We start from the raw sequence: 576,716 nt of genomic DNA on the forward strand, positions 1-576,716 counted from the left end.
CCTGCTCCCTAATTCTGAAACTTCAAGCAGATTTTCTTTATTTTGTTCATATTTTCTGGTTATTCTCGGTGTAAAGACTGATGTGAATTTTAAAGTCCACCATTACTTTGTCTTGCTTTTTGTGTGCTATATTTTCCTACTTTCTTACTTTAAAAAAAAAATTGATTGAGGCTTTTTTTCCTTTAGATTTGTCATTCAGTTTTTACTGTACTGGTTTATAATTTTACATATCTTTAAATTTTCTTTAACTCATGATCCCTGAAATTTTATTATATACATCTAGCTTAACAAAGTCTAAAATTATCTAAAATATCATAATCCGGGCACCTGGGTGGCTCAGTTGGTTAAGCGACTGCTTTCGGCTCAGGTCATGATCGTGGAGTCCCGGGATCGAGTCCCACATTGGGCTCCCCACTCAGCAGGGAGTCTGCTCTCCTCTGACCCTCTTCCCTCTCGTACTCTCTATCTCTCATTCTCTCTCTCAAATAAATAAATAAAATCTTTAAAATAAAATAAAATAAAATAAAATATCATAATCCTCTCCTGGAAACACAAGGAATAAAACAATTTTAATTTGATCATCCCTTCCCAGTACTCATGCTATTTTTTGTCTCATGGTTTAATTCTCTTCTTTTTAAAAGTCCTATAAATATTATTTCTCTAAACATAAGTACTTGGTTTATATATTTCCTGTTTTATCTGCTTATCGTTTCTTGGTGCATTTTGGAATGTATTTCTGTCATCATTTTCCTTCTCTTGAAGTAGATCCTCTATACCTTCTTTGTTTTAAGTTCTGTTGTAAATTCTGTTTTTTCCCCATAAATAGTTTTATATCCACCCTCATTCTTGAAGATAATTTTCTTGGCAACCAAGTCTGGGTTCTAGTTAGCTTCCATAGCTACTGTTGAGAAGTGTGCTGGCTGTAAATCCTACTGCTGCTCCCTTGTATTCAGTGAACTTTCTTTCTGGCTTTTGTCTGTTTTTGTTGTTGCTGTTTTTGTTTCACCCTGGTATGTATAGACATTCTTTTCTTTAATTTATCCATTAGTGGGAACTATTTGTGTTTGCTGGATTCTGGGTTTTTTATCATTTCTAAAAAATATCATAGCTATTCACTCTTCAAACAATGACTATCCCTAATTTTCTAAACTTTTCCTTTGGGTACCCAATAAGATGTATGCTAGTTTTTTCTTATTCTGTCATTTGTATTCCTGAACATCTGTTGCATATTTTCCTTCTCTCTGTTTCTCTGTGTTGCGACCTATGCAGTTTCTTTGGAAATATTTTTCACTTTACACTTTCCTTTTCCAGTTATTGCTTATCTTTTATGTAACCCAACTTTCATCTATTTCAGGGTGCCTGGGTGGCTTAGTCAGTTAAGCACCTCACTCTTGGTTTCAGCTCAGGTCATGACCTCAGGGTCCTGAGATCGAGCCCTGTGTCAGGCTCCATGCTCAGTGGAGAGTCTGCTTGAGATTCTCTCTCTCTCCGTCTCCCTCTGCCCACTCTCTCTCTCCAAAATAAATAAATAAATATTTAAAAAATGAATTATTTATCTCAACTTTTTTTTTCATTTCTAAAAATTTCTTTTTCGGGGGCTCCTGGCTGGCTCAGTTAGTGGGACATATGACTCGACCTTGGGGTCATGAGTTCAAGCCTCATGTTGGGCACAGAGCTTACTTAAAAAAACCTTTTAAAAAATTATTTTTGTAATTTTAAAATTCCTTTCTTTTCTTCAATCTTCAAGTTCATTTCTATTTGTGATTTATAATTGTGCACTGTTTAAAAACATATGGCACTCTTCCCAGTGGTCTCTTGTTGCATCCTTTTCCCTTTTGTAATAGTGTGTTTAATTTTTTTTTTAACACTTGAGGTATTTATTTGGCAGTTCCAATATTTGTAACACTTGGGGATCTAAATCTGTTGTTTCTGCTGAATGTCATGCATTGTACTTGAGTGCTACTTTGAGCAACTGTATTCAAGCCACCACAGTCTTCCAGATATTCAATGCTTTGGTCCCAGCTTTCTAGCATTTGGAAACCAATTTAGTCTTTATTTTACGGTTCCCTTACCTCTATGACATAACCAATACCTCACAAAATTGTTTCTATTTATGTTATTGTCCTTTGTGAAATGTGTGTACTGTATGTATCTGTGTGTGTGTGTGTGTGTGAGTGAGTGAGGGGGGGGAATGTCCCTCAGTGCATCTAATCAAGTTAATCATAATGTCAAAAGTTGAATTTTCTGTTATACCATTAATTATTACTCTTATTATATCTGATCTATTTTATCCTTCCAGAATTTTTATTATTTGCATATTAGTTATGTTGTATCTGTCCTGTAAGCTTAGCTTCTCAGTTGTGTGTTTTTTGTTGCATGGGGCGGGGGGTTGGTTTTGTTTTATTTTTGTATTTTGGTGCTCTTTGCAAGATTTTTTTTTCAATTTGATCTTCCAAGCCATTAATACAGCTTCTCAGGAGTAACTACTCATTTGTTGTATCGCATTTTAAATTAAATTGTTTTTAGACACAGACGTTATATTTTGTACTCTCTTCATCTTGAAAATTCTCACTACAATGCTATTTTACTGCATAGCCTTGGACCATCATGCCTTTAACAATGGATAGGGCGGTAAGTTTTCTCCTTGATTGAAAATGCCCACTATTGAGTTATCACAAAGGCTTCCCTAGCCACAGTCCTTGATGAGGGAAGCTGCAGTAACTTGAGCAAACTTTGAACCATATACTTCAACATTTTGACCTCACCTCAAGATTTAGCTGATAAAAACAGGGTGTAAATAGACCTCCGGGAAGACAGTCCAAAGGGTGACCACCACCTTGTGATCTATACCATCTTATTACCAAAAAAAAAAAAAAAGAAAGAAAAGAAAAGCTGGATAGTAGACTATCCCAAGAAATTGAACAAAATTCATTAAAAGACTTTGCCAATTGTCAAAAGAGCTTGAAGTAAGGAGGTTATGAGATACAGCTAAGACTGTAGGGAGAGTAATAAACTAAATAAAGCAATGAGCAAAATAAAGTCTGAGTCAGCAGAGAAGCTACTTCTTATGATTCCAGGTAGATCCTAATAATAATCCCCTTTTCATCCATCCTGTAGGGTCTTTCTTGAGTTCAAACACACCTCCCAAATTCATTTTTCCTGCTACTGAGTGGCGGCAAAAGATCATTACCATAAAATTCAGTGTCTTAGCTCGGTATAGATCTCTGATATCCGCAGTTTGGATAATGGATAAGGTTACTAGATAAACACTAGCTGTGGTCTTGGAATATAAAAACTGGGAAAAGGGGAAATTCTCTGATTGTTTCCAGTCACCATTTACCCTTCCCTTCAACTCATGCCAACTCCTTGCTGCTCTGAAAAAATATCTAAATGCTGCTTGTGATGGGCAAACTGTAGGGTAGCCATCTGACCCCTGCCCCTCGGTGTCCATGCCCTAGTATAATCCTCTCCCCTTGAGTGCAGGCAAAACTTGTGACTTGCCTCTAACAAATGCAACAAGGACCATGGGATGTCACTCTCAGGACTGGGTTGTATTATATGGCAAAACTGATAGGATGTCATGGCCATGATCTCACTACTTTATACAAAACTCCATCTTCGCAGATTGAAACTAAAGCCTCTCCTTGAAGACTTAATGAAGTAAATGGCCGCGTTGGAGAAGCATTAGCAAGAAATTGTGGCTGGGCTCTAGGAACTACATGCTTCTAAAACCAAAGAGCAGCCTCCAGCCAACGGCCACCAACAAAGCTGCGGCTCTGTCGTAGAGCCACAGGAAATGAAATGTGCCAGCCCCAGGAACGAGCCTAGTTGAGAACACAGTCAGAGCAACACCTGGATTACAACCTTGTGACCCTGAACAAAGTATCCAGCTAGATTGCCCTGATTCCTGCCCCACAGAAACCATGTAATAAGTGTATGTTGTTTTAAGCTGCTGAGCTTGCGGTCATTTGATTATACAACAAAAGAAAACAAATGCACTGGTAAAGGAGATTGATAAGAAAGTGCAAAACCGAGAAATTAACTCTGCCCCCACCATCTCCCCTTCAGCGTGATACACACAAGTGGAATAATGCCATGTACTGTTCTTCCACTTGGGTTAATACATTATGGTATGACCTGTCCCTCCTCAAGCATTTGTAAGATTCAAGTGTCTCATTAGGAAATTTTACCAGGGCTAAAATGAAAGTGTTTATTCACCAAGGTAAACGGGCTGTGGAATTTGTTGAATTATACTTGAGTAGAACTTCTACTAGTTTGAATGTGTGTTTACACACATTATCTCTGCTGAGACTCATAATCCTGGGAGATGTGTAAGCAAGCATTCTTCTCCTGAAAATGAGAGATTAAATGGCTTGTCCAAGTAGCTTAGTCCATTCAGGCTGCTATAACAAAACACCATAGACGAGTGCCTTATAAACAACAGAAGTTTCTCACAGTTGTAGAGGCTGGAAGTCTGAGATCTGGGTGCCTGTGTGCTCGGGTGAGGACCTGCTTCCGGGTTGCAGACTTCTCATGTGATCCTCGCATGGCGGAAGGGACTAGGGGGCTCTCCTGAGCCTCTTTTATAAGAACATTAATCTCATTCGTGAGGGCTCCACCCTCATGACATAATCACCCCCCAAAGACCCCACCTCCTAATACCATCACATTAGGCGATGGCATTAGGATTTCAACACATGAATTTGCTGGGTGGGGATGGGTGGAGAGAAGGAGCCAGTAATACCAAGTTTACCAGCAAGTAGTAAGTGGAAGAGTCAGAAGTGAATGTAAGTCTTCTAAAACCAAGACCAGTTTTTTCCCTCTACGTGAAACCACCTCTTGTAGAGAAGACATTACCTGAATCCCAATAATAATATTTATTCATGACAATATATTCCCACGTTTTTTGTGTTTTTTTTTTTTTTTAAAAAGTGTAATAAAATTAGAAGCTGGAGATCAGCACTCCCTCTGAAATCATGGAGGTCGTCTGGTTTAGTTAGGCTTATGAAAGGAATTAGATGTGCTGTATATGATGGAAACTCTGTCATCATCAAAGAACATTAACAGGGACACTCATGCATGTATCCTTGTGTCAAATGTTGGATTCATAGTGACTAAGGTACTCAAAGACCACTTAAAATACAGAAGTTACTTGTATTCAGAGGCTGGAAGTCAAGCTGCCTAGCTCAAAAATCCTCTGTAGGCTCAGCACAGAGTGATGAAATTTTGCTTCTCTGCAGGAAGAAAATGCTTCTTTTGACATTCCGAAGGCAAGTTCTGTGTAACCTAAAGCCTCAGAAGCTTGATATAAAAATGTATATGGACAAGAAAAATGTTTTGTTACTTGAAAAGTGATTGTCAGATGAGAAAAAAAAATGGTAAAAAAAAAGGCAAGTAAGGAAATCACTCTATTTCCAACCAAAGATTTTCAATGAGGATGAAGTTTTTCCTTTCAGAGTAAATTCTACCTTATGTGATAACATAAACGTGATTTCGAACCCAGAATACATCTCACATTATGTTTTTATAATTGCATTTTGTGACTACTGATGCACTCTGTGTTTGGCCAGAAATGCAATGGTCTTGACTCATTTTCTAGGTGCAGGGTATGTGGTGATAATAAAACATATACACAAAACATATGGATACACAATGATTTCTTAGTGTTGACATCTCCTTTTTTTTTACTTTAAATTTTTTATTGTTATGTTAATCACCATACATCACATCAGTAGTTTTTGATGTAGTGTTCCATGATTCATTGTTTGTGCATAACACCCAGTGCTCCACGCAGAATGTGCCCTCTTTAATACCCATCACCAGGCTAACCCATCCCCCCCCAGAACCCTCAGTTTGTTTTTCAGAGTCCATCGTCTCTCATGATTCGTCTCCCCCTCCGATTTACTCCCCTTCATCCTTCCCCTCCTGTTATCTTCTTCTTTTTCTTTTTTCTTAACATATGTTGCATTATTTGTTTCAGAGGTATTCAACAGTCTTGCACAATTCACAGTGCTCACCATAGCACATACCCTCCCCAATGTCTATCACCCAGCCACCCCATCCCTCCCACCCCCCACCACTCCAGCAACACTCAGTTTGTTTCCTGAGATTAAGAATTCCTCATATCAGTGATCATATGATACATGTCTTTCTCTGATTGACTTATTTCACTCAGCATAACACCCTCCAGTTCCATCCACATCATTGCAAATGGCAAGATCTCATTCCTTTTGATGGCTGCATAATATTCCATTGTGTATATATACCACATCTTCTTTATCCATTCATCTTGACATCTCCTTCTTATTATTAGAACCTCCCAACTGGTAGATATGTCTCCTGTCTCTTCCGTCTTCAACAACCCTCAGTACTTCCATTAATTACCTTTCTAAAATGATAAATTGAATCATATTAGCATCTCCTACTCGAAAATTTCTGACATCTGTTCAGTCCATCCAGGAGAAAGTAGACATGCAAGCCCATGCACAACTGACTTTCCATTCTCCTTTCTGTACTTCTTCTGCCACTACTTCATACCTCACGTCCTGTGTTTAAAGTTCACAATTTCCCATGGATACATATACACCCAGGAAAATATGAAGATTTGTCATTAGGAGATTTTCTATCAAGACTACTTCACCAAGAGCACACCCTCATTCTGTGGGAAATGGAATGGGTCGAATACAAAATCAAATTAACAAACTTGTTAGGGCAAAATTTGGTATACAAGAAAAATAGAAGAGGAAGTTAGGTGTTAAGAATATTGAACCAGATTGTTGAAAACAAAATAAATACTTTGGATTATATGTCTCTCAAGCTGAGTTTTCAATGCAAAATTACTTTCTCGACAACAAAAGTTGTGGTAGAGGTCAATGAGGGATGGGCGCATTTCTTTCTGGGCAAAGGTGTCTAAACAATTAAAATCATGATTAAGGGGGAGCAAATCCTGCTGCATTTTAAAGTTGCCATAGTATGATGGAAGAGGTTGAAAGATGTACGTTGAAAGAAAAGCCCATGGCTAATGGGTACAGAGTTTTCTTTTGGGTGTTGAAAATGTTCTGGAATTACATAGTGGTGGTAGTTGCACCACTATATGGACATACTAAAAACCACTTATTGGACACTTTAAAATGGTGAATTTCATCATACATGAAGTATATCTCAATAATAATAATAAAGGTAGGAAAGTCTTCATAGACATTATTGAAGTCCTAAGATAAAGAAATTATCAAATAATGGTGAAGAACTGCCCCAGAGATGGTAAAGTTTACCAAGAGAAGAGAGGGTGGAGGCAGTCTCAGTAAATATAAAAATAAAAAATTTTAAAAAATAAAGAAGGCACCAGTGGAGAGTTAACAGAGAACAGAATGAGTCTTTTAAAATAAATTATTGAAGGACCCACACTTGATTTAAAGACAATATAAAATTATGGACTCATATGAGGGTACGAATAAATGGCTAGAAGAAAAAAAGATTAAAATGTGGGACTCATGGCAAATCCTCCTCACCAGCCCCCTCTGTGTTAGGCAGATGAAGTAGTTGAGATTTACAATACTGTACAGGGGGTGACCCCCTGAACCCCACCTCCCCCACTTATTCCTATGTGACTTTGAGATAGTCATTCAATCTCCCTGATTTTCAATTTCCTCTTGTGTAAAATGAGAAAATCATTGTACCTACCTCATAGGGTCATTGTAGGGATTAAATGAGAGACAGAGAGGGAGAGAGAGATGAGGGGGGATTAAGAGACCATCTCTAGCCATCTGGAAATCAATTTGAGCACAGTGCCCAATATATTAAGAACATTTAATCAGTTGCAGTAGTGATTAGGAAGAATGATGATGATGATGATGATGTGTAGTGGTGGTGGTGGTGGTGGTGGTGGCAGTCATGGGTGCTGATGCTGTTCCATTTTATAAATTTCACTGTTCACCCAGGTTATGGGTCTGTTCCAGCCAAATCAGTCTACTTGCCAATTCAGCATCTCTCATCCGTCTTGTTTACTTTTTATTGCTTCATTCTTAAAGCCTTGGTTCAAGTTATTTCTTCTTCCTGAAATGGTACCTTCTCTCTAGCCTTTGAAATTCTACTTCTTTTCCAAGGCTCATCTCCATTGTTGACTTTGCCCCCATCACCCCATTCTTACTGACCACACCTTTCCCTGAACTCTTGCTCTTATACTTTCCGTCCCCAACCATATCAGTTTTGCCTCTTGTGTACATGGATGTTTGTTCGCATCTGCTGAGGATAATACAAGAGAAAGGAAAAAGGGTCAGTGAAGAGAGAGGGGAGCTGAAGCAGATGGCAAAACTGTGTTGTACTTGTACAAGTACATGGGGGGGGAGTAGATAGATATAGAAAAATAAATAGGATCTCTGAAACCACACATATAGCCATACAACTGTACATGTCTGTTACATATGTCAGTATCAGTAATTTCAGAATCAAATCATTTGAACATTTGCTCATTTATTCATAAGGCTGCAAATGGTTTGTCATGTCCTAAAACCATTCAGTATAAAAGTATCTGAACAAGTCTAAGGCTGTATAGCCTGGATGTGGAGCTGGAGGCTCTCTGTGGCAGAAGAAGGAACTTTTTGAAAGATACTTACTCAGCTCTGGCATGGTGAGGTACTTATATAAAGATTACCTAAAATTTTTGCTGTGGTACAAAAAGGGATTCAGAAGGAGGGGGAGGTCATTACTGAATCATAAAACCACAAAAAGATTGGGGCACTGGCTGGCTCAGTCAGTAGAGCATGCGACTCTTGATCTTGGGGTAGTGAGTTCAAGTGCCATGTTGGGTATAGAGATTATTTAAAAATAAAATCTTTTTAAACATCCGCAAAGATACTGAACACTTAGATAGAGGTTTAGAAATAAACAGTAAAATGCCTCTTAATATTTCTGTTAACTTGAAACAAAGGAGAAAAATAACTCGTAAGTTCTTATTAAAATTGTGTGGGTGGAAGTTTTTTTAAAGTCTGAAGCAAAGGATGAGTTAAGTTCAGTTTACAAATCTCATTGTTAATTTAAAATCTGTGAAATGCCATTTATTCTCTCTTTTTTAAATTTTATTTATTTGAGAGAGAGAGCACAAGCAGGGTGAGGGTCAGAGGGAGAAGCAAACTCCCCGCTGAGCAGGGAGCCCAATATGGGACTTAATCTTGGGACTCTAGGATCATGACCTGGGCCAAAGGTGGATGCTTAATGACTGAGCCACTCAGGCACCCTGATTCTCTTATTTTAAATATTTGCTGTATTTGTTTATCATTATAAAAATACCTGTATGGGTTTTCAGAGAACCGCTTCAGTCCTAAATTCCCCTAAATCTTTTTTTTCCACAAGAAAACTGTAAATTCTGTTACAACAAAGTTTTAAGTCATTACTATAAGCAAAATGAAGAAAAATTCATTAGCATTTTAAAATGCAGAAATACAGACCAAGTGAGAATAAATGAATTATCCTACATCAGGCATTGGATTTGTGATAGAGCCTATTAGAAACTATCGTGGGTTTGTTTTTTTTTTCATTTTCCAGTGTCCCCACACTGGAAAACTTGTTTCCACACTGTTCACTAGTCCAGCTACCCTGCCTTTGTGCACAAGGACTTGAACTGAACTTTGAGCAGAATGACTAGATAGAACCTTCACATGCAGCTTAATTCATAACCCTAGAGCTTTTTTAAAATATGGTTTTCACTTTTATATTTATTTACTTTTCATTACATTTTTCTAATGAATTAATTGTGAAGTTTAGGAAACCCATTGATTTTTGTATGTTGATCTTGCATCTTGCAAACTTGCTGGAGCCTTTTATTCTGAAATTATGACTTTTGGGGGAAGTGATCTGCAATTAAAACTGCTCACGCCTTTCATCCCAGTATTTATTGTCCCTATTTCTTTTTCTTTTCATATTGCATTGGCTGAATAATGCTGAATAACAGCAACAAATGTAAGCTTTAGATTTTAATACTGCTTTAATTTTGCACCATAAAGAATATGTCAGCTATTGATTTTGAGAAGATACTCATAATCTAATTAAGAAAATTTTATTTTGTTTTTATTTTTTGAATAGTTTTTATAAAATCATGAATTAGTGTGAATTTTATCAAATTCTTTTTAGTAGTTTTTGAGATAATAAAATTATTTTTCTCCTTTTATCTGTTAATACTCTGTATAGATTTCTTTGTAGGAAAATTTGATCTTGCATCCCTGGAATAAACATTACTTTGTTGTGCAACATTATTTTTTCAATATTCTGTTGGAATTGATTTGCTATCATTTCTTTAGGAGTTTTACGACTAGGTTCATAAGAGAATTCAGCCTATGTTTTTCTTATAGTCTCTGTGTCTAATTTTGGTCTCAGGGTTATATTAGCTTTGGAAAATAAAACCTTATGTCATTTATTTTGTTCATGAATTGTTTCTATAACATTGGAATTATCTATTCCTTGAAGGTTTATAAAACATACCAATAAGATTACCTAAGCCTGATACCTATTTAAAAGATAGATTTTCTTTTTTACTATCTTTATACATATAATTATTTTCTGCCTGTGATTTTGACCTTTTTCAGTTTGTGTTTTGTTTTTGTTTTGTTTTGTTTTGTTTTTACTCTTTCTTGAGACAATTTTGATAAGGTATTTTGAAAATTGTCAGTTTCTTCTAAGTTTTCAAAACATGTTGGTAAAAATTGCAAATGGTATCCTGTTATAATTTTCATGTGTCTTTTGTCTAAATAGAGTGGTGGTAAGAGAAATTAGAAGAAGTAAACAGAAAAGTTTTGGGAATGTAGCTGATGCCTCTGGGGTCCCAGGTCATTTTCCCTTGATCCTCACCTGCTTGTAGCCATGTTTGCAATGGTTATTTCTGTGCAAGGTCAGACTCATCTCATGCTTCTTGGTGAACAAAGAACTTAACAAAGAACTCTAAGGAGGTGTAAGAAGGAAGTAGAACATCAAAGGGGTGAGAATGGTGACTATAGGTCCTCCTGAAGTGGAGGTCCTGGTGAGGTGGGAAAATGTGGAGGTCAGTGTACCAGGTGCTCTGAATAGAGAGGTCAGACTGGGATGCAAGAAGTGACAGTAGGGAGGGCTTGTAATTATGGGTGACCCCCAAGTCTGGATTGTGGGCAGCTGTGGTACATGAGCTCATACTGATCATTACCTTTCTAAATGCTTTATTATCTTTTCCTTTCCTCTCTGTTCTCATTGTCATTGTTTCCGTCCTTTCCTTTGAGTTAGTAATTGGATATTCAAATACTTCAGTTTGAACTATTTCTACTGTTTATGAATTTTGTATTTGTGCAATTTGAGCACTTAATTTATCCCCTGGAATTTTTTTTCTCTTTTATTCTCTCTTTCTCTCTCTCTCTTTTTTTTTACTGTATCATCTTTGACATATCATTGAATTTATATTCTTTTTACATTGTTGTAGCATTCTTGTAATTTGTGTAGATTTTTTTCTGATGAGGTAAAATTCATGTACAGTAAAATGCATTTAATTTCAATCAGTTTTGACAAATGTATACACCTGAGTGACCCTGTTTCCTATCAAGATATAATTATTTTATGCAGAAAATCCCTTGTGCCCCTTTCCAGTCATTCATCCCCAGAAGCAACCACTCATCTGGCTTTTCACTCAGTACAATGTCTTTAAGATTCACACAGATAGCCACATATATCAGTAGGGATATTCCATCATATTATGCATTCATTCTCAGACTGATGAGAATGAGATGTTTTCAGTCTGGGGCTATTATAAATAAAGTTGCTCTGAATGGCCTTGCACAAGGCTTTTTGTGGACATGTGTTTTCATTTCTTTTGGTAAATACAGATTTTTCTATCTCAACTTGATAGAAGTCAAAACATCGGTAAGTCAAACCATCCTAAGTCAAGAACCTCTGTACCTACAAGTGGGATTTCTGGATCACAAGATAGAGGTATATTTTTTAAAAACCTCCAAACAATATTCTTTTTTTTTAAGATTTATTTTATTTTAGAGAGGGGAGAAGGCAGATGAAGAGGGAGAGTCTCAAGCAGACTCTGTGCTGAGGACAGAGCCCAACATGGGGCTTGATCCCACGACCCTAAGATCACCACCTGAGCTGAAACCAAAAGTGGGGCACTTAACCAACTGTGCCATCCAGGTGCCCCCAAAACTTCCAAACAGTTTTCAAAGGGATTTTCAAGCTTACTCACCCACAAGCAAAGTATGGGAATTCTAGTCACCCCACGTCCTCTGGTGTTTGGTGTGGCCAGTCATTATCATTTTAGCTGTTCCGGGGTGTGGGTATAGTACAATCTTGTTGTGGTTTCACTTGGCATTCTCCAAATCCCTGACAGTAACAAGAGAGCTTTTTCATGTACTTTCGTCCATTCTTATGCCTTTTATTCAGTATCTGCTCAAATCTTTTGCTCGTTTTTATTAGGGTATTCGTGTTTTATTATTGAGTTGTAAAAGTTTTTATATATTGTGGATACAGGCCCTTAATGAAATATGTGTTGGGAATACGTTCTTCCAATCCGTGGCTTCTCCATTAATTTTGTTAATGGTTTCTTTGATGAGTTGAAGTTTTAAATTTTTGATGAAGTCCAATTTATCATTTTTTAATGGTTAGTGCATTCTGTGTTCTCTCTAAGAAATCTTTCTATCTCTAGGTTGAAAAGATTTTTTTCCCTTAGGTTTTCGTCTAGAAGCTTTATGGTTACAGTTTTTACCTTCAGATCTGTGATCCATCTCAAATTAATTTGTGATACGTTGTGAGATAGGCATTGAAGCTCTTTTTAACCATATAAAATTCAAGTTGTTCCAACATTATTTGTTGATGCAACTTTCCTTTTCTCCTTGATTTGGTGTTTTTGTAAAAAGTTATTTAACTGTACATAAGCGGGTCTGCTCTGTTCCAATGATCTGTTTGTCTATCCTTTTGCCATTGACATAGTCTTGATTCTAGTCACTTGAGAGTGAATCCTGAAGTCAGGTAGAGTAAGTGCTCCAACTCTGTTTTATTTTTCTTGTTCATAGTTGTTTTGGGTTACTTGGCATATCCATATACATTTTATAAATATCTTCTCAATTTGTACCAAAAGAAAAAAAAAAAAGCCTGCTTGGATCTACAGATTAGGTACGGGAGAACTGCCATGTGACAGGATTGAGCCTTCCATGAACACAGTATATCCTTGTGATTATTTGGATGATCCTCAACATCTCTTAGCAAGATTTTATAGTTTGCCAGGTAGAGATCTAACACATCTTTTGTTAAGTTTATCCCGAGCTATTTCACATTTTGAAATATTTTCGTAAATGGTGTTGTAATACATGTTTTATTTTGGATAGCTTTCGATTTATAGAAAAATTGCAAGATGGTACAGAGAGCTCCTGTATACCTTCCACCCGGTTTTCCTTACTGTTAACATCTTTTATTGCCGTGGTACATTTGTCATAACCAAGAAGCCAACACTGGTACATTCATGTGAATTACACTCCAGACTTTCTTCAGATTTCACTAGTTTTTCCACAAATGTCCTTTCGCTGCTCCAAGATACCACATTACATGTAGTCATGGTGTCCCCTCAATCTCCTCTTGTCTCTGACAATTTCTTAGTTTTCCTTTATTTTTTATGACCTAGATAGTTTTAAGGAGTACTGATCAGATATTTTGGAGAATTTTCCTCAACTTGAGTTTGTCTGTTTTTTGTTTTGTTTTGTTTTTTCCTCACAGTTGGACTGGGGTTTCAGGCTTTGAGGAAGGATGCCATAGAGGTGACGTGCTCTTCGTATGTTATCATTATCAGAGGTATATGCTATCATGACTTAACACTGGTCATATTAACTTTGATCATCTGGCCAAGGTAGTGTTTGGCAGGTTTCTACACTGGGAAGTTACATTGCTCACCCCTTTGCTTCTGCTTCTGCTACTCTTTGGAAGCATGTCACCTCCTGAAGAGGTAATTCTTCTTCAAGGAGGATATGTCTCCTTCTTTCTTTCTTTTCCGCTCTTCCTTCCTCCCCTCCCCATCCTCCCTTTCCCTTCCTTATTTAGATCAGCATGAACTCATGGATATTTATTTTATTTGAGGATTATAATCAAGTGTTAGATTATTTCTTTTGTTGTTCTAATTGTTCCAGCTTCACTCTCTGGGGGCTCTTTCAGGTTGACTCCTATGTTCCTATGACATGTCCCCATCCTTTTGCTTTTTTGAGCATTTCCTTATTTTCTGGCTCTATAAGATGCTCCAGAATCAATTCTACAAGGTGCCCTAAGATCAACTGTTTCCCCGAGGAACGCTGGTTCCTGGATGGGAAAATAATAACAGATCTGGGCACTTGGTATGGTCATTGCTGGTAGGAGATTACTGCTTCTAGGCTCTCTCAGTGCACAGACCTAATAGGTACACCAACTCATGCATAGACATGTCTATGATCACTTCTGTGTGTATCATCTGCATCTATATTAAGCAACACTTGAGTTCTTAGCAGAGTCTCCAACTCTAACCCAGTACAACTTGCTTCATTCTAGCTTCCCCTTCTCCTTGCTTTCTGACTATCTCTCTCTCCAACAGTGGGGAAAACTGGCCCCACCATCCACCATCCATTTACTTATTAGTCCAGTCCAGGATACCCATGACAGTTTCAGAATCATTAACCACTTCCCCCGTGAGAAACAATATTATCAGCTGGAGTGCAGGTTGGTGTATAGTGGCTTTGGTCTTTACCCTTCAGGTTTTCAGTCAAAATACTGTTTTCCATGGTGACTTATGACAACTCCTCTCCTGCCCCCCCATCCAGGCCAGTGAGGTGATTTCATGCATTTGTACCCCAGTTACATTCTTCTGTCACAATCCACATTCCATCCTGGGTCCTCTGACTCTTTGTTGCTGGTTTTTATATTTTATTTTAATTTATGACTTTATTTTATTTGACTTTGCATACATTAAAATTTACTTTTTGTCCTGTACAGTGTTATGGGTTTTGACAAATGCATAGTGCCTTTTAATCCCCCCTCCAGTACCATACATAATGGTTCCACCACCTTAAAGATTCCCCCGTGCACCCCCTTTGTGATCAGCTACTCCCCCTTCCCCAAGGCCCTGGCAACCACTGATACAAGATTCTCCATCCCAGCGGTGTTGGCTTTTCCAGAAGGTCATGTGAGTGGAATCATGTTAGAGGCACTTTTTCAGTCTGGCCCATGTCTATTAGTATGCACTAGAAAGGCAGGCATATTTTTAGATAAGCCACATTTTTATGGATGAGTGATCATATAAAGAAACTTTTGTGGCGGGGCGCCTGGGTGGCTCAGTCATTAAGCATCTGCCTTCGGCTCAGGTCATGATCCCAGGGTCCTGGGATCGAGCACCGCATCAGGCTCCCTCCTCGGCGGGGAGCCTGCTTCTCCCTCTCCCACTCCCCCTGCTCATGTTCCTGCTCTCGCTAACCTCTCTCTGTCAAATAAATAACTAAAATCTTAAAAAAAAAAAAAAGAAACTTTTGTAGCAGGTAAAGAAAAGACTCTAAAACCTATCCTATATTTGTAAAATGGTTGTAATTTTCAAAGTATACTAGTTATATACTTGTTATATATATATAATATATTATATTATGTTTTATATATATATATAGTATACTAGTTCTTATTCGATCCCCACACCATCCTGTGGGTTGGGGAACCATTCCTCCAACAAAGAATCTAAGGTTCAAAGAGTTTTGGTGGCTTTTCCAAAAACACACAGTCAGTGAGTGCCTCATGGTACTTGAACTTGGTTTTTTAACGTTCAGGCCATCATCCTTTTGCTCGTAGTGCTTTTCCAGTGTGTCTTCCACCCCATGTTGGCTGTGAATCCTTCTTGGTGGGCCACCATGTCTTGATCAGTGAGTAAAATTCATTTTGAGGATGGTGGGGAGGTACTTGATCTGCAGGAGTCCCACCAGGTGAACCCCAGTGGAGAGGATCAACGGAGTGGTGCCACAAGGGAAGAGGAGAGAGATTACGTGAATATGCAAGAGAGTTAGCTGCCACAGCACCCAGAAAATGCCCACCGAGCAGCAGTGTGGGCACGTCTTGAGAATGATTCCAGAGTTTAAAAATGCCAGTGTGTGGTCCAACCTGTCCCATGATTGCAGGTCAACCATGTCATCAAGGACCCAACAAAAGTAACTGAGGTTGTTGTCACTCTGGAAGAAGCTGGCATTGCTAGTCTTAAGTTAAGAGGGTGTATCACTATTTTACAGGAGGTTGAAGACATTTTCCAAGGCAATTTCGTCTCTCTGGGACCTTTCCTTACATGCTGGCTTTATACCTTATACCCCACTTAAAATGCACCTCCAGCATTTGCCGGGTAGAGAGGAGAGGAACACTCCACCGTAGAGAACACAGCATTTGCAAAGCAAAGGAGAATCAGGGTGGCATCTGGACACTGCCCCGGGGACTTCGCAAGAGAGTCCCTTTGGTTAAAGACACTTACAAATACAGCACCAGCGCTGTTTTCTCGTGTGAAAATGTTGTCAAAGTCAAGGTTAAAACCAAGAAACTGCTTGGTTCTTCTAGCAAGGCTGCAAGAGCAACATGCAACTCCCGGCCTTGCAGCTAACGGGGAGGTGACCTTGTCATTCCCTGAAGTTGAGATAATTAAAAATGGTCTGGTTCCCCCCCCCTCGCCCCCCACCCTGGGGCACAGGATGATTAAACAAATCCATATACTTGGGGACAAAGATAGCATATATTAAGTATATATACGAAATACAGTTTCTGGCTTCAGTCCTCTGATTCGTGTGAGGCAGAATCACAGCAGAGAAGGACATCGGGACACTTGGGGGGATAATATGCAAATCGTAGGCAAAGCCCTACCCCTGGCTGTGCGATCTTTGCTATTTCTCTGCCACTTACTGTCCTCGTGTTAAAGAATCCATTAGACTCAGGCAAGGATTGCCCACCGTTCTCCCTCAAGAGAGTCTCCACCCAGCCCCTGGCGGTGCCCCTGTGGTCTCTCCACTCCCTGTCCTCCCCACCCCTGCAACCGGCTCTCCTCCCGAGCTGACATCTGGCTGAGTTCTGCCGACAGGTGGTGCTGGAGAGAGAATGGACCCAGGAGGAGGGGAAGGGAGCTTCTGGCAGAGCACTTCCAGAACCTTCCTTTGCCTCTCTTTATCAGCAGCGGCTGTGCCCCTTTCTCAGAGGTCTGAGCACCTTTTCCTCAGCAACTTGCATCTCCTTTCTTCTGTCACATGGGCTCCCGAGGGGCAGCTGTCTCCCCAAGGTTCCTTTGGTCCTGTCAGTTTCCCAGCCCCTGAGTAATCAACCTCCCTGCTAGATCCCGTCTGTTTGAAGTTGCCAGCGTGGTTTCTGTTTTCCTGACTGGATCGTGACACATAAAACCAGTTAGAAGTCCCCTCTTCCTCCCAGATCTTACTTCTTTGGCAGACGCCTCCTCCTCGTTCAGAGCGCCCTGAGACTCTATGCGAGGGAAAACCTCCTGTGGATTTCATCCTGTTTACTGAAAGACTTAATGCCTACAATTCAGACTCCACACTTTACCCTAGGGTGGACGCGTGTACTGCTCTGCGGGGGAGCAGGAGAGGGCAGGGTACAAATGGAAGGTGGCTCTTCTCCTCTGAAATAAAGTTTCGGTTTCATTTAATAACTGAACCCCAGTCATTCCCACAAATAAAACCCTATACTATCAAGCGCTGTGTTATAAATTGCCACTCATTTTCCCCTAAAACATGGCAGAGCATAGGAAAATGCATAGACATAGATTAATGCATGCATACGTGTTCACCAGCATCATTTATAACTTCTTGGCACTATCCTTTCTTTTGTCCCATTACTTTTATGTATATATCACATATAAGCACACACACAAAGCCAATAAAGAAACAAAAGCAAATGTACAACTACATTAGCAGAAAGAAAAAAAAAGTGGAGGTATATTCCCAGCCACTCCTTGTTCTGCTGTGCTTGGGGAATAGGGCTCACAGTCATCCCCATTTTAAAACATGAGGCTTGCAAAGCAAGCTCAAAGGGACCCGTGGCCTTGCCTAGTTTACCTGGCTAGCAAACGGCAGGTCAGCCTGCTTGACTCTCAGCCACCAGACACACCATTTCCTTGCAGTGCCCCATTACCCCCACGTCACCAGTCCCTGAGGTTTGGCAGCCCTGACAGCCGGGAACAGAGAGTTCAGCCTCTGCCTTTAGTAACTTTAGTAGGACTCCGACTATGAGTGTGGCTTGCTCCTCTTCGCCTTTCCCCTCCCCTGAAGAGGAAAGTTATTTTCAACCCTCCATCTGTTTTGTGTTTAACGTGCAGAAAGGTTGCACATTTGCAGGGACCTTGTTCATAAGCGGTAGATTGTACAACAGTTTATTACACAAGTGGAGGTTTTTATTGCTGGCCTTTGTTGAGATGCCAAATGGGAGAGAGAACATAACGTGCCTCTCGGTCCCTATCAGGAAAAATGAGAAAGCATTAAATACCAGTCAAATCGTCAAGCATCAAAACGTGGGTAATCAAATCCAGAAATCCCTGGAACATGGCTGGTGAGGAGGATTTTTCTCATTAATAGTGTTTTTACATCCATAATTGTTTCTCAAGTCACTTATGTCACAGGCAGTATCCCAAAGCCTTGTGGGAGATGTGTATCCATAGTGGAGCGTGTCTTTGACCGAGAAAGCCTCGTTGGTTTCAAGATCTGACCATGGCCGACACATGGTATCAGCCTGAACCTTGGGAAGAGCTTTATATGTGTTTATTTTAAATCACATCACAATGTTGGGGACATCAGCTATGCAGCTAAGTACAAAGACTTACTAAAGCCCCTTTTCCTGATGCTGAGCCATCCACACTGTCCTCCTAGGAAGGAATGAATGAGTGAAAATCATGTATTTTACTTCTGGTTTGTCCCCAGCCATGTGACAAGGGTAGAAAACTTCCACAAAGCATCCTAGGAAACATTGTATCAGAACAATTCCAATGCTAGCAGGCCAATGCCAACGGGAATGGGTTTCTTCTGCTCCTTCTGTTCCATGTTCCCCAAAGCTGAGAGCATCATGGAGTCTGCTGGATCAAAGTCGCTGGAGACTCAGAAATGGACCAGTCACATAGTGCTCAGCCCAGGATGTACATCAGAAGTACTTGGGACCCCCCCACCTAAGACTAAGGAAATAGAATCTCGGGGTGGGCTAAGAGATGGGTAAGCTTTTAAAGTTCTCCAGGTGATTCTAATGTATAGCCTGGGCTGAGACCCACAGATGGAATCCAGCAAGAACTTTTCTCACTATAACGCTACTTCATGTCCCAAATTTGGTAACCCCTTTATTTATAAAAACAACAGAGTCAAATGTATACTGCTCCTCTCCTTCCCTGCATACAAACAGAGGTGCTATAACTTGTTCAAGCAACAGCAACTCAAGTTTCCCCCCAAGACTCTGAAGGAGATGCTGGGACCTCAGCATTAGGTTGGTACCACCCAGACCACGGGAAAAAGCGCAAGGACCCACTCCTTTCTCTAGACAGTGCATGGAGAAGGAGGTTGGGAAGCTGCCTTTAAACATGAAGGAGGGGCAAACTTTTCCTCCAGTATTTGTCCATGATGAGAATCCATGTCCATGTGAGCAAAACAGCCCCGGTTTATACCCGAGTCCAGCATAAATATGAACGATCCCCGCATCCCTTCCAAAAACATTCCCAATCGAACATTAAATGTTCTGATCACCTCTCTCTGGATTAGTCCCACCAAAAGTCCTGTCCACGCTTTCTTGGAAAGATCCATTTTCAGGCTGAGAATCCCAAGCCTCTCCCACAAACCAGAGGCTGCCTTCGTACTGCACCCTTGTGCAAGTCTGATAAACAGTGGACTCAATCTGATAGCTCATACCCCGGGGGGAACGTTGGTCGGTAGCCTTGGACTTCTCAGCTTAATTGCCCTAGCTTTAATGCCACTTAAATCAGAATGTAAGCACTGAAAGAATTTCAGGAATCCGATGATATAAATTGTATTTTTAGAGCCGAGAATGACTTGAGCGAGTGACACAGTGCAGTGACTAAAGATAGATCTCTTTAGTTTTCCCATGATTTGTCACAGGCGAGTTCACAGCAGGTTAAAATAATTGAATGCGCTGATAGCATACGTATTGGCATGGTTTTATGAGCAGTCATTCATAACGTATTTGTCACGAAGCATAACTTCCATGATAGAATTCTGGTCCACATGCAATATTTTTGCGGCCACCCCTCAGTTGAATTAACTCCTTTGTAGAGGCTGGCTACATTCTCACAGCATCCGGCCCCAAGCTAGGGCTTCAGGGAAAAGGATCAAGGGAAGGACTAGTCCGCCGAATAAAATGTAAGTATATCCTGAGAAAATGCTTGCTTTTCCTGGAGGAGGAAGCAAAATGTTCTTTACGGGGATGGTTGTAACTCAGTGCCTGTGCTTACAGACCCGACCTACACTTGCGACTTTTCTTTGTCCTTCATTTGTTTCATTTCTACTTTTCTGCCTCTACTTACTGGCTGTGGCCCCTTGGCAAATACTTTTTCTGCTCTGTATTCAAATGCTATAAGGCAGGGATAACGAAAAATGACTCTGTAGGGTCACTGTGGTAGGTTATAGAAAATGTGTGCGCGGTGGGTACACACAGACCCACATTCAGCTGTGTATGAAATGCCATTTTCCTTATTCTTCTATAAATCTACTTAATTTCTATTTTGAGCCCCAATCTGGCAGAATAAACTTGGTCAGTTCGGGATGTCCTCATTCAAATGCAAGGGAGGACATAGGACATAGGACCGTCTGCGCTTCCATCCTCGGCCCTATCTGGCTGCTCTGTGGTTGCCCCACTTAGGGGATGCTGGGCTTCAGGACAGGTGGGAAGTGCTCAGGGCACCCTCTCAGGGACCCCCACCATCGTATCAGCTTTCTTGGCTTCTGTGGCTCTCCAGCTCCCCAAATTTGAATAGTCCCCAAATTTGAATCTGCTCTGGAGAAAAAGTTTCCCAGGTTTTCATCCCATCTCCCAAGTCTTTGGTTTATGCCTGGAGGCTGGGATTTGGGATTCAAAAGCTAAAAATATGACTCCTCTGTTACCTGCATTTTGCTGGTTTTCCATTCCCGAAGCACTAAGGATGGATGGCCATGTTGCCTAAGGGGGGGAGAACATAGGGATTAGGAGGGAAAACATGAGCAAATATCTCCCAGCAATTTCCCACAGCATATATAAAGCACCAAGAGGGACAGGCATACAGCAGGCAGTCAATGAAGGAGACTGCTATCTTTATGCAAGGTAGTGTAGAAAAGCAATTAAGAATACAGGCTTGGGGTGCCTGGGGGGGGCGCAGTCAGTGAAGCACCCAACTCTTGGTTTTCGGCTCAGCTTGTGATCCCAGGGTCGTGAGATCGAGCCCCACCTCAGGCTCCACGCTCAGCAAAGAGTCTGCTTAAGACTCTCTCTCCTCCACCCCTTCCCCCCACCTCAAATAAATAAATGAATCGAAAGAAAGGAAGGGAAGGAGGGAGGGAGGGAGGGAGGGAGGAAGGAAGGAAGGAAGAAAGAAAGAGACAAGACAGGCTTGATAGCCAGGCTGCAAATGTCCAAAATCTGGCTGCATGGTTTCCTGACTGTCTGTCCTTGGACAAGTCACATAACCATTCTGTACCTCTGTTCCCCTATATACAACACGGAGATTGTAATAGTACCTCCCTACAAGGTCCTATGTATATAAAGTGCTCAGTGATTTAATTATGCCATTATTATTACCACTACTACAAAGTTCTGTCTCTCAAAGCCATTGGTGACCATGATTGTGTCCATGCCGCTGATACACACAGTCCCTCATGCACAGAGAAGGTGAGGCACATCTGGCATTTCACAGAGAAAGGAGCTATACTCCCAGGTGGGAAGCTGGGCCGAGTTTCCTGGAAATTCAGCCCTCTGGGTAAGATCTGGATCGACATGGTCCTCAGGGCTGGGTGAAAAAGGAATCAGCTGACCTCAGCTGAGGGAGTTCTGAGGTGCTTGGTGTGGAGAGGCAGATTCTTGAGGAGCTCAAGAGTCAGCACAGGAGGATAAGGCCCATGCTTCCGACCCAGAGGATGAGAAAGAGAGCAAAGGGAAGGATAGGGAACGAAGGTGGAGAAAAGTTGGCTAAGTCGGTGTGAGGACCATGTCTGGTTTGCCACTGCTGGAGAACAGAACAGGCACCAGGCCTCTCCTGAGATTCAAGTCCTATGTGGGCTTGTGCCAAGGGAGGTGCCTGCTTCTGTGAGCAGAGACAAGGGGGGGGGGACGAGGGAGAGACTGGCCACCCATGCCCAGGCTACAGAAATCTCCTTCCCCAGGCCATCAAACTGATAAGCTCGAGAACGAGAATGTGGGCACTCCAGCCTTTACACTTGCTCCCCTCTCTACCCCAGTGCTCTCTGGTCTCCATCCCTCTCAGCCCACACGAGGCCAAGATGAACACCTGCTCCCCTTTCTACCCCAGAGCACTTCTGGTCAGCTGGTCAATGTCCTTCTCAGCCCACACAAAGCCAGGATGAACGAGCCTGCAGGGACAGTGGGAAGAGTGTCCCGTCAGGAGTTGGGAGGCCTGGACTCAAGACCCAGTCATATGACCAACTGGTCTGTGGCTTTGGACATGCCCTTTACCTCCCTGGACCAAGGACCCTCCATGAGAAGGTGGAAGCACATAAAAGCAGCTTCGTTCAGGAAAAGCAACATAGCATAGTTAAGAATGTGGGTTTCGGGGCGCCTGGGTGGCTCAGTTGGTTAAGCGACTGCCTTCAGCTCAGGTCATGATCCTGGAGTCCCGGGATCGAGTCCCACATCGGGCTCCCTGCTCAGCAGGGAGTCTGCTTCTCCCTCTGACCCAACCCCCTCTCATGCTCGCTCTCTCTCTCTCTCTCTCTCTCTCTCATTCTCTCTCTCAAATAAATAAAATCTTTAAAAAAAAAAAAAGAATGTGGGTTTCGGAGCCAGAGGGACATCAATATGAATTGTCTTTGCCGTTAACTAGATGTAAATATAGGGCAATTAACTTATTTAATCCCTCTAAGCTCCACTTCCCTCATGTATAAAAAGGAAGATAATAATAGCACACTTGTCATGATTATTTTGAAGATTAAATTCAAGAGTGTATGTGGAGTATTCAGTCCAGTACTGCTGAAACACTGTCAGTATTTGATAGGTGGTTGCCAATAACACTATGGTGAGTTTTTGCTGGAACCCAGCATCTTTGCTTCCCTGTTTTATCTCTTTTTAAAAAAATAAAAATAAATGTTCCACACTAAAAAATTAACAATAATATTATAAATCACGGACAAGACCAAGAGTTGGCATATTTTTTTCCATAAGGGGCCAGGTAGTAAGTATCTCGGGCTTCGTGGGCCACATGGGGTCTCTGTTGCATGTTCTTTTAAATTTCAGTTAGGTCAGGCTTAGAGCATAGGAGGATTTGTTAGGTTGGGATAACAGAAAGGGAGCAAAGGGGAGGATGGGGAACGAAATGGTACAGAGCTCTCACCTATGGATAAGGAACGTCTCAGTGGCTGCACATAATTAAGACTTCTTTCTCATATCACAGAAAAATGTGAATTGAGCACTGGGGAGTCTACACAAGTCTTTGGGGACCAAGAATCTTTCCATCTAGTGGCTTTTCCTTCCATCTGGAGACTTCCACTGGATGGAAGGGAAAGAGAAATGGGTCCACCGTCAAGAGGTCTTTAAAAATGTAAAAACCGATGGGCGCCTGGGTGGCTCAGTTGGTTAAGCGACTGCCTTCAGCTCAGGTCATGATCCTGGAGTCCCGGGATCGAGTCCCGCGTCGGGCTCCCTGCTCGGCGGGGAGTCTGCTTCTCCCTCTGACCCTCTTCCCTCTCGTGCTCTCTATCTCTCATTCTCTCTCAAATAAATAAATAAAATCTTAAAAAAAAAATGTAAAAACCGGGGCATCTGGGTGGCTCCATCAGTTGAGTGTCTGACCCTTGATTTTGGCTCAGGTCACAATCTCAGGGTCATGAGACTGAACCCCGAGTCAGGCTCTGTGCTGAGTGTGGAGTCTGCTTGGGATTCTGTCTCTCCCCCTCCCTCTGCCCCATCCCCTGCTTATACTTTCTCTCTCTCTCAAAAAAATAATAAATAAAAAATAAATGTAAAAACCGTTCTTCATTTGGGGGCTGTACAGTGATAGACCGTGGGCTGATTTGGGCCTATAGGCCATAGTTTGTCCACTCCTGGATCAGACCTTGTCTTATGTTCCTTCTGCAGATGAACCAAACTTCCCTCTGGTCAACTTTGTTTTTCTCCATCAAAGTAGACTAGCTACCCACTCTATAAGATCTCACACTATCTGTCATGTGATCGTTTTTTTCATATTTACAACAGTTGCCAGATTAAGGGGTCTTGTAATATGACACATAATTCTTTTGTGGACGATCTTCATAGAGATGGTGTCTCCTGGGGCTGCCTTAATAAAGTACCATGAACTGGGTAGCTTAAGACAATAGAAACGTATTCTCTCCTGGTTTTGGAGGCCAGAAGTCCAAACTCAGAGAGTTGGCAACCTTGATCCCTTCTGGGGGCTCTGAGGGAGAGTCTGACCCATGCTTTTCTCCTAGCTTCTGGTGATGGTCAGCAATCCTGGGCATTCCTTGACTTGTAGATACATAACACCCATTTCTGTTTTCACGTGATGTTCATTCTCCCTGTGACTCTGTGTCTTCACATGGCCATCTTCTCATGGGATTAAGTCTCACCCTGACAACCTCATCTTAACTTGATCAAATCTGCAAAGACCCCATCTCCAAATAAGGTCACGTTCACAAGATACTGGGAGTTCGGAGTTCAACTTATCTTTTTGCAGGGGACACAGGTCAGCCCATATCAGGTGGTGAAGGGTACCTGGTTGTCAGCTCTTACCTAAGAACTGTGAAATGTTAGAAGTGATAAGGACTATCAAGCTTGCCCCATGTTGGAGCAGAGATGAATAAGACAGACGAGGTGAGCAAGAGCTTAATTTTTACCTTTGTTGTAAATTGCAGTACTGTGAGAGCTGCTACCTTGAAGAATGCAGAATTTTGCTTTTTAAAGTGGTTTTCTTTTTCCTTTTTTTTTTTAATGGACACGGGACAATGAGCTAGAAAATTTTGCACATTCTGTACCCTCCTTCTATTTTCAACTTATAAATGCTGTATTCAAAATACCAGAACAGTGTGGCTTGCAGTTACTAACAAAATTAAAAATAAAAGCGAAAAGCTCCATAGCATTCATGTCACCCTGTGAGGGAAGAGCAGCCTAGTGCCCTGGACAAGAAAGGGACTTTCTGGTGAATTTTTCACCCCTTTCTGCAGAGGTCAGGATTTAAAAATCACTACCAGCTGGTTGGAATTTTGTCCTATTTCGAAACCAATGATTTAGGCCACGAAGCCATCACTGGGGTGAAGATTTATTTTCCCCCACTTGGTCTCTGTTACAGAGATCCAATTTGAAAAGTAGAGGAAAGGGGCAAAATATTTTCTTGGTGACTTCACGCCACCTCTACCACTGGAAAGCTACCAATATCCCACAACTGGCCCACGCGAATTGGCCAATGCCACGCCATCTCTAATACTCCAAGCAGGACTTACACGTTCCTCTTCCAAAGTTTCATGGTGCTTTTTGTCTTGCTCCTCTTCAAGTGCCACTTGTTACTTGCAAGTCTGCCATATTTGCAAGTCATGCCTCCCCTCCTGAAGTGCAAGCTCTTTGAAATCTTGCTCTTGTGACTCAAGGTGGAGAGAAAGATGTCCATAGAAAGAGGGAACCTTGAGATGCTAAAAAGGAAGGAAAAACTTGGAGCGAGTCCCTGAGGAGCCAGGAAGGGTAGGGCAAAGGGCCAAGCTGGAATGGTCTCTGCCCTTCATAGAAACACCAAGTTGTGGGGAATTTCATTGAAGCTTCCCTGGAAGCCAGCTAACCTCTTCTATTTGGAGTACCTCAGACCTAGGATTCAAGTAACTGCCTAAAGACAACCCTGTTCTAGCAGCCTAAGCAATTCACTTACTTCTCTCTGCCTTAGGCTTCTCATCTGTTTGATGGGCTATGTAGTAGACTTTGAGTTATGACGTTGGTACTGGGATCAAATATGCTAATAGATGAACAGTACTCAGCACATAGTTAGCCTAGCACAGTGGTCCCCCAACTTCCCACATTTACCACCTGAGAGTTTTGATAGAGTACACTTGGGTTAGAGCCTAAGGGTCTGTATATTTATCATGTGCAGGGATTCTTTTTTTTTTTTTAATATCTGGAACCTGGCCTAGAGCAGAGTAGATTTTTTTTAAGATTTATTTATTTTTAGAGAGAGAGTGCGAGCAGGGGGAAGGGCAGAGGCAGAGGGAGAAAGAGAGAAAATCTCAAGCAGACTCCCCGCTGAGCATGAAGCCCAACACAGGCTCAATCCCAGGACCCTGAGATCATGCCCTGAGCCAAAATTAAGAGTCAGACACTTAATGGACTGAGCCACCCAGGCACCCCATGCACAGGAATCCTTATTTCCAAGGAAATTTGGGGAACACTGCTGTGGCAATACTAATAGCTCAATAAAGAGTAGCTATATTTGTTATACTACTGTCATCATCATTAACATCATCACCATCAACATCATGAGAAATTCTTTTTTTTATTTTAACAAATTTATCTTTAGTAAACCTATATAAAAGCAGTAATAAACTTAATCCTTATGAATGGTTTTGGATTTAGGAAGCCTGAGTGGCACATTTGGTTAAGCGTCCAACTCTTGATTTCGGCTCAGGTCGTGATATCAGGGTTATGGGATTTAGCTCCATGTTGGGCTCTGCACTCAGCAGGGACTTTGCTTGAGGTGCTCTCTTCCTCTCCCTCTGCCCCTCTCCCTACTTGTGCTCCCTCACTCTATCTAAAATAAATAAATAAATCTTTGAAAAGGAAAAAGAAAGAATGGTTTTGGATTCAAGAGTACATAAATCCTGGATTCTTATTCTAGCTGTACCTGAAAGAGCAGTCCGACTTTCAAAATATTTACTATCTATGCCTCAGTTTCTTCATCCATAAAATAGGTTGTTACCAGTAAGGGCCGTGGTAATGATTATCTAAGATAATGGGTGTAAAGTAGCTGACACATAGTATGTCCTTAATCTATGACAGGTTTTCTTTCTTTTAAGCAACGGCTCAAATACTTTTAAAAACAATCATCTAAACTCTGTTCCCCCAGCTAGGTGTTACATAGAGGCCATTATATAAGCAGATAAAAACAGAACTGGTTTAGTTTGTGGTTGGATGGGGATCTTCCTCTCTCCCGACCGAACTCCCCCTTTGGTCCTTGAGTTACTTCCACAGAGCTCTGTGTAATGTTTAAAACCAAAACAAAACAAAAAATTCTGTCTTTAAATAAAAGAAAAGTTAACTGACCTTTAACATTATGATTTTTCGAATGTATAAAGTATCTTTTGGAGAATATAAAGATGTCTTACCTAGTTTAAAACAACATGGCTATCAAAAATGGAATCACGTGATGGGGAATTCTGCCTGAAGATAATGTCAGGGGAAGCATTCAGCAATATTGGTGGGTTGTGTAGCAGAATTAAATCTAGTTGCCTCCATCCTGGTCTGATTTGGAGATGGTTTCAACTATTTGCAGAACTGGTAGGTTTGTCACCAAATCCAAACCATTCCCAGCTTGAAGCCCAAGGCTATTATTTCAATTTTACACTGATTTAGGTGGGGAAGGACCTTAACTTAGAACAAGCACTTGGATCTCGCTCAATACATTCAATGGCTATAAATCTAACCCATGATTCATTTCCATCATTCCCCTCGGATGAGAAACAAGAAAGAGTCTATGAGGTACTAATCACCACATTCTGGCTGGGGAACCTCAACGAAGGAAAGCATCATAGGGTCACAGCATTAAAAGGACAGTGGGGGGAAAATCTCATTGTCCAATACTCTCACATACAGACTTGCACCCCTTTTAACTGTTCAAACTGCTATTTGTCCATTGTTGGTAGACACCCAGAGATGTTCTTAGACATCTCTGTGTTTGATTGCTTTAATGGTTCTCAGACTCCTTACAATCAGCAACATGTGGTTTAATTATTTTGTTTTCTGTTATATAATTTTCTCGGCCTCCTAATTCCTGCAACTAACACTTAGGGAGAAGAAACCAAATCACACAATTCATTGTACTTACTGCAGTAACTAGCATAGGAATTTCTTACTAATGCATCAATGAGAAGATTCATGAACCAACCAATTCATTACAAGGTGTCTTAACTCAAAGTCCTTTAGTTTGAGCATACCGATCTAATCATTTGACCCTTGTCTACTTCTCTACATGCTCATTGTTAGATTAATAATAACAGTGATAGATTATTCATAGATTAAAGAGAATAATAGATTAATAATGGGTAGATAATAGTAATAGATCATAATAATAACAGATTGCTGTGAGGGTATACGAAGATGGCACCTTGTCTATGGAGCCTTGAAATAGCTAAGTGGCACAGGTGCATCTCTTAAGGGGAATGTATGTGTAGGTATCAGTGTCAAGGAAAAATGAGTATTTTTAGCTGGGTCTGTGGACCCACATATTAATGTATAGTTCTCAGAAGTTGGGCTGGACAATGTAGAAGGCTTTACCGACCCCCAACAACCATCCTTTTATCCTCAAAGCACAGTCCTGGGTCTCAGAACTTAGACTATTGTTAAGCGAAAATTTACATTCTGTAGCACCAAATCGAAAGCATCCAGAAAGACAGAGAGTAAGAGTGTCAGTTAGGATAGAGTAACTCTATAATAAACACCTCTAACCATCCTAGTGGCCTGAACACAATTCAGATTATTTCTCAATAAAGAAGTAAGTTTTGGGGGAGGGGAGCTCTACTCCTCACAGTCTCTTGGGTACCTAGAATTCTTCCATTTTCTAAGGCCTTTGAAGCCTCCTCATGATGGAAGGAGAAGAGATACATGGAATATTTTTTGGTTTGAGAATAGTACAGGTCACTTGGATGCACATTCAAGAACCCAACCACAGGGCAATCCTTAATTATAAGAGAGTCCCCTAGCCACGTGCTTGGGAAAGCAAGAGAATGGTGAACACTTAGCCAGTCTCTATTAGAGAGAGCGAGTACTTGTCCCCAAAATCTAGTGGCTTAGTGGGCCTAAACCACTTACAGCAGAGAAGTCATGGCAAGTGGGAGTCCCCATGGAAAAATAAGACAATGTGTGGAAGAGGGCAGAGAAAACACGTTCGTGAAAATCCTGAACTTTTAGTTCCCAGTAGAGGTGTCCCATCGGTATCCTGGGATCTGAATTATTTGCCTAGTATCCCATTCTAGAAGAGTAACAGAATTGGGAGGTTGTAAATATGAGGCAGAGAAAACTCTATCTTCAACTAGTAGCCAGTGCCCGATGCCCCTCAAAACCTGTATTCTTGGGGCCCCTGGGTGGTTCAGGCAGTTAAGTGTCTGCCTTGGGCTCAGGTCATGATCCTGGGGTCCTGGGATCGAGCCCTGCATCCGGCTCCATGCTCAGCGGGAGTCTGCTGCTCTCTCTCCCTCTCCCCTTACCCCTCGCTCATGCTCTCTCTCTCTCAAATAAATACATAAAATGTTCAAAAAAAAAAAACCAAACCTGTATTCTCCTTCTGATTTCTCCCTATTTCTATCTCCTATTGAGTACTCAGGTATAGTTCCTAGAAGCCAGAAATCTCACCCGTGGTATATTTACTGTCACTAAAAGTATGAGTTTTCAAGACATAATTTTGGATTTTGTTATCATTCTTCCCCAGGGACTGTCTTCAGTTCAGATCATTTCTCACCAGGCAGTAAATATGTTGATAATGATAGCGACCGCAGATCCTTCCTCTGCATCAAACACTATTCTAAGCACCTTACAAGTGTTACTTCTTGAGTTCCTGTAACAGCCTGTGAAGTAGGTCTTAATATTATTTCCTGCACTTCACAACCTCGGAAATTGAAACACAAAGAGGTAACTTGTCCAAGGTCACACAGTTGTAACTGGTACCACAATTCCCACCAAAAATAAAAAAAGAACAAGGTCTTAATCACCACATTCAACAGCTTTGGTGCCAAAGGCTGAACATCCCCGAAGAGTATTTAAGTGAGAAACAGATAAACATGATTTTGCGCTCAATTATTGTTTTTTTCTGTCAAAAATAGAACATTTAAGTTTATTTAAACAGCAAAGCATAACACTACTGTTACCATGGCGTTGCATTTTTAAAGATTTAGAGCAAAATATACAAATTCCTAGATACGAGTCAGCAGATTTTCCCCTAATCTTAACAATAGAAAATCTTAACCCTTTCCTTCTGTACTTTATACTCATTTAAAACACTTTCTCACCAATGCTACTTTTTAATCCTTTTGCTCTTTTGACTTTGTTATATTGCACGAAACTCAGAGTGTTAATTTCTGAAGGTGTCAGAAAATGATTTACCTCCTTTATTCCCATCTTCTGTTGATATCCTCTTAAATATGGAATAATATCTGTAAAATTTTCCTTCCATAAGAAAAAAAATAATCAGAGCACATTTTAATGCCATGAATATATATATGTATATATATTCTCATTGCTTTATATATATATAAATTTATAATGTATACAAATATATATAATATGTAATATAAATATAAATATGTAATATATAAATATATAATTGTAATATATACACATATGCATATAATATTATATAATTATAATAATATAATAATCTATATATATTTTTTTCTCATTGCTTTTCCATTCCATTCAGAAGACTTTCCTCTAACTGGCCAGTTATCTTTACTACTTGTCTCTATGTCATGCAAGATGTAAAGTTTTCATGTTTCTTATTTCCTCTTATCTATTGCACTGGGTAGGACATACAGTGTGTTGTTAGCAGTGCCAAGCACAGCAGTTGCTTTGCTCTAGATCTTCTGGGGGAAAATAGTCAATGTTTCGCCATTCATTATGTTACCGTAGGGGCTTTACTTAGATCCTCTCTATCAGACCGAGGAAGATCCCTTCGACTCACGGTTTGCAGAAAGTTTATGTCATGAACCGCTGTTGGGTTTTGTCCCGTGGTTTTCCTACATCAGTTGAAGCAATCGCGAGATACTTGTTCTCTTTAAAGACTGCTCTTTTGGCGGAAGGTATTGATTGATTTTTGAATACTGAACGAGGCTTACGTTCCCAAGATGAACTCCACAAACGCCTCAGAACACAAGGAAAAATTAAAATAATGGAATAAGGTCATGGTTGCTTTTATTTGCCATCAATCATTCCTAATGCCTTTAATTGCCTTGAAAAAGGCACAGAAGGTTTTGTGTGAGGTAGGAGGGCCTCAGTTTCCACGAGATGGATGGGCCTGGGGGTCAGAGCAGGGGGCACTTTCCTCTGCCTTGTGCCCAGGGGAAGAGACAAGAATGGAAGTCGGGGGAGCTGACGTTCAAGAGGAGATGGGACCCAGAGCCGGAGGCCTTGCTGGACTTTTCCATTATCTGGCTGAGCTGTTGCCTGCACGTTCTGAGAACTCCAGATAGTTTCCTTAATTGCTCTTGCCATCCTGCCTTGCTCCGTCCCTCTCCCTACCCTCAGAGGTATCATCCGAATGAGTAAATCAAATCATATTGCTAAACCCCTCTTCCCACCCTATTCCCCGTTAGGCAGCGGTTCCTACATCATTCATGGGTGCTGACCTGGGTTCTGTGTTCATTTCCCAGGTTGTAGGTTTTTATCTTTTCACTGTCTGCATGGGTCTTATAAATTTGGGCTTTGCACGTGTAATAATCTGACAGGCAAGGCAATCAACCTGTAGGAGGATTTGGTTTTTATCCATCCAAGGCATCACACTGAAAGCAAACCTTCCCTCCACCCCCGTGGGTCAGCGAGCACAACCTTTCCCAATAGGGCACCCCGAGAGCCTCAGCACTTTATTCGGGGTCCCATTCCTTCCTCCCCTGCCTCCTTAGTGCAAAGAGGGGTACCTCCTTCTCCCACCTGGGTGTTAGACTCTGTGGCCCCTAAAATGTGCATCTGGACCTGGGTTTGGGGGGGACTCTGAACCACTTCAGCTTCAAAGATTTTTCCTTGTTTGTTGGCACCTGGAGATTTCCTCTTTCTCTCTCTCTCTCTCTCTCTTTTTTTAAATCAGTTCTGTGTATTAAATGTTAAAAAAGCATGTAGGCAGCATTTCTGTTGTTTCTATTAAAGGAAACGGCCTTCGTATCTGTTCGGACCATGAAGTCACTAGAAGTAACTTCGGGGTTGCCCTTTGATCCTTTACTCCTTTCTGTGTGAGTCTGGCCCCCCTCATAAGCTTCCCTGAGACTGACACCATGCCTTATTGAACTTTGTAACCCTGGCACCTCTCCCAGCACCCGCAAGTTGCTCCTGAGATCACTGAATGAAGGACAGCGTGAGAGACAGCGCGAGTGAGTATGTACTCACCTCTAAAAGGGAAACCTTTTTTTGTTTCTGTTTTTTGAGCCACAGGAATGAAAAGCATTACTGTTTATTTAACAGGAGAGCGGGTCCGATCAGTGAACTCATACTGCTCACCCCACTGCTAATCAGTGGACCATATTACTAATTAAATGCACCAGCTTCATGAGCGACAAAAAGCCAAACAATAAGCCCTCGAAGGACCCCATCATTTAAAATCTATGTTTGCAACCAAAGTCAGCCACACCTCCTTGGGCTGATCCTAAAATAACTCTTTTCTCAAAAAGTCACAGTATCCTGGCACTGAACAATAACACAATAGAGCCCCAGCCCAGAGCAGCTGTTTGTTTTTATAGGAGCGAAAGCAACTCTTGTTTAATGAACACAAAGCTCCCCATAGGTTCAGGGGTTTTATTCAGCAGTTTTTCCTGAATCTCTCAAAGCTCATCTTATGAAATTTCAGCGAGACCCCATCCACCCCCCACCTCAGCCTGGACGCCCACCTCAGCAGGCCGCTGCCCAGCTCTGACGTCAGACAGACACATAGACAGAGGGAACTCCTCTCGGGCTGTGTGTCTCAGCCCCAGAGCTATTCTGGGCCGGCGCCCGCGCCCCTGTGCTGAAAACAGCACGGGACTCTCAAAGGCACCATCCCTGCCTGATGGGACTTGGGTCCTGAGGTGGTCGCAGCAGCTGAGGCCCACAGGGCCTGCACACCCTCCATCTGACGTGTGGCAAGTGTGTAACCACACCCTCCCCTGCAAGCCTGAATGGGCAGGAAAGGGAAGCTGGAGGAGCAGGGGGTTGAAGGCCCGGGAGGACCTCCAGGGTGAGCAGGCCCTGAATAGACATACCAGGTCACCCACAACTGTAACCTCCGCTCTCCAGCCCTCCCCTGCCGGTGACCCCGAAATGCCACTGTCCCAGGAGTGCAGCCGGCCAAAGGTTGTCACTCTCGAGGACCTGGTTTCCACCTGGATCGGAGGCCTCCTCCTACCTGAGCACCTGGGCCCATCCCCTCCACTAAACCAAAGCTTATAGACAAGCAGTTCCTCTCTGGCAGATTTCAATGCAAAAGATAGATGACACATGTTCAAGGAGTAAGGAAATCCCTCCTGCCACCTCACTGCCCTGTGTGTCGAATGTTCTAGGCACAATGTCGAAACAGTTTCAGTTACGTGGCTTTTCCTCCCCAATCTCTAGACCTCTCTGAGTCCCGGGTTCATCAGACACACGAGGAACTTCACGCTTACTGAGCATCTGGGAGGGAGGGGGTAATTTCTGCCGATAGGCAAGCTACCATGGGACCTCTTAAATCTAACGGGTCATGATTCCGTGAGGGGCTGTGTCTTAAGTTTGTATGCCCAGCGTCAGGTAGTGTGTGCTAAACAGATGCCAGAAACACTGTGCTGCAAAGTTGAGTGTGCAACCCCAGTGGGCTCCCCGGGGCTCGTGGAGGCCCATAGCTTCCACATGGGCCCCTCCGCTCTGAAGAGGCTCATCCCTGCGCGTGGGGAGAAGGGTCTCCTCCTCTCTGCCCAGGCAAGACCACCAGCAATGCTGGAGGGTGAAGCCCACTGCAGGAACCAGCACCCGCCCCCCCCCCCCCCCCCCCCCCCCCCTGCCCCCGGCTCCGGGGGAAGTATTCATTCATTCAGCACCGGTGAGTGCTACAGGTGCGCTGGGCTCTGGAGCAGGTAGCGTGGGTGGGGAGGGGCTGCTCCGGCCTCCCTGAGCATCTCATCCCTCCCGGACCCTTAGCAGTTAGACTTGAAAGGCTGACTCGCACGTAAGTCACGGCTCTCCATGTGGGGCTCACAGCAAAGCCGGGTGGGTGAAGAACCCGCCCAACAGAAGCAGGAGGGGCCGCAGTCAACACAGAGCCCCCTCTGACCTGCATCCCCACTGTTGAGTGCTCCGAGGTCCCCTGGGGTCGCTTATCAGTTTCCCCAAGGACCATTACCCAGAGGTGACACCTGACACCACTCTAAAAGCAAAACAAACACTGAAGTGCACAGGGCTTGAGAAAATATTCAGACGCCCACAAATGCAGAAGCAAACGAGCCCCAAACAAGGCAGGTTCTGAATGCAGCTAGACGAACAGCAGGAGATTCGGTCCCTGTTCAGGCCCCGCCAATCCCTTATGAGAACAGAGCAAGTCCCCAAACCACACAAGAGTCTCATTTTCCTGCTCTGTGAAATGGGGGTGAGGGGAGAGCAGGGGATAATAGTTCCTGTCCCCGGTTGCCAAATAAAATGCAGGATGCCCAGTCCAACTTGCATTTCAAATACATTTGAATGATTTTATAAAAGCGTGCCCATGCAGTATCTGGTCCCTCCAAATTTTTACTTGCAAACTTTGGCAACCCCGGTGCTGCAGAAGTTGAGGTGATCAGTTACCAGGTAGATGATACGGGGCGATCTCGGTAATGGCATTTGGGGCAAGGCTCACCTTGCGGCTCCTGGAGGCAGGGGTTGGACCTCCACAGTCCCTCACGCCCGACGTAGGGGCAGATGGTCAGTGACCAGTATGTTGAATGGGGTAGAATGATGAAATGGTATTTAGGTGGCATTTCTAGAGCAGCTAACGAGATGGGTGGCTGAGAAGCTCGCGGAGAACCCACAGCGTGCGGGAGGGGCTCCGGGCTGTTCCCTGCCCGCCCCAGAAGTGGTGGGCCAGGACTATAAGGTTGAAGAGAAACCGGGAATAGCAGCAAAACGGAGTCCGCTGGCTCTCAGAGCAGAGGTCTGAAAGCGAATTGGAGATTCCGTGACAAGGTGACCATGTTCCTGATGTGACATTTGTCCCCAGATTATAAAAATAATGGACGTGCATTTGAAAAATTGAATACAGAAAAAAGGAAAGTAAACAATAGAGAAAAATGTTAAGAACCTTTTCATTCATAAGCTCACAACCCAGAGATAACCACAGTTAACGTCTAATTCTCGATTCATAATATTTCTGATAAGTATATATATAATATACATTATAATATATATAAAAGTATATATATACTTAATATATATATTATACTTATGTATACTTAATTATATAGTATATAGTATGCTTAGTATACTTAAGTACAATGTATGCTTAATTATATAATATATACTTAATTATAATATATTATACTTAATGTGTATATATTTATATATTGTATAAAATATAAAATATTATACTTAAGTATATAAATAAGTATATATATACTTAATGTATATATAATATATATTATCCTAATGTATATATATTTAGAAAACAAAGTCCATATTATACTCTGTATAATTTTTTGTCTAGCTTTTTCAGATTATTTTATTGTGAGCATTACTTCATGTCCTTAAATATTCTCTGAGTACATAATCCCAGTGTCTGCCTATTATCAACTTTTGGATGGGTCATAATTTATCACACTGATCTCCAACCACTGGAAATTTTTTTGTTCCTTGGCATTATGAGTGAATATATTTTCTATGTTGGAGGTATCAAACCTTTGCCTACCATAAATATTCTATTATTTCCAACATGGCATTGCCATGTACTTTTATAGTGGTTTTGATGTCTTTCATATATACCCAAACTAAATTTTTCATTGTTCCTTGCTTCAAATATTTTTACTTAAGAATTGCTTTGGTCTTACATACATGTATTTTCTTTTTGCTGTTACAATTTTATTTTTTCTTGTTCAAATATTTGATCTATTTGGAATTTATCTTGTTGGCGTTATTTTGCTCTTCATGACATAACTGATTTTTAAAATAGCCGAGTTTTCCAGTAATATTTACTAACAAATGCATCATTTCTCCAATTACTTGAAAGTGACATCTATCATATATATTGTGGTTGCTATCTGTTCTGTTCCATTGCTCTATCTTAGGAGACCACCACACTGCTTTGATTATTGGGATTTTATAAGCATTTTTTCTAAAAGTCTCCACATCACCCCTTTTAAATTGTCCATCCTTTTTCCTGTTATGTTTTCGGATAATCTCCAGAATCACTTTTCACATTACAAATTAGTAGCATTGTGAAATTTATTGGAGATACTTTAAACCTACCTATTATCTGAGGAGAAATTGCATTTATAAAATAATGTCTCCTTCCAGGAAGAAAGTTTTATTTCCCTTTTGTTCCTTTCTCTAATGTATTTTGATAAAATTTTGTAGTTTTAATTTTTTTTTGCAAAGACCCTGAACGTTTCTGTTTCATTGTATTCCTAGCTATTTTGTATATTTTTTCTTCACTTGAGTAAATTTCTTTTTTAAAAAGAATGTGCTGTTTGGCTTTTTGAAATGTCCAAAAGAGTCACTGAGGCCTTTATGGTAGTGGTAATTGGTGCTTATTTATTTTGTTTTAGCCAACTTTCTGTGTACCTTACGAGTTTGAATGGATTTTTAGTAGATTCTCTTGGCTTTCCAAGGAAAAAAATCATGTACCACCTGAAAGTGACAACTTTATCTTATTGCTATCAATTACCCCACTTTTTGCAGTTATTTGTTTTATTGCTTTGGATAGAACTTCAAAATATAATATAATTGTGGTGATGGCAGGCTTATACCTGAGTCCAGTGAAAACTCTCATTTCACCATTGCATAGAATCTTCACCGGGTTAAAATATATCCTTTTTTCTCACGTTAAGAATCACCTTTTTTCGGGGCACCTGGGTGGCTCAGTCAGTTAAGTGTCTGCTTTCAGGTCAGGTCATGATCTCAGGGTCCTGGGATGGAGCCCCGCGTTGGGATCCTTGCTGCTCAGCGGAGGGGCCTGCCTCTCCCTCTGTTTGTGCTCTCTCTCAAATAAATAAATAAATAAAATCTTTTAAAAAATCACCTTTTTTCAAATATTGATATTTTATTTTATCTAATACATTTTTTATGATGATGCTTCCATGATTTTTGTCCTCTGAGCTGTTCATGGAATATATTTTAATTTCCTAATATCAACACATTCTTTCATTCTCTAGAAAACAATGCAGCTTGGCCACAGAGCATGATGTGTTGACATCATATCAGATTCAAATTCCTAATATTTTCTTTCTGGTTGGACAATGGGAAAGTCGTTGGGGTTTTTCTTTGTTTTGTTTTGTTTTTTTTTTTTCTCTTGTGCTGTGGTTATAATAGCTTTATAAAACTAATTAGGAAGCTTTGGATCTTCTTCTCTCCTTTCAAACAGTTTATAGAGTAGGAGAATTATCTGTTCTTCAAAGTTGGAAAAAATTGTTCATGAAAACATTAGAGCCAGCTCCTTTTTTGGAGGTAAGCCTTTGACAACACTTTCAATTTCTTCCCTAGTTATGTTTTCTATTCAGGCTGTCTGCTTCATCCTGAGTCAATTTTGGTCATTTATATTTTCCAAGAAAATTACCCATTTCACTGAGATTTTCAAATTTATTAGCATAGAGCAACACATGATATTCTCTTTTAATGCTTTTAAACCCTCTCTCATCTACAGCATCATTCCCTTATAACTAATTTTGTACATTTATGTTTTCTGTCTTTTATTTTTAATTAGACTTGTGGAGTTTGTTTATATTTTTGATTCAGTTATGATACTAATAAGGTCCAAATATCAGACTTTTAAAAATAATTTTTAAAATTTTCTTCTCTTTCCTAAAGAATTTTTGCTTCTTTCTTCATTATTTTTTTCCTTTCTGCTTTCCTAAAGCGCATTTTGCTATTCTTTTCACATATCTTAGTTGAGTGCTTCATTATCTTATACTCATCCCTTCTTGATAACAATGCAAATATTTAAGACTATGCTGTTGCCCTGAGTCTTGTAAGTGGGGCAGAATTAGATTTTCCCCTCATAAATACAGAGGTTATTTATATAGCATTTTGTCTTAATTTTATGAGATCAGGTTTGTTTTATTTAAACTGGCATTAATAGGGGTGCCTGGCTGGCTCAGCCTCTGGAACATGTGACTCTTGATCGCAGGGTTGTGAGTTCAAGCCCAACGTTGGTGTAGACGTTACTTAATAAAAATTTTTTAATATAAATAAATAAACTGGTATTAGTAGTTTATAGTTTTTTGTTGTCATTACAGTATGTTTAAATCATGCTCTTATAAAATTTCTGCTTTGGGCAATATACATCCTAAGGTTGATTTTGTAAATAAATATATGGTCAATTTATATCAACATGTCATGCATTTTAAAATAAAGCAAATTCCATTTTTTAGGGCTCAACTTTGGTATATGTGTATTATCCTCATTAGCTTTCATGCATAAATTCATTATGATTTTAACTATTTGTGACTTCCTGCATCTATTAAAGAACCGAATGGCATACTAAAGTATTGTGTTTCTGTTCATTTCTCCTTGTCTTTTTAGTTGGTATCTTTTATGGAATTCGATATAATATTAGTTAGTCATTAGTATTAGTTATATTTTTATGGTGAAGTGCACCTTTTGAGATATAGTGTGACATAATATGTCCATCGTTTTTTCTATGTAAATTATTGTGTCTCTCATTTTACTTCAATAGAAATATTTTCACTCATCTTGTTTTGAGTGTCTGTTTATAGGTAAATCTTTTACTATCAATTTTACTTTTAACTTTTGTGAGTAATTTCAGTAAAGATGTATTATCTTTAAAGAAACAGACTAAGAATACCTACTTCTTACAGGTGTTTTAAGGATTAAATGGGATAGTACAATTTAAATGATTGACGTAGTACTTGACACATAGAAAATGCTCATTAACTACCAAATAATAGGGACTCCTGGGTGGCTCAGTCGTTAAGCGTCTGCCTTCAGCTCAGGTCATGATCCCAGGGCCCTGGGATGGAGTCCCACACTGGCTCCTTGCTCTGTGGGGAGCCTGCTTCTTCCTCTCCCTCTGCCTGCCATTTCCCCTGCTTGTGCTCTCTCTCTGTCTCTCTGACAAATAAATAAATAAAATCTTTAAAAAAAAAAACTACCAAAGAATAATAGTATTAAACAGCATGCTTTAAATTTTTTAAACAAAATTATAATTTAAGAATGTACTTAAGGGGCGCCTGGGTGGCTCTGTCGGTTAAGCATCCGGCTCTTGGTTTCAGCTCAGGTTGTGATCTCAGGGTCCTGAGATTGAACCCCATGTGGGGCTCTGCACTGAGCTTGGAGTCTGCTTGAGACTCTCTTTCCCTCTCCCTCTGCCCCTCCCGCTCATGCGTGTGTCCCCTCTCTCTCTCTCTCTCTCAAATAAATAAATCTTAAAAAAAAAAGAAAAGAATTGTACTTAAGACAGTAGCCTATTTGCTTTTATCGCCAAATGTGTTATTTAGGGCATTATTCTTGACATCTTGTTTCATCCTTTCTAGTTTTTGTATGCCTTTTGCTTTTTCCTTGTCTGTTCACTATTTTCTCACTGGTGAGTCAGGCACTGTGATAAGTGCTGGTACACTATCGTGAGCTCAGGTGCACCGGGTCTGGCCTCAGGGGTCTTACATTCTAAGCAGGCACACATGAATCAAAACAACCCTCAAATGATGTGTGTAATTACAACCACAGTAAGTGTTTGGAGGTGTGTTATAAAAGTAAAATTGCAACTACCACCTTGGATCCATGTAAACATTGGCAAAGCCCTTTCCATACCTGATGACAGATGAGGACAATTATGGCGGCCTAACAGGTGTCCCTCAATAGCATATGATTGAAGGGTAAATGGCTAATTCCTTCATAGTCAACATTTCTTGCATGAAATTTGCCAGACAGCTCACACTGGAATCTCTCAGACTGGGAAGGCAGATAAATGTTGTTCTCTGATGGGATTCAACATTTCCAGGGGGGAGTTCAACAGAACGCTCCATTCCTTAGGTAAAATATCCAAGGTCCTAGGCTGCAACTCTACCGCATTAGAGGGGAACAAACCCCCATGGAGTTATTAGGTATTTAATAACACGTATTGTGTATCTTCTATGTGCTGAGTACTGTGCTAAGCACTCTAGGTACAATGAAAATAAGGCATGGTTACCACCTCAAAGAACTGCCAGCTCTAGGAAAGTCACCATAAGGAGGAGCATGGACAGCAGAGGACTCAGGAATTGGACATCATGTTGGGGGCAGTCAGAGCTCTCTCCAAATATTGGAATGCAGGAAAATGACAATATCTTTGTTTCCAGTCAAAGCTGTCTAAAAGATGGAATGAATTTCCTCGAGAGGAACGATGTTGTTTTCCCACCAGTTCTGTGGACTCTTCCTTCAACTTCTTTATCTCACCTGGTCCATCAATTCAAGATGCCCAATAGGCATGACTTTTTAAATGTTTTTACTATAGGAATTTCCCAGGATTCAGAGAGGTACTGCAAAGGTAATGATTATCCATACCCAATACCCAGTTTGATTAAATGTCACCATTTTTGCAAATCTACCTGGGAACTCCTTAATTAAGAAGTAAAATTTTAAAGATCCAGTTGAAGCCACCTTTGTCCCCCTGCTGATCCCCTTCCCCTTCCTCCAAGCTCAGAGTTTGCAAAGCAGCCATCAACTGAAGTAAATGTGGTCTTTGCCATCCATGTTTGTATATATTTACTGAATCATACACCTGATTTTTTTCCCTAGAACTTTTACCCTAAGCCACTTTCTTGCTCACAACTCTTCAGTGACCCCCCACTGCCTGTTCCAGTGGGTCCTCAAATCCCATCCATCTTCTGAATCTCCTTGAGAAGTTCAAAATTATATAAAGAGATTCTAGGGTTTTCCTTGGGGACTTTACAAGTTTCCAAGGATTCTTGACCCTGGCAGCACAGTTTTTTTGCTGCGGGGGCTGTCCTGTGTGGTGTTGAATGTTACCAGCATCCCTGGCCTCTACCCACTAGATGCCAACACCACCCACTCTCTCCCCAATGGTAACAACCAAAAATGTCTCTGGGTATTGCTGTCATCACTTGTCTTAAAGTCTGTAGTTCTGATGCTCTGACCATCGGGGACCTCACCCATCCTGGAGGGACTGCTCCTCCCAGGGTTAGTCAGTTCCTAGAGATAATAAACAACTCGCCCACAAGTGTGCTTTTCAATTCCAAACCAAGCAAACCAGAGCCCACACCCCAACCACCTCCTCTATGGAGCTCCCACACTCCAGGCCACTCCCCACCTGCCCTAATCACTCCAGGGCCAGGTTCCAGACAATTAGGGATGACCCTCTGCCCCAGAGCCTGCTGAAATTATTCAACTAACCAATCCTAAACCTGCTGACCCATTTTTTCCCATGGAGACCACAATAGAGGCTCATGTCCCTGGTTCCCTCTGTCTCCTGACTGACCCTAGTGCTGCCCTGTGTGGCCCCCCATGCCTGGTGTGCCCCCTTCTCTTGGGAACTGTGAGTAATACAGTATCTTTTCTATGGCAGTTGTCTTCTGAGCAGTTGACCTCAAATTTTCTATTAATGAACTTTATTTGAAAGCAATTGCCAAGTGACTTCAGGTGCAAAACTGCCCCAGATTGAGAATGATTGGGTTAACCTGAAATATGGACGTCTGTATTTTTTTTTTAATTATCTGGGTGAATTGAGATCAGCAAGATCGGGGAACCCTAACCTTTAGACTTCATGCATGAAGACTTGAGCCTGGCATTCAAGGTCTCATATGATCTGATCCTACCCCCTGCCCCAACACGAATTCCTTCTCCCCTCCTGCAGGACACTTTGCTGCACTGGTCCTCTGGTTCTGCAACATGATCCTTGACCACACGCTGATCCCTCTCCCTTCCAAACCTTTGTTCCAAACGCAGACTCAGGCTTTTCGAAGGACCTCTCAGACTTCTAATCTCATACGTATTTTTAAAAATAATAAATGTTTGTTTATTGAAGGAATTAACTCACCACTTCTTAGACACATCTGAAACTGCTAAAACTCTCCTCTCATACCAAACGCTTGACAACCCCTCATGCAAATATGAGGCAGTAATTGCAAATTTACTCTCATAACAAACGTCAAAGGACTCCTCACTGTTTAATTCTGTTTCTGTTGGTATTTAATTCCTGTCTCTCTTTCTTTTGAATTAGACGGAAGTCTTCCCAAGGTCAAAGACAAAGTCTATTTTTGCTTATCATAATATCCACATTACTTCACACCGTATCTAACGGTAAACATTTGGTGAATAAATGAGTAATTGATTACTTCATTAACTAATTAATTATTTACTCTGGTATCTTGTCTTTTCAACTTGATGTCAGGCTCCTGCAGATTATTTGTTTCCATGTTTCCTTCCAGCCTTATGACTATAGTTATGTTTAAACGGCGCATATTGAAACAATAAATGATAACTATTATCTGAACTACATTAGTGTTATCACTTGTGCAGTCCAGAGACTGGGTGATGGATGCCAAGTACTCATTTGTTTTATTTTTAAAAACGGGCAGACTCCCTTTGAACCAAAAAAAAAAAATTGCATTTGAAAGTAAATATGATGTTATTTATGTCATTGCTTATCCAGGAAGGACAGATTTCATTAAAACCGAGCACTGGTTCCTAAGACCAAAAACCACCCTTGCAGCTGATAAATGTCACTGTTCTCAGGAGGCTTCCAAAAATTGGAAAGAATTAGAGAGCGCTCTCTGCCATTTTTATTTCTATCCTGTATACCGAGATGCCCTAAGGGGAAAGAAACAAACAGTATTTTCCAATGTCGATGTTTTCCCACCTCAGCATCCTAATTTCTCACTTACAGAGAAAAAAAACACATGCTCTCTAATGCTAGGTTTTTTTTTTTTTCTTTCGGAGTGGGAATTTGGTGCATGCTCGTGAAATCCCAACTTGACAGTTCGCTGTGAGAATGGCCAGCCCCTGCCGGGATCCTCCCAGACCCTGCACCACTCAGAGGGCCCTTCTGAGGGTCAAGGGCAGGTGTAGTCAACAGGTTTATTCCCCAAAACCTTCTCACTGTGCTTTCCACCATCACTATTCTTTTTTTTTTTTTAAGATTTTATTCATTTATTTGACAGAGAGAGACACAGCGAGAGAGGGAACACAAACGGGGAGTGGGAGAGGGAGAAGCAGGCTTCCCACGGAGCAGGGAGCCCGATGCGGGGCTCAATCCCAGGACCCCGGGACCATGACCCGAGCCAAAGGCAGACGCCTAATGACTGAGCGACCCAGGCGCCCCTCCACCGCCACTATTCTAATGCAGTTAAGATCTCATTGTGTCCCCAATTTGGGATTTAGTCTGCATCTGAAGGGCTTGAATACCTAAAATAAAATGCCGATTTGTGAAGGTAGACTACAGACGTGATAGACTGAGTCAGACCTCCTCTCTCAGAGAATAACTACAAGGCGCCCTGACAGCTCTTGAGTGTCAAGGGGATTTTTTTGACTGTAGTTTGTATAATAACTGCCAGGGCCGAGATCCCAAGAAAACTCTCTGTTCTTTTGGAGATGTACAAGCCTTCGAACTTCCTGGAGAAAATAAATCTGCACTTCAAAATTTATACTCCAAGGTTGGAAAACAAAAGCGCGCTCGCCGTTTCTCAAAGCAGAATGGACGTGTTTGAAATGGCTCCGGAGGCGATCGTTATTCTAAGAGCAGCATGCTCCAGAGAGCAAGACTCACCTAGGGTCCACGGGTTGCTCCTTGCTCTGTCCTTCTCTCCTGCTTCTTGCTCCATGGCCCCTCCATCCTCACCTCCACCCCCAGTGGCTCTTCCCTTCTCATCCCCTGATCCCATCCTATCTCCTTACCTCCTGTTCCTGTCTCTCTCCCTTTCTCCCCTTTGCCCTCTCTCTCTCTCCTCTTCTCTTAGCCCTGCCATGAATGCTTTTCCTCCTTCCCAACTTAGAGCTGCCTGCATCCCTGTTTCCAATGTGAATCTGCCATCGATCCCTATACAATTAAATGTACTGAGAACAGGGGCACAGAGGCACCTCAGAGCCAAAGTCAGAGGAATCCAAGACTCCTGTCTCTGTCATGATATTTGAGCCTTCTTCAGTGTTAACAATGGCTGCTTAGACACCTGGGAATGGATGTACCATATTTGGGGAAGTGTTCTGATAAGGGGACTCCCCAGGCTCTTGGAGTCCAAGATGCAACCACGCCACCAACCCGCTGGTCTCCAGTTAACTCATACACGCGCTGCAATGGGAATTGGTTTCTCCAGAGAATGCAGGAGGCAAACTGTGTGACTGCAAAGAGATTTTCTAGTTGGGGTATCTGGGTGGCTCATTTGGTTAAGCATCTGCCTTCAGCTTAGGTTATGATCCCAGGGTCCTAGGATCAAGCCCCGCATCAGCCTTCTTGCTCAGTGGGGAGTCTGCTTCTCCCACTTCCTCTCTCTCTACCCCTCCCCCCATTCGTGTTCCCTCTCTCTCTCTGTCTGTCTCAAATAAATAAAATCTTTAAAAAGAGAGAGAGAGAGACTAGTAGTGGAGCAGAAATGGCAGCCCAAGCACCTTGTTTGGTTTAAGAACCAATGAGTTAGGGGCATCTGGGTGGCTCCGTCAGTTAAGCGTCTGCCTTCAGCTCAGGTCATGATCCTGCAGTCCTGGGATCAAGTCCCGCATTGGGCTTCCTGCTCAGCGGGGAGCCTCCTTCTCCCTCTGGCCCTCCCCCTCTTGTGCTTTCTCTCTCTCACTTTCTCTCTCAAATGAATAAAATCTTAAAAAAAAAAAAAAAGAACCAGTGAGTTAAATGGAGAAAGAGTGAACAGAAAGAGCCAGAAGTAGGGGTTCAAGCCCAGGCTTTCCCAGCCAAGAGGAAGTGAGCCACAGCACCCAGATGCTCCACCAATGAATGAAGCCCTGTTCTCCCAAGGCATGGCCATAGTCCTGTCCTGAGCTCATCTCTTGATGACACAACTCAAGTCCTAGAAGCCCATAGATGTTTTGAAGAGGACAAGGGTCTCAGCACCTTCGCTAGCCTTTATCAGCATCCTTTCCTGCTGACCAACCACACGCTGAAGAGGCAGGACCTCTCTGTCTGGTTAAGGCGACTGATGCCTACAACACAGGAACAAGAGGGAATTCACTCATCCTGTATATTAAAAAAAAAAAAATCATGGCTCTAGGTCATACCAGACTCTATAAAGGATCATTTCCCTTCCTCTTTGCTTGCCCCTGTTCTCTTTTGTGTACTTCCATACCCAGATTTATGGGTCAAAGGCAGTCCTCTGTTTTTCTGGTTGAAAAATGCAACCGAAACCAGAGTCCCTTCAACAGAATCTGATCATTTTTTCTTATGGAAATAAGAAGAAAAAAAGATGCCTAGGGATTCTGGTTTGCACATAATTTGGAATCGTGAAGGTCACAGAATGCAGTGCTAGGTAGGATACATATGCCTGTTCTTAGGGACACATTTTGAGGCATTTTAAAAAGATAGCTCACATCCAAAGATCTGTTTATGAAAATCTCATAAATGAACATATGTATACATGTGTTGTGATGGCAGATCACTTGATAAAACAGCTTTGAGGTATAATTGAAATATAATAAACTGTCAATATTTCAAGTGTACAATAGAATAAGTTTTGACATGTGTATACAATGTAAAAACATCATAATGAAGATAATGAACATATCCATCACCTGTAAAGTTTTTGCTTTGTTTTTTTTTTTTAGAGACTTTATTTTTGAGAGCAACCAATATGGAGCAGAAGATACAGAGCTTTTTCTTATACCCTCTATCCACACACATGCACAGCCTCCCTCATGATCAATATTCCCCACCGGAGTAGTACATTTGTTACAATGATTAATCTACATTGACACATTATTATCTTCCAAAGACCATAGTTTGCCTTAGGGTTCACTCTTGGTGGTGTAGATTTAATGGATTTGGACAAATGTCTGGTGACATGTATCTACCGTTATGGTATCATACAGAGTAGTTTCACTGAACTAAAAATCCTCCAGCCTTTCTTCCAGTAATTTGCCAAAATGACCAACACAAAGGGAAAGAGGAGAGGTACCCGCTATATGTTCTTTAGACCTTTTAGAAAACATGGAGTTGTTCCTTTGGCCACATACATGCGAATCTATAAGAAAGGTGATATTGTGGACATCAAGGGAATGGGCACTGTTCAAAAAGGAATGCCCCACAAATGTTACCATGGCAAAAGTGGAAGAGTCTACAGTGTTACTCAGCATGCTGTTGGCATTGTTGTAAACAAACAAGTTAAGGGCAAGATTCTTGCCAAGAGAATTAATGTACGCATTGAGCATATTAAACACTCAAAGAGCCGAGACAGCTTCCTGAAGCGTGTGAAGGAAAATGATCAGAAAAAGAAGGAAGCCAAAGAGAAAGGTACTTGGGTTCAACTGAAGCGCCAGCCTGCCCCACCCAGAGAAGCACACTTTGTGAGAACTAATGCAAAGGAGCCTGAACTGCTGGAACCCATTCCCTATGAATTCATGGCATGATAAATGTAAAGAAAATAAAAGACCTCAAGACTAAAAATGTTTCTCTTAATTGAGTAGAAGTGTGGTGTCCTTTCCCCCAAAAAAATATTTAAAGCAAAAAAAAAAAAAAAATCATATGTGTGAATACATGGAGCACAGATCACTTAAAAAAAAATTGTTTCATTTTGATTTCACAAAGTGGGCACCAATATCATTGGGTAGAATGTAAACATCTAAAAGAGGAGATCTGAATCCAAACCTATTTCTTTCTGAGGTTCACTAGTGATTCATGAGCTCCTCCCTTGCTCTCTTGCTCTTAAAAAAGCTTTTACTTTCTAACATATAGTTAGAACATACAGTTTTAGTTCTGTTTTGTTTTACTAGCAGCACATTGCATAATGTGGGAGAAATACCATTATTTTCAAAATAATCTATTTTATATCTGTAGGCTCCAATCAACAGAATATTTGTTGGCAGTATGAATTCAAGCATTTTCCTCTTTTAGGTCAACGCAATTCCTTTTCCCTCAGTTTTAGATGCTTTTCTTCCCCACTCTTTGCCTAGATACACTTTTCTTATCTTTTAGATCTTAAATAAAATGTAATGTCCTCCTTGCAACCACACCTGACTTAACTACCTCTCTGTTATTCTATCTTATAGCATTGTATTCTTCCCCTCTAGGTTTGTGCTGCCCAATAAGTAGCCACTAGCTGCAGGTGGGTATTTACATTTAAATGAATTAAATTTAAATAAAATTTAAAATTCAGCCCCTCAACACATTCCCCACCTTTAAAGTGCTCAATGACCACATGTAGCTAGTGGCCACTCTATTAAACAGTGAGGGTAGAGAAGAGAACATTTCCATCATCACAGAAGTTTCCAATGAGAGTACTAAATCTAGATCACTCAGAATTTCTTTTTTTAAATTTTTTATTATTATGTTAATCACCATACATAACATCATTAGTTTTTGATGTAGTGTTCCATGATTCATTGTTTGTGTATATCACTCATAATTTCTAATTTTATGTTAATTGCCCAGAATTTTTTAATTGGTCATCTGATGTTTGTCTCCTTCTGGGCTGTATACTGTATGACTGCAAAAATTGCAAAATATTGGCCAGTGCTTTGGCCCCCAGTAGGAGCTCAATATTTTTTGAATGAAAGAACGCAGGAGTCAAAAAGACTATGCTGGAGTGTATAAGTGCAGGGCACAGGGTTTGGGCAAAGAAGAGCCTGAAGTCCCGTTTCATATGCTAGATTGTGGCAGGAAACCTGGGGCTGAGACATACTACACAGATGCATTATCTTTGTAGAAAGCCAGTGGCCCGGATGGTAAGGTGAGAGAGGTAGCAATCACCATTAAGAGAAATGAAATACACCTTAAATCTCTTCCCAAATTTATCACACACACACACACACACACACACACACACACGTGAAATAGGCGGTCATTCTTGGTGGGAGGGAGGAAAATGAGCTCATAGCAGAGACCCACTCTAGAGTTGGGGGGAAAGTGCTTCATGCCCTGTAAAATGTCCTGTACTCCTCATCCAATTTTTAGCAAATGCTTGATCCAGAAAAAAAACTGCCCCCATTTGGAGACACCTAATAATCAGAAATAAACAGAGAAGGATGAAACATACAGATGAAACATACTAAACCAAAACCAATAGAGAATGTACATCAGAAGATTTACTTTGCAAAGCAGAACAGTACAAACAAACATCTAGCCACAGAGGCAAAGAATTTTTTAATGGTGTTGGTGCAACTCAGAGCTCAAAGAAGAAATAGAGGGATGGAACAAGACATGATAACACAACGGAAAGAAATAATGGGAGCTGAACGAGCTCTGGGGAAATTGTGGAAGAGGAAAAAAATCATTTCAAAACCTAAAGCACACGGGAATGAACAAAAATTAAAATTAATATTGCCGAGAGAGAGACATGGAGGATAGGCTTAGGGAAAAAAATGAGCAAAATATGTGAAGAGGAGCAAAAGTTACAGAGAAAATGAGACACAGTGGATAAGCATGGGTGTGATTGGTGAACCCCCAAGAGGAAACTAAGCAAATGAAGTAGATACAAAGTATTCAAATATACAAGAGAAGAAACATTTCATAAAACAAAGGTGGGGTATGTCTTATGAAAGAACCCACTGTGTCCCACAGAAAATTGGCATAGAATGATCAAGTAAAACATGCTCGTTAAATTTGCTGGTCTCTAGTGATTGCAGATGGTATCCCTACAACACCCAGCTCTTGATAGCTCCCTGCTGCCCTCTCTCATAAAAAATATTAATAATAATAAAACCCAAATTTTAAGAATTTTGAAAAAATTTAAACTGAGTTCAAAATTCTCTTAAGCAACATATGTCTACATCCCCTCAGATAAGAAATGAGACCAAATGTTTTTATACCAAGACAGACATGTTCAAATATGCAAAAATAAAATAAACATAGGCTCTATAAACCCTTCTGGAAAAAAAACAAGTATTTGATAACCGACTGGAGATTTCCAAGAGATGAATGGGAAAGATGTGATAAAAAGACAAGAAAGTGCTCATTAAATCAACTTAAACAAAAACTTGGAAAATTACCACCACGGGGGAAAAAAACCCACAAATATTTAGTACTGTTGAAAAACTAGAAAGCCTAATAAAATGTTGTACTTGGAGGGTACTCTTTTGTAACATGAATTATCAGAATAAAAACATAATTATAGTTGCAATAGATGGTAGTAGGCACTCAATTCGGTACAAGTAAAATGTATTGGCTTGACATTGGAGTAACTGAGTCTTTAATTTACAAAACAATAAATGATGAAGGAAATCAGTAAAAACAATGCTAATAATGCACGGATCATCACTACTGTGAGCCGGCAGATCTTGGACCTAGGAAGAGGAGGACTTATGATACCCTGTATCCATTGTGCCAGGGAGAGCTTGGTTGCAGAGTGGTTCTCCTGCAGATGTGGGCGTGAGGAGATGCCTCACAGCAGGATTTCTTGTGTATCAGCAGTCCTGTAAGTGACATGGAAATATCTTGTGGCTTAGCTCTGTAACTGACAAAACCAGCTAGAGGCGAGCAGGAGAGAAGCTTAGGAACATGTCATTTCTTTGATTTCCTCACCATTCATAGAATCAATAGCTACTGCCTGCAGGTGATAAAGAAATACTTATGTATACAGTTAATTGACCGTGTAAACATTCATATCTGTCAAATGGGCAATGGCCACAACAAAATGAACACATACTGCAAAATAAGGGAGGGGAAGGAAGTAAGTATTTATAAGGTGACATCTTCTCAGCTAGGCTTTCCCTGAGAGCTCTCCCCAGAATAAATAGCACCCCTTCTACCCATCACCAGGCTCCTGATTCCTGTTACTCTATTGTTCGTCCAGCACTTATCACCGCTGATTACATATGCACCTGTTGCTGTTATTGTTACTATGGTTATTATCTGCCTCTCCTAACTAGAAGTTTGTTTCATGAGGGTAGGTTCATCTTGTTCACTGCTCTAATCCCAGCATCTAAAATTGCACTTGGTATATAGTAAATGTTCAACAAATATTTTAATGTACAAATGAAAATAGAAAATGTAATACAAAATGGAATCACAGGAATGAAACCAAACATGTCAATAAACGTGAACGAAATTAACTCATTTATTAAAAGGAAAAAAATCTCAGATTGGGTCAAAAACAGAAACCCGATAAAATATAGTGGTTAAAAAAATACAGGCTCTAAAGGAAAAATGTACATTTGATTTCCAAATCAAGGATCCATCAATTGTCTAGCTTAGGTAAATTGATCCATCTCTTTTCAACACGCATTTCCCCCTCTTCTGCGGAGGATTATTTTGAGGCTGTAAACAGAAAATCCATGCAAATGATGACTTTGAAGAGTGCCTGGTATATGGTGCCCAGACCAACTGCCAATCAGGGAATAGTACAGGCGGAGGTGGCCTTGTTTGTAACAGGGTAATATTAGTGATCACCCAAAACCAAATGACTCAGAAGGACAGCAACGGAAAGGATTGATGTCCTGAGAGCCTAAAAGACGGGGCTCATGTGGGCTGCAGAGTGGGAGAAATATTCTCTGAGAAGTGATATTTAAGCTGAGACCCAAAGGACACATAGGAACTAATCAGGTGAAGAGCAGGCGGTGAGCGGAAGATAGAAACCCAGTTGTGCATGGCGGGGGGGGGGAGGGGGGTGCGGGGAAGGACTGCATTCTAGGCAGCGGCAGCAGGTGTGAGCAGATCGTAAAACAGAAACACCAAGTAAACGCAACCTCGGAGAAAGCTGTTATGGCTTCGCTGTAGCAGACACTTGAATTAACAGACACTGTAAAAGGAATTTTTGCTATTCGTTCATTCAATTCACTTAACAAATACTTATCCAAGCTCTTATGAACCAAGTACTAAACTAAGTCAGGTGCAAGGGACAGTCTAGATAGGCAGAGCCCTTCGCCTCGTGGAGCTTAAGGCAGAGGGGCAAGTTTCGAAAAATGAATCATGAGTGCATGATTTTACTATAAAAAATGACGGAGCGCTACAGAAGCATATGACTCCTAATTTAATTGGGAGGGGGTCAAAAAAACTTTCCTAGAGAAAGTATATTTTGGAAGATAACTTGAGATAACTTGAAATAAAATTAATAGTTCTTTGGGTGTGCGAGGTGGGATGGTCAAGGCATCTGTGAAGGTTCTGAACTAAAAGAACGGGTTGCATTTGAGTATCCAAAAGAAGCTGAGAATGTCTGACACAGAGAAAACCAGAGACAGGGGTAGAGAGAGGAGAGGGGAGGGGAGGGGAAGGGAGGAGAGGAGAGGAGAGAAAAGCTGAAGAAGTAGAGAGGGCATAGTAACTCATGGTAAGGATTTTGTTATTTCCCAAGTCCCTAGGGAATCATCAAACGCGGGTTGACCAATGCAATGCATTTTATGCGTTTTAAAAGATTATTCTGGTGATTGTGTGGAAAATTGTTTGGAGCAGCCAAAAATGAAAGTTGAGGAGACCAAGCATATTTGTCAGTACAAGCGGAGTTGTCTTATACTAATGAACAACCGCCCATCTCAGTGGCTTAAAAAATAAATATGCTTCAGGCTGCACACCTTCTATGGACTCCCCCAGTATTCGGCTCAGCATTGCCCTGGCTCAGGAATGCAGACTGACAAACTTCCCACCGTGGAGGATTATTTGCCATTGCAGGGAGAAGGAAACAGGGCAAATCACTCACCAGTTCTTCCCACAAAAGAACATACCATGTCATTTCTGCTGACATTTAATTGGCCAGAGGGAATACGTACTTAACCCTAAGGGCTGAGAGGTACAATCCTACCATTTGCCTGGATGAAGTAGAATAAGATTGTTGTCAACATTTTACAGACGATCACGCCAATTAAAAAGATGCAACGGTATTCTAGGTAGCAAGTGACACATGAACAGTTAAGAGATTTTTTTAAATTTTTTTATTATTATGTTAATCACCATACATTACATTATTAGTTTTTGATGTAGTGTTCCATGATTCATTGTTTGTGCATAACACCCAGTGCTCCACGCAGAATGTGCCCTCTTTAAAACCAATCACCAGGCTAACCCATCCCCCCACGCCCCTCCCCTCTAGAACTCTCAGTTTGTTTTTCAGATTCCATCCTCTCTCATGGTTTGTCTCCCCCTCCGACTTACTCCCCTTCATTCTTCCCCTCCTGCTATCTTCTTCTTTTTCTTGTTTCTTACCATATGTTGCATGATTTGTTTCAGAAGTACAGATCTGTGATTCAACAGTCTTGCACAATTCACAGTGCTCACCACAGCACATACTCTCCCCAAAGTCTATCACCCAGCCACCCCCTCCCTCCCACCCCCCACCACTCCAGCAACACTCTGTTTCCTGAGATTAAGAATTCCTCATATCAGTGAGGTCATATGATACATGTCTTTCTCTGATTGACTTATTTCACTCAGCATAACACCCTCCAGTTCCATCCACATCATTGCAAATGGCAAGATCTCATTCCTTTTGATGGCTGCATAATATTCCATTGTGTATATATACCACTTCTTCTTTATCCATTCGTCTGTCGATGGACATCTTGGCTCTTTCCACAGTTTGGCTATTGTGGACATTGCTGCTATAAACATTGGGGTGCACGTACCCCTTCGGGTCCCTACATTTGTATCTTTGGGGTAAATACCCAGTAGTGCAATTGTTGGATCGTACGGTAGCTCTAATTTCAACTTTCTGAGGAACCTCCATACTGTTTTCCAGAGTGGTTGCACCAGCTTGCATTCCCACCAACAGTGTAGGAGGGTTCCCCTTTCTCCGCATCCCCGCCAACATCTGTCGTTTCCTGACTTGTTAATTTTAGCCATTCTGACTTGTGTGAGGCGGTATCTCATGGAGGTTTTGGTTTGGATTGCCCTGATGCCGAGCTATGTTGAGCACTTTTTCATGTGTCCGTTGGCCATTTGGATGTCTTCTTTGGAAAAATGTCTGTTCATGTCTTCTGCTCATTTCTTGATTGGATTATTTGTTCTTTGGGTTTGAGTTTGATAAGTTCTTTATAGATTTTGGATACTAGCCCTTTATCTGATATGTCATTTGCAAATATTTTCTCCCACTCTGTCAGTTGTCTTTTGGTTTTGTGGACTATTTCTTTTGCTGTGCAAAAACTTTTTATGTTGATGAAATCCCAATAGTTCATTTTTGCCCTTGCTTCCCTTGCCTTTGGCGATGTTTCTAGGAAGAAGTTGCTGCGGCTGAGGTCGAAGAGGTTGCTGCCTGTGTTCTCCTTTAGGATTTTGATGGACTCCTGTCTCACGTTTAGGTCTTTCAACCATTTGGAGTCTATTTTTGTGTGTGGTGTAAGGAAATGGTCCAGTTTCATTCTTCTGCATGTGGCTGTCCAATTTTCCCAACACCATTTGTTGAAGAGACTGTCTTTTTGCCATTGGACATTCTTTCCTGCTTTGTCAAAGATGAGTTGACCATTGAGTTGAGGGTCCATTTCTGGGCTCTCTATTCTGTTCCATTGACCGATGTGTCTGTTTTTGTGCCAGTACCATACTGTCTTGATGATGACAGCTTTGTAATAGAGCTGGAATGCCGGAATTGTGATGCTGCCAGCTTTGCTTTTCTTTTTCAAGATTCCTCTGGCTATTCGGGGTCTGTTCTGGTTCCATACAAATGTTAGGATTATTTGTTCCATTTCTTTGACAAAAGTGGATGGTATTTTGATGGGGATTGCATTGAATGTGTACATTGCTCTAGGTAGCATTGACATCTTCACAATGTTTGTTCTTCCAATCCATGAGCATGGAACGTTTTTCCATTTCTTTGTGTCTTCCTCAATTTCTTTCATGAGTATTTTGTAGTTTTCTGAGTACAGATCCTTTGCCTCCTTGGTTAAATTTATTCCTAGGTATCTTATGGTTTGGGATGCAATTGTAAGTGGGATCGAATCCTTGATTTGTCTCTCTTCTGTCTTGTTGTTGGTGTATAGGAATGCCACTGATTTCTGTGCATTGATTTTATATCCTGCTACTTGACTGAATTCCTGTCTGAGTTCTAGCAGTTTTGGGGTGGAGTCTTTTGGGTTTTCCACATACAGTATCATATCATCTGCAAAGTGTGAGAGTTTGACTTCCTCTTTGCCGATTTGGATGCCTTTGATTTCTTTTTGTTGTCTGATTGCCGTGGCTAGGACTTCTAATACTATATTGAATAGCAGTGGTGATAGTGGACATCCCTGCCGCGTTCCTGACCTTAGGGGAAAGGCTCTCAGGTTTTCCCCATTGAGAATGATATTCGCTGTAGGTTTTTCATAGATGGCTTTTATGATATTGAGGTAGGTACCCTCTATCCCTATACTCTGAAGAGTTTTGATCAAGAAAGGATGCTGTACTTTGTCAAATGCTTTTTCTGCATCTATTGAGAGGATCATATGATTCTTGTTCTTTCTTTTGTTAATGTATTGTATCACGTTGATTGATTTGCGGATGTTGAACCAGCCTTGCAGCCCAGGGATAAATCCCACTTGGTCATGGTGAATAATCCTTTTAATGTACTGTTGGATCCTATTGGCTAGTATATTGGTGAGAATTTTTGCATCCATGTTCATCAAGGATTTTGGTCTATAATTCTCCTTTTTGATGGGGTCTTTGTCTGGTTTGGGGATCAAGGAGTGGAGTGGGATCAACTCATAAAATGAGTTTGGAAGTTTTCCTTCCATTTCCACTTTTTGGAACAGTTTCAGGAGAATAGGTGTTAATTCTTCTTTAAATGTTTGATAGAATTCCCCTGGGAAGCCATCTGGCCCTGGGCTTTTGTTTGTTGGGAGATTTTGGATGACTGCTTCAATTTCCTTACTGGTTATAGGTCTGTTCAGGATTTCTATTTCTTCCTGGTTCAATTTTGGTAGTTGATACATCTCTAGGAATGCCCCCATTTCTTCCAGGTTATCTAATTTGCTGGCATAGAGTTGCTCATAATATGTTTTTATAATTGTTTGTATTTCTTTGGTGTTGGTTGTGATCTCTCCTCTTTCATTCCTGATTTTGTTGATTTGGGTCATTTCTCTTTTCTTTTTGATCAGTCTGGCCAGGGGTTGATCAATCTTGTTAATTCTTTCAAAGAACCAGCTCCTAGTTTCGTTGATCTGTTCTACTGTTCTTTTGGTTTCTAGTTCATTGATTTCTGCTCTGATCTTTAGTATTTCTCTTCTCCTGCTGGGTTTAGGCTTTATTTGCTGTTCTTTCTCCAGCTCCTTTAGGTGTAGGGTTAGGTTGTGTATTTGAGACCTTTCTTGTTTCTTGAGAAAGGCTTGTATCAGTTAAGAGATTTTAAAATGAGAATTACTGGGGCACCTGGGTGGCTTGGTTAGTTAAGCATCCCACTCTTGGTTTTGGCTCAGGTCATGATTTCGGGGTCCTGGGATCAATCCCCGAGATGGGTTCTGTGCTCAGTGAAGAGTCCGCTTGTCCCTCTCCCTCTCCCCACCTGCATTCTCTCCCTCTCGCTCTCTCTCTCAAATAAATAAATAAAATCTTAAAAATATAATTAGAATTACTAAATTTATCTATCATTTGGTTGTGGGGGTTGAGGGAGAAGGATCATTCCCCTGTGAGGGATAGGGCAGCTGGATAGATGGTGGTGATGTATCCCAAGTTAGTGATCATGGAAGGCATCTGTTGGAGTGGGAGGAAACATCCAGAGATGTCGTTAACATCTAGCTGATGCTTGAAGCCAATGGAACAGAGAAGATTTTCAGAGTAGGGTTAGCAACTTATCCTACTTTGGGATTTTCTCAATTTTAGCACTGTTCTATGTGATGGGAACACCTTCAGGCCTGGACAAACTGACATACTGTGAGAGAGTATGAATACAGGGAACACCTAAGACAGATTCTTGAGGAAGGCAACACGTTCTGGGTGGGAAGAAGGAGGAGAGCTGTCAAATGATACTAAGAAAAAAAGCCATGAGGATAGAAGGCAAGTAAGAGGAGCATGAATCCAGAAACAAAGGAAAGAGGTGTTTCCAGAAGGAGAGAATGAGTGGTCAACAGAGGCAAATGGTGCCGCCAAGTCAGGTAGGACACAGGTGGAAAATGCCCATCGTTGTGAGATTGGAAAAGAGCTGAAATCAGGGTCTTTGGTGTTTATGCCTCCAAGCCAAGAACCAACGAGGAGTGGAGAGCTCACCCAGACACAGGAGGCTTACACATCAGGAAATGGTCCGGACCTATCCCTGGTGTAGTGACCAGACGGAGGAGATAACATGGCAACTTCTCACACAGCAGAGAAGAGATGGGGCAGATCAGGTTTCTAGACCTACACTTCTCTCCACACCTCCTCCGGCTACTGGATTGCAGAATTCAGAAGGAGTCCATTGAACACACAAGAGCAATCAAAAGTGACCCTCCCTAATTGTACAAATGTAATATATAAATAACATTCTCTCATTCAAAGATAAATACAGAAAAAATAGCCAGTTTGGGGCCTATGAAGGATTTCTAAACACAAAGATGTACAATTAAAAAAAAAAAAAACAGAAAATTTTAGTAAACATCAGATTTTTTTCTCAATAGCATTAAAGAAAACCTGATTATGTAAATAGATGAAGAATAAAGAACCTAGAATTTCAAAGATTTATTTTATTTATTTTGAGAGAGAGAGCACATGTGCACATGTGTGCATGCATGTGTGGAGGGGTGGGGAGGGGTAGAAGGAGTGGGAATCTCAAGCAGACTCCCTACTGAGTGCAGAACCCAACTCGGGGCTTGATCTCACAACCCTGAGATCATGACCTGAGCTGAAACCAAGAGTCAGCTGACTGAGCCACCCAGGTGCCCCAAGAACCTAGAAATTCGATAGCAAGTTTAAAATTTTATTGTGAGCTCTATTGATTGGTAGAGGCTAGTTAGTGAAAAATGCAAGAAAAAAATCCTTCATATTTAAGTGACTGAATATAATGGAATTTTGTTGTTTGATCATGGAACAGAGTCATGCATGCACTTCCAAGCAGTGACTCAAGGACCCAGGCCTTTTCCATCTCGTGTTTATAAGGATAGGAGTTATCCTTTTTCCCTCCAAATAATCAGTAATTGGAATACAATACCAATGAAATCTGCCATAATTTTTGGAAATTGACAAAGTAATTCTAATGCTCATTTCAAAGAAATACGATCTTGAAAATATCTGAAAAAAAATGTCAATGGCTGGATACTTGACCTCTAGAAATTAAAATAACACTGTAATGATTTTTTCACCTTTATTTTTTTAAACTTTTTATTTTGAAATCATTATAAATTTACTAAAAGCTGAAAGTTGTACAGAGAGGTGCCATGAACATTTCACCCAGTTTTTCCCAATGCCAAAGCCAGGAATTTGACCTTGTACAATGTGTGTGTACGTAAATCTATGTCATTTTGCCACATGTGTAGGTTTGTGTAAGCACCACAGCAATCAAGACACAAACATTTCATCATCCCAAAGAACCGCCTTGTGTTCCTCCTTTACAACCAGCCTTACCTTCCCTCTCTCTCCCTCTTCTCTAATATCTGGCAACCACCAATCGTTTCCATCTCGATAATTTTGTCCTTACAAAAATGTTATAGAAATCGAATTATATATTATGTGACCTTTAGAGATTGGCATTTTTCACTCAGCACGGTGCTCTTGGAACCAATCCAAGTTGCTGCATGTTATAATAGTCGGTTACTTTTTCTTGCTGAGTAGTATTCCATAGTATGGATGTATAGAGTTTAACCACGCATGCACCAGACAAAATTTGGTCATTTTCAGGTGTCAGTAATTACAAATAAAGCAGCTCTGAACAATTATGTACAGGTTGTGTGTGTGTGTGTGTGTGTGTGTGTGTGTGTGTGTGTGTGTACATAGATTTTCATTTCTCTGGGATAAATGCCAAAGATGCAGTCATTGGGTAGTATGGTAGTTGCATGTTTACATTTTAAAGAAACTGCCAAACTACTTTCCAGAATGGCTGTACCATTTGAAATTCCCACCAGCGATGTATGAGAGATCTAGTTTCCTTGCATCCTCTCCAGCATTTGGTATTGTCACTATTTTTTATTTTAGCAGTTGTAATTGGCATATAGTGTTATCTCATCTTGGTCTTAATTTGCAATTCCCTAATGGCTAGTGATGTTGAAAATACTTTCATGGGCTTATTTTCCAACCGTATGTTCACTTTGACAAAATATATTTTCATGTCTTTGCTCATTTTCCAATCGGATTGTCCTTTGTTTTGTTCTTTTACTGTTGAGTTTCAAGAGTTCTTTATGTATTCTAGATGCTAATCCTTTGATGGATATGTGGTTTGCAAATGTTTTCTCCCAGTCCACAGCTTCTCCCAGTCCACAGCAGAGCAAAAGTTTTTAATTTTGATGATTTCCAATTTATCAATTTTTCTTTTTATGGATTGTGCTTTTTGTGTCATTCTAAGAACCCTTTACCAAGCCTTAAGTCTTCTTTTTATAGGTAAAATGCAAGCTTAATTCTTGTCTTGAGACTTTTCCTCTTTTCTAAAGTATGCATCCAAGTGCTCTAAGTTTCTCTCTTGGAACTGCTTTCTCTGCGTCCCACCAATTTTGATATGATGTACTTTCATTTTCATTTAGTTCAATGTAACTTTTTGTTTTCCCTGAGACTTCTTTGACCCATGGGTTACTTAGAAGAGTGTGTCCATTAGGCTCCAAGTTTGAAGATTTTCCTGTTATCTTTCTGTTATTGATCTCTGATTTGAGTCCACTATAGTTGGAGAACAGATTCTGGATAATTTCAGTTCTTTTAAATTTGCATTATTGCCCAGGGTCGAGTCTATCTTGGTGTATGTTCTATGGGCACTTGCAAAGAATGCATATTCCACTGTTGTTGGGTGGAATGTGCCATAAATCTCAGCTCGATCCTGCTGGCTGATGGTGTAGTTAAGCTCTTCTGTATCCTTGTTGATATTCTGTCTAATTGTTTTTTCAGTTTTGAGGGAGAAAGGCATTAAAGTCTCCTACTGTACTTGTGAATTTGTTTCTTTCTCCTTTCATTTCTCTGTGTTTGCTTCACATATTTTCCATTTCTGGTATTTGGTCCCTACATATTAGGATCCCGCTATCTTCTTGGTGGTTTGGCCTTCCCATCATTACATAATTTACTCTGTGCCTGGCAATTTTGTTGTTGTTGTTCTGAAGTCTACTTTATCTGGTATTATCAGAGCTCCTCCTGCTTTCTTTGGATTCATGTTGCATGGTAAATCTTTTCCCACCCTTTTACTTTCAACCTGAACACATCAGATTTGAAGTGAGTTTCTTATACACACAATAGAGTTGGGTCTTTTGTTGTTCTTGTTATTGTTTTGCTTGTTTATTTTTGTTTTAATCTACACTGTCTTTATGTATTTAGATCATTTACATTTAACATAATTTTAACTACTGATATGTTAAGGCTTGAGTCTGCTGTTTCATTTTTATGTTTTATGTTTATCCATGTTTCTTCATTTTTCTGTTTTCTTCTCTCTGCCTCCCTGTGAAATACTTGAACATTTTTTTAGAATTACATTTTGTCTATAGTAATTTTTAAAGATTTTATTTTATTTATTTGAGAGAGAGAGAGAGAAACACACGAGCCAAGGGAGGGGCAGAGAAGCAGACTCCCCGTTGAGCAGGGAGCCCGACGTAGAACTCAGTCCCAGGACCCTGGGATCATGACCTGAGCTGAAGGCAGACACTTAACCAACTGAGCCACCCAGGCACCCTGTCTATAGTATTTTTAAATGTATATTTTTATACAGCTTTTATAATGGTTTCTTTAGGTGTTACATTAGATATGCATAACTTACACAGCTTAATATATCACCCTTTACCAATTCTAGCGAAGTGTAGAAACTTGACCTCTTTTTACATCCCTTTACTCTCCTCTATTTATAATGTAATTGTCTTGAATATCTCCTGTACATACAAGGAAACCCACACTAGACAGTGTTATAGCTTTTAGCTTTAACTGTCGAATATAATTTAGAAAACTGAAGAGAAGGAAAATGTACTGTATTTACCTATATTTTTTTTCTCCTGTATTCTTTCTCTCTTTCTGATGTTCTCAGCATCCTTTCATTTTTTTCCTTTTTGTTTAGACGACTTCCTTGAGTCATTAATTTAGGATAAATCTGCTGGCGTCAAATTCTCTTAATTCTCCTTTTTTTTATTTTACTTTTTTTATATTTTATTATGTTATGTTAATCACCATACATTACATCATTAGTTTTTGATGTAGTGTTCCATGATTCATTGTTTGTGTATAACACCCAGTGCTCCATGCAGAATGTGCCCTCTTTAATACCCATCACCAGGCTAACCCCTCCCTCCACCCCCCTCCCCTCTAGAACCCTCAGTTTGTTTCTCAGAGTCCATCGTCTCTCATGGTTTGTCTCCCCTCTGATTCTCCCCCCTTCATCTTTCCCTTCCTGCTATCTTTTTTTTTTTAACATATAATGTATTATTTGTTTCAGAGGTACATATCTGTGATTCAACAGTCTTACACAATTCACAGTGCTCACCATAGCACATACCCTCCCCAATGTCTATCACCCAGCCACCCCTCCCTCCCACCCCCTACCCTCCAGCAACAAACAAACAAATCTTAATTCTCCTTTATCTGTAATGTCTCAATTTTTTTTTTATGCCTGAAGGATATTTTCTCTGAATATAGGCAGGTTTCTTCCTTTTTCTTTCAACACTTGAGAAATAGTGTGCCATGTCCTTTTAACCTCTCTGGTTTCTGATGTGAAATCGACCGTCATCCAAATTGCTTTTCCCCTATAGCTAATGTGTCATTTCTCTGGCTACATTTAAGAATTTTTCTTTGTCTTTAGTTTTTATAAGTTTGACTATAATATGTCTTGCAGTGGATTTCTTGCATCTACACATTTATTACTTTTTTTTTTTCCAGTTTGGGAAATTTTCAGCCATTATTACTTCAAATCCTTTTTCAGCCCCACCCCCTTTCTCCTTTTCTTCTGAGGTTTACATCTGTTGTTACAGTCCCACATGTCTCTAAGGCTGTATTCTTTTGATTTTTCTAAGTCTGTTTTCTCTCTATCGTTCAGACGGGCTAATATCTATTGTTCTATCTTCAAATTCTTTGACTCCTTCTCTCCAACCAGTTCTGCTGTTGAACCCATCTGTTCAGTTTTCCATTTTGGTTATTGTTTATTTTAGTCATAAAATTTCCATTTGGTTCTTTTTTATATCTTATATTTCTTTGCTGTAGTGTTCTGTTGCTTTGTTGAAATTTTCTATATTTTTGATATGAAGAGTAATTTTTTGTTGAAACCAGACATTTGGAATATCATGCTATAAAATTAAATCCTTTTCTGATATTACTCTGGTGAGTGAAGGGGAGGTACCACCTCATTTCTGCCAGATGGGTGAGCTTGGAAGATCTAGCTTCTCTACTAGGCTTCCATTTTCATGTGGGGGTTGGAGGGTTGGAGGGAGAGGTTCATTGTCACCGCTGGGTGGGAGTTGGAGTTGAGGTTTCCATTAGGTTTTTTTTTTTAAGTGAACATTTATTTAGGATGATAAACAAATCACAACAAATGCCACATTTTGTTTCAGTTTTTTAAGAGCGCACGCACATGAGCAGAGTCAGGGGGCAGAAGGAGAGGGAGAGAGACTCTCCTGCCCAGCATGGAGCCCAGTGCAGAGCTCAATCTCATGACCCTGAGATCATGACCTGAGCCGAAATCAAGAGTCAGAGGCTTAACTGACTGAGCCACCCAGGTATCCACCATTAGGTTTTCTTTAACTCTATCTCAGCAAAAGTGGGGTAGAACACCATTACTGCTTCCCATGTGGCCTCCAGTGACATCACGGTGGGGAGGGCGGTGTCTTGTTACCACTGAGTGGGGATGAATATTCAGACTCTCCCCTAAGTCTCTTCCGACACCATCTGGCAGTGTTAGTAAGGCATCTGGTTATAAGCTGGCAATGATGGAAGTCTGGCCTCCCCACTTGGTCTTTGCTGGAGGATGGCAGGGGTAACCACTGCTTTTTCTGTGGTGCTTGGGTTGGAGTGAGCCATTATGGTCTGAAAGTTTCCTATCTCACAGGATTGTACCTTTCCTCATCCTTGGTTAGAGAGAACAGGCTTTTGTTGGGGTCTTTTTTTGTCCGTGCCTATTGGTGCTTCTGGGTACAGGTCTTTTCAGTTCCTAGTCTGGGGTATTTGAGGAAAAAAGAAACCCCAGAGGACCGAGCACCATGTTGTTCCTTGGATCTTGAGGTCCCTAGCCAATTCATCTTCTCACCACCTTTCAGAGTCTTCTTACAGTTCTTTTATATAGAATAGCCAGGATTTTTAGCTGTACTTAGAAGGAGGAATAGAAAAATGTGTGTCTACTTGATCTTCCTGGAAGTGGATGTCCACGCTCTAATAATTTAAAAGTGTAAGATGTGAAAGTGTTCAGTGGAATGGGAATGGACAGAACAGTGAAATAGACAAAAGCCACTTAAAAAAATCGGTAAGAATTCTCAACAAATGTTGAGAAATTCCTGGCTAACTAGAGAAGGCAGAATTAGATCTCTGCACATATAATACTCCAAAATAAATTCCAGACAGATTAATTGTATAATTAATTAGTTTTAAAGGTGAAAATATAGGACAGAATATAAGTGCATTGTATAATCAGGATAGGAATAAATTTGCAACATTCTCTCCACAAATGATAGCTGTCTTTAATATATGAATAATTCTTATAAACTATTAAGAGAAATATGAGTACTGTAAGTAAACAATAATTAGAGAAAGGCCCAAAGAGATCGTTTGCATAAAAAATACAAGTAATGGTTAAAAGTGGTAAATAACTAAAGATCCTAACAATGAAGAATTGGTTAAATTCTTCGACCCTGAGATCAAGACCTAAGCCAAGATCAAGAGTTGGCATATCCAGAGAATAGAATACCATGGGGCTTTTATAAACCACATTGTACAGGAATATTTAATGCCATGGGAAAATGCTCATAATTCATACCAAAAAAAAGGCAGATTACAAAGCAGTTTAGACACCAATGCTATTTTAATAGGTTAAAATGTTCAGAGAAATAGCAAGCATATTTTTTTTAAAAAAAGTAGTAAGTATCAGTACATGAAAATTAGGTATTGGAACTATGATTGTTTTTTATTTTTCATCTTTGTATTTTCCCATTTTCAGAATATATTTTTAGAAAGCACACCTTTATATTGAAAATCAAACAATAATGGTATGTGAGGGGATCTCCGGGTCTTGGAGATGACTTTGACCACTTAGTGATGTCATCTGAGACACAGGCCCTTTGTAGGTTTTCATCCCACCAGCCTTAGCTAGTTGGTTTTCATCTTCGTGCTTGTTGCTTCCTTGTTACAAGACGGCTAGCACAGCTCCGGGCATCACACCAACACTCCAGGTGGATCGAAGGAGGAGGAGAGCCCACCTCTTGCATCATCACGTCCATCTCATCAGTACTGTTTTCCAGAAACCCCCTTCCACAGACTTGCTTACATCTCGCCTGACCAACCAAGGGGAAGCTGAGGCATAAGCAGGCAATTTTCTAGACTGTAGTACAGATGATGGCATGAAAGAAGTGGCTAAGTGGATGCCAAGCAAGCCCACTGCGATTCTTACAGAGTATTTTTATGTAGAAAATTAAAAGCATATTTTGTAGAGTGCAATCAATCGAATGTCGTGACAGCCAAAATATGCAAGAAGTATGTTTTGTAGGGCCTGTAAAAAGCGTTTGTGACATCTGACCATTAAAAGGAGTTAGGGGATGTACTTACAAACTATTCAGGCTCTGATCCCTGCGTTGCAGGGGTGAGACCTTATAAATTACATGTCTCTACACTGGGAAAAGCTGAGAAGGTTGATGGTGGGTGCACGTATCTCTATCATAAACTCTTTTATAGGCACTTCGTTGTATGCGGCAGGCAAGAGTGCTTTCAAGCTGTGTTTGCTTACATGAAATCTGAGTCAGCTATCCCGCGGCTGCAAAAAAAAAAAAAAATCATCAAAACGCAGGATTGGTCATACAACTGAAGGCAGCAAGCTGTCGGACGGAGAGTGAAGGCTGGGGGTCGGGAGAGCTGAAGGTTCCATCACAGTCTGCTGCTGAGCAGCTGTGTGCCCTTGGACGCCTAATTAACATCGCCCAACTTCGGTTTCCTAATCTGTAAGGTCGGGGTGTGTGTGGATAAGACCACTCTAGCACTCGGAGCACGAGATGACCGTATCCTATTATAATTGATACCTTCTGAAAATTAAGAACCGCAAAGGTAATGAATCACACTAACCCTCTCTCTGTGAGCCGACAGAAGGGAACACAGAGAAAACTGGAGGGAGACAGATGTGAGGAGGCTTTGGCTCCCTGTCCGCTGCCATCATTCATGGTAGACGGTACAATCCACAGGGGAAATGCAGCAGATACCAACCCTGAGAATCCAGTGAGACTCCATCGACATGATTTTTGTATGACTGGAGAAATGGCTTAGCCATGTGACTGAGCCCACACTCCAACTCACGGCTTGGAGTCCTTGCTGATGTCATTTCACAAACTGGAAAGAATACACTTTGAGGGTGAAATGAATCACGATGCTCAGGAAGTGGTCGCTGGTAGTTACTGAAAGCTTTCTGTCCAGGGATCAGAGGCCAAGCAAGGAACCCTACATTGGTACCATCAGATTGTATCAATAGCCTTCGGGTTCAGATGTAAGCAATGGCTGTCAACACAGGCTATGAGGTACCACTTACAGCTCTGTTACATTCAGCAAGTTACTTAACCTCTCTGTACCTCCATTTCAAGAAAAAGAAACTGACAGTGTAACTGGAGGTGGTCATGCAAACAACTTGAAGGTTTTCAACTATCGTCTCCTCCTTAGTTCTCTTGTGGGAAGCCTCTCCTGGACCCTTAACAGGTGGTCGGTCCACTTGCAGTATCTTAATATGGGGTGTTGTCAGAATAGACTTTCAAATCCATGGGGGAAAAGGCTGGGGTGTTCGTTAAATGGTGTTGAGACAGCTGGGTAACCATTTGGAGAAACAAAGCCAGAACCCTATCTCAAACCAAAATAAACCACAAACGGGTTAAATATTTTTAAAAAAACACAGAGACGTGTAAGCATCAGGAGAAAATACAGGTGAATGGCCACAGAACTAGATTATGGGAAAAGACTTTATGACCCTAATACTTAGAGCAGAAATTATAATAGGAAACATGACTGGTGATTGCATAAACAATTTTAAATGTCCTTTTATCCCCCACCCTTAATGTGATAATGGCCATACACCGGACACTGTAGAAAGAAGAAAGACATATGGCGAATAGAACATGAAGAAAATGCAGCCTCGCGTGTAAGCAGCTACTTGGGATCTGTCAAGTTGTCAAAGATGAAAAGAGTAGCCATACTCCACGTTAGAGGAAGCATTGGTGAGGTCACACAGGCAGTTGTAGATTGCAAATATACAAAAACTTTTTGGAGAGCTCGTGAGCCATGTGGGTAATTTTTTTTTTTTTTTTTTTTTTTTTTTTTTTTTTTAGTGAAAAGTCTTTGACAGCCTCCAATATTTATCCTTAGAAAATTATCACTGACATGCCTAGAGGTTTAGACCAAGGATGTCTGCTCAGCGGATTTGGGAATCTCAATGTAGAAGGTTAAGAAGACACCTGTCATCTGAGGCTGGTTAATAATTAAGATTGCGTTTCCACAGTGGGATACTCCGGAATTGTTTCTTCAAAAAGGAATGTGTTGATGCAGGATGACATTGCCATTAAAACAGTCATAAAGCGGGAGTAGAGTATAGGTCATGTTTATATCAGAATTCTACACCTTGTTGTGTTTAGCTTGTGAACACACATACATGGAAGAATATTAGCGAAAGGTGAAAAATGAAGACCCCCCCCGCCCCCCGCCCAGGCTAGTACTCCTCAGAATTGTCACAGTCCTGAGAAATTGGGAATGACTAGGGAGAATTCTGGGGAGATGTGAAAATTAAATGCAATCTACCCTGGATTGGATCCTGGAACAGAAAGAAGACATTAACAGAAAGCTGATAAAATCCAGATAAGGTCTGCAGTTTAGTTAAGAACAACATATCAGTATCGGTTTCTCGGTTTTGACAAATGGACCACAGTATTATAAGGTGTGAACAATGAGGGAAACTGGGTGAGGGGCATATGTGAATGCTCCGTATGGTCTTTGCAGCTTTTATGAAAATCCAAAATTATCCCAAAATAAAAAGTGTATTAAAAATATTGGGACATTTTAATCTTTTTTTTTTTTTTTAAGTAGGCTCCATGCCCAGCATGGAGCCCAACACAGGGCTTGAACTCACGACCCTGAGATCAAGACCTAAGCCAAGTTCAAGAGTTGGATGCCCAACCGACTGAGCCACCCAGGAGCCACAGAACATTTTTTAAAAGCTTGTAGACCTGTTGCATTGGATTGGAGAGAACTAAAGACCTAAAGACTCTCAGATCCTATGTGTATAACTTTTTTATGATGACATTGCCTGTTATACAATGAAGGATAAACTGATTTAAAAATAAAATATTATAGGAACATATTTGTGAGCATGGAATAATAGGAAAAAACAAATTATAATACAGCATGCTCCTATTTAAAAATTTTTTAAGTCGGTGATTTGTGTTTGCTTCCTTTTCTAATTTTAAAAGCAAACACACATTACGTATAAGATAAAAATAATTATAGTTTAAATCATCCCTGAAGGTGGGCATGAGCAGGTACAGTTCCCAAATCTCTAGTCTTGTGAGTTGAAATGGAGTTTCCTGGCCATGTGCTTGCTCTTTCACACTTTGAGGCCACAGAAATTTTGTCCCTTTCCTCTAGTGATAAATTTAAATAAATATTCCTTTACTCTAACTATGATCCAACATATCTTATCTCTGTTTAGTTCAGTCCATTCAAGACAGACAGATAAAAATGAGAGTCTCAATATAAATAAAAAGAGGTAGAGAGAGAACAATTTCACACCATGAAATATTTTCCACTGGGCTGGTTATTTAAAATACAATTTCAGAGAAAATGACAGCCAGCTGATGAGAGAAAATACAAAATCACTCAACTTCCACACTGCCATTGGAAAAGTGAAGACAAAATGTAAACAACCATTTTGCCTATTTTGCATTCATCCCATAATCACAGTGCTGCCATATTTGGAATAAAGAGCCTAACATTTGAATGCAGATACGACTGATACTTACTATAATATTTTGGACATGTGTCCACATAATGCAATCTTTTCATACGCTTGTCTTACCCAGAAATAAATTCGCTGGATGGTTTCCAAGCTGTAATTTGGGTTTCTAAGAATGTAAATACCACATTATAATCGAGTTCCCAGTAACTTCTAAACTCATGGAGATGAGACATTGGCAGCGAGTAAAAGTGGCTTCCGAAGCCCAGGAAACACATCTGCCCACGTCACCCCCCACCTCGGGCCTCCCACTCTCCTGCGTCATATTTCAGAATTCATTTCCATGAGCCTCAGAGATTTGATGGTTTTCCAGAACCTTCCTCATAAGTGCAGTGACTTATGCTGGCTGAGAGTTACCAACACGTGAATTGGTAATTATAAATTAGCTCATAAAGTGCTCTCACTGGGAGGAATGAGAGCTGCGAGCAGCCAGGGGGGAGGAACAACCCAATCATGAAGGGCCTTGAAAGCCATAGTAAGGAGGCTGGATTTTATCTCGGTGGTCTTAGGGGCTGAATTGTGGGCCTCCCCTCCCAGAATTCATAGGTTGAAGTCCTAATCCCCCGTACCTGAGAATGTGACTGTCTTTGGAGATAAGGTACTTAAAGCGGTAATTAAATTCAAACGAAGTTACTAGGATGGGCCCTGATCCAACAGGACTGGTGTCCTTGTAAGAGGAGATTAGGACACACAGCAAGAAGACCACGTGAAGACCCAGCCAGAAGAAGGCCATCTTCCGGCCTCTGAAGAAACCAACCCTGCGGAACCTTGATCTCAGATATCCAGCCCCCAGAAGTGTCAGAAAGTAAATGTCTGTTGTTTAAGCCACTCGGTCTGTGGTACTTTGTTCTGTGACACCCAAGCAGACTCATACTAAAGGCAATGGAGTGTTTTGAGTAGCAGGAGGAGGCTGGTTGGATTTATCTTCCTGGAGCATCACTCTGGCGGATAGACGGAAGGGATAGGGGATGGTCACAGCTGCTCAGCACAAACGTGAAGGCCGCCTTCTAAATAGATGATAATTCGAATAATGTGTCCACGGGTTGTTTAATACACGCTTTGCAATGGCCCACGCATAGGGGAGCACTATGACAGAACACAGGTCAAGGGATTGGAAAGAAGTGAATAGATTCGAGAGAGATTTAGAAAACATTCAATGGTCTTTGAAGATCGGTCGGCTGCTCCTAGGGAGAGAGGGAAGAAGAAGGCAAGGATAGGGTTGCCTGTGTTGGCTTCCAGTTTGAGGAACCCAACGGAGGTGTCCAAGTGGAGATTTTCAGTAGGGAATCGGAGATATGAAGACATGGATTTTTAGATGCATCATGACTTAAAGCCTCACTACTACAGGGGTTGACAAGAATGGAAGGAATAATGTACAAAATAGGACAACAGCGTAAGACAAATAGAAATAAGTGTTATGTTTATAATTCCAACCTCAAAGTCAGAGGTTCATTATGGGAAGGTAGCATCAAAAGAGGAAAAGTGGTGCCACCCATTTCCTTCTCCTCTTCTGCCCACCCGTTGTTCCAAGCACAGCAGGCTTCTCCTATCCAGATTCTGGAGTCTTGGGAGAGCCCTGAATACAGAGGTGGGGCATGCATGGATTTCCTTATTCATCCAGCAAGTATTAGTACCCACGCTATGTCATATACTGTGCTAAGCTTCTGTGGGCCAATAAAAACCATCGTGTTCTCCCCATTCTCAGAACAATCCAGATGCTTGGTATATTACAGGCCCCCTAGAACTGTAGTTCATCAGGCAGCATGGAAGAGCAAGGCCAAGTTCTTGCCAAATGCATCGTGAAGTTGCTTCGAGAATACATGTAGATTTGAAGAGTTATCCTCTTCAAAGCCACTGTCCCTTCCCCTCTATTGTCACACATAACATAGCTGAGGGTGGAACCTTGCATCTGGCATGACGTACACTGAAGTTCAGATAGGTCTAGTTATTACACATTCCCCAAATATTTTTTTAATTCATAAATATGCCTGAATGCTTTTGTTTAGTCAGAAGGGAAGATGGGTTTAGGAATTAGCTTTGCAAGAGGACAAGCTGAGACGGAAGAGGCTGCTCGGAAGCCACAGCTGACTGCCTACTTTGTGCACACCTAGGAGGAACCCCTTTGGGACCACGTGAGAGTAACTGATGAATAGGAGAGGGGGATTTACTCTTGCTTGAGCTCAAAGTATTATCATTCAGGCACAGATGTAAATGTAACCCTATTACCAGCCCCAGGCTGGTGAGGCCCAGCAACGTTTGGGCAACATGAGATAAGTAAACATATATTCAAATCCTTCTGGGAACCTGGGATAAGACTGTCTTGCTTTTTTAAAATGAATACTTATAACATGAAATAATCATTTATGTTGATATTTGACTTACACGGTGGTTTGTTCAGCTTAGTAACTCCATCAAGAGCAAAAAATTCATATGTAGGAGATTATAGGAAAGCAGAAAGCTTTGGTCTTTTGGCAGAAGGGAAGGGAAATAAATTGCTTTGGCCAAGAAGTCAACAGTCCTTAAGCGAGTTGTAAAATCCAATCTGGAAGCAATGCGGAAATCCATCGTCATCCAACCATGTCCTTGTCAAGGGATCATGACACCAAAGGAAGAACGGGACTCTAATGGGAGAAGACGTTTGAAGTGATGCCTCCCACCTCTGGTCACATCTGATTCTAAAGCATTCCAGGGGGCCACTCCATGTCCTTCTCTTGTTTCATTCTTGTTCAAATAGTTTTGGCCCAAATGAGAAATCAGCCGGGGCTAGCAAGTCTTTGGTTATAGAGATATCAGAGATGCAACAAAATTCTCTCCAGTCCGTAGGGAGAAGAAATTCACAAGTGGAAATCAAAATTCCAGGAAACATACCCTACCTCGATAGACATGTCCCCATCCATTGTTCACTTGCCCTTATTTTCTTGTCATGCTCCAGCAGAGCCAAGCTGCCCCCAAACAGCCAGAGGACTTCACTGAATGTACAGAGATTGTGCATCTGGTTCCTACAAACCCATTATGGGGAGGGCAAAGCTGACTGTCAAAGGCACATTAATAGTAGACCAGTTCTTCCTTGGCCACCCTTTGAGCAATGCTTCTCAGCTGCAGTGTGCATACAGATAGTCTAGAAGTTATCGTTAGAATAAAGATTCCAATTCAGAAGGTCTGAGGTGGGGTCTGCCGTTTTATACTTCCAGATAACACTGGTTGCTCTTGGCCCACATCACACTTTAGCAAGTTGACTTTTCCTGTAACATCCCCCAGATGGAGAAAAATGGCATTGCCTTTTCCACCTAGCACTGCAGGAGAAAACCAACTGTCAGCCACAGACGTGTTTGACATGGGTTCAATTCTAGGCTGCCTGCACCTGATGACTGAGCCTTACCGATAATTACCAACTTAAAGTAAAGAGAGATCTATGTGAGTAAATTCAGTATTTCATAACATGGTGCTTTATAATGGTGACATAACAAAGATGACAAGAGTTGTCATAGATCTCTCATGGATGGTTCACCAGCAGTTGTGGGACATTGCTGGTGAACTGTCCATGCTAAACATCTCATTTCAAAGCTGCTTAGCTGAAAAGCATGGACATTGTATTGCTTTACTTCATGGAGGAGAGAATCTGCCCTGGGATTCAGAAGACTTGACGTCCTAGCTCTGTCATTCATCCGCTGTGCGACTTTGAGTAATGCCCTCCACCCCTCTGAAGCTCAGGTGTGAAATGAAGAGGATTGACTAAATGCCTGGAGGGGTCCTTTCAGCTCTAAGGTTCCATCTGCTGCATAACATATTGAAATATCATTTAAGCTTTCGCCAATGATTAGGAAGGAGCCAGGTGTGTGTCTCATCATCAGTATAAATACCTTTGGTCTCACACTAGTGACAACAGGACTAAGGGTGTAGTGGTTGGGGTGCTGGCTTTGACGTCAGACAGAGCTGGGCTCCAATTCTCCCTCCCATGTTGCCAGACTCATGGTGTTACAGAGACAACTGAATTTCTCTGAGTTTTCAGTTAGGTCATCTATAAACCATCCAGTTGGGACAGCCTCATTGGAATATTCTAAGTGGAGTGACCAACCGTTAAGGTCTGACCAAGACTGAGGGGTTTTCCAGGAGGTGGAACTTTTAGTACTAAAACCAGGACAGTCCCAGGTCATTGGCCATTCTCAAATCCCAGGTGCCAACCGTGAGAAGCCTATAAAGTACATAGCAAATGGTGAATGAGTATTAGCCACCGTTACCAATAGTATAGAAATCTAGGGAGTTCAGGGTGAATTTGTGTTCAACCAGAACCACAATCCAGAATTGTCTTTTTGAGTCCTGACATCACCTACTTGAAGGCTATATGGCTCTCTTTCCTAAAAAAAGAAAGAGGAAGTAAAGTCCCTGCTCTGTCATTCACTTGCTGTGTGACTTTGAGTCACACCCTCTGCCCTCCCGAGGCTCAGATGTGAAGTAAATAGTCACTGCGTGACTGTGACATACAACACAAAATGGCTGCCATTCTGCCAACTCACGCTTTGAATCAAAGGGCGACATGGTTTCTCAGTGATGAGACACTCACAAGCCTGGTTTGGAGACTCTGACATGGCTGCAGGCAGACAATGGTGGTGCTCGACTGTGTCACCGGACACAGCACCAGTTAGGAATGTGAGCAGTTGTCTTTCTAGAACTGGTGTCATATGCCACAGCAATGCCAACGTCCTCTTCTTCCGCCAAAACACCCCAGAGCTCATCCTTGTCAGACAGACACAGATATGTCTCTTAGAATCAGCACATGGCCTGTCTCACCATTGTCTCAGGAATTTTGCACTCATCCTGCTGAAAAGTCTGGCACGTACTAATCTGCATAGACAAGTAGAGAGAACTCAGTAACCAAATTCTCTTCTTATAGCCACTTTTGCCCTCCAACCCATTCTTCAGAGTTTTTCTCCTTTTCCCTTCCTTCCCACTCTCTGCCCACCTGGACCACCCAATCCTATGGGCTTCGGATTCCAATCAACCAGCCTCCAGGATCATCATTCCAGTTGCAGTCTTCCATTAGTCTTGGTATTCCCACTTCTCCATAACCTTTCCTGTGCTTTCCATGTGAAAGCATATTGCTCTAGACAACAGAAGCCTCTTCAACTTCCTCCCAGATCTTGCATGCCCTATACACACACCCTGGTTTGTTCAGGGCAGTTTCAGCTTACATTTGCTGTCCCAGGTTAGTAATTCATTGAACCCCCTTTTACTCTTAAAAAAAAAAATAAAAGTCCTGGCTGGGAAGATATATTATGTAATCACACTCGCTAGAGTATGATTCAGCAGGATAAATGAATCACGCATGCCAGAGAGAATGAAACATTCATAAAACTAATCAACACTAGTTAGGGTTTGAGGAGGAAATTCACCCAAAGACATGCAGGTAGAAGCCTAACATCATGCTGAGAAATATGTGCTCCTGGGCCAGACGTCATCACTTAAGGTAAAAAGATGCTTCAAAGAGCAAACTTGTACTTTAAGTGAGACTGTGAGTTGTACTTCTTAAGAAAATAAATAAATGAATGAATGAATGAATAAATAAATAAATAAATAATACAAAGAGGCTTATCACCAAGCAAATAGATCATCAACATCAACATCTATACTTCTGCCTTATGGGAAGCCACTGGAGACAAGAATCCTGTAGTGGAAGGTGAGCAGCATGCATGGCATCAGGGAAGGATCTGGGGCAATGGGATAAATTAGATTGGAATTAGGATACTGACTTTTTTCCTAATGGTGAGACCTTGGGCAAATGGCTTACAGTATCCGACCCTTAGTTTCATCGCCTGTGAAAGCAGGGTGTTCAATTAGCCATTAGCTTTCCAGCGAGGCTCTGCAGAGACCAAGGATTTTAGCGGAATTGCCTCACGGAGCCTTAGGGGAAAAGGGGCAGCTCAAGATCTCCCACCACTGCTCAAGTAGAGTCCCACTTTCATCATTTTTGTATCAAGCAATGAGCTGTCTTAAGATTTTTTAAAATTTGTTGTTAAGATTTTGGTGCTACAATAAAATGTGGGCACTTACAGATGAGATGGTCTCAACGAACACTTCCCTACTCTGGTAAATGTAGTTCTGATGCCTTGGGAAACGTCAGTAGTTAGTGAGCCTACAGAGGGAAGTTGACAGAAGGTTCCTCTGATGCCCTCAAAGAGCCACAGTAACTTGCTATTTTTTTCCCTTTAAATTTTTTTATTGTTATGTTAATCAACATATATGACATCATTAGTTTTTAATGTAGTGTTCCATGATTCATTGTTTGTGCATAACTCCCAGTGCTCCACGCAGAACATGCCCTCTTTAATACCCATCACCAGGCTAACCCATCCCCCCAACCCCCTCCCCTCTAGAACCCTGTTTGTTTTTCAGAGTCCATCGTCTCTCATGGTTCATCTCCCCCTCCGATATCCCCACCTTCATTCTTCCCCTCCTGCTATCTTCTTCTTTTTCTTGTTTCTTACCATATATGTTGCATGATTTGTTTCAGAAGTACAGATCTGTGATTCAACAGTCTTGCACAATTCACAGCGCTCACCATAGCACATACCCTCCCCAATGTCTATCACCCAGCCACCCCATCCCTCCCACCCCCCACCACTCCAGCAACCCTCAGTTTGTTTCCTGAGATTAAGAATTCCTCATATCAGTGAGGTAATATGATACATGTCTTTCTCTGATTGACTTATTTCGCTCAGCATAACACCCTCCAGTTCCATCCACGTCATTGCAAATGGCAAGATCTCATTCCTTTTGATGGCTGCATAATATTCCATTGTGTATATATATATATATATATATATATATATATATATATATATATATATATACACACACCACATCTTCTTTATCCATTCATCTGTCAATGGACATCTTGGCTCTTTCCACAGTTTGGCTATTGTGGACATTGCTACTATAAACATTGGGGTGCACGTACCCCTTCGGATCCCTACATTTGTATCTTTGGGGTAAATACCCAGTAGTGCAATTTCTGGATTGTATGGTAGCTCTATTTTCAACTTTTTGAGGAACCTCCATACTGTTTTCCAGAGGGGTTGCACCAGCTTGCATTCCCACCAACAGTGTAGGAGGGTTCCCGTTTCTCCACATCCCCGCCAACATCTGTCATTTCCTGACTTGTTAATTTTAGCCATTCTGACTGGTGTGAGGTAGTATCTCATTGAGGTTTTGATTTGGATTTCCCTGATGCCGAGCAATGTTGAGCACTTTTTCATATGTCTGTTGTCCATTTGGATGTCCTCTTTGAAAAATGTCTGTTCATGTCTTCTGCCCATTTCATTTTTTTTTTTTTAGTGTTCCATGATTCACTGTTTGTACGTAACACCCAGTGCTCCATGCAGAATGTGCCCTCTTTAATACCCATCACCAGGCTAACCCATCCCCCCACCCCTCTCCCCTCTAGAACCCTCAGTTTGTTTTTCAGAGTCCATCGTCTCTCATGGTTCATCTCCCCCTCCGATTTACTCTCCTTCGTTCTTCCCCTCCTGCTATCTTCTTCTTCTTCTTCTTCTTCTTTTTTTTCTTAACATATATTGCATTATTTGTTTCAGAAGTACAGATCTGTGGTTCAACAGTCTTGCACAATTCACAGTGCTCACCATAGCACATACCTTCCCCAATGTCTATCACCCAGCCACCCCATCCCTCCCACCCCCCTGCAACTCCAACAACCCTCAGTTTGTTTCCTGAGATTAAAAATTCCTCATATCAGTGAGGTCATATGATACATGTCTTTCTCTGTTTGACTTATTTCACTCAGCATAACACCCTCCAGTTCCATCCACGTCATTGCAAATGACAAGATCTCATTCCTTTTGATGGCTTCCTGCCCATTTCTTGATTGGATTATTTGTTCTTTGGGTGTTGAGTTTGATAAGTTCTTTATAGATTTTGGATACTAGCCCTTTATCTGATATGTCATTTGCAAATATTTTCTCCCATTCTGTCGGTTGTCTTTTGGTTTTGTGGACTGTTTCTTTTGCTGTGCAAAAGCTTTTTATCTTGATGAAATCCCAATAGTTCATTTTTGCCCTGGCTTCCCTTGCCTTTGGCGATGTTTCTAGGAAGAAGTTGCTGCGGCTGAGGTCGAAGAGGTTGCTGCCTGTGTTCTCCTTTAGGATTTTGATGGACTCCTGTCTCACATCTAGGTCTTTCAACCATTTGGAGAGTCTATTTTTGTGTGTGGTGTAAGGAAATGGTCCAGTTTCATTCTTCTGCATGTGGCTGTCCAATTTTCCCAACACCATTTGTTGAAGAGACTGTCTTTTTGCCATTGGACATTCTTTCCTGCTTTGTCAAAGATGAGTTGACCATAAAATTGAGGGTCCATTTCTGGGCTCTCTATTCTGTTCCATTGATCTATGTGTCTGTTTTTGTGCCAGTACCATACTGTCTTGATGATGACAGCTTTGTAATAGAGCTGGAATTGTGATGCCGCCAGCTTTGCTTTTCTTTTTCAAGATTCCTCTGGCTATTCGGGGTCTGTTCTGGTTCCATACAAATGTTAGGATTATTTGTTCCATTTCTTTGACAAAAGTGGATGGTATTTTGATGGGGATTGCATTGAATGTGTAGATTGCTCTAGGTAGCATTGACATCTTCACAATGTTTGTTCTTCCAATCCATGAGCATGGAACGTTTTTCCATTTCTTTGTGTCTTCCTCAATTTCTTTCATGAGTATTTTACAGTTTTCTGAGTACAGATCCTTTACCTCTTTGGTTAGATTTATTCCTAGGTATCTTATGGTTTTGGGTGCAATTGTAAATGGGATCGACTCCTTAATTTCTCTCTCTTCTGTCTTGTTGGTGTATAGGAATGCCACTGATTTCTATGCATTGATTTTATATCCTGCTACTTGACTGAATTCCTGTATGAGTTCTAGCAGTTTTGGGGTGGAGTCTTTTGGATATCCCACATACAGTATCATATCATCTGCAAAGAATGAGAGTTTGACTTCCTCCTTGATGATTTGAATGCCTTTGATTTCTTTTTGTTGTCTGATTGCTGTGGCTAAGACTTCTAATATGTTGAATAGCAGTGGTGATAGTGGACATCCCTGCCGTGTTCCTGACCTTAGGGGAAAAGCTCTCAGCTTTTCCCCATTGAGAATGATATTCGCTGTAGGTTTTTCATAGATGGCTTTTATGATATTGAGGTAGGTACCCTCTATCCCTATACTCTGAAGAGTTTTGATCGAGAAAGGATGCTGTACTTTGTCCAATGCTTTCTCTGCATCTATTGAGAGGATCATATGATTCTTGTTCTTTCTTTTGTTAATGTATTGTATCACGTTGATTGATTTGCGGATGTTGAACCAACCTTGCAGCCCAGGAATAAATCCCACTTGGTCATGGTGAATAATCCTTTTAATGTACTGTTGGATCCTATTGGCTAGTATTTTGGTGAGAATTTTTGCATCCATGTTCATCAAGGATATTGGTCTGTAATTCTCCTTTTAGATGGGGTCTTTGTCTGGTTTTGGGATCAAGGTAATGGTGGCCTCATAAAATGAGTTTGGAAGTTTTCCTTCCATTTCTATTTTTTGGAACAATTTCAGGAGAATAGGTATTAATTCTTCTTTAAATGTTTGGTAGAATTCCCCTGGGAAGCCATCTGGCCCTGGGCTTTTGTTTGTTGGGAGATTTTGGATGACTGCTTCAATTTCCTTACTGGTTATAGGTCTGTTCAGGATTTCTATTTCTTCCTGGTTCAATTTTGGTAGTTGATACATCTCTAGGAATGCCCCCATTTCTTCCAGGTTATCTAATTTGCTGGCATAGAGTTGCTCATAATATGTTCTTATAATTGTTTGTATTTCTTTGGTGTTGGTTGTGATCTCTTCTCTTTCATTCATGGTTTTGTTGATTTGGGTCATTTCTCTTTTCTTTTTGATAAGTCTGGCCAGGGGTTTATCAATCTTGTTAATTCTTTCAAAGAACCAGCTCCTAGTTTCGTTGATCTGTTCTACTGTTCTTTTGGTTTCTAGTTCATTGATTTCTTCTCTGATCTTTAGTATTTCTCTTCTCCTGCTGGGTTTGGGCTTTATTGGCTGTTTTTTCTCTAGCTCCTTTAGGTGCAGGGTTAGGTTGTGTATTTGAGACCTTTCTTGTTTCTTGAGAAAGGCTTGTATTGCTTTATACTTTCCTCTCAGGACTGCCTTTGCTGCATCCCAAAGATTTTAACAGTTTGTGTTTTCATTTTTATTTGTCCATGAACTTTTTTAATTCTTCTTTAATTTCCTGGCTGACCCATTCATTCTTTAGTAGGATGCTCTTTAGCCTCCATGTATTTGAGTTCTTTCCGACTTTCCTCTTGTGATTGAGTTCTAGTTTCAAAGCATTGTGGTCTGAAAATATGCAGGGAATAATCCCAATCTTTTGGTAATATGTCCAAAATTCTTAATAATAGGAATAATAATAATAATAAAGTCTGTTGTGCTCTAGCACTTTAGGGATTGGGCAGCACCTTGAAATTTAAAGAGAAAAACATCCTTTTTCCTTCAATGAAAATCAGAAGTCTAAACCTTTAGATAAGACCCTTTAATGAGGACAAAGTGGGGCAAGGAAACATAGTCTCTTTACCACAGGCTGGATATTCCAGAAACCAAGAGAAAAAAGTAGGCAGTGGTGAGGGTGCAATAGAATTGCTTGCTTTCACTGACCTGGAAGAAAATTCAGGTCTTGAATCATAAGGAAAATATCAGCCCTGAGAAGGCTTCTGGCTGTGCTCTTTGTGAAGCCAGGTGTGCCCTGGGGAATCAAAATAGGAATCTGGAGACTTGTTTCGTCTTCTCTATAAAAGCCCCAGATAGGTTACACTTGAGATCGAACTTGAATCAAAATCATTTGTGCTCTCTTTTTTATCTTCATCCAAAAAATGAGATTTCTTCCATTTTATGTGTTATTGGTCTTTTATCGGAAACATTTTTCAGTTTGGGTTTTGATTTGGAATTCATCTGAATCTCATCTTTTCTATACTCTATCATTCCAGAATGACCCACTTGGTTTCTCTTCCTTATTTCATTGAACTCTTAATCATGCCACAATACTATTTAAGAACATCCGTGGAATTCAACTGTATAAGGGATAAAGGCCAAAGTCTTCATATGATGGATGTTCGTTATTGCACACCAGCCTTTAATTCAGGCTCCTGTCTTTATGATCCAGAAGCACCAGATTGCCCAGTAATTGCCAAGCACATTTTGTACCTTCCGTTCGTTTACCTTCTTCATGAAGCTTTCCCAAACAGTGGAGCCCCACATAGAAAGAATCACCTTCCTCTGCTCCCAGAATCCTCTGTGCCAGGATCCTTTGTGCCCATGGTTGGCTCAGCCTGGATCCCACTGTGACTCTTCGTGCTAAGAGAGAAGCATGAGGACAGGGGTATGCCTATTCCTTTTTATACTTCTGGCATCTAATATGGAGCCTGATACATGGTAGATGCTCAAGAAATCTCCATAGGAAAAAAAAAATTTTTAATGAATGAATTTTCAGTTGCTCTCAAAATCAGGGGACTGAGCAGTCCTCTAAATGGTGGGTGCTTCTCTTGTCTGTTTTAAATATGTAAGCCTATTTTACTGGTTATAAAACAAAGGGTACCGGAAATCTTTTAAAACTAAATCTTTTCAGTTTAGGCTGACTAGCAAAGCATATGTTTTCAATCCCCTTTTCTTTCCAAATGTCCATAGAATTATCATTCTCCCATAAAGAAAAATTAGCAAAAAGTCTGCATTGGCTGTGAGAAATTGGGAAGGGGAGTATCTGCATGAAGACAATTCTGAGAAGTTTCTGTTAAATATAGTGCAGCTAGGAGACATTAGATGGAACCCACCCAGAGTTCAACACATGCAATGCACCCCCCACCTGAGCAGTAAATGTAAAACACCCTTGAGATGAGCTCCTCTAAAGTTCCCTGGCTCAAGGCTCAAAGCTTCGGTGTCCAAACATTGCTGGAGCAAAGGGGAAAGTGGAGGCCAGTTGACGACATTGACAAAGTCTTTTTTTTTTTTTAAGATTTTATTTATTTATGTGAGAGAGAGGGAGAGTGCACGAGCAGTGGGGAGGGGCAGAGGGAGAGGGAGAAACAGACTCCCCGTTGAGTGTGGGGCCCAACTTGGGGCTCGATCCCAGGACCCTGAGATCATGACCTGAGCTGAAGTCAGACACGCCTAACTGACTGAGCCACCCAAGCGCCCCGGCATTGACAAAATCTTTAAAAGGGGATTCAGATAAATTCTACATGAAAAAAAAATCATGAGACAGGGAAATTTGCATATATATTAGATATGTAATGATGGCAAGTAATGACTGTTAGATATTTTTTTTTTTTTTAGATCTAATAATGGGACATGGACTTTGGTGATGCTTTTTAGAAAGAGTTTGTATTTTTCTATACATTTGACCTCATTATTACGGATTCTGGCTTTGGGAATTTGCCTACTAGCTAAAAGTTATTGGTATCCCCCAAATCAATACTCAAGGGGCTTTTGCAGACATTTAAGAACAGAAAAAGGGTGGTGAAGTTGGATTCACCCAATATGCACGATCCACCTGAGGTCAACAAGGCGACACTCTGTCTTCTTGTTTCAGCTCTCATAATATAAACCAGTATCCTTTTCATGGTCTGCGTAGTGCCATGTTTTTTGCATTTTTGTGCCTTTTGCTGGTGACTTTACTGTTTAAAATGGCCCCCATGCATAGTGCTGAAGGCCTGATCTGGTGTTCCTGAGCTGTGATGTGCCTTCCAGAAAAAATAAGCATTAGATTGAAGCTTCATCTGGACATGAGTTATGGTGCTATTGGCCATAAGTCCAATGTTAATGAATCGACAATATATCTTAAGCAAGGTGTCCTTAAACAGACACACACATAAAACAAGGATATGTATTAATTGGTTGACAAAAATCTTGTGACCGGAAGCTCACAGGAACGTAACCCTGTATTTGCTCAAGAGCAAAGATTCAGGATTCGTTATTTCAGTGTTCATGAGACTTTAAAGAACGTAACTACCACAAATAACAAGAATCAGCCGTAAACAGGGATGAACTGATATGTGTCCGAAATTTGCTCCAAGATAATCTGGAGGACTGGAAGTAGGAATAGAAATAAAATAGGTTGGCCACAAGTAAATTGTTGGAGATGTGTGACAGGTATATGAGCATTCATCATACCATTCTCTCAACTTTTGGATATATTTGAAATTTCCCATAACCAAAAGGTTTTATTTCTTAAAAAGAGAGAGAGAGAATAGCAGAGCAGAAACTCAAGTTTGGCTTTTCTTCAGGCATTAAAAATCATTTAGTGTATTATACAAAGAAATAGAATTATTTAGAAGTAGAATGAATTAAATTTCACATGAAGTATAAATGATCCAGTGCCATGGAAAGTTAGTATATACAAGTCGGCAAAGGCAAAAGATAGTGCACGGGTGTGGGCTTTACAAATTGTAAGGTAATACTGAAACTTACATGTCGTTTTTGGAAGTAAAAAGAGAAAAGCACGAGACATGTAAATAACAGACTACCTTCTGCCATTTAACTAGAATAAAGCTCAGTTTCTAACCTTCACTCTTGTTTATCCCACTAATAAATCTGCTTCAGGTCCCCCAGGAGGCTCTGGCCCCTCTGCCCCAGCTCAGTGTCCAAGAGTTGGTAACAGGTCAAGTTCAAGGGTGAATGCCCTACTTTACCGCTGCAGGTTTCCACAATGCTTCACCTTGCTCTCAGGCCCTCCGACATTAATTCAACAGTTAATTTTGCCAAGCTAAAGCCTCTGTATCCTTCTTTTTCTCCCTCACCTCCACAACAGCATTTTCCAAATATCTTCTGAGGGGTCTTAATGCTCTAGGGAGATGTCCTGGGAAAGCAGGGTAAGCTAGGGAGGGGGCTGTCCCAGCGGCACAAAGCAATGCAGCTTTTATCCTCTCCATAATTCGGGTTTTGCAAAAGATCTTGCAAGGGCAAAAAAGATAGTCTGCTTCTTAGGGGAAAAACTTGCACCAGCCACGCTTCTGAGATGCGTTTTGCGAGGAGGGCACGGGAGGACTTGATATATGCGCATGGTAGCTGTTCCTGATGAACCCGAGTAACTTTGGGTGAAAGATTCACACTTAACTCAGGGAAACCAGGCTCTCCTGCAGCTCAGATCAACACAGGTTCCTCTGAGATGCTCAGCACTCGGCAGGTTTTTTTTTTTTTTTTTTTTTTTTTTTTTTTGTGCAGAGCCGTGTGTCGTTTGGGTCTTCAGCTTGAGAAAGATTTGTAGAACCCCAAGATTCTTTTGAGTTCTCATCCTCATGCTCACTAATTTCTTGAGAGCCTATTGTATGCTATTTTGTGCCAGTTACTCTGCATTGATTATTTTATTTAACCCTCTCAATAATTGTGCAAAACAGGTGGTAGCTTCCTCATGTGTGAATCACACTGTTTTATGGGCAAGTGACAAACACCCAGCTCTTCACCTCAGAAACTCACAGAAGCAAGTGCAGGAAAAGCTAGGTGGAACCTGTTTCTGGAAAGACCAAAACTCAGGGCTCCAGTGCTGAAAGGACACTCGTCACCTTCTCTCCTCTTGCCTCCTGTGTTCACTTTAGCATCCCTCAGAATTGGTCCCTTTATTATGCTTTCCACGAAAGCAGGGACCATGCTTTTCCCCTGCAGTAGTCTCAGCTGATAGAACAATGTCTTGAACATGGAAGGCACTCAGTATATAGCTACTGAATGAATGGATGGGACATACCAAAGACACTGGGACATTTCCTGGTGTACAGTGGATCATGGTGAGCACTGAACAAGTGGATCGCCATACCCTAGCCTCTCTCCAGTCAGCCTTCAGAATGGCCTCCATTAATAGATTATTATACCTTCTTTTTCACATTTAGCTGTTATTTCTAATATATTTTTACATGGTCTGTGTGAACTGAGAGGTAAAACAAGACCAGAACACTCTCTTTCTATGAAATATATGGGCAGGTGTGTACCCATGGCTGCCCTTAACTTTGGGTTACTGTGAGCCGCTGCTATTTTTTTAGGGGCAGCCCCTCTTAGTTAACAGTCTACCAAATAATTTCATTATGCTTCTATAATTTTATTTCAGAAGGAAGCATCCCCCCATGGTTTGGGTCCTAAAAAAATGTCCTCGACCTCAGATCTCCAAATGGTTTAGACAAGAGATTCAAGGAATCTTCTGAGTCATTCTAAACGTTCTGTTGCTTATCACTCACCCACACTTAGGCTTAGCTACCGTCAGTCTTTGCTCACTACTTGGGACCAAATCAAGTGTATGCTGTTCATTTCTAGCAATCACATTCAAAAAGTAAAAAGAAAGTGGGAAATTAATTTTAATAATATATTTTATAAAACTGAATATATCCAAAATATGATCAACTTGTAATGAATATTAAACTGAGGTTTTTTTTCATTTTCAAATTATTTATTCAGGTCAGCCTGAAAATTCCAAATGGCCTTCAGAATACTTCTTAAAGTAATTTTTTCCCCATGTTTTACATTTACCGTTTTTTTAATTGAAACACAGTTGCCATACAATATTGTATTAGTATCCGGTGTAGAACATAGTGATTGGACATTTATATACATTACAAAATGATCACCACATTAGGTCTAGTTATCACCTGTCTCCGTACATAGTTATTAAAATATCATCGGCTAAGGGCACCTGGGTGGCTCAGTCGGTTAAGCCTCGACTCTTGATTTTGGCTCAGGTCATGATATCGGGGTTCTGAGATTGAGCCCCACATCAGGCTCTGTGCTCAGTGGGGAGTCTGCTTGGGATTCTCTCTCTCCCTCTGCCGCTCCCCCTCCCCCTCTCAAATAAATAAATCAATAAAACCTTTAGAATATTATTGGCTATATTCCCAATGCTGTACATCCTTGTGACTTATGGATTTTCTAACTGAAAATTTATACCTCCTCCTCCCCATCATCTATTTCATCCATCCCCTCACAGCCTCCCCTCTGGCCACCATCAGTTTGTTCTCTGGATTCATGAGTGTTTCTGTTTTGTTTTACTTGTTCATTTGGGTTTGTTTTGTTTTGTTTTTTTGTCTTTTTGTTTTTTTAGATTCCACACATTAAGTGAAATCACATGGCATTTGTCTTTATTATAAACTCAAATATTTGAGATCTTTTACATTACTCTTTTTTTCATACTAAACCTTCAAATGTCATTAAGAATTGTTTGAAATTGGACGCCTGGGTGTCTCAGTCAGTGAAGCGTCTGCCTTCAGCTCAGGTCATGATCCCAGGGTCCTGGGATTGAGCCCCACATCGGGCTCTCTGCTCAGTGGGGAGTCTGCTTCTCCCTCTGCATGCCTCTCACCCTGCTTGTGCACGCTCTGTCTCTGTGTCTCTGACAAATAAATAAATAAAACCTTAAAAAAAAGAATTGTTTGAAACTCAAATGTGTGTTACACTCAGAGCATACATCAGTTTGGATGCTAAATTTTGTAGGGGTTTTTTTTTGTTTGTTTCTGTTTTTTTTAAGATTTTATTTATTTATTTGACAGAGAGAGACACAGTGAGAGAGGGAACACAAGCAGGTGGAGTCGGAGAGGGAGAAGCAGACTCCCCGCTGAGCAGGGAGCCTGTCACAGGGCTCGATCCTAGGACCCTGGGATCCTGACCTGAGCGGAAGGCAGACGCTTAACCGACTGAGCCACTCAGGAACCCCTCACATGCTAAATTTTGAATGGCTAATGTCCAGTTTATAGTCCCATCAAACAGTACAGTTAGTTAACAGGAAAATCTTTTATACTCTTTTTCCATTTTGAAGTTTAAATTCAAGTTATAGGCAATGAAATTCAGCGGCCCGAGTCCCATGTGGCCATGGCTGCCATCTTGGGCAGCAGAGAACGAGGAGTTTCGGGGCTGGAGGAGGCTGTTTTAGATACAGAAATCAGGAGGATCTTGTATGAAGTGACAGTCCAGCAGAGACATGAACAGAATGAGAGAGGGAGGCTGCCAAGATGTGAGGGAACAGCGTTCCAGGAAAACAGAAACACAAACCTCAAGGTCCCAGAAATGGGATTGTAAATATCCAAATGCATGTATCACCTTCAAAGTCTCGACCTTGGGAGTCTCTACTTGTAAGGATGCCACATAGTGCAACATCTTTTCAGGGCTTAGGGCACAACATTCCTAAAATACACATTGCTTCCCATTTCTGTCGCTCATGAGAACAAAACATGAGATTTATTTCGATTATGAGAAAGAAGTCAAAGGGGTTTAAAGCTCCGAGTCTGGTCTCGGGACCGAGCTAGTCGTCTCCCCGCTGGCTCTGTGGTGAGCGCCACGAAAGAGAAATGACAAGAGGGAAATTTCTGGGTCGCACCTGGCAGGAGGCTCGGCTTGCCCTCACCCCACCTCTGTCCTTGAGAAAGGTTCATGGTGGCCATCTGTATGCTGCTAATCTCTGTCTTACTTTCTCTCGGCAGTTTTTTGGACAGCTGACACCTTTGACAATGATATCAGAAATAGGCTTCCAAACAGCCCTATCCAGAGCCCACTCAGAGAATCTGAGCAAATGGGTTAAAGCCTTCCTTATCTTTGCTTTTTCTTAGGCAAGTTCGACCGACGTGTGTAAGCAGCTGAATAATCTCAACTGGGGACAATAAGTCTAGGGGGACCAAACAACCAAAAAGCTGAGAGGCCTCTCAAGTGGGCCCTGAGCTCCCTGAGGAAGCTTAGGAAGAGAAATCAGGGAACAAATTCTTCTGACACTCACACTTCCATATCCCTATGCAAAAAAGCAAAATACCGAAATGTGGGTGCAATACCACTGAAGGGAATTGGAAAGATTGAAAGGCTTAAGATACCAACAGCTCAATTTTGTTAGGGTGATTAGCTGAAAGGCTTTTTCTTTAAGATTGTCCTGAATAATTAGCATTCATTAAAAGTTGTAACACAATGTAAAGGTGCCCAACGTCACTCACAGTCAGGAAATGGCAAACCGCAAGTGCAATGACATGTCGCCTCGTGCTTATTAGAATGGCCAGTAGTAAAACACAAGCCAGTAAAACATAAGAAATAACACGCGTGGGTGAGGTTGTAGAGAAAGGGGAACCCTCGTGAGCTGTTGGTGGGAATGCAATCAGGTGCAGCTGGTGTGGAAAGCAATACAGAGGGTCCTCAAAAAATGAAAAATATAAATACCACATGATCCAGCAATCCCTGCTCTGGGCATATATCCAAAGGGGATGAAGTCACTGTCTCAAAGAGATATCTGCACTCCCGTGTTCACTGCTGCATCATTCACAATAACCAAGCCATGGAAACATCCCACGTGTCCATTGATAGATGAATGGATTTTTTTAAATGGAGCTTATATGTACCATGGAATATTATTCAGGCATAAAAACGAAGGAAATCCTGCCATTTGTGACAACCTGGATGGAATTTGAGGTTACTATGCTAAGTGGAATAAGCCAGACTGAGAAAGACAAGTGCTATACGCTTTCACTTACATGTGGAATCTAAAAAAAAGCCAAACTCATAGAAACAGAGAGTAAAGTAGTGGTTGCTCGGAGCTAGGGGGTGGGAGAAATGTGATATTGGACAAAAGGTACAGACTTCCAGTTAGAAGGTGAATAAGTTCAGGGGTTCTCATGTACAGCATGGGGATTACAGTTAACAATTCTGGATTATATACTTAGCAGTTGCTAAGAGAGTAGATTCTTTTTTTTAGAGAAAGAGCGTGAGTGGGTGGGAAGGGGCAGAGGGAGAAGGAGAGAGAGAATATCAAGCAGGCTCCATGCTCAGTGCCGAGCTGGATGCGGGGCTTGATCTCACAAATCTGAGATCACGACCTGAGCCAATATCAAGTGTCAGACCCTTAACCAACTGAGTCACCCAGGTGCCCCAAGGGAGTAGATCTTAAATGTTCTCACCACAAAAAGCAGTGGTAGATATGTGACCCGATGGCGGCGTTGGCTCGTGCCACGGCAGAAATCATTCCACAATATATAAGTGTACCAAATCAATACGTAGTGTGCCTTACACTTACACATTGTTATATATGTCAATTATAGCTCAATAAAGTTGAGGGGAAAGTTGCAGAACAAAAAAAAAAAGCTTGCAACTTTTCATTTAAGGTGAGAACTGTCCAGTTTTTCCAGCTCTGTTGGCTTTGATGAGGATAAACCCACAGATGGCTTGCTCAGGCTTGACTCCAGCTCATCCCCTAAAATAAAGGCCCATGAGCATGAGTGCACCTGTCTTGTTCACTAGGTAGCCCCCAAAACTCACACAGAAGGACTGCTCCGAGAATATTCGTTGAACACTGAAGGGACAGTGTCATGTAGGGAGTCACTGTCCAGACTCTGGGACAGAAGAAATGCAGAAAACAGGAACTGTGTGCCTCAGAGTGGGGAACATGAGGTTTTAGAGAGTGCAACCCCGAAAGCATTTCTGGAGTCAGCTGAGCAAGGAGGTTCCACACAGCATAGAAAGTTGCTTTGAAGTCCATTGGATGGTTCTAGATTTTGATGTCCAGGAACACAAGGGACTAGAGGCATAATAGCACCTGCCTGTGCCCTCATTAAGCATCTAGTGCTAAAGGTGAGCACACGACACTCGTCACCCAGACCAGTCACTGTGGTGCTGGAGGAAACTCATAGCCTCGCCTCCTCTCTGCCCTCAGAGGAGAATCCAGGGAGAAGTGGGAGGCAAATGATTTCTGCTGACCCTCCAGTCCATCCTCTGAACTCCCGTAATTACATCGAAGTGTTGTCAGGAGTGGGAGCAGACTTCCGGGGCCCCTTCAGGAAGATGATTGCTGCTGAGTCTGAAGAAGAGCATCCAAACCCTCAGGAGCTCTGCATAGGATGGGCTGCCTCCCCAGACGTGGTCCCTGTCTGAGCCTGAGGGACCACATCGGTGGCATCATCGAGGGGAATCTCCGCCAGAGGGAGCTTGAACTTGATGACCCCCCCTTTCCAATAACAGCATACCTTTGTGAGCCTCACGAGCACCCACGCCCAATGTCAGCTGACCTGGAACAGGTGCACTCATGCCCCATTCCAACCTCTGAGCTGAGTGAAGACCACAAAGACCTTTTTTTTTAAATTTTTTATTGTTATGTTAATCACCATACATTACATCATTAGTTCTTGATGTAGTGTTCCATGATTCATTGTTTGTGCATAACACCCAGTGCTCCACGCAGAACGTGCCCTCTTTAATACCCATCACCAGGCTAACCCATTCCCCCACCCCCCTCCCCTCTAGAACCCTCAGTTTGTTTTTCAGAGTCCATCGTCTCTCATGGTTCATCTCCCCCTCCAACTCACTCCCCTTCATTCTTCCCCTCCTTCTATCTTCTTCTTTTTCTTTTTTCTTAACATATGTTGCATTATTTGTTTCAGAAGTACAGATCTGTGATTCAACAGTCTTGCACAATTCACAGCGCTCACCATAGCACATACCCTCCCCAATGTCTATCACCCAGCCACCCCATCCCTCCCAGCCCCCCCCACTCCAGCAACCCTCAGTTTGTTTCCTGAGATTAAGAATTCCTCATATCAGTGAGGTCATATGATACATGTCTTTCTCTGATTGACTTATTTCACTCAGCATAACACCCTCCAGTTCCATCCACATCGTTGCAAATGGCAAGATCTCATTCCTTTTGATGGCTGCATAATATTCCATTGTGTATACCACCTCTTCTTTATCCATTCATCTGTCGATGGACATCTTGGCTCTTTCCACAGTTTGGCTATTGTGGACATTGCTGCTATAAACATTGGGGTGCACGTACCCCTTCGGATCCCTACATTTGTATCTTGACCGCAAAGACCTTTTATCCCCTGGAAGTAGGGCACTCATAAAATTTATCAGACAAGCGAGGACACTCTTACAAATGAAAGGAGGCAGTAATGATGTGGCACAAGGAGGCAGAGTGGGAGCTGTGGTGCTCTAACTAGAATGTGCCATGAACAAAATTCCCAGACTTATGGTGGGATCCATAATTCTCAACCATAGTGTTTATTAATGGACTAAAATTCTGCCTGGTGCTATTAGAGACCGAGAGTCTTCAATGAATCTAGCAAGAAATATAGCAATGCACTGTCAATATAAAGACCCTTGGGCTGGGAACTCTGGCGATACAGAATACTTTAAAGAGGGGGGGATATGATTCAAGAGGACCCCTCGGGTTTGAAGAGCACAGGTAAAGTCCTGAGGAGATGAGAGTGGAAGGAGACATGTTTCAAATTGCATTTCCCTAGAGACTTTTAAACACCCTTAAAATAAAGACTACGAAAAGTCTCAACTGTTCATGTCAAATTATACGATTTTTTCTTCTTTTGTGTGCAGTGGCTTTGGGGTGTCTGGAATAGAATTTGGGGGAGCTGAATCTCCCTGCTGCACTGGGCCCCCACAGCACCGTCCCCAAGTCACACCTCTCTGGTACCACCAGGATTAACACACATCTGAACCTCAGGTCCTCACCCGCAAAACCAGCACAGAGGCCTTTGCCCCTAGGATCCCATCCAGCTTGGCCCTCAGAGACTTCGCTTGCCTGTTGACCTACAGCAAAACAGCGGACATCATGCCAAGCCCTGCAGACCCACCAGAGTGATTCATTTAATAATATTTGTAATCTCTGAAAGATGAGGTTGCACCATAAAAGTGTCAGCAAATATGCGTGGCTCAGTTATGTGTCAGCGTGCGTACCTAGGAGTCATTCCCGTCCAAACAATTTACTTTCTTGCACTGGCTTCCTATTTTTCTCCCCTCTTTAGGGCTCCTAAAGTCAGACTCACCCTGGAATAGCTTGCAAATCCCCGTCCTTTCTGATTGGGCCCATCTGAATGGGGCAGTCAGAGTGTCTTCTCAAATGGCATTTCCATTAACATTTCTATTTCTGTCCATTCGGGGCACCTAAAGATTTCCCACCAAGATTTACATTGACTATTTTAAGAAAGTGCTTTTAAAAAGCCAACGCATTGGCTAAGTTTAAATCTGACTTTCTCAAGGGATGCTTAAAAGAAATATACTAGGTTTTTTTTTTTTTTTTTTTTTTAAGAACCTTTGTAAGTTCAAAATAACATTCCAAAAGGAGTCACTAGAAAAACATTCAGGGTAAGAGGGAAAAAAAAAAAAGTTGTGGTTTTTTTTTTTTTTTTTTTTTTCTTTTGCAGACCTGGCTTCAGCCTCATGTTTGTTCTGTGTTTGTTTTTTGACACAGAAAAGTCAGATAGCCCTAAGAGTCAGATAATAATTGAAAGAAAAATGGATTTTGCTTCTCAAGCCCAGAGGATATTTATAAAAGGGGGAGGAGTCCAGCCTGTCGAGATCCATTATCCAGTAGGCCAGGTAGAAAGAGTAGATTTTTGACAAATGGTGGATCAAAGGCAGGGCTTTGGAGATTCTCTTAGATCATAGAGGGGCAGCGTCACAACCATACTTGAACTGTGCCAACTGGAACTTTCCATCAGGCTGCTGACCCACGACCTCCTGATGCCCCAGCCTGCTGGAATGCCCAAGATGCTTGGACAGCTGCCAGTCGGGAAGATAAACCATGGTTGACTACTTCAACAAAAACGTAGAGCCAAAGTGATTGTTTCCCTAGGCGTGGAGACATAGCAAGATGAACGGTGTATCAGTGAGAATTGGTTGTGCTACTAAAACTAAAAACAAAAACAAAACAAAAAACCTCTCATACTAGAGTCCAGGGGGAGGCCTACAGCTGGTGTGGCAACACCGAAATGTCATCGGGGACTCAGACCTTGACTGTTTCCTCTGCCACCTTGAGCCTGTGGCTTCCATTTTCCAGATTTACCTCATGGTCCTAGAGAGCTGCCAGGCTGCCAACCATCCTAACTGCATTCCAAGGAGGAGGACAGAGAAAGGGGGGAAAGTGTGGTCCCTCTCTTTTAGGCAGTGTCCCAGGAATCCTACTCTCTACTTCCATTACAGCTCGTTGGCCAGAGTACAGTAACGGGGCAATCGTTAGCCACGGCAGAGGTTGAGAGTTGCTACTCAGCAGTCTCGTTCACATATAGAGCCTGCAGCGACCTTTTTCTTGTCTTCCAGAGGCCCCAGCTGGCCTGAACTCAGCATTTTAGACTACAAAAGCCTTTATGAGTGTTTGCTCACTGTTGGGCATAGGAAATAATCTGGATGTTTGAAAAGAATGCAGTTAACTCATGACCTATCACAAATGGTAAGTGTTTTAGTCTTAAAAAGGCAGGTGAGACTTTCTCCTATGCTATGAAAAAGGAAAGAAAGTCCACAGTGTAGTCTCATAATGAGGTGGTGTCTTAAAGTGGACTTTTTAAAAAAAGATTTTATTTTGGGGCGCCTGGGTGGCTCAGTCGTTAAGCGTCTGCCTTCGTCTCAGGTCATGATCTCAGGGTCCTGGGATCGAGCCCCGCATCGGGCTCCTTACTCTGGAGGGAAGCCTGCTTCTCCCTCTACCACTCCCCCTGCTTATGTTCCTCTCTCACTCTGTCTCTCTCTGTTAAATAAATAAATAAAATCTTTAATAAGTAAATAAATAAAGATTTTTTTTTATCTTAAGTAATCTCTACACCCAACGTGGGGCTCAAACTCAACGACCCCAAGATCAAGAGTCGCATGCTCCATGGACTGAGCCAGCCAGGCACCCCCAAAGTGACTTCTAAAGGAATCTGAGAATACTAGAAGCTTCTAAACAACTGCTCTCCAGTGCTTGCAGCATCCAGACCCAGAGATCCCAAGATCTAACTCTATTCAGAATAGCTTACGGGTGCCAGTCTGGTTAGAAGGGCAGAAGTTAAGGGGGAAACGTAGGCAGTGAGCTCATCTCAAAGGTGCATTTCCATGGCAAGCATGATACCCAGGATATGCTCACAATCTGTCCGTTTCCAGTTTAATCATCCCCATTCCTGTGATGAGGCCATTTAGCCACATGAGGCAGTCCTGTGTTGGAAACTTTTTCAGTGTTTCTATACCAATTTACAGAGCAGATGTCAGCAACAGGATGGGGCTGTATTCAAACGCCATTCCATATGGGGCTGCTTCCCGGGTTACCTGAGATCTCTAGTGAAAATGCTAAGCGGGACTTTCGGCTTTAAGTTTTTCTTTATGGCTCTGGTGGGGTTTTTGTAAATGTTTTTTTTTCCAGCTTTCTCGAGGTATAATTGAGAAATAAAATTGTAAGATATTTAAAGTAGACAATGCGATAATGTGATATAGGCATAGAGGATGCACCCCATGGAGTTATGTAACAAACACATCCCCTCATTTATTTATTTATGATTTCTTGGTGAGAACACGTAAGTTCTCTCTTAGCCAATTTCTACAATGCAATACGATGTGATCAACATAGTCACCATGTTATACATTCAGTTCTCATCTCTTATCCCCCTTCCAACTGAAAGTCTGTTTCCATTTACCAATCTGGAGAGATTTCCCCCATCCCCAGCTCTGACCACTTTTTTACCATTTCTGAGTTCAATGCTTCGGGGTTCTGTTTGTTTTGAGATTCTGTGTCCTTCACCCCCCCGCCGCCCCCCCCAGAAGGCAGATTCTGGATGGAATGAACAGGAAAGTGTCTCCATCTTGGGTTTTTCCACCTTGTCCCCCTCACCCTTCTGGCCAGAGGCCCACAACCCGATGTACATAAATAGGTTCGGGAGCCTCTGGAAAACACATGTCAACCTGTATGTATTTGTGTATTTGAGGTGGGAGCAGGGCGCTCATCAGAGTCTCAGAAAGGTCTCTGGTCCTTAAAACTGCTCTTATCTTGTGCCTCCACGTCTGCCAGATGGGGACAAGGAGGGGAGGCATTATGGGTAGAGAAAAGCACTGCGCATCTAGCGAACTCCTGCTTCGCCCCGGTATTCCAGCACAAAACCTGTCTTGTCTGCAAAGCTGACTCCTCCGAGCGGGTGTAGGCTTTCTTTGCTCAGGTTATGCTGCCTGCACCTGGGTTTGTCATATTGTGTTGTAGCCATTTGCTTACCTCTCTGGTGATAGACATTTCACATCCTTACTGCCTAGTACCACAACTGGTACATTCCAGTGGGTTCCCCAGTGGGTGGGTGGCTGGAGGACGGACGGACGGATGGACAGACAGACAGAAGGGCAGATGGACCCTCTCTCCTCGTTGCCTATTTTGCGCGATCCACACATCCATGCCCGTTCCCTATCGGATTAGTCATTTCCCTAACTCGGGGCTATTGTTAATTGCAAGGCCTGAAACTGCTGAACGTTTCAGCTTAAAAATAAACGATCCTGATAAATAGAACTCTGACCCATCCATTGCTGTTCTCTCTGCACAGACGCTGGAGCTGCAGCTCTTATTCTTGAAACAGACTTCGCTCAGCTCCTAACAAGCAGGGTCTTCTTGCTGAGGGGGGACTCCTTCCTGCCTCTCTTCTTTTGCAGAAGGAAAAGAACTTCCAGGCTTGGTCTGATCTGGACTCTAGCACCATTTTTCTTTTTCTTTTTCTTTTTTTTTAAGATTTTATTTATTTATTTGAGAGAGAGAATGAGAGACAGAGAGCACGAGAGGGAAGAGGGTCGGAGGGAGAAGCAGACTCCCTGCTGAGCAGGGAGCCCGATGTGGGACTCGATCCCAGGACTCCAGGATCATGACCTGAGCCAAAGGCAGTCACTTAACCAACTGAGCCACCCAGGCGCCCTAGCACCATTTTTCGCAAGTTGTTTCTGCCTCAGCAACTTTACACCGTAAAGTAAATAAATCTGTATCAGTCGCTAGTCCCCACCCTCAACAGTCGCTGGATTTTTAAGACAGTCCATTCAGTTCCTTTCTGGGGTTTTACTAAGTTTTAACTTTGCAACGCTGAGTGGCAGGTTTTAGGTGGGCATAGCTCCAAGCTTAAGCCCAGGAGCTGGTGAACTTTCTCTCCCATGCTGAGCCGCCGTGAAAGACTGAAGACCCAGGGAGAGGCAAGAGTTACTGTCTCGCAAGCCCCGAGTCGGCCCGCCTGCAGCAGCGTTTTGGATGAAGCTCATTCTTTGTGGAAATGGTGTGTTCCACGGACAAAAATAACTTTTTAAAAAAAGAACCAATCTGTGCCCTCCTGAAGTCATCTCAAAATGGATGCAAGGTTTCTCATGAAAAGGAGAAAGAACCCTTTTTATTATGGCCCCGAAGGGTCCTCATGTACTTGGCCACACCGCATTCAGCCTAATCTAGGAGGCTTTAGGGTCCAGAAAAAGTTCTTAGAGGCTTAATGACGAGGTAATGAGAACAGAGGTCAAGGGTGAGAAACAGGTTTTCTATTTGGAGCCACACGGCCATGGGAAAATCTCATCTGAAGACTATAAACTACCAACAGAAACCATTGAAACAGAAAAATCTGGGAACTTTCCCTTACCTGATCTTATATTAAGCAGAAAGGACACCACGGTTTAAATGATAAATCAAGGGGCGCCTGGGTGGCTCAGTCAGTGAAGTGTCTGCCTTTGGCTCAGGTCATGATCCCAGGGTCCTGGGATCGAGCTCTGCATTGGGCTACCTGCTCGGCTGGGAGCCTGCTTCTCCCTCTGCCTCTGTTGCCCCCTCCCTGCTCATGCTCTCACCCTCAAATAAATAAATCTTTGATAAATAAAAAATAAAAACATAGAGGCCAGCTTCACATGAGAACCAGGAAAGACAAAGAAGGGGCAAAAAAGGAAGGGAAGGGAGTAAACTGAGGTGAGAACAAATGTCCGGAGAAATAACCAGCTCTTACTTTGTGCCCCGCAAGGCCCAGGTGGTCATCCTCTGCGAAGAAGCGAAGCACAGAGAGACGCCGTAACTTGCCCGACGTCAGCCCAGCTAGCTGGGAGAGGAGCTGGGATTTGAACCCAAGCAGCCAGGCTCCAGGGTCCACGGTGGTACGGGCGTGTGGACAGGTGTGACAGAGGGCTTGGGACGGCTGAGTGCAGACCCACTATTCGACTATTCATAAACTTTCAGAATTCATGGGTCGACACCTGACTCCTAAGGCCATGGTTTTAGGGGGCGGGACCTTTGGGGGTGACTCGGTCATGAGGGTGGAGCCTTCCCCAATGGGATCAGCAGGCCATCACCAGGCACTGAATCTTCCAGCACCTTGATCTTGGACTGCCCAACCTCCAGACTGTGAGAAATAAATCTCTGTTGTGTTTAAGCGCCCCCGACCACCCCCCCCAGCATCTATGGGGTTCTGTTACAGCAGCCCTACTGGGCTGAGAGCCCATGGAGCACTCATCCCAAATCCCAGTCAGAGTCTAGCTGCCCACCCTCTGCACACACCACAGGCTCTTGAGAAAGCATTTCTGAATGCCCAGCTCAACCCATCACCTCTCACCCAGGGATGACCCTGCCTAAATCTCCCGACCCAGGTGACCCTGTGTCCTGTCCTCAGGACAGGGTGGCCTGGTACCCCATCTCCAGTGGGCGCCTTGGGGAGCTCTCCATTCCCCTGGACACGCCTCTGCTGGCAGCACACCTGGCCTGTTGCTTGACCAGTTCATGTCTACGTTCTTTGTCCTAAGCTGATGGAGTCCCTGGCAGGATGGCGGGAGATGAACATATCTCAGCGTGTAGGGCTGAGAAACCCACTCTGAGAGAATCAAGTGAAATGAAGTTGGTTGTCAGTGGGGATGTGCATGGCGGTGTTGGAGGCTGATACTGAACAGATTCAGACACTTCTGATCTCATTGATGTTGACCGCTAGAAGTTTCCTTGAAGCCAGTATACTCTGAGGGGCATCCATTCTAGCCTCAGCGGTGGGGTCTCTGCAGATGGGAACAGCACACAGTGACTTCTCTCTTTTTTTTTTTCAAGATTTTATTTATTTATTTGAGAGAGAGAGAGAGAGAGATCACAAGCAGGGGATAAAGGTAGAGGGAGAAGCAGACTCCCCGCTGAGCAGGAAGCCCAATGCAGGACTCGATCCCAGGACCCTGAGATCATGACCTGAGCGGAAGGCAGACGCCTTCCGAGCCACCCTGGAGCCCAGCACACAATGACTTCTTGACTAGATGTGGGAAAGTTTCCAGCCCTGAACATCGGCCTTGACAAGACTATGCTATATTGGAAAACGCTGTTTAGTAGACAATACACTCTAAATAACTTTTGTTCCCTGAAAGTTTTTCTATAATCACAAGCTTTGCATCTAGTTTGGAAGACACAGTTGGGAAAGCCCTGGGTTTGAGTTAAGTTGTGTTGAGCGGCATAGCGAATATAGTCATGTATCCTCTGGAGCCCCCCATCTCCTAGGAGCCCTGGGGGCTGGTGGATCCCAGCTGAATGTCATTTGGGCGTTTGCTCTCGGCCGAACAGAGTTACCCATGATTTCATCCTCTCTGCAGGACACTGCAGAGAGGATGCACTGCCTGCTCCTCGAGGATGGGGGATGAAAAGGCCCTCTCATCCCCTCAAGGCAGGACAACTCGGAAGGACCATCCCGGTTCCAGAGCTGGCTGGGGTTCAGGACTGAGACGTGGGTGAGGGGAGGAGGCACTGGGCCATCTCAGATACAATTAATGGGGCACCAAAGATCTCAGTAATCGAGATGGATACATTTTTAATGTCCATTTTTCTTAAATAATACCGTGGTACATAGCAAAATCTCAAATACGGACTGACCTCAACAGGGCCAGGATTAGGGTAAGGAGATTAAAATAAGTCCTTGCAGGTAGAGGGTGAAATGTTGACTTCGTTTAAAATTGTGTCCATCATGGATTTTTTTTTTTCAATCAGCTTAAAATTATTCAGATGCTGCATTAAAGTATGATGTATCTTGGCAGCTGAGTTTTCTGGCACCCCTTACGTATTACCCCAAGGCAGGACTTGGTCACCCTGGTCCCAGCTGGGATCTGCTGGCGGCTTCTTCCACTGCAGTCCTAGGTCAGTGTAACCCCTCAGCACCATCATCCCCAATTTCATGTCAGAATTATTCCTAAACCATGCCCAGCAAGCCTCTAACACCCACACCCAAAGATGTCCCCGTCAGTTTCCTGGGGAAGCTTACAGAAGACAGGGAGACACCTCATTAACAGAGAAAGCAATATGGTGGGCAAACCTGAGTTCGAGGTTCAGCCCCACGATTTACAAAAAGTGTGATCCCGAGCAAGGCGCAAAGTCACTGTGACTGTTTTTCCTCTAATGCACAAGGAGAACAGTCGTGCCTCTCACCCATGTCATCCTGGGGCACACTGCGAGGAGTAAATGAGCTAATCCAGGTAAAGAATTCCGTTTCGTGCCTGGCAGATAACAGGTGTTCGGGGAAATAGGACTGCCCCTCCCAGGCCAAAGTGATAAGCACCGTGACCTGGCGTGACAAGACTGGAAACTTTGAGCAAAGAGATGACACTGTTTCACTGGTTTTGCCAAATCTGCCTGGGTGCATAGTCCTACAGCTAAATCAACACGCTTTATCCTTCTGGCCGCTGATAATCTACCCCAGTGCTTCCCAGTGGGATTCTAACGTGTGGGGTCTTGCTTCTTAGTTGCTTCTAAATATCTGTGATTAGGGACAATTAGGGATTGGCATGCCTGCCACTCTCCTTTCGGGCTGAGGGGGAAGTCCCAATGCGCCACTATCAGGAGCGAGACAGCATCTGTCAGCCGTGGTCTCAGGAATCCGCGGGCTCATTCAGACCCAGCACCCGCCTTGCTGACTTTATCTCTGTTCCCCAAAACGCCCCAGACTGTTTGCTTCGCATTGATAGGGGAATCTGGCGTCTCGTTTTTCTCAATGACCAGAGCAAGATTCCTAAATAGCAAGAAACGGAGATAGGTGTTACGGAATGTCAAGGAAATCAGGAAAACCAAACAGAGGATACGGTCCACTCTCTCAGGGAGCTTCCAACATTCCGACAGAGGAGCGAGAATAAACACAGACGTGAGACAAGCCTAACCCATGACCACAGACCTACAATGGGAGGTCCCAGTCTCCCTGTATGCTGCCTGTCAAACCCTTTAGGACTCCTGCGACACCTCCACCATTAAGCGTCCCGCTCTCTTGCACCAGCCCCTCCTCCCATCCCAGACAGAAGCCACTTCTCTCTATTGCCCCCCACCTGTTGCAATGCTATCACCATACCACATGAACATAGACAACAGCAGATGTGGAAAAGCATACTGACATGCCGTTCCCATTGCTAGAAGCTTTGCTTCAAATTTGCATGGCTGCATTTGCTCTCGTGTATTTTTTTTTTTTTTCATTTGTCTCTGCCGCGGTATTTGTGCATAATGGGTGCTCAGGAAATGCTTGCAAAGGGATGGCACGGCTAGAAAAGGTCCAAGTGAAGAAAGGAAGAATAGGTGGGGGGGGAGGGGATCTATTTTCTGACACAGTTTTTTTTCTTTTTCTGATAAACTTGAATTTACATAAATATACTTTGCTTTTATTTATTTATTTATTTTTATTTTTTAATAATTTTTTATTGTTACGTTAATCACCATACATTACATCATTAGTTTTTGATGGAGTGTTCCATGATTCATTGTTTGTGCATAACACCCAGTGCTCCATGCAGAACGTGCCCTCTTTAATACCCATCACCAGGCTGACCCATCCCCCCGCCCCCCTCCCCTCTAGAACCCTGTTTGTTTTTCAGAGTCCATCATCTCTAATGGTTCGTCTCCCCCTCCGACTTACTCCCCTTCATTCTTCCCCTCCTGCTATCTTCTTCTTCTTTTTTTTTCTTAATATATGTTGCATTGTTTGTTTCAGAGGTACAGATCCGTGATTCATCAGTCTTGCACACTTCACAGCGCTCACCGTAGCACGTACCCTCCCCAATGTCTATCACCCAGCCACCCCATCCCTCCCACCCCCCACCACTCCAGCAACCCTCAGTTTGTTTCCTGAGATTAAGAATTCCTCATATCAGTGAGGTCATATGATACACGTCTTTCTCTGATTGACTTATTTCACTCAGCATAACACCCTCCAGTTCCATCCACATCATTGCAAATGGTAAGATCTCATTCCTTTTGATGGCTGCATAATATTCCATTGGATATATATATATACCACATCTTCTTTATCCATTCATCTGTCGATGGACATCTTGGCTCTTTCCACAGTTTGGCTATTGTGGACATTGCTGCTATAAACACCGGGGTGCACGTACCCCTTCGGATCCCTACATTTGTATCTTTGTGGTAAATACCCAGTAGTGCAATTTCTGGATTGTATGGTAGCTCTATTTTCAACTGTTTGGGGAACCTCCATACTGTTTTCCAGAGTGGTTGCACCAGCTTGCATTCCCACCAACAATGTAGGAGGGTTCCCCTTTCTCCGCATCCCCGCCAACATCTGTCGTTTCCTGACTTGTTAATTTTAGCCATTCTGACGGGTGTGAGGTGGTATATTTTTTTTTTTTAAGAGCGGGAAGGGGGTAGAGGGAGAATCCTAAGCAAGCTCCTTGCCCAGCACAGAGCCAGACGCAAGGCTCGATCTGACAACCCTGACATCATGCCCTGAGCCAAAATCAAGAGTCAGATGCTTAACCAACTGAGCCACCCAGGTGCCCCTCTCACATAGCTTTTGAAGGAACACAGCTACATGTTCCTCTGGAGTCAGAGATACAAACTGGAGCCCCAAGGGCCACATTCAGCCTCCCTGCACATTTATGGGGCTGTTGTGAGGTTTGAACTTAGAACGCCTGTGGCTAGCAGACGCATCCCCCAGCAGAGCCGTATTTGCCCTCGGTTCCTGTTCTTGGAGGCTGGGAGAGATGCCTGGCTCCCAACGTCATCTGACTTCATCTCCTGCTCTGAAACAGCCCATCCATAGCTGCTTCCCTCTCTGGAGGTAGATCTGTCAGGCCAAAACACCCGGAGGATTAAGGCAAATTTTCCGTAATTTCTCAGGCATGTCCTTTAATGTAAGGTAAGCACTCCTCTTTCCAAGCCAAAAACCAATCTGGGAAGTCAAGGGAGATAGCTGTATTTTTTTGTCCAGACCATAAAACGGTGCTTTTTTCTGTTAATCCTGACAACCACCTTGAAATGAGGTGCTACTTTATCCCCATTTTACATATGAGCAAGCTGAGGCTCAGAGAGGCTAAATAACTTGCCCAGCTCTACAAAGCTGGGAGGTAGCCGAGCCAGATTTCAGACTCAGATCTGCAGGGAGCCCCCACCCCTGATCTTATCCCCAGTTGGAGCTGCCAGGGAGGGGCAGCAGGGCTGAGCCTCCATTTCCAAGGGCAGAATTTCGGAGGAGGGCAATTCCTGTTCTGAGCAGGGGGGTTTGCATGCAAGCAATTCCTGTTTATCTGCAGTAAGGCAGGCCGGTCATGTGCAGATAATCCAAAAATAGTTTCTAATTTTTCTTGGGATAAATATAAATTTTTTGGCAACAGACACCCCTCTCAAAGTGTGTTTTGATTAGAGTTACACGAAAAGGCGTTTTTATTCTCTGAGGGTTTGCCAACTCATGGGTGAAGGGGAACTGAGAAGTGTGCCACCTACCTCCTTCCTGCCCACCAGCAGGACTGTGGACAGTTGACACAGCTGTCAGAGAAAGGACACTGGGTGGAAGGAGGGCATCTGGCTCCGGCTACCTCTCTGCCACTCTTGAGCAGGAAACCCAACTCAACCTTTCTCCTTTCACAGACAACGTTGCTTAGGAAACTAAGATCTGGTCGTGACGTGTCTTAGCCAAGGTTGCAAGGCAAGTTCGTACAGAATTGGAACTTGGAATGCAGAGCCCTTGACTTCCCAATACTAACCCGCCTCCCTGAGCTGCATGTCGGACTGCCCCAGAGTCAGGAATGGCCAGGAATTGAGATAAAGAGATGTCTGCCTATGTGTCAAAGTATGGCCCAAAATAAGGGAGGGGGTGGGGGTGGGGTGGCTGAGGGCTAGATAATGGCAGGGCCCAGAAACCAGGCTTCCTTGAATAACCTACTTCTGAAAGGTAATGAGCAACTTGGAGACAATAGGGAGACAGTTTGGGTAGTGTGGACCCGGCCGAAACTTGGAGTCAGGCAGACCCGTGTGATTTGGGGCACATTACTTAACCTCTCCTGGCTTTCCCTCAACTGCGAATTTCAATTACTGAGAGAACTCCCAGGACACCTGGCATACCGGAAATACTCAATTAATGCAAACAAGTGGTCTTGCTGAGGGTGAAAGGATCCTCTTCGTCCAGGCCTTGTGGGTGCATCTAGCTTCTGTTGAGTGATATAGTCATTAAATTTAGTGACTTACTGGCGGGTCACTTCTCTTCCTTCCAAACATCTGCAACAAGATGAAAGAGAAATTAATAGATAGTCATGCAGAGGAAAATAAGATGTAGCCTTCCTGCCCCTCAGGCTCCAAACCCATGCTTTTCTGTCCCACAGTTAGATGCTGATGGCAGAAGTTACAACATAGCTGGACGGGGGATGTAGGGAGAGGAGGAAGCAGGAAGTGAAGCAGCCCTAGACTATCCTTTTGTGAGTTCACAGGGTCCAGTAGACCAAGGTTGACTGAAATCATCCGGCGCAAACAGGAAGACCCTTCTAACTGGAAGAACCAAGCCATGGGTGCCATGTTTCTGCCTCTAGGATAGGATCTGAGAAAGCCAGAAGTTTCCCACCAACATAGTCTTAACTCTCACTTACTGAATCTTAGCCGATCCTCAGGAATCACCCAGGGATAGTCAGACAGGATGCAGTAATTCCATTTTACAGATAAGCAAATTGAGACTCAAAGAAGCTAAATGATTTCTCTAGCAAACAGGGAATGTAATGACAGAGCTGCTATCAGAACCTGTTGTGGCCTGTAAGGGACGAGTCACACGCCTCATAACTGCTTGAGGACAGTCTGTATCCCCTTTATTTTTGTGTCCTCGGTGCTTAGCAGACAATAGGGCTTCTTTGGTAAGCATTTGTTGAAGGAATGAATTTCCTATATATTATGCTACCATGCGTGTGTTTGAAGAATCCACTATTCCAAATCCGCATGCCTTGTCACCCCAACAGTATGTGACTTCAGAAAGTTTCTCTGTCCGGAAACTGAGCCAAGTTTAAGTTAGCACAACACATCTTTATCTAGCCATATTCAAGAGGCTCAGTACAAGTGTCCTTACCTAATTATCATTCATCCATCATTTAAAAAGTTATCGTTTTCCCAACTTCTAAATATAATCAAGAGGTCTGCATTATCATTTCTTATGAGAAATGGAAGTAGCCTCACCCAGTGACATAAATCTGATGAGCTTAGGTGGCAAGAAGATGAGAAGTTGAAGTCAACTGGGCGAGTCTTTGTAATTAACGATGCCAACTTTGGAATTTCAGCTAGAACCTGTCATTTTCATAGTCCTCTAAGATAGTGTATTTTGGGAAAAGGAAGTTCCTTTCAACCAAAAAAAAAGGGGGGGGGAAGCCATTTGTTTCTAATTTCAAGATAACTGTCTGTCCTTCATCATCTTCGAACCCATGCCCCTGGTCTTTGGCTTACATTCTTGCCTACGCGTGATGCTTCCCACCACTCCATTCACTCCCTTGCCTGACTGTCTATGCAGACAAAAACTCTAAAGCCAAGTGTAGGGAGACAAGGGGAGGGGAGATGTCAGTACTTTTGCACTATAAAGGAACACTGACCTGACCCCTGAGCCTGAAATCTAACACCACCAATTCAACACATAAGCTGATAAGTAGGGAGCAGCTACATTCCATGATTCTATGCTATTCTGCTAGGACTTAGAGCTGACATTTTAGTGAGGAAAAGGGCAAGGTGGAATACGAGAGGGTACAGGATTATCAGAGGGAGTGTCTGAGTTTGCTGGGGCTGTCATAACAAAATTCCACAGGCCAGGGGCTTAAACAATAGACATTTATTTTCTCACAGTTCTGGACACTGGAAGTCTAAGATTAAGGTGGCCACAGGGTTGGTTTCTTCTGAGGCCTCTCTCCTTGGTTTGTAGGTGGCCGGCTGCTCCCTGTGTCTTCACTTGGTCTTCCCTTTAGGCATATATGCCCCTGATGTCTCTCTGCATGTCCTAATCTCCTCTTCTTATAAGGACACTGGCAGGTTGGATTGAGGCCCACTACGTCAGCCTCGTTTAACTTAACCACTTCTTTCAAGGCCCTCTCTCCAAAGGCAATCACATTCTCGAGTACTGAGAGTTCAGGCTTTGACATATGAATCTTAGGAGGATACAGTTCAGCCCATAACGGGGTGATGTGTGCATGCACCAAGGTCAAGCTTCATCTTCATCCCCAATTTTTTCAAGGCAGGTGTAAACATTGGACCCAGGAAAATGAAAAATTATATTTTCTAAGAGCATTGTCTGCTGGTAAATGTTTAACAACGTTGGTGAAGCAAAGGGGAAGCCATGATTTGTAGTGTTGGTCAATTTCTGTGGTGTAAATATTCCCACCGCCATATAATTCAAGTTAGCACTGTGATGTCACTGAACACAGGGCTGGGAAGAGATTCAAACACTGGAATCTCACCAGCCAGGATGAGTAGGCTCCAACACACCTGTAAATAATGAGAAGGTGAAGTGATGCTGTGTTGGCCTGGCCAGATTCCTTCTTGCCATAGTTGTCTCTGGTTTGAAGTCCCTCCTTACTCTCTACAAGCTACTGGTTCTCTAATCTGGCAAATTGAAGATCTATACATCAAAACATTTTCTGGTTCCCTTCATCTGGACCTGAAATATTTTGGTACTGATATACAAAATCCTTGCTAGACGCCATCTCAACTGTCAGTACTGAACAAACCATCTCTAAAAATGGTCGTGGGGGAAATGCAGTAGATATATGAAAGTATTCCATAATCTCCGAAAAGGGAACTGATCTGATAAAACAAAGAAATGCCCCTCCATTTCAGTAAGTAAATCATAGGCAACGGTCTATGGCCATAACACCCTGAATGCGCCCGATCTCGTCTGATCTTGGAAGCTAAGCAGGGTCGGGCCTGGTGAGTACTTGGATGGGAGTAATCATAGGCAACATAATCTCTAAGATGTATTTTATCTAAGATGTATTTTAAGAGTATTGAAAATACTCTTCAGGAGGATTTTACATTTATGAAGCTGGCCGTGAAAAGGAAGCAGTCTGGTGGTGCCTGGGTGGCTCAGTTGTTAAGCGTCTGCCTTTGGCTCAGGTCATGAGCCTGCTTCTCCCTCTCCCACTTCCCCTGCTTGTGTTCCCTCTCTTGCTGTCTCTCTCTCTGTCAAAAAATAAATAAAATCTTTAAATGGGGGGGGGGGGGAAGCAGTCTGACATTAGAAAATACTTATTAGCAATTTAAAAATGGCAGATACATTTTAAAATGCAATAAATGCAGCACACAGCAGATGGATTCTGTATAAAAATTTAATTCATGTAATTACAGTACAAGTTCAAAAAGTTTCCCCATAACTTGGAGTATAAGAGAGAAATATGATAAAGTGTTAAAAAGATGAAGAACACAGGAGGAATGATCCAGAAGCTCTAGTATTTCTGTGGAACAAGAATTCCAGAAAGAGAGATCAGAGTGTTCAAAAGATGAATACAAAAGAATTAAAAGAAAATTATTCCCAAACTACAAAGAAGACACGAGTCTTTTCACCAAGTCTCACATCTAATGAATGAATTGAAGCACACATCAAGACATACCTTCTTTGTATTTCTTTTTAAATTCAAGTATGGGCTGAGGAGGGGAGCCCATAAACATCTAGATACTTTTAAAAAACTATCCACAAATAAAAAAGTCAACTCTACATCAAACTTCTCTGTTACAACAGTAAAAACTAGAAGTCAAGTTTACAGATTTTAGATGAGAAAATATTGTGACAAAGAGAAAGTTGTTCAACATTCAGACTTTAAAACCACACCAGTCCACCCATCCTTGTAAAATAGACCAGAGAAAAGGATTTCACAAAAACAAATAAGTAAATAAAATCGAAAGAGATAATGCGAGATTGAAGAAGGCAATATACAAATAAGTAGTGATGAGTAATAACAGTAATATTTAGACTACAGTTTCATAGTTTTTGTTAGAATGATTTTGAAACTGAATACAAATATAAGAACAATTCTTGCCAAAAATATTGTATCATGGAAAGGTAAATTAAGTCTGATTATTCTGGATTTAATATTCTTGATAAGTTTAACAAAAACTAGAAGAGGAAGAGTAGCAGAGGTTAATTTATACTCTAATTTGAAAGAATCAGTGAGGGGTTCCCAGAAGAAATGCCATTTAACTAAGTTCATGCAGAATGTCTAGGTGATAAAGAGAAGATTATTCTTAACAGAGAGAAAACATAAATGGAAGCCTGGGGCATAAATAGAGAAAAAAAGTTTGACTATTTTTTAAATAGATAAGATAGTAATAAAAGACTAAGAATAAGATATAGAATTTGAAAATCAGGGGTGCCTGGGTGACTCAGTCGGTTAAGCATCTGACTTCGGCTCGGGTCATGATCTTGGGGACCTGGAATTGAGCCCGTATTGGGCTCCCTGCTTAGCAGGGAGTCTGCTTGTCCCTCTCCCTCTACCCCTCCCTCTGCTCATTCTCTCTCTCTCTTTCATAAATAAATAATCTTTAAAAGAAAGTAGAGAATTTGAAAATCACTATAGGAAAACAATATAAAGAGAAAATTAGCAACTATTATGGAATCATAGAGAAGCAGAAAACATAAAATAAGCTGAAAGAAGTCATGTTCACAAATAATGTATCACAATAAATATTAATAGGTTAAAACTCCCTCATTAACAAAGACTCTGAAGTTTAATCAGACTGAGAATCCATATTGTGTATTTTTATTAGGCAAGACCTAAAACAACATGGCATGAAAAGGTTAAAATAAAAAGATGTACAAAGGTGTAACTTGCAGAAGAAAACAAAGAATACAGAGATAGTCATACGGACATTAAAAAGAACTCAAGGCAAGAGGCATTTTAATGGCACAAGGTTGTATACCTTTCTGTTGCTGTTTCCTTGGTATAAAATGGAGAAAATAAGAGATAATAAAAAAGTAATGGAGAATATGAGGAGTCCTATATGAATACTAAGTGAGATGTTGCTTAAAAGTACTTAGCACGATGCTGCCTGGCACGTAGAGAGAGTTGAATAAATGATGACATAGAATGCAAAAGACATCATTCACCAGTTTCCTCAAAATTTCCCTCATATCTCACCTTTGCTCTCCAAGCTCATCTCTACGACCCTACCGTAGTCTCTCATTATATTTCTGCTGGATTACAAAAATAATCCCCAACTGCTCTCCCTGTCTCCGGTCCCACACACTTCAATCCGCCCTGCCCAGATTAATCCCCTTAGAACACTATTTTTAGCATGTCACTCTTCAGCTCAAAAGTTATATACAAGAGGAAATTCCAACTTTCCAGCCTGTTATTCAAAGCTCTCTACAATCTTCCAGGATCCTACCTTTTATTTACAGGCTTATGTTATATATTTTTGTGTGAACGCTCCTGGAACATCCACCTTTCCAATAGCCCTGAAACATATTTTCATCACTTCTGTCTCTGTGTCTTTCTTCCTTTGCACTTGAAAGCTCCTTCCACCCATTTCCATGTAGGCCTTTTCTGCCGTCAATCCTGGTCCCAGTCTCAATAAACAAGGAGTCTAGCCCGTTCCACAGAGAAACTTCCCCTTTCAATGACCAAGGAATTAGGACCTGTATTCTAACACCTAAATAAATCCTCCTTTCTATCATTCCTTACCATATATCATCAAATTTAAGGCTATTGATTGTAAGAGAAATCATTATTTTATGTACAAGAAAGTAAAAAAACCCTGTCAATTACAGCGTTGACATTCCATTGATTTTTAAGAGGCATTAATTCTTTGGTGATAGCGAAAAGTGGGAAAATGTGCATCTTAGGTTCAATAAAATATGATAGTTATTTCATTCATTCATTCAATAAGTATTTTTTATTGCCTACCAAATGCTCAGCATTATGCAGGTGTTACCAACAAAGAGCACCAATAAGGCACCCACATTCAAGTTTATACTCTGTTGCACAAGCCTTTTACTCCCACTCCCCAGAAAGGATGGTAAGGTCTTTAAAGGTAGAAATCAATGTCTTGTACTTTACCTCCCATAGTAGGTAGCACTTCTTCTATTTTGCACCTAGTAGGCACTCAGTATTTAGCAAGTGAGGTAATGAATGAAAAAAGGTGTACACAGTGCAATCAGCTCAGTTCTAAATTCAGACACGAGAGAATATGTGATCTGTTAAACACTGGTTAGATCATAGACCGGGGCGCCTGGGTGGCTCAGTCGGTTAAGTGTCTTTCTTCAGCTCAGGTCATGATCCCAGGGTCCTGGGATGGAGCCCCAGCTTGGGGTCCCTGCTTAGCAGAGAGTCTGCTTCTCCCTCTCCTCCCTGTTCTTGCTCTCTGTCACTATCTCTGTTTTTCTCACTCAAATAAATAAAAAATAAAAATCTTAAAAAAATAAAAGATTATAGACCACTCAATGTGAATGCCTTTACACTACTTCATAAAGGGGGCAGGGCGGGGGTGCAGTTTAGAAAGTGTGGGATGAAGTAATCCTATTATGTAGATGTGACTGGGGGCTGTCTCAAGTATTCTCCGGGCTAAGAAAATGAACACAGATTATTATTATGCATTATTTGCACTGCTTTATAAAATTATTGACTTCCCAATTATTTTGTCTATGTAGCTTTTTGTTGTTGTTGTTGTTGTTGTTAGAGAGAGTGTATGTGTGCATATGGGCACAACCGGGGGTGGGGAGAAGAGGCAGAGGGAGAGAGAGAATCTTAAGCAGGCTCCACACCCAGTGCAGAGCCCATTGCGGGGCTTGATCTCACTGCCCTGAGATCATGACCTGAGCCAAAACCAGGAGTTGGATGCTTAACCAACTGAGACCCCGCCCCAGGCACCCCCAATTATTTTGAATAACAAATCAGCTGATGCTTGTCATTTGTTGATTTAAGATTTGTGTTATACCTCTTATGAACCACCCTAGAATCCATGATGTCTATCAGTTTGCCTCTTTCCTGGGAACTGCATCACCCAGGAGATTGATCAGCAGAAAGCCACTAGGCCAGGAGCAAGGGCAGATCATCACCCAGAATTCCAGAGTCTCAGTGCAGCCTTGTCTTTCTCCTCTTCAACATTATTCAGAAATCTGAGGATTCTGGAGATTGCAGGATGTATCCCTTGAAAATGCCCATTGTGGGCTTTGATCAGCCAGGGGTTCCTCATTCTGGGAAGTTCCTACTCTTTGAGCACAACCCTTGGAGAACAGAGTGGGAAGAAGGCCACTTAGCTGCCAACAACGCTCGTTCGACCAATCCACACACATGTAAAGAGATTTACAATGTGCTGGGCTCAGTGTTAGACGGTGGAGCACATACAAAGACGGGTAAACTCTGGAATGAATGCAGTGCTCCCTCAAATGAGAACGGTACCTGAGAGGCGTTTTGATCCTCATCACCACCCAGTGGTATAGCCAGGGCCCATCTTACTAGTCCCGTTTTGCACCGTTGAAGGCGAGGCCCAGAGAGATTCGCACAAACACCCAAATTCAAGTGGTTTAAAAGGTTTCCCAAATTGCAGTTCCCAGATTACAGCCTCCTGACTGTAAATCGAATGCTCCTTGCCAGATGACACATGTAGAGAGGCAGGGATACCGGTGGGGTGGATGGATTTTCAGATGACTCCACCTAAGTCCCAGCGGTGTTCCAGAAACATCACCCCTCTTCCCTGCCACCAAATAAAAAAATCAAAGAATCGTGCCAAAGAATACCCACTGAATTGAACATCTGACGGCTCAAATATAAATGACGCACAGAAGCTCTATGCAAACCACATTAGCAATGGAAGGGGACAGGGAAATTTCAAACGTCCCCATGTTCCATTTAACCCTCTGCTCTTGTCTGTGGCTTGGTCCTGAGCAAAGAGCTCCAGATGGAACAGATAGTGTCTGGGGCCAGGCTTGAGGTTGTGTTATGACTGCAAGTTGGCGTCTCGCCAGGATGGGCCTTGACCACGTCCTCCCCCGTGATCCTGGCCCACATCGGCTGGCTGAATTATTTAAATATTGTACATTACTAGTTAATAGACACAACATATTGAAAGTTTTACAATCAAATATTTATGCTACTAGAAAACATTTTACATTATCTTTAAACAGCCATGTCATCTATTTATTTTCAATCTCTGATCTTTCTGTTTTGTATCAGAATTAGAGAATTTAGCCTATTTACCCAGAAGTAAATATTATGATGAAAACATTGGGCGGCTCAAAAGTAGACTTTAGTAAAGCACAGAAGTATTTTTTGTTAGGGTCAATTGCACAACACCCTTGCATGGCGATACATTGAGAAATTTCCTTGGGATGCTTGAAGCATGGAGATTAATATTTCATGGCTAGACATTGCTTCTACCTGGCTTTGGTTCCCTTCGATGGAGCATCCTGACCCCTCTTTCTGGCCATTCACCCCTTCTCTGAACTGGAGAGAAACCTTCTGGAGCCCAGAGTGGGCATTTGTAGGTGATTCCAGTCAAGAAAATACATCTCATACTTAACCTTGAGCTGCAAGTAAGCGTTGACACATGGCAGCGTTCTGAAGTCATCTGTTTGGCAATCAAAGGCCACACACCCTCAGCTTGGCTGCTTCCCTTTCTGCCAGATGCCCCTGCCTTCTGAATGCTTCTCCCTAACTCTGTCCCTTGTTGCTGCTTTATTAGGCTTCCAAAGCTAGTCACCATGTTTCAGGGACAACTTACCTCTGCCCTAGAGAGGGTCTGGCCAGTAAATTCCTCTCATCACTGAGTCAGAAAAAAAGACCCTCGTTGAATATCAAGTGTTTTTTTTTTCTTCCATTTTTTTCCTGTCATTTCCATTTCCCCCCCATGTCATTTCCAAAGAATACTCTTAAAGTTACAGGAAAGGTGCCAGAACATCAAAGGGCCAGAAAGCACCATCTTTATGATGAGCCTTGGGTCCCCATGTCTGACTTTTGGTGCTCAAGATCTAATTTTTGCCCCTGAATCCTAAATTGGCTCTTTTGGACTCTATTCTTTGAGCTTCACTTCTTCACCCATCTCTGATTTCTTAAACTCATGCTGAACTCCCAATCAGTGTTATTTGTCTCATTCCCTACTTTGGAGCCTGGGTAACCTGCAGCTCCCTCTCCTGACTTACCAGGAGCCTCCCCAGACTTGAGAGGGTGTAGGGAGAAGGAGGCCCATGTCAGAATCTTTGCCACTTTCCCAGAAGACTCCTTGAATGTCAGCTCCCTCGCCTAAAGAAAGAGGAAGGTGTATAGGTTTATAGGATTGCTATGAGGAATAGATAAGAATTTATGTATATATTAATGAATTACGTGTAACATACCTCATACTACGTTTGCTCCAGAGCACATACTCATCAATTAAGTAGTGGTAACTGTGATTATTACTATTTGTGCACAGATGCCCCAACTTCCTCAAAGATCTCTCAGGTCTTGATTCCCCAGCTGCTCTGCCCTGTGAATATGGTTTTCCCCACATCAGTTATCTAAACATCTGCTCTCAGTCAGTGCTTCCTAGCTACAAGAAGGCATGGAGATAGGATGTGTTGAAGAATATAGAGAGAGAATAGAGAAAGATTGGGGAAATGCACAGTAGAAAATCCATGCTTTAGAAGAAATTACTCATTATATTAAAAATAGACAAATCCAGTAAAAAGAAAAGAGAAGAGGCCCCTTTCTACAGAAAAGACAGGATACAAATAAGACAGTAATCCAAAAACTGAGAAGGGCAGCCCTAGGTCACAGGAACCCTGGTTCAAGTCCCCATGTGAGGACCCAAACAAGGTCCATTACCAGGGATCTAAGCTTCCTCATCCGTAGAATGAGACAGTCCAACCGGATTCAACAAACACTTAGCAACCATTTACTGAGCATCTACCATGTGCAAGGCACAGTTCTAGGCACTGGGGTTCCACTGGGGCACAGGAGAGACAAGATTCCTGCTCACATTCCCATAGCGGAGACCAAAAAAAGTAGACAACTAAACAAGATCGTTTCAGTAAATGCTAAGAGAGGAAGAAAACAGAATGGAGAAATTGGTAGAGCGTGTTTGGGAGGAGTGGGCTACTTAAGGTAGGAAGGTCAGAGAAGACCCTTCTGTGAAGAGGATACTCCCATGAATGGAGCCCAGGCGTGCAAATGTCTGGGGAGAGGATATTTCAGGCAGTGAGGACAGTGACTGAGTGTGGGGTGGGTGTGGAAAGGAGAACAGTCCAGTGTGACTGGAGGAGAGTCACCAAGTCGAGCCTAGGGTGAGGTTGGTGTGGTAGGCAGGTGCCAGACTTGAAGGACTCTAAGGTTAGCGATGAGCAGATGGCACATGGGTATGGGGCAAATGAAAGCGAGTTCAGTAAAAGGAATATTTACAAAGACATGGGTGGGGTAGAGAAACTACAAAGCACGGAAAATACTCCCAGGAAAAGGAATGGCAGGACACTTTGACCAGCCCTGGCGCTGGGGGGCAGGGGGAGTGGTCACCAGGACCCACGGGGGGCGAGGGGGACAGCTGAATGGAGAGAGATGTAGCCTTCATTCAGTGGATGCTGGGGGCCAGGGGACCCTGGGAAACAGCCCTGATCTCACTGTCCCACCTCCTTCCTACTCATGCTGGAGCTCCCCAACGGCTGAACACACCAGCAAGTCAAGAGCAAAGGAACCTTACCGGTGCACCTCCCCCGCACCCTTCAGAGTGAAGGGTGAGATGGAGGAAGAAGGAGTAGGATCCAGAGGAGGAAAGAGAAGCCATCAGAAGACATCCAGAATAGCCATGAGAAGGTATTTGGTTGTATTCTGAGGGCATTAGGAAGCTGCTGGAGAGTTTTGAGCAAGGGAGTGCTTTACGCAGATTGATATTAAAAAGATCATTCTGACTTCTGTGTAGAGAGTGGACTTCAGAGGTGGAAGAATGGGAGTTGGGGAGAATCTTTAGAAGGTTATGAACACTGTCTAAATAAGAAATGCATATTGGTATGGTCTGGCATGGTGGCTGAAGATAAAGAAAAATAAATGGATTTCTGATAGACACTGGAAAAAATTAAAAAAAAAAAAAAAAAAAAAACAATGTCCACCATTGGCAAGAGCTAAAGTTGACCCCTCTACAAACCTAATGGGAAATAAAAACACACATACATTGTCTCTGCTGTAAAACTCTGGAATCTCAGCACCAACACCAACTAAAGTTTTAAAGTGCAAAGTGCATTAAGATAAATTTACCCACCCTATGCTATTTTTATTTATAAGAAGGAGAGAGAAAATAAGGAATTTTCTGAGGCTGGCACGTAGAAAAATGATTTGTCTAGTCGACCCGATAAATAACAAATGGTAAAGTCTTCTAGTTTTATTGTCGGCACGATCATAAAGAATGTGCTGTGCTTATTATCTGGTTAAAGGGGTTTCATTCTGTGTGATGTTGAAGTGAGTTATAATATTTAATAAACAGATGTCAGAAATTTTTTAATTCCACTGTCATGAATGTTTACAGAAGAGTTGTATTTTTTTCTCTCTCTCGTTGGTGACACTTTTGTTAGACATCAGAACGGCCTTTGCTGTGTTCCCAGAGGTGGTATCATTCCCAACTAAAGATCTGAAGGCTGTTTCTAAAAATCCATCTATATCTCTTCAAGGATCAGGCCACACCAGTGATGAGCGGCTTAAAGGCTGGTGCCATAATACCAATCCCAAACCCTTAATTCACTCCTGGGAAGTTCCAGTGTCCCATAAATAAACCTGAGGACACTATTAAGTTCATATTCTTATGTAAGGTAGGCCTAGCATGGAAGGTGGTCAGAAACCAAAGAAAATTGTGGAAGGGTTGTTTGATCATTCTGTGCATCTTAATATTGCTGAAGGAATTGATCATTTTTGCAAAGTTTACATATATGAATCACAACTCCTAGTATCTTAAAAATAATAAATGAATATGTGAGTGCCTCTGACGTGCCCAAGGTCAAATAACAGTTCTGCCACTTACCCAGCTGTATGATTTTATTCAAACTTCTCTAAGCAAGGCAACCCCCCCAGGAGTTATGGGGGCTTTGGGGAATTTTTTTTTTCCTTTGGCAGGGTTCCTGCCCGTATAAATAGTTTGAGCCATTCAGAATCAGCATGTCAGCACAATTCTGGCAGCCTGATAACGCACCAGTCAGAGGATGTGATCAGGGCTGGTCACGGGGCCACACACCACTCATTAGGTTCCAGTGCTGGAGCTTATGTGGGCATCTGGTCAACCCCACCTTGGGCTAGAGGGTTTGAGCATACCCTGGAGAGAAAGAGAGACCAGAGACGGGGCCCAGCTGCTCTGATTTGGGCTCAGAGGCCTTAGACAAGGTAGCACGCTGACCACAAGACTTAGAAAACTTCAAGGGAGGCACTCCAAAGCAAAGGGGGTCTGTGAAATATGGCACGTGGGGTGGAGCCCCTTATCGAAGGATGGGACTCTCTCTGAATCTCAGTTTCCCTATCTGTAAAATGATAATAAAACTGGTACTACTTCCCAAGGCTAGTGTGTGTATTAAATGAGATAACAAAACCATTCACATCCCTAGAATTCACTTGATGCTGGACAATGCTGTTGTGTACTTGTACGTATATATAAATACATACATTTAAATAAGTATGTCGTAGCCCAGATTCAGCAAACTTTTTGATGATAGGTTATGTGTATCAGCATTTAACGTGCGGCTCTGTTTTCTGGCAGGTTCAATAGTGTGTCTGTCTTCAAAATTGTCATTCGGCAAACCCAAATACAGCGACAACAGCAAAAAAAAAAAAAAAAAAAAAGAGGGCACAACTTTTTAGAAACATTAGTTCTAAGTTTTTAAAGTTCTACCCAAGTAGGTATTAGTCTGCAGGGTTTTGGTTTTCTTTTTCAAGTAGGGCCAAAACAGGGGTGCCTGGGTGGCTCCATCAGTTAAGTATCCGACTCTTGGTTTTGGCTCAGGTCATGATCTCAGGGTCCTGGGATTGAGCCCTGCACTGGGTTCTGCACTCAGTGGGGAGTCTGCCTGGGATTCTCTCCCTCCGTCCCTCCCCACACACTCACACATTCTCTCTCTTTCTAATAAATAAACGAATCTTTAAAAAAAAAAAGTAGGGCAAAAACAAAACTTAAAACTGAGTATTGTTGTTAAGCAAGGATCATTCCACATTTATATTTCCAGTGGAATCTCTAGAAAAACCTCAGAGGACAGCCAATGCAACCTGCAAGTCAGGAGTCACTCCCCATCTGCAGTACCACATCCAGCCAAGAAGAGGCACTGATTTCTTGCAGGGACAGCCTGGTTTCCTGTTACTGGCGGCTGTTTCCAGAATGCTGACCTTGCCATGGCTTTGGAATTGCCCTGGCTCTTTCTACCACAGAAAACAATGATTTCCCAAAGGATCACCATTCGCAGATGCTAGCATGTAGCATTGGTAAAGCACTTCAAAGTATATGAAGAGCCTCTCTGCACTCTAGCTTCGCCTGTAAGTGGGCTGGTTGATGCATATATCACCCCCACCGTTATGGTCATCATCCTGGCTCTCCTTTCTGGGGGGAGCTTCCCAGGTGCCAGGCTTTGTCCTGAGAGCTTTATACATATTTATCTGTTGAATCCTCTCCATAACTTGATGATCTAGATATCCTCGTCTTGCAGACAAGGAAACAGACACATAGAACAGAGAGGTTAAGTAACTTGGCTGAGGTCACACAGGTAATGAACGGTAGAGCCCCAGAATTACACGTAGGCGTCTGACTCCAGAACCCACATCCTTTGCCATAAGTAGCCACATGTGCCCCTGTATGCAAAGGAAGAATTACACTGCCAGCAGCCCCATGTTTCAAAAACTCCTTTCTGAACTCAACCCATCAGCAGACACGTAAATTCTATTGAATCTTCTAGGCTCCTCCTTTGGTCACTTTTAACAAATTATCCATCAAGCAGGCTGAAAGATACCCCAGCCTCATGTCTGGAAAGCCTTAGACACACAGTTACCATTCTTTAGCTTTCCACCATAATGTAACAAAATCCTGGTGTGTGTGTGTGTGTGTGTGTGTGTGTGTGTGTGTGTGTGAGAGCAGGTGTGAGGCTTTTTGTTGTTTTTTTTGTTTTAATGGAATGGGTCAGCACCAAGGTCAGTGCGTAATAAAGAATTTTCCAGAAAATCAGGAATTGGCAACGTACTGTAAGAAGATACTACACGAGCCAGGAAGCAACATAGAGATGTTTAAATTATCCCTGACATGAATACTGACCACCCAGAGGAATTAAAAAAACAAAAAACCCAACAACCCACCTGTCAAAGGCAGGGTATGTATATACCCAGGGAGGGAAACAGGAGCAGGCTTTTGAGCCAACTGACAAAGAAGAGGCTGAAAATCTCCTAAAAAGCGCAGTCACACAGAAGATCTTCTATCTGGAGGAACAAGTTCAGTGACTCAGTGTTCTCTTCTAAGCCCACTTCACTACTCCAGCTGTGAAAAAGAAGGTTCATTCAATACCTCACAGGATCACAAAGGGAAATACACACAAAATGGCTTCAAGAAGGCAAAGGTACGTGGGAACTGAAGCATGAAAATAGTGCGATTGTGAAACAGGAAAATATTATGGGAGGGTGCAGAGCAAGGGGAGCACAGAGGATTTTTAGGGCAGCGAGAAAATAATTTATAGGATACTCTAACGGTGCATCCATGTCATTATACTTTCCTCCAAAGCCATGGAACATACAACACCAGAAGCCAACTATAATGTAAACTCTGGACTGTGGGTGTGTATCATGTATCAGTGTAGGTCCTTCAGTTGTAACAAACACACCGCTCTGCATGGGGGAGGGAGGTGAATGGGAAATCTCTGGGCCTTCCTTGTGGTTTTGCTGTGAATCCAGAACTGTGCTAAAAAATACTGTCCTGATTTAAAAAAAAAAAAAAAAAAGCTTGCAAAAAGAGTCATGTTTAGGGTTGCAACCCCTGTCTTAACACCATGTGGATTTAAATCAATGTATATGAAACTGACATATCCATTCAACTTATAGCCATAAAAAGGAATTTTGCTGCAGAAGCATTCAGTGCTTGGCCCTTGGCTGAAATGAATGATTTTTTAAAAAAGATTTTATTTATTTATTTGAGAGAGAGAGCGCACAAGCAGGGGGAGGGGGAGAGAGAGAGAGAGAAGCAGACTCTCCGCTGAGCAGGGAGCCCGATGCGGGGCTCGATCCCAGGACCCCAGGATCACGACCTGAGCTAAAGGCAGGCGCTTAACCCACTGAGCCACCCAGGTGCCCCATGAATGATTTTTTTTTTTATTTCTTTTTACTGGACACCGGGTTCCTGAGACGAGTGAGCGAAGGTATTATTGGTTAACAAGGCTCCCACCCTGAATTTTTTTTACAGTTCTAGGTGGTTTTAATAGCACTTGGAATTTTCCCTTTTCAGGCATTCTGACTTGGAATGTCCTAATTTTAATAGTCAGATGTCAGTTTTAATTAACCCATTCTAACTCCCTGAGTGGGCCATGGTGTTTTCAGAGGGATGGAAATACCCTTTCCCCCAGAACTCTCCTGCCTTATTCACAGCCCTGGAGACACGGGATGAGGTAAAGAAGAGGTTTGGAAAGCTCTGGAATGATTGCAGCTCACTGAATAGTACTGCTGCCCACCTCCCCCCCATACTCCCACCCCACACTGGGTAGTTCTTCACCATTCCTTAGCCATAATAGGCAGCCCAGGTTAAGGAGGCGAGGCACACAGGACTTGTCAGGTCATCTGAAGCAGGTCGGGGATTTATGGGCTTCCATTCTGTTTTCTCAGGGAGCGGGGGAGGCGGCAGGGGAGGGGAGCAAAGTGAGGAGTTAGGAAAACAGAATGTGACCAGTTGCCAAGGGGTGGGGGGGGAAAGGTTTGGAAGAAAAAGCAAGCTCCCAGATCAGACCAAATGAACCAGAAGTGGTTTCGTCATCTTTGGAAAGTGTGAATGGAGTGAATCAGAACAAAACAGTCCCCACACCCCAGGCATCATCCCACCCACCCCTGTTCCAACTCCTCTGAAAGCCACCGTATAAGACATCTTGGTAAATATAAAGAATAATAGGCATAGCCAAAGGCTTCAAGAAGTTTATAAACTCTTTGCAGAGGAGAAGATTAAAAAAGAAAAAGAAACACTAGTCTATATATAATAATTCAATCAGAAATTATGTCGAAGGGCAGTTTTTTACAAGATGAGTCATGCAGGGAACTAGCAACATAAAATTAAAAGGGAAAATAGATAGTAGGTTATGGGCATGAATGAAAACAATGTTTCTGTCCCCTAGGAGCCCATAAACTTGTGGAAGAATTTTCGTGTTAAAAAGTAATTGATAATCCTCCCTGACAAATGCAATAACAGAAGTACATAAAGATAGGAAAGTAGCAAAGCAAGGGGGGGCGTGATGCTCTCTGCCTGAGCTGTCAAGGAAGGTTTTCTGAATAAGGTCATCTGACTTGAGTTGTGAAGTTATAAGTAGGATGTCTCGAGACCGAGAAAAAAAGGCATTCTAGGTAAAAAGAAAGTGCTTAGGAAAAGAAAAATAGAGAAAAGCCTCCATGTTCTTGGAACTATTTGTCATTGCTAGTATGTACAGAATAAAATGGGAAAGGCAGGAAGTAAGGTACAAGTTGATGGGGCTGAATAACATGGAGCTCTCTGTGTCATTTTTAGGAGTGTGGCACTAGGGAGCCAAGGAAGGATTTAGGCAGGAAGCAAAGTGATCCTGCCTATGATTTAGAAACATCACTTTGATGACAACACAGAAGACGGGTTGGAGACGGGGAAGACTAGGAGCCCGGAGACCACTCAAGAGACACTTAAAACAAACCAGGAGAAAAGCAAGGAGGTCTGGAAGTAAGGAAGAGGCATTGGGAACAAATTAAAGGGGTAGATTCAGGAGGAATTCAGGAGAATGGATGTGGCTTGGTGACAGGTTGATGATGGACAGAATGCAGGGGTGGATTGCGGGCTATCTCCCAAGCCAGAGACGAGGTGAATACTTTGTCCATTTGTTCAGCAGTAATTGCAGGAAAAGGGAGTAGGTTTGTAGGGAAACTTGGTGAGAGGAAGCGGTAAGTTTAGGTTTTGTACCTGTTGGGTTCTTTTTTTTTAATCAATTAACATATAGTGTAATATTAGTATCAGAGGTAGAGGTCAGTGATTCATCAGTCTTCTATAACACCCAGTGCTTATTACATCACGTGCCCTCTTTAATGCCCGTCACCCAGTTACCCCATCCCTCCACCCACCTCCCCTCCAGCAACCCTCAGTTTGTTTCCTAGAGTTAAGTCTCTAAGGGTTGGTCTCCCTCTCTGGTTTCGTCTTATTTTATTTTTCCCTCCCTTCCCCTATGTTCATCTGTTTCGTTTCTTAAATTCCACATATGAGTGAGATCATATGATAATTGTCTTTCTCTGATTACTTTGCTTAGCATAATACCCTCCAGTTCTATCTACGTCATTACAAATGGTAAGATTTCATTTTTTGATGGCTGAGTAATATTCCAGAGTGTGTGTGCATGTGTACATATCACACCTTCTTTATCCATTCATCCGTCGATGGACATATGGGCTCTTTTGGGAAAGTCCAGCTGAGAAAGCATTTGGTTATATGGGTCTAGAGTGTAAGGAAACAATTTCAGGCAAACATATAGATTTGGAAGGAGTTTTGAGAGAAAGGAAAGGATCAACAATGCCTAACCCTCAAGAGAATCTAGAAGCGCAAAGACTGACAAGTGCCTATTGGACAAAGATTATTCATCATCTTGTGCCTCAAAGTACGGGGCGGGGGGAGGAATGGAAGGGACCCAAAGAACTGGCATGAAGCAAATTCCATCTATGCAATAGTGAAGGACAACCATGAGCCCCACTCCGTGTAACACGCATATTCTTTAGGGCAAGTCACAGCCATGCGACGAGCCTCTTGGATATACCCTGGACCCCAAGGACACAGTCATTGCATAAATTCAGTGCAAACTAGCTGAAGGAATATGAACACGTGTCGGAATGCACATTCTTTAATTCTGATCTATGCTTCTCCCTGCCCTCTCAACAGTAATAGCAACCAGAAAGAAGCCCAAGAAGAGGCAATACGTGAATGCATGATTTTTTAACGCAGTGACCCTGCCCTCTAGTGAATGTGGCCCAACCCAGTGGCTTTAAACCAGAATGATCGAACTGCCTTCCCTTTCCTTGCGCACGAGCTAGGATGGAGAAGTGCAAAGAGAGGGGGACAGGGTGAGAAGCATTACTGGCAGGCAGGGGGACCAGGAGCTGTGACAGATACTTTCAACTGAAACGGCTTTCTTTACATTTGTTTAACTTAAAGCCTTTGTTTAACTTAGACTAAAGTCCTTCTCCCTTTACTTTCGTGAAAGAAAACAGGTTATATTAACAGGGCGGCCCCAGTGAGTTCCATCTGAGATTTCATTCCGTTACTAGCGTAATAATGACATTGGATTTCTGGTGCACTGGGAGCTTGGGGATGCCCTGCCACTGTATCCTTAGCCCTTGGAGGTTCAGGATCACATCTGTGTTATCTTTATAACCCCTGCAGGGCTAGAACACAGTCCACACTTAATAAATATTGAAATGGAATTGAAATTGAATTGAATTTCAATTGAATTGAAATTGAAACAAAATTGATAGGCTGAAGCTGTATTCTTTAAATAGGTGATTTCTTAAATTGGTAACTTGGTAGCATGCATTTTACTCTCGTTCCTGGGGGTCACGGAGCCTCTTAGAGACCAGATTTTCTTGGCAGAGGTATACGAGCCTCATTCGGCTTGACGACATGTTTTATTGGCCCCCGAGATGGATTTACCATGAAGTTAATGAAACTTAAGCATCAGGGTCCTTCCTCCCACTGACACCGGCCCTGGGGGTGCTGGGAGTAGCTGGGAATTCTAGAGAGTTCCAGGTGGGAAGGGAAGCCAGGATGCAAGTAGGAAGCATTTCTGCATTACCATTTCTGGTCAGTTGACTGAGGATCCGAATCGTCCATGCTCCAGGTAGTTGTGATTCCATTTCTCAATTTTGGTCAAAAGTCACACTTTCACGAACCATCCCATTTCTGATTTTGCACTTATTTTTTTAAAGTTCCCCCCCCCCCCCCCCCCGCTAGATACATAAGGCTCAGTTCCCACATCCTGAATCTGTCCCTGGTTGACTCATACTGTGTTTTAAGAGTTTTTTTGTTTATTTCTGTTTTTTGAAATTACCAATAGCCACTCACATTTTTAGAAACCAATACATGGAACATTTCCCCCCGGGTTTTCAGTTTGTTTGAATATCCGGAGGGAATGCCAATAAGTTTCTGTCTGGCTATGGTCAACCCAGGCTATACGTCCTCGCTGCCCCATTTGGACCAGCCCTGTGTGTCAGGCCTGCCGCAGACACCCCCTGCCCCAGCACATTCTCTCCTATCACTGGTCAAATCATGTGAGTGTGCAAACCCGCATGTAAGCTCTACGTCTAACCAGGACATTCGCCAGAGTGGCTTGTACAGATCCCTACACACACTTTCAATGAATGGATGAAAGAGGGACAGATGCTCCCCTGAAGTTGCTCATCAGACACGTGAAAGAAAAAAAGAGAAAACAGACAGCAGATGATACCGGGGACAGGCACTGAGGACAAGGAGATGATGAGGTCCAAGAAGACAGTGATGACCTTGGGGTGCTAAGAGAACTGGAGGTCCTGAGGTCCACATAAGTGAGCTGTCCTTTGCTCACCACCCCGTGCCCTGCGACCCAGCCCCTGACCCCAGGTGGCCCCACGAGGAGGTCCACACGGGGTCAGGGTTCAAGCTGACCACCCTGAGCTGTGCAGTGGACTCACGCTTCCAGACACAACACTCCCACCTGGCGGCAGGCCCAGGACCACAGCTGTGAAGGGCAGAAGGCTCAGGGAGTTACACCCTCGTATAACCCTCTCTCCTTCACCATCGGGGGAGGGGGGGCTTGAATGTGACCGATGACACAGCCACGGTTAGGTTATGTGATTTGGCCAACGTCAAGGGGTTTTGCAGATACCATGAAGTTTCCTTAGTGGTAATGACCTTGAGTTTGTTAAAAGGGAGATTATATTGGGTGGGTCTGGCCTAATCAGGGGAGTCCTTTAAAAGGGCCTTTCGTGAAAGAGAGATTCTCCTGTTGGGACAGAGCAAGCTACGGTGAGTTCTAGGACTGCAAGAAGCTGGATTCTACTCAGCCAGTGAGCTTGGAAGAGAACGCTGGGCCTTCGACAAGGCTGAAACCCCCACCATGACCTTGACTGCAGCCCCGTGAATGCCTGAGCCAAGGGCCAGCTGAGCCACGCCCAGAATCCCAACCCATGGAAACTGCGAGATAGTAAGCCTGTGTGCTGTGTTAAGCTGCTACCCTGCTGGTAATTGGTTACCCAGTTGTAGATAACTCATGGTCAAGTAAAGGAAAGCCATAACACGGGGATTCAGGATTGCTTGGAATCATCAAAGAAGTATCAGAGGTCAGGGGCGGGTCAAGAGAGGGACCTAAAACACAAAACATGCCATGGGGGATTGTTCTGGGTGCTCCCAATGTCCTATCTCATCTAAACTTCTGCACCCTTCTAGAAGTAAATATTTCCAACGTCATGTTACCAGAAGATGCTGTCTTGGAAGACTTTGATAATTCACTCCAGGTCACAGAGGGAGCTCAGGGTCAGATGAAGTTCCCCCCAACACAGGCAGCTCATGTCTGTGTTCCACCTTACATCATGGGCTCAGGAGAGAAGTCCCAGGGTCGCATGGTATACGGGACAAGTGCCTCCAAGGTGGTCAAATTGTAGGACAGAGCTTGGTGGCAGGCCATTGCTGTTCTCATAGCTACTTGGAGATCTTTCCCCCTTGGGAACAGCCTCTCCAAATTGCTTTAAAAAAAAAAATGCTTGCATAGAGAGAAGGAAGGATGAGCTTCTATATGAGCATATTTATATCCAGAGATATTCCACACTGTAGGGGGCATAAATCTCAGCAGGCAGACGTCAGCAGCTCTGCGTTGTGATGGGAAAATTGACATTTTGGCGACCAGCATTTCCCAAACTCACTCAAAAAAGAAACCAAGCTCCCCCACACACACACACAGAGTCACGCCAGCAGAGGGAAAACAACATACTCCTGTCCAACTCCCCTAGGTCACGCAGACCCTTACTTTCAATGCTGGCTGCCCTGTTTTCCTCACAACTTTCGCTGAAAAAGAATTCTCTGCCAAGTTGCGTGGACCTCTTCTCGGCCCTACGGCCCTCAGGATAAAAATCTGTTTGGGTTTTTTGTTTTTGTTTTTAATGTTGCTCAGAGTAGTTTCTTTTTCGCTACTCGGATCATCTTGCAATGTTCCCTCTGTCACTGATCCCTTCCCCGCAGAGCACCTCTCTGCCTCAGGCAGCTCGAAGTCACTGGAATTCTTCCAGGCTCCTGCGGTCCTGGGTTCCCAAACCCCAGCCCCTTGACCTCTTTCCATCGAAGACCAGGAGCCTGGGGCTTGACTGAGGACCGGAACATGCTAGGAGGAGGAGGGGGTCACTCTGTGCCAGGCAGAATGTCTCCCCTTCCCACTGCTCACATCTCAATCCCAGGAATCTGTTTCACTCCATGGCAGAGGGGGAATGAAGGTACCAGAAGGAATTAAGGTTGGCAATCAGCTGACCTTGCAATAAGGTTTACCCAGGGGGGGCCAGTGTAGTCACAAGCATCCTTAAAGTGTGGAAGAGGGAGGCAGAAGTGGGGGGTGGGGGATCAGTCACCCGAGGGGGGTAAGAGCTTGTCCCCACCACTGCTGTCTCTGAAGATGGGAGGAAGGGACCAGGAGCAAAAGAGAATGATTGGCCTCTACAAGCTGGACCAGGGCAGGAAACCGTTCTGCTCTAGATTCTCTGAAGGGACAAGAGCCCTGACGGTACCTCGATCTCAGCCCAGGAGAACCCAGACTTCTGACCTTCACAACTGCAAGGTAATAAATTCGTGTCGTTTTAACTTCCCGAACTCACGGTAACTTGTTACTGCAGGACTAGGAAAGTAACACACTTGTGTATGGAAATGAGACATCGCCACCGAGATGCTCCTGTATTTTCCACCCGCCTGGAAACCCCCTCCGCGGCCAGGACACTGTGCCCAATGGGAACATGGCTGGGGTTGCTTTGTCTCCCTTCTGACCCAAGAAGGGTATGGCCTAACTCAGATGACCTTCTGTACGCAAAGGACTGCTGGGATCCAAAGAATGAAGGCAAAGATCAGAGAATTCCGGCACCAGAAGTCGTCCCAGGAGCTTGTCCTATCGGGTCTTCACCTGTCACCCCGACCTTGTAAGGGTTGCGTTCTCCTGAGACCTAAGCAGTTATGTATGTGATCCAGGAGACCAGGGGCCCACGCGCGTAGAAGGTTGCAAATCAGTTCAACCCAACATCATGTAGGTACGCAGCTTGGGTTTTATTTTCGGTGCCACCACCTACGGAGCAAGCTTCTTGAAAGCAGAGTTTTTGTTTTACTTCCCGATGAGCCTTCCTTGCTGCTGATTAGGAGCTAATTCGGATCAGGTAGAGCTTATAACCCCTGGCACATTCTAGATGTCCAATACTCCGTTTTGGGTTCAGAATGGATTGCCCCCCCCCCCCCCACGCGTAGGAAGAGCCTAGAGCCTTTGCAAGCTAAGCCTGACCCCAGCTCTGACACCCCAACTACCCCCACCCAGGCTCCTGAGACCCTCCCTGAGTCCCACCCTCCTGGGCCCCCTCCCCCCACAGTTCCACGGCTGTGCCTTCCCCCAGAGGGAGGGCCTTGTGTCCCCGGGCTGGATCTGCGCGTCCACCGAGTCAGGCTCGCCCCGAAAGCGCACATCCCGGGAAAATGAAAGGCTTTCCCTTTCCCCGCGGCCGCTCATCTCTGCCTGCGCCCCGAGGCCCGGGAACGCGGAGAGAAGGTGGGAGCGCGCGGCGCCCGGAGCCCCGCTGGGTTCCGCGCGCCCGCGCGCGCCTCTCCTGCCCCGCGGGGGGCTCGCAGCCACCCCCGCGCAGCCCCCGCGCGCCCCTGCGCCCCCGCGCGCCGGCCGGGACCCCCGCTCCCGCCGCTCCCAGGGCGGCCGCCGGCCCCGGCCCCGCTCGCCGCGCCTGATTGGCTGAGCTGTTGTCAGTAGTAAAAAAGTATCGGATGGCAAACTTGGGCCCTTCATAAAGGCGTGGTGGCGATACTCCGCGATCGCTGGCAGCCCATGACATCAGCCGGGCACGCCTGGGATGCCGCCGCTGCCGGCCAGACTCGGCGCAGGAGGAGGGTCCCGCCGGCTCGGAGTCAGTTAGCCCCGCGCAGCGAGGGGGGTGCCGCCAGCTTGCTGGGGACACCGGTTTCGGCCGCTGGCCGCCGCGGTCCTCCTACCCACGGGCGCTCCCGGAGAGTTGGATGCATTGTGGGTTGTTAGCTGCGCTCCGCTGGGCTCCCGGGAGCCCGTTCCTGGTGGAAAACAGGGGCGTCTGGCCAAGGGACCAGCGGCTCGTTGAGACTCAACATGACACTCCTGGGGTCTGAGCATTCTTTGCTGATTAGGAGCAAATTCAGATCAGGTAGGGCTAAGTCGCTTAGCATTCCTTGTTAACTTTCCTCTTCTGCAGCTCGCAACTCTACACGGCTTCCCAACCAGTGTTTCAGAGCCGGCCGTGGCTCCTTCCACCTTGTCCCCCCAAAGCACATTTTTGAAAGTGAAGACTTTTATTTGACTTTGGGGGCCGGGGGTGGGGGCGAGAAACTTTAATGTCTTCCGTTTTCAATGCTTTGAATTGTTGGATGTGATTTTTGTTTGTTTGTGAAAAGGCCAATTCTTTTCTATTTTTTCCTGTATCTGTGAACAGAAATTTTGGAGGGGTACATCGGAAAGGAAGGACTTTGAAAATGAACAAATAAGGGAGTTCAAGTTGGAGAGCTACATAATATCAGTTGTAACTGCTGAGAAGATGAACCTGATGTTGTGTATTAATAGATACAGGGTCACTTAAAATGTAGCTAATCCAAACAAATGTATTTCCCAAAAAAGTCACTTGGGGGAAGTAAAAATAGCAAATTTGGAGCACACCAAGTATTTAGGATGACATCACTGTAGAGAGAAAAAAAAAATCCAGTGCCACAAATATTTTTTCCCAAACCATCTGATATTTATAAATGGAGAATTTCCCCCAAAATTTCTGTGTTAGTGGCGCATACAGAAACTTCTCAGAGGACGCCGAGTGAAGGTGAGTGGAAGGGAGAGCCGGGAAGTCTAGCGGCTCGCCATGAAGGGTTGCTTTAGGCGTCCATGGAAGGTACCAACGTGTGGGCCTCCACGTTTAGACAGGGAGACACTCGCCCCCTTAAGTTCTTTCTCAACAGCACTGTGTGTGATATCGGTTTTATAAAAGCGGTGACAAACCACTCAACAAATGGCAGAATTCCTACTTAGAAGGTGGATTACTTTCTGAGAATTCCTATGTGAACATTCCCCGTAACAGGTGTTCCTAGGATGCTGGCATCGCTTACGGTGATTCTCCGCAGCTTTACTAAATGGGACCACTCAGTGTTTCCACTTGGGATTCATGTTTCAAAGCGGAGAAGTATGGATGTTGGAAAGTAAGGGTCGTGTGGGAGTTCCTTAGACGCTTCTGGCTTTTAGATGTCTGTGGGGTCCATGGGAGGTTTTCTAAGGCTCCGTACCATTGAAGGGAGATGACCATTCAAGAGCTTATGTGGCCGCGAGCCTCGGGGCCCTGAAGCTCCGGGGTGAGCCTGCCAGGCACTGGGTTCCACAGTGGATTATGTCCTTCCTCTCCTTTCCCTGATGAGGTGCGCTGGTTGGTCTGTTAATCCGCTAGAGACCTTGCCCCTGCTTTGTAATGTGGTCAAAACCGCAAGGCAACACTGCCACCTTTCTGAAGAAGAGAGGATGCAGATTTGTTTTTGCAAGAAACTAAGCTCATTTCAGATGCATCCTTGCCCTTTCGCGTAGGGGGTAGGGGAGGGGCTGGTTGTAAAAAAATAAAAATAAAATAAAGGATAGGAGAACTGCAAAACAGACTTAGGGAACTCATCAAGGAATCCTTCCTTCGGGGAAAGTGCAGAGAGGGAATTCCTAATTCCTGTTTTAGTGGGTTAGTGGAGTCCTGGTGTCTCCCAGGTAGACCCTGGAGCTTTGGAGAATTCAAATTGCCAACTTGCTCTTTTTCTTTCTTTTTCTTCCTTTCTTTCTCTTTTCTCTTTTCTCTCTCTCTCTCTCTCTCTCTCTCTCTCTCTCTCTCTTTAAAGCTTGGACAGGCTTTGTATCACAGGATAAGGGTAGCTTCAGGAAAACATGATATCAACGCAGATACCGGCATGCTTAATCCTCCACCTTTGATAAACAGCCAAACTGGGGTCTGGAAATGGACAAAGTGCTTTGGTCACTGGAGATACAAGGGGTTGATAATCTCCTGAAAGACACCGAAGAAAAAACAAGCAGCATGTGAAACTAAGTAAATGTACTGTTGCAGACCCCGATGATTATATCCTCCTGGATATAATTACATAAAGTCCAGCTGCACCAGCTCAGACCTTGGGTCGGCAGCTTGCTAGCAAAGAGCGCCTGCCTCTTCCTAAGAGAACATGGTTTATTTTGTGTTTAACAATGGATAGGAAAGCCTCTTCTCTGTTTTGATTTCTGCTCCATTTGCTTTTTTTCTTCTTACTTTCATGAGCTACTCCTAATATAAATTCATAAAACTCCCTCTCACTGCCGGTGTTTGCTTTGCTGGTAGACCCTGGCGTTGTGTCTAATTAAAATTATTTCAAAAACTAAATATAGGGGCACCTGAGTGGCTCAGTCAGTTAAGCGACTGCCTTCGGCTCAGGTCATGATCCCAGGGTCCTGGGATCGAGCCCCACGTTGGGCTCCCTGCTCAGTTGGAAGCCTGCTTCTCCCTCTCCCACTCCCCCTGCTTGTGTTGCCTCTCTCACTGTCTCTCTCTCTGTCAAATAAATAAAATCTTTAAAAATAAATAAATGCAACTAAATTGTTCTCTGATCACGGCAAGACATCCCATGTTTGTGGGGCTTGTTTATAAATGAGTAGATGCCAACCGGCTTTCTGTAAACTGTGTTTGCATGACCTTGTTATTAAGGACACAATCGTGCTAGAGGAGCAGTAAACGAGGACATTTTACATGTATTAACATATTTAATGATATGAACTCCTCTTACTTGAGAGGTTGTGGGGTTTCATGGTTGAGTGTGTGACTCTGGAGCCAAACTAGCTGGGTGTTTTGCAGGCGCTTCTACTTTCCAGCTGTATAACCTTGACCTTAGATAAGTGTCATAATTCTCTCCGCTGCAATTTGATTCATCTGAATAATGGTGATTATATGGTGGTTGCAAGGATTAAATGTGATAATACAAGCAGAGCATTTTAAAAATGCCTGGTACGTGAGCCCTCGAAAAATACTGTTATGACAGAGCATGATCCCGGGTTGGTCACTTCCTCTCTCTGAGTCTCGGTTACTTAACCTGTAAATGTCAAATTTGGACTAGGTGATTTCGCAGACCCTTTCGTAATGTTTTATGGTTTTATGAAGACACACAAATACGGGGAAGAAACAAAATTGTGATGGGGCTGTGTAGCTGTTGGACATAAATGGTAGACAGTTTATAGAAATGCAGTAAGTAATATTACTTTTAGACTGATCACTTACTTTCTAAAAAATTCTCACTTGTTTTGTCAATATCTGTAATCGGTATCACTGTCACCAGTTTCTGTCAATACCATAATCCTTGTGTCAACAAAACGCAGACTCCGATGTATGGGTGTAGACAAACATGCACATACACACCAGGCACAAAAGATCAAAAGGAGAGAGAGAGGTCCATTCATGGATTTCCCTTCAAGAGAACTGCTGTATTTCTTTTGCTTTTTGTCTCCTCTTCTGACTCAAACAGTCCACGCAAAGGCAAACTCTGGTATCCACCATGGCCTTGCCTCCTTCCGCCACAAATTGAGGGCTGTCAGATTTAATAAGTAAAAAGACAGGATGCCCAGTTGAATTTGAATTTCAGATAATGAACAACTTTTTTAGCATGTTGCCAAATTAGGGACATACTGTTATCTGAAAATCCAAATTGAACTAGCCACTCTATTTTCTCTGGCAACCCTACCTTCAGCCTAAGCAGCCTTTGACCAATACTCTCTGCTGGCCCCTCCCATATCCCCATCAAGCTCTCGAGAGTCTGGGTGCCCAAAGATGCCTCAAAATGCAAAACTCACATTTTAGGCATGAAAGAGGAGACTCGGAATGAGAAGGGGGTGCCAGGAACGTGAATGCTGGGTCACCTGGGGTAGAAGCCAGCAGAGGAAGAACATGGGAGCTTCTCTTTGGGCTTCCTGGGGGGAGGGGCAGCTCAGTAGACAGGCTGATTGGTGCTTAGGTGTAGGGACTCCCAGGCTTGGGGTCACCGCCAAAAGAAACCAAGACACATGCAGAGTAGGCACTAAAGAGGCAGGGGCTGACTCTGTTTGGTTGAATCTGCAATTGCTTCCAGCCCTAGGATTTGATATTTTTTTCCCATGTGAATGGCCTTGAGTATTTTTGTAACATTTGAAAACGAGAAGTTTCATAAAACCATTACTGTGACATTTTCGGACTGTTGTGTTCTCAGGGATCTGGACATAGAGTAGGTATTCAATACATATTTCTTGAATGGATAAATGAATCACACCTGTCTTCATAATTAACATGATATTCTAAGATAATTGTTCGTGTGAGCATGCATTGCTTCAGCATTTCATTGAAGACCACTTTTTCATGTGAGGCCTCCTTGAGCACAAATATCTTAACCGCTCCTCAATTCCACCTTGCTATTGAAATGACCAGGAGATCATTTTTAAAATTTGGGAAAACTTGCTCTATCAGGATCTTTCAGGAATTTCTCCTGGATGCAAGCAGAATAGAAGGAAGCGAAGGGCTAATTTTCACCCTGGGTGTCTGTACAAACTGTTCCTAGCTGAACTGATTCTTTCTTTGCCACTAATTCCTCTCTCAGCAACGGTGGTATCCGCCTCCTGTAGCAAATTACCACAGTTAGTGACTTGAAACAGCCCAAATTTATCATCTTGTAGTTACGGAGGTCAGAAGTCTGAGAAGGGTCTCACTGAGCTAAAATCCAGGTGTTAGCAGGGCTGTGTTCCTTTTGGAGACTTTAAAGAATCTGTTTTCTTGACTTTCAGATTCTATTTTTTCTTTACTTTAAATTTTTTATTGTTATGTTAATCACCATACATTACATCATTAGTTTTTGTTGTAGTGTTCCATGATTCATTGTGCATAACACCCAGTGCTCCATGCAGAACGTGCCCTCTTTAATACCCATCACCAGGCTAACCCATCCCCCCACCCCTTCCCCTCTAGAACCCTCTGTTTTTCAGATTCTAGAGGCACCTGTAGCTCTTGGTTCATGGTCTCTTCTGCCATTGACAAGGGCAACAATGTAGCAATTTCAAATCTCTCTCTCAGTTGGACATGTAAGACTCTTGCGATTCCATTGGGCTCATTCAGGATAATCTCTCTATTTTAAGGTCAGCTGATTAGCTACTTGAATTCCATCCACAGCCTTGGATGGAATAATAAGACACAGGGCACGGGGGATATCACGGCTGCGAATGGAAAGAGAAAGAAAGAGGAGAGAGTTAGGGGTGGGGAAGGGTGAGCTCTCTGGTTCTCTTGTTCACAGGGGCACTAATCCCTTCAAGGGGGTCCCACCCTCATGACCTCATCTCTAAACCTAATATTTCCCGAAGGAAATACCATCCCATTGGGGTTTAGGGCTTCGACATATGAATTTGGAGAGGGAGGGTCAAGACACAATTCAGTCCATAGGACCATGGGAAGTAACATATTCTTAGGTCCCAGGGATTAGAATGTGGACATCGGGGGGCGGGGGCACGTTAGTCTGCTTATGATCCCACCTTCTAATATGGCGTTCCCGCCTTCCTTACCTCCACCATCCCTCTATCCTGCAGACTTTGTTCTGCAGAACTTTTCCCTTAATGTGGATTACGTGGCCAGTGTTTTCTCCACAGTGGTCCAGAGAAGACTGAGTCCACAGGACCTTAACATTTTTAACAAGAGGGAGGCAGAGTATGCTAAAAAATTACACTGGATCTTTAACTGCGGGATTTCTGGGAGACCTTACTAGTTCTGACGTATATTGTGAACTTTTGTTTTTAAGATTCTTTTTTAAATTTATTTTTGAGAAAGAGAGCATAAGCAGGGGGAGGGGGACAGGCAGGGAGAGGGACAGGGGGAGGGGCAGAACGAGAAGCAGACTCCCACTGAGCAAGGAGCCCGATGAGGGACTCGATCCCAGGATGCTGGGATCATGACCTCAGCTGAAGGCAGACGCTTAACTGACTGAGCCACCCAGGAGCCCTATATTGTGAACTTTTAAAAAGTAGTGATTCCCAAACGTGTTTCACCTTTATTCACATAGCATCCCATGAGGCAAGTTTAGCTGGATAAACACACTGTGGAAAATTCTGCTCTGAAAAGAGAAGCTCACAGTTGGCAACAGTGAATTCTTTAATGGGGTGAGTTTCTATAGGTGGGTTACTGGCAGGCCCTCCCCACCCCCCCACCCAGGTAAGCACTCTGATGGTTTTCCTTCCTGGCTTCTTACTTAGATGCCGACTCACCCTTTCAAGCCTTGGATCTCTGTTATTAATTGGTATCAGGCATCCTTGCCCCTCCACCCCCACCCCAGGGGATAATCTTTGTAGGATTGTAACCCTGTCCTCAAGAAGCTTACAGGCAACCTGGAAAATGCTGTGTGGGAGTTACATATTATTCATTCATTCGACAGCTATGTCTTCCATGTTTCCCTTGCAGTGGATGTTACGAGAAGCTGGGGGCTGGGTATACAGTTGGGGAGCAGGAAAGAAACCTTCCCCACCCTCACATGGAATCTTAGAGCCGACCTTCCATTACTCTGTGCATGGTTCCAGCAAACTGTGCCTCTAGAAGTCCACAGGAGAACACAATTGACAGGACCTTAAAAGATGAATGCATTTTCATTCCTAAATGGGAACTTAATATCTTTTTTTAAAAGCCAGAGGAACATTTGGGGTCTGGCTCAGGCCACCTGCTTGAGACCATTGCTGTTCCCTCCCATCCCAGCTGTGTGAGATGGACTCCCCTACTGGGCGGCCATCCCTCACCATCTTCATTACTGGGGCAAGAGCCCTGACCACCCACCTGGTTTCTTTGTATCCACAGCCCTTCTAATTCATCAGGTATATTAAACATTTGACTTGGTTACTTGTTTGTTACTTGTCGGCCATAGAGACCAGGAGTTTTGTTAGTTTGTTTCACTGTTTGCTTCCCCAGCATGTAGAACTCTGATTGGCATAAAGAGGGCACCATTAAATATGTATTGAAGATGCATTTTACCCTTCCCCCAAAGACTACTCAAAAGCAATAGAAGTAAACAATCTGGGTGTTTTTTTTTTTTTTTAAGATTTTATTTGAGAGCGAGAGAGAGCACGAGCTGGGGGTGAGGGGCAGAGGGAGGGAGAGAAGCAGACTCCCTGCTGAGCAAGGAGCCAGACTTTGGGCTCGATCCCAGGACCCCGGGATCATGACCTGAGCTGAAGGCAGATGCTTAACTGCCTGAGCCACCCAGGTGCCCCAGCCATCTATGTTTTTATATAATTTTAGGCATAGGTGTTGTGTATTAAAACTAGAACAGCAAGGGGAGGAAAGAATATAAATACAAAATTCAGAAAAGTAGTTCTTCTGGAGGAGGGGGGTCTAGGTGAGGAGGTAGGATGTAGTCTAAACTAAGGAAACAGTTGCTGGTGGAGTTCTTAGGTTAGGCAGTGAGTGCCTGCATGTTTATTATTAAGCAAATTAATTAAACAGTGTTCATTCAGGGCTCAATGATCCTATGTGGTGATGTAACATGAATCAAGGATTATATTTATTTGTCCAATTTAGTGTGCCCGGGGTCCTTTAAAAAAATTAAGTTTTTCCAGACCAGAACGAATAGCATTCATCTTTTCTTTGCTATAGTATGTGGCCGGCACAGTCAGGAAGACTTGGTCAAGTTGGATTGAACCAGATTGGATGGATTCTAATCTAGTTGAATTAAATTGAAGAGAAATGGAAGCACATGGCCAAACTAGCAGTGCTCAGCCCCAGCGTTTGACTTTTATATACTTCAGGGAAGCCAAACGTGAAAAGAAGATGCTAGGGCATAAAGTGGTTTTTTCATTGCCTCTATTTCCCTGTTAATAGAGCAAGAACTCACTGGCCATCTAGCAGATGGTGATCAGCTAGCTTGCATCTCTGCCCAGATCCGGAAGGAGGAACCAGCAGGTGCATTTCACAGGTGTCTGCCTTCCTAGGCCCACTCATGCTCTCCCGTGGGCAGGGGCATGAGGGGGCGGGGGGGGTCCTATCACATCTCCTCTGATTCCATGACCTTGGGATAGGACTCAGCCCTGCTCCCTGGGCCTTTGTTTCCACACAGATAAAATTATTCATGCCATTTGTGAGGGAAAGACCTCTGCAGAATTACTGATGCTTTCTTGTACAGAAAGAAGTCCCCGTCCCCATAGGGTAAGGGATAACGTGACCTGGTGACATGTGAATTGCATAAGAGACAAACATGGGGGGAGTGAAAAGCTTCTGATGGATAAACAGGATTAAAAAAATCCCCCAAAACTCTTAGTCAAGTAATTGTTTTGCAGCCTTCCTGTTTTCAGTGCTTAGATGTTCAACTTTCTAAGCAGGTAGCATTTGTTTGTTTTTAATGAGTACTTTGCACTAACTTCTATTCTGATGTCCTCCGGAATAACTAGTAAGTCAAATGTCACTTAACCAGTTTCATATCTTATTCCCAGGTAAGATATGAGGGTCTCCAAATGCTGTGCAAATGTCATTTATTCCCAGAAATTTAGAACAAATAAGGCTGATTCCTGACTTTATTTATTTATTTACTTACTTACTTATTTATTTAGCCGGGCCCAGCAGAGTGCCCTTGGGAGCCACCGAAAGAAGAATAATTTCTTTCTTTTCTCCTGTTGGTTGACGGAAGATAAGTTTTTCCATTTCCGCATAGGCGCTATTGGAGTACGTACTCCTCTTATCATTTCAGTCACTCCAGTTGAGGTTTGCTGTATCCAGCCCCCTTAGATCAGCCTCCTTAGATTTAAAGAAACAGTAATGCTAGCAGCAGATACTGATTTACACTACTGTAACGTTGTAAAGTGTATATAATGGCTTCGCTCATGCATGGCAACTTAGCCATCACTCGGTCTGTGTAGCAATGAAGAGTGGATCCATAACCTCTCAGATACTTAGGATGTCTTGCCTACCACCCCTTGCTGACACCCCAATTTGATCTACCACCCAAGTAAGTCTTCTACCTTCAATTTACCTCTTGTTCTTTCTGCTCCTTGAGCCCCTTCTAAGCCCCTTCTCAGCCCCTTAGGTAAAAAGTCATCAATTCTTTCTTAGGAAACAAAGTCAGGTAGCCCCAGGGAATATCTTCCTTTCAAAGATGAGGAGAAATGACTGGGATGTCTCCCATAGCTTTCTGCCTTTCCTATTTCTGGAAACACTCTTCGTCCCAGAAGTCATTCAACTTTGTGCTCCTCAGGACTGATGGGGCCGGTTTCTCGGTCTGAGGTCAAGTTCCATGTGGAACATTTTTGGTACTCAAGCTCTAGACGGGGCGAGAAGGCTCCAAAACAGGCCAGATCCAGAAAATACTATTCAACATTAATTGAACAGTAATCTCCTCGATACTTTAAAAGTTTTTACTATTTTGTGTTTCCTTCCTATCCTTGTCCAGATGCATAAAGATTTTTACAAAATTACAGCCAGAGTGTGTAGAGAAGTTTGTACTCAGTGTTTTTATCAGGGAGCATAGTACCATAAGCTGTTTTTCGAGCCGCTGGTAGTAGCACATTCTTGTCTTGAAGACTTTATCAAAGTCCATCAAGTGAGTATATAGTAATTTGTTAAACCTTTTCCACTTGGGTTGGAAAATGATCCAGTTATAATTTTTATATTATAAATAACATCACTATGAAAATCTTTATGCACATGGCCTTTTTAATTCTCCAGGGTTGTTTTATAGGATACTCACCACATTTAGAGTAAATATCCAAGCGTGGGACTAATGGTTATGAATCTTTATGATCCACTTTGGTAGCTAGTGTTTCTCGAGTGCCTGCAATGTACCAAGCTTAACCCGAGTCCAATTTCCATGTGGCAGTGAATGCTTGGCCGTGTAATTGAACAAGCTTGGAGTCATCTTGGGTACTTATTCAGTGGTGACTGGTGTTCAGTAAGCTTTTCACACCTTTTCAGTCAAGAATAAAAAGGAAAAGGAGACACAATCACCTGACACCTTTGGAAACTTCTGTGTGATCTACTCTTTGGGGACCACCTCTTACCAGATAGGACTGACGCCTCATCAAAGCAGAAGAAGAAAGGACTAGGAGTTAATGAGAACCTGTTATCTGTGGGACTGTTATGATCTCATTTAATCCTTACAGAATGCTATGGGACACCTGTGATTATCCCCATTCTATAAACAAAGAAGCTGAGGCTCAAAGCAACCTGGTCAGAGTAACGTAACCAATAACTGATGGAGGCCACATCTGACCCCGTTGGTTCCACTGTGTCAGAATGACCATTGCTGTTACAACGTAAACGCTCCCTCCTCCTACCCCCAGCCCTACCCTCCACCCTTCCCCCGTCCCAACATACATGCCCACTTGGCCAAGTGGATTTAATATGCTTCATTCTGGATGACAACTCCAGGCATATACCCAATTACCATTCTTGTCCTTGATTTCCTAAATAGTGAGTTATGAAGAGACTTGTTTCTAGTACGAGTTAATCTAGAAATTATACATGCCATCCTCCCGCAATTTTAGGACTTTTAATGAAAGCTGACTATTTAAATCTCAGTTTGAGAACAAAAATTCGAGAAGTTTTTGAAAACCAACAACAAAAAGAGTAGGCTTGCCCCAAGACACTAAACATAGCTATAAAAGAAATATCTAGTACCAGAGAGTAGAATGGTGGTTGCCAGGGGCTGGAGGGTGGGAGAAATAGGGAGGCTGGTAACCTTCAGTCATAAGATGAATAAGGTCTATGGATTTAATGTATAACATGGTGACTGTAGTTGATAACACTGTGTGTATAACTGAAATTTGCTAAGAGCCCAGAACTTAAGTGTTGTCACCAAAGAAACAAACAAAGGGGTAAATATCTGAGATGAGAGCCCTGTTAATTAACTCAGTGGTGGGTAACCTTCCACAACGTGTATGCATAGCAAACCATCACATCATGCACTCTTATCTTACAGTTTTGTCCATGATACCCCAATAAAGCTGAAAAAAAAAAAGATATACCTATGTAGTAATTAGTATTAGGAGTAAAACATGCTATCAGTGGGTCAGAATTGTGTGTGTGTACATATGCTCATCCACATGTATATCTGTATGATTTTAATCTCTAATTATTAAACTCTAATAATAATGGCTATTCAAATTAGCAATAAAATATGTGATGAAAGTGTGTTGGGAAAATTGACTTCCTTTTGGAAGTAATGAATTCAACTATTTTATAATGAGTCTTTAAAAAATCCATATGGATTAAAGAGCTAAAGAAATCTATAAAATATTAGTAGAAAACAGAATCATTTTATAGTCTTGGAGTAAGACACGCCTTCCCAAGCATATTACCGAAGCCAGAAGAGAAATAAAAATTGATGTATTTGGCCACTTAAAATTGTTGAAAATGCTACATGGAAAAAAAAATCAGCAAAAAGAAATTTAAAAATCAAACAGTAGATTGAAAGAAAACACTTGAAATGTGTATTCAGACAAAGTTGTTAAAAGGACTTGTATAAACAATAAGATTAAAAGTCCACAACCACAACCTAGGGGCGCCTGAGTGGCTCAGTCATTAAGCGTCTGCCTTCCGCTCAGGTCCTGATCCCAGGGTCCTGGGATCGAGTCCCACATCGGGCTCCATGCTCTGCAGGAAGCCTGCTTCTCCCTCTCCCACTCCCCCTGCTTGTGTTCCCTCTCTCGCTGTGTCTCTCTCTGTCAAATAAATAAATAAAATCTTAAAAAAAAAAAAGTCCACAACCTAAAGAGCAGGGTAATTCAAAGGAGAAAAATCGTCAATAAGCACATAAAATATATTCAACTCACTAACATTCGAGAAAATGCAGATTGAAAGCATTTTTTTCAAACATCAGATTTGTAAAAAATGCCAAATATTGATAACATCAAGTATTTTCCAAGCGTGGAGAAAACAGACACCTAATCCCCTTAGTTAGCAAGTCTGAAAGCCTCAAGGGATAGAGTTTGACAGTTTGTATTGAATTTTAAATGAGCTTACTATCAACCAAGGTACATTAAGGCATCTACCTGAAAGAAACGCTTGTGTGTACAGGGATTTTCAGGACAGCCCAATTTATAATGCCAAAAAGGATGCATACAGCATAAACCTCCATCAGTGGGGTTATGGTTAATTATGCTACACTCATGAAATACGATAGAACGCAATGCAAAACAAAAAAGAGATAAAATTCTATATGAACTGACATGGAAAGATCTCCAAGACGTACACTTAATTAAAAAAAAATATGAAACAATCAGCATATTTGCATTTTTATTTTTAAAGATTGGTATAAGTACACAGAAAAAAGTCTTCAAGAACATAAGTCAAACTGTTCACAGTGATACCCAGGGGTGGGAGGAAGGCAGATCTGATCTTCTTTTATATATATATAAAATATATATCTGATCTTTTTTAATATATATATTATACACACACACCGTTCGAATCTTTTAAAACAAGAATGTATTGGTATCTATGAAATTAAGTTTTTATTTTTACGTTTTTTAAAGATTTTATGTATTTATTTGAAAGAGAACAGGAGAGAGAGGGAGTGGGGGTGGGGAGCAGAGAGGGAGAGGGAGAAGCAGGCTCCCCCCTGAGCAGGCAGCCCAACTTGGGGCTCGATCTCGGGACCCTGAGATCATGATGTTTAACCAACTGAGCCACCCAGGTGCCCCTGAGAAATTTTTAAATATCCCAAGGTTTAAAGAGAAATTGACAACATCATCATAGTAGTAGAAAAGAACACATTTCTATAAACCTAATCAAATAGACAAAAACTCAAGTTGGGATTTGTAGGGTATGAACACTAAAGTTAAACTGGCTATGTATTTTTAAACCTCTGACATGCCCTAGAATATTAGAAGACAATTTTAAATTTAGTGCCCATCCCCAACACAACACACACTGAAATGTCAATAATTTTAAAATATCAAACTCATTTCTTGACCATAGGCAGTTTTGAAAGAATATGCTTTGAAAAGTTGAAGTATTTTAAGCTCCCCAAGTTAGGAATCAAAACACACCACAAACATACCCAAAGCGTTGAAGCGTATGCATAGAAAAAAGCCTAGAAAGACCCATCCGCCAAGTGATTATCTGAGTGGTAAGATTCGGAGTAATGTTTAATTTTTCTTATATTCCCATATTCCTTATTTTGATTATTCAGTGTCTCCTAGATCTGCTATAATAATCAGGAATGACGGCAATAAATCAACTAACAGTGAGCATTGTTTGTTTATTTAAGTCCAGGAGTAGTGAGGTTTAGAGAGACCTTATCTGAGGAACTAGATCGGGAGGGTGCTGAGCACCTGGGAGGTTTAAGTTCTTAATAAAATCCCACCAATCCTAAAGCATGCTCACATTCAAACTATAATCTAGGGGCATCTGGATGGCTCAGTCGGTTAAACGTCTGCCTCCAGCTCAGGTCATGATCTCAGGGTCCTGCAATCGAGCCCCACGTCGGGCTCTCCCTGATCAGTGGGGAGTCTGTTTCTCTCCTCCCCCACCTCATGTTTGCTCTCTCTTTTTCTTTCTCAAATAAATAAAAATCTCAAAAAAAGAAAAAGAAAAAGAAAAACCTGTAAACTAAAAACCTTGCTCCTCTGTGATGACTGAAAACCCATGGCCCCTCATGTTATTTAACATTGGAAATTGTAAATGTTGGTCCTGTGGCATGGGCTCCACAGTCTGGCTGCTGTGGGTTCAAATCCTAGCTCTACACTTCCTGGTTGTAGGAAGTTGAGCGGTGCTTTTAAGTTCTCAAACCTCCACTTCTGTCTTGGTAGAGGTGGCAACAAAGATGCCTTCCCCATGGGGATTCTGTGAGGCTTTAGTGAAAAAGCATAGAAGTGTTTGACATAGTTCAGGGATGTGCTCATGTGTGTGATAAATTGTAGCAGTTTTATTCACAGATGAATATCAACTCTATATTAATTGTTAGATCAACATTTGTGTAACTATGATAGGGTGTGTTAGTTTATGATACTTTTAAATCATTTAACTGTTATTCTAAAACACATTGTTTCTACATTAGCACCTGCCATCTTCTTGTGGCTCTCTCTTCAGATGTGCTACTGTTCTCATTTCTTTGTTACCTCAGGCTGTGTTTAAGAGTAGTGAAGATCAGGGCGCCTGGGTGGCTCAGATGGTTAAGCGTCTGCCTTTGGCTCAGGGCATGATCCCAGGGTCCTGGGATCGAGTCCTGCATTGGGCTCCCTGCTCCTTGGGAGCCTGCTTCTCCCTCTGCTTCTCTCTCTCTCTTTCTCCTCCTCTGTCTCTCATGAATAAATAAATAAAATCTTTTTTAAAAAAAGTAGTGAAGATCGTTATTATCATTATAGAATTTACACTGCAGTCTATAAAGTGCTCTGTATATGTATTATCATTTATTCTCTGTCTTTCAAGAAAATTCTTATGGAAGTCTTTCTTGTCATTTTCAACTCCAGACAGGGGTGGTTGTTGTCCAGATTACGTCTTTACGGCTTTTTGAAGAGAGCCCTGGGACCCTGCAAGGTTACCACTGGCTGTAAGGATTAGCAACGGCTCATGGCTGTTTTTCAGGCACTACTGAGAATCCAGATCCTATGCTCTTATAATTGAAAATACCATAACATCTAAAAATAAAACCTAGAGGAAGAGCTCTCTCCAGAGGGAGCAAAAATTGAGGCTCATGGAGCTAGTGGAACAGTCTGATTTATATACCATAGACTGTATAAAAAGTGTATATTACATTATATATACTGTAATATATTTTATGGTGCATTAACTCTCCCCCCCCCAAAAAAAATCCTATCAATCCATATGCTTTTATTTTCAAACCAACTCTGGGAGATCACAAAGCTGGTTGTACAGATGAGGAGACATTTGTCCAAGGTCACCCCGTAGATTTAGAACCAGAACTTTCGTCTCTGGGCCCCCAGAAACAAGTTCATCACATGATCCCGCTGAGGAATGTGCTGGAAGGAGAAGCATGGTGTTAAGATAGGCAGGTGCCTGGCATTGAAACCAGTGGCTCTCTCAACAAAATGTTCCCCCTGCCTGCAGCTTTCTTCACACAGAACAGCCACCTGCACTGGATTCGGATTGGAAGGGTTTTAGATCAGGAGAGGGGAAGATTCGGCAAGTCGAGCACACAATTGGCTGGGAGTCAAAAACAGGAGGTTGAGGCCTAGGGTTTGCAGAGGAACCTCTGACTCAGTGGAATGCCAACCTCTGCAGAAGGTTCTGGTCTTAACACATAGATTAGAGCCTGACACCGTGGAATGTCCCAGACACAGAAAATGTTCTAAATGTTATGTCTGGTTGCGTCAAAATCTTGTGTGTAACAGCAGGGCTGAGATTACTTTCTAACATTAAAAAAAAAAATGTACTGTATCTACATTTATTATTTTTCCAAACTTGAGAGGTACTGGTACAAGTTTATTAATGAAAGGTATAAGGTATGTATATATATATATATATATATGGGTATATAACATGTATATACTTGCATATCTTCATATATATACTTATATATATCACTCTTAATATGTAGCAGTTTATATATATAATAGTGTGAGTGTATAAGGTATAGTCTTGGACTGTCTATTGTATACATATATAGAGACTATATATATCATATGAAAGGTCAAAGATTCAGTCTTTGCGGTGTTCTGTCTGCTGCAGAAAAATTGAAAGAGAAACCTGAAATGTTCAACCAAAGGAGAATGTTTGAATCCACTCACAATGGGATAGAGCATGCACATTAAGATGGTGCTTCCGGGGCGCCTGGGTGGCTCAGTCATTGAGCGTCTGCCTTCGGCTCAGGTCATGGTCCCGGGGTCCTGGGATCGAGCCCCGCATCGGGCTCCCTGCTCCATGGGAAGCCTGCTTCTCCCTCTCCCACTCCCCCTGCTTGTGTTCCCTCTCTCGCTGTGTCTCTCTCTCTGTCAAATAAATAAATAAAAATCTTAAAAAAATAAATAAATAAAAGATGGTGCTCCCGAAGGATCCCTAATGAGGTGGGAAGCTATCTAGAAGGCAAGAAAGAGGCTTCAATATTCGACTATCCTACAATCCCAATTCTTGGGAAATTGTAGAATAGATATTTTATATATGTGTGTGTGTGCATATATGTGAATCGGAAGAAGGGCAGATATTGGCAGGTGTATCACGATAAGCATTAAACATGTGCATTACCAAGGATTTTGCTTTCCATCCTGGAACTTTTGTACATTTCCCAAGGTTTTCTCTAATGCACATGCATTTCTTTTGTAATCAGAAGAGTCATGCACGCTCTAAGTGCTAGCCTAGTACGCCACCGGCATCACTCGGGATCTCGAAATAAAATAGACATTGAGAGACTCCAGCAACGTGGAATGAAAATGTTCCTCTTCATCTGGGGGAGAATTCCTTTTCCTTGCCCTCATAAAACATGCCTTTTGCTCCAAGCCTAACTTTCCCTTTGTTACCAGTTCTCCAGGGAGTCTCTGGATAACTGACCTTGTTAGTATCCCTGTAGTAATTACCACTGCTGAAGGAGTCTTGGTTGGACCGTTGCAATTCCCTGTACTTTGGGTATCATGATACCTTCCTTATGGGTACCTAAAGTGGGAATACTAATACCTTCCTTGTAAAGATGGAAAGCCAAGGTCCGGGAAGGGTTGATCGCCTGTTCCAATTCACGCACATAGAAAAATGGCAGGGTAGGACTTGAACCTGGATCCCCAGGCCTCGGATCTGGGGACCTCTCCCAGTGAGTGGGTGGACACCGGGAGGTGTAAATCAGAGGCCCTTTTCTCAAGGACCTCCCCCGGCAATAGCTTTCAAGGAAAGCAGGTCAAATGGCAAGTTGTTTCTCCCACAGGCCGCTCCTGCCGTCCCGGGAGTGTGCAAGCTGTCTGCTTAATTCACTCGTGGCTTCACGCCATGGAATACATAAACAAGTGGGGAAAGCCTCCGAGAGGAATCTGGATGCCCAAATGGAACCATTTGTCTTCTGAAATTATTGTTTGAAACTGTTTATGTCAGTTGCCAAGTTTCTGTTCTGTGCCTCGGGGACCTGTTTGTGATGGAGGGAAAAATTCCCTGCTGCTGAACAGAGACGACCCTCATGGGGCAGCTCTGGGGACGGTGTGGCCCTGCCGCTCCCTGGTCCTCCCAACACCGGGGGGGGGGTTGGGGGAGATCAGCTGCAGCCCCAATAGAGCACCCCCAGAATTATCTGGTGCTCACTGTTGGCTGGGCACCACTCTAAGCATGGAGCAGGTGCTAATTTAACCCTTGCAACAACCTTGTTGGGAGGTAGTTACCCCGTCCTTACCCCCAAACTCACAGAGGAAGAAATGCAAGCACCCTTCAGGAAATTTCTTAAGATTGCATGACTCATAAATGAAACAGGTGGGACTTGAACTCTTGCACCCCCGGCTTCAGAGTCCATATATGTTCAGCTGCTCCCCTGTTCTGCTTCTTGCTGGCACCAAACTGGCCAGAGCTGGCTTGAGCCACCCGACGTTCTCAAACATCCTCCAGGAGAGTGTGCAAACTGTGTTTCTGTCCCCTTCGTGACATGGTAAATCCCAAGGCATTCCCACTGGAGGTCTGGCTTCCTCGTCCCTGGGGTGTCTTGAGCCACTGTAACACACAAAGCCTTCAGCTCACAAACCTGGCAGCTTTGTGAGTGACAGAAAATTCCTTTTGAGGCATGAATTAGTCTTCTTCAAATGTTTTGACAAACAGAGTGTGGCTCTTAGGGAAAGAATAGCTTCGCAGTGTTTGCGTGAACAGACGTCTTTCTAAAACTCCTTTGGACCGAGCCATGAGGCTTCATCATTGAAATAACTGCGTGGCAATGCTGAGTTTGGCTCTTTGAGGGTTTGAATATTCTCCTGGTTTTTACCCTCCGAATGTCTGGGGCTCGAAGCTGGTCTGAATGCATGTCTCTCAGGCTCCTAAAGGGAACTGGAGTCAGAACATCTCTTAGGATTAAGAAGGAACAGAGTGAGCCTGGTCCCAGGCTCTTGCATGCATGCCTGTGCATCGTGAGGGCTACTGAGGCTGGTCCAGTACCCCCCACCCCAGGCTCACCTTCTCCCCACATCCCCAGACCACAAAGGGCTACATCAGTAACCCTGTCATCATTTTTACCCTCTCTTCTCTGGATGCTTCCATCAATAAATGGGTAACAGCATGCAGGGCCATGTTTGGCCAGGGAACAGTTATTATTGGTACCTGGAGTCAGAAGGCAAGGAGCAGAGTGTGCTCAGGCATCAGAACACACAAAAATATGTCCTGGCTCTCCGCCTTATTTGGGAAACATGGCCAAGATCGGGGCAGGAAAAGCATAGGCAACCTGGCACATCCGGCCACGTTCTCCCGGCTGGACACATCAGTAGCAGCCCTGTGTCCTCTTTCTTGGGCAGTCTGATGGCTGTGTACCCCCAAGGAAGGATGTGTCAGCCCCATAAGTGACTCAGGCTGCTCACGTGAAGGGTAGCTGTGGCCCCGAGTGGGATACTGCCACGTGGAAGAAAGGATTTTGTTGGGGGAGCCACCCATTGGGCAAGAAAAGGAGAGTGGTATCTATTATGCATCCCACAGCCCTGACTTCCTGCCCTAGTAGGGACCTGGAACCTCCAGGAGTAGTCTTGCTTGACCAACCACGGCCAACAGCTTGCCAATGTCCTTTGCCTGACAGTGTCTGTGAGGACAAAAATATCAGAGTCGCGTGTTGTACCGAAGGTCAATCTGGCTAAAGTCAAGGACTAAGTTCTGGACGTGTACTCCTGCCTTTTCTGAGGGAAGAACCTTCCAGCTGTTTTATTGTGTCCAGGGCTTGTGGTCTTTAGGTGACACAGTACAGAGGGGACCCACCGTAAACACAGCCACCCAGGATGCTTGCAGTGATGTGTGTCAGCCAGGTTCCGGGCCTGCCAAAGTCCTGCTCTGGGGTGGGCATATCATAGCCACCTTACGAGCTCCTAGTCCACACCCCTAGGGGTTTAAACACAATTTAAAAACAGATGTCAGAGTTTTCCTTGGTCGTACCAACAGCATCCACCATCCCTGGATGCTCTTCCTCAACACTCATCAATAGGAAGCCTCTTTGTTGGCAAAAAAAAAAAAAGATATAGGGCATCTCGTGGAACTCAGCCATAGGGACGAGGTTGAGACTTGGAGGAAAGTCAGCTGGAGCTGGGGACAGGAGCACCTGCAGGCCCCTGTCCCTGGCTCCTGTCCACACTGCATTCTTCTCTCTCCGTCAGTCAGCTCCACCCTTTTCCCAGTTCACACGGTTGACCATGGCCACCCCCCAAAACTCCTCAGTTTGCTCTCTCTCAGTCCAGTTTCCAAAATTCCCGGGAACAAGCCCAATGCGGCTGGGTCGATGGCCATCCTCGGAACAAAAGCTGTGATCAATGAGAGAGGCAGCCCAGTGGGAACATCTTAGCTGCATGAGAACCACTTCCATAGCAGATTTTGGAAAGGCATTTCTTGTGGAAATGTGTGTGTGTCTTCTCTTTCCCCACTAGATTATTCATGCTTTCCAGTGGAAAACCATTTGGAAGAAAATGAAAGGGGAAGGTATCATTGGCTTCTGGATTGTTCTTTTATTCCTCCCTCAGCCAGTTACTTTACTGTGCATATCTCCCTCTCTCATGAGACATGCCTAGTCTTCAGGAAATGAAAATTACCCCCCCCACACACACACACACAAAACAAATTCAGGGTTTAACAACTTCATTTATTGATTTGTTTGGGTTTCTCGGGAGAAAGAGCCAGAAAAGCCTCCTCTGATTCCCAAACAACATAGAGCTTCCCTCTCATGGCATGCCCACAGTTGTAATGATTTGCTTAAACTTTATCTCCTTCCCTTTCCCTAGACTGCAAAATTCATATAAGCAGAGGTCGTGACAGCTTTATTTGCGGCTGGATCTTGAGTGTCTAACACAGTGCCTGGACATAGTGTTAGGTGATCAATAAATATTGAATGAATGAAGTGCATGAATGAATGATGTTAGGGTGTCCACCTGACTGACAAGTTCACAGATGAAAGCTTTACCCCCAAAGACTCCTGGTAGTCCTACCTATCTGGCTACCAATAACCATAGTAACACTACTTTAATACTCTGATTCCTTCCTTTCTCTCTCTTCTCTCCACCTTTCCTTAATTACCAAGACAGAGTAATTCTTCTTTGTAATTCACTTGTTTCTCAAATCTTCCCTCTCTTCTCGATTCCCACTACATGCAAGTGGACTTTCTTGCCTTACCATGGATCATGAAGAGTCTTCAAACCAGTCCTGTCTCCCGTGTTAGCACAAAATTAGTCATCCTGAAATCTCAATGTTACCATATTGCTCTGTTGCCCAAAGCATGTCCATACCACCACCTTGCACAGGATGAAATCCAAACACTTCGTAATCACCTGTGGCCCCAAGGCTTTATTATCTAACTCAAGTGTGTATGTGTCTTCTCTTTCCCCACTAGATTATTCATTCTTAAAATTACTGTGTCTCATCTTCCGGGTCTACGGATGCTTCCGCAAATAGCAAGGAACTGTTAAATACTTTTGGAGCGAACGAATTGGTGGACAGTTGCATGCGTGCATCATCACCAGGCTGGCCTGGAGATCCTGAAGATTTGTCTAGCTATTCGATTTCACATTTCTGACCACAGGGTCACATGGGGACCCTGCATTTCTGACTTCTTAGAACCTGTCCTGCCTTGTGGTCTTGCCAGTCCTTCCCTGCACTTCAGACATAATGCTAAGAACTATTACCAGAAATATTGTGAGCTCCTGGGGGAAACTCTAGGGTCTAGGAAAAAACTCAGAGGTCTGAGCTTGGAGACATACAAAGACCCTGGTCAAAAATGAAGCCAAGGGTTATGAAATGTGAGCACCCCAAGGAGCCTCTGTGATCATCAGCTCATCTTTCTTGCTTTATGAGGGAAGAAACTAAAGCTTGGAGGTGAAGTGTCTTGACTGAGGTCACGTAGTTGTGTAGTGGGAGGAATAGGGCCTGGCCCCCTGAACTCTTGTGAGACTTGGAGGGGACATCACACTGATTTATTACAGCAGACAGAACGTTGGGTGACCTTCTAATCACTACCCCTAGGTATTTTGTATGCAAAGCAGAAGTTGAATACGGATGCAGGTTATTTTTAAAATACAGTTCGGGCACCTGGGTGGCTCAGTTGGTTGAGCGACTGCCTTCGGCTCAGGTCATGATCCTGGAGTCCCGGGATCGAGTCCCACATCGGGCTCCCTGCTCAGCAGGGAATCTGCTTCTCCCTCTGACCCTCTTCCCTCTCGTGCTCTCTGGCTCTCATTCTCTCTCTCTCAAATAAATAAATAAAATCTTAATAAAATAAAATACAGTTCATTTTGGTTTTCTGTGAATTTCTGGATTTCAGCATCTGTCCTCTGATATCCTTATTTAAAGAATTTACATTTAGACATAGGGCATGTCATATATGCAGAACATGGAAAAAGTATAGAGCTATGAGAGACAAGTGGCAATCGTGGGATCTGATGGAATGATTGCTCCTTAGTTACCAAGGGGTGCTGGTTGCTAGGCATGGTCCAGAAGATTCTAATAGTAACCAGGAGTCCATTGTAAGAAGGTGCCACAGAGCCATGAGGGCCCACCACCATCTTCTGATGTTAAAGGAGACTTCCCTCTGTTGCTAAGGGATCTGGGCTTGGTCCTCGGCTGGAATCAGGAACTTCCCTGTGCTCTCAAGCTTTTACCATCCTGCTGGGAATGTTCAAAGGACCAAGATGGTTTGGGGGCACAGGTTTCTCTTAGTGCAGAGGCACTGTAATCCACCCCTCACGCCCTCCTCCTGAATAGAATCACTCCCATCTATTCCTAAGCAATATCTCTTAAGAGGCTTGAGACTTTTTTAGGTGGAAATCATAAAAATAACATTTAATTTGGAAGGGATTTAGGGACGATCCAATCCAATGGTTTTTCAAACTCTGCTCCACGGAGCTCTGACATTTCATGAGAGGTTCTGTTTTTATCATTTGCCCTTGTGCTATTTTCTTTTTCCTTCCATGTAAGATTTCAGTTTAAAAAAGGTTTCTGGTGGGGTTTTTTTTTGTTTGTTTGTTTTTTTGTTTTAAGTTTGAGAGCACCTAATTCTCATTTAGTCCGTCCTTCCCTTCCTGGGTAAGGAGGCTGGGACCCAAAGAGGTGGATTCCTTTGTGTTAAATACTTTGAAGTAGTGTTGGAAGAAGTCCTTAAGTTCATTCAGCAACATTGGGAGGCTTCTTTTCACCTTCCTGCATAGTCAAGGTAGAGCCATTTCTAAACGGACTAGAAACCGTGGCCCATTGGAAGAAAGAGAGGACGATGATTCTGTGGACAGTGAATATATGGTTAGTACAGTGAGTACATGTCTTTTATTTAGCATGCACCATTTTGGGGGTAATTTTTGAATTATTTCGCCCCTCCTTAAGACAGTTGACTTGCTAACTATAGAATAAACAGAAGTTATTTTATGACTTTGATAAAGTTTAAGTACAAATTAATTTAGGATTCAGAAAAAGAATCTTGTTAGACGACGCCTTCTGTTGTTCCTTTACAAAATATGACGGCGCTTAGAGGCTTACAAAGAGGGTAGCAAGTGGACTGCATGGAGACCAAAGGCCAAGCGAGGCCAAGGGGAAATGGCTTAACAAAAAATGGAGGATAAGGTAGGAACAAACAAACAGTTGAGAGGAAGGCGTGTATTCAAATATGAATAACATGATGGTCTTAAGAAGGCAGCATATCCACAGCAGGATGGGAGAAGTAACAAGTAAGGATGATGTTCTTAGCAATGATGATTTCTTGAGATGGACCAAATCCAGTGATGATTGGACCAATGGTGATTTCTTGAGATGGACCAAATCCAATGATGATTGGACCAATGGTGATTTCTTGAGGTGGACCAAATCCAAGGTTTAACTCACAGGTCCCACCAACGCCTTTGTGGTTCTTTGGATGATAACAATTACTTGGGCTCATGGAGTATTCTAGATGGAAGATAATATAAATAAGAAGCAACAATTGCCAAAGAATTGAGAAACAACAAGGTACCTAGTGTTGTTATTTAGGGACAGTAATGTTACCAGAAGCACTGAAAAGTTTCTTCCACCCAATGGAGGAGAAAGCAGCTGTTTTCCACCTTGAGTGGAAGTGGGAGAGATTTCCAGATTTCAGCGGGACTTGCCAGTTTGGCCAACAACACAGCCTAAACTGAAGCCTGGGTGGGTAGTAACCCTGTTTATTAGAGGAAGAAACGTAGCTCGATCATTCTGGTCCCCAGTTTTCTGCTTCTAAATTGTCTAAACATTTCAGCAAATAGATTCATTCTGAAATTCTTACAACACAACTTTCGTATGAAAATCGGTTTCATTTCTTTGCTTTTTTTTTTTTTTTTTTACTTCCCTCTTTCTCCCTTCCTCCTCTCCCCGCCGCCTTCCTTAGAATCCCCTCCATATTGAGCCTTGGGAGACACATCGCCCGTGAAATGGCCAAAAGCATAGCTTTATAAATCCAGAGCTTCTGCCAAGATACTCGGCCTCTTATTTCCCTCTTGGGGCAGAACCTGGTTGTGGCATGATTTAACACCTCTCTCATTTTCTATTAAATACACATGAATTAATAGTCTTCACTGGAATAGATATTTATACAGACAGATACTCTCACAGTAAAAAAAAAAAGTAAATAAACCTGTTTTCCTACCATCATTTCTTTTTTCCTCCCCCTTTTTTCTTCCCTGCTTGTTTTCTCTTCTTTCCTCTGCTTCTCTTTGTCCAGAAAACCCTCGGTACATTCAGAATTGATTCGTACTCCGATTTCATTGGATTAAACTTGCCCTACCTGTTGTATGTTAAACGTTCATAGGAATACCTGGCACTCCTGTCTTAATGTGATATGTTGCCTCTGTTGCTGATGTGGGTAGAAGCTGCTTTCGACTTTTTGGTCTCTTAAAACCTTGCATTCTGAAGGCTTGGTTTCAGACATCTAGACTAGGGGATTCCAAGTATCCCAAATCAGACTCCTACACCCTATAAAGTGGATATTTAATAAGTCAGATAAACCCAGCCTGCCACCAAACAGACAAAAATATTGAGGTCCAGAATGCAAAGAATGAGTAAAAAGGAGTAGATTCAAGGTTATGCAAGTCTGTATTATATGACAAACACAGTATCGAAAATCCATTTGATATAGAAATTATGTTATAATAACTAGTTAACAATTTGAAAAAGTAATTAGAGTCTTTTCTAATACTATGTACTAAAACGTTGTTGCATTGCAAAGTCAATTGCAAAACCAAAACCAGAAAAATGTAAGAACATTTAAGTGAATATATAATCTGGATATGGAGATCTAAGTATGTACCAAAGATAGAATGCATAAGTTTTTTAAAAAGGATTGCTATAGAAATGTTAAATACCAAAATCATCACAAACAAGATTGAATGGCAAACTAAAACCAGGGGAAATTTACAACATAGAGGACTATATTTAATGTGCTTCAAATATAAATAGCTCTCCCAAATCTATAAGGAAAAAAAATGGAAACATTTGCAAAGAATGTTACCAGGCAATTCACATAACAAAAGAAATGAATAGTCAACAAATCTATGAAAACATGTTTGGCTAATTAAGAAATGTGATGGGATACCATTATTACTTATCAAATTAGCAAAGCTTTTTTTCTTCTTTAATAATGTCATCCATTGTTAATAAGGGTGTTGACCAAGAAGAAGAGGCTAAGTTGGGATCTTAGAGATTGCAAAGAACCAAACTCAAAAGTGTGCTCCAAATCGTGAGCAGGGAGTAGGCTTCTAAAGGCAAAAACCACAAGGTTACATAACTTGTTTTGAAGGAATTATGATTGGTGCTGACAGAGTTAAACTGACTACGGCATGATTGGCTATTCAGCGACCAGATGCTATATTATCTCTGTTCCTGTCCAAAGTAGAAGGATGTGTTCCAGGAGGTAGCGGAGGTGCAACTGACAAAAGTCAAAAGTCCACAGTGTTCCAAAAATTGAGACAGGAGATGTGCACAGGCCTCTTTCCTCAATGTCCTCCTGCCCTGTTCTGAAAGACTCTCTTAGCAATGCTCACAGCACTTTGGAGTTTTCTTTCACAGGGGTGTAGAGAAATGGGGGCCCTCTACTAGTCCTAGTAGGAATTCAAAATAATCTATCATTTCTGGAGAAAAGAACATTCAATGTACAATAAAAGGGGATTAAATAGATATTGAAACATGGTAAAATACTATGTAGCCATTAAAAATGAGAGTCTATACATACACACCCACACAAAAAGTAACCATATATTGCCAGTGAAAAAGCAAGGTACAAAATAGTATAAAAACATGGTCTCATGTTTTGCATGTTGTATTTGCTTATTTCTATTTCTCAAACCTACCTTTTCCTCAGAATTTCCTGGAAGGTTTGTTAAAATACGTTTCCAATATATCCCAGACCTGCTGAACTCTAATCTTCAGGAAAGGGACCAAAGAAGTGGTTGGGTTTTTTTTAGTCTGTAGGTGACCCTTAATATCGGGGAAATTGGGAAAATTGGGATCAATCTAATCTCTTCTTTTGATTTATATTGACACTGAGATCCAGAGAGATTCTGGGACCTGTATAAAGTAACAACTGTAGTAGCAGAATGGGGTCTAGAATTGAATGTTCTGGATTTCAGATGAATGATCCCTTTCTAGAACACCAAGCTTATTTAGACGCATGTTCTTAAATTCAACTCCCAGCAACCTATTCCTTCAGTCAGGCAGGTAAGAAAACTTCTCCTCCACTCCATTGTTTCTCATTCAGTAATGATCTTTCTTTGTTGATGGCAAATGGAAAGTTTTCTATTTCCACCGTTCCCTAGCAATATGACATTTTCAAACAGTAGCACAAAACTCTTTAAATAGAAAAGATCCATTTCCACTCTATCGTGACTCAGTAACAGCCACAGGATTCTTCTCAAACTTTCCTAAAAATGTCATCTTTGGGCTGGACTCAAGAGGAACATTTCAGCCAAGGAGACACATTTTCCACTCTGTCAGGAGGGAACAAGCATGGGGTTGGAACATGAAGTGTTTTGCAATCCTCAGAAAAGCAATACTTCTCACCAAAACCATGGCAACAACTCTGTGTGATGCCGTCAGAGCTTGGGATCATTCAGGAGTCTCATCCTAATCAGAGACCCAGCTGGGCCCATCACCTGCATTGGGTAGGATAGTCACCCAGCTGCCTGTTGGCTCCAGAGAGACAGTGGTGCCCTACATGACTGTCACTATGGAAATACTTCGGGCAGTGCTGTTGAGCTGAGGGTCCCTTATGTTGAGTTACCTAGGTGGCAGGTAACGAGAGGTGTATGCTTCATGTTACAGTGGCTCCTCCTTCTTCATTTGAAAGGAACCCCTCCAAAATGGGGGAAAGACATTAAAACATAAGGTAGAACATGGGTCCATTTGGAATTTGTACCCACGAGTCCAAAGTCATGGGTGTGAAATGTGCTTCCCTTACTTCATAACTTTATGGCTTTCAAGGAGTTATTGGTGTCCTCTGGGCCTTATAAGCTGCAACATGAGATGATAATTTATAGTCCTACAGGATTTTTTTTTAAGATTTTTTATTTATTTATTTGACAGAGAGAGACATAGCAAGAGAAGGAACACAAGCAGGGGGAGTGGGAGAGGGAGAAGCAGGCCTCCCGCCAAGCAGGGAGCCTGATGCGGGACTTGATCCCAGGACCCTGGGATCATGACCTGAGCCGAAGGCAGACGCTTAATGACTGAGCCACCTAGGCGCCCTATAGTCCTTTAGGATTAGCAGGAGGTTTCAATGAGATGATTTCTATAAAAGCTTCTGTTCCAGACCCTGGCCCTTTACAGTTCCTTCAATGCCAGAACTGATCTGTGAGGAGTTAATGACTCCGTTTCTTTTGTTCACTCTTCTTTCCATTCTTCTGTTCACTCCTGCCATTCCCACCTCGCTCAATGAATGGCAGCATCCCTGTATCCTCAGGGCACTCTGTATAAGATTCCTCCAGATTTTCTCCTTCCCGATTTGCACCACCTGGATCCCTGGCCTGGCCAGCATTTAGACAGCATGACTTTTTAAAGTTATACGTTATTGTTCCCACTGCAAACAGTTCCCCTTTCTCCTCCAGATTCTGTAACCAGAACCAAACAGGTGGGCTTTCACCTGAAGCTGCCATCATCAATTTAACACAGAAAGGCATTTTGTATAGTTTAGAAAGTGGTTAACTCATTACTGCCATCCCAACAACCCTGTGCGATTGGTTCTTACGATTTATTAGTGATAGGAATATTGCTATATACAGATGAGAAGGCTAAGACTCGTAGACACAGTGACTTGTCTAAGGTCACACGGCATGGTGGAGTCAAAATTAGGTCTCTGTTTTCTGTTCCCAGCTCCCTTGCTCCATCATGCTTCCTCTCCTGGGCGTAGGTGAGTGACATGTTCTGGTTGCAATCTGATGGTGTGTAAAGATATTGTAGCTCCCATTCTTGAATTGGGTGCCCAGTCCCAGCTGCACATAGGCAGCTATTCCTGGTCCTGTGCTATACTTGATCCAGAAGTTTCTATGTATTTTTTAATCATCTTCAGACAGGGGGCTGTTGCTCTAACTGGATGGTGTTCACACTTTACAAAATAGTAAAGGAACTTATTCTTCTTTTGGGAAGGTAGGTGCTTAGGGTGGTGGTAGAACTTGCTTCTCTGGTCCTGAAGTTTATTTGGTTGGGGGAGGAGACAGGTTAGGGTAGTCACAAAATATTTATTTAGAAAGGATAATAGAAGATTTCTTTGTATCAGACCTGAAAGCCTACCGTAAGTCTACAATAACTTAAATAGTGTAGTCTTGGGGACAAGAATAGCCAGACAAATGAGGAAATCAGAATTGAGAGCCCAGGACTTCTCAGGAAAGAAGCAACTTGAGTGCAAACATATGACTCCCAATTCTGACAAGGGCCAAAAGAATGCAAAAAAAAAAAAAAAAATTGGTTGTGAAAGCTACGAAAGATTGACACCCAAAAGCCTGAACCATAAGAGAACATACTGAGGTGACAAAGACACCAAGAACTTCCTTCCCTTCACCTGTCAAAGATAACCATATGGCCTCCAAGGAAGTGAAGAGGGGACTTGATGTCACTTATAGGTGGTTAGAAGTGGGAGTGGGGGGTGGGGGAGCCTTGGGCCAAAAAATCAACCCTTTGCTTAGAGTATTTTTAGCTACGGTGGATCAATGGAGGTTTGCCAAGAGCTCTGGGGACACAAAAGGCTCCAGCCAGCTTGAAAGCAGGGAGGGAGGGACTGCCCAGGGAAGCACACAGAGGCAGTCCAGGAAGGAGGCCAGTGCTGACCGAGGGCAGCTGTGCCCACAGGGAAAGCCTGCTTCACCAAGTGCAAGGTTTCTGTCCAAAGGGTCATTTAGTTACCACCTCCAGCATCAGAGCTCTGCCAAACTTGGAGAAGAAGCCACCCAGGGACGAGTTAGATCCACTGCCAGGATCCTCCTGGCGTTGGCCCTCTGGCCGTTTTCTGTAGGCCTGGAGCACTGACCTGGCAGCCAGGCCTCCAGCTTCGGTGGAGAGCAGGATTACAGCATGATAAGAGTAGCCAGTCAGCAGGCCATGGGCAACCTGCCACCCTTCACTAGTGAGAAGAAAATCAGAACAACCTTTCAGGAGAGCTATTTGTCTTACAGAGCACAAGCTTTCAGATTTGACACGCCCAGAACCCGAACTCTCTTTATCGTGCAAGACTGAAACTCCATCCCTATTACACAGGAATTTCCAGTGTCTTCCTCCCCCCGCCCGATCACCTGGAAATCACCATTCTGTTTTCTGCCTTTGTGGATTTGACAACTCTAGGTACTTCACACAGTATTTGTCTTTGGGTGACTGGCTTGTTTCACTCAGCGTAATGTCCTCAAGTTTCATCCATTCTGTAGCAGGTGCCAGAACGCCCTTCCTTTTGAAGGCTGACTAATAATCTAGTGTATGTGTATACAGCATGTTGTTTGTCCATTCATCTGTTGATGGACGCTTGGGTCACTTCCCTCCCTTGGTTATTGTGAATAATGCTGCTATGAACATGAGTGTACAGCATCTCTTCAGGTTTCTGCTTTTACTTTTTGGGGGTATGTACTCAGAAGCAGGATTGCTGGATCATATGGTATTCTATTTTGAATTTTTTGAGGAGCCACCATATTGTTTTCCATAGGGGTTGCACCATTTTATATTGCTACCAACAGCGCACAAGGGTTCCAGTTTCTCCACAGCCTTGCCAACTCTTGTACTTTTCTTTTTTTTTTTTTAATTGTAACCATCCTAATGGGTGTGAGGTGATGATTATTTTTTCCTGCCCCTTCCCCAGTTTGTTTTGTTTTGTTTTGTTTTGTTTTAAAGATTTTATTTATTCATTTGAGAAAGAGAGAAAGACAGAGAGAGCACAAGCAGGGGGAGAGGCAGAGGGAGAGGGAGAAGCAGACTCCCCACTGAGCTGGGAGCCCAACATGGGGCTCAACCCTAGGACCTGGAGATCATGACCTAAGCCGAAGGCAGATGCTTAACCGTCTGAGCCACCCAGGTGTCCCTTTTATGTTTAATTAATGAAAATTCTCTTGTCTATCTCTGGAAAAGGTCTCTTTTCATTTGTTCGTGATGTCACCTTAACTATGTGTTCTTTTGTTGTACATTTAGAGTCTTACTTTTGTGATGCTGACATTCTTCCCAGGTTAGGAGATTCTCAATCATACCTTCACCTTGTGCCCTTTTTGGGAAGTTGTTAGACTGTCTGATGCACGAGTGAGCACAGCCTGGGTGCAAAAAGATACATTGCTGACACATGTGCTTTGATCTGATTGGAGGGACTAGGGGAGAGGCACAGGATGACCAGTCGCTGGTTTCAGGGAACAAAGGGTTATTGACCCTCTTGGGTATTGCCAACAATCCAGAGTCCACTCCAGTATCTCCCTAGATGCCATATTTGCTGCTTCTACCTGGAGACTGAGAGTCCCATCCCATAACCAGTGCCTAGTCCATTGTGGGGAGGGGTACAGGACATGGTAGAGACTGACCTATTCCTTAGGCACCCCATCTAACAGCCCTGTGAGAGGGAGCTTTTTACCCCCTTGTGCTCCTGGGCAAGGAGGATGCTTAGCAAGGCTTTCTATCACTCACTTGCATATATCTTACAGTGTACTTTTCCAATCCAATCCCATATTCTGTTTTCTCCCAAAGATTACTTACAGTTTCAGTCCACTGAGGAATCCCCTTTGTCTTTTCCAGGACAGGTATAGATTTTTAAAGCTCTCATGTCTGTTGTTTCTAGGACTCAGGAACCATGTACTACTTTTGCTGCTAAAAAAAGAAAAAAGGTAGAAAGTATGTTAGTATAAATTAGAATTTAGCACCTAGAAACAGATCAGAGCTGATATCAGCACTTTAGTAAATGACAAAGGTGACATTACAAATCAGTGGACAAAGAAAAATTCTTTAATAAATTTCAGATATATATAGTTTGCCAACTCTTTGGAATAAATTAAAATTATAGCCTAGCCTCAAACCATACACGAGATTCTACCTGTGAGGATATCATAATCAAAGGCAAGGTGTGTAAACACATTTGGTAGGTGTTGGGCTCAGGTGGAAACAGACTAAACTGGAGGAGAGAGTTTGTGTGGGGAATAGTGCTTGTGGAGAACATCTCAAATGCCAGAATCAGGAGCCACTGGAGGATACCGCACCATGTAATCATAAGAAAATAGAGTTTCAGGGAAATTAGTTTGATAATATGTGTCAGGTGCATTGTAAGGAGAGAGCCTGCTAGAAAAGATGTGAGATGATCTAGTCTAGATCAGAATTGATGGTGCTTAACTTCTGGATGTCCCAGAGACTTCCTAAAATTTGAAAGAAGTCACAGGCCAATCCACAAAAATAGGCAGAGACACGCACATCACATATAGTTTCAGGGAATTAACAAACCTCAAAGACCAGCTTCTTCTTTAGGGAAAAAAATTATTCCAAAAGAATAATTTGGAACCAAATTGGAACCAAAAGGATGGTACTTTGAGAAGGCAAAATAAAGTAGGAAAAAAACAAAAAGGAGTAAAAACACTGTGTGTTCAGGAAAAATTGTGTTTATCTCACCAGCTAGGAAGTTACAGCTTTGAGAGTGATGACCACCTGTCCTAATCACCAGTTATGCCAATAACGAGCAATGTCTCTCACATAGTGTGCCATCAGATGCTTATTGAAAGGTTGAAGGAATGTGATGAACAATGCCTTTGATCTTTTTAACGGGAAAATCTGCAAATGATTAACTAAAAAGGGATGAGTAGAGAAATGAGCGATGTCACATGGCGCAATGATTTCTCCACATTCCATACCCAAAACTAATTATGCCCTAAACTAATTATGCCCTTTACCAGCTCCTTTTAATGTTATTCTTTCTTGATTGGTAATGTCATTTTTATTCCTATTTTCATTTTTTCTTTCCTTTCCTCAGATAACATACCCCTCTTTTTTAGGAATTCTGATACAAGTTTTCATGGCCACCTCTTTGGAGACAGTATCCAAATCAGCCCTGACCCCTGAGCCTTGCTCCAGCCCTCTTTTTCAAGTTGCATATCAGAAACATTGTTTATAATTTACTGGGACTCCTCAAATTCAGACTGTTTAAAATTAAACTAATCATTTTCCCCAGGCTTCTTTGTCAGCATCGTTTAACTTAACTCTAATGCATGCTCTCAAAACCCTGGATTTTCACATTTCTGGATTAGCAGGACTTAAATTTTGGAGGCCTTGGCCCCCTTTGGGAATCTGGCAAGTGCTATGGACCCACTCCCAAGAAAAAGTACTTAAGTACATGGTACAGGTACATAGTTACAGATAGCATCAGGGAGTTCTTAAATTTCCTACAGCATAGCTGAAGATCCCAACAAGCCCCTTTAATAGTAGTACATATTTCTCTCCTCCTTTTTATCACTAGATTCTTCCAGTTCTTTTTGTTCAAAATGTTTTTCATTTTTTCTCTCTCGTTTCCATTTCTACTGCCTTTATCCAGTTCAACCTCGGTCAAAATAGCTTAATGTCTAGAGCACTGAAACAGCCTTCAGAATGGCTGATTCTAACAGTAGGGTATCTCTTTAAACTTTTTCCATCTGTTGCACTAAGACCTATGGTATTGAAATACAAAATCATTGAGGATCCTTATTTACTGTTGAAGTAACATGTAGGAGATGGAGGTTATTTGATGGAGAACTTAGAAAACAACTCATTGCAATCACAATGTTTTGATTGAAATTACCAGTGAAGCCATCTGGGTCTGAAGTTGTTTTGTTTTGTTTTGTTTTTAAGGGGACAAGTTCTTAATGCCACTTATTTAGTCATATAACACTATTCAGGTTTATATTTCTCCTTGTATTAATTTTGAGAAGTTGTAGCTTTCAAGAAGTTTTTCCATTTTATCCAAAAGTTGTCAAATATATTGGCACAAAATTGTTGATGATATTCTCCTAACATCCTTTGTAATCCTTTAATATCCTTTATTTATCCTTTATTTATTTAATATCTGTAGTTATAACCCATCTTTTTCTTCTTGATATTGGTAAAATTTATTCTTTCTCTCTTTCTTTTATCAGTCTAGGTAGGGGGTTGTCAATTTTGTTGGTCTTTGCAAAGAACCACCTTTTGCCTCAGTGAATTTTCTCTGCTACTTGTCTGCTTTCTATTTTGATCTATTTTGAAGACTTCTGCCCTAATACTATTCTCTTCCTTCTATTTTCTTGGCCATACTTCTTTTTTAGCTTATTAGAATCTTAGGTCATTGATTTAAAATTTTTCCTCTTCGGGTGCCTGGGTGGTTCAGTCGGTTAAGCGTCCGCCTCTTGATTTCAGCTCAGGTCATGATCTCAGGGTCCTGGGATCGAGTCCCCACTGAGCAGGGAGCCTGCTTCTCCCCACGCCCCTCCCCCTTCTCTGTGCGTGCAAGTGTCACACCTGCACACACTCTCTCTCTCAAATAAATTAATGTAAAAAAATCTATCTTTTATCTAACATAAGCACTTAAAACTCTAAAGTTTCCCTCTAAGCACTGCGTTAACTGTATCCCATAATTGTAGTATTGTATATGCATTATCAGTCAATTAAAAATATTTTTAATTACCCTTGTGATTTCTTCTTTGACCTACAAATTATTTGGAAGTGTGTTGTCAAATATTTTCCTAAATAGGATATTTTTTTAAAGATTTTATTCATTTATTTGAGAGAGAGAGAGCACGAGAGGGGGGAGGGTCAGAAGAAGGAGAAGCAGACTCCCCGCCGAGCAGGGAGCCCGATGCGGGACTCGATCCCGGGACTCCAGGATCATGACCCGAGCCGAAGGCACTCGCTTAACCAACTGAGCCACCCAGGCACCGTTTTCCTAAATAGCATATTGCCTTTGATTTCTAATTAATTCCAATGTGAACAGAGAACATACTGTATATGAGTTTAATCTTTAAAATAAAAAAAGTGTATTGGAACTTGTTTTATGGCCTAGTGTATCTTGGTGAATGTAATAAGTGAACCTTAAAAGAATGGTAAATTTTAAGTTATTGAACACAGTGCTCTGTAAGTATCAGTTAAATCAAGATGACTGATAATTGTTCAAATCCCAATGTCATCAGTGATTTTTTAAAAAATCTAGTTCTATTAAATGTTGAGAAAGGAATCATAAAATCTACTATGATTTTGAAATTGTCTGTTTATCCCTCTCATTCTGTCAGTTTTGGCTTCATTTGTTTGAGGCTTTTATTAGATGCGTATCCATTTATAATTGCCAGGTCTTCCAATGAGTTGTCCCTTTTATAATTATGTAATGTCCCTTCTTTATCTCTGATAATACTCTTTGGCTTGAAGTCTCTTTTATCTGATATTGTATAGCCAATCTGGCTTTCTTGGGTTTATTGTTTGTATGCTATATTTTTCACCATCTACTTTCAACCAATCTGAGTGTTTATAAAGTGTCTGTATATAGACAGCATATAATTGCATATTGAATTTTTATTCCTTTTGATAACCTTTGCCTTTTAATCTGAGGGTTTAGACCATTAAAATTTAATGTATTTATTAATGTTTTTAGACTTCAGCCATTTTAATGTTTGTTTTCTGTTTGTCCCTCTACTTTCTGTCTCTATATTCCCTACTTTTTGCATTCTTTTGGATTGTTTGAATATTTTTTAGTATTCCATTTTAATTTATTGGTGTTTTTTTACCTGTTTCTCTTTGTATTTTTTTTTTAAGTCGGCTTCACGCCCAACACATGGCTTGAACTCATGACTATGAGATCAAGAGTTGGACGCTTAACTGACTGAGCCACCCAGACACCCCTCCTCTTTGTATTTGTATTAGTTGCTCTTCATTAATCTTTTGCAATCTACCTATAGTTAATATTATACCATTACATGTAAAGTATAGAAATCTTGCAGTCATAAAGGACCTTTTATGTTGCAGTTGTAATCTGTATTATATCTACATGCCTTAGGAGCGTCACAGGACAATATTATAATTTTTCTCTAAGTAGTTAGATACATTCTTTTAAAACTTAAGAACAAAAAGAAAAATCTTTAACATTTACAAAATAGTTACTATTTCTGATACTCTTTAGTCATTCCCGAATATCCAGGTTTCTTTCTGCTCTCATTTCCATTCAGCCTGAAGAATTCCTTAAGCATTTCTTGTAGTAAAATCTGCTGGCAACAAATTATCTTACTTTCTCCTTACCTGAACGCATCTTTATTTTGTCTTCATTTCTAGAGGACATTTCCTATTTGGTGTTGAATTTTGTTTTATGTTTTACATTTTGTTTTTGTTTTATCTTCTCGCTTCCATGCTTTCTGGATGAGAATCAGTGTTTCCCTTTAATATAATGTGCTGTTTTTCCCTGGATACTTTCAGGATTTACTCTTTATCTTTAGGTTAGTCATTAGATTATGATGTATGTAAGTGTGGTTTTCTGTGAATATGTCTGGTTTGGGTTTGTTGACCTTTTGGAATCTGTGAATTTATGTCTTTTACAAAATTTGGGAAGTTTGGGGCTATTATTATTTATTTCTCTCTTTCTGGGACTCTAATTAGCTGATGTTAGACTTTGTGATAATGTGGCACAGGTCCAGGAGGCTATCTCTGTGTCCATTTTTTCCATCATTTTCCTCTCTCCTCTTAATTTTGATCTTCAAGTTTACTGATTCATCGCCTCTAATATTTATTCTTTTTTTTTTTTTAAGCAGGCTCCATGCCCAGCATGGAGCCCGCATAAGATTCTCTCCCTCCCTCTCCCTCCCCCGCCTCTCTAAAAAGAAGAAGAAGAAGAAGAAGAGGAAGAGGAAGAGGAAGAGGAAGAGGAAGAAGAAGAAGAAGAAGAAGAAGAAGAAGAAGAAGAAGAAGAAGAAGAAGAAGAAGAAGAAGAAGAAGAAGAAGAAGGAGAAAAAGAAGAAGAAGAAGAAAAGAAAAGAAAGAAAGAAAGAAGAAGAAGAAGAAAGAAAATAACTACTTTAAAGTACTAGGGTGATAATTCCAACATTTGGGTCCTCTCAAGGCTGGCATCAGTTAATTGGCTTTTCTATTTAAAATGGATCACATTTTTCTGGTTCTTCCTGGTTCTTTATGTGTAGAGTAATTTTGGATTGTATCCTGGACATTCTGTCTTGTGTTACACAAACTCTGAATTCTTTTATAATCCTCTGGAGAATGCTGGTTTTGTTTTGTTTTGTTTTGTTTTGTTTCGTTTTAACACACAATCCAGGTAGATTCAAACATTAAGTCCTTTTTTGCCTATGTGCACAGAGGTTCAAATTTCCGTTTAATTTTAATCTTTGCTGTGCTGCTTTGAGTCTGCCCCATGGAAACATCATGAAGGGATAAACCTGAAACTTGTGAGGGTTCATACACATAGTTTGGGGATCCTTTCCTTCTCCAGCTCTCTCCCCTACATGACATCCTCCTCAATCTGTGGTGGCCAGCCATGGTTGTCCAGGTACCTTTCTCTGATTTCTCTGGCCAGAAAGATGAGCATGTTTTCTATTAGAGTTTTATTTGCCTGTGACCTGCCACTTCATGACTCCAGGTCAGCCTCAGTTTCCCCCAAAGAGGGAACTCACTCCCATGCAAGTAACTTCTCCAAATCCCAACTCCCCTCTATAATCTGCCTGATTTTGTTTCCTGTTCAGAATCTTCAGGTAATTATAGCTCATATTTTGTTCAGAGTTTACAGCTTTTATTAGTAGGAGGGTTGTTCTGAAGGAGGGCTTAAATAACAAACTCTCATATCATTTTCATTTATTTTGTCTTCTTTATTGTCCAGTCCTAACTTGGAGTAAAACGAGGCTATGGTGAAGTGCAATCTAGCAACCAAGAGTAGTTAAAAGCAATTCAACAACTTTGCTCTCTCTTGAAGATGATTGATGAGGGTCCAATTCAAAACCATGGCAGCACTTTAAAAAATTATCTTTCCCCATTAGTCTCTCAGTATGGTGACTGCATTTTTTCTGATGCTTTACACCAAATACTAAATCAGCTTGAATGTCAGCCCCCATAGCCTTCCTATTTTTGCCCCTCTTCCCTCCGTTCTAATTTTCTCTTCTTAAAAGCAGTTCTCTTGTTCTCTTCATTATAAGTTGATTAGACGAATCCCTCTTTCTGTAAATGTTTGTTCTTTCTATCCTTTTTCTGAGCAATGTAAATGACAGAGCCAAGATGGTAAACTTAGAATCTCCCTGAGAGGGGCGCCTGGGTGGCTCTGTTGGTTAAGCATCTGACCCTTGATTAGGTTATGGTCTCGGGGTTGTGAGGTTGAGCCCCACACTGGGCTTCAAGAAGCTCTGCGGGGACTCTGCTTGAGATTCTTTCCCTTTCCATCTGCCCCTCCCCCAGCTCACATATGTGTGCTCTCTCTCTCTCTTTCTCCTTCTCTCTAATAAATAAATCTTTAAGAAGAAGAAGAACCTCCCTGAGAAAATGGAATATCCATGAGGGAAAGGCTAAGTGTCCAAAGATAGAATTTTTAGGTGTAGAGTAGAGAGGGAGTAGGAGAAAATCACAAATGCTACACATAATTTTAAATATAGCTTTAAAAAACTATATGTATATATGTGTATGATATATATAATCTATTTGTGCTATGGATAGCAACAAAGTTTTATAATATAAAGTTCAAACACTTTACAGTGTTTTAACTTTTCTAAGCAAAACCTGACTCCAGTAGTCCATCTTTGAAATTCCAAACAGGTCCCAGATGCTCATAATACCCCTGTTTATTGATGAATTATTTTGTGCCAGACACTCTGCTAAGCGACTTGCGTACATTGTTTATCAAACTTCATAGCAGCCCCTCAAGGTAGGCATTGTTCCCATTTACTGAGGAGGGAACCAGGGGTCAGAGAGGTTAAGCAACTTGCCCAGGGTCACCCACCTTTTGAAGGGGCTAGAAATGAGATTTGAACCCATATGAGACTCCAAAACCCATTGCTTTCTTCATTCTCTCTCCCTTTTGAAAGTGCGAATTCCCAGCAGAATCGGCTGGTGTTTATCTCCAAAGTGGATAACAGGGAGACGGGGAGCATAGTGCTGTGGGAACAGCATTCGCACATCTGTAACAGAAATACAAATGTACCTCATGCAAAAGTTCAGGACTATTCTAAAAGTAAAATGAGGGGCCCTTGGATGGCTCAGTCCATTAAGCATCTGACTCTTTTTTGGCTCAGGTCATGATCTCATGGGTCTTGAGATCAAGCCCCACGTTGGGCTCCTCATTGAGTGTGGGGCCTGCTTGAGATTCTTTCTCCTCCCTCTGCCCCCTCCCCCCTTGCATGAGTGCTCACTCTCTCTAAATAAATAAACAAGTAAATAATCTTAAAAAATAAGAATAAAATGAGAAGAGCTGGGCAAAAATTCTGATGTAAATATAAACAACTACAATCACATGCAGCCCAACTTACAAACTAACATTTTCTTTTCTAAGTTTTGCAGTTACGACTTCAGCAGAGGAGGACCCAGGAACAGCTGGCTAACCAAGGCATAACGCCACGTGAGTAGCTGTGTCTCTTGCTCACCGATCTATTACCAGGGGACCATGCAATTTGGGAGCTGGAAAGCACCTCCAAGGTCATTGAGCCTAAGCCTATGGATGGATCTCCCCCCAAGATCCCCGTAGACTCCATGTCAGCAGAAACCCCAGACCTTGGATGCTTTGCCCTAGATCCTACTCACCTGCAAGGGCTTCCCTTTCATGACAGAGGTTGTAGCTAAAATGCCAACCAGTGGGTTTGTTTTTGGAGTAAACACGATTCACTGTGGGCACCCCTCACCCTTTACTTTTAGGATATCATCCCTGTTCTTTCCAGAAGCATCAATCACATGTCCAACCTCTTACCTCCTCGGTTTCCATTCTGTTCGGGGTACTTGAGTCCACAATTAATTGAATATTGTCAAGTGCTTCCTTTCTGGAACACTGAGAAACAATGGCTTTCTAGCATCAATGGTATATTGAATTACTGGCCATAATTTGGGTCAAAGAAGAATGATTATCATATCTTTTAGTAGATAAATTTAAAATTTCCTACCAAGTTAGTGATTAAATCTAACTCTTGATGATCCATAGTAACAGAAGGAAGGGTGCCCCGAATGAATGAAGTCGCAGTTCAGGCTCCCTTAGGGTCATACTTTTTAACTTTCTTCCCCAACGAAATTTAAAAATCAAAACCCATAATGACTCTAGCAGAAATCTAGATTCGTCATGACCATTACTTCAGAGTCCAGCATGCAACAAGCAGACAGTTTGGCCCAGATCAAATGTCCTGCGGTTAGTAATAATATTGGAGCCCCGTGACCCAAGGTCTAAAATTTTAAGTATAGTCCATGCCCCAGAGCCAGAACAGAACTGAGAATGTTTCAAGTCTTTTCCTTTATAATTCAAAATTAGCTCTTTGTTTATGGCTAAGCCCTCCAAAACAGTAAACAGTAGGGGACCGTAATAGTAGAACCACTCAGCCTGCAATTTTAAAGGCTGTGTACACAGTACGTACAATGGTGATGAGAATCCATAGGATCACGTCTGGCTGGCCTGTTTCATCTCAGCCCACTAGTGGAGGTGCTAAAAACACAGGAGAGAACAAAGGTCTGCTGACTTCCGGTCAGATAAGTACGTTGTCACTCAGAGCTGAGCAGACCAGTCTTTTTCGGAATCCTATTATACACATGTAGAACCTGACCTGATTAAGTGTCATCTAGAAGAATTGTTTACTAAGTAGAAGAGTGTAGCTCCACCAGGATCCTCTCAGTGGCCAGTCTGTGCCCACATCCTCAAATCTATGAGGAGCCCCTCTAGTTGGGTAATATTAAAATAATCTATTCCCCCACTGGGGTTTCTTTTCTTTGATTCTGGAAAGGCACACGGAGTAGAGAGACTCAGTCCCTCTCAGTCAGCCCAGGCTGCTCACAACTGACTTAAAGCTTGACTCCAGTGCCTGAGTACTCTGTCCCCTGGGTCTTGCTGCTGACATTTGAATGAGAATAAACTCTTTTTCCCTCCTTTCTTTCTTTTTTTTTTTTTTGAGGCTTACAGGGTTAAATTTCTGGGAATCTGTAAAAACACCTAAGGAAGATAGGAATGAACCCTATGATACTTTTAAAATAACACCTCTAAGTGTGTTTTGTAAATTCAACGTCCGTTTGTGGAAGAGGGTTCAATGGGGATAAGATATTTTGTTCTTGGGATTTCCAGAATCAAATAGGGTACCTATTAACGAAACCCTGCTTGACAGAAATTTTGCATCCTTAGTCTGTTGAACCATTAAGATAATTACTGGGGGGAAGAAAGTCCTATGAGAACGAAAGGATTTTTTTTTTCTTTTTAATTCAGCAAATTGGTAAAGGTTAATTAAGTGTCATCCATTTTCCCTAGTCTTCATCCAGCTCCTCTCAACTAGGCTTCCTGAGGGTGTAGTTTCTGCTGTGGAAAAATATCGAAGCTGCAGCAGGAACACAAGGCATACCCAGCCCAGACAGACTTCAGCTACTTAGCTCTTCTCAGGAAGTTAGACCCAAGACCAATCTTTCACCTGCTGAGAGGTTGGGGGTGGAGATGGTTAGCCTCGTCAATCTAATCAGAGACTGGCCATCCAAATGCAGAGCACCTCAGGGTCCATGTGTCAAGGCAAGTGACCAAGGAAAGGAAAGAGGAGCCAGCAGACTCAGGGTCCTGTCAATTCAATCAAATGCAACAAATTTTGTTATGAACCAGACTATATGGAGGGTAGAGTGCTGGGCCCATAGAGACAACAATGAGCAAGACAGTCCCTTGAATGGACTCAAGATTTTAGGGGAAGAGGTGATAGGAATCACACAGAAGTATAGTTCAAGGTAGAACTTTTTACATAATTATGAGTACATTTGAAATAACCACAATCCTCCCCCCCGCCCAGATCTTAAAACTTGTCATAAATCGCCTCAATTGAAAGCTGATGGTCAAGTGAACTATTCACTGTCCCTATGTTATTATTGCTTAGCATCACTGTTTTTTAACCAGTCCACAGAAACACCTGCTATCCTTTGGCAGAATTCCTCTTGAGTTTTACATTAGATTAAATCTCAAAGGCGCTGCCACTCCTTTTGTGGCAGAGCCTACAGCGGGGTTGGTCCCTGCGTAGAGCTCTTTTCTCAGATATTCCAAATGAATCACTTGGACTTTGAAAGCACTTCCTTAGGTTTCCCTCAAGCATTTTGTGGCCAAAAAATTCAGTTGGAATTTGGGGAAATTAAGAATATACATAGGTGGAAATGCCAAGGAGAACCCAGTGGTTTTAACAAAATGGCGTCAGGTTTTCCGTTCTCATCTACACCTCACCGGGACCAAGAGGGAAGGAAAAGTTCTGCTGCTTTAGCCTTGTAGCAGATCTTACTTCACTTGTACATCAAATTGATGATGAAAGTATAAGGTTTCTGTCCCTCCTGATTCTGATAAACTGAACCATGTGTAAATTTCAGTTAACTAGTGGAACTAGTTCACTCCTTCCTTCTTCTTGGGCATGTATCCTGCAGGTTTTGAAGTTACTGATGAGTAACAAACAGTCCACTGCAACCAGGGACAAATTCTCCTTCATAACCCCCCTTAATCACTTCTCTTCAGCATTTACTTATTTCTCACTTTTGTCCATTTATGGGTCTGGGGTTCTCCCCCTTCGGGTGCTTTGAATCAACGTAAAGTCATTGTTCCTTAAATTTAGTCGAGAAGGGCAGAGTTCCGAGGCCAGCACAGAGGCCCCAGAACAACCCTCAATAGTGGAAAGAGGTTTTTCAGACCGGGGAGCATGGGCCCCAGCCAGATTCTAAGATTGTTTTCACATTTATAATACCATTGTAGAATTCACATTGTCAAAATAGTCATGAAATCTCAGTGAAATACCCTCTCACAATTAGCTCAGAAATACTACTTTAAGAATTTATTGCTTGGACTTGTCTCCAGAATCCCACCTCTGAATCTCTAAATGGAGATTTCAAGTTGCCTCCTCTGCCACCACCAGCCAGGACTCAAAGGGAGCACTTCGCTGCCCTCCCTTGTGGAATCAAGGCTGCAAAAGACATCTACGTTCTCTCTTTTTTTCTCATGGCTTAAGGACAGAGCCAGCCTCTTTCCCTGTTGACCTGTGGGGCTTGGATCTGTTCACCATTTCTCATGCAGATTTTTCTCCACTACAATTCTTTTCCTTGGGCATCCCTCTCCTGGGGGGAATCTAAAATAACACCACTTTATTCCAACCCCTTGGGAAGCCTCGGTGCAGAAGGATGTGATCAGCCCTGTGGAGTAGGTGCAATGAATGATCACAGCAATTCAGTGGTGTTTTGACCATCTGCTGTGAGGAAGGCCCTGGGGAACACACAGGAGTCAGACGTGAGTTCTGTTTCAGATGCTTACCGTCTGGAAGGGGCCCCAGATCACCCCTGCTTGATTGTTCCGAGTAGTGATATTGGACAGCATTACACCACTGCATGGGTGTGGGGCTAATTTGTATGAACCCAGGGGAGAGAGAGGAGGAAACAGGTAGCTTATGGTCCTGCAGTATGAGAACAAGAGAACTGCACTAGACCGGGGCCCCAGAGAGGCTGCAGCATCTCTATGGAAACTTCCGGAAAGCTGCCGCCAGCCAGAATGAACCGTCCGGGCAGCTTGGGTCCATGATCTGATCAGTGTAAATGAATTGAAAGCTACAACGAGCTGTCTATGAACGGTGCCACCTTATTTGTTTTACAGACTAATCGCAGCCACAACAAAGCCTTGGTAAACCCCTGAATTCTCTGTGGTACCTCTCCTGAATAGCAGCAAGAATGACCGGGCACACTCCTCTACCCACACCACATGCAGCTTCATGATAGTCTTGAGAAGTCGACTATGCAAAGTCTTCCCTCCTCTCCTCTGTGCATCCATCTGACTTGGCTTCTTCCTCCAGCACCCCTAGCACACAACTGTTGGCTGTTTGAGCAGCACACAGCACGAGGGTTTTAATCTGTCTGCCTCCTCCCTCCCTGTCTAACCTCTCAAGTTCAGAGACAAGCCAAGGCACTCTGGATTTCCATGGCGAGCCCGGAAGGTGGGGGCAGGGGGGAGTCCAGAATCCTAAACGTTGTCTTTTCCCCTCCTCCTGTCTTCGGGTTCCTCGCTCCCTAGAAACTAGGAAGCCAGCCATGACATGCATACTTTGGACTCTTCTTAGAAATCCCAAAGTATTCACGTATGTTGCATGAACCCCTCCCAAGTGTGCAGCCAGGTCTGAAAGGTAACAAAGCTACGTTTTTTGAACTCCTGGGACCATCCTTTGGGTACTCAGTAAGCAGTTGATCGCCAGCCTAGGAGAGGATATCATTTCCAAATCATCATCAGTTACGCAGAGCATGTACCTCCTCTGCTCGGAAGAGCAGCATTCACGATCTAGTTTGTCTTTCAAAGTGAGGCAAACAGAAGACCAGCATTACTAAGCCCACTGGTACAGGTGGGAGACTCTCACACGTGTTTGAGGAGACGAAGCAAGGACAGGTAGTTCCCAAATTTTCAGGCACCCAAGATGACTTTCATTATGTCTTCTACCCCACCGCCAAAGAAGCCCACATTCATGAATTATGAATCCATATATCTGTTTTTGATTAATTAATGGCATTTACACTGAACAGCCCATGCTTTTTGGTGAGACAACCATCACGAGAGCATGCCGTTATGATCCTGGGCAGCAACAAGGAAAAGGGACCGTTCCATTAGTCTAATCGGCCTTTCTCTGGGCACACGGACCTTCTTCCTTCAGCTCTTTGAAATGCTGAAAATCAGTCCTAGAAATTCATTTCTCTCTTCTGGAACTCCTGGGTTCCGAAGGACCCCAGATCACGACCCACTGGCCTGGTGGGCTCCAGAACAGGGGTTCTCAAACTTGGGCATCAGGATTGGCAAGGAGGGCATGTTCCAACATAAATCCCCGGGACCCACCCCCCAAGGGTCCGGTTGTGGAGGTCTGGGTGGGGCCTGAGCACTGGCATTTCTGACAAGCTTCCAGGTGAGGCTGAAGATACCGGTCCAGGGGCCACACCTTGAGAACCACTGTTCCAGATGCTGCCCCAGGACACCAGCCCTTTGATTCTGCATTTCTGTCCTTACCTGCAATACTGAAGAAGCTGGGTTCTGTCCTGCAAGCCTGGGAGGGAGCGACCCCTTGAGAGCAGGCAGGCACGGCCATGGCCCTGCCTTTGTTGCCAGAGCTTCCACCAACAGCAGGCTCCCCCACCACCCTGTGCTAGAGGGTCGGCCCATCCCCTTCACCGATGCCTCAGTGGCCCCAGGGCCCATGTTCTCCTTTTCCCGGGCTCCTGTCGGAGGCATGAGGTTAGTGTCCAGAGCAGGGGACTGCAGGAGGCCTGTTCTTTCCTTGGGATCTTTTTCTGAGCTTTCGTAAGCAAATGTTTATATACACAGCTGACCCAAATTAGCTGGAGCTGCGGGACCGAAATAGGAATAGGCCGTAACTAAACTCTGAAGCGAGAACACGAATTCCCTTGTGAGAAGTGATTAATCTTCCTCCAGGGGGGGAATGAGTTAGATGTGTGGCTGACTGAATTTACAACCATATTTTAATTTGAAATCACATTGACTTATTTTTTTTAATTTAGAAATCCAAATTCCTTTTCCATCTCAAATGTCAACGTCCCCCAAAAAACAAAATTCTACCATTTGATACTCCCAGGGCTGGCAGCAAGAGGTCCTTTGTGTATTTTCCAAAAAGCCAACTTGAGGGGGGATGCATTATGGCTTTCACTGGCCCTCAGGGGAGCTGGCTAAAACCCACATTCTCTGGAGTCATGGAAAAAGCAAATGTCAATCACAGAGCCATGGCAAGATAGTTCTCTGTGGGGTGACCCCCAAACCAGCACCCCATATAACATCCCTTAAGCCCCGAGGAGACTAGCGTGTGGTAAAATGCAGTGTGTGGACCTCTTCGGCTCTCTTCCCGAGTCCTTGCCAAGTGGACATAGCATTTCCCACTGTGTCTCTGTGATAGAAGTTTCCAGAAGACCTTTGTGCTCCTGGCATCAGAGACCTGGACTGTGCAAATCATTTCACAAGTTATTAACACCAAGAAGTGATGAATTAGGGCTCTCCAAGGCTAAGATACAGGAAATGCCCTGCTTCGAACAATTAATAAGCTCTGCTAATGGGAACTGGAGAGCCTCAGGGGGCAAGAGAACCAGATAAATTCCTCCTAATTCCTAAGCCCAATTAAAACAAATTGGGTTTGGAATGTAAGTGATACTGCAGGATAGATTCATACTAAAAGGATGTGTGAATGCTTTTTAATCACTTAATACAGCCACACAAAGATCATTTCCTTTCTGGAGTATACAAGTGATAAGGCCAGCACCAATACGTAATCCCAAATTAGATGACCACCAGACGGTAGGACAGAGGTGAAGACCTATCCCTTCAAATTGTATAGATTCACCAGGGTCCCCTGGACCTCAAGCAAACTTGTAGGCTCTGGTTGCCCGGGGATACGGGAGTTGCTCTCAGAGCACCATCAATATAAATTGCAACTGTGATCAAATGCAGAAAAAGACAAGCCTCCTTACAAGGCATGGCGACCAGACCCAAATCAGAGAAAATGCACAAGCAGTGCATTAGAATGGCACATTTCTCCGGATGATTTCCCAGAGCTCCTGAGTGGGGACAAATGGAGGGTGTGGTGGGGTAGGGGGGCCATTGGAAATGGCAGATTTTGCAAAGAAGCCTGTTTTAAGAGTAAAAGCAGCAAAGGGAAACGTATTCACTCAATGGGAAATGTTGATAGTCAAGCAGCACGTTCCATTATTTTTCCTATAAAAAGGGAAGCCCCTTAATCTCTGCTCAAAGTGAGGAGGAGGGTATTCGTCCAGTATATTTGACACAAGGCAGCCAGGTGGGACTATTCGGCAAGCCCCTTTGGTCAACGCTCCTTTGTTCCCCTGAGGCAGGGACACTGAGAGGGAGCATGCCTTCCATAGAGAGGCTTCCCAAGCCATACCCTCCATAGAGAATAAGGTGCCAGGACTGCAATGCCATTTGCTTGATGTCCAGCAAGCACTCTTGAAATCTGTGCTCAAATTTAAAATTTACCTTAAAGACTGAACAAGACACACCCACTCACACTCACACACACATAGCCCCAAGCTCCAGTCTGGCTAGAGACCCAATTTTTTAAGCTCGCCAAGCCTTGGAAGAATATTTCATTGCCCGCCGCTTACAGGTGGACATCTGCTGGAGTGATATTAGAACCCCGGATCCTGTGGTTCATCAGCTTGTCCAGACTTGCAGTTCAGAAAAGTATTCAGTGCAGTTTCATGAGCTCGGACCAACCTCATCACTCAGAACGCAGAGTTGATTGCTTGTGGCTCTGGATTGATTGTTTCAGGGACTCAGGAAAGCTCATGAGAGATGCGGAATGTTGCCCAACGATGTTCTGCTTCTCTGGTAAGTCAGAAGAGGTTCCCCACCACGGTGGAGAGCAGGAGGAAGAGGGAAGGATGGAGGCAGCATCGGGTCTGGGCTGTTCAGAGTGCTGTGTGCTCTGGCTGACCCATACATGTATCTCCTCGGTGTTAATGTTTTGAACAGCAAGCCTTGGAAGAAGTGAAGTTGTCAGAGCACCTACGCTCTTAGCCCTAACTGTGTGACCCTAGGCAAGTCAGCTGATTTTTGTGGACTCAGTTTCCCTATTCTGTTCAGGGCAGGAGCTCATTTCACCATCTCCAGGGCCCCTTCTGGCCCTCAAAGTCTGATTCTGTGCTTCTCACCCAGCACCCTTAGTTGCATGTTCCTGTCCGACCCATCACGGACCTTGTCCCAAGTTCAAGTCCCTTCCTGCAGGCTGGGGCACCCCTCCCGTGGCCCTCAGCCTCCACCCAGACTTCTGCACTCAGGGGCAGGGCAAAGTGGAAGAGGGCGTTAGGCACCCCATCCGCCCTTCTCCCTCTCTCTGGATCTGTGTCCAGCCTCCCACAGGTCCCCGTGCCTCCCCAGGATCTCGGAATGCCCTGTCTCCACCACCTGTCTCCCTGTCGCACGTCCGCCTCTACCGCTCCTCCTGTTTTCAGCCTCAATTCCACCCTCCTCTCTGTATCTTCTGGCTTCAGGGAAGCTGATGTCCTCCGGGCCTCTCCTCTTCAATTGCTTGTGGCCTAATAAAGGTGCTCACATCCATCCTATGCACAGCTCACCAAGCGCACCGGCAAATCCTGTCTTTGCTGCTCAGTGCCCTGAGCCCCCCTCGGCTCACGTCCCTGTCTTTCCATTGCAGCACTGAAAAACCCAACCGAATTCCATGAGCAAAGAAAACATTTGGATAGTGACAAGGTAATTTTTTTTTTTTTTTCAAACTGCCCTCTTTCTGAACTTGGACTCCAGGGTATGGATCTCTGAGTGCTCAGCTTTGGCTAAAGCAGGTGGAATTTCTACCACAAACTTGATACACCCCCCCCAACACCCCGCCACACCATAGGGAATCTTATTCCTACGAACTGAAAACTGGAGAAATGCGATTGACCATGTTTCGCTTTGAAACTATTTCTTAGCTTAAGAAAATGTCCCCAGTCTTCCTGATGTTAGGAAGTTCATGGCAAGGATGCTGAAGAAGTCAAGGAGACTTCAAAAAGCCTTCCAGCCCTTTCTTACAATCAGATTTTTAAAAACTCCAATGTAATACTAAGCTAAGGCCTGTGAATACAGAGCTGATTGGCAGGTACCTAAAGGCAAAAGGCTTTCTGGTTTATTCCTCTTTCTGTTTTTGTTTGTTTAGCACTCCGGGGCGGGGGGGAGGGTGGCATATATTCTGTACCTTCATAGTAGATCTCTGCAAACTGAACTTATCAATAATAAATACTATTTAGCTGGCATCAGCCCTGTATGAGAAGGAGATGCAAAGGGGGTGCCTTTCTCCTGGGATTTCTTTGTCTACCAGTTCTAGCCCTGCAGCGAGGTTGTGGGTGGAGAGAACAACCTCTTCACAGTTGCTCCTGAGAGATTTTGGTCCCTGCTACCTGGATAACAAGCGTCTTCTATCAGAACGGGAGTGATCTCCTGACCCCTCTTAGGGGTCAAGTAGGAGATCCAGTATGATGGGATCAAAACTCAGAACTAGATAGAAATCAGGGCCTGAGAGATCCAGGTGTGGCCCTGCCAGAGCCCACATCCGTTCCCAGAGACAGCTCCACCATCAAGAAGAAGATGGGACTCAGTAAATCATCTCCGTGTGTCCTTCCCACTCACGGTGCTCCTGAATTTACATTTTCACAGGTCCTAAAAGAGATGGCCAGTGAATTCCTGGAAGAAGGCATAGGTTGTCATGTTCTACTAGATGGACTCAGGTTTCATTTCATCTCTAACCTTAGTTAGTTTCACGGCCGTTTTAAGAGTCCGAGGAATAGAATTGACTGGAGTACAAGCAAGTTAGTATTATCAGAGCTTTATTAATATTTTATTAGCACGTACCTGCCTGGCCTTTAAGTGTGCAGCCCTGATGGGGACCCAAGCTCCTTTGCTCTTTCCTGAATTTTTCCATCCTAAAATTACTAGAGAGGCTTTTGCAAGCATTCCTGCATCAAAATAGAGGAGACCAGAGCGATTTGCAGGTTCGGTTTGTCAAAAGAAGGATTGTTCTCCCCTTTGAGAGAAATCGAGGCTCTTTTAAAGTCAAAACGAGGCAGTTCAACCCTGTGAGCGGAACATGCTCTGTTTGTGCTTGCAGACTGAAGACTCCTTGAAGCACAAGGTCAGAAACAGGCCCGATCGCGCCGCTGACGTGGTTAATATGCACATACTCCAAGGTGAGACCGCACCCAAGCATGACCAAGGATGCCCGCCAATGGTGGGCATGTGCTGGAGTTCTTTTCTCTCTGTGTCCTCTTAATAAATGTCCCCTGCCATTCCAGAGTGGTCGTTTGAGTCCCTCTAGGGCCACCGAGTGTTTATAGTCTGATTCTGTGATTTAAAAACACGTAGCCCAGGGGCACCCACCTGGCCAGCTCAGTTGGTGGAGTGCACGACTCTGGATCTCGGGGTTGTGGGTTTGAGCCTCACGTTGGGTGCAGAGATTACTTAAAAATAAAATCTTGAAATATATAAATTAAAAAAAAGTAGCCCTAACAATAAATATAAATAGTTAAGAAAGACACCCGTCTATTAAAAACAGTTGACTCAAAGTGGGGAGTTTCTCGATGCTTTCATTGTCTTTCATATACTCCTTTAGCATTTCCCATACTTAGGCTGGACAAGTGTGTAATAATACTACAATCAAAAAAGCATGAGAGGGGCACCTGGGTGGCTCAGTCACTTAAGCATAGGACTCTGGATCTCAGCTCAGATCTTGATCTCAGGGGTTGTGAGTTCAAGCCCTGTGTGGGCTCCATGCTGTGCATGGCGCCTACTTGGAAAAAAAAAAAAAAGGCATGAGAAATGTTATTTGCTACATCATCACGGTCTTGAATTAAAATAGGCTGTGAACTGCCATGGCCCCCAATTCAATTGCATGACTCTGGTGGTTCCCATGGGATTCTCTCTTCTCCCCAACAGAAATTGGGAATTAGTGCCCTAGGGCACCAAGGATCTGCTGGATACAAAATGACCCCTCTTTGCAAAGGTTCTGGGTCTAGTTTTGGAAGCAGCTGCTTAAGACCAAGGGCCGTGGCTGTAAGTGCCAGAGGCAGTCACAGCAAAGGAGGCACGAAAGAACAGACTTTGGGCTGGGACCCGAAGAGTAGCCTGCTGGGCTGGTGGTGGGGAGATGGTAGGAAGCTCACCAGGGGAGGGAACCAAGCAAAGGTACAAAGGTGAACTCAGTAAGATGTGAGGGACAGAAGGGGGAGGACCAGGATCACTGGAGTGGTCCCTTGGGTATGGAGCATCTCCATTCCTGACATAACCAGAGTGATAGAGAAGCATCATGTAGGGGGTTTCAAGGGAGGAGTGCTTCTCAGGATTAATTGGTGCATAGGATAAATCAGAAAGATCCTTGAGGCAGGGGACCGAGCAAGAACCCCTTGCCCTGACCTGATGGGATGTTAGGGGAGGCTTGGGGAGGACCTAGTCTCAGTACATGTATTCTTAGGTTCGGAGTACTGATGTTTTGTCCACCCCGTGTCAGGTGCTTTACAGATACAACTTCTAGATGAGATCTGACCTGTTGGAACCATACCACGTCCCTAGAGCGCTCCCGTATGGAGATTTCTAGATCAGCCACCAGACACGAGGTCTGGGTTAGCGGGTGGATAATAATACAGTGATGGGGCTGGGAGACTGGTGTGTAAATATCTCCTCTTTTAAAACTGCCGACTTCAGAGTAAAGCTACAAACTTTGGAATCCTAACAGGTCTGCCTTACAGACCTAACAGGTCTCCACAATCCTAACAGGTTGACCAGACTCTCCTCCAAGTTCTTACACAGAAATAAGTCTGTGAGTAATCGGAAGAGGAATATACGGGTGATTCAGGGCTTGACAGAGACCTTTGTCACCATCCAAATGATGAGAAACTGCCCATCGGATGAATTCAATTTTTAAACCCCCCCTGTTTAATTAAGTAACTGTTTCAAAGGGATTTTTTTAATTTTACAATTCCCCTTGACATGGGCATCAGTTAGCATCACAACATCACCAAACCTTAAGGAGTCATACTACTGCAAGTAATTATAATAATAGATGGTATTTGCAGCAGGCTCAGCCCGTGCCAGGCAGTGTAGAAACAGGATGCACGTCCCTATGCTGCAGCTTAGGGTCAGCGAGCAATGTACACCCTGTGGACTGCCTGCCCACAGAATTGCCAAATTGCACATTTTTTTTTTCAAGAATCGGCACAAAGCACATTTCTCTAACCCTTCCGTGCCTCTCGATTTGCCTTTATTTGGAAGTGTCTGGTCTTCGCTGCTAATCCATGTGAAATGACCATGATCGCAGTGAAACATTATTAGGGTGGTAGAACACAACGAGACACAATGGTGCGCGTTGCAAAAGCCAAAAAGCAGAAGCAAAACCAAAGCTGACATCAGAACAGTAGGGCTGATTCTTCCGGTTTCAATCCCTCAGCCTCCACTGCAGAGAGGTCCATCCCAACTGCTCAGATGAAGCTGAAAAGAGCCCGACTCGCAGATGATCTCAATGAAAAGATCGCCCTCCGGCCAGGACCACTGGAGCTGGTGGAGAAGAATATACTCCCCGTGGATTCTGCTGTGAAGGAGGCCATAAAAGGTAGTTAGAACAGGCGTCCTGCCCTGGGTCACTGTCCCAGAGTCCCCTCCATACCCAGAGGTCACTGATTCAAGTGATCTTTCATTTCCCTTAGTAAGGTTCTGGATTTTTTTTTTTTTTCAAGTAAAGTCACGTTAATTATTGCTGGCATACAGGAAATGTATGAATTTTGCACATTAATTTTTTTAACTTTGAAGAGTTTAATAGTTCCGATAGTTTCTCGGTTTATCTTCGATTGCCTAGGTACACCATCATGTCTCCTACAAATAATGAAAATTTGTCTCCCGCTTCATTGTTTTTCTGCGTTGGTGCACAGGCTGATACTTGAAAAGTAACATCAGGGTTTCATTAATGTATTATATAATTAGCATCATTTTAAAAATTTATATATAGTATATTCATAACATATAAATTATGTATAATTTTCATGTTTTATTTACAAATTACGTATTTGTGAATTATATGAATTTTATATAAATTGCAAAGTATACAATCTACTATATTATACAAACTTAATATATACTTTATTACATATAAAATATCTATATTGTATATAGATGGGTATCATATATAAAATAGATATGAATTATATAAAGCACATAATTTATGTCATTTCATATTATATAATGAACAATGCAATTTAACAATTATTAATATATTACATGGTAGAAAATTTTCTTTATTTGTACATTGCCAGGGATTCGGTCAGTATTTTATTATCATATATATGTTATGCTTTTGCTATGTTGATAACATTTATTTTTCTGTTTGTTTCTATCACAAATGGGGATTTCTTCTCTCGTGTACCTCTATATATGACACTAGCTTTTGGTATGTAGATAGGTATTCTAAGGAATTATTTCTCTCTGCTATCCTGCTAAGAGTAGTGTATAAGATGGATGCTGAATTCTTAAATGCTCTCAACATGCCCAGAAAGATGATTGTGTTAGTTTTCTTCTTCGACCTAGGACTATGGCATTCTCTCTTTTCTAATTACCTTGCATTTCTGGAAAAAAATCCTACATAGAAAATTTTTCTAGAAATATCTGATATTTTATTTGAGATTTGCATCTATTTTTTTTCTCCATTAGGATAATTGTAGCTGCTAAAGCAGTCACAGAATTTCCGCAGCTTAGCAATAGAAGATCACGTCTTGTTCATCAACGGTCCAGGGAGGATAATGGTGGATCTTTCAGGCACAAACACCCTTTCAGTCTGGCTGCTTCCCTAGAGGAGGGCAGCAAACTTTCTTAAAGGACCAGACAGTAAATAGGCTAAGCGATTTAAACCGCCTGTCACAACTACTCAGCTCTGCTGCTGCGGTACCGAAAGAGCCATAAGCAATAAGTCAACAAGTGGGCATGGCCATGTTCCAATAAAACTTTATTAACAAATGCCGGCTCACAGGCCATAATTTGCCAACCTGTGCCCTAGAGCCCCCTCATCCTCTGCATCTAGCCAGTGAGGGGGAAGAAAGAATGGAAAGGGCCACCCACCTGTTTTAAAAGCCTCCACCTGGAAATGGACACGTCACTTCTGCCCATATTCCACTATGAAAATAGCGCGTATAGCTGGGGAAGGGTTTTGTCTGGCTGAACGGTGATTTTCCAGCAAAACGTGGGGCTCAGTCTGATGACCCCGAGACCATGACCTGAACCAAAATCAGGAGTCAGATGCTCAACCGACTGAGCCACCCAGGCACCCTTAAAATGTGCATTTTTCAAAAAAAAATTCTCATTATTCCACTGAATTACAAAGTTATTAGCCTAAAGTCGTATAAAGTCTTGGCTTTCAGCTGCTCTAAGCTGCTCTCAACGAGGGGTTCTGCTCTATTTTTCAATGCAATGTTGCTAATTTGTGTGTTTTCTCGCTTCCTCCCTCCCTTTTTCATCACACTTGCTAAAAGTCTTAGTTGGTCATTATTACAAAGAAGCAGTTCCTGAATTTGTTTTATGGTTGTTGGTTTCTGGTCTCTACTTAAATTCATTTAATTTTGCTTCTCATCAGGGTCATTGAGCAGGAGAATCTCCATAAGGAGAGCTGAGGGTCGAGAGTGTTCACCATTTTCGGGTACAGTAGGGACAGGTTGAGGCAGAGGGAAGGTTAAACAACATGCCCCCCATTCAGGTGAGGAGTCCAAGGGCATGAGCAGGAGCGTGGTCAACAGAAATGGGTAGAAAGCAGTAACCATGAGGGCTAGCAAAAAAAAAAAAAAAATGGGCGAGACATGAAGCTACCTAAAGGAACAGTTGCTATGGGATCCACCGCCCTCATTTTCAGAGCTGGACTTTGTGACTTTGGCCACACAGCCGTGCAGTGATTTAATCCCACATGACTCAATTGCTCTTCTCTGAAACCCCAACAACAATAATTGCTGTCTTATGGGGCCTTTTTTTCAAGGTGCATTCAGTTTTTTAATTATGTAAAGAATTTACTAGGCACTGGAGGTATGTTAGGGAGTTAGTCTAGTTTCTGATCTCCAGGACTTCACACTTGAGCAAGAAAAGAGGAAGAAGAAAGCCATCATTCCATGTGACAATTCCTCTGAGGGGACTGGATAAAAAGTCACAAAGATCATTCTGGCTGCAATGTGAAGTGGACTCAAGAGATGAGATATAGTGCCAGAGTACTCTCTTCTGTTAGGGGGTTGCTAGAGTTGTTTGAGGAAAGTTGATGGAAGCATGAACAAGAGTCATGGCTGGGGGCTGTGGAAAAGAGGGGCTCTGGGAGAGAATTGATTCTGCATGATTAGATGATCAGTAGAATACACCAGCTGAGACAAAGGGAAGGCAAAAGATAACACCTAGGTTTCTCTCTTGGGCAACTGGGTAAATGGCGGCCATTTATCAAGATGGGGACTGTGAGTTAGAAGAGCAGATACAGGGAGAGATGATGGATTCATGTTTCAGCTATGAGATTTGAGGGGCCCACAGAAAATCCAAGGACAAGGGACTAAGTGAGGAATGGGTTCTCTTGAACTAGAATGCAGGAGAATATTGGTGTAGAACTACAGATCTAGGAGACATGAGTGTATATAAACATTTAAACTAATGGACTAGATAAGATTGCATTTTTGTTCATATATCTATTCACTATTTATGGAGTATGTTCCGTGTCAGGCACTATTCTAAGTGCTTGGGATATGTCAGTGAACAGAACATTTCTGCTTCAACAGAACTTATGTTCTAGTTGGGAAATGTGGGCAGTAAACAAACATGTAATGAATAATTGTATATCATGATAAAAGGGTATAAATGATGTAAAAGTAGTACAGGGTTCAAGGAATCAAGAGTGCCTGCTAGAGGGCAGTTGGGAGGAATGGAGGATGCGTAAAAGGCAAAGAGGGCTAGGAGGCTCGCAGGCAGTTATCTTTAAGACAGAGGTAGGGAGACCGTGAGGATGAAGGGAATGAATGGCCACAGAAAGAGGTGGAGGGTATGGGTTGACCAGATCAAGGAAAATCCAGCACCAGTAATGGGGACTGACCCAGGCATCAGCCTCTTAGCAGTAATCTTTCCATGTGCATAAGACTTTTTATGGTCAAGTGATGGCATCATATGAAATATCATAAAGACAGAAGGAGTTGCTTGGAGACTAGCTTTGGAGCTAGGACTTTGAGTAGCCCGTCTAGTGGTGATGATGACCCAGTCCCCTCATCTGCCTGTCGCTTCTTGTGATGAAATCAACTCCCCGTGGTGAAGCGGTGACTCAGGGCAGTGGTTCACTCTGGGTTGTTCTCCTGTCATCTGTGTATTTCACCCTCTCTTCACGTGCTTTTCCAGATGTGCTTAGATTGTCCAGCTCTGTCTGCAGCTGGGTTTCTGTGTTCTGCCTGGCTCTGAGCAGAACACTTGGTCATGGTCTTCCTCCTGGTTTTAGTAAAGACCAAGTGTTCTCCAACCCGAGACCAATCTAGAACTTCTCCCAACACACAAAGGGATTGTTTTTTAATTTTTTATTTTTAAAAATTTTTTATTTTTTAATTTTAATTCTAGTAGAGTTAACACACAGTGTTATATTAGTTTCAATTGTACAATATAGCGATTCAACAATTCTACACATAACTCCGTGCTCATCATGATAAGTGTACCTTAATCCCCTTCATCTATTTCCCCACCCCCCCCACCCACCTCCCCTCTGGTGACCCATCAGTTTAGAGTTAAGAGTCTGTTTCTTGGTTGGTTTCTTTTTTTGCCCTTTGTTCATTTGTTTTGCTTCTTAAATTCCACATATGAGTGAAATCATATGGTATTTATCTTTCTCTGACTTATTTCACTTAGTATTATACCCTCTAGATCCATCCATATTGTTGCAAATGGCAAGATTCCTTCTATGGCTGAGTAATATTCCATTGTGTATATACACTATATTTTCTTTATGCATTCATCTATTGATGGACACTTGGATTGCTTCCATAATTTGCCTATTGTAAATACCACTGCTATGAACATTGGGGTGCATATACCTTTATGAATTAGTGTTTTCGTATTCTTTGGGTAAATACCCACTAGTGGAATTACTGGATCAGATGGTAATTTTATTTTTAAGTTTTTGAGGAACCTCCATACTGTTTTCCAGAGTGGCTGCACCAGTTTGCATTCCCACCAACAGGCATGAAGGTTCCCCTTTCTCTGCATCCTTCCCAACACCTGTTGTTTCTTGTGTTGTTGATTTTAACCTTTCTGACAGGTGTGAGGTGGTATCTCATTGTGATTTTGGTTACCCTTTCCCTGATGGTGAGTGATGTTGAGCATCTTTTCATGTGTCTGTTGGCCATCTGGATGTCTTCTTTGGAAAAATGTCTGTTCATGTCTTATAGGATTTTTAATCGGATTATTTGGTTGTTTGGTGTCGAGTTGTATAATTCCTTTATATATTTGGGATACTAACCTTTTATCAGATATGCCATTTGCAAATATCTTCTCCCATTCAGTAGGTTGTTTTTCAGTTGTGTTGGTTGTTTCCTTCGCTGTGCAGAAGCCTTTTATTTTGATGAAGTCCCAATAGTTTATTTTTGCTTTTGTTTCCCTTGCCCTCAGGAGACCTATCTAGAAAAATGTTGCCGTGGCCGATATCAGAGAAATTACTGCTTGAGCTCTCTTCTGGGATTTTTATGGTTTCAGGTCTCACTTTTAGGTCCTTAATCCATTTTGAGTTTATTTTTGTGTATGGTCTAAGAAAGTGGCCCAGTTTCATTGTTTTGCACGTAACTGTCCAGTTTTCCCAGCACCATTTGTTGAAGAGACCCTCTTTGTCTTTTTCCCATTGCATATTCTTGCCTCCTTTGTCAAAGATTAATTAACCATATAAATGTGGGTTTATTTCTGGGCTTTCTATTCAGTTCCATTGATCTATGTGTCTATTTTTATACCAGTGCCATACTGTTCTGATTACTACAGTTTTGTAGTATATCTCGAACTCTGGGATTGTGATACCTCCAGTTTTGTTCTTTTTCCAGATTGCTTTGGCTTTCTGATTTGACTTCCACAGGGGAAGGCTTGGGCCTCCTCGTGGCCACATCTCAGAGGGGTATGCACCTAATCCCCTGTTTCCTCTTCTTGGAAAGCCACTAAAGGGATCTAAGCAACCACTTCCAACATGGGGTGGGGGAGGGTGTCCCCCATCCCAACAAGCAATGTGTAGGACACCAGCTGGGCATCCTACAGTTCAACTCAATTCTGACACTACCTACCTAGAATAGTATCAGATCTCACGGGTGAAGGGCTCCATCCTGCAAAGATCACCCTCCTCTTCAGACACCAGTCACAAACACCTATCACCCATGCTTCTGATCAACTGGCTACAGATCAGACATTCCCATAATGCCCTCCTCGAGCTCAATTAGTTTGCTAGAGCAGCTCACAAAACTGAGGGGACCCATTTACGTACTGGATCACCAGTTTATTATAAAAAGCTCAGTAACAGTCAGTTGGAAGAGATGCAGAGAATGAGCCAAGTATGGGGAAAGGGTGAGGAGCTTCCATGCTCTCCAGGAACACCACTCTCCCCAAATCTCCACATGGTCATCAATCCAGAATCTCTCCAAACCCCATCCCTTTGGGTTTTTAATGGAGGCTCCATTACAGAGTCACAGTTGATTCGGCTATTGGTGAATGAACTCAGTCTCCAACCCCTCTCCCCTCCCTGGGGGTCAGAGGGTAGGACTGAAAGTTCCAAGATCACATGATTGGTTCTCCCAGCCCCAGCCCCATCCTAGGCGAGGTCCAAAAGCCACCTCATTAACATAACAAATGACCCTTTTGTGGCTCTCATCACTTAGAAGATTCCAATTGTTTTCAGAGCTCCGTGCCAGAAAGGGGGACGAAGTCCAAGTATATATTTCTTATTATAAATCACCATATCGCAACCCCTAACAGCCTGTCTCTCAGGACAGAATACTGAAACAAAACACCAAGTCTGATGTTACAGGGGAGTGAGGATTTAAGAGAACAGAAATTATATACTGGAGTTTAGCATGGCCCCCTTGAGCAGCTGAGTGGGGTCGTTATTACTTAAAGATCCTCTCAGTTAGAGACCCCCGGGAGCTGACTCGCAGCTTCTTAATTCTCTCACTGGCCATCTGAGTCTTTTCTTTACTTGACAGGAGGAGTGTCCCTGAGCTTCCATGGAAGCTATTTATTGTCCAGAGGTCTGGCTTCCGCTTGAGTGAAACAGAACCCCTTGTTGGCTTCCCTGGTTTTTTTTCAAACAGGGGGAGGATGCTGGTTCTCAGTTCTAACAGACAGACCCCTCCTCCTAAAGGGTCCTCACCTTTCCCTTGGTCTGGCCCAGGTGGCCTGCTGAATGCCCAAGTCAGCTACTTAGCTACTTTTTCTAAAAAAAAAAAAAAAAAAAAAAATTGACCCTGCGACTCAGAATATACAATCTAGTTGTCAAAGAAGTTAGTTCTTTGTGTCACTATAACCCTTTAACATAAAGAGCAGTATTTCTAGTCCACCGGGGCTGGTCTGGAAGACACCCATTTATAGCTGTCACATTTCTAAAAGATCCCACACTAGTCTTTGTTCACTCGCACCCCCGAGGTGCAGACTTCATAAAAAAACAAAACAAATCCTATTTACTAAGAATCCGGTTGTTCTTCAGAGACTCTGGAAGTCCTGACCTCTGATCATTTATGTGAAGGCAAATGGGCAATAATCATGACCCTAAGCCAGATGGTAGAGTCGTTTGCTTTGTCATAAAAAAGAAAAGGTTTGCTTTGGCATAACTTTCTCATGGACAGAATTTATCATTCTATTATGATAAATGGTTTCAAAAGTGCACGTGATCCTGGGGGAAAGAGGTCCAATGAGGCATACGTGCAAAATACTTTTCTGTGCTGGGGGCCTCTGCTGCCCATCGAAGCAGTCCTTGGCCTCACCGAGAAGCCTGTAGCTGGACCCAGGAGCTACACCCATGAGAGGGCGCTTGGACAGGGCGGGGTCCTGCAGAGGGGAAGCTAGAGACCTTGCTCAAGTATCTTCACACACCTGATGATCTTCTTCCTCCCTCGAGAATTAACCTCGAGCTCTGACACAGGGTTAAGTCCTTCCAGTTAACTTTTTTTCTCCACTCATGTGGTCCTAGCACCAGGGTTATGTCTTAGAGGCTTAAGGCACATTGCTAAAACTGCCAGGATTCTGAAGAAAAAGGAATCCTCCTTCCTGCAAACATCCACTGACATCCATTTCCATAATAAAGCCATCTGATCCCCTTCAAGAGCTGCAGGTTCTGTCTTTGTTGCAAAATACAATCCATCCTCTGGAGACTGTGGTATCTTCGTGTATTAAAATATCTTTAGGCAAGAGCCTTTAAACCATAGCTGCTTCCACGGGCATCACCTTGTCTCTTTGGAAATGGATTTTCCTTCAGTCTCTTCCAAGAAGGCATTAAGAGATGGTCTGCCGGTGAATTAAAATAGCTCTCCTACAGGGCACTGAGCAAGCTTGCAAGTAGATAAGCAAGCCAGGTCCCTTTCCACATCCCACTTCACCGTCTCCTGCCCTCAGTGCTGGTCCTAGCAGCAAGGTACCGAGGACTCCAGCTATCTCACTTAATCTCGGAATCTTAAATGTTTATGTAGAGAAAGTACAACTGACTCATTCATCTAATTGCTTCCAAGAGGGACAGGGAAAGCTCAGAGTCGCCAGGCCAACATTGTCCAGGGGCTGGTGCCCAGAACCGGCCCTGCAGGCATAGCCGGAGGATGATGTCAGGGCTTCCCAAAGCGGGTCCTTGTCACCGCACCACCTGATGTGTCTACAGGGACAATAGCCTGCGCACCGCACTCTGGCGGCTCCCAGGGGGCCTCGTGCCTGGGGAGAGATCTGAGCGGAGGCCCAGGGTCACAGCACAAAGCCAACAGACTGGGTTGTTCCCGAGGCAGCCCCATAAGGTGACCTTTGTGCCTCTCCACATGAGCCTGGCTTGAACCAGGAGGGAGAGGGAGTGACAAGCAGCCTTTCCTGGGGCTCTCTGGCCCCGGGGAGTGTCTGTCTTGGCTTTCCTAGGACGACCCTGTGAGGACAAGCCAGTTTTTCTAGCCCTAGAGTTGCACTGATCTTTGCCAAGCCGAGGGCCGGACAAACCGCCTCCTGGGTGGTCTTGTTTATTTTTGATAATGGCAAACTTGCGACAAGCGGCTACTCCTAACAAAAGCAATAACTGTCATCACCACGGCTAGAAAGGATGGAACTCTTGCCCATCCAGGGACTGGGCTCAGCATTTCGTACCCGTTCCGTTGTTTTAATCCTCAAAACCTTGAGAGGTAATAACTATGGCTGCTATTTTCATCTTAGAGATGGGGACCCTGAGGCTCTGGGAGGTTCAATAACTTGCCAACAGACTCTAGCACTGGGCGGGGGGGGGGGGGGGGTAGGACCAAGAAACAAACCAAGACCGCTGGAGTCCAGAACTGAAGTCGATCCATCTCTGAAGGAAGCCACTGTCCTTGGCTACCAGCGCCTCTCGGCTGTTCCGTTTCTCCCACCAACGGGGGCTGAGCCGGGTGTGCAGCTGTGTGGAGGGCACACTCCAAGCCACTTGGTCACAAATCCAAGGCACTTGCAGCCCTGAGACAGTGGTGATTGGCAGCCCTCCCCCTCCGCCCCGAGGCAAGGTCTTTGTGCCTGCACAGTAACTACATGGTCCTCAGTGACATATGCTGACCTGGCACGTGGGGCCTTTTAGGGGTCAGACAAAAAGGAGTCCCATGTGGGGCATTTGTCCTCACCCTGTTGGCTCATCCAGGTGTAAAGGACTCCCCCGTATGTGGTTGCATGAACGCATGGCTTCTCTGTTGACTTAGAAAAACCTCTTTAATTGATTACCTGTCACTTGATAAAGTAACTCCCGGAAGCTGTGTCTCTCAGGAATTGGCTCCCAAAATAATCCTGTCTCTTGGTGGGCAGGAAATCTCTTCCTCCCCTTCCCATTGCCGCTCTGCTGTTCGCCACTCCGTTAACGTCCCTTTCGCTCCCCCCACCCAGGAAGGTCAAGTGTCCCCTCCCTGTCTGTCGTCCTGCCCATGGCTGGTGGTCATTTCACACTCAACCCAATCCCGCCTCCTCCAGGAGTCTCCTGACCTTCTCCACGTTGAGATCTCCTCCGTCTGTCCAGGACGGCGCTCGCCAGGCGGTTCTCGTCCTCAACAAATGTCTCTGATGGTGTCCCATGGAGATCAGCTCTTCCCGACATCGTAGCTGATTTTTCTTCCGCTTCTCTCCTTCTCCTAAAGCGGGAAGGTTGGATGGGGATGAGATAACCAGGGAATGCTCTGTCCAGCACTAGGGAAAATGGGACAGATGCCCGACTCCTTTGTTCCAGATACTCCACTTGGAGACTTTTCCACATCATCCTAGTGCCTTGATCCAAGGTCACTGGATTGCCAGATGCCCAAGGGGGAAGGGCAGGCTGAGTAACCAGTGGCAACAATGGCACTTCCACAATCCTTCCAACCCTCTTCTGAGACAATTCCCCATGAAATCATCATGACCACCCTCACCAGAACGTACCCCCTTCTCCAGCCTCACGATCCTGGTGTCACCATCTGTCCCTTACATCTCAAAAACTCAAGTACAAGATGCTGTGGAATCTGGAGATATCCTTAGTGCATTGTGTGCAGAAAAAAAGAGAGAGGCATTTTCTCCGCTACCTCCACCTTCTGTTATCCAGTGGGTGTTCCCTAAATGCTGCCACCTGATGGCTTCCAGGAAGGGTAGTGGGTTTTGCCCCCCCTCTGGTGGTGGCTCTGAGCGTTCACACTGCCTCTTGTAACTTCTCCACTCACATGTTAGAATATTTGGACACCTCTGTGCTGTGATGAACTTCCTCTGATGTGTGCATATTTGGGATGTGATCCTCGGTGTGGGTGTGGGTGAGATGGTGGGGTCCACAGGGTGGGGGAGTCTCTGTCCCATGGAGGATGAGATCTCATGGAGAAGCTCTATACCCAGTTTGACCGAGGGCAGTCAGGAGGGAATACCATAAGGCTTTCAGATGGAGGCTCCTGTCCAGCAGAGACCGGCTGCCCAGGGGGCCAACACAATCACATGCAGGGCTCTCTGGGGGTGGACGTGATGTCAGCTCAGGGCATGTGCCGAGCAGATCCAACGGAATCCTGTGATTTCTGGGGTGGGGAAGGCTTCCACCCTCCTGTGTCTCCCTGGCCCTTAATAACACAGGTAAGCCTTTGAACAGGGACAAAGCCTTTAATTCCACCAGCAGAAGGTAGGACTTGAAATTTCAGTGACAAATAAAGGTTTATTTGTAGAGCCCATGGTTCCCTGTAAGAGAAGTAAGTAATCCAGTAATCTTACTGGATTCCCTGTAAGAATCCAGCGTAAGGCTGGATTCTTAAAATAGAAAGGCGAGTGTTTGAGAGTACTGAAGGGGGGAAGAATGACCCCCAATCTCAAATAAAAAAGGTGGCAATTATCAAATACCCAATGAAACCCCTCCCTTAGGAAACAAATGGGTTGCTGACATAAATGTCCAAAAAAGCTAGAATTTATTTATTTCAGGTAATAGGTAAATAAATCTTTTACATTATTCTCTGTACTTTTTTCTTATTTCGAATTTTTTATGGTTGAAAAAAAGGACACCTCTGAAAATAGAAGTTGAAAAATAAAAACTTTCCAACATCACAATGGAATACTGTGTAGCTGTTGCCAAAAAAATTTTTTTTATTTTTTTTAAACTTTTATTTATTTATTTATTCATGAGAGACAGAGAGAGAGAGAGAGAGAGAGAGGCAGAGGGAGAAGCAGGCTCCCAAGGAGCAGGGAGCCCGATGCGGGACTCGATCCCAGGACCCTGGGATCATGACTTGAACCGAAGGCAGACGCTTAACCATCTGAGCCACCCAGGCGCCCCCCCCATTTTTTTTTAATTGAGGACTATCTCTGTGTGCCCCCAAGGAAAGGACTCTAAGTAACATTGTAGCGAGAATAAGGCAAGCTTCAGAATATTTTACCAGTCCTGTCTAAGTGAAATACTTTGTGCCTGTGTGTATGTTTCGTTGTATGTATAGAACTAGATCTAGAAGAGGCACCAAATCATTAACAAGAAGTGGGGTGAATGCATACGTTAGGCATCTTCATATGGTATGAATGGTTCTTGTAAGTAACCATTACATTTAGCATCATAGAAAGGCACCTAGAAGTTTATAAACAGTCCTTGAAGTGGTGGAGCAACCGCGCTGGCCCCCAAGTCCTTCCAGGTTGGTGGGGTGGCCCGTGGCGGCGGGGGTGGGGGGTGGGGGGAGCAGCAACTGAAATCTCCACCTGTCCTGTCATTTCTGGCTCTTTCCCGCTTTGACACTTGGATGTCTGGAGGGTCCGTGACAGATGCCAGAAGTGGTGGTGATGACAAGCCCCAAAGCACACTTGTTCCATTTCTTGCTGCTCCTTGCTGCTTTTCCAATCTCCACCGTGAAAGCTCCCCTCTCTTATCTGCCCAAAGCAGGAGTCAAAAGTTCTTGTCCGTGTGATTGCAGAATGCCGGGCTGGGAAACTTCCGATAATACCTAAATTCCTTTAGAAGAGCCGAGCCTGGGATCGGGTCAGAAGCGTTTCTGGGGCCTGAGCACATTTTGTACCGTGTAGCTGGATAATAAACCAGATACAATTTGGCAATGTAACAGCAAACAAACAAACAAACAAACAAAAACCCATAAGGGACGTATAAGGATGTCATTGTAGTCCCACCTGATTGGATAGCCCTTTTCCCCAAGCTGATGAACCTGCTCCCCTCCAAAGGCCACGCAGGCTTCTGAGGAAGAATTTCTGCCTTTCCAGCTGTTGAGGGTTTCCAAAATAGACACAGAGCTAGGAAGCATACAAAGGAAATCCAAATAATAATAATTTAAAAAGATCACGCTGCAGTTTCCGGGACGTATTTATGGCTTTTATAATCAGCTGTGCGTTCGTTGAAAGGGACGTCGTGACACTGGGTGACATGAGCTAATTCTGACATTTAGGAATTTAGACTCAGTAGCAGGTCTGGCTTATCCCGAAGAGCGAAGTTTGCGAAACACTTTGTGCTGTGTACCCTGCTTTATATTTGAACGTGATGCTAATGGCACGTTGTCATTTCAGTTCTCTGTCTCGTCGTAGAACCTGAGGGAGACGGGCACCCTCCCAACTGCGATCTCCTTTGGCCTCGTTCTGTATTCAGTGGCCCCTTTCTTTCTTTCATCTTCCCTGACTGTGTTTCAGAAAGATAACGGGTCTCATGTCCAAAATGTGCAGGAATGGATAAACCTGAAGATAAACTTGACCAAGCGACGGGAGACCTTTAATACGCCCTGCATTCTTCCCTGCCAGATGTATCCCTTTTATAAACACAAGTTCCCATTTGGAGTAAATCAATGAGATGCCACATAAAGTTAAAACCTATTTTTCACTCTTACCTTGCACTAGATACAGATCGAAGGAGATAGATGTTTGCTCCTGGTAGGGATGCCACGGCGAAGCGTTTCCAGAAAGCCCTTTAGTGTGCCTCAGCCACTGACCCCATTCTTGGATTTTACCCCACCAGGTAACCAGGTGAGTTTTTCCAAATCGGCAGATGCATTTGCCTTCGAAGAGGACAGCAGCGGTGATGGGCTTTCTCCGGACCAGGCTCGAAGCGAGGACCCCCAGGGCTCAGCGGGATCCCCTGCGGACACTAAAGCTTCAGAGACCCCTTTGGCGGGTCCTCTGGGGCCAGTCCAGGTAAACAAATCCCACCTCAGCCTACCGTGTCTTCATGGGCTTAAAAGCACCATGATACATAATAGTCATTGTCACACCCTTCTGCGCACCACGAAGGGAGCAAAGCTCGGACTGCCAAGGAGAAGATGTGGAATGGGAGGTAGCCGAGCGCTAACAAGCAGATCCATACGTTTACCGTGCACGGGTTTATAATCGAAGCACCTTCCGTTTGCCTGGGTGCCACACCTGGCCTTTGCAGCTCAGCTTCTTTGATAGCATCAGACAGTATCTCAGATCACTTGTATCCGTTATTCTGATGGTGAATTCCTCAGCTTCTGATTGGAGAATGGTTTCAGGAGAAGACAAGTTCTTTTCCGCTTAACCCAGGAGAAGGGGTCAAAGGGAACGAGCACAAGGCGATGCCAGGCTCAGGGCAAAAATCATCTTTTCCTTGCACCAGCAGTCCCAGTTAGTGGATCAGGACACTGAGGCTCGAGAGGAAAGGGTTCTGCAGACCTTTGCAGGTGCCAGGGCTCAGGAAAGGGTGGGTAAGCTCCAGGGGGAGAGTATGAGCAGTCCGTGTCCCTTTTGGTCCCAGTACCCGATTGCAGGAGAGGGACAGAAGACAGTTACCCTTTTTCCCAGTCCTCCGTGGACAGAAACATGTCTCTCATAAAGGTTGTTCATGACACTACACCCACCCACCCCCACACACACACATATGCACAAAGCTATGCATCTACGCACACACACATATATAGACACATTCACACATGCAGACCCATGCACACACAAACATACGTATACCCACATATGTATGCAAACATGCATGTATACACCCAGAAACATACACACACTCATGCATTTCCCCTCCATCTGCTAACACCATTTTTATCGGGGTTTTTTTTTTTTTGGTCCTACTTTCCCCCCAAATTCCTACACCTACTCCTCCCTCTTTCTTTTTTTCATCAGTCTCCTTCATCAGTCTCCTTATCAGGTCTATCACAGGTGGAACCCTCACACAGGGTGACCAGCTGTCTGGGTTGGCCTAGAACAGGCCATTTCTATTCCTGTCTTCTGAAATAATGATAAATGATGACCCCTTTATCCCTCAAATTATATATGACTCCTTTCCCCGGGGAGGTCGTGTGATACGTACTTGGATATGAAGTAAAGATGAAAACAATAGAGCCGTGTAGGTGGCTGGGGACGGGGGGGGGGGGGTTCTCCTTTATCTCTGCCTCGTACAGTTTTTCCTCCTGCATCCGACTCATGCTGAAATTTGGATTTCAGGATCATTCTTCTGGCTCCGAAAATGACAGGAAAGACTCAGCCTCCCAGCCCAGCAACCAGTCAGACACGGGGATGCAGGGGCTCGGCCCTCTTGGTAACCCCATCGCTGTGCACGCTGCCGTGAAGGTAGGGACGGACCCGCCTCCCGGCACCTGCCTGAGCACTCACCCACAGGGCCCACTGGGAGCAGAGCTCTTGGAGTTAGGTGTGGTGGTGCGGTGGGAGTTAGGTGAGGAGAGTCACACGGACCCGTGTGTAGGCTCAGTCCGCCAGGAGCGTTGCAAGTCAGGAGAGGAGAAAGGGGCCATCCGTGTATGCGAACCAAGAGTCTGTTAGGTGTCGGCACAGTGTGGGTCTTCCCCGCAGAAGAAAAACCCATGTGCCTGCATGTCTTTGGAATCACAGCTCAGCCAGCACGTGTGCCTGACTTAAAAGACTTCATAAGGTCAGCCTAGAGACCGACACAGCTGATGGGAACGCACACAGGGTTTGTAAATGTCATCAAATAGGTGGGAGGCAGGGAGTTGGGTTTTATGCAGGGGAAGCAGATCTGCAGACTTTGCGTCATATAATACCTCAATCATGTAAGCCTGGCTCCCTTTGGAGATAAAGGGAGGGGTTGTCTGCACAGTAGACCATAAACATCATAGCAGATTGTTGGTTAACTTTTCTTCGCATTATACTTACTAGTTCACAGAGGACTCTCTCCTCTTACCAATTAACTGCCTGCTAATAATCATTTGCTCTTCTTCATAATATTTTATCCCAAATAACTTACTAGTTTAGTTTTGTTTTGTTTGGCGGGGCGGGGGGGGGGGGAGGAGCAGTGAAAGAGGGAGAGGAAGTGTCTTAAGCAACCTCCACACCCAGCACGGAGCCCAGCGTGGGGCTCAATCTCACCACCCCTGAGATCGTGACCTGAGCCGAAATCAAGAGTCACAAGCTTAACGACTTAGCCACCCAGGCGCCGCTATCCCAAATAACTTCTCATCAATTTGGGAGCAAGTTATCTCAGCTCTAGGGTCACCACTGAATAACAGCTGAGATGTCTTTTATGAAATATTTTTCAAAAGATCGTAAGTTAAGAATCAGTGTTAAAGTAACAGCCGCAGAGTCCCTTCCATTGCATGCATATACACAAAAGTGGCCAGCAGGACTTTCAGTTTCCTGTAAATGTCCCTAAACCTCGCTTCAAATACACTCCCTAAGTAGCTCAAACCTCACTTACAATTCACTCAGCCCAGCAGCTTTGAAATTACACGACGGTTGATGAACTTTGTTCACTGCCAGCGGAGGAAGGAGACGGTTCACGTTATTTCTACTGTCATGTATGAGGAGAAATTTTATTACTGTTTCTACCAATGTGTTTAAATTTTGCATAAGCCAAATTAGCACCTCCTTCAGCCTCAGTGCACTAAGGACACGTGATAGTTGCCCAGAGGGAAGACAGGTCAATTTCAACGGAGAGCAGGATTGACAGGTAACTGATCTAGCCGGACTGGTTGTTTATGTAAGAGCCAGTCTCCCTGCTGATTAGTCAATGTCTATGAATTCTCAGTTGTTCGATACTCATCATCTCTAAATGAAGAGGATACTACAGGGCTTCTCAAAGAAGGAAGCAGCCCAGCTCCAGGGAAACATCTCTCAGCTATTGACTTTCTAAGATACATATGAGACCACTGAGAGAATGCACAGGAATTCCCCCAAAACTGTAAAATCCTGTGTAAGGGAAAGGTGTTTTCAATGTAGGCTCCTAGAAGGTATATATCAAAGCTGCATAAAACACAATTCCTGGGGCGCCTGGGTGGCTCAGTCGGCTGAGCGTCTGCCTTCAGCTCAGGTCGTGATCTTGGGGTCTTGGGATCGAGCCCCGCATCGGGCTCCCTGCCCAGTGGAGAGCCTGCTTCTCCTTTTCCCTCTGCCCTCCCCCCCTCATTCGTGCTCTCTCTCTCAAAATAAATAAAATCTTAAAAAAAAAAAAAGATTCTTGCTTTCAAGGAGCCTATAGTCTAATTGAGTATCATAGCCACCACTAACCCAAACAGTGTTGGGAGCAAGTAAGAAAAACATGCCACAAAGGACCTGAACAGGCATTTCGCCAAAGATAAAGAAATTGCCAATAAGCACATGAAAAGGTGTTCAGTGTCATTAGTCATCAGGGAAATGAAACTCAAACTCACAACAAAATACCGCTTCACACCCACTAGAATGGCTATCCTGGAAAATGGCAGGTATTGGTGAGAATATGGAGATTGGAGCTCTCACACATGGTGCGTCCACTACGGAAAACAGCTTGGTGGTTCCTCAGAAAGTTAAACCTAGCATTACCATATGACCCAGAAATTCCTCTCCTTAGGTATATGCCCCACAGAATTGAAAACAGGTGTTCTAACGAGATCTTGGATGTGAATATTCATGGCTGCACTTTTCACAATAGTCAAGAGTTGGAACGAACCCAAATGTCCATCAGCTGAAGGATGGGTCCGTGTGTGGCATATCCACACAATGGGATGTTCTTCAGTTATAAAGAGGAATGAAGTCTGACACAGAAATGAGCCTTGAAAACACGATGCTGAGTGAAAGAAGCCAGACACAAAAGGCCACATGGTGTAGGATTCCATTTATATGAAATATCCTGAATAGGACAAGTCCATGGAGACGGAGAGCAGCTGAGTGTTGCCCGGGGACCACAAGAAGGAGAATGGGGAGGGGCTGCTTCATGGGAATGGGGTTTCCTTTTGGGGTAATGAAAATTTTCTGGAACTACTTAGTGATGATGCTTGCCCAACATTGTGAATTGTATACTTTAAAATAGTTACTGGGGTGATTTCTCTGTTACTTGTGTTTTACCGAGATACAGAATGAGAGACCCCTTTCTTGGGGGGGGGCACCACCTCCATCAGGACTCGTAGCATAAGAAGCAGAACAGGGGCTGGACTTCAGTCTCCCCCCACCCCCTGAGCAGGGTATGCAGTGGTGGACCATTATCAGACAGCCCCGAAATGCCATATGAGACCTGCAAATGAGAGACCTCACTGTGAATTGGGAAAGGCTTCCCCGGGGAGCTGGGGTGTGAGCCAGACGCAGAGGATGAGCCCTAGTTGGGTAGCAGGTGCAGGAGGGAATTGCAGACAGCAGGAAATTGCAAGGAAGAGAGACCAGAGGGGAAGCTGTTGGGTGGGAGGGGTCAGGCAGCTGGGTGAACGGTCTTCTTTGGCAGAGGGGGTTTGGGACTTTGTCTTGCGAGGCAGGACAGGCAAACTGATTGTAGGCTGCTGGGTGGTACATTGTGGGGCAGGCCCAGGATGCGAGCAAGACTTCTTGCAAAAAAGTCACGGACCTCTAGCCACAGACCACGCCATGCCCTCTTGCACTACACTGCCCTGCTTTACACATTCACGCGTGGGTCTTAAACCCCTGGATGATATATCTACCTCCCATAGGCCATGCAGTTCTAGGCAGAAAATAGAAACAAACAAACAAACAAACATACCACCTTGTATCCTCTGGTTTCAAAAAGAGTATAAAATTATACAGTCCATGGAATCAGGGTTCCATGGGCTCAAAAGACTTTGCCTTCCACTCTCCAGAGAAGGCGGTCCAATTTGAGTAACTTCTGGAATGCTCAGCATCCCTGTACTAAGGCAACATGGAGAAAAATCTCCCCGTCCCTGACTGGCCTGCAGCTCCCCCAGACGAGGAGGCAAGTCCTAGGGTGAGGTGGGAACAGAAGCTGAGCTGGAGCAAAGCAGGGCCGAGCTGATGGCAGGAGCCCTGCAGAGATTCTCCCGAGAGTGCAGGAGACTGATTGATTAGCTAGAATGCTAATCAATGAAGGAGCAGGGAGAAATCGAGCCACCAGGCACACGGGAATTCTTGTGCTCCTTATCTATTACTTCCGGAGAAGAAGCCTCCTTAAGAAAACGTTTACAAAAGAGGCTTGGGTGGTGGGATGCCTGGAGTCAGAGAAATGCAAGTTGTAGACTCCAGATGTGTGCTTTGTGGTTAAAATGGGGGGAGCCGCCCGGTGGGAACCTGCCAACCAGGTATTCTGGAGCTCCCTCTTCTGGACGCTGCTGGTATCACACCTCCCCTGCACCTTTCCCCCAAATCCTCAAGATGCTGGTCATGACATCCGTGTTCATTTCAGGCTTCTCTAATTAAAGTCAGGGCTGGAAAGTTAAGATTTTTCTTTCAACTGATGACAGTATGGACTACTGCCTCTTTCAGTGTGTCCAAGTCACGCTCTGGGATGGGAAGCTTCTAGAAGGGTCCCAGTGGGTGGCTAACCCTTCTCATAGTAAGTCAAGTATCATTAATCTCAGAGGGTGTCAGCTCCTGGGGTTACATCCGTATTTGGGGTGTTGGTGGGATGGGGGAGTCTATCTGACTTTTCCACCCAAATCTGCAAAAATCCCCATCAAAGACAAACTTAATTTCATCCAAGGTGCCGTCATTCATAAGTCAATTTACCGAGTGCTTCACTAAAGGCGATTTCATGTATACGTAGGAAGGAACTTCTTACGACTCCATCTCAAGATCAGATTGTGTCCTTTGCTAGGCCATCTGTTGGTTTTGGCCAAGGAAAGCATCCTAGCCGAAACGTAGGCTTCTGTCTTACTCTGCGCTGGGAAGGAAATGCTCCTGGAGCCACATCTGAGATTCATGCCCCCTCACCCCTTCTAGAGTGAGGCACCTGCAGTAGATCCGTTGAACAGATACCTCAATGCCCCAGGATCTCTTGGCACCTTGTGCCTTTGCTAGATTGTATCTCTGGGATTCGAGAAAGCCCATTTTAACAGAACCTCCTCGCGATCTAGCCATGGCATCCAGCTTTTCCCCCCTCCCCCACCCCCCACCTAAAGCACGTGCCATTTCTTCACCCCCTTTGCAGTCCAAGTCCTTGAGCGACAGTAAGAACCGCCACAAAAAGCCCAAGGACCCCAAGCCCAAAGTAAAGAAGCTCAAATATCACCAGTACATCCCCCCCGACCAGAAGGCAGAGAAGTCCCCTCCGCCCATGGACTCGGCCTACGCCCGGCTACTCCAGCAGCAGCAGCTCTTTCTGCAGCTCCAGATCCTGAGCCAGCAGCAGCAACAACAGCACCGGCTCGGCTACGCCGGGCTTCACCAAGCTCAGCTCAAGTAAGTTGGGAGGGCCCGGGGCGGGGGGCTCCTCTGTGTCTGAGGCACAGGGGGGGCCAGCGCCCAGGACCCAACCAGTCCCCGCTGGGACCCCGTCCTCATCTGGTAGGTTTAGAATGGGACTCTGCTTAGGAACCATGCCCACCTTTTCCGGAGCAGAAGGCCAGGAGGAAGCAACGAAATCGATGCCTTGGTAAGAGGTATGGTTGGGGAAAGAGAAAGCGTTAGCGCTCTCGAACTGAATCGTGGCGCAGAGAGGAGAAACCGTCTCAGAATGGTTCCATTTCTTGGATTCACTCGGCCCTTATGCTTTAGGAAGCAACAGACCTGAGTGACTGAGTGATGGCCGGCCCCGAAGTTTGACTCTGGGACCCCAGCCTGTGACCCCCACGGCAGGTCACCTTTTAAATGGGCCATTCCCTTCAACTCTGAAGTTGGGGTGTGGGTTCCCACACCTGTCTCTGCTCAGCCTCAGGTCGGGTTGGCAATGATGCGGAGTGCTGAATACAGCCATGCTTTATGAGGGGTGCTCCTGCCCCCCCCACCAGGACACTCTCCACTATGCCACAGTCTCTACCGCTCCCTCCTGTCTCCCCAGAGAGTGTCACTTGCCACTTGGCAACAAGCCTGCACTGTTGGTGTCCTTGCCCCGCCTCTCCCACTGATTGATTTATTGCCTGATCCTCACAGGCCATTAGCTTCTGACCTGATCTAAATGCAAACCTACCCACCAAGGCTTCTGGCCACCCCATCCCAGTGTGTGGGGGAGGCTTTCCCCACGTCACCAGCTGGGTGCCCTCTAGTTCCACACAATTCTGGCACCATCTACCTAGACAGAGAGCATCAGACCCCACAGGTGAAGGGCTCAGTCCTACAAGACTGCCCTCCCCTTCCCCAACTTCAGTTGCCAACCGCAAGTCTAGAAGTTGTGACCTGGGCTTCTGGTTGGCAGGGCTATAGATCAGAGGTTCCCACGATTTCCTCCTTGGGCTCCATTAATTCGCTAGAGCGGCTCACAGAACTCAGAGAAACACTTGACTTAACAAGATCACTGGTTTGTTATAAAAGGATGTAACTCAGGAACCGCCAGCTGGAAGAGATGCACGGGGCAAGGGATGGGGAAAGGGCAAGGAGCTTCCATGCCCCCACCCCAAGCATGCCACTCACCTTGTTCTCCATGTGTTCACCAACCTGGAAGCTCTCTGAATTCCATTCTTTTAGGTGTTAGGGAGACTGCATTAGAGGCATGATTGATTAAATCATTGGCCACTGGTGAATGAATCAACCTCCAGCCTGGCTCCTCTCCCCAGAGGGCAGGGGGTGGGACTGAAAGTTGCAACCTCAAGTCACAGGGTTGGTTCTCAGACAACCAGCCCCCATCCTTAGGTGACCTAGGGGCTTTCATAAAGTCGCCTCGCTAACATAACAGATGACAACCCTGTGGCTCTCATCACTTAGGAGATTCCAAGGATTTTAGGAGCTCTGTGCCAGAGAGAGGGACAGGGACCAAATGTGTGATTTCTTATTGTAAATCCCGGTACTACACCCCCATATATCTATTTGGCCATATTTTAAGTGCCTCTTTTTTGTTTGTTTTTCAGGGAGCCAAATGAACAGATGGTCAGAAATCCAAACTCTAGTTCAACACCACTGAGCAGTACCCCTTTGTCTCCTGTCAAAAACAGCTTTTCTGGACAAACTGGTGTCTCTTCTCTCAAACCAGGCCCACTGCCATCAAACCTAGATGATCTGAAGGTATAGGATTTGGTGTGTTTTCCTTCCTTCCTTCCTGTCCTTCCTTCCTCCGTGTCCTTCAACAAATACATCAGTAGATCTTTTTAATGTTTTCTTTTTAAGTAATCTCTACACCCAATATGGGGCTCGAACTCACAACCCCGAGATCAAGAGTCGTATGCTCCACTGACTGAGCCAGCCAGGTGCCCGGACAAATCCATCAGTAGCTTTTTAACAACATTTTCCCCAACTGAGTTCTTGAATAAAACAGTGGGAGGGAGAAGGTTAGGGGAGATTCAAGTAGATGATAAAATCTTAACTGCTGTGGTTGAGTAACCTGCCCCCCATAGAGCAGAAGACCCTGGGCTTCTAAATCAGCTCTTTCACTGGCTATGCAACCTTGGGTTCATTTCTTAATTTCTCTGCATCTTAGATTGCTCATTTGCATACATGAATTCTTGTGAGAACCTGATGGAATCGTATATACATGACAGAGTGTAGCGTTGAGTAGCTGTAAGATTGATGTGGGCTTCCTGAATGTTCTAAACCAGCAGTCAATTCCATGATGAATTTCAACCAGTCCCTGGTGAAATGAGAAAAACAAGAACCACATAAAGGGCTTTTCATAAATCTAAGTGTGTTCGGCATACCTTGACGGATCTTTATTCAAAGTATTTATTTCCTCCCGAAGTTTCGAATCTAAAGAAAGACCCTGTTTGGAAATGACGACAGTAGTGGGTGGAAGTGGAGTGTTTCTGGTAGACTTTTGTTTCTTTCTATTAAGCAGGGGTATTATTAAATAAGGATGTTAGTCTTGTGTAACAAGACGAAATGTTGGTAACCCAACCTCAACTGCATCAACTGCATAATTTGAAACAATGTACTATTCTGTGAAATCCCCAAGTCTGAGAATTTCTGCCCTGAAATGTGACAGCAACGTGTTAAATGCTGTGTGGGGGGAGCAGTGTCCTCTGGATCGCAGGCTTCAGGGATCTCAGTTCACCGAGATGACCCTGGGCTTTGAGCTAAACCTCGCGCATTCCAGAGCGGTGATCGCGATTGGCGTATTCATCCATCCAGTGATTACAAAAGACCTGGAGAAGGCAGTTTGTGGCCTTATTTGTCACCCTCCATTCCCATTCTCAGTCTTTGGTCATTATCTGTCTTGGGGGAAAGGTGGGAGTGGAATTTATTTCAAATGAAAGAAAATTAATTCTATGGCTGCCAGTGGCCAACACTAATCAATAAAATACATCTTGGGTTGTGATATCAAGAGTTCCTCTGTCCCTTCCACTTGGAATAAAAATGCTTAGGTTTCATTGAGCTCATTCCGATTTAGCATCCATGATCCATGAGGCTAGAGGAGGATGCCAAGCTTCTGGTAACGGGTCACCCACCCTTCACTCCCCAGGTCATAAATCCATGAAGGTATAAAATTAGGTCCTCTCACCCAGACAACAATATGCTAAATGAAGTAAGCCAGGCACAAAGGGACAACTATTCTGAGTCTACTTGTATGAGAGACCTAGAGAAGCTCAAAGACAGAAAGTAGAAGGGTGCTTGCCAGGGGCTTGGCCGAGGAGGAATGGGGTGTTAGTGTGTAGAGGGTACATAGGTTCTGCTCGCAATGAGGAAAATGTTCTGGAGACAGATGGTGGTGTTGTTTGCACAACAGTGTGAATGCACTAATTCCACTGAACTGCATATTTAAAAGTGATTGGATGGTACATTTCATGCCGTACATCTTTAACCAGAATAAAAAAGATTTTTCAGATGCTCCTGGCTGGCTCAGTGGGTGAAGCATCTGACCCGTGATCTCAGCTCAGGTCTTAATCTCAAGGTTATGAGTTCAAGCCCTGCATTGAAAAAAAAAAAAAAAGATTTTTTAAAAAGTAATCTACCTTAGAATGGGAGCCCGGGGTCAGGTAGTTGCCTAGACCCCAGACAGCGTAGTCTAGATGTGATGTGCCGTCTGGCAGAGCCTCCAAAGATGGTCTCCTCCATGTGCACATGTTCAGAATGATTGGCTGGTTCGGTATATAATAATAAATTAGCGGGGGTACTAGGAAATGATGGGGGTCGCAGCTGCCAGTTTCTGAGTGTCAACTACCAGTCGACCATCCTGTATAGATTTGCTTCCATTTTCACCCTGCAAGATAGGTTTTACATGTGAATATAAAAATCAGGACCTCAAAGATGCTAAATGAATAAGGCATATGACTCATTATCATGCTAGATATTTTTGATATTTATCTTTATCATGAATGCTATAAAATGGTTTGCTGTACAGAACAAAGATACTGGGTTTTTTTTTTAAGATTTTATTTGTTTATTTGAGAGAGAGCATGAGTGGGGGGAGGAGCAGAGGGAGAAGCAGACTCCCTGCTGAGTAGGGAGCCTGACGCGGGGCTCGATCCCAGGACCCTGAGATGACCTGAGCCGAAGTCAGACGCTTAACCAACCGAGCCACCCAGGTTCCCCTAGAAGAAAGATACTGTTGATAAACCTAACACCAACCCTGAGAGCTCAGGTGAGAAAAGTGGGAGAAATATGTTGGTTCTATCAGGACATAGGTTAACACGTAAAAGAGATCCTTTTATCTCTACATTTTCTCTCCCCCTTGGAGAAGCCATCCCAATTTCATCTGTTCATTTGACAACTTTGTGCTATGTTTCCAGAGCCCACAAGTCAATCCAGAATGCTGACATCTAAAAACAGACTTACATCTCCTTCTGTAGAAGCCTAAGAATCTTTACAGAATAAATAAGTTTGGTAAATTCATAGGATTTGGTTTTAGTCTCTCTGGTAACATTGATTGGTGTATTTTAAGAAGTTAAAGTAGGAAGTCTGGAGTTATATTTGGGAGACATATGACGTTTATCACATCAACCTCATATCCCTACGTGGGTTGCACATTGTCAAGTTTGAGTGTTGATCAGTTGTGAGTTTATGGTTTATATTATAGGCACACAGTGCACTAAGATCATATACTAAGTGAATAAATGTCTTGCTAAACCCCCACCCCCAGAAAAAGAGACCAAATGCTATGCAAGTTAACCAGCCTATAGATGACAAAACTGGGGTTTGGAATTAAGTGAGTGATATTTTTGTTTCGTTTTTTATTTTATTTTAAATTCCATTATAGTTAACATGCAGTGTTATATTAGTTTCAGGTGTGCAATATGGTGATTCGACAATTCTGTACAAAACTCAGAGTTCATCACAAGTGCACTCCTTGATCCCTATCACATATTTCTCCCATCGCCCCGCCACCTCCCCTCTGGTGACTATCAGTTTGTTCTTTATGATTAAAAGTCTGTCCTTGGTTTGTCTCTCTCTCTCTCTTTCTTTTTTTCCCTTTGCTTGTTTTGTTTGTTTCTTAAATTCCACATATGAATGAAATCACATGGTATTCGTCTTTCTCTGGCTGACTTATTTCGCTTAGCATAATAGCCTCTAGCTCCATCCATGCGGTTGCAAATGGCGAGGTTTAGTTCTTTTTTATGGCTGAGTAATATTCCATTGTATACACACCACATCTTCTTTTTCCATTCATCTATCAATGGGCACTTGGGCGGCTTCCATAATTTGGCTATTGTAAATAATGCTGCTATAAATATAGGGGTGCATGTATGCCTTTGAATTCTTGTTTTTGTATTTTTTTAGTAAATATCCGGTAGTGTAATTACTGGATTGGAGCGTAGTTCTTCTTTTAATTGAGTGATCTGAAGGGTTTTGCTACTGTCATTCGAAAGGAGGATGGAGAAGGAGAAACCTTAATTGGACTTGACCACGGGGTGTATGGGGAGAGGTGTCACCTGGGATTGTGACACCAGGGGCAGAAACTGGGAGGGTAGAATGGGGAGCTGATCTGAAGGGATGTCGGCAGGTACATTCAGTTTGGGGAAATTGAGCCACAGCTACCACCAGGACAACCAAGAGGAAAAAGCTAGCCAGTTTCCATGCAGTTAGAGACACGCCGACCTAGTTGTCAGGCCGGGCACAGAAATTTTGGAATCGTTTGCATAGCGGGGTGGGTTGAAGCCACAACACCGAAAGAGACGGAAGGAGGGCATTTGGAAAGAGTGGGAAGTGAAGGAGTTGAGAAGAGGAATAAAGGAAGCAGGTGATATAACCATACCTTGCAAAAGGAAGAAATGGGAGGAATTAATGAAAGTGACCCTTAAAACAGGTCATCAGAAAGATAAGGTATCGAAGGTAGATGTTCTCCCAAAACGCTCATGTTTTGCTGATTAGGAGTAAAAGGGGAAAAGCACTGGGAAAAAAGTTTGATTTCTTATTAAGAACTTACACATGGAGGGCACCTGGGGGACATAGTTGGTTAAGCATCCAACTCTTAGTTTGAGCTCAGGGTCATGATCTCGGGGTTGTGAGACTGAGCCCTGTGTCGGGCTCTGCACTCAGCAGGGAGCCTGCTGGAGATTCTCCCTCTCCCTCTGCCCCAGCCCCCCGCTCCTGCTCACTCTCTCTCTCTCAAATAAATAAATAAATCTTTTTTTTTAAAGTTATACATGGTAACATCACAGTATATGTTTTGTTTTGTTTTTTCTTTTTTTGCTAATCCAGTATATGGATTTTTTTTCTTGTTTCTAAGAAACTTGAGAGCCAGAGAGCATGACAGCATGAGAGAGAGAGAGACAGAGAAAATAATGGGAAATTTAAAAACTGGGAAAATATGATGGATATTAAGAAATAGTTGTTCAGGTGTTTTGGATGTGATAATGGTCTCTTATTGGTGTTTTTTATAAAATGCACTTAACTTTTAGAGAAAGATATCAGAATATTTACAAATCTCATTATATGAGTTGCTTCAGAATAATTTAGGAAATATAGTGGAAGTGGTTTAGGGTATAAATGAATCAGGATTGGGCATGGATGAATCATTGTTGACGCTGGTTGATGGGTACATGAGGTTCATTATAGTTTTTCATCAACTTTTGTGTATGATAGACATCTCCATAACACTGGTTGAAAGAGTGATCAGCAATTAAAACATCACTGAGTATAGGAAAGAGGTGTATACAAACCTTTGTCCCAAGCAAGCCCACACAGCATAATACTCCGAAATGTAAGGTACATGAACGCAACAAGTATTTGTGTTATTTCGGAATATGAGCTGCATTATTTAATGATGTAGTTTAAAATATTCAGTGCCAGAACAGATTCTAAAAATAAATGTAGAACTCATTAATTTTAAGTAATTCAAAGTTAAAACAATAATGAGTTGCTATTCTGTACTTTTTCAAACCAGCAAATCTGGAAAGAAAAAAAAAAGATAAAACAATGCCAGAAAGATGGGGGCGGGGTGGTACCACTTGCAATAGTGTGAGTTCTTGTAATCCTTTTAAAATACCCTTTAAATGATTATAAAAGTAATTATTTACTGTTGAGACAGGATAGTGCAGGTAGAAATAAAGAGTATTTTAAAAGATAATTGACCCACAGATAACATTGCAGATTTTATTTCCCTATAAATTTAAAATACAGGTGGACCTGTTTTCAAAATTATTGTTGAAAAAGTTTTTTTAATTATTGCTGTAACGTAATCCTGTGAGCATGAATTTCTGACATGCTTTTTTCATTAACATATCATAAGCATTTTCCATAACTTGCAATATTCAATACAATTTTTATTTTTTTAAAAGATTTTATTTATTTATTTGACAGAGAGAGACACAGTGAGAGAGGGAACACAAGCAGGGGGAGTGAGAGAGGGAGAAGCAGGCTCCCCGCTGAGCAGGGAGCCCGATGTGGAGCTCGATCCCAGGACCCTGGGATCATGACCTGAGCCGAAGGCAGATGTTTAACCGACTGAGCCACCCAGGTGTCCCAGAATTTTTATTTTTCATAGCGTATCATTCTGCCACCTAGTTAACAGTCCTGTGTCAGACACGTAACTTGCTTCCAAATTTTTGCTATTAAAAATATAATTTGTACATAAATTTATTAATGTATCCAATGACTGTCCTGGGAGTAGAATTCCTGAACCAAAACATATTAACATTTTTTAAAGTTCTTGCCTGGGGTGCCTGGGTGGCTCAGTCGGTAGAGCATCTGACTCTTGACCTCAGGTCTTGATCTCAGAGTTGTGAGTTCGAGCCCTGTGTTGAGCATGGAGCCTACTTAAAAAAAAAAAATACTAAAGTTCTTGCCAAAGAGTACATATTGTAAAAATTTCTGTCCTGAACGTTTGTGCCAATCTACTGCCAGAAGCATTGCGCTGTGGCAACATTTATCAAGCATGAATATACACACTGGATCACCTGGGGCTCTGGGTAAAATACAGGTTCTGATTCAGTAGGTGTGGGGAGGGGGCCTGAGTGTCTGCATTCCTAACATGCTCCTGGATGCCCTTGGAGCTGTTGGTCCAAGGACCACACTTGGAATAGCAAGGCATTAAGGAACTTTCTGTAAAAAAAAAACATTTTTATTTGCTTTTTTTTGCTGCTACTTCATTAACACAAAGTGTTATTAATTCCTTTGTCAATTTCACGAATGCAAAAATATGTCCGTATTTATTTTATTTGGATTACTAATGCTGGTACATGTCTCTTATTGCCATTTTTTAAAACAATGTGTCTTTTGTGGGCACTTGGGTGGCTCAGTCAGTGAAGCGTCTTCCTCCAGTTCAGGTCATGATCCCAGGATCCTGGGCTCGAGCCCCGCATGGGGCTCCCTGCTCAGTGGGGAGTCTGCTTCTCCCTCTCTCCCTCTGCTCCTCTCCCCTGCTCATGCTCTCTCTCTCTCTTGCTCTCTCTCAAATAAATAAATAAAAATGTATCTTTTGTTTGTGAAGAGTTGAACCATGCCCATTACCTATTTTGGGGTGTTGGTTTATTTTGGGGGTTTGTTAAAGCACACTTAGTACATGGAGCTTACTAATACTTTATTATTTGTCCTGCAATTATTTTTGTCTGAGACTGCTATCTGCATTTGCATTTTCTTTTTGGTGTTTTTGACTTAGAGGGTTTTTTTTATTTTTGTCATATTTTTAAAGTTGCTTTCTTTGCTTTTAGGCTCAAAAGATCTTTCCCTACAGAATATCAGAAGAATATTTGTTCTTCGAGCTATTTTATGGGATTATTGACACTTAGATATTTAATGTTTCTTGTTTTAATTACAAAAGTAATATCTTATGTGAAATATTTAGGATGTTAGAGATAAGGAGAACCATTGTTAACATTTTAGTCTATCTTTATCCACATATTTTCATCAGCAAGCATAGGTTTAAATATACACACACATACATACAAATTTATATAATTCTTAGAAAAATAGAATCAAACAATTCAAACTGTTTTTCATTTATTAATATGCCAAAAACAGGGGGGGCACCTGGGTTGTTCTGTTGGTTGAGTGTCTGACTTCCGCTCAGGTCATGATCTCAGGGTCCTGGGATCGAGTCCTGCATCCGGCTCCTTGCTCAGCAGGGAATCTGCTTGCCATTCTCCCTTTGTCCCTCCCTGCTCGTGCTCTCTCTCTCTCTCTCTTTCTCTCTCTCTCAAATTTTAAAAATCAAGAAAAAATAATATACCATAAATAATTATTCATTATTGTATATAACATCAGCTTTAATGGATTCAGGTATTCCATCATTCATAGTCATGATTGTTAATTTAGTTCCCATATTTTTAGATATCTGCAGCTTATCATTTATGAACATTGTAAAAAATGCAGGATGAAATTATCACACGTGAATCAACATAATAATGGCAAACTCTTACACCACACTAACCATTTGCTAGACACTATTCCAAGCACTTAACAAATGTTAAGCCATTTCAGTCCTCACAAAAACACATAAGGTCGCTATGACTGTCTCCATTTTACAGAAGGGGAACCAAGGCACAGAGTGATCTCTGAGCTAGTAAGAGGCAAGATCGGGATTTGAACTGATGGTCTTATCCCAGCACAGTCTCCCTCAGTATATGACTATCATCTAGCCAGTTATTAAAATTAGGACGTATGTGGGGCGCCTGGGCGGCTCAGTCTGTTGAGCCTCTGACTCTTGATTTCGGCTCAGGTCATGATCTTGGGGTGGTGGGATCAAGCCCCGTGTCGGGCTCCATGCTCAGCAGGGAATCTACTTAAGATTCTCTCTCCCTCTGCCCCTCCCCATGCTCAGGCTCACTCTCTCTCTAAAATAAATAAATCTTAAAAAAAAAAAAGGACATAAGTGTTAATGTAGAACCATGGTTCTCAAAACCTGGTCCGGGGACCAGTGCATCAGCATCCCCTGGGAATCCGTTAAAAATGCACCTGCTCAAGTTGGAGAACCAAGGACAGAGAGAGCCTGGCAGGGAGAGCGGTGACCTAGGAGCAGAAGACCTGGAGTCTCATTGTGCTTTGGGATGATTGCCGGCTGATGGCTAAACCTGGGCAGAGATCAGTCTTCTCATCTGTAGAATGGGGCGAGGACCAGGGTGGGGGCTGGAAGCTAGTAGAGTAGGTGGCCTCTATGGTTCATGTGGGCTATGCCTTTCTAGGATTCTGGGATCATGGGGAAAAAAAAAAAAAAAGCATGGTGCAAAAGCCTATTGATACCAAGGGAAGGGGAGGGGATTGTAAGCAAGTCATAGAAAAGCGGATGTTGTAAAATTCCACGTGTGGTGTTTTAAAGCGAACGTAATAATTTATTTATTTATTTATTCTTAGAGATTGTCCTTAACCGGCACACTAACCACGCCCTGGTTTCTGTAGGTCTCGGAATTGAGACAGCAGCTTCGAATCCGGGGTCTGCCGGTGTCAGGCACCAAGACGGCCCTCATGGACCGTCTGCGGCCCTTCCAGGACTGTTCGGGGACCCCCCTGGCTAACTTCGGGGACATCACGACGGTCACTTTCCCCGTGACGCCCAGCAGCGCGCTGCCCGGCTACCAGTCCTCCCCGTCCACCGGCGCCTTATCCAACGGCTTCTACCACTTCGGCAGCACCAGCTCCAGCCCCCCGATCTCGCCCGCCTCCTCCGACCTGTCGGCGGCGGGGTCCCTGCCCGACCCCTTCAACGACGCGTCCCCGTCCCTCTGCCTGCACCCGTCCCCGCTCCCCGCGTGCGCCGACGAGAGCCTCCTGAGCAGCCTGAACGGGGGCTCCCTTGGCCCCGAGCTGGACGGGCTGGACTCCGAGAAGGACAAGATGCTGGTGGAGAAGCAGAAGGTGATCAACGAGCTCACCTGGAAGCTCCAGCAGGAGCAGCGCCACGTGGAGGAGCTGAGGCTGCAGCTGCAGAAGCAGAAGAGGAGCACCTGCCCTGAGAAGCCGCCGCCCTTCTTGGCCGTCCCCGTCAAGCAGGAGGACGCCGCGTCCAGTTGTCCCTTCACGCCCCAGCAGAGACCTGGGAAGAGACAGGGCCTCAGCTCAGAGGGCCGAGCGCAGGCCTGCGAAGCGGCGGGGCGCCGGCCCCCAGGGTCCGCTCCGTGCGCCGAGCTGGCCTCGGGCCCCAGCGACGCGCTGCCGTCCACGTTTCTCAGCCCTCAGTGCTCCCCTCAGCACTCGCCGCTGGGCGCTGTCAAAAGCCCGCAGCACATCAGTTTGCCCCCATCCCCCAACAACCATTACTTCCTCCCCTCCTCTTCGGGCGCCCAAGGGGAAGGGCACAGGATCTCCTCACCTGCCAGCAACCAGGTATGCGCTGCGCAGGTAACAACTCCCCGCCTCAGGCTCCCCCGTAGCACCCCGCTTTCCAGAAGTGGGGTGTGGCTGGCACAGGCCCAAGAGCTGAAGTTTGAATGGGTAGGGTTTACCAGAAGCCCAGAAGCAACCTCTGGTCTTCACCGGAGACCGGAGACTCTCTTCTCCGAGATTGAGGTTAGCAAAATCTGCATGTGAAAGGCTGGATAATCAATGTTCTGTCCTTGTGGGTCGGATGGGCCTGTGTCACAGCTACTCAGTGGGGACCCTTGTATCCTGAACGCGGACGTCCACAACTTGTAAAGGAATTCACAAGGCTGGGCTCCAGTAGAACTTTAGTTACAAAAACAGGTAATGGGGGCGCCTGGGTGGCTCAGTCAGTTGGGCATCTGCCTTTGGTTCAGGTCATGATCTTGGGGTCCTGGGATTGAGACCCGTGTCGGGCTCCCTGCTCAGCGGGGAGCCTGCTACTCCCTCTCCCTCTGCTTGCTGCTCCCCTTGCTTGTGCTCTCTCTATCTCTCTAATAAATAAATGAAATCTTAAACAAACAAACAAACAAAAAGAGGTGGTGGGTCAGATTGCCAACCCCCTTTTCAGGACTCCTCGGCATAAAGCCTTACCACAGGCCAAACCAATTCATCAAGAGAGCCAAAGGGAAGTTACCAGACCTTACTATTCTCTCCGTGTAATGGTCTACATAGTGCAAATATTTTCCGAACACTACTATGTGTGTCAGACCCTGTTCTGGTCTCTGGGGATGAGGGATGAACTAACCAAACAAAAATCCCTATTCTCATGGGAAGACAGACAGTAAATAAAATAAACACGTAAAATATATCATGTATCAGAAGATGATAGATTTTTTTTAAGATTTTATTTATTTGAGAGAGAAAGAGACGTAGCTAGAGAGAGCGCAAGCAGTGGGGGAGAAGGAGGGCAGGGAGCCCCATGTGGGGCTCGATCCCAGGACCCGGGTATCACGAGCCCAAGTGAGCCGAAGGCAGATGCTTAACCGACTGAGCCACCCAAGCGCCCCTAAAGGATGATAGATGTTATGGAGAAAAAGCAGGGAGGCATGGTGATGGAGCATTTGCAAGTTTGCAACTTTTAAGTCAAAGGTCTGGGGCCATTTAAGCAAATCTTTGAAAGAGATAAGGGAGCAAGCCTCACGAATATTTGGGGTGAAGGCATTGCAGGCAAAGGAAGAATAGCAAGAGCAAGGGCCCTGAGGTGGGAGTTGTGTGTGTAATATTCAGGGATCAGAAGGAAGACCAGTGTGGTTGGAGCTGAATGAGAGGTGGTTGTAGAGAGCTTACGGCAGTAACTAGTTCAAAGACGCGACCAAGGTGATCATCAGAGACTTTCCTTGTCCACAAAGCTAAAAAATCATTAGGAAAATCTACCTAAGGCTGAGAAAGAAAATTACATCATCAGAAGTCCTGAAATCTACCTTATGAGAAAGGAAAATAGGAAGAAAACCCACATGATTGGATCCTGCCACGTGCCCAGTATTAAGAGGCATGCCTCTGAGTAATCTCGTTAATTGTCACAACCTTATGAGCTCCAATTCTTCATTCTTTACTTGACACAGAAGAAAATGAAGCCCAAGGAGGTTAACCCAGGAGCGCAGGGTCACAGGAACCCAGGGTCATCTGATGCTAAAATGCATGCCCTTTTCCCACTGAAATGTTCTCTACCCTGGGAGTATGGGGTATGGCCATAGGTAATGGGAATATGATTTTACACACCCCCAAACAGCACATTCAAGTGAATGATGCCCACTTCTGAGTGGACACTCTGGGAGGGGCTGGGACGTCACATGGATTGTCATCTCTGTTGACAACATTTACTAGTGCACGGTGTCCTAGGCAACAAAGGTAAAAATAGTTCTTGAAACACAGATCTGGACCCTAAGACCATTCTGACGACATGGATACTCTCAAGAAGAACTAACATTCATGCAGTGGTTCATAGTTTACAAAGCACTCTTTGAGGACATGATCAATTACATGATAAAAAAGATAAAGAGCAATATAGAATAACAGGCCTGATCAGTGCTTCTGGTATCAAGTGCTGTACAAAGTGTTGGGGAAGGTGGGGGGAAGCAGATTGGTCATGAAGGGCTAGGAAGGTCCAGGAAGGTCTTTTTTTGGGGGGGGTGGTGGAGGCCGGTCCAGGAAGGTTTTGCAAAGGGGTTAGACTCCATGAGAAACATAGCATTAAAAAATGAGAGTCAGTAAAAGAACATTCCATGTGGGAAAAGATAGGGAGGTACAATGTGCAGGGCATGCTGAGGGAAGTTAATAGAATACAAGCTTTTGAAGGAAATGGTAACTGGCCTGGAGCATCTTGAACACTGGTTACAGTGGAGACCTTATGCTGTGGATGCATGGGAGCCATGGAAGGTTTTTGAGCAATGGGTGATGTGTACAAAGCCAGATTTGAGACTTTGATAATGGGATTTAGGGAGAGTTGAAAAGATAAGACACCAGGGCAGGGACCAGGAGTCTCAGCCAAAGCTCTCAAGTGTGCTGCTGGAGGCCACCTCATTGGTCATTTCTTCCTTCCAGAACTCAGGGCATGAGAGCCATCCTGCAAGCTTCTCTCCCCAGTCCTCCGGCCTCCACCCCCCTTTCTCTGGAGCCCAGGCAGACAGCAGTCATGGTGCTGGGGGCACCCCTCGTCCCAAAAGCCCAGGGGTCCAGCAAAAGGTAGGCGCCTGGAAAAAGGTTTAAACTTGGCCTCTCTCCCTCTTCTGTGGCCCCATCCCCCAAATGAGGAGGTCTAAAGGCAGAAATCAGTGACATTTTAGATAAAAAAAAAAAAAAAATCCACTGGAAACAGACTGGCATGGATGTACAGATAGAAATCAGGGTGTACTGAGGAGCCATTGCCCGGGGTCATCCTGGGAATCATGAGGACTAACATGAGTGTGGTCTGTTTGTGAAACAACACGGCAAACACACCAGTTTCCGTGGAGTCCAAGATTGGAATAGAGGCACGTGGGGAAATAACACTCGAAAAAGAGTGTTAAGGTGGAAGGGTCTAGAAAGGTCTAGAAAGGTGCAGAGAGTTCGAGTCACGGTGCAGTCTCTCGGTGGAAAAAGGAAAAGTGGTACATCCCAGCAGGTGGAAATCAGGGATGGGAGGGAGCCAGGATATGGGGAGTTCCAAGGACTAACGAAGAGGTGATTAGAAGGAGACCAACAAGAGGGCCATGACACAGAAGCGCTACTTGCCACAAGGAGAGGCAGGGCGTCCTTTGGGGACAGAGACCCTGAAATGGCCCTGGCATTCCATAGAACGCTCACAATACATGAGGCTGGTTCCTAAAGAGATACCCAAGCGGTGGCTTCATCTCTCTGCAAAGGCACCCAATTAGGAAAGAAACGCCTCCCGGGGGTGGGGGTGGGGGCAGTGAGGGTAAAGTACCCTGGGAATTCCTGGGGTGATGGACTTTTTCATATTGGACTGGACTCTTACTTTATTTGCTTTTCTCCTAACCGAACAGGGTTCATCCTAGAGGGGAAAATGAATCGGCAAGGTTCCCATCCTAACATGCCTCCAGACACATACTACAATACGCCCGTGATTTGCCAACGATATGTACTATTGTCAATAGGATGCCCGTGATGTGTCCTACTGTCAATATACTGGCGTTGTTTCTAAACCCTAGCTCTTTTTCGTCCCCCCTCAAATCAGTTTTTTCCAAACTCAAGCCTGGAGTTTGTAACACAGAAGCCGTACCGTTTCTGATCCCACGAGCTGACTCTGACTTTCTCTGTGCTGTACCCCCACAGATGGCTGGTTTACACTCTTCTTCTGAGAAGACAGGGCCAAAGTTTTCCATTCCATCCCCAACTTTTTCCAAGTCAACTTCAGCAGTTCCAGAGATAACCCAGCCTCCGTCCTATGAAGATGCCGTAAAGCAGGTAACTTTGCAAGATGTGTTCTCTGTAGGGAAACAGGTTGCCTAAACAGATTTTTTTTTTTTCATCTTCCACCTTCATGCAGTCTGTAGATGCTGACATTGAGTGCATCGGGAGCCCCTCAATGAGAATGGGCCAAGTGTCTAGACGCTAATTGCAGAAAGGTGTTGGGTGTACATAGCTGGTGTGTGAGGCAGGCGGAGAAGAGGTTGGGCTGGGCACCCAGGTGCCTTTATTTAATGTCACCAGCCAGCCACAATTATCACTAAGGTTGGACAAGTGCTCAACGTCTCTTATGTGGAATAGGGTCCATATCTACTTTGTAAGGATTCTAGAGAGTGTAGCACTTACTACCTTGTCCAGGCAGGGGGTAGGTACTCAAATAGAGGAGAGCGGTTGTCAGGGTGATAATTTGTATAAGGTGATACTTTGTTTAAAGTGATACTTTGTATAAGGTTCTTGTTAGTTTCAGAATTTAGTGATCCAGCCAAAGTATTAATGACCATGATCATGGAGGTCCCTTGTATGCCTTGCTGTCATTTACGGTGGGAAATGTTCCAAATAAAAAGTAAACTCCAAAGAAAGGAAAGCAGTGAATGATCGTATATTTCAAATGGTCTGAGCTTGGATAAGATATCAGAAGGCCCTCTGCATGTGCCCAACCTCGCAAGGAAGAGCTACATCAACTTTTGCACACTGGCATCCCCCAGATCAAAATCAGCTTGCAGCTAGGTCTCACGTGGTTTAAAGAGTATTTCTAAATGTCAGGAGATTTTAGGCGAAAAGTGGGCTTTCTAATTCCTGAAAAATCAGAGGATCTCTCAATGGTGGAGCCACAATTCTGGGAGCGGACAGTTGCCTGAAACAGAGTATCCACAGCCTCCTAGAACCACAGTGTGGGGTCTACATTCTACCCCTCTCTCTTGCTCTCTATTCGGCTCTTTTACATTACCTGCCAGACCCTGTGGACATCTGATGCCTTCTGGACTGGTAGGTGGCTCATTCTCTGAGCAGTGCTCCCATCATATTGATTATTGATGCCTTTGTGTATTGGGAATGGGCTCTCAAGGGAGTGAGAGAGGTATGGGCCCCTGTCCTCCCCATTTTCTGCCCCTGGTATCTGTAAGCATCCACGGATCCTTTGTGGTTTCAAAAGAAAAGAAGAAGGTCAAGCCAAGTGGATATCCATGAACGAGACTCTACCGTAAAACTCAGATGAGCCAGAGGGAAGGGGTGTCTACCCTACGAGCATCAACAGGTGCCACAGGGCTCTTGCCGTGAGGAACCCGGAAAGCCTGAGCCACGTGCTGGGGCCACAACCACAGCCCCCACATGGGAGGCAGATCCAAGTGGCTTCAGAGTGAGTAAAATGGCTGTACTCTCTGTAATAAGAAGCCCTGTTCTTGGGATGGAAGCCACTCCACCAAGCTCACCCTGAAGGACTCTCTTGGGGAGCACTCTGCCTTCTCCCCGCCTTCTCTTGTTTCGTTCAGGAGTTTTCCCATCTGAGGTGAACACTGAGCTTTAGTCGTGCAGTCAGCCATTTATAGTCTTGCTCACAGCAGCATTATTCACAACAGTGGAAGCAACCCAAGTGGCTGTGCATGGATGAATGGTTAACCAAAATGTGGTGAATACATACAATTAACACTAGTCAGTCTTTTTTTTAAGATGATTTATTTATTCATTTGAGAGAGAGAGAGAGAGAGCACTCGCACAAGCCGGGGGGAGGGGCAGAGGGAGAGGGAGAAGCAGATTCCCCACTGAGCAGGGAGCCCAACATGGGGCTCAATCCCAGGACCCCAAGATCATGACCTGAGCTGAAGGCAGATGCTTAAGCGACTGAGGCACCCAGGTGCCCCAATACTAGTCAGTCTTAACAAGGAAAGAGATTCTGACACACGTCGCAACATGGATGAACCCGGAGGATATTATACTGAGTGAAGTAAACCAGTAATAAAAGGAAATATACTGTGTGAATCCACTTCTGTGAGGTCTCTAGAGTTGCCCGATTCATGGGAACAGAAAGCAGAATGGAAATCGTCGGGGGCTGGGGGGGAAGGATGGGGAGTTCACGTTTCATGGGGACAGCGTTGCAGTTGGGGTAGATGAAAAAGTTCTGGAGATGGATGGTGGGGACGGTCATGCAATAATGTGAACATAATGTACTTAATGTCACTGGACCATATGCTTAAAAATGATGAAGACGGTAAATTCTATGTAGTGTGTATTTTACTGCAATTAAGGAAAAAAACCCACCTAAACCAAACCTAGTTCAAAAAATCTGTAGTGCTGCTTCTAACGATCTCCCACGGAAGAGGTGGCCAACCTTCTCACCTCTCCGTTCTCCTCTGCTTAATTTGCAACAGCAAATGACTCGGAGTCAACAGATGGATGAGCTCCTAGATGTCCTCATTGAAAGTGGAGGTAAGACTGCCCTGGGGATACTCTGCAACTGCTTGTGCTCTGGGGACTGAACCCTTAGGATCAAGGTCAGGTGCTCACGGGAGGTCAGACCCAAAAGCCATGAGGGGGTCAAGTGTCACTTCTTGTGAGCTCGCTGTCCCCGCTGGAGCAGATGTAAGAAGGCCCAGTGGGTGATTCCTCCCTGACTCTGTCCCTCTGTCCCTAGCAGCTTTCTCACCAATCATTTTTTTTTCCACGCAGAACGTGCCCTCTTTAATACCCATCACCAGGCTAACCCATCCCCCTACCCTCCTCCCCTCTAGAACCCTCAGTGTGTTTTTCAGAGTCCATCATCTCTCATGGTTCGTCTCCCCCTCTGACTTACTCCCCTTCATTCTTCCTCTCCTGTTATCTTCTTCTTTTCCTTTTTTCTTAAAATATGTTGCGTTATTTGTTTCAGAAGTACAGATCTGTGATTCAACAGTCTTGCACAATTCACAGCGCTTACCATAGCACATACCCTCCCCAATGTCTATCACCCGGCCACCCCATCCCTCCCACCCCCAACCACTCCAGTAACACTCAGTTTGTTTCCTGAGATTAAGAACTCCTCATATCAGTGAGGTCATATGATACATGTCTTTCTCTGATTGACTTATTTCACTCAGCATAACACCCTCCAGTTCCATCCACGTCGTGGCAAATGGCAAGATCTCATTCCTTTTGATGGCTGCATAATATTCCATTGTGTATATATACCACCTCTTCTTTATCCATTCATCTGTCGATGGACATCTTGGCTCTTTCCACAGTTTGGCTATTGTGCACATTGCTGCTATAAACATTGGGGTGCACGTACCCCTTCGGGTCCCTACATTTGTATCTTTGTTCTCACCAATCATTTTATCAGTTTGTGTCCTCAACTCGGTCCCTGTTTCCCTAAGTGTTTTCCCTTCAAATCCGTTCCTCTTTGCCTTTCTAATCCCAATGTCCCTATCCTCTTAAATAATAATAAGAAGAGAGCAGACAAAGCAAGTTTTGTGCTACCTACTCAAAATGAAATTCAATTACTGATCTGCCACTGGATGGTCCATTCATGCTTAGATGTCATTCCAGCTTGCAACCAAAAAAAAAAAAAAAAAAAAAAGACCAACATGTTCTTTTCACCTCCTTTTTAGTCATTCGTTTATTTTTTTCAAAATTACATAGTATGTGCCCAGAATCTGAAACCACACAGATGAATAAGATCATGTAAAGAGAACATGTAGATAGAAAAAAACAAAAAACAAAAAAACCCAAAACCCTCAGGTCTGAGCCTTTCGATAACAACCTTGAAAGTTCAGAGAAGGAGTGGCCAGGCATTGTACTGGGCTCAGTGCTGCACCTGACAAAGTCCCGACCTTTGTGGAGCTTAGAGTCTGGTAAGGCAGAATGGACAACAGGCTTTAAAGATTTTGTTTATTTTGGGGAGAGAGAGAGAGAGTAGGGAGAGGTGCAGAGGGAGAGGGTGAGGGACAAGCAGACTCCCCGCCGAGGGCAGAGCCCGACCCGGGGCCCCATCTCACGACCCTGAGATCAGGGCCTGAGCTGAAACCAAGAGTCGGACTCCCAACCGACTGAGCCACCCAGGCGCCCCAACACACCCTGATATTTTTAACGAATTATATGGCCAGGTCAGCAAAGGTAAGGGTTCAGAAGGGGAGCACAGGAGATTTGAGGACAGAAGAATCATTTGAGGGCAGTTCTAAATCAATCACGAATGAATTTTCCGGAGAAACACAGTAGGAGGCTAGGCTGTATTAAGTGCCATCAGTAGGTCTGTTACCATAAATCTAAAGTGAAACCAGTCAGCTCCATTGTATCATTTTTTCTCTTGCAACCACGATTCACCCAGGTGTGGGTTTTTTGTTTTTTTTTTTAAGATTTTATTTATTTGAGAGAGAAGGAGCGGGAGGGAGCATGAGTGAGGAGAGAGGCGGATGGAGAGGGAGAAGCAGGCTCCTCACTGAGCAGGGAGCCTGACTCGGGGCTTGATCCCAGGACCCTGGGAACATGACCTGAGCTGAAGGCAGATGCTTAACCGACTGAGCCACCCGGGTACCCCTGGGTGTGGGGTTTTGCCAAGGGAGTGCGGTGCAAGGAGAACAGAGCAAGGGGATTGAGGATATTTATAAGACAGTAACTCTAACCGTGGAGCAGAGACTATCAGCCTGACAGAGAAAGTGAGAGCCCAGGGGGCTGATGGAGGGAGAAAGTAGTAGAGTCCATAGGTTGGAGTGACAATCGGAAAGTGACAATGGCGTGGCACCCCATGACTCCTCTTCCGGCTCCCACGTAAATGAGCCCCCACTGCGGGCGTGAGGAGGATGCAGTGTCCTTGGGGGACAGCCAGGTGTCAGTGAAGGAGCAGGTAAAGGAACCTGCTTTGCGAGGTTGCTGATCGGAGTGGAAGTTCCAGAAAGAAAGGGCTTGGGGAGAGACCAGGGAGAAGAATTGGACACAGACAGGGCACTTTAGGGACGAGACTGGGTAATAACCGGAGAGACGCATCCATCTTGTGTGTAAGCGTGACTCCTTCATCCCAAAGATCCCTATTGCAGAACCGGAAGTGGTTTGACAATCCCCACTCTGTTTTGCCAACAGAAATGCCAGCTAACGCGAGAGAGGATCATTCGTGTCTTCAAAAAGTCCCCAAGATACCCGGGTCTTCCCGAAGCCCCCCAGCTGCCCTGCCCAAACCCTCATCTTCGGGGGGCCAGCTCTCCTTTGATCACTACGGCACCGAGAGTGATGAGCACCTTGAAGTCTTATTAAATTCCCAGAGCCCCTTAGGGAAGGTGAGCGATGTCGCCCTGCTAAAAATTGGGAGCGAAGAGCCTCCTTTCGATGGGATAATGGATGGATTCTCCGGGAAGGCAGCAGAAGACCTGTTCAGCGCCCACGAGATCTTGGCAGGCCCCCTCTCCCCGATGCAGACTCATTTCTCCCCCTCCTCTGTGGACAGCAGTGGGCTGCCGCTAAGCTTCACCGAATCTCCTTGGGAAACCATGGAGTGGCTGGACCTCACCCCGCCAAGCTCCACGCCAAGCTTTAGCTCCCTCGGCACCGGTGGCCCCAGCATCTTTAACATTGATTTCCTGGATGTCACGGATCTCAATCTGAATTCCCCCATGGACCTTCACTTACAGCAGTGGTAGAATGCATGGGCAGAGGCACCAAGGGGGACCAGTGGAAATTCCATGGGGGAAAAGCAGACAACCAAAATCACTCCTATCGTCCAAAAAGAGGAGGAGGAGGAGAGAATTTCAAAGAAACAGTGGAGACTTCTGTGACCATCAGTGAGAGCAAAAAGGAGTCTTTATATATATATATACATATATATATATATGATGTAATATTTACCGACATTCAGTAACTGTCAATGATTTCAGCAATGCATTCAGAAATGTGCTTTCTCAGATCAGGAATGCCAAAAAAAAAAAAAAAAATTCTTTTACTGCCTTTTCAAACACCAATATTTTTGCAACCCCTGATTTTTCTCAGGCATTGTTCGGGCATGTTCTCACATCGTAAGCCTCTCTCGCAGATTTATTAGATGTGGTGCAGAAAGGAGATGGAGCTCTTTTGGAGTACAGGGAATGTAATAGCATAACCATCGACGTTTCTGGAAGACAGACCGTGGTGGAGGCTGCTTGCCATCCCTCCCCTCTCTGTCGTTCAAAATAGAGGTCAGGTCCCACTTCCGTTAGGTTCTTGAGGTAGGCTAGAGGGACAGAACCAATCCATTCCCAGGGAAAGGAAATCAGCTGGGCCACAAAGCTGCCCCCTTTTGGTGATTCCAGCCGGGACCCAGGACTCTGTGTGGTCACGGATAACAATGACCCTACATTTGATCCACAGAACCCCACTGAGAATTTCCCTCCTTGTCAACCAGTCGCCAGATCACTCCCACTGTCTCTATGAAGCAGGAAACAGCCAAGAACCTTAAAGCAAACTAAACCCAAAACCTCCTGCCATGGAAAGTTCTCCAACACAACCCCCTTTAGTTTCCAAGACTGGAGGTGACCCCATAAGCAGATGGCAAGCCATACCAGGGATCATTCAGACAGCGCTAGAAAACCTTGTTTCATGTGTCACGAGAATAAATACCATGGGTTCCTACAACGGGATGGCGATTTATGGAGGTCCAACTTTTTTTTGGCAGGGGAGGGATTTGGGGTCCACCTCTGTTTATCTTTCTCCAACTTTTCTTTCAAGAAACCAATCTTTTCTTGCTTGTCTTTTGAAACTCTTTCTTTTTTCTGCCCCAACATCAGGAGGACTCCTCAGATCTAACAAGCTGCCATACTCCTAATAAAGCCATATTTTAAAAAGCTAAAACTCCATGTTCTCCTGGAGAACTCATTCTCCATATGCATCATTTGCTGCAAAAAAAAAAAAAAAAGTCAAAAGAATGTCCTTGGGGAAAAAAAAGGAGTGACTTGGCCCATCAGTCCCAAAGTTCATTCTGCTGTCATTTGACTTATAGCAATCAGTGATTTGGGTGGTGTTGGGGAAATTGGAAATCATTACTTTGTAAAGATAGAGCTGAAATGATATTTGCAAGGGGAGAGGATTGCAGGTCTGGGTCGGTGAAAGGAAACACAGTTGCACATGGAAAACAAGGAAAGGAAGAAAAGACAGTGGTCTCGCGTGCATTCCTCAGTACCTCCTGCTTTTGCTGGGACTCCAAACACTCAAACGACATAGTGTTGCATGCTGTAGAAAGTAGCTGTTGCTGGTTGGCTGGTTGGTTTGTTGTTGTTGTTGTTGTTGTTGTTGTTTTTAATTTAAACCACTAAGGCACTGTGTTCTTCTTTTGTAAAAAAAAAAAATTCACTGTGCACTTATGCAGAAGGTAACCAAAAATGTTGTGATTTTAGAAGTTCTCTTTTTGATAAACCAAAGATTTAGAAGTCATTCCATTGTTAACTTGTAAACATGTGTGAACACAGAGTGTTTTGGGGGGACTGCTACTCAGAAAGTTGGCAGATCTAATGGGGTAGGTATGCATATGCGTGTAGATATATGCATGTATATATACATGCATGTAGATATATGTCTACACGTATGTGTATTTGTGTGTCTTTTGAAAAGCAGTGTTACAGAGCATTCTATACCAAAAGCCCTTAAGCCCCCAATTTGCTGTGAAATGATACTTGGCCTTTCTCACTATGAGTTCCTGATTCATCAACAGACTACACGTTGCCTCTCTGTGTATGACTAATGGCTCCAGCCCGATGACTCACACAGCCACTTGCTCACCATGAATGCACTCATCTTGACAAGGAATATGGATGTGAAAAGACAGAACAGCTTCACCCTTAGTTGCTGGAAATGGTAAATACCGTCTCTCGTAGAAAAGCATCAAAGGAACACGAAAACCATTTTTACATTCCTTGACCTGCATTGTGCTTTGAGAGATCCACATGGTACATTTTTTTCGTTTTGCTTTGATGTCCGTCATCAGAACCAGAAATCGAGGGAAGCATACCAGTCTCTTCTGGGAAGGTGAAGCTCCGGGGAAGAAAAATCTTATTAACACATTCCTCATGTTTGTTTGTCCCTCAGATGTTGACGTTTTATTTGGATCTTGACAAAGCTTGCTGGTCAGTACATTTTTCATGTGCCACATTGTGCGATCTGTATATTATTTTCTCCCCCCTTACTGCCTTTGGAAAACAAACTTGCAGGGTCTCTACTCGGGGTATTTGGAGCAGAAGGACTAGACTTGGTCAGGAAGCCACTGTACTTTGTTAGGACTATACGTTTGCCTAGAGGCCTTTGTAGGACATTACCAGCACTGATACACACACATCACAGAGCAGAGCCCTGGATTCTTAGCCTCAGCCCCCTCCCACAGGCTCCGTATTCACACACTCTGTCCATCGATCAGATGTGACATTTACGGTATAAAACTAGGGATACCTGGGAGAAACTCGGAGAAGTTGGCTGCACCCAGTGGATCAGACAGACCATGTTAATTCATCTGTCTCCTAGTGGGAGTTTTTATTTTAAGTACTTTTAAACTCTTAAGTATGTCCTCTTCTCTGGAGATCAATGGGACATGACTAGGAGATGTATAGAGACTTCTGAAGACAGCCACATTTGAGCTTCTTAATGCTCTTAGAGCCTGGAAGTAGCCACATGTGGTTTTCTCCAGATTCCTGGGACTCCCGTGGTGAAGCAGGCCGAACAGACACAGTTTGCCGCTAATCCCAGTGTTGCTGCAGCCGCGTGGGTTCAAACTTACTCAACAGAGTCAGAAAACGCATCTGTGCAAATGCTCTTGTTAAGATAGTGCTCATTAGTAGTACTCCTGCTTCTAACAATATTATCCAGACAGCACACATTCTGTTATAAGGAGGAGAGGGAGGGAGGGGGGGAGGAAGAAAAGAAGGAAGGAAGGAAGGAAGAAGGAAGGAAGAAGGAAGGAAGGAAGGAAGGAAAAGAGAGAAGGAAGGAAGGAAGGAAGAAGGAAGGAAGGAAGGAAAGAAGGAAAAGAAGGAAGGGAGGAAGGAAGAAAAGGAAGGAAAGGGAGGGAGGGAAGTCAAAAGAATTTCCACCTGAATAGTGAAGGGTCTGTGCCCTGGTGGCCTTTGCCATTCAAAGACATTTATATCTGATCTGGAAATAAAAAAAAAAAAAAAAACAAGAAACAAACAAACAAAAAAACCCTATCCCAAGTATTCAAGACAATCCTTTTCAAAATATATTTAAACTCCATCAGCTCTTCCAGAAACAAACGCGGACCTGGCCGAAAGCTCCTGCATCAAGTTGACTCCTGCAATGGACAGTTCCCTGACGTCTGATCTGTGCCAAGCGCACCAATCCCCAGACATCCACTACTAACCAGACAAAGTACCCATGGTTCAGATTCCGTGACTGGGGAGCTGCGGTTCCTACAAGCAAGAACACTGGGAATCTCCCAGTCCTCAAACCAGAAACACTTTAGCTCTGATTAAAAAAAAAGGGGGGGGAGGGGAGTGGTCTTCATTTTTCCAGAAGGGAGAGCAGAGGGCCCCTTTTCTGCCAAATGTTATCACCCACACTATCAGTTTTTTCTTGTCTCTGGGATCCAACAGCAGCAGTATGGTACTTGGGTAATCTCTCCGTATCCCCCATCACTTAAAACATCTGTGAGAGTTTGGGGTTTTTTTTTTATTACCGGATACAGAGCCCCTTGAAAATCAGGGAAGGGTGAAGGAAACTTTTATTATAATTATTATTATTTTCTCTAGTCCCTGTCTTTGACTCTTATAACAAGCTCTCTATGCAAAAGGGACACTTGGGGTGGGGGAGGGGTGCCCATGGTAAGCCACCGCCCCTTAGGAGAAAAGCACTCGGCCTTCCCCTCCAGGCCTTCATTCCTTACAGTGGGAAGCCCACTAGGGCGGGCATAGGGTTTGCTTTCAGGGATGAGCCAACTCAGAGTAAAAAGAGTCTGGGGTCTTCGTTTTCCTATAAATCCCAAAGTATAGCCAGCAGGGTGGTTCAGATGCTGAGACTGCTCATTCTTTCTCAGATGATATTACTAGACACGCGGAACCCACGTCCTGGAACGAGATGGTCCTATAGTTCCGGAGCTGCTCAGGTTGTGCTAAGGAGCTGGCTTTGGTTCTAGAATCGACATTTTCAGAGGACCGCTGGCTAGGTTGAGATTATTCCCAAGAAGACGATTTCAAGACAGGGAAAGATCTGGGAAGAATTTCTCTATCCTCTATCTACCAGGGAAATTGTAATAGGACTCACTAGGGTCAACAACATAGCAGTAATGATTCTGATTCTAGGATTTGGTGATTTTCCCAATGGATTAGGACCAACAAACTCCTGAACATCTCATGCTTCTTTAATCGCCAGCTCCCATCATGGACGCTGGTCACCTGAGTTGCCTCTCTAAATGGTTTAACAGCTCCTGAGTGTTTATGGAAAGGGGGAGTATCATGGTGGGGATCCTGGATGTTATTCTAGTGTTTTCCAAAGGAAGGGAACCCACCCTGCTCCCTAGAGCTCCCCTCCAGTGGGCCTGCAGTGAGGAAAGAGGGGGCTTGAAGCCCTCCCTTGGAGAAACCCAAAGAGGTGCTTTGCAAAGAAATAAAAAAAGCCAGCATGCATTTTTCTGTGGGGATCTGTGTGTTGTGTTCACATTGATCTCCCTTGCTCAACTATACATTACCAGAAAGAAATGTGGATTACCAGGAAAAGAAGCAATGGCTAAAGTACCAAAGTTGGCATGTGTTCTTTTAAAAATATATATATATAAATATATTTTTAAATAAAATGTTTATTTTGAAAAAGACGTGAGCTTTTTTTCTCGACTAGATGATACAACAACAGGCACTGGGCCACGCCCTTCACTGGGTGCCATTTCGTGTGTTCTCGCAATGGCGCAAAGCTACTGTTATTCCCATTTTACATACGAAGAAACTGAGGCTCAGAGAGGCTCAGTCAATTGTTTAAGATTCTACACCTGAAATATATAGAGCCAGCTGCCAGACGTTTTTATCTCCAAAGCCCCTGATCTCGAACAGTACACGTCTCACCCGTATTTACCACTGAATAACACTAACACGATGAAGACTTTTGTGGAAAGGAACAGACCCTCCCATCACGTACATGCTTTAAAAGTACATGCACACGCACACATCTTAGCCAACCCGTTGTTTTCATCAGGTTAGCAACTGAGCAAACTGAATAGTAATGCGGAATGCTTTGGGCATCAAAGATAACTCATAGACTCCCTAAGTAAGACTCAGTTTTTTATTTTTCTCTCCTAAATTTATTCCTGACTGTCATTTTTCCCATCAGTGAGCATGTAAGCCACGTGCAGGAACTGAGATATCTTGCGAGGAGCCCTTGAAAGGCGGTCCCAAGCCCTCATTTAGACTAGATTTGATCTTGCTTTATGCTATGGCTCTGCCTTCCCCTCTCCGCCCTTAAATTTCTGGTGGGCTCTCCCCATGTAGAAGCAAGAAGAGCACAGGTTGTCAGAAGCCCCAGGTGTCCATCCTTCAGATTAGCAATTCCAGCAAAAAGAGAGTTTTGCATTCCTAAGAGTCACAGCAGAAACCTCACCACTCTCTCTCTCAGTGGGCCCAACATGGAACCCACCTCTGTGGCCATGAGCATGAGGTATACATTCACTCACAAGGTCTGGATCCTCCATTCATCCCTGAGCTGTGGAGTAGGATCATTTGAATCTCATGGACTGACAGCAGAGAAAGTGAGATTTTTTTTTTCTACGGGAAAATTGAGTTGCTATTAGCAAAAGGGGGAACAGGTGTTGAAGAGGCACAAACTGTAGATTGCTCACACACAACCCCTGTTTTCAAGACTTTTATCATCTGGAGAAGAAGCCAGGTAAAGAAGGAAGGACAACATAGTCTGATAAATGTTTACGAGGGAGTAAGTGCATACGACTCCCATGTAGTAGGTGTTGTAGGAAGGGCATTTCATAAAATCTTAGGTAGGGAGCATGGTCAAGGACTCTTCAGAGGAGACCACTAATGACATAGCAGTTGGCCAGGCAAAAGGGTTACATGCATTCCAGCAGAGGGGACAGCCTATACAAAAGCTTGAACATAAATGAGAATTTACCATATTCACGGGATATGAGAAGCCGAAGTTGGCCCGAGAACCAGGAGCTCCGGTGGAGGATTGCAGGAGAAGATATATGGCCCCGCTCAAGAAGAGAGAGAGAATCTGCCCTTCCTTCCTCTACTTCTTGTTCTGTTTGGGCCCTCCACAAATTGGATGACGCCCAACCACATTGGTGAGTATGGCTCTTCTTTGCTCAGTCTTCTGATTCAAAGGCAATCTTTTCCAGAAATACCCTCACAGACACACCCAGAAATAAGGTCTCACCAGCTACGTGGGCATCCCTGCGTCCAGTTAAAATGACACATAAGATCAACCATCACAAATACTACTGCTGCCGAGAGGGAAGTCCAGGGACTTTCCATTTATTACCACTATCAGCCTAAGGGGCTCCTCAGAAAGTGTGATCTTACTTCCTTGGTATCATGCTCAGCCAAGGGACCTCCAGGCCAAAGTCAGCTTGGACTTCTCCGGGCTGGAGAACTGGTGTTCTTTGAGTAATGTGGCCCAATTCAGATTGGCATACTGAATCCTGTGTTCTTGCTATTCTTCCAAGCCCAGGGCAGGATCTGAGCCCTCTGTTTCTGTTGCACACCAAATAGATAAGGGTTCACACGGACACTTCCCAAGGGGAACAGGTCTGGGGAAGACAGGGTCCAGCAGGGGTGACCATGTAATTTATCATCTAGATCAGAACACTTTTGTTCAGGACAAATGCTCTATCCAATAGAAGGCCAAGACAACAGGCATATCGAAGACTGTCCCACGCAAACCAGGTCACCTTAAATATAAGCCACCCTGTGATCTAGGACCCCTGTCCACTTTCACTTATCTTCAGTTGTCCAGCTGACAGGATGCAGGGGCTAGGCCACCAGTCTCACCTCCTTCTAGCATATCTTTCTCCCCCCCACAGAGATACCAACTATCCTGACTTCTATTATCATCAATTTGTTTTTGTCTGTTTTTGAACTTTAATAAATGGAATCAAATAAAAAGTACACTTCTGAAGCTGCCTTTTCCTGCTCAGGTCTTTTTTCGTGAGGTTCATCTGTGTTTTTACCTGCTGTTGGGTGACATTTTCCTTGTCATATAGTATTCCACTATATGAATGGAATTTGCTTTCTCCTTTCATTTATCTGCTCTACTGGCTTGTTCTGTGTTGTTTTTTATTTAATTTTTTAAAGATTTTATTTACTTATTAGAGAGAGAGCACATGAGCAGTGGGGGAGGGACAGAGGGAGAAGCAGACACCCCACTGAGCAGGTAGCCCAAAGCAGTGCTTTGGGCTCATGACCTGAGCCAAAGGCAGATGCTTAATTGACTGAGCCACCCAGGCACCCCTTTTGTTTTGTTTTTTAAAGTTTATTTATTTGAGTAATTGCTGTACCCAATGTGGGGCTCAAACTCACCACCCTGAGATCAAGAGCTGTAGGCTCTATGGACTGAGCCAGCCGGGTGCCCCTATCTGCTCTACTGTTGATGGACATTTCAATTGTTCCCAATTTTTGACTATCAGAAATTTTGCTGATACAGACATTCGAGTGCATGATTTTGTTGCAAATATGTACACATTTCTGTAGAATGTTGAAATTATTGGGTTATGGGGTATGCCTACTGCTAAGCCTTAGCGGATAATGCAAAACAGTTTCTGAAGTGCTTGTACTGAGTTCCCTCTGCCCAAAATATATGAGTTCCAGTTGCTCTGCACCCTCAACCACACTCGGTTCTAACAGTCTTTTTCAATTTTAGCTATTCTGTGGGTATGTTGTGGTGTTTCACTGTAAAATCGACTGGCGTATACTAGATAACTAATGACGTTGAGCAACTTTTCATATATTCTTCAACCATTTGGGATTTGTCTTTGCAGTTAAGTGGCTATTCAAATCTCGTCCATTTTTCTTTTAGGTTTTCTGCCTTTTTCCTATTGGATTGTAGGATCCTTTATATATTCTGAAGTTGAGTCCTTTGACTGTTTTGTATATTGTAAACAACTTCTTGCACTCTGAGCATCGATCGTTTATTTCTTTCTCCTAATGGTATCACCTGATAAACCCAAGTCCTTCAATGTGAAGTAGTCCCATTTACCAATATTTCCTTTAAGGTGAGAGTTTTTAGTGTCATGTTCAAGAAATCATTGTCTCCCCCCAAGGTCATGCAGAAATCATTATGTCTTGCTCTTTATTTTGATTTTTTACTTCTTTTCGAGGGAATGTTTTTTTAGTAATATAGTTTAGAGAATGGGTGGCCAATAAACCTTTCCCGTCATTACATGTTTAAAAATAACTTCCTTTTGCCATCGTTTGTGAATGTTGGACCAGATAGAAACTTTTTTTTTTTAAAGATTTTATTCATTTATCTGAGAGAGAGAATGAGCACATGAGAGGGGGGAGGGTCAGAGGGAGAAGCAGAGTCCCTGCTGAGCAGGGAGCCCGATGTGGGACTCGATCCCGGGACTCCAGGATCATGACCTGAGCCGAAGGCAGTCGCTTAACCAACTGAGCCACCCAGGCGCCCCTAGATAGAAACTTTTTGAGTTGCACTTGAGCCACAACCTATTTCTGTTGGAACTCTGGAAATGTGGTTCCAAATTTTATTGGCATTGAGTGTTACAGGTACAAGAGAATCAGCTTTTTTCTTCACAAACTTCTCTCTGAGTAGTACCTATATATGCTTGTAACTTGTTTGTTGCTGTTTTTGGTTTTAAAAATTGACATGTAATTGACATGACATTATATTAGTTTCAGGTGTGCAATATAATGAGTTGCTGTAAGTATATATTGCAAAATGATCACTACAGGAAGTCTCATTATACTTATTCCATACATAGTTATAATTTTTTTTTCTTGTGATGAGAACTCTTAAGCTTTACCCTTAGCAACTTTCAAATATAGAGTACAGCATGTTATCTTTGAAATTCAGAAGTTTTACCAAGATATGTATGGGGTTCGCCCTTCCCTCCTCACAGTAATATTTTCTGGCACTTGGTGAATTATTTTAATTTTCTCTTGAGCCTTTCTTCAGCTCTGCAAAATGTTGGTTTTTTTTTTTTTTTTTTTTTACATTTTTATGCTTCTTTCTTCATCATCTGCTCTGGAAATTCTATTATCTATTTTTTGAATGTTTGAAAAAGATTCCATGTCTCTTTTCCTTTTACCCTTCATTTCATTGAATTACTTTTTCCTCTGAATCTTGGGAGCATTCTTCCAGCCCATCTTCTAAAGTACCCCTTCCATTTTGGGCAGTACCAATTCTGCCATTTCCTGCCTCTACTGCATTTCATTAATTTGGAAGTCATGTGTTCCTTGATCCAAGAACTGTTTCTTATTTAATGTGGCTCTCTTTCATGGTAGCCAGCCCCTGCCGTATCAAAGCAATGTTCTCTCAATTCTCACCAAGCATGCAAATTAGACTTCAAAACTATATTTCCCTTACTTCCCACTTAACTTTTTCCCTGGGGGACATTTCTCTGAATTCTCAGATTAGCCTCCCTGTTTCATAGGTAAAATAAAAGCACAGGCATTTGAACTAGACAAACCTGGGTTTGGATCCCAGTTGTACCCTTGAATGGTTATTCACCTAAACCCTCTGAGCTGTGACTTGTATGATGGGTATCCTAAAGCCCTCATCCCAGAGTTCTTTTAAGGATTAAATGAGATCATGGATGTTGAACAACATGGGTTTGAACTGTGCAGGAACACTTATACGTGACTCTTTTTCAGCAAATGTGTTGGAAAAGTTTTTGGAGATTCATGACAATTTGAGATTGTAGCCTAGAAATACCAAAAAGAAAAGAACAATTAGGTTATTGTGAGAATACGGTGTACAATACATATAACATACAAAATATATGCTAATTTACTATGTTATCAGTAAAGCTTCTGGTCAACAGTAGGCTACTGGAAGTTAAGTTCTGGGAGAGTCAAAAGTCACACCTGGATTTTTGACTTCGTGGGTGGTTGGTACCCTAACCCTTAAGCTGTTAAAGGGTTAAGTGTACTCAGAGTAGTACTTAAGGGTGTGGTTTATTACCATCATCATCATCATCATCTTTACTCCTATATTCAACTACTGAGTCTTTTTTTCTCTTCGTTCATTCTCACAGAGAGAGGTCAGTTTTGTCCAGATTTTGGTGGCTGAGATGGGGGATAGGTCATCTATCAGAGATGGCATAGATCTTCATTTAATTTCCCCCCAAAGAATAATAAATTCTGCCTGGACAGTGCTCCCCTCACCCAAAAATCACCCGTCTCTCTGCCAAGATTGTGAGTGGAATCTTTCTCTAATTTCTATGAGTGACATAGAATTGATTCTCTTTGATGAGTTATTTCAAAATGACATTAGAGGAAGAAATGAGTCAAAAGCTATAGGCTTACTCTGGAAAAGAGTATGGAGGTTCCTCAAAAAGTTGAAAATAGAGCTACCCTACGATCCAGCAATTGCACTACTGGGTATTTACCACAAAGATACAAACGTAGGGATCTGAAGGGGTACGTGCACCCTGATGTTTATAGCAGCAATGTCCACAATAGCCAAACTATGGAAAGAGCCAAGATGTCCATCGACAGATGAATGGATAAAGAAGATGTGGTATATATATATATAATGGAATATTATGCAGCCATCAAAAGGAATGAGATCTTGCCATTTGCAACGACGTGGATGGAACCGGAGGGTGTTATGCTGAGTGAAATAAGTCAATCAGAGAAAGACATGTATCATATGACCTCACTGATATGAGGAATTCTTAATCTCAGGAAACAAACTGAGGGTTGCTGGGGTGGTGGGGGGTGGGAGGGAGGGGGTGGCTGGGTGACAGACATCGGGGAGGGTATGTGCTATGGTGAGCGCTGTGAATTGTGCAAGACTGTTGAATCACAGATCTGTACTTCTGAAACAAATAATGCAACATATGTTAAGAAAAAAAAAAGAAGAAGATAGCAGGAGAGGAAGAATGAAGGGGAATAAATCGGAGGGGAAGATGAGCCATGAGAGACGATGGACTCCGAAAAACAAACAGGGTTCTAGAGGGGAGGGAGGTGGGGGAATGGGTGAGCCTGGTGATGGGTATTAAAGAGGGCACGTTCGGCATGGAGCACTGGGTGTTATGCACAAACAATGAATCATGGAACACTACATCAAAAACTAATGATGTAATGTATGGTGATTAACATAGCAATAAAAATTTAAAGAAAATAAAATCTATAGGCTTTAGTTAACATTTTGGTCCTGAATATCAATTTTAAAATTTAGTATAAATAAATAGAATTAACACATAAAAGGTTTTGGTGAAAATACAGTTGAATATTTGTATCATTTGGGGATAGGGCAGGCTTTCTAAGCATCAAACCAAAGGCATAATACATAAAGGAAGAGATTGATGGATTTGACCACAGTAAAAATATAAAATTCCTGGAAGACAAAAATCAACATTAGGGACCTTAAAAGGAAGAGGCCAAACTAGAGAATGCCCTTGCCATCAGACGCAACAGTATGAATATAATTAATATAACTAACGAGCTTTTAAAAATCACTGAGAATATATGGAAGACCATCACAGAAAAATGGGCTGAGGAGATGGAGAAATCAGCAATTCATTGAAAAAGAAAACCTGACTAGTCATGAAACATGAGGGCAAAATGTTTTAATGTGATTTAAAAAAAAAAAATGCAAATTAAAATAGCACTATAATGCTATTTCTCATCTAGTCATCTGGCAAGATTATCAAAAGTATGATAGTGTAGGTCAGGGTGTGGGGAAAATAGAAAATTTACGCACAAGAAGTGGGCCTGCAAAATGTTTTTATTTATCTAGAGGAATAATTTGGCAATACAAAAGAAGCTTAAAAAACATAGTGCAGAAATTCTAATTCTTTAATTTTGATCTTAAGGAAATAAGTATGTGTGCAGTTTTAGCCACCAGTGTGTTAATCATAGAGATAGTTAGAATAACAGAAGACAGGAAAGAACATATTGACCTAACAAGTGTGATTCCATTTTTGAAATATATTTATAAATTCATAATGTTATCTTGGTTAGTGAGAATATGCATGATTTTCATTTTTTAATTTATCTGAATTATTTATTCTTTAATAAATACCATTAAAATGTATATGCATTTATACATAAGCACATAAGCTGTTAGAATTTATTCATTAACATTTTATTAGTGAATTTGTTTTATTCACAATTTTTATTGTGTAAGTGATATTGGCAAGTTGTTTTTGTGTTTGTGCGATCCCCAATAGGTTTGGTAACAGGGTTAAGCCAATTTCATAAAATGAATTGAGGCTTGAGGGCGCTTGGGTGGCTCAGATGGTTAAGCGTCTGCCTTCGGCTCAGGTCATGATCCCAGAGTCTCGGGATCGAGTCCCGCATCGGGCTCCCTGCTCAGCGGGGAGCCTGCTTCTCCCTCTGCTTCTCTCTCTCTCTCTCTCTCTCATGAATAAATAAATAAAATCTTTAAAAAAATAAAAAAAATGAATTGGGTTGCTTTCATTCTATTTCTGTGTTCTAGAACACTTTAAATAGCAGAGGAATTAATCTGTTCCTTGAATCTTTTAAATAGCTCCCCATAAAACTATCTGGGCCTGATTACTTTGGAGAGTGTTATTCTGTGACAATGTTTCCAATTTCTTTAGGGTTCTTGGTCTACTCATTCTTGCCACCCACTTTTGAAACATCTGTAGCAATTTATATTTCCCCGAGTGAAAACAGAGCTTATTTTAAAATAAATAAACATAAAATTGCACATTCTCTCATAATTTTTTTGCACCTATGATTAAATCCTTTTTCTTGTTCGTAAGGTGATGTGTCTCCGTCTTGCTTCTTTTTCCCTTTCTTTAGATCTATTAGCTTTATTTATCTTTGAAAAATAACCTGTCCTAAAGTGAATTCATCAATTACTTCTTCCATTTCAGCAGTGGTCTGCTCCACAAGTGTTTGTTAAATAGCCCGGCGGTGAGAGACAATGGGCACCTAGGTGAAGTGCTTCTTAATGTTGGTGGAAAAGGTGAAGAGTACAAAGGGAAAATGTACAAAGCCTCATAATGCACAGGCTGGAGTTGACATATGTCACTTCCACCCATGTGCCATTGGCCAAATCAGTCACACAGTCAGGTCCAAAGTTACTAGGTAGGGAAATACGGTCTGCCCGTGATAAGGCTCTGGCAAAGGTACAGATCCAAGAAAGCTGAAACATTGGAACTAATACTGCCCAAAGGTGGCAATATCTATCACCTTGTTTAAAAGAATCTTTAGACACCAGATACGGCTCAATGGTGTAGATTTTATACCTGTAGGTATAAAGGTGATTGGAATCTAAAAAGGATAAGTAATACCCTTTATTTATAGCTATAGCACTGAATATTATTTGGGATGTATTAAAGGCTGGAAGGCTTAGGCATACTCAGGTCAAAAGCAGTTTATTGAGCAAATCGTTTGGTCAATTCATTGATCCCCCCAAATTTACGGCTTAGAGATTCTATACTACAACCTCCCATGTAGTAGGTGAGGAGAGTAGCCTGGAGAGATCAAAAAACAAAACAAAACAAAACAAAAAAAACAGGCCATAATTACACTGAGTTTTGTCACCTGCTGCTCAGTTTTCTCTGTTCTGCTGGATCCTGTATTTTGAATTCTGTTCTATAGACTAGCACTGTCCAAAAGAGTTTACCGTGACGATGGGGAAAGTTCTATTTGACACTGTCTGATATGGTAGCCACTAGCCACACAGGGTCTTTGGGTATTTGAGAAGTGGCTAGTGTGGTTAAGGAACTGAATCTCTAATTTTATTTAACTTTATTTAAAATTATGTTTAAATAACCACACGTCTCTGCTGATGCCCACGTTGGACCGAATGTTTGGACTCAGAATGAAGATGCTAAAACCACCCTAATTCAGAGCCTCCTAAGTGGCATATCGGGTTTCAAAGGGAACACATCTCAGATAAATAGTACTACCACATTGTTGAGGGAAGTAAGAAGCCCGTATTTGGTCGGGCAAAACAAGTCATGTGGCTGAACTTAAGGGCAATACGGAGTCGGACGTGAAATCCTTCCATAGATCAAAGTCGAGTATATAAGAAATAGAATCTTCCATCTTCCTCTTCCTCCCCTTCTCTTCCTTCAAATGCACTTAATTTGAAGCCTCTTCTTATTTAATTCCTGGTAATTCGGGGCTTCTGTATTCCACGTCTTGGCCATGGCTTGCTTTCTTGTCATCTTCGATCCCAGCAGCAGGAACACCCAGCTCGTTCTGGTACTTTTGTGCACCCTCATGGTATACAAACCCTTGCACATGGCTTGGTGCAGGGAACTCTGGAGCCCCCCAAGGACTGGGGTTTAGGCACTTTGGGCACCCCACAGGATATCCTTACTGCCCCTGTGCCTTCAAAGGGGCAGGGTCTCTGTGAGCTTTGCCACTGCTAGCCTTCCCACGGAAGAAGTGATGCAAAGATCCTGTACTAAAGCTTCATGATAGAGTTACCTCCAGCCTCCCTGAACCCAACTGAAGTTTTTTTGTTTGTTTGTTTGTTTGTTTTTGACCATGGGAAGGAGCCAGGAGCAAGTGATCTTCCTTAGAGGTATGCTCTGGAGTAGTCAGCTCAGACTTGATTATGCTGCTGTAACAAATAATCCCCAGACCTCTGACTTACAACCACAAAGGCATTCTTTTTCACCCCTGCTGGATGGTTGTGACTCTGATCCCCAGCAGCCCTTAACGGGGTCATTGCGGGTCGGAAGGCAGACTGGAAAAAGGAGGGGGTAGGATCACACAATGACTCCTACCAATCTGCTCAGGAGTGGCACCAATCACCCTGTGCATATTCTATGTCCAAAGAGAATCGCATGATCGATCTTGACCTCATCGGGAAGGTGAAGTATAATCCCTTTCCATAGGCACAGGCAGCGAAATTTTGAACCATAATCAAATCCGTACAGGTATCCTCTCCTCTTCTTCTCCCTCTCTCCCCTTCCACTCCCCTATCATCATCTTCAACACCTCACAGCCTGGGAATTCTTTATCTAGAAAAGGCAGGACGGTGTGTTCTTCAGACTCAACCATTTTTGGTAGAGACTATTAAAGTTCCAAAGCCTATATTCCTGAAACTCAAAGACGCTTTTCTTTAAAAAGCCTATTCTCACACGTGTTTCTGAAGCCTGCTTTGAAAGATCAGATGAGCAGACCTGACACCCCTTTCTCTTCTTTCTGCACTGTCATCCCGTGCCTGGGTAGGAAGGAAAAAAACATGAGCTGCTTCTCGAGTGGAGGAAAAGCTCATAAGAGAACAGGAAATATGTAAAGAAGCCATCCTTTAATTAAAAAAAAAAAAAAAACTCTAGCAGGGTAGGCTGTGTTTGTGGATAAATAGAAAGTTCTCTTTTAGAACTGAAATGTCCCCGGATTGAAGACAGAGACTGACACAATTTTAGAATTGTCTTACAGAGCTCCCTAGTACTCGTGTTGTCCAATAGAGCTTTCTTTTTTTTTTTTTTTTAAAGATTTTATTTATTTATTTGAGAGAGAGACAGAGAGAGCACAAGGGAACAGGAGCAGGGAGGAGCTGGAGAAGCCCCAGGCTCCCCACTGAGCAGGGAGCCCATTGCGGGACTTGATCCCAGGACCCTGGGATCATGATCTGAGCGAAAGGCAGATGCTTAACCGACTGAACCACTCAGGCTCCACCCCCCGCCCCCTGGTAAAACTTTCTGAGAGGATAGGAATATTCTATATTAGACTGTCCAATACAGCCCGTGTGGCTATTAGGCACTTATGATGTGGCTAGGATGACGGAGGAATTAAAATTTTAATTTCATTTAATTTTAATTAATTTAAATTTCAATAGCTGCATGCGATTGGTGGCTACTGTATGGGACAGTGCAGTTCTAGATGTTAGAGATAGTGTTGCTAAAAGTCATACAGTGACTTTTAATATCTCTTTTATTTATACATTTAAATACCATGCTGTGTCTTGGTTGTTAAAAATATCTCAAAGTGGACGTAATGTCAGTTTGTATAAAAATGATATTGACATTATAAGCATAGCACAGTTGGTTAAGAGCAAATCATGCCTTCACTTATTAATTGGCTGGAGCTGCCTGACCTAATAAGGAGAGGCTAAATTCACAATTAATTAAAGATCTCATGTTCATTCAGCCAAGACTTGCCTCAAACCATCTTTTGTTCAGCAGGCCAGCAAGATACTTTGAACCATATTTAGGACATCTTGCAACTATAATCAACATATGCAAAATATACCATTGCAAAATAGTTCTTTCATTTATCAGATTAGTAATTCTGTTGTAGGAATGGCATTCTGCTCTATTATGCTAACTATAATCATATTTGTAGTAAACGAATATGACATAATGTACTACATAGAAATGTATGTTAATTAGTGGTAATTTAGCAAATAGTTCTCTATCTTTGCTATCTACTGGGCAATATTATTTCTCTATTAGAGATGGGAAAACCAAGGCTTACAGAGATTATGTAATTTTTTCCAAAGGTTATATAATTAGTGTTTAGAAGTCCAATATACGAACTCTTACCTGATCCAAAGCCCCTACCACGTAACTACTTGACGGGGGGGATGATAAAACCTAATTGCAACCACCTATCTTTTTCCTAAGGTCAGGACCCCTTTTCAAGGAGCCAACTGATGCCAATGGGAAACTGCTGTGTAGACTGTTCCAGGCCTGCCACAGCTGATGCCCCTTGGTCCCCTGGAGGTGCAAGGGAAATGGGAACAGCTATGAGACTGGAATCTAAGTCATACAAGAAAGTTGTCCCAGTCAGTCTGGTTCCATAGGCACGGTAGTTAACGCTATTCTTACACCCTTCTATTTTGGCTCTGGTTACCTCTTGTGTTTGGTAAAAATTAAGGACGAAACTTATGGGATGCATGCTATGCTCGGTCAGGACCTGGGCCCGAAGCTTAACCGGGCACCTCAACAAGTATCAGGTGGGCTTATGCAATTTTATGAACCACGTACCCGCCTGCATAAATCTCCTTCCTGTGAATTCAAAACAGCAATGCCTCACATTCCCTTAAAATACAATGGAAGACAGAGGCTCACTTTCCTTCTTTGCTGTTTTTTAAACCATGGAAACCTTTCCCTTCCTGGAGTGCTACAGTGCAAAACATCCCTCCCCCCCGCCCTCCCGCCGCGCACCTCGGTCCTTGCAAACTTTGCACGCGGAAAGGTGGGCAGCGGGGCGCAGGACTACAAGTCCCAGAATGCACGGCGCCCGCCGCACAGGCGCAGCGGGGACCACCCGGCCAGCCGGCCAGCAGCCTGCGGAGACTCCCGGGTCCCCGCGCCGGAGAGGGGCTGGGGGCAGGCGGCCGGGCGGTCCTGGCCGGCGCCGAGGGCGGCCGCGGGCGTCACCATGCAGGCGCGGCGGCGCGCGTGAGGAGGATGCGGCAGCGGGCGCCGCGGCGGGCGGAGGAGTAGGCGGCGGTGCCCTGGGGAGGGAGCCGCGCGCGCGGGCCAGACGGCTCCCGGAGGCTCCGCAGTGCCGCCGCCGCCGCCCGGGAGGCTCCGCGCGGGAGCCATGTAACCTGCGGCGGGCTCCGGGCTGCTCCGTCCTTGCCCAGCTCCCGGGCCAGCGCGGCAGCGGGGCCACGATGAAGAAGCAGTTCAATCGCATGCGCCAGCTGGCCAACCAGACGGTGGGCAGGTAGGTCCCCCGGTGCGCGCCGGCGAGGCTGCAGCCGCCGGGGCGCGCAGGTGATGGAGCCCGCCCGGCCTCCCGGCCTCCCTTCCCTCCTCCTTCCCTCCCTCCCCGCCGTGCCTGCCCCTGCGCCGTCCCCTCCGAGACTGCTCGCGGGCGCGACCCCTCCTCTCGGAACTTCCCAGCCCCGGGAGCCCTTCCCTGGCTCTGCCCGCTGCGCCCGGGCTCCGGTTGCCAAGCGCAAAGTGTGACGCATCCTTTACCTGCGTCCCCGGCTGCCCCTTCACTCCGTACTCCCTGCCTTTCCCCGGGACTCCCCTCTTGCCTCCCCCCCCACCCCGCCCCCGGCCGCCTGGCTTCCTGGAAACAGGTGTTTGCTCTGATTGTGCTGGAGGCAGCCGACCCGCAGTCGCTCTCCGAAGATTCCCTCCCCTGCGCCGAGTTCAGGCTTCCCGGGGGGTCCGGGGGGAAGTGTTGGGCCTGGTCGGCTTGGCAGAGCTGAGCCTGCGCCTCCTGCCGTGTTTGTTTTCTGGGACTATGACTGTACGAGATTCTGGATCTCTTTATTGGCCGGGTTTCTTAAGGCCATAGGTGTTGGAGAGGGGATCTGAAGCGGGGAGGGGGAGAGGGGGCAGGGAAGGTGCTGGTGGAATGGCGCTGCTGTCCGCTTGGTTCTAAGACCGATTTCAGTAGAGGGAGGGAGGCTGCAGAAAGGGAGGTCCAACTCCTCTGGAAGATGAGATAAGCAGAGGATCACAGCCAGGTAGGGGAGGGGAACAGAGAGGCCCTACAGTCAGGAAGAGCCGGGCCCTAGGAAGCTGCAGGACCCAGCCTGCTGTCATTGCCTCGAAAATGGGCTACATCTGGGTTAGTGTCTCCAGGAGCCGCTCTGCAGGGTGCCAACATCTATTAACGTTACATAAGGATTCTGGTGGGTCTCTTCCAAAGCTAGACATGCTGTGAACACAGGGGTGTTGGGTAGAGGGGATTTTTCATGGAACTTCTGCTCCTGGAGAGGGATTTCCCTTGCTGCTGTGTGGCCAAGGAATTCAGGTGTTCAGTTTTCTAAAGCAAAGTGGAAAGCTGAGAACCCAGCCTTGGGTGCAGCTCAAGTGCAGGCTCCACACATGGAGGGCTCTCCACTAGGTTTACGCGGAAACCAAATACCTTTCTGGGGTGGGTAGTGGAGCCTGGCTGGCATCTGGCAGGGTGGGGGTGGGGACATCCCTGGGGAATAGGGCCCGAGAAACTCCCAGGTAAGCATACTGCCCTAATTCTGGTGGGCATCCGAGGGCAGGGGATGCGGTGGTTTCTTCTGCTTCCAGGGACTCCAGATGGTTTCCAAGTAACAATGTCTAAAATTGACTTGGATTCATTTCCCTTTCCCAAACACATGGGCTTTCACATGAGGGAGAATTTATGAATAGCAGAGTCAGATTAGCCCAGATTTCTGGCATGGTATGGCCACAGATAGAGCCTCACGTGGGCTGCTTTTTTGATATGTTGGACACTGAAATAGTGTTTTCCTGTCCTGGTCGTTTAGCAGATGACCGTCGAGCTGACCTGTCTTGAATATCTTGATTTCTGCATTACTCCGTGGGCTGGCAGCCAGCATCCCATCAGGCCAACTAAAGCGATCAGGAGCCCGCCCCCCCTTCCCCCCAAACTGGGATTGCCGATCCCGCTTGGTCTTGGAGTTTCAGTTCAGTGCTCGAATGGAAATGTGAGCAAGGTGTTCAGGCTTTCTCCCTGGCGCACCGGACACCAACCAGCTCCTTTCTCTTTCCAGGACGTGTTTCAAAGTGGTGGGATTTATGAGCCTTAGGCATAGAACCTTTTTTTTTTTTTTTTTAACCCTCCTCCACGGAGGGAATGACCCAGGAAGAGGGGACGCTGGGTTTCAGAATAAGTGAGCTTATTTGAAAGCACGTTCTTGGAAGTCCAAGAAACTGGTCACCAGGAGAGCGGTACTTTCCACTTGTTTGTCGGGACTCTGGTGGATGCTGGTGGATGAATGCTGTCTTTATCAGATAGTGTCTCTTGTGTTATGCGCCAGGGAAAGTGAGGGCCAGTCCACCACTGTGTCTCACTAATACGTATCCGTTTTGGTGACCTTTAGAGTGAACTTTTTAAAGCAAAAATCAGTTCATGTTTCTTTGCTGCTTGAGAGCTTCCAGTGGCATCTCCTTGCACTTAGCATCCCAGATCTTTCCGGAGGCCTATCAGACCTTACTGACTTGACGACTCCTTGTCTTTCCATATGCATTTTGTCCCACCTGCTCTTCATTCACTGTGCCCCAGCCACAGTGGCTTTCCTTGCCCCAAACACCCCAAGCTCATTTCCGTCTGGGGGCTTTGTTCTTGCCGTTTTCCCCCTTGCGCTGCCCATATGCCTGTTCCTCATCATTCAGGTCTTAGCTCAGAGGCCTTTGAGAGGTCACCCTCCACCATTCACTGTCTAACCCCTCATCCTGTTCAAGGTTGTCACCATGCCCCTCGCTCTGAAATGCTCCTAGCTTACATCTTTTGTCGTCTTGTCTGCCTCCAATAGAATGTATTGACCACCATTGTACGGCGTCTATAGCCCAATGCCTTGTAGACAGTTGATACTCAATTCATGCTTATTGAAAAGATTAAAACCGTTCACTGTAGCGTCCACAGTAAATAAAAGGGTAAATTAAAGGGACAGCCTTTACTTTGACTTCCCTGACTACAGTGAGGCAGGAGGTTAGCATTGCTTTTTAATTTCTTGAATCCGTAGAAGCCGTCGGATTGAATGTTTAGATTGCTTTATGGAGTTGCTTTGGTAAGCCACTGGATTCTTGTCCTTGGGTGTCTAGAAAGTGATGGCTTTCCTGTCTTCGAGGGAAGACAAGCAATAGGCGTGGGGGTCGCTCCTCCCCATAGCTCTTTACCGACTTGCCTTCCGAAAGTTGTAGGTTCTGGAGTTCTGAGTATAGAACTGCTCGGGACTAGCTCCAGTCACTTGAACGATGTAAGAGTATCTGTGCTTCAGTGTCCACTATGGAGTTACTAGTATTTTCTCCCGAAGTGCTCACATCTGAGTAGAGAGGGCATTCAGTGGCTGTGAAGAGAGTTTATAAAACCCATTGCCTTTAACTGGGAAGAGCTTCATCTCCTCCTCGGTGTGCTTCTCCATTCTCTGCACAGGTTCCTTCTGCTTTGAATTTTCCACTTTCAGTGTCTTCATTTCACTCCGTCCTTCGGGAAGCATTCCCTGGCTGGGCCTCCATGTGCCTCGTACTGTGTTCCGCACTAGGAAATGCTGAATCAGGACCAGCTGTAGGCATCTTTGGACAAATGCTATCATCCCTACTGGGTTACATGCACTATGGCGTGCATGCGCTCATACGTTCATCCATTTCTTCATTCAGTAAATATTTATCAAATGCTCTGTGCCAGGCACTGCTGGAGTTCAAGAAACATTACAGCGCGGAGTAGACAAAATCCCCATTCTCTTGGAATCTGTATTCTAAAGGCATGTTGTTTTTAAGTTGTATCGCAATTTTTATCTTGTTTATTTTGCCCTCTGGACTTCAGGTTCATTGTAGGCAGGGACAGCTAACTGCCCTAATGCCTGGCATACGGTAGGTTCTCTGAAATTCTTTGACAACCGAATGAATGAGGGAGCCAAAGGTCCAGGTGTTGTGGATTGGAAAGTCGTGCAAAGAGGTTCAGAGGCGGGAGAAACTCCTGGGATTAGTTCGTGCCTGATTTATATGCCATTTTGTACCTTCAAGGGCATCTGTCGGTTGCTGGGGTGAGAAGCACCCTGAAAGGCATTCCGTTTTTCTTGGAGGTGGCACTGGTTTGTGTTGGGTGGAATGAAGCCCTGAGCGGAAATTTAGAGACCCGCTCACTGTAAGAGACGAGAGAAGTTAAACTGGCACCTTGATCTGGTGAAGAGGCTGTTTCTCCCATCTCCCCCACCCGAGTCAGCACAATGGGGGTCCCAGTAGCCCCCACTTTAGAGGACCGTTATGAGGTCGAAGGGAGGCTGGCTCACATCAAGTGCTGAGCAAATGGTTGATGAAGTTCATTGTCATTTTTCTCTTGTTGCCCACTCAGTCCTCCTGGCCTCTTAAGCATAAAGGGCTTCTTAGATTGTGATGGCCATTGTCCCGTGGTTGTTCTGAATGGGCACTGTGCCCCTCTGTGACAATGGGTGATGTTCGTGGTGTCTGGGAGTAGGCAAGGAGCAATGGAAGTGCGGGAGGGGGGCATGGACGTGCAAGAGCAGGGTGGTCAGGTTGGATTATTTGATTTTGGAGGCTCCCAGTTGGGAGTGGAAGACCGAGTTCTGTCTAGAGCCCCACTTCCATTCCTAGACTGCTCAGCATGCAGCCCCGAGCGGGCTTGGTTTTTGGTGCACAGCTTGGCTGAGCGTCTTTGCCACTATGCAGCTCTTGGGATGGAGCTGCAGCAGGCCAGGCGGACCGAGCTGGACGCTGAGGATGCAGAGGCTCTAGGTTCAGCCAAGCCGAGGAGCATCTGTTCCTTGAAGGTTTCTCTGCGACACAGCCTTGCCCCATCAGCACGCCTCCTAAGAGCCATGACCCAGTCCATAGGACATCGGGGGCAAAGCCAAAACCAATTCTAAATTAGTCATCGGACGGCTTCGTTCCCCACCTATTATGGATGTCCCGTGAGCCGGACCTGTGTCAGATCAACGCAGGCCCTGTACGTCCTCCTGTTAGCCAGTCCCGCAGGGCTGGGCAGACCCACACTGGTCCCCGCAAGGAGCACCGTGCACGTTTATGAGGTCTCAGCGTGAAGTTTTTCATTCGAGTTTTGTGGAAGCTCATGTCTTGCCACCCGCTCTGGTGTGTATATGTGAAATAACAGAATGTACTCACCAATTGATGAGCAGGCTAGCAAATCTGGAGAGAATATTCTTTGCCTGCATCTTCTGAGCTCCTTACTGTGCAGACCTGCCGGCTCTCAGCCTTCTACTGGGCGGCTCTCAGCAATCCGTGTGAGGCTGGCTGGGCTTCCTGCAGAATGCTGTTACCCCAGACCTGCAAGTCATTGCAAGAGACCCGTTCTCTTCACCAGCAATTAATGACTTCCCCTCCCGCTTCACCTCCACCAAGGAAATGTATCAATATTCATTAGTATTTTTCAGGGTGGGTGATAAGGACCACTTTTTTTTTTTTTCTTTTGCCTCCAGAGAAAGTGAATCAGCAGCCCTGTGAGTAAAACAGTAATTTAGGGTTGGCCCTTTTCGAGGGGATTAGTAGGCATCCCTTTTATTAATAACAAACAGTGGATTTCAAATGCTATATTGGTAACGACAGCAAATAATAAAATCGTGCTTCAGCTCTGCGTCGAGTCGGGTAGGTCAGAGAGAAGGTTGTGGGGAGAGGAGAGCAAGGGGCTCTCCCACTGGGTGCTGGGCATCTCAGTATGCTGGAACCTGGGACCCCACCGCCCCCAGGAAGCGCGTGGCCATCTAGCAATTTAAAACTATCCTTTCTGTCCAGGAAGCAGATGTTTTTGCTTTCATTTTCCAACTTTAGAGTTTATTTTTAGAGTAAATGTTTATTTTCCCACAGAATTCAATTTACTTTTTTTAACTTTCTTTTTGGTTACATAAACAATATTTGTTTATGGTAGGAAAGTTAGAAACTTATAGATGGGCGAGAAGGAAAAACATGACTGGTAATCTCACTACCTGGGGACCACATTTATTATTTTGAATATCATTTTCTCAGTTTTTAATAGGCATGTATTCTTAAAAAAGAGATAGAGACCATATTCTGTCTATTTTTTTTGCCATCTGCTTTATCCCCCTGTGTTAAATCTTGAATATCACCTCGTTTCAACAACTATATGTCAAAGACTATATATCCATAGTATAATTTTTCAAGGGTGCGTAATATTCCACTATAGTCAACCAATTTCCTTTTGGCTAATCACGTAGCAAATACTTTTCGTTGGTTTGCTTTCCTAGCATGAAGTCTTAGAAGTGGAATTTCTGGGTCAAAGAGCGTGTGAGTTTTTAAGACCACCTGAATGTATATTTTATACATCCAAGCATACACACGTGTTATATTTACATCCTCAGCAGAATTGCCAATTTCTTCCCCTTAACCCTCTTAGGAAGTAATATCACAACTTTGTTAATGCACAGATGAAAAACCTCTTTGCTTCTCTTTCAATTTCCAGTGACATAGGGCATTTTTTAAGTTGACTGGACGTTTCTTCCCTTTTCTGAACTGCTTGCATATGTCTTGCCCATTTTTCTAAAGTCATGTCATAACTGTTTTCCTATTGATTTTTAGGTAATTTTTAATATATTAAGCATATTTGTGCTTTGTCATATGCCCACCCATCTCCCTGCAGTTTTTTACCTTTTATATTTTATGTCTTTTATAATACTTTGTGATCTGAAGTCTGTCAATTTATGGTTTGTGCTTAAATACTATGCTTAATGTTTTCCCCAGCCTGAGATTACATAAAAATTCATACGTTTTCATTACCATTTATGTAATTTAATTTTACCATCAGACTTTAAATTCATCAGTCATTAATTTTGGTGTATGACATGATTAGGGTGTCACATCTAGTTTTCCTTTAAAAAAAAAAAAAAGTAGGGAGTACCTGGGTGGCTCAGTCGATTGAGCGTCCAACTTGATTTCGGCTCAGGTCAGGATCTCAGGGTCATGGGATCGAGCCCTGCATAGGGCTCTGTGCTCAGTGGGGAGTCTGCTTGGGATTCTTTCTCCCTCTACCCTTCCCTCCTGTTCGTGTATGCACTCTCTCAAATGAATAAATAAAATCTTTTAGAAACCCCAAGTAGTTACCCTACTATCAAATTGAATAATGTGATTCAGTCCCACTGTATTGAAGTGTCATCATGTACTAAGAGGTTTCACCTACTTGGATCTGTTTCTAGGATTTCCAATTTGTTCTCTTGACCTGTCAGTTGGCAGGAATGTGAGGTAGGCCCACCTGCCCAGGTGAGCAGCAGTGGGTTGATGTCCCATGCTTTGGGTGGGAGGAGCTGTGGAGTTGTTCTGGTTCCCAAATCTCAGCTTCTCCAGGGCAACTCCTTGGCTTGGCAATTAGAACTCAGCAGCTTTGCTTGAGGATCTTGTTGGCCTTTACCACAGCTAATCTACACATTATTCCCTTATAAATTAGAATTGCTTATGTTTCCTTAGCTTTGCTTACCTGTTTATTTTTTTCCCTTGGCATTTTTATAAGTGAATGTATTAAGATGGAGGAGATTGACAATTTTATGCTAGTGAGTATGCTGAGAATTCTTCCCATGTGGGAATAGGGTATGCTTATTCAAGTCTGTTTATGATCCTATAAAATCGGGTTTGTCTGTTTAAGTCTTGCACAATTTTGCTTTTGTTTTTAGGTAATTTGTCATTGTCACTACTCTTGCCTTAATGATTGGAAACTTCTGTTATTTTTTTTTACTCTATTGGTGGAATATAAGAAAGCTATTGATTTTTGTGTGATTGTCTTAACAACCACTGTCATAAACAATCTCATTAGTTTTAAATGCTTTTTACAAAAATTGAGGCTATCAACTTTTCCAGGTAGACATTAATATTTTCTGCAAATAATCATTTTGCTTCTTCCTCACCAGTATTTATACTTATTTTCTTGTCTAATTGCATTGTCTAGGACTTATAGAACAGTGTTATTGGGGCAATAAGTAAGCCTCCATGTCTTTTTACTATCCTTCATGGAAATGCATGATAATTGGCTCAAGAGATTTTGTTTTTTAATCACGTTACCTATTACATAATTTTATTATTTTACTTTGGGTTTTTCTTTGGCACCAAAGTTAAATTTGATTAAATGTATTCTCATGGTCTTTAAAGATCATCATATCTTTTCCCTTCAACTAATATATTCACTCAGCAATTTACGCTATAAATTCGCTATTGAGCACTTACTATGTTCCAGACATTGTTTTCACTGGGGATACACCAGCAATAGAGTTCCTACCCATGAAGAACTTGTGTTTTATGAGTTTGACTCATAATGAGTCAGATTTTCTAATATTGAGCTCCCCTTGTCTCCCTGCAATCAATCTTATTTGACTGTGATTTAATTTTTAAAAATGCTGCTCGATTTAATTTGTTGTTTTATTTAGGATTTTGGCATTCAGTATTCATAAATAAGAACATCTGGATTTTTTTTTCTTTTGCTACACCTGCCAAATTTTTATAACCTTGTGAAATGAATTGCCCACTTCCTTCTGTTTCTGGGCAGTGAGTTAAGGAACTAACATGTTCGTTGAAGGTTGGAAACAACTCTCCAGGATATTTTTTGGAGGCAGACCTTTGACAGGTTTCCCAATTTCTTCATCGGACTATTTATGCTTTCTGTCTTTTCCTGAGTCGTTTTGAGTAACATAGTTTATAGGAAGGCATTCATTTCATTATGATTTTCAAATTTAATAGAATCTTCTCTGAGTGTAGAGTCATAGTTCCTCATTTGCCCTTCTCTCTCTTTCTTCCTGCTAACCAGCTTTGCCAGGGGCTTTACTTTCCTCCACATCCTGTAGAATCAGCTCTTAGGTTTAATCTTTTCTTTAAAAAAAAAAAAAAAAATTCTCATTAGCTCCTGATCCATGTTTTCTTCTTCTATGTGTCATAAATTTTGCTTTTTTTTAAAAATATTTTTCCCTCTTGATTTCCTTGGGCTGATTTTGTTCTTTAGTCTTTAGTCTTCTGTGTTGTATTTGGGGAGGTTAGGCTCTGCTGTGGTAATGTGTGAGCTCTGGAACCTCAGTGGCTGAACTTTGCAGAGGTTTATTTTAAGCTCACATGAAATGTGCTGTGAGTGTGGGGACTTCCCAGGACAGCTTTCCTCCATGTGTGATTTAGGGATCCAGTCTGCATCCATCCTCTCTCCCCCATACCTGCACCTCCCTCATCTCCGTACGTGGCTTTCAGTCACTGCTAAAGATGAAGAGAAAACGTAGAGATGCCATACTGGCTTAAATGCCTGGGTCTGGAATTTACAGATGTCACCTGTGCTCATGTTTCATTGGCTAGAACTAGTCACAAAGCCTCCCTGTGTATGACGGGAGATGGGGGCCTCTACCACGGCTGTATAACGAGGAGTATAATCGCTCTTCTCTCCCACTGCCCATCTTTGAACTCCTCCTTGTTCCCCTGCTCCCTCCACAGTTGTGCCTACCAGAAGGTCATTCTTTCTCAACCCTGGATGATTGGAGTTGTTGATTTTCATTGTCCTTTGTAGGAAACTGAGATCCTTCAGAGGAGCGTCTGAAACTGTGAGATCCTTCAGAGGACCATCTTTAGGATAACAAACTTACTGATGTCCACTATTTCTCATGTCAAGATTAATTTTTGATTTTTTTTTTTAAAGCCCTTCTTACCGTGAGGAGAAGAATAATGAGAACAGAAATTCTCTCTCATCTTGCCACACTGGAATGTCACCTACTTTATGGGATTATTGCCAGGGTTAAATAAGATAATAAATATAATATCCTTGGCATAACCCCTGAGAAATAATAAGCACTCAATAAATTGTAGGTTTTACCACCATCCCTTGCTGTACTGAAAGTCTCTTTGACATGAGGCATTCGTTTTGATTTTTATTTAGAGGCCTGAGTACCTGGGAATTACAGCTTGAAATTCATACCCATTTGTCTTATTTTCCCAAATCAAACCCAGTTGTTCTGTGTTTAGTCACAAACTTGAAATAATCTAGAGGTATCAATAATGCTCATGGCCTCATACATTTAATACCCACTATTAGTTGTTGTATTACCTGGGGTAGTCTAGGTTATGCCACTATGACAGAAACCCTCCACGTCACTGCACCTTACAACCCTGGCTGGTGGGGACTGGGAGTAGTCCCCCAAGGACCCAGGCTGCCATAGCTCTGTTCCACACCTGCCTGTATCATGACAGAGGCAGTAAATGAGGTTGTGGTCAATCACACCCTGGTTCCTGGTGTCATCTTCTGGAAGTGCCATGTCACTTCTATTCACATTTCATTGGCCAAACTAAATCACTTGGCCACACCTCACCTGACATGGGGCGGGCAAAGGCAATCCTTCATGGACCCAGAAAGAACAGAACCACAAAAGCCATAGCGATGTCACCTGTAGCCGAGACCTGGGCTGTGTGCTTCATAAGCATTATTTTTATGGACTTTTGCAACATCCGTATGAATTGGGTGCTGTTTATAGCCTTACTTTACAGGAGGCTAGAAGTGATGGACGAAGAAAGGGACAGAGCCAGATTCGGGCTGGATCCTAAGTAGGTCGGGCACAGGCAAATGCATCCTCTGGTCTTGCTCTCCCTGACAGTGGATCTCTGTAGCCTCGGGGTCCCTCCAGTTACTTCAGTTTAGGTGGTTTTGCAAATGCTAATTAACTGCTCTTGACTTGAATAAAAATAATGTCACATTCACCTCAGGTAATGGGTATCTTGTATGTCGCCTTAACCACAGAGAGTATATGATGAAATTTCTGCCAATAGAAAATTCTTCACTTTGTTTCCTTACTGCAGTTCCAGAGAAAGGTTAAGAGAAATGCCCTTTGAAAGTAATTTCTTTCTTTCTTTTTTTTTTTTTTTTATCTCTGTGCTTGCTGTGGAAAGAAAGCATTGTGGGTACCCACCAAAGCCCTTACAGACTCCCGCATAACATAGTAAGCAAAGAGACCTTAAAAAATAAGGAATATGCGAAGCAGACAGAGCATGTCACTGATTGCAGATGTACGTGTATACCCACTCGTGGTCATAACTACTCTTTACTCCCAGAGTAGGTTGTGAAGTTTCCCTGCTTTCTACAGAGCCTCAGAGCAGGTGCATTGTTGCTGCTGGCTACACTGTTGGGAGTTGAGATTTGCTCCCAGACCCCCTGGCTTGGAGGTGGATGTTGTTTATCATTGTACTCTACCAACTGCAGTAGGGGAGAAAGTAGAAAAATGTAAATGTCCAATATTAGTGGAGTGATTAATTGTGGCACATCTATACAATTGTAACAACCTCAGTGTTTTCATAACACTCCAAAAATTTGAGGGCTTGAGAGAAATGCTTGAGATAAGAAAACAGGATACAGAAGTGCATACAAAGTTGAGACTGCACAGTGTTTTAAAAAAAATCGCATAGAAAAGACTGGAAGGAAATCAGGAAAGACTGGAAGGCTTAGCATGCATTATTTATCTCTGGGCCGGCTTATGAGTGGTTTGATTTCTTGCTGCTTGTACTTTTTAAAAAAATTCCAAATTCTTTAAACATGCATTTTATATGTTTATAAAAAAAAAATCCTCCCAGGATTCAAAAGGGGCAAAGGTAAAATGTAGCTGGAATTTCTCATAATGATGTTTTAAGTTTGGGGCCCTGAAAGGTCTAGATAAATATGCTTGAAGTTCTCTTGAGCCTTGGTTTCAAACATGGGAAACTTCTTATCTTTATGCTCTGGAGAGGACATGATGTCAGATCTCATTTTATAGAATAAACCAGTCTGTCATTAGGAGTGATATGCTAATAGCCTTTTCAGGTTGCTAATTCTGAAGACACAGAACATTTTGAAACTTCGTCTGCATGACTCGAGGCTGAGGACAAGTGGTTCCCTGTGGCAGGTTAGGGTTCTCTGGTTGCAGGCCCAGAAATGGACTCGGGCTCATCTAAGTAGAAGAGGAGATTGGGAAGAATGGGGGTAGTCACGGAATTGGAATGACCAGGGAGTGTTCCTAGAGCAGAGGTCCTTCATTTGTGTTCTTGCCTTGAATCTCTCTCTCTGACTTCCTGCAACACCGGCCAGACTATATTTTTTTTAAGATTATTTATTTATTTATTTATTTGAGAGAGAGAATGAGATAGAGAGCATGAGAGGGCATAGGGTCAGAGGGAGAAGCAGACTCCCCGCCGAGCAGGGAGCCCGATGCGGGACTCGATCCCGGGACTCCAGGATCATGACCTGAGCCGAAGGCAGTCGCTTAACCAACTGAGCCACCCAGGCGCCCCAGACTATATTTTTCAATCCATGGACAGAAGAATGTCCTTTTCCTTTTTTAACAGGTTTTGTTCTGTGGAAGTGGGGTGCGACTGCCAGGACTGTGGGAAATGTGACACACCGTCGGTTCATCTTAGAAATGTACAAGTCCCACATCGGGCTCCCTGCTCGGCGGGGAGTCTGCTTCTCCCTCTGACCCTCTTCCCTCTTGTGCTCTCTCTCTCTCTCTTATTCTCTCTCTCTCAAATAAATAAGTAAAAATCGTAAAAAAAATGTACAATCCGCATTTGTATTTAAGGCTCTGAGAAGTTCTGCAGTAAGGAAAACTGTTGATCATTTGTATCACTTAGAATGCCTTGAATTATAGTAGCGGGTGTCAGTTCAGAGCAGCTTAAAGCATAAGGTAACTATTTCAGATGACAGGGCATCCAAAGGTAGGGAGAGTCCAGATGCCTTGTGATCAGGGCACCTGCTGTCTTCCATTGCTTTGCCTTCATCTTTGCATTGGTCTCTTCCTCAGATTGGCTTTTTTTTTTTTTTCTTTCTGCTCAGAATACAGCTGTTAGTGGTAGCTGAAGTAATCTGCTTTCGTGCTTATAAACCAAACGGGAGGCAAGACAGGTGCCATGGTCTGCATCTTTGTGGAGGGTGAGGGTGGAGCATCGTAAATAGGATTCATGCCCTGATCAGTGGCTCTGGAAAGCTCCTTTGTCCCTTCCACCATGGGAACACCAAGGCACCGAGATGATCCAGAAAACAGCCCTCCACCACATCAGCTGGCATCTGGATCTCGGACTTCCAGCCTCCAGAACTGTGAGAAATCAATTCCTGTTGTTTCTAAGCCACCCCAGTCAGCGGGGTTCTGTTGGCACAGCAAAAAGGGACTGGGACAAGGGGAGCAACCCACAGGGTTCCAGTCATGGGAGAAGATAAGAGTCCTTTCCTCCAGTCTAAGCCAATTCATTCACATGTGTGCCATTGACCATTAACACAGGTCGGAGGGAAGGGATGCTGATGGGCCTCCAGCCTGGGTCTTTGAATTAGTCACTGGCTGGGGAGGTAGGATTATGAAGACTGGCTTGGAGCCATTTATGAACCTTTCTGGAGTTGGGTGGGGGGAAACTTCTTCTGAGTCAGGAGAGCTTCACAGGGGAGCAACTGATACCTGGACAAAAATCAGACTTCTGTTCGGAAGGGAGAAGGAGCGAAGCATTCTGGGTAGGTGGCAGTGTCCACCGGAGCTTGTTCAACCCAGCATTTTGAGTAGGAAAACCATTTTCCGTGAACATCCATTCCTTCAACTAGAGTTTGTAGCACGTTATCGCGGGGAATGTTAGTCAAGAAAGTTTGAATCTTACTTTGGCAGTATCTTCCTCACTGTTGATCAAGCCTCTCCTTTCTGTTTGTCAGAACTGTTTTCTTATATTCCAGAGTGCTGGTTCATAGCGATGTATAAAACTTGGCACACTGTAGTATAGTTACAGTGTTGCATACGTCTCTCTGTTGTAATCTTGTAGTCGGCCTGCAGATGCCCAGCACAGTGTCTAAAATACAGAAGGGACTCAAGAGCCCTTTGTCAAATTCATGCACATAGCTCAGTGGAGATGTCAGCCTGTCCTGCCTCCTTCCACTCTTGCTTCTTCCTTTGTGCATCCACGGCGCTGGGCTTGTCCTCATTTATCCCCTTTTTCACCCTGCTTTGATTCTAGTCGCTGTTGGTTCTGTTTGCCCTACTGGACTGGGAGCTGTATTTGCAGGGGCTGGGGCTTACTCTTCTGTGTCCTGTCTGTGTTGTCCAAGGTGCTTTGCAAACAGCAGGAGCCGGTCCTTATCAGGGTGCTGGAAATGAGGCTGCTCAAACAGGTGTCACAATCTTTAAAAAAAAAAAAAAAGATTTAGAGAGAGAGCGAGCGTGCATGAGCAGGTGAAGGGGCAGAGGGAGGAGAAGCAGACTCCCCGCTGAGCAGAGAGCCCCACATGGGCCTCAGTCCCAAGACCCTGGGATCATGACATGTGCCAAAGGCAGACGCTTAACCGACTGAGCCACCCAGGTGCCCCCAGAATGGATTTTTTTTTTTATCACGTAATTGACATTTCCCATGCTAAATGTTTAGCTGTAGGCTTATAATCATGCCTTGGTGATCTCCCAAGATTGTATGATATTAGCAAAAATAGGACATGGCTTTAGGATTAGTCCTTGATAAAAGTTGCCTTCAATTCAGAAGTATGATTCTCTAATCATAGGTATGAGTAGCGAAGACCAGTGGACTTATACCTATGTCCCATACCTATGCCACTGCATAGTCACATATGCTGGGAGGAATGTGTAAGGCATGACAACCTAGTGAGTAAAGAAGCCATTCATCTGGGTGCCTGGGTGGCTCAGTCGATTAAGTGTCTGCCTTCGGCTCAGGTCATGATCGCCGAGTCCCAGGATTGAGCCCCACGTTGAGCTCCCTGCTTAGCAGGGAGTCTGCTTCTCCCTCTCTCTTTCCCTCTGCCCCTGCTCCTTCTCTCTCGCTCTCGCTCTCTCAAGTAATAAATAAATAAATAAAATCGTAAAAAAAAAGTGGCATTCATCAAACATATCTGTTGACCACCTACTGTTACCAGTGGGGTCCTTGGGAAGCAGATACTGAAAATAACATGCACAATATTCGTTTGGAAGTGCTGTTAGCGTCCGTACCTGTGGAAGAGACGAGAGGAAGTGGAACTGGGGAGAGGAAGTTAGGCTGTGATGTGGACCCAACAAAGGCCGCCATTGGTTCCATGTGGGCTGCTGGAGCTTGGGTGTACCTTCGCCGTTCTCCTGAGTCGGGGAGAAAGGACTGAGCTCCTGCATCTCTGCATTGATTGGTCGCTGGAGTTTGCCTTTCCCTGGAAAGCAATGTCAAGGGGTAGACAGCCGAGGCTGGTCATCTGGCTGCCTTCCCAGCAGCTGGGGAATAAGATCTTCATTCCTGAAGGGGAAGAGTGTCCGCTGTGCCCACCATGTGCCGTATCTTGTGCTAGAAGCATGAGAGTGGGAAAAACAAGTAAATGAGCCATTACCAGAAGGTGGGGCTTGGTCGAGGGGGGAGTTGTTTGTGGTACCAGCAGAACATCCCTGGGTTTGGCTGGAGTGGGGTTTGGGAGGAAGTCCTGCAAGCTGACACCTGAAGGGAGAGGCACTGTTAGGAAAAGGCAAGTGGAAATGATGTGTATGAATGCCAAGGGATGTAGGGGGTGGCTCCTTCAAGGAAGTAAAGTAAGAGCTCTGTGTTTGGAATGTCACTGGGAGTAGGGACGAGGCTTATAAATCAGATGACTCTCTTGCCCAGACAGGGACACCTCTGAGAGTGACTACAGAATTGATAGGGCCAGGGCAGCAGGTAAAAACCCAAGCAAACTTTATAATTACCCTACTTCTAAGACATGATTCAGTAGATTGGGATTTTGCCTAAGGACCAGGGGTAAATTACTGAGTGATGGTTTGACCTTTCCCCATAGTCTTTGGGTTATGAGCCTGGGTCCTGAGGTTTATATCATGCCTCCATCATGTACAAGTTGCAAAACTATAGGCCAGTCACTGAGGTTTTATAAGCCTCAATTGTGTTATTTGCAAAGTGGAATATTAATAATTCCTGGCTTATGATATTGTTTGAAATGAATTAATACAATAAAGTACTTAAAGTAGTTTCTGGGATGGAGCAAACCCTCAGTGAGTGTAAAGATGCTGTTGTTGTTACTTTAAACAGAGGAGTAGCAAGGTCAGATTTGGGTTTTGGAACGACGAGTCTGGATGCAGCGTGGAGAACCAAACGGAGGGGAGCAAACCTGGTGCGGAGACACTAGTTAGGAGATGATAACTGTTGATTAGGAGACTAGCTGGTCATCCCAGTGAGATGTTGGGCATCTGGAGCAGATCTGTGGCCATGAGGAGGCAGGATCTGCGGAGGTTCCAGAGAGATCGAAGACGTTGAGTCAGGGGACCTTGGTAGGACTTGGGGGAGCGGCAGGAGATAAGCTGCTGCTGAGGTTTGGGTTTGGGCCAGTTGGATGTGGATGCCAGTCACCGAGAGGGAGTCCAAGAGAAGGGCATGGGGGAGTCAGTGGGCAGCTGGGATGAGGGGCTGGAGCTTGGGAGAGAGGTCTGGGAGGTGGAGCCGGGAATCCTCAGCAGGTGGGTAGAAATGAAGGTTGGGAATGGGGGGGAGTGCTGAGAAGAGCCCGAGGCTGAAGAACGGCCTGGGGGGAGGGGTGGCAGGAAATACTGGATGGGCCGGAAGCAAGGGGAATACACTGGTAGCTCCGATTTTAAGATAGAGTGTTACCCAGAAAGGAAAGCCTTACTTCACCCACTGTGTTACTTTCCTGCAGTTCTGTGACAGATTAGCACAAATGAGTGGCTTAAAACAACCCCAAACGATTCTCTCACTGTTCTAGAGGCCAGAAGGCCAAAATCAAGGTGTGGGCAGGGCCAGGCTCCCTCTGAAGGCTCTCCTGGAGAATCTGTTCCTTGCTGTGGTATAATAAACAGTATCTCCTCTTTGTCCTTAGTTCTGGGCACAGAGATTTAAAAAAAAAATCCTTGGAATTTCTGGAGTGATCGTTGTGCTTTCTCATGCTAATGAGGTGACTTCATGCCAGGGCCCCTACATAGCTTTGGGATGGGTTCTAGTCACCAGAAAGACCAACCACATAATTAAAGCTTTGGAACTTGGGGCCGGGCCAGCCTCCAGGGAAGTGAGGGGAGCCAGAGTTCAGTGCTGTGGCCAGTGACTTCCTCCTTCATACCCATGTAATGAAACCCTACAGAAAAGCTCTGGGGATTGAAGCTCCGTAGAGCTTCCTAGCTGGGGAGCACACTGATGTGCTGGAAAGGCACCTAGATTCCATGAGGAGAGGTCATGGAAGCTTGACCTAGCTCCCCGGCCCATCCCAGACCTTGCCCTGTGCATGTCTTCCGTTGGGTTGTTCCTGAGCTGTGACCTTTATCCATGCACATAAAATTATACTCCTAAGTATAGTGCTTTTGGTGAGTTCCGTGAGTCGTTCTAATGGGTTATGGGACCTGACTGGGTTGCGGGAAGCCCTGAATTTGTAGCCAGCTAGGCAGATTTATGGATGGTTTGGGGACACCCAAAACTTGTGGCTGGCCTCTGAGGTAGGGGCAGTCCTGGGAAGTACTTTGGCCTTAACTTGTGGGGTCTGTGCTAACCCTGGGTGGTTAGTGTCAGAATGGAATTGAATTGTAGGACATCTGGTTGGTATCAGGGAAAAAGTGTCAGGACTCTCTCTTAGCTTCTGGTGTTGCCAACAGTCCTTGAGTGTCCTTGGGCTTATAGACACATCCCTCCAGTCTCTGCCTCTGTTACCACGTCTTTCTCTCAGTATGTCCCGTCTCTACTTATGAGGACCCCAGTCATATTGGATTAAGGTCCACCTACTTGAGTACAATGTCATCGTACCTCTATCTCTAAGAACCCTGTTTCCAGCTAAGGTCACATTCTGAGGTTCCTGTGGTTAAGACTTCATCCTGTCTTCTCAGGGGATGACATACTTCAACCCACAACACCCACGAAGCACGCATTTCTCATTCCACAAGCACTACTTTTTTTCTCTCTGCTTTGTGCCAAGCACGGTGGTGTGAGGATCTAGAGGCCAAGAGAGAGAAGTCAGTCAGATAATCTTGCCCTCAAGGGCCTTATACTCCAGTAGGGAAAATAAGACAGAACATATTGTGACTATTTGAGGCTGGTTTTTATGAATACCCTAAGATGGTATGAAATGTCAGAATGATTGGGATGATGGGAGAGTCACTTATGGCTTCAGTCGTAAATCAGGATTCAAGAAGCAAAAAGTGATGTAAGTTGGACCCTGGAAGGAAGCATGGGGTTCTGACAGAAGGAGATGAGGGAATGATGGAAATGAAGATTAAGGTAGCGAAGTGCACACACAAATCTAAGATATTAATCTGGATGCATATAGAATGTATGCTTCACAACATTATTAACTCATTAATTAGGTCAAGAGACATGTACAGACGAAACACTGTGTGAATCAAATCTAAATGCACCAATATGCAGCCATCTCCATGATTCACTGACAAAGGCAAAGAACAAGATGCAGAATACCTCCTGTGGTATTCGACCTAATTTTTTAGTGTATGGTAGGTGATTAGGCTCCCAAGTACTCACACCATGCTTGTAAATGCATACAACATCTCTGGAAGACTATTAAAAATTTGCCAACAGTACCTCTTGGTAATTTGGGAACAGAAGACAGAGGGAGACTGCATTTCTCCCTGCGCGTGTGAGCCAGTCTTAACTCGTTTTCAAAAAACAAGTTACTATTCTAACGGACCTTGCTTTTGCATTTTGAAATACCTTATGTCTCTTAACAAAAGCCACAGACGGGGAGAAGAGTCACAGCCATAACTGTGTTCTAGAACATTCTCTGTGTATCTGGAGTATTGGTTTTCTTGATCCAGTCGTTACACAGAGGCAGTTTTCATGCAAACAGACCTGGGCCGGTGGGCTCAATGGACCGTTAGGCTTCCTTACCTGTCACTGTTGACCAAGGCTGTGGTCACATTTCTGTGCTGCTGTGCACCTTTCTGCTCGCTCTCTCTTGTGATGGGAATTTGCTTTGCACGCCGTAAGGATCTGCAGAAACCATCAGGCACAGTTCAGCATGTACAAAAGCATGGTTACGGGAAGGTGGACTTTCCTCCATCAAGAACCTCCTGTGGACAAGTTTGTCCCAGAATGCCACAGAGAAGCTGACGTTTCTCCTGGTCCAGGTGACTGAGGGTGTCAGTATGGAATGGGGCTCGCTCACTCAAATCACTCCTGTCCGTGGCTCACAAGCATCTGGACCTCAGGTCTTTGGTGTCAGGTTTTGGGATTTCTCCTCAACATTCAGAAGGGCAGTTGCTTCCTTCTCTATCAGAGTTATTGACTGCATTTTATGCCCACTGTGGAGCCCAACATGGGGCTTGAACTCATGACCCTGAGATCAAGACCTGAGCTGAGATCAAGAGGCGGATGTTCAACTGACTGAACCACACAGGCGCCCCTGCATTTTGTATTTTTATTGCTGGCTAAAAGTTTAATTATCTAGACAGTGTTTGTTAGGCTTTTAATGCCCTTTTTGATAAACCTAATATTTGTATAGTGCACAACCTCACTGGGGTCTTTCAGATTCTGATACACCCTCTCTTGAATGGGGGGTGGGGCATGCCAAGTCACACACCCAATCCTGTCATTGTGCATAAACCTACCAAGATTGTTTTTTAACTTTTCTGTACCTTGAGCAGCTACAGAGGCTGGAGTGAAAGACGAGGAAGTTCATATGTAAATATGAATATGTGCACATACATGTGCATGTTAATTCTTCATTTCCATGTGGTATGCTCCTCCAGCTTGGTACCCTTTCTGCTTTCTGTATTCCTTTATTATGTCCCGCTCTTTCCTTATTTTTACTTTTGATTTCTTCTTTCTCTTTACCCTTTTTTTTTAAGACCTCCTTTACTTTCCACAAATCTTTTTTTTAAAGATTTATTTATTTATTTTATTTTTAATTTATTTTTTAATTTTTTTATTGTTACGTTAATCACAATACATTACATCATTAGTTTTTGATGTAGTGTTCCATGATTCATTGTTTGTGCATAACACCCAGTGCTCCACGCAAAATGTGCCCTCTTTAATACCCGTCACCAGGCTAACCCATCCCCCCACCCCCTTCCCCTCTAGAACTCTCAGTTTGTTTTTCAGAGGCCATTGTCTCTCATGGTTCATCTCCCTCTCCAACTTACTCCCCTTCATTCTTCCCCTCCTGCTAACTTCTTCTTCTTTTTTCTTAACATATCTTGCATTATTTGTTTCAGAGGTACAGATCTGTGATTCAACAGTCTTGCACAATTCACTGCGCTCACCATAGCACAAACCCTCCCCAATGTCTATCACCCAGCCACCCCCTCCCTCCCAACCCCCACCACTCCAGCAAACCTCAGTTTGTTTCCTGACATTAAGAATTCCTCATATCAGTGAGGTCATATGATACGTGTCTTTCTCTGATTGACTTATTTCACTCAGCATAACACCCTCCAGTTCCATCCATGTCGTTGCAAATGGTAAGATCTCATTCCTTTTGATGGCTGCATAATATTCTATTGTGTATATATACCACATCTTCTTTACCATTCATCTGTCGATGGACATCTTGGCTCTTTCCACAGTTTGGCTATTGTGGGCATTGCTGCTATAAACATTGGGGTGCACGTACCCCTTCGGATCCCTACATTTGTATCTTTGGGGTAAATACCCAGTAGTGCAATTGCTGGATCGTATGGAAGCTCTATTTTCAACTATTTGAGGAACCTCCAAACTGTTTTCCAGAGTGGCTGCACCAGCTTGCATTCCCACCAACAGTGTAGGAGGGTTCCCCTTTCTCCGCATCCCCGCCAACATCTGTCGTTTCCTGACTTGTTAATTTTAGCCATTCTGACGGGTGTGAGGTGGTATCTCATTGAGGTTTTGATTTGGATTTCCCTGATGCCCAGCGATGTTGAGCACTTTTTCATGTGTCTGTTGGCCGTTTGGATGTCTTCTTTGGAAAAATGTCTGTTCATGTCTTCTGCCCATTTCTTGATTGGATTATTTGTTCTTTGGGTGTTGAGTTTGATAAGTTCTTTATAGATTTTGGATACTAGCTCTTTATCTGATAGGTCATTTGCAAATATTTTCTCCCACTCTGTCGGTCGTCTTTTGGTTTTGTGGACTGTTTTTTTGCTGTGCAAAAGCTTTTTATCTTGATGAAATCCCAATAGTTCATTTTTGCCCTGGCTTCCCGTGCCTTTGGCAATGTTTCTAGGAAGAAGTTGCTGCGGCTAAGGTCGAAAAGGTTGCTACCTGTGTTCTCCTATAGGATTTGGATGGACTCCTGTCTCACGTTTAGGTCTTTCAAACATTTGGAGTCTATTTTTGTGTGTGGTGTAAGGAAATGGTCCAGTTTCATTCTTCTGCATGTGGCTGTCCAATTTTCCCAACACCATTTGTTGAAGAGACTGTCTTTTTGCCATTGGACATTCTTTCCTGCTTTGTCAAAGATGAGTTGACCATAGAGTTGAGGGTCCATTTCTGGGCTCTCGATTCTGTTCCATTGATCTATGTGTCTGTTTTTGTGCCACTACCCATACTGTCTTGATGATGACAGCTTTGTAATAGAGCTGGAAGTCCGGAATTCTGATGCCACCGGCTTTGCTTTTCTTTTTCAAAATTCCTCTGGCTATTCGGGGTCTCTTCTGGTTCCATACAAATTTTAGGATTATTTGTTCCATTTCTTTGAAAAAAGTGGATGGTATTTTGATGGAGATTGCATTGAATGTGTAGATTGCTCTAGGTAGCATTGACATCTTCACAATGTTGGTTCCCCCAGTCCATGAGCATGGAACGTTTTTCCATTTCTTTGTGTCTTCTTCAATTTCTTTCCTGAGTATTTTATAGTTTTCGGAGTACAGATCCTTTGCCTCCTTGGTTAAATTTATTCCTAGGTATCTTACGGTTTTGGGTGCAATTGTAAATGGGATCGACTCCTTCATTTGTCTCTCTTCTGTCTTGTTGGTGTATAGGAAAGCCACTGATTTCTGTGCATTGATTTTATATCCTGCTACTTTACTGAATTCCTGTATGAGTTCTAGCAGTTTTGGGGTGGAGTCTTTTGGGTTTTCCACATACAGTATTATATCATCTGCAAAGAGTGAAAGTTTGACTTCCTCTTTGCCGATTTGGATGCCTTTGATTTCTTTTTGTTGTCTGATTGCTGTGGCTAGGACTTCTAATACTATGTTGAATAGCAGTGGTGAGAGTGGACATCCCTGCCGCGTTCCTGACCTTAGGGGAAAAGCTCTCAGCTTTTCCCCATTGAGAATGACGTTCGCTGTAGCTTTTTCATAGATGGCTTTTATGATATTGAGGTATGTACCCTCTATCCCTATACTCTGAAGAGTTTTGATCAAGAAAGGATGCTGTGCTTTGTCAAATGCTTTTTCTGCATCTATTGAGAGGATCATATAATTCTTGTTCTTTCTTTTGTTAATGTATTGTATCACGTTGATTGATTTGCGAATGTTGAACCAACCTTGCAGCCCAGGGATAAATCCCACTTGGTCGTGGTGAATAATCCTTTTAATGTACTGTTGGATCCTATTGGCTAGCATTTTGGGGAGAATTTTTGCATCCATGTTCATCAAGGATATTGGTCTGTAATTCTCCTTTTTGATGGGGTCTCTGTCTGGTTTTGGGATCAAGGTAATGGTGGCCTCATAAAATGAGTTTGGAAGTTTTCCTTCCATTTCTATTTTTTGGAACAGTTTCAGGAGAATAGGTATTAATTCTTCTTGAAATGTTTGGTAGAATTCCCCTGGGAGGCCAGCTGGCCCTGTGCTTTTGTTTGTTGGGAGATTTTTGATGACTGCTTCAATTTCCTTAGTGGTTATAGGTCTGTTCAGGTTTTCTATTTCTTCCTGGTTCAATTTTGGTAGTTGATACATCTCTAGGAATGCATCCATTTCTTCCAGGTTATCTAATTTGCTGGCATAGAGTTGCTCATAATATGTTCTTATAATTGTTTGTATTTCTTTGGTGTTGGTTGTGATCTCTCCTCTTTCATTCATGATTTTGTTGATTTGGGTCATTTCTCTTTTCTTTTTGAGCAGTCTGGCCAGGGGTTGATCAATCTTGTTAATTCTTTCAAAGTACCAGCTCCTAGTTTCGTTGATCTGTTCTACTGTTCTTTTGGTTTCTAGTTCATTGATTTCTGCTCTGATCTTTATGATTTCTCTTCTCCTGCTGGGTTTAGGCTTTATTTGCTGTTCTTTCTCTAGCTCCTTTAGGTGTAGGTTTAGGTTGTGTATTTGAGACCTTTCTTGTTTCTTCAGAAAGGCTTGTATTACTGTATACTTTCCTCTTAGGACTGCTGTTGCTGTATCCCAAAGATTTTGAACACTTGTGTTTTCATTTTCATTGGTTTCCATGAATTTTTTAAATTCTTCTTTAATTTCCTGGTTGACCCATTCTTTCTTTAGTAGGATGCTCTTTAGCCTCTATGTATTTGAGTTCTTTCCGACTTTCCTCTTGTGATTGAGTTCTAGTTTCAAAGCATTGTGGTCTGAAAATATGCAGGGAATAATCCCAATCTTTTGGTACCGGTTGAGACCTGATTTGTGACCTAGGATGTGATCAATTCTGGAGAATGTTCCATGGGCACTCGAGAAGAATGTGTGTTCCATTGCTTTGGGATGGAATGTTCTGAATATGTCTGTGAAGTCCATTTGGTCCAGTGTTTCATTTGATGTGTTTATTTCCTTGTTGATCTTTTGCTTTGATGATGTGTCCATTTCAGTCAGGGGGGTGTTAAAGTGCCTGACTATTATTGTATTGTTGTCAATGTGTTTCTTTGATTTTGTTACTAATTTCCTTATAAAATTGGCTGCTCCCATGTTAGGGGCATAGATATTTACAATTGTTAGATCTTCTTGTTGGATAGACCCTTTAAGTAGGATATAGTGTCCTTCCTCATCTCTTATTACAGTGTTTGTTTTAAAATCTAATTTGTCTGATATAAGGATTGCCGCCCCAGCTTTCTTTTGGTGTCCATTAGCATCGTAAATGGTTTTCCACCCCCTCACTTTCATTGTGGGGGTGTCTTTGGGTCTAAAATGAGTCTCTTGCAGACAGCAAATTGATGGGTCTTGTTTTTTAATCCAATCTGATAGCCTATGTCTTTTGATTCGGGCATTTAGCCCATTTACATTCAGGGTAAATATTGAAAGATATGAATTTAGTGCCATTGTATTGCCTGTAAGGTGACTGTGACTCTATATTGTCTGTGTTCCTTTCTGATCTGTGCTGCTTTTAGGCTCTCTCTTTGCTTAGAGGACCCCTTTCACTATTTCTTGGAGGGCTGGTTTCGTGTTTGCAAATTCCTTTAGTTTTTGTTTGTCCTGGAAGCTTTTTATCTGTCCTTCAATTTTCAGTGACAGCCTAGCTGGATATAGTATTCCTGGCTGCATATTTTTCTCATTTAGTGCTCTGAAGATATCATGCCAGTCCTTTCTGGCCTGCCAGGTCTCTGTGGATAGGTCTGTTGCCAATCTAATGTTTCTACCATTGTAGGTTACATATCTCTTCTCCTGAGCTGCTTTTAGGATTTTCTCTTTGTCTCTGAGATTTGTAAGTTTTACTATTAGATGTCAGGTGTTGACCTATTTTTATTGATTTTGAGAGGGGTCCTCTGTGCCTCTGGATTTTGATGCCTGTTTCCTTCCCCACATTAGGGAAGTTCTCTGCTATTATTTGCTCCAGTATACCTTCTGCCCCTCTCTCTCTTTCTTCTTCTTCTGGGATCCCAATTATTCTAATGTTGTTTCGTCTTATTGTATCGCTTATCTCTCGAATTCTGCCGTGATCCTTTAGTTGTTTCTCTCTCTTTTTCTCAGCCTCTTTATTTTCCATCATTTGGTCTTCTATATCGCTGATTCTCTCTTCTGCCTCATTTATCTTAGCAGTTAGTGCCCCCATTTTTGATTGCATCTCATTAATAGCCTTTTTGATTTCGACTTGGTTAAATTTTAGTTCTTTTATTTCTCCAGAAAAGGTTTCTCTAATAACTTCCACGCTTTTTTCAAGCCCAGCTAGTATCTTTAAAGTCATGATTCTGAACTCTAGGTCCGACATTGTACTAATATCCGTATTGAGTAGGTCCCTGGCAGACGGTACTACCTGTTGTTCTTTTTGCTGAGGTGATATTTTTCGTCTTGTCATTTTGTCCAGAGGAGAATAAAGGAATGAGAGAAAAAATGCTAACAGGTTAACAACGTCCCCAGCAAATATACTCTATACAAATCAGAAAAGACCTGAAACCAGGGGAAAAGAAAGGCAAAGAAAGGAAAAAGAAAGAGGAGAAAAAAAAAGAAAAAGATAAAAACAAACAAAAACAGAACAAAACAATAAAAAACGGAATATGATCAAATATGATCAGGCTAGTGCATAGATCAGTGCCACACACTGGATTTTGGGTGTATTTTGGTCTGTTAGAAGAAAGTGCCTGCTAAAATTTTAAAGGAAGAAAGACTTATATATGTACAAAATAAGGGTTGATACTATGAAGGGATGGAAGATGACTGTAAAGATGAAAAGTATAAAAGATTTTATAAAAGGAATTGATAAGATAAGTTTTTTGAAAAAAGAAGTTTTAAAAAACAAAAAAGGGAGAGAATGTGATTAGGCAGGCGACTAGAACAAAGCCATACACCAGTGATTTAGGGTATATTTTGATCTGTTAGAAGAAACTGTATCTCAAAATTTTAGAGAGAACAACTTATATATATATGCCAAAAATAAGGGTAACTACTATGAAGGGATAAAATATGACTCTAAAAAAGAAAAATAAAAAAAATTTTTTTAAAAAAGGGATTGATAAGATGTGGTTGAAAAAGGGAAAAAGAAAAATTAAAAAACCAATTAAAAAAATTAACTTTGAAAAACTAATGAATCATGGTAAAAAAGCCATGAATTCTATGTGCAGTATTCCCCTAGCGCTGGAGTTCTCCCATTCTCCTTGGTCGGTAAACGTGGGCTTGGCTTGCTGGCTGTTCGTGCTGATCTTCTGGGGGAGGGGCCTGTTGCCGTGGTTCCCAAATGTCTTTGCCGGAGGCGGAATTGCCCCGCCCTTGTCGGTCCGGGCTAAGCAAGCTGCTAGGGTTTGCTCTCAGGAGCTTTTGTTCCCTGCAAGCTCTCGGTACAGCCTTGGAGGACCAGGGTGAACATGGCGGCCTCCCAATCTCTGCCCGGAGGAGCTGAGAACTCGGGGCCCCGCTCCTCAGTGCGCCCCCAGAGAAAAGCAGTCACTCCCGTGTCCCCGGTCTCCGGCCGCACTCCGTGCTCACCCGGCCTGTGACCGAGCGTTTCTATCTCTGGCCCCCGACCCCGTGTGGAGTCTCCAAACCCAGCAGATCCCTGCAGTGCGCTCCCGCGCCGCTCCTCCTGGGGGAGGAAGGGGAGTCTCCCCGGCTCTGCCGCTTGTTGGGTCCCTGCTGGAGGAGCAGTGGCCCGACTGGGCCGCGGATCACAGTTTATGGCAACCCCGAGCTGAGAGCCCGCGCCTCAGCTCCGTCTCTGCAGCCGGCTTCCCCGCTCCGATTCCTGGGAGCTCTGGCGCACTCAGGCTCCCCTGGTCTTTCTGTGACCCCAAGGGCCCTGAGACCACACTGTCCCGTGAGGGTTCCACCCCCCGCTTAGCCACTGCAGCGACGTCCCTCCGCGGAGCCGACTTCTAAAAGGTCCGATTTTGTGCTCCGCGGCTCTAGCACTTGCCAGAAGCGGCCAACGGAGGCCCCCTCCCCCGCCGTCTATCCTCCCGAATATCGCCTCGGGTTCACTTCTCCGCACGTCCTACCTTCCAGAAAGTGGTCGCTTTTCTGTTCAGAGAGTTGTTACTGTTCTTATCTTCGTTCTCCTGTTGAGTTCTTAGGTGTTCAGAATGGTTTGATCCCTATTCAGCTGAATTCCTGAGACCAGGCGAAATCCAGGTCTCCTACTCCTCTGCCGTCTTGCTCCGCCCCTACTTTCCACAAATCTTAAAGTGGTAAATATCCTGAATCACAGTTAACCATCAGGATCAGATTGTTGTTAGAAAGCCATTCAACTTCCTTCCCCACCCCACCCACCCCCACTGCATTGGAAACCCTGGTTGTATTTCCAACGAAACCCCTCCCATCTGGCCTTACTCCGCATCTCCTGGTTTTACAGAAAAGTGAGGATAAAGGACTCTGCTGCAGGTTGTTCTTTGATTTTTAAGAAGATTGTTGTCCTGCCTGTCTTGATTGTCCCCAGTCTCCTTGGATTCTGTGGAGTATAACAGAGGAGGGAGGAGAAGCCGTGCTCCCTTAGTGGTTATCCTTGAGGCATTTAGAATGTGCCTGTTTTGTTTCCTTGCAGACATACCCCTCTTATATCTGTTCTGTGAGAGAAATAAGCAGTTTCCCCTCCTATTCAATAGATGTTTATTGTTGTGTTCGATATTGAGAAAAATGCAGAAATAGTCCTGATGGGGTAGATTCATCTAGAAGGGTTAGCAAGAGAATGTAGCATGCAATCAAGAGGTGCTGAGTCAAAGGTCAGAAAGATTTGGAGTGGGGGAGTGGAATGATCATGAGGACAATGATAGATGTGTAAACTCAGTGCAGTGGGAGCCCCCTCGACTCCATTTTATAGGAGCACAGATCAGTCAAGAGAAGGTAAGAGATTTGCCCAAGTTTGGCACAGTAGAACCCATTTGAATCCAGGCACTGCCCAGTCCCGAACTGGCCATGGCCAGATACAAAGAACTCCAGAATGCTCTGAAATTCTCTTTCCTTTCCTTTTGTTGCTTGAGAAGTGTCGTGGAGGAGGTGCAACTTGAAAGGGAGCCTTTGAGAGTAGTTCAGAGTTAAATAGGAAGAAGAGCAGACAGTCCGTAGGAAGGAGACCAAGCATGCACAGGTGGGAGTGGATGTTGTTTGCACAGTGAGTGGGAATAGGGGCACTTTGTAGAAGGGAGTGTGTGTTGTGGAGTTTGGTGGAAAGTCAGGTGCTGGGGGAGACTGGCGTTAGGGAGCCATGGAAACGTAGCCCAGGCATTGAGAATGTGGTCTGACAGGCAATGAGGAGTTACTGCAGGCCCTTGAAAAGCAGGAGTGGGGTTTCTAGGTACAGTTGCCTTTGGAACAGCATGTTAGCCGCTGTGTATGGGTAGATTGAAAAGGGGCAGCCTAGAATGTAGGCGGCCTGCAAAGAGAGTAGAAGGCAAATCTGGCTTAGCCTCTGGATTTTTAGGCAGATTTGGGCAGCTAGGTAATGGTTTTCTTTGTCACTGTACCTCTTTGATTCATCCTAAGCTGTGCATTTGAGCAAGGAACACAGCCTTCTCCAACTGAAAAGGTATAAAAGTAACCATACAGCCCTTAGCGAAAACTGCTGCATACGCATTTAGGCTAAAAAAGGAGTAAGTTGTAATGAGTAGAATGTGATGAGGGATTATATTAGGGTAGCAATGGTACATATCTATCCTTGCCATTCTAAGAATAAATAAGTCATAAAAAGTTCCTAAATACGATGAAAAGCTAGGAAAATTGGAAAGAAACTTTATAATTATTTTCAGGTATGACTCTGTGGAAACCCCCAAAACCCTGAAAAATAAATAATAAGAGTTTATCAGGGTTACCCCATTCAGAAGAAAGGAGTGAATATATTAGATGCAGTAGATTTCAGATCAAGGAAAATTTCGGGGATACAAAAAGACAATACATAATGATAAAAAAGTTCCATTCATCAAAGAAGACCTAATAAACCTAAGTGTGTATGCACCCTGAGAATAGAGGTTCAAAATACATGCAGAAAGAAGTGATAGAGCTGAAAGGAGTTCCACCGTTCTACATGGGAACTTCAATACACCACTCTCAGTTGTTGATAAAATTAGTAGACAGCAAATTAACAAGAATATAGAAGAACCAAATAACACTATAAAGGAACTGGATCTGATTGACATTTGTAGAACACTCCACCCAGTAACAAGAGAATGTATTTTCTTTAAGTAAACTCCAAGCCCAGCATAGAACCCAATGCAGGGCTTAAACTTACGACCCTGAGATCATGACCTGAGCTGAGATCAAGAGTCGGACACTCAACCAACTGAGCCACCCAGGTGCCCCAAGAATGCATATTCTTTTCAAGTGCCCCTGAGACACTCAAGTTTGACCATACCTGGGTCGTAAAATAAATCTTAAAACATTTGAAATCATATAAAGTACGATTGAATTCAAGTAGAAACCAGTAACAGATAACTAAAAAATCCCGATGTTAAATGATACATTTCATTTCTAAATAATCCAGAAACCAAAGAGGAGATTTCATGGAAAATTTAAAAATACTTTGAATGAATATGAAAACACAACACATCAAAATTTGTGGGATTCCCCTAAACTTAGAGGGACATTAATAGCCTTAAATGCTTATATTACAAGAACAGTCGCTTTCTGGTGGTGACGACTTCCCCCATGGAAACATGCCCCTCATGAAGGACCTCCTGTACCCATCCCTGGAAGAGAAGAGAAAGCACAAGAAGAAGTGCCTGATGTAGAGCCCCAACTCCTACTTCATGGATGTGAAGTGCCTGGGATGATACAAAGTCACCACCATCTTTAGCCACACACAAATGATAGTTTTGTGTTTGCTGCTCCACTGTCCTCTGCCAGCCCACAGGAGGAAAAGCAAGGCTTACAGAAGGATGCTCCTTCAGATGAAAGCAGCACTAAAAGCACCATGAATCAACATGAGTGGGAAACTATCCCAATAAACAGATTTTGGATACCAAAAAAAAAAAAAAGAAAAGAAGAACAGTCTCTAATCAATAATCTAAGCTTTTACCTTAAGAAAATAGAAAAAATATAAAATAAAACCAAATTAAACAGAAAGACGTGATAAAGAATAAAGAGATGATTGGTAATCAGTGAAATAGCAAAGTAATAGAGAGGATAAATGAAGCTGAAAGATGATGTTCTGAAAAGATCAATACAGTTGATCTAACAAAACCAAGTAGGGAAAAAAATAAGACAGAGATGACCACTATCAGGAATAAAAGAGGATATCACTACAGACTCGACAAGTCATTAAAAGGATTAAAAAATACTACAGACAACTCTGCACGTAACTTGCACAACTTAAACTGTACTTATTCTTTGAAAGCCACAGACTACCAAAATTCACCAAAGAGACAGATAACTGGAATAGTCTTACATCTATAAAGAAATTGAATTCTAAAAAGTTCACCCCTCTTCTCTGTCACCACTGTTACTTCTTCATTTAAGAGCTCCTCCTACTCTTAATCAGGAAAAACAAACAGAGGGTTGCTGGAGGGGAAGGAGGTAGAGGGATGCGGTAACTGGGTGATGGGCATTAAGGAAGGCAGGTGATATGAGCACTGGGTGTTATAGATAACTGATGGATCACTGAACTCTACCTCTGAAACTAAAAATATATGTTAAGGGAGCAAGATGGCGGAGGAGTAGGAGACCTAGATTTTGTCTGGTCTCAGGAATTCAGCTGAATAGGGATCAAACCATTCTGAACACCTACGAACTCAACAGGAGATCGAACAGGAGAGTAGCAACAACTCTCTGAACAGAGAAGCGACCACTTACTGGAAGGTAGGACGTGCGGAGAAGTGAATCCGAGGCGATATTCGGGAGGATAAACGGCGGGGGAGGGGCCTCCGCCGGCCGCTTCTGGCAAGTGCTAGAGCCGCGGAGCACAAAATCGGACCTTTTAAAAGTTGGCTCGGCGGAGGGACGTCGCTGCAGTGGCTAAGCGGGGGGTGGAATCCTCCCGGGACAGTGTGGTCTCAGGACCCTTGGGGTCACAGAGAGACCGGGGGTGCCTGAGTGCGGCAGAGCTCCCAGGTGTCGGGGCGGGGAAGCCGGCTGCAGATACGGAGCAGAGTCGCGGGCTCTCAGCTCGGAGTTGCCATAAACTGTGATCTGCGGCCCAGTCGGGGCACGGCTCCCCCAGCAAGGACCCAACAAGCGGCAGAGCCGGGGAGACTCCCCTTCCTTCCCGGGGAGGAGCGGTGCGGGAACGCACTGCAGGGATCTGCTGGATTTGGAGACTCCGAGCGGGGTCGGGTGCCAGAGATAGCAACGCTCGATCACAGGCCGGGTGAGCATGGAGAGCGGCCGGAGACCGGGGACACGGGAGTGACTGCTTTTCTCTGGGGGCGCACTGAGGAGTGGGGCCCTGAGTTCTCGGCTCCTCCGGGCGGAGACTGGGAGGCCGCCATTTTCGCCCTGGTCCTCCAAAGCTGTGCCGAGAGCTTGCAGGGAACAAAAGCTCCTGAGAGCAAACTGGAGCAGCTTCCTTAGCCCGGACCGACAAGGGCGGGGCAATTCCGCCTCCGGCAAAGACATTTGGAAACCACAGCAACAGGCCCCTCCCCCAGAAGATCAACACAAACAGCCAGCAAGCCAAGACCAAGTTGATCGATCAAGGAGAATAGGAGAACTCCAGCGCTAGGGGAATACTGCACATAGATTCATGGCTTCTTTTTTTTTTTTTTTTTTTTTTTTTTTTACCATGATTCATTATTTCATCAAAGTTAATTTTTGTTGACTTTTTTTTATTTTTCTTTTTCCCTTTTTCAACCAACATCTTATAAATCCCTTTTTTTTTAAAAAAAAAAATTTTTTTTTTTTTCATTTTTAGAGTCATATTTTATCCCTTCATAGTAGTTATCCTTGTTTTTGGCATATATATATAAGTTGTTCTCTCTTTAAAATTTTGAGGTACAGTTTCTTCTAACAGATCAAAATATACCCTAAATCACTAGTGTATGGCTTTGTTCTAGTCTCCTGCCTGATCACATTCTCTCCCTTTTTCCTTTTTTTTTTTTTCCTTAAATCTTCTTTCTTTTTTCAAACAACTTATCTTACCAAGTCCTTTTATAAAATCTTTTATAATTTTCATCTTTACAGTCATCTTCCATCCCTTCATTGTATCAACCCTTATTTTGTACATATATGTCTTTCTTCCTTTAAAATTTTAGGAGGCACTTTTTTCTAACAGACCAAAATACGCCCAAAATCTAGTGTGTGGCACTGATCTATGCACTAGCCTGATCATATTTGATCATATTCTGCCTTTTTTGAATTGTTTTGTTTTTATTTTTATCTTTTTTTTCTTTTTTTTTTCTTTTTCTCTTTCTTTTTTCTTTCTTTCCCTTTCTTTTCCCCTGGTTTCAGGTCTTTTCTGATTTGTATACAGTATATTTGCTGGGGACGTAGTAAACCTGTTAGCCTTTTGTTCTCTCATTCATCTATTCTCCTCTGGACAAAATGACAAGACGAAAGAAATCACCTCAGCAAAAAGAACAAGAGGTAGTACCGTCAGCCAGGGACCTACTCAATACGGACATTAGTACGATGTCGGACCTAGAGTTCAGAATCATGACTTTAAAGATACTAGCTGGGCTTGAAAAAAGCGTGGAAGTTATTAGAGAAACCCTTTCTGGAGAAATAAAAGAACTAAAATCTAACCAAATCGAAATCAAAAAGGCTATTGATGAGGTGCAATCAAAAATGGGGGCACTAAATGCTAGGATAAATGAGGCAGAAGAGAGAATCAGCGATATAGAAGACCAAATGATAGAAAATAAAGAGGCTGAGAAAAAGAGAGAGAAACAACTACAGGATCACGAGGGCAGAATTCGAGAGATAAGTGATGCGATAAGACGAAACAACATTAGAATAATTGGGATCCCAGAAGAAGAAGAGAGAGAGAGAGGGGCAGAAGGTATATTGGAGCAAATTATAGCAGAGAACTTCCCTAATGTGAGGAAGGAAACAGGCATTAAAATCCAGGAGGCACAGAGAACCCCTCTCAAAATCAATAAAAATAGGTCAACACCCCGACATCTAATAGTAAAACTTACGAGTCTCAGAGACAAAGAGAAAATCCTGAAAGCAGCTCGGGAGAAGAGATATGTAACCTACAATGGTAGAAACATTAGATTGGCAACAGACCTATCCACAGAGACCTGGCAGGCCAGAAAGGACTGGCAAGATATCTTCAGAGCACTAAACGAGAAAAATATGCAGCCAAGAATACTATATCCAGCTAGGCTATCATTGAAAATAGAAGGAGAGATCAAAAGCTTCCAGAACAAACAAAAACTAAAAGAATTTGCAAACACGAAACCAGCCCTCCAAGAAATATTGAGAGGGGTCCTCTAAGCAAAGAGAGAACCTAAAAGCAGCAAAGAGCAGAAACGAACACAGACAACAGACAGTTAACAGTCACCTTACAGGTAATACAATGGCAGTAAATTCATACCTTTCAATAGTTACCCTGAATGTAAATGGGCTAAATGCCCCAATCAAAAGACACAGGCTATCAGATTGGATTAAAAAACAAGACCCATCAATATGCTGTCTGCAAGAGACTCATTTTACACCCAAAGACACCCCCAGATTGAAAGTGAGGGGGTGGAAAACCATTTACCATGCTAATGGACACCAAAAGAAAGCTGGGGTGGCAATCCTTATATCAGACAAACTAGATTTTAAAACAAAGACTGTAATAAGAGATGAGGAAGGACACTATATCCTACTTAAAGGGTCTATCCAACAAGAAGATCTAACAATTGTAAATATCTATGCCCCGAACATGGGAGCGGCCAATTATATAAGCCAATTAATAACAAAAGCAAAGAAACACATTGACAACAATACAATAATAGTGGGGGATTTTAACACCCCCCTGACTGAAATGGACAGATCATCTAAGCAAAAGATCAACAAGGAAATAAAGATGTTAAATGACACACTGGACCAAATGGACTTCACAGACATATTCAGAACATTCCATCCCAAAGCAACGGAATACACATTCTTCTCTAGTGCCCATGGAACATTCTCCAGAATTGATCACATCCTAGGTCACAAATCAGGTCTCAATCGGTACCAAAAGATTGGGATCATTCCCTGCATATTTTCAGACCACAATGCTTTGAAACTAGAACTCAACCACAAGAGGAAAGTCGGAAAGAACTCAAATACATGGAGGCTAAAGAGCATCCTACTAAAGAATGAATGGGTCAACCAAGAAATTAAAGAAGAATTTAAAAAATTCATGGAAACCAATGAAAATGAAAACACAACTGTTCAAAATCTTTGGGATACAGCAAAGGCAGTCCTGAGAGGAAAGTATATAGCAATACAAGCCTTTCTCAAGAAACAAGAAAGGTCTCAAATACACAACCTAACCCTACATCTAAAGGAGCTGGAGAAAGAACAGCAAAGAAAGCCTAAACCCAGCAGGAGAAGAGAAATCATAAAGATCAGAGCAGAAATCAATGAACTAGAAACCAAAAGAACAGTAGAACAGATCAACGAAACTAGGAGCTGGTTCTTTGAAAGAATTAACAAGATTGATAAACCCCTGGCCAGACTGATCAAAAAGAAAAGAGAAATGACCCAAATCAACAAAATCATGAATGAAAGAGGAGAGATCACAAGCAACACCAAAGAAATACAAACAATTATAAGAACATATTATGAGCAACTCTATGCCAGCAAATTAGATAACCTGGAAGAAATGGGTGCATTCCTAGAGATGTATCAACTACCAAAATTGAACCAGGAAGAAATAGAAAACCTGAACAGACCTATAACCACTACGGAAATTGAAACAGTCATCAAAAATCTCCCAAGAAACAAAAGCCCAGGGCCAGATGGCTTCCCAGGGGAATTCTATCAGACATTTCAAGAAGAATTAATACCTATTCTCCTGAAACTGTTCCAAAAAATAGAAATGGAAGGGAAACTTCCAAACTCATTTTATGAGGCCAGCATTACCTTGATCCCAAAACCAGACAAAGACCCCATCAAAAAAGAGAATTACAGACCAATATCCTTGATGAACATGGATGCAAAAATTCTCACCAAAATACTAGCCAATAGGATCCAACAGTACATTAAAAGGATTATTCACCACGACCAAGTGGGATTTATTCCTGGGCTGCAAGGCTGGTTCAACATCCGCAAATCAATCAACGTGATACAATACATTAACAAAAGAAAGAACAAGAATCATATGATCCTCTCAATAGATGCAGAAAAAGCATTTGACAAAGTACAACATCCTTTCTTGATCAAAACTCTTCAGAGTATAGGGATAGAGGGTACATACCTCAATATCATAAAAGCCATCTACGAAAAACCTACAGCGAATATCATTCTCAATGGGGAAAGGCTGAGAGCTTTTCCCCTAAGGTCAGGAACGCGGCAGGGATGTCCACTCTCACCACTGCTATTCAACATAGTATTAGAAGTCCTAGCCACAGCAATCAGACAACAAAAAGAAATCAAAGGCATCCAAATCGGCAAAGAGGAAGTCAAACTCTCACTCTTTGCAGATGATATGATACTGTATGTGGAAAACCCAAAAGACTCCACCCCAAAACTGCTAGAACTCATACAGGAATTCAGTAAAGTAGCAGGATATAAAATCAATGCACAGAAATCAGTGGCATTCCTATACACCAACAACAAGACAGAAGAGAGACAAATCAAGGAGTCTATCCCATTTACAATTGCACCCAAAACCATTAGATACCTAGGAATAAATCTAACCAAAGAGGCAAAGGATCTGTACTCAGAAAACTATAAAATACTCATGAAAGAAATTGAAGAAGACACAAAGAAATGGAAAAACGTTCCATGCTCATGGATTGGGAGAATCAACATTGTGAAGATGTCAATGCTACCTAGAGCAATCTACACATTCAATGCAATCCCCATCAAAATACCATCCACTTTTTTCAAAGAAATGGAACAAATAATCCTAAAATTTGTATGGAACCAGAAGAGACCCAGAATAGCCAGAGGAATACTGAAAAAGAAAAGCAAAGCTGGTGGCATCACAATTCCGGACTTCCAGCTCTATTACAAAGCTGTCATCATCAAGACAGTATGGTACTGGCACAAAAACAGACACATAGATCAATGGAACAGAATTGAGAGCCCAGAAATGGACCCTCAACTCTATGGTCAACTTATTTTTGACAAAGCAGGAAAGAATGTCCAATGGCAAAAAGACAGTCTCTTCAACAAATGGTGTTGGGAAAATTGGACAGCCACATGCAGAAGAATGAAACTGGACCATTTTCTTACACCACACACAAAAATAGACTCCAAATGGTTGAAAGACTTAAACGTGAGACAGGAGTCCATCCAAATCCTAAAGGAGAACACAGGTAGCAACCTTTTCGACCTTAGCCGCAGCAACTTCTTCCTAGAAACATCGCCAAAGGCACGGGAAGCCAGGGCAAAAATGAACTATTGGGATTTCATCAAGATAAAAAGCTTCTGCACAGCAAAAGAAACAGTCCACAAAACCAAAAGACAACCGACAGAATGGGAGAAAATATTTGCAAATGACGTATCAGATAAAGGGCTAGTATCCAAAATCTATAAAGAACTTATCAAACTCAACACTCAAAGAACAAATAATCCAATCAAGAAATGGGCAGAAGACATGAACAGACATTTCTCCAAAGAAGACATCCAAATGGCCAACAGGCACATGAAAAAGTGCTCAACATCGCTTGGCATCAGGGAAATCCAAATCAAAACCTCAATGAGATACCACCTCACACCCGTCAGAATGGCTAAAATTAACAAGTCAGGGAACGACAGATGTTGGCGGGGATGTGGAGAAAGGGGAACCCTCCTACACTGTTGGTGGGAATGCAAGCTGGTGCAACCCCTCTGGAAAACAGTATGGAGGTTCCTCAAACAGTTGAAATTAGAGCTACCGTTCGATCCAGCAATTGCACTACTGGGTATTTACCACAAAGATACAAATGTAGGGACCCGAAGGGGTACATGTACCCCAATGTTTATAGCAGCAATGTCCACCATAGCCAAACTGTGGAAAGAGCCAAGATGCCCATCGACAGATGAATGGATAAAGAAGATGTGGTATATATACACAATGGAATATTATGCAGCCATCAAAAGGAATGAGATCTTGCCATTTGCAACGACGTGGATGGAACTGGAGGGTGTTATGCTGAGTGAAATAAGTCAATCAGAGAAAGACATGTATCACATGACCTCACTGATATGAGGAATTCTTAATCTCAGGAAAGAAACTGAGTGTTACTGGAGTGGTTGGGGGGTGGGAGGGATGGGGTGGCTGGGTGATGGACATTGGGGAGGGTATGTGCTACGGTGAGCGCTGTGAATTGTGCAAGACTGTTGAATCACAGATCTGTACTTCTGAAACAAATAATGCAACATATTTTAAGAAAAAAGAAAAAGAAGAAGATAACAGGAGAGGAAGAAAAGGGGAGTATGTCAGAGGGGGAGACGAACCATGAGAGATGATGGACTCTGAAAAACAAACTGAGGGTTCTAGAGGGGAGGGGGGTAGGGGGATGGGTTAGCCTGGTGATGGGTATTGAGGAGGGCACGTTCTGCATGGAGCACTGGGTGTTATGAACAAACAATGAATCATGGAACACTGCACCAAAAACTAATGATGTAATATATGGTGATTAACATAACAATAAAAAAATAAAAAAAATAAAATAAAAAAAAAATAAAAAAAAAAAAAAATAAAAAAAAAAAAAAAAAAAAAAAAAAGAAATTGAATTCTTTCCAAAAACAAAACTGCAGGTCCAGATGGTTTCACTGGTGAATTCTACAAAACATTTAAAGAAATAACATCAGTTCTACACAATTTTGTTCAGAAAATAGAAGAGAACCCTCCCTGCCTAGTTTGTGAAGGACACAGCATTACCCTGATAACAAAACCAGGCATAGACATTACAAGAAAACCACAGACCACAGCCCTCATGAATGTAAATGCAAAAATCCTCAAAATATCAGCAAATCAAATGCAGCAATATATAAAAAGAATAATACACTATGACCAAGTAGGGTTTATCTCAGGAATATGTGATTGGTCCAAATTCACAAATCAATGTAACCTCCCACATTAAATGACAGAAGAAAAAACAAATACTCATATCAACTGGTACAGCAAAAGCATATGACCAAAAAAAAAAAAAAAGACGAAAGTAAAATCTATTCATGATTAAATATCCTCTCAAACTAGAAATATTAGGAACTCGAATTGTATATAAAATAAAATACTGAGGAATCTATGACAAAGCTCCTAGAACTCGTAAGTGAAATTATCAAAGTCTCAAGTTGCAAAATGAACTTAAAAAAAGTCAGTTGTATTTTTATATACTTGCAGTGAACAATTGGAAGTAAGATTTAGAAAACAAACTTTAGATAAATCTAGTAAAACATATGCAGGATCCGTATACTGAAAACTATAAAACAGTGATGAAAGAAATTAAAGATCTAAATAAATAGGGAGACAGATTGTATTCAAGATTGCAAGGCTCAATTTAGTTATGTCAGTTCTCCCTTGTATTGATCTGTAGGTTTAATGCAATTTCAATAAAAATTTCAGCAAGATATTTTTGTAGATACAGATAATCTAACTAAAATTTTCATGGAAGGGCAAAGGAACTAGAGTATTGAAAACAATTTTGAAAAAGAAGAATATCATTGGAGGGATCACACTACCCAATTTTAATAATTACTGTGAAGCTACTATAATCATCATCTAAGGTATTGATGAAGACATATACACTTAGATCAGTTGAACAGAAGAGAGAATCCAGAAAAAGACTCACACAAATTTGGTCAGTTGATTTTGGGCAAAGACGCAGAGGTAGTTGGATGGAGAAATTATTGTCTTTTCAACAAATGGTGTTGGAACAATTAGACCTCACATAAATCATGTAGCATGTCCTGTTTTGTGTCTGGCTTCTCTCAATGTATTACTTTTGATATTCATCCATGTTGTTGTATGTGTCTTCCTCTTTAGTATTCCCCTTGCTCAACTATCACCATAATTTATTATTCACCTACTGGTGGACATTTGGATTATTTCCAGTTTTAGGCTTTTCTCAAAAAATATGCTCTGAACATTCTTATATATTTTTGTGAACATATGCTTTTGTTTCTTTGGATACATACCCACGAGTATGAATGTTGGTCAATTTTTAAAAAACTGTCAAACATTTTTCCAAAGTGTTTGTATCACTTTACACCCACCAGTTATGTATGAGTCCACTTACTCTCTTACCTGTATCAATACTTGGTATTGCCAGTCCTTTGGATTTTTATCACTTACTGGGTGTGTAGTGGTATCTCATTTGGGTTTATTTTGCATTTCACTAACAAGAAAAGATGTCAAAACCTTTTCCTGAGCTTATTGGGCATTCAGATACCTGAACCAAGAGTTGGATGCTTAACTGACTGAGCCACCCAGGCACCCCCTGACTATTTAGATATAAAACTGAAGACATGATCCATGAAAGAAATAACTGATAAGCTGGACTTTATGAAAATTAAATTTTCTGCTCTGCAGAAGTTCTCTTGACAGTGTGAAATGTCTGTATAATCTTTTGTGCATACTTAGATTCTGTGACTCTTCATTATTGATTTGTAGGGGTTATTTATATATTCTGGAAGAAGTCCTTTTTTACATTATTAAGAATGCATTCTGCTAGTTGTTTGCTTTTTCCACTTTCTTAATGTCTTTTGATGGACAGAAGCTTTTAATTTTGACAAAATGAAAGTTACCATTTTTATTATCTTAACAATGTCAAGAGAACAAGAAGAAGAACCACAGACTGGGAGAAAATATTTGCAAAAGACGCATTTGATAAAGGACTGTTATCCAAGATATATAAAGAACTGTTAAAACTCAACAATAGAGAAAACAACCCCGTGAAATAATGGGACCAAAGATCTTAACAGACACCTCACCAAAGTAGATATATAGATGGCAAATGAGCATATGAAAAGATTCTTCATGTCACAGGTTATTAGGGAAATGTGAATTAAACAATAGTGAGATACCACTACATACCTGTTAGAATAGTCAAAAAGAGAAAGAAGCCAATCTGGAAAGGCTACATATTATGGTTCCAACTATCTGATATTCTGGAAAAGGCAAAACTATGGAGGTAGTAAAAAGATCAGTGGTTGCTAGGTATTTGGAGGAGAAGGAGGAGGGATGAATAGGCAGAGCACAGAGTGGTTTTTTTTTTTTAGTTTTTTTTTAATACTTTTTTATTATGTTAATCACCATACATTACATCAATTAGTTTTTGATGTCGTGTTCCATGATTCATTGTTTGTGCATAACACCCAGTGCTCCACGCAGAACGTGCCCTCTTTGATATCCATCACCAGGCTAACCCATCCCCCCACCCCCCCTCCCCTCTAGAACCCTCAGTTTGTTTTTCAGAGTCCATCGTCTCTAATGGTTCGTCTCCCCCTCCGAGTTACTCCCCTTCATTCTTCCCCTCCTAAGGCAGTGAAAGAACACTGTATGTTACTATGATGATGGATACATGTCATCATCGAGTTGGGCCTTTGTCCAAACTCAGAATATATAATACCAAGAATGAATCTTAATGTAAACTATGGACTTTGGATGCTAATGATGCATCAGTGTAGGTTCATCAGCTGCAACAAATGTACCACTCTTTATTCCTAACAACATCTGCTGCACTACACGGATAGATTTTGCTTTCTGTTTTCTTTCATCCACTTAACTCAGAATCTGCCTTGGTAAAATCTACAACTTAGTGTGATTCTCTAACATAGAGTACTGCTCTGTCTGGCAATCGCTCTTGACAATGGATAATCACCAACAGGTTGTTTCTTGGGAGGGCGTGATTGTCTTTGTGATAAAATGAATCTTCAGAGTCCCAGATTCCCTTAATACTTTTAATCAACTTGACCATCAAACGCTCTTGAAGTACTTCCTATGACCTTTGTGCCTGCACCTAAGGAGATAAACCCTGCTGGAGGAAGTGTTTCCACAAGGCAGGTTGGTTCTGTGAGTTTACCACCCAACTCCAGTGGGCCCCCATTGGTGCCTCTGAATCCTACCATTTACCAGATCAATTCTTTCATTCTCCAAAACAATGGTATTCCTTTCTTTTTCCACTTCCCTCAAACTTCCGCCTTCCAACACTTTCTCTCACGGCCACCCTCACCTATTTTCTAGAGGAAATTGAAGCTCCATTAGATGGATGGGACAACCTCATTTTCCATTGGGAAGTCAAAGATCATCTAAATCTCTAAAGATTTCTCTCTGCCTAATGGAGGAGGTGTCCTCTTTTCTGTCTTTTTCCTATCCTTCAGTCTCTGCTCTGGGTCATATCTCCTCCTGAACCTTTTCAGGCAAGCAAGTATCCCTTCTCTCTCCTGTATATTCAATTCCTCTTTCAACTAGTTGGTTCCACCAACTTTTGAACATGTTTGGTCCCTTCTGTCTCAGCAACAAAACTTCCCTTGACCCTCTCCAACCCCCACTTACCTCTCCTCTCCAGATTTTTTGGAAAGACTTGTTTGTATTCAATGTCTCCATTACTTTGCCTCACATTCACTCTGTATCCCACCTTATCTGGCTTCTGGCCTTGTTCCTTACCCACACCATTCTGCCTGAACTCAGTAAGGTACCAAAGAGGCAGCAGATTCCATATTGCTAAATTTCACGGGCATCTTTGAGTCTTTATTATTTTTTCAGCAGCAGTTGGTATTGTTGATCACTTTTTCTCGAAAGGCTTTTTTATCCTCCTTGGCTTCAGCGATACCATATTCTGCTGGGGCTCTTCCTGTTTTTCTGGCCATTCCTTATCTGTCTCCATTGCAGGAAATAATGGATTTCCTCATGGATCGTTCTATAATCTCTCCCTATGCAATTTCCTTCATGCCCTTGGCTTCGGTGATCATTCTGCGCAGATGACTCACACTTCTCATAGTCCTCTTTGAGCTGCAAATAGCAGATCCACAGGACTTTCTATGCCATGGAGAAGAGTTTGAATTTTGAGCAAAGAAGTAGTAGGATTTTACTGTCTTTTTAAAAAGATCAGTCGTCTTCTTGCTGTGTGCAGAATAAATAGAGGCAAGAGTGGAAGCAGGGAAACCTCTTACGAGGTTAATATCCAGAAAAGAAGTCATGGGGACATCTCCAGTGGAATATTCAAAGGTGTACCTCATACTCAACGTTTCCAAGGCTTATTTCATAATCTTCTACCTGGGCTTCCCTACTGTAGTGTCTGCAATCACCATCTGTCCAGTTGGACTGGTCAGATACCTTGACCCCACCTGTCTTAGTAGTTGGGGCTACTGTAATAAAATACCATAGACTGGGTGGCTTATAAACAACAGAAATTTATTTCTTACAGTTCTGGAGGCTGCAAACCCAAGACCGAGATACTAGCCTGGTCAGGTTCTGGTGAGCACCCTCTTCCTGGGTCACAGGTGGCACCATTTTGCTATGTCCACACATGGTGGGGCTAAGGATCTCTTTGGAACCTCTTTTTATAAGAACATTAATCTCATTCATGAGGACTCCACCCTCATGACCCAAGCACCTCCCAGAGGCTCCACCTCCTAATACTATCACCTTTGAGACTTAGGATTTCAACATAGGAATTTTGCAGGGACACAGGCATTCAAACCATCATACCACCTCTTCCTTCCAATTCGCCGTCATGTACTCTGGTCTCTTCTCACTGTTTCTTACACAGGAGCTTTTTTTTTTTTTTTTAAGATTTTATTTTATTTATTTGACAGAGATAGTGAGAGAGGAAACACAGCAGGGGGAGTGGAAGAGGGAGAAGCAGGCTTCCCGCTGAGCAGGGGGCCCGACGCGGGACTCGATCCCAGGACCCCGGGATCATGACCTGAGCCGAAGGCAGACGCTTAACGACTGAGCCACCCAGGCACCCCTCTTATACAGTAGCTTTCTGCCTTCTGCTTGCCCTGCTCTCTGCCCCCCGATCCCTGTTGCCAACGCATCTGCTATTGTTCTAGAATCTTGGCTAAAATATCATTTTTGGTGAAGATTTCCCATGGTGTTTGACCCTAGTTTTTTTAGGCTTCTCTTAGTTCCCAAATATATACTCATTTATAGAGTAATTTGATTACTGTCTTTTTATGACATTAAGGATTGTTTTCATCAGAGTTCTCCGGAGAAACAGAACCAATAGGATGTATGCATGTAGACAAGAGAGAGATTTATTTTAAGGAATTGGCACATGTGATGGTGGGATCTGGCAAGTCTGAAATCTGTAGGGCAGGCTGGCAGGCTGGAGACACAAGGGATAGTTGATATTGCAGTCTTGAGTCTGAAGGCAGTCTGGAGGCAGAATTCATTCTTCCTCAGGGAACCTCAGTCTTTTCTCTAAAGACCTTCAACTGATTGGAGGAGGCTCACCCACATTATGGAGGGTGCTGTAGGCTGAATGTTTGTGTTCTCCCAAAATTCATGCGTTAAGACCTATTCCCCCGTGTGTTGGTATTTGGAGGTGGAACCATTGGGAGGTGATAGGAGATGAGGGTGGAGCGATCATAATGGGATTATTGCTCTTATAAAAGAGACCCCAGAGAGATTCCTGTCCTCTTCTAGAACATGAGGACAACCAGGAAGTGGGCCCTCACCAGACATGGAATCTGCTGACACCTTGATCATGGACTTCTAGCCTCCAGAACTGTGAGAAATAAATTTCTCTTGTTTGTAGGGCCATCTAGTCTATGGTATTATGTTATAGCAGCCCACATGGACCAAGACAGAGCATAATCTGCTTTACTTAAAGTCTACTAATTTAAATGTTATTCACATCTAAAAAATACCTTCAACACCTCAACTGATGTTTGACCCAAAACTGGATACCATTGCCTAGCCAAGTTGACACATAAAATTAACCATCACAGGGACCATGTCTGTCTTAGCCCAACATTGTATGAACAGTAGAAGGCTCTCAGTAAATATTGATTGAATGGGTTTGGGAGTGTTGGATTTCTAGATTTTTCTACCTGTAGCCAACACCAGTGGGGGTAATGCATTTCATAGCTGCATGCACTATTCTTCAGAGTCATTCTTGCATTCATTCTAAAATACTTTTCTGCTAAACACTTTTTTGATACAAGAAATATCTCTAATTTTTGACAAATTTGCTTCTTTGTAATTCATGTAGTCCCTCTTAGCTTGTTACTTTTTTTAAAAAGGATTTATTTATTTGAGAGAGAGCAGGCATAAGCATGCAAGGGGAGAGGCAAAGGGAGAGGGAGAGAATCCTCAAGCAGACTCCCCGCTGAGTGCAGAGCCTGATGTCGGACTCAATCCCATGACCCTAAGTTCATGACCTGAGCTGAAATCAAGAGTCAGATGCTTAACGGACTGAGTCACCCAGGCACCCTTCTTAGCTTGTTTCTTTACAGATTTTCTTAAGGAGTCTCATAAGGAAGCTTTATCAGCCATTTGACTTAACCATTTGATTTACTCTTCTCTGGTCTTCCTCTTTGTGTCTTTTTCCTGTTTTCTTGGGTGTAGTAACCAGAGCCAACTTTGCCCCTATGTAACTGGTCCATGACTTTATTTGAGGAGATAATTGCATTTTTGTTTCCCAATGCACTTCGATTTTATTGGCCATTTTGGCTACAGAAGCACATTGTGCTGAATTTTCTGTTTCTAAAACCTAACTTATTCTGGCCCTGTCTCCAGAGTTTTCTATTTCTGTCATTGGTGCCAGACAGTGAGACAAGAATGCTTGGAGTCATCCTTGACTTTTCCACCCCCACCGTTCCCATTCAATTACAAGATTTTCTTGGTTCTTTCTTGAAAATTTGGTCCCTCAAAATTGATCCTTTTATTTTTCCATTTCTTCCAACAAGCCTTCATGAGCTCATGCATAATAATAGATCTATTATTGGTTGTTTCTACCACTATATTCTCCCATCCCAACTTCAGCCTGCTGTAGCCAGCAATGCCAGGTGAATCTTCTTAAGTATTAGCTTGAGTAGACTTTCTTCTCCCAACTCCTGACACTCAGTCACACACTTTATTTCCTTGCTTTATTGGGCCTTTAATGCAGAGGGTTATGTTCATCTAACTTTTTAGATCATGGCATATATCATTATTTAATCCCCTTTTGGCACTTTCTCCATAGAGTTTGAATGTATTGTCTTTAGTCTCTGTATATTCTCATAAGCTGTGTCTTGTCATTTAGGGTATTTACATGAATTGTACTCTAGGTCTCATTTCGTTTTATATATATCACCACTTTTCAGATCTGTCCATGGTACAGCGTGGACATACTCTCCAGTGCTTATGATTGCTGCTTTTCTTTTATTCGCATCACTCCTTGTACTTATTAGAGTTTAGTACTTTTCTATGTAGAGACCTAATATATTGGTTAATTTCTATATATTTCATGGTTTATATCATTCTTGTGATTGACATATTATTAGGGTATATTTTATAGTTGGGTTTTGCTGCAGTAATGAGATGGATGTTTTATAGATTATCCTATGTCAGCAACCTTGATGGAGTCTCTTATCTCATAGTTGGCTGTGTACGAACTTAATATTACACCGAACTGTATGGTGTTACTGATATTTGACCATTTTTGCCTACAGCATTACAAAAACTAATTTCAAATGGTTCAACCTAAAAATGATTATATTTTTTATTTTTAAATTTAAATTTTTCAAAAATGATTATATTATTTGCAGATGATAGTTTTTTCCTCTCGTTTTATACCTTGTATTTCTTTTCTCTCTCTAGATGTTTTAGAAGTTTTAGACCATGTTAAATAGCGCTGCTAGTGAGTACTGTGGAGCTTTCCTGTTTAACTATATTTGTCCTAGGCTTTTGGTTCATGTGTAGATACTCTATCTAAAGTTTAAGAAGTTCCTTCTTTTCCTAGTTTGCAATGAAATATTTTCATTTAAAAAAACAAAAATCTCAAATAGATACTGAATTATGTGGTCTTTATCCATTGAGATAGTCCTATAATTTTTCTCCTTATATATACGTGTAGTTCATGAAATTGACAGATGATTTTTAGGTTGAATCATCTTGGCGTTACTGGGATAAAGACTATTTAATTATATATTTTCAAAATATGCCATTGCATTTGTCTAGTTAATATTTTATTTTGGGTTTTTATCTTACATTCATAAGGAAACTGGTCTCTAACTCTATTTTCTTATAATCCTTTTGTGGCTTAGAAATCAAGTTTGCAAGGGGTGCCTGGGTGGCTCGGTCGTGAAGTGTCTGCCTTTGGCTCAGGTCACGATCACAGCGCGGTAGCAAGGAGCCTGCTTCTCCCTCTGCCTGCCGCTCCGCCTGCTTGTGTTCCCTTTCTTGCTGTCAAATAAATAAATAAAATCTTAAAAAAAGAAATCAAGTTTGCAAAGTAGTCTCATTAAATAAGTTTGGCAACTTTCATATCTATTTTCTGGAACAGTGTGAATAAAGTAGGTATTAATTGTTCCATCAAGCGGCGAGCTCACCTAAAATCTTTTGGGCCTTGGAGTCTGTCAGCCATAAAAATAAATAGTTTAGGGGCGCCTGGGTGGCTCAGTCGGTTAAGTATCTGCCTTCGGCTCAGGTCATGATCCCAGGGTCCTGGGATGGAGCCCCACATCGGGCTCCCTGCTCCACGGGAAGCCTGCTTCTCCCTCTCCCACTCCCCCTGCTTGTGTCCCCTCTCTCGCTGTGTCTCTCTCTGTCAAATAAATAAATCTTTTAAAAAATAAATAAATAGTTTATTTGGGGATAGCAGAGGAATTACAACTGGGGACATGCAGATACTATGGCGAATCACCCTGGAGTGTAGACAACAAAGGAGGAGCCTTCTTTTAGCGAGGAAAGAAGGTTAGGGGAGAGACTGTTGGAATAAGTCCACTGGGGTAAAGGGAGAGTTGAGGGCTCTGGCGACTTCTCATTGGCTGGGTCGCGGTGGTTCTCATTGGCTGGATTGTGGTGATTCTCTTTGGCTGGGTCCCCCTGATTCTTATTGGCTGGGTCATGGTGATTCTCATTGGCTGGGTCCTGGTGGTTCTCATTGGCTGGGTCCTGATGGTTCTCATTGGCTGGATCCTGGTGGTTCTCATTGGCTGGGTTGTTGCTGGGCAAGGAGGAACTCTTCCTTCCCCCTCCAGGGTAGTAAGGTGAGCTTCTTCCTGTGTGGGAAAGGATTCCTCCTTCTGGGGTCTGTGAACAGTAGCACGTGGTAGTGGTGAGGAGAGCTTTCCCTTCAGGGCTTTCTGACTCCATTTTAGATGAGGTCTCCTTTTTTCATTTTCACAGGTCCAAACTACCTGTTCAACCTAACCTTGACTGTGTTCTTGTATCTAATAAAGGTGGCGCATTGTTCCTGTTTCTTTCTCAGCACGTTTCCTCTTGCTGTCCTTGACCTAGTGACTCCGTTTCCCTCTATCTCACCCTCATCCTCCAAGGACCAGAGTACCTCTTAAATCATTCTTGAGCATCACCCTCCAGCAGTCCTCCTATTTTTAGTTTCCTATAGCATTTACTGTCTGTTTCATTCTTTGACCCTTAGCATTAGCTCCTTGCATAATTATGTATCCCCATGTATTTAAGTGTCTAGGAGCCCTCCATGGCCCTCTCCTATAAACCTGAATTTTAAGCCTCAAACAGAGTGCTGGGAGTTTATTATAAGCTCTCATTGTTAATGGTGATCATTTGATTATATCGCACTCACCTTTGGTCACACTGGCCTTTTCTTTGTTATAATCATGGCAAACATATTTTCACCTTAAGGCTTTTGCACTGTATTTTTTTTTTCTCCTTGGAATATTCTTCTGCATCCTACCTGCAAGCATTTTTGTTACCTTTAGTAAATCTTTGTTCAAATGTTACTTTCTTGGTATAGCCCATCTTGAGCACCCTATTTGAAACTGCAATCTTCTGTCTCAGCACTCGTAGTCCTCCCTACATATCCTACTTTATTTCCCCCCCTTTATTTTCCCCCACTTTTTTCTCCCACTCTATTTTTCCTACTCACTGTACATATAAACTTTTTTTTCTGCCCCCTACTATAATGTAAGGTCCTCAGAGACAGAAATTTTGGTGTTTTGTCCAGTGATATATTTTGTGTTGAAAAGAATAACGTAGGGGCGCCTGGGTGGCTCAGTCAGTTAAGCCTCTGTCTTTGGCTCAGGTCATGAACCTGGGGTCCTGGGATCCAATCCGGTGTTGGGCTCCCTACTCGGGGGAGTCTGCTTCTCCCTCTTTCTCTGTCCCTCCCCCTTCTCATGCTTGCTCTCTCTTTCTCAAATAAAAATCTTTAAAAAAATTTAAAAGAGTAATATAGTTGGCACTCAGTAAATAATAGAATGCACGAATAAAATACACCAGCTTTCGATTAAGAACTTGCCCTGCAATTTAGGCTTCCTACCACTGTGTGGCAGCAAAGAGCTACTGCCTACAGAAGCCCTGGGGGCTTGGGATTGCAAGGAGAGTGGTCTTTTCTTAAATACTTAATCCAATGCTTTCCTTCTTTGCCTAAAAAATCTATGGGTCTTTTTGCTCTGATTGCTTAAAGTCTCTTAGGCGGAGGAACCGATTTCTTGTCTTTAGATGTTTTGCTGGTAGGATCATCCTATATGCTCTCTGATGCTAGTGACAGGAGGGGCGCTTCCCTGTTCAACCCTGGTTCTCTGCTATTCTGGCCTCAGCCTCTCAGCTGTGTCCCTTTTAGATTCATTGGGGAGGGGTGGGGGGAGCGGGGGAGGACTGATTTTCTCAGACTGTCAAATCTTCGCTTTTCAGGTTGCTTGAAATCTAATGCCTCATGCTTCTTGTTATCAGGGATTTTTTTCCCCGCCCCCCAGTCTGTGTTGTCTTCCTTTATGCTGTTACTGGGAGGCATTAGGAAGATGTGATCAGATTGGCTTGTAGGTCCACTCTCGCCACTCCTTACCTTGGCACACCTTGGGCAAGTCATTGAATCTCTGGAGGTTTTAGACTTCCCTTCTGTAAAATGTGGGAGTCAGATTCGGGTGCCCTGTAAATTCTTTAACTTCAGCTTAAACAAACACAAATCTAGGAGATAATGTTAACTTTTTTTGTTTTGTTATGTTTTGAGAGGGAGCTATTCCAGACAGCTCTCATCTGGTGTTTTTGCTTAATTTACACACAGTGATTAGCCTGGATCCCTCAGCATCACTTAGCAACTGCCCACTTTCAGAATGTGGTTTGGTGAGGTGGTTTAAAGGAACATTATCCCATATATCTTAGCAGAGAGGTGAAGATAAAGCTGATTTCGTCTGGGGACACATGTTTCTTTAAATGTGTCACATTCCCCTGTCTTTAGTTTCTCGTTCACCTGCACCGTTTCAGTGAACCCTCCTGGAGGTTGATACCTGTTGGTTTTCTTAAGAATTATTTATTGAGCGTTTACTGTATTCCAGACGTGACCCTGAATTCATGCCATCTCTTACTTCCTTTCATTCGCCAGCACCTCTTGTGAGGAATGGGGTGGCGTCTCCTTTTTCGGATTCTGGATAATATTTCAAAGTGGCACGGCTTCTGGACTAGTCCAGCAGCCAGAGCCTGGCTCCCTGCTTGCCTCCTGCTATTCCTTCTTCCTTTATGTACAAGTTACTTTATTTCCAAAATTTACTTTTACCAAAGTAAAGTGGTATGGACAGATTGTAATCAGTGACCTGAAAAACTAAACATATTTTTCCTCTTCCCAGATCATCTTGTATAAGACAGAGATTCAGTGTGACCCCAAGGAAAGAGAACATTCCAAAGAAACCCTTGTGGCTTCAGGGTCTAGTCCTTTGACAAGTTTAATTTAGAAAGGACCTATCAATTCAGGGGAAAACATTTTCAACTAGTATGTAAATGAGCAATGGTATTAATCAGTATGAGTTTTAGTTGAAAACCTAAAGCCCAATTGAGTACAGATTTACTCAAGCCCTTAAGATCAAGAAAGGCATATGTGCGTGTGTAGGATCTTTTTGGCTGTGTTCAAACAAGATGAAGAATAAGAAGTATCCGCTTCTGAGCTTCATGAGAAAGAGTAGAAAAGATAAGCCAACTCCTTGGGATTGATGCTCTAGTTGGAGAAAACTAGACTTCTCTATTGCTCTTTGCGACTATCTCCTGAAAAGAGTGATCTTCTGACTTAAAGGGGTAAAATGAGCTTTAGTATTTGGAGTGAAAGCCTCAGATTTTGTAAGAGAAGTTTACCTCGTTTTTGCCATTGTCACCTGGCCTGGTCCAGTTGCCAAACAATGGCTGATAAATTTTTCTTTAGATAATTAAAAAAATTTTTAAACCGTAAAACCCGTAATTCACCATCTTCTTTTTTTTTTTTTTCTTTTTACAGTAGGCTCCACACCCAACATGGGGCTTGAACTCATGACCCTGAGATCATGAGTTGCATGCTCTACCGACTGAGCCAGCGAGGGGCCCCCACTTTAACCATTTTTAAGTCTATAGTTCAAGAGTGTTAAGTATACTGACGTGATTCTGCAAGAGATCTGCAGAATATTTTCATCCTGCAGAACTGGAACTCTTCCCATTAAACAGCTTTTCATTTCCCTCTCCCGCCCACCCTTGGTAACCGCCATTTACTTTCTGTCTGTGTGGATCTGATTAGCGGCACTTGTCTTACTGTGTTGGGCCTAGCGTTTCACTTAGCATAATGCCCTCAAAGTGCATCCATGTTGGAGCATGTGACAGAATTTCCCATTTTTTTTTAAAGCCTGAATAATTGTTCATTTTCTGTATATGCCACATTTTGTTTATCTGTTCATCCACTGATGGACATTTGGGTTGTTCCCACCTCTTGGCTGCCATGCACGATGCTGCTGTGAACACAGGTGGGCAAAAGTCTCATCAGGATCCTGGTTTCAAATTTTGGAAGGATACCCAGAAGCAGGAATGACTGGTAACTTTTAAGAACTTGCGGTTAAGGACAGGGATGCGGGAAGAAGCAGATTTGAACCAAGTCATGCTAGTCTTTTTTTTTTTTTTTTTCCTTCTAAAGAAAAAGGATAGATTTTTTAATGTTTAGTCGATGGGCATGCCTGACTCAAATCCCAAGCAAGATGCTCAGACAAATGAATGAGTGGACTTGTAGAAATTTAGAAAAGGAAGCAGTGGTCATTAAGAGCTAGCCTGAGAAGAGTAAGCATATGTTAGGAGAGGCTGATCTCATTTTTAAAAATACTCCAGCCACTAGGCCTATAGATGCAGGCAGATGGTAGAGCGGATGCATGTAGATGGTTTTGGCAAGAGGGGACAGTGACTCTGTTGATGATATGAGGAGATGCATGGGATGGTGGTCTCATTAGAATGGGTGGTAACTAGAAAAATACCTTATTGTATATAATAAGGTGTGGGGGATGTGGCTTATGGTATGGTGCTGTGAGGACCCTGCCCTTTTGAAGGATGGCTTGAGTAAATAATCAGGTTTATAATTTCATATCTGAAGATGATTAATATGCTCCATTCAGAACTCATCCTTTGACTTTTCCAGAATCCTCCTACTTACAGACTTTCCCACTTTTCTGTCAACTTAACGGCCACCTGCTTTTGGCACTTTTTTGTCATCTCTCTTTGTTCATTTTCTCATCATCATATCTGAATAATATTTTCTAAGAAAATTAACATTTTATTAGAAAAATAAGAAAACCATCCTTTTGCAAGAGTAATGCCCAGAGTTCTCTCAAGACATGGTGAGGTGTGTTTCTCTGGACAATATTAAGTCAGAGAAAAAGTAGGAAACACATTTATGTTTGTGTGGATAGGTTCATAGTCGTCTTAAAAATCCCTATGTGTTAGGTATCAAAAGGCTGAAAGAAAATACCTCCAAAAGTTAAGAAAAGGTGTGACTTTTTCAGATGCTGGTTTTTTCTTTGGCAATTCCCTGTGTTTTCCAAGTGGTCGACTTTCTGTTGCATAGATTCGTCTTTGACTATCATGTGCTTCCTGCACCAGGAATCGTTGGTCTCCAACTTTAGAAAGTACCCTAGATGTCCCTATTTTAGGGTGAATTAGCCAGGTGGAAACAGCAGATGTTGGTGAGGATGCAGGGAAAGGGGAACCCTCTTACACTATTGGTGGGGATGCAAGCTGGTGCAGCCACTTTGGAAAACAGTATGGCGGTTCCTGAAGAAGTTGAAAATAGAGCTGCCCTATGACCCAGCAATTGCAATACTAAGGATTTACCCCAAAGGTACAGATGTAGTGATCTGAAGGAGCATGTGCACCCCAATGTTTATAGCAGCAATGTCCACAATAGCCAAACTGTGGAAAGAGCCCAGATGTCCATCGACAGATGAATGGATAAAGAAGATGTGGTGTATGTATACAATGGAATATTACTCAGCCATCAAAAAGAATGAAATCTTGCCATTTGCAATGACCTGGTTGGAACTAGAGGGTATTATGCTAAACGAAATAAGTCAATCAGAGAAAGACAGTTATCATATGACCTCACTCATATGTGGAATTTAAGAAACAAAACAGAGGATCATAGGGGAAGGTAGGGAAAAATAAAGATGAAATCAGAAAAAAAAAAAGTGAATGAGTCCTCTGTATGGGGGTGGGGGTGTAGGAATTGGAAGTGAGGTAGCCTCACGAGGAAAATTCCTTCTGAATTGGAGGTTTTGGTGTAGGAGGACTTGGGAAACTTAGACCCCCAACCCTGCCCTTCCCATTCCGTTCCAGCTCCAACCTTTAAAACTAGTGTTTACATGTACCAGGCTCCTTACCTTATGTCATTTCCACCCAGCCCTCTTTGATTGTATTCTAGAAAATTCTACAGGTGGAGTGACAGCAAAAAGATCCACTACTTGGCTGTCTATGCAGTGGTTGACCAGCAGGATCATTAGTTAAAGATTGGCCATTTGTCACGGTCTGGCCCAGAGCATCTTATTTCTTCCCAGGGGCTCACCTTTATGAAGGTGGTCATCTTCCTGTCTCAAAATTGAGGACTCCTGGCATGCATCTGTGCAGCACATGCTTCTTGAGTGGTTCCTGGCCCTTGCCAGCAGTGCATCTTTGAGCCGGCCTGGTTTTCTCTTCAGTCACCTTCTTCTGGGTCCTTCCATACCACATCTTGTGAGCTTTATTAGTAGCAGTGAAGTCCAGTTTGCTCAACAAAATGGCGTGCAGTGGTGTAGTCCATTCTTTGACTTTAACTGATGAGACTTGGTCCCACCCGCCTTTTGTTGCCATGCCTGACCTTGCCGAGAATTATTTATAGATTCTTGGCTGGATTATATTCCACTTCTGAGTCTTTCAAACCAGGTGAGCAGAAACCTGCAAAGATTTAGTAGAGGTATTTCACCAGTGACCCTAGGCTTAAAATAGTTTTTGGTTGTCGTTGTTAAAGAATGAAGAATTCAGTATTTTACATGAAAAGGGTATTATTTTTTGCTTTCTTTCTGGCTCTTCTTGGGTTTCCAGATTAGACCTCATCTTCACACAGCTCATTGTGTATTTCCAAATACAGTTAAGATGTTAACCCAGAAATAAAACAGGTCAAGTCCTCACACGTATAGGTAAATAATACACTTGTTTGATTTATCCTGTGACCTAGCTCAAAACTCACCTAAAAAGGGCAAGACATAACCACCATTTACACTCAAATGTTTATGTTCTTGCAAAAATTTTATTTTTCCCAAACAAAGAAATTTGAGGTCTTCCCTACTCCGGCTCTTCGTTGTGCTTTAGCAAAACACGTTCATTGTTTTTTACTGAAAGGCCAGCATAAATTTTGCCTTGTCATTTGCTGTGGGTGTAGTCATTAAAATGTGATCTCCTAATCACTTGTTTATGATTTAGATTTTCAATATCCAGATTGGTGTTTTTGCGTGTGTGTCATCAGAAAGTTTAATAATAAAATATTTTATTCTATGTCTCAGTCTGATCTGTTTTAATGACCTGTCTTTTTGTGCAACCCCGTGCTGGTGCCCCTCACTATTTCAGTCTAGAAGTGTGCCTGTGGGGAGGCTGTGCAAGCAGTTTATTGTGGCCCAAAGGCCCCAGGATTGTGTTCTCACTTTTGTCATATGGGCCCTGCCACGTCCTAGTTTGTACCTCATCTTCGATTTAAAAGGAGTGGCAAATTCGTTGCACAACCAATGACCCACAGACCTTTTGAAGGGCCTCTTGATGCTGGCCTAGGGCGCCAAGGTCAGAGAAGGCACTTCTGTCCGTCACTAGTTGATGACTCACCTCAACAATCCTTTGGTTGCTTTCTCTGATTCCCAGTTTCTTGTGGTATCCACTTGTGTCCCACACCACCTCTTCCTCTTCTGTGAGATAGGAACAAGCAGTGGGTGGCCTGGGAGAGCCAAGTAGGGTGAGCAAGAAGTGGTTCTGGGTTGGCTCGTGTGGGTCTTGGTGTGGGGGGGGGGGGTCGATTAGGGATTCTGTTCAGGGCCCCCCTGCAAAGGGGACTCCGGGTTTCATGTGCCCCAGGTGCTACCCGTCAGGGAATAGGGTTCACATCAGAGACGTAAATTAACCCCGGAAGGCACAGATAGTAAATCCTGATTTCTTAGTGGAGTCATGGAGCTGCAGGAGAAGCCCCATCCTCATAACCCACTGTTGCCCACAGTATACCCTGACCTTTATGCGGAAAGGGGTACCCTGACTTGACTGGACTCCTAAGTACTTCTTATTCTCATGGACTCTGACCCTGGCATCGTCCCCTCAATGTGGGGTGTGTGCGTGCACGTGCACGCGCTGGGTGTCCTGAGCTCTCTTCAGCAGCTGAGGTCCCTGTGAGCTGGCCGAGAGGCATGGTCACATCTGTGTGTTCATCCAGGGCCTGCTGCCCACCAGAGTTCTGGAAGCCCCCTCCAGGCAGAATTCTTCACACTGTGTAATCTTAAAATAGCTTACTTGAGGAAGGGGTGTCATTTCCACTTTGCATGGAGGCAAATCCTGAGCCACTGCTGTCTTGCTTGTATATAGGAAAGTGTGGCTTGGTGTAAGCATATTACGGAGGAAATTGACCTGGAGAGGGAGGGCCCAGAACTAGGCAATGGGATTGCCAGTGACTTTTAGATTCTTCTTCAGAATGCGGTCTTTGCAAGGACACATTTGGGCTCTTTTCATGTCTACTACCTAGCTCGTGATGCTGGGCATACTGCTTAACCTCTCGGAGCTACAGCTTTGCATTTTTAAAGTGGGGACCACTGAGGCAGACTCACTTTTTTTAAAGGCATGAAGCTTATGTGATTTGGGGTGCGGGGAGCTTTCTTAACACAAGGTTTAAAAATTAGTTCTTTCGCCAAATATCCAAATACAACTATGTAAACGCGTTGGAGAAAGAGCATCCCAGGTAAAGGGAATAGTGGGAACAAGGAAGTTTGAAACCACATAACCACTTCAGGGGAAAAGAAGTGAATCTGCATGGTCTCTGGAGTGAGAATACAGAGGGTGGTGCGGTGCAGCTGTGGCACTCAGCTTTGGCAGAACATGAGAGGCACATAGGGAGCTGCTGGTACCGATGCCCAGATCCCACCCCATAAAAACTTTGTTTTTTAAGAAGCCCGCCCCCCCCAAATCACATAAGCTTCATGCCTTTAAAAAAAATGAATCTGGGGCGCCTGGGTGGCTCAGTCGTTAAGCGTCTGCCTTCGGCTCAGGTCATGATCCCAGCGTCCTGGGATGGAGCCGCACATCAGGCTCCCTGCTCCTTGGGAAGCCTGCTTCTCCCTTTCCCACTCCCCCTGCTTGTGTTCCCTCTCTCGCTGTCTCTCTCTTTCTCTCTCTCTCTCAAAAATAAATAAAATCTTAAAAACAAACAAAAAAAAAGGTGAATGTGCCTTAGGTCTCCATTTGAAAAATGAAAAGCTGAAGCTCAGAGAGATTAAGCAGTATGCCCAGGATCATATGAGCTTGGAGGTGCAGCCTGGCTCCTGGAGTTCTTAAAATTTCCCCAGGTGATTTGAATATGCTGCCAAGGTTGAGAACATGGACTGGTTCTGTGTTCATTGGTTCTCCAACCTCTGTGTCCAGAGTTTCTCATCAGTCGGTCTGGAGGAGGGGACCCAAAAAAATTGCCTTCCTAACAAGTGTCCAGGTGCTGCTGACACTGCAGGGCTGGCATCACAGTTGGAGAACCACTGGCCTAGTTGATGTGTGTTGCACGTGATGCCAGCCAAACCTTGAATGTCCATCCCTGAGAACAGAAACACAGCAAGGCCATAGAACAAGTTTAGAAAAATAAGTAACTTATTAACAGCTGCTATTACAGATACTTAGGCTCCCTGCTCCCACCAACACACATACAGTTTAACTCAGTAGTTCATGGAAGCTCTCCTTTCAATGCAGCAAATGTTAATGGAGTATGTATTCTGTGTAAAGTATTGAGCTGATCCCTATACATCCCTATGTATTGGGGAAAAAAATCCCCAGGTTCCCTATATATCGGGGAAAAAAATCCCCTAAGTTTCAGAGTGTCATAGAAACAGATCAAAGACAGGTTTCCTAGATTAAAAAAAAAAATCTATTTACAAAAATATATTTAAAAACAGATCAGTGAAAACTTTTGACCTTTCTAAACTCATTTTTTTTCACCCTGTTTTTAGGAATATGATCTAGGAAGAAGAGTGTTTTCTAGGGAAAATGTTTAGCTGGCAAATGGATCAATTTAAGGACACTGGAGAATGCAGACTTAGATCCACTTAGCTCGAAATTAAAATCTTTGCTTTTTAATTAGCTTTTTAAGTTGGGAAACAAATACATAAACATGGTGACTTCTTTGTAATAGCGCAAATTAAAAATGTAGCATTTCCCCAACTCTTTAACTCCCGGGTCCCCCTTCCTGGAGGCAACTACCCTTGACAGTACTTAGGATACTCAGTTTGCTATGCATGCATCTGTGTGTGAGTGTGTGTGTGTGTGTGTGTGTGTGTGTACCCTCCTCCCTTTTGAAAAACACATGGATACATGCTGTACACATTTGTGCTTCATACATACTTACATATATTAACCCATATGGATATGTTGTGCTTCTTTATGGTTGTGTAGTATTTCATTAGGCAGATATGTAACCGTGCATTTATCCAGTCCCCTATGGAAGAACACTTTTGAAACAAAATGATCTGAGACTGGAATCTGTCAAAGAAGTAGTAATGAAAATTATTTTTGCAGTGTTTCTGGTTACCTTGACAACCCGAGACATCTTCAAATGCCATGGCATCTCTCATAATGCCACTTTTGGAGCTGAGTATATGAGTAAAAGAGACAGGATTGGAATTAATGAAAAGACTAGGTCATAGAGTACTTGAAGTGATTTCAGCTGGGGAACAGTTTTATTACTTGTTTCCTTAGTACCTTTAACAAGGCAATTGAAATTAATTTTGACTGCATGTCAATCATAGTGTTGACTCATGCTACAAAGTAGTTTTCAGTGATCGCTCATTCAGGGGAAAACCTTTATGGTCCTGGAGTGGAGCTGAGTTTCCCATGACATTTTTAGGTTGTTTCAGGTTAACCCACCGGGCAACACAGTGCTGACAAAGTCCTCAGAAGTGGAACATGGTTAACTGTGCCTCAGGCCTTTCTGAATTATGTCTTTTAAAATCTGTCTTTAGCTTGGCATAATGCAGCACAGTTTGATTGACCTAATTTGATACCTTAAGTTCTTGATGTATATATCTCTGTATCTTTATGTAAAATAACACTTAGGGATAATAGTACAAACTGATTTGCTACCAAGTTCTGTTTGGACACTCTAAAAAAAATGCTAATAGATCGCAAGTGATTGGTAAATGGAGGAAAGCTGTCTCTCCAAAGTGGGAGTGGCATTGTTTCAAAGATAGTTTCCCCAGTATGTTAATATTTTCTTATACCAAGTAACTGGAGCTGAATACAAAAGAAACTAACACAGCTGAACACACCTAGGTAAAGAGGAATAAGCTACCGGTCATGATGCCCATTCATTGCCTCTGGTTGGGCTGGGGCAAGTGATTTGTCTTGGTGGAAGGGCTTTGGGGGGGAGTATTGTAGGGGAGAGGGTGTCCTCCTTGATCTTTGTGCATTTTGTTCTTTTCTCCATAACAGTGAGCTAAATCCTTCCCTACCCCTTCCTTCACCTTGTTTTTTGTTATATTTTTTAAGATTTTATTTATTTTAGAGAGAGAGAGAGCATGGTGGGAGGTGGGTGATGGGGAGGAGCAGAGGGAGAGGGAGAGAGAATCTCAAGCAGACTCCCCGTTGAGCACAGAGCCCAACACGGGGCTTGATCTCATGACCTTGAGATCATGACCTGAGCCGAAATCAAGAGTTGAACACTTAACTGACCAAGCTACCCAGGCGCCCCTCACCTTGTTTTTTGTTTGTTTGTTTGTTTGGTTTTTTTGTTTTTTTTAAGGTAAAGACCTAATTGAGCTGAATTTTTCAAAAAGAATAATTTGAGGTTTAGTAATGCTTTGCAACCCTGCTAGTGTCTTTTTTAGGGTTGCTGTTGCTTATGTTAATGCTCTGGTTGCAACATAATATATAGGCTTGCTCCAACCCCATTTTTCCTAGAACCATATTTTTCCTTTCAGTGTGCCTTGTTGCCTACTGATGAGTTTGCAGGGGAACACATATCACACTGCAGTCGGAGTATCTGTATCCTATAGCTATGAATAACGTTGAGGTGATCAAACGACCACACAGGTATCACTTAGAATGTGATCTCAAATAACGACAATTATCTGTCTGTTTCTTGTTATCTGCTACTTACAGGCCAGGATGAAATGGGGTATGTGGAATATAAGAATAGAGTGGAGAATGTGAAGACTCATTGCATGTTCTTTTGTGAAGTATAGCCTGGATATCTTTCTGTTGAATATGATATTATTAATAACTGAATCAAAGGGTAGAAGTACCACTCTTCAAATTTCCATCTCTCCTGGACTTCCTTTCTTGCCATATTTGGTGTAGATTTCCAGCCTTTGAAATGATTTGTTATTTCTGCATGGAAACTCTGTGTGCTGCCTCAGTCACGTTGTCAGCATCAACCCACTCATTTCTCACTTTTTATTAAATTTGTTGATTGGGTATGAAACATGAGTACCCTTCAAGTATTCCAGCTAATACATTTTGCCTGTAATTGATGCCAAAGCCAGCATTTTTTCTTCCCCCGTCAGAAGAACCTTCTGGAAATTGGTTACCAAGTTCTCTGTAAATGCTCATTAAACCTATGCCAGGGCACTCCTCTGCCTCTGAAATCCCTGGTTTGCTTCACCATCTGTAGCAGATTCTAAGGTCCTTGAGGGCAGAGACCATTTCTTTTGGGCAGTATCATATGTTCTTAGAAGGAACACAAAACTCGTTTCTTTATCAAATTTAATGTCGACTAGATTTTAGCATACAGATTCTAGCCCATAAAAGAGTCTTTGCAGTCTAGATGCAGAGATCATTAAAAATGCATCTTTTATGTAAGACTGAGAATCCTTTCAAGGGTCCACATGTCAGAGATCTTTTCCTGAGGTGGGTGTGTGTGTTTGTGTGTGTGTGTCTGGACTTGTCATATTCTGTATAATGCACTTTTTAAGAGTCTTTTTTTTTTTTAAAGATTTTATTTCTTTATTTGAGAGAGAGAGAACAGAGAGAGCACACATGAGTGGGGGGAAGGGGCAGAGGGAGAGGGAAAGGCAGACTCCCTGCTGAGCAGGGAGCCCAAAGCGGGGCTCGATCCCAGGACCCCGAGATCATGATCTGAACCAAAGGCAGATGCTTAACTGACTGAGCCACCCAGGTGCCCCTCAGAGTCTGTTTGGAAGCATTTGGGTGAACAGGGCTGTATAACCCAGTGTCGAATCTACCCCTCTTTTTTCTTCATTCTGTTCATCACCTGCCTTTCCAGCCTGACCCCATACCAATATGTGAGTCTATGCACGGTGCTTACAGTGCTTGACACTCTCTATACCTGAGTGTGATCTTGGCTTGGCTTGTTAGCCTGAATCCCATGTTCTGTTTCTGGTTTGAATCATGGTTGCTCCCTGGAACCCGATCTCTTCTGACGTTGTCAAGTAACCTAGTCTTTCCTTCTGATTTTTGTTCTTTTGTTGTTGTTGGTAGGCTCTAGTGTTTTTGCCTTGGATGTGTCTGACCCCAATTAATCCTGCTTTTGCTAATCAGTAAGAATTGCCCAAACCTAGATTCTAAAGTCTAAACTTTACATAAAGTTAAACAGTTTTGGCTAGTTAATGGCTTTCTCAAATATTAATCCCTGCCAGGTCCAAAATTATGATGGTGTTTATTATAAAAGAGATGCAGCATTTTTTTCACTTAGAACTTTCCTTGCCTTTTTTCAGACACTATTTGTTGGTGCATGACTGCACATGACATGGCTATCCAGGAAGTGTTGGTTTGACTGGATGATTCTGTGATGATTCAGTTTGTCTGTCATTGAAATGTTCATTTTGTCCAAGACCGAAAAAAAATTGCCCATAAAAGAGCATTCAGATTTTCCTTATGCTTCAGTTCAAGGCACCAGATTCACTTTTGCCTGCTAGGATAGAAATTGGTAAGCATTGCCAAAGTTGAATGTCACGTATAAAGACTCATCAAGGGATAAATCAAATATAAATCTAAAAGGATCAAATTTTAGAGTCCAGAAAACTCAGAAGAGCCTGTTCCAGCCAGCTCCATTTTACAGATGAGGACATGAAGTCCAAGGTGGATGAAGTAAATTGCCCAAGACCCAACCCAGAGCTGGTTGATGAGGAGCCTGGACTGAGTCACGCTGTCATAGTGACAAAATTGTGTGCAGGAAATTGCTTTTCACAATATGTGTTACATATTAATGGGATCCCATTTTAAAATAAGGGACATGGAGCAGAGCAAAATTGTTTTTAGAAATTACAATTGCCTTGCTCTGTTTCATTGACCCGTAAGGGATCCTTTGCCTTCTTGTATGTAGTGGGTAAGATAGCCTTTCTCTGAGCCCATGCATCCATGGACAGGGGTCAGGAGAACATGAGGGGCTTTCTCCTGCTCTGAGGATCATGCCTCTGCTGGCTTCCATGTCACCATGGGAAGATGCAGCGTGAGAGAGAGCCCAAGGGCTCCATACTGTCTCACCTTCCTTCACCTGCCCCCCAATCTCACCAGCATACCCAGCCTTGCCAACCTCTGGTGCCTGCCTGGAAATATCAGCACTGATCTTCATCTAACTGGGTCACCACAAAGTGCCAGGACTCTAAAGAGCTCGCTCTATTGTGTCCCTGGGGCCTGCATCAGTTTCTGCTACATGGCAGGTGCTCAGTAAGTGGTAAATGAATGGCTATTTGGCTAAAGATAGAAGCATTTTGTAACCAGTGAGAATCATGCATATAACTGACAGTCTGGAACCTAGGTGAAAATCAGAAGCACTGGATTTTGTTCCCCACCTTGTCCTTGAACAACTGTAATATTTTGATTTGTAATAAGAAATCTATGTTTGGTTTTTGTCTCCATTTTTGGCATAGAGCTCTGAAAACTCTTGGAATTTGCCAAGTGACAAAAGCAATAAGGGTGTCTTGATATTCATAACAAATCCCTATCAATCGCACCTGACTTTATGTTAATGAGGTGACTTTCAGAAACCCCCAAAAGATGGGGGCTGGTTGCCAGGGGACCCAATCATAGGACTGGAGGGTTGGAACTTTCAGTCTCACCCCCTTGACCTCTGGGAAGGGGAGGGGGCTGGAGGTTGGGTCAGTTACCAATGGCCCGTGATTTAATCAGCCAAGCTTATGTATTGAAGCCTCCATAAAAACCCAAAAGGATTGGGTTCACAGAGCTTCTGGAGGTACTGAGAAGGTGGTACACCCAGACTGTGGAAGCTCTTGAGTTTTTTTCCCCAGACCTTGCCCTGTGCATCTTTTCTATGGGGCTGTTCCTGAGTTCTAGCCTTGAAACCAGTATTGTAGTAAATAAAACATTTCTGAGTTCTGTGAGCCCCTCTAGCAAATTCATGGAACCTGGGGAGGGCGTCATGGGGAACCTTAGATCTATAGCAGGTTGATTGGAAGCACAGGTGACAACCTGGACTTGCAGTTGGCCTCTGAAGTTAGGGGTGGGGCCGCAGTCTTAGAAGACTGAGCCCTTAATCTGTGGGATCTGATGCTCTCTCCAGGGAATGTCAGAATCCAGTTGAATTGTAAGACCCCCAGCTGGTGCAGGGACAATTGCTTCATGATATGGGAAAAACCACACGCACACACGCACACTGGAATTGGAATCAGAATTATATAAATGTATCAACTTGGGGAGTCATTTCGCTCTGCTCATCAGTCACATGAGAGAGGGTTGGATGAGATGACCTGCAGGGTCCCTCTCCGCTCTCTTGCTTCTGTGCTCAAGCATCCGAGTAATGTGACTCTGAGCCCCTTTGTCAGCACCACGAGTAGCCAAGCCTGGATTCCTCAGGTCCTGCCTGGCAGGGCTCTCCTTTGCACGTGCGTGAGGCTGGTAGCTTCACTGTTGCCTCTCTCTGGGTCTCTCCTGTTCAGTCGGCCCAAACTCCAGCCATTGGAATTGGCTTGCATTGCTTATAACGGAAATATCCTAGATGGTAGAGCTTTAAACAAAATGGAAGCCTTGACAAAGGCAGAAGGTGGTTGTTCATGTTTGGAGAAATCCAGCTGGTAGGAAGGCTGCACCTGCTGTTGAGGACCTAAAATTTCATCACAGACATCTCCTCCCTGTTCCCCCACCCATGCTATCATCCTTACGTTCTAACTAGAAGAAGGGAATGACTTTCTAAATAGATGATGTCTATTGGAGAAAACTCTCCAGAAATCAAGGTGTACATGCATTTGTCTGCATCTCCTCGGCCCAAAGTAGGGACCATGGCCACATTGAAGTCACAGTGAGGTTGGGGACTATAATCTTTTAGCGCAGTGGCAGTGGTTCTAGAAATGACCATGTCCTCTCCATTTCCTGTGCTGTCCTTTATGTGATTCTGGTTTCAAGGGCATAGAAATGAATTGCCCCCCCCCCCCCCCGGAGTAGTTTGAGTAGGTAAGATCGAAATTACCTGTTCCTTAACCAGGTGTTTGCTTGCCTTCGAGACCCTCTGAAGCTCTTTTGTTGTTTTGCTTTGTGTTATGGAGCTGTGATAACGTCGGGGATGGATTTTAAATTCTGATTAAATTTACTTCACTTTTAGGTCTTCACTTTTTAAGATTTTCTTTTGTCTGTTTGAGTCAGTTATATGGTTCTAGAAATTTTTTTTCAAAAAAACTCCTTTTTTCACTCCTATTCATCATTTGTGCCTATGCTGAATTTTTCATAGTTTTTCCAGGGACTTGTCAAATTTTTTTTTTAAGATTTTATTTACTTATTTGACAGAGAGAAACACAGCAAGAGAGGGAACACAAGCAGGGGGAGTGGGAGAGGGAGAAGCAGGCTTCCCGCGGAGCAGGGAGCCCGATGCGGGGCTCGATCCCAGGACCCTGGGATCATGACCTGAGCCGAAGGCAGACGCTTAATGACTGAGCCACCCAGGTGCCCCAGACTTGTCGATTTTATGTTTTTTTTTTTAAAGAACCCATATTACCTTTGGTGAATCCCTTCTTTCTTATGGTCTCTTTTTTTTATGTTTATATAAATATAAATATTTATAAGTGTTATATGTGTTTATATATACATTCATAAGTAATATATTTCTATTTGTTTCTATATTCTGTTTGATTTTGTCCTGCTGTTTTTGTTTTTTTTTTTTTTTTTTTAAGAGAGACATGGGTGCAGGATTGCCTGGTCAGGTAGGTTTTTGTTTTGTTTTGTTTTTTGTTTTTTTGTTCTTTTTAAAGGAAAAGGAGCATTTGTGGCTGCGGATTAAGCACCAAAGGGTCTAACTAAAATGAACAATGGATTGCCCAGGGCCCGGCTCCTGTCGGATCTACAAGCGGGCAGGAGGGTATAAAACAGAGGCTGGAGGAGAGGAAGCAGACTGAGTGTTGAGAACATAGAGGCGAGCCATCGGTGAGAACAGCTTGGCAGAAACAGGACCGAAGTACAAACGTGAGGAAGGGCTGGGGGGAACCGGGAGCTAGAAGCAGCAGAGCAAACGAAGGACGCCACATTGGAAATAGTTTTATGTTTGACCTTCAATCCCTTGCGTGAGTCAGGTGTTCATTGCTCAAATTCACCGTGCCTAGACTCCTCCGTGGTGAGCCAGCAAAGCCTTTCCTCTGAGTCCTCTGTTCCCTGTCCCCTGTGTTCAGCACCTTTGCTCGCTCTGGATTTCCTGGTCCCTGACGTCGGCATTCTGCCCCTTCCCTTCCTCCCTCCTCTCCCCGGAGGAGGCTTTGTCCTCTGTCTCTGCCTGGTAAGAACAGCCCCCCCTCTGATCCCACTTCCCTGTGCGTGCTGACCCCGCTCATGCCATCCCCCAACCCTGACTTTTCCTTGTACCGCCAACGCCCTCTGGTCTCTACTAATCGTGCCTCAGTTTCCCCAGGCCACGCTGCCCTTCACTGCCTCACAGGCTTCCTGAGGCCTGGCGCATCAAGGGGTGGGGCGGGGAGGAGGCAGGGCCCTGTTCCCTCTGGGTGCGGCAAGGGCGAGAGGCTAGATTTAGAAGCAAATGCGCTGTGCCACGGTTCTGGTGGGCAGGAGCCTTTCCCAGATGGCCTCAGTCCAGATGGGGAGTGGCAGAGGAGGAAGGAGGCAGAGGTTTTAAACAGCTTCTGCAGTGTCAGCAAGCGAGGAGACTGAGCAGGGATCAGGGGTAAAGTCAAAGTGTGTTTACAGAGGTCTGACCTGAAGCATTCTCTTTCCCCTCTGCGTGTGGCATCCCTGAATGGGAATTTAGGGAGCTAATTTCGGGGGGGGGGGGGAACTGGCGGGGAGCCAACAACCTGGAAGTTGGGGAGGCAGGCTTTGCGTGCAGAGGAATTTGAAGGTAATGGAACCCATCCCAGGATGGTACAGAGAGGGATGTTCAGTAAGCCTTGCATCTCAGAACTCCCAGGTCCTCTTTACCTCGTCCAAGGGAAGCCCCACCTGCCTGCAGAAGTCTCAAGTGGGGCTTCCCAGCCTTTCATTCTCTGGCCACATTACACTCTAGCAAAACGACCTTTGCCAAAACCATCACTGACAGGCCACATCACCTGAATCTGTCATTCAGATGTGAGGCACAGGTGTTTTACCATGCCATGACCGCCATCTTGCTTCATTGACCACAGGTCAAATGATGACTGGGCATCCTCATCCATTGTCATTGCCACTGTCCTAGGCTGAGAGCATGCTCAGTCGCCTGCAAAGCCTGGAAGAGAGCAACAAGGCTAGACATTTCTAGAGGAGCTGGGGTGAGGGTGGGGAAGTTAGGAGTTTGGAGGTGGAGCCGTGTTGGAAGGCAGCTCTGATTAAAGAAATAAATGAACCTCAGATGTGAACAGTCAGTTGTCCATTTAATTATGTCCACATGATTAATATAGTAGTTTTAAGGCCTCCACAGTCTTACCCAATAGGGCTACTTCCTGGTAATCTCATTGTCCTTTGGGGTGAGGGACAGTGATTCCTAGGGGACCAGTTTCAAGAATGCTTATGATGGGTGCGCTTGGGTGGCTCAGTCTGTTAAGCGTCTGCCTTCAGCTTAGGTCATGATCCCATAGTCCCAGGATCAGGTCCCGTACCCGGCTCCCTGCTCAGCGGGGAGTCTGCTTCTCCTTCTGACCCTCCCCCGGCTTGTGCTTTCTCTCTCTCTCTCCCCCCCCACCTCTCAAATAAATCTTTAAAAAAAAAAAAAAAAAGAATGCTTATGGTGCCTTCTTCGGGTATTGCAAGCTAACTCTTGGACCTCCCTTCTGGTCCTTCAGGGACCCTCAGCTTTGACCACTGACTTTGCCTGAAGACTGCAGCCTTGTCACCCCTCCTTGAGAGAGCAGCCATGCTTCCTACCTTTGGTAACAGGTGCGCTAAATACCAGATGATCTGTCACAGCTCTTTGGTTCTCAAATCTTACGAGATACATAAACATACGAAAGAATCTGTTCTTACCCAGAGGCTGTTCTTTCAGTAACATCCACCCTCTAGAACACAGCTGAGAACCCAGAAGTTAAGTGGGAATGGCGCCTGGGTGGCTCAGTCGGTTAAGCGTCTGACTTCAGCTCAGGTCATGATCTCAGGGTCCTGGGGTCCATGATCTCAGGTCCTCATGACCTGAGCAGAGTGCTCTGTGCTCAGCGTTGAGTTTGCTTGTCCCTCTGCCTCTGCCCCTCCCCCTCCCCCTGCGCGTGCACTCTCTGTCTCAAATAAATAAACCTGAAAAAAAAAAAGGTGTTATCACATATAGTTTTGTAACCTTTTCTGCATTTGATAGTACTATGATAGATGTGCACAGAGGTGAAGGGACAGGCTGTTGATGGGCACGTCACTTATAATAGGAAACACTGGAAGCAACTTTAATAATACATAGAAAAAGGACAGGAAGGGCAGATTTCAGGAGTTCCTTCAGGGCAGAGGTCCAGGTAAATGGGGAGAAAGGTCTTTCACATTTCACCCCGTGCTTTATAAATGCTGTGGCAACCTTTGCAAAGCAGAATCAGTCCTTTATCACATATATGGCGACTATTTTCTTCAAGTCTGTCATTTTTCATTTATTGTCAGGTCTTTTCTCCTTTAGCAGCTTAAGAAATTTATGTCCTGAAACCTTCCTACAGTATGATTTCTGAAGTTGGAATCGTGCCAGGGAAGGCCTTTCTCACTTTGATTATACGTTGTCTTCGGTTTCTTCCACCCTTGATTCCGTCATTTTATTTTATTTTTTTTATAACTAATTATGTAACCCAATTGATATTTATTTTTCCATGTGATCTAAGTAATGGAATGCTTCCAAATGAATAACGTTGTTCCAACACCCTTTATTAAACAATTGACCAATCCGATTTTGTATATAAATTCCCATACGTGCTTGGACTGCTTACAAAAATTTGTTTACAGTTGGGGGTCAGTGTGTCTACAGAAGCCCAATTAAGGGGCCTATTGTTGCTGAAGACTGGAGAGATACTTATGTGATAAATTATCTAGTGTAGCCTGGGCCTTAAATGAAAGGGGCAGCTATAACCCAGAGCCATAAATAAAAATAACGAAGTGTGGCTATAAGGCTTTGAAATACATGGGGTAGGAGGTGTGGGTAAGAAAGCCCTACTTGTATGAGCACTCTGGGCAAAGCTCTGGACTGCAAAATGCAAAACAAAACAAGACAAAAAGACCATCCAGGCTGCCTTGGGAGAGGGAGGAGTTCATTGTTAAGTTCCCAGCATCAGGCACACTCAGTGATGCTGACCCCTAGGGATTAGCTAGGTGTCATGGTAGCAAGAGCTGAGCTGCCATTGGGAGCCAAGAGGCCACATCTGCCATGTTATCCTGTCTTTTCCTGCCCTCCCCACTTCTCTTCCTGAAGTTTCTCTACAGATGGGCCATCGAAGCCCCTGGCCCTGATGAGTCCATCCCCAGCTAGCTGTCCTCTCCTGTTTAAAATCCCAAGGGAATCTACTTAGTCCTAACATCTTCACCACCACCCCCTTCCTCCCCACCCCCCCACCCCCACCTCCATCAATTCTAGCTGCAAGGATGGGAGTTGTCTGTGGGGTGGCTGCTTCCAGAAATTTTAGGGCAGATGAGACCAGAAGACTATTGAGCATGGCAGATAAAGGTCCTTCCTCTCTGCTTCCCTGTAGGTCCCCTGAGAGCTAGGATTTTCTGCTGTTTTTTAAAAGCAGCCAGACTATATATAGAAACATACCAAGAGCTAGCCCTAAGCAACTGTGAAGTAGGTGAGGTTTATTTTCACATTTCCACCCTCACTGTCTTCCACAGTAGAAGTTTCTTTGGAAGGCACTTTGGGGATTGCCAGCATTTCTAAACTTCTTAAAAAGCTGTGATAATGTGGAGGCTCTGCCCGTGAGCTTTGAGCTCAGAGTGGGGTCATCATCTGCTTCTCTAAGCTTTGTGACCTTGGATGGGTTATGTAAACTCCCTAAACCTCCATTTCCCCATCAATAAAATGTTGTTATTAATAGTCCCAACCTCAGGGGTTTTGTGAAAGTTAAATGAAGGTCAAGTTTTAACACACCACAGGGTATTTGTGGGGGCTCATAAATGTTTCTTTTGGGGGTTTTTAATGAGTAAGGACGCTGCCTGTGATTATCCATTCTCTCTGCATTTTCTGTGCATCCCTGTGCTTTCCCCAGATTTTGACATTTGCTTTCTGTAATTGTATTCTGAATATAACATATCATTAGAAGTAGAATAATGAATATACCTTTTGCAAGAAAAATCTCCTTTCCCCACCTCTTGCCAGATTTTCTATAAAAGAAGGTTGCCTTGCTTTTCTGAACCACGATGCCACGCTGCTAATTAGCAGCAAAGCCATTTCTGAATCCGAGAGCTGGCCTCTTTTTCCCAAGCCCCTAATAATCCACTTCCTCTCCCTTCCCATGGAAGCTTGTTCTTACAAGGACCTGGTTAAAAATCCTTCCTGCCAAGCCCTGAGTGGCTGATGACGTCTAAGAGGATAACATCTGAAGCCCCCGAAGGATTGACTGTTTCATTGTGGTATTTTAGGCATTGCTTCCCAGCATTTTGCAGGGCTGGGAATTAACTACCTTGAAATACCAAAAGTCATCTCGCGTGGGACTCAGGCGCTTAATGAAATGGGAATCCAGCTCCTATCCGAAAAGGAAAGTTTATCAGTTTGCCGGTTCCTGCATTGGCCAGATCCCTACATGGTCCACCTGGGTTCATGAAATGGTGACTTGGAGAAAGATTTGGAGAACCAGCAATTCAGGACAGATTAGATGTTTATTATTAATGTCCAGCTTAGAGAGTTAGAAAGTACTATTTTGTCAAAAAGCCGGATACATGCCATGGAGTGAATGCCCCAGCACACAGTGTTCCTTCCGGCCGCTGTTTCCTGCCCACCATGATTTCAGCCTAAGTGCAGCCAATGCCTGATCCACAGTTCCGTGAGGACCCTGGGGACCAGTAGGTATGGGAATTGGCCAAAGGCCAGGTAAAATACATAGGTGTCCCCTCTCTCCTTACACAGATGGCACCATGCTGTGCATTAAATGTTTACGTCCCCTCCCAAATTCATGTGTTCAATCCTAACCCCCAGTGTGGTGGTATTTGGAGGTGGAGTCTTTGGAAGGTGCTTAGGGCGTAAGGGCAAAGCCCTCATAAATGGGATTAGTGCCCTTATAAAAGATCCCACAGAGCTCCCACGCCCCTCCCGCCATGTGGGGATCCAGCCCAAAGATGGTGGTCTGGGAACCAGCAAGCGGGTCCTCACCAGACACCAGATCCATTGGTACCTTGATCTTGGACTTCCCAGCCTCCAGAACTGTGGGAAATGAATTCTGTTGTTTATAAACCACCCCGCCTCTGGTATTCTGTTATGGTGGCCCGCATGGTCTAAGACAGATGGGGGACAGATACCTGCCCATTGAGTGTCCACTGTCTGAGTGGTTTTTCTATTAGTGGTTTCAGTTCCCGTGGAGGAAAAATATGACTTTCTAATGCAGCTGTCCGTAATGGTGGAAGAGCTTGGAGCTAGCTGACTTTTCTCAGAAATGACTCGTGCCCCTTTTCTTCTATAACAGGATGCCCTATCTGCTAAACTTTACTTGCATCGGTTGTTCATGTTACTTGTTTATGTCCCGCCCCACGCCAAAAGGGACTTGTAAATCGATGCAGCAGATATCATCCGATGTTGCTAAAGACTGTGTCCAGTTTTGGACAGATCCGCTTTTGGGGCTGGGGTCGCTGCTAAGCACGGTGCGCTCAGCCACTGTTAGTGGGTTTGGGCTTTGCTGCTACTTACCCTGTCTGTCCTGGTATCACTGTTATTATGTTTATTATGTGTGCTCGGGACCCCACAGGTTCTCCCTTCCATGTATTTTGAGACGACAGCGCTTACTCCAGCTTGGAAGGAGGAACGGGAGTAAGGCTTATGCCAAGTCTGTAGTAAGCCTTTGGCTCTGTATTAGCCCACAGTGTGTGGGCACAGGAATCTTCTGAATGGAAACTTCCAACCAAGTCTGCTAGTCTAAAAACACCCGTGTCAACCGAATAGAGGAAATGTGTGTATGGCAGCCATGTCTCATTCCCTTCCTTTACCTGCCCTCCTCTGTTAGTTGTGATGGGACTCCAAAATCCCCCAAGCCCAAGCAGAGCTTCCCACTCACCAACTCTTCAGGGGCCCAGGAGGGAAGACTCGGAGAGCCAGTGGGGTTCCTGGCCAAGTGTGTGATGACGTCAGCTGGGACCCTACAGGTGTGCGAGGACTCTAGCATCAGATCAGACTAAAACAATCCTCCCAGGGCCCCTGCCTGGCCTTTTGGGTTTTACTTTGGAAGAATCAAAGAGGGGGACATTGTGGGGAACTAAAACAAAAAAAATAAAAAAAAAACCCAAAAACCCACACCAAGACAGGGAGCTCCTAGGGGTTGAGTCATGTGCCCACGCAGAAGATGTTGAAGTTCTAACCCCCAGTACCTGGGAATGTGAGCCTTACTTAGAAATAGTCTTTGCACATGATCAAGCTGAAATGAGGCCATTCGGCAGGGCCCTAATCCAGTGTGCCTTGTGTAAGTGTCCTCATAAAGGGGGGACATTTGGACACAGGGGCAAACATGCATGCATAGAGGGAAAAAAGTGTGCAGACACAGGGAGAATGCCATCTACCAGCCATGAAACACCCTTGGTGACCAGAAGCTAGGAGAGAGTCTCCCTCACAGCCCTCAGAAGGAGCCAACCCTGCCAACCCCTTGATTTCAGATTTCTGGACTCCAGACCTGGGTGGCCATACCTTGCTGTTCTTGGGGCACCCCCGTTTGTGATACTTTGTTGGGAAAGTCCCAGGAAAATGATGTAGGAGCTTGTCCTAAGTCCCAGTAAGACTATCCGCCTCTCCTCCTGGCATGAACCTATTGCCTCATCAGGTTGGGTCAGATGCAGACGACTATCTTCCCATCATCACTTACAACTTCCAGATTGCTCTCCTGCCCACATTTTGGGTTAGCACCCAGGACCCAAACACTGTCTCTTGACTCCTATTGTTCCCTCTTAATGCTTCCCAAGGGTCCCATTTACTCTTTTGAGTTCTGTCTGCCACTGCCATCACTTGTTCTGAGCAGGTAGAGTAAGGCATTTTTTTGTTATACTCAGAGCTCCCTAGAGACAGCACTCATGGCACACCATCCACATGGAGAAGAACCAAAGCAAGGTGAGCAGGCAAAGAGAAAGAGGGGAGCTGTGGGCAGGGGCCTTTATTTCAGTTTAAGTGGGGAAAAAAATGGGTAAAGCAAAGTAAGCAAGTAGTACAAACATGACTGGATGGTTTGGTGGGCTCTGGCTTATAGGGGCGGTCCTGTCCCTGGGGTGATTAGGGCTGAGGAATAGTGTCTCTGACTGCAAAAGTCTAATAAAAAGAGGAGGTGGGTAGTATGGACTCAGAATTAGTTGGTTTGCCTATCAAAGGCATGCTGCTAGGTGACTCGTTTGTTATCTCTAGGAATCAGCCAGCCCTGGGAATGATGGTTCTGGTCTGCAAGACCCCGAATATCAGAGCATCAAGAATACAGAAAAGAAGAAAACATAGTTAATATATTGCATTATCCAGTTGTACAGTTTTGTTTGTTTGTTTGGCTATTTCCACCCCTCCAATTTACACTTTAAAGAATCCCTGATAAGTTAACAAAGCCTCCTGACAAATGTATTCTCTCTAGCATTTGCAAGATAGACTCTCTTGTCAAAAGACTGTCCAAAAACTCCATTTTGTTATTTGACACCAGACATCCATGGACCCTGTTGTTTAATTTATATTTCTTCTTTCTTTGAAAGCTATGACCTTCAGAGGAAAGCAAAGTTGAAATGTCACCAGGAGCCTCAGTTTTCTTTCCAGAACTTCCAGCATTCAGAGATATATTCAGGGTTTCTTCTGGCTGTCCCATTTGTCTTCTTGTAGACTGATCCCTGCCCCCCCCCCCCCTCCGGTTATTTTCCATCTCTGTCCTTCTGGTACTAAGCTGTGATTTTCTTCAGGAAACCACTCCTCCCCTACTCTGGGTCCATGTGTTATCAGTGGGGTTGGTCTCACCCTCAGATTTAAGGGTGGAACATGAATGGGATCCAGCTGAAATCATTGGTTTAGGTAAAGTGGGGGAACCAGATTGGACCAGTCCATTGGCATTTTAGTTTCTTCTTGTTGCTGTAACAAATGACCACAAATGTGGTCACAGATTTATCATCTTACGGTTCTGGAGGTCAGAGGTCTGGAGAGCGTGCAAGTCAGCAGGAGGGAGGGGCAGAGAGAATCTCAAGCAGACTCCATGCTGAGCACAGAGCCCCATGCGGTTCTCGATCTCGCAATCCTGAGATCATGACCTGAGCTGAAACCAAGAATCGGATGCTCAACCAACTGCGCCACCCAGGCACCCCTGAAGCAGGTCTTCCTGGGCTAAAATCAAGATGCCACCAGGACAGTCAGTGTTCCTTTCTGGAGGCTCTGGGGTTGGGGAGGAGTTAATTTCCTTGACTGTTCAGACTTCTAGAGTGCATTCATGTTCCTTGGCGGGTGGCTCCTTCCTCCACCTTCAAAGCCAACAGCAGTTCTTAGGCTTCTCACATTGCATCTCTGACCCTCTGATAGTCCCATCTCTCTCTGAACCTCTCTTTTGCCTCCTCTACCACTTTTAAGGACCTTTGGAGCCTCCTGGATTATCTGGGATAATCTCCCCATTTCAAGGTCCTTCTGACGTCTCTGAGGTTCTGTTTCCAATGTAAGGGAATATGTTCACGTGCTGGGCAGAGCAGACCTGAATGTTAGGAGGAGCCAGGGCAAGTCCTGATGCTGTCCTTAGGGCCACTGAAGCCCACTTAGAATTTTTAGTCATTGATTCGGTCCATCATGATGTGTCTCCTCCTTGTGAGATGAGGAGCAAAGATCACACAAATGGGCCATGAGCGAGTCCCTCTTTTATTGCTCTTTTGGTCACAGGGTGCAGCTATATATTGGGAACATCTGGATTGATACCCCACAAGCAGAATTTCATGGTAGCATGTTGTTCCAGGGGTGAGAATTCTCTTTCTTCCTATCCCCCTGGATCCTCATCTCTCACTTGGCTGTTAACGTCTCAGGTTTTCCTTAGTTCTTGCATTTGTGAAATGATGAGGTTGAGTGGACAGTATGTTCTTGGTATCTACGACGTTATGGATGTTCATTAAATTTCTGCAGAATGGCCGAGCCGGTAGGATCCTTTGAAAGGTCGTTGAGTCCAATTTCCTCACTTAACTGCTGAGGGAACTGAGACCCAGAGAAACTAAGATGCTTCTCTGGGGAATGAACAGCTTTCAAACAACCCCAAGAGAATAAGGACTTCTGATCGCTAATCCCATTATACCACGTTTCTATAATTCCTTGACCTAGTTAAGTGCATTCCCCTAAATTTGTAAAATCTAATGTCATTCACTAAGATAACTCCAGATACTTGAGTCTCAACCTGAAAACTGACATAACATTTAGCATGTCTTCTTTTGCTAAGTGTATTTTTATAAAATAAAACTATTGTATTCTAGTTTCCTCCCATTTTATCTCTCACTGACAGTCATTGTAGTGCCAAAGGAGTGGAGGTTCTAGAATCTTCTTAAAGCCATCCCTGAGACCAAGCAGAGATCTGGGGACAATACCAAATCCTCAAGAACTGTGAAAATTCTGCATCAAAGTATGAATTCTGGGGAGGAGTTGGTCCAAGTGCATGTCCTTGATGTCTTGTCTGGAATAGCTTGGTTAACAACAACAACAAAAAAATGATGGCTATTCTGGTTATCTAATGTGATGTAACAAATCACCCCCAAACTCGTTGCTTAAAGTAACAATGACAGGTTAAGCTACTGGTATTGAGTTAGGACAAAATGTATGTAGACTTTTGGGACAAAAAGGTTGCGATGAGAAATCCTGTATCAAACCCAATTACCACTCATTTGCAAGGTTAGCACATTAAAGTCTTGGAGTTTATACTCATGTAACTTATCTGTTTATTACTCATGTAACTTATTACTTATTAAGGGCATGACGACCTCAGAGTTTATTATCCATGTCATTTAGCTGGGGGTAGACAGGTGGCAAAACAGCCCATCTGGTAGAAATCTCCAGAAACTGGAGGATAAGAGAGCAGAGAAGAGTGGTGTGCAGTGGATCTTGTGATGAATGTATAGTTTAGCCTAAACAGATGAGATCATTTTTTTACCAGGAATCTGTAGTGTAGGTTAAGTCATTATTCTTGCAACAAAACAAACTGTAAGGGAAAAAGTAACAATATCCTGAAGTCACATCTCAACCAAACTCAGGAACAAGGGGGTGGGATTCGGGGGGGTAAGGGAGGGCAATTGGAAAAATAAATGTGTTCTAAATGTTTCCTTTCATGGATCACAGGAGGAGTGAGTATGTAAAACAGCTTGGTAGAGGGAACATAATTATCTTCTGATATGTTAACAGAGGTACATGGGTTCAATTATGATTTTAGGGGTAGGAAGTTCCTTTATGAATTGGACTGGGGTTCTCTCCTCCCTGGGTAGTTGCCCTACATCAGGGAGAAAGCTTGCGTATCTCCATCTCATTGTCTATCTTGCTGTGTTTGACCCCAAACAAACTTAGGTTTGGATTACTTTGCCTGGAAATGTTTTCTCTGTGAACTCTAACCTGAGAGCATCCTCTGTACCCTTGCTCTGCACCCCACAGCATCAGCCTAGACCCCAGTCTGCCTAATTTCATGTATGACTGCACATCTACCTAGGAGCCTTCCCAGTGTGGCTTGGAGATTGAGTCCCACTTAAGAAAGAATGTGGGATTATGGGACATGGGAGAAATGATCTCGAATGCGCACCTCCCATCCCCTAGGCAACAGGCCACCTAACAGTCACAAGAAGGAAGTAACAGAGCAGTCCCCAAGCCTGGGTAAAACTTCCAAGTCACACAGGAACTGTGCGCAGGATATTTGGCCATTTTCAGTGTCACAGACTTGGACGCTGGAAACCTAGACTTGCAAGCCACTTTCCATTGGACTGGATCATTGGTTTATTTTTAAAACTGTGCCCAGAACCATAGACCAGAAAAAGACCTTGGCAATAACTTCAGGGAGAATCATACTTCAATTCCACCCCAGATGACCTTTCTGCAATGACAGGTATCCAGAAAAATGCTCGAAAGGAATCCATTTGTCCTCAGGAAGCCCTTCTATGTACATGCCACGCCCTGCTCTGTCAGTCACTGGACCAGAAAAGCACTGTGGTCTCTGACAGAGGGGTAAAGTGATTAGTGTATGCCATGCTTTTTTTTTTTTACCCTATTCTGTATGATCTCCAAGATCATGTTAGAATCTACCCTTAAGACCACAAAGGTCCCCAAACCCTTGGAATTCACAATGACAAAGAGAGGGTTCAGGTGGACGATGCGTTGTCCGCTGGGGCTGCCAGAACAACACCGCAGGTGCTTAACTACTAGACATTCCTTTCCTCATGACTCTTGAGACTAGAAGTCTAAGATCCAGGTGTGGGCAGGGCTAATTTTTTCTAAGGCCTCGCTCCTTGGCCTCCCCGTGTCTTCACAGGGTCTTCCCTCTGTGTGAGCCTGTGTCCTGCACTCTTATGAGCACCCCAATCATGTTGGATAAGGGCCACTAATGACCTTGAGTAATGACCTCTGTAAAGGCCCTATCCCCAAATCCAGCCACATTCTGAGGTACTGGGGTTTAGGACTTCAATATACGAATTTGGGGGGGCATATTTTAGCCCATAACAAATTCAGAGATCAGATAGTACCAAGACCACATCCCAAAACCACTTTTGGAATCACGAGGGAACCCATTCCATACCACACTGGTCCATGTATGATGAATTGTGAGAAATTGGAAAATCAAAAAAGACATTTAAAATAAGACATTTAGCGGTGCCTGGGGGGTGCAGTTGGTTGAGTGTCTGACTCTTGGTTTCGGCTTGGGTCATGATCTCAGGGTTGTAAAATGGAGCCCTACATCAGGCTCCATGCTCAGTGCGGAGTCTGTTTGAGACTTTCTTTTCCATCTCCCTCGTCCCTCCCGCTCACGCTCTCTCTCTAAAATAAATCTTTAAAAACTCCACATTTATGTGCATAAAAATATAAGTATTTATAAATATATATTGTTAAAATTAATATTAATTATTAATATAACATATAAATACTATAATTATATACATATTCTTTTTTTAAGATTTTGTTTATTTATTTGACAGAGAGAGACACAGCGAGAGAGGGAACACAAGCAGGGGGAGTGGGAGAGGGAGAAGCAGGCTTCCCGCTGAGCAGGGAGCCCGATGCGGGGCTCGATCCCAGGACCCTGGGGTCATGACCTGAGCTGAAGGCAGACGCTTAACGACTGAGCCACCAAGGCGCCCCTAATTATATACACATTCTTACCCTAATGGAGCATGAAATTGTGGGACATAAAGAAATTCATATTTAAAGACTTGCTATAATGGATATTAAGACATTCAAGGTTTAAATGTCTTGTTTTTCTAGAAGAGAGTGGTAATCTTGGGGCTCAGAAATGCCCTTGGGAAGGACTGATATTCTTGGAAGGACTGAAAGGAAGTAATGAAGAATTGGTAGGGCTTGGATTAAAGATTAAAAAATAATGCCTGGATATTTTGGGAGCAGCAGGAAAATTCTCTTTTTGGGACTTAGGGGAAAAGCATCATTTGGAGAAAAAGTAAAATATATGCAGTACTTCTAAAATGCCTCTTACAAATGTATTCATTTGGTTAAACTTAGCAATATTAGGATATGTTTTTTATAACATGATTTGTTCATAAATTTATCATATATGGCATGTAATCCGGTGTACATTATTTTGTAATACACTTATGTTAATTTTTAAAGACTTTTTTTTTTCTTTTAAAGGGCAGTTTTAGATATACAACAAAGCTGAAAGGCACAGAATTTCCTATATGCCCCCTACCCCCACACATGCGTTGCCTAACCCATTCTCAACATCATTCTACCAGAATGGCACATTTTTTACCAGGGATAAACCTACACTATAATCACCCAAAGTCCACAGTTTACCTTAGATCCCACTCTTTTTTTTTTTTTTTTTTAAGATTTTATGTATTTATTTAGGGGAGAGAGCAAGAGAGAGAGAGCACAAGCGGAGGGAGAGGGAGAAGCAGGGAGACCAACATGGGACTCGATCCCAGGACCCCGGGATCATGACCTCAGCTGAAAGCAGATGCTTAACTGACTGAGCCACCCAGGCGCCCCAGTTAGAGCCCACTCTTGGTGTTGTAGAGTCCATGGGTTTGGACAAATGTGTAATGATACACATCCATCAATATAATACCATGCAACATTGTAATATCCTGTATTTTCATGGCCTTAAAATATTTTTTTATTTTTTAAATTGTGGTGAATTACACGCATGAAATTTACCATCTTAACCATTTTTAAATATGTAACTCAGCAGCATTAAGTCAGTTTGCATTGGAGGCTGCCCTCACCACCGTCCATCCATCCATCATGCAAACACTGAAACTGTCCCCATGAAATAGTAACTTACCCGCCTTCCCTGCCCCTGGCAACTACCTTTGCAATACATTTTATAATACTTACTCTGTGCATTGTAGAGGAATTAGAAAATTTAAAATAGAGCAAAACAGGACTGGCTAGTAACATTTTGATATATCCCTTAACATGTATTTTTCTCCTTTGTGTATCCATACATGTAACTTTTTATAGTGCCTATTGCCTTGTAGCCTGCTTTCTCCCTTAGTATATCTTCAGTAACTTGACATGACAATATATGTTCTCATTTTTAATATTCACGTGGAAGTCCATTTATTTAAACAGTCCCCTTTGGGCTTTGGGGGGGGAAATCGTTGGATTTTTTTTTTCCCAATTTGTCCATATGGCGAAGAGCCGGGGACAGAAGATTAAGTAGAAGTGTAGACCTCTATGAACAATGCTCTGGTGATCTTTCTTATAGTGAACCCTCTGTCTACACTTTCAATTGTTTCTCCAGGATGAGCTCCTCCATTTCAGTTACTTTGAGGAAGGTTTTCTACATATTTAAGCTTTATTTTCTACATTTAGGTTTTATTTAGGCATATTGCCAAATTGCCCATTTAATGATTCCAACAGCTGTGGATGAGCATGCCTGTTTTCCATCTCCAGTAGTCATGGGTATTGTTCCTTAAACAAATAATAATAGATGGATGTGGTTCTAAAAAATCAAGTTGTAGAGAAGGACTTGGAATGAAAAGGTATCAGCCCTCCCACCCTGATGTCATTCCCAGCCCTGTTCTCTGGAGGCAATTGTGTTTAATGGCTTCTGTTTTTCGGTCCTCTGGGGGTTTGCCTCCCACACCCCTAAAAAACAAAGGCTTATATTGTTAGTTCTCACTCATACCCCCACATACACACGTTACACACCATTGACTTCCTGTTGGGGAGAGGAGGCTTCAATTCTAGCACCACATTCCCCTCTGTACCCAATTTTGAAGTCAGTGTAATGCCATTTTACTTGTTACATTCAAGCCTCTCTGCTGTGGATGGTGCAGTTTCTCTTGGCTGGCTTTAGGGAGCGTTAATTCACCTCTCCCTCTCCAATCCTGGTTTCTCTCAACTCTTTTCTTTTCCTCTTCTCCTTTTTTTTTTTTTTTTTTAAGATTATTTAAGGGGGGGGGCGAGAGAGCAGGGCAGGGGGAGGGGCAAAGGGAGCCCAATGCGGGGCTCAATCCCAAGACCCTGAGATCATGACCTGAGCTGAAGTCGAGTCGGACGCTTACCTGACTGAACCTCCCAAGCACCCCTCTTTCCTTTCTTTTCTTTACCTCCATCCCTTCCTCTTTTTTCTCATTTACATTCTTTCTCTCCTGGGATCATCATCATTAGGTCTTCCATGCTTTGTCCTAGGTTGACTGTAAAAGTTCAAAAGTTAATTAAGTGCTTGTATGGCTTACTTAAATGTTGTGGATTGCAGAGCCCGATACTATGTCAATGACTTTTCCCATTCTGGAGACCTGATCACACAGAGCGGAATAGTGCCAAGGCCACATAGAATCCCTTTTCTTAACATTCTACCAATTCTCCAGTCATGCATCAGTTTACTTTGATTCATATTCGAATCCTATCTTTTTTGGGCATTTTTTCCCCTGGAATTGTATGGATTACCCTTTTTTCTTTGTTCCTAGTGGGAGAATCCTATGCTTTCATACCTTCCAACTTACTCATTCCATCTATTATTTTGATTGTGCTCTTCACTTTAAAGGCTACTGAATTTTGATGTGGATTTGCTACTTTCTAAGTCTCTTGCGGGGCTGGCATCCTGGGCATCCTCCTGTTGCTCTCAGGCTTAGTTCTATCATTTCTTACTTGGTTCAAGTATTACCCTGATTTTTCTGGAGTGCGTCCTCAAAGAGTTTTCTCAGAAAAGGAGGTTCTCTCCTTTTCTGTTTCTACAAATGATTTTGTTTTGCTTCTAGACTTGGCTGACAAGTTACCACAGTACAATTTTTTTTTTTTTTTTTTAGATTGAAATGGATTCTCAGTAAGAACTTTGGAATTGTTCTGTTTTATTCTAGCATCAGTTCTTATAATTTCTTCGTCTGGTCTGATCACTGCAGCTTGATGGCATCCTCCTCTCCAGCTTTTTAGGATCTCTTCTTCATTTCTAGGCTGCATCTGACAGCTCAGATCCTTGCAGTTTGAAGATTTGAGTGCGTCTTCAGTTCTAGGAAGATTTCTGTCTGTCTGTCTCTCTCTTTTTAAAATTATTTCCCATTCTGGGGCACCTGGCTGGCTTGGTCACCAGAGCGTGTGACTCTTGATCTTGGGATTGTGGGTTCAAGCCCCATGTTGGGTATAGAGATTATTGAAAAATAAAATCTTAAAAAAAATAATTTCGCATTTTTTTCCTATCTCCACCCACCCAGGGACTTGTATTATAATTTACTTTCAGAAGTTTTTCCTGTGTTCTAACTGTTCTTTTTCATAGCATTCATTTTTTGTTTGTTTGTTTATTGGTATCTTTTTCTTCCTGAAGGTCTCATAAGAAACTAGTTAATAATACTTTTTTGGTTCTTACTGTAAGCATTTTCTGTGCCTCAAAGGAGTGCAGCTATCATGTTGGTTTAAAAATACAGATTTGTCCCAACTTTAGAATAACTTTGCTATCTGTTGCTCCTCATTTCTCTCTTTGCCCTTAATTCCCAAGAGGGAATTCTCCTCTCCTTAACCGAATCCTCTATTTTATAGCCTTTTTTTTTTTTTTTTTTTTGTGCCAAGAGAGTGTCTGTGGTGATTGCTCCACCATTTTGGACCTACTCCCATGTCTCTGCCTGGCAGATCCTACCAAGCCCTCAATGCCTACCAGTGCCCCCCCCCCCCCCGCCCAGGAACCCTTTCTCCACGACTGCAGCCCCCTTCCCTCTAATGCACATCCTGGTACAGCTTGGTGTTCCGTGAGGGCCTTTAGGGAAAAGTTAATAATTGCTCTGATGATTTTAAGACTGGAGAACCATGGGCAATTTCAGGAATAACAAATAATTATGCTTTTACTCAGGATAAAATTAGTTGTAGGACAAGATCCCCTACTGCCAGTATATTAAGCTAGGATTGTATAGAGCTGTTGTAACAGAGAAGCCACTTAGGATGGCTTTGGACAGAGTTTATTACTCTCAGAAATAAGTCCATGTGTAAGTGGTGGTTGGGTCAGTGGTTGGATCAGTGACTCAGTGATGTCAGGTCAGGTCCATCATCTCTTCATTTCTCTCGCTCTCCTTTTTTAAAGATTTTATTTATTAGAGAGCGTGAGCGGGGCGGGGTGGGCAGAGGGACAAGCAGACTCCCTGCCAAGCAGGGAGGCCCATGTGGGGCTCTGAGATCACGATCTGAGCCCGAAGACAGACGCTTAACCGACTGAGCCAGCCAGGGTCCCTCTTCATGGTTCTTTGCCATTCCTTCATGGTTACAGGATGGCTACCACCATTCTTGCCATTGAATCTGCATTCAAAACAGGAAGAAGTGACAAGGCTCCACAGCTGTGTCTTGTTCATTTTTAGCAGGAAAGCAGAGCTTGGCCGGATGACCCTATGGCACACTTCTGCTTTTGTCTCATGGCTTGGGACCAGGTCCCATGGGTACTCTGAATTTCAGGGGACCCTGGGACTGTACTGGGCTTCTACCTTCTATAGCAAAGAAGGCAGTGGTGGATAGTGGCCTTGGGAGAGCCAGGTAACGGAGTCTACCGTAACAAGCAAGACAGGGCAAGACAGTGAGCAAAAGCAGTTGTGCCCAGTTCTATCAAGGTTGTACTCCATCTTAATAGGCATTTACAGAGTGCAGGCATCCCCCGCCATTTGAAAGTTCTCAATTGTGCCCCTTTGCTTTTACAAAAGACCCACATTAGTACCTGTTTTTGCTAACTGAAAGGAAATCCAAAGCTTATTTTTGCATTTATGAAAAAAGGTGAAAAAAGAAAATAGCGTTCAGTGTTGGTCTTGCAGCAAGCCGTTGGAGAGGCAGCACACACCCCAGGCATCGCGAGTGACCCCGCCAGCCTCCTTCCCAGGAACACTCAGCACCTCAGCGTCCAGCTGCCATAGCCTTGAACCCTGTCTGTGGGCATCTGTGCTTTCCCTCAATTTGTTTTGTGCGTCTGTCGGCAAGATGTGTCCTCAGATATCAGAAATGTTTAAGGGAGGTTATTTATTTATTTATTTATTTATTTATTTATTTATTTATTTATTTATTTGGATCTGGGAACGGCTCAGACATCGTTCCGTATACATTCATGCTTCTTCCCTTTACCTCATTTTAGCTTAGGAAAGGCTTCTCAGGACTGCTGTACTTTTGGATAGCAAGGGAAGGAAACCTGCCCTTGCTTCGCCTCAGTACTGTGCTAGTGTGGGGCGTGCTGAGTCCCAGTGGGAACAAGGGAAAGAAAGAGTTTATCAGGCAGGGCAGGGTAGGAGAGGGACAGAATGAAGGGCAGGGGATGGCTGGGAGTAGAAGAATGGGGTAGTTTAGGGGAACTTGAAGAGCTAAATCTGTTGACTCAGAGTGGGATTTTCCAGAGCAGGGATTTTAGAATTTATTCCATGCACCAGGGTTTCTTAGCATGCTTCAGAATCATCTGGAGGGCTACTTGAAACACATACTGCTGGCCCTCCCTCCCAGAATTTCCGCCTCCGTAGGTCTGAGCTGGTGCTGGAGAATGTGCATTTCTAAGAAGTTTCTAAATGACGCTGATGCTGTAAGTCTAGGGAAGGCTGTGACGACGTATAAAAAAATGGGTATAATAACATCTTCTAGGTTTTTAAAGGAATGAGTGACTGAATGAACTATATTTTCTGTATCCTTGATGCTCTGGCATCTGCAACCTCACTGACCTGGCAGATGCCGCCCCTCCCAGGGCCAGCTAATTTCTAGAAATAGCAAACAACTAGCCTGCAAGCACATCTTTGAAATGCAGACCAACCAATCCTAAGTCTGTACCTCCACCCCACCTTGTATTAGGCTCTTGCAGTCTGGACACTGTCCTCTGCCTAAAGTCACCCAGGGCGAGGTACTGGACATCTAGGGACAACCCTGATAGCCCAGAGCCCACCAAAATTATTCAAAACTATCCAGTCCTAAACCTCAGTTGGTTCGCCTTAACTCCCTTATTCCTTTCAATGAAAACTACAGTGAAGGCTCTTACCCACACTTTGCCTTTACTGTCTTTGCCCCCTGCATGGTGCACGGCGCCTCCCCCCCCCCCCCCCCCCCATTGTAGGAATCCCGGAGCATACATTTCTTCAGGGCTGTCAATTTCATGTCTTACCATATCTGATTGAAACAAACCCTGGATACATTTTAAAACAATGTACAATATACATTTTATTTTATTGTATATTTTACAATATACATTGTAAAACAATGACAAAATGCTTGTAAAGCACTTACCAGAAGACCTCCTAGGCTTTAGGCAAAAGGGAGTCGGGAGGCATTTGGGGAAGAATGTCTGAGGACAGCGTGAAGGGTGCATGGGAGGGTGAGGATGGTGGAGATCCAAACCTCAATTTGGAGGATCCGGTGGTAGTTCAGGGCTGAGCCCTGCGGGGCTAGCCTGGGACTGTCCAAACAGAAAGGGAGAAACGGGGGCTGCAAAATATTAGTGGTGTGAAAAGAAGAGGATTTGGCAATTTTTTCGGTGTGGCCAGGTGGTGACCTTGTATCTGAAATGGTTTGTAAGGAGACTCTCTCTACCTGAAAAGCAGCCTCACTATGTCGCTCAAGGACTTCTGTGATGGCAGCTGGGTAGTCCTGATTGCTTTAACCCTCCGTCCAACTAAATGTCTTTCTGTGATGAGGCCAGAACTCCCAGGGGAGATTTCCAGAATCAAGATGTAGTGTGGTGACTGTTTCCTTCTGCCTCACATTTCCTAAAGCATATTTGGCGCTTGGTGGCATGTGAAATATAGTTTCATATTTGCATACAGTTGGGAAATAATGGGCTAGCTCACATTAAAGCATTTTATTTACTGCAGGACTTCTCAGAACCTTTAAAAATTTTAATGAGCCTCCGTTAATGAACATAGTATTCGGTGTTTCCTTAACTTAGTTGTCCACAGGATCTTTTTCTTCAGTGCTTTAGGAGTCTTTTTTTTTCATGAAACACGTTTTGGGAAATGCCACTGTGACCGTACAAACTCAGGACAATGCTGATGACAATCAAGGTTTTTTTTGTAGGTGGTGTGGATTGTTCTCCTGAAGCCTGTAACTAGAACAATGCACAATTTTTAGACCAGTTTGCCAAGGCTCTGTTTTGCTTTAGTCTGTTGATGTAAAAAATAAAATAAAAAAGACATGACTTGTACCCAGATGTCACCTACACAGTGTTTGTCATCCTGTGGAATGACTCATTCCTTGAAAATGGTAGTGTTCATTGTCTTGATAATGGATGATGCTCTGTCTTTCATTTACAAGGATGAGGCCAGAAATACCAGGCTTCCTAAAAATAGCATCACCTGCTAGCCCACCTCCTTTCCCCAAAGATTACCTTCCATTGGTCAGTGTGTAATGCTCTGTTGAAATGCCTCGGGAGTGATGGAAGGAAGTCTCTCGGAGGAGTGGAAAATTGGGCTCACTTCCTTGTTCCTTCCAACTCAGTATTGATGAGTCTTTCCCTCAGTATAATGTGTTCTAGAATGTTCTTAAATCCTTTGGATCTTCAAATAAGTTTATGACCCCAAATTTTTAAGAATAGACTTGAGCAGAATTTGTCTCCAGCACAAGATGCTTCCCTTCAGAGGAGCAGAGCTTGTTGCTTTCTTATCAGCTGTGTAGCTAGGGTGTTTTTATTGGTTATTTTAGTTTACATAGTTACGTAGTTGATGTGTGAGTAATTGCCCTAGCTAACTGTCTGGATGTCCTGAAACTCAGCTGTTTCTTTTAAGCAAAAAGTAGTAAAAACTTTAAAGAAGGTGTTTATATATATAAAATTAATGTGTACTTAAAAACTTATATATGTAATTAATGACATATGTTTATATATACATTGTGCATATATATGGTATACGATATGTGTGGGGTGTGTGGGTATTATTTTTTTAACCAGAATATAGAAAATCTGATGGGCATAATTTTTTAAATTTATTTTTTATTTTTTCTCTTTTTCTTTCTTTCTTTCTTTTTTTTTTTTTTATTTGACAGAGAGAGACACAGTGAGAGGGGGAACACAAGCAGGGGGAGTGGGAGAGGGAAAAGCAGGCCTCCCGCGGAGCAGGGAGCCCAATGCGGGGCTCTATCCCAGGACCCCGGGATCATGACCTGAGCCGAAGGCAGATGCTTAACTGATTGAGTCACCCAGGCTTGATGGGCATAATTTTTTGGTTTGTTTTTAGACTTGTGGGATTGTTGTAATCATTTATAAAATTTATGCTTGATACTTAATGCTTGGTTTTTGTTATTTTTGTTATATTACCTATCATTTAATACATAGATTAGCTGTATTCTTATATGTTTTGAAACATTAGGAGAGCCATGAACCTACTACACAAATTTAGAAACAACTCACTACCAGTTACATTGAAGCCACCTGTGTATTCCTCCAAATCCAATCTATCTTCTTTTTTTGGAGATAACCACTTTGAAATTTTGCGAGTAAAATCTTTTCATTTTACTACACCTATTTTATCCCTTAACAGTATGTTGTTTAGTGGTGTTTGGTTTTGAACTTTATGAAAATGGTATAATTTAAGTAGTCTTTCTGTTATTTGTTTTCCCTATTCGGCGTTGAACTTCCGAGAATCACCATCAGGCTCCCCGCTCAGCAGGGAGTCTGCTTCTCCCTCTCCCCCTCCCCCCTGCTCATGCTCTTTCTCTTGCTTCCTCGCTCTCTCTCAAAATCTTTAAAAAAAAAAAAAAAAGTCTGTTTCTTGACTTGTCCTTTTGCTCATTTGTTTTGTTTTGTAAATTCCACATATGAGTGAAATCATATGGTATTTGTCTTTCTCTGACTGACTTATTTCACTTAGCATTATGCCCTCTGGCTCCATCTTTGTCATTGCAGATGGCCAGATTTCATTCTTCTTTTTATGGCTGAGTAATATTCTGTATATAGACCACATCTTCATTATCCATCATTCAATGGACACTTGGGCTGATTCCATATCATGGCTATTGTAAATACTGCTGCTATAAACATGGGGTACATGTATCCCTTTGAATTAGTATTCTTGTATTCTTTGGGTAAATACCCAATCCTGTGATTTACTGAATCATGACATAATTTTTTTTTTTTTTAACTTTCTGAGGAACCTCCATACTGTTTCCACAGTGGCTACACCAGTTTGCGTTCCCACCAACAGCACACATCCTCGCCAACACCTGTTGTTTCTTGTGTTGTTGATTTTAGCCATTCTGACAGGTGTGAGGTGGTATCCCATTGTGGTTTTGATTTGCATTTCCCTGATGATGAGTGATGTTGAGCATCTTTTCATGTGTTGGCCCCCTCTGTATATCTTTGGAGAAATGTCTGTTCATGTCTTCTGCCCATTTTTTAATTGGATTGTTTGGTTTCTGGGTGTTGAGTTTTATAAGTTCTTTATATATTTTGGATACTAACTCATTATCAGATATGTCATTTGCAAACATCTCCCATTCCATTAGTTGCCTTTTAGTTTGTTGTTTTCCTTCGCTTTGCAGAAGCTTTTTATTTTGGTGAAGTCCCAGTATATTTTTGCTTTTGTTTCCCTTGCCTCAGGAGTCATATCTAGAAAGAAATCGCCACAGCCAGTGTCAAGTTACTGCCTCGCCTGTCCTCTCTTCTAGGATTTTTGCGGTCTCACACACATTGAGGTCTTTAATCCATTTTTAGTTTATTTTTGTGTGTGGTGTAGGAAAGTGATCCAGGTACCTTCTTTTGTTTGTAGTTGTCCAGTGTTCCAACAGACATTGTTCGAGAGACTTTTTCCCATTGGATATTCCTTCCTGCTTTGTCAAAAATTAATCGGCCATATAATTGTGGGTTTATTTCTGGATTCTGTTCTGTTCCATTGATCTATATGTCTGTATGTGCCAGTATCATACTGTTTTGATGATTAAGATTTGAAATATAATTTGAATTCTGGAATTGTGATGCTGCCAGCTCTCTTTTCCTTTTTCAGGATTGCTTTGGCTATTCAGGGTCTTTTGTGGTTCCACACAAATTTTAGAATTGTTTGTTCTAGTTCTGTGAAAAGTGCTGTTGGTATTTTGATAGGGATTGCATTATATGTGTAGCTTGCTTTGGGTAGTATAGACATTTTAACAATATCCTTCCAATCCATGAGCATGGAATATCTTTCCATTTCTTTGTCATCTTCAGTTTCTTTCATCAGTGTTTACAATTTTCAGAGTACAGTTCTTTGACCTCTTTGTTAGGCTTATTCCTAGGTATCTTATTATTTTTGGTGCATCTTTATTCTCTATTTGATGGACTTTTTTCCCCTACTTTTTTTTTATTTTACAAAAAACCCACAAAAACAAAAAACTGCTAGGAATTTTTTATAAATGTCTCCTGGTAAATGTGTGGGGGTTCCTCTAGGATAGTGTTTCTTGAGTACAGGTTCCAACCTATTAGAGATAATAGAATCAATTTAGTGAGCATAGTAGAAAATATTAGAGCACTTCAGACATAATATGAGTAAATATTCTGTATTGTGCTCTTAAAAGATGTTTCGTTTGGGTACTGAGTTTCAGTGTCAGATGTACCAGATAATGACACACTATTTTTCTACAATGCTTTTTAACAGTTTATACTTAGAGTAGTGCTTTGTAGAGATTTCCCTTACTCCCTGTCTTCACTGTTTGGAATTGTCAGATATTTTTGTCAGGCTGGTAGATAGAGAACTGTATTTCTGTATAGTTTAATTTGTATATTCCTGCTTACTAATAAGGTTGGCCATATTTTTATATATTTGTTAATCATTAGAAGTTTCTCACCTAAGAAGTGCTAGTCTTCAGCCTATTTTTCTATAGAGTTGATTTTTTTTCATTGACTTTTGGAACTTTCTGATAGAATATGAATGTTAATCCTTTGGCAGTTATATTTGTTTTTTTACATATATCTTCCTCCATTTTCTGACTCTCTTTTCATTGTTTTTTTTTCTCAACTACTGTAACAGAAGTTAATTTTTATGTAAACAAATTTTTTTTTAATTTTTTATTGTTATGTTAATCACCATATATTACATCATTAGTTTTTGGTGCAGTGTTCCATGATTCATTGTTTGTTCATTACACCCAGTGCTCCATGCAGAACGTGCCCTCCTCAATACCCATCACCAGGCTAACCCATCCCCCCACCCCCCTCCCCTCTAGAACCCTCAGTTTGTTTTTCAGAGTCCATCATCTCTCATGGTTCGTCTCCCCCTCTGACATACTCCCCTTTTCTTCCTCTCCTGTTATCTTCTTTTTCTTTTTTCTTAAAATATGTTGCATTATTTGTTTCAGAAGTACAGATCTGTGATTCAACAGTCTTGCACAATTCACAGCGCTCACCGTAGCACATACCCTCCCCAATGTCTATCACCCAGCCACCCCATCCCTCCCACCCCCAACCACTCCAGTAACACTCAGTTTCTTTCCTGAGATTAAGAATTCCTCATATCAGTGAGGTCATGTGATACATGTCTTTCTCTGATTGACTTATTTCACTCAGCATAACACCCTCCAGTTCCATCCACGTCGTTGCAAATGGCAAGATCTCATTCCTTTTGATGGCTGCATAATATTCCATTGTGTATATATACCACTTCTTCTTTATCCATTCATCTGTCGATGGGCATCTTGGCTCTTTCCACAGTTTGGCTATGGTGGACATTGCTGCTATAAACATTGGGGTACACGTACCCCTTCGGGTCCCTACATTTGTATCTTTGTGGTAAATACCCAGTAGTGCAATTGCTGGATCGAACGGTAGCTCTAATTTCAACTGTTTGAGGAACCTCCATACTGTTTTCCAGAGGGGTTGCACCAGCTTGCATTCCCACCAACAGTGTAGGAGGGTTCCCCTTTCTCCACATCCCCGCCAACATCTGTCGTTCCCTGACTTGTTAATTTTAGCCATTCTGACGGGTGTGAGGTGGTATCTCATTGAGGTTTTGATTTGGATTTCCCTGATGCCAAGCGATGTTGAGCACTTTTTCATGTGCCTGTTGGCCATTTGGATGTCTTCTTTGGAGAAATGTCTGTTCATGTCTTCTGCCCATTTCTTGATTGGATTATTTGTTCTTTGGGTGTTGAGTTTGATAAGTTCTTTATAGATTTTGGATACTAGCCCTTTATCTGATATGTCATTTGCAAATATTTTCTCCCATTCTGTCGGTTGTCTTTTGGTTTTGTGGACTGTTTCTTTTGCTGTGCAAAAGCTTTTTATCTTGATGAAATCCCAATAGTTCATTTTTGCCCTGGCTTCCCGTGCCTTTGGCGATGTTTCTAGGAAGAAGTTGCTGCGGCTAAGGTCGAAAAGGTTGCTACCTGTGTTCTCCTTTAGGATTTGGATGGACTCCTGTCTCACGTTTAGGTCTTTCAACCATTTGGAGTCTATTTTTGTGTGTGGTGTAAGGAAATGGTCCAGTTTCATTCTTCTGCATGTGGCTGTCCAATTTTCCCAACACCATTTGTTGAAGAGACTGTCTTTTTGCCATTGGACATTCTTTCCTGCTTTGTCAAAAATAAGTTGACCATAAAGTTGAGGGTCCATTTCTGGGCTCTCAATTCTGTTCCATTGATCTATGTGTCTGTTTTTGTGCCAGTACCATACTGTCTTGATGATGACAGCTTTGTAATAGAGCTGGAAGTCCGGAATTGTGATGCCGCCAGCTTTGCTTTTCTTTTTCAGTATTCCTCTGGCTATTCTGGGTCTCTTCTGGTTCCATACAAATTTTAGGATTATTTGTTCCATTTCTTTGAAAAAAGTGGATGGTATTTTGATGGGGATTGCATTGAATGTGTAGATTGCTCTAGGTAGCATTGACATCTTCACAATGTTGATTCTCCCAATCCATGAGCATGGAACGTTTTTCCATTTCTTTGTGTCTTCTTCAATTTCTTTCCTGAGTATTTTATAGTTTTCTGAGTACAGATCCTTTGCCTCTTTGGTTAGATTTATTCCTAGGTATCTAATGGTTTTGGGTGCAATTGTAAATGGGATAGACTCCTTGATTTGTCTCTCTTCTGTCTTGTTGTTGGTGTATAGGAATGCCACTGATTTCTGTGCATTGATTTTATAGCCTGCTACTTTACTGAATTCCTGTATGAGTTCTAGCAGTTTTGGGGTGGAGTCTTTTGGGTTTTCCACATACAGTATCATATCATCTGCAAAGAGTGAGAGTTTGACTTCCTCTTTGCCGATTTGGATGCCTTTGATTTCTTTTTGTTGTCTGATTGCTGTGGCTAGGACTTCTAATACTATGTTGAATAGCAGTGGTGAGAGTGGACATCCCTGCCGCGTTCCTGACCTTAGGGGAAAAGCTCTCAGCCTTTCCCCATTGAGAATGATATTCGCTGTAGGTTTTTCGTAGATGGCTTTTATGATATTGAGGTATGTACCCTCTATCCCTATACTCTGAAGAGTTTTGATCAAGAAAGGATGTTGTACTTTGTCAAATGCTTTTTCTGCATCTATTGAGAGGATCATATGATTCTTGTTCTTTCTTTTGTTAATGTATTGTATCACGTTGATTGATTTGCGGATGTTGAACCAGCCTTGCAGCCCAGGGATAAATCCCACTTGGTCATGGTGAATAATCCTTTTAATGTACTGTTGGATCCTATTGGCTAGTATTTTGGTGAGAATTTTTGCATCCATGTTCATCAAGGATATTGGTCTGTAATTCTCTTTTTTGATGGGGTCTTTGTCTGGTTTTGGGATCAAGGTAATGCTGGCCTCATAAAATGAGTTTGGAAGTTTCCCTTCCATTTCTATTTTTTGGAACAGTTTCAGGAGAATAGGTATTAATTCTTCTTGAAAGGTCTGATAGAATTCCCCTGGGAAGCCATCTGGCCCTGGGCTTTTGTTTCTTGGGAGATTTTTGATGACTGTTTCAATTTCCTTAGTGGTTATAGGTCTGTTCAGGTTTTCTATTTCTTCCTGGTTCAATTTTGGTAGTTGATACATCTCTAGGAATGCACCCATTTCTTCCAGGTTATCTAATTTGCTGGCATAGAGTTGCTCATAATATGTTCTTATAATTGTTTGTATTTCTTTGGTGTTGCTTGTGATCTCTCCTCTTTCATTCATGATTTTGTTGATTTGGGTCATTTCTCTTTTCTTTTTGATCAGTCTGGCCAGGGGTTTATCAATCTTGTTAATTCTTTCAAAGAACCAGCTCCTAGTTTCGTTGATCTGTTCTACTGTTCTTTTGGTTTCTAGTTCATTGATTTCTGCTCTGATCTTTATGATTTCTCTTCTCCTGCTGGGTTTAGGCTTTCTTTGCTGTTCTTTCTCCAGCTCCTTTAGGTGTAGGGTTAGGTTGTGTATTTGAGACCTTTCTTGTTTCTTGAGAAAGGCTTGTATTGCTATATACTTTCCTCTCAGGACTGCCTTTGCTGTATCCCAAAGATTTTGAACAGTTGTGTTTTCATTTTCATTGGTTTCCATGAATTTTTTTAATTCTTCTTTAATTTCTTGGTTGACCCATTCATTCTTTAGTAGGATGCTCTTTAGCCTCCATGTATTTGAGTTCTTTCCGACTTTCCTCTTGTGGTTGAGTTCTAGTTTCAAAGCATTGTGGTCTGAAAATATGCAGGGAATGATCCCAATCTTTTGGTACCGATTGAGACCTGATTTGTGACCTAGGATATGATCAATTCTGGAGAATGTTCCATGGGCACTAGAGAAGAATGTGTATTCCGTTGCTTTGGGATGGAATGTTCTGAATATGTCTGTGAAGTCCATTTGGTCCAGTGTGTCATTTAAAGTCTTTATTTCCTTGTTGATCTTTTGCTTAGATGATCTGTCCATTTCAGTCAGGGGGGTGTTAAAGTCCCCCACTATTATTGTATTGTTGTCAATGTGTTTCTTTGCTTTTGTTATTAATCGCCTTATATAATTGGCTGCTCCCATGTTCGGGGCATAGATATTTACAATTGTTAGATCTTCTTGTTGGATAGACCCTTTAAGTAGGATATAGTGTCCTTCCTCATCTCTTATTACAGTCTTTGTTTTAAAATCTAGTTTGTCTGATATAAGGATTGCCACCCCAGCTTTCTTTTGGCGTCCATTAGCATGGTAAATGGTTTTCCACCCCCTCACTTTCAATCTGGCGGTGTCTTTGGGTGTAAAATGAGTCTCTTGCAGACAGCATATTGATGGGTCTTGTTTTTTAATCCAATCTGATAGCCTGTGTCTTTTGATTGGGGCATTTAGCCCATTTACATTCAGGGTAACTATTGAAAGGTATGAATTTAGTGCCATTGTATTACCTGTAAGGTGACTGTTAACTCTCTGTTGTCTGTGTTCGTTTCTGCTCTTTGCTGTTTTTAGGTTCTCTCTTTGCTTAGAGGACCCCTCTCAATATTTCTTGGAGGGCTGGTTTCGTGTTTGCAAATTCCTTTAGTTTTTGTTTGTTCTGGAAGCTTTTTATCTCTCCTTCTATTTTCAATGACAGCCTAGCTGGATATAGTATTCTTGGCTGCATATTTTTCTCGTTTAGTGCTCTGAAGATATCTTGCCAGTCCTTTCTGGCCTGCCAGGTCTCTGTGGATAGGTCTGTTGCCAATCTAATGTTTCTACCATTGTAGGTTACATATCTCTTCTCCCGAGCTGCTTTCAGGATTTTCTCTTTGTCTCTGAGACTCGTAAGTTTTACTATTAGATGTCGGGGTGTTGACCTATTTTTATTGATTTTGAGAGGGGTTCTCTGTGCCTCCTGGATTTTAATGCCTGTTTCCTTCCTCACATTAGGGAAGTTCTCTGCTATAATTTGCTCCAATATACCTTCTGCCCCTCTCTCTCTCTCTTCTTCTTCTGGGATCCCAATTATTCTAATGTTGTTTCGTCTTATCGTATCACTTATCTCTCGAATTCTGCCCTCGTGATCCTGTAGTTGTTTCTCTCTCTTTTTCTCAGCCTCTTTATTTTCCATCATTTGGTCTTCTATATCGCTGATTCTCTCTTCTGCCTCATTTATCCTAGCATTTAGTGCCCCCATTTTTGATTGCACCTCATCAATAGCCTTTTTGATTTCGATTTGGTTAGATTTTAGTTCTTTTATTTCTCCAGAAAGGGTTTCTCTAATAACTTCCACGCTTTTTTCAAGCCCAGCTAGTATCTTTAAAGTCATGATTCTGAACTCTAGGTCCGACATCGTACTAATGTCCGTATTGAGTAGGTCCCTGGCTGACGGTACTACCTCTTGTTCTTTTTGCTGAGGTGATTTCTTTCGTCTTGTCATTTTGTCCAGAGGAGAATAGATGAATGAGAGAACAAAAGGCTAACAGGTTTACAACGTCCCCAGCAAATATACTGTATACAAATCAGAAAAGACCTGAAACCAGGGGAAAAGAAAGGGAAAGAAAGAAAAAAGAAAGAGAAAAAGAAAAAAAAAAGAAAAAAAAAAGATAAAAACAAAAACAAAACAATTCAAAAAAGGCAGAATATGATCAAATATGATCAGGCTAGTGCATAGATCAGTGCCACACACTAGATTTTGGGCGTATTTTGGTCTGTTAGAAAAAAGTGCCTCCTAAAATTTTAAGGGAAGAAAGGCATATATGTACAAAATAAGGGTTGATACAATGAAGGGATGGAAGATGACTGTAAAGATGAAAATTATAAAAGATTTTATAAAAGGACTTGGTAAGATAAGTTGTTTGAAAAAAGAAAGAAGATTTAAGGAAAAAAAAAAAGGAAAAAGGGAGAGAATGTGATCAGGCAGGAGACTAGACTAGAACAAAGCCATACACTAGTGGTTTAGGGTATATTTTGATCTGTTAGAAGAAACTGTACCTCAAAATTTTAAAGAGAGAACAACTTATATATATATGCCAAAAACAAGGATAACTACTATGAAGGGATAAAATATGACTCTAAAAATGAAAAAAAAAATAAAATTTTTTTTTTTTTTTAAAAAGGGATTTATAAGATGTTGGTTGAAAAAGGGAAAAAGAAAAATAAAAAAAAGTCAACAAAAATTAACTTTGATGAAATAATGAATCATGGTAAAAAAAAAAAAAAAAAAAAAAAAAAAAGAAGCCATGAATCTATGTGCAGTATTCCCCTAGCGCTGGAGTTCTCCTATTCTCCTTGATCGATCAACTTGGTCTTGGCTTGCTGACTGTTTGTGTTGATCTTCTGGGGGAGGGGCCTGTTGCTGTGGTTTCCAAATGTCTTTGCCGGAGGCGGAATTGCCCCGCCCTTGTCGGTCCGGGCTAAGGAAGCTGCTCCAGTTTGCTCTCAGGAGCTTTTGTTCCCTGCAAGCTCTCGGTACAGCTTTGGAGGACCAGGGCGAAAATGGCGGCCTCCCAGTCTCCGCCCGGAGGAGCCGAGAACTCGGGGCCCCACTCCTCAGTGCGCCCCCAGAGAAAAGCAGTCACTCCCGTGTCCCCGGTCTCCGGCCGCACTCCGTGCTCACCCGGCCTGTGATCGAGCGTTGCTATCTCTGGCACCCGACCCCGCTCGGAGTCTCCAAACCCAGCAGATCCCTGCAGTGCGTTCCCGCACCGCTCCTCCCCGGGAAGGAAGGGGAGTCTCCCCGGATCTGCTGCTTGTTGGGTCCTTGCTGGGGGAGCCGTGCCCCGACTGGGCCGCAGATCACAGTTTATGGCAACCCCGAGCTGAGAGCCCGCGACTCTGGTCCGTATCTGCAGCCGGCTTCCCCGCCCCGACACCTGGCAGCTCTGCCGCACTCAGGCACCCCCGGTCTCTCTGTGACCCCAAGGGTCCTGAGACCACACTGTCCCGGGAGGATTCCACCCCCCGCTTAGCCACTGCAGCGGCGTCCCTCTGCCGAGCCAACTTTTAAAAGGTCCGATTTTGTGCTCCGCGGCTCTAGCACTTGCCAGAAGCGGCCGGCGGAGGCCCCTCCCCCGCCGTCTATCCTCCCGAATATCGCCTCGGATTCCCTTCTCCGCACGTCCTACCTTCCAGTAAGTGGTCGCTTCTCTGTTCAGAGAGTTGTTGCTACTCTCCTGTTCGATCTCCTGTTGAGTTCGTAGGTGTTCAGAATGGTTTGATCCCTATTCAGCTGAATTCCTGAGACCAGACAAAATCTAGGTCTCCTACTCCTCCGCCATCTTGCTCCGCCCCCTATGTAAACAAATTTATTATTCTTCTCTTTTATGGTTCATCTTTTTTTCCTCCGAAGTCTCATTCCATGGTCAGAAATATAAGACATTGTAGATGTATTTTCCCAGAAGTTTTAATATCTTGTGTTTAAATTTAAGTCTTTAATTCATTGGGACTTGGTTTTTATGCATGGTTTTGGGTAGAACTCTCATTTTCTTTTCTTTTTGTGTTTTTTTTGGGGAAGGGGTATGCAATTGACTTAGCACTACATATTGAATAACACATCTTTTCTGCAATCCGGGATCACACCTCTGTCATCTTTTTCGTGTGTGGGTCTCTTCCTAGACACTCTCTTCTGTTCTCATGTTCAGTGTGAACACTGATATAATACTGTCTTAATTGCTTTGACTTTAGTCAGTTTCAATATCTGGTAGTGAAACTCCCCCAGCCTATTCTTCCTAAGGATGACCGTGGTTTTCTCTTATGTCTTTGCATTTTCATATAAGTTTTAGATTCGCCTCATTAAATTAGTTTTCTTTTAAGATTTATTTTGTTTGTTTATTTGAGAGAGAGCGAGAGAGACCACAGAGGGAGAGGAAGAAGCCGACTCCGCGCTGGGCAGAGAGTCTGACGCGGGCCTCTATCCCAGGACCCCAAGTTCGTGACCCGAGCCAAAGGCAGACTTAACCAACTGAGCCACCCAGGTGCCCCTAAATTAGTTTCTAAAAGTCCTTATTTGGAATTTTTATTGAAGTTCCATTGGTATAAAGAGAACTGATATCTTTACAAAGTTAATTCTTTCTATCCATAAATACAGTGTAGCTCTCAGTTTGTCTTGTTAATGTCTTCTGCTAATTTTTTCTCCATAAGGTATTGCCCATCTTTTATTAAATTTATTTTTTTTTCTGTGTTGTGATTTTAAAAATTAGATTTTCTAAGTATTGGCTGGTTATATTGTTATATTGCTCTTATATCAAGCTGTCATTCTAAACTTTTATTATTTTTAATAACTTCTATGGATTATGTCAGTCTAGGTTCTTTCTCTTCAGTTTTTAAATCTATTTCAGTTACTGAGCCAGCGAGAAAGTGATAGTAGGCATTGTTGTCTTATTCTTGACTTTATTATTTTTAAAGATTTTATTTATTTATTTGACAGAGAGAGACACAGCGAGAGAGGGAACACAAGCAGGTGGAGTGGGAGAGGGAGAAGCAGGCTCCCCACTGAGCAGGGAGCCCGATGCAGGGCTGGATCCCAGGACCCTGGGATCATGACCTGAGCCGAAGGCAGATGCTTAACAACTGAGCCACCCAGGCGCCCCTTATTCTTGACTTTAAAGGGAATATTTTCAACATGTTCCCAGTAAGAATAATGTTTTATAGGTACACTTTAAAAAACAAAGGTAAGGATTTCCTTTTTCCTATTTATTATGAATAAGCATTGAGTTTTATTAAATATTTTGTCTGCATTGTTTGAGGTAGTCATGGTTTATCCTTTAATCTGTCAATGTGATGAATTACACTTGCAGATATCTGAAGTTAAACCATTCTTGGGGTGCCTGGCTGGCTCAGTTGGTGGCACATGTGACTCTTGATCTCAGGGTTTTGAGTTCGAGCCCCACGTCGGGTGTAGAGACTACTTAAAAATAAAATCTTTAAAAAAAGAAAAAACACTCCTGCATTCCAGCGATTAATCTAATTTGTTCATAATGTGCTAATTTATTTTTTTTGAGGATATTTGTATGATTGTTAATGTATAGGACCAGTCTGTAATTTTCTTTGTGCATCCTTGTCTAGTTTTGATAACAAGTTATACTTATCTCTTGGCATGAGCTGTGTGTGTTGCTTTTTTTAATTCTTTTGAAGAGTTTGTACACATTTGGAAAGAAACATTTGTTGAAAAGTTTCCTGTTAAATATCTTGGTCTTCTTTCTTCCTCGTGGACAGATATTTAATTACCACTTCACTGTTTTTTAAAGGTTTATAGGACTATTCAGACTTCCTGTTTGTTCTTGAGTCAGTTTGGGCTTGCTTTATTTTTCTAGCTCTTTGGCCATTTTGTCTGTTTTCAAATAAAGCTGTTCATAACTTTCATTATCTTTTTAATCTCTGCAGTATCCCCAGTTATATTCTACTTTTATTTCCTATTATTGTTTCCTTCTCTCTCTCTCTCTCTCTCTCTCTCTTTCTGGGTAAATCCTGTAGAGATCGGCTATTTTGTTAGTCTTTTCAAAGAATTAACTTTTGACTTTGTTGATTTTATTACATGTATTTTTCTATTTTACTCATTTCTTCCCTTTGTTATTTTCTTCCTTCTCATTTCTTGAATTTTATTCTGCTTATACTTCTCAAGTATTTTCAGCCTCTCTTCTAAAATAAGCATTTGAGTTTCTATTTTTTTAAATTATCACTTTGGTGACAAGTTTGATATTTTAATTGTTCAATTCTAAATATTTTAAATTTCTAGCCATTTCTTTTTGGCCTATAAGCTATTCAAAATTGTTTTAAAGTTTCTAAATCTTGTATATGTGTTTTTTAAAATTTTAACTTTTTAGGAATGCCTGGGTGGCTCAGTCAGTTAAGCGTCTGCCTTCAGATCAGGTCATGATCCCAGGGTCCTGGGATCGAGCCCCGCATCGGGCTCCCTGCTCCGCGGGAAGCCTGCTTCTCCCTCTCCCACTCCCCCTACTTGTGTTCCCTCTCTCGCTGTCTCTCTCTGTCTCTCTCTGTCAAATAAATAAATAAAATCTTAAAAAATAATAATAAATAAAAATTATTTTTTTTAGAGGTGTTTGGGTGGCTCAGTCAGTTAAGTGTCTGCCTTCCACTCAGGTCATGATCTCTGCGTCCTGGGATCCAGCCCCCAGTAGGGCTCCCTGCTCAAAGGAGAGTCTGCTTTCTCCTCTCCCTCTGACCCTCCCCCCTGCTCATGCACACGTACTCTCTATCTCAAATAAAATCTTTGAAAAAAATTATTGTTTTACTTCAAAAATTTGCACAAAGTACACCTCACTTTTTCAGTACAGTTCTTTGAGTTTTAACACACATGGATTTGTGTAACCACCACCCACAAACAGGTAGGGAGCTGTCTATCACCTTCACCTGAAATTGGCTATTTTCACTGAGCGTAATGTTTCTGAGATCTATCCAGTTGTGGCATGCATTAGTGCTCCCATCCTGTTTATTGCTGAGTAGTATTCTGTTGTTAATCCACTCACTTGTTCATGGTTGGGTTGCTTCCAGCTTTTTGTCATTGCAAATAAAGCTGTTGTGAACATTCATGAGATGTTATAGCAATGTGTGTGTGGACGTAAATTTTATTTTCTCTAAGGTAGCCTTGCTAGGTCGTATGGCAAGTGTATGTTCAAGTTTGTAAGAAACTGCCCAGCTGTCTTCCATAGGGGAAAACATTTTGCATTGCCCTCAGCTCCCAGCAATGTGGAAGAGTTACAATTGCTTTACATCCTCTCCAGAACTTAATATGGTGAGGTTTGATATTTGTTGTTGGTGGTCATGGTATTTTTGCCACATTAATAGCATTACCTCATTTGGGTATTAATTTGCATTTTCCTAATGGATAATGTTGAGAAGTGTTTCCTGTGCTTATTTGCCATCAATATATCTTCCTCGATAAAGCTTCTGTTCAGATTTTTTGCCCATTTTTTAATAGGATTTTTTTTCTTATTGTTGAGTTTTAAAGTTCTCTATATATTCTGCCTGTGATTCTTTTGTCATGTATCTGATCTGCAACTATTTTCTCTTTCTGTGGGTTGTCTTTCCAGTTTTTAACACTGCCTTTCATAGAGCAAAAGCTTTTAGTTTTGATGAAGTTTAATGCATCAATTCTTTTTCTTTCCTGGATCATGCTTTTGGGTTTTTTTGGGCTTTTTTAATCAGTTATTTTATTTTTAAATTTCATTTTATTATGTTAGTCACCATACCATACATCCTTAGTTTTTGATGTAGTGTTCCACGATTCATTGTTTGTGTATAACACCCAGTGCTCCATGCAGTACGTGCCCTCTGGAATACCCATCACCAGGCTAACCCATCCCTCCACCCCCCTCCCCTCTAGAACCCTCAGTTTATTTCTCAGGGTCCATCGTCTCTCATGGTTCGTCTCCCCCTCCGACTTACTCCCCTTCATTCTTCCCCTCCTGCTATCTTCTTCTTTTTCTTTTTCCTTAACATATCTTGCATTATTTGTTTCAGAAGTACAGATCCGTGATTCATCAGTCTTGCACAATTCACAGCGCTCACCATAACACATACCCTCCCCAATGTCTGTCACCCAGCCACCCCATCCCTCCCACCCCCCACCACTCCAGCAACCCTCCATTTGTTTCCTGAGATTAAGAATTCCTCATATCAGTGACGTCATATGATACATGTCTTTCTCTGATTGACTTATTTCACTCAGCATGACACCCTCCAGTTCCAGCCACGTCATTACAAATGGCAAGATCTCGTTCCCTTTGATGGCTGCATAACATTCCATTGTGTATATATACCACAACTTCTTTATCCATTCATCTGTCGATGGACATCTTGGCTCTTTCCACAGTTTGGCTATTGTGGACATTGCTGCTATAAACATTGGGGTGCACGTACCCCTTCGGATCCCTACATTTGTATCTTTGTGGTAAATACCCAGTAGTGCAATTGCTGGATTGTAGGGTAGCTCTATTTTCAACTGTTTGAGGAACCTCCATACTGTTTTCCAGAGTGGCTGCACCAGCTTGCATTCCCACCAACAGTGTAGGAGGGTTCCCCTTTCTCCGCATCCCCGCCAACATCTGTTGTTTCCTGACTTGTTAATTCTAGCCATTCTGACTGGTGTGAGGTGGTATCTCATGGAGGTTTTGATTTGGATTTCCCTGATGCCGAGCGATGTTGAGCACTTTATCATGTGCCTGTTGGCCATTTGGATGTCTTCTTTGGAAAAATGTCTGTTCATGTCTTCTGCCCATTTCTTGATTGGATTATTTGTTCTTTGGGTTTGAGTTTGATAAGTTCTTTATAGATTTTGGATACTAGCCCTTTATCTGATAGGTCATTTGCAAATATTTTCTCCCATTTTGTCAGTCGTCTTTTGGTTTTGTGGACTGTTTCTTTTGCTGTGCAAAACCTTTTTATCTTGATGAAATCCCAATAGTTCATTTTTGCCCTGGCTTCCCTTGCCTTTGGCGATGTTTCTAGGAAGAAGTTGCTGCGGCTGAGGTCGAAGAGGTTGCTGCCTGTGTTCTCCTTTAGGATTTTGATGGACTCCTGTCTCACGTTTAGGTCTTTCAACCACTTGGAAACTATTTTTGTGTGTGGTGTAAGGAAATGGTCCAGTTACATTCTTCTGCATGTGGCTGTCCGATTTTCCCAACACCATTTGGTGAAGAGACTGTCTTTTTGCCATTGGACATTCTTTCCTGCTTTGTCGAAGATGAGTTGACCATAGAGTTGAGGGTCCATTTCTGGGCTCTCGATTCTGTTCCATTGATCTATGTGTTTGTTTTTGTGCCAGTACCATACTGTCTTGATGATGACAGCTTTGTAAGAGAGCTGGAAGTCCGGAATTGTGATGCCGCCGGCTTTGCTTTTCTTTTTCAATATTCCTCTGGCTATTCGGGGTCTCTTCTGGTTCCATACAAATTTTAGGATTCTTTGTTCCATTTCTTTGAAAAAAGTGGATGGTATTTTGATGGGGATTGCATTGAATGTGTAGATTGCTCTAGGTAGCATTGACATCTTCACAATGTTGGTTCTTCCAATGCATGAGCATGGAACGTTTTTCCATTTCTTTGTGTCTTCTTCAATTTCTTTCCTGAGTATTTTCTAGTTTTCTGAGTACAGATCCTTTGCCTCTTTGGTTAAATTTATTCCTAGGTATCTTATGGTTTTGGGTGCAATTGTAAATGGGATCGACTCCTTGATTTGTCTCTCTTCTGTCTTGTGGTTGGTGTATAGGAATGCCACTGACTTCTGTGCATTGATTTTATATCCTGCTATTTGACTGAATTCCTGTATGAGTTCTAGCAGTTTTGGGGTGGAGTCTTTTGGGTTTTCCACATACAGTATCCTATCTGCAAAGAGTGAGAGTTTGACTTCTTCTTTGCTGATTTCGATGCCTTTGATTTCTTTTTGTTGTCTGATTGCTGTGGCTAGGACTTCTAATACTATGTTGAATAGCAGTGGTGATAGTGGACATCCCTGTTGCGTCCCTGACCTTAGGGGAAAAGCTCTCAGCTTTTCCCCATTGAGAATGTTATTCGCTGTAGGTTTTTCATAGATGGCTTTTATGATATTGAGGTAGGTACTCTCTATCCCTATACTCTGAAGAGTTTTGATCAAGAAAGGATGCTGTACTTTGTCAAATGCTTTTTCTGCATCTATTGAGAGGATCATATAATTCTTGTTCTTTCTTTTGTTAATGTATTGTATCACGTTGATTGATTTGTGGATGTTGAACCAAACTTGCAGCCCAGGGATAAATCCCACTTGGTTGTGGTGAATAATCCTTTTAATGTACTGTTGGATCCTATTGGCTAGTATTTTGGTGAGAATTTTTTCATCCATGTTCATCAAGGATTTTGGTCTGTAATTCTCCTTTTTGATGGGGTCTTTGGTTTTGGGATCAAGGTAATGGTGGCCTCATAAAATGAGTTTGGAAGTTTTCCTTCCATTTCTATTTTTTGGAACAGTTTCAGGAGAATAGCTATTAATTCATCTTGAAATGTCTGATAGAATTCCCCTGGGAAGCCATCTGGCCCTGGAGTTTTGTTTGTTGGGAGATATTTGATGACTGCTTCAATTTCCTTCATGGTTATAGGTCTCTTCAGGTTTTCTATTTCTTCCTGCTTTTATTTTGGTAGTTGATGCATCTCTAGGAATGCACCCATTTCTTCCAGGTTACCTAATTTGCTGGCATAGAGTTGCTCATAATATGTTCTTATAATTGTTTGTATTTCTTTGCTGTTGGTTGTGATCTCTCCTCTTTCATTCATGATTTTGTTGATTTGGGTCATTTCTCTTTTCTTTTTGATCAGTCTGGCCAGGGGTTGATCAATCTTGTTAATTCTTTCAAAGAACCAGCTCCTAGTTTCGTTGATCTGTTCTACTGTTCTTTTTGTTTCTATCTTATTGATTTCTGCTCTGATCTTTATTCTTTCTCTTCTGCTGCTGGGTTTAGGCTTTATTTGCTGTTCTTTCTCCAGCTCTTTTAGGTATAGGGTTAGATTGTGTATTTGAGACCTTTCTTGTTTCTTGAGAAAGGCTTGTATTGCTATATACTTTCCTCTCAGGACTGCCTTTGCTGTATCCCAAAGATTTTGAACACTTGTGTTTTCATTTTCATTGGTTTCCATGAATTTTTTTAATTCTTCTTTAATTTCCTGGTTGACCCATTCATTCTTTAGTAGGATGCTCTTTAGCCTCCATGTATTTGAGTTCTTTCCGACTTTCCTCTTGTGATTGAGTTCTAGTTTCAAAGCATTGTGGTCTGAAAATATGCAGGGAATAATCCCAATCTTTTGGTACCGGTTGAGACCTGATTTGTGACCTAGGATGTGATCAATTCTGGAGAATGTTCCATGGGCACTAGAGAAGAATGTGTATTCGTTGCTTTGGGATGGAATGTTCTGAATATGTCTGTTAAGTCCATTTTGTCCAGTGTGTCATTTAAAGTCTTTATTTCCTTGTTGATCTTTTGCTTAGATGATCTGTCCATTTCAGTCAGGGGGGTGTTAAAGTCCCCCACTATTATTGTATTGCTGTCAATATGTTTCTTCACTTTTTTTAATAATTGTCTTATATAATTGGGTGCTCCTGTGTTCGGGCATAGATATTTACAATTGTTAGATCTTCTTGTTGGATAGACCCTTTAAGTAGGATATATAGTGTCCTTCTTCATCTCTTATTACAGTCTTTGTTTTAAAATCTAATTTGTCTGATATAAGAATTGCCACCCCAGCTTTCTTTTGGTGTCCATTAGCATGGTAATTGGTTTTCCACCCCCTCACTTTCAATCTGGGGGTGTCTTTGGATCTAAAATGAGTCTTTTGCAGACAGCATATCGATGGGTATTGTTTTTTAATCCAATCTGATAGCCTGTGTCTTTTGATTGGGGCATTTAGCCCATTTACATTCAGGGTAACTATTGAAAGGTATGAATTTAGTGGCATTGTATTGCCTGTAAGGTGACTCTTACTGTATATTGTCTGTGTTCCTTTCTGATCTGTGCTGCTTTTAGGCTCTCTCTTTGCTTAGAGGACCCCTTTCAATATTTCTTGGAGGGCTGGTTTCGTGTTTGCAAATTCCTTTAATTTTTGTTTGTCCTGGAAGCTTTTTATCTCTCCTTCTATTTTCAATGACAGCCTAGCTGGATATAGTATTCTTGGCTGCATATTTTTCTCGTTTAGTGCTCTGAAGATATCATGCCAGTCGTTTCTGGCCTGCCAGGTATCTGTGGATACGTCTGTTGCCAATCTAATGTTTCTACCATTGTAGGTTACATATCTCTTCTCCCCAGCTGCTTTTAGGATTTTCTCTTTGTCTCTGAGACTTGTAAGTTTTACTATTAGATGTCGGTGTGTTGACCTATTATTATTGATTTTGAGAGGGGTTCTCTGTGCCTCCTGGATTTTGATGCCTGTTTCCTTCCCCACATTAGGGAAGTTCTCTGCTATTATTTGCTCCAATATACTTTCTTCCCCTCTCTCTCTTTCTTCTTCTTCTGGGATCCCAATTATTCTAATGTTTTGTCTTATCGTATCGCTTATCTCTCGAATTCTGCCCTCGTGATCCTTTAGTTGTTTCTCTCTCTCTTTCTCAGCCTCTTTATTTTCCATCATTTGGTCTTCTATATCGGTGATTCTCTCTTCCTCATTTATCCTAGCAGTTAGTGCCCCCATTTTTGATTGCACCTCGATAATAGCCTTTTTGATTTCGACTTGGTTAGATTTTAGTTCTTTTATTTCTCCAGAAAGGGTTTCTCTAATAACTTCCACGCTTTTTTCAAGCCCAGCTAATATCTTTAAAGTCATGATTCTGAACTCTAGGTCCGACATCGTACTAATGTCCGTATTGAGTAGGTCCCTGGCAGACGGTACTACGGGTTGTTCTTTTTGCTGAGATGATTTTTTTTCGTCTTGTCATTTTGTCCAGAGGAGAATAGATGAATGAGAGAAGAAAATGCTAACAGGTTAACAACATCCCCAGGAAATATACTCTACACAAATCAGAAAAGACCTGAAACCAGGGGAAAAAAAAGAGAAAGAAAGAAAAAATAAAGAAAAGAAAGAACGAAAAAAAAATCAAAAAGATGAAAAACAAAAACAGAACAATACAGAAAAAACCGAATATGATCAAATATGATCAGGCTAGTGCATATATCAGTGCCACAGACTAGATTTTGGGCGTATTTTGGTCTGTTAGAAAAAAGTACCTCCTAAAATTTTAAAGGAAGAAAGACTTATATATGTACAAAATAAGGGTTGATGCAATGAAGGGATGGAAGATGATTGTAAAGATGAAAATTATAAAAGATTATATAAAAGGAATTGATACGATAAGTCTGAAAAAAGAAAGAAGAAGATTTAGAAAAAAGGAGAGAATGTGATCAGGCAGGAGACTAGAACAAAGCCATACATTAGTGATTTAGGGTATATTTTGATCTGTTAGAAGAAACTGTATCTGAAAATTTTAAAGAGAGAACAACTTATATATTTATATGCCAAAAATAAGGGTAACTACTATGACCGGCTAAAATATGACTCTAAAAAATAAAAATAAAAAATGTTTTTTAAAAAAAAAAGGATTGATAAGATGTTGGTTGAAAAAGGGAAAAAGAGAAATTAAAAAAAACAGTTAAAAAAATTAACTTTGAAAAACTAATGAATCATGGTAAAAAAAAGCCATGAATTCTATGTGCAGTATTCCCCTAGTGCTGGAGTTCTCCCGTTCTCCTTGATCGGTGAACTTGGTCTTGGCTTGCTGGCTGTTCGTGCTGATCTCCTGGGGGAGGGACCTGTTGCCGTGGTTCCCAAATGCCTTTGCCGGAGGCGGAATTGCCCCGCCCTTGTCGGTCCGGGCTAAGGAAGCTGCTCGGGTTTGCTCTCAGGAGCTTTTGTTCCCTGCAAGCTTCCCCTACGGCTTTGGAGGATGACAGTGAAAATGGTGGCCTCCCAATCTCCGCCCCAGAGGAGGCAAGAACTCAGGGCCCCGCTCCTCAGTGCGTCCCCAGAGAAAAGCAGCCAGTCACTCCCGTGTCCCCGGTCTCCGGCCGTACTCCGTGCTCACCCGGCCTGTGACCGAGCGTTTCTATCTCTGGCACCCGACCCCGTGTGGAGTCTCCAAACCGAGCAGATCCCCGCGGTGCGCTCCCGCGCCGCTCCTTCCGGGGGGAGGAAGGGGAATCTCCCCGGATCTCCCGCTTGTTGGGTCCCTGCTGGAGGAGCAGTGGCCCGACTGGGCCGCGGATCACAGTTTATGGCCACCCCGAGCTGAGAGCCCGCGCCTCGGCTCCGTCTCTGCAGCCGGCTTCCCGGCTCCGATCCCTGGGAGCTCTGGCGCACTCAGGCTCCCCCGGTCTTTCTGTGACCCCGAGGGCCCTGAGACCACACTGTCCCGCGAGGGTTCCACCCCCCGGTTAGCCACTGGAGCGACGTCCCTCCGCGGAGCCGGCTTCTAAAAGGTCCGATTTTGTGCTCCGCGGCTCTAGCACTTGCCAGAAGCGGCCGACGGAGGCCCCTCCCCCGCCGTCTATCCTCCCGAATATCGCCTCGGATTCACTTCTCCGCACGGCCTACCTTCCAGAAAGTGGTCGCTTCTCTGTTCAGAGTGTTGTTACTATTCTTTTCTTCGATCTCCTGTTGAGTTCGTAGGTGTTCAGAATGGTTTGATCCCTATTCAGCTGAATTCCTGAGACCAGAGGAAATCCAGGTCTCCTACTCCTCCGCCATCTTGCCCCGCCCCCTTAGTTAGTTTTTATACATGATGCGAAGTATGAGTCAAGGTTTATATTTTTTGTATATGAATATTCAGTTTTATCAGAACCATTTGTTGGAAAGTCTATTTTCTTCCTTTGAATGGCCTTTGCACTGTTGTCATAAATCAGTTATATTGTCTAGATCTTTCTTATTTATTTTGTCCTATTGCTCTTTCTTTTACCACCATACTCTTTTGATGACTTAAAGAAGTCTCAACATTAGATAGTCCTACAAATTTATTTTTTCTAAAAATTATTTTAGATCTTCTTTCTTTTCAGTTTTATATTGATTTTATATTCAGTTTGGCTGTATCTACACAAAATCCTCTTGAAGTTTTTATTGGGACTGCATTTAATCTATTACTAATTTTTGAATATTGATAACTTTATTATGTTGCATTTTCCAATCCACACAGTATGTGTCTCCATTTATTTAGAACTTCTTTGATTTGTCATAAGCATTTTGTAGTTTCCAGCATATACCTTCTGTACCTATTTTGATTTGTAGGTAAATATTTTATTTTTTTTGTAGCAGTTGTCAATGGCATTTAATTTTTAATCTCAGGATTCATGTGTTCATTACCAGTATATAGATGTAAATTTTATTTTTATATGTTTACCTCATGTCATGCAACCTTGTTGAACTCATTTGTTAGTTTTAGGTATTTTTTCCCTGTAGATTTTTTGTCATTTTCTCCATAGTCAATAATGTCATCTGTAAATAGGGATATTTAAATTTGTTCCTTTCAGATCTATTTCCTTTTTGTTTACTTGTGTTAATTGCACTGACTCAGACTTGTGGCACCATGTTGGATGAGTGTCAAGGTCAGACATACTTGCCTTGATCTCCATCTTAGGTAGCAAAAGATCTAATCTTTCACCATTAAGTATAATGTTAACTGTAGGATTTTTTTGTTGATTTTGTGTCTTGTTTTGTTTTGCAGATGTTATTTAAGTTGAGGAAGTCCCCTACTATTTCCAGCTTTCTGAAAGTTTTCACCAAGAATGGGTTTTGAATTGAATTGTATTGTCAAATGCTTTTTTCTATGTCAATTGATATGATCAGGTTTTTCTTCTTCAGTCTGTATGATGGATTACACTGATTGATTTTCAGATACCTGGAATACTATCCCTGGAACAAACCCAACTTAGTAATGGTGAATAATTATTTTTATATATTACTGAATTCTATTTGGTAATGTTTTGTTAAGGATCCATACACCTATTTTCATGAGGAATATTAGTCTATAGTTATCTTTTTTTTTTTTTTAAGTGTTCTTTGGTTTTGGTATCAAAAGAATACTCCCATCATAAAATGAATTGGGAAGTGCTCCTTCCTCTTCTGTATTCTGGAACAGATTGGGTCGTAGTGGTGTTAATTCTTTTTTAAACATTTGGTAGAATTCTTTTGTGAAGTCTTCTGGACCTGAAGATTTTTTGTGGGGGGGTTACTTAATAGTACAAATTCAGCTTCCTACTATTATAGGATTATTTAAATTGTCTATTCCTGAGGTGCCTGGGTGGCTCAGTTGGTTAAGCGTCTGCCTTTGGCTCAGGTCGTGATCTCAGGGACCTGGGATCGAGCCCCATGTTGTGCTACCTGCTCAGTAGGGAGCCTGTTTCTCCCTCTCCCTCTGCCGCTCCCCCTGCTTATGCTCTCTCTCTCTGTCAAATAAATAAATCTTTTAAAAAATTGTCTACTCCTTTTTTTTAAATTTATTTGACAGAGAGGCTCCCCTTCTCTGTATTGAAATCTATTTTATACGTTCATATAGCCACTCCTGCTTGCTTCTGACTAATGTTTATGTGGTATATTTTTCTACAATTTTACTTTCAGTCTACTTACATAATTATATTTGAAGTGAGGTTTTTGTTGAGAACATATTTTTTCAAAGGTTTTATTTATTTGAGAGAGAGAGAAAAAAGCATGAGTGGGGGGAGGGGCAGAGGGAGAAGGAGAAGCAGACTCCCTGCCTAGCAGGGAGCCCAATGCAGGGCTTGATTCTAGGACCCTGGGATCATGACCTGAGCCAAAGGCAGATGCTTAACCAACTGAGCCACTCAGGTGGCCCTAGACAACATATTTTTTAACCCATTCTGCCAATCTCTGTCTTTTAATTAGCATATCTAGGCCATTTACATATAACATAAGTCCAGCTATCTTAAGGCTTAAGTTCATTTCATTTTTGGTTTTATGTCTGTTTTTTTGTTTTTCATTGTTTTGTTTTCTTTTTCCTTCTGGGTGAGATTACATTTTTATTTCTCTGTAGCATTTTTGAGTGTATATCCTTGTGTAGCTATTTTAGTGGTGGGTCTAGGTATTACGTATACATAGCTTATCACAGTCTACTGGTACCATTATTTTACCAGTTTGAATGAAATCTAGAAACTTTACTTCTTTTTGTGTCCCTTTATACTCTCCCAATTATAATTGTATTAAGTATTTCCTCTACATACATTTAGAACCACATAGACAGTGTTATAAATTTTGCTTCAACCATCGATTTAGAAGGCTTAAGAGAAGAAAGAAGACAATTTTATTTACTATTTTTGATCACCAGGATTTTTTTTCCTTCCTGATAATTCAAGGTTGTTTCTTTTACCATTTCTTTTTGATTGTTTATTTGTTCTTTTTTTTTTGTTGTTTAGAACTTCTTTAGCAATTCTTTAAGGCAAGCCTGCTGATGCCACATTTTGTTTGTTTTCCTTTATCTGATAATATCTTGATTTTTTTCATTCCTGTAGGATATTTTCATTGAATAGATTGTAGATTAGCAGTTATTTTCTTTCAGTATTTGAAAAATGGTGTGCCACTGCCTTCTGTCCTCTGTAATTTCTCATCAGAAATCTTCTGTAATTTGAATTGTTTCCCCTCTGTTAATAAGGTATCATTTTTGTCTCTCTGCCATCAAGTCTTTGTCTTTAGTTTCAGAAATTTGAGTCTTGGTGAGGACTTCTTTGTGTTTATCCTGTTTGGGTTTGCTCAGCTTCTTGAATATTAAGTCTTTTACCAAGTTTGGGAAGTTTTCAGCCATTATTCCTTTGAGTATTTTTTCATCCCTCCCTTCTTTTCCCTCTTCTGGGAGTCTGATGACATAAATATTTAATCCTCTGTTATAATTCCACGGGTCCCTTGTTTTTGTTTGTTCATTTGGTCTATTTTTGCTTTTTTTTTTTTTTAGACTGGGAAATTTCTATTGTGCTTTCTTCCAGTTTGCTGATTTTTCTTCTTCCTTCATTCTAGAGTTGAACCTGTCGACCGGGATTTTTCAATTTAGATTATTGCATTTTTCAACTTCAAAATTTTCATTTTGTTCTTTTTTTTTAAGATTTTTATTTATTCAACAGAGAGAGATGAGGGAGAGAGAGAGCACACACAAGCAGGGGGAGTGGCGGGCAGAGTGAGAGGGAGAAGCAGGCTCCCTGCTGAGCAGGACTCTGGGATCATGACCTGAGCCAAAAGCAGACACTTAACCAACTGAGCCACCCAGGCACCCCCATTTTGTTCTTTTTTAATCTTCTGTTCTGAGACTTTGTTTTTTGTTTTTGTTCTTGTTTTGTTTTGCTTTAAGCATGTTCATAAATGTTCATCAAAGCATTTCACAGTGAATGCTTTAAAGTCTTTGTCAGATAATTCAAACATCTCTGTTATTCTGCTGTTGTCATTTATTGTCTTCATTCAATTTGAGATCTTTCTGATTCTTGATATGATAAGTAGTTTTTAATTGAAACTTGAGTATTGTATTATATTATGAAATTCTGGGTTTTATTTAAACTTTCTCTTTTAGCTGATTTTCTCTGATATCATTCCAGCAGGGGAAGGGAGAATTCTGCTTTGTTACTGCCAGGTGGAAACAGAAGTCCGGGTTTGCCTCTTGGCCTTCACTGGCTCCCGGAAGGGGGTGGTGCTGCTCATGACTGCTGGGTGGGAGTGGGAATTCTGACTCCCCACTGGGCCTTCACAGATACCTCCCTGACTGGGAGGGGTGGGAGTGGTTTGTTATGGCTATCTACTTGGCTTGCATTGATGCCGTGACAGAGGATGGTTTGTTATTACTGGATGGTGGTGAGAGTCCTGACTCCCCACGGTGCCTCCTGTTACACCACCTCTGTAGGGAGGGAGAGGGATGTTTTGTCACCACCAGGTGAGGGTAGATGTGTGGACGGCTCGTACGGTTTCCACTGTTATGGCCCAGCAGTGACAAATGTCCCAGCTCCATACTCGGACGTCTCTGATGCTATACTGGCCAGGAGGAGGTAGGGAATGTTGAGTGCCTTGTTATATAGCCTGGCAAGTGTAGAAGGCTAGGCTCCCTTCCCAGCGTTTGCTGGTATGGGTGGGGTAGGACAATAGTTTTTTGTTTTGTTTTGTTTTTGTTTGTTTTTCCTGTAGCATTTGGCTTGAGTGAGCAATTATTGTCTATAAACATTTCCTATCTTGCCAGGTTGCTTCTTTCTGATCCTTTGGTTACAGAGACCTGGCTTTTGTTGGGCTTGTTTTGGCTGTCCTCACTGGTATTTCAGTTCACAGCTTCTGAAGCTCCACGTGTGGAATATATGAAGCAGAAATCCCCACCATGCCATGCCATTCATTGGGTATGGTGGTACCTAGCCACGCTGCCTTCTGTCCACCTTGCAGAGTTTTCTTCTTTATTTTTTTTAAATTTTTTTTCTTAAAGATTTTCTTTATTTGACAGAGAGAGAGGGAGAGAGCGAGCACAAGCAGGGGGAACAGCAAGCAGAGGGAGATGGAGAAGCAGGCTCCCTGCTGAGCAGAAAGCCCGATATGGGGCTCGATCCCAGGACCCTGAGATCATGACCTGAGCTGAAGGCAGATGCTTAACTGACTGAGACACCCAGATGCCGTTCTTGTTTGTTTTATACATAAGGTGCCAGCGTTTTGTTTTTACTTAGTGAGGGGGAATAGGTGAAATGTGTTCACTCCATCCTCCCAGAAGCAGAAGTCCTCTCACACTCTTACTTCAATGTATCATTTGTTCTTCAATATTTCATACATATGTCACAGTTTTTGATAACTCTGGTCATTGAAGTTCTCCAGGCTCTCCGTATGTTGTTTCTTCTTTCTCAGTACCTTTAGTGTTGACAGTTTGTTTTCAGGGGAATTTGCACTTTGGATGTGTGAGCGTGAGAAGGAGAGACTCCTAGAGACACAGAGAACACACCTATGCGAGAGAAATCATTGACTGAACCTTATCTCTGAGATTCTCCAGACAAGAAATTGAGAATGCTTTGCTCCAAAGAAGATTCTCATTCTCCCCGGATGTGATGCAGGGGTTGCTAATTGGTTGGGGCCCCTCCAGCCCGTGTCCAAGTTCTTTCTTGGAATGTGTTCATCTCAGGTTCAAGCCCCCCACTTTCTGGTGGGGGCGCCTAACACTTGGTTGCCATATCTCCGTGGTGGCATTTGCATTTGTCACCAGAACTCAGTGTTTTTTCTTCTTTGCTGTTTATTGATGCCTGCTCGGATTTCTGTTTCTTTTACTTGCTTATTTGGGGGAGGCCATGGGGTACGGGTTGGGGAACATACTTAATTCTGTCATGTAAAAAAAGAATGTCTGGAAAGAAAGAAACGTGTTTGCTGTCCTTCATCCAGGTTCCAGTCTGTAGCAGAAGAGTCTGCAGAGGATCTTGTTTGCCAGAGGATTTACAGTTCCCAGTCAATCCCAGGATTATTTTCTCTTATTAGACATCTCTGCTGCTCATGTCTGTTTTTCTAGTCTTGCCATGAACAGAGAGAGTGGGGAATAAGAATGAGACTCTGTTCCTAATTTTTTTTTTCTTTTTTTTACTGACATGTTTCTCAATTTTCTCTTTAGGGCAGAAAAGACTGAAGTTCTGAGTGAAGACCTTCTTCAGGTAAGGTCGTCACCAGCCCCTATATACGGACACCAAACATGTCTTCCCATTACAACTTGAGCTGTTTCAACTGCAGAGACCGCTCTTGGTGCAATCTCTGTAGATGCAACCTTTTCTCCTTTACGGTCTCTTAATATCAGTTTGCATAAGAGTTTTCAGGAGACATGGCAGTCATTTGACGGTAGGGTTCACAGAGAGCCCCTGACTCTGCCATTGCCCGCCCCCCTCCAGTTCTCCAGCATTGGGTGTTGTCTCCCGAGCAATGCTTGTCTCTGCAGAGCGTGGACCAGACTCCCCTCCCACGATCATCCCGATCAATGGCCCACTTCTCCTGACCTTGCCCTTGCGCAGTGACACGACCCCCCCACTGCTCTATCTGCAGGTAGAGAAGCGCCTAGAACTGGTGAAGCAAGTTTCCCACAGCACGCACAAGAAGCTCACTGCATGTCTCCAGGGCCAGCAAGGGGCCGAGGCTGACAAGCGTTCTGTAAGTGCCTTCCTACCCCCTGCCCCGCCAGCAGCTTCATCGCTGGAGGACAGGGCACCCACCCCGGAGCCTCGTTTGGTGTGGCTGTGTCGTCTCTCTGGCCATTTCTATGTCTGCGAGTTGTCAGGTGGTGTTTCTGTGGTGCGACAACCCCTTCGCATCTCTTCCCGCCCTTTAACCTGCCTGAAGCACCCCCCACCCTGAGCAGGCAGGACACGGTCCCTCTCTCTGTTTTTCCTGCATTGGGGCAACCAGGGTGTGCTTGGGAGTCCACTGTTAGGAAGCTTAAACCTGGGTCTTGTCTGCTTTAGCTCGCTCGTAGATTCCATTCCGTGTGCTTCCGTGGTACCATAAGATCTCCCGGAAAAAATTACACTGTGGTTTTGGAAGTGACAGGTGCCCTATAAAGACCCTGGGAAAAGGATTTCCCCTATAACGAAACAGTTAAAGAGAGCCAAATGAAGGTATCCTAACGTCTTTGTGTGTAACCTATATCAGTACTCACGGGCGGTGCGTATTGTGATTCTGTTGAGCAGTTCTTGCTGTAAACAATCATCATCACTGGCTCACTTTCCCTCCTGACCTCCTGCCCCGCCCCCAACTCCACCAAAGCTTAAAATATTTACTTAGATGTTCCTTTGGCTTTATGACAAGGGGTCTGCAATCTGGGACGTTTTAATCCTCCTTGAGTTTAGAGTCGACGTGTTTGGTGTCTGATTGTCTCTCACCTGGAGTTACTGTTGACTTCTGCTTCCCAGTGGTCTCTCTGAGCCCGCCTCCCACCCCCAGCTCCCGTGGCCTCCTTTCTAATGACGGTCACATGATGTGTCCTGACACTTCATCCCAGTCCCACGCTGCAGTACAAGATGCCGCGCTGCCTGCCCTGTCCATCGTTCTGTCTTCTTCCCAGCCCTGGGTGTCTTCCTCTTCTTTTTTTGAGTATCCATTTTGACTTTTTTATTTATTTTCATTATGTTATGTTAGTCACCATACAGTACATTCTTTAGTTTTTGATGCAGTCATTCACGATTCATTGTTGGCGCACAATGCCCAGTGCTCATTGCAGTACGTGCCCTCCTTAATACCCATCACTGGGCTCACCCATTCCCCCACCCCCTTCCCCTCTGAAACACTGTTTCTCAGAGTCCATAGTCTCTCATGGTTCCTCTCCCCCTCCGATTTCCACCCCCCTTCATTTTTCCCTTCCTTCTCCTAATGTCCTCCATGTTATTCCTTATGTTCCACAAATAAGTGAAACCATATGATAATTGACTTTCTCTGCTTGACTTCTTTCACTTAGCATAATCTCCTCCAGTTTCATCCATGTCGGTGCAAATGGTGGGTATCCATCCTTTCTGATGGCTGAGTAATATTCCATTGTATCTATGGACCACATCTTCTTCATCCATTCGTCTGTTGAAGGAGCCGAGATGCCCTTCAACAGACGAATGGTATCTTCTTTCTTAATATTGCCAGCAGGAATCTCTTAATGTGTGGTAGAAATGAAACGTTCATGGGTTTGGAAAATGTCTATGGAAGTAATTCTGTGTATATCGGGACTTTCAGCAAGGGGAACCTGAACAGTCTAAAGGGAGAGTCTGGAAAATTGCTTTGGACATGAGACCCATTCATTAAACAAACATCTAAGGTGGGACTCCAGGACATAGATGTTTTGAGTAGGGGCCTGCTGCCAGGCCTGGCCATGACCCACTTCCTTTCATCTGTTCTAAGAAGTACTGTTTTTAAAATAACTGGTCTACCATACAGAATAGGATCAGGAGTAGCAACTGTATATTATCTCTAGAGGGTTGAAACTGGCCTTTGGTGTTGGCAGGTTGATTACTATTAGTGTTATTTTTTCTGGGATGAGGTAAAATTGCCTAGATGTGTCGGATTTGAATTGAATTGAGGATCTTGCAAACTATATCAGTTAGGCATTTGGCTCCCTATGTGTTCTGAAAGATAGGATATTAATAGAAAATGTAAGATCTGGCAAGGCCAAGAGGTCAGGGGATCACTGGCATTGAAAATGTAAATTTGATGGGGTGTGCACCCTGTGTCATGCAGGGCCATGCGGGGAAGCACCAGAGTTACTCAGGATAGGAGGAAAATGTGGGCGAGAGACATGATTGTGCTTTCCCCTGGGAGGAATGGATGAGGCAAGGCTTAGTTAGGATTGGCTTGTTTGAGAAACTTCAGCAGGCTCTCATCCCTAGTTGTCTGGTACCTGGCCCTGAGGGGATTAAGGCAGGTGGACGGTGGCCTGGAGAATGAGAGCCCCATAAAAGAGGTAGTTGGGGTGTAGGCTAGGCTGTGGATTGGTTGGTTTTCATTTGACAGGCACGCTCATGCGTGAATTGTTGACTGTCTCTAAGTATTGGCTAACCCCGGCAGAGGCAGTTCCCCCAGGTTCAGCAAGACACCAGATGTCAAAGCCTCAGAATACAACCAAATAGAAGACATAGTTAACACACTAATTAATTGCGACTTCAGCAGAAAGGCACTTACTATGTATCACTTCACAAGATGTCTGGAGTAGCGGGTCCCAAGGTGTATTCAACAGCTTTGGGTCAGCAGTTCTGCAATGTTCTGGCTCCTCCCAGTTGTAATGAGGCTGCTGCAGCCCTGGACATCACGTCTTCACGTAACCACATCATAGGCAGAAAGTGTAAGGGTGGGTGGTAAGAGGATGAAACTATCTTTGCGTGCTTTTTTTTTTTGTTTTTATCAGGGAGAAAAAAGTCTTTCCTGGGAGAATTTCTTTTATGTCTCCCTGCAAGAGAGGCTGAGGAAGTGAGCATGTGTTGGAGAGAATTGGGTTTGCCTTGACTGGCCGTGAGGCACCTGCTGGGACACACGTGATTGGGCTTCTGTGGGCAGGGAGGGCATGCAGTGGTATGGTCAGGCCCTGAGGGTTGCAGCCACATTGATACAGTGATCACCATGCAAGCTGGATACCCATGGGGTTGACCTGGAGGAAGTATGTGCTGGAAGTGGGTGCTCGAGTATGTATAGGTCAGTGATTTCCCCACACAGGCTTCGCATGTTTGATTGGGTCATTGATTTCTTGAGCTGATCAGTCTTTTCGTGTCTTCATAGGACTGAATATAGGATCCGGCTGAAAAGAAAGTCGGAGAGCTGTTTTAAATATTTAACAGCCACAGACCGGCAGGAGAAAAATGTCCAAGGCCACGACTCAAATACATTTTTCCAGTTTTTTCTAAAGTAACGCATCAAAGGATTTAATAGGACACATGACACTTATTAATGGCCTCGGGTACTGAAATATGTACTCGGTTCTTTGAGATTATTAGGAAAGGAGATGTGTCAAGATCTAAGGAACAGCGAAAAGAAAAAGAGATTAAAAGTGAGAAACCAAAAAAAAAAAAAAATTGAAGGGGGAAAAGTGGGAGTGAGGGAAGCAACGAACAAACACTAAATGGGGAGGTTGGGTGTGAAGGGAGGGTTGAGAGGTTACTACAGAGAAGAAACTGATGGCGGCCAGAGGGGAGGGCAGTGGGGGGGGGACGGGTGACAGGGGTGGAAGGGCAGTGGGAGGTACTAGCTTTCAGTTACGGATTGTACAAGTCAACAGGGATAAAGGCACAGCATAGGGAACATAACGTATTGTAATGGTGCCATATGGTGACAGATGGCAGCTATGCTTATGGTGAGCATAGTGTGCGTGTGTATACAGTTGTTCAATCACTGTGTTGTATACCTGAAACTAATGTGACATTGTGTGTCATCTCTACTACAGTAAAAGGGGGGGGCGGTCAGGAGATGGTTGTTCTCTGAGGGAATGAGGCCATCTGAAGTGAGCAAGTGGGGCCCTAGCGTCTCAGAATGGGAAGGGACTACAAGAGTGTCCAGGTAGAGGGGCGCCTGGGTGGCTTGGTGGTAAGCGACTGCCTTCAACTCAGGTCATGATCCTGGAGTCCTGGGATCGAGCCCCGCGTTGGGCTTCCTGCCTGGTGGGGAGTCTGCTTCTCCTTCTGCTCCTCCCCCATCTCATGCTCACTCTCTCTCTCTTTCAAGTAAATAAATAAAATCTTTAAAAAAAAAGAGTATCCAGGCAGTGTTGGGCATTTTATTAGAGCATGTGACACGTTGCTATTTGTCACTTTTTAAACAAGCTCATTAGCCCTTTAGCAGTTGAGTGCAGTTTCCAACACCAAAACTTTTATCATATGCCTCTAAAGGTTTGGCTCTAAAAAATGGGGCTGGCTGTCACATGGGAGTAGACGGAGATGTGGAGTTTTGTGGCTGCAACCTGAGTGACCAGAGCAGGGTTATTCGGTGAGCACGGAGTTAAACTGGATTCCTTATATGGGATGGAGAATAGAAAGGGTACTAATTAGGTTTCCATTTTGCTTCCTTCAGTCCAAGCTGATCGCCGGTTATTTCATCGGTTTTTAAGACCGTCAGCATAAGGAAAATGTTTGGTTTTTCCCTGTCCTTGCATTTCTTGTGGGGAAGTAACATTCAGCAAATACACCATTAGCGGGAGTCCTTCTCCACCTTCCTCACTAAATACTTGGAAAGCGCCACGTCCACCACGCAAGGTGGCGCATCTGCCAAGTGCTGAGCAAACCCAGCAGGATCCCCATCCTCTGGAAGCTCATGGTCTTCCAGGGAAGCAGCTGGTACACGGAGTCATTAGTTCCTCAGCTGAGGTTTCAGGGTGAAGAAGAGCTCACTAGGAATTAAATAGTCGAAGGTGTCTGTGAGGAAGTGGCCTTTAAGGGCAGCAGAAGGGAATGGCAGCCAAAGGGATGAAGCTGCTTCTAGGACGGGGCAACAGCTGCAGAGTTTTCAGAGACAGGAAGGAGTTGGGGGCATCTTTGAGAGACACGAAGGTGGCCAGTGACTAGAGTACGGACAGCGACAGGGAGAGGGGCCGGAGATGGGACTGCGAGGACCCCATCGCACCTTAGAGGCCATGGTAAGGATTCGGGGGGGGCAGTGCTTTAATCAGAAGGGGCACGGTTTATTTATTTATTTATTAGCAATCGTGCCAAAAATGGATACATGGGGGCAGAAGCTATGGTGGAAGTAAGAGACCGGCAAAGATGGGAGCCATCTAGGCGAGATGCATTGGGATCGGGGAAGATGGAGAGAAATCGGCAGATGTGGTAGATACACGAAGTAGAGCATGAGGACTTGAGTCGACGTGGGGTTGTTAGGAGTGGAGAGGGCTCTCAGGGTCTCTGGTTTGAGCGACTCTTGACTTCGTAAGATTTGATGAGATCACCTAAGGAGACAAATGGCCCTTGAATCAAGAGCCCCAGTACCTGTAGCATTTTAAGCCCTGACGGGAGCTGGATCTAGCAAAGAAGGCAGAACAGTCAACAATAGTATGGGAAATCCACTGCCTACTCACTTCTAACTCCCAGAGGTCACCCGATATTTTTCTCTTTCCACACCCAGACTTTCAGAAGGTCCCACCTGCTCTTCCTCCAATTTCCATTGCCTTCAGTATTTGCCACCCTCATCCATGCACGCATCCTCTCTGGCCTCAACATGGCCAACCCTGGCAGGTCTCCTGCTCCTCCTCAACCTGGTCCTCTTCACGATCCATTGTCTACACCGGAGATCAGATGGAGCCACCATCCTGCTGAAATCCCACCAAAGGATTCCCATTGTAGAATCAAATTTCACCTCCTTACCCTAGCCCTCGAACCCTCATGATGAGCCTTCGCCTGCATCTCTGAGCTCGTCTCTTGCTCCCACCCCTGTTAACACTGCACCCACGGCACTGACCTGTCACAGAACACAGACATGCCCACAACTTTTTTCTTTTCTAATCCTCAGCCCTGGGGTTCTCAGGATGGCTCCCCTTCCCACCTAATGTTTGCTCCCTTCCTCCCCCAATCACACTGCCACATTTTATTTTCTTCAGGGTGCATATTATTATCTGAAATCATGGTGATCGTTCCCCGTCACTGATGAGTTGAGCTCCATGGGAGCAGGGATCTTGTCTCTCCATCATGGCTATATATTTTAATTTTTTTATTGTTATGTTAATCACCATACATTACATCATTAGTTTTTGATATAGGGTTCCATGATTCATTGTGCATAACACCCAGTGCTCTATGCAGAGCGTGCCTTCTTTAATACCCATCACGAAGCTAACCCATCCCCTCACCACCCTCCCCTCTAGAACCCTCAGTTTGTTTTTCAGAGTCCATCGTCTCTCATGGTTCGTCTCCCCCTCCGATTTAACCCCCTTCATTCTTCCCCTCCTGCTTTTTTTTTTTCTTAACATATATTGCATTATTTGTTTCAGAGGTACAGATCTGTGATTCAACAGTCTTGCACAATTCACAGCGCTCACCATAGCACATACCCTCTCCAATGTCTGTCACCCAGCCACCCCATCCCTCCCACCCCCCACCACTCCAGCAACCCTCCATTTGTTTCCTGAGATTAAGAATTCCTCATATATATACAGATCCTTTGCCTCTTTGGTTAAATTTATTCCTAGGTATCTTACGGTTTTGGGTGAAATTGTAAATGGGATCGACTCCTTGATTTGTCTCTCTTCTGTCTTGTTGTTGGTGTATAGGAATGCCACTGATTTCTGTGCATTGATTTTATATCCTGCCACTTGACTGAATTCCTGTATGAGTTCTAGCAGTTTTGGGGTGGAGTCTTTTGGGTTCTCCACATACAATATGCTATCATCTGCAAAGAGTGAGAGTTTGACTTCCTCTTTGCCGATTTAGATGCCTTTGATTTCTTTTTGTTGTCTGATTGCTGTGGCTAGGACTTCTAATACTTTGTTGAATGGCAGTGGTGAGAGTGGACATCCCTGCCGCGTTCCTGACCTTGGGGGGAAAACTCTCAGCTTTTCCCCATTGAGAATGATATTCACTGTAGATTTTTCACAGATGGTTTTTATGATATTGACATATGTACCCTCTATCCCTATACTCTGGAGAGTTTTGATCAAGAAAGGACGCTGTACTTTGTCAAGTGCTTTTTCTGCGTCTATTGAGAGGATCATATGATTCTTGTTCTTTCTTTTGTTAATGTATTGTATCATGTTGACTGATTTGTGGATGTTGAACCAACCTTGCAGCAGGTTGGTTAAATCCAACTTGGGATAAATCCCACTTGGTCGTGGTGAATATTCCTTTTAATGTACTGTTGGATCCTATTGGCTAGTATTTTGGTGAGACTTTTTGCATCCATATTCCTCAAGGATATTGGTCTGTAATTCCGCATTTGGATGGGGTCTTTGGTTTTGGGATCAAGGTAATGGTGGCCTCATAAAATGAGTTTGGAAGTTTTCCTTCCATTTCTATTTTTTGGAACAGTTTCAGGAGAATAGGTATTAGTTCTTTAAATGTCTGATAGAATTCCCCTGGGAAGCCATCTGGCCCTGGGCTTTTGTTTGTTGGGAGATTTTGGATGACTGCTTCAATTTCCTTAGTGGTTATAGGTCTGTTCAGGTTTTCTATTTCTTCCTGGTTCAATTTTGGTAGTTGATACATCTCTAGGAATGCATCCATTTCTTCCAGGTTATCTAATTTGCTGGCATAGAGTTGCTTATAATATGTTTTATAATTGTTTGTATTTCTTTGTTATTGGTTGTGATCTCTCCTCTTTCATTCATGATCTTGTTGATTTGGGTCATTTCTCTTTTCTTTTTGATCGGTCTGGCCAGGGGTTGATCAATCTTGTTAATTCTTTCAAACAACCAGCTCCTAGTTTCGTTTATCTCTTCTGCTGTTCTTTTGGTTTCTATTTCATTGATTTCTGCTCTGATCTTTCTTCCTTCTCTTCTCCTGCTGGGTTTAGGCTTTATTTGCTGTTTTTTCTCTAGCTCCTTTAGGTGTAGGGTTAGGTTTTGTATTTGAGACCTTTCCTGTTTCTTGAGAAAGGCTTGTATTGCTATATACTTTCCTCTCAGGACTGCCTTTGCTGCATCCCAAAGATTTTGAACAGTTGTGTTTTCATTTTCATTGGTTTCCATGAACTTTTTAAATTCTTCTTTAATTTCCTGGTTGACCCATTCATTCTTTAGTAGGATGCTCTTTAACCTCCATGTATTTGAGTTCTTTCCGATTTTCCTCTTATGATTGAGTTCTAGTTTCAAAGCATTGTGGTCTGAAAATATGCAGGGAATAATCCCAATCTTTTGGTACCGATTGAGACCTGATTTGTGACCTAGGATGTGATCTATCCTGGAGAATGTTCCATGGGCACTGGAGAAGAATGTGTATTCGTTGCTTTGGGATGGAATGTTCTGAATATGTCTGTGAAGTCCATTTGGTCCAGTGTGTCATTTAAAGTCTTCATTTCCTTGTTGATCTTTTGCTTAGATGATCTGTCCATTTCAGTCAGGGGGGTGTTAAAGTCCCCCACTATTATTGTATTGTTGTCAATGTGTTTCTTTATTTTGTTATTAATTGCCTTATATAACTGGCTACTCCCATGTTAGGGGCATAGATATTTACAATTGTTAGATCTTCTTGTTGGATAGACCCTTTAGGTAGGATATAGTGTCCTTCCTCATCTCTTATTATGGTCTTTGGTTCAAAATCTAATTTGTCTGATATAAGGATTGCCACCCCAGCTTTCTCTTGGTGTCCATTAGCATGGTATATGGTTTTCCATCCCCTCACTTTCAATCTGGGGGTGTCTTTGGGTCTAAAATGAGTCTCTTGCAGACAGCGTATCGATGGGTCTTGTTTTTTAATCCAATCTGATAGCCTGTGTCTTTTGATTGGGGCATTTAGTCCATTTACATTCAGGGTAACTATGAAAGATATGAATTTAGTGGCATTGTAAGGTGACTGTTACTGTATATTGTCTGTGTTCCTTTTTGGTCTATGCTGCTTTTAGGCTCTCTCTTTACTTAAAGGACCCCTTTCAATATTTCTTGGAGGGCTGGTTTCGTGTTTGCAAATTCCTTTAGTTTTTGTTTGTCCTGGAAGCTTTTTACCTCTCCTTCTATTTTCAATGACAGCCTAGCTGGATATAGTATTCTTGGCTGCATATTTTTCTCGTTTAGTGCTCTGAAGATATCATGCCAGTCTTTTCTGGCCTGCCAGGTCTCTGTGGATAGGTCTGTTGCCAGTCTAATGTTTCTACCATTATAGGTTACATATCTCTTCTCCTGAGCTGCTTTCAAGATTTTCTCTTTGTCTCTGGGACTCGTAAGTTTTACTATTAGATGTCGGGGTGTTGACCCATTTTTATTGATTTTGAGAGGGGTTCTCTGTGCCTCCTGGATTTTGATGCATCATGGCTATATATTTAATGCCTAAAACAGGGCCTGTCACAGGGTAGGCAAGGCTAAAAATACATTTGTGTCATGAATGGATGGCCCATGACTATTTTAGGCGCAGAACCTGCAGAATATGTCAGCACGCCACTTTGAATCTTTCCTGTTCTCTACAGAAGTAATTTAGCATGATGATTCTGCATATAAACTCTGGCAGCTTGACTGCCTAAGATTGAAGCCCATTTCCCCTGCTTCCTGGACAAGTCTGTTAGCTCTGGAGGCCCTGGTTTCCTCATTTGGGAAATGGTAATAACAGTAATAAATTTTTACCCACTAAGGTTGTTTGAGAGCTTGGTGAGGTTAGTCCGTGTAAACGCCTAGCACGATGCTTTAACATAAGAAAATATTAAAGAAGTATAACTTGCTGAAAAAGGACACTATATCCTACTTAAAGGGTCTATCCAACAAGAAGATCTAACAATTGTAAATATCTATGCCCCTAACATGGGAGCAGCCAATTATATAAGGCAATTAATAACAAAAGCAAAGAAACACATTGACAACAATACAATAATAGTGGGGGACTTTAACCCCCCCCTGACTGAAATGGACAGATCATCTAAGCAAAAGATCAACAAGGAAATAAAGACTTTAAATGACACACTGGACCAAATGGACTTCACAGACATATTCAGAACATTCCATCCCAAAGCAACGAATACACATTCTTCTCCAGTGCCCATGGAACATTCTCCAGGATATCACAGACTAGGTCACAAATCAGGTCTCAACCGGTACCAAAAGATTGGGATTATTCCCTGCATATTTTCAGACCACAATGCTTTGAAACTAGAACTCAATCACAAGAGGAAAGTCGGAAAGAACTCAAATACATGGAGGCTAAAGAGCATCTGACTAAAGAGTGAATGGGTCAACCAGGAAATTAAAGAAGAATTAAAAAAATTCAAGGAAACCAATGAAAATGAAAACACAACTGTTCAAAATCTTTGGGATGCAGCAAAGGCAGTCCTGAGAGGGAAGTATATAGCAATATAAGCCTTTCTGAAGAAACAAGAAAGGTCTCAAATATACAACCTAACCGTATACCTAAAGGAGCTGGAGAAAGAACAGCAAATAAACCCTAAACCCAGCAGGAGAAGAGAAGGAATAAAGTTCAGAGCAGAAATCAATGAAATAGAAACCAAAAGAAGAGCAGAAGAGATCAACGAAACTAGGAGCTGGTTGTTTGAAAGAATTAACAAGATTGATCAACCCCTGGCCAGACCAATCAAAAAGAAAAGAGAAATGACCCAAATCAACAAGATCATGAATGAAAGAGGAGAGATCACAACCAACAACAAAGAAATACAAACAATTATAAAACATATTATAAGCAACTCTATGCCAGCAAATTAGATAATCTGGAAGAAATGGATGCATTCCTAGAGATGTATCAACTACCAAAATTGAACCAGGAAGAAATAGAAAACCTGAACAGACCTATAACCACTAAGGAAATTGAAGCAGTCATCCAAAATCTCCCAACAAACAAAAGCCCAGGGCCAGATGGCTTCCCAGGGGAATTCTATCAGACATTTAAAGAATTAATACCTATTCTCCTGAAACTGTTCCATAAAATAGAAATGGGAGGAAAACTTCCAAACTCATTTTATGAGGCCAGCATTACCTTGATCCTAAAACCAAAGGCCCCATCAAAAAAGAGAATTACAGACCAATATCCTTGATGAACATGGATGCAAAAATTCTCACCAAAATGCTAGCCAATAGGATCCAACAGTAGATGAAAAGGATTATTCACCATGACCAAGTGGGATTTATCCCTGGGCTGCAAGGATGGTTCAACATCCACAAATCAATCAACATGATACAATACATTAACAAAAGAAAGAACAAGAAGCATATGATCCTCTCAATAGATGCAGAAAAAGCATTTGACAAAGTACAGCAAGTATACGATAGAGGGTACATACCTCAATATCATAAAAGCCATCTATAAAAAACCTACAGCAAATATCATTCTCAATGGGGAAAAGCTGAGAGCTTTTCCCCTAAGGTCAGGAACGTGGCAGGGATGTCCACTCTCACCACTGCTATTCAACATAGTATTAGAAGTCCTAGCCTCAGCAATGAGACAACAAAAAGAAATCAAAGGCATCCAAATCGGCAAAGAGGAAGTCAAACTCTCACTCTTTGCAGATGATAGCATACTGTATGTGGAAAACCCAAAAGACTCCACCCCAAAACTGCTAGAACTCATACAGGAATTCAGTCAAGTGGCAGGATATAAAATCAGTGCACAGAAATCAGTGGCATTCCTATACACCAACAACAAGACAGAAGAGAGACAAATCAAGGAGTCGATCCCATTTACAACTGCACCCAAAACCATAAGACACCTAGGAATAAATTTAAGCAAAGAGGCAAAGGATCTGTACTCAGAAAACTAGAAAATACTCATGAAAGAAATTGAAGAAGACACAAAGAAATGGAAAAACGTTCCATGCTCATGGATTGGAAGAACCAACATTGTGAAGATGTCAATGCTACCTAGAGCAATCTACACATTGAGGGCAATCCCCATCAACATACCATCCAGTTTTTTCAAAGAAATGGAACAAATAATCCTAAAATTTATATGGAACCAGAAGAGATCCCGAATAGCCAGAGGAATATTGAAAAAGAAAAGCAAAGCTGGCGGCATCACAATTCCGGACTTCCAGCTCTCTTACAAAGCTGTCATCATCAAGACAGTATGGTACTGGCACAAAAACAGACACATGGTCAATGGAACAGAATCGAGAGCCCAGAAATGGACCCTCAACTCTAGGGTCAACTCATCTTTGACAAAGCAGGAAAGAATCTCCAATGGTAAAAAGACAGTCTCTTCAACAAATGGTGTTGGGAAAATTGGACAGCCACATGCAGAAGAATGAAACTGGACCATTTCCTTACACCACACACAAAAATAGACTCCAAATGGTTGAAAGACCTAAATGTGAGACAGGAGTCCATCAAAATCCTAAAGGAGAACACAGATAGCACCCTCTTCGACCTCAGCCACAGCAACTTCTTCCTAGAAACATCGTCAAAGGCAAGGGAAGCAAGGGCAAAAATGAACTATTGGGATTTCATCAAGATAAAAAGCTTTTGCACAGGAAAAGAATTAGTCCACAAAACCAAAAGACACCAACAGAATGGGAGAAAATAGTTGCAAATGACCTATCAGATAAAGGGCTAGTATCCAAAATCTATAAAGAACTTATCAAACTCAACACCCAAAGAACAAATAATCCAATCAAGGAATGGGCAGAAGACATGAACAGACATTTTTCCAAAGAACACATCCAAACGGCCAACAGACACATGAAAATGTGTTCAACATCGCTCGGCATCAGGGAAATCCAAATCAAAACCTCAATGAGATACCGCCTCACACCCGTCAGAATGGCTAAAATTAACAAGTCAGGAAACGACAGATGTTGGCGGGGATGCGGAGAAAGGGGAACCCTCCTACACTGTTGGTGGGAATGCAAGCTGGTGCAGCCACTCTGGAAAACAGTATGGAGGTTCCTCAAACTGTTGAAAATAGAGCAACCATACGATCCAGCAATTGCACTACTGGGTATTTACCCCAAAGATACAAATGTAGGGATCCGAAGGGGTATGTGCACCGCAATGTTTATAGCAGCAATGTCCACAATAGCCAAACTGTGGAAAGAGCCAAGATGTCCATCGATAGATGAATGGATAAAGAAGATGTGGTAGGGTGCCTGGGTGGCTCAGTTGGTTAAGCGACTGCCTTCGGCTCAGGTCATGATCCTGGAGTCCCTGGATCGAGTCCCGCATCGGGCTCTCTGCTCAGCAGGGAGTCTGCTTCTCCCTCTGACCCTTCCCCCCCTCATGTGCTTTCTCTCTCTCTCATTCTCTCTCTCTCAAATAAATAAATAAAATCTTTAAAAAAAAAAAAAAAAAAAAAAAAAAAAAAAGAAGATGTGGTATATATGCAGCTATCAAAAGGAATGATATCTTGCCATTTGCGTCGACGTGGACGGAACTGGAGGGTTTTATGCTGAGTGAAATAAATCAATCAGAGAAAGACATGTATCATATGATCTCACTGATATGAGAAATTCTTTTTTTTTTGTATTTTATTTTTTAATGACATGCAACATACAGTGGAGCACATGAATCTTATCTATATAGCTCCATCAATGTTAACAAAGTGACTACACCTGTATAACCACCATATATAGCAAGATATAGAACATAACGTCCCAGAAATCTCATTCCTGCTTCATTTCACTCACTATACCCTGCATCAAAGGTAAGGACTATTCTGACTAAAATCATCAAAGATACGTTTTCCTTTTTTCAGATTTATGGGATCAGACCTCAGAAACGCATGCATCTCTTCTTTCTTTCAATCAAAATTATCTATGACCTGTCCTTTTTACATTGTTCTATAGTGTTTCACTGCATAAATAGCTCATAATTTATAAGTTTTACTCCTAATAGAAAACTGAGTTGTTTCTGTTTTAAACAATTACTAATGATGATATGAACATTCTTACGCATGTCATTTGGTGCACATGTATATGTTAAGTATGCCTCAGAATGTAATTCCTGGATCCATAGTATGTTCATATTCAGCATAATAGGTCATACTAAGGAGTTTTGTAAAGAACTTGGATCAATTTTACACAACCATCATCATTTTACAAGAATTAGGGGTCCTCCATATGTTTGCCTACACTTAGTATTGTTACTTTGTAAAATTCCAATTTTATGTGCATGGAAACATACCTCATTATGGTTTTTTTTCTCATGTGTATGGAAACATACCTCATTATGGTTTTTTCCCCTGATAATTAAAATTGAAGATCATTATATAGGCTTACTGGCTATTTAGCCCTTCTCTCTTATGCAATATATGCATTCTGGTTGCAAGTTCTTCTTTAGATAGATGTATTGCAAATATCTTCTACCAGTCTGTGGAATGCCTATTCACTCTCTTAATGGCATCTTTAATGATCAGAAGCTTATAGATTTAGTGAAGTTCAATTTACCAATTTTTAAAATTTAATCGTTAAGTCTCTATCTACCCCAGATCATGACGGTATTTTCTTTTGGCATCTTCTAAAAATGATTGTTTGGGCTCTGATTGGAGCCAGCACGTGGTCATCTCTATGCCTCCAGGTCGGCAGCAGAAGGCACCAGAGCCAAGTGAGACTCAATCTGCAGGGTATACGACTTCTTTGAGTCTGCAAGTGGACCACGTTTGGCACATCTGCCATTAAGATGTGGTTCTGCCTTCTCCAAGCAGCTCTCCTCAGTATTAGGCTTCGCCGAAATTTCACAAACTCCCACCTGGATCCCCAAGCTCCTAAAAAGTTATTTTTGTCTGAGGATGGCCGCATCATTGTTTATTGATGAGGACAGGAGCTGGGGACTTCCTATTCTACCGCCTTGCTCACCCTACGAGTCTTTTTTTTTTTTTTAATTTTTTATTGTTATGTTAATCACCATATATTACATCATTTGTTCTGGTGTAGTGTTCCATGATTCATTGTTTGTTCATAACACCCAGTGCTCCATGCAGAACGTGCCCTCTTTAATACCCATCACCAGGCTAACCCATCCCCCTACCCTCCTCCCCTCTAGAACCCTCAGTTTATTTTTCAGAGTCCATCCTCTCTCCTGGTTCGTCTCCCCCTCTGACTTACTCCTCTTCATTCTTCCTCTCCTGCTATCTTCTTCTTTTTCTTTTTTCTTAAAATATGTTGCGTTATTTGTTTCAGAAGTACAGATCTGTGATTCAACAGTCTTGCACAATTCACAGCGCTCACCGTAGCACATACCCTCCCCAATGTCTATCACCCAGCCACCCCATCCCTCCCACCCCCCACCACTCCAGCAACCCTCAGTTTGTTTCCTGAGATTAAGAATTCCTCATATCAGTGAGGTCATATGATACATGTATTTCTCTGATTGACTTATTTCACTCAGCATAACACCCTCCAGTTCCATCCACGTCGTTGCAAATGGCAAGATCTCGTTCCTTTTGATGGCTGCATAATATTCCATTGTGTATATATACCACATCTTCTTTATCCATTCATCTGTCGATGGACATCTTGGCTCTTTCCACAGTTTGGCTATTGTGGACATTGCTGCTATAAACATTGGGATGCACGTACCCCTTCGGGTCCCTACATTTGTATCTTTGGGGTAAATACCCAGTAGTGCAATTGCTGGATCATATGGTAGCTCTAATTTCAACTGTTTGAGGAACCTCCATACTGTTTTCCAGAGGGGTTGCACCAGCTTGCATTCCCACCAACAGTGTAGGAGGGTTCCCCTTTCTGATATGAGAAATTCTTAATCTCAGGGAAAAAACTGAGTGTTGATGAGTGGTGGGGGTGGGAGGGATGGGGTGGCTGTGTGATAGACATTGGGGAGGGTATGTGATATGGTGAGTGTTGTGAATTGTGCAAGACTGTTGAATCACAGATCTGTACTTTTGAAACAAATAATGCAACATATGTTAAGAAAAAAGAAAAAGAAGAAGATAGCAGGCAGGGAAAAATGAAGGGGAGTAATTCGGAGGGGGAGACAAACCATGAGAGAAGATGGACTCTGAAAAACAAACTGAGGGTTCTAGAGGGGAGGAGGGTGGGGGTTGGGTTAGCCTGGTGATGGGTATTAAAGAGGGCACATTCTGCGTGGAGCACTGGGTGTTATGCACAAACAATGAATCATGGAACACTACATCAAAAACTAATGATGTAATGTATGGTGATTAACATAACAATAAAAAAATAAAAAAAAAAAGACGTAGAACTTGCTGCCATTATCATGGCCCTGCTGTTCTGCTGAAATGATCATCGGGAACTCCTGACCCTGAGCAGTACATCTGGGCTGTATCTTTTGGGGAGTGAACCCCAGGAGAGCTCCTTGCCTGGTCTTGGAATTAGAGGAGAGTGGATAGCAGTTTTCAGAATTAGAGGGTGGGTGGGGGTGTCTGCGTGTTTGGGAAAAGAGTGGCTATTAGGATTAGACTTTTTGTCTCTGAGTCAACCTACAAACTCTGTTGCTTGTGCCCGAGTTATTTTAGAGAGAAGAGTCATCTCAGAAAAGTTAGATCGTCAACTTCCAAACCCTGGAACATTCTGTCTTTCCTAACCTTAATTCTTCAGGTTCTTTTGGTACTCTAGAATCAGGGGAAAGATTATTTTAATACCTTCTTTTTGATCTGAAAGATCGCTGGCTGGGATGAAGGTTGGTAAGTAAGGTCTTTTTACCCAGGCATTCATATGTCCCTGAGCATCGGGTGGCCTCAGCCTAGATCCTTGTTCATAGAGGGAGACCAATTTCAGCTGCTTCTGTAAATCACTGGGCAGTTTAATCCTTCCTTATATCCTTTACATGAAGAGACTCAGTGTCCTTATCCATGAAGGTGGGGGTGAGCAGACTGGGGGTGGGCGGGAGGAGAAAGCAGATATTACCTCAGTTATAGACAGTCATGAGGTTCAGTAATGTGCCATCCACCGAACCCTCAAGTTTTCCTTCATCTCAGAGAATCTCTTTAGAAAGAGAACTAATTTGTAGTCTGTTGTAGATTACAGTTCATTAACTTCTCTTTTGCCATCTTTGATTATACACTGTCACTATCCCCTTTTTGACATGAAGGTATACAGCCTTGATTCATTTCTTCCTTCCTCTTTTTGCTTAGTGGCTTCCTTCTCACTCATCGATCTCAAAAGCATCTATACAAATAAAAACAAATCATTAATTTCCACCAAGGTTTTGCCCAATTAACACCCTTCACCCCTGCCCTTGGAAGTCCACACACAAATTCCCCCGCAGCCTCCCTCCTAGAGGGGATTCTTCCTCCTGAGAGTCACCTGTGCCATGAACACAGGCCCTGGGTTGTGACAGTTACACCATCCAGTGGAGGACTTCTTAAAATAAATTTTCTCCTCTTCATTCTGTGATCTATGTAGCCGTTAAAAAAAAAGAAGAGGAAGAATGGAACAGCTCAGTGTGTCATGATGGGAAATGACCGAAGAGGTATTTGTACACAAAAAGGAAAGGAAGGCTCAGAGTGGTGGGTATAGTATGCTAACATTTGCAGGGGAAAAGCATCCACTAAAAATAGATACACACATAACGTATAATTGGATCCACTTAGTGTTTATGGAAGGATGTACAAAAGACTTATCACTGTCATGGTGTCTGGTGAAGGGCGCTAGGTGTCCAAGAGTCAAGGATGGGAGGGACACTTGCTGCTGTAAACTTTCTAGTGACTTTTGAGTTTTGTGCCATGCGCATGTATTTACTGGTTCAAAATTAATCTGTTAGAGTGTTGGCTCGCAAACTGGCTCTTGGACACAGAGGGCAAAGAGAGACCACAGAAAGAGACTGCTCCAGGTTTGGTAGGTGGCAGGTTTAAGCAGCAAGGGAGCTTATACATGAAGTTCGTCTTGGGTGGTCACAACACTAATTGATTCCCACACCCACCTGCCAAATCTTAAAAGTTCATAAAGAGACCGTCACTGGGTTCGGTCACATATATGTCCCGATGGTCTCAACAGCACCTTACTTTCCCAGGACTGCGTCCTTAGGGCAGCTTCTAGCTTGGGCAAGACAGGGTAGGAGTGGGGCAAGGAACCTCTGATTGCCTGGGTCCAGCTCACGGGTCAGTCAGCAGTCACATGCTCTCAGAGACCTCCTCCAACACGTAGCTAGCTAGCTAGATAGAACAAAGAGCAAGAGAGAGAAAGGTTATTCTCCATGTTAAAATATTATGGATTAAAAGACCATCGAAACAGGAATAACTCTCACTTTGTGATAATGTGTCACTGGATGCTACTGTCTTTGCCACCTGAAAGCCTCTCAGAGTCATTAGTGAGGGTGTTAAGTGATGAAATGAGTGGAAGATAATAATAATAAGTGGAAAATAATAAAGTCCTGCACTTCAGGCTGCTTTTTCTAGTGTGGATTGTGCAGAACAGACACTTGGCTGTGCCCACCATCCTTCTCCAACACTGGCTAGCCTCGCGGTCCTCAGCGGCTGTTTTTGTTCCCTTGATCATGGCCCTCCTGCCTTTAGCCACCCACAGGCCCAGTTTCCTGCTTGCTCCACTGGTAGGACTAATTGAGCTCATCTTTGTCCATATTAGAGAAACTCAAGTCATCAACCAGTAGATACATTTCCCCAAAGGATGTCAATTTCGAGGCTATTGGAGGTCCCCTTCAGTCTGTTCTAGGCATGGTCTTTCTTACTTTGTTTCATTGTCAAATTTTAAAGAAGGATTCTGGATAGCTGAGGTCCTGCCCCAAAGGCAGGAGTCATGGGACTCGGGATGCTCAGCACAAACCAAAGTGGTCTTTCTGTGTGAGCTAACCCATACCGGGATTGTTCTACCTGACAGTCAAGGCAGAGCATCTTCTCTGGTTTGTTATTGGACTATTTTAGGAATTTACATATTGAAGACCTTTCTCCTTAAACCGTGTCTCAGCCTCAGCACTCTTGATATTTTGGTCTAGGTAGTTCTTTATTTTGGGGAGACTGTCCTCTGCATAGTAGGATGTTTAGCAGCATCCCTGGCTTCTCTCCATTAGATGCCAGTGGTGTTTCCCATGTTGTGGGAAGTGAAAATATCTCCATACATTGCCAAAGTTCCCAAGAAGGCAGAATCACTCCTGATTAAGAACTAATACCTTAAGTCATGGTGCCTCTGTGAGCATATATTCATACCTGCCTAACTCTTTTCATTTTTAACCACTTTAGAGACTTTTTTAAAAATGTGCTTTAAATAACTTTCTTTAAAAGGTGATGTGGGAGTACCCACTCTCATAACACTGTTTACTGCACCTTTAATTAAGTCTCCAGAAATGTGTACATAATACCTTTGTAGGACAACTAGAAAGTGACGTTTAAATTTGGATACATTAATACTGAGTTGCGTGGTCTAGTTTTTACCAAGGAGAATGTCCCATTTTATTTGAAGTGATGAGTAATGAGTTTATCCCTTCAGTGAAAGGCGTCTGACTTCACTGGAGGGGACATGTCTAAGCACAGGGAGGGGTATATATTTTAGACCCACTGAAGGACCTTATCCACACAGGTGTCTTGGACTCTCTACCAGGATTTACCTCAGGAACGGCATGAATTTCCACGTCACTCTGGGGGGCTGACCTACCTGCCCGTGTCTTCCCTGGAGATACCTTAGAGCATGTGGATCTCCTGGGGGTGTTCAAAGCAGGGACCTCAAGCCAGCCATGTTAGTTCTACCTCAGGGCCTTTGCACTTGCAGTTCCCTCTACCTGGACTGTTCTTTCTCAAATCTTTTTGAGGCATGGCTGACTCTCTCCCACTTGAGTTGCATCTTAAATGCCACCCCCTCTGAGAGGTCTTCCCGTGTCGGGGCTCCATGCCCCGCCACAGCCCACTCCCCATTGTCCTGATTTCTGTTGTCCATACCACTTCCAACTATTTGAAATGATCCCCGTTACAGTTTGCATGTTTATTTTTTGTTTCCCTGCATGTAGAATATAAGTTTCACGAGAGTAGCTGAAGATCTCTGTGTAATAACAGAGGAGGCTCTGGACTGCGTGCAGTCCAGTTGCTTTCCAGTTGAAGAGCTTATCCATGTAGCATTGTGGTTTCAGCTCAGTGAGGAGAGGGCTTGGTGCTTAGCAAGGAGGGAATGGGCCATGCTACAGTAGTGTGGATTTGCCTCTTTTGGATATTTCCTGTAAATCGAATCATCTGATCAATGCCTTGTGTGTCTGGCTTATTGAGCATGATGTTTTCAAGGTTCATTCATGTCCTAGTATGTGTCAGCCATTCGTTACTTTTTACGGCCGAATAATATTCCACCATACGCATATACCACTCGTAATCCATCCATTCGTCAGTTGACGGACACTGGAGCTCTTTGCACCTTTGGGCTGTTGTGAATGGTGCTGCTGTTCACGTGCATGCATGGGTTTTTGTTTGACAGTCTGTCTTCAGTTCTTTTGCATGGCATTGAGTAGCCTTGCCAGGCCATTTGGTAATTTTGTTTAATTTACTGAAATACTGCCAAACTTCAGCACAGTGCTGCCCCGTTTTATGTTTACACCTGTACGGCACGAAGGTTCCACACAGGCTCACCAACACTCCTCGGGCTCACCAATGCTTATTTTCTGATTATTATTATTACTCCTCTTGCCATCCTCGTGGGTGTGAGGTGGTAACTCACGGTGGCTTTGATTTGGATTTTCTTCGGACTTTCTTCGTGACTCATGATGTTTAGTGTCTTTTCTAGTGCTCGTCAGCCATTTTCTGTCTTCCTTAGAGCGTGCCTTTATTTTTATGCTTATTTTCTTTGCATTGTTATTGTATGTGAACACTTCTCTCTCTTTCTGGACCATGAGCTGCCTCATTTATTGATTTTTTTTTTTTAAGATTTTATTTATTAAAGAGGGCACGTTCTGCGTGGAGCCCTGGGTGTTATGCACAAACAATGAATCATGGAACACGACATCAAAAACTAATGATATAATGCATGGTGATTAACATAAAAAAAAATGCAGCCTGTAAACCTTGGGCTAATTTTCCAGATTGGCACATTTAATTCGGTTTTTATTTTCTGAATTTTGACCTCTGAATCTAATCTGTCCTGTATGCCATGAATGTTTAGGTTTTAAACATACTTTAAAGTCCATTTTTGTCTTAGCTAATACAGTACCTAGGCAGTATTTGACTTTTTGCTGTTTCAGAGTAGGCAGTGGCTGTTGAAGTAATTTTCATTACAACAGGTTTTTTTGTTTTTTGTTTTTTTTTCCTTTTCAGAAAAAGTTGCCTTTGACAACACTGGCTCAGTGTTTGATGGAGGGGTCAGCTATCCTGGGAGATGACACACTTCTCGGGTAGGTGACACCATGTGTGGGATTGCATCGAGTCTAGGTAAGCTCCCATCCCTGAGAAGTGGGCCAGAAATTCTCAGGGATGCACTGAGGACCCTTGAAGACTAGTTGGGACTGGGGTGGGAAGAAGAAAAGGTTTGCTGGTGAGAAAAATCAAAACCCCAGGCTCAAGTCATATTGGCTGTGCGGGGAGGCAACTCCCCCGGGGGGAGAAATTAGCATAATAAACACAATGAATGGTTGAAGGACAAATGAAATCCCCAGGGCTCCAGCCGAAATAAATGGGAAACCTCTCCATGTCAGATGTCAAAAATTATAGGATTCCCAGAACAACCCAGGCTGAGTTTGAGCTCACAATAAAAACAAACTAAAAATAGAATCGTCCTGAGGGAGGATCAGCAAGGCGCGATCAGCAGGAGAAGCGGAGAGAACTAAAAATAATGCGGTAATATGAAAGAAAATAGGAAGTAATAGATATCGATATGTATGAAAGAGTTATGCTTAAAATGAAGCTTAAAAATTAAGGACAATGCGCGCTTTAGCAGCACATATGCTAAAATTGGAACAGTAGACATTAGTATGGCCCCTGAGCATGGGTGACAGGCCAATGTGTGAAACACTCCATATTTTAAGGAAAAAAAAAATTCGTGTTGTAACTATCTATGGTGACACGTTAACTAGACGTACCGTGATGCTCATTTCACAGTATATGCAAATGTTGAATCCTTCCATTGTACACCTAAAACAAATGTTATATGTCCATTATAGACTTCAATTTAAAAGACAAAATCGTCCTTGACCAAAGAACCAAATGATATGGAAGGAAAAAAGGAATAGACTGAATTAAAGAAAAACCAAATAGATCTTTTTAAAATTCAAATCATACTTACTATAATTTAAAGCCATGAGACAAGCTCTTGGCGAGGATTCAGAGAAAAAGGAACCCTCGTGCCCTGTTGGTGGGAATGCAGACTGATGCAGCCACTGTGGGAAACAGTATGGGGGTTCCTCAGAAAGTTAAAAATAGGCTTAACCATATGATCCAGCAATTGCATTACTGGGTATTTACTCAAAGAAGACAAAAACACTAATTCAAAAGCGTATATGCACTCCTGTGTTTCTATTGCAGCATTATTTATTATAGCAAAGACACAGAAGTAGCCCCGGTGTCCATTTATTGATAAAATGAATGGACAAAGAAGATGTGGGGTGCATGAGTGTGTCTGTGTATAAGAGTATTTATATATAATGGAATAGTACTCAGCCATAAAAAAGAATGAGATCTTGTCACTTGTGACCGTAAAGATGGACCCAGCAGGTATTATGCTAAGTGAAATGAGACAGAGAAAGACGAATACCATATGATTTCACTTATACCTGGACTCAGAAAAACAAATGAACAAACAAACAAAAACAGAAACAGACCTATGAATACAGAGAACAAACTGATGGTGGCCAGAGGGGAGGGGCATGGGGGGGTGGGCAAAATGGGGGGAGCGGAGTGGGAAGTTCAGGATTCCAGCTATGAAACAAGTCAAGGGGATGGAAGGTGCAGCATAGGGAATTAAAAAAAAAACAAAACACTTGAGATAAACTGAAATTGCACACCAATAAAGAATTGGTGAGCTTGCAAACAGATGGGAAGTTGCCACCGAGAACGAGCAGTGATTCACAAGAGATGGGGAGGTGGCATTTGGAAATGGACAAGTATGGATGATAGAAAGCAGACCTGTGTCTGGGAGCTGTTCCCCAAGAAGAGAATGAGGACAAGGGGAAATTACAGTGGAACTTTTATTTTCTAGATTTAAAAAAACAAACAAACAAACAACCCTAAATCTTTAGATTGAAGAAGCACAAAATATGCTAACTGAGGTCAACAGAAAGAAATCTATCCCTGGATGCACGATAGGAAGACTACAGATTATTAACAAGAAAAAAAGAGAAATTTAAAATCAGGCAGAGGAAAAGATGATTGCATGTAAAAGAGCAATTCAAGGGGCGCCTGGGTGACTCAGTCAGTTGAGCATCCAACTCTTGATTTCGGCTCAGGTCATGATCTCAGGGTCATGAGATCGAGCCCTGCTTTGGGCTCTGTGCTCAGCGGGGAGTCTGCTTAGAATTCTCTCTCCCTCTCCCTCTGCCCCTCCTGCTCGCTCCCTCAAACTCTCTCTCTCAATCAGTCAATCTTTTAAAAGAGAAAGAGTAATTCAGTTGATAGCAGACTACTTATTCATCAACCAAAATAAATGTGAGGCAGTAATGGAGGAATCCCTTCAAGTATTGAGTGAAAATATAAGAAACCTAGATTCTATGATGAACTTAACCATTATGTAAGAATAAAGGGAAAATAAAGATAGTGCAGGCAAAGATTTAGGAAAAATTACTACTCGCATATTCTCACTGTAAGAACTAGTTAAGGTGTGTGAAACAGGTTACATGCAGAAGGAAGGAATGACATGCAAGTAGCCAGATAGCATAAAAAATTGAGTGAGCGCCGTACAGGGGCTGGAAATTCTCTTTCTCTCTACCTGTCTGAGGTTCCTTGAGTGGGGCCCTGCAAATTAAATTGATCAACAGAGGAAAGCATGCACATTTTATTAACAGGTGCAGTGCATACACGGCAGAACTCGGTGATGAGTAACTCAAAGGCAGGTTCGAACTCGGGCTTAGGTAGCACTTTTTACAAAAGAACAACAATTTTTAGGGAAGTGACAAGGCAAAGGAGAAGAAATGTGAATTCCTAGGGTGGCAGGTATATGGGGGAGCAAATGGAAGATAAGGCTTATTAGTCAGGTTTATATGTAGGTTCCTGTGGTGCATTTCTGGGTTCATGTCTGGCTGATAAGGCTCTGGAGTTGTGTTTGGTGATTGACTTCTGTCCTTCCAGGTAGGGAGGGGATGATGACAGCTTTACAGTCCATGTCCTGCTCTTAGGGCAAATAGGGGGAGGGCAGAGATCTCTTCTGTATCTGCTTCTCGATTGTCTTCAGCTCAAAATAGTCCTTATGCCCAAGCGGCATTTTGGGGATGGCATATTCTGTTACCTTTTGGTGTAAAGAAATACAAATAAGCATTGAATTAAAACGTTAATTTGTGTGTGTTGGGGGAGGGTGTAAAGCAAAGTGAAACAAAAATACCAGAAAATAATAGCATGGAACATTGGGAAGGTGATCAGTGTTTCAAGGTCTTTAACTCTTTGAAAGATAAGGTGTTGCATTTTTGTGTAAGGTGTGTGTGTTAGAAAAGCAAGAGGAACCCCAAGAGGAATAGAATGTGGCACTTCGAAATTAGTAACAGGATGAAAAGGGAAGTAAATAAAATAGGGAAAAAAAAAAAAACACCCTAGAAGGGACTAAAAGAGCAAAAAGCAAGGAAAGAGAAAACAAAGTAAAGGTATAAGTTAAGAGCTTTTTATCTGCAGTCATAAAAGATGGAATAAACTCGACAGCTCATAATACAGAGCATCACAGGTGGAGAAACATGCACGCTCTTTTTTTTTTTAATTTTTATTGTTAATCACCATACATTACATCGTTAGTTTTTGATGTAGTGTTCCATGATTCATTGTTTGACATGCACGCTAATTCTGAGATTCGCCTGAAGCACAGGGACACAGGAAGGTTGGAGGTGAAGGGATGAAGGACACCCAGGTAAAAATGACAGACTGAGCACAAACATCGACTTTCGTTCCCTTCCCAAATCCACTATGATGAAGGGATTTTTTTTTTTTTTTATTATTAAAAGACATGAACCCAGAAAGGCATGAAAAACAGGAGAGGAAACAAAATTTTGTGAGCTGTGAAGCTTAGAATGGATTGATAACTCACTGGACAGGTCTCAGAAAGTGAACTCTGGAGCCAGAAGTAGGATATACAGACAGCCAATGTCATTTACATCCTGAAATGCTTGCAGGCTCAGGCGTGGTGGCCCCAGGGATCTCTAGAATGGTGAGTGGGTCTTTGGGACTGGGAGGTGATCCAAGTTATGAGTGTGTGTTGAAAGCTAGCTTATTTTCACTTGGGTGGCTCACACCCAGCCCTTATCCACAGCTCTGGGAGACCCTCATCTCCTCACCTCCAGCCCCAGCAGAAGAGTCTGGAGCTTTATTCTCTGGAGGGTATAAAGCAGAGTGTCCCCAGGCTGTGGACACCATGTAAGGGTATCACACATTAAAGTGACTAATGCCTACTGGAGGCTGAGATTCTGCATCTCTCTCCCCCCCACCCATGCGACCCCCAGGTCTTTCCTCTGTAGGCAGGAAAGCAAGAAGAGCCTTCTCTGGCAAATGTGACCGGCCCAACAGGAATGAACTAAAGACTCAAAGATATTGGAGGGGGCGATGCTTGAACAAATGACCCAGCTCAGCCATCCTATAGATAAGCTTGCAGCCGATGAGCTTTACTCACATACTCCAAGCTGTTGAGTCCCCACTCTTAAATATAGACAGGCGTCCAAGCTCACCAGACTTTGAAGGAAGTCTAACCTGCAGCCTACATACCAAAACAGTAGGGGAGGAGAAAATATAACTCGGAAGAAATAGATACTGCATGGAAAGGAGATTTCAGGAAAACACATTGCTTACATTGTCAAGTGCTAAGAGAAAATAATGCGTCCATGAATGAAAGTCAGTATGTTTTTCAATTATATCTCAATGAAAAAAGAAAGAATTAAAAAACCCAGGATGTCAATAAAAAAATGCTATGGGAAAGAAATACTCTGAAGTCGAGAGCAAGCTCATGGAAACAAAGAGTACATTTTCAGTGGCAAGTTTGGAAGATAAAGTCGAAGAAATTCAGAGACGAGAAGAAGACAACCATGACAGGAAAAATAGAAAAGTTGGAAGATTAGAGGACCAATCCAGTAAGTTGTAGGCCTGAATAACTTATATTATTAAAATACAAGAATAACAGTAGTAATAAAGTAATCCAGAACAGAAGGACCTGAGTTCCTATATTGAAAGGGCTCACTGAGCTCCTGATACAATAGAAAAAGTTGAACCTGTGCCTGGGCTCACTGCTAGGGAAGACTAGTGACAAGTACAGAGATTCTACAACCTTCTGGAGGAAAAAAAATGGTCACATAGAAAGGCTCAGAAATCTGAATGCTTCCAGACTTGCCAAACGCAACAATGGAAGCAAGGAGATTGCTGTGGAGTGCCTTCAAAATTCTGAAGGAATATGATGCTCAGCATAGAATTCAGTATCCTGCCTAGCAATCAACGTGAGGGTAGAGGGGAAGGTCATGACATGCAAGGTCTCAAAAATTGGCTTCCTGCACATTCTTTCTCGGGCAGCTAAAGCAAGGTGTGCTCTACAATGGAGTGACTAAGAAAGAGGTAGACACAGGATATGGGAAATAAGATCTATCTGGCATAGGACGGAGGGAGAGAAAAATCCCAGGAAATGGGGAAGGAAGTGTGCAGGAAGACAGCTGTGCCAAGGGATCGAAGGGAAAGTCAATCCAGGTTGACGCGGGTCCAGGAGAGACGAATTCAAGATGGAATTCATTCACATCAAGTGTGGTTCAGTATCTTAGACAAAATAGTGGTGGAGGATTTGGGGTTCAGTCAGGTCTATAGAAAAACTAAACAAGCAAACCAAAGCAAGACAATTATTAACTCTACAGAGAGGACAAATGTGTGGGAAAGACCAGTGATCACCATATCCTACCCTGCCAAACTCTGAATGGCACAGGGGATCAAAATGTAGTGCAAATACCAAAAGTCTACTGATATAAATAAATGCAGGGAGGGCAGATGTAAAGATCACCAAATTCTCATTTTCCAGAGTTGACTGTCGATAGCCAATGCTTAAAAAAAAAAAGATTAACAAGTAGCATCCGGAGCATGGAGGTAAGTAATAGACAAATCAAATCAAAGACACCATTAAAAAAGGAACAAAGAGAAGTCCACGACCTGAAAGTTGAAATTTGCAGCAGATCGGAAAAAGAATTTGAATGCCCTCTACATCCACACCTATGGCTTTCCCCTCCCGTTGCAGGAAGATGCTGAAACTCTGCGGAGAGACAGAGGACAAGCTGGCTCAGGAGCTGATCCACTTTGAGCTGCAGGTGGAGAGAGACGTGATCGAGCCCCTGTTTTTGCTGGCCGAGGTAAGCCGCACACGTGAGGCCACACTGCCCGGTGACCCTGTTCTTCATCAGGAATTATCACTGCCCGTCCGCCTGGTCTGGATTCCCCGACGTGGCAGCCCCTCCCGCTGCCTGCTGGTCCCCTCTCCCACCCACACTCTTCTCCCCTGGTGTTCCGGTGGGGACAGGAACAAAGCTAGCTCCCAACGTCCTTCCCCACCAGAGCCTGCACACTATACCAACCCTGCCCTCCACCCGTCTTCCATCTTCCGGAAGAGGAATGGCAGCCCCCAGTCTCAGGAGGAGACTCCCTGTAGGGCCATTGGCACCTTATGTGTACATGCATCCCTTCTCTTTCATTTAATTCGATTTTATTATTTCTTACTTTAATTCCAGTGTAGTTCACACACAGCATTCTGTGAGTTTCACGTGCACAATATAGCAAATCAACAGTTCTATACCTTCCTCATTGCTCGTTGCGATAAGTGCACTCTTCATCCCCTTTGTCTTTGGATCTTAAAGGATACCAAATAAAACCATTTGCGTACAAAGACACCTTGATGTCCACGTGACAATTTGGCTAGCTTCAACCAAGTGAAATTGTGTCAAGTAAGAATGGAAATGGTTGGGGATTTTATGTGCCTTGAGCCCTTGACTTCCCACCAGTTGCCCTGAATTGGCCATCCAGGACCGCCCCAGCCCCGTCCCGTGGAACTGCAGATGCTCTGTGTCTGCACGGTTTGCTAGCCACTAGCCACCTGGGAGCTAGTAAGCTCTTGAAACGTGCTTAGTGTCACTGAGGAACTACCTTTTAAATTTTATTTAATTTTTGTTCATTCGAATTTAAAACGCTGTAGCCACAGGAAGCTAGAGGCTACCATATTGGACGGCATTGCCCTAGACCAGGCCTGGTTTCCTTCCTGGACTGCCCCCAGCACCTCCCCATCCTCTGGTGCAATTTCTGTCACAGAATGGATGGGCAAATCGTTAACCAGAGTGCCTAAAAGTTTTCAAGGAGAAAATCCTATATCTGGTGGTTTGACAGAGATCAGCTCTAGACTCCTCAGATGCTATCCTCTTACAGGCTGTTGCCCAGCCAAGTGCATATGTGAGAGGCCCTTTGCTCTTCGGAAAGGTGGCCTGGGGTCTCAGGCAAAGCCTGAAGTAAACCCAAGGGACACGTTTGACCTGGGTGCTGAGACTCACTTGTACCAACCAGATGTCCCCAGTCCCCTCCAGCTTTGCTTGCGGGCTCTATGGTGCTTGGAGGAACCCAGGGCCACTTCTTCTCTTCCATATCAGATACGGTTCCCTTCCATACGTTACTCACCCCTGCTCCAAAGACCTTCCTCGCGGTTCTCCCTTCTCTATAAAAGCCGTGGCCTGAGATGATTTTTGGTTTCAATATAGTCAGTTTTCCCTTTTAAATTCTCACTTCCTGCCCCTCTTTGGCTGAGCCCCGGGGCCCAAAATCCCACACTGGGATGTTCAGTGGAGATATTTTTAGAAATAAAACTGTAAAAAGAGCATCCACATACAACCAACCACTATGGAAGAACTTGTCATAGCTGAACAGAGCCGTGGTGATGTTTATCGGGTATTTATTTGGGGGAAAAGTTTTACTTTATTTCTATAAAAATACATCCTGATTGCATTCCCCCATCAGATCTCAAGCCTCCTGAGACTAGTCATGCTGCTGTCTGTTTTGAATTAGGTCTGTGTGTCAGCTCGTTCTGCTTTTCTCCCCACGCATGGCCCTTGTGCTGTGGACAGAGCTGGGATGGAGCCCACGTTTGCTGGCCGAGGCGGGGGCAAGAGTGAGGCCGGGCATAATAAAGTGAGCAGAGGAGTACAGAGCCCCCTAAGAGGGTTGGGGTAATGGAGGGCCTGGCAGGTGTCCAGTGAAGAAAGAGCAGCAGTTAGCTCAGGCAAGAGAATTGAGGGTTTCCTCTGGAAATGAGCCCTCCAGCCCACTTAAGAATTCATCTGAAGCTTCAGTCTGACTCTGTCCTGTAACCACAGGTGGAAATCCCAAACATTCAGAAGCAGAGGAAACACTTAGCAAAGCTGGTGCTGGACATGGATTCTTCACGAACAAGGTACAGAAGGGTTTCTTTGCTTTCCTTTTTGCTTCTTGGAAAAGGAACAGTGATTGTATTTGGGGGGTGGGGAGGGGTGTGTGGGTAGAGGCATTTGTTGAGTGTGTGTTTGTTCTCTTAAGTTTTTCTTAATACCCTTGACGTGGCAGGCACCGGAGGTGAGTGTCGTGAGTCAGAGATACGGGGGCCCTGCTCTCACGGGGGCTGTAGCCCAGTGTGGGAGACGGAGACCCTAGACAAGTCTGTAAGTCCTGTGAAGAAGGTAGCATGGTGCAGTTTTAGAGGAGAGTGATGGAGAAAGGGAGACTACAACATTAGGTAGGCTGAAACAGAGAAGTCTTCTTAGAGATGACACTTGATCTGGGACCTAAATGATGAGAAGGAGGCAGCCATGCAGAGATTGGGCACAGGACATTGAGTCCATGACAGCAGGAACAGCATGTGCAAAGGCCCTGAGGCAGAGGGTAAGGGGAAGATAAGGCTGCCATGTTCAGGGTATAGCACCAAGGCGGCGTGGCCGGGGTAAGAGCCAAGGGGGACATAGTAGGAGCTGAGCTCAAAGAGGCAGGGTGGGTGAGGTGTTGTGTCTAAAGAAGGGGGAAATTTCTGGTTCTGGGACCTGCCCACCTTTTCCTAAAGCCAGTGTGTACAGCTCTCCTTTCTGTAGCCATTCTCTGAACCTGAGGCCAGTATGAGGGAAGCAGCATTCTAGCTGTGTTGCTCTCCTCCTGCAGCATCTCTCAGAAGCCTCCAGAAAGTGCCTCTTAGAGCAGGGGGTCTCCAGAGGCCCTGAGATGCCATTGACTCTGACCGCCATATGTCCCGATGGTGCCTATACAGCTTCCTAATTCTCGCAGTGGTGTATGCGCCTAACTGTGCAACTGGAAGGAATGCAGGTTTCTGAAGATTAATACAGAAGGAACATTTTGGTGCTACCAGAGGTCCTTTGCAGGTCACTTTTAATCCTCTCTGTACCTCTTTTTAATTTTCTTGAGGAAAAGAAACAAAACCAGAAAATACTGATCTACTCGGACTGAGAGATGTAGTATAGGGTCCTGAAGCCGGAGTCCAAGGTGAGGTGGTGAGATCCAGGTCACCTGTTTTCGAGACCTGTGAGCTTGGTCAAGTCAGTCAACCTTCCAGAGTTGCAGTTCCATCACCTGCACGTAGGTAGTAATACCGTTCATGAGTTGACGTGAGGAGGTTGTGTTGAGTGTCGGTTGAGATCACATTTGTCACAGCGCTTCCCAAGTGCTAGTTGGGACCCTAGAATTCTGCATCTGGACCAATACGAAGTGTAGGGCGGTCCCCCCAAGACCAGAAATAGAACAGGTTAGTACAGCAGAGAAACAAAGATGTCTTTCGTTAATTTAGTGTTTCCCAAACTTCAGTCCACCCGACCAGTTTTGGACATCTGAACCCACGCATCTCGCAAAAAGTCGATCCGCTTCTTCAAAATGAATCCGTTCAAAAAATGTTAGAGCCCTACCACCCATCGAAAGGCACTACCCTTTGCTGTGAATGCCAGGTAGACACAGAAGTGAACAGGACAAAAGCAAAGCCAGTGCAGTTAAATTTTACATCCTGTTGCCTATGGAAGGCTGTGATCCCGAAGCTCATCCCCTTCTGTTAAGAAGGAAGAGGAGGAAAGTTGTCAAAGTTTTTCCGACCCAGGTCTGAGGCTCTCTCCTTAGTGCTTGTGGAGGAAGACTGAGCAGGCTGCGTGGGGAGTATGGATTTGGCATCACCGACTACCGTATCCTCAGACCACGTCCACTTGCCGCCCATGACATCAGCGTTCAAGACCCACTTCTGGGGAGTCACACGAAGAGTAAAGACATGCTGATTGTCAGGAAATCTCTACATCCCCCATCCAAATTTTTATGCTTCTAAACTTCAGTCGAGACCCTTGACAACCTTTGTCTTTTCAGAAGCCAACCCACCCCAACTTCCTGCCTTTTCCCTAACCCCTCACTCTTCATCCAGCATGAGGACCACATCCCAAGATACAGCAGTGAGAGTAAGACCAGATGCTATGCCGTTGAATAGCAAGGATCACCAGCTGCTCTTCTGGAACAGTGGGTTCTTCCTGCCCCCCACCCCCGCCCCACCCTGCCTCCCACTGTGGTCAGTTTGTAGGTTCTGTTCTTTGCGGGATTACCAAACCTCTCTTTAGTCCTTTTTTGTCGTTCCCGAGTTACCTTGAATTCTACAACTTGGGTGGATACTGTCAATCCAACTCCTTTATCCAATGTTTAAGTAGGTCTGAATCCAAGGTGTGTATTTGCCTCGATTCGAGTAAATCTGGCTTGTCTGCTTGGAAAGCCAATCGTACAAGCCTTAATATCCTAGAGAAGACCGAAGCTTAGAAGTTGAATAAAAGATGATAGATAGGGAGGCTGGAGGAAAAACTCAAGCTTTATGCTGAATTTAAGATCGTGAATTGAATTGAAACGAATCAAATGATACACAGTGTCTTTTCTGTGATAGATTTGGTTTGGCAATGGTTGCAGAAGGAGCCCCGTTCCTTCCCAAAGTCTGCCTCAATTTTTCTGAGCGTGTATCTCAAGATCAACCCTTCTGGGTCCAGAACCCTTTATGCTTCTGCTGAATAGCTGTGGACTAAATTTCATCCTCCCTCCCCAAATTCACATGTTAAAGCTCTAACCCCCTAATATGACTCTATCTGGAGATAGGACCTTTCAGAAGTAATTAAGGTTAAGTCAGGTCATAAGGGTAGGGCCTTAATCCAGGTTGGGTTGGTGGCCTTCTAAGAAGAGGAAGGGACAGATTTCTTTCTCTTTACACGCTCACTCAGAGGAAGGGCCCAAGTGAGGAGGCAGTAAGAGAGCCTCTACCAAACCCAAATCCTGCCAGAACCTTGATCTGGAGCTTCCAGCCTCCAGAACTTCTAGAAAACTAATTTCTGTTCTTAAGCCACCTAGTCTGTGGTATATTGTCGCGGCAGCCCGGGCAGATGAAGACACCTGCCTTCTCTGGAAGCAGGTGAACTAATAATATAAATAAAACAGGAGAGTTGGGGCATGGATACGGGGCAGCTCATGGAATTAAAGAAGTAGCTTAATTAGGAGAGATTTTAGTGCCTCCGGGAAGGACCGCACAGTCTCATTGTCTTGGAAGCTGTTCCTTACCTCCTACCTCTCCCGAATCAGGCATCTTAGATCCAGTGTCTTCATAGTCCCTTGGGCTCCTGTCTCCCCAGCATGAGACCTGTTCTTTTTGTTCTAATTGTAAAAGTACAGAGAAGGGGGTCCATTTGTCTAGACTTTGCTTAGATGCCACTCCCTTGGCCTCTCAGTTGGTCAAGGTGATGAAGGTTGGGTGTGGACTTGGCTTGCATCAGGGACCCTCACCTGGGCCACTCACGGTGAGGGTCATTGCAAAACTGGCAGCTTCCCGGGGCACCTGGGTGGCTCAGTTGGTTAAGCGTCCACTCTTGGTTTCAGCTCAGGTCCTGATCTCATGGGTTGTGAGATCAAGCCCTGCATCAGGCTCTGCGCTCAGCGGGAATCTGCTTTGCTTGGACATTTTTTCCCTCTGCCCCTTCCCCTGCTCTCTCTCTTTCTTTCTGTAAAATAAATACATCTTAAAAAACAAAAACAAAAAACAAAAACCCTGGCAGCTCCCTTTGGCCCACACATCAGAGCAGGAGTAGGGCAGGACCTCACAAACCGGAGGATGCCAATGACAGAGGAAAGGAGACCGGACAGATGAAATAATAAATGTCCCTTTAAAGGAACGTTCCTGTCTGCCTCCCAAAAATTCTTCCTTTCTACTTCCCGTTGCCCTGAACTCTTGCCTTTGCCCTCTTGACCCTTTTCCTGATCCCTAAAATTCCATACCCTTATTTCTGGCCCTTTTCTCTCCTCTAGCCTTCATTAAAGCTAGTATTCTGTCTCTACCTCCCCCAGACCCTATAGCAATGGCACCTTTTCCCAGCTAATGATGGTGTCACATCAGAGAAGAACTTTCTTCTTTTTATTTTATTTTATTTAAATTCAATTAACGTATAGTGTATTATAAGTTTCAGAGGTACAGCTCAGTGATTCCTCAGTTGCATATAACACCCAGTGTTCATTACATCACGTGCCCTCCTTAATGCCCAGAACTTTCTGCTCTGCAAATTTGAAAGCTCAGACTTCTTGGTCGAGAATCCCTGGTTTCTTCTCTTGACGGAGCAGGAAAGTGCTTGAGTTTATTTACAGAACAGATGTCTGACAAAGCCACCATACCTTGAAATTCATGATTTTGGTCTCTTTTCCCAGCAGATTACTGTCCATACACATTTTCCCATGTTTTCCTTGCTATTTTATTATCTGATTTCCACACTCTCATTCTGCATCTTTTTATTTTTTTATTTTTTTTTTATTTGACAGACAGCGAGAGAGGGAACACAAGCAGGGGGAGTGGGTGAGGGAGAAGCAGGTTTCCCGCGGAGCAGGGAGCCCGGTGCGGGGCTCGATCCCAAGACCCTGGGATCATGACCTGAGCCGAAGGCAGACGCTTAACGACTGAGCCACCCAGGTGCCCCTCTCATTCTGCATCTTATCACTATTTTGTAATCTCAAAGGAGGTTACTTCTCTATTGCGAATAAAGTTCCCTATAAAGGGAGAGGGAAAGATCTAAACTGCCAAGAGATTATCTAAAGTAGATATTTAGGGGAAAAGACAGAGGGAAATAGGAAAGAAAAGAAAGGTAGTTTGGGGAAATATCTTCATTTTAATAGACACATATTAAGGATGATTGGGGTTTTTACAAAAAATCAAATCCAGATCTTCGAAGCCTCAAAAAATCAGTGTCTGTTTACTTAATTTTTTTTCATACATATATTGTTTGGTTGTTTTTTCTTGAGATAGCATGAGCCACATGGTGGTTGCAGGTTGGTTGGTTGGTTGGTTTATTTATTTGTAGGCTCCACACACAATGTGGGGCTTGAACTCATGACCCTGAGATCCTGAGATCAAGAGCCATGTGCTCTACCCACTGAGCCAGCCAGGCACCCCTGAGCTTAATCTCATAATCTACCATATTCATTTTCAGCAATCTAAATTATAGCCATGGCATCTCCTACTTTATTTGACAAAAAAAATCCCACAACGCTTTAATACTCTGTTTCAAGTGGCTAAACTGGGAGTTTATTAAACAGATCATTTCTGTCGGGCAAACCATTATGAGAAAGAACTACCCACGAGTTTTTGCAGTCCGTATCTGTTAGATTTTTCAACATCTTTGAGTAGACTATTTCCTTTGTAATTTGCCCTGAATTCTTAACTCGGATGAGGAATGAATGGTTTCCAAGACGTGTGTGTCCATCTCCGGACCTTCAAGCCAGCTTGACATCCCAAAGCCTTCTTAAGTCATTTTCCTGTGAATGCATTTGTTTTTTAAGATTTTATTTATTTATTTAAAGCGAGTGTGAGCAGGGGCAGAGGGAGAGGGAGAATCTCAAGCAGACTCCCTGCTAAGCACAGAGCCAGACCTGGGGCTCGATCCCAGGACCCTGAGATCATGACCTGAGCCGAAATCAAGAGGCAGATGCCCAACGGACTGAGCCACCAGGCGCCCCCCCCACATGAATACATTTTTTTTAAAGTAACACAGAATCCTTTATTTTATTCTTTTTTGCTAATAGCAAAGAGGACTTTCATTTCCCTTTCTTGTGTCATAGTCTTGTACTCTTCTCTTTGTCCCACAGATAACAAACTCTAGAGAAAGAAGAAATCATGTAGAGAAACCAGCTAGGGATTGTTGACTCTCAAAATGAGGGTCACATTGCACTTTGTGCCTCTAGGATGGATGGCCTAAGAGCCAGATAGGGCCTATAGGGCCATCAGGTTTGGTCTGTACGCCACTGGCCTGCATGGTGTTTAAGCAAAACTGTTTAGTCTGTTGCCCTATTTCTTTAGAGTGTTCACATGACAATTTCCAGCATCTCTTGTCAACTGAGGGAGGCCAGCACCCCCATCAGGGTCCCCTTCCCCTCACTGTCCTTCCCGACTTCCCTGAGAGACTGCCGTCCCCTGTTGGCCGCCCTTTGTCATCCTAATGACCCCACTGTTTTTCTTAGGGCCATGAAGTGGTTGTGCATCTCAACTGTCCCAGTTACAAGTAGGGAAACAAAGGGTGGACTCGTTTTTTAAGATACTGACCCATCTGACTTGGTGCTCTTACTCCAGGGCCCCTATAAGCCATTGAATGTACAGACTCCGTGGAAAAAGAACCCACTGCTCATCCCTGCTGCAACTCCTATAACTGTCTTGTGTGATCGGAATCTTCCTTCAGGGCTCTTGGTAATTCCCTGATAATGCCAGGGCCGGCAGAAACATCTGTACTTCGCCACGACACTTTCCCAAGCCGCGTCCTCCGACACCTGCTGTCTCTGCACAAGGACAGACGTCGAAGGAAATACGAACGCGGTATCCGAGTGTCTACGGGAAGCTTTTTTGTGCTGGCCGGTGGAGATTTTGGCTTTCGGATTTGTTTTGATTCTGCTCTTCTGCTCCCTCCCACCCGACACCCGTGACTGGCTCCAGCCACGTCGGCGAGTGTTTCCAGACTCCGAGCCCACGGGGAAGGAAGGCAGGGAGCTTACGGGGATGACATAGACCGGGCCTCGGACAAAGCACCAGTGATGGTCATCGGGCGACACATTTCCGGGGAAATGGTGGCAGGCTGGGGCATGCCTGTCCCCTCCGTGTCCGGCCACAGCTGCCCCCTTCCTCCTGGGTAGTGTTCGTAAGCCGCTTCTCTTCTCCGCGTCCCCACGGTGTTATTCCCAGGGCGCTCCACCTGTCTCACGCCTCCCCTCTTTTTCTCCCGTTTTCCATCAGGTGGCAGCAGACTTCCAAGTCTTCAGGTCTGTCCGGTGGCTTGCAGCCTGCGGGTGCCAAAGCTGATGCCCTCAGGGAAGAAATGGAGGAAGCTGCCAACAGAGTGGAGATTTGCAGGGTATCCTCCCCCCCCTCCCCCCGTCTTTGCTCCTCTTTACCGGGACAGATGGGGGAACCCTAAGGGAGTCCCTTTTTCCTCACAGGCATTTTAGTAAAACCTAAGCGGGAGCTCTGGTTGAGCTGAATGTCCCCAAGCTTGCCTGCTGGTGTCTCTAGAGCCTGGGGTGAGCCCTAAGAGTTGGGGGCTTCGAGGCGGCCTCAACAGGGGGGACAGCAGTGCGTTAGCAACGGGGTTCCCGTGCATCGGGCACAGAGGAAGTAGCCTTGGTGTCTCTGTGAAGCTTTTGTAAGGCACCTGAGTCCCACAGAATGGACTCTTGGCTGGGTGGAACAGTTGAGAATTTAGACAGTAGACCAACCTTGACTTGCTGTTGGTATTAAATTGTTTCTTTTTGTTCACCTTGGAATAACATTTCCTGAGTCACTTGACCCATCTCCTGCCTCCTTGGACATAGTCAACTGTGAAGTTGAAATGCTGACCAAGGAGATAGTCCGCGAAAAGAGGAGGTCTCCCTCTTGTTAAGAGAGGAATGTCGCATTCTAAGAAATCCATGCCTCTGCCCTTGGGAATGTCAGAAGCCCTTTGTGCACCTGCTCAGACGTTTCCCATCTTTGCCACAAATGTTGTTTGGGGCAGAACTAGCAAGACCCCGTTCATGAGATTTTATTTATTTATTTAATTTATTTGAGAGACGGATAGAGAGCATGCACGAGGTGGGGGAGAAGCAGAGGGAGAAGCAGACTCCCTGCTGAGCAGGGAGCCCGATGCGGGACTCAATCTCAGGACCCCAGGATCATGACCCAAGCCAAAGGCAGATGCTTAACCGACTGAGCCACCCAGGCGCCCCCTAATCTCATACGGTTTTAAAAGAGCGTCGCCACTTGGCATCCAGACATCTCTGTTCTTTGTGGCTTTTTCTAGTCTTGTCAGCTTGCCCTTTGGCTTCTCTTTTTATAGCCGCTCTGCGTGGGGTGGCTTCAACCTTGCATTCAGATGACGTTCAGGGTCAGATAGAATTGCTCTCTGGAATTAGGAACCCTGACGAGTCGGTAAAGAATTCATGATCTCTCCACCTACAGTACCATGGACTCGAGCAAAGTAAGACCTTGAAATGCTTCATCAGGTCCTGAGATACATCGTCAGTACAGCTGGTTTGTCATTTGAACTCCCAAAAGACAAATACTTAGCTGGTGCCATTTGTGAAGTCTAACTCTCATGCTGATCTCACTTTGACTCTGTGTAACGTCCCCATTTTCCCGTAGACTTGTGTTCTTTAGTTAAGAGTCCCGTTTCTTACAAAAATCACCCCGTAACAGACAAGAGACAGTGGTGTCGAGGGGATGCTGAATATGACTCTCCAAGTACATCACAACAGTAGTTTAATACCTTCGCTGTTCTGTAGCTCTTTACATGTGCTGTTTTTTTACCAAAAAAAATGTGTTCAGTTCCCTTTGAAAGATTAAAGAAGTAATACATTTTGCCATAACCAGTGAAAAAGCATGAAAATATATCAAGGAGAAAGACCAGTAATTGTCCCCCATTCCTACCCAGCAACCCCTCTGTTTCCAGAGAGAGTGGCCAATTCCCCTTCTTCACCAACATTTATTCGGAATTGTTGTGAACAGTGGTGCTCTGTTACATGCCGAGTGGCCACAAAAGTTACAAAGATGAGGGAGGTCAGTTGTAGGGCCTTTATATAGACTCCCACCCCTTTTTTTCATAATCATACAAACATATGCTCATAGAATTTTCCTAGTTACGTGTGTGTGTGTGTGTTTATAGAACAGTTCTGTTGTTTATATTAACTTACCACTTACTTTCCTCAATTAATACATCCTGGATATCTCTCCAGGTTAGTAACTATAGCTCTTAGTCTTTTTAATAAAGTCCATAGTATTCCATCATAAGGATACGTATACACCATGATTTGTGTAACTCTTTTCCTGTTGATGGATATTCAAACTAGTATGTTCTGTTTTTTGCCCTCACCAGGAATGATACAGTCAGCATCTTTATATGTATATTCTTATGCACTGGTAATTTCTTTTTTTATGGGATAGCTTCCCCAAAGTGATATTTTTAGGTCAAAGGCTATACATTTTAAATTTTGGTAGTGACAGTTAACTTCTCTCAAAAGGAAATAGTTCACATTCCCACCAGCAATATACAAAATTGCACATTTCCCCACATCTTTCCCTGTGATGTATATTGTTCCTATTTTCAACTTTTGCCAGTCTGGTGAGGGGGAAAAAGCTGTCTTATCTCTATGTTACTGTAATTTTAATTTCCCTGACTTAGTAATGCCGAGTGGATCTTTGTGTCTTTATTGGATATTCTTCAGATACGCATAGACATTCCCAGGCTGGCAAATTGCCTATTTGTATTGGCAATTGGACCAACATTTCTGTTTTTCTTAAATATCAATTTATAAATTTTTTTCTCTGCATATTAGGGGTGGATCTTTGTGTCTTTATTGGATATTCTTCAGATACGCATAGACATTCCCAGGCTGGCAAATTGCCTATTTGTATTGGCAATTGGACCAACATTTCTGTTTTTCTTAAATATCAATTTATAAATTTTTTTCTCTGCATATTAGGGGTATTAAACTTTCTTCTTTCTGTTGTGTTGCAGATCATTTTTCCAGTCTGCTATTTGCCACTTGGCTTTGTTGATGTCTGCCATTAAAAACTTGTTTATATGCGTGTATTCCTTTGCGTGGGAAAATATCCCAGGCATCTTCCACCTCAAGGTTGAAGCATTTGGTGTGGTCTGTGTTTTGAGTATTGGCCACTCCAGCAGAGGTACTGTGGTGTCTCGTTGTTCTAAATTGTATTTCACAGATACCGTAAGATGATGAACCTCTTTTCACACACTTACGTGCCATCTGTCCATAATACTTTGGTGCTATGTCTGTTCGGGTCTTTTGCCCATTTTTAAATCAGGTTGTTATTTAGCATTGTGTTGTTTCATCTCCAACTATTGGGGGATTTTTCCAGCTCTATTTCTGTAATTTTATTTCTGGTTTAATTCCACTGTGGTCAGAGAGCCAACACTGTATGATTTCAGTTCTTCTAGATTTGTCAAAATGTGTTTCATGGCCCATGGTCTGATCTGTCTTAGTGGACATTCCTTGCGAGCTCGGGAAGAATGTGTATTCTGCTGTTGTTGGATGAACTAGTCTGTGGGTGTCAGCTCTATCTAGTTAATGGATGCTGCCGTTGAGTTGAGCTCTGTCCATACTGCAGTTCTCCCTGCTGGAGCTGTCCATTTCTGATAGATGGGTGTTAAAGTCGCCAGCTGTAAGAGTGGATTCCTGTATTTCTCTTTGCAGTTCTATCACCTTTGCCTCATGTACTTTGATGCTGTGTTGTCAGGTGCACACACACGAAGGATTGTTACATCTTGTAGAATGACCCCTTTAGCATTAATGTTGTCCCTCTTTATCCCTGATAATTTCTCTCACTCAGAATGCCAGTCTGGGGGACATAGAGCCAGCCACTCCCACTTTCTTTTGATTAGTGTTAACAGGGTATGCCTTTCTCCATCTTTTTACTTTTAATCTATACATATCTTTTTTTTTTTTTTTTAAGATTTTATTTATCTGACAGAGACACAGCGAGAGAGGGAACACAAGCAGGGGGAGTGGGAGAGGGAGAAGCAGGCTTCCCGCCGGGCAGGGAGCCCGATGCGGGGCTCGATCCCAAGACCCTGGGATCATGACGTGAGTCGAAGGCAGCCGCTTAACGACTGAGCCACCCAGGCGCCCCATAATCTACACATATCTTTATATTTAAAGCGGGTTTCTTGTAACCCACATATAGTTGGGCATTGGTTTTTGATCCACTCTGACAATATCTGCCTTTTAATTGGTGTCTTTTCATTGTTGTTTAAACAATTATTGAATATAGTTGGATTAATATCTATCATAATTGTTCCTGTTTTTTATTGGTTGCCCTTGTTCTTTATTATTATTTCTGCCTTCAGGTTTTCTGCCTTTTGAGTTTTACTTTAGCATTTTATATGGTTTTATTTTCTGTCCTTTCTCAGCATATCAATTATACTTTTTTGTTTTAGGTCTTTTTAGTGGTTGCCTTAGAGTTTGCAGTATACATTTACAACTAATCCAAATCCACTTTGGAATAGCTAGATACTCTTTCATTTATAGTGCAAGTATCTCTTAGTAAGAAAATGTCCCTAGTTCCATCCACTGACTTGTACATATTGTACATAAGCCAACATAAGCACAGGTGTGTATATATGAATGTATCCATGCATTCATGTGTGTTTATCTGGATCCATGGATACATTCACATAGATATGAATACATTGTTGCTATTGTTATGAACAAACGTATCAGTTGGATTAAGAATAAGAAAAATAAAAGTTTTATTGTAGCTTCAGTACCCATTCTCTGATGGTCTTCCCTTCTTTGTGTAGGTCTGAGTTTCTGACCTATATCTTTTTCATTCTCTCTTAAAAAACTTTCTATTTTTTTTTTTTTTAACATTTCTTATTAGGTCTATGGGCAACAAAGTTTCTTCAAGTCCCTTTTGAAGGTAATTTTGTAGGGTACAGGATTCTAGGTTGGAGGGTTTTGTTTTTGGTTTTTGGTTTTTTCCTTCTCAACACTTTAAATATTTTACCCCACCCTCTTCTGGCTTGCATGGTTTCTGAGGCAAGGTCAGATGTAATTTTTATCTTTGGTCATCTCCCGGCAAATGTTTTTAACCTCTGGCTTCTTTGAATATTTCATTGTTATTGATTTTCTGAAGTTTGAATATGATATGCTCAGGTGTCATGGTTTTTTTTTCTTTTTTGACCAAAAGCCTAATATCCCAAGTCATGACTATCTAGCTAATATTTTTTAAGTTTAACTATAGGGAGTGGCCACTAGAAAGAATGTTTATCTGGGGGGTAATGAGCTACAAAACCATCTGGTCCCATTTTTGTAAACCAAGCAATCATATAAAACATATGACTGATTAAAATAGATACAAAATGAGCAGCCCCATCATGGTATTTAGAGCTTATCTCTCTGTGGTGGGATGGCAGGTGAATTTGGTTATTCACTCTGTATCTTTCTGAGTGTGGATTGGTTGCCAAATCAAAAAACAAATGATTTTTGAAACACGTTAAACTCTGGTGATTATTGATGTGTTTTTTTTTTTCTTTATAAAGAAAATTCACTAATGATTTAGATACATGGAAATTGGATTTAGTTTCCACTTTTATTTCTGACTTTGGAGTGCAGCTTATTTGGGACCTGTATTCTTAACTCAGTAAGAATGTAATCTAATTATACCTTTAAAAAACCTTTTGGTGTTCCTGAGGGCACTCACAGACTGTCTGCCTTTTCTAGGATTATCGTTTGGCAAACCTCGAATGCTGAGTCACTGACGGTGTATTCAGTGTGACATTTAGTCTTTCAGGGGTCCCTCCCTTTCCTCTGCCTGCTGAGCCATTTTGATCCTTTGACCCTTTGTGTTTTCCCTGACTTGACATACCTCCCTCACAGCTGCCAGTGATGGATGTCTCCTGACCAAAGAAAGCTGCTTGGCGGACGGGGGGGGGGGGGGGGGGGGGGGAAATGGCAGACGAAGTCGATTCCTCTAGAACCTTTGCTAGATTCAGCAGCCCCACAAAGGCTTTCATTGCCAGGATGCTCCGGTGAGCGGGAGCTGAGGCTTAGAACACATTTTATTCCTCGGGAAAGTTACCATTGCTAAGCCTGCGTGTCTCCATCTCTTACATCAGCAAATAGTTACAAAGCCCCTACTAATGTGCAAAGCACATTTCAGACGGTGGAGGACAGACAGGAGATAAGACCCTTGAACTCTCGGTAGCCACTCATCCAAAATTGGAAATTGAGCACTTTACCCTAAGAGAGTTAGGTGAGAACTCCAAGTGACATTGTGCTTGGCCCTTAGATTGTTCCCAACGAATGTTAATTCATTTCCCCCTCCTCTTTCTTCATTCTTTGAACCTGGACCAAGTGTAGCATTGACTAATCTGTGCTTAAAGCTCTCCAGAGAACAGATTTCCCTTTTAACTCTGTGCCTTGGGTGCAAGAACTCTTCCACATGGTTTGCCTGTCAAGGATACTAGAAGAGGAAACTGCCGCTCACATCCCAGTGTTCTCACTGAGAATAGCTTAATGGGCAGCTGGAGGGGCTGAGGGTTGGTGGGGTTGGTGCAGGATGCTTGAGGTTTCTACACACCAGGCTCTTGCTGAGGCACGTAGTTGCTCGCTTGAATTCGTTCAGCATCTGGATCAGCTTTCTTGTGCTGTCCTCCTATTTTCCTCAGTACAGACATCATAGATTCTTCTCTCCACTAAGCCCTTGTAAAGATCTCCTACCTGCGGCTCCCAGACAGGGAGGACCTTTAGAGCTCACCTGACTTGTGCAGACAAGGTCACACACACGACATGCTAAAAATCATGGTTAGTGACCGAGTCTGCATCCTTCTCAGAATGTACTTTTACCGGACCTCACTATGGGTGTTTCTGTGGAACTGAAACCGTTTTTCCTCCCAGGGGGAGGACACATTCCAGATTCAGATGCAGCGTTAGGTCGTTGCCCCCTGATCCCACGCAGAGCTGGATGGCGAAGGCCAGTTAACAACATTAGATTTGCCTGGGGCATTGACTAAATCCCGGTTTTTCCAAATTTCGAATCAGCAGCCTTCCTTTGAATCCGCCCATCTGTCTTCGCCAACTTCCCCCAAATTGGTGCGTTTCCGCCTCTTTCCCATATGCTTGTGATGGACCAGTCAATATTGGGGGCGAAGGAGAGCAAAGCAGTGCAACCATCAAGGAGAAGAAAGGGCGGACCATTTTCAGGAGTGGTGACACAGACTACAGAGATGTATGGAAGTAATTTGCACATCACTCCCCCACACCAGCTTTCCTGACTCTGGATGTGGTTCATGCTTTATAATCCCTGGGGAAATCGCTCCTTCCACACTTACTCATTCTCTGGAGTCATGGCTGGGAAACGCAGGAATGCCCATGAGAAAAGTCTGGGCCATGGCGCGAATCATTAAAAATGAGATTAAACAGCGGTGAAGGTTCTTGCTTCTACGATGTCTAGACTCATGCATTAGCCGCTAGAGTGTTCTCTGTTTTACCTCGGTTGTGCATTTTACCTTCCACAGGACCAGCTCTCGGCAGACATGTACAGTTTTGTGGCCAAAGAAATCGACTATGCAAACTACTTTCAAACGGTAAGGGTCTAGAAAGGTAAGGGCACATCGGGTTTGCTCATAAGAGTCAGGGTGCGAACAGGAAGGAACGTGGCATGGAACCGAAGGGCGCTCGGTGAAGCACATCATGGGAAAGAGTGTGGCTTTTAATTCTTCTGTCTGTGCATAAGTCCGGTCTTCTATTTCTCCCTGGATGAATTTCTCTAAAAACCTAAGAATAAAACTCAACCCATCTATGAAGTTGATCGCGACTCCATGGTCTGTGGCGGTGGTTCTCAACCAGAGGGTGATTTTGTTCCCTCCTCCAGTGGATGTCTGGCCATGTCTACAGGCACTTGAGGCCGTCACCATGAGGGGAGGAGGTGCATCTAGGGAGGAGAGGTCAAGGGTGAGGCTAAGCATCCTCCAGTGCATGGGACAGTCCCCCAAAGCAAAGAATGACTCAGTCCCAAATGTCAGTCTGGCCAAGGTTACAAAAGCCGGGTCTGTCATAAACAAGGAACTTGGGGAGAAGAAGATAACCCTGCCCTCAGCAGATAATTGTTTCTCATTTTGATTTTGGCCGAAGACAATGACAAGTAGGTATACGGTGATTAATGGGGCCTGTTGGCCTGATTCTCATCGATGAAAGCAGATTTAGACCCAAGAGAAACAGGATCTGAGTCATCCATACTTGAATAATCTGGTCCAAATAATTAAGACCCTGGCTCTCTACCAGGGTAAGTGCAAGGCAAGTCGAAAACAAAATAAAACAAAACCAGCGCTAATTAAAAAAAAAAAAAAAAAAAAAAAAAACCTGAGAGAAAAAAATACAAATTAAAAATCCAGTTAAGTTCACATGCCTTCTGAGCTGGGGACAAAACTCAAACCTTAAATGATTGGGGAAGTGATGGAATGATAAGGAAGGTAAGGAGGAGAAAAAGAAGGAGAAATCCTGAAAATTTTAAAATTGTAAGCACCCTGGGCCGACAGCAGTCCCCCAACGCTGTGATCAGTGAGTGATCCAGACCTTGAGAGGCGTTCCCTTGACCCCCAAAAAAAGAACCGATAAAGCATTCCTTCCAGCCTGGAAAGTTTATTTTAAAATAATAGCACTTCCTCAAGTATATTCCATTGGGTATATTTACAGAGATAATATTTTAGAATTTCTGGAACTTAATGACATTTTTGACATTCCAAAGCTTTCTTGGACTGCCTCCTTGCCATTTATGTACCATTTTTTTCTAATGTTCTGATTTTTTTTTTTTAATTCTTAACTAGTGTTTAGTTTTTACTTGGAGATAAAAGTATCTGCCCTCCGTGCCAAGCGTTTAAACGGAGCGATTCTCTCCCCTTTACCTCAAGCACATCCAGCTGTGGGGTGGGGGTGTGGGGGTCTCAGAACAGAAATGGCAGGACTATTGCTTACCGTGGTTCATCTGCTCTTGGCTAACATTTCAGCAGCTGTTTTAGTGGCAGGAGGGTCAAAACAGGGAAATTGAAAGAATTTGGGTTTGGGGGGGGGGCTATATCATGGAGCCAGAGCAATTTCACCCCCAAGGTCCTTGAGGGTTGTGGACCAAGCCACACGGTTTCTGATCACTTATATGTTAAACTGACTTTGCAGAAACCAAGATGTATACAGCCTAGCATTTAGCTCTGTCTTCTAGGCAAATGGATTTTTTTTAAAAGATTTATTTATTTATTTGATAGAGAGCATGAGAGCATGCATGCTCAGGGTGGGGGAGGAGCAGAGAGAGAGAGAGAATCCCAGGCAGACTCCCCACCGAGCACGGAGCCCGACACAGGGCTCGATCCCACGGCCCGGAGATCATGACCTGAGCCAAAACCAAGAGTCAGACGCTTCACCAACAGCCACCCAGGCGCCCCTAGGCAAATGGATTTCTAAATGTGTTCCCCATTTATAGTTCCCTGTCGTACCTCTGTCTGTTGCCTTTGCTTTGAGGCTGGGGTGCAAGGCAAGGTCATCCTCAGTGGCTCTCCTGCCTCGAAAATGTCCACTTGTTGGGGACTCCTTTGCTCCCGAGGCTGAGGAGGAGGCAAGCTCGAGTCGTCATTTGAGGCGGCCTGAGAGAGAGCAGGGGACTCTGCCTCCTTCCCTGCGAATCAGGTAGCACCTTCACATGGAGCCCCCCATGGGGCACAGCAGCTATGCTCCCCACCCTCCAGCGAAGGGTAACGTTCGCCCTTGTGTCTCCTCAGCTCATCGAAGTGCAAGCGGAGTACCACAGGAAGTCACTGGCCCTCTTGCAGGCCGTGTTGCCTCAGATAAAAGCACAACAGGGTAAGTGCAGACCTTCCTTGGAGCGGGGAGGTAGGTGAGGCCGCTTGCCCGCTGGAATGAGACCCTCGGGCCCCGGACCTCCTCCACCCTCACGCACCTCTCAACAGGCCCACGCTGAGACGAGCCTCTAGAACTTCCCACACTGGTCCCTTGAGCCAGCACACGCACGCACGCACTTTTCCCCGCAGGGGATGAGTTGGGGGGTGTGCGTGGATGTGTGTGGTTGGTGCATATCCAGCATGAAGCCCGGCAGGTCCGGATGCAGCTCACCAGCCGTCTGCCCTGCCCGGGCTCCTCCCTCCTCCCCAAACCACAAGAATGGAGACTCAGCCGGGCCTCCGTGTCTTGGCGAGTCAGGCAGATCTTTGACCGGAGGAGAAGAAATATTCGAGCATGAGGGCCCCTCTCTTGCTTCCCCGCTCAGAGGCCTGGGTGGAGAAGCCTTCCTTCGGGAAGCCTCTGGAGGAGCACCTGATGATCAGCGGCCGGGAGATCGCCTTTCCCATCGAGGCCTGTGTGACAATGCTGCTTGAGTGTGGGATGCAGGAGGAGGTAGGTCCGGGGGCGGCCGAACCCAGCCCCGAGCAGGTACCCTTCTCCAGGCCACAGAGCCTGCGGGATCTCTTCCTCTCCCCGGCCTCCGCCAGCCCAGACGGTCCCCACCCTGCAGCACACACACTGGTCCTTCTGTCTCCCGTGAGCCTTCACTTGGATTGTGGGAGGCTGGTACCACTGACCCCCAAGGAACGTCTAGCCGCCCTCCGGCCATCCTGTCTCCATATTCCCCAGGATGTGTCCAGGCTGCTCCCCCTTCCTCCCCCTTCCCTCCTCCCCCACTTCCTCCTCTGCTTGATGAGTTCCCTCATTTTAAAACTAGACCTTTTAACCTTTTTGATCATAACTCTTCTCTAGAGATCCCGAAAGTAGGATTGATAGTGACGTTAGCAAGCCCTTCTTGAGGGCCACATGTGAAGAAGTCTATGGGAAATGGGTGACTGTTGTTTTATTGCCGTGTAAACGGTCTCCTGGGACGTGGACCTCGCATTTGGTCCCTTCTGTGGGCTATTTTAAAAATCTCTGGTCCATCTTCCTTTGATCTGATCGGCCAGTCGAGATTGACTTATGGTGTGCTGTGCATTTATCGCTGAGCGGAGTGTACGAGGGGGAGATGGTGGCTTATGAACGTGCTGGGGGACATGTGTCTAGCGTCCGTCAAATGCACCCGATTAATTCAGATGAATTCAGAACAGCTGCGAGTCTTTACGTGGGCCCTGGGTCACGTGTGACAAACCGAGGTGAGTCTGCACCAGAGAAGGAAGCCAGTGAGTGTCCGGATGCATGTTGGCCACCGCCTCTGTGCCAGGCGTGTTGACATGTGGCCTGTTCTCAAGGGATGGGGATAAATGTGGGTTTTTGGACCACGTTTTAAGTGCCGGGTGTTCCCGTGCCTGTTATCATGTTACTAGATGAGGAGATCTTTACAGTCCCTGAGCGAGAGCCTTATGGACGGAGGTGAACTGAGCCTCCCCCACCCCCCGCCATCGCTTTTTAAAATTACGGAAAAACTGCAACACATAAAGATGAAATAATGAGCCTCATCACGCAGCTTATGGACAATCCTGCTTCCCCTCTGCCTCCGTTCCTGCCCCCGCCCCATGCCTGCCTTGGATAATTGGAAGCCCATCCCAGACGCTGTGTCATTTCACCTGTAATACTTCAGTATGTTTCTCTAAAAGATAGGGAATAAATAGTAATTACATATAATATGGAACATAAAAACATTATATACAGAAAGGAAACGGATGTGTTAATGTCTTCAAATACTTAATCTGCGTCCACAGGTTCTTTCCGCCTCTCCCTCAGCCACCCCGCTCTCTCTTCTGTTTCTCTCTACTTTGTACCAGCTTTTCTCCTTTTAGTAGCAGAAATGCTCAGGTGGTCCCAAGCCTGGGGGGGGGGAAAAAAAAACCAAAAAAAACCTTTTTTCAACCCAACTACAGCCTCATACTCCTTCCCCAGCTCTTTGGTTTTGTTTTTGCCTTGGCTCCCCGGTTTCCCTTTCACCCCTGCCAGCACCATCGGGATTATCAGCACCATCACCCCATCCCTGCCCTCAGGGAGCATTTGGGGTCCTCCCTCCTCCTCTGGGCTCCACTCCCACGCGTGCCGCCATTTCTTCATTATGCACCCACAGATTTTCCTCAGATGCCCCCAAACTGGACTCACTAGCTTTTGTAAGAATCTCCTCCTCCCCCTCTTGGTTTTGATCTGTTGCTCGGTGAAACAGCCTTCTCAGTAACACGGTCAAAAATCTATAGGCTTCTATTTGACAACCTACTCGCTTCTCTTTGGCATTGTCCATCACCAAGTGCCATTGCGTTTGGTTTCCTCCTCGGTGGTGGCATGGTTTTATGAGAATCCAGCCCAGTGCTTTGGTATCTGCTGTAGCTTGCTCTTGGTCACATCAGCCTTAGTGATACACTAGTCCAAACATATTTATGGAGCTTCCTCGTGTACACGGAGGAAGAGAGCTTTGGACATCTACTTAGAACGGAGTTAGCCATCTTAGCAGGCCAAACACTCCGTATTCCAGACCAGGCACGTCTTCTTCTGAAGAACCTTTGGAGATCCACATGTGGCCACGAAAGGTTGAAAGAGCAAGGACTATTCTGCCAGCCCGTTTCTCAGTCTGTGGGCTGCATCACAGAACGCCAGGAACTGAGAAAGCGAAACCAATCAGTAGCTCTTCGACCATGTCTAACTCAACCTGTGGCTTGGGGGGGTTCCGTTCTAATGGTGACCTGCATTTGTCTCCTCAGCACACCCCTGTCTTCTTCTTCCTTCTTCTTCCTTCTTCCTTCTTCTTCTCTTTTGCTTCAGGGCTCACTTTTGTACAAGGTACGGTGGTTCACTTGGAAGAAGTGACGGGGATTCAGAAGTAACTTTAAGAATGAAACACAGGGGGGCCAACCGAGGTGTCGCTCCCTGAAAAGCTGCCCCTAGTTTGCCCGTCCCCTGAGGACATAGACTTGGCCTCTAAAAGTAGAGTAGAGCCCTGCGTCTCCCAGGACACACATGCACGCACGCACGCACGCATGCACTTACCCTGCAGGGAGCAGAGCAACTATAATATTGGGTGATGGTGATGGGGAAAACGCATCAAGGAGATTTTGGAGGAAGGGAGCCAGGGAGACTTTGTGTTTGTTCCTTTTGCTCGTGTGCCTTTGAGTTTCAGGGCTGCGCACTGACCCCCTGTGCTGTCTTAGGGACTCTTCCGAGTAGCGCCGTCTGCCTCCAAGTTGAAGAAGCTGAAGGCCGCTCTGGACTGCTGTGTGGTGGATGTGCAGGAGTACTCAGCAGACCCCCACGCCATCGCAGGTGGGCGCCCCTGCCCCCTTAGCCGGGGACTCCCTTGTGCTGGAGAGCTGACGGGGAAGGGCGTGTGGTCACGTGACCCTCGAGCCAGTGGCTTCCCAGCATGCGTCATATGTATCCACTCAAGGCTCGGTCTTAAGCCTGATTGCTGGGGCCCCCTGAAGAAAGATCTCCCCAGTATGCCGAGGGCAGATGAGATGATGGTGGGAAATAAGGGGGAACCCAATGTGATTGGCAGTCCAGGCCCCACTGCCCTGCCAGAGCCTCCGATCCAGTCACGTGGGAAGGCACTGTTTGGTCGTGGTGTGTGGGTCAGGGGGCACCCATCCCCCGACCCACATGCCACGGGTGATGCCGGCTGGTGGGACGCGTCTGTGCCAGTGTAAAGTGGCTCAGAACCAATATTGTGTCGATGTCCAGGAGCTTTGAAATCTTACCTCCGAGAGTTGCCGGAACCTCTGATGACCTTTGAACTCTATGACGAGTGGATTCAGGCTTCCAAGTGAGTACACCACGTTTTGGAGTGTGTGGTTGGGTGGCATTTATTTGGAAGTATTTATTGAAATTAGGAAAGCATACAACCTATGATCTTAACTCCGCTTTTTGGTATATATCATGGAGAAGTGCTCATGCTTGTACCCAGAGGAGCATGTACAAGGATGCCGTTGACAGTGTTATTTTGAATAGGAAAAGCCTAGATATGATTAAAGATGTATTGGTGGGGGTGGGGGGCAGGTGCATGAATAAATAAACCATGGCATATCTACACTGTGACATACTCTGTAGCGCTTAAAAACCCTGATCGAGGGGCGCCTGGGTGGCTCAGTCGTTAAGCGTCTGCCTTCGGCTCAGGTCATGGTCCCAGGGTCCTGGGATCGAGCCCCGCATCGGGCTCCCTGCTCAGCGGGAAGCCTGCTTCTCCCTCTCCCACTCCTCCTGCTTGTGTTCCCTCTCTCGCTGTGTCTCTCGCTGTCAAATAAATAAATAAAATCTTTAAAAAAAAAAAACAAACAAAACAAAAAACAAAACCCTGGTCGAGCTATTCCTGCTAACACGAAAAGATAAGACTTAACTTCTCAGTGAAATAAAATAAGTTAATAAGGACACATATGATATTCTGTTTTTTTTTTTTTTAAAACACCACTCAAAACCATACAATTTTAGGAATGCCTCTATAGATGCATAAATCCATAGAAGGTTCTGGAAGGGCTCACAGAAGCGGATCGTCGTGATTCCCCTCCAAGGGAGGGGCCACAGGGTCTTGACTCTTACTTGTAATCTTTACGATTCAATTAATAATGGCTCATTAGTAGCTAATCTACAAACTTGACATCTGGTCTGCAGGTTGCCCTCAGCCAGGTGCCTGAGAAGGGACATGATTTCTAGAGCTCTCTAGTCGTAGGTTTAGTCTCAAAGCACAGCCAGCTTAGGTTGTCAGAGGGAATGCTCGAGTATGTATGTGCTTCTTTGGGCCCTGCAAGAGCCCAGCTGACCTCCAAGGGAAGTGAGGCTCTGTGTGTGTGGTGTTCGAGAACCCACTAGCTGCAGTCATGTTGCGTGGCGCTGGCTTTTCTTCCCCAAGGTAGAGTAGAGACTATGCGTCAGAAAAGCCAGACTAATTACCTGCCGTGCTTACATCCCTTGTGGAGCGTGGGTGTGAGCTCCATGAGGGTATTGATCATGAGCGATACCTCTGCCGAGGGTTTTTTTACAGGCTTGTCACTGTTCTAAGCTCCTTATACGCGTTTAACTCATTTAGTTGTCACAGGAACGAACCCTTCGAAAGTGGGTTGTGCTGTTTTCCCCAGCTTACAGGTGAGGAAGGTAAGTCCCAGAGCAGGTGTGTGAATAAATGGCAGAATGAGGATTTGAGTCCAGGGGATCCAGTCTGGAACCCATGTGCCTAACTACAGCACTTAACGCCTCTCTAGAGCCACTCAGTGGTCCTAGGGATGAAGAGAAATGAGACCGTATCCTCTGATGGAAATGGTCCCTTTTACTTCCAGACTGTATATGTGATCTTGATGATAGAGGAGCTAGAGAAGGGAGGACAGCCAGGGCGTTGGGATCTAGCCGGGTCTTGGCAGCGTCTGCCCTTTCCCCTCAAGACCCTGATTGGAAGCCTGAGATCAACCAGACCCTCTGCTGAGCACTTTGTACAGAGGCCCCTCTATACCGCTCATGCCAACTCCAGGCGGGAAGTCGTCCCGTGAACCCATTTTACAGAGGAGGGAGGTGAGGTTGCACAGAGATGCAGTAGTTGGCCCAAGATCACGGGCAGGATAGAGCTAGGTCTTTAATGGCTTCCCTGCACCAAACCCTCCTTGTCCAGCCTTTGGTCAAATTGCAGCCACTTCGCGAATAGGATCTGTTCACCTTTGTAAATGGCACGTTTGGTTTGCACTTCAGAGTCCTAGGAAGAATGTGTTTTGGAGAATGCTTACCTCTTCCTCAAGGCTGAACTGAGGGAAAAGAGAGGTTTTCTCCCCTCGGTCAGGATCTGGGGGAGGACCTGTCGGTACACAGCAGTGAAGTCCGTGGGTGATGGTCACCGCCCTCAGGGCCCCAGGTGAAGGGGTCAAAGCTGAGCCCTCACCCTGCTGACATTTTCCTTTTAGTTTTTCTGGAGAAAAGATTCTTTGAGCAGAAAGGCCTTCCTAACCATGTGTGCCTTGTAGATTTTCATGAGAAGCATATATAAAATGTAGTCCTATAAGTAATCTCTTTCAATTCTTAGAGGCCTTATTAAAAAATTAAAAAAAAAAAAAAACCCTTGGAGCAGACCTTTCGTAGAGTGGAGAGTCTTTGGTTCATGGAAATGATCCATCTCTGAGTTAGCTCGTGAAGGTCAGATTTCCGTATGTGTATTTTGAGCTCATAGAACGTACCAATTCAAAAGGTATTTATGGAGCACCTGTGATGCGTCAGATGCCACGGAACGTTAAGTACCATCTATTGAACTGGACAGTAGGCTGCCCCACGGTGTGAAAGTGGGTTGAGCTCTTTTGACGGGTGTATTGTATCCTAGTTCCTGTGCCAGGCTCCCTCCTGACAACCCCACGGCCCTGCCTTGCTCTAGAGCAGGTGTCTGGCTTCTTCCCTCCTGCCCCCGCCTGCTCCCCCGGCCTGCATTCACCCGAGACCCGTGACACGTGCTGGGGAGGTCTGCAGGACAAGACAGGGGCCGCAGAGAGGGAAATAGTCATCACTCAGCACTCAACTGATACTAGCTCACTGGGAGGGTCGGTCGCAACCGTTGGCGTCTCATTCTCCAACTGGTTAATATGATTGCCAGTGAGATCTGATTGATCCATGCTCAGCCAGTGGCTTTCCTGTTTATTCCCCAGTATTCAGGAGCAAGACAAGAGGCTTCAGGCTCTGTGGAATGCTTGTGAAAAATTGCCCAAGGCCAATCACAACAACATCCGGTAGGTGGACGGATCCTGGAGACGCGGGGTCAGGGTGATTTAAGCCACGCACACACGGTTTCCCGGCTAAAGGTCATGGTAACTAGCCTGCGTGACATTTTATGGGGTGCCGAGCTTGGTTAATGCGCATGGTCTCCTTTCAACCTCAGACAACCCTGCGAGGTTGTTAATGACCATGTTGCCAAGGAAGGAACAGAACGGAAGGCGCTATATGACTTTGGAAGGCCATTGGCTAATTCAGTTGAGTTCTCTGATGTGCAAGAAGCAAAGATGAATGCAAGCTATTTTTACGATTTTTTACGATTTTTTATTTATCCATTTGAGAGCGAGAGCATGAGTGGCGGAGGGGTGGGGGAAGGCTCAGAGGGAGAGGGAGAAGCAGACTCCCTGCTGAGCAGGGAGCCCGACGCCTGGCTCCATCCCAGGACCCCAGCAGGCAGACACTCAACCGACGAAGCCTCCCGGGCGCCCCAATATTGTGCATTTATTGTAAAGATAAGCGTTCAGGCACAGCTGGGAGAGGTTGAGCAAACCTGGAGCTGCTTGGCGGAGGTGTCCTTGAGCTCGTCTGCAGGGAGAAGGAGCCAGATGAGTATCCTCTGGTGCTCTACCGTTCACCGCCTCTTTTCCGCACGTCTCTCTCTCTCACTTTCCTTGCTTCCCCCCTCCCCCTGCCCCGGGATTTTACTTCCCGCTCCTCTACAGATCTTTTCTGCTTCTCACACTCTCTGCTTCCTCCTCCCTTCGGCTTGCCAGCACCGCTCCTGGCCCTGCCACCCCCCCTCCGTGCTTCCCTAGATGCAGACTCCCAGCTTCAGCTCCTGTTGCCATCTGCCCGAGTATTTCTGCTTTCCTGTTCAAAATTCTAGCAGCCAAAGGTATGGCTCACCCTTAAGAAATTAAACATAGAATTACCATCTGATCTGGCCATGCCACTTCTGGGTATATATAGACCCAGAAGATGTGAAAACAGGGACTTGGTACTGGTACACTCATGTGCATGACAGCATCATCCGTAATAGTCAAGAGGTGAAAACAGCCCAAACGGCCATTGCTGGGTGTATAAACAAATTATACATGCAATGTGATGTTCGGCGGGTGAATCTTGAGGACATGGTGCCAAACAAAAGAAGCCAGACACAGGACAGATACTGTATGATCCCACGTATGTGAGGTACCCGGAGCTGGCACATTCATGGAGACAGGAGGGGGCGGGGCTGCCAGGGGGGAGGGGAGTGTTTAATAGGTATAGAGATTCTGTTCTGGAAGCTAAAAAACGATCTGGAGATGGATGGTGGTGATGGTTCTTCACAGTGCGAATGTACTTAATGCTACCATACACTTAAAGAGTGATGAAAGTAGTAATTTTTATGTAGATTATGGCACAAGGTAAAAAAAAAAAAAAAAAAAAAAAGTCCCAAGAGCGATTTAACGTACGGCTTCCTCATTGGTTCCTTGAGATATAATTCACATACCGTTGTGTCCTCTTAAAGGGTGTGATTTAATGGTTGTTTGTATGTGTGTCGAGTCACACAACTACCACCACTCACTTTAGACCATTTTCATCACCCCGCAAAGGAACCCTGTTCCCATTAGCTGTCACTCTTCATCCCCCCGCCCAAGCCTGGCCCCTTGCAAACACGAATCTACCTTCTCTGTCTCTGCAGATTTGCTTCTGCTGGACATTTCACCTGGGTGGGGTCCTACAACACGTGGGCTTTTATGTCTGGCTTATTTCACTCGGGATGATGTCCTCGAGGTTCATCCGTGTGGTAGCGCATGTCAGTATTTCGTTCCTTTTCATGGGTGAATAGTATCCCGTTGTATTGGATAGACCACGTTTTATTTATCTGTTCCTCCCTCGGTGGACATTTTGGATGGTCTCCACTTTCTGGCTGGCTTGCATAACACTGCTGGGATGCACATTTGTGTACAAGTTTGCATGTGGGCCTATTTCTCTTGGGTAGGTCTCTGGGAGTGAATTGTTGGCTCCGGTGCTAAATCTATGTGTAGCTTTTTTTTCCATTAGCTCTCAAAGCCCCACTGAGGTGAATCCCGGGGCACACCAGCCCTGGCATGTAGAGGTCCCCGTTGATGACACCTGGACACTTTGCTTCTCACCTCTGCACACAGGGAGAGTGGCAGGTGACTGAGGTTTGAAAAGGAGGAGGGACTTCAGGTCACCAGATCCTGAGTCCAGAGGAAAGACGGGGAATTTCTTTGGCCAGGGTTCACGGCAGCAGATGGTGGCATGTAGCCAAGTGAGATCGGAGTCTGTCTGTTTCTCAAGCATTCTCATGGCTGGACATGTGACACATCTTCATTATAATGCAGGATGTAGGAGTCTCATTGTCAGCAAGATGGGCTACACGGGAGAGATTTCTGCCCTCTGCTGGGGGAATGTGGCTTAGGTTGAGCCCGAGTTGAACCTGGCCCTTCTGTCTTCCTTTCAGATACTTGATCAAATTTTTATCCAAGCTATCAGAATATCAAGATGTAAACAAGATGACTCCCAGTAACATGGCAATTGTGTTAGGACCCAACCTCCTGTGGCCACAGGCGGAAGGGTGAGTGCACAAGGAGGAACATGCAGAGGGGTGGCGTGTGGGCGGGACAGCCAGGGCCCCAGATAAGTCATCAGCCTCTTTTATTTGTCAAGTCCTATTTCTTTCTTGGCCTGCTCGTGTTTTAGGCTCAGGAGAGGACCCAGAATTGTGCAGATCTTTCTCACTGATGGTCTCAGGGCTACAGGCCTGCAGTGAGCTCAGGTCTTCTCTGAGCTAATCTGAGTCCGCAGTGGGCCAGGCAAGCTCTTCTAAGCCTCCCTCATGCCCCTCATGTGTGTGAAGAGCACACATCCCAGCATCTGGATGCAGGGGATAGAGGGCTGTCTCAAAAGAGAGAACAGAGTTGGAAAGCAGATGAATCTGGCATTTGTGAGAATCACACCTCACAGTGAAAGGTGCCTGGTACTTGGTGATTTTGTATATATTACTCACTCACACGTCTCTTGTAAGGAGGACATCTATGGAAAGGTGAAGTGTCCTTCCAAAGAGAAAGCCTACTCTCAGACCTAGGTCAGCAGGCTTCCGGTCCAGGGGCCCTTCCCAGGCTGTGGGGCCAGGTGTGCCTTGCCGCTGCCTCGGCTAGTAACCTGGCCCTGCCCCCTCTCTGCTCTGTACTCGCAGGAACATCACGGAAATGATGACCACAGTTTCACTGCAGATTGTTGGGATCATCGAGCCCATCATCCAGCATGCAGACTGGTTCTTCCCTGGGGGTACGTGGTGGCATCGAGATACAGGAGTGGGGGGCCGGGGGAGGAATCAGAGTGTCACTGTGAGTTCACAACTTCTGAAATCAGAGGTGTTTGTCGTTAATCCTCCTACACACATGCGTGAGTCATGGCGGTTTCTTACTATCTAATCCCCGACTGAGCGACATTCTGGCCACAGGTGTCCACTGCCCGCACTAACCAGCCAACAACCATAGCGACCTTAGTGAAATCTCTGGTTTCCAATCCTTTTTAATGTTTTATCTTTGGTTTTCCAGAAAGACAATGTCGTCACCTATAAATAATAATACTGCCTCTTATTTTATTTTCTTGACTTATTCCATTGGCCAGCACTTTTCCAATAGTGTTAAATAACAGCAGTGGGAGTGGGCATTGCCCTTTTTCCTGATTTGACTGCTGTGTTGTTTCACTTGTAACCATGAGGTTTGAGATAGATGATTTTGTCTTTTTCAGAAAGTACCCATCTGTTCCTGTTTCACTAAGTTGGCTTTTAACCATAAATAGAAACTGCTTTATTTAATGTTCATCATATTAGTGTGATAGCTGAGCACTTGTGTTCACCTGCTAATAGGATGAATTATATTAGGATGAATTCGTATCAACAGATGACCTAACATTGAACCACGGGACACAGTTTTCTAGGGGTAAAGTGTAGAGGACAGGCCATGTCAGGAACGGCGTGACCAATAGATCGCGTACACCCATTCTCTCATCCCTGCAGAGATAGAGTTCAACATCACAGGGAATTATGGGAGTCCCGTACACGTGAACCACAACGCCAACTACAGCTCAATGCCCTCCCCAGACATGGACCCTGCTGACCGGCGCCAGCCCGAGCAGGCCCGCCGGCCCCTCAGCGTTGCCACGGATAATATGATGCTGGAGTTTTACAAAAAGGATGGGTATGAACCAGTGTCCCTTTCTCAGCGTTGGAGGGGCGGAGGGGAGAGGGGTGGGGAGTTAACACCAAACCAGATTGCTGGGAAGGTTGCACTCTCTAGCAGCGGTTTAGGCGATGTGCGGCAATTAAGCTGTTTCCTCCTTCTCTGTGTTTCTCCTGTGCTGTTGTGACTGAGTCCCTTGGCTTGCTTCCCTTGCTCTAGGGACAGAGGTAAGTGCAGTATTGATTACTTCTCACCAGAAGGAAAAAAAAAAAAAGTTGGCCAACAAGGGCAATGAAAAGAAATACGTGAACACTTTATTTTCACTCAAAATGTATAAACATAGGTCAGTTCTCAAATCCCAAATGGTTTTTCACTGACAATGGCTCTGCTCCTTCCCATTCTTCAGCAACACTCCTGCGTAAGCATCTCCTGGAATGCGTGGTTGAACGTTTCCAGGTTCAGTCTCTTTGAAACAGAGAGCAAACCTACACTTGAAGCAACCTGAATGTAAAGTCCTTGTAAGTGTTTAAGACGCCTTCCCATCGTTGATGATTGATACCTACACCTCCTATGATGCAGTCCCCACGAGACTCATAAATGCGTTCAACTTCATTTGCATGGCAACGGCCCTCTCGACACTCCTATTCAGATCAGGTCACATAACATGGAACTGTGTACTGTGGTTCCCAAAACCAATAAAGTGGGCATAAACAGGTTTGGTAACAAGCACAGCTGATCCATGGGGAGCGTCAGCCACGAGGACCAGAGTATGTGCATTGAGAGCACCCCGCAAGTTCAAGGCATCAGCGGAATGTGTCTTACAGAAGGAAACGGGGATTGCATTGTTTGCTCCAGCAACCCAGTCGAGTAAACTTTGGTTAAGAATTAAAAATTGCGGCTGTAGCACAAAATTCAGCGGCTGCTCTTTCAAAATGGACCAGGAGCATAAAGCACTGAATAGGAATATATTATCAGAGATTCGGACAACAACCTTCCACCTCCCTGACAGATCTCGAGGCAGCCAGAAAGATATGCTTCCTCCCAAGGAAGGGCCTCAGAGGAAAGGTTGAAAACCAAGAACAGTAGGGGTGCATCTTAGTGTTCACCCCTCTTGGTTTCTGAGTGGGAGCTGGCCCTGGAGACCTGGACCTGTGTCCTGGGATGACAGATCCCTGCCTGTCTCCTTACCCTGCGGAGACCCTTGCTGTGTGAGGCAGCTGGGGAGTTGTTTGCTTTGTGCTGTTGGTTACTGATTCTCCAGTGAATGGGGAAAGAAAAACTAGAAATTCCTAGAAGTTGGAGAGAGTAAGGGGAAATATCTTAAATCTTTTTTTTTTTTTTTTTAAGATTTATTTATTAGAGAGAGTGGGGGTGGGAGCAGAGGGAGAGAGAATCCCGAAGCAGACTTCCCGCTGAGCACAGAGTCCAGGGACTCGGGGCTTGATCCCAGGACCCTGAGATCATGACCTGAGCTGAAATCAAGAGTCAGATGCTTAACCGACTGAGCCACCTAGGTGCCCCTTGAATGATGATATGTTTAAGCAACTGCCTCCTCTCTGATGACATTCGGTCATTCAAGAACTTGGTAAATGATTTGCCCGTTCCACACGCTGTTCTGATTTAAAGCCAGAACTGCCACCATCAACTTTTAAGGGTATAGGGAGGGGATGCACTGCGTAAATTACTCTTGCACGCTAAATGGATGTGGTTTGTGTATTTTAAAATTTGTATTAAACATGAAATTAAGTGGAGGGCTTACTGGTTTAGGGTCACCCTTGCTCCGTTGTCTAAGGTACTGGCCCAGGTGCTTTAAGGTACAGTGAGCTTGCAGATGATCAGTTTCTAACCAGCTTTCCCAGAAACAGAAACCTAAAGTTGTAAGTGTTTTGGGGAGAGAAGAAAGTCATTTGCATCAGTTGAAGGCCCCTGTGCTATTTTAGCAATACCAGGGGGATTCTCCACATTTATCCCATTTCTGAGCTCCGAAAATCTACGGACACATTTTAAAGTCTTCAAACTACCCTCTTGAAACACTGACAAATTAAAGCTCACTTTACAAAAGCATTTTGGTCAAGTTAAAAAAAAAAAAACAACAACAAACAGTTGTATATAATTTTCCTGGCTGATGGCTGTTATGACCTAGACATCATACAAAGTGGTTCACTCCCATCCCAGCTCCAGGCTTTGGTCCTGCTGCCTTTGATTCAGGATGACTTGGGAAAGTGAGTTTCTTTAGCAAGACCTGGAGGCAGATTTTGGAGCTCACATCCACCTTTCTCATTATTGGGGTTGGCAGAATAATGGTCCCCCCCAAAAGCTAGCAGCAGGTCCTGAACCCTGGAACCTGTAAATATTACCTTATTTGGGAAAAGGGTCTTTGCAGATATGATTAAAATAAGGACTGTGAGGGACCACTCTGGATTACCAGGGTGGCCCCTAAATGCAATCCCGTGTATCATAAAATGCAGAAGGAGATTTGACATAGGCACGCAGAGAAGGAAAAATGGGAAGATGGAGTGGAGAGAGATTTAAGGATGTGGCCGCATGCCAAGGAATGGAAGCCACCAGAGGCCGGAAGAGGCAAGAAACGGCTTCTCTCATGGAGCCTCTGGAGGGAGCACAGCCCTCCTGCCATCTTGATTTCAGCCCATTGCCACTGATTTTGGCCTTCTGGCCTCCAAAATGGCAAGGGACTAGATTTCCGTCATTTACTGACTTTGTGGTACTTGTTACAGTAGCCACGGGGACCTAATACATCCCTCCACATGCAGGAGCTTTGTGGTAGAAATGGCAGCAGGTGCTTGGTCCTCCCTCCATTGAGGGTCGAAATCTAAGTGCACTCCCTCTGACTATGAGCTGGCCTCAGCGACTGACTTATCTACCAGAATGTGGTGGAAGTGATGTGCTAGGACTTCGGAAGCTGGGTCAGAAAGAGCCTTGTCGATTATGCCTGGGTCTCTTGAATACTCACTCTTAGAACCCTGCTACCTTGCCGTGTGGGAGCCTGGGCGGCCCCTCGGAGAGCAGTTAAAGCTCCCGGCCTTCACCCCCCAGCTGGGCGCCGAGCTGACAGCCAGCACCCACTTACCAGCTTTGGGAGGGGATGGTCTCGGAGTCTTCCTGGCCGGGCCGGACCTTCTCGGCTAATGCCGTATACGGGACATGACTGTGCCTGCCAAACTCTGCCAAGAGTGTGGATTTGTGACCCAGATAAAAAATAAGCTGCTTCGTTTTGAGGATGGCTCATTACGCAACAAAAGATAGAATAAGCTTTTAAAAAAAAAAGAAGGCTGCTCTCCGGTGGCCCTGACCCCATTCTTCGAGGCTGCCCTAATTGGCCTGGGCTGGGATTCAGGCACTGGTGCTCTTTAAAAGTGTCCTGGCTGATGATTCTCATGTGCCTGTAGGGTTGAGAAGCACCGAATCACAGAAAGATTTTGTCATTCTGAATAAAGAATTTGGCAGTGATATAATTTTTTAAAAATTTTTCAAAATTTTCCTTCTGTAGCCCTCGGGTGTTGGTGTGAGATATGAGCTGTCCTGACTCTGCCAACACTCGGAACCACAAAGTATTGATTCGGTCACCCCGTGTGCCCTTACACCCTGTGTAAGCTCCGACTTGGAAATTTGAGGGTACAGGTTACTATGTATTTTTCATGCCTTGTTAGTACTGGCTTTTTGTTTTGTTTTATAAAATAGCGACATCTGTTTCATGGATCCTTTGTCCCAAATAGTACACGAAAATCACCTTGCAGATCCCTTTTATTTTTCGGACAATGGCAGTGTCATCCCTGGTCCCATCAAGTATTTTTTTATGTGAGCCCTACTGCCTTTTTGTTTTTGTTTTTTTTTTTTTTAATTTTTATTTATTTGACAGAGAGACAGCGAGAGAGGGAACACAAGCAGGGGGAGTGGAGCCCTGCTGCCTCCTAAAGAGTTGGCCGAGAGGTCTGCACTCTCTTGCCCGTTGGTCAGGGGGGACCCATAGTCCCTCCGCATTTGTCCGATGCCTCCATTGGCCGTGTCCCTGGCAGAGTCTGCACAAGCTCAGCGGGGATCGTTGAGAGGACAAGCCTGGAGGTGAGAAGAGAAACGATGTCAGTGGTGGACCGTCCTTCCTCGTTCACGTCTCCCCCCGACGGCTCTCGTCCCCCCTCTTTCTACTCCTCTCTGCTTCCTGCCTGCTGCTAGCCGTACACTTCAGAGACCCCACCGGTACCATCCCATCCACACGGTCTCCCTGCTGCCTGTTTGCTGCCTTCTGGCTCTGGCCCGTGCTCTCCAGTGTTACCCTCCTGGCCGACATCCACCCCGCTGTGCCGGCTCAGTCCTAGCCTCTGGAGCCCCAGCAGGATGGCATCTGTTCACAGAAATCCCAGTGGCCTGGGCTCTTTATACTCCAAAGACCGACGCATAGCTCCTCTTTCAAGTCTGGAAACTTGACATGCCTGACGCCATCTTGCTTGTCCCACAGCGGTCTGGTCCTCAGAGGTGCTCTACCAGAGCCACTTGACTGCAACCCCCAAATCTCTGTGGTCTCCCCTAGAGCTCAGTTTGGTGTGTGACGCATCCTTCGCCTGTGTTTGACACCGGCTCTGCGATGGGTCTTGTCCCACCCATCTGGACCTTCATCTAGGTGTCCAGCAATTTGGAACAGGCACCTTTAATTGAGAAGGTTCGGGAGCAATGTGAAAGGTGCTCTGTGGACGACTAGTTCCACGTGGTGTTGGTCGTATTGGGCTGGAAGGGGACAGAAACCTGGGGTCTGATGGGCTCCTAAAGCACGTGATTCAACACACTGAAGCCAGTTCATGTAGTGTGTGACTTCTTAGGGTCTTTAGCACATCGTCACAGGCCACAGGTCTTCATAAGGTGGCTGTGGCATGCTTCCTTCCCCAAATTTATTAAATCTAGAAAACCCATGGTCACCCGACAACCGAAACTAGGGTCTTCTGTAATTGCAGATATCAGGGTGTTCTGCAGACCCTGCGGGGGAGGATGAACAGCGCACAGAGACCGTGACCCCAAAAGGCATGTCACTGTGGCTAGCTGGTGCAATAATTTTATTTCAGATAGAGCCTGAAGCTGTCTGAAGACGAGCTTACCTAGAAAGCCATCCCGGGTACCAGTGGGAAATTTGACTCCTATTTTGGGTTTGTGTTGGCCAAATGGACCTTGTTAGAGGTATATTCTTGGCCCGGGGCCCCAGCACAGCTTCCACACCACCAGGATTTATGCATTTTGGGGTGCTGAGACCGGGTCTGTGAAATGTGGCCAGATGACTCCAGTCTTTATTTGTACTGGGGAGGTGAAGAAACTTCATTGTTATGTATTTAGGAAAGGAATTATCTGTCCCCAGTGGAACTGGAAATTACCTGATTCTGGCCTTTCCCGGGTGAGTGTTTGCAAGGCTAAGTCTTAGGATGTTTAGGTTTCCTGTCGCTCACCATCTGGGGCCCCACGGGCCTCGGCCACTGCTCCCTGGCCCCCAAGTTTATCTTAAACATTCCCTGAACTTATAAGTCTTCAGCGGATGCTTGGGGACCTTCCCAAATTCCCCAGGCTCTGCCATCTGATGGCAGATGCATTTCTTGTCTCCTCTCTCTTGGCTGGCCTTTGCCAAATATAACTGCTTTTTAGAACAGCAATCAAAACCTTCCAGATCTCTCTAGACTTGAGTACTTCAAAACCATATTTTAGTTAGTACCTCTGGCTAGGCTTCTTCCTGACCAGGATTCAAAAGCAGCGTGGCACATGTCTGTCCTACAGAGGGGGGGATAAAGCAAAAAGCACCTGCTAATCCTTGACGATCCATTCCCTAGAATGGTTCACAGCAAACTTCTGCTCTGTGATAAATGTGTTCTTGATGTGGATGCCTGATCTTCTGTCTTCAGATTTGGGCTTTTTTCTTCCGTCTTCCTTCCACTGGTGCAGTCTTTTGTCTCTTAACTTTTAAGGTTCTGGATCTTACGCTTTCCCTGTGTGGCCTACCGGGTTACAGACTTTACAACAAGAATACCACTTCATTTCCTGCATCAGGGGAGACATTTCTAGGTCTGACCTTTCTACTCCCTTGTCTCCGTGCCTTGTGGGAGAAGAATCCCCCGTATGTGAAAGAGCCCTATTATGGACATGCAAAGGATGAACTTTGGGGTCGGGCTCTCTTCCGAGTTCAAATTCTGGCCACATGACCTTGGGAAGTGACTCACCCTCTGCATGCCTCCGTTTCTTTAGATGCAAAGTGGGGAACTAAGAGTTTGTTTTGAGCATTAAGTAAAATCTTACTTCGGAAGCATTCAGAAAAATGCCCAGCCTGTGGGAAACGTCAGCTGCTTCAAGGACACAGACTAGGTTTTTGAGTGCCTTTGTCCCATTTTTAAGATGGTGACATGGCTGGCCATGCTTCTCCAGGAGGAACTCTGCCCGGCCCCTTCCTTTGCCATCACGCTAAGAACACCATGAACGTCTGTCTGTCTGTCTCCACCCACCCACGGGCGATCGGGCTAGTTTCGCAAGCACAAAATACACCAAAGCCAACATGGACTGGCCAAGGACTATTGAAGGACTGGCCTTCTGTAGGGTGAAGGGTTGTGGCCATTTCTGCCTGAGCCTCCTGCTCCCCATCATAAGTTTTGTTTCCCAAAGAACCTTTCAGCCAAGACGAGACCTTTCTGGTTCTGCCCTTCTTTCCTGCCCAGATGCCCCAGGCTGGGCTGTAACACTTCAGGAAAGAAGAGGATCCGCTCTTTGGTTTTCTTTTCCTTAAGCCTAGAGTCCTCCACGGTTGCTTTCCCCGCCTCTGAAACGCACAATGGCCCATCTCACCAGATTCCCGAAAGACTCAGGAAGCCAGGAAAAGGGTTCATTCCCCTTCCACCAGAGAACCCCCCGCCCCCCCGATCTTTGGTGTTTTGTTAAGAAGGGAAGACCGTCTCGTGGCAGATCCTGTAAACCCAGGTGGCATGACCCAGATGGGGGTCTTCCCAGTGTCTCCATCTCCCGCTAGCCTGATTCACGGGCACCATATGCTTCTGTCCCCCTCCTGTCAGCCTGTTTTAGGCTTAGGTTCACGGCCTATTTCTTTCTCCATGAGGATTATAAAAAACAAAACTGTACTTGGCACCTATAAGGACAGAGCATTATCATCATCAAGCCTGCCGCTTGTTGGCTTCTTAGCAGGTGCTTCGTAATTTGTACACACTGTTCTTGTTCTTTACAACCCTAAGGAGGAGGGGTCACTCTTATTCCCATTTTACAGAGGAAACTAGATGTTCAGTAACTCATCCCTATCACACAGTAATGAGAAAATCTGGGATTCAAACCCCAAATCCCTCCTTCCAGAGGGCAGTGCTACTTCCCTGAAGCAGGACAGGGAGTGGGGTCACCCCATTGCCCAGCTGCCACTCCAGCTCCTCACAATCCAGCTACCCAGCCTCTATCTTCCCTCCATGAACGTGCCGCATGATTCTCTTTGTTCTCCAACTTGTCAACCCTGTAAAATGCCATTGGCATAGCCAGACGGACTCCTTATAGGGCACACCCTGTGTTTCCTACCCCTCACCCATCACCGTGGCCCCTTGAGTGGCCACTTGGCTTCCTCCCGCGGGTTAAGGGTCCAAGAGCGTGCTAAATGTATCTTACCACTCAGTCACTGGTAAATTACCTTCACAGCAATGCTGGAAATGGGATGGGAGGTGTTAGCCTCATTCTGTAGATGAAGAGTGGCTTAACTGGGTCCAGAGGCTTGGATGGTTCCAGAACCTATTCCCTGATACTGTCTGTTAGAAAAGGTACAGAGTGTGTCCTATGATAAGTTCCATACAAATATAAGGTCCCGGTAGACTAGGAGGAGTTCCACAGGGCAGATTGTGCATCAGTAGGAATTGTCATTGGGTCCCCTCTCCATGCATCCCAATGATGAGCGGCTGAAAACTCTGAATTCCCTGCCCCCCTTGGCTCTTTACCCTAAAAGACAGGAGTGGGAGACAGGCATCCCAGGGCCAAATGCAGGCACTCCTTTCCTGCCTCCTTGCTCCCACCTCCCACAGGACCCAGAAAAAGCCAGAAGCGAGGCTTGCCCTGAGGTCCCCTCCAGGATTCTGGAACGTACTCCTGCCTCCTGCTTATTAATTTCCAAACCCTTTGCTTCTTAGAGTTTCTTCCCGGCCTCTGGCTTCTTGCTCGCCGTGGATTCATCTCTGAACAGGTCTGAAAACCAGTTCCTCTTAAGTTTTCTCCAGGAAGCACTGGGCCACGGGAAATCTTAGACATCCAGACTGGCCTGAGATATCTGGGCAGTGACTCCTAATGGAGTCATCAGTGTTTGATTAATTATACTTCCATTTCACTCCTCTCTTGGTAAACACAATCAGCTTCTTGACTCTGACAACTGTTGCTTCTGTCTGTGATAAAACAACAGAAACTTCTGTAACCTTTGGGTTGTATTCCCCTCTGTGGCAGCGCACCAAGCAGTTTTACCATTTTTGTCTTCGGGTTGGGTTTTGTGTAGACATTCAAACGTTTAAATATTCCATTTATTTATACCAATTTTTTTTTCCCTGAAAGCAAATATGCGTTGAGTCCCCCCCAAGAGCACTGCCTTTGTGGTTGATTTGTAAAGATTTGTACTGCTTTTCGGAAAGATCGGCGAACGTTTGATGCACGTGCACTAGGAATGTGAGGTGCTGCCTCCCCTCAGAAAGGAGTTTCAGTGGGGAAAGTGGGGATTGCATGCAGCACAGCGGTGTCTTTGTAAAAGCAGAAGTGTGTGCTCAGCTCTTAGTTCTTGGTTGCTGATTTTTGCCACGGGTACTTCCCGGGTCTCGCTCAGTCTGTCCCCCATGGCCTAGCTGGCCCCTTTGCTTGGTGAACCGGACCACCAGGGCGCCTGGTGTCTGAGCTTGCTGATGCTTGAAGATGCCATTGGAAGTAGAAGGCATCCCCCAGGAGCCCTGATCCTGGACCCCATGCCTGCCTGGTGCTTCCCCACCCCCACCCCCAAATGGAAAGAGCATAGGGTGAGGAAAATGGGGTAAGACCGACATCCCCTAGGGCTCCTTCTATTGATCACCATCGCTGACATCTTGCATGCATGTCATCCCCGCTCACCATTGCAGCTAAGTGCTTCCACTCCCCTCCCCCAAGTGGAATATGAAGCTTGTTGGCGCTTTTCATCCTGATAAATTCGGAAGCCCATAGTTTGATAGTCCCTTGCAGTCCCCTTTAAATGTCAGGGGATGCAACTGGACCTTTTCCCCGAGTTTTGCCTGGCCCCCAAGAGTGATTCTGGAGCTCCTGCTTATTTATTGGCGGAGGGTCTGCAGACCCGAGGACTTGAGAACCAGTGGGTCCTGGAAAGAGACCCAGTCCCCGGAACCCCCGCCCCCAACTCCCCGGGTGCCTCCTCAGAGCCATACAAGGGAGGTGAGAAATAGTTAACAATGACAGGACATGAAAAGTGTCAGGAGGCTGTCATTTACTGCCATCTCACTGCGGGCTGTACCCCATGGCTCGCTTCCTTAAAGGACCCAAATCCTACCCGCTACAGCTAATCTCCAAACTTGCACCTTTTTTGTTGGTTTGTTGAATCTCGCTGCCGGTCTCTAAGGTAAATGCCCTGCTGGGTGGGCAGAATTCAGAGTGTACGAGCTCTTGCCTCTGACCGGTGTGGGTCAGAGTAAGCACCCGATCACCCTCTACCCACACCCCACTGTGCCTGTGCCTGTCTACCCGCGGCAGACACAGATGCTGGAAGGTTTCCTCCCTGCTCAAATGTCTCTGTCTCCCTAAGTACTGGAAATGTCAGGTCTCGGCTTCGTCAGTGAAGGTCTTGACTTCATACCACAGTACCAGCTAGCTCCTAGACCAGAGGAAAGAAAGGACAGGCTTCCAAATCATGTAACTTGGAAGCCAGCAGATGGCTAGTTCTGACTTTTATTCCCCCCTTAGGACACCCTCTCCCCCGCCCCGCCGCACCCCTACCCTACCCCTACACACACCAATATCCGCTCTCCAGCTTCTCTCTTTATATTCATTTTGGAATAAAGGATGGGAACTTCACCCCTTCAAACAGAAGAGCCCCTTTAACTAGAGAGGCCAACCAAATCGAATCAAATTCAGGGCACAGCAAAAGCTTCACGCTCACACCCTGACCTTGACGAGACAACCTGTGTGTCCAAAGGAAGGCACAGTTTTTTTGACACTAATATCTGTATGTTTCTGTCCCTGCAGCCTTAGGAAAATCCAAAGGTACGGTACGAGGCCATGTTCAATCTCTGAAAACAAAGCAAGCCATGCCTTTAGTGAGCTCTGCGAGAGAGTGGATGTGCCGTGTTTGGTTGCTTGGCCGACTTAACGGGAGCTGGGTCTCCGTGGTTAAAACCGAATCGCAGCTCGGAGTGACCATAGGCATGGTCAGCCCCTTACCTGCCGACTAGACCCGCGGGTGTGGCCTGCAGAGATTGTAGCTCGGCCAGGGTCCCCGGGCTAGTGCAGGAGTCCTGAGTCGGGCCTGTGCCCTAGACCCCAAGTGACAAAAAAGAAGGACGGATATTTAGATTTAGAGGTCTCCCGCTGGTCAGTGCCACGTTCTAGTGCGATGCTGCCCCGCTGCCGCCCCCCTCCCCCATCCTGCCCACCTCCATCTCCCACTTGGGGGTTGGGAGTGAGTGCCCCCAGAGAGGCTGCATTCTGCTCTGGGGGGCGAGCTTGGATTCCACACGCAGGTCCTGAGGCCAGCTGGCTTTGGCAGAGGGAGGAAGCGGAGCCGCCCGGCGCGCCGGGAGGGGGGCGCTGCTGTGCGGCCCGGGCCGGAGCAGCCTCGGGCGGGCGCGCGGGGCACAGCGCCCCGGCCCGGCCTCGCTTCCCCGGGCCCAGGAGGGTGCTAAGGCTGCGCTGTTGTTCTCCTGGCGGACGTGCTTGAATGTGTCCGCTGCGCGGGGGAGGGCGCGTGCTCCTGGTCACGCGTGGGTAAGCGGGTGTCTTTGTGTCCCTCGCCAGCATGGGCGTGAGGGTCATGGACACGTCCTGGGTGGCTCGAAGAGGCTCCTCGGCCGGCAGGAAGGCGTCCTGCGCCCCGCCCACCATGCAGCCCCCCGCGCCGCCCGCCGAGCTTGCCGCGCCTCTGCCGTCGCCCCTCCCGGAGCAGCCCCTGGACGGCCCCGCGGCGCCCTCGCTGTCGCCGTCGGGCTTGGGCCTCCAGCCCGGGGCCGAGCGCACCAGGTAAGCGGGGCCAGGCCGGCCGTGGCGCGCGCGCGCGCGTGCGCGCCTGCACGCGGGACGGGGGCGGGTGGGCTGCGCTCCAGGATGCTGTCACCTCCCCGTTCCTGAGCCTTTGCGTTTGGCGTTCTGCATCCTGCTGGCACGCAGCGAGTGATTCCCAGGATTCCCAGCACTCCCCCCCCCCCCCCCCGCCGCCAACTTCCCCCCGGATTGTCGGATGGAGCCCCCGGGCTTCCCGAGAATAGCATCCCCCCCAGCAAGCGCATAAGGTGGCAGCTCGCTAAGGCCCTGAGAGCGGGAAGTTGCCAGCTCTCGTCTCCCCTTCTCCTTCTGCCGGAATGACTTGCCGGTTTTGAAATGCGGGGTTGCGGTATTCCTCCCTTTCTCTCCTCTCTGCCTTTAGATTCGGGGGAGCCGTTTTCCCGGCTTACGCGGGCGCAAATTAGGGGAAGGAGTGGCGGTCATGTGGTCGCTCGGGGCCTGAGGCCTGGTGCAGTGTGATGCTGGGTTGTGTTTCCATTTGTTCCCGGGAAGAAGAAAGCGAGCGAGCTCATGGCACCCCTAGTTCAGTGAATGTTTATGGGGGACGGAGTCCATCCAGAGATAAAACGTGGGGTCTGTGGCCTTAAGGCAGCCCCATCCCGTCCCAGCATGCAGATACCAGACACGGAATCCGGGCACGTGGCCGTGCGGGGTCCCAGCGGAGAGGGGCCTCCTCTGGCCCTTCCTCGGAAGGGGCATCCTGGCAGGGGGAATGGCACAGGTTCTGAGAAGTGGGAAAAGTACTTCAAATCAGAGGCCGCTGTGCATTCTGTTAGCGGGGGCAGCGTTCCCTTATGTCCTGCTGAAAAAAAATCTTGGAGGCTTTGGGAGGCTGAACCTTTTCATCCAATCTTTTTTCTTTTTTTTAAGATTATTTATTTGAGAGAGAGCACGAGAGGGAGAGAGAGTCTTCAGCAGACTCCGTGCTGAGCATGGAGCCCGATGCAGGGCTCCATCTCATGACCCTGAGATCAGGACCTGAGCCCAGACCAAGAGTCGGACACTTGATGGCACCCCTTCACCCGATCTTTATCATACACACACACTCACACACAAACAACCACCTCCCTAAATGAAGGGACTGCAGGGTTGGGTTTGTTTTTTTTTTTTTCCCTCTCCCATTTTAGTGAGTAGAAGGCATTTTCCCCGTGAAATAGGGAAATGACAAAAGGAAAACGGGAACAGTCAGCGTTCAGGAGTGGGGAGCTGACAATGGTTGTGCTCAGGTTGTTGATGGCTCCAGCTCAGGGCACGAGGACGCTGGCCTGGCTGTGCACTTGCTAGGCTTCAGGTCCCCTTGGGAGAGGCCGGTGCGGGAGAGCACGTTCTGCAGGATGCAGAGAAGGATCGCTGTGGACCAGAGAGGCTGATGAGGAAGAAATGAGCGAATAGACAGGAGATTTCCAATGGTTTCCTTTTTGCGCTCTTCTTGGCTTCATCCCGATTTCCCATCTTACAACCGACACCCCGTGCTAAACGCTATTTGCCCTATTAAAAATATTTGTAGAAAATGCCCCTCAAAGATGGATTTCCCCAGCCTCTGAAGGTGTTCCCAGAATGTCATAGATGGGTGGCCCCAAGACTCACTCATGAGCCAGGAGCATCACCTGTGGGTTTGGAGTATTTAAGAGGCCGTTGCCATTGCTCATACCATCCCTTTTTCTTGGGGGTGCCCAGCTCCAAGGCTTTCCCTTGGGTGCCCATGTTTTTCTACCTTTCTTTTTCTCTGCCCACATGGATTCTTCCCAATACAAACCGGTGTTCCATTGTTTTTTTTTTGTTTGTTTATTTTTTGTTTTCTGGACATTTGCAGCCCAGGTGATGTTTTCTCCAGTTGCCGGATTCCTGTCCGCCCCCACCCCACCCCCTGGATGTCAGGCCCTCCCCTCCCTCTGGCTTGCTCCAGCCTCCCCATTCTCCACCCAGGCCCACCCCATCCAGACCTGGCGGCTCTCTCCAGCCAGGCTCAGCCTCTGCTTCCTGCTCCTCTGCTTGGCATTAACTCTGCCCCCGAACACTGCTTCCTGCCCCTTTGCACCCCAGCTCACTGCGTCACATGTCCTGCCATTGGCCCTGACCCCCCCCCAAGCCTGGGGGGCTGGGACTTGAACTCGCCATATTTGGGAGCACAGCGGGGTTGGGGGCTGTGTTCACCCTCCCACCTGCTGGGACTGCTACCAGGCTGGGCCCCAGAAGCCTCCCCCTGCTCGGGGCTATGCTGTGGAGGTCCGGGGAATTAGCTGTGGCCACAACATAGAGTGGGGATGCTCGTGGGCTCCTGGCAGACAGAGGGCAGAGGCGTGGAGAGGGCGTTTGCACCTGGGGTATGGAGGTGGGAGAAGAATGCAGGTCCCCAGAGCCCAAGAAGGGACAGTCATCTCTCCCAGAGCATCTCCCAAGGGCATGGGGCAGACCAAGAGCTGGCCCAGCGGAGCACGTGGGATTGCGACCGCAGGCTGGTGCTGCGCTGGCCTCGCTGAGTTCAGGGTGCTAACTCGTCTCGTGTGCTTGTGTTCCAGCACTTTGAAAAGCAAGGAGCTTTCTCCGGGATCTGGGAAAGGAAGTGCAGGTTCCAGCCAGGGGACGCCCGGTGCAGGGACGCAGCCGGGGGCACAAGCAGGCGCCAGCCCCAGCCAGCCACCCCCCGACCAGAGCCCGCACACTCTCCGGAAAGGTACGGCACCGCAACCCTCCACTCAGGTCTCCGGCCGGGGACAGCTCTCACACTGCCCGGACACTCGTGCCCTTCGCTTAGCGTGGATGTTGAGAGACCGCGTGACTTCGTGAAAAACCCCTGGGCTGGGTGTTAAGAGCTTTGGGCAGTTAACCAACTCCAAGAGGGACCGCTTCATCTTCGTTCCTTGTGTCTCTCACTTGAGCAGCGGGCTCAGTGGGGACGGAGCAGGGGGGTGTTATGCAGGGCGTTGCGTCCCGTACACCGAGACCTCTGTGCAGACCTCATTATCCATGACGACACGTGTCTTCCACGGACCCTGCCGGGCCCTACCGCCACCTCTTAAGATGCTGTGTGGAGTCTTGTGCTGGGGTCCGGCGTGGCTGCCTCCCCCTGGGATTGTTTCTAGAAGGGGACACGGAGCAGGGAATTGGGATTGTGGCTATGCGAGTGCTGGCCTTCGATGCTTCTGGAAGGCTGAGAGTCTGTACACTGACCCAGGAGCCGCCCGACCCAGGATCTGCCACGGAACCCGTGCTCAGAGGCCCACTTACTCTCTCTGAAATGACCTTCCCAAAGCTAAGGACATGCTCTGCGGTGACATTTCATAAACGGAGAGGTGCACAGATGGTGTGCTTTAAAACTTTTTTTTTTTTAATGTTTTATTTATTTATTCATGAGAGTCAGAGAGAGAGGCAGAGGGAGAAGCAGGCTCCCCGCTGAGCAGGGAGCCCGAGGCAGGACTCGATCCCAGGACCCTGGGATCATGACCTGAGCCAAAGGCAGACACTTAACCATCTGAGCCACCCAGGCGCCCCTTTGCGTTCTCTCTTAAGCCAAGCCTTGAACTTAAAAGAACAGCTCCTTGACTATGTTCTCGGTTCTGGCCTTTCTGGCTTCCCCCGAAAGTCAGAGCGGCGGAAGGGGAGGCGTTGGAGCACGGTTCCAGGGCACCACGGGGGGGTGGGGGGACTCCCTTCCGGGCACAGGAGTTGGGGCACCACTGTGGCAGTGGGACTTCAGCATCCCAGCGCCCCCGTCCGGCACCAGCGGGTCGCCGTTGTGGTCCGGACACGCTTTTCTGGCCATCTTTGTGTGCAGAGCCTTTAAGCCTCCCTCCAGCCCTGGGAGGCAGGGTGACGCCTAAGCCACGGTGTCCGGTGGGGTCGGGCCTCCTGGTCCGGGCCGGTGACACATGGGGAGTGAGGCCTGGAAAGCCTCCGGTCCCACCCCCAGGGGGCACTCGGCCGCTCAGCGTCCTCCTTTGGGAGGTCCACCTCTCTCCTCCACCCACCACCAGCTCCCGCTTAGCTTTCTTGTGTTTTGAAGCTCGCTAGGTCTTTTCACACTGCGTCTCCAGTTTTATGTCCTGGGCTAGTCCTGTCGCCACCAAGGAGGGGCAAATGCCCTCTCGAACGTGGTGCCGTCCCCTGCTCCTCCCCTCCTCCGGCCCGTGCAGGGGAAGACGTGTTGGAACGTCGGTGCCTAGGGGCCCCGCCGGCTGCCCACCCAGTAAGCGATCCTGGCATCAGCCACCTGGCCGTCAGGAGCTGCTGGAGCAGCTGCTCGGAGAGGCCAGCCGGTCCTCGGGTTCGATGGCTGAGAAGTGCTTGTAGGACGGGTCACGATTCGGTGATGCTTTTGCACGCACGAGGCTGCCTAACTGCTACAACCCTGGCGAGTCCACTGTCCTTGCTCTTGGGGAGCAGAGGTTTAGATCGACTGTCAGGGCACAGGGTGGTTAAGGCGAGGGAGGGAGCTGAAGCCACGTTGGAGAGCCCGTGTCCTTGTCCATATACTGCACGCTGACGGCGCCCGGGGAGCGCGCGCCGTCCTTGGAATAGATTTTGTTCCGTGGGGGGTGGAGGGGGAGCGGAGCTGGGAGAGAAGAGTGCCCAAGGCCTCCTTGAGCACCTAAAAGACGGTTCCTTCTGGACTTAGCGCCGTGCCCAGCAGCCCTCGCTTGATCCTGACACGTGAGTGATCGCTTTCTCAGAACGTTTGCCCCTCGGCAGGATCGTCCCGGTGTCCGATTTGGTCATTCTTACGGGTTCAGTGTCAGTGAAATGTGTCAAGTGTCCGGCATTGTGTTGCACGATCGAGTCCATAAAAGGAGGGGGATGAAGGCAGCGTGAGGAGGGGGAGCCCGCAGTACATACGTCTGCAGAGTCCTCGCCCAGAGGGCACGAGTCTGGAAAGGAAAACACGGGGGAGGCGGGTACACAGGACCGGGCGGGACGGAGAAGTCAGTGCAGGACTTGGCCGTCTGTGGCTCTCTCGGGACCCAGGAGCCGGCGTGGGCAGGGGCAGCCAAAAGCCAGGGTTTCCTGTCCCGCCCCGCTCCAGTCGTCCCTCTTGGGCCCTGTGTCACCGACTCCTCCTTCCTCCGTGTAACCCCGACACCTCCTACCACCGCGAAGTGAAGGGAGGATACTGGGCGGCCGGCCACGGCCCGTGCTCGGGAAATGTGTTCTTCGCTCCGGCCAGGGCTGTGTAGATCGTGGCAGCAATCCAGGGAAGGGGAGGTTAGGGAACAGAGGAGGAGATGTGAAAACTTGCAGTTTGAGGTGAATTTTTAGAAACTGCATTGGCTGTCGCGGGAGCCGGGTCGAGGGGGCTGTGGAGGGGGTGGGGTGGAGGGAGGGGCCCTCGGGGACAGCGGCTACATCTCACGACCTTGTGTGTGCCTGTGTTTTCTCTTTCAGTTTCCAAGAAGTTGGCTCCGATTCCACCCAAGGTCCCCTTTGGCCAGCCGGGGACTGTGACCGACCAGTCCGCCAGCCAGCCGTCCCCGCTCAGCCTGTCCCCCACCCCACCGAGCACCCCATCGCCCTACGGACTGAGTTACCCGCAGGGGTACTCCCTGGCCTCCGGTCAGCTCTCCCCGGCGGCGGCCGCGGCCCCTCCCCTGGCCTCCCCTGCCGGCTTCCCGAGCACTGCAGCCAAATCTCGGCCCACCCCCAAGCCCCGACAGAGACCCACCCTGCCGCCCCCTCAGCCTCCCACAGTCAGCCTGCCAGCCCCGAGTCCACAGTCCACGGAGCACCCCGTGCTGGACGGCATGGCCCCCGGGGAGAGCATGTCGACAGGTAACCAAGCCACGGCGTCGCCACGGTTTTCCACGAACCTCAGCTGGGTGTGCCCAGTAGCGGGATCCCTGGTGCCACTGCCTGTGATCACGTCTGTCTGCCCCGGGGTGGTACCATGCGTGGCTTCTACGATCATCTTGGGAGCCGCACCCCCCCCCCCCCCATGAGGCCGGTGGACATCAGCCCCGGGATCCAGATTGTCCTGCAAAAGGGCTTTTTATGGGATTTCTCCCAGTGGATGCCTGCCAGTGCAGGGTCCTGATTCTGTTCTTAATCGGGGGGTTGAGCACCGAGAACTTTGAGGTGGTGCTCGGTGCTTCGGGAGAGGCTGGGGAGGCGGGGGCCGGGCTATGATCGCAGACCGGCTGGCATCTAAAGCACAGGTGAGGCATTTGCAGCTCTCCTTGGATAGAGTCCAGGCATCTACAAAGGTACAGACCCTTATCTTGAGACCAGAGGCTAAGAGCCAAAGACATTGTTTCCTACTGATGTAATAAGCCTTATTAGAAACCTGCATTTCCAGCAGTATTTACAGAAGGGTCAGTTTCAGGAAAGATGCCGGTCCCCCTGATTCTTGGAGGAGCTTACTGACAAGCCCACAGCTACTAAATTTAGTCTTGCTTTAAGTTTAAGAGTCAAGATGGAGCTATTCTCCATCACCACCGCCGCCCCAGGAAAATGTAAAAGTGTGAAATTACAAACACACCACATTGGGCAAAAACCGTTCGTTGGTTGAAGAGGACGTTTTTGCAACGTCTCCGCAGATACTCTGGCCACGTGACAGTAGAGACTCGGGGCGTGTTTGTGGCTCTAGCCAGGCTAGTGTTTCCCTCGCTCAGGGAGGCAGACAAAGCGCTGGACTGTGTCTTGGCATAGATGCAGGCCACGTGTCACCAGGCGGCAGAGCCCGGGCACATCTGTTCAGGGTTGCCCCAAGTAGCAGCTGAGGCACACACGCCCCAGATACATGCACGCAACACGCAGATGCCACACACACACCCACACTAGACAAATACCAGATTTGTACACATGCATACAAACCACACACACACACACACACACACACACAATTAGACTAATACCAGATTCATACACATGCATACAAACCACATACACACACACAATTAGACCAATACCAGATTCATACACATGCATACAAACCACGCACGCACACACACAAACCAATACCAGATTCATACACATGCATACAAACCACACATGCACACACACACACACATTAGACAAATACCAGATTCATATACATACAAACCACACACACACAATTAGACCAATACCAGATTCATACACATGCATACAAACCACACACACACTAGACAAATACCAGATTCATACACATGCATACAAACCACACGCGCACACACACCAGATACACGCATGCAACATGCAGATAGGCTCTGCGCACACACAGGTGCACGCACCCACAACACACAAGTACACATCACCTACACACGTACCGCATCCATACACTGCTCGCCGCATATGTGCACACGCCCGCACACCTCCGTCCACGTGCTTCGAAGGGCCATGTGGTCCTAGGTCGTCGGCGTACTGGGATTTCTGACCGGGATTATACTTTCAGGCCGGTGTTTTTGTGCAGGAGTGAGGTTTTCCCCCTCGGTCCGATGGAAGGGGGAGTGAGCCTGTGGGGTTCAGCTCCTGGCACCCATGACGAGGCTAGTCCCGTTGGAGTGTCTGTGAGGAGTCAGGAGGTTGAGATATTATGGGGAGCAGGCAGCCCCTGGTGGTTCAGCTGCTTTATTTGTGGACGTGATCCATGGCGAACAGCTGCCGACACCTACCCCGAGGCTTATAAAATATTCAGGAAATTCCTCCCCGAAAGTCGACAGCACCACTTCCTGCTGGTCGGTGGTGCCGGTGATGCCGGTGATGCGCGTTTCCCACGGGAGCCTCCGCGGGAGGAGGCACAGGTGACAGCAGCAGCTCAGGGTCACCCCGAGTCAGCCCAAGCCCCCCCCCCCCCGCCCGGCCGCCCCAGGGAAGGGCCGCTGGGGAGCGTGGACGCTGAAAGCATCGGAAGGAGCGCAGGGGTGTCACTGGAGAGGAACAGAAAGGTGGGAATGCCATGGGAGTTGAAATCGGGGGACCAAAGTGGGCAACAGAAGAGCCCCGCCTCCTGCCGGGCCCTTCTGACCGGCCGACCCTGAGTGGTCACAGCACTCCGGCCTCCGCACCGTGGCGTGTCCGTCGTGTTCTTTGGCAGCAGGCTGTCGTTCTGTCCGTCCGCACGGGTCTCGGCCGGTGCAGCATCTGTGATGCTTTGGTGCGACCCCCCCCCCCCCACTGTGATACTCCGCGTAGTGGATTGTCACGTTCTCGGCTCATTGTGTTTATGCCCTTCTCCCAACCCTGTCGTTGTGTTCCTGCAGCTGTGTGACCTGAGGGCCGCAGTTGTGGATACGTGTGAGGGGGATTTCAGGGTAAGCGGCCCCAGCCCGCCGGGCCCCGGCGCTCGCTCGGCTCTGCATGTGGCTCGGACCTCCTCCCCGCATGGCAGCTCCGCTCCGTGCCTCCCCCCACGCGGCCTCGGCGTCCGCGAGCTCCTCTGGCTTCCCGGGGGGCGGGGGGGGGATCACTGGCCTTCTGGGAGCTGGCTGGCTTCGCGCTAGGAGACGGGGAGCAAGTCCGCAAGCAGGCTTCGCCGGCTCTCCCCTCCTCCTCTGGCTCTCGAGCACCCGGGTCAGCCCCGCGACCCCTCTCCCTTGGGCCTAGAACCGCAGGGCTCCCAGGTCCGCTCTTCCTTGGGTTGCCTGCCACAGACCTTGGTGCCCGGTGCCCCAGTCGCTGTGTACGCCTTGGCTCAGAGAGGTGTCCCCAGGAGGGTCCTGGGGCACAGCGGGCACAGCCTCTGCTGCGGGGTCAGGAGCGGCTTTTCTGTGGCCGTGGGGTGGTCCTGGCAGACCCCCACTTCCCGAGGTGGGCTCTAACTTGTCTTCCTCGGGGCCGACACAGCGGGCGAGTCCTGAAGAATCCACAGTGGTAGGGTTCAGGCCGGGGCTTATGTCCCCCAGGGCCTCTGGCCGGCTGGCTCCTCGCTCACTATTGGGGGGGAGCATTATACCGCTTTCTGCCTCCTCTCCTCTGCCCACAGCGGGCAGGTGTTCAAGATTAAAACCAAGGGACAAGCAGGAGAGAAGCCGGCGGAAATCAGGGGTTCTTGTCTGCTAAGCCCTAGGTCCTGTGGACACTTGGGGCGGCAAGCACAACACAGGGGTGTCCCCTGCCTGCCCACCCACAGGTCTCATTCCAGACACTTCTGACCCTGGCAGTCGGTGGGGGCTTCTCTCCCTCGATCCTGCTCTCTGGTGACTGAGTTGCCTTCCCCGAGGGGTCTGAGGGAACATCCCCTTGGCTCCACGGGGAAGGTAAACCTGCCCGAGGCCACACTCCCCACATGACAGCCAGGAGATTTGAAATCCGAGCAGCAGAACGCTGCAGGGCAGGGGGCCCCAGGCCAGGCATGGAGTGGGGGGGCCCCAGCAGAAAGGGCAGGACACAGGCCGGCAGCTGTACCCCGAGGCTGGAGGAGTGTCACTGGCAGAGCCGAGCCTCGGACCCCCACCCCTGTGCTGAGGCGGCGGGATGAAAACAGGAATGACGTTTTGAGGACTGGGGTGGGGGGGAGACGATGACAGAAGGACTTTTTGTCCCACAGCTTCCATGTTTGTATGTCTTTTAGCGCAGCGTCCAAATGTCTGTCTGTCCACCTGGTGTAATATGCTTAGGCTGAATGTTGGTTTTACAAAAAACTCCTCAAGACAAAGAAACCAGCCCACCCACCCCAGGCTGGCCCAGGGCTGCCCCCGTTCTGGGAACACCTCCCCTGTCATCCGGGCCCAGGGTGACGGCAAGGCTCAGTGGGGCCCGAAACGAGGCAGGCCAAGGAGGGGGTAACAGTGTCCGGATCCTCGCTTCTGGGCCCACCGTGCTCCCCCAGGGTCCACAGGCTGAGCGTGCCGCCAACCCCTTGGGTGTCGTCCGTGGGCTCGCCTGCCCCGAGCTGCCTCCCCACCGGGAATGGAGCTGGGGGGTGCGCGGAGGCCGTGGCCCGGGAGCTGTTGCGGCGCTCCTCCTCGAGTCGCCCCCGGCCCGATGGGACTGGGTCGTGCGCGCTCACCGGGCCCGAGCAGAGCAGCCCAACCCCAACCCTACCGTGCGGCAGGCTGCCTCGGCCGGCCCCGGGGCCCGGCCACTACCACCTCCTGCGCCCGGCCGCCGCTCTCAGCCGCCTCTCTCTCTGCCGCCTTGCAGATCTCGTCCACTTTGACATCCCCTCCATCCACGTAGAGCTCGGGCCGCCGCTCCGCCTGAGCCCCCTGGAGCACGCGCGGCGACACTCGGTGACAGAGAAGAGGGACTCGGAGGAGGAGTCTGAGAGCACCGCCCTCTGACCCGCGCCCGCCCCGCCCCGCGTGTACATACCTGGGCCCCGCCCCAGAGCGCCCCTGGGCTTGCCAGGCGGGAGTTGTGCGGATCGCCCTCCCCTGTGCGTGCCCGACTTGGTTCGTTCCCTCGGGGTGGGGACTCTGGCCTTTTGTTTGATCTTTGCCTTTTGACTTTGTGCCTCTTTTGATCCACTTTCAGCCTCCATGCCAAGCGGCACCCCCTCCGCCCAAGGGCTTCCTTTGCGGGTGCAGGCTGGGGGAGCCGTGCGCAGGAGGGTCGGGGTGCCTGGTTCCACTCGTGGCTACGGTGGGGGGGGGGGCACACCCTCTCCCCTACAGCGCACGAGTTCTGGATTCTAGAAGGTCTGGCACTGACCTTTGCCTGCTGCACAAGTTGGGGAGGGGGCCAGCCCCTGTAAAAAATCTTTCAGGCTGCCCTTACTGCGTGGGCTCCAAAGTCAATGGCTTCAAACACAATTTGTTTCACTTCCCCTAACGGTTTTACTTTTCCCGACCACGTGACTGAGAACTTCGGTCCCTACCTTCTTGTTTTGTACTTCTGAATTTGAAAAGGTGATCCTGAGGGTGTCTGGACGGCCCACCGAGCGCTCCCGCAGGCTCCCAGAGGCGCCCAGCTCAGCGCTCTGCTTGGGTGGGGGCCGGGAGCCTGCGTCTCCTCCCGGGTGGCCACAGGGACTAGCAATAAATGTTACCCAGAGCATGCGCAGGGCGGGAAGGTGGCCCGCGGGGACCCGAGGCCACCGGGCCTGCAGTGTGGTGGGCTTCGCTCAGCCACGGCTCACCCCCCGCCCCCTTTCCTCCTCCGGGGGTCCCATCCGTTCTCGGGGAGCCCAGTCACACTTCGGGATTGAAGGAGCAAGACACAGATTCGGGTCATGCATGCCAAGTCACACTTTCCGATTTTATCCTTTTAAAATAGATCTGATATACCTATACAGGATATAATATTTGTATATATGAAATCTATATTTGTTTAATTTGAGCCATTCAAACTAAACTAATGTATAGGTGTACAATGAGAAATTTAAAGGCCTAGTTATTTTTCCCGACAACAGTGTAAGATAACCCTGCCCCGCTGGTGGGATTCACCAACTTTGGATGTTAACAGCTTTGCTCACTTCCTGGCAAGGACGGGTCCGTACCCAATTTGTAATGGAGCCCAGGGGTCGAAAGTTACCTTTAAATACATGTACAAATAGTTGTTGAAAGTAATGTTATTAAAATAGGTTTATTATCCCTGAGCGTGGCCTATCTTCTTGTGTTGGGGACACGCCTCTGTGCAGGTGACCCGCGGGAGGACATCGGAGGTCACGGCTGGGCCAGGCTAAAATGCTCGGTCAGTCTCTTCCAGATCGTCTGCGCTTTTAAAGATCTGTGTTCTCACAAATAAATACCAAATTAGTCGGAAAAGTCTCTCCATTTCCAAGCACTGACCTCAGTGTTTGTTTGTTGTTAAATCCCAAAGGGAGGGCAGGAGAGCTGGCTTGACGTCCGATCTCTCCAACGCTCTGAGGGCAGTGAGGGCATCTTGTTCTCGCCGTGGGGCAAGCACATCTGTGGTCACCCATTTCCCCTGCAACAGCGCGAAGACTTGCGTTTTCCTGAGCCGCTGCCCGGATCCTGCTGGCATGGCTTGACTCGGTTAAAAACTAGGCTACGGCGGGGTGGCGGCTCCCTGGGTCCCGGCTGCGATCAGAGCTGGCTTGCAGGTCACACCGGGTACCGGGTGGTGCAACTCTGCAGGGCAGGGAGACGCCTGCTCCGAGGTGGCCCCGGGATGAAGCAGAGCTCTCAGGTTCCAAGCGGCCTCTTTATTTTATCTTCGCAAAGGCTATTCCTGGAGTCCTGTCCACCACCCAGCGCTTGGGAACGTGGCTGGCCTCGGGCGTGGGCAGGCCGGTTTTCCACGTGACTTCTTTAAAAATCAGTCTGTACCACATTCTAATTGTCCCTCGTCTTCCATCCAGCAGCCTCACGTCCCGAGGCACTGGCTGTAGGAGGTGTCCAGCAGGGCCACCCCTGTGCGGGGGGGGGGGGGGGGCCCTGGCCAAGACCCAGGTGCACACCCCGCCCCCACACCTTGGTGCCTCTCGGTCGAGCCGAGCCCTCCAGCTCCCACCAGGTCAGGGGAGCCCACACCGTGCCGTGCAGAGAACGCCAGCCTTGCGAGTCCAGGGTCCCTCCCGCGCCCTCACTGGGCCCTGACCTTCTTGCTCTGGGGGTTCTGAGGCTGCTCCGTGAGGGCCCGTTTCTGCAGGCGCGTCCCATCCTCGGGGCCACCCGCCTGCTCCCTGGACAGCAGGGCCGTCCGCGCCAGCCGCACCTCCCGCTTCTCCCTGCGCTCCTCCATCTCCTCGATGTCGCCGGCAAACAGGGCTTTGAGCGGCGCGGTCAGCTTGGGCACTGTCGGGAGGTCCCCGAAGCTGACCTGGAAGGCGAGCCCAGAATCAGGACGTGCGTCCGGGGCCCGGCAGGAGCTGGACGGAGGGGGCCCTCTGCTCGCGGGGCAGGCGCCGGCTCCCTCTCGCCCACCTTCATGTCAGCTGACCATAGGGATGAGGCCAGGGAGGGAGGGAGGAAGCCCTCTCAAGAAAGGGGCACAGACTCCCCACTCCTGGCTTAGGAGGCCCCACTGAATGGGCCTCCGGAAAAGAGGCAGCCCAGACTCTGAAAACCAGAGGCACACCCCGGCCCCCACCCTCATTCAGGGAGGCCGGAGGGGCGAGGCTGGCTTCCCCAGCGGGAGAGGGGAGCACACCTGTCTCCCCCAGTCACGGGGCTGGGGAAACGGCGTGGGCCGGAGTCCCCCCATCACTTCCAGCAGCCTGAGGACTCAAGTCTGTCCCGAAGGCCCTGGAGCAGGTGGGCCCGCCGGGGAGCATGGACAGACCCTCCTACCCTCGGCCCTGAGCACCGTACGTAGGGAGCACTGTCTCTGCCCCACCCCACCTCAGCCGGCCCGCGTGGCACAGACCTTCATGTGGTCAAAGGCAATCCCCACTTTCTCGTTGAAGTCGGGGCTGAAGAGCGGCACCTTGGCATAGCGCTGACTGAAGTGGTTCAGCATGGTGAACCCCGCGTTCATCCGCACCCCCACGCCAATCGCCTGGGAGGTAGTGCTGCCAACGGAGGGGCCACGTAAGGCTGATGCCCAAGTGCAGGGAAGACCCCAGCCCCCAGATTTCCCCCGTGCACCCCAGGAAGGCCACCTCTGTCGCCGACACCAACTCTCCTAAGGGCCAGATTCCTCGCTCACGCCCCTAGATGGAGCCCAGGCCGAGCGCTGGCGGGCACACCACCCATCTGTGAGGGCAGCAGAGAAGAGGCAGGTGGCTCCTCACTCGGGGGACACTCTTGTCCCAGCAAAGCCCAAGATCCGCCCCGGGCCCTCCATCCCCTGGCAGTTCCCTGCGTGGCTGACAGCTGATGTCCGCGTATCTGCAATACTCTGAGAAACCCGCCCCAGCTGGCCCCCTGCCCGGACAGCGCTGCAGAAGCAGATGCAGAAACCCCCACGGCCTCGCCGGGAAGCAGGCCGGCCGGCCTCGGGTCACTGGCACTGGAAAGCGCAGTGCGTCCCCGCGGGTCAGGGAGCGGGTGACCGCAGCTCAGGGCTCTCCCCTACCTGTGTGTCTTTTCCACGGCCTCCTCCTCCAGGCCGTCTTCCAGCGTGGCCTCGTGTATCAGGAGGGTGGCATCCTTCCCTAGAGGATAAGGAGCACGGCCAGTGGAGCAGAGTGCCCTGCCTGACAAGCGCTGGGCCCGGGGTCCTCGGCCCCTCCCTGGCCTGCTGCCTCTACTTACCCATCTGGACCAGGGCGTCACAGGGCATGGTGTCCCCGGAATAGACCACTTTCCAGCCGGACGTGTGGACCAGCGCGCAGCCGAAGGCATGCTTGCAGTGCCGGACCAGGCAGGTCTGAAACTGAAGCAGCAGGCGAGCGGCTGTGCAGCCGTGCCGTGCCCCGCCCCGCGCCGCCGGCCTGCGGGCGCCCCCTTACCTCTGCCAGGTCACACGCTCCCCGCAGCGAAGCAATCAGCCTTTCAACCGCGGGGCTGGGGACCTCTGCTCCTTTCTGAAGGCACTTGGCGGGAATCAGGCTGTGAGGACACACAAGGGTTACACAGCAAACACGAAAAACGTGATTCAGAGTTCGAGCGTCTGGGGAACCCCAAACTCCTTCTCAGAGAGAAACACAAATCCGTCACCAAGAGAAAAGAGCAGACAGTTGAAAAGAGCAAACGCAAGCCCCCCTCCGGGCCGTGGCAAGGGACCCGCAAGACAGGAGAGGCCCGCCCTGTGGCAGCCGCCGCTCCAGGGTTTCGTGGAGAATCCCGAGACTAGATCAGAGCTGCAGAGGCGGGGAGCAGACGCAAACGAACGTGCACGGCGGCCGCTGGCCTCTGCCCTGGACAGGAAGCACTCCTTCCCACCGCCGCGCCCCAGGGCCCGGGGAACGCACACTGGGGCGTGGCCACAGTCGGGGCGTGGCCACAGTCGGGGCCGGGGCGTGGTCGGGGGCGGGGCCGGGGCGGGGCGGCGGCGGAGTTGGGGTCTGGATCGCCGTGCTGGCGCCCACCTCACGTGCTGCAGCAGCTGCTGGCACTGGTTGTGGTACAGCTGGAGCCAGGCCTTGAGCTGGGTCGGGGCGACCACCAGCAGCGGGGGACACGGCTTCCCCAGGGACGCCTGAGACAAGGACACCGGAGCCGCTCGAGTCAGCGACAAGAACGGTTCCGGGCGGCAGCAGCACGTTTTGCGAACGTGCAAAAACCACCAAACTTAAATGTCCAGAAGATTGAGGGCCACACTCACCAGAGCCCGTTCTCTCTGCAGCAGAATATTCAGCAAGCCCTGGGGGGCCGGGGGCGGGGTGGAGAAGGGGACACGCGTCAGCCACGGCCAAAGTCGGCTCTCTGCCCGGCGTCCGGGTTCGGGCGTCCTCCTCCCTCCCTATCGGCCGCCATCCCCCAACGCTGCCGTGGGCCGTGTGACCGGGGCGGGGGACCCAGCCGGCGCGGGGACAGCAGGCCTCCCGTCTCCGGCTGAGGTCCCCTCGGAGCAGGCCAGCCGGGGTGAAGGCCAAAGCCCCGCTGCTGCGGGACAGCGGGGCGCACGGAGGGACGAGGCGCCCCCCCCCCCCCCACCCCAGCAGAGCGACTGCACCAGCGAGAGGAAAAGCGGCGCCTGGGGCCGTCTGGGAGGAATGGCAGGAAAGGCAACGGGGGGTGGGGGCGGTGGGGGGGGGGGTGGGGGGTGTGTGTGCAGGGGTCACGCTGACCGGGGCAGCCCGTGCCCTCCGCTGGGGCCTCATCATCTGCCGCCGCTCACCGTGTGGTGATCCGCGTGCAGGTGGGACACGAACACGGCGGCAAGGGTGCCCAGGACCCTGTCCACCTCGTCTCCGTAGTGACGGCACAGCTGCCCGAACGTGCCTTCGCCACAGTCCAGGAGCAGGGACCTGTCGGGGCTGTGGACAAGAGTGACAGTCACTGGTGCGCGGAAAGCCTTCAAGGTCTGGAGGGTTTGCGTTTCTGGAGAAGAGGCGGAAGCGGCTGTGTGCTTCCTACGTCTTCCAGAACCTCTCGTGCTCATTCCGAGAAGCTTCTCTAAACACGAAGGCCATTTCGGACGGCCGAGCTCATTATATGAAGGGACTGATTAGTCAGGGAACCCTGAAACCCCTAAACGTATGCGGAGTCCCCTGAGCCACACAGGTGCTGCTGGCACCCAGTTTGGGGAACGGGATGGCAAAAGCACGTAGCCCTGAGAACACAGGAGATGCGCATGCACCTGCTGCCCTTGTCAAGCCCCCGGGGACGGGCCGGGCTTGCCGAGCCGCTTGACTGCACCCCCTCAGCAGTGAGAGAATGTGTCCCAGACGGTGTATTTCTGCCAGCGGGGTGCACTTGTAAGTGCTGTGCGCGACCAGCGCGTTAGCCTGTTGGCCGCCCTCCACTGCCAGCATCCCAGATGGCACAGCAAAATTTCAGAGCCAGCCTGCTATAATGCACGGTCTGACTTCCCGCAGATATGAACACTGCTCGGGGCCTGGACTGACCTCTCTGCAGGCCAGGACACCAGGCAAACCCAAGCGAAGCCCCCAAAACCCACCCAGTCCTGGGGCTGAACCCGAGACAACGCACACACCCAGCAGCTGTCCCCCGCACCGGCAGTCACCAGTCAGGACACAGCCCAACCAGTGGTGTAGGCACCAGCTCATGCTCCGGATCCACCCCTGCCGAGCTGTGGCAACTGGTAACCTCGTGGAAGGTTAGTTTACCGATCAAGGAAATGGGCAATCACTACTTCATAGGATTACTGTGAAAATTCAGCGAGATCATTTCTCAGCAACGTGCACGGCCTACAGCAGAGTCAGCTGTTTTTGTCAACAGAACAGGGGATGAAGTCTGGTGACTCCCAGAACCTATTAAAGGCATTAACGCCCACTACTCCCCTTCCGGACGCTCCGGCCAAGGTGACAAGCGTACACACTTTGATACGGCTGCATCTTCAAAGTAGCCTGGGCTAGGGGGTGTGGGGTAAGGGGGGTGGGGGGCAGGACGCATGTGCCCCCCCATGGATGGAGGTCTCCTGGGAGAACAGCAGTACCTTACGTTGACAAGCGTGGCACTGACGTTTCGAATCTTCATCGGGATGGCAGAGCCTGTTCCAAGGAAGACGATTTCTGGATATTGGCTTCTTTTCTCTGTGAAAAACACCCGTAAAAGGGTCCATTTGTTTGGATCAGACGTGAGCCAGCATTCAGCCCTGAGAGGGGTAGGTCCAGCCTCCCAGGAGGGGCTAGTCATCCCACCTGGCAGGGGTCCTTCTGAGGCGGGGCCCCCGGCTGTTTGTGGGTAAGTGGCTCTCTGGAAGGCAGAGTGAATAAACCCAGAGCCTTTCCTTCCAGAGACGTGCTCTGAGTCTTTCGCATCACAAAGGGCACTTCTTCAGGCTATGATTCATTTACCGCAAGGGGCTGGCATCAGCCTGGCATCCAGCCCTTACCACCAGACCTGTTCTTCTTACAGGCGCCATAACCACCCTGCTGGGGTGGGGGAACCCTCGGCTTTACAGGGGTGCGAACAGGCTCAGAGGGTCAGCCCCCCAGATGGGAAGAGGCAGAGCCAGGACCGGAGGCCAGGGAGACCTGGTATGTCCCTTCCATGAGAGGCGAGGCTCTACACCAGCCCAGGCTGACTTCTCCGGAGAACCAACTGTTGGGGGGAAGGACCACCTGGCTGCATTAACGCCCTCCGCTTTCTAGTCCGGCATTCTCTGCTTCTAGCATTAGTTGAAAAGCAGGCTAGAAAACCCAGCTACTAGAGCAGAGGTCCCCAAGCTCCCCGTAACGACTTTTCCTGATGGGGCAGTGAAAGCCCAGCAAGGTGAGTGACGGGGCCAGACCTGCCGTGGCTCCCTATTAGCCAAGCCAGGACCAGATCCCGAGTCGGCAGAGGCCCGGTACAAAGTTCTTTCCAGGGTCTTGCAGGAGCTCCCAGAACCGTGGCACATGGTGCATGCCCATTATACAAGGGCTGGGCACCATCACCCAACATTCGGATTGAGCTGGTCTTTGGTGGGGAGGGCAGGTGGGCAGGCACAGGCACGGGCGTTTTTGGAGAATAAAGCAGCATGGGGTTATGGAACTAGACCTGGTTAAATGGTGCCAGGCTGTCATTCTCCTTAGCGCTTTGAAACACCCGCAGGAGGGCAGCAACCAGGAGGGGAAGGCGGCTCCGGGGTCTTCTGCTCACCTGCTGGGGCTGGGCCATCCTGCACGGCCTCCCGGTATTCCTGCACGCTTTCCTGGAAATTGGGGAGCTCCAGGGCCTCGGCTATGAATTCATCGGAATTGCAGACAATAACAGCATCCCTGCAGGGAGGACAGCATCTCAGTGACCAAAGCGGGCGAGTGGCCTCAAGCAGACGCCCATCTGCAGAAAGTTCTCCAAATCAAGACTGAAGAGGAAGCAACCCGGGGCAGTTCTGTTCTCCTGCCATGTGGAACCCTTCTCAGCGAAGCGGGGGCCTTGGAGCACGTTCTGAACAGCTTCGGCCCCTCAGGACATCTCAGCTCAGAGTCTGACAACCCTGGCAATACTGACATCCGGCAGGGTCCTGACCTCTGCCTGCCGGATGCCACCAGCACCCCCATGAACATGGGCACAGCTCATCCCCCAAGAACCCTGTGGAAACGCAGGCCCTGATTTGGCGCCTCGGGGATGGAACCCGAGGCTGTTTTCTAGCAAGGCCCCGATGCTACAACATGGCTGGTCCCGGGCAACTCTGAGAGGCCAGCCTCGGATGGGCGGCTCTTCACCCAGACTGGGTGCTCTGCTCACCTGGGAGCTCACACAGCGAGGCCAGGCCCAGCTCCCCAGTTTCTAACGCAGGAGGCCGGGGGCGTGCACTCCGCCCAGGTAAAGGCGAATCTGGGTATCGGCCAGGCTCGTTACTCAAGGTTTGTGAACCGCCGACAGCAGGCTCCAAAATCCCAAGCCCGCATCTGTGGGCCCCAGTCACGCGACCATGTGGTCTCTCAGAAAACCCAGCTACTCAACACCAGAGCCTCCTCATCCAGTTACAACTAAGACGGACACAACGCAGCACAGAGGAAGCTTCGACCTGCTCGAGATGCAGATCGGACACATGAGCCACATGGAGGGATTGCTGGCGGGACCGTCCATGGGCAGGGCCTTTCTGGACGTCACGTTCACATTTACCGAGGGCCTCAGAACGGGTCACACCCCAACCCAGCCATCCCACATCTAAGAATCGCTCTAAGGGGATAAGAGTTCCACTCAAGACACTTACACACTAAACATTTAACGCTTTACATTAAACAATGTTGTTAACAACAACCTAGAAATGTCTGAAATGAGCAAAACGTCCCTATGTGGAGAACCCATCAAAGTCTTGTTCCTGAAGGCTACATAATGACTCGGGAAAAGACGGGCCCAGACCCACACACACACTTTTCCAAAAGACTGCATTCCCCATGTGCTCCAATTTAAAAGACAAAATGTTAATGATTCTCTCTTATCTCGGAGGATGGGACCACGGGTGCCTAATCTTCTCCATCAAACACTCACGTTCTTTGTTGTAAAACAAGAGAAGTGGTATCACCATTATCATGAGGGAAAACGCCTTGAGGAAAGAATAATCGCTGGCCTCTTCTTCCCACCTCAGCCCGGACCAGAGCAGCCGGTTCCGGGACCGGATCTTGCTGGGGAACTCAGCCGCACCGGCTCATTGACTGGTGCTCCAGGCCCCGGCAGAGGCAGGGATGGAGTTCAACACCCAGGACACACACCGCATGGCCCACTCGGGCTGAAACATCTACCGCCTGGCCCTTCGCGAGAAGAGCTTGGCAACCCCCGATCTAGACTCTTCGATCAGCTCAGAGTCCCACAGACCTCTGCCACTCCCTCCGAGGACGGAGCTGATACTTGAGGAGACATTCGCCCCGGACTGTGGGCACACGGAAGGCAGTGTGTTCCTCCTGGAAGACACAAATCCCACTTGGTGGAGAGAAGGAACAGGCAAGGGGGCGGGCCAGGGGACCGCGGGGGACACTACCTGGCTGTGGGGGATGGCGAGCGGGGGGAAGATGGTGGGGTGGATGAGGCTGAGCTGCGTCTGGATCTTGTGGCTGCGGAGATTGTGGACCGAAGAGCAGCTCTCGTTCAGGACCAGGTGCTGGGTGGCGGGCCCAAACCTACGGCAAAGTGACGGGGCGTTCACAGGGCCCTTTAGGAGGACTCCCACCAAAGGGGTAGCGGCGACACCAGGGGCAAAGAAGGTAGAGGGAAGGGTTCAGAGACACTAAGTGGCGGGTCCAAAAAGACCGGCCGACAGGGTCCCGCTCCTCCGCCTCCAAGCCCAGTGCCCTCTCCAGACCGAAGCGCCTCGGGCTGTGCTGAAGGAGCACACGAAGAACCCAGAAGGCTAGATGTCAGGAGCCTGCAGCCAGGGACTGGGAACGAAGTGGAGTACGGGGCGGAAGAAGAGGCAACACCGTACAGGGATCCTTAAGGACGCGGGCCCTCCAGGGAGGGCAGGCCAAGGGCAGGAGCCTGCGGGGCTCGCGAGGAAGGAGCGGAGGGGGCGCCGAGTTCGGCTCCAACACTCCCTCCCCCCGGCTGCTGAGCTTGGCCAGTGGGGCCCCGAGGAGAAGGCAGGGCGACCCCTTCTCCAGTTACTAGACGCTGGTAGACCTCGCAGGGTGGGTGGCGAGAGGCGAGGGCATGCAATGAGCTGCGGACTCGTCCACACCCCGCCTGTCACTCCCTAACCTGAGGCTCACGGAGAGCGGGCGGCAGGTACTCCTTCGGAGTGGGGAGGATGGCAGGCGGATCCAGCTGGGCCCGACACGAGCCGTCTGCACCAGCGGCACGGGTGTCTGCTCCCCAAACTCACCCCAAGCTCCGGGAGGGCAGGGAGCCCCGGGAGGAAGGGGAGGGAGCACCTCCCGGTGTGAGGGGGATCACGGATGGAAATACGTCCTACCTCTCCATCCACTGCTGGTATCTGGGGTCCGCAAGCACACCCTCCGGGGCCATGTGCACCACGAGCGCCACGGGGGCATCGGCATTTCCTTGGTACCTGGGCGGAAGGAAGGAGGAGTGGAGTCGGGCCGTGTACAGCGATGCAGACTCAGAACCACCACAAGCCGTGACCGTGCGGCCAGGGAAGGGCACCGCGCGGCTTGCTCTCGACTGCAGGGACCCACAGCCTCCGCGCCCAGGCCAGGCTGTGGCCGGGCTGCTCCCAGAGGTACCTGAGCCCGGCAGGGCACCGACCCGGGATTCCTCTAGTCCACAGGCTCTGGGGCTGGCCCCTGGGCCTTCCCACTGAGAGCCCGAGCCTCCTCCTGCCCCCTCCGGGCACAGGGCTCTGACCTGCGCAGCAGGACCCAAGCTCTCCCAGCCTGTTCTTGCTCCGGTTCTCCTTTATCCTTCACAGGACCCTTCCCCATGAATCTCGGGCACCTGCAGTCCCACCTTGCCGTCTGCCTTCCAGCAGACCCGAGCCACGGGCGTGGAGAAGTAAAATTGTAATTCCGTCCAGAGTTGTCACTTACTAACACACCGAGGTGCTTCCTTCCGGTTCCTCCCCCCAGAAAATACACGCAGTACTTTCTCCCTACCCCTCCCTTCTGCACAAGGGTGACCTGAGGACAACACAAAGCCTGCGCCACCACGGAACCCGGATTCACCCATTGAGAATAAAGTGCATCTCAGGAAGAGCTTCCAACGCTAACTTAAAAGCGTTACAGCTGCCCAAAAAAGATCTGTTGTGATAAGTGTAATAAAACAGTGCGTGCAAAACAGACAATACAAATTAGGAACGGAGAAATACACGTAGAGTAAACCATTAGGAATGGGAGAGAAACGAAAACAGCGTTTTCGTGGGGGTCAAAGCTCCCCGGGACTGAGGCTGAGCTGCCCGTGGGTCCACTTTCTTGGGTGACGAGAGAGAATGGCACCCGGGCCACCAGAAAAGCAGACCAAAGGTGTGTCCAGACTGAGATTCTGTCCCGTAACACGGGCTCTCAACCAAGACGGTCCCACAGCCTTCAGACCCGCCTACTCAGATTCAATATAGGCAAGCGAAGAAAACTTACTTAGGTAAAAATAACCCAAATAACGATCGGGGTATTAATTAGAACTGAAGAAAGTTCTAGAATTTGTCCTAGACTTTGCACTCTAATGGGCCACTGGTTTTCTAGTCGGCAAGTGGTCTCTGACTTTCGCTCTTTTCTAATTTCACTTCCAAGGCTGCACGCACAAAGCCCACCAGGCAGGAGTCTGGAACTCAGAGCGTGGCCTTCCGCAGCCAGGGCTCAGTGCCAGGAGCAGCCACGGGTCAGGCAGACACCCTGACCCTGGTCGATGCCGGCTGGCCTCCCCCCACCCCCAGAGCCCTCATTACCTCTTGAAGGTGGCATTCTCACAGATGGGTTGAATGAATCCTTCGTCCGGACATTCTACCACAACAAAGGCAAGACCAGGGTCCGGAGGAGTACAGATCTCTTCAGGCAAAATCTGCAAAATCACTGGGGTCATGGTTCTCTCCCAGGGCAGAGTCACAGCTCGGCAAACACTGCCTGGCCTTCAAGGCAACGGCCCACCTTACGTATAATCCCTCCTGAACAAGCACAAAGCCAACATGAGGATCACCACCCATGCCCTTGCCGCGCTCTGCTCATGTATGCCCAGGCGGCCGGCTTGCAGAGGGCGTCTCAAACCCAGGGTGACCACGAAACCAGGCGGGACATTCGCGGCGCCCTCAGGTCTGCGGCCACTGGCCCTGACACCCTTAGACGCCGGAGGAAACATCCTGGCTAAGAACACAGTGGCATTCCTTGGGGCCAGGGGCCTAAAACGCATCCCTCAAATGCTAAGGAGATGCTCCGCAGATACACCCAAAGGCAGGCAGCGTGGACAAGCGGGACAAGTCCAGATAAGAGACCCTGCTGCAGGGGCGCCTGGGTGGCTCAGTCGGTTAAGCGTCTGCCTTCAGCTCGGGTCATGTTCCCGGGGTCCTGGGATCGAGCCCCACGTCGGGCTCCCCGCTCGGCGGGGAACCTGCTTCTCCCTCTGCCTCTCCCCCTGCTTGTGCTCTGTCTCTGATAAATAAATAAAGTCGTAAAAAAAAAAAAAAAAAGGACCCTGCTGTATCGCTCAGCCCAGTGAAGGAAGGCTGAGCTGTCTTACTTCCCTCAAAGGGGAGGTCTGCACCCGCGCTCCAGGCCCCGGCCGTAACTGCCGAAACGTGGCAAAAACGGGGTGTCTCACCTCTCTGCCCTCATAAGTGATGCTCTTCCCGGCCTTGACTGCGGCAATGATGGGAGCGATGGCAGCTGTCCCACTGGAAGAAGGGGCCGGCCGGCCGTGAGACGAGGTGCGGCAGGGCCACAGGCGCCCCCACCCCCTCCCCCCGGCCCAACGGCGCGCCCCCCGCCGACACTCACACTGGCAGGCCCAGCTCCTTGGCTTTGAGCACCAGGAAGTTGCCCTTCTTCACATGAAGCTGTGACAAAAAGAACGTGAACACCACCTCAGCGAGGGAGGAAGGGGGCAGCTGGGCTTTACCCAGCCTCCGTCCAAGCACGCCGTTCTGGTTTTACTCCCTCGTGTCGCCTCCCCAATCCTCAAAATGCAGCCCGGGTACTGCTCGGAGGTGAAGTACTCTGTGTTCCATGCTATCTCGCGAAGAAGTCCTCTACTCTGAAATACTCCAGGACTAGAAGCTGAACGATTAAAACACGGGGCCTTACCTCCCCATGTTACCGTCTTATGAATGTAATAAAATTCGATCCATTTCCAAATCAAACAAAAAGGCTCCTTCGTGTGTCCTTGAGGACGAACACCTCTATCCCACCGTCTTGCACTCGGCGTGCAGGAGCTAACAGGACGTGACCCGACCATGCCGATCCCTGTCCGACTTAATATTGCAGTGACAGGAACAGGGCAATCAAAGCGTGGAGGGTCTTTCCCTGGTGTTTTTCACAAACCTGCAACACGGTGTTGCTTTTACCCTGGAGGAAAGCTGTAATGAACAATCCCCAATACACTATTATGTTATAAGGGCGTACGACAATCCTGCCACAAAACCTCATAATCATCAATCATTCTGTCCCTGAAAATGTGTATTTATGTCATATGTAATAACAAAAAAAAATTGGAAAGCACATAAAATGTTAATAAATTTTTGAGTACTGAATTACATTCGATTTTCATTTTTCTTCCTTAGATCTTTAAAAGGAAATTACTCTTAGGGCAAAGTCTCCGATTTGGATCCTCAAGCCTTACTAGGATTCTAGAATTTTCTGGCGTGGCAAATGCTATCCTAGAGGAGGGATTACAGCCTAAGTGTGTGCATATAACACAAAGGTGATGAGCTCCAATGACATTTTCAGATGATGACATTAGCAGGGCCTGTTGTGACCCAGCCTTCCCTCCACAGACCCAAATGCGTTTCAGGATGGCAACCAAGTGCCCTAACGTTTCACAGGGACTTGCAGACCTAAGGCAGGCAAAAGCCCTCCCTCTACGATGAGCTGGGCTCAACCCACGAGAAACTGTTCCCACCGAGGGTGTGGGGTGTGTGGAACACGGAGGCGAAGCAGAATGCAGTCCCCAGAGGTCCGGGACAGCCACAGTCTACAGGGGGGCGTGCCCCAGCACACAGAGCACAGGCCATCCTGCCCCACGGCCTCTACCGAGGAAGGCGGGAGGGACCTAATACAATTACAGATGACCAGAGAAACCTACCTGGAAAATTATTTTGCTGCCGAAAAACTCAGAAACACACAAGGAACAAGCCTATCAACAACCATCCTTCACTTTCATAAAAACTACTACTTAAATACAGTGACAGACGGGATACCGGTAATGATCTCGCAGCTAATAATGATTACTGCTGACCTTCCGGAAGGGTTATCCCTGGTGGGTGTGATCATTTGGATAAGAAGTGCAAATATATTTTAAAGTCAACATTACTCCTCAGAAAATAATCACTGCCCACAAAAAGACAACGTAGGGCCTTACCGCAGATGAAAGTGTTCACTGCAGAGAATCAGATTTTAGCGCACAGCCCTGTTAAAACGAGGCCATTCGTCCAATTTTTAAAACACCCTATGGTAATAGAATTTTCACAGAATCGGACCAACTTCAGATTTATGGACACATTACGTTCGATTTTCATTTTTCTTCCTTAGATCTTTAAAAGGAAATTACTCTTAGGGCAAAGTCTCCGATTTGGATCCTCAAGCCTTACTAGGATTCTAGAATTTTCTGGCGTGGCAAATGCTATCCTAGAGGATATCTGGGAATTCTAGATGCCTCTGGGAATGCTAGCCAACATGAAAATGAGCCCAATGCTAGTGGTTGAACAGCTACGATAAAATGATACAAAGTAAAACAGAGTTGGAGGAGTCTGAACGAAGGCTCAGTTCACCTGAAGGCAAATAAGGCTACCTTTATTTCTCAAGTGCAAGACGGCCAGGCCAGTCGTAGGCAAACATAAACCAGGGGACGTAGGAGCCGCTAGCTTTGAGTCACTGGACGAAAGCTAAGCAAGGGTCACCATCACACACTCACAGAAAGCCCACCGGAGAGACACTTGCTTACCTTACAGACAAAAGCTACAACCAAGGAGGGGTCCCTGCCACTCTTTTTCTGGCCAATACCTGAGAAAAAAACATAGCTGATTGTAACAAGGCAAACGGGAAGGTTTATGGGCTTCACAGACCAATGATCGTCTGAAGTTTGGTTCGGCTTCGTGCCAAATTAAACGGACATGAGTTTGATACAAAAGCCAAAGGAAACACTGGTGTTCTTTCCCCCGCAGACCTGTTCTTTTTCCTACTCACACCCGAGGTCGGAGTGAATGGAAAACACAAATCGCCAGGGGGAAAAACTTTAGAACTAGCTAGTGAAACATTTAAAAAAATGACCCATTTTACCCAGATGGGGAGGAGAGAGAAAAAAATAAGTTGTAGCGTGCTTTCTAAACAAGCGAATGCGAAACACCACGTAAGCCAACAGGCCTGCAGAGAAAATGTGGGTGTGGGTCTTCAGCCGGCCATCCCAAGGAACACGGCTCCCGGGGTCAGCCCCTTCTCAGTGGGTCTGCAGCCGGCCATCCCAGGGAGGACGGCTCCCGGGGTCAGCCCTTTCTCAGTGGGTCTGCAGCCGGCCATCCCAAGGAACACGGCTCCCGGGGTCAGCCCCTTCTCGATGGGTCTTCAGCCGGCCATCCCAGGGAGGACAGCTCCCGGGGTCAGCGCTTTCTCAGTCATCAGACAGAAAACAATCCGGGCAGAAGGAGGAATGTTAGCAGCCCTGCCCAACACCAGACCACAGCCCCCGAAGGGGTCCCAGTCCTCCGACACATCTAAGCTTGGGATTTTTAACTCCACTTCTCAGCAGGCTGTCCTTCTGGAAGAGAAGGGGACCAATCCCCTCACTGACCCGACTGGTCGGCTCTGCAGTTTTCTGCATTCGTGAAAAATTCCTTTGCATTAATGAAAAACACAAAAGCCTCTGTAGGAACCAATCTGCCAGACCCTGCCCTCCTCCAGGGAAACTGAACACAAAGTCTGGAGCCCAGCCACGGCTGGGGGTCAGCCCCAGAGCTCTGTACAGCCGTCTTCACGGCAACCCCGCCCCCCCACACTCGCCAAGTCCCACAGCACGCCAAGGAGGACGGACCTGTCTGACACACAGGCTAACAGTGCCAGTTTGGCACATGAAGGGACAGGAGATTAAGAAAACCATTCTCTTGGGCGCCTGGGTGGCTCAGTTGGTTAAGCGACTGCCTCTGGCTCAGGTCATAATGCTGGAGTCCCGGGATTAAATCCCGCATCGGGCTCCCTGCTCAGTGGGGAGCCTGCTTCTCCCTCTGACCCTCCCTTTTCTCATGCTCTCTCTCTCTCATTCTCTCTCAAATAAGTAAAATCTTTAAAAAAAGAAAACCGTTCTCTTGACAGGTGCACTGTTCTGTGTAAACAGCATTACCATCTGGAAGGTGCTGCTCCTTTTCAGCAGATCCGGAATCCAAAGACCGCCCTGGACTGAGTGGTTCTGGACTCTGAGATGACCGGTGTTCTCCACACTTCTGCTCACCTGGTTGGCAGGGAAGACAATCAAACCCCACGCCACAGAGGTGAGCGCCGAGCCAGGGCCCCGCTGTTCCCACCAGTCAGAAGCAGAGCGCCCGCTGAGGCGGCTTGCCTTCTCCTACGACAACTGCAGGCTGGCTGACGCACCAGCACCACCCTCAGAAGACAGACCTAGGCTGAGGGTCACCCAGCCAGCATGGGCCACAGACTCACGGAGAAGCCACCGGTCACGTGCTAGGAAGGGAGGAACAGCGAGGGACGCAAATCAGGCCCGGGGGTCAGCGGGGATCAGGAAGAGAAGACATCAGATCAGGAGCGAGCCAGGCAGGGAGAGTTCTGATGTGACCGGCTGTCTCACTGACCCCCGGGCGCACCTGCCTCTGCTCAAGCAAACCGCCCCCCCCCCCAGCCTCTCTCCTCCACCGGCGCCCTACAAGCTTCATCTCCTGGCCAGGGCCGGACTTCTCTGCCCCTCGCTGGGGGCTCTGATCTGTGTCCCCTCTGCACTTGGCAGGCATCAGAGGAGTATCAAGGAAATGTCCCCAGCGTCCTGTGTTCTCCTCACAACCGGTAAAACCCCGCATGGAGGGTGACTGGCCTGACCCGCCGACTGTGTGTCCCTAAGTCAAAACCACACCATCTCGCTCTGGGGCCTATGAAGGTTCATGAGACCTTCTGACCTGCTCACAACACTTCCATCAGCATTAGTATTTATGGAAAAGGGTTACCAGGGCAAACCTCTCCAGCAACCTCTCTCCCAAGGGGTACTTACATCTGCGGCAAATAAACCCCAAGCAATAAATGTGCACATCCGAGAGCCGTCTATTTTCTGACACTACTTGATTACATAACATCCCAAAGTATAACCATGATCATTACCTAGGGGCTAAGCGTGTCTGTAAGATTATAAACTCCCTAAGGGCAGGAACCCTGTCTTAATTTCTCAGCTAAATTTCCTAATCATATTCAGAAACACAAAACTGGGTACACAGCGCCAACATTCCAGCCGTTTCTATCTTTACCCCACATTTTCCTTGCCTGGGACCTGCAGCCCTCCCTCCTGCTAGGAAATGGGACTTGTGCACTCACTGTATATGGGGATCTGGAAGACAGTCATGGTGTCATCCTTGTATTCTGGTGCCGAGTGGGGCCGCACAGCTGCATGAGAAAGACCAAGGACAGTGACCACACTGGACAAACACACTGGGGAAAAATGAGCTTTCCAGATCACCAACCACAAGCAACTGATTTACCTTGGAAGTTGGCTGGGAATCTACACTAAACCCAGAATCTCTGAATAAATGACAATTTTTAGGAAAGAAATACCCATATATTTTCATCGGCTATTAATATCTACTACATTAAAAATAAAACACATAATAGGATCACTGCCTGTTAAAAAATAAAAAAAAAAAACAATTCTCAAATTTAAGAGGCGTAAGTTAACACACAGCATTGTGAGGCCAGGGAATCGGCCATCTCAACTGTAAGAACGGGAATTCAATTTGAAGTAAAACATTAGTGTTTCTATTGAAGAGGCACACTGACAAGCCAGGGAGGCAGGACGGGGCCCTGCTGGCCTCCTTGGTTAGGCCTCTCCCCAGGAAGAGGCCACGTGCCTCCCAGCACCGCTGGAGCAATTCGACTGAGAACCATCTGTAAACTATATCTGGGGGCATGACGTGGGGGCACAGGAATTGCAACAGGCACTATTTTCAAAATTCATCTCATTGATGAAGCATTTGATGTTAAGGCTTAATTTAGTCCAAGTTCTATGGATTCTAGTTTGGGAGACTGGGGCATATATAAGAAAGAAATGGCAGATGGTGAGTCAGACTGAGGAACATACCCAGGTCTATTCCTTTCAATGGACCAGAAAATATCTTGATAGCTTCTAGGTATTTTTCCTACAAAAGACAAAGAAACCAGCAGTTACGGCTGTACTAAAGGCAGAATGCAGCTACACGGCAGCACGTGAGAATTATCAAAGGGCATCAACATAGGGGCGCCTGGGTGGCTCGGTCAGTTGAGTGTCCGACTTGATTTCAGCTCCGGTCGTGATTTCAGGGTCCTGAGATCAAGCCCTACATTGGGCTCTGTGCTCAGCAGGGAATCTGCTTGAGATTCTCTCTCGCTCTCTTTCTCTCTCTCCTCCCGTCTACCACTCCCCCCACTCACCCACACATGCTCGTACTCTCTAAAATAAATAAGTAAAATCTGTAAAAGTACTCATAAAGGAAAAAAAAAATCAGTATTTTACTCTCTTTTTTAAAAAGTTAGTAGATGGGGTGCTTGGGTGGCTCAATCAGTTAAACGTCTGCCTTGGGCTCAGGTCATGATCCCAGGGTCCTGGGATTGAGCCCTACATCGGGCTCCCTGCTTGGCAGGAAGCCTGCTTCTCCCTCTCCCACTCCCCCTGCTTGTGTTCCCTCTCTCGCTGTGTCTCTATCAAATAAATAAATAAATAAAATCTTAAAGAAAAAAAACTTTGAAGAAGTTAGTAGTTTATTTTGTCCCCCCACCAGCTTTATTGAAATGTAATTGACACATAATACTGTGTAAGCTTAAGCTGCACAAGATGATGATTTAAGTCTATGTTGCAAAATGACTACCACCATGTGGCTAACATTCATCACCTCAGTTATAAATACATCTTTTTTTTTAAAGATTTTATTTATTTGACAGAGAGACACAGCGAGAGAGGGAAAACCAGCAGGGGGAGCTGGAGAGCGAGAAGCAGGCTTCCCGCCAAGCAGGGAGCCCGATGCAGGACTCGATCCCAGGACCCCGGGACCATGACCTGAGCCGAAGGCAGACACCCAAAGACTGAGCCACTCAGGTGCCCATAAATAAATCTTAAAAAAGGGGGGGGAGGCATCAACATGAACTTTAGCACTTTGAACCACCTTTACAAATATTTAGTGTCCACCATATACCAGGTTCCAAGGGTTTAGCAGGGGACACGGTCGCCGCCCTCGTGAAACTTAAAATCCAGTGGCGAAAGAACTGAAACAAATGAGCATGGACAACTGGGTAGCAGCAGTTGTGCTAACGATCTGCAAGAAGCTGGAGAGAAGGGAGCAAGATGGCGGAGGAGTAGGAGACCTGGATTTCATCTGGTCTCAGGAATTCAGCTGAATGGGGATCAAACCATTCGGAACACCTACTAACTCAACAGGAGATCAAAGAAATGAGTAGCAACAACGCTCTGAACAGAAAAGCAACCACTTTCTGAAGGTAGGACGTGCGGAGAAGTGAATCCGAGGCGATATTCCGGAGGATAGACGGCGGGGGAGGGGGCCTCCGTCGGCCGCTTCTGGCAAGTGCTAGAGCCGCGGAGCACAAAATCGGGAACTTTTAGAAGCCGGCTCCGCTGAGGGACGTCGCTGCAGTGGCTAAGCGGGGGGTGGAACCCTCGTGGGACAGTGTGGTCTCAGGACCCTCGGGGTCACAGAAAGACCGGGGGTGCCTGAGTGCGCCAGAGCTCCCAGGTATCGGAGCGGGGAAGCCGGCTGCAGAGACGGAGCCGAGGCGCGGGCTCTCAGCTCGGGGTTGCCATAAACTGTGATCCGCGGCCCAGTCGGGCCACTGCTCCTCCAGCAGGGACCCAACAAGCGGCAGAGCCGGGGAGACTCCCCATCCTCCCCTGGGAGGAGCGGCGCGGGAGCGCACCGCGGGGATCTGCTGGGTTTGGAGACTCCACACGGGGTCGGGTGCCAGAGATAGCAACGCTCGGTCACAGGCCGGGTGAGCATGGAGTGCGGCCGGAGACCGGGGACACGGGAGTGACTGCTTTTCTCTGGGGGCGCACTGAGGAGCGGGGCCCCAAGTTCTTGCCTCCTGTGGGGCGGAGATTGGGAGGCCACCATTTTCACCCTGGTCCTCCAAAGCTGTACTGAGAGCTTGCAGGGAACAAAAGCTCCTGAGAGCAAACCCAAGCAGCTTGCTTAGCCCGGACCGACAAGGGCAGGGCAATTCCGCCTCCGGCAAAGACATTTGGGAACCACGGCAACAGGCCCCGCCCCCAGATCAGCAGGAACAGCCACCAAAACCCAAGTTTACCGATCAATGAGAATGGCAGAACTCCAGCACTAGGGGAATACTGCACATAGAATTCATGGCTTTTTTACCATGATTCATTAGTCTTTCACAGGTAATTTTTTTAACTTTTTTTGAATTTTCTTTTTCCCTTTTGCAACCAACATCTTCTAAATCCCTTTTTTAGAAAAAAATTATTTTTCCTTTTTAGAGTCATATTCTATCCCTTCATGGGTTACCCTTATTTTTGGCATATATATATAAGCTGTTCTCTCTTTAAAATTTTGAGATAGTTTCTGCTAACATATCAAAATATACCCTAAATCTCTAGTGTATGGCTTTGTTCTAGTCTCCTCCCTGATCACATTCTCTCCCCTTTTTCCTTTCTTTTTTTTTAAATCCTCTTCTTTTTTCAAACACCTTATCAATGCCTTTTTAAAATTTTTTTATAATTTTCATCTTTACAGTCATATTCCATCCCTTCATCATATCAACCCTTATTTTGTACATATTTAAGTCTTCCTTTAAAATTTTAGGAGGCACTTTCTTCTAACATACCAAAATACACCCAAAATCTAGTGTGTGGCACTGATCTATGCACCAGCCTGATCATATTTGATCATATTCTGTTTTTGTTTTGTTCTGTTTTTGTTCGTCTTTATCTTTTTCTTTTTCTTTTCTCTTTCTTTTTCCTTTTTTTTCCCCTGGGTTCAGCTCTTTTCTGATATGTTTAGAGTATATTTTCTGGGGATGTTGTTAACCTCTTAGCATTCTGTTCTCTCATTCATCTATTCTCCTCTGAACAAAAATGACAAGACGAAAAAAATCACCTCAACAAAAATAACAAGAGGTAGTACCGTCTGCCAGGGACCTACTCAATATGGACATTAGTACGATGTCGGACCTAGAGTTCAGAATCATGATTTTAAAGATACTAGCTGGGCTTGAAAAAAGCGTGGAAGTTATTAGAGAAACCCTTTCTGGAGAAATAAAAGAACTAAAATCTAACCAAGTCAGAATCAAAAAGGCTATTAATGAGCTGCAATCAAAAACGGGGGTACTAACTGCTAGGATAAATGAGGCAGAGGAGAGAATCACCGATATAGAAGACCAAATGATGGAAAATAAAGAAGCTGAGAAAAAGACAAACAACTACTGGATCACGAGGGCAGAATTCGAGAGATAAGCGATACCATAAGATGAAACAGCATTAGAATAATTGGGATCCCAGAAGAAGAAAAGAGAGAGGGGCAGAAGGTATATTGGAGCAAATTATAGCAGAGAACTTCCCTAATGTGGGGAAGGAAACAGGCATCAAAATCCAGGAGGCACAGAGAACCCCTCTCAAAATCAATAAAAATAGGTCAACACCCGACATCTACTAGTAAAACTTACAAGTCTCAGAGACAAAGAGAAAATCTTGAAAGCAGCTGGGGAGAAGAGATATGTAACCTATAATGGTAGAAACGTTAGACTGGCAACAGACCTAATCCACAGAGACCTGGCAGGCCAGAAAGGACTGGCATGATATCTTCAGAGCACTAAATGAGAAAAATATGCAGCCAAGAATACTATATCCAGCTAGGCTGTAATAGAAGGAGAGGTAAAAAGTTTCCAGGACAAACAAAAACTAAAGGAATTTGCAAACACGAAACCAGCCCTACAAGAAATATTGAAAGGGGTCCTCTAAGCAAAGAGAGAGCCTAAAAGCAGCATAGACCAGAAAGGAACACAGACAATATACAGTAACCGTCACCTTACAGGCAATACAATGCCACTAAATTCATACCTTTCAATAGTTACCCTGAATGTAAATGGGCTCAATGCCCCAATCAAAAGACACAGGCTATCAGATTGGATTAAAAAACAAGACCCATCCATATGCTGTCTGCAAGAGACCCATTTTAGACCCAAAGACACCCCCAGATTGAAAGTGAGGGGGTGGAAAACCATTTACCATGCTAATGGACACCAAAAGAAAGCTGGGGTGGCAATCTTTATATCAGACAAATTAGATTTTAAAACAAAGACTGTAATAAGAGATGAAGAAGGACACTATGTCCTACTTAAAGGGTCTATAAAATAAGAAGATCTAGCAATTGTAAATATCTATGCCCCTAATGTGGGAGCAGCCAATTATATAAGGCAATTAATAACAAAAGCAAAGAAACACATTGACAAAAATACAATAAGAGTGGGGGACTTTCACCCCCCTGACTGAAATGGACAGATCATCTAAGCAAAAGATCAACAAGGAAATAAAGACTTTAAATGACACACTGGACCAAATGGACTTCACAGACATATTCAGAACATTCCATCCCAAAGCAACGGAATACACATTCTTCTCTAGTGCCCATGGAACATTCTCCAGAATTGATCACATCCTAGGTCACAAATCAGGTCTCAACCGGTACCAAAAGATTGGGATTATTCCCTGCATATTTTCAGACCACAATGCTTTGAAACTAGAACTCAATCACAAGAGGAAAGTCGGAAAGAACTCAAATACATGGAGGCTAAAGAGCATCCTACTAAAGAATGAATGGGTCAACCAGGAAATTAAAGAAAAATTTAAAAAATTCATGGAAACCAATGAAAATGAAAACACAACTGTTCAAAATCTTTGGGATACAGCAAAGGCAGTCCTGAGAGGAAAGTATATAGCAATACAAGCCTTTCTCAAGAAACAAGAAAGGTCTCAAATACACAACCTAACCCTACACCTAAAGGAGCTAGAGAAAGAACAGCAAATAAAGCCTAAACCGAGCAGGAGAAGAGAAATACTAAAGATCAGAGAAGAAATCAATGAACTAGAAACCAAAAGAACAGTAGAACAGATCAACAAAACCAGGAGCTGGTTCTTTGAAAGAATTAACAAGATTGATCAACCCCTGGCCAGATTTATCAAAAAGAAAAGAGAAATGACCCAAATCATCAAAATCATGAATGAAAGAGGAGCGATCACAACCAACGCCAAAGAAATACAAACAATTATAAGAACATATTATGAGCAACTCTATGCCAGCAAATTAGATAACCTGGAAGAAATGGGTGCATTCCTAGAGATGTATCAACTACCAAAATTGACCCAGGAAGAAATAGAAATCCTGAACAGACCTATAACCAGTAAGGAAATTGAAGCAGTCATCCAAAATCTCCCAACAAACAAAAGCCCAGGGCCAGATGGCTTCCCAGGGGAATTCTACCAAACATTTCAAGAAGAATTAATACCTATTCTGAAACTATTCCAAAAAATAGAAATGGAAGGAAAACTTCCAAACTCATTTTATGAGGCCACCATTACCTTGATCCCAAAACCAAAGACCCCATCCAAAAGCAGAATTACAGACCAGTATCCTTGATGAACATGGACGCAAAAATTCTAACCAAAATACTAGCCAGGAGGATCCAACAATACATTAAAAGGATTCTTCACCATGACCAAGTGGGATTTAACCCTGGGCTGCAAGGTTGGTTCAATGTTCGCAAATCAATCAACATGATACAATACATTAACAAAAGAAAGAACAAGAATCATGATCCTCTCAATAGATGCAGAAAAATCACTTGACAAAGTACAGCATCCTTTCTCGATCAAAACTCTTCAGAGTATAGGGATAGAGGGTACATACCTCAATATCATAAAAGCCATCTATGAAAAACCTACAGGGAATATCATTCTCAATGGGGAAAAACTGAGAGCTTTCCCTCTAAGGTCAGGAACGTGGCAGGGATGTCCACTGTCACCACTGCTATTCAACATAGTATTAGAAGTCCTAGCCACAGCAATCAGACAACAAAAAGAAATCAAAGGCATCCAAATCGGCAAAGAGGAAGTCAAACTCTCACTCTTTGCAGATGATAGGATACTTTATGTGGAAAACCCAAAAGACTCCACCCCAAAACTGCTAGAACTCCTACAGGAATTCAGTCAAGTGGCAGGATATAAAATCAATGCACAGAAATCAGTGGCATTCCTATACACCAACAAGAAGACAGAAGAGAGACAAATTAAGGAGTCGATCCCATTTACAACTGCACCCAAAACCATAGGATACCCAGGAATAAATCTAACCAAAGAGGCAAAGGATCTGTACTCAGTAAAGTATAAAATACTCATGAAAGAAATTGAAGAAGACACAAGGAAATGGAAAAATGTTCCATGCTCATGGATTGGAAGAACAAACATTGTGAAGATGTCAATGCTACCTAGAGCAATGTACACATTCAGTGCAATCCCCATCAAAATACCATCCACTTTTTTCAAAGAAATGGAACAAAGAATCCTAAAATTTGTATGGAACCAGAAGAGACCCTGAATAGCCAGAGGAATATTGAAAAAGAAAAGCAAAGCTGGTGGCATCACAATTCCGACTTCCAGCTCTATTACAAAGCTGTCATCATCAAGACAGTATGGTACTGGCACAAAAACAGACACATAGATCAATGGAACAGAATAGAGAGCCCAGAAATGGACCCTCAACTCTGTGGCCAACTCATCTTTGACAAAGCAGGAAAGAATGTCCAAGGGAGAAAAGACAGTCTCTTCAACAAATGGTGTTGGGAAAATTGGACAGCCACATGCAGAAGAATGAAACTGGACCATTTCCTTACACCATACACAAAAATAGACTCCAAATGGTTGAAAGACCTACACGTGAGACAGAAGTCCATCAAAATCCTAAAGGAGAACACCGGTAGCAAGCTCTTCAACCTCAGCCGCAGCAACTTCTTCCTAGAAACATCGCCAAAGGCAAAGGAAGCAAGGGCAAAAATGAACTATTGGGATTTCATCAAGATAAAAAGCTTTTGCACAGCAAAAGAAACAGTCCACAAAACCAAAAGACAACCGACAGAATGGGAGAAAATAGTTGCAAATGACCTATCAGATAAAGGGCTAGTATCCAAAATCTATAAAGAACTTATCAAACTCAACACCCAACGAACAAATAATCCAATCAAGAAATGGGCAGAAGACATGAACAGCCATTTTTGCAAAGAAGACATCCATATGCCCAAGAGACACATGAAAAAGTGCTCAACATCGCTCGGCATCAGGGAAATCCAAATGAAAACCTCAATGAGATACCACCTCACACCAGTCAGAATGGCTAAAATTAACAAGTCAGGAAACGACAGATGTTGGCGGGGATGCGGAGTAAAGGGAACCCTCCTACACTGTTGGTTCGAATGCAAGCTGGTGCAACCATTTTGGAAAACAGTATGGAGGTTCCTCAAAAAGTTGAAAATAGAGCTACCCTACGATCCAGCAATGGCACTACTAGGTATTTACCACAAAGATACAAATGTAGGGATCCGAAGGGGTACGTGCACCCCGATGTTTATAGCAGCAATGTCCGCAATAGCCAAACTGTGGAAAGAGCCAAGATGTCCATCGACAGATGAATGGATAAAGAAGAGGTGGTATATATATACAATGGAATATTATGCAGCCATCAAAAGGAATGAGATCTTGCCATTTGCAATGACATGGATGGAACTGGAGGGTGTCATGCTGAGTGAAATAAGTCAATCAGAGAAAGACATGTATCACATGACCTCACTGATATGAGGAATTCTTAATCTCAGGAAAGAAACTGAGTGTTACTGGAGTGGTTGGGGGTGGGAGGGATGGGGTGGCTGGATGATAGATATTGGGGAGGGTATGTGCTACGGTGAGCGCTGTGAATTGTGCAAGACTGTTGAATCACAGATCTGTACTTCTGAAACAAATAATGCAACATATTTTAAGAAAAAAGAAAAAGAAGAAGATAACAGGAGAGGAAGAAAAGGGGAGTATGTCAGAGGGGGAGACGAACCATGAGAGATGATGGACTCTGAAAAAGAAACTGAGGGTTCTAGAGGGGAGGGGGGTAGGGGGATGGGTTAGCCTGGTGATGGGTATTGAGGAGGGCACGTTCTGCATGGAGCACTGGGTGTTATGAACAAACAATGAATCATGGAACACTGCACCAAAAACTAATGATGTAATATATGGTGATTAACATAACAATAAAAAATTAAAAAAAAAAAAAAAGAAAAAGAAAGACATGTATCATATGACCTCACTGATATGAGGAATTCTTAATCTCAGGAAACAAACGGAGGGTTGCTGGAGTGGTGGGGGGTGGGAGGGATGACGTGGCTGGGTGATAGACATTGGGGAGTGTATGTGCTATGGTGATCGCTGTGAACTGTGCAAGACTGTTGAATCACAGATCTGTACCTCTGAAAAAAATAATGCAATATATGTTAAGAAAAAAAAAGATAGCAGGAGTGGAAGAATGAAGGGCAGTAAATCGGAGGGGGAGACGAACCATGAGAGATGATGGAGTCTGAAAAACAAACTGAGGGTTCTAGAGAGGAGGGGTGTGGGGGGATGGGTTATCAAAAAAAAAAAAAAAGAAAAAATATAAAAATAAAAAGAAGGTGGAGAGACACAGGGGCCGCGGTGGCACCTGTCTGGAGATTCAGGCAGGTTCCTGCGTGGCATGTCCTTCCAGTGGAGCCCTGAAGGCTCAGAAGCAAAGCCGTGGGATGGGAAGGGGCTTAGGGAAGGGCCGAGAGTGGCCCACGGAGCTCCGGCGGGGAGACTGGAGACAGATGCCGAGCGCAGGCAGGGGCCCAGGGCCCACAGGGCTCGCAGGCCCGATAATGGTGTTCTTGCAGCACTGCAGAGAAGCCCCAAGGGTTCTGGGTGTGACACACGTACATGTATGCCCCAGAGGTTCCTCTGGCTAGTGTTGCAGGGGGAGGGATATGCAGCTGTCATAGTAGACGGGGAAGGCTTCACAGAGGAGACAAATGGGTGGATTTGAGGCACTATTTTAGAGACAAAATGAACAGGCCTTGGTGACTGGTTACCTTTCACCTTTCTTTTTAAATATATTATTTATTTAAGACAGAGAAGGAGACTCCCTGCTGAGCAGGAAGCCCCGATGCAGGGCTCGATCCCAGGACCTTGGGATCATGACCTGAGCCAAGGGCAGATGCTTAACCCACTGAGCCACCCAGGCGCCCACCTTTCACCTTACCAAGTGGGAAATGAATTGTCAGCCAGCAGTGTAAACAATGTGCATACAGCTTCTCAACATTGTTCAGAAGCTGTTCTGGAAGATATAAAGAGGTCTGAAATGTAATAAAAATAAATGCTAACATTCCCTGTGGGCCTCCTTGGTGCCCAACATGTAATAAGTTGGTTCGGTGTTATGTGTATTTCGTGTAATTCTTAGCAACTTTATGGAATTCACAGCCATCTCACAGATGAATGACTGAGGCTCTAAAAGGTAAAGGAACTGGTGCAAGATCGTACAGTTAATCCGGCTTTGGACTCCTTAATTTCAAAGGCTCCACCACCTATTAACTCTGTAGGACCAAAGACGAATTTGCAGAAATAGAAATGCTTGTCACTAACACGAAAAAAGGAGGGGTCGGCTCTGAAAGCTGAGTCAGGAGGGACTCACCAGTTGTGGGGGTCCAGAAAGCACACACTTTGGGAGCCCGGTTTCCTTTAGGGTAAGAATCATTCCTGGAAGCAGAAAGAACATCAGCTGTCTCCTCATGGTGCCGTGCAGCTGCCACCAGGAGGCCGACTCCGTACTTAACCAGCTACATCTGTACTTGTCCTCATTCCTGCTTCTGCACAGTGATCACGGGCCCTGGGCAGAAGTGACTCCTGCTGGAGGTGTAGGGGACACCAGATATTCCTCAGATGCCTCCAGAATGGGCAGGGCTGAGATTGGGGCGAGGCAGTGAGGCACCCGGGATGCAAAATCACACCAAATGATGGGACGCCCTTAAATTCTGTCACCTAGACCCCTCACTGCCTCGCACTGCAGGGTCTCAGCTCTGAGAACGGGAAGGGCTCAACGCTGCACTCCCTCCTATCCATGTCACAAAGCTTATGGACTTTGGCAGTGACACAATCTTGACCTTCCTCATTGGTGGGCATGCATAATGGGGTAATCCGGAGAGTGGGTATGTGCGTGTGGCGGCGAGAGTCTCAGTGGTAAATGCGTGTCCTGTAACCAACACCCACTATATCCTCCAGTTTACTGGCACGTATCTCCAGTCCAGCAACTCAATAAACAGAGTAGATGACAATGCTTGGAAGCAGCATTCATGTCCAAATCTGTCCTTTTGAGTCACAGCTTTCCAAGCTGCAGCTGACAGGGCAAGCATAGAAAGAATTCCAGCTCCCCTGGACTTGGAAGATGGGGGGTGGGGGGGACAAGGCAGGAGCCTCTGACCTCAAAAAGAATATACTTACCACACAACCCCCCCACATTACACCAGTGCATTCGGGTCAGGAATATGTTATCCAAACGAGCCACCTTCAACCTAAGAATGACAAAACATTTGAGCAGGACCGAACAGGTCGACCAAGGACCCTCTCTTCTGCTTTAAAAACACTGTCTCTCCCCGTGGAGAAGCCCCCATGAGCATCTCCACCCCAAAAGAAAACGGTTGACTCACTTGTGCTCCTGCATGAGCCTCTGGACGCCTTCTCCACAGTTGAAGAGGTACCTACAGGACAAACATTAGGCAAGATACTCAGAAGATGTGACTCTGTGAAATTTCTGCTGCGGTTTTAGATGCTCTATTGTACACTACAGAAAACAAACAAAAAACACCAAAAAACAAAACAAAACAAAACAAAAACTCACGTTGGGCTACTGGGCTGCATTTCTGGCGTGAGGATGCTGCTGGTGAGCCCTCCCTGGGAGAGGCCAGCAGGGTACTGGGGGCCTAACAGGCTGGTGCTGGGGTAACGTGGGTCCTTTCCCCCATCACCTCCTCACCTGACCTGATACCCCACACGCCAACCATGAGGTCCCGGTCTTGGGGCGCACGGGAGGGAATGCGGCTCAAAGTGTGTCAAGTGGGGCCTCGGGACCCCAGGCTGGAAAGGGGACGCTCACACCCAAGTCTGGGGCTCCTCCGGGGCTCCCGGGAACTCCACGGGCGTGTGATGTAAGGAATCGGGGAGCCCCCACCACCCCCCCGAGGGTCCAACGTCGGCTGCAGCAGCGGAATCCCACACGAGTGACACGTGGAGGACCCCGGCGCGCAGCACGCGGGCCGGGCGGGGCGCACTGACCGGTTATACTCGGAAAACACGTAGAGCGCCGCGCCCACATCCCGGCCGCCGGCCGCCACCACCTGCAGGTACACGGTGTTCGGGCCCCCGGGCTCCCACGCCGCGCCGCGCTTCTCCCGCGTGCGCAGGTGCCGCAGCGGGTCCTTGGGCGGCCGCTGGCGGCGGGCGGGTCCCTGCGACATGGCGCGCCCGGCCGCGGAGCGCAACAACAGCACAGAACGGAGAGCCCACATGCACCAGCCTCCTTCCCAACGCGCCGGGTGACCTGGCACTTCATGCCCCACGCCCCGCCCCTCCGCCCCGCGTGGCGGGCCCAGCCAATCAGCGCGCCGCGAGCCGAGCTGCCCGCCTACGCGAGGCCGCGCGTCCAATAGAGAGGAGCCTTGCCCCTCGCGACCTGTCAATTGGCGACGACCATAGAGTAGGCGCAGGCTAGAGGGCCCCAGACGACCTTGTCCCTTGCTTCCTTCCGGCTTTCCCTGGTGTCGATTCTTTCCGGAAACTCCCTTTCGCCCGGGGCGGGACTTCCGGAAGCGCAGAGCCGGAAGGAGCCGTCCTGGCACGGGAGATGACTTAGGGGATTTCGAGGTGCGGGAAGGGCGCTCGAGCCCTGTCTCCACCGATTGTCCTGTATCCCGCTGGGCGGGTCAGCCCTTGGAGCTTCGATTTGTTCTTACTCGTGGTGGTGGTTAGGATGAAATGGGAGGAGGTGGGTTATAGAGAGCGTTAGCAGAGGAACGTTCACTAATTTTATTTCCGGCGTGATTCGCGGGAAGGCAGGCTTCAAATGATTGTTTTTACGGTCTTTGGGAAAGAAAGGCAAAAATAGGGGTTAAAAGAACAAACTCTGGAGCAAGAGAGCCTTGGTTCGTTCATTAAGTGGGTGATCTTGACCGGTGAGCTTCAGTTTCCTTATCTGTAAAGTGGGGCGGGAGTAACAGTAACTATGCTTTAAAAAGGTCTTTATAATTAAAGCACCTGATAACATCTTGAAAGCGCTTTCAGTGGCAGTGGTAGGAACGAGGCACTCAGCAAGGGGTAGCAAAAATGAAAGGGAAGTAACAGGCTTCAAGCCACGTAAAATACATTGAAACGACCTGCCGTGGCTGAAGAGGTGCTGACGGGGGACATGGCTGGGTTGATGTCCCAGGACAAGCCCTTTGAAGAGCAGAAAGGGACTTACCGTCCCCTCATAGAGCTGATGAGGATTTCTCCCTGAGCGAGATCGCAGTTAAAAAGCCTCTAGACACCCCTATGATCTGCCCTTGATAAACACAGCGGAACCAGGGCTCTGTCCACACCAGTGTCTGTTCCTCCAGGCATAGATTTAGCCGGAAGGTAGGTCAGGAAAGGTCAGGGCAAGTCAGTTCAGCTTCTCTAGTGGCCAATGTTAGTCATCTAGAACTTTGAGGTCACAGGTGCAGCATTGAAGTGAAATCAAGACAAATACCATGTCAGCTTCTTTGTCTTCTAACCTTTACTGTGTGAATTTACAGAAAGCCAGGAACAGAAAGTTTAAGAGAGAATGCTCACTTTTCTCATAGTACTCATGAGGCTGTGTTAAAAATTATTCCTTTGCAGTCTGCTATTGTCACTAAAATTGTAGCACTTCTCAGACTGAACCCTGGTATGTGCAACTGTGGATGGAGCAGAATGGAATTGGCAAATGCTTGTTGAATTAATCAAGTACACTCATGGAAAAAAAATAAAAAGCCTCTAGAGATGCAAGGAGCACCCTGAATCAGGGAGTTGGGTTTACCTGGAAGCTCCACCCAAATATGAAACTGGCTCGTGGAAGTCTAGCGCACAACTATGTGAAAATACAGGTTCCGGGGGCGCCTGGGTGGCTCCGTCGTTAAGCCTCTGCCTTCGGCTCAGGTCATGGTCCCAGGGTCCTGGGATCGAGCCCCGCATCGGGCTCCCTGCTCGGCGGGAAGCCTGCTTCTCCCTCTCCCACTCCCCCTGCTTGTGTTCCCTCTCTCGCTGTCTCTCTGTCAAATAAATAAATAAAATCTTAAAAAAAAAATAGTTTATGTACTTGGAGTAACCTTGCTGGTGAGGGTCAGGAAAATAGCACCTCGGCTACTTGCGCCTGTGGAGGGCTTAAACAGAGAAAGGACTATGGCACTGCCATCCCCACAAGTGTTCAAAACAAAAACAACAGGGGCGGCTTAGTTGGTTGAGCGTCTGTCTTTGGCTCAAATCGTGATCCTGGGGTGTCTGGGCTGGAGCCTTGCATCGGGCTCCCTGCTCAGCCAGAAGCCTGCTTCTCCCTCTCCCTCTGCTGCCCCCCCCCATGCTCTGTGTCAAATAAATAAATAAAATCCTTAAATAAAAGCAATACTTGATCCGCAAAATGAAAAGGCAACCTACAGAATGAGCGAAAAGATTTTCAAATTATGTGTCTGATACAGGGTTAACACACAAAATCCGTAAGGAACTGCAACTCGATAGCAAAAAAAAAAAAAAAATCAATTTAGAGATGAGCAAAGGAATCCGCATTTTTCTTCTGAGGAAAACCCACGAATGGCCAACAAGTGCGTGAAAAGGTGCTGAACATCACTAATCAGGAAAACGCGGATGGAAACCACAAGCTACCACCTCACACCTGTTAGAATGGTTTTATCAAAAAGATGAAACAAGTGTTGGCGAGGATATGGAGAAAAGGGAGCCTTGTGCATGGTTGGTGGGAGTGTAACCTGGTGCAGCCTCTAGGGAAAACGATAGGGAGGTTCCTTAAAACAAAATTTAAAAATAGAACCATAGGATCCAGCAATCCCCACTTCTGGGCGTATATCCAAAGGACATGCATTCACTGTGTTGAAGAGATATATGCACCCCATGTTCACTGCAGCATTATTCACAGTAACCAGGCCATGGAAAGAACCTTGAGTGTCCATTGATGGGTGAATGGATATACAAAATGTGAGATATGTATGTATATCCCTGTATAAATATATAGACTTATAACTATAATTGTACAATATACATGTTTCTATAAAAGATTTATGCAATAGTATGTAACATGTATCAGTTATAATTATTGCATATATATAAGGCAATATTAGCAAACAAGGGTTTGCAACATCTTGGATGGAACTTGAGGGCATTATGCTAAGTGCAATAAGTCAGAGAAAGACTGTTCTCATAGATGGAATTTAAAAAGAATTGAGAATTGTGCAAGACTGTTGAATCACAGATCTGTACTGAAGAATGAAGGGGAGTAAGTCGGAGGGGGAGACGAACCATGAGAGACGATGGACTCTGAAAAACAAACTGAGGGTTCTAGAGGGGAGGGGGTGGGGGGATGGGTTAGCCTGGTGATGGGTATTAAAGAGGGCACGTTCTGCGTGGAGCACTGGGTGTTATACACAAACAATGAATCATGGAACACTACATCAAGAACTAATGATGTAATGTATGGTGATTAGCATAACAATAAAAAATTAAAAAAAATAAAAAGAATTGAACTCCGGGGTGCCTGGGTGGCTCAGTTGTTAAGCATCTGCCTTCGGCTCAGGTCATGATCCCAGGGTCCTGGGATCGAGCCCCGCGTCAGGCTCCCTGCTCGGCGGGAAGCCTGCTTCTCCCTCTCCCACTCCCCCTGCTTGTGTTCTCTCTCTCGCTCTGTCTCTCTCTGTCAAATAAATAAAATCTGTTAAAAAATAAAAGTAAAAAGAATTGAACTCCTAGTGATGAGGGAGCAGAAGGCAAGCTGAGGACAAAGCAGAAGCTGACACTCTGCAACCTCCCCCCAACCCCCGGGTGGGACCTGTGTGACATTCTTCCAGGGATCTCCCAACTATCTTAATATTAATACCTCGCTAGAGGGGGAAACAACCTTAACTTGACAATGGCAAGGTCTCTGCTATCTTGTTGGTATCTTGTAGGTCGGTCCTCTTTAGCATATGAAAGTTCTTTTGAAACCTCCCTTTTCCTTACTTCCCCCAACTCCCAAGTATATAATCACCCCTCAAGCTCCCCGGAGAGCAGCTCTTTCTGCCCACGGGTTCTGTCCCCATGCTTTAATAAACCACCAGTTTTGCACCAAAGGCGTCTCCAGAATTCTTTGTCATCGGCTCCGGACCTCACCCCACCGAACCTCACCTATATTCCAAAACCACATCACTAGAAACAGAGAGGAGGTTGGTGGTTACTCTGGGGGTGGAGGGTGAAGGTGGTCAAAGGGTACAAAACTCCGTTATAAGTTCTGGGGATCTAGTGTGCAGCGTGGTGACTATAATTATTATATGCTTGAAAGTTGCTACGAGAGTATAGATCTTAAAAGTCCTGACCACCACACACACAGAAATAACTGAGGTGATGGATGTTATTTACATGATGGTAATCGTTTTGCAGCATAGAATTATATCATCTTGTGCAGCTTAAACTTCAACACAATATTATAGGTCAATTACATTTCAATAAAGCTGGGGGGAGTGGGGGACAAAATAAATTACTAAACTTTTTTTAAAGTTAGAAAGTGCAATAACATACTGATTTTTTCCCCTTGATGAATTTTTTTTTTTTTTAAGATTTAGAGCGAGAGAGCATGCGAGTTGGGGGGAGGGGCAGGAGGAGAGGGAGAATCTCCCAGAGGACTCCCCGCCGAACACGGAGCCTGATACGGGGCTCGATCTCATGATCCTGAAATCATGACCTAAGCAGAAATCAAGAGTGGACGCTTAACCGACCACACCACCCAGGAGCCCCTTAATGAATACTTTAGATCCTTTTTAAAAACTATTAAATTCCACACACAAAAATAAGTTGTGGTTCTGTTTAACTGGTTCCCTAGGCTCCCGTCTGTCAGGTGATCCCAAACTGCTCAAAAAATAAAGGAAGAATCACTGTTGGTCATCTATTTGTATAAAATTCCAAGAGATGGGTGAAGAAGGTAGGGCAAGTTAGTGGTTATCAGGTTGGTTCCAGGGCATGGTATGCTTTTCTGCAATGATGCTCCGGGTCCTATTTTTATGCCTAAAATAAAAAGACAAAAGCCCAGACTTCCCTGATCTGAATTTATCCTGGAATGTAAATCCCATTGAGTACAGGGCTTTGTCAGTCTGGTTCTCTGCTTTATCATCAGCTCCTAGTGATAGGGCCTGGATTATGGAAGGCAAACAACACTAGGAAATTAGGAAGAATGCAGTAGCTTCAATGAATCTGTGCCCTTGTAATTGAACAGGGCCCCACATTCGATCCAGACAGCAACAAATGTGTTCTCAGATGGGATGGTCTGACTGGTGCTTCCAGAAGGAGGAGTCAGAGACAGAAGAGTATCTCCAGACTTGGAGTAGAGGGAGCCTGACATCAGAGCCACGGGGAAAGTGGACACAGAGGCAGGGGGCTTTCCAGATTCAGCGATACCAGCATTTTGTACAACCCAACTACTTCCTCGCATTGGGTCTCTTAACGTTGTCCATTGCTGTGTATACAAACGAGCCCCAAAGTCAAGAGGCTTGAAAACCATTTCCAATCATCTTAACGCTCACGGTTTTGCTCACTGAGGATGGCTCATCCTCTCTGTCCCTTGCGGTGGCTGCTGGGGTAGCTTGGTGGGTGGAGGATCCTGCCTGGTATCACTCCCAGGTCTGGGGTCTTGGTGCTGGCTGTGGTTTGGGGTACATCTCCACATGGACTCACCCTCCACCCAAATCCTTCTCATCAGGTAGCCAGGCTGAACTTCCCAAGAAGGTAAACGTGAAACCCCGGTGCTCCCGAAGGACCAGGCTCGGGGGTCAAAGCAAGTCACAATCAGACCCACCCAGATTCAAGGGGAGGGGCAATAGATTTCGCCCCGTGTCGTAGAAGATCGAAGACATTGCAGAAAGACACCTGGAAGGAAAGAGTCCATGCTTCCCCAGAATCCTCTGATGAACCTGTGAGTTTCCGTGAAGATGGGGCCATCAGGCCAAATAAGGTGGCTGGTGAACCCTGGTGTACGGGTGTTCCCGTGGATGTACAAATATGAATGTGGAATTTACTACTTGGCTCTCTGGTGTATGAGTGCTGTGAGTCAGTCCCCTGACTCCAGCCATCTCTGTGTACCTCCCAGATCTTCATTTCTGCATCCACAACGCTGAGGCAAATCCTGGGCTGCCTAGGCTCTCCTGATCAGACCAGGGGACACCTACTCTTGGGGCCTGAAGCACCCACTGACGTTCCCCATACATACATTCATTCCTGTGTTTATTCAATCAGCACGTGGAGCTTATACTATGTTCTAGATCCTGTGCTAAGACGTCGATGTACAGATAATGAATAGGACCAACATAGGCTTGCCACCGAGAAGCTTGGAAAGCTGGTGCCTTGGGGACTGGGGTGGGGGCGTGGCCCCAGGACAGAGAAAAATGTTCTAAGGGAGTGTAGACAATGATGTTGTCTTCCTTGGGTCTAACTCAGGTGTTCCTTGTTTAGACCCCCTAGAAACCTGACGATTCCGCAAGATAACGCATTGGGTCTAACTCAGGTATTCCTGCTTTAGACCCCTCAGAAACCTGACAACTCAAGATCTTAATTTTTAAGCGAGTTACTTTGAAACAAATCATATAGTCTTCCAAAGAGAAATTCTATTGCCCTCAAGTTCCTCAGCAGGTTCTCGAAACTACATATTCTTTGTTACAAAGAACTTTGAAATAGTTCAAGCAGGAAATTCTTAGCTTAGTCTCCCCAGGTATATTCTCGGAGGCTGTCACACTGCCCCCCTCCCTTTGCAGGCAGGAGGAGCCCGCTGCAGGCTTTGCTTATTGATCTAACCCTCTGTATGCATTACTTCATTTACTACTACTCACAAATCTGCTAGCATGTAATTCTTACCCCCTTTCACAGAAGGGAAAACACGCTCAGAAGCTCAATAACCTGCTTATTGTCTACACACCTGCCTGACTTCAAAGCCTGAAAGCCTCACCAACAGGCCGGCTTATCAGCGCCTAGAGATAGGATTCAGATGTTTTGGCCTAGGCTCCTTGTTCAGGGAGGGACTCAGATTTAAACTTTGATAGTATTTCTCCCTGAGGTTACACAGTCAATCCATGAGCAGGATTGAATGGCAGTGCTTTTCATACAACTTTAAACTTGGGTGCCCTTTCTGGATCCAGGTGTCTGTACCCCCATGTCAGCAAGAAAAGGCCTGGGGGCAAATCCAGCCCACCATCTGTGTTTGTAAATAAAGTTTTATTGGAACATACCCACGCCCTTTATGTGTGGTTGCTTGGTCGCTGCCACAGAGCGTGGAGGACCTGTGACTATGTGGCCTTTTACAGAAGCTGTTTGCTGACCCCTTGTCTATCCTGTAGACTAATTTTTAAAATAAATCTCGTTTTTTCTTGGGCATAGCAACCTTCTGTTGCATCATTGTGTGTGTTAAAGGTACCTCTGTGTTTTCAAGAATACCACTGTTTTTGCCAGAAGGGAGGAAACGGGGCGGGGGGCAGGGGAGAGGGCATGGGTGAAATAAAGGGAATTGAGAGCACACTTAGCACGAGGAGCACTGAGAAATGTATAGAATTGTTGAATCAGTATATTGTACAGCTGGAGTTAATATAACACAGTATGTTAATTACACTTCGATTTCAAACGAAAGAACACTACAGTTTTTAAGACTCTGGTGTATAATTTGGGCGCCTGGGTGGCTCAGTCGGTTAAGCGTCTGCCTTCAGCTCAGGTCATGATCCCGGGGTCCTGGAATCGAGCCCTACATCAGGCTCCCTGCTCCTCGGGAAGCCTGCTTCTCCCTCTCCACCTGCTTGTGTTCCCTCTCTCGCTGTGTCTCTGTCAAATAAATAAAATCTTAAAAAAAAAAAAGACTGGTGTATATTTTAATATACCAGAAGTCTCAAAAAAAAAAAAAAAAAGGAAAATGGGCTCAACCTGTCCCAGGCTCCGAGAGGCTACGCTCGGCCACAGTTCATGCTTCCTACACTTTGTCCATTTTCGATCTTCACTGTCAAGCACAGTGCCCAGGACTTGGGGTGCAGGAGGAGGGGCTCAGTAGGTGTCTGCTGATGGCATAGAGGCCCTGCCTGGTGTCCCTTTGCTCCGGCTACCATAACATAATACCACGGACTGGGAGGCTTAGACAACAGAAATTAACTTTCTCACCATTCTGGAGGCTGGACATCCAAGGTTGAGGTCGTCAGGGTCGGTTTCTCCTGGGGCGTCCTTTTTCTGTGCGTTTGCATAGTTTTTCCTCTGTGTGTCTCAGGTGGCTCTCCATGTGTCCAAATTTGTTCTTATAAGGACACCGGCTATATTGGATTAGGGCCTACCATAATGTCCTCATTTTAATATAATCACATCTTTAAAGATCCTGTCTCTAAAAACAGCCCCATTTTGAAATCCTGGGGATTAGGGTTGCAACCTCTGAATTTCGAGAGGCACAGCCCCTAACAGCTCACTCTACCCCCTCCTCCCCCCAGCCCCCCCTTTATCTGCTGCCCTGCACATTACAAAGGAGAACTTTGGGGGCCCTCTCTCTGGACGAGCCCAGCTGCAAAATCTGAACCAGAGTCTGAAATGAGAGGATTCAGACTCTCACCTAGAGGCAGAGTGAGAGGCTGTGAGGCCCCTCTCTTTCTCCGCTTTATAGGAATATTCTTCTCGGGTTGGGGGAGGCTAGCCCTTCCCCTGACCTAGCAGGTGCACTCAGCTGGGTCTAGGCAGGAGCAGTTAAGTCTTCTGATTATCAGCACACCTTCGAGATCCGTCCCACATCCTCAGTGAAACATTGTCTGGGTGGCTCCTACAATCTGCCCGCCCCGCGGCTCTGCCTACAGGTGTCAGAGTCAGAGTGGGGGGACCTGGTCACCGCAAAACGGTCCCCGGGCCTGCGACGCCCGCCAAGGCCACTAGAGGGCGCACCGAGACCACAGCCTGTTTTTAGGGCTTGTTTTTAGTGCTCCGAAGTGCTAAGCACTGTTTCCAGTAAGAAGGCACCATCCACCAAGAGGCTTCTAAACTGTTGGGAGACTGGCAGATGTGAACCATAGTCTTTTGCCCTCACCAGTTTATACTGAAATTTCCAACCTACGGTACTCAGATCCCACCGTTAACATTTGCTATGCATGCTTCGTCACGTATCTATTGCCTGTCCGTCCTTCTGTCCATCCAACAATCTATGCCATTTTTATACACTTGGAACAGAGTGAAGCACGTGATTTCGAGATTTTTTTCTTCTTCTTTTGGGTCTCCCCTCTCTCACTTCAAACAGCTGGAGAGGTACATTTAATGTCCCCTGAAGGCTGTAAGACACAGGGAGGACTGGCCGCCCCAGGGCATCTGGGCTGAGGGGACCCACGGTCTTTCTGACCAAGATGGTTAGCATCTTAGATCCCTACGGCCTGATGACTGAGGACCAGATGGTCCCCTTCCCGACCCATTTGCCTTGATAAATGTTTCGGCTTCATATATACCCCATGTGATAGATGGAATTGTGTTCCCCCCCAAATTCTAGGGCTGAAGCCCTCACCTGGAGTAACCTCGGGACATGACTATATTTGGAGATAGGACTTTGCATTAGGCAATTAAATTAATGAGGATAAATTAAGTAAAATGAGGCCACGGGGGTGTGCCCTGATCTATTCTGATTGATAATGTCCTTCTAAGTCGAGGAGATGAGGGCACAAGAGAGATGCCAGGGATGACCTCACACTGTCCAAGTTCAGGGGACGGTCCAAGTGAGGACACAGAGAGGTGACAAGAAGCCTCCAAGCCTCCAAAGAAACCAAACCTGGATCGCAGACTTCCAGCCTCCAGAAACTGTGAGAATTACATGTCTGTTGTTGAATCCCACCGCCCATCTTTGCTATTTTGTTACAGCAACCTGAGCAGATGCCCAGGAAACTGACTTGGCCCCTGGGAAACGTGGGGATTCCGAAATCAGGAGGTCTGAATTTTCCACCAACCCAGCATGGTGGCTCAAAGGCAGGCAGGAGAAATAGGATTATTTTTGCACATCTGATTTATTTATTTTTTTCTTTTTTTGGTTGGGCATCCTATCCAGTCCACCACGAAACAACTGATTTGAGGATGGGTGTTAAGGAGGGTATGTGCTGGGGTACAGAAGAGTGGTGTCAGGGAAGGCTTTTCAGAGAACAAGGGGCATGCTTGCAATTGTGAAAAATTAGTGGGAGCCTTCTAGAATGGCAAGGTGAGGAAAGCTATTCTAGCCAAGGGAACAGGTCGGACACAGGAAGGACGGGAGTACATCCGAAGACGACCCACGGCGTCTCACTGAGCGTCAACTCCCTGATGGGCCTGCTTCTCGGAATTTAAATGTGTAAGTCATGTAACCCTCACAACCATCCTGCGCGGTGAGTGCTATTGTAATCCCCATTTCACAGAGGGGAAACTGAGGCACAAATGACTTAACGTGCCCGGGATTACAAAGCTCATAAGTAACAGAGTTAGAATGCAAACCCAGGTCCCCTGCTTCCCCTGTCTTCATGCCCCCTCCACCTCACTATTTAGCCCCCCCAACAGCTGCCATGACTGGAACATTCAAGAGGAAGAAGGGCCAGGAACAAGATCTGGAGATGTGCCTGGAAGCCAGCAAAAGTCAGATGATGGAGGGCCCACAGCTGCATTTCTGGTCATGGTCCTGCTGGTGCCGCATGAGCTCCCAAGGGGCCCAGGCTTACTATTTAATTCTTAGCCCACACTGGGGTTGTCGGATACTTTCTCAGGGACTTCAACAGAATTTTTATGTGCAGCAGGGTTCCTCATGTCACTCGAATTTGAGAAACACCACAGCAGGACCCTAAGGCCAGGGGGTGCAGTGTAGACACAAGAGGCTGGATGCTGGGAACCCAGTGTGTCCTGTGTGGGGGCTACTAATGGCCCAAGGTGTCCGGAGGGGTCGGGGAGGAAGGGGGCCCATGGCGCAGGTGCCGTTGGGGTTCCATGGACTCTGGAGGTCTTGGGCATGAACTAGACGAGCCGGGTAACCTGGGGCAAGTTTCGTAGCTCCCCAGGCTACAGTGAGGATTATAGGAAGCGGTAGAGGTAAAGGCCTGCAAATGGAGCAAATATATTTTTTTAAGATTTTATTTATTTATTTGAGAGAGAGAGAGAGTGAGAGAGAGAGAGCACATGAGAGGGGGGAGGGTCAGAGGGAGAAGCAGACTCCCCGCTGAGCAGGGAGCCAGATGCGGGACTCGATCCCGGGACTCCGGGATCATGACCCGAGCCGGAGGCAGTCGCTTAACCAACTGAGCCACCCAGGCGCCCCAACATCAAAGCTCTTTGAGAATTGGACCCAACCTACCTCTCCAGCCTCACAGTCCACTTCTTTTTTTTTTTTAATTTTATTTATTTATTTGAGAGAGAGAGAGAGAATGAAAGATAGAGAGCACGAGAGGGAAGAGGGTCAGAGGGAGAAGCAGACTCCCTGCCGAGCAGGGAGCCTGATGTGGGACTCGATCCCGGGACTCTGGGATCATGACCTGAGCCAAAGGCAGTCGCTTAACCAACTGAGCCACCCAGGCGCCCAAACGGAGCAAATATTAGTGCACGGCGGTCTCCCCCTCATCCTTCCCTCCCTCCCCTCTGTCTCACTCTCCCTCCCTCCCCTCTGTCACACTGGATTGTCATTCTGTACGTGTCCTCCCGCTCTACATTGTGCCGCCCTCATGGGGAGGACATTGGCTGGGAAGCCAGTGCATTCCTGGCCCCGCACCAGGTGGCGGTCTGCAGTGGGGTCCTCAGAATCCGCTGGTGGATGCAGGGTGAAGCGGGGGATAAAGGAAATTCAGGAATCGAGGGGAACTCCAAGGATTTGGCCTCGTGAAGCAGGCAGATGATGTTGCCTTTTGCAGGATGGTGGAAGGCAGAGAGGAGAGGAGGTTTAGGGCGAATAGCAAGAGTCCCATTTCCGTCGCGTTATGTTTGGGCTGCCAATCGTGGGTGGGTGTAGCAGGTAGTTAGTGGCATGCGTGACCGGGGCTCAAGACGAGTTTAAGGGTGTCAGCGTAAATTTGGCATTCGTTGACATTCAAACCCAGAGACACAGCAACATTCCCAACACCACAAACCGGAGCAGAGGTGTTTGAGCCAGTGAGGAAGGGCTGAGTGGGAACCGCCGAGGAGTCAGATGGAAACCAGTAGAACCAAAGAAAGAAAAGAATGTACTAAAGCGAAGAGGGCAAATTCAAGCTGCCAGATGCCAAGAGGTCAGGCTCCACAAGAACACAGGAGGGGCCAGGAGTGGTCACATGACCCCCACTTCGCACATTCCATGGGCTGATCCTAGCGCACCCTCCCCCTCATTGCAGACACTACCTCAGAATCCTTCTTAACACTGTTTCTGGATGGCACCACTCAGAGATTCCAGGTGGCATGCGACCTAAATCTATTTGCCTTTCCTGCTATCATCCAATCGCCTGGGTCTGCAGATGAAGAAACTGAGCTGCAGAGAGATTTATTCTCCCAACATTTTGCCAGCAGACATCCCATATTCTGCCTTCCACTCCAGCAGAGTGGTATGGCCCCAAGGAAAACCATTTATGTGGATTCCATAGTGTTTTTTGGAATCATTGTGTATTAGTCAGGCTGCTTCAAAAAGAAAGAAAGAAAGAAAGAAACCAATAGAGAGAGAGTGTGTGTGTGTGTTGGTAGGGGGAGTAGGAAGAGAACCATTTATTTTAAAGAATTGGCTTATGTGATCATGGAAGGTGGCAAGTTCAAAATCTGCAGAGTGAGCCAAGAGCCCAGAGACCCAGAAGAGTTGCAGATGAATCCAAAGGCCACTTGCCTTCAAATGATTGGACAAGGCCCACCCACGTTCTGGAAGGTCATCTGCTTTACTCAGTTTACCGATCTAAATGTTTCCCTTGGGGCATCTGGATGGCTCAGTTGGTTAAATGTCTGCCTTCGGCTCGCTTTATCCTGAGGTCCTGGGATGGAGCCCCTCCTCGGGCTCCCTGCTGAGCAGAGTCTGCTTCTCTCTCTGTGCCCCACCCCCACCGCCTGTGGTCTCTCTCACTCTCTCTTAAATCAATAAATAAAATCTTTAAAAAATATATAAATGTTTCCCTTACTTAAAAAATACCTTGACAGAAATATCTAGTATAACGTTTGACTACATATCTGGGTACTGTGGCCTAGCGAAGTGGACACATTCCCATTCACCATCCCATATTGGTTTAGATTGGGTTGCTTTAGACACTGAGTTAAAAGTAGTCTTGTCTGGGGGCGCCTGGGTGGTTCAGGTGGTTAAGTGTCTGCCTTCGGCTAGGGTCATGATCCCAGGGTCCTGGGATCGAGCCCCACATGGGGCTCCCAGCTCCGCGGGAAGCCTGCTTCTCCCTCTGCCACTTCCCCTGCTCGTGTTCCCTCTCTCGCTGTCTCTCTCTCTCTGTCAAATAAATGAAAAACTTTAAAAAAAATTAGTCTTGACTGATGTTAGGAGGAAAGGTAGAAATGGGGAGAAGTGACGTATGCCTACTGCCCCTTGCTGAGGGAACATCCCACAGGGAACTTGGCTTTGGCGATGATGATGTCATCTGAGATGTAAGGACCCCGAAAAAAGCACTAAGGGCTACAGTTTCTTGAGCACTTGCTATGTACCCAGCACCGTGTTGCACACTTGCTTTTTTCCGGGATTAGCTCCTTTGGCATCACCCAGGCCCCTGTGTGGGCTCTGTTGCCTCCCCCAGGACTCTGATCCAGGAAGCCAGCCACCAAACCTCTTTCTTGGGGACCCACCAGTAATTCTGGTCCTCTCCCCACAGATCAGAGGACGTTTCTCAAGAGGGGTGGTGGGGCAGGAATTCCTCCTTCCTTCGGGGTCCTGGGTGGCTCAGTCGGTTAAGCATCTGCCTTCGGCTCAGGTCACGATCCTCCGCATCGGGCCCCCTGCTCGGAAGGAAGCCTGCTTCTCCCTCTCCCACTCCCCCTGCTTGTGTTCCCTCTCTCGCTGTCTCTCTGCCAAACAAATAAATAAAATCTTTAAAACCCGGAAGGCTCCTTTGACCTCTGCTCCCCATTCTGCCTAATCCCCCCCACGAGTGGTCCACTGCTTGGATGGGGGCAGTGCAAAGAGGGAGACTCTGGGAGGAAAAGTCAGTTAAAAGTCCAAAGACGTGCTCCCCCTGGTTCGTGGGAGTCAACGCTGTCAACTTCTCTTGGCCACAGATTTTTCTTTCTTCTCTCTTTACCCCCCAGTCTCCCCCCGCCAGCGTCAGAACGCTAGAAAGGGGAGGGGGCAGGATCAGCGGATTGCAAATACCTATGATTTACTTAAAACGGCACTACAAACTCCTGTTTTATAAGAGAGAGAGAAAAAAAAACTCATCAAGATCTTCTTCGGTGCAGCCTTATGTTCATATTCCTGTTCCTTCTTCCGCCCCGCCGCCTGCCCCGCCCCCTCCACACCTAAAGAGAGCTGGTAGCAACCACTCCGCTTCACAGTTCGGCTGGCAAAATGCCTGGAGAGCTGCAAGTGGCCTGGGTTCAATCTACTGATAAGTCATCAATGTCTTCCTCACCCAAAACATCTGGTTTAGGATCCTGAGTTATGAGCTAATATTAAATATAAAAGTTTATAGCATCACATATATAATACTGTTGATTAGAAACATCAAGAAAAGTAATTGACTGGAGGGGACTCCGTGTGACCAGCTGGTTGAACATCTGGATGGGATCCAAAGGGGCCTGAACTGAATTCCCAATCCATCCATTCTTTCTGGTCGGGGATATTAAAAGATTCTGACTCTTGGATACTTGCGTTTTATATACAAAACACACACACACACACACAAAAAGGGGAATGATACTTGCGTTTTATATACAAAAGAAAATGGGAATGCGCGTTCCAGTTTGCTGGAAAAGACTAAAATAAAATAATGATAGTTTTTCTCCTCTCTCGCATCCATTCATTAGGCCTGGACTGGTTTTTGTTACGTCCTTAGCCACGTCGTGTTACCGGCCCTGACCACTTGGTGGCAGCGTACACTCATTTTTTTTTTTTTTCTCTCCATGGGCTGAGGCTTGTGAGGAAGAATGTGGCTGCCCACTCCATCTGTTTTGCAGCTGAGCAGCGGCAGGAGAGGGAAGAGTTTGGGGCCCTGTTCTCAGGGGGCTTCACTTGACATACATTACTCACTTGTCCACAGAATTCCTTTGCCAACTGCATTCCTGTGACCAAGAACCTGAAGGTAACCAAACCTTCGGCTGATACTCAGGGTTCTGTTTGCTGAATAGCTCCTTCCCAGCAGGACACGGTGAATTTGTCCATCTTCTCTGCTCTATTCTGGGGTCCAGGATTTAAGAAAGGCAGTGATTTATTTGCTAGAATCTCCTTCCAGTGTCTTTCGAGGGTATCAGGCACAACGTAGTTTGCATCTTGTGTGCCAACTCAGATTACTTCTGAGTTGTTGCTCTGAGTGTTAAGAAGGACTCTGAGGCCTTACCATCCAAGCTCAGAAAACAGGAATGCGATGCTTGATTGACAATGTTGGCTCCGTATTTGCTACCCTCTTACTTTACCATGTGATTTGGGGAGGGCAGTGGGAGGTACCTGCTACCTGACATCATCCTGCTCTGATCTGTATCATTTTATATCCCCCATCCCACCCCAATTTTTCCCACATTTTGCATCCTGAAAGTTGTTGCTCAGGAAAGGTCAGTGAGCCTTCCTCATTATATACACGGTCTCTCTGCCCTATTGCGCTCGAGCTTCAGATGCAAGCAAATCACCGTAGCAGCTCCTTTCCTCCAGTGTAGGGCAGGCAAGGGCAGCAAAACCACGCACGTCTGTGTTACTGAACCACTATTAATTGAGCACCCACGAGATTCCAAAATAAAAAGGCAGAGATGAGAGCATTATTTAAAAATCTGCCAAATACTTATAGAAGCTGGTCTTCCAAAAAAAGATGCGCCAAGAGCAGAGATTCTCAAAATGTGGATCCTGGTCCAACAGCATCAGCATCACGCAAGAACTTGTTACAAGTGCAAATTCTCAGGCCTCACCCCAGACTCAATGAATCAGCTGTTTCATGCTTTAACAAATCCTGCAGGAAATACTGATGCCTACTGAGGTTTGAGAACTAATGGGTTTGCGTAAAGCCTTCCATCGCTTCCTCCCTTCTTTCTTTCCTTCCTTGTTTATTGAACTCCTTTGAAGAGCCAGGTACAAGATTAGCTTGGTCCCTGCGCTCACGGAATTTACATACTAATGGGAGAGAGAGGGACAGTCTGGACCTTTGATGATTCCGTGGTAAGCCCTATGAAAGGGCCCTTGGGTGTGCTGAGCTGTGAGGGCACATATCAGGGGCCCCTCACCCAGCTTGGGGTATGGGAGCCTGAATGCAGATGTAGTCAGTAAAACCAGAGTCAAGGGGAAAATGTTAGAACAGAAAAATACAGGCGGGCAATTCTCAACGTTCCTTCTCCTGCTCTGAATTAATAACTCTGAAAACAACCTCTGTACATCACCCGACACCCTGTTAGGTGGGATCGGGCCATCCGGGTTGGCCATACAGAGGCCAGGCAGGTCCAGTGGAGGAGTGACCCGCAGGGAGGGCCAGGAAAAGCCGGGGCAAACCAGAAGCCCAGTGGAGTTCCCAGGGACGGTTGCCTGGAGAGATGCAGGCCTGGAGAGTGCCAGATCTTGGGATCGTTTTGCAAGAGAGCCTGGAAACCTAGATTTTTCTGTGAAATTTCCTGGAAATATGTATAAAAACTCCGCAGGCCAAGAAAGAGATGCGTGGAAGCCAAATTTGGGCCCCTAGGAATGTCTGGCCTGGTGGAGCATTTGTCTCTCTGACCGCCATCTAGTGGCGGCGATGGGTTGGTGCACTCTTTGTTTCTCCACGGAGCGGAGCGGGGGGACAACGTGTCTTTCTTCCTCCCTCGTTAAATCTGCGCTTTGATTTCCAAAACTATTGTTAGGACAAGGTTTTGTCCTATGCCCCTCCTCCTCCTCCCCCTTCTGGAAAGCCGTTAAGCTGAGGGTGGGGGGAAGCGCTGCACGGTTTCCTAGAGGCCCAGGTGGGGTGTGTGATGACAGGCAGGCTTGAGGACCTGCTCTGCTGCTGCGAGGAGCCGGCGGGGGGGGGGGGGGGGGGGGGGAGGGGGAAGGGGGAAGGGGGCGGTTCCAGCCGCCCGAATGAAATATGATCAACACTTTGACCTGTCTGGGTCCAGATCCAAAGAACTGGAATGAATGTTAAGGATAGATTGTTCTATTCTATCTGCAGAATGGCCATTCTGGGCCACATCCCTGGATGCTTAAGGCTTTTTGTGAATGAGCTTCATGGAGGTCTTTGACCATCCCCCCCCTTTCCCAAAACTGTATGCAAAAGTCTTTGCTTGCCTATCTTTCTTGGGGAGAGCTGCTGGCCTGAGTCAGATTCTCAAAGGGGCCTGTAACTTGGGGGGCAAGCCTGTAGCACCGAGTTCTCAAGCCTCAGGAGCCCTGAATCCTCTATGGAAATGCACGCAGCCTGGCCGCTCCCCAGAGCCTCCATCATAGAAACTCTTGGAGTCTTGCTTTCCCATACAAACTCAAACAAAACCAACCAATACCACTGCTTCATGATGTCCATGTTTCTGAGCTCCATCCTTTGCTATGTTTAAAGATGCTGGGCAACAGCTCTTCATTTTGGATGCTTGACCGAATGATTTTCTGCCCAGAAGCCAAAAGACAATGGGCTGGCCTTTGAAGGCGGGGAGACCAGGGGGTTTGACAGCATCATAACACCCACAGATGGTATCCAGGGCAACCAAGTGTGCTTACTCCCTCCCTGTCTGTCTCCACCTTTCTACCATGCCGCTCAACACTGCTCAGAAGAACCACATGGCTTGGTGCTAAGGGATATTCTCTCCATTCTCCTTTGTGCTCCTTTTACATGGACGGCACCTACAGTTTGACCAAGGAATAGCTAAGACCCCCTAAGAATTTCTGAAACCCCAAATTCGATGTCCCCACAGCTTTCTGCCGAGCTGCTCACTTGACCCGCAAAGCACCATCCTGCAAAGTGATGGCACCCACCTCACACACGTCGAATGCCTGGCTGAGGGCTTCACGTGTGCTGTCAGGGGTCAGAGTGTTCTGGGAAGTCTCACTGGCCCCCTGGGAGGTCCTGGCATGATGCGGGTCCAACCCCCCACCCCCATCCCTTCTCCTCATGGAAGCTTCTGGCACAGCCCCCTGCGGGTGTCTGCGCCTTCCTGTGAACCTGACTAGGGTAGTGACTGGCTTTCAGAGGCTGGCCCCGGGTCATCTTCTGTCTTTTTTCTTCTGGGACTCTCTCTTTTCCCCTCTTCTGTTTTGGCCTTTCTCTGTCCACCTGCAAAATTAAAAGACGGATCTTTGCCATTCTCTGCCTTTTTGAGAGGTGGGAAAAGTGGGAAAGGAAACGAAAAGGGCTTTGAGTTCTCGTCAAAGCAGCTCCTGCAAAGCAGATGTGGGGTGGAATATTCCAGAGGACAGAAAATTGTCCCAAGTTTTGGGGCAGGCACCGCTTTCCTCTTCAAGAGGTTAGAACTTTCCAACTAGGGTGGCGGCCAAATTCACATCACGGTGGGGGCCCTTTGCAGCCGGGAGCCAGGCCGGTGGGGAAAAGGGTAAGACACACGGATGGGGTGGGGTAGAAAGGCGGGCGCCTCCCTGACTTGGGCAAATGGGATCTCGAGAGAGGAAGTCAGTTTCGTCTTTGTAACTTCTCTGCCCTGAGGCAGCTGTTGGGCAGTGGGGAACCCAGGAAAAGGCTGGTTTGAGCCTCGTTCCCATTGGAAATAGGCGAGTGGGAGGTCTCAGCACATTGGGGAGAGAGCACGTGCACCAGGAAGGTTCCGGATTTGCTGAAAAGTGAGCAGCACACACTGCAGGGGCATGGCTAATTCTCCTCCCTGTTCCAGCCTCAGACGGGAGAGGCAGGGGCTCGTGGGGGGAAAGAGCCCTGGGTGGGAAGCAAAATGTTCACTCAGCTCTTGCCCCTGCTGGGGCAGAATGAGATGTGACCTGAGGCATGTCTCTTCATTTCTCTGGGCCTCCGTCCCCACACCTGCGGAGTGTGGATGTTGGACCCGATTCCCTGGTAAAGATCCGGATCAGACGCTCTTGCCTCTCTGCTTAGTAGGGAGAAGGAGTGTGTTTGACAAATGGAAGGCACTTTTCTTTTTTTGCAAACATTGGCCCTCGAGTTTACTGAACTATAATTTTCAGACAGAAATGTCCCCACTCTATCACTTGGAGTGCAGCTTGAGGAGTTTCTGCAACGGCACGCCCCCAGCTAGTACTGCAATCAGGCTTTGGAGCATTTGCATGGCCCCCATGGTCCCCAGGGCCCCTTCATGGGCACATCTCCTCTTGGCCCCAGCCGGCTTCTGGCACAGGCGTCTTAAACCACATTTCTCCGTTTGCTCACTAGATCAGCTTCCTGGAGCTGATGTGACACATGAGCACAGCCTTCGTGGCTTAAAACAACACAGATTTGTTCTCTTAGGGCTCTGGGGCTCAAAAGTCTAAAATGGGTTGGCAGAGCTGTGTTCCTTCTGGAGGCTCGGGGGGTGAATCCATTTCCTTGTGTCTTCCAGCTTCTAGAGGGGCCCGCACGCCTCGGCTCATGTCCTTGGTCACCCCGCTCTCGGCTTCCCTCCTCATAATGTCTTCTCTGACTCTCCTGCCTCCCTCTTATGAGGATCCTGGTGATTATCTGGACCCACCTGGATAATCCAGGCCAATCTCCCCATCTCATGGTCTTTACCATAATCCCATCTGCAAAGACACATTTGCTGTGGAAGGTCCCATATTCATAGGTTCTGGGGAGCAGCAAGACGTAGACATTTTGGGGGGCCCACCACCCTCACACCGCACAGGAGGGACCAAAGCCTGCACCTGAGCTTCCCAGGTCAGCCCTCCGTCATGCAGCCCACGTCCACCTGCTCAGTCCTGTCTGCCTTTACACTTCTAGTACACAAACCAAAAAGGTTGTCTCCTTGTTCAAATACTATAATATATTGATCCTGCCAAGCACTTTCCTAAAGCATTTCTATACCCTTAACTGCCTTTAACCCTCCTGGCAATCATGTGAAGCAAATGCCATTTTTATTCCTGTTGTATAGCCAAGAAAACTGAGACATGAGGAGGATCAGAAGCCATCCCAGTCACACAACTAGCATGGCGTCCCTCCTGCCAACCACCATGTATACGCATATGCCCCTCCAGAGCCTGCCTCCTTCTGTGCTCAGCCCTGCCCTTGGGACCAGCTTCCTCACTGTTTGTGAAGGGGACCAGACCATGCCACCCCAACACATGCCATGTTGCTGGAGGCAATTGTGAATCAGCCGATGCAGGAAGGGCTCGCTGACCTCCCCCTTCCTACCTTCAAGCAGGTCATAAATTTCCCACGAGGAAGTACGATTCTCACACCAATTCCGATGTATAGTTTTTCCAAGCAATTCTCAGAGACGACTGAGCACCCTGTGATCCACATCAATTCTGATACCTTCTACCTGGAGATTGCTCAGGCTTGTGAGACTGCCCCTCCCCCCGACGTCAGATGCCAAAGGCAAGTCTAAGTTGTCACCTGTGTTTCTGACCTACCAGCGATAGACGGGAGGCTCCAGTGATCCTACCCTTGGGTTCGATTAATTTGCTGGAGCGGCTCACAGAACTCAGGAAACGAGTTTACTTACTAGATCACTGCTTTGTTACAAAGGGCATTAAAAGATATGAATGAACAGCCAAATGAAGAGATGCATAGCGTGAGTTCTCGAGATCAGGAGCTTCTGTCCCTGTGGAGTTTGAGAGCCAGCACATGGATGTGTGAACGTGAATGCTCTCCAAACCCCCTCTGTGTGGGTTTGTATGGAGAATCCATTGCAGAAGCACAGTTGATTAAACCATTGGCCATTTGGGATTGATTCAACCTCTAGCCCACTCCCCTCCCTGGAGGTCAGGGGTGGGCCTGAAAACTCCAGCCCTCTAACCATGGTTGGTTCCCCTGGCAAAGTAACCCCCATCTTTAGGGGATTTCCAAGAATCACCTCATGACCTAGACTCAGGTGTGGTTTCAAGGGGCTGGTTATGATTAACAAGACACCTGTATCACATTTACGGCTCTGACGTGATTTTGGGAACTGAGGACGAGAGACCAAATATTACGGCAAAAGAGGCTCCCATTCCTCTTACCTCCTAGGAAACCCCATTTATGAGCCGAGAGCAGGAACAAAGACCAAACTATGTATTTATTATAAATCGCAGTATCACAGAGAGCTCCCTTCCCTGCTACTGTAGTGGGAAAAGGAGAACCCTATCCCCAGAACAGGGGAGTCCACTCTGAGAAGAATCTATACAAACAAACCCACTAAAATTATCCCTATCTTCCTTTCGTTTCCTCCATATTTGTCCTAGTCACAATTCATGGCCCCTTTCCCTTTGTCTTGTCCGGTTTACTTACTTGATCACCTGTTTATTACAAAAGATAGTCAAGGACACTTATGATGTTCATTCACGTCTCCATGATGTATCGCTCTCGGTTGAAATGCCAGAGAAGTTCTCAGGGCTGCCTATTCACTTCCTTGAGTCTCCATTTCTAATACAGGAAAACGTCTGTGTAATGAAAAATATTACCATCAAATACAATATTTCCTCTTAGTACTTTTTCATTCCGCTGACCCCCGCCAAGCTCCTTGGTTATCAATTCCCACTTTTCCTTGTTGTGTTCCAAGTTGAGCCCAGCCTCTCAACTGGACTGCAGAGGTCCCTACATTTATCTAGATGGTTCCCCTTAAAGTCTTCCTTATCATTTTTAATGAGGGTCATGAATAATGCTCTCATTAACACTGGTGGGGAGCCTGCTTGGCTTTCAAGACCACGGTCAATGTTACTCCTGCTTCCAAGGAGACTTTCCACCTGTTCACATCACTCCTTGTCTGCATTTCTTCGTCTGTTTTACAAGTTTCAGTGGAACCCCTAGACGTGGACACAAATCATTATAAATGCTATATAATGTTTCCTCTAGCAAAATGTTTTCAAACTCTAACAACACATTATGGAATGCGAGATTCATCATAGGAACCCCAAATGCCTGAACTTTCAAACTCTTCATGACAATCCATAGTAAGAAATACCCTTATATCAAGATCCAGTAGAAGGACACACATATACACAAAAATGAACAATGGAGAACAAAACTGCCACAAAATAAGACTAATCCCTACAACATGCAACTGTGATACAATGAAAAGTAGATCTGGTCTTTGCCCCTGGTTCCTGGCACAGCAGCTCCTCAAGTCCTTGAAATTTCCTCAGTGAGAGGAGTGTCTTTTGTCATTCACAAGGAGCCCCTTTCAGCCATTTCATTATGCTAATGAGGTGACTCTCATTAGGTTGGGCCCCTAGACAGCTTCAGCATGGGGGCTGGTACAAACTTGTGACCAAGGATACAACCAGCATCCCTACCCTCTGACCTCCCAGGAGGGGAGAGGGGCTGGAGATTGAGTTAATCACCAGTGGAAAATGATTTAATCAATTGTGCTTACAGAATGAATCTTGTAAAAGGCTCAGAATGATGAAGTTTGGGGAGCTTCTGGGTTGGTGAATGTCCCCATGCACCAGGAGAGTAGTCCACATCAACACCATGGGGACTGAGGCTTCTGCGTCTGGGACCCTCCTCAACCTCATCCCATGTGTACCTCTCATCTGGCTATTCATTTATATCCTGGATATAGTCTATCAAGGCTGTTCTTGGTTCTGTGAGTCATTCTAGCAAATTAGCAAAGCTGAAGGGTGTCGTGGGAACCCCCAAATTTGTAGTCAGCCAGGTAGAAGTGCAGGTGCCTGGAGACCCCCTTTGCGGTTGGCATCTGAAGTTGGACTGAGCCCCTCACCTATGGGATCTGCACTAATTCTAGGTAGTGTCAGAATTGAATTGAGTTTTTGGACACCAGTCTGTGTCAGAGAGTTGGAGAATTGGTGGTTTCGGGGGCATAAAAATGACAAACAGCAATATACACTAATGGTTTCTATTCTGTTCTATCAATTTTCGTTCTATTCAAGTCGTTTTTTAAAAAAAGTGCTGTTTATGGGGTGCCTGGGTGGCTCAGCGGTTAAGCGTCTGCTTTCGGCTCAGGTCGTGATCCCAGAGTCCTGGGATCAAGCCCACATCAGGCTCCCTGCTCGGCGGGAAGCCTGCTTCTCCCTCTTCCACTCCCCCTGCTTGTGTTCCCTCTCTCGCTATGTCTCTCTCTGTCAAATAAATAAATAAAATCTTTTTTTAATTGCTGTTTGTAACCAGCTAAATTGATTTCATAACTCTCTACTTGAGCACAAACCATGGTTGAAAAAACACTGTAATGTACTGGAGGCTTCCTAAGAGCAGGAACATTGAGATTTACTTGACTTCTCCAATGTCCAAGACAATATCCAGAACAGAAATTTCACTATTACAAGTTCATGGAATAGATGATTGAATGAATGAATGAATGGATGGATGGATGGATGGATGGATGAATGAATGTTTTTTGGTATGGTCCTCACTGGTTCAGGTTTCACTTTTATAAATCTCTTCAGGGACATTCAGACTTAATCAGTGTGAATTTTTTCCTCAAATTCAGGTGAATTTCTCCTGCCGGAATTTTAATTTATTAGTTCACCATGGGAACCATCTTGAGTAAGGGTGAATGGTGTCAATCAGTAGGGAGAGCTGGCTTGCCAAGTACAAAATTTGCCAAGTCAAAGGGCATTGGTTGCTCCCAGGTGTTATTTCCCTCAAGGTGGGGCAACTAGATAAATTGCCCCTTTCAATTTTGAGATGCTCATCTGCCAGGAGCATGGCTAGGTGGAGCAGCTCCTTCCCCAATTCTGAGCACTTCACAATCACAGCTGCGTTATAGTCCTTCAAGTTTGCTCTTTGAACTGCTATGAAGACCTCCAAGGTCTCCATTCCAGGTGGAGATTTAGGGAACACCCCAATCTCATCTGTAAGGCAATGCTAAAGGGCAGCTTACCCCTGCAGATGGCTAATAGCTCCAATCCCATGCTACTTCTATTACCTTCAGTTTGAGCAGGTGACATCTTCTGACCTTGTCCTAAAATTCTGGGGCTGAACCCTGTCTGAAGCCCGTTGACCCTTCTGCACTGAGTAAACACAATAAATGGTAGCTGAGTGATTAAACTGATAGTATCAAGCAAAGTTTGATTGGCGACGGACCTAGTCTGACCTTTAACATCCTGGTCCCAAGTGCTGTTGGGATGGTCAGTGGGGTCATCTCTACCCGAGATTGGTGAAGACCTCTTCCCCCACTAGTTCTGAACCTCCAGCCAACTCCACGTAATACTCAATACAGATTTCCTGAAACAGACAACCGATGCATGAAACACACCCCTATTCGTTTTCCATGTGCATTTTCCTCCCTCTTGCAAAGACTCTCCCCCATCTGGTTTAAATCTGTGTGAAGTGCTGCCTGCTGAGAAAAGGGTTAACGATGACCAGGAGGGAGAATTCTGTTTACTTGGCTGGGCTTTGCAGGAGTCCAGTTTCTCCCAGAAGTTGAGCCCAATCAGAAACAATCCAGGGGACTAAGCAGGATTTCCTGTGAGCCCCACCAAGATTCTGTATTCCCAGGACAAACGTGGCATGGGGATCGGGAAATTCTGGTGATGGTAACGGCATTGGTGGCAGCAACAACAGTGTTGTTGGAAGAACATCTGCAGAGAGTATGACTCCATGGCCAACGTAATAACAACTAGCACTTTAGTAACATAATGAAACTCACATTGCTGTAATTGAGTATTATACAAGCCCAGGGCCGTATCGTCACTTGTCTCACTGAGATCCAAATTGGATGCAGAAGCTTGGGCCCATTGGCAAGCACTCATCCAGGGATGATTATTTTTATAGAGACCTCATTTTTGACTGGACTTCAGCTTCATGAAGATGGGCTTCTTTTTTAGATGACCATTTCCAAAAATTAACATCTTTTGTGGTCCTCCTGAAACAGGTCCAAGAATGTGACACCCTCCTGCGAGCAAAGAGGAACACTTGGATGTGTTGGCCGGGACACTTTCAGTAATGATTTCCTTAAGGGCTTGACATTAGAAAGGAATTCACATGGGGCCCAAGTGAGCCATTTTTCAGAAGGGCCAATCTTTGGAGACAGTTCATTTGGAAAGCCGGCTAAGCCTGAATTAAGCAGACTTGTATAAGTCTCACTGTTACGATATTAAGAAAATGAGCCAGGATGTTTGATCACTTTATGTTTTATGTGAATGCTGTAATGATAATACAACATCTTCTTTGGCTACAAGCGCCATTATTATCCCGTAAGAAGGATAGTAAAACGGGGTAGCATATTAAAATGCAGTTTAGGATAAGGCGTTGCTATTTGTGGCAGTGAAAACGTTTGCAGCCTTCTTTGTAAGAGGGTTACTTTGCATGCCAGACTTGCTAATACTCCACTGAGCCCAACGGGGTGGTAAATACTTTATCATTTGAAATTGCATTGGAATTTCCCATATTTTCTCTAGCTCCATCTCCAAAGCTGCCTCTTAGGTTAAGTAAGGCAGTTATGATTTTGTCCCATTTGTCAAATGGCTCAGCCACGTGTGGAGCTCCCATTGGCAATGGGAACAGGTTGACTCTGACGCCAAGTCTTCTGATTCCAAGGGCCGCTCAGGTTTCTACCCCACCACACTGGGTGGCGTCATTTCCCGTAATTCCCTTCTACTGTCACTATACTCAAGAAGGACAACCAAGGAGCATCTAGAACCCCTAAGTTGAACACGATAATGGGCGATTGCCACAAAAATAAAATCTATTTGCATCCAACCATCGCTGAGGTGAGATTCATACATTTAACTCCATCACCTCCCACCCCCACATCCCAGTGGATGACCCAGAATAATAGGGCACTTCTGCTCTGGTTTAATACCTTTCCCATGATCTTCCAAAACTGTGTTTTTTCAAAGTCTGGTCTGCAGACCAGAGGCATCAGCATCACCTGAGAGCTTGTCCAAAAACGCAGAAGCTCAGGCCCCCTCCCAAACCCACTGGATCTGAATCTGTATCTTCACAAAAGCCCCAAGTGAGTCCCATGCAGGTCAGGGTTTGGGACTCATGCTTTTGCTCAGTACCGCCTATTTTATGGAGTGGGCAAGGAGAGGAGACAAGGACAGACCAGCCAGAACATTCCAGAACATACGGACTGAAGACCAGAGACGGATGATGACTGGGCAGGGAAGTGGGAATATGGTTGGAGGAAGTGGGAATATGGTGGGAGGAAGTGGGAAATGGCTCCCCCGGTTGCAGGGTCAGGACGTCCCATCCAGGCTGGACTAACCTGGCTCCCTCCGGAAGCTGCGAATTTATTTATTTTTTATTTATTTATTTTTAAAGATTTTATTTATCCATTCATGAGAGACAGAGGGGGAGAGAGAGAGAGAGAGAGAGAAGCAGAGGGAGAAGCAGGCTCCCAAGGAGCAGGAAGCCCGATGCGGGACTCGATCCCAGGACCCTGGGATCATGACCTGAGCCGAAGGCAGATGCTTAACCATCTGAGCCACCCAGGTGCCCGGAAGCTGCCAATTTATGCAACCAAAGCCCCAATTCCTTCTCTTGTGTGTGAACCCCCACCCCCACCCTGCTCCTCTCCCACCCTGCATCTTTGCTTTTTTGCAGGAGGTGCCAGATGTCAAATCGCTTCATATTTTATGGCTTCGAGATCCAAGCAAACGTCCACGAAGGAGGGGATTGTAACCACCGAAAACCCAATGTGAGCGCAGGGCGCTGGAGTCTGTTGTGGGCAAGTACGTTGAGCGAGTTCAAATGACTCCCCCGGGAGTTGGTTGTCAAATTTTTGGTGTGTTCAGGAAATGTCTGCCACATTTTACATCAACATTTTTAAACTGTGAGTGAGCGAAGTGTTGAATTGGAACAATGAGTGAGTGAGATGAATGGATCCCAGTGCCAACAGCCAACTAGCATGGGTAACAGAAGTTCCGCGTTTTATTTTAATTCTTTGGTCTGACACGACTGTTTCTGATGTTTGGCTGCCTGGAATATCAATCCCATCTCGATGCCACAGGCAGCCACCGTACGTGGCCACCTTTATAGGGAGATCCTGGGTGGAGAGAATTGGGTCCCTCTTGGTCATCTGCCATCGCTCTTTATTTCAAAGTCCTGAAGGGTCCAAGTCTATCAAGATAGCATGAAATATGCTTCGAATCACTCTCATATTCAATATCCCAGGGCATGTTCTCAAGGGTTCAAAGCATTCATGTTACCATCGCTAGGACTTCCAACTGTTTAGGACTCTCCTCAAACTTAATGCCGTCCCTGAGACCTCCCTCCCTGCCAGCTGGGACCCGTGCCTCCTTATAGCTTCTGCTACCTCATGCCCAGTTGGCCAAGGCAAGTATGACCCAACAGTGAGGCCCATCTCCTGATTGCTCAGTTATGCACCCTCCTTCCGTTCAAATCCTTCCCCCACGTTCACAAAAGAAGAAATGCTGACTCCACTGCATCACACAACCTGCTCAGACTCCCATGTCTCTGAAGTGGCAGCCCAGGAGTTTGTGCTCCCAGACCCTGATCTTTTCCCCAGACCCATGGTTCTCAAAGCGTGGTCCCCAGAGCAGCAGTGGAAGCATCACCCGGGAACTTCTCAAGCCCCGTTCTGGACCTTTTATTTTATTTTATTTTTAAAGATTTTATTTATTTGAGAGAGAGCACAAGTTGGGTGGGGGGGAAGGGCAGAGGGAGAAGCAGGTTCCCCGACGAGCAGGGAGCTGACGTGGGGCTCTATTCCAGGACCCCGAGATCATGACCCGAGCCAAAGGCAGACGCTTAACCGACTGAACCACCCAGGCGCCCCCATTCTGGACCTTTTAAAACAGAAACTCTGGGGGTGGGCCCAGCTTCTAAGACCAAACCAAAACACAGGAAAGTCCTTCAGGGGATTCTGGTGCACACACAAGTCTGAGAACTGCTCTTCTCTCCCACACTTAGTGTCCTGTGATGTATGTGATTTTAGCCACTAGACTGTAAGGTCCCTGAAGGCAGGACTTACCTACTTCTGAGCGAGGCACTCCGAGCAGCTGTGGAAATTTAATAGTAATAGCTAATATTGAGCTCTTGCTGTATGCCAGATGATGTGCTAACACTATCTGCACAAGATCTAGCTCAGAGGGCCCTTGGAGGAAGGCAGTGTTATTATCCGCCTTTTACAGATGAGGACACCAAGCATCAGGGAGGTGAAGTGGCTTGCTCAAAATTCCATGTATTGCATGGGAAGCTGGGATCGGAACCCCAGGGGTCAGACCCCAGAGCCCACGCCCTTCCCTAGCGGGCTCTCCTGCTTGGCACATGCTTATTGAATTGACTCTTGCCATTTGGACCCCTCCATGTAGCACATGGAGGGAAAGTCTAAAATGTCATAAAGGGGAGAACTGACATGCAGAGCATCTTGGGGGGATAGAGAAGACCTGGGTTTCTTTCAGAAAGGAAGGCATGGTTTTCTTAGGGAATGCAAAAATGCCTTCTCAAGTGCCCTTAATTTCAGTCCTGATAGACCCAGTTATCTTAAGCCCCAGTACAAGGATGGTGTCCAATGGACTCAGTAGCATTGGTTCTAAAGGTACTCGCATGTCTTGAATTCTGCCTCAGAAGGTGCAGCCTTCTGGGGAGTTGGGGGGAAAGGGCTAGTGGGTGAAGGGAGAGGAGTGTTTGCAGGTTAGGGCTCCACAGAAATGCTTGAACCCCTTAGGATCTATGTAACATTAGCCATAAGCCCCTTACCCGCCCCGGGACTCAGTTCATCTGTAAAATGGGGATGATGGTAACAGCCATTTTATCTGTATGCAGCTCACATGAGACAGTAGCTATGGGAACATTTTATTAAATAAGTGATGTCTGGAAAGCTCCACATTCTTTGCTGTGCCCACTGGCAAGTCATAATGTGGGGAGGGCAGCAAGGAGATGCCCAGCCAGTCTTGACTCCCTACAAAGATGAGATTCTTTTCTACGTGGTCTTTCTTCCCCAGGACATATGCATGTGATTTCTCAGCGCCTAGTGACCATGCGGGTCCGCTCCTCTGGGGCTGGGAATGAGTTCATGGTCCTTTTGTAACAGGGACTAAGGGGAAAACAGCCCCGGGAGATGGGCAGCAGAGAGCCCCTCCTGAAGGATGTCAGGCTGTTTTGCTTCCCAAGCCTCGGGAACAATGGCATTCCTCAAGCTGGATTTCTAGACTCTCATTTACATATGTGGGTCCCCCCCCCCCCACAGTGAACAGCCTCCCCCTACTCCCTCCCCGTTTCTTCTTACCCATCCCTCTTCAGGCACCAAAGGCCTTTCGAAAATGTCTTCACTTTCACGTGACACCAGCCCCGAAACCCCCCATTCCAAATAAATGAGAAAGGAACCCCTTTCTGCCAGGTTTTGCTGGTGCCCCGGCCACCTGAAGCCAAGGATACAATTTCGAGGCGAGGCGGGGTGCATGTGTGTGTAATTGCTTCCTGAGAGGAAGACCATGAGAGCCTGCTGCAAATGAGGTGTTAATGATGAGCGCCACAGGGTCTGTGACTGGAGCGAAGTCCCGTATGGATTGACTCCATTACTTGCTTTTTACAGAGGTGGCCCTTCACAGCGTTCCTTCCCCTTTGGCTAGGGAGCATCCCACAGGAGGAAAACAACACACAGCCAAGCAAGAGAAACCGACTCCACCTGATTTGCTCTGCAGCTGAGCGGCAACCCTGCTGGTTTACCCACGGTGGTGTCTCGTGGAGCTCGTGACCAGATCTAGGAAGGGGTTTCCTGATAGGAAAAGAACCTGGGGACCTTGCTGATGGATGCGGTTGCTCTCAGCACCAACAGTTGGGCACTGGGTGAGGAATCAGGGTCTCTGGTGTTCAGTTTGAAATCTGAGGTTCTGAAAGTTGTAGGAGTAGGAGGTTTCTGGTCTATAAAATAGGTTTAACAATCCCAGTCCTATCTCCTTTTAACCTTCGAGAAACTCTCTCAGATGACATCTTAGATCCATGAGTGACACCATTACCGGAGTTTAGGTCCAACCCCCTCATTTTATTAACCAAACAACAGATGCTCCAAGAGGCAAAGCGTCTTGTCCAAGGACACAAAATCGCCCAGCGGTTGAAAGAGGACTGGGACCGTGGTCTTCCAATTTTGAGGGGCATTGTTCTTGGTTCTAATTTTGGCTGAAATAGAACTTGGCCAATCCCCATCCCCTACCGCAGATGACTCCAGTCTCAACTTCCTAAGCCTCAAGATGATTTGGCCAAGTGTGGCTCTGGCCCTGGAATTTTCTGCCAACTGGAATATCTGTGGCACCTCAGTCATCGTGGTGCCGTGGGCCCAGGACACAAGCTATCTTGTTGACTTGGACATCTCTGTCCCCCTCGGCAAGAAAACCAGCGCCTGCAATGCAAAAGACCTACGTCGAACCAGCTGAATCAAGGAAAATTCTAAATGTTCTCAACCATGACATGTAGTCTTTCCCTTTTGAAGCTAGGACAATCAGCTAGACAAACTGGCACTAGTGGGAGCTCTCCCATGGAGCTGAGACCCATTGGGATGTCTGTCAGCAGTACTTTCAGAGAAGTGACCGTTTTGAGGAAGTAATTCCCCCCAAATGTCATATTACTGGTTCAAATTTGGAATTCATTGGTTGGCTTTGACCAAATAAATAAAAGTGTTGCCTTTATCTCGTTAAAAGGCAAAGAGAAATTTCTAGAATGTTTGCTGGATGGGGCAATGGGAGATGTTAATGATCTCTACAGGCTCTCGAGGAAGGCCTGATGTTCCCTGGTGTTCATCTACATTCTGAGGAGGGATTTGGCTGAGGAGTGCAGTGGTGAACACAGTTGAATATGTTTCATTAAGACTGCACCTCCGTCTTTTAATTAACTTCTTGTTCCTGTCTTTGGTGAAATATTAATTATTTTTTAATCATCGCTGGGATGCACTTTAAGGAGAAGCAGCTGGGATCATCCAACCTTAGTTTCATTACACAGATAGGTGTTATAATAATTAACTTAATTAGCTTGTCACTACTTGCATAAAATATGACTGTATTTGGAGAACAGATATTGCTTTGCTGATCCAAGGTTAATTAAAAAATTGAGTGTACAAAAGGTCAGGCTGAATGGAGTCGGTGGTAACCTGATATCTGGCCATCGGGACGAAGAATGTTTCCACTGGGGCTGGGACCAGAATCCAACCATGACAGTTCTGAAGCCAAACTTGGGGAGAGCCAACTATCATCAAATCCAGTAGGCTGTACCCAACTGTTCAGAGTTCTCTCTATACATTGGAGGCTCCATGAACCTCCAGGGGACAGACAGGGAAACCAATGAGACCCTTTCTTCAAGTGGAAGGTGGTTCTTTGTGGTCTCTTGAGATCTGGGTGTACCTTAGTGCATGGTGGTAAAAACAAGAAAGAATGTTCTGGGCGGTAGGTAGCTAATATTTACTGAATGCATCGCATGTGCCTGGTACCGAGCTAAGCGATTGACATTAATAACTCACTTAATCTTCACCACAGTCCTATTAGGCAAACAAAATTGTCCCTATTTTAGGGTCGAGAAAACTGAGGGCCAGGGAGACTAAGTAACTTGTCTGAGTTTACACGGGTAGTTGTAACTCGGATTTGAACTCAGGTAAGTTTGTCTCCAGAGGCTGATTCTCGATAATTGCTGTTCATGGAATAGTAACTCTACCATACTGCCTTAATATAATGTGAATGAAGATAAATAGCATTTTCTGGGGGAAAGGAGACTTTATAAAACACAGACTCACTCCTGCAGAAGCTGGATCCCTTGCAAGAAGAAATCTGATACTAAACCAGACTGTTTCATCCTAATTAAAATGCTGGGGAACTGGTATGGGTTTGGAAGAGGAATTTTGCTCAGTCCTTGTCGATATGTGGGGATGTTTAATGCGTATAACTGTTTTTGTTTTGTTTTGTAATTATGCGGTGGCCCATTAAAGCTTGATTTGCTTCCTCAATCGGTCAAGCCTTCTAACAACTCATTTGGTGGAGAGAATGTGCTTCGTGGAGAAATTGATGGCTTTGGGGATATTGAGATAAGAGCACACTGTGTCCCTTGCAAATGGCTCATCAAATAAGGGTCGAGCTGTCCACAAAATAATAGAAATCTCAAACGGAGGTGGTTAAAAATAGTGCAAGACACCATCAGCCTTGAAATGTTAACTGTGCTCTTTGGTGCTCAGAAGGGGATTTCATATTCAACAGATGCTACCTGCATTGTGGACGAAGTTGGACTATGATTGACCTGGAGCATTTGTTCTCATTTCTAGAAAACGATCACAACATCCTTTGCTCTCAATCCTCATGGACTGCTGGGTTTGATTTCACCGGATGGTTTACTGACTCTCTCAATTGGAATGACTTAAAACTTACTTTAAACGCAGCTAGTCGCTCAGCCCTGCTATTATTGTTCTTCAGGCTGTTACTAATTTCCCCCAGAGTGACGTGTGGTTTGGACTGGATCGGGCCGATGTGGTTTGTCATATATGATGCTAAATGTAGGACAGAAGCTGGGGAACGAGGGAAACGAGAACGTGAAAAAAAATGTCAGTTCATATTGTCATGGCTGTGAATCATGTGTTGTAGCTGCTACTATTTGGGTCAATACTGTCCTTTTTTTTTTTTTTTTAATCTGAAAGGGGAGAAGAAATGTGGAAATTGGAGAAGCCATAATACGGTTCTGTATATAGGACCACACATAGAATCGGGAAGACACATGCATAAAGTGCAATGGTACATACAGTGTATCGTCCCTCACTGTGGAAATAGCAGTGTTTGGGAAAAGAAGGAGCATGTGTCTGGGAGGAGACAGGAAGACCCCAAGAATCAGACACCCACCTTAGCTCCCTCTTTCCTTGAGCTGATGGGAGAGGGCAGGTGGCAGAAAACAGGGAGCATCTGGAAGGATGCCCTGGCAAGGGGAATGCATTCACGAACTGTAGAACATTCACCAATAATCCTACCCACCAATAAAAGTGACAAACTGTCGGTATGCACGACAGCACGGGTGGATTTAAAAGGCCTCATGCTGAGCGAAAGAAGCCAATCTCAAAAGGGGACATATTATACAATTCTATTTACATGATATTCTACTTTTTTAAGATTTTATTTATTTATTAGAGAGGGAGAGAGAGAGAGCACAAGCAGGAGGAGAGGCAGGAGGAGACCCAGACTCCCCACTGAGCAGGGAGCCCAACGTGGGGCTCGATCCCAGGACTCTGAGATTGTGACCTGAGCCAAAGGCAGACACTTTACCCACTGAGCCACCGAGGCACCTCTACATGATATTCTAAAAAAGACAGGAGCATATGATGACAGACCAGTAGTTGCCAATAGGTAGGGTTGAGATGAGGGTCTAACTTCCTGAGAGGGGCAGCATGGAGGAATTTTGTGAGATGACACAATTATTCCACATCATCACTGTAGCGTGGGTTACCCAGATCTTTACTTACTCAGATAACTGTATGCACACACGGACAAACTTACCGTATATTAACTTGAAAAGCAAGTATTGAGAGGTATTGTAAATTTGTTTATTAATTTAATTTTAAGATATTATTTATTTATTTAGAGAGAGAGAGCCCACAAGTGCAAGGAGGAGCAGACTCAGAGGGAGAGAGAAAATCCCAAGCAGACCCCACGCTCAGCACAGAGCCCGACGTGGGGCTTGATCCCAGGACCCTGAGATCATGACCTGAGCGAAAACCAAGGGTTGGACCTCAACGGACTGAGCCACCCAAGTACCCCAAGAAGTATTGGCATTTTAATTAAATGATTCCCATATTTGTATGCTAACACGGGCTTAAAACACTTTTCACAAAGATATGCTATGTTTCTTTTATATGAAAGGAGTGCCATATTACTTTGCGCCTGAGTGTTGTCCAAGGTTAACCATGAAATACTAGAAAAGGCTAGAAGGCTTACAGGGTTTGCTGGTTCCTTGGGAGATGCCTGTCCATGGAGCCGCAGGATAAGCATGCAGGCAAGTGTCGGCTGAAAGGCACGCTCATCCCAGGGGAGCACCCCAAAATGTTCCCACTCAACTTTCTTCAAACCATGCCTCTGCTGTATGAACAAAGACCAAAATACGCTCGCGCGTCAACGTCTATCCTGCAAAGGGATGGGGTGCGTACGTGTTTCTTTTACTGGGGAATTCAGTTACCTCGTGTAATGGGGGCTTATTAAAAGTGCAGAACCCCAGGAAAAGCCAGACAAGGAAGCTTCCAGAAGGCCAGGAAGTATTGGGTGGTTTGGGGTCTAAGACGCCTCAGTGGACTTTCTTAGCTGGAGCTGGTGAGTCTTTGCTCTGTTTCCCACCACTAATGCTAATCATAATAATTCAGCAGAGCCCTTGTCTCGTACTTTCTGTCTAATTACTACCTGGTTGATTCCATCCCCTGATTCTTCGTACCCTTTGTCTGCCTCATTGGTTTTGTTCACGCCTAGCACCTACTGTGATGCTAGGCGTGTGACTGCAATGAGACCTCAGCTCAGCTATCACGACTAGCTGCATGTTTCTTGATGCAGTCAACCTGGCCCAGCTCATGTTCTGTGCTCACCCATGTCACACACTGCTGGACAGCTCAGGAATCGGCTGCATTCAGTTCCAGGTCCAATGAGCTGTCACTAAGTGTGGGGATAGTCACCTGGCCCGTCTCACGGGACTGCCTCATTTAGAAGAGTCTGGGGGCTAGGAGGTACTAGGGTGGTCCTGTCTAGTACAATATCTCCCAGTTCACAAACCATCCAAGACAGAACCCAACAAAATGCTCAATTTTGTTTAAGAGGCGACGTTTACGTGCCAAGAACTATAAAGGTTCTGGGAGTTTATGCTACTTGCGAGCTATTAAGTGAACCCTTTTCTATTTCCTGGATGTTGGCAGAGGACAGGAGTCAGAGGTGATGGGTCTGGTTCAGAGCCAAAAGCCTTTCTTAGAGCCCGGGGGGCAGGCCCCAGCTCCAAGCTACTGGCCGTTCCCCGGGGCCTCCCATGTCTCATGGGGGAGATGATGCCGATGAGCTAGAATGACGTTTTCACAAACAGTGGGTTGCATTAAAGAAGAGGAATCCTGAGCTTGGGGGACTGACTGTTTTTCTAGAGAGTGGTAAGCAGGCCTGCTCCCCGGCTAGGAGGACAACGCTAGAGAGTGACCTCATCCCCGAAGGCTGCCTGCTGCAAACCCAGCCCTGAGAAATGGACCCGGCAGACAGGGGTCAGGATTTCCCATTCGTGGCATTCCCGGGGGCCTTTGGCGGTGATGGCGCGTTGCATCTCCCGGCGGCAAACTCCCCAGCCGATGTAGCAATGATGGGGGATGCAATCAAACCATAACTAGGCTATAAATGCTCCCCACTTTCTACCACAAAGTATTCCTAGAAACTTCATCATTATAAGATTAAAAAGTTACTCACTCTTAAGGCTGCCGCCCACCTCCCTCTGAAACGCGGATGTGTTTGGCCAACCGTAAGACTGCACTTACCAGTTGTGGCCACTGGGTGGCACACTACCATGAGCCACCTTCTTGGGGGAGAAGGCTTAATTCTTCTGGGCATAAGGTCGAGGCCAAGAGAAGGGGCAGTGGCTCACTGCACCAGGCCAACGAGACCTGATATAGTTCCAGAGCACCCTACTAGAGCCAGCTATGACATATCACACACACCTCTGAGCGCAATGGGTCCCATTCAGTCCTGGGGCCCCAGCCTTGATCTCCCCAAGGCCATAGGCCAATCTCCATCTGCCTCAACCGGAACCCGAAAAATAACTTTGCAACTACTTCCTTCTTCATCTTTGGCCAAACCCCAGTCCTTCTCTTCTGGGTGATGTATAGGTCTTTTATGCAGTTGACTTGGTGGGTCAAGGTACAAAGATCTTCCTCCTATAATGGAAGATGGGCCATTTTCCTGAGGTTGTCCTCCTAGGACAAGGAGGAGAGCTTCTGTTTGCTGAGTGCTACCATAGACCAGGTACAGTGTGATGTGATTGATTTTCACAACTCTAAGAAGGAGATGATTTTACTATCCACGTTTTACAGCTGGGGCAACTGAGAATTACCAAGGGTGAGAAATTTCCTAAGGTCACATAATTAGGAAACCATGAGGCCAAGTTTTGAGCCCAACGCTAGAGAGTGACCAAGCCTCCACCACTCCCTGGGTATGTTCTTGGGTGTGGGCAGCCTTGGGTCTCTTCGGGATTTTCTGCCGCCAGCTGGGCGGAGCAGAAGTGCCATGTTGGGGCGAAAAGCTAGAATCAGCGTCCTTCTCTCTATTTCACAGGGTCATTGAGCTTTGCAGATGTACATCAGATTTTGCTCTCAAATATCCAAAAAATACAGACTCTGGTTTCACCAGGGGCTCCGCTGTCACTGAGCGATCTGAAAACAAATGTTAATTTCTGGGGGCCAGACGGCTCTCTTTTGATGTGTCAATTCTTGATGGGTTGAGAAGGATGCTGAGTCCTCACTGGGACTGATCAATGAACAGCCAGCAGGAGGAGAGGGTGGTGTTCACGCCTGATTATTCCGGACCAGTCTTGGGGGGAAGCAGAGACATGTGAAGACAAAAGGAGTGTTCCATAACGGCCCCCAAGAGTTGTGGGGGAGCCCCACGTCCAAGCATCTGGCACAACTCCTCTTGCTCTCACTCCCTCAATACCAGCGGGTTCTTAAGTACACCCAGTGCCCAGCAGCTTGGATAATTTTTCATCTTGGAGGCATGCCGGGGCCTGCCTCCAGGGATGGGGAGCTGGGCTGGGAGCCATAATGAGAAGCAAATCTCCCCGGATTGGGGCGCATGATGTGATGAAAAGCTCTGACAGTGGATGAGATAAGCCTTGCAGAATGGGAGCAGTGCGGCCCATCCCGTCCGCGTGGCTTCTATTAAAACCAGGCCTCCTCCCGTCCCATCATCCACACAAGTCTGTCTCACTCTCCACCCATCAGTTAAGGAAACGGTTGGTAAAGGCACATTGACCGAAGCCCGGGGCCGTCACTCTGGGGGAAGCGATCTTGGGTGTGCAGGGAGATGGGGCAGTGACATCTGGAGCCATCCTCAGAGACAGTTGGGGACCCCCAATTAAGTACGCCTCCGTCTGGGTGGCCAGACAAAGCCATCAGGGACCCGTGTGAGCGGCCCCGAGTTGTCACCACTCTCCCCACACACAGAAGTGTTTGCCGAGCAGTTCATAGCACTTTGTGCTCCTATTTGTCAAAGAACTGCCCTTAACTATTAAAACAAATTTAAACATATTTAAACAAAGAAAACACCTCCGGTCCCAGTCCTCAAGGGTAACCACTGCTTACATTCCGGTAGATATCTTTCCGATTATTATGACTGCAGGTCCATATGTAGATAAAAATAGGATCAAACTCCAGATCCTCACAGCCCTCAGCGGCAGCCAATAGCCCCTCGTGGCTGCTCAGATTAGAATTAACTAAAGTAATTATGGGGTGCCTGGGTGGCTCATTCAGTTAATGTCCTGGGATGGAGCCCTCATCAGGCTTCTTGCCCGGCAGGGAGTCTGCTTCTCCCTCCCTCTGCCCCTCCACCTGCTTGTGCTCTCTCTCTCTCTGACAAATAAATAAAAACTTAAAAAAAAAGACTTAATTAAAGTAATTAAAAGTACAGATTCCATTTTTCAGTAGCACCAGCCACCTTTCACTCAGGTCAGTTGTCGGGCCTCGCAGATATGGAACCTAGCATCTTGTCTCACTGATCGTGAAAGTCTTTTGTGTCATAAAATATGACAACAGAGTATCCTTTATAATGACCACTTATTTATAATATATAAATGATATAAATATACATATATAAATGATATATTATAAATAATATATCTATATTATATATAATCTATATTATAAATAAATAATTCCGCTATATATAAACATGTATCATTTATATATATATTATCTATAATGGAATATAAATACACTAAATAAAATAATAAATAAAAGAGATAAAAAATATTTTTATATATTCTATATAAATATACATACACTGCATCTTCTTTATCCATTCATATATCTGTACGGTATTCCATGGTGTAAATGTACAACCACTTTTTAAAACCATTTTTCTAAAAAAAGAAAAAAAATAAAATAAAATCATTTCCCTAAAGTTCGAAATTCAAACCACTAGCCTGTCGTGACCATGACAATGATTCTGTAAACTTTCTAAAAGCTAAATGTTTATTTGCATGTATGGTCAACTTCCTTATTTTTATTTCCAGAGCAGGTTACTGTTAATTTCAAGTGTTTTTTATATTGGTAACAAAATTAAGGTCCAGAAAGCCTGCATAAGTTTATACTCCTCACAAGTAGGGCATGAAAATGACTCTTACTCAAATCTAACCAACGGTTCAGGAAATCAATTGCCCCTTTGATCACTGAAGCAGCATCCTCTCAAAGCTGTTTTGCGATGCAGTTCTTGGAAGTCTGGTAGGGTTGACAACTGTTTGCGTTTCTTTTGTGACTTGCTTTTCCTGAGCTTTTCTCTGGCATGTTTATCCTTTTCTAATTGACTCACGTAAGATCTTTACATGTGGAGGAATGAAGCCTTTACCATATAACTTATAAGAGATTGTTTGGGTTTGTCATTTGGTCTTCAATTTTTTTTTTCTTTTACTTAACAAACATCACAAAATTGTATTTAGTCAAATCTCTGGGTTTTTTTTTCCTTTTAGATTTCTGCTCTTGGTAAGACCCCTGGGCTCTGCTCTCCTAGAAACAACATAGAAATGTTTACTGTGTTTTATAGTTTACTTTTGTAAGACACCTAAAATTTTAGCACATCTGGAATTTATCTAGGGTGTAGTTTGTGTGAGTTTGGTATTTACATTTACTTTCTAAATGGGTTAGCCAGTTTCCCCAAACCATTTCTTGAATTATTTCTTTTCTTTTTTTTTTTTTTTACTGGTTTCAAATTTTGTCTTTATCAAATATTACATATGTGTACCCCCCCCACACACTTGGGTCTGCTATTATACTTCTATTCCATTTTATTACTCTGTCTTCCTAATTTGGTGCCAGTAACATATTGCTTTAATTATTGTGCTATATATTACATGTTAATATTTGTGTGGTAAGTTCTTGTAACTCTCCTTTTCCAAAATATTTTTGGCTTCTCTACTGTGTATGTTCTCCCATATGAATGTTAAAACCATTTTGTGAAGTTTCAGAAAAAGAGTCCTGTCAGGGTTTTTATGATCATTAAGGTAAAACTAAATTTTCAAAAACTTGATTTTTTAATCAATATTAAATCTTCTCATCCAGAAATAAGGTAGGCCTTTTAATGTATTCTCATTATTATATATATCTTAGTAAAGTTTTTCAGTTGTCTTCTTGATATAGGTCCCGAATATTACTTATGAGTTTCATTCCCACTTTGCCAAAATCATGGTTAAATTTTTATCCTCAAGATTAAGAAGCCCTTGGTTTCTGGGGCAGGGGGCAGGGGTGAGTTGGGCTGGGAGCCACACAAGAAAGCACATGCTTCTGGATTGAGGCACATGATGTGATATTTTAATCTTTTTATTGTTGTTGCAAATGAGATCTTTTTTTTTTTAAGTAATCTCTACACCCAACGTGGGGCTCAAACTCACAACCCCCAGATCAAGAGTTGCATGCTCTTCCGACTGAGCAAGACTGGCGCCCCGTGAAAGAGATCTTTAAATACCACTTCAATCTTGAACAAAATATTGGGGAATCTATAGACAAGGCAAAATTTTTGAGCATTTATTTCGTAATTAGCTTTATTTGTTATTTTATTACGTTATTTCATGTAGGTTGGAGGTCTTGGGCTTTGCAAAGAGATAATCATTTATTTGCAAGAAATGGGTGTTGATATTTAGAACATTTACTTCTTTTTCTTATTATATAGATCAATATAGCATAATGCTAGAAAAGCATGGCTATTCCAGACAGACTGACCTGGGGTAAATTCCAACTGTACCACCTACTCGCTCAAATCTTCTGCAATTTACCCAATTTCTGAGGCTCAGGTTCCTCAGTTGTAAAAAGGAATAATGATACCTATTTTACAGGGATCTTCTGAGGATTAAACAAAATGTTGCCTCTCAAGCACATAGCCCAGTACCTGGCACATACAGCCTGCTATTATTGCTTGTCTGATTGCAGTTGGCTGGAACTCCCAGAACCTTAAATATTCACCATAATGATGGCCATCAGGCTTTAATAGTAATAGATCCATTGCTAAATAGAAATACCAGGCACTCTTGATGACCATGTTGGTGATGATGATTACAATGACATTGACTAACATTTATTAAGCATTTTGTGCCCCATTCAGCACAAACTCCATAAAGAAAATCGCAGGCAATTGCTCCAACATCTCGCAAACTTGCTCCTAATCATACGGCTCTTATTCATTTATTCCGTCATTCAATTAATTCATTTACCAATCATTTGCTGAGCATGCACTGAAGCTCTTAATATGCCTCAATTCTCACTGTAGTCATTTTGGACATGGTGTTGGTTATGTGATGAAGAGGGAAGAGACAGATAAATGGATGGACGCTGGAGGATAATTGCATCTATGCTCCATGTATAAACCCACCCCACCCCCCCGCCACGAGAACCACATGCATGTGTATGTCATAGTGCTGCCCATTAGCACGACTCTTCCCATCCATTGCATATGGACTATCTGTCCTCACTGTAAGCAGAGGATGAGGTGCAAGGTTTGTGATGGGATCAAGATTAGAGCTAGCCTTCCTCCGGTGAAAGATCAGTCATTCAACCATCATTTACTGGTTGCTAGTAATAAAAAGGTGAATAAGATGGGGATCTTGCCCTTGAGTTGTTCATAGTTGAGAAAAACCAGACTTCTATCAGAACAATATACATGTTATAAGACCATAGGGAGAGACAGGCTTGTAAAGGAAGGCGGGGGGCTTGTGAGCCCCTTTGAGGGATGGGAAGGAGACGGACTGTAGAGATGGCGGAGTGAGCACTGGGTGAGTCCAGAGACCAGCTGAGTAAGAAAGGACAAGCATGCGAGTGGTGGGAACAGCCCTGCAAAGGCACAGAGGCACCCTGGAGCTGATTGCTTAACTTACCTGGTTGTCCAGGGAAGGCAAACTGAGAGGAGGTGGGCTTTGTGATTAAAGGCAACTTGAAGTAGCCTGGCTACAAATTAGAGCTTTTCTTGGATGCTTTAATGAGGTTGGCAGAGTAAAGAAGGGAAATGATAGCGCCTTGTTAATATTCATTGTCATGATATTTACTGGAGCCAAACAAAAATAAAGGCTGTAAACAGAGCTTTCGCTGGGAAAAGCTTGGGGACAAAATGAGGGACTGAAAGCATCTACTGCTTTTGGGTGGAAGCGACGAGATATTCATTCATTGTCTTTGAATTAGCTCTGTCTCTCCCTTTTTCCCTTTTCACCCTGTCTTTCTCTCCTCTCAGATCCTCACTCAGCAGCAGGTTTCCAGGCTGGGTGGACTTCTTATAACACTGATGAAGAATGTCAGCTGGTGCAATAGAAGATTATGTAGCTTTCTCCCTAAAATCATACACGAATGATATACACAGGAAGGATACACCCCCTTGGCCTCTATTATTTGCCAGTGAATCCAGAGTTTGGGGATTGATTCATTTGTCCACCAGAGTCAGTTTCTCCTTCTTTCTTCTCTCTGTACCCTGTTTTTTTCCCAGGTATTTGGGTCTGGCAGGCCATTAATGGGTGGAACCCACAGACACAAGGAAGTGATTTTATGAGCTTTCTTCTGGTCTCAAGCACAATTTTTTAAAATTCCTTTTGATCCTCTAAGATCCCAGCAGCCAACTCTGGTTAACATCACCAATAAGTTTAGCTCTACCCAGAGCTGTCCTAGGCACTAGGCTTCTCGTGTAGGCAATCCCTTGCCTGGAACTGGAGAAGCAAAGAGAAGTGGCAAGTTGGATCATGAACATGTGAAGTCGATCAATGTTTACATCTGTGCAAACATTTTGTACCGAATAAGTCTCTTAAAAATTCCAATGTTATTGCCTGGCTCCCGAAATTGTACAGCTTAATCCTCAGTCCTCGTATACAAAATTCCTGATTCAGAGCCTAGGAAGAGCTCGAGATGGATCCTGTTCTGAAACTCTAGCCTATTCTTCTGAAAGCCCGAGTGATGTTTGGAATAGAACTATCACCAGAGCGCATTGAGGGCTTGTGGGACATGGGTGGAAAGTAGAAAGCTGGAGGCAAGAGCCCCCAGATTGTCACTGCCTCAAACCGTAAGCAGAACTGTGGGCAGATAGCAACTATTGCCTAAATACGTGTGAGGCAAGCCTGTTACCCTCAGAACCCCTCCTTCAGCTTTTGATCAAGCCTGCCGAACAGCGAGTGTGTTTGATGGCATTGTGAGCACTTACAAATGGAAATGTCATACATACAGATAAAACACAATCAAATACAGATAAAACCACATTCTTTATGAGTGTGATTCCAGACTGGACCCATTCCTTTTCTGGATGGGAAGCACAGAAATTCTACAATTCTAAGGTATCTTTTCTTTTTTAAGAGAAAGAGAGAGCGAGAGAACAGGGGCAGGGGCAGAAGGAGAGGGAGAGAGAATCCTAAGCAGACTCCCTGCTGAGTGCTGAGCCCAACTCGGCGCTCTATCTCACGACCCTGAGATCATGACCTGAGCCAAAATCAAGAGTCAGATGCTTGGGGTGCCTGGGTGGCTCAGTCGGTTAAGGTCTGCCTTTGGCTCAGGTCATGATCCCAGGGTCCTGGGATCAAGCCCCGCGTTGGGCTCCCTGCTCGGCGGGAAGCTGCTTCTCCCTCTTCCACTCCCCCTGCTTGTGTTCCCTCTCTCACTGTGTCTCTCTCTGTTAAAAAAAAAAAATCTTAAAAAAAAAAAATGTCAGACGCTTAACAGACTGAGCCAGCCAGCTGCCCCTATTCTAGTGTATCTTTGAGGGATTTTTTTTATAAAGATTTTATTTATTTATTTGACAGAGAGAGACAGCAAGAGAGGGAACACAAGCAGGGGGAGTCGGGGAGGGAGAAGCAAGCTTCCCGTGGAGCAGGGAGCCCGACGCGGGGCTCGATCCTGGGACTCCAGGATCATGACCTGAGCCGAAGGCAGTCGCTTAACCAACTGAGCCACCCAGGCGCCCTAGGACATTTTTACTTATGCTGAGTTTGAAGGCAGATTTTAGGCTCATTGTATTTGTGGGCGATGCAGCAAAAACCCTAAATAATGGAACTGAGCCCATCAAACGGCTCAGACGGCAGCGACCAGGAACAGTGGGACGTGGGCAGTCTGTTTTCTTCTTCCTCTCTCTGCCCCAGTACTCCCTCTTTCTCATTCATCTTTGTGACTCCTAAAAATGTATAAACCCACACAGGGCTATTGAGAGATTAAATGAGATGCAGGGAAGTGGGTGAGGTCATATCATTCCACACATTCTTCAGTCTTGGCCCAGGGCTTCAGGGAGGTGTAGGACCGCAATCTCCTAAGGGGTACCAGAGGGGGCAGGACTCGAACCCTAGTCCCCTGCTTGCATATTATTTCAAGATTTGTTTATTTATTTACTTATTTGAGAGAGAGAAACCGAGCAGTGGGAAGGGCAGAGGGAGAGAACCTCAAGTAGACTCCCCACTGAGCCCGGAGCCCGATGAGGGGCTCGATCCCAGAACCCTGAGACTGAGATCATGACCTGAGCCAAAATTAAGAGTCAGATGCTTAACCGACTGAACCACCAGGTGCCCTTCCGGCTTGTATACTATGCTGACACTCCCTGGACAGACTCTTTGGGAGTGACCCCATCTGACTTTCGAACACAAGCATTCCGTGCAACAAAATGATGGTTATGGAGTGTGCTCACTTGATGTGTTCTTTTAATCAGGCAGCCAGACCTGGGAGACAGCAGCTGCTCCTAACATGTGCTTCTGCAGATGCAAACACATCAAAAAAAGACCAACAGAGCTAAAAATAACCAGGACAGAAAATGCATTCAGGCCACAAGATTGAGAACCAACACTTTAGGTGGGCCACTGTGTGTGTCAGAAGTAATGATTTGATGCTGCAGACTAAAATTTTAGAGACTAAAAGGGACTCCGGGACGTCACGTGGTCTGACTCCCCATTTGGATGTGGAGAACGTTTGGCAGAGAGGGGTCAGCTAATGTGCCCACGATCACCAATTAATTACTGCCAAGTTTGGCTTCTTGGTACCTGGCTCAGCACGCCTTCTACCCTGTCTCATTGTTCTGAATCTAATAATGATCACAAAGGTGGTAATAATCATGGAAATAATAGCAATAATCATAATAATGGCAATGACTTACTTTTGTATAGCTCTTTAACGGCTTAAAGACCTTGGAGGATTTCAGGAGGACACCAGAGTAGGGAAAGCGAACAATTATGCCCTGTTAATATTCATCATCATGATATTTACTGGAGCAAAACAAAAACAAAAATAAACTAAGTATAGCTTTGGCTGGGAAAAGACTGGGGACAAAATGAAGAACTGAAGGAAACTGCTGTCTCGAGGTACAAACAAAGGCGATTATCAACTTTCTTTGAATTTGTGTAGCCTCCTGGATGATGATAAGCAAATACTGACTGAACGTGAATTTGTCTAGCCTCCCCGCTTCCTGTCCCTTCCTGTCCTTCTCTCTTCCCAGACTCTCATCCAGCAGCAGGTTTCTAGGCCAGGTGGACTTCTTACCACACTGATGAGGATACTCTATTTTATATTAAAAAGAGGACAGCAAATACCATCCCCATATTATAGATGAGGCAGTGGAGGCACAGAGAGTCTAAGTGATTTGCCCAAGGGCACACAGCTAATGAGGGAAAGAGAGGAGAGTCTTGGCTTATGGTTCAGTGCTCTTTCTTACACAGTTGACCTCCTGGCTGTTACTGAATCAGACAGAGTGAATCCCTGTGAGGATTTGTTCTAAACCTTTTTTTCTTCTCTCTCTCTCTTTTTTTTTTTTGTAAGTTACATATAGAGACTGCACAATTAAAAGGACACTATCTAGGGCCTTCGGTATACAGCAGAGATCTGATTCTGGAAAGCAAATCCTAGAGCAGTAAGGAACTAAAATATTCTAACATGGCCTTCTGCTTTGAAATCAATGATGTGTTAATATCCCAAGGCCTCACCTCCAGAAAACAAATGCAACTTGAAGTCTTATAAATTAAAATGACAGCGAGAAGCAGAACCTTGACTTCCTGTCTCTTTGTGCAGTCCACTTTGCAACATGCCCCATCTGAGACTCGGGGCTCAGACCCCTCTCATCAATCTCCAGCACTGTGGAGTGCGTGAAATGTCCTCTAACATCATGGTAAGTGGTGGTGGTGGGGACGCCCCATCTTTGGAGTCAGGGGCTTGGCTTGAATTCCAGAACTATCCTTTAGTAATTGAGTAACCTTGGGCAATTGACTTAACCTCACGAATCTCTGCCTTTATAAAACTGGCATGTTAGATTATCTTACTCTTGGATCTGCTGAGGTGAATAAAGGCCATGCATATTTACCTGCTTATTGCTGTGCTTGCCACGGGTAGGTCCGATGGCCAGATGTGCAGGTGCTCTGGCTTGGCACTCCTCTCCCCGCTGTGATGCCCCTGAAGCCAGCAGCACTGGTTTGATGCAAGCACTTCTCAACAATTTTCCAAGCAAGACTGGGCCCTAACACCTCCCACTTTCTCACATTACATGTCAGTGACAGGACACAGAGGCTGAGGAGTGACCTATTATCCTTGATGAAAAGTAATGCTACCACAGAAAGCTGACTCCATGTCATGCTACCTGTGATGGTTAATTTTAGTGTCAGCTTGACTGGCGTGCCCACAGATTTGGCTAAACATTATTTCTGGAAGTTTCCAGGAGAGATTAGTATTTGAGTTGGTGGGCTGAGTAAAGAAAACTGCCCTCCCCAGTGTGAGTGGGCACCAACCAATCTGTTAAGGGCAGAGGAGAGCTGAATTCTCTTTCTCTGCTGGACTAATAAACTGGGACATCAGTCATCTGCTGCCCTTGGCCTGGGATTTCCACCATCAGCTCCCACGGATCCCCAGGCCTTTGGACTTGGATGGAATTACACCACCAGCTTTCCTAGGTATCTAGCTTGCAGACAACAGATTGTGGGACTTCTCAGCCTCCATAATCACATGAGCCCCATAATCCCTCATAATAAATCTCTTTCTCTCTATCCGCACCATTGGTTCTGTTTCTTTGAGCTTTTGTTATTGTTGACCTGGATTCTCCCAGTCTCAAGTTTGCTTTATTTTTGTAAAGATCAATCTCATAGCTACAGCAAATGACTGACAAGTATTCACATGTGTATTTTTAGCTTACACTGGTAGGCAGAGTAATGCACACCCCCACCCCTGAGATGTCCATACCTTCCTTAATCCCCAGAACCTGTGAATAAGGTGTTACATGACAAAATAAACAAAATAAACTTTGCCTATATGATACAGACCTTGAGATTAGAAGATTATCCTTCTAATCATTGGGTAGAGCCCACCCTCATCAGATGAGTCTTTAAAAGTGAAAAGCCTTCCTTCTTCAGCTGTGGTTAGAGGAAGAGAGATATCATGATAGAGGAAGGGTCAGAGAAATGCTCTGCTCGTGGCTTGGAAGGGGGAGGAGGGGCTGAGAGCCAAGGAATCCAGGCAGCCTCTAGAAATTGGGCAAGTAAATGGATTCTCTCCCATAGCCTCCAGAAAGGGATTCAGCCCACCCAGTGAGGCCCATGTTGGACTTCTGACCCAGAGAACTCTACAATAAATCTGGGTTTTAAGTCACTCAGTTGGTGGTAATTTGTGATAGCATGTTATAGCCAGCCCTCAGAGACAGGGTGGACTCCAACCCAAAATTTGGTTCAGATATCAAGGCTAATGATGTCACATGAACCAAGAGGATACAGTAAGTTTGTTACTTGTGTAATGGAGCTTACAGGGTAATTCCCAAGCAGGTCCAAAATGGCTTCAGAAAGCAGGGAAAGGGGACTGATGTGGAGATTCTATGGTGGTTAGGAGTTGGGGACAGGGGGTTCCTGTGCATGGTTTGAAATTCTCATCAACACCAAGGGAGAGAATGCCCCCAGGCATTTTTATCATGGTGACCAGGTGTGGGGCAGAAAAGGAATAGGGTGGGGGTAATACTTCAACACCATCAGCAAATATTAAAAAAAAAAAAAATAGAATCACACTCTATTTCCTACTCACAGTGGAAAACCAACACAACCATCCTCCTCTAGTTCCATTTAAGCACCAATCCATCCATTCACCCACCCATCCCCTTATCCAATGTTGTATTGTGTATCTGCCATGTGCCAACTACAGCTAGAAGTTATGGATGCACTGATGTCCCTGAAAAAAGTTTTTCTCCTGTTTTATTAATGGTCTGGTAAGAGTGGACGTTGAATGGATTTATAATTATTAGATTATTTGCCAAGTATCACAATTTGTGGTATATGGAGAAGGCTCAGGGAGAACAATGGAGAAAAAGATTTTTCTTTCTAGGAATTTTAGGGAAATTTTCACTGAGAAGATGATGATTCGTACAGTTCTTGAATAACAACCAGGAGCAGAACAAGCAGAGATAGCAGTTAAAGCTCTTTTAGAACTCTAGGACAAATCATGACAAAGGTGTAGGGGCATGACGTTTTGTCTGTGTGGCAGTAAAGTGGATTAGCTGGTGAGGGTTTTTTCATCTGATCCCATGTGGGTTTGGGATTGGTGACTGGGATTTGGAAGAAAAAGCTGGAATGGGGGAAAGATGACCAACAATTACCTGCATGCTGACCTCATTTAAAGATGGGAATTTGTTTGTAGCTTGAAGTCATTGACTTATACCCGGTCTAATGTGCACGAAGGAAAACATGTGATGCCTGTAACATGAGCAAGACTGGGAAGACATAGTTTTAGGAAAAGGAAACTAATCAGTAATGAACATTTCTAGCATAGACTACAGTTTGTTTGTTTGTTTGTTTGTTTGTTTTTCCCAATGATGGTCCAAGGAGATGATGCACAGAGTATGTAGAATTATAAGACCGCTTGCTGAAGGGAGCATGTGATCTGGAGCACTGGCAAAGGGATAAAGCTGATCATCATGATTTAAATGTGTCTTGTCCCCTTTGGGTCCTCCTCTTTGTGACGTCCTAGAACATCCTAGGACATGGCTAGTCTTTGAACTTTCCTTCCCCAGCTCCGAGGTCTGGCAACCCTGGTAGCAGCCTCCCCCACTCATGTGGGTATTCAATGGGGGAGCCTGGATTTTTATAAGAATTCCAACGTTAAAGACCAGGTTCTGTTGGAGAGAGATGCAAGCCTTCTCTAACTTCTACGCCCTGCCTTGTGCTGCATCCTTGTTTCCCTCTCTCTTTTTTGTATTTTAGACTTGAGATTCTTTTCATATATATATAACAAGTTCCTGCTTTGAACTTAAAAGTAAACATTATGAGAGAGGAAGAAAAGTATGGTCCAATCTAACTTGAAATGCTCAAATATGATTAGTATTAGACTGTGAAGTACCTCTGCCTTATCTTTTGGAGCCAGCTGCTGGGGCATTTTGAGGGATCAGGCTGGTTGTTGTGGTGTGATGTTTTTTTAAAACAAAACATAAGCCCCAAATGATCTGTGGCTAGACTCTCCATAAAATCCCCTTTGTCAAAAGCTCAATCTTTCTAATTTATCTCCCCACCCTCATCATTTGGCCTAATCCCAATTCATGGAAGCCAATGTGGGAGTAAAATAGGTTCCAATCACAATCTGGCCATTTCCCTCTTCCTCCTCTCTGTATTTCTGCTTTTCTCTTTTCTAAACCTGCCAGGCTACATCTAAGGCTTTCCCAATTGAGGAAACAAATTATTTGGGTCATACAGGCCACAGTATTGCCATTTGTAAGCCAAAAAAATGCTGCTTGGCATTTTGAAAACTGATTTATTAATACATACAGGGGGGTCTTGCATGTCAACAACTGCAAATTATGGATAACGGATTTGCATCTTCTGTAGCTTCATGGCATCATTCAGTGGGACTTCATAAGCTAAAAAAAAGGCTAAATGATAAAGTGGTTTTTAAAAAAATCTCTTTTTACACTAGCTGCCTACATCTTTCATCAAAAAGAAAGAAGAAAACAAAAAATATGTTTCTCTTAATTCACTGAAAAGTTTAGCTTTAAAGCATTAAAAGATTTTAAACCCATGAATTATTATGTGTACAATGTATGAATCAACTACAGAAAGAATAGGAAATGAATAACTGCTTCGCATCAATCTCCAGTGAAACTATGTACAGGGAAATGAATTTGGGATTCAATCAAGTAAGGAGCTAGCATTAAGGTTCCTCCCGAACACATTACTCTGAAATACTTGAAGAATGCTAAAAGGAAAAGATAATTTATGTCCATCTTCAGTGATTGTGCACTTCTGGGGAGACATCAAAAGTTGTGTGTTGATCTATTGCCAAAAGAGGCCAAATATCAAAGGATCATTAATTAGTAAATAGCAACACAGATAATAAGGGTCACTAATTGAGGGTCATGGGGTATTACTGCAGCGAGGTAATTGGAGAGGTCTGTGAGGATTTCAACAAAAAGATAGATTTTTTTTTCTGAATTTAAAATGTAATTGGAATCCTAGTAGGTGGGAAAAGTAAGGAGGACATCTCAGAAGAGGCGGACTGATAAGGTATGGAGAAGGATGTTCTAAAGGTGCTCAGGGGCCATGAGGAGAACTGCTTTGAACTTTATATACGCATATGCTCTTTTTGGTCTGGCTTTCTTCCACTCACCATTGTATCTGTGAGGTTCATCCATATTGTTACCTATGAAAAGTTCAAAAACAGGCAAAACTAATTTATGGTGTGGAAGGTCAAAATGATTATCAGAGAGGTTTGGAATTTAGAGAATTCAAGAAGAGATGGGGTTCATAGGAATATCAAAACATCAAATACCTAAGAAATGCTCAGAGAAAGATATTCAAGACTTCTACATTGAAGATGACACATAATTACTGACAGCAAATGGAAGGAAATACCATGTTCATGGATTGGAAGATTCAGTGTTGTTACCAGATCTTGTTTTCCTGAAACTGATCTATATATGCAATGCAATCCCCGCCCAAATCCCAGCAGATCTTATTTTTGTGGAAATTGACAAGCTGATTCTAAAATTGATGTGGAAAGGCAAAGGGCTAAGAATAGCCAAGGTCAGAAAAGAATAAAGATCATTAAACTTTGCAACGTTATAAAGGCTATAGTAATTAAGACTGTGGTTTGCTAATATAAGTATAGGCACATTGATCAATGAAATGGAATGGAGGCTTCAGAAACAGATTCACATGATTATAAATGACCTGATTTATAATAAAGTTCCCACTTACATTACTGGTGACAGTGTAGTTTGGGCCACTCACTTTGGAAAACTGTTATTATTATTTATTAGTATGTAATAAAATTAAACATAAACTCACCTACCTAGCACATCCATATTTAAGTAAACCAATAGAAATGTGTACATGTGTGCATCAAAAGACACGTACAAGAGTGTAGAACAACATGACATCACTGTTTGTTATAGTCCCTAATTGGAAACACCCCAAATGCCTATCAACACTTGAGGAGATAATAAATGATAGTTCACTCATACCATGGAACACTATATACAGGTGTCTTGGTGTGTTCAGGCTGCTATAACAAAGTACCACAGACAGGTAGCTTATAAACAGAACATCATTTCTCATGGTTCCGGAGTTTGGGAAGTCCAGGATCATGGTGCTGGAAGATTTGGTCTTTGGTGAGGGCTTACTTCCTAGCTCTCTATCTTTTCACCATAACCTCACATGATGGGAGGGGCTGGGGGGGGCCTCTTTCATAAAGGCACTAATCCCATTCACAGGGGCTCCACCCTCATGACCTTGTCACCTCCCAAAGGCCCCACCTCCTAATTCCATCGCATTGGACATTAGGATTTCAACATATGAATCTTGGGGATGCAAACATTCTGCAGCAAGTTTCCATAAACTTTCTCAGTACAGGGTCAGATAGTAAACATTTTAGGCTTTGCTGGCCATATCATGTCTGTCACAATTACTTATGTCCACTGTTGTAGTGTGAAAGTAGCCACAGACAACCCATAAATGAATGAGCATGGCCATGTTTCTAGAACTTTATTTATGAACACTGAAATATGCATCTCGTATAATTTTCATATCACAAAATATTATTCTTCAGAAATCTTTTCCAACCATTCAAAATATAAAAATCATTCTTAGCTCATGGGCTGGACAAAAACATTTCCTCTCCTTGAGAGAGAAAGGAAAGGAAATATGAATGAGCTTCACAGATATAATCATGAATGGAAGACAAGCATGACCAAAAAGAGCATATATGTTACGATTCCACTTATATAAAGTTCAAAAACAGTCAAAACTAACTTATGGTGATCAAAATCGTGATTATTAGAGAGGAATAATCAGGCAGGTTTCTCGACTGTAGCTAAGGTTCTCTTTTATGATCTGGGTGGTGGCTAATGAGGTACGTTCACTTTATAAAAACTCATCAATTTGTCCCATACATTTGCTATATTTCTAGAAAACAGTTTTTAAGATTACTAATCTTAAATTACTTAGCTGTCTCAGTTAAGAGACAGTATCATGCGCTGGGTCAGTGCATGGATTCTGTAGACAGAGTGCTGGGTCTAAATCTTAGTTCTATCATTAGCTGTGTGTGCTTGGGTAAGTTGCTTCACCTCTCTGTTCCTTAGTTTTCCTGAAGTGTAAAAAAGGGGATAACTATGGTATTCACCTTGTGGTGCTGTTGTAAGAATTATGCATTAATCCACATAAAGCTACTTGGAACAATGCTGGCATGCCCTAAGCACTCAATTATTGTTAATTAGCATTACTGTGGCCAACAACATTTTTTGCTTTGGGTCTTACACTCCGGTGTGTTAAGATGTTTATAAACTGTTGATTCTGCCCTATATTATGTTTACTTTTAGATTACGTCTTGGGCCAGGAACACAAAGAAGTCTTTCTAACTCACATGTGGTCCAGCCTGGCTCACCAGGAACATGATTCTGGAGAAGAGCCTAGGAAGGAAAGCCCGTAGTCATAAATAATGTAAATATCCCTTTTCTTATTATAATGGACATATTTTTTAAAGATTTTATTTATATATTTGAGAGAGAGAGAGAATGAGAGAGAGAGCATGAGGGGGGGAGGGCCAGAGGGAGAAGCAGACTCCCCACTGAGCAGGGAACCTGATGCAGGACTCGATCCCAGGACTCCAGGATCATGACCTGAGCTAAAGGCAATTGCCAAACCAACTGAGCCACCCAGGCACCCTAGAATGGACATATTGCCTGTGAAAAGTTCAGTGTCAGGAGGTGCTAGCTGAAGACTCTGAGATCCGGGATTCCAAATGAATATATATTTCCATTCTGAACTAATCATTTTTATGGGAAACAGAAGGGGGTTTTGGGACAGGTACATGGACAATATATTCAATTACTCATCCTATATCTAGAGAGTGCCCCAGGCAGGATCCCTCAACCTCCAGGAACTTTATAAGATGTAATTCTGCTCACCCACTTTAAGTTTTTTCCTGGAAAAAAGGCTGAAAATAAATAAAGATGGAAATAAACAAGTACCCTCTATCCTTTAGGATCTATAAAGGAAAACTAGACTGATAAGCAAGATGTTTCATGACTTAAAAAAAAAAAAGAAGCAAACAGCTTTTTTCCCCCGACTATAAATATTTTCTGTTTAATCATTTAATAGATTTTACTGAGTGCTTAATATATACTGCATAAAAGGCCAATGAAATTCCACATTAAAGAAATCTTTTTGACTTTGTTCCTTATTTAAGGTCTTTGACCATGGAATGCCAAAAATGTTAAAATTCTTCCTTTTTATCCCCCTCCCACCCCCCCCAATCCTACCCATTTGTATCACAGAACGCTTTGGGAAATGAGTTAACCAGTCTTTTAGTGCTGGATACTGAGGTTTTCCAGTTCTTCGCCGCCATAAATAACACTGCGGTGGACATTCTTATACCCCCAACTTTGGACACATGTGAGATTCTCTCTTTAGGAATAAATTCCTAGGGGTGGAAAGGTTGAGCCAGACGCTCTGTTTCTTTTTGCGCACACAAAAGACCCTGTGTTGGTTTTACAAATACTAGGTAATCACAGACTCGTACAACATCGGGGTCGGAAGGGACCCTGGAGAAGCACCAACCCAAGCCCTCCCGCAGCACTGGGCAGACCCGGGCTGGAAGCCAGGTCGGTGCGCTTCTCACAGCTGCTCAGTGGAGGAAAGGCATCCTGGAGGGCCGTCGGGGAGGCACCACTGGTACCCGCCTCTGCATCTGCTGCCTCAGGCCCCTTGCCTCTCTGCACCTGCTGCCTCAGGCCCCTTGCCTCTCCTGTCTCAAGGGGCTTTCTCTTTCAAGCCAGCGTGTCATATTTATGAGCCATGGGACGTTGACCAAGAATCAAAAGGCAGGAGAACTGAGATCCAATATGGCACCCATTCTTCCCCTTAAAGGACAGCCAAGAACTCAAAGTGCCCCAAGGCACTTGTGTGTGCGTGCGGATGCGCGTGCGCAGGGGCACACTCATGCAGGGATTGCTTTGGGGAGCTTAGGAGGAGGGGTCCACGTGATGCCACATGATCATTGATTTCCCTGCAATGCAGCTCTGACCCCGCGGCTTAGATCGCCTACAGAAAGCACGAGGCTGACAGTCTTTTGAATGATTTCCCACACTTGCCCATGGCTTGTCTTGGAACTGGGGGGATGTGTTTGCAGGATTCTTGGTAGGAGGTGACGAGCAGCTCGGGTCGCTGACCTGAGCAGCCTAGGGCACGGGAGAGAAGCGGAGCCCAAGGAGACCCAGGGCGGATTCAGAAGCTGGAGCACCTGCTAACTGGCTCCTGGACAGGGACCAGCGCATTCCCTGAGTCCCTATCCCTCGTGTGCTTGATTTTAACAAAACCCAGCTTTTTTCAAGAGGGGAAAGGGAGGAAGCTCCTGAGATGCCTCTGACTTTAATTTGGGGAAAAATAACATCTGATCCTTGTCTGGAGACACAGGTCACCACATGAGAGCAAAGGCTCCTGAAGCTCCATTCTTATTTCTGGCTTGGAAAAGTTCTTGATGTTTCATAGAAAACCTTCCCACATCCTCCCACACCCATTGGTTCCTCCACCCTGCCCTGACTTCTTCTACCTCCTGACACAGATAATTAATAGGACAGGAAGTGGGCTGGCCAAGAAGTCTTCACCAAGGGGGGCCGGGGTGGAACCACGGTCTGGGATCTCTTGGGGCTCTGGGGCTTCCTTGGATTTTAGACTGGGGTTCATGCCAGGAAAGGCAGTGCCCTGGGATTTAGGGAATTCTCTCTGGTCCCACTATCTGAGGTCAGCTCTAGAGCCAGAGACGATGTCCTCATTTCTTCTTCCCATGGTACATACCACCGCGCTGCTTACGTAGCAGGGATTCCAAACAGGTTTGTTGAATGAAGTGAATGATTCACTTCGCGTTGTGTAGGCTTTCTCGGGTCCAGGTGTGGCCACATGGGTATGTGTGCTGACCTTAGCTTCCAGCCCTGATAAGCACTGGAGGATTGCCTGGTGAAGTGGCACAGGAAATAGGATGCCTCTCCAAGGTTAGGAAAAACCCCTCTCCCTCTTCATCGGGCCCACCCCAGCCCCCACCCCCTGCTGCATGCAGTGAGGGTCTAGGCCACATTAAGAATGACAGACAAATGGCTGACTTGATCTCAGGCAAGGACATATTTCAGACTGAGTTACACCTAGGTCCTCTGAGAAGCAGGGACAGACAGAAAGAAGGTGAGAAAAGCGAGGCCAGGTGACTGGCTTACTTTAAGGTGCCACAGAGGGGTGAGGCGGGGTTAGAATTCATCCCACACTGTTCTTGACACCCCATGAACTCTGCCGTTTGACTATGTTCCCACGGAGGAGGACACCTCGGGAGAGTATCGCTCAGCAAGCCAGGCTCCTGCCCAGGGTGACTTTTCTACTTTGTGCAACGTGTCATGGAGGGCAGTGTGGCCTGGGAACTCAGTTCCATATTGCTGTTTTATATCTCCCCATTTCCCTCTTTTAAATGTCCTGGAGGTGTGAGCAGTGAGTACGAGCTTGCACGAGTGTGTGTCCTCAGTGTGGCTTTGAGGGCTGACTTGAATCACTGGGGGCTGGTACTAAAATGATTCAATTGCACCTACACCAAAATGCCCTCTCCCTTCCCCCTGATGGTTGAGAAGAGAGACAAGCTTCAGGCCAGGAATCTGTCCCCTGTGTTCTCTGGCCTGGTGTCATGGACCTGTAACCGCTGCTTGTCCAGTAAGGCCTCCCCTCCCCCTTCCCAACTTCTGTCCCCTGACTTTGCACGGGAGGGAGAGAGTGAGGCACACTGATGGGATCTGCAGTGTCTTTTCCCTGTTGAGGTCTGGGAGAGGTGGAGAGGAGGTTCTAGATGTTCCAAGGAAATCCACCTCCCCTTTCTTTCTTTCTTTTTTTTTTTTTATAAATGTTTTATTTTTTTTTTAAAGATTTTATTTATTTGACAGAGAGATAGAGAGCACAAGTAGGCAGAGAGGCAGGCAGAGGGAGAGGGAGAAGCAGGCTCTCCGCTGAGCAAGGAGCCTGGTGTGGGGCTCGATCCCAGGACTCTGGGATCATGACCTGAGCCGAAGGCAGCCGTTTAACCGACTGAGCCGCTCAGGCACCCCATCCACCTCCCCTTTCAAAGGGGTCACATTACCCCCCATGACTTCCGATCTTCCTCTCCGGGTTTCTAGGGAAGGCTTTTTACTGCTCCTTATAAACTGACTACGAAGGCCCCGGTGGTTTTAAGTTCTGGATTTAGCCTGTAAATTTAAAGCCTAAGAGACCTCCTACAGGTAGTTGGTTCCACAATCCTCAGTTTTCCCATCTCTAAAATAGGGGCACCCACTGAGCACTGCCTTGAACAGGAGGATGGACTTGGAAGAGTTAGGTGTAGTCTACATAGTCCCTGGGCTCTGAGCTGCCTCACATCACAGGCATTGGGCCAGTAGAGCCTTTGAAGCCCTCCCTGCTCTGTTCTTTTCTTGTTTTACAAGCTGTAAATCATCAACGATTCAGGCCTTGATCCTTTCAGACATCGAGACTCACCCTTTGTGCCCCCACCCAGATCCCTCTTTTCCTCCTTCTTAATTTATGGACTTTTATGTAAAAAGGGCTATAATAAACAGACGTCTCTAAAATGATGTTCCGTTCTTTAAATCAAACTCCAGACCGGCGGTATCACGTGAGTCAAGGATAATTCTCCCCTCGCGGTGCAGGGTCCCTATCAGGAGATTAAGCTTGTAATGTGGAATAAAGCTTAATCCTTATGTCTTCTCCACTGCCTCCCCATATAATTTAAAAGCAACATCGGTTTCTTCTGGGTTTGGACAAAAATCCCTCCAATCATCTTAATGATTTAATCATCTTCAGTTAAATGTGAAATTGGAGTGAATGACAGAAAACAAAAACAGGTTGGTAGACCAAGAGTTCATGTTTCTTGACCTGAAACCCATGTCGGTACTACCCCTGAGATATTTTGATGTGTGTGTGTTCACATAGTAGTAGAGTCAGAAAAGTTTCTTTTTTCCTACTAATGTCCAATGACTGGGGGAAAAATATATGAAGAACTCCATATATTAAAAATAAAACACTTTGAAACTATCATGTCAAAGTAGACCAGTTCCAGAGAAATGAAATGTCTTATATACATTGTAAATGTCTTTGTAAATGTCTTATATACTTTGTGAATGTCTTTGTAAATATCTTATGTACTTTGTAAATTAAGGAAACATACGCTTACTTTGAATGAGAATAACACATCAATTTATCACTTAATTCTATATTATAGCCATATAAAGAAGACTGAGGGGGAAAATGGGAGTCCAAAAACAGGAGGAATGTTCTAGAAGTGGGGGGGGAGGGGAGGTGGAGAGGGTGGGGAGAAAAAGTGGAAGAGAGAATGAGACAGAAAACACAGAGGACGCACAGAGACTCATTCATTTATTCTCCATTTATTTAGCATCTGTCGGACAGGAGGGAGGACCTGGGAAAGAGCATGTCTAATCTAAAGAGTTCTGGGCTCTCAAGGGCCTCCCATCACAGGTGTTGGGCTTCACAAGGTGCTAGATCTTTCCCCATGGGTTCTCTCTTTGCCCTCTCCCCCAGGAGCCAAGGGAGATGGATAAAGGAACCAACGCATACATGCGGCAAGGTAGGGACCTGAGGTAGGCAGAGGTGGAAGGCAGACCCCCGAGAGGGATGTGCTAAGTCTGAAGGTACTGTGTGAAGAGAGTCTCTGGGCATCATTACCTGTCTGGTGGAAGGTGCTCGGGGCCATCAGGAGGATATGGCATCCTTGGCTGGCATCCTTGCTAGGATTAAGTCCCAGAGGTTGTACCTCTGCCCAAACACCATCTTCCACTGCTCTGATGACACTCCAAGGGATTGCTGAGCTGCTGGAGATTTCAGGGGGAGCTGACTGAAGATCGTAGTGTTTTTTAGGATCCCTTGGGGTGTTTGTTGTGAACGCAGGCACCACAGCTCCCCACCTCCCAGATCTGATTTTGGTAAGCCTGGGATGTTGATTTTTAATAGGTACCCTCCAGGTGATTCTGATATAGGATATCCTGGGCTGAAAGTAAAGAAAGCCTCCTCCATTGGGTAGTTCAACCCCCAGCTTCTTGTTCTAGGTTCCACGCGCCACAGAACCATTAAAGTCATAGATGGGGTCGGGTGTTGTTATGAGGTTCTCCACACCACTGATAATTTTAAGGCTATTTCCCCAGATTGCTTCCTTTGTCTGATATACTCTCTTCTGCCCCTCTCATAGACCTTGGTCTACTCTGCACATAACCACACCTCCACCTGCATCTTCAGTGGATGGTTCTTGTATACCTTGTATAAAACTTCCTTCTTATGACCTTGCCTTTCTCTGCCTAAGGATTTTATATGGCTCTGGAGTGTTCTTAGTCTGTGCTGTAGCTGACCAGAAGCACCAGGGAGTGAATTCTCAGGAGAGTCACTGAAGCAGGGACAAATTGCTCTTGGTAGTGAAATAGCCCAGCCTCCTTGCTTCCTGAACAGACAACTCTGAGGCACCTTTCACACAGTCTATAAAAGGTCCCCAGGAGGATGGAGGCCTGGCTACTCACCACGATGGCAACATACTGGACAAGTACTTGGCTTTTCTTCCTTCCCAGTCATGCTCCCCGCACACCCTCACAGAGCCTCCCAGAATCACGTCCCAGACAAATGACTTGCACACAAATCCTTGTCTCAGCCTCTCCTTAGGGACACCCAAACTAAGATGATTTTTCTTTTTTCCTTAATTTTTTATTGTTATGTTAATCACCATACATTACATCATTAGTTTTTGATGTAGTGTTCCATGATTCTTGTTTGTGCATAACACCCAGTGCTCCACGCAGAACGTGTCCTCTTTAATATCCATCACCAGGCTAACCCATCCCCCCCCCCGCCTCTCCCCTCTAGAACCCTCAGTTTGTTTTTCAGAGTCCATCCTCTCTCATGGTTCGTCTCCCCCTGCGACTTACTCCCCTTCATTCTTCCCCTCCTGCTATCTTCTTCTTTTTTTTCTTAACATATATCGCATTATTTGTTTCAGAAGTACAGATCTGTGATTCAACAGTCTTGCACAATTCACAGCGCTCACCATAGCACATACCCTCCCCAATGTCTATCACCCAGCCACCCCATCCCTCCCACCCCCCACCACTCCAGCAAACCTCCGTTTGTTTCCTAGGGTTAAAAATTCCTCATATCAGTGAGGTCATATGATACATGTCTTTCTCTGATTGACTTATTTCACTCAGCATAACACCTTCCAGTTCCAACCACGTCGTTGCAAATGGCAAGATCTCATTCCTTTTTATGGCTGCATGATATTCCATCGTGTATATATACCACGACTTCTTTATCCATTCATCTGTCGATGGACATCTTGGCTCTTTCCACAGTTTGGCTATTGTGGACATTGCTGAGATAAACATTGGGGTGCATGTACCCCTTCGGATCCCTACATTTGAATCTTTGTGGTAAATACCCAGTAGTGCAATTGCTGGATCGGATGGTAGCTCTATTTTCAACTTTTTGAGGAACCTCCATACTGTTTTCCAGAGTGGCTGCACCAGCTTGCATTCCCACCAACAGTGTAGGAGGGTTCCCCTTTCTCCACATCCCCGCCAACATCTGTCGTTTCCTGACTTGTTAATTCGAGCCATTCTGACTGGTGTGAGGTGGTATCTCATTGAGGTTTTGATTTGGATTTCCCTGATGCTGAGCGATGTTGAGCACTTTTTCATGTGTCTCTTGGTCATTTGGATGTCTTCTTTGGAAAAATGTCTGTTCATGTCTTCTGCCCATTCCTTGACTGGATTATTTGTTCTTTTTTTTTTTTTTTAAAGACTTTATTTATTTATTTGAGAGAGAGAGAGAACGAGAGAGAGAGAGCACATGAGAGGGAGGAGGGTCAAGGGAGAAGCAGACTCCCGGTCGAGCAGGGAGCCCGATGCGGGACTCGATCCAGGGACTCCAGGATCATGACCTGAGCTGAAGGCAGTCGCTTAACCAACTGAGCCACCCAGGCGCCCGGATTATTTGTTCTTTGGGTGTTGAGTTTCATAAGTTTTTATAGATTTTGGAAACTAGCCCTTTATCTGATAGGTCATTTGCAAATACCTTCTCCCATTCTGTCGGTTCTCTTTTGGTTTTGTGGACTGTTTCTTTGGCTGTGCAAAAGCCTTTTATCTTGATGAAATCCCAATAGTTCATTTTTGCCCTGGCTTCCCTTGTCTTTGGCGATGTTTCTAGGAACAAGTTGCTGCGGCTAAGGTCAAAGAGGTTGCTGCCTGTGTTCTCCTTTAGGATTTTGATGGACTCCTGTCTCACGTTTAGGTCTTTCAAGCATTTGGAGTCTATTTTTGTGTGTGGTGTAAGGAAATGGTCCAGTTTGATTCTTCAGCATGTGGCTGTCCAATTTTCCCAACACCATTTGTTGAAGAGACTGTCTTTTTGCCATTGGACATTCTTTCCTGCTTTGTCAAAGATAAGTTGACCATAGAGTTGAGGGTCCATTTCTGGGCTCTCGATTCTGTTCCATTGATCTATGTGTCTGTTTTTGTGCCAGTACCATACTGTCTTGATGATGACAGCTTTGTAATAGAGCTGGAAGTCCGGAATTGTGATGCCGCCAGCTTTGCTTTTCTTTTTCAAGATTCCTCTGGTTATTCTGGGTCTCTTCTGATTCCATACAAATTTTAGGATTCTTTGTTCCATTTCTTTGAAAAAAGTGGATGGTATTTTGATGGGGATTGCATTGAATGTGTAGATTGCTCTAGGTAGCATTGACATCTTCACAATGTTGGTTCTCCCAATCCATGAGCATGGAACGTTTTTCCATTTCTTTGTGTCTTCCTCAATTTCTTTCATGAGTATTTTATAGTTTTCTGAGTACAGATCCTTCGCCTCTTTGGTTAAATTTATTCCTAGGTATCTTATGGTTTTGGGTGCAATTGTAAATGGGATCGACTCCTTGATTTGTCTCTCTTCTGTCTTGTTGTTGGTGTATAGGAATGCCACTGATTTCTGTGCATTGATTTTATATCCTGCTACTTGACTGAATTCCTGTATGAGTCCTAGCAGTTTTGGGGTGGAGTCTTTTGCGTTTTCCACATACAGTATCCTATCATCAGCAAAGAGTGAGAGTTTGACTTCCTCTTTGCCGATTTGGATGCCTTTGATTTCTTTTTGTTGTCTGATTGCTGTGGCTAGGACTTCTAATACTATGTTGAATAGCAGTGGTGAGAGTGGACATCCCTGCCGCGTTCCTGACCTTAGGGGAAAAGCTCTCAGCTTTTCCCCATTGAGAATGACATTCTCTGTAGGTTTTTCATAGATGGCTTTTATGATATTGAGGTATGTACCCTCTATCCCTATACTCTGAAGAGTTTTGATCAAGAAAGGATGCTGTACTTTGTCAAATGCTTTTTCTGCATCTATTGAAAGGATCATATAATTCTTGTTCTTTCTTTTGTTAATGTATTGTATCACGTTGATTGATTTGCGGATGTTGAACCAACCTTGCAGCCCAGGGATAAATCCCACTTGGTCGTGGTGAATAATCCTTTTAATGTACTGTTGTATCCTATTGGCTAGCATTTTGGTGAGAATTTTTGCATCCATGTTCATCAAGGATATTGGTCTGTAATTCTCCTTTTTGATGGGGTCTCTGTCTGGTTTTGGGATCAAGGTAATGGTGGCCTCATAAAATGAGTTTGGAAGTTTTCCTTCCATTTCTATTTTTTGGAACAGTTTCAGGAGAATAGGTATTAATTCTTCTTGAAATCTTTGGTAGAATTCCCCTGGGAGGCCATCTGGCCCTGGGCTTTTGTTTGTTGGGAGATTTTGGATGACTGCTTCAATTTCCTTAGTGGTTATAGGTCTGTTCAGGTTTTCTATTTCTTCCTGGTTCAATTTTGGTAGTTGATACATCTCTAGGAATGCATCCATTTCTTCCAGGTTATCTAATTTGCTGGCATAGAGTTGCTCATAATATGTTCTTATAATTGTTTGTATTTCTTTGCTGTTGGTTGTGATCTCTCCTCTTTCATTCATGATTTTGTTGATTTGGGTCATTTCTCTTTTCTTTTTGATAAGTCTGGCCAGGGATTGATCAATCTTGTTAATTCTTTCAAAGAACCAGCTCCTAGTTTCATTGATCTGTTCTACTGTTCTTTTGGTTTCTAGTTCATTGATTTCTGCTCTGATCTTTATTATTTCTCTTCTCCTGCTGGGTTTAGGCTCTATTTGCTGTTCTTTCTCCAGCTCCTTTAGGTGTAGGGTTAGGTTGTGTATTGGAGACCTTTCTTGTTTCTTGGGAAAGGCTTGTATTGCTATATACTTTCCTCTCAGGACTGCCTTTGCTGTATCCCAAAGATTTTGAACAGTTGTGTTTTCATTTTCATTGGTTTCCGTGAAATTTAAATTCTTCTTTAATTTCCTGGTTGACCCATTCATTCTTTAGTAGGATGCTCTTTAGCCTCCATGTATTTGAGTTCTTTCCGACTTTCCTCTTGTGATTGAGTTCTAGTTTCAAAGCATTGTGGTCTGAAAATATGCAGGGAATGATCCCAATCTTTTGGTACCGGTTGAGACCTGATTTGTGACCTAGGATGTGATCAATTCTGGAGAATGTTCCATGGGCACTAGAGAAGAATGTGTATTCCGTTGCTTTGGGATGGAATGTTCTGAATATGTCTGTGAAGTCCATTTGGTCCAGTGTGTCATTTAAAGTCTTTATTTTCTTGTTGATCTTTTGCTTAGATGATCTGTCCATTTCAGTCAGGGGGGTGAAAGTCCCCCACTATTATTGTATTTTTGTCAATGTGTTTCTTTGCTTTTGTTATTAATTGGCTTATATAATTGGCTGCTCCCATGTTAGGGGCACAGATATTTACAATTGGTAGATCTTCTTGTTGGATAGACCCTTTAAGTAAGATATAGTGTCCTTCTTCATCTCTTATTACAGTCTTTGTTTTAAAATCTAGTTTATCTGATATAAGAATTGCCACCCCAACTTTCTTTTGGTGTCCATTAGCATGGTAAATGGTTTTCCACCCCTCACTTTCAATCGGGGGGTGACTTTGGGTCTAAAATGAGTCTCTTGCAGACAGCATATTGATGGGTCTTGTTTTTTAATCCAATTTGATAGCCTGTGTCTTTTGATTGGGGCATTGAGCCCATTTACATTCAGGGTAACTATGAAAGATATGAATTTAGTGCCACTGTATTGCCTGTAAAGTGACTGTGACTGTATATTGTCTGTGTTCCTTTCTGATCTATGCTGCTTTTAGGCTCTCTCTGTGCTTAGAGGACCCCTTTCAATATTTCTTCTGGGGCTGGTTTTGTGTTTGCAAATTCCTTTAGTTTTTGTTTGTCCTGGAAACTTTTTACCTCTCCTTCTATTTTCAATGACAGCCTAGCTGGATATAGTATTCTTGGCTGCATATTTTTCTCGTTTAGTGCTCTGAAGATATCATGCCAGTCCTTTCTGGCCTGCCAGGTCTCTGTGGATAGGTCTGTTGCCAATTTAATATTTCTACCATTGTAGGTTACAGATCTCTTCTCCTGAGCTGCTTTGAAGATTTTCTCTTTGTCTCTGAGACTCGTAAGTTTTACTATTAAATGTCAGGGTGTTGACCTATTTTTATTGATTTTGAGAGGGGTTCTCTGTGCCTCCTGGATTTTGATGCCTGTTTCCTTCCCCACATTAGGGAAGTTCTCTGCTATTATTTGCTCTAATATACCTTCTGTCCCTCTCTCTCTTTCTTCTTCTTCTGGGATCCCAATTATTCTAATTTTGTTTCATCTTATCGTATCGCTTATCTCTCGAATTGTGCCCTCGTGATCCTGTAGTTGTTTCTCTCTCTTTTTCTCAGCCTCTTTATTTTCCATCATTTGGTCTTCTATATCAGTGATTCTCTCTTCTGCCTCATTTATCCTAGCAGTTAGTGCCCCCATTTTTGATTGCACCTCGTTAATAACCTTTTTTATTTCGACTTGGTTAGATTTTAGTTCTTTTATTTCTCCAGAAAGGGTTTCTCTAACAACTTCCACGCTTTTTTAAAGCCCAGCTAGTATCTTTAATGTCATGATTCTGAACTCTAGGTCCGACATCGTACTAATGTCCGTATTGAGTAGGTCCCTGGCTGACGGTACTACCTCTTGTTCTTTTTGTTGAGGTGATTTTTTTCATCTTGTCATTTTGTCCAGAGGAGAATAGAGGAATGAGAGAACAAAATGCTAACAGGTTAACAACGTCCCCAGCAAATATACTCTATACAAATCAGAAAAGACCTGAAACCAGGGGAAAAGAAAGGTAAAGAGAGAGAAAAAAAAGAAAGATAACAAACAAACAAAAATAGAACAAAACAAAAAAAAAAACAGAATATGATCAAAATGATCAGGCTAGTGCATAGATCAGTGCCACACACTAGATTTTGGGTGCGTTTTGGTCTGTTAGAAGAAAGTGCCTCCTAAAATTTTAAAGAAAGACATATATGTACAAAATAAGGGTTGATACAATGAAGGGATGGAAGATGATTGTAAAGATGAAAATTATAAAAGGTTTTATAAACGGAATTGATAAGATAAGAAGTTGTTTGAAAGAAGAAAGAAGATTTAAAAAAAAGAAAAGAAAAAAAAGGGAGAGACTGTGATTAGGCAGGAGACTAGAACAAAGCCATACACTAGTGATTTAGGGTATATTTTGATCTGTTAGAAGAAACTGTATCTCAAAATTTTAAAGAGAGGAACTTATATATCTATTCCAAAAATAAGAGTAACTACTATGAAGGGATAAAATATGACTCTAAAAATGAAAAATAAAAAATGTTTTCTTAAAAAAGGGATTAATTAGATGTTGGTTGAAAAAGAGAAAAAGAAAAATTAAAAAAAAAGAATTAAAAAAATTAACTTTGAAAAACTAATGAATCATGGTAAAAAAGTCATGAATTCTATGTGCAGTATGCCCCTAGCGCTGGAGTTCTTCCGTTCTCCTTGGTCGGTAAACTTGGTCTTGCCTTGACTGGCTGTTCGTGCTGATCTTCTGGGGGAGGGACCTTTTGCCGTGGTTCCCAAATGTCTTTGCCGGAGGCGGAATTGCCCCACCCTTGTGAGTCCGGGCTAAGCAAGCTGCTCGGGGTTGCTCTCAGGAGCTTTTGTTCCCTGCAAGCTCTCGGTACAGCTTTGGAGGACCAGGGTGAAAATGGTGGCCTCCCAATCTCCACCCGGAGGAGCCAAGAACTCGGGGCCATGCCCCTCAGTGCGCCCCCAGAGAAAAGCAGTTACTCCCATCTCCCCGGTCTCCGGCCGCACTCCGCGCTCACCCGGCCTGTGACCGAGCGTTTCTATCTCTGGCACCCGACCCCGTGTGGAGTCTCCAAACCCAGCAGATCCCTGCGGTGCATTCCCGCGCCGCTCCTCTCGGGGGAGGAAGGGGAGTCTCCCTGGCTCTGCCGCTTGTTGGGTCCCTGCTGGAGGAGCAGTGGCCCGACTGGGCCGAGGATCACAGTTTATGGTCACCCCGAGCTGAGAGCCCGCGCCTCGGCTCCGTCTCTGCAGCCGGCTTCCCCGCTCCGATACCTGGGAGCTCTGCCGCACTCAGGCACCCCCGGTCTTTCTGTGACCCCGAGGGTCCTGAGACCACACTGTCCCGCGAGGATTCCACCCCCCGCTTAGCCACTGCAGCGACGTCCCTCCACGGAGCCGACTTCTAAAAGTTCCGATTTTGTGCTCCGCGGCTCTAGCACTTGCCAGAAGCGGCCGACGGAGGCCCCCTCCCCCGCCGTCTATCCTCCCGAATATCGCCTCGGATTCACTTCTCCGCACGTCCTACCTTCCAGTAAGTGGTCGCTTCTCTGTTCAGAGAGTTGTTGCTACTCTCCTCTTCGATCTCCTGTTGAGTTCGTAGGTGTTCAGAATGGTTTGATCCCTATTCAGCTGAAGTCCTGAGACCACACGAAATCCAGGTCTCCTACTCCTCCGCCATCTTGCTCCCTGATTTTTCTCTTTTTAAAAAAATGCTTTTGTATCGTTGCATAAATTCTCAACTACAACCAAGATGTCTGCCAGGAAAAAAAAGTCAGAGCACAACAGAACTTTATCAGGAGTCGGAAAAAAGAAACAAACCAAAAAACCCACAACAAGATAAAAAGCAAAGGGAAATTTAATAACAGATTGACGAATCCTCTCTCCACCATCCATCCACAGTTCTTATAATTCAGATGCCCCCTTGATACCTACCAAGGCAGTAGCATTTTCTTACATTTCATTATAAAAAGGTTCATTGGGGCACCTGGGTGGCTCAGTTGGTTAAGCGTCTGCCTTTGGCTCGAGTATGATTCTGAGGTCCTGGGATTGAGCCCCTCATTGGGCTCCTTGCTCAGCAGTGAGTAGGCTTCTCCCTCTCTCTCTGCTGCTCCCCACTGCTCGTGCACTCCCCCCTAAATAAATAAATACAATAAACAACAGCAAAACAACATAAATAACAAGAACAACAACAAAAGACTTTCATCTGAGGTCCACCATTATTTGAACCTAACACTGTCTTTGACAATGTCCTGAGTTCTCTTGGTGTATGTGGTGAGCAGGGTTTCCAGTGTTTTCTGTACCCTGAGCTCTTTGCTCTCTGCAACCAGCTGGCTCAGAACTTCCCACAGCCACAGGATGGCACCGTTCACCTACATCACATCCCCTCATGCTTGAATTTGGCTTTACAGTTGACCATGTGCTTCACACATATTATCTTGTTTGAGCTGAATAACCACCCCGTGATGTAGTCAGGATACATTGCTCTCTTCTACGGTTAAGGAAATGGAGTTTTAAGGATGGCCAATGGTTTGACCTACATCACAAAACAAGGATGGACCATCCACGAGCCTAGACTCCATCCATTCTCATTCTCAGGCCAGTTATGTTTTCCACAACACTTCCTTCTCCCTGCAAAGAGCAACTTGTACACATCCATTCACTTACTCATTCATTCACCAGAACTTCAACAGTGATTGTGACTTGGGTAACTCAAGCTAACGTTTCCCCACTGAAACAGCCTATTCTCAGCCCCAAGGAGGATCCGTCCCAAATTGCCTTCAAGACATTTTTTTTTTCCTTCCCATTAAATAGTTGACACCTTTTGTTATACAAATTCACCCTTTGCATTCCTAGTCCTTGCATTCATATTTACAAAGTGGGGAGAAATAAATCACTTCTGCCCCTTGCCCTCTAAGGAATTCCAGACTCTGAATTCCAGAGATGGTGAACCTGAGGAGCCCCTTCCCACAGGCAAGACCCAATCTTCAGGCCTTTTCCTGCCCCAGCCGGCGCGGGGGGGGGGGGGGGGGCTTCCTGGAAATCCACTTGCAGCCTCCACCAAGCTCTCAACAAGGAGTGTTTATGGCTATAGCACTGCAGCTGGGAACCATAAGGCATGAATGAACGTGTGTCCATATTTTGGAGCCGATTTTTGTCAGGAATGTACTAAACACTTCATAAATTAAGTCCTTGGCTGTCAAGCTACCTCTGATATTAGATTAGTCATTGCTAGCCATTCTCCATATAAAACCCAGGGGACAGATGCACCGGATGGTGTCAGAGTTTTTCTTTTTCTTTCTTTCTTTTTTTCTTTCTTCCCTTTTTATAATGGAAAATGTGTGCAGGAGAAGAAGTCACTCTGTCCCACACTATACAATTGCAGATGTACGCGATGGACTTTCCTTCTGGTTTTCCCAGGACCCTCATCTTATGGTTGTCCTCCCAACACACTGTGTGCTCTGAGTGGCTTTTGGTGGAGTGTGAGAGGCTGACCCACCACCCCAGATGCTCTGGATTTCCCTCAGGTTTTGTGTGTGCGCAAGGCACTGTTGTCAACGCTGTCTGTGTTTAGAGGAATTCAGGGCTTACAACGATCTTATGAGGGAGGAGGCATGATGACCATCCTGCACCCGATAGCCTAGGAAGCCAAGATACTTGTGAGACATGTCCAAGGCCACACAATTAGTTCCTAGCAGAGTGGGGATTCATTAGGCATGCCATGCTCTGAGCCACCAGTGCTTTGCCTCTGCTCTACTACCCGTGGCAGACCCATGGTCACAGAACTCTGCTGGTACATGCACAGAAGATGTTGGACTGGGGGTGCTAACCTCAGTTTTTGAGTGCCTACCCATTGGCTTATTAACGCAATCAGTATTTAATTGGGATCTACTGCCCAAGAGGGTCATAAGCAATTATTTTTAGCAAGAGTTTCTTCTAGTATATTATAACATATTTCAGTATATTAAGTAATTCTATATTCCAATATATAATGTAATTCAAAGAAGACCTTCCTGGGTTGACCAGGTGTCTCCTGGGGCACAGAATTCCAACATCCCAGCCCCCATCTCTTGAGGTGGCCCCAGGGGTCTTCCTGAAACAGGGCCCCTTGAGGCACGTGGGCATCTTCCAATCAATATTCTTGCATGTATATTTAGAAGAGGTGCTGGTATTCCATGGGAAGAAGGGCAAAGAAGGGTGAAAATGGGTTTTCTTCCATTTTCTGGAATTATTTGGCACTAGTCACACATCTGCAGGAATCTCAATGTGCCACGGTGTTTTAAATGACAGCAAAAGTTGAAACAAAGTGTGTGGCACCGGACCATGGAATGTTTCTGTGTTATTTGAACCACATGTGGAATGAGAATAGCTGGAAGGGAAAAAACGTGTTAGCAACTCAGGTGTACTGTGTTTCTCCGAAGGGATTTACTAAGAAAGTTACAGGGATAGATTCCTACAGCCTATGGACAACTGCTCTTAAAAGCCCTGGCATTGAATTCCCCAGTATTCAATTTTGCCTGCAAGTGACAGGAACATAAAATAAACTAGCCTAAACAGAAAAGGGGATTTATTGGCTTTTACAAGCAGGAAGCAGTGGTTGATCTGGCTTGGGCCTGGCCAAAAAAATGTTATATCCATTTCCCTTCTACCTCTCTGCTATTCTCTCTCCCTGGACAATGCTTCCCAGTGTGCACTGGCTAGTTTCCTTGCCTTAGGGTGGGTGACCTGCAGGCACATGGGTTAGGTGGCTACCAATCGCTCATCTTTCCAACATTAAGATCCCCAAGACAAGAATCAGACTTTCTCGCTGAACTCCAACAGAGAAGTCTTAGTGGGTACCTGTTTGGCTCAGATTGAGACACATGCTCAGCTCTGAACTAGTCCCTAGAGCCAGTGGTTCTCCTGACTGACCCTCCTGGGTCATGCACTTGTCCCTGTGGGAGGGCAGTGGATACCATGATTTCTATCCTGTTGGGAGCACAATAAGTAGGAAAGAAATTGTCCCTCAAAGGAAAGGAAGCAACATCATATAGTCTTTATAAATTATGTACAGACATTCTGTGACTTGGGTCACAAAAGGACCTCATTCTCTTATTTTATCAATTGATTTATTCATTCATAAAATCTCTGTGGATATTTCTAGGTGCCCGGCTATGTTCTGGAGCCTCAGAGACCCCGTGTTCATGCTTTGGTATCTGTATCAGGTTGCTAGGACTGCTGTCACAAAGTACCATACACTGGGAGGCTTGAACAACAGAAATGGATCGTCTCACCATTCTTGAGGCTAGAAGTTTAAGATCAAGGTGTCAGCAGGGCTGGTTCCTTCTGAGGGCCATGAGGGTGAATCTATCTGTTCCTTGCTTCTGTCACAGTTTCTAGTGGTTTGCTGGAAATCTTTGTTGTTCCTTGGATTGTAGAAACATCACCCCAGTCTCTGTCTCCATGCACACATGGTGTTCTTCCCATGTGTATATCTGCCTCCAAATTTCCCCTTTTTATGAGGACACCAGTCGTAATGGATTAGGGCCCAACCTAACAGCTTCATTTTTTTTTAAGATTTTTATTTATTTATTTGACAGAGAGAGACACAGCGAGAGAGGGAACACAAGCAGGGGGGTGGGAGAGGGAGAAGCAGGTTTCCTACTGAGCAGGGAGCCTGATGTGGGGCTCATCCCAGGACCCTGGGAGCATGACCCGAGCCGAAGGCAGACGCTTAACGACTGAGCCACCCAGGCGCCCCACAGCTTCATTTTAACTTCAATACCTACATACAGATCCTATTTCCAGTTGGGTCACATTCTGAATCATGGGTTAGGACTTCAACATATGAATCTTAGGAGACACAACTGAGCCCCTAACAGCATCCTAGCAAGAGGATAAGTCAAAGCAGGTAAGGATGATGCAGTGGGAAGGCTTGTGGAGGAGGTTCAGGATCCGATTTTCCAGCCCTTTACTTCCCAGAAGAGATTCCCTCTCCAGTTATGGAAATCCCTGCTTCCCAAGGAAAGGGACAAGGAAGAATCTTGACCCAGTTATTATTTTAGTCAGTGAGCTTTTGAGCAACAGTAGTGATAAATTTTAAGCCTGGATGTTAGCAGTCTGAGTGTGTTGGCTCTATAGGGGAACCTCTTTGCCTCAAGTGTCCTTTTGTACCTTGAGATGGGCATTCTGTTGCCAGTGGTATTCTTCTCTTGGTTTCCCAGTATAGTAAGAAGTTACCATCCTGGCTCACTCTCCATGCATATTCTTAGCCTCCGGTGAAAGATCCCCAAAGCCTTATTCTTCCCAAATGTTTGCTAGCTGATGGTGTAGGAGGGAAGAAATAGCATGTCTGACTCCATATTGCTTCTATTTCCCTTGCTGCTGTGACCTATAGGTTAGAAACTTCTGCTTAGCCCTGCATGTAAACATGTTAATCATCAAAGGAATTTTGCTTACAGCTAAGATTTGCAAGAAGTGCTCTTTACCCAAAACCTACCTCACCCGAGGAGATAAGGAAATAGCCAGAGCAGTTGGTCAACATCCCAATTCCTCGAGATTGAGGAATTATTAGAATTCAAGGAGGAGTGGAAACCATGCCCTAGAGGGTTAATGAGGTTGGAACTAGCAGAACATTCAAAGCCTATTTTTCAGAGAACTGTTTCTCCCTGATGAGCTGTTGTGTCTTTTCAGACCCCACTGGCAAATCCACTAGCTGTCTCTGCAGAAGCCTGGACTCAGGGTCAACTGGTATGGTTCCAGCCTAAGAAAAAGCAAGGCCCTGCATTCCTTACTAGAGATAAGGAGCTCAAGACCCCATCCAGTTCATACCAGCTCTTGGAGCATGCACATTGCTCCATCTTGTCCTAAGGTAACTTACTGATGTCGGGAGCTGGATATTGCCTCGTTCTGGTGTTAAGTCTCCATCCCAAAGTGAACATGGGGTGTATATTATATATGTGTTTGCTCAGTATGCATGTTCCATCTTTTCTCATGAATAATCATAAGTTTCCCTACCCCTTTCATCAATATGCATCTAATCTCCTACCCTGAATTTCCCCTTTATTTTTTTTAAGATTTTATTTATTTTTTTGACAAAGAGAGACACAGCGAGAGAGGGAACACAAGCAGGGGGAGTGGGGGAGAGAGAGAAGCAGGCTTCCCGCAGAGCAGGGAGCATGATGCGGGGCTCGATCCCAGAGTCCTGGGATCATGACCTGAGCTGAAGGCAGATGCTTAACCGACTGAGCCACCCAGGTGCCCCTGAATTTCCCCTTTGAAAATCCTGTTCCTTAACCCAGAACCTCGGAGATAGTCTTTGGACATCAGTCAGCTATCTCCCCAGGTTGCTGGCCTCCTGAATAAAGCAAACTTTCCTTTCCAGCCAACAGTTGTCTCCTCTCTCAAATATTGGCTTTCAAGTGGTGAGTAGTTGAACTTGGATTTTGGTAAAAAGGTCATCACTAACTTCTTCGGCTCAGACTATCAGCTCAGCTGACAGCATCACCTGCATTTTGACAGAGACTCATAGGCAGGCAGAGGGGTAGGAAGGATCCATAGTGGGGAAAAGGGGAGGCTTACTGGTGATACCAGGACACAACCAAGCATCTTATTTCCTGTTGGAACATCAAGAACCAATAACAAATAACCCAGTAACCTGTCCCAAATATGCTGAAGAAGGCTGACACTGATGTGTACTATTTCATGCTGGCTCACCAAGGCTGGCTACACATATGTCTTTGCAACTCCACCTTCTAAGAAGTCATGCTGGGAGCTTGCAATTGGCCATGATGGGACTGTTTGCATCATGGAGTCAGCCGATGTTACAAATCAAGGTTCTCCACCACCCCACCACCTCTGCCAGAGCTGGATGCTTAACACACAACCTAATTGCCTGGTGTTAATTTCTGTTTTATCTGGGACATCTCGATTACAAGGAACAGATACCTGTTTAAAGAAGTTCATATGAAAGGGAGTTTGATTATGAGGGTGCAGATCTCAGAAATACCCACAGCCTCAGCATGTGTAACTTTAGGAAACTATGTTGTGAGTTCATGGACCTTCACCTTGGCGTGCAGCCATCAATCTGTCTGGCTAGCCGTTCTCCCTATCTCTGTATTTCTCAGTTCAAAATCCTGAGCGAGTGAGCTTGGTCCACGGACAACTCATCCAGCAAGGACTGGGGGACGACAGGAGAATGGCACGGTACGGAACAGGGCACGGAGGCTGTGTGAATATGGGTTGAGATGGGGAGACAGTGATTGGTCTATCTCATTAGTGTGGCTTTTGAGATGAGAATCTGGCCCCTATTTACCTCTTCAACTTTAAATCCCTACTCTCCACTTTGGATTCTGATCTCCAACAGGAAAAAGTACCCTCAGTTCCTGCTTGCACTGCATGCTAGCTCATGTCAGCATCTTTGCAGACGCTGTCCTATCTCGTGCGGGGGATTCCTCTCAATGTCTGTCCCTTCCTTAAGCCTCGGCTGTATCCCTTCCTGATGGAGGCCTCCCAGATCACCTCTTTATGTATAACAACAGCTACATCACGTGAACCTATCACATAGGATGCCCCACTTGCAATGAGCCCACATATACCTTCCCCATGCCAACAGGGCACCCCTGAAGCCTCCCCTTTTCCCCACTATAGATCCTTCCCACCCCTCTGCCCACTTTTGAGTCTCTGTCAAAATGCAGGTGATGGTGGCTGACACCCCCCCCCCAAATAAAGAACGAGCTCTGAATCAATAGCCTCTACTTGTCATCTGATTGTTCTTAATTTATTTCCACAGGTGGGAAAAGAGAGTTCTGGAATTGGACAAGCAGAGGGGCTGGAGGACAGTGGGAAGGGATGCAGCAGGAGAGAGTGGAGGAATGAAAGCCAGAAAAGGCAGAGCCATTGTAAAGGGCTGAAATACTATTCTAAGTGAATGGGAAGCCACTGCAGAATTTTAAACAGATGGAGTGTTTCAATTTGATTTACATTTTAAGATCACTCTTCCTCTTGTGTGGGAAGGACGGGAGGAACTCGTCTTGCCTGCTGTAATGTTTCCCCTTTCTTCCAGCTGGAAAAGGCACACCAGAATGCACCAGTATTTATACTGGCAAACATCGGGGTTTGCTCTAATTTTTGAAAAGAGAAAATTATAAACTTAGGTACTTAAACTGATTATTTTGTAATAAATCAGAGGTGTTCAATTAGCTTCCGGGTTGAGGCATGTGGTGTTGGGTAGGTACTTCCGTGTTTTAATCAGAGTCTTCAGGAAACAGCACCATGTGTCCGAAGAGATGGTTCTCAGGCTCTGTGAACACCAGCAGGAGTTATTTTGGGTGGGCAGGACTTTTGGGACTTGGATTCCTGCTCGGTTGTAAATCCAGCCCTGGGGGTGTTTGTAACACTCAGAGGCCATATAAATCCCCTGCCCTATCTGGTTTCTGAGACAGTGCCCCACAGTCCCTTAGACCTGATGAAGAGGTTTGTTTGTCTCCTGTTTCCTAAGAGAATAACATCTTAAGCCGTTGTCATGGAATTCTTTCAAGACAGCCTTTAAAGTACTGGTAGAATAAACAACTCTTGCTTTCTGTTTTACCTGGATACTCAGTTAAGCATGAAAGGAAACTTGATTGGAAGTCCAGGCTCTGGATGGGAACAGTTCTTTGAAATTTAGATCCCTCAGCTGGTAGTTAAAGGGGCCGGGTTGCCCCTAACCTACTTATCAGTTCTGACTTCTATCATGCTAATAATGTTGATGATGTTTATTGACCCTTCGCAGTGACCAGGTGCTAAGTGCGAGGCTTATACTAACTCATGGACTCCTCTCAGCAACCTTTGGATGGAGGGAATATTTTCACCTTCATTTTACAAATGAGGCCCTGAAGACAAAGAATATGAAACCTCCAAGTTCGCTTTGCAGAAATGGGATTCTCATCCTGGCATCACGGATCCAGAGCTTTGTTCTTCACCATGACACTTGACTGCTGACTTTAGGAGGTCCTAACAGAGATGGGGAATAAGGCAATGAGGGAATAAAGATCACTTATCATTAACAAACAAGTAGCAAATATTTATTTTGCACAAGTATGTAACATTTTCTTTTATTTGGAATATATTTACCTAGCTTACAGACTTGAATTCTACAGTTATTTTCTTAGCAGAACTCACTTCTTTAATAACAACAAAACTACAGGGCTATTAAAATTCTCTTTTTGCATGAGAATTTGATTATAGATAAAAAATAAATAACTAAATCTTAAAAAAATAATCTCTACACCCAACTTGGGGATCGAACTCACAACCCCAAGATCAAGAGTTGCCCGCTCCATTGACTGAGCCAGCCAGCACCCCAGTTATAGATAATTTTGCTGGAAATAAGTGGACTGTCAGGTTTGGCTTAGGCAGGTTTTCCTTCTTTGTTCTTTACATATAGTATTGATTGATTATTGCTATCAGTTGTAGATGGGAGAAAAGCGAACTGAAATAAAACAAAGGCATTTATTGGGTCTCAGGATTACAATTCGGGGGGTGCAGATTTGGGTAGCAACCCAAGAGAAGCGTTTTTAAAAACAAAAAGGAATGCTTGTATACACTGTTCACAAATCATTTCGATTGGCGTTGCTGGCAGAAAATGAATTGCTCAACAGAACTTTTTATGTGAACAAAGATTCCACAGTGAAGAAGCATTGCTGAGAACCATCCAGAACAGGGCGGGGAGGACATGGAGGAGGGAGCCTTGCACACATCTCCTGTTTCAATTCTCAGAACACCGTGGACTTTTGACTTTTGTCAATTGCAACTTGTGTTGCACCTGGCCCCCCTCCTGGAATACATCCTTCTACTCTGGGTTGAAATAGAGATAACGCCAACACCTGCTAGCTAAATTAATAACCAATCATGCATTAGATACTCAGTTTAATTCTGCCAGCACCAATCAGAATTCCTTCAAGACAATGCAACCTTGTGGTTTTTGCCTTTCTAAGTCTGCACTCCCTGCTCCCTTGGAGCATGCTTTGAGTTTTGGTTTCCTCTGGGTCTCCTGGGTTGCCATCCCTAAGACCCCAAATGAATGCTTCTGGTTGCTTTTCAGCCTACAGGCCTTCTTGGTTTACAGTTGCCAAGGCAATCACTAAGCAAAAGCCACTCACTGTAGCAAGTTGCTGATATTCCAGCAGAGTCCTCGGAACGTTCTAGGTTTGGCCTAGTTCAAAAGTACACAGTTCCACCCAGGGAGGACAATGCATCAGGCCCACCTCCTTAATGGTCGCCAGGCTCCATTTTTTAAAAAAACTCCTGGACATAAGGGGCTCTGCTTTATTTCACCTTTCACTGAGTTGAATTGATAACCGCTGTGTGCTGGGTTTTGTCCCCGACCTGGAGCACTGGAAGCTACTCCTGGGGCGGGGGGGGGGGGGGGTTGGTTGTGGTGTAGGGTGGGTTCACCAATGTGGCCCCTCCAGGCACTGGGAGGGCTTTGGGAGCTTTCAGTGAAAACAGAGCTTGAAGATTTCAGTTTCTCTCTAAAAACGTGAGTCTGGACTTGACTTCTGTCCTCGGATCAGGAAGTCCTTGTCATGGGGTCACACGGTCTCCTGGAATTCCCTTCAATTCAATTCTCCCTAGAACCTCCTCGAGCTTCATGAAAATCCACATCTGGCCTTTAGCCTCCATTGTGTCGGATGCTTGGATGTGCCTGAACTTGAAGTAGCAACAGCCTAGATCCAGGCTGAGGATAACAGACCAAATCGCATCGAGCCAATTCCCTAAAAGGCACATTGGTTTGTTTAAAATTCAATCCCCCTTGGAGGGAATTTGCAATTCTAGCAGCCCCTGCCAGGCAAGTGAGGCAGATTTTGGGTGCTTAAAGAAAATGTAAAAAAACCATTTTTCTAAAGACGCTTTGGACTACACTTAACATTTTTTTTTTAAAGATTTTATTTATTTATTCATGAGAGACAGGGAGAGAGAGAGAAGCAGAGGGAGAAGCAGGCTCCGAAGGAGCAGGGAGCCCAATGCGGGACTCGATCCCAGGATCCCGGGATCATGACCTGAGCCAAAGGCAGACGCTTCACCATCTGAGCCACCCAGGTGCCCCATACACTTAACATTTTTGACAAGTACTTTTGGTTTCTTTAGAAAAAGAGATGGTTAGGATTTTTTTTTTTTTTTTTTTTTGCCCATGGGATAAATAGGAGCCACCTGGGCTGTGCATATGGGGTGGGGCTGCTGGTGCCAACAGACCCGCCAAGCACAGACCTTTGTGAACCTCCTGCCACCCCCCGCCCTGGTTTCACATTTTACATGGAACTTCCCCACTTAGGGACCCCCCTTTTCTCTCTATCCTCTCAGGGCTGCCCCACCTGCATCACCTGCCAACACTCTTACACCTCGTCCACATCTTCTGGAAATTCGTTGAAACTGGTGGTTCTCCCTCTTCTGTTGTTTGATTTATTTATTTTTCCCCCATTTCGAGTTTTTATTTAAATTCCAGTTAGTTAACATACAGTGTAATATTGGTTTCAGCTGCGGAATCTAGCGATTCATCACTTACATACGACACCTCGTCATCACAAGGGCCCTCCCGAATGCCCATCTCTTGCTTCCCCACAGCAACCCTCAGTTTGTTCTCCATAGTTAAGAGTTTGTTTTCCGGTTTGCTTCTCTACTTTCCCTCCACGCTTATCTGTTTTCTTTCCTAAATTCCGCATATAAAGAGTTAGTATCCAAAACATATAAAGAATTGTAAAACTCAACACCCCAAAACCAAATAATCCAGTTAAAAATTGAGCAAAAGACACAAATAGACATTTTTCCAAAGAAGACATCCAGATGGCCAACAGACACATGAAAAAATGCTCAACATCACTCATCATCAGGAAAATACAAATCAAAACTACAATGAGAAATTACCTCACACCTCTCAGAATGCCTGAAATTAACACCACAGGAAACGACAGTTGTTGGCAAGGGTGTGGAGAGAGGGAAACCCTCTTGCACTGTTGGTGGGAATGCAGACTGTTGTTGCCACTGTGGAAAACAGTATGGAGGTTCCTCAAAAGGTTAAAAATAGAACTACCCTATGACCCAGCAATTGCACTACTAGGTATTTAACCAAAGGATACAAAAATACAGATTTAAAGAGATATATGCACCCCAATGCTTATAGCAGCATTATCAACAATAGCCAGATTATAGAAAGAACCCAAATGTCCATGGACTGATGAATGGATACAGAAGATGTGGTCTATATACACAATGGAATATTACTCAGCCATAAAAAAGAATGAAATCTTGCCATTTGCAACCGCATGGATGGAGCTAGAGAGTATTACCCTAAGCAAAATAAGTCGTTCAAAGAAAGACAAATCCCCTCCTGTTCTTTTAATTACTAGAGTCATAATGGTTCCTGAACTTCTCTACTTTTAATTCAGAGGACTCTCAGGAAGGCGCTGTAGGACTTTGACTGGAAATCTGATCTGCCTTTTAAATTTTGAAGAGGGGAGAGGCATTGGGAGAATGTGCTCAAAACAAAGACTTACTCACAAAATCTAACCTGAAGCTGAGAGGTGAGGTCCCGGACAAGGATGCTGATGGCCTTTATGTATCTTAGAACATACCATGTCCACGTGAAGCTAACCATGGTGGTGAAGACCAACCAAAGGAGCAAAGCAAAGACCATTTAGTCAGATCTTGCTCTTGCAAGGAAGTCAGCCACCAGCACCTGTGTTTGGCAGAGACCCAGAGGCAGGCATAGTGGGAGAGCTTTACAATGGAACAAGGGGAGAAGGCTCAGGGGCGCCCGATGGACGCTTTTGGCCTGGGGAAGCTCAAGGTGAGCAGGGCATCCTAAGTAATTAGTTGGGGGAGCATGTTTGGCTTTCACTCTTAGTCCCAAGTTGGAAGAGGGGACACAAATTAGAGAAGCTGCCAGTCATTAATCAAGTCCTGGCCATTTGGCGCTGATTGTGACAGGAGTTATTGTTTGGTTTCCTGGATTGTTGCTAGAGACAGTCTGACTTCCCACAAGTCCGATGTGCAGCGGGCTGCCTTCCTGGGCCGGCTGCTGGAGATGAGAGGTTGGTTTCTTGGGCTGGGTGCTCCAAGTTGTGCCAAGTTCCACTTTTATATAAATTCTGGCCATTTCCATTTATATATTCAGTCTTTCAAGTCTATGATTTGAGAATTTTATTCGTCTTGTCCTTAAGGGTAATAGAGATCCTTAAATTCTTTTTTTTTCTTCCCTTTACTTCCTTCCCCTCTCTCCCCCTCCCCCCTTTTTAATTTGGTAATGCCAGGCATTCTATACACCTCAACTACTCATCACCTCAGCCCCTTCGTAGTATTTATCTCATTCTACAGATAAGGAAATTGAGGCAAAGGGAGCATGTATATCTTGCCAAAGGTCAAATACCAGGAGAAAGGCAGAGCAAAGATTTGAACCCAAGCGTGATTCTTTTCAGAGCTTACTCCTCCCTCTACCAGTACGATGTAACTTTTTTTAAAAAGCTTTTTTATTTATTCATTTGAGAGCGAGACAGAGAAATTACAAGGAGGCGGAGTAGTGCGAGAGCGAGAAGCAGGCGTCCTACTGAGCAGGGAGCCCGGATGCGGGGCTCGATCCCAAGACTCTGGGATCATGACCTGAGCCGAAGGCAGACGCTTAACCGACTGGGCCACCCAGGTGCCCCTGATGTAACTTCTTAAGCAAGGGCTAGTTGTTGCACAAAACAGATTTGCCCGATTATTCAGAGATCAGGTGAGCCCAATTCCCCTTCAGTCTAGCCCTGCTGACTACGTGCACTGGAGGGCTGTCCAGCTCATCCACAGTTAACTTTACCTCTCCTTTTTATTTTTTAAACTTTTGTTTTTGTTTTTGTTTTTATGCTTTTATTTTCTTCTCACCATGACCAAACTTGTTTGAAGTTTGAACATCTGTCTTGGCACTTATATTGGGCATTTGCTTTGGTGATATAACAAATGAGGGTATGAAACATGTTAAGGAAACAAAATGCTGAATAATGCAACCTTTCCCATGGCCCTGCTGGGAAATCCCTTGCTTCTGTAAATGTGACTATATGCACTAGCTCATGATTATCTTCATTTGGACCCTCTCCTGTGGCTGGGACTGTGAGCCCAATTGCTGGGGAGCCAAATGTGCCCCTGATTCCTTCACCTTAAACCGATCATTCTCCAGAAATAAAAACAAAATTGGCTGTTCAGTTACACAGCAGGAAGAAGATGTGCTACAAAAGAAATTACATTATATGCTCCAAAGACAAAGATGACCTTTGGATAATCTGTTATTAGCATTCTTTTTTTAAAATTTTTTTATTGTTATATTAATCACCATATATTACATCATTAGTTTTTCATGTAGTGTTCCATGATTCATTGTTTGTGCATAACACCCAGTGCACCACGCAGAACGTGCCCTCTTTAATATCCATCACCAGGCTAACCCATCCCCCCACTCCCTCCCCTCTAGAACCCTCAGTTTGTTTTTCAGAGTCCATCGTCTCTCATGGTTCGTCTCCCCCTCCAACTACTCCCCTTCATTCTTCCCCTCCTGCTATCTTCTTCTTTTTTTCTTTTTTTTTTTAACGTATGTTGCATTATTTGTTACAGAAGTACAGATCTGTGATTCAACAGTCTTGCACAATTCACAGCACTTACCATAGCACATACCCTACCCAATGTCTCTCACCCAGCCACCCCATCCTTCCCACCCCCCACCACTCCAGCAACCCTCCGTTTGTTTCCTGAGATTAAGAATTCCTCATATCAGTGAGGTCATATGATACATGTCTTTCTCTGATTGACTTATTTCACTCAGCATAACACCTTCCAGTTCCAACCACGTCGTTGCAAATGGCAAGATCTCATTCCTTTTGATGGCTGCATAATATTGCATTGTGTATATATACCACAACTTCTTTATCCATTCATCTGTCGATGGACATCTTGGCTCTTTCCACAGTTTGGCTATTGTGGACATTGCGGCTATAAACATTGGGGTGCACGTATCCCTTCGGATTCCTACATTTGCATCTTTGTGGTAAATACCCAGTAGTGCAATTGCTGGATCGTAGGGTAGCTCTATTTTCAACTGTTTGAGGAACCTCCATACGGTTTTTCAGAGTGGTTGCACCGGCTTGCATTCCCACCAACAGTGGAGGAGGGTTCCCCTTTCTCCGCATCCCCGCCAACATCTGTCATTCCCTGACTTGTTAATTTTAGCCATTCTGACGGGTGTGAGGTGGTATCTCATTGAGGTTTTGATTTGGATTTCCCTGATTCCGAGCGATGTTGAGCACTTTTTCATGTGTCTGTTGGCCATTTGGATGTCTTCTTTGGAAAAATGTCTGTTCATGTCTTCTGCCCATTCCTTGATTGGATTATTTGTTCTTTGGGTGTTGAGTTTGATAAGTTCTTTATAGATTTTGGATACTAGCCCTTTATCTGATATGTCACTTGCAACTATTTTCTCCCATTCTGTCGGTTGTCTTTTGGTTTTGTGGACTGTTTCTTTGGCTGTGCAAGATTTTTATTTTGATGAAATCCCAATAGTTCATTTTTGCCCTTGCTTCCCTTGCCTTTGGCGATGTTTCTAGGAAGAAGTTGCTGTGGCTGAGGTCGAAGAGGTTGCTGCCTGTGTTCTCCTTTAGGATTTTGATGGACTCCTGTCTCACGTTTAGGTCTTTGAACCATTTGGAGTCTATTTTTGTGTGTGGTGTAAGGAAATGGTCCAGTTTGATTCTTCTGCATGTGGCTGTCCAATTTTCCCAACACCATTTGTGGAAGAGACTGTCTTTTTTCCATTGGGCATTCTTTCCTGCTTTGTCGAAGATGAGTTGACCATAGAGTTGAGGGTCCATTTCTGGGCTCTCTATTCTGTTCCATTTGTCTATGTGTCTGTTTTTGTGCCAGTACCATACTGTCTTGATGATGACAGCTTTGTAAGAGAGCTGGAAGTCTGGAATTGTGATGCCGCCAGCTTTGCTTTTCTTTTCCAATATTCCTCTGGCTATTCAGGGTCTCTTCTGGTTCCATACAAATTTTAGGATTCTTTGTTCCATTTCTTTGAAAAAAGTGGATGGTATTTTGATGGGGATTGCATTGAATGTGGAGATTGCTCTAGGAAGCATTGACATCTTCACAACATTTGTTCTTCCAGTCCATGAGCATGGAACATTTTTCCATTTCTTTGTGTCTTCTTCAATTTCTTTCATGAGTATTTTATAATTTTCTGAGTACAGATCATTTGCCTCTTTGGTTAGATTTATTCCTAGGTATCTTATGGTTTTGGGTGCAATTGTAAATGTAAATCAACTCTTTAATTTCTCTCTCTTCTGTCTTGTTGATGGTGTATAGGAATGCCACTGATTTCTGTGCATTGCTTTTATATCCTGCCACTTTACTGAATTCCTGTATGAGTTCTAGCAGTTTTGGGGTGGAATCTTTTGGGTTTTCCACATAAAGTATCCTATCATCTGCAAAGAGTGAGAGTTTGACTTCCTCTTTGCCGATTTGGATGTCTTTGATTTCTTTTGGTTGTCTGATTGCTGTGGCTAGGACTTCTAATACTATGTTGAATAGCAGTGGTGAGAGTGGACATCCCTGCCGCGTTCCTGACCTTAGGGGGATAGCTCTCAGCTTTTCCCCATTGAGAATGATATTTACTGTAGGTTTTTCATAGATGGCTTTTATGATATTGAGGTATGTACCCTCTATCCCTATACTCTGAAGAGTTTTGATCAAGAAAGGATGCTGTACTTTGTCAAATGCTTTTTCTGCATCTATTGAGAGGATCATATGATTCTTGTTCTTTCTTTTGTTAATATATTGTATCACGTTGATTGATTTGTGGATGTTGAACCAACCTTGCAGCCCAGGGGTAAATTCCACTTGGTCGTGGTGAATAATCCTTTTAATGTACTGTTGTATCCTATTGGCTAGCATTTTGGTGAGAATTTTTGCATCCATGTTCATCAAGGATATTGTTCTGTAATTCTCCTTTTTGATGGGGTCTTTGTCTGGTTTTGGGATCAAGGTAATGGTGGCCTCATAAAATGAGTTTGGAAGTTTTCCTTCCATTTCTATTTTTTGGAACAGTTTCAGGAGAATAGGTATTAATGCTTCTTGAAATGTCTGATAGAATTCCCCTGGGAAGCCATCTGGCCCTGGGCTTTTGTTTGTTGGGAGATTTTGGATGAGGGCTTCAATTTCCTTAGTGGTTATAGGTGTGTTCAGGTTTTCTATTTCTTCCTGGTTCAATTTTGGTAGTTGATACATCTGTAGGAATGCATCCATTTCTTCCAGGTTATCTAATTTGCTGGCATAGAGTTGCTCATAATAGGTTCTTATAATTGTTTGTATTTCTTTGGTGTTGGTTGTGATCTCTCCTCTTTCATTCATGATTTTGTTGATTTGGGTCATTTCTCTTTTTTTTTTGATAAGTCTGGCCAGGGGTTGATCAATCTTGTTAATTCTTTCAAAGAACCAGCTCCTAGTTTTGTTGATCTGTTCTACTGTTCTTTTGGTTTCTAGTTCATTGATTTCTGCTCTGATCTTTATTATTTCTCTTCTCCTGATGGGTTTAGGCTTTATTTGCTGTTTTTCCTCCAGCTCCTTTAGGTGTAGGGTTAGGTTGTGTATTGGAGACCTTTCTTGTTTCTTGAGAAAGGCTTGTATTGCTATATACTTTCCTCTCAGGACTGCCTTCGCTGTATCCCAAAGATTTTGAACTGTTGTGTTTTCATTTTCATTGGTTTCCATGAATTTTTTTAATTCTTCTTTAATTTCCTGGTTGACCCATTCATTCTTTAGTAGGATGCTCTTTAGCCTCCATGTATTTGAGTTCTTTCCGACTTTCCTCTTGTGATTGAGTTCTAGTTTCAAAGCATTGTGGTCTGAAAATATGCAGGGAATAATCCCAATCTTTTGGTACCGGTTGAGACCTGATTTGTGACCTAGGATGTGATCAATTCTGGAGAATGTTCCATGGGCACTAGAGAAGAATGTGTATTCCGTTGCTTTGGGATGGAATGTTCTGAATATGTCTGTGAAGTCCATTTGGTCCAGTGTGTCATTTAAAGTCTTTATTTCCTTGTTGATCTTTTGCTTAGATGATCTGTCCATTTCAGTCAGGGGGGGTGTTAAAGTCCCCCACTATTATTGTATTGTTGTCAATGTGTTTGTTCGCTCTTGTTATGAATTGGCTTATATAATTGGCTGCTCCCATGTTAGGGGCATAGGTATTTACAATTGGTAGATCTTCTTGTTTGATAGACCCTTTAAGTAAGATATAGTGTCCTTCTTCATCTCTTATTACAGTCTTTGTTTTAAAATCTAATTTGTCTAATATAAGGATTGCCACCCCAGCTTTCTTTTGGTGTCCATTAGCATGGTAAATAGTTTTCTACCCCCTCACTTTCATTCTGGGGGTGTCTCTGGGCCTAAAATGAGTCTCTTGTAGACAGCATATTGATGGGTCTTGTTTTTTAATCCAATCTGATAGCCTGTGTCTTTTGATTGGGGCATTTAGCCCATTTACATTCAGGGTAACTATTGAAAGGTATGAATTTAGTGCCATTGTATTGCCTGTAAGGCGATGGTTACTGTATATTGTCTGTGTTCCTTTCTGATCTATGCTGCTTTTAGGCTCTCTCTTTGCTTAGAGGACCCCTTTCAATATTTCTTGGAGGGCTGGTTTCATGTTTGCAAATTCCTTTAGTTTTTGTTTGTCCTGGAAGCTTTTTATCTCTCCTTCTATTTTCAATGAGAGCCTAGCTGGATATAGTATTCTTGGCTGCATATTTTTCTCATTTAGTGCTCTGAAGATATCATGCCAGTCCTTTCTGGCCTGCCAGGTCTCTGTGGATAGGTCTGTTGCCAATCTAATATTTGTACCATTGTAGGTTACAGATCTCTTCTCCCGAGCTGCTTTGAAGATTTTTTCTTTGTCTCTGAGACTCGTAAGTTTTACTATTAAATGTCAGGGTGTTGACCTATTAGTATTGATTTTGAGAGGGGTTCTCTGTGCCTCCTGGATTTTGATGCCTGTTTCCTTCCCCACATTAGGGAAGTTCTCTGCTATAATTTGCTCCTATATACCTTCTGCCCCTCTCTCTCTTTCTTCTTCTTCTGGGATCCCAATTATTCTAATGTTGTTTCATCTTATCGTATTGCTTATCTCTCAAATTCTGCCCTCGTGATCCTGTAGTTGTTTCTCTCTCTTTTTCTCAGCCTCTTTATTTTCCATCATTTGGTCTTCTATATTGCCGATTCTCTCTTCTGCCTTATTTATCCTAGCAGTTAGTGCCCCCATTTTTGATTGCAGCTCATTAATAGCCTTTTTGATTTCGACTTGGTTAGATTTTAGTTCTTTTATTTCTCCAGAAAATGTTTCTCTAACAACTTCCACGCTTTTTTCAAGCCCAGCTAGTATCTTTAATGTCATGATTCTGAACTCTAGGTCCGACATCGTACTAATGTCCATATTGAGTAGGTCCCTGGCTGACAGTACTACCTCTTGTTCTTTTTGCTGAGGTGATTTTTTCGTCTTGTCATTTTGTCCAGAGGAGAATAGATGAATGAGACAACAGAATGCTAACAGGTTAACAACGTCCCCAGCAAATATACTCTATACAAATCAGAAAAGACCTGAAACCAGGGGAAAAGAAATGGAAAGAAAGAAAAAAGAAAGAGAAAAAAAAGGAAAAGATAAGAACAAAAACAGAACAATACAAAAAAACTGAATATGATCAAATATGATCAGGCTAGTGCATAGATCAGTGCCACACAGTAGATTTTGGGCATATTTTGGTGTGTTAGAAAGAAGTGTCTCCTAAAATTTTAAAGGAAGAAAGACTTATATATGTACAAAATAAGGGTTGATACAATGAAGGGATGGCAGATAACTGTAAAGATGAAAATTATAAAAGATTTTATAAAAGGAATTGATAAGATAAGAAGTTGTTTGGAAAAAGAAAGTAGAAGATTTAAAAAAGAAAGAAAGAAAAAAAAGGGAGAGAATGTGATCAGGCAGGAGACTAGAGCAAAGCCATACACTAGTGATTTAGGGTATATTTTGATCTGTTAGAAGAAACTGTATCTCAAAATTTTAAAGAGAGAACAACTTATATATATATGTCAAAAATAAGGGTAAGTAATATGAAGGGATAAAATATGACTCTAAAAATGAAAAATAAAAAATGTTTTTTTAAAAAAAGGGATTGATAAGATGTTGGGTGAAAAAGGGAAAAAGAAAAATTCAAAAAAACAGTTAAAAAAATTAACTTTGAAAAACTAATGAATCATGGTAAAAAAAAAGCCATGAATTCTATGTGCAGTGTTCCCCTAGCGCTGGAGTTCTCCCGTTCTCCTTGATCGGTAAACTTGGTCTTGGCTTGCTGGCTGTTCGTGCTGATCTTCTGGGGGCGGGGCCTGTTGCTGTGGTTCCCAACTGTCTTTGCCGGAGGCGGAATTGCCCCGCCCTTGTGAGTCCGGGCTAAGCAAGCTGCTCGGGTTTGCTCTCGGGAGCTTTTGTTCCCTGCAAGCTCTCGGTACAGCCTTGGAGGACCAGGGTGAAAATGGTGGCCTCCCAATCTCCACCCAGAGGAGCCGAGAACTCGGGGCCCCGCCCCTCAGTGCGCCCACAGAGAAAAGCAGTCAATCACTCCCATCTCCCCAGTCTCCGGCCGCACTCCGTGCTCACCCGGCCTGTGACCGAGCGTTGCTATCTCTGGCACCTGACCCCGTGTGGAATCTCCAAACCCAGCAGATCCCTGCGGTGCGCTCTCGCGCTGCTCCTCCCGGGAAGGAAGGGGAGTCTCCCCGGATCTGCCGCTTGTTGGGTCCCCGCTGGAGGAGCAGTGGCCCGACTGGCCCGCGGATCACAGTTTATGGCCACCCCGAGCTGAGAGCCCGCGCCTCGGCTCCGTCTCTGCAGCCGGCTTCCCCGCTCCGATACCTGGGAGCTCTGCCGCACTCAGGCACCCCCGGTTTTTCTGTGACCCCGAGGGTCCTGAGACCACACTGTCCCGCGAGGGTTCCACCCCCCGCTTAGCCACTGGAGCGAGGTCCCTCAGCGGAACCGACTTCTAAAAGTTCCGAGTTTGTGCTCCGCGGCTCTAGCACTTGCCAGAAGCGGCCGACGGAGGCCCCCTCTCCCACCGTCCATCCTCCCGAATATTGCCTCGGATTCACTTCTCCGCACGTCTTACCTTCCAGTAAGTGGTCGATTTTCTGTTCAGAGAGTTGTTGCTACTCTCCTCTTCGATCTCCTGTTGAGTTCGTAGGTGTTCAGAATGGTTTGATCCCCATTCAGCTGAATTCCTGAGACCAGACGAAATCCAGGTCTCCTACTCCTCCGCCATCTTGCTCCCTGTTCTATATTTTTAATTTTTCAAATTATGGCAAAATGCACATAAAATTTACCATTTTAACCCTTTGTTATTTAAAGATTTTATTTATTTTAGATAGAGCATGCAGTGGGGAGGGGGAGAGGGAGAAAGAGTCTTAAGCAGACCCTGCACTGACCTCAGAGTCTCATATGGGGCTCCATCTCACAAACTGAGCTGAAACCAAGAGTCCCACGCTTAACTGACTTAGTCACCCTAGTGCCCCCATTTAACCTTTTAAGTGCAAGTCAGTGGAATTAATTGTTCAGCCAGCAACACTATGTAGGCCCAGAACTTTGTCACCATCCCACATGGAAACCTCTTCCCATTTGCAGTCACTCCTCATGGCCCCTTCTCTTGTCCCCTGGAAGCCCCTTATCTGCTTTCTGCCCCTGTGGACCTGCCTATTCTGGATATTTCATACAAATGGCATTATAAGAGGCCTTTTGTGTCTGGCTTCTTTCACATAGCAATGTGAGGCTAACCCATGTCCTAGCATCTATAAGTGCTTCACTCCTTTTTAAGGCTGTAAAATATTCCATCCTTTGTATCTATCACATTTTATCCATGCATCCATTGGACAGTTTGGGTATAGCGAACATGCATGCACAAGGCTTTGTCTGGACTTTTGGCCACCCTTGCTCTGGGCTGTAGAGAGCTTTCTGGATTAATTATTCCTGGTTCACACACAGCCTAGAATTCCACCCTGGTTCAGTCCATCTTGTGGAACAGGCAGGGCTGGCTACAGAGAGACAAAGTAGAACTATGGAAAACACTGGGGGTGATCTCCTGGACGCTGGATGTTTTCTTATGCTGAACGTCCTGCTTTTTCTCTGCCTCTCAAACCGCTGCTCGTCCTTTCTATCTAGTCCCCATGTCACTTCTGATATGTTCTAGGCAGTGATCTTATGGGTACAAGCCACTGGAGAAACAAAGTATATCCTGAATACATTCCTGGGTACCTAAGAACAGGAGCTGTTTTAATAGCCATGATTCCTGGTAACTACAAGCAAGGCACTGAGAGCTCCCAGGAGCCAGAAGGACGCTTTCGCAGACTTTCTTTCTTTCTCCCTTCGTTGCCAGTGTAGGGTTCCTGGATCCCACAATGATAGCAAAGAGGTCAGCCCCCAAAATCAAAGGCACAGGCAAGGCCTTATTGGGGCTACAGCTCAAAGCTGCAGAGAAACACAGCACTAACAAAGTAAAGTTGACCCAGGAGCAAGCCTGAGGTTCTGCTTATACAGAGAAAGTTCCCGCCCAGGTTCCCGCTAGGGGTCCAATATGCTAATTAGGGAAAGGGGCAAAAAAATGCCTCATCCTGATTGGCTGGAAGGGCCTCGTCCTGATTGGTCAGAAGGGTCTCGCCCTGATTGGTTGAGCCTGGGAGGCCACTCAGGCAGCTCATTGGTGGTTTTTGGAGCCGGGTCCTGCATGCATGGACTTGTCCGCAAGCCACTTGTTTTCTGCGGGAGACGTGTTTTAGCGGGAGCGGCTTCCGGAGAGCACCCCCAGTGCCTGTTCCAGACACGTAATTCTCTTTGTCTTTCTCGTTTCCCCTCTGCCAGCTCATCAGTATTTTACACTTTCTGTAGCTAGACTTTATTTATACATTTTTGGACATATTGGTAGAGTGAATTATTATTGCTGTATTTCCCCTACTTCCAACAAGTGGCCCTCAGCCCCCACTCTGGGGACAGCAGGCTGTGCTGGGGGCAATGGCTTAGGGGAGATTTACCTAAGGGAGCCCACTTACCAGGCTTCTGGAACCACGCAGTGGGGAAGCCAGGAAAGTCTTGGTCTGGCTTGGCGTTAGCTACCCCACCAACGTTGTTAGGGGCTGCTTCTTTCCAAGCATGTGTTTTTATTTTATCTTTTTTTGCAAATTATCGACTTTTTTCATTTCTAGTTGTATTCTAGTACTTTTCCTAAATTTAATTTTTAGACTTGAGAGCATTATTTTGTTCTTACCCCATGTTCTGTTTTGGACTACTTTGCTTTTGACTATATGATTCTCCTTTTCAAGTTATGGTACTGATACAAAGTTTCCTTTAAAAATACATCTAAGGTTTTTAAATTTTTTTATTTTTTATTTTTTAAAGTATTTTATTTTTTTATTTGACAGAGAGAGCAAGAGAGGGAACACAAGCAGGGGGAGTGGGAGAGGGAGAAGCCCGTTTCCCGCCGAGCAGGGAGCCCGATGTGGGACTCGATCCCAGGACCCTGGGATCAGGACCTGAGCCGAAGGCAGATGCTTAACAACCGAGCCACCCAGGTGCCCCACTAAGGTTTTTTTTTTTTTTTTTAAGGTAATATGTTTTAAGAAAAATATTGAGAAATGATAAGGGTATCTAGGCAGGAATGTAGTGCTTGGGGTATCCAGGTGTCATGGGAATGGAGCAAAAATCTTGAAGGTGGCACAGAGAACCAAATTAGGTGAACACAGGCTTACAGAATTTACCTTTGTCTTTCACCTCCTCCACACTCCCTCACTGTTTTTGGAAACTCTGGGTCCTTAAAGGTCGAGATATAATCCCCCTTTATCTGAAACCCCAGAGGAGGTGTTCCCTCTGTGAACTTCTTCAGCACTAATATGTGTCCCCTTTGTTCTCATTGGGTTCTTACCTCGGGGGTCCTATTGGGCTAGTTGTGTTTCTCTGTGGTTAAGTCCTCCCTTCCCAACAAGACCTAAAACTCTTTGGGGGAAGAACTGGGTCTAATAGGTTAATCCACCCCACTCCCACCCTTCTGCAGTCTACCGTGTGTGGTGCTGCTTAGGGACCGGAGCAACTTTCTCCTCTCCAAGCTTCCCATCTGCAAATGCGGTAGTAAGACTTTCGCTTCAGTATTGCGGGGATCGAGTGAGATACTGCTCTCCAGCCCTGGCACAGAGCCTGCAGAACCTGGCACGTGGGAAACAGCCACTAAATGCTGGGTGTCACTATGAATATTTCCTTGCAGGACCATGCAAATGGACATAGCTCTGTTCTCCTAAATCATGAGATGTTGGTCTTAAAGAGAAGGAAATGCTAAATGCTTTTAGGGACCAGTTTGTGAAAGACAGTAACGGTTTGTTTCTCAGAGGGCACAGCCTCCCCAGAGTATGAGCAGGAATTTACCAGTACACACACACACACACACAGGGCACATTTAGAACGACCTAGTTGCATATTAAAACTTAGGGGGTGTCTGAGTTCCTCAGAGCACTGAGTGTGCTATTGTTGACCTAGACACAGTAACAGTCACCCCTGTAATGAAACAAAATGTGTCCTTTCTCTGGGTTGAAATCCCCAAACTTTAATTTTAAAGGGATCTCACTTTATTGTTATTTTCTTTAACAGAAGACTTTGAGGTGTGACTCAAAAGCTGTTACTCTCCCCTGAGTCTGACTGCGGGATTACCGAACCGTGGCTGGTACCCTGAAATGAATGGGCATATTATGCCTTCCGTTAAAAGTTGTGGTTCTTAATTAAAAACGTGATCGTGGGTCTTTATGGAGACATTGTTTAGATTTTCTTTAGCTGTTAACACATAATAAATCATTTTAAAAGGACCTTTCCCCCCATTGCTTAATGGTTAGTGTATTTTTAAAAAGCGATTCAAAAATAAAACGGATTAAATTTAGTGTTTGACAAGGTGCTAAGGGGCTCACCACCTCGGCTGGGCTAAGACAAGAAGGCTTTACTTGATCTGCTACTGACCTTATTGTCTTACCAACTCCCAGCCTGGCTTCCCTGGTTCAAATGGCAGGGTGACTTTGGTGTCAAAAGTTTTAACTTGTGGGGACCAGGAAAAATTGCAGACAAGCTTCCCTTTATTATCTTGTAATTACACAACACGTAGCTCTGCTGAGAAGAAAAGCCTGCTTCTTTTATGAACTCTCTAGTAATGCCATAAAGAGAGGGATGGTGTGGGTCGCGTGCAGGCGCACATGAATAATCCATAAATACCAAAGGCCTTGGCTTCGTTTCTTCTTCCTAATATGGGTTCCTTTCCAGTGGAGTGAGACCTTGGCTTCCAGTCCATGAGGAGGTTCTGTGCTTACTGAGACAGGAACCGCCATGAATTGGAGTGATTTATTGGGTTGTTCCTGGGGCCTTTGGGCTGGATGGTACAATGGCGACAAGGTAGAAGGACAAACCAGGAGTTGATGTTGGACCTTAGTTGTGCAGTGGACCCTTTGGGGATGCCTGTGGACTGCATTCCTCTGCAAAAGAGGAAAACAGTTCTTCATAGGGACTTGATGAGACAGCAGATGTCAAAGTGTTTTGCAAACTTCCGGTCACCAGGCAGATGAAAGAGGTTTGTCATTAGGATGACAATTCTGATATAGTTTTTTTAAAGATTTTATTTACTTGTAAGAGAGAGAGGGTGTGCACGCACAGGCAGGGGGAGCGGCAGAGGCAGAGGGAGAAGCAGGCTCCCTGCTGAGCAAGGAGCCCAATGCAAGGCTTGAACCCAGGACCCTGGGATCATGACCTGAGCCAAAGGCCAACGCTTAACCGACTGAGCCACCCAGGCGTTCCGATTCCCACCCAGTTTTACCAATCGTTTTAAAATATTTTTCTGCAAAGCGTCTAGTTGGCTGTGAAGATAATTTTGGCTTCTTGTGTTCCCTTCCCTAATAAAATGTCCAGGTGGAGAAAGGCATTGTCTTGTTTGCAGCTAGCCAAGAAGCTTTGTATTCACAAATGTTTTCCTTGCTTTGAGATGCCCATCACCAGCTGGGGCTCCTCCTCAGAGCCTCGGAGTTGCAGTGCCCCCGGGAAACCAGTAGAGGGCAGGCTGCCTCTCTCCTCTCGGAACCTGGGACACCGGTGGCCCCTGGGTTTCTCCTGTCCTGGCCGTGACCTTCACTTTTGTGTGCCATGGAGACCACACACACAGTGGGCAGTGGTTTTTCCTTGTGTTTACTGAAAGGAAAGGGAATTTAGGAGGAATTCTTCAGAAACTACAAAATGCCAGACTTCTCATTCCTGGTTATAGTCCATTCCAAAGTTTATCCCTGATTCAACGCGTGGTCCATCCCCGCTCGGTCCCGCCACCTGCGGGCGGCAGCTTTCACCGGCCTTTGCCCGCCCTGTGTCTGTCCGCCTGCTTCTCTCGCTCTCATTTTCAATCCTGGCTCCAGCCCCCCCGCCGACCCCAGAATTCTCTTTTTGAGTCTCAGGCAGATTTCCCCCATTCTCCCCACCTCAGAGGAGAGGTTTTGTGCTGGTGTCCCTTCTTTCGCAAATTTTGACCAAGAGAGTAGCTTTCACCCAGCGTATGAAGGATCCCAGCAAAACTCGACGATTTCAGCATTTACCTTAGGATGTTAAGGGCCAACGCATCACTTTCCACTCTGGGAAAGGACGTGCTATATATCCCCTCCCTGTCAGCAATGCAGCCTTTGACTATGAAGAACAGGGTCTCATATTTAGGAGGTCTTAAAGGTTGTCCTTGAGCAACGGTCCTCAGGGTGGAGCTTGAAGTCCACAGTGGGTGCTGATGACCATGAGTGGGTGCTCCATCCAGAGGCGGCTCATTTCATTTTGGAAGGGCTGTTCTTCTCTCCTGCTGCTTTGGTCCAGGACTGTAGTCCTTTGCCATGGAAACATGCAAAATGAACCTCCTTGTGTTCCTGAAGGATTGTCCTTTACTGTATCTGAAGACCGCGATCTTGTTCTGGAGTCTTGTCTTTTCCAGGTTAAAAAAAATCTTCATTTCTTTCAACTGTTCCTTCTGTGGTGGTGTCTCATGGTCCTGGCAGCATGCCTCGGAGTGATAAGAACACTACCTACCTGTTTTTTTTTTTTTTTTTTTTTTTTTTTTATTTGAGAGCGAGAGAGCGAGCGCGAGATGGGGGCAGGGAAGGCAGAGGGAGAAGCAGCTTCCCTGCTCAGTAGGGAGCCCGACGCGGGGCTCCAACCCAGGACCCCGGGATCATGACCTGAGCTGAAGGCAGACGCTTACCCACCTGAACCACCCAGGTGCCCCTAGAACACTACCTAACTTCTGTTGAGTGCTTACTATGTACCAGTACTAAGTACTCCGTGAGTATTAACTATGATTATAGTACTATTTTATTCCTAGTATTATACACTTTTATACAGTTGACCCTTGAACAGCTTGGGTTTGAACTGTGTTTGTCTTTTTTTTTTTTTTTAATAAATATGGGGTTTTATTTCAGTACATACAGTAAGTGTATTTTCTCTTATGATTTTCTTAATATTTTCTCTTCTCTAGTTTACTTTGCTGTGAGGACATAGTATATAATACATATACAGAATCCGTGTTAATCAACTGTTTATGTTATGGGTGAGGCTTCTGGTCACCAGTAGCTATGAGTAGTTAAATTTGGGGGGAGTCAAAAGTTATAAGTGGATTTTCAGCCGCATAAAAAGGGGGAGTCAGTGTCTCCAAACCTCATGTTGGTAAAGGATCCACTGTTAATATCATCTGATTAGTGCTCAGTCTTACGTACAATATAAAAGGCAAAATAAAATCTCCTTTTCCCCCAGTCCTCCAATCCCATCCCACAGAGGCACCTGTCATGATTTTGTGTGTCTTTTCCAGTATTTTCTACATACTACAAGTATCCATTTGCAATACACCATTCTCCCCTCCACGAACGGGGTGACACTAACAAGCACAGCTCTGTCCTAATGTCTTTTCCATGTAATGATAACGTTGTGACACCATTCCAACCTTTGCATCTCAGAAAGTAGAAGTGTTCCCCATTTGAAAACAATTTTTATTACATATGCACATAAATACAATTTCTCACAAATGCATGGGTGCCATATCTACACTATGGTTTTTAATAGAAATATTTGATAAAACCAACAGAAATGCAATGCATGTAAGTTTATATACATAATTATATATATAGTAATAAAATGAATACTTGTGGCGCTGCCTTTCAAGTTCAGAAGCAGGGCATGAGCAATGGTGTTGAAGCTTCATATTCTTTCCGTTCTCTTTCCACTTCTCCGGGGTGGGGGGGAAGTCCCTACTTTTTCTCATTCCCTTGCTTTTAATAGTTTTAGGATGTATGTGTTCATCTCCCAGGTAATATATTACTTGTTTTACCTGTTTTTATCAACTTGAAAATGGTATCCTGTTGGTGTGTTCTGCAATTTGCTCTTCATTCCATACTGTGTCGATGTCCTCCGTAGTTGATTTGCACTGTCACCCCAGACTGCATTGTATCACAAGGCAGCAATGTCTGTACTTGTTTGGGGTTGTTTTCAGTTTTCTACTATGGCAAACAATGCTGTCAATGTATATGTCTTCTATTGTATTTTTAAAAAATGGATGCGTTGAAAAAAATAAAATAAAAAATGGATGCATTGTATGGTTGACCATTTATTCCTTTATTAACAGGTGTGTGTGTGTGTGTGTGCGTCCTTCTGGGTGTCATCTCTATACAAAGAGAGAATCCATTTCTACTACCAATTCTGGACGAATCTGCTGTAATTGCTGATGGTTGTCTTTCTGCTTGACAGGTGAGAATACTTGTCATTTTCTTACCACCAACCCTATCACCTAAGCGTGGTGTATTTCTATCACCAGCCGGCACATGTTTTAGTCACACCTGCAGATTCAGACTTTATCCTTCCATTCGCATTTTTTTTTTTTTTTTTGTCTAGCGGTTATAAGACATCTTTATTCTCTACCTGTAATTTGTCTCCCCTCATCCTTGATTCATTCTTGACTCCTCCTCCCAGCCTACCTCCTAAAGTTTTTTCACAAAAGCTTAGGTTGATAATATTTTGTTATGTAAGTAGGGTTGCCTTCCATGGTGGCTTGAGTTGCTTCTAAAAGTTGAGAACTAATCCACAGCATTTATCCTCTTATCCGTATGTAATGATTGTTCTCTGCAGAACCAAGGAATGTGCTAGAATTACATTTCCGCTAATATGTGTAGGATGTGATCATCCCTATGCTCCTCAATGGATAGTCTTTCTCTGTGTTCAAATTCATATGGGGTCTCCTTTTTCTTTTTCCTGTCCAGTAATTACCTTTATTATTCTCAAAATATTCCCAGTCCTCAGTCCTAAGAATTATTCTATCAATTTCTCATACTCTGACTCCTCTCCTCGAAATCACTGTCCATCTGAATTCTGACTTTACCTTGATGCTGTTAGAGGAATTCTCTTTACTCCTCTGGGTCAGATTCCACATCTTTCACTGTCTTGGTTTATTCTCTTATTTTGAAAGTAATTTCCTAAGAATAGTTGATTGGATGTAAACTTTCTGAGACCTTTAGAATTCTGAAAAATCTTTATTTTCCTCTTACATTGATTGGTACATGAACCAATAACACAAGGCAAACATTAGTCAATTTTTTAATAAAGTCACTTATCCACTATTATTCATAAGACTATGTACTAGAAATGAAAGGATGAATAAAATTTTGCCGTGGAGTTGTTCAGAGGGTAGAACATAGGTACGTCTTCACACAGATAATACAATGATGTAACTGCTCTCATAGTAGTATGCAATGAGATATTGAAATATGTGCTATAGATCATAAGTGCGATAATGGGCGATAATAGTTATTTTGGGGGAAATAGCTATGCTATAAATATTTGACATATCTCAATTCTCACGGCAACTCTATGGGGCAGGTTCTGTTACTCTCCCCACTTATTTTTTTAAAGATTTATTTATGAGAGTGAGAGAGAGAGAGAGAGAGGAAGGGGCAGAGGGAGAGGGAGGGAGAAAATCTCAAGCAGACGCCATGCCCAGTGCAGAGCCTAATGTGGGGCTTGATCTCATGACCCTGAGGTCTTGACCTGAGCTGAAACCAAGAGTCAGACGCTCAACCAGTTGAACCACCCAGGCGCCCCATACTCTCCCCATTTTTAAAGATGAGGAACTGAGGCTCAGAGAGCTTGAGTAAATTGCCTAAGTTCCGGAGGGCATTGTTAAAAACAAGACAACAGAGTGCCTGAGTGGCTCAGTTGGTTAAGCGACTGCCTTCGGCTCAGGTCATGATCCTGGAGTCCCGGGATCGAGTCCTGCATCAGACTCCCTGCCTAGCAGGGAGTCTGCTTCTCCCTCGGACCCTCCCCCCTCTCATGCTCTCTCTCTCATTCTCTCTCTCAAATAAATAAATAAAATCTTAAAAAAAATTAAAAAAAAAACAAGACAACAGCCCCAAAATTGGAGTCGTATTTGCTAAGTCCCACATCACCAAACCAAGACTAACTTAATGACAGTCTCAGTCCTTCCAGAAATGGAATCTTAAACCAGTCCATCAGGAATTGTCTGGTTAGCACTAGTTAGGTCATCTGCCTGTTGGACCCTGGCCATCCACTAAAGGGAAGTGGCCTTTCACTAACCAACCCCTAACTTAACTTCCTTGTTCTTACTCCCTTATGCCTATAAAAGTCTTTTATTTTGTACAACTCCTTGGAGCTGCTTTCCGTCGCCTACATTTATTTAGCAGACAGAGAAATTAAGAAAATCCCATTTGCAATTGTACCAAAAAGAGTACAATACCTAGGAATAAACTTAACCGAGGTGGTGAAGGATCTGTACTTAAAAAAGTATGAAACACCAATGAAAGAAATTGAAGATGATACAAACAAATGGGAAGATATCCCATGCTCATGGATTGGAAGAATCAATATTGTGAAAATGTCCCTTCTGCCCAAAGCAATCTACAGATTTAATGCAATCCCTGTCACAATACCAATAGCATTAAAAAAATATATATATATGGCTCCTGGGTGGCTCAGTCGTTGGGCGTCTGCCTTCGGCTCAGGTCATGATCCCAGGGTCCTGGGATCGAGCCCCGCATCGGGCTTCCTGCTCAGTGGGGAGCCTGCTTCTCCCTCTCTCACTCCGCCTGCTTGTGTCCCTTCTCTCGCTATCTCTCTCTGTCAAATAAATAAATAAAAATCTTTAAAAATAAATAAATAAAAATACATGGAAAAAGTTATCATGCAGACCTAGGTAACTCAGAGTTCACCTTCTTAATCATTCCATTCTGTATCCCAATAAATGTTCAGTAAAAGAAGATAGAACTGTAGGTAGTTCCTTAGAGATGGCTTTCTGGAGAAGTTGAAGGAACGTAGCCTTGAGGGACTTTCATTTGAATAAACATCAAAGACACAGGGGAGAGGATTTCTAAATTCCCTTCCATGGGTGAAGCTCAGGTGTGCAAATAGTGTTTTTTCTTGACCTTTAGAATAATTTCCCAAGCTCAAGTCTATTTCTTAACGTGGCCTCCTTTTCCTCTCCTCCTCCAGGGCTCATAATCCTGGGTGGTCAACTGCCCAGATCATCAGAGAGGGCCTTCGCTCTTCTCTCCTCTCTGGTTATGGCTGGGATGTCCATCCTTTATGTCCAGGTGCTTTCTGAAGTTTGGCAACTCTGCTGGTATTGTGCTTCCTGGAGGCTGAGGACCTTATTGCAGTCTCCTGAGGTTCTTCACGAAGCTGTGTCCCTCTGTGGTCTGGCCACATCTTGCCCCTGAAGGCTGCCTCCAAAGTCAGCCTCTCTTTCTCTCTCTGCCTCTGCTTCTGTTACAAATGCCCATCAGTAGATACATGCATACATGTAGATATTTACACACATGTAGATATATAGATAAGTACACTCGTGTATGTATATAGAATGAGAAAAGGAGGAATGTGCTATATGTTACATTTATGAGGATTTCTTAAAAACTACAAAACATGTTTGCACATATATGTGCGTGTGTGTGTGCATGCACACATACTTGCATGTAATTTCTTCTGGAAAGTGTAAAGGAGAGCCCTGGAGATGGGAACAGAGCATACCCTATCCAGAATGTTTTATTTCTATTCAAAAAAGCATTCTGAAGCAAAAGTGGCAAAAAGTTAACATTAATGCCGGAGAGTGGGTACCCTGGGTATGTCATTTCTCTCTCTCTCTCTTTTCTTTTTTTCTACTTGAAATACACTTAAAAAAAAGAAAACCCCACTAAAAGCTTAGCAACTTCTTTGGAATGCAGGCAGTGAGCAGGAAGGAGGCAAGGAAAAAAAAGTTAGAAATACAAATGAATGATCCCAGCGCCTCCTTGCCATTTCTCCTCTGGGTTCAGTCGAGCTCAGTGGCTGAACCTGACAGGGAGGTCACCCCTCAGTGTCCTCCCTCTGGATGCTTGGGGGCTCCTGATGTTCTGCTCTTTTTACGGCAATTGCTCTCCAGCAAGGATGGGATGTGGTTTCACAGTGAAGGCCTTTGACCTGCTGGGCTCTCTGTGACCCCAGTGGTTTGCGCTTGATCAATTGCCTTTGTGTTTAAGAATCATCGCTGGGAAGCGCCCATCCTCTGTGAGCACCCTGTTGGTTTCACCCTGTTGGAGCCCCGAGGGGGATGCACGGGTGCAGTCTTGGCTCTCCTACCCTCAGAAACGTCTGCGGGAGACTCTCAAACAGGTCAAGTGAAAACAGGCCTTTGAGCTTAAATGGTTTTGTAAGAGCTCTTCCTGAGGCCTAGTGAGACTCTTTAAATTTCTAGAATTGTTTAATGTTGTTAGTACCAGTGTGAGAAAAATGGATACCAGCTTAGGCCTGCCTTATACATGAAACTATGAAACAGGAAGGTTTTCTTTTAAAAAAAAAAGTGAGATTTGGGAAATCTCACCTGTTGAAAAGTCCAAAAAATTAGGTGTAGTGAAACTGCTAATTTTTGGATCAACTTGGATGGAATGGTTGGTTAAGCAGAATTGAAGGAAAGCTTTGGGAGAAAGAAAGCTGCTCATCTCACAAACACCAAAGGGGAGCGTCAATCAGACGTGCATCCTAGCCCCATGGTCTTCAAATTTCAAAAGCTTTACAGAAAAAGGAACCATTATTACAAGCCCCAAATCATTAAAAAGATCTCTGGCCCACAAAAGATGAAATACTCTCAAAAATTAAATTCTGGCAATATAATTACAAATGATTTTTTGATGAAGAAAAGGGGAAGACATCTATAAAAATCAATGTGGCTAGACTTTCTGATTAATCCCATTTTAAAAGAACATGTACAAGAGATGCGAGAGGCATAATGCAAAGAAGAGATGGAAAAGACAGGCTGATATGAATGTGGGAAAGTAGCACAGTGCTGAGCCTTGGCAAACATATCAAGAAGACAGGCTTTCTGAGATGCGACCCGAACTCGAATCATATCACAAGGAGTGTGTCTGGCCTCTGCCTGGGTGAGGGGTCTAACAGTGAAGAGAGAATGCAGAAAAAACAGAATGACTCGGACATTTTTAAAATTTATTTTTAGTCTGTGTTGTGTGTTTCTCAATCTACATTTGAACAAAATCCTAAGAATTGCAACTCTCTGCTGTAGTAATTATATATATATATATATACACTGTGAGCATTTTATTTTTTTTATTTTTTTAAAAAGATTTTATTTATTTTTTGAGACAGAGAGAGAGAGTGAGCGAGTGGGGGAGGGTGGGGCAGAGGGAGAAGCGGACTCTCCACTGAGCAGGGAGCCTGATGCGGGGCTCAATCCCAGGACCCTGGGATCATGACCTGAGCCAAAGGCAGACGCTTGACGACTGAGCCACCCAGGCGCCCAGTTTTATTTTATTTTTAAAGATTTTATTTATTTGAGAGAGCATGAGAAAGAGCACAAGCAAGGGGGAGGGATAGAGCGAGAAGCAGCCTCCCTGCTGAGCAGGGAGCCCGACGTGGGACTTGATCCCAGGACCCCAGGGGATCACGACCTAAGCGGAAGGCAGATGCTTAACCAACTGAACCACCCAGGCACCCCAATATGAGCATTTTAGTTTTTATACTTTGCCATGTTTTTGTCTGCAGGATTGTTCTCATTTTGGAAAACAAGTTCAGTGTTCTTTTCCTGTGCTCCTAAACAGCTTCGTCAATATGAGTTAATTATTCCTTGAACATTTGAAAGGATTTATTTATAAAACTAGTTAAGACAAGGACTCTGGTGTGTAGATCTTGAACAATTTTCTTTTTTTTTTTTACTGAATTTCTTCTATCATTAAGCTTTTTGACTTTCCTATGTATTTTGTGCCAGTTTTCATAGTTTATGTTTTCCTAGAATATTTCTGTTTCCTGAAATAAAAAGTTAATATTGCAGTGTTCAATGTGGTTTAAAAAACTGTTCCTCTACCCATGGCTATAAATGGCTATAAATGGTAATATCTCTTTCTTAGACTTTAAATTGTATTCTTGTGTTTTCTCTTTCTGATCCATTTAACATTGCTCTATTTTTCTTTTTTCTTTTTTCGGTTTATCAACACTTTTATCTTTATTATTCCTCTTGTTTTGTGGATATATGTGTCTATGTTCATAGTTTTAAACCTCCTGAATGCACCTACTCTAAAAGGCATTTAAGAGTAGGAATGTCTTTTTGAGTTTAGCTTTGGATGCACAGCATAACTTCAAACATTATTGTTCCTTTCTGAAGAGACTGTGATCCCAGTTTTTAAAAACTTTTTATTTGGAAATATTTTTGGATTCATAAGAAGGTTGCAAAATTAGTACAGAGCTCCCTGGGCTAAGGGCATGTAACATCTTACATAAGCTTAGTACGGTTCTCAAAGCTAAGAAATTGGTACGATACTATTAAGTAAACTACAGGCTTTAACCAGATCTCATTTGTTTTGACTAATGTTTTCCAACCCTGGGCTCCATGTTGATTCGGTTGTCATGTCTCCTTGGCCTCCTCCACTCTGGCCCATTTCCCTGTCTGTCTTTGTCTTGCAGAACCCTCACACTTTTGAATAGTACCGATTATTTTATAGAATGTCCCTTCCTTGGAGTTTGTCTGGTGGTTTCTTACAATTTGACTGAGGTTCTGGATTTTGGGCAAGCAGACCCACAGAAGGGATGTGTCCTTTCCTAGTGCAGGGGATGCGTGATGTCGATGTGTCTTGTTACTGGATGTTGATACGTCTTCTTGTTGGATGTTGACTTTGGTCACTTGGTTGAGATCTGCTAGCTTTCTCCAAAGTAAAGTGACTGTTTATTCTATTTGTTCTCTCTATTGCCCTACATCTTGAGGGAGATATTTGCAGACTATTCAACTCTCCTGTTTCTCCTCAAACTTTGGCCATGGAAGTTTCACATCCATTGGCGTTTCCTGTATCCACTTATCGTTGTTGAGATATATATATATATATATATATATATATATATATATATATATATATATATACGGGCCCACCATTTATTTTGCGCTCATGGATATTCATTTTATTCTATTGATTAGAACCCAATATTCTTGCTGTTTAAAGTAATCCAGGTTTGGCTGTTGGGAACTTTTTCCACTTGGCTCCTGTGTCTTTTTGATGTGGCCCTATTCTTCCTTCAGCACTGAATCTTACTTTTTGGCACTGCAGGATGCTTGCAGTTCGTCATGGGCCTTTCCTGCTCTAGCCCTGGAAGTAGCTCCTTCTCCAAGAAGACCTGGCTCTTTTCAATGAAGAATGGGATTTAGAAACCAAGATCTAGGCATTCAGTGTGCTCATTGCTACTGAGATTTCATTGCTTCTAGACTCTTTTCAGTGGAAAGAAATCGGAAATACATGAGTATATATTAACCTACATATAAACAGAAATCTCTGTCTGTCTCTTTCTGCCTCTCTCTCTCTCTCTCTCAGGTTACCTATTTTTAACAATCCCATCTGTTCATACTGATACCTTTAATTCCAATACAATGCCACAGGGCTCATTCTATCCTTCCTTCCTCCTTTCCTTATGTATAACTTCTTTTGCCAACAGGACAAACCCAGCTTTCATTGTATACAATATATTTATTTGTTCAACTCTAGAATACATGGAAAGTATTTTTAGAATCGCTAATTCATCTGTGAGGGAAAAAATTACTAGCTAGCGTAAAATATCTGTACAGTTCTTTTTGCCTTTAGCCTTATGATATCTGGTCAATATAGTTTTCCAGAGTTACTTAGGTTAGTTTTCTTCTTTGACCCCTTCACGATGGTTACCTTAATTTGTAGTACAGTCAGGTTCATTTTTTTACAGTTCATATTCTTTTTGGTGGTGTTGTTACCTCCATATCTTGATTGATATTTTGAAAACTCAACATATAGTAAACTTCAGTCTTTTTGTCATATGGGAATTGTGTGTCCACTACCACAATTGTGATACAGACCAGTTTCATTATGCCCATGCTGACCTATTGTAGTTGACCCCTCTCCTCTACCCAACCCCTGGCAACCTATGATCTGTATTTTTGATTGTTGGTTTTGCCTTTTCCAGTATAACCTATGAATGTAACCATACAATACACAGGCTTTTGGTTCTGGCTTCTTTCCCTTAGAAAAGTGCACTTAAGTTTCATGCATTTGTGTGTGTGGCAATCAGCAGTTTGTCTTTTTATTGTGGAATAGTGTTACATTGTATGGAGGTACCACAATTTGTTTGCTCTTTAGACAATTGAAGGATATTTGGGTTGTTTCCATTTTTGTGCTGTTACGAGTAAAAAATCACATGTAGGTGAGGTGTGGGCATATATTTTAATTTGCATTTCCCAAATAAGTAATGCTTTCATGTGTATTTGGTATTCATATATCTTCTTTGGTGAATGTCTGCTCAGACCTTTTGAGCTCCCATTTCTTCTTATATCAAGTTATTGTAGTGAGACAATTATTCTGAATCTTTTGACTGGGTGCTTTTCTTTGACCTATTAAGATTTTCACTTACCTGAGTACTTCTTTTTTCCTTCACCCTTGAAGGGACCATGATAGCCGCTGCAGTTGTCTTAATGAGGTGGCCAGGTTGACATTGGTGGTCTTCGTTCGCTTCAAAAATGGTTGAAGGAATTGAGAGTGTTTTTCCCGGAGAAGCGAGGACTTGGGGTACTGATAGGTACCTTCGATTCTCTCTTGTATTTTATATCTAGAGAAATGCTAGGCTTTTTCTGTATAGCTCTAGACCTTTGAGCAATGGGCAGTAGGAGCTCAAAGGCAGGCTGATGTCGGATTGTACGTGGAAGACTTTTCTAACCATCATCAATGGCCGGCAGTGGAATGAGCTGTCTGTGAGTGAAATTGGTTCAGCTTCAGACATTGGCAGGTAAGGAGAGTCATCTGGTAAGGTGCTGTCGAAGGTAACCTATTGGGCTAGGGGATTGGGAGCAGGAGACTGCTGTGGTCCCGTTGGATATGAAGATACAGTGATCCTCATGGTCTTGCATAGATAGTTGCGACAAAGTTATAGACATTTCTGAGAGCTCAGCCCCTGTGTCTAAGCTATGTTACGGCGACATCATGCTTAGGAGCGTCCTACTGTGCATCCTGCAGTCAGCTGTTGAGGGTCATGTCCTGACTCTGCCTTCCACTAGCTCAGCTGAGCATGGACACGTTCCTCACTCAGAGCTTTGTGGTGCGTGCTGGTGTGTGCGCACAAATGAAGTGATACGTGGACTATCTGCCTGGTGCTGTGTGGCTGCTATTATAACCCCTTTCCTCTCCCAAATGCCTCAGCCTCTACACCTTCATTTTCTGTTTGTTTCTTACTACCTGACATTCTGGAAGATGTGATGTCTTGGTTTTTTTTTTTTTTTTTCCTCAGAGGCTGCATATTTCAGGGCTCCCTTTTGGGGAGTTCCATCCCTTGGGCACTTTCTGACCTCCAGTCCTACTTTTTCAGCTCTGCCAGATGAGATATTGTGGTCTCCAAAACTGGGCAGGGAGGTGAGCCTGCATTCTCCCCTTCGTCTTTCTAGGTCAACAGCGAACCCACATTTACCCACCCTCACGAATATCCGCCCATGGTCATCTTGCCTGGCTTTACTTCACGTTGCTATCTGGTCAGAGCTCCAGATAATCACGGTTACCCCGCTTGACCTGCCCTCATCCTGTCCTCAATGGACTTTGGTGTCAGTCTGCTTCATAGGCAAAGAAGATACTCTGTTTAAATGCCCGATCTTACAGTGTTTAGAGCCATGGGGATTTGCCGTTTTCAAAGCAGACTTCCTGACCCCTCATCCCTTGCCCCTTCCCTGCATTTACCATCAATAAAAGCTCTGTTTCAGGGCAGGCCAGAGTCTTTCCACTGGCTGTCACCTAAAGGGGAAAGATCCCTAACACGACACATTGGCAAGACATCCTAACAGCCTCTTCTACGGAGTGTTTCATAATAGTGCCCAATCACCTGGAGTCGAGTTGAAGAGGGCCAAGATTGGGAATCTCTAAGTGTCTCCATGCTTTCTCAGAACTAATAACTCCATGAAATGGGAAGGGAAATGTCAATTTCTGCAGGTCTTTGCTTTCAAGTTTTACTGCAAGTCATTTGCAGCAAAAGTCAAAACATCTGTATTAGAATGGTCTGAGCCCTTTTTGAAAACTTCTGTCTTTGCATTAATCAAGCACACTATCCTCTTCTCCACTTGGAAAACCAAAATTGGCGGGTTGTAGCATTAGGTGACATCTTGGGAATCATCCACTGCTATTCTTCCTCAGGGCAGGGATTTCTTTAAGTACATTCCAGATGGCTCCAAATTCCTTCTCTTTGTTGGGTGGAGGGCTGCGAGCTTTGTAAGACAGAGAGTCTGAGGGCTGATTTCTTTTCTTTTTTTTTTTTTTTAAGATTTTATTTCTTTATTTATTTGTCAGAGAGACACAGAGAGAGAGAGAGAGCACGAGCAGGGGGAGTGGCAGGCAAAGGGAGAAGCAGGCTCCCCACCGAGCAAGGAGCCTGATGTGGGACTCCATCCAGGACCCTGGGATCATGACCTGAGCCAAAGGTAGACACCCAACTGACTGAGCCACCCAGGCGTCCCAGTGAGGGCTGATTTCTATTGCTAAAAACCTTTCTTCTTTGGCAAAACGTCACTGATGACCTCCTATGTGTTCGACCTAACCATCTCTGTGAGGCAGAATTTTGGGCCCTGTGACCTTCCTAGTGTTATTCTCGCAAATCTGTTAACATTACATGGCAAAAACAACTCTGTAGATGTAATTAAGGTTACTGCTCAGCTGACTTTGGGAGCTTATCCTGGGTTATTGGGTGAACCTAATCTAATAACATGAACCCATAAAAGCAGAAATCCTACTCCAGCTAGAAGCATAAAGTCAGAGATTTAGGGCAGGGATAGGATAGGATGTAGGAAACCACGTGCCAGGGAAACTGGGACCTCGGTCCTACAATCTCAAGGAATAGATTTCTGCTAGCAACTCGAAAGAGCTTGGGCCCTTTGATTTAAGCCTTGTTGAGACCCCAAGCGGAAGAGCCAGCTGAGTCATGTAGTACTCAGACTGCTGACTCACAGAATAGTTAGGTAATTAATGGGTATCATCATTATTTATGCTAGGACCTCAGAGTCATCAGCGACTCTTGGCTGCCCTTCATGCTTCACATCCCAATGTTAATCATGATGCGTCCATTCTACTCTGGAAAGCTCATGGGACAGTCCCTCTCCCCACTCCCAAATGCCTCTTGCAGTACTTACGCCCCTTCCTGAAGCTGCAAGCATCCCCTTACAACCTGCTCCCCTCCTCCACCACCCTGCCTGTGTCCACTGGGACAGATGGGTGAAATCATCCAGTTTTCTCAGGACTGAAGGGTATCCCAGGACATGGAGCTTCCAGTTTGTTTGTTTGTTTTTTTAAAGATTTTATTCATTTGAGACACAGAGATAGAGAGCATGAGCAGGGAGAGAGGCAGAGGAGGAGGGAGAAGCAGTCTCCCTGCTGAGCCAGGAGCCCGATGTGGGGCTCGATCCCAGGACCCTGGGATCATGACCTGAGCTGAAAGGCAGATGCCCAACCATCTGAGCCACCCAGGCACCCCTGGAGCTTCCAGTTTTAAAACTGGGAAAATCATGGCAAATTAGGATGAGTTGGTCATACTACTGTTGGTTGCCTGCTCATGACTGAGGCTGCCTCTTCATGTAAAGGCTGGGCATACCAGATATTTGTTTTAGAGCCTTCTTCGCAGATTGGGCTTGGGTGTATGATCTAATGTAGGTCAGTGGGATCAAAGGGAAATCTGCTGGGAAGCTTCTGGGAAGCCAGTTAACAGAGATGCATAGAGAGAAATGGCCCATCTTATTGCCTTTGGATGTCTTTGTGTGATGGTGTAATGCCCGGAACTGCAGCAGCCTTCTTGTGATCACGAGCAGGTAAACCTCAGGATCGAGTCAATATGCTGATAGAGGAGAGAGATGGAAGGAGCCTGGGTTGTTGAAGACACGGCTAACCCACTGCACTCACCCCATAGATAGCTTCTTTTGGACATCTTGTTCTGGGAGATAATATTATTGTCGTCACTTCATATTAAGTGTTTTTGTTTCTGGCAGTTGAAACCATCCTCATGGATGGGATACTAAGGCTATGGCTTATTCTGCTTCCTGAACACCTATCCCTACATCTATGAGCACTTTGGAATTGTCTCCAGTAGCACTTTGATCACACTGCATTGCCATTATGAGCCTCAGCTCTTGCTAAGTTGAAATTCCAGTGTATAAAGATGAGTTTTCCCTCAAACACACAGGAGCTAAAGCAGACAGCAGGGTGAAATGGAGACTTTGGCAAGGGACCTTAGGAGAGAGAAAGGCGATGGAGGGAAGGCAAGGTGGGAATCGAGTACTGTTTTCTTGCGTCTTTGAGGCACGAAGGCATTGGGAGATGAATAGTGAATTGACAGCGCCTGCTATCCCACTACGTTATCCGGGGCGGTGCTCGGGGGGATGCAGTGGCGCAGCTTGAGGGGTGGGAGGCGCTAACTAACACCGTGTGACATACAGTTACGTAGCACATCTGACCAACCCACTCCGAGTCCTAGAGGCAGGCAGAGTCAGATGAGGTGACTACCACTCGGAGCCACGAATTTGAAATTGAACATTGAGATGCAGAGTTGGTGCTGCCGACACGCAGCTCAGGGAGCCATCTGTTAGCAGCGAAGCACGGTGCGTCTCCCTGCTCTCAACAGGTGTGGGAGTAAGGGCAGAGGATGAGCGAAAACGAGTTCTCACCGATTTTCGAGAAATGTCATTGGCACTCTTCATTCTTAGCAGAAAGCTTTTGTCACTGTGACCACGAATGTATTTCGACGAGCGTCCATGGGCTCATTCGTGTGTCTCTCGTCTCCTTACCCGATCGGCAGGTCTTCAGATCAGATACTGTCCAATTTTCCTAGCCTGAGGTTTTTGGTGAGATCACCCTCACAGTTGGGGGTTGGGACGCAAGGCAGAAAATGTGAGCGTGTGCTGCTGAAGGGACAGGAAGGTCTTCAGGTTGGTGCTTATCAGGGGCAAGTGATAGGTAATAGGTGTTTTCTCAATTATTATCTAATCTTGTTGCTTCACTGCCCCAAAACTTCCAGTACCCTCCACTGCCTTTAGAATTAGCCTTTGCCATGATTTACCAGGCCTTTCACAGACCGACCTTGGTTTACCTGACAAGTCTCTTGACTTTCTGCTGTTACCTCAAATACCCGCTGATATTGTACCAAGAGGAGTGTTTCCCAGCCCAGCTCTGATCTTCTTACCTATGTACCTTTATGATACCATTCCCCTCTGGATTCCTGGTGAAGTCCTATGCACCATGTGTATCTCATCAAAGCCAGCGCCTCACCATGATTTCCCTTTATATGTGCTCCTGGGAAGCAGGTGATCATCTGGCCGAATGCCTGGCACATACGATATGCTCAGTAAGGGGTCTTTGGATTGAGTTCAGATGAACTGAGTTCAAGCCCACCTCTTCGTAATTTTGAGTATTGGCATTTTGTTCTTCCCTGAACACATGTGAGACTTATCTATTGCTCTTCCACATAACTGATTAAGTTTTGAAGGTAGCCATGGGCACCTATTTTTTTTTTAAGATTGTATTTATTTTTAAGTAAACTCTATACCCAACATGGGGCTCGAACTCACAACCCCAAAATCAAGAGTCTCATGCTCCACTGACTGAGCCAGCTGGGTGCCGTGCTGTAGGCTCTCTTATTTACCCTTTGCTTTTTCATTCTGCAAGTGATTACAATAATTACACAGATTCCTGATGAACAGTCTTTATTAGTGTGGAGAGCTTTTAATGCATAACTTCATTTGACCCACAGACGACTCCATAAGGACAGTGAAGCAGATATAAATCTGTCATTAGCCTCATGTTAGAGATGGAGAAATTGAGTTTTAGCAGGGACAAGTGACTTGTGCTGGGTCGCATGGGGAGTTTGAGTTCATCTGACTCACATTCCCATGTGATTTTATGGGCTTTATTGAGTTCTGGCCATCTTGGTACCTCTACTCTGAATCACCTCTAGTTTGAATAAAAAATTTCACCTTTGGTGCTCAGGTTAGGAGAGCATTTTATTTTTCGTGCTGTGGTTGTCTTATTTTGTTAGTGGATGGAAGCTGAGTGGAGTTACAGAGCTTGGTTTTTGGATAGAGCGCTACATATCTGAATGCAGAATGGTGACCAAAGGACCCACAAGTATCAGGGAATTTGCAGAGTGTTACTGATCAGACTCTACAAATTGGAAGTTTTGCTCCCCATCCCCCAACACTTGGGGTCTCCACCGGAAAGCTGCCAGGCTCTGGTTCAAGCTGACCTCTGGCAGAGCATAAAGGTATAAGCACCCTAATTGTTCACAGGTCCTGCAACAAAAGTGCATAACGTTGGCCAGCTGATTTCAGTGGCTCTTAAACTCTGAGAATCGCTCTCCCAGATCTGTGGAAGTGCCACTTTTTGATGAAACCACCAGCAGGCCTGAATTCCTCTTTCTTAAGTTGTATATGCACAACAACATGTGTACTGTATTATGTGTTTATTGTATCTCTGTGTGTTGTGGTGTGTGTGTTGCATCTCTGTGTTGAGTGTGTTGGATGTGTGTGTGTGTGTTGCATCTCTGTGTTGGATTTGTTGGGTGTGTTGGGTGTGTGTTGCATCTCTGTGTTGTGTGTGTTGGATGTGTGTGTGTTATGTCTCTGTGTGTTGTGTGTGTTGTAACTCTGTGATGGATTTGTTGGGTGTGTTGCGGGTGTGTGTGTTGCATCTCTGTGTGTTGGGTGTGTTGGGGGTGTGTGTGTTGCATCTCTGTGTGTTGGGTGTGTTGGGGGTGTGTGTGTTACATCTCTGTGTGTTGGGTGTGTTGGGGGTGTGTGTGTTGCATCTCTGTGTGTTGTGTGTGTTGGGGGTGTGTGTGTTGCATCTCTGTGTGTTGGGGGTGTGTGCATTGTATCTCTGTGTGTTTGTGTTGTGTGTGTTGTATCTCCGTGTGTTGGATTTGTTGGGTGTGCTGGGGGGTGTGTGTGTTGCATCTCTGTGTGTTGTGTGTGTTGGGGGTGTGTGTGTTGCATCTCTGTGTGTTGGGTGCGTTGGGGGTGTGTGTTGTATCCCTGTGTGTTGTGTTGGGGTGTGTGTGTTGGGGATGTGTGTGTGTTGTACCTGTGTGTGTTGGATTTGTTGGGTGTGTGGGGGTTTGTGTGTTGTATCTCCGTGTGTTGTGTGTGTTGGGTGTGTGTGTGTTGTATCTCTGTGTGTTGTGTGTGTTGTGTGTGTGTGTGTTGTATCTCCGTGTGTTTGTGTTGTGTGTGTTGTATCTCCGTGTGTTGGATTTGTTGGGTGTGTGGGGGTGTGTGTGTTGTATCTCTGTGTGTTGGATTTGTTGGGTGTGTGGGGGTGTGTGTGTTGTATCTCTGTGTGTTGGATTTGTTGGGTGTGTGGGGGTGTGTGTGTTGTATCTCTGTGTGTTGTGTTTTGTTGGGGGGGGTGTGTCAGGTGTCTGTGTTGCTTCAGTTGGTGTATGTGTGTTGCTGGCAGAGGGAGAAGGTATACGGGAGGAAGGAACCTGGCCTCTCACCAGGAACGGCAGGGATGTTGAAAAATCTTCTCTAAATTGCTAATCTCTTCACCCAAGATTAAGCAAATAAAATTGTTGGCTTGAAGAAGTCAGATTCTTGAGGACTCCAAAGAGATAGCAGCAAAGTGAGTCAAGAAGCTTAGCTTCCTATCAGCAAAGAGATAAAGGGGCTTCAGCTCTGAATGACAGTTTGAGCAATACACCCTAATCCGATTACCAGGGGATTCGGTGTCAGTCTATATTAATGGTGGGTTTAAAAAAAAAAAAATGGATGCTAAAGAGTTAGTGTTCATCATCCAGAGAGTTCAGTTCTTCCTCAGGGTGAAATAAGCCTCTCCTGAAACTCAGGGTGAAGGGGCAGAAGGTGGGTGAGGCTGGGTGAGGGGCCGCAGACTCATCTCTTACAAGGGTCCTTTGTTCACCCAGGGGCTTTGTTGAAGCTGTCAGCTTCTCCTCAGCCCAGAAGAGAGAAAAGGGTCAGGGGCAGGGGCGGGGGAGAACGGAGCGAAGTCAGGGGGCTGGATTCAACACCAAGTCAATTCTGCTTTGAGTTTTCTAGGTGGAAAGTTTTTGCACTGAGCGCATTTGCCACATCCTTTCCCCTCCAGGCTGAAACAATCGTTCATTTAAAAAATTGTCCTCTGGGATTTAGCATCTTTTAATGCTGTATTTATTTGAGAGAGAAGGAAAGCAACGTGGTGTGAAAGAATAGAAAAGGTGTATTTCCGTTACAGATTAATTAATCTCTGGGGGCTTCGGTGGAAATCCTGGTGTGAGGCTAGGCATGGGAATACAATTTACAAGTAACAGACGCACTCTGGAGTCCCAAATTCCAACCTTCTGACTCCTGTGTTTCAAATCCAAACCAGGTCCTTTAAGACTGAGGCTCATTACTTAGCTGGAACAGTGATGTTTTGTGTATTTCCTCAACAAGAGGCTTATTGCTAGAGCAGATACCCAGAATTGGTATGGGCTGGATTCTATTTTGAATCTAATTTCACCTGGAAATTGGCTGGCAAATAATTGAAGTGTGTCCACTCTTAGCCTGGACGGGGAGGGAGTACCTCGTGATTCCTTGAGCAGCAAGCCTGGATGTAGTTTTTAAGGTAAGGGATACCCGATGTTCCTCTAAGAATTGAGAATGACATCCGGTCTGTAAGGAGAACTCAGTTAACCCACCTGAGTGACAATGATTTGCTTTTAGCTCTGCTTAGAAATCAATCTTAAGGGGACACGGTGAGAGCCCATAACATTTCCTTGGCACCCCTCGATCTCAGAGAACCCATAAATGGGAGTCTGTTTTTCCAAACACATACACAAATGTAAGGCAGTCTCACGTGGACGATTTTCTTGTTTTCGTAGCTTGGGACTAAGGGGCAGGTCTTGGGTAAATGCATCAATCACTGCCTGAGCTCAAAGGATTCTCCAGATTATTCTCGAAGGTAGGCAATAATTCCCAAACTTAGTTGGAATTCAACAACACCTTGTGCCTGCTTAATGGAAATAGACATTCCTGGCCCAATTCTAGACTTCATCAAGATATCACGGGGTAGGGCTCAGGGACATACAGTTATAACAGTTTTACATTTAATGTTGGTCACCAGCCAGGTTTGGAAACCACTGATATAGGATATCTTGGGGCAGAAGAGGATCCCTCAGGGAATGTAGCAGAGGGTCTCAAGATGGTTTGGCCCTTTCTTACTACTGAATGATGGCTGACCTTTTCTTTTGTTAAAACCACCCTTTAAGATCTATGATGGCTAGTTTGAGACTCAATCTGTAAAGAACATGGCTTATGTCAGAAATATAAATATTTGGGTTGTTCAAATCCTTGTCTTTTATATTCTATAGCTGACAAATGTCAGCATAAGATAAAGTAAATGATTGGCTCAGGCTCACCCTTTTAGTAAGCAGCATTCAAACTTTGCTTTCTCAGACCCCAAAGTCCAGATCTTTTTCCTACAACAGGCCTCCAAGTAAAGAGAAAATGCAGGGGTCTTTTGTTCCATGGTTTCTCTCATTTAGATGGATTTTCAACCAAGAGCATGTCTTGTTACCTTCAAGTCTTTGTTGTGGTCGTGACTACTGTTCGCTCCAGAAAGGAAAGGGGTCAGTGTCTCAGCATTTGGCAGGCACATCCTTGATGATCGCTGAATACTGAACCAGAGGCTGTGGGCCACTGGAGTTCTCTGCAGAAGCCTGGCCCCCTGGAAAATGCTACTTTCATATTTATATATTTGATGGGCTAATTTTCTTATCTCACATGCAAGATTCGTGTTACGCTCAGTGCCATTTAAAGAAGCTAGGCTCCTTGCTTCAGAAAGATCCTCTTCCTCCTTGTGGAGTTCAAAGTTGCATGTGGCAAAGCACATTTAAAAAGGGATGGAGTGTGCTGCATTCAGAATCAACCATGGGGTCTCGAGTCAAAGATGGGAGAGGCTGGAGGCACAGATGTACACGAGACATGCGTGGTTCTACAGGCTGGAGCGGAAATGACTTTGGGGATGGAGAGCCGCTATATGGTCTGAGTCGATGACCGGAATCGGTGGCGCTGATTGGGGACCGCGTTACAAAGGCAACAGGAGTTCTAGAAGGGAGCGAAGGGAGCGGGAATGGGATGCAAGGAGAGGAGAGCATAGAACAGCCAGGGGCTTCAAAACGGCAAATCCAGAGGGGGGTGAGGTGTCATTGAAGTTTGGGAGGTCTCCAACTACCTCAAGGGCTGTGCCAGGTGCCAAGAAAGAACCGGGGGAGCCTAAACCCGGGGGGTGGCTTTTGATAGGATTCTTTTTCCTCCTCACCTGTCTTGGGGGGAGCAGAAAGGCAGACAGTCCTTGGAGCGCCCCGTTTGGATGGACAGTGGGTTTACTCCATTGTCTTGAAAAAGCTACATATAAAAACCTTAAAAAGTAGGAGTATTTGGACAATGGGGATGCGAAGAAGAGCACAGCAAGGTCCCAGCCCATAGATGTCAGTAGAATCAAAAGGATCTGGCTAACAGGAAGCTGATTGCTGAGCTGCTTCCAGAAGCAAGAATAGGACTTTATTGATTCTGCTTCTCTTCTTTGTCTGCAGCCAAGCTGCATAAGCCCATTCAAGGATGGAATCTCACCCTTTGGATTTCCATATCAAAGACGGACTGGGGTTCTCTGCTGGCCTTGGTGGAAATTTGACAGCCAACGTCCCACCTCAGATCAATGTGTTCTGCCAGTCATTACCACAACGGAGACTTCCTGACTTATCTGCCTTGAGAGTTTTATTCTTTTCAAATGATGTGCCAGGGAAATCTTAAGGGGAAGAAACCCACAGCCTTTGGGCTCTGGAGGTGAGATGAGACCGTACTACTAGCCCAGCATACCTCCCTCCATGTTTTCTCTTGGCATCAGAATTAAGTGGGGTCTACAATGAAAAACTCTGAAAACAAGATATGTGGACATTTTGAGCTGTAACCATTGTTGCCAGCTCTTCAAGTGTTTTTGTTTTGTTTTGGTTTTGTTTTTTCGTAACCAACAAAGGCTCGAATTGGGGATAAATTATTCTCTGGTTGCAGGCCTCCCTTCCTTCCTTCTACCCATCCATCCAAGCCTTCCTTCTTTCCCACTCTCTCCCCCCCCTTTCCATTTCTCTTTTTCTTTCCTTCTGTTTCTCTCTTCTTCTCTTCTGCGTGAGAAACAGGCTTGGGAACACTAAAACATCACCTAAATGTCACCAGGATATTCTAGTTGCCGTTAGATGTCTTAGTCACAATGGGCTTTAACTAGGAAGCAAATGGAGAACCTCAGTTCCTACAGTATGACCAGTGCCCCTCAAATACACCTTCACAGACTGTTTTTAAGGCTCAGATTCTTACTGGAGACATAACTTTTAGACATTGGAGTGAGAGAAGATGCTAGCCTTTCAAGGAAGGTTTGGTTGTGTATTGGACGGTAAAGAGGCTTCTAAGTCATTCAGTGATTAAGCCATGTGTGTCTGTGCGTGGTTATATGATAACCATTCACACCCTCTTAAAATTGTTTCCTCCTTTGGTTGCCATACTTTTACACCAGTGTTTCCCAAACTCTATCTTGGAACACTCATTCCATTGAAAAGTCAATGGGTTTCACTCTGAATAAGTGTTCTGTGGTCTTCTCAGTTTTGGAAGTGCTGCAACATACTCTAGAGCCCCAGTGGTAGTGGGGGACTGTGTTCGCGCTCTCCCCCGCAAAAAAAAAAAAAGAAAAAACAATAGAACCCCAGACAAATCTCTGAATCTAAGGCTCTATAAAGTCCTGGAGTCAATAAATCTCTTGATTAGGTTCACCCTTGGGCTTCTCTCATGTAGTTGACCAGAGAACATTATTTTGCATATTATTCATTAATGGTTGTGGATTCAGAGACAGCTGTCTACCCGTGTGTTTCTTTTCTCTGATCAGGCCTCCTTTGGAGTCTTGGAGTCTTCTTTCTTCTTTTGCTACTGGGTCATAGACTTTCCTCAATGCTCAACTTTTGCTTCTGGGTCTTTCTTCCTATGCATTGTCTTAAGGTTTGCATCCACTTTTATGGATTTGTACAGAAAGTAACCTCAACTCTATGGAGGGTTGTGGTCTTTCTCCTGTTTCTGTTTTTATCCCTACTTGTCTTTCTCAGAAATCTATTTGGAAGCCCGTCTCCCCTACCCCCACTTCATTCCCCTCAACTGAATTGATTTCATCTTTTTCTGCAATTCAGCTTTCACTTCCAGTTTCTTTATGTGTTAATGACACTGACATTCTCCCTCAACCAAGGGAGATCTTGAAGTCGCATTTAACACCCCACCCCTCCCCCCCCGTAGAAAAATAATTGCTGACATTTTCATAAATATCTTGAGAACTCTTGCTTCTACAGAGAAACATTTAACGTTAAAAGGGTGATACAAATATGAAGCATTCAATCTGTGGATTTCAATGACTTAGAACAAATGGTTGGTGTCAGAAAATGTTAAGTCTAATTGGAATGATATTTCTTAGAGAACTCTGCTGGGATTCTCCCCTTCTCCCCACTTTAGAGCCAAACAAGCAAAGGAAAAAAAATGAACCAGAGAGTTAAAAGAGCAAGAGATACCGTCTCCCAAACTGGAAAGGAGTGGAAGGTTGGTGAGGGGTACACACTGGAGAATTCTGGGAACATGTCGAATTGGGAATGTATCCAGTTGTGTGCAATGCCCACGCATGAAATGCTATACCACCTGCAGGGAGTCCTGGTGTCTGTGGCTCAGTGTTTTATTGTGGCCGTGAAACCACTATAGGAATGATGGATGGAAATTAAGATGAACATGCTAGTGCTTTCAGCAAGGCTTGACTTCAAACTGAACATGTTTCTCTCTTCCTCACTCTTGAAGCACCCCTCCTACTTGTTTTTCTGTAGACTCCTTTGTTCCAGGAACTCGGTATCAATATTGACATCTTGCTGACCTCAATGTATACTTAGTAACGAGATTCTGATGGCAGGTGGCAGCGCTGGTCATGAGACCACCTTGAAGACATGACACTCGGCTAGCAGCACGTTCCAGATTCCCATGGAAACCACCCAGATCCTGTACTTTCCTATAAAACCCCTCAGCCTTTTACCCTGGGGAATTAGCCTGCTGCAGCCCTCCTATGCCTGGCAAAGTGGTGAACTACCTTCCTTACACCCAAACTCTGTCTTTGTGGTCTGGTGAATGGGGCGGGGGGCTCACAGCATTCCCTCCGGCTTGCTCTTTAAAATAAACGTTGGGTGCCTGGGTGGTTCAGTTGGTTAAGCGGCTGCCTTCGGCTAAGGTCATGAGCCCGGAGTCCCACATCGGGCTCCCTGCTCAGTGGGGAGTCTGCTTCTCCCTCTGACCCTCCCCCGTCTTGTGCTCTCTCTCAAATAAATAAAAAATAAAATCTTTAAAAAAAAGTAAAATAAACCTTGACCACAGTAGTTAACCCTGGGCACAGAAATGATTTCTTTGAATTCCATCCTTAGCTCCTTAATTTCTTTTTCCTTATGACAAAAGCAGAGTATGCTCATCAGAGAAAAATACAAATAGGCCAAGAGAAGAAATAAACAATACCTATAATTCCACGTAACCAGGCAGCTTGATATGTATCTTGCCATTCATAGTTTTGTTTACACACATCCGAGGGCATACACACACTTCTTTACAAAGATCATTCTTTTTTTTTTTTTTTAAGATTTTATTTATTTGTCAGTGAGAGAGAGAAAGCACAAGCAGGGGGAGGGGTAGAGGGAGAAGCAGGCTCCCCGCAGAGCAGGGACTCTCTCCTAGGCCCCTCGGGTCATGACCTGAGCTGAAGGCAGATGCCTAACAGACTGAGCCACCCAGGTGCCTCTAGATGAAATTTTTAAAGTGGATATTCTAGGGTGAGGGGCATATACACTTTGAAATTCTAAAACATGTATTCTGAAAAAACTACTCTTTCAAAGATACCGACTACTGTTGCTTTTTTCTGTTTGTATCAATTTTGCATAGATGTTCAATTGAAAAATGTCACTTTATTGTGATATTTGTACTTGTTTCATTAGTAGTAAGGTTGAATACATCATTATGTCTTCACTGATTATTATAACATTACTAGCTACTAGTTCATGTCAGCTACTAGTTCCTATGTTTTTCTATTGGAGTATTTAATTATTGGTTACTCAGTTTTAAAGACCCTTATATATCCATGGTTAACATTTCATTGTGGGAGTGTTTGTTTGGCATTAATGCTGTGCTAGACACTATTCTAGGCTTTTCTGCACATTATCTTTGTTAAGCCTTGTGACCTTTTTTTAGTCAAGAAGGCAATGAGGCTGTGAAGCGCTAAAAGGGTTTATTTGGGACATTAGGGATTGCAATCCAACAGACACAGAGGGAATTGAAATTGACAAGCACTCTAAATTGGGGGAGGGGGATGCAGGCTGATAAAGGCAAAAACCACAAGGTTATAGGCCTTCATAAATTATATAGTAGGAATTATGATTGGTGCTGGCAGGGTTGAACTGACTACCTAATAGATGATTGGCTGTTTAGCTAACAGATGTTATATTATGTCTATTTCAGTCGGAAGTAGAAGGCTGTGTTCCCAGAGGCCATGGAGGTGTAATTGACAAAAGTCCAAAGTCCATGGTGTTGGGAGAATTGGGAGAATTGAAACAGGGAGATGTGCTCAGCCTCCTTCCTCAGTGTCCTCCACACCCTATCCTGGATGGCTCCAAGCAATGCTTACCTCACTTTGGAAAACTCTTTCACACCTTCTATAAGGTAGGTACGATGGTTATTTCCTTTGTTTTTTGGTGGAGAAACTGAGGCAGCTTAGGAAGTTCATCCAAAAAGGTATGTGGTTTGTACATTTTAGAGCTAAGATGTTGCCAAAGAAATTTGGTTCTAAACCTCCTTGATATTCAGCCTTCAAAGGGAATTAATATTAAAGATATTAACCATTTGAGTGTGTTTTAGTTACATCTGGATTCTTTTTATCGGCCCACAAAATATTTTTATTTTATGTAATGTAACCAAATCTATTAATGGTTTCCTATATGTCTTGTGCTTTTGATATCAAAGGCAGGCTTCTTTTTTGCTAATACAATTTGCAATGCCATTTCTTTCATATATGAATATCATAATGCTTTTGTTTCATCCTGTTCTATTAATCTGCCTATTTCTTTGCTGGTACCTTTTTTTTTTTTTTTTTGTAGTTTAAAATACATTTTAACACTGATAAAGAAATGGTGTAAAGGAAACTTCTTGGCCAGTCTTCTTTTCTTTCCCTCAGTAAGGTTCTGTATCTTCAAGCATTTCTAAATATTCCTTGTATTTATTTTTAAGTCCTTAAATTTGTTCATTATTATTTTGAAGTCAATCTTTTCTTTTCCATTACATTTTCTTATTGGTTCCCCTTCCGTTACTTTGGCGGGGGTGGGGGACACTGACCTCCTCTGTTCCAGCCATATGATTCAGTGGGAGCTGCCATGTTTTAATACATCCCACTGTTCAGTTGACTGGCAAGAGGTGGGCATCCCCCCACCCGGCAAGGATAGCCAGTGTCTTTTCCCCGTCTTGAAACTTGGGACCTAGAGAGTAAGTCTCTTTTGCTAAAGTCCCACCTCCCCTCTCATGGGAAGTGAGACCTGGGAGCTGGGAATGCCGCATTTCAAACCAGGTGGAGGAACCCAAGTTCCAAGGCCAGACATGGAAGTTGGTACACAGACCACAGCAAATAAGAGGTGGAGAGAGACCATCCAGGCTAGGAGATGAGAAGCCTGGGTCTCCCAGCCATCCTTGACTTTCCCTCACCGCTCATCGGACCAAAGGACCAAAGCTCACCCAGGCTACGAACTATCCTTCCAATAAATTCTCTTTGGCCTGAGTTTATCGAGACTGATTTCAGTCATTTGCAACCAAAGCAATCCTGAATGATAATACTGGTCACTATAGGAATGTAAAATGGCTATTGATTTTCACACGTTTCTGTTAAAGTGACCAAACCAAAATCATGTGTTATATTCAAAATTTTTCATTTGGGTTTTTTGGATTTCCAAGAATTAATGCATTTTATTTGTGAATGATGATAATGTTCCATAATTCTTACATATATACATATACACACATATTTACATATAAACATAGGCATGTACATAACACAGACACACACATTTCTTTCTGATTGTATTTACAAAGACTTCTGAGTTTACTTTGACTAACAGGACTTCTGCCATCATGCTACTACTGATTTTAATAGACTCCGGGAGTTAAGAGTGATATTTGCAGTTGGTTTCAGATAGATACAGTGTATTCAGTTAATTGAATATTCTTCTAGCTTCATGCTACAAAAAGCCAAGCTTTTAGAGAAGTTAGCAACATATTTTCCATCAGGAAAATCTTTTTAACAACTAAAAGTATGATTATATGTTTTAGAAAATCTCCGTTAATCCATTAATATAGTTAATTATGTTCATAGAGTTTTCTAAGGATTGATTCATTTTTGCAATTCTGGAGAAAGACTATAGTGCTTTTCATTGTGTGTGATTTATTTACTATGTGGCTAGGTTTGCTTTGCTAATATTTCTCTTCCCAGTTTCCCTCTATATTCATAACTAAAAACTTGTCCAAAAATTGTTTTAAGGCAATGTTTTTCAGATTTTGGTATTTATATTATGCTAGCTTTCTGTTGGTTACTTGCTCTGGGACAATTAAAATGCAACCTGAGCGATCTGTCTCTTGATGTTAGCTAGAACTCACTGGTGAACTTCTGAGTCCACCATCATTTGAGGATTCCTTAAGATAATGAAAAAAAATTTTTGAAGCTATTTCTGTTTTCACACTTGTGTCAACTTTGGAACTTCAGTTTTTTTTGTTTTTTAACATTTTCCTTTAAGGTGTCTCTACATCCAATGTGGGGCTTGAACTCACAACCCCGAGATCAAGAGTCACATGCTCTACCATCTCAGCCAGTCGGATCCCCCAAAACTTTAGTTTTTGATGGAAAATATTTATTTCATTGAAATTATCGTATTTATTAGTAAATGCATACATAGCAACTTACATATTTTCTGTATCTGTGGTTTCAAGCCCCTTTCTCATGTACAATTTTAATTTAGGTTCTCTTTTTTTTTTCTTTAAAGATTTTATTTTTAAGTAATCTCTACATCTGTCATGGGGCTTGAATTCACAACCTCGAGATCAAGAGTTTCACGCTTCACTGACTGAGCCGGCGAGATGCCCCTTATTTTAGATTCTTAATTTCAGTAGAGCTCTGTTCATGGTATGGCCAGATCAGTAAATCGGCTCTTGGATTTATTAACCTATCCAGCTTTTATTTCTAATTCATGCATTTAACTTTTATTTTTATTAGTACCTCCTTAGTCTTAGCTCTATTTTGTTTCCTTTTATTAATTTCCTCTGTTGTATCCCTAAGTCATATATTTCCATCTATCTAGTTTAAATAAAATAATTTAAAGATCTGAGTTTTCCCTGGAATTTGGCTTTGTTTGTGCCCAATATGTTTTGATGGTTAATACTTACATTGTTATTTTTTAACTGTTACTTCAGTTTCGATTTCCTCTTCAAATTAGGAATTATCAGAGTAGTTTCAAATTTTAATGTAGTTTTTCATTTAAATTTTTGTTTCTGATGTCTAGTTTTATTGTTGTAATGGCCAAGGAATATGGCATGGACTATTTGTTTTGGGAGGTATTTATTTGCATATTCTTTGGTCTAAAATATGGTTAATAGTGCTAATTAATAAAAACCTGAATCTATCCATCTCTTCATTTAGGCTCACTAATTATATTATTAATGCCTTCTGTATGCTTTTTGGGTGGAGTTCCTTAATCTTAGAAAGACTTAAGAGAGTTGAATCAAAATTTTCTACCTTTTTTTATTGTTGTTAGTTTTTTTCAAACATTACAAGCAATTTTAACTTTGTATATATTTTCAGTCTATCCCATACCACCCCTGGCATCCACAAATACTCGAATCAGTTGTGACTTTTCTGTCAGTTGTAAACTTTTTGAAGCCCTTTGGTCGAGTATGATGCACATGTGTCCACTGGAATTGGCAACAAGTAGTCCATTGGCAATCAGGAGTAAGAGAGTTTCTGTGACAGAGTTCGGGTGTGCCCGACGTTAGTGGGCTGAGTGCGGTGGGCTGTGTGGGCAGCTACTGTGGGCAACTCTTTCCACATATTTGTCTCTGAAAAGGATCTGAAGTGAGAATGAGACTGGATGAGGGACAGGTGTTCATGAGAGTTTTTAAATTAAAAAATAATTTTTTTTATGAGAGAGAATTAAGCACCTTTAAGTGCTGATGGGGAAAAACCAAGATAGAATGCAGTGTCGAAATCTCCGGTGCAAAGGGAGATCATGGATAGAATTAAATCTCTGAAGAAAATGTTGAAAATGGGATCCAGATCATAAGTGGAGGGAGTAGCTTCACGCAGGAGGACAGACCTCTCTCCTGTCGAACCATTAGGAAGTGAGCCTGACCTTGTGGGATACTGGTAAGTTTGCGGAGGGGACGGCGGGAAGGTTTCCATCTTATTACTTCTGTTTTGCTGAAGTAGGAGGTCAGTTGTCTGTTGAGAACAAGAAGGGGTGTGTAGTGCACATTTTCTATTGTGTGGGTTTGAGATGGTCACAGGAAGTACATTTGATGCATGAAAACAGATAAACTCTCACAGAGTGCTAATGCTGAAGACTCGGGAGACATTTCCTGTGGATTTGAGGTCCTACCATATCATGAGTTTATGTGATTTCTTTCACTGTCCTTAAGAGTCTAGAAGTAGGAACAGAAAGTGCAAAGGTAAGCTTATCCATGGTGTGAATTTTGCTGGGCTGCTATAACAGAATTACAGCACAAGGGAGTTGGAGATTTTTCTGTGGGTGGTTGAGCAATAGAGAAGGGATACAGAAGGAAGAAGAACCAGGAATGGACTAAAAGAGTAAGCAGACGTGGCAAAGGTCCAGGAATTCCATTCATAATGAGGTCAAATAACATGTCCTGAGTAATGGGGGAAAAACACACACACAAAGCATGCTATTGAGAGAAAATCGAGAGGTTGGGTTGAAAGAATAATTTTTTTTTTTGGCGGGGGGAACATGGCAATGTGGACATGAATGTATCAGAAAGGATAGATGATCAGAGTGTCTTTCATTTTCTTTATAGTGATTAAGGATAATGAGGGCTGTTTGAGGTTGTGGTATTACGTTGTCTGCAAAACAGTTGTTCTTGGCTGTCTTGGTTGTTGTTGTTCTCTGTTATAAGAAGCCTGACTTTATGGTCTTTGAAATAACAAATTCCCAATACTTATCCCAGAAGAGATAGAGAACTCAGAAAGATCTATGTAAATTAAGGAAACGTAATTTGGGGTAAGAACTTCCCACAAAGAGAATGTCAGTTCTAGTTTGTTTGGTGAATTACGCAAACATTTTAGGAAGAAATAATATCAGTCTCACACAAACTCTTTCAGAAGACAACTAATTCCATGAGGCCTATGCTACCATGATGAAAAAAACCAGAAAAGTAGTACAAGGAAATGAAGCTGCAGACAAATATCTCTTATAAAAATAGATGAAAAAGTTTGTCACAAAATTTTAGATCCTGAATGTACCCAGTCTCGTCTGACTTTGGAAGCAAAGCAGGGTTGGGCCTGGTCAGTATTTGGATGGGAAAATCAAATGCAATAATATGTGAAAAGAATAGTACATCATGACCAACAGGTATTTATCCTGAGAATGCAAGGCTGGTTTAACATCTGAAAATCAATCAGTATAATTCTACATATTAAACCAAAAAAGACCATTGTACTTTTCCTCATGTAGATCTTGAGCATATTTTGTTAGATTTATACCTAAGTATTTTATTTTATGGGGTATTAACATAAATGTAATGTGTTTTCAATTTCAAGTTCTGCTTGTTAATTGTCGGTATATAGGAAAGTGATTGGCTTTTGTATATTACCCCTGTATCTACACTTGTATAATTGCTAATTACTTCCAGTTTTTTGTCTGTTCTTTTGGGTTCTTTACACAGATGATTATGTCATTTGTGAACAAAGACAGTTTTATTTCTTCCTTTCCGATCAGTATGCTTTTAATTTCCTTTTCTTGTCTGATTGCATTAGCTTCCTAGCTAATTAGCTTTCTAGTACTATGTTGACAGAGTGATGAGGAGGCATCCTTGCTTTGTTTCTGATCTTAGTGAGAAAGCTGTTTTTCCACCATTTAGTAAGATGTTAGCTGTAGGCTTTTATAGATATTCTTTATCCCATTGAGAGAGTGCTCTTATATTTCTAATGTGCTGAGAGTTTTTACTGTGAATGGGTGTTGGGTTTTGTCAGCTGCTTTTTAAGCATCTATTGATGTGATCATGTGATTTTTTTCTTCTTAAGCATATTGATGTGTTGGATTACATTAACCGAGTTTCAAAGGTGGAATCGGTCTTGCATACCCTGGATTAAATCCCACTTGGATGTGGTGGGTAATTCTTTTTGTAATTGTTGGATTTGATTTGCCAGTATTTTGTGGAGGATTTTAGTATCTCTGTTCACGAGAGATATTGATGTTACTGATTTGCTGCTTGCTCGATCTGTTCTTTTCTTTTCTGATAGAGGAGTTTTGGAGTCTCCAGCTGATATATGCATTCAGTGGATTTGTAGTGGATTCATCTTTTCTTGCAATTCTGTTAGGTTTGCCTTGTGTATTTTGACACTCTGTCGAATTAACAGTTGAGGATTGTTATGATTCCTTGGAGAATTGACACTTTTATCCTTATGTAATACCCCTCTTTATTCCTGGTATTTTCCTTGTGCTGAAGTTTGCTCTGTCTGAAATTAGCATAGCTACTCTGGCTTTCTTCTGATTACAGTGTTAGCATGGTATATCTTTCTCCATTCCTTTACTTTTGATCTCTGTGTCTTTATATTTAAAATGGCTTTCTTGTAGACAATATACAATTGGGTCTTTTTTTTTTTTTTTTTGATCTTTTTTTAAAGCTTTTATTTATTTATTGGAGAGAGAGAGGGACAGAGGCAGGGAGGAGAGGGAGAAGCAGGCTCCCTGCAGGGAGCCCAATGTGGGGCTTGATTCCAGGACCCTGGGATCCTGACCTTAGCTGAAGGCAGATGCTTAACTGACTGAGCCACCCAGGGGCCCCAATCCACTCTGACTTTTAATTTGTATTTTAATTGGTATACTTAGACCATTAGAATTTAAAGTGATTAGTGATCTCATTGGATTCATATCTACCATATTTGTTACTGTTTTCTATTCATTGGTCTTGTTCTTTTTTTTCTACTTTTGTTTTCTGCTTCTTGTGGGTTTAATGGAACAGTTATAAGATTCCGCCTTCTCTCCTTTCTTGGCTTATCAGTGATACTTCTTACAAAGCTTGTTTTAATGTCTAGAGTTGACAATATACATTTACAACTAATCCAAGTCCACTTTTTTTTTTAAGATTTATTTATTTATTTGAGAGAGAGAGGATCCCAAGCAGACTCCCTGCTGAGCATGGAGCCTGACACGTGAGCCCCTACCCCAAGATCGTGACCAGAGCTAAAATCAAGAGTCGGGCACTTAACCGACTAAGCTAACCAGGCACCCCTCCAAGTCCACTTTAAAATAATATCATACCTCTTCTGAATAGTTGAAGTACCATATAATAATAAAATGTTCCTAATTCCTTCTTTTCTGTCCTTTATATCATCACTGTCATTATATTTGCTTATACATAAGGTAGAGTCATTAACTGTGTTTTTGCTATTATTTTGGAAAAGAACAAACTGTTACCTGTTAGATCAATTAAGAATAAGAACAATAAAAGTTTTTTTTTTCCATATACTTACTCCTTTTCCGGTGCTCTTTCTTTCTCTATGTACATCTGACTTTCTGACCTACATTGTTTCCCTTCTTTCCGAAGAACTTCTTGTAACATTTCATGCAAGGCAGGTCTACTGGCAACCAAGGCCCTTGATTTTTACTTGTCTGAACGAGTCTTTATTTCCCCTTCACTTTTGAAAGGTAATTTTGCAGCACACAGAATTCAAGGTTGGTGGGCTTTTTGCTCAATGCTTCAAATATTTCATTCCACTCCTTTCTTGCTTGCACGGTTTCTGAGAAGAAGTCAGATATAATTCTTATATTTGTTCCTGGATAAGGTTTT

General features: G+C 44.5%; 4 protein-coding genes, 1 non-coding gene and 2 pseudogenes across 16 annotated transcripts; 6 read left to right on the forward strand and 1 right to left on the reverse strand.

The window, feature by feature from the left end:
• Nucleotides 1-46,285: 46,285 nt before the first annotated feature.
• On the forward strand, nt 46,286-46,797 carry LOC113908135 (60S ribosomal protein L21). Its single transcript, XM_027568165.2, has one exon. The coding sequence runs from the start codon at nt 46,300-46,302 to the stop codon at nt 46,780-46,782; it is 483 nt and encodes a 160-aa protein (XP_027423966.1). The 5' UTR covers nt 46,286-46,299; the 3' UTR covers nt 46,783-46,797.
• Nucleotides 46,798-123,715: 76,918 nt separating this feature from the next.
• Nucleotides 123,716-218,475, forward strand: MYOCD (myocardin). Of its 8 annotated transcripts, XM_035724765.1 has the most exons (16): nt 145,519-146,281; nt 161,940-162,005; nt 169,735-169,958; nt 170,785-170,840; nt 172,231-172,309; nt 174,562-174,723; nt 187,762-187,937; nt 189,210-189,335; nt 194,104-194,354; nt 195,956-196,109; nt 204,810-205,733; nt 208,311-208,451; nt 209,541-209,672; nt 212,039-212,096; nt 214,719-214,912; nt 216,392-218,475. In XM_035724765.1, the coding sequence occupies exons 3-16, from the start codon at nt 169,829-169,831 to the stop codon at nt 216,443-216,445; spliced, it is 2,637 nt and encodes an 878-aa protein (XP_035580658.1). In that variant the 5' UTR covers nt 145,519-146,281; nt 161,940-162,005; nt 169,735-169,828; the 3' UTR covers nt 216,446-218,475. The 8 variants fall into 8 exon arrangements, with proteins under 8 accessions (XP_035580654.1, XP_035580657.1, XP_035580658.1 ...); XM_035724759.1 differs by having other exon boundaries at nt 214,719-218,475; XM_035724761.1 differs by lacking the exons at nt 145,519-146,281; nt 169,735-169,958 and adding an exon at nt 123,716-124,063 and having other exon boundaries at nt 214,719-218,475.
• A 14,523-nt stretch (nt 218,476-232,998) lies between these two features.
• Nucleotides 232,999-424,459, forward strand: ARHGAP44 (Rho GTPase activating protein 44). 4 transcript variants are annotated; one of them, XM_027625671.2, is made up of 22 exons: nt 232,999-233,392; nt 344,418-344,457; nt 344,840-344,944; nt 366,046-366,122; nt 372,119-372,230; nt 374,232-374,308; nt 381,161-381,278; nt 388,440-388,508; nt 390,690-390,771; nt 391,196-391,323; nt 394,038-394,149; nt 394,567-394,648; nt 397,494-397,574; nt 400,028-400,141; nt 400,763-400,854; nt 401,591-401,771; nt 411,984-412,001; nt 412,752-412,973; nt 415,535-415,689; nt 418,395-418,778; nt 421,187-421,237; nt 423,069-423,206. In XM_027625671.2, exons 1-21 carry the CDS (start codon nt 233,340-233,342, stop codon nt 421,192-421,194), a joined length of 2,310 nt encoding a protein of 769 aa, XP_027481472.1. In that variant the 5' UTR covers nt 232,999-233,339; the 3' UTR covers nt 421,195-421,237; nt 423,069-423,206. The 4 variants fall into 4 exon arrangements, with proteins under 4 accessions (XP_027481472.1, XP_027481470.1, XP_027481471.1 ...); XM_027625669.2 differs by lacking the exon at nt 421,187-421,237 and having other exon boundaries at nt 423,069-424,459; XM_027625670.2 differs by lacking the exons at nt 411,984-412,001; nt 421,187-421,237 and having other exon boundaries at nt 423,069-423,208.
• LOC113939490 lies at nt 262,457-262,706 on the forward strand (annotated as a pseudogene).
• LOC113908345 lies at nt 366,653-366,750 on the forward strand (annotated as a pseudogene).
• Nucleotides 424,433-453,285, reverse strand: ELAC2 (elaC ribonuclease Z 2). Of its 2 annotated transcripts, none has more exons than XM_027625667.2 (24): nt 453,002-453,285; nt 452,377-452,427; nt 452,171-452,241; nt 451,365-451,429; nt 441,710-441,767; nt 440,950-441,018; nt 439,757-439,864; nt 438,368-438,426; nt 436,207-436,265; nt 436,031-436,103; nt 435,165-435,277; nt 433,740-433,835; nt 432,810-432,948; nt 432,647-432,732; nt 430,985-431,103; nt 429,837-429,933; nt 428,556-428,694; nt 428,040-428,078; nt 427,804-427,913; nt 427,225-427,324; nt 427,028-427,148; nt 426,849-426,927; nt 426,198-426,342; nt 424,433-425,651 (listed from the first exon to the last, which is right to left on the reverse strand). In XM_027625667.2, exons 1-24 carry the CDS (start codon nt 453,232-453,234, stop codon nt 425,415-425,417), a joined length of 2,466 nt encoding a protein of 821 aa, XP_027481468.1. In that variant the 5' UTR covers nt 453,235-453,285; the 3' UTR covers nt 424,433-425,414. The 2 variants fall into 2 exon arrangements, with proteins under 2 accessions (XP_027481468.1, XP_027481469.1); XM_027625668.2 differs by lacking the exon at nt 453,002-453,285 and adding an exon at nt 452,568-452,890.
• Nucleotides 453,286-497,569: 44,284 nt separating this feature from the next.
• Nucleotides 497,570-497,613, forward strand: LOC113908363. Its single transcript, XR_003515439.1, has one exon. It is a non-coding gene; the product is annotated as a small nucleolar RNA SNORD44 (small nucleolar RNA).
• Nucleotides 497,614-576,716: the final 79,103 nt, after the last annotated feature.

The sequence above is a fragment of the Zalophus californianus genome, chromosome 16, assembly GCF_009762305.2.
Source record: "Zalophus californianus isolate mZalCal1 chromosome 16, mZalCal1.pri.v2, whole genome shotgun sequence".
In the NCBI taxonomy this organism is placed as follows: Eukaryota; Metazoa; Chordata; class Mammalia; order Carnivora; family Otariidae; genus Zalophus; species Zalophus californianus.

Excerpts from the sequence above, each read along its gene's own strand:
- LOC113908135 (XM_027568165.2), top strand. The coding sequence starts at position 46,300 with ATGACCAACACAAAGGGAAAGAGGAGAGGTACCCGCTATATGTTCTTT.
- MYOCD (XM_035724759.1), top strand. The coding sequence starts at position 169,829 with ATGAGCTCGGACCAACCTCATCACTCAGAACGCAGAGTTGATTGCTTG. Across the intron at positions 169,959-170,784 it reads AACGATGTTCTGCTTCTCTG|CACTGAAAAACCCAACCGAA; the intron begins GTAAGTCAGAAG and ends TTTCCATTGCAG. Across the intron at positions 172,310-174,561 it reads TAATATGCACATACTCCAAG|CCTCCACTGCAGAGAGGTCC; the intron begins GTGAGACCGCAC and ends TCAATCCCTCAG.
- ARHGAP44 (XM_027625669.2), top strand. The coding sequence starts at position 233,340 with ATGAAGAAGCAGTTCAATCGCATGCGCCAGCTGGCCAACCAGACGGTG. Across the intron at positions 344,945-366,045 it reads CCGAGGCTGACAAGCGTTCT|AAAAAGTTGCCTTTGACAAC; the intron begins GTAAGTGCCTTC and ends TTTCCTTTTCAG. Across the intron at positions 400,142-400,762 it reads CTGTGGCCACAGGCGGAAGG|GAACATCACGGAAATGATGA; the intron begins GTGAGTGCACAA and ends CTGTACTCGCAG.
- ELAC2 (XM_027625667.2), bottom strand. The coding sequence starts at position 453,234 with ATGTGGGCTCTCCGTTCTGTGCTGTTGTTGCGCTCCGCGGCCGGGCGC. Across the intron at positions 438,427-439,756 it reads GGAGCAGCACCTTCCAGATG|GTATTGGCCAGAAAAAGAGT; the intron begins GTAATGCTGTTT and ends TTTTTTTCTCAG. Across the intron at positions 432,949-433,739 it reads TACCAGCAGTGGATGGAGAG|GTTTGGGCCCGCCACCCAGC; the intron begins GTAGGACGTATT and ends ACTTTGCCGTAG.